At 43.7% G+C, this 576,716-nt stretch overlaps 1 protein-coding gene across 1 annotated transcript; it reads left to right on the forward strand.

Annotated features, from left to right (window-relative positions):
* The first annotated feature begins 132,407 nt into the window (after nucleotides 1-132,407).
* On the forward strand, nucleotides 132,408-467,895 carry ZMAT4 (zinc finger matrin-type 4). The gene is made up of 7 exons (XM_065899963.1): nucleotides 132,408-132,527; nucleotides 210,602-210,707; nucleotides 258,067-258,156; nucleotides 328,048-328,204; nucleotides 354,728-354,955; nucleotides 426,331-426,427; nucleotides 466,332-467,895. Exons 2-7 carry the CDS (start codon nucleotides 210,606-210,608, stop codon nucleotides 466,348-466,350), a joined length of 693 nt encoding a protein of 230 aa, XP_065756035.1. The 5' UTR covers nucleotides 132,408-132,527; nucleotides 210,602-210,605; the 3' UTR covers nucleotides 466,351-467,895.
* Nucleotides 467,896-576,716: the final 108,821 nt, after the last annotated feature.

A 576,716-nucleotide genomic window follows, 5' to 3' on the forward strand; every position in this document is an offset into this window, starting at 1 on the left:
GTCCAAAGACCAACTTCACAGATGCGGTGGCATGTGATGATGTGGATGAACAGGTTTCCTGTGGGGAACAGGAGAATAACCCCTCTGCTTCAAACCCCTTGATGGCTTCCCATGACCCCAGGGGTCAAGTCCATGGCCTTAACATGTGTTGGAAGACTCTGCAGCATCAGGCACTGTCTGCCTCTCTGTAGCCTCACCTGCATCGCTCTCCCCTTCATCCTCTGTGGTCCAGACATAATGGGCTTCACTCGGTTTTAAATACAGATGACGTCGCTCTTCTCGGGGATTTGCTTAAACTGTTTCCCCTGCCTGGAATACTCTTTGCCCCACACAGGTCTCCATTTAAGCATCTCTTCATTGTTCTCGCACGATGTACTGAGCTTTTCTTACATGCCAGACACTGTGCTAGATGCTTGAGTCACCAGGGTAAACAAGCAAACAAACAAAAAGGCCCCCTGCCTGCCTTTGCTGTGTGAGAGCCAGGCAATCAGACGTGAATCGTGTGCTAAATGATGCGAGGGAGAAGCATACGGCACTAAAAGAATGTGCACCGTGAGCAGAGATCTGGAGAAAGAGTAAGCGATACCCTTATGGGGGAGCAGTGTGTGCAAAGGCCCTGTGGTATGGGGAACACGGCATATTTCAGGAACTCAAGAAGGGCCAGTGTGGCTGGAGTGCAAACAGTATGCGATAGAATGGAGGTGGCGTGGGATGTCCATGCTCTCTGGTGATGGTGCCGTGCTTGCAGAGCTCTTCTAGAGGTAATTCGCATATGAGCTAGAAAGTTGAGTCAACACTTACTCAGAAAGCATTAATCACGCAGCTCTACTGTGTTGAGCAGTGTTCTGGGTGCTGGAGATACACAAGGCAGACGTGGTCCTTGACCTCGTGGGTCTTACAAACAAATAAACAAGCAGCACCACCCAGGGGAGCACCCTCATTGGTGTTGCAATACATATATTGCAACACCTCTATATATGCAGGCCTCTCACTGTTGTGGCCTCTCCCGTTGCGGAGCACAGGCCCCGGACGCGCAGGTTCAGCAGCCATAGCTCACGGGCGGAGCCGCTCCGCGGCATGTGGGATCTTCCCAGACCGGGGCACGAACCCGTGTCCCCTGCATCGGCAGGCGGACTCTCAACCACTGCGCCACCAGGGAAGCCCTGGTGTTGCAATACTGAAGCACGTGGGAGGGCAACTGAGCCAGCCCGGGACTCGGCTTCCTGGAGGACATGATGACCAGCTGATTTGGAAGCATGTCAGGGAGTTTGCCCAGTAAACATTCAGGAAGAATGTTCCATTCAGACTGAACACCACGGGCTGTGTCTACTGAGCCCAGAGCACCCGGGAATGTACATGAAGGCATCTTTCTTTCTTTTTTTTTTTTTGCCCTCGCTGCTAGGCATGTGGGATCTTAGTTCCCGGACCAGGGATTGAACCCGCACCCCCTGTGCTGGGAGCACAGAATCTTAACCACTGGACCGCCAGGGAAGTCCTGAACGCGTCTTTCTTGCTAGGGATATTTCAGTCCTGAGAAAGTTTAAGAAGCTCTGGGGACAATCTAAGCTTTGACAAACTGGCTGGCCTCCTGACCCCACCACTTCCGAGCTGCATGACCGGTACCTGCCCTGAGCCTCATCTATGAAATGGTGATATAACAATGCTAGGAGCGTTGAGCTGTGATGATCCAGTGAAACAGCAGACTGGGTGCCCTACAAAGGTTGGTTGCTACCTCTTTTCCCTGAAATATCTGCCTTTACTTTTAAGTCCCCAAAGTCCATCCTGTAGTGGGTAGAGGGAATCAAGGGAAGAAGCAGAGATGAGTCGTCTGAGATAAACTGTTTTGCAGAGGATCTGAATTTCAAGATGTAACATGAGAAAACACTGATCTCTTGTGCTAGAGGAACGAAGTCAAAACATGGGGCTGGGATCCCCCAGGAGCTGTTGCTTGGGGAAATGCAGTAAGTGGTGTTTCTTCTTTCTGCCGTCCTCAGACACCCTCCAAACCCAGGTTGCTTATTTTAATCCTAAACTTGCTCTGGCTTCTTTGGAGGAACTGCAGCTGCGGGGGGGAAAAGGAAAAGTTGAAACACTCTCCATCCAGCAGACAGTGGTGCCACTAATCCCCCTGGTCCTGACATTTATGCTCATTTAGGAAACTAGGGATATTGTTTCCTTTGGCAAGGAAATCAGATCACTTGATTTTCTTACTGAGTTGCCTGCAGACTTGCTGTCCCGTAAGAATAATAAGGACAGCTTTGCCCAAATTGCTGGGGAATGCGTTCTCTCTCTGGGGAAGATTAACATTGGCAGGTGTAGAGTTGCCCTGGGGGGGTGTCGACATCCTGAATTTCCTTTGTTGGCTATCTTTGCAAATCACTTCCCCCTGCTCAGTCTTGGAGTCCTCCTCTAGAAAATGAGAGGTTGGATCAGAAGATGACAAGGATGATGATAAGCCCATAACGGATCTCACATGGCCTTCATAATCACCCTCTGAAGCTGGGGGTCTGGTATCTGTCCCATTGTTCAGATGAAGCAACTGAATTAGAGAACTGAAGAATCACAGGACTCGGATATGGTGTAAACAGGCCTGTTGACTCCAAGTGCAAATTCTATTCCAACAGGACCTTTTTAAGGGTTTTCATTTCCAACAGGACCTTATCAAGGCTTTCATTTCCTCCTTGCCAGAACAAAGCAAGAGTAATATATGGGTAGATAAAAAGAATGAAATAAGGCCATTTCCAGCAACATGGATGGACCTAGAGATTACCATACTAAGTGAAGTAAGTCAGAAAGAGGAAGACAAATACCATATGATATCACTTATATGTGGAATCTAAAATATGACACAAATGAACCTATCTGTGAAACAGAAACAGATTCACAGACATAGAGAACAGACTTGTGGTTGCCAAGGGGGAGGGGGGTGGGGGGATGGATTGGGAGTTTGGGATTAGCAGATGAAAACTATTATATATAGGATGGATAAACAACAAAGTCCTACTGTATAGCATAGGGAAATATACTCAATACCCTGTGATAAACCATAGTGGAAAAAGAATGTATATGTGTGTGTGTGTGTGTGTGTGTGTGTGTGTGTATAACTGAATCACTTTGCTGTACAGCAGAAATGAACACAACATTGTAAATACTACAATAAAATACTTTTTTTTTTTTTCGGTACGTGGGCCTCTCACTGTTGTGGCCTCTCCCGTTGCGGAGCACAGGCTCCGGATGCGCAGGCTCAGCGGCCATGGCTCACGGGCCCAGCCGCTCCGCGGCACGTGGGATCCTCCCGGACCGGGGCACGAACCCGCGTCCCCTGCGTCGGCAGGCGGACTCTCAACCACTGCGCCACCAGGGAAGCCCAATAAAATACATTTTTAAAAAAGAATAATATATGGGTAGATAAAGCCTGACTAATTTCCATAATCAAATTTTAGAAATCTACTCTACATTCTTGAGGGGAAAAATATGAATTCTTTAATGTTGGGTACAGGACTGTATGTCTATTAGGCCCAGCTCGTTAACTGAGTTTTACAGATCTTCTATGTCCCTGATGATATTCTTTCTGTCTTCTGGATCATTCAAAGACAAAAAGGTGTTCCTTTTATCCAGAAAGATATTCCACTATGATGGTGGACTTCCTATTTCTCCCTGAAGACTGATCTTTTTAATCGCTTTGTGTATTTTGAGACTAATTTTTTAGGTACATATATTTTAAAAATAATACCTGTCTTAGTCTTCTTGGGCTGGTATAAAAAAATACCATAGACTGGGTGACTTATAAATAACACAAATCTATTTCTCACCGTTCTGGAGGCTGGAAGTCCAAGATCAAGGTGCCAGCAGATTTGATGTCTGGTGAGGGCCTGTTTCCTGGTTGACAGGTGTCTGTCTTCTTGCAGTGTCCTCACATAGTAGAAGAGGTGAGGGAGGAGCTCTCTGGGGTCTCTTTTATAATCGCATTCATGAGGGCTCCATCCTCATGACCTAATCACCTCCCAAAGGCCCCACCTCCAAATACCATCACACTGGAAATTAGGTTTCAACATAGGAATTTTGGGGGTGGGGGGGAATTCAAGCCTTCACTCTATAGCAACATCTTAGCAAAGGGAACCTTCTACCATTACGTGGTGGTCCTCTCCCTCACCAACAATGTTAGCTATATTTCCATAGATAATATTGATTATATAGATATACAAATGAATGAATATATATATGGATGAATATAGATGAATCAATCAATATATATATCTACACAATCAGTAGACATAACCAGCTTTCTGGTCTGACAGCAGTGGGTTCTCAAGTTCACCAGACGAAGGACAGCCTCTGATTGTATGTCCCAGCGTGTCATCAGAGATGGCTGGATGTCCTACAGGCTCGGGCTGTCCTACTGCATGGTCAGGCCACTCAAGACGGCTGCTCTCTTGCTCTCTGTACATCCTCTGCTCTACCAGGGCCTGCTTCACTTACACCCCACTCACCTGACTGCCCTTCCTACATACTTACTCCAGGTTGCAGCTAAGGATCAGTCTAGCTTTAGCTCAAAACTCTCCACTATGCTTATCAAAGGGGCGGGAGTGACCTTCTGCTAGTTTCCCTGGTAACCAACCTGACATCAATTCCTCCTTTAATGGGGTACAAAGGTAGTCACCATGTCCTGCCTGCGGTCTGCTGCTCACCGTGGGGTATGGGGTGTTGCTCCAGGACCTTGCTTCAGACTGGTAATCTGCCCCATCCATTAAACCCTTGGTGTCTCTGTGGCTGTCTCTGGGCTCTTCGGTCTTGCAACTGGGCAAGTACAGGGCTTGCAGGCCTGCAGGGTACAGCCCAACACCCTGAGAGCCGTCAGGGTCCTCTTATAAGATCTGCTGGGTGGAGTTCTGATTCTTCCCTGGAGTAGCCAGTCCAGCCGGGCTAAGGCGATTGCGTGGTTAGGTGATGAGAGGTCTAAGTACAGAAAAGATGTTCAGACCCTCAGGGTCCGGCTTCCTAGGCAAAATAATCCTGACAAATCCATCAAAAACATATAGTTAAGGCAGCTGTGGCCTTATGTATACTAAATATAACACAGGCCCCTGAATTCAAATAACCGTATTACAGTCAGGTAGCACCGGGCAGCTTTATATCCACCTGAACTATTGAGAACTCAAAGGGCTGTCTAGTGACAAAAGAAAGTTTCATTTCACACTGAGATCTAAGCCTCAGGATGGGAACCCTTTTGACAAATGATTAAGCACATACTTAAGTACATTTGTTATACATATTACACATGTACTTTTCTTTTATATCATGTATTACAATTTATAATTATATTTTTATTTTGTATCTATTCACTATCTGTTTCATTTTAACTGTAAGCTCCACCATGTAGGGGCCATGTCTGCGTGCTCACAAATACATTCCCAGTAGCGAACAGAATGCCTGGGATGTAATAGGTGCTCAATGAACGTATATAGAATTGAATGGGCTGGAATTGAACAGCAGTTCAATAATCTGCTAACCTGTCTTCTGAACCTAATCTTTTAATCTCAGGCCCAATGTACACCCTGTGTCTTCTCTTCTACTTTATTGCAGGAGCAGAACTAATGCCAAAACATAGAGCCTTTAGGGCAGTAGATATTGGTTCACAGCAAGAAAGAACATTTTAATATAGCCCTCCAGCCATGCGTTAGACTTCCTCATAAGGAATGTTCGCTTGGGCGGGGGGTGGGGGTAAATTGGGAGATTGGGACTGACATATACACACTACAATATATGAAATAAATAGCTAATAAGGAGCTACTGTATAGCACAGGGAACTCAATACTCTGTAATGGCCTATATGGAAAAGAATCTTAAAAAGAGTGTATGTTTGTTCATATGTATGTTTGTACATACATAAAAGATTCACTTTGCTGTGCACCTAAAACACAACATTGTAAAGCAACTAGACCCCAATAAAAATTTTTTAAAAAAAGAAAAGGAAGTGCTCTCTGACAGCAGAACTAAGTCAGCTAGGAAGAGAAAATTCTATACGTAGAATTTTCTGAAGCTGCAGCTCTCTCCCCTGGGTTCAAGCAGAGGCTGAGTGTCCACTGGTCAGAGATGCTGTAGGAGAGATTCTGGCTTTGGGTGGGCAGTTGCACTGGGCTTCCTCTTGGATGGCTTCCAGTTCTAACAATCTGTGAGCTGTCCACAGTCCTGCCTCATCTGATCGTACTCCTGAAGACTCTGTAGAGTTTTAGCAGGCAAATTACAGAAAGAAAAAGAAAAGAAAGAGAAGCTAACTCTAGATTGTCTGGATCGAGATAAGATAGGTCGCCTTTGCTGTATGAGTCCTCTGTTGCCGCTACAACAAACTGTGACAAGTGTAGTGTCCTGAAACAACACAGATGTATTGTTATATGGTTCTTCAGAGCAGGGTCTCACTGGGCTCGGATCAAGGTATCCCAGGGCTGCATTCTTTTCTGAAGGTTCCAGGAAGGAATCCACTTCCCTGCCTTTCTGGCTTTTGGAGGCAACACGCAGTACTTAGCTTCTGGTCCCCTCCTCCGTCTACAAAGTTGGCAATGTCACAATTCTCTGACCTTCTGCTGTGGTCACACCTCCCTCTCTGATGATGACCAGGAAAGGTTCTCTGCATTTCAGGACTTGTGTAATTACACAGGGCCACCAGGATGATCCTGATCGCTTCCCCGATCCCCGGATCTTTGACCCTATTCACATCTGCAGAGTCCCTTTTGCCACGTAAGGTAACATAGTCACAGGTTCTGGGGATGAGGATTCGGACATTTGAGAGGTCATGATTCTACCCATCACATTGACCAAGCCCAACCTTGTGATAATTTGGAATTTCTTGGGCATCAACAAGGGGCACTAAATCTTCACTTTATAAAATGAAATGCAGTTGACCTTTTTATTATTATTAATTAATTAATTTAGTTTTGCCGTGTTGGGTCTTCGTTTCTGTGCGTGGGCTTTCTCTAGTTGTGGCAAGCGGGGGCCACTCTTCATCGCGGTGCACGGGCCTCTCACTATCGCGGCCTGTCTTGTTGCGGAGCACAGGCTCCAGACGCGCAGGCTCAGTAGTTGTGGCTCACGGGCCCAGTTGCTCCGCGGCATGTGGGATCTTCCCGCACTGGGGCTCGAACCCGTGTCCCCTGCATCAGCAGGCAGACTCTCAACCACTGCGCCACCAGGGAAGCCCAACGCATTTGACTTTTACAGAAAGATCTAATTTTTAAATCCTTGTGTATCTTTCAAAATCCAGTTCTCCATTCATCAGAACGGCAAAGGGTTTTTAAAAATATTATTACCTGTAGAGATGATTTGCATTCATGGTGTACAATGACATCATCCAAGGCAGGCCTTGGTTGAAACCAGCCCCTGCCTGGAAGGTTCAGACTTACCTTCTGTCAGTGCCAAGGGATGAGCTGGCCCGGAGTGGCTGCTGAGTCAAGGTAATTAATTAATTAGGTAATTAATGAAATTGGGCTTCAGATGGAGAGCATCCAGTTAATTAAACTCCACAGCGTGTGGCATGCTACCATAACTTGTCTTGTAGGGCTCCCCTCTTTGTTTCATTAATTTTGTGTCCTCATCCCTATTCCCATCCCCTCTCCCCATACGCACCTGGTCTGCTGTGTTTGATACACATGCTTGGATGTGGATGTGTGTTTTCTCAGCAGCACACCCCCAAGAGAGGGCTTTCCTACTTGCCGCCATATGCGTTTCTGGTGTCCTGAGAGACTGACTGCCAGGTGGTGTCTCAGGATGGTTGTCCCAGTTCCGCTCCTACTCTGAGGAGTGTAAGCTGGTGTTTTCCTTTCATTTGCATTTCTTTGCTTACCAGGGAAATTGAACAGCTCATGTACTTGTTAGTCAACAGAATTGAATTTTCAGGAGAAAATTCAATACTCAGGTCTGTTATCTGCCTCTTCTTGTACCTGAAGGAAATGCAGCTTCCAGGGACCTTGCTTTAAAATCTTTTGGCTCATGTGGGAGTATCTTCTGAATCACAGTCCGGGTAAGTGTCTCTTCTCCCTTCACACTCCTCAAGTTCAGGGTTAGTTTTCTTCTTTCGCAAATTATCCCCTATTTTGAATTTCTCGGGACAGTGTGGCCCACGGTAGAGTTTTGAATGGACACATTCCATTTGTTAGATTTTGTGATGCTGCCTTTTTTTTTTTTCTCACCAAGGAACACCTCCAATGCACCCAGGCACATATAACAGCATATGCTGCATGGACAGCAGGGCTGGTGTGTCCTTCCTGCCCACCCGCTCTAGCCTTAACCACAAGGTGTTCCCTCTACCTGCTTCCCTTTTTGCCTCTCCCACCGGGTTAATGGATCACAGCCCTGGAAGCATTCTAAAGGCAACTGGAGAGGGCTTTCAAGCTTCAGTTACTCAGTCCTCACCACCAAAGACAAGGTCTCAATCGTCTGCAGTGGGGTCGGGCACGGGTACTACTTAAATGGGTTGACTACCAAGGGGAGGGGAAGATGAACACACAGGCACTCGCACATCCCCACATCTCACTGCGGACCATTGGATCAGCCTCCAGCGAAGGGAGTCAGCAGAAATCTGCATATCTGTGATTCTGATGCAATCCATTTGGAGGTCTTGGGGTGGGATGATCTTTAAGCCGCCTTTTCTCTGATAGCGCTTTTGTTCTCAAGCAGCTGATGGATTTGCAGCAGTGATCATATCCCACAAACAGCACATCAGTGTACAAGGCTGGAAAAGCTTTTTTTTTCTGATTTATTAAATAATTTACATGAGAAGTCTTACCAAGACATTTAATGAAAAGACAGCTATAATATGTCTTCTTGAAAACAAATTTAAAACATAAATTAAGGGCTTCCCTGGTGGCGCAGTGGTTGAGAGTCTGCCTGCCGATGCAGGGGACACGGGTTCGTGCCCCGGTCCGGGAGGATCCCACATGCCGCGGAGCGGCTGGGCCCGTGAGCCATGGCCTCTGAGCCTGCGCGTCCGGAGCCTGTGCTCTGCAGCGGGAGAGGCCACGACAGTGAGAGGCCCACGTACTGCAAAAAAATAAACAAAAACAAAAACAAAACCCATAAATTAAAGCTAGTTCTTAATTTAGTATTTTTTTAATTGAAGTATAGTTGATTTACAATATTGTGTTAGTTTCATGTGTACAGCAAAGAGATTCAGTTATACATTTACATGTATATATTTTTCCAATTTTTTTCCATCACAGGTTATTACAAGATATTGAATATAGTTCTTTGTGCTTAATTTATATTTGAATATTTAAAATCAGAACTGACCCGTAGAGGAGAATGGATACATGTACACGTGTGGCTGAGTCCCTTTGCTAGGCACCTGATACTATCACGACATTGTTAATCGACTATCCTCCAACATAAAATAAAAAGTTAAAAAATAATGAATAAAATTATTAGCTTTATATGTTTTTTAAAAAAAGAACTGACCCATCGATTCATTACAGGTAGAAGAGAACTATATAGATAGTTAAATACACGTGGAACTAATAGAGTTTCTTCTAAGAGCCAAGCGAGAATCTCTTGATGCCAGTAAAGCACCCCTCTCCCACCCCTACAAGGAGCCCAGGCCATCCTGGAGGGGGTCGCACTGACCCATGTCCCGTTGCCTCCAGTCTCCATTTCCCAGAGCTACTGATGGTCAGACTGAGGCTGGGATGTTTCTCACTGGACCTGAACCCTGATAGAGTGGTACATTTTTCTTTATGTTCCGGGAGAGTGTGCAGTGTATCAAGGTTGCTTTCAGGCTTATATCGGTGAAACTCCAACATGGAAGAATGTCTCAATCTCTTTACCTCTTGCTCTTTCTTCTTTCAAGAGCATCCAAGTTGGAAGACGTTTTTGGGGAGAATAGATAGGGGCCCACCCCTACCCCTCCATCTACCTCCCCCACGTGTGGGTGCCGGCAGTGCTTCACTGGACTGCATTGGAAGGTTGGAGAGTCTTGTCTGGCTGAGATGCCCTCAACACATCTGGCCACAAAATCAGAAACTCGGGGGGCCCAAGGGAATCGTTGTAGAAATGAGAGTTTACAAAGTACAGGGATTTAAATCTGAAATTGTTATGTTTGTCTGAATTGTTATGTTTGCGAGTATCTACATTGGATGGTAACTCCTCGAACCGGACCTTGTTGGTCTTTTTGTCACTGTATCTCCAGGGTCTGATCTAGGGCCAGGCTCATGGTAACCATGGTGACCAATGTGTGTTCAGCGCTTCACCAGGTGCCGGGCACTGTGGTAAGCGCTTTATGTGTAGTCCTCCCGCCAACTCAGGGAAGGGGGTGTTGTTATTCTTCCTCTTTTACAGCTGGCACAGAAAGGTTTAGTAACTTGCCCAAAGTCACACAGCCCATAAGTATAGCCAGGATTCAAATCAGGCATGGCTGGAAATACTACACAACAGGACCCCTCAGTGGTGGACACTGAATCCTTACTTGTTGAATGAATGAATGAGTGACTGAATGAATGAACAATGACCATTTTGTGGGATAGCAGAGGTAGAGAAGGGAGGGAAGAAATAAGGAGGTTGAAAAGATATTCTGCACATCTGAATGTTGGGACTGAGCTCTAATTCTGTGTGACCAGGGACCTCTCGTATCTGTGCACTCAAGAGTCCTCCCGCTGGGCTTCCCTGGCGGCGCAGTGGTTGAGAGTCCGCCTGCCGATGCAGGGGACACGGGTTCGTGCCCCGGTCCGGGAAGATCCCACATGCCGCGGAGCGGCTGGGCCCGTGAGCCATGGCCGCTGAGCCTGCGCGTCCGGAGCCCGTGCTCCGCAACGGGAGAGGCCGCAACAGTGAGAGGCCCGCGTAACAAAAACAAAAAAAAAGGAGTCCTTCTGCTGAGAACAGACCTGCCAACTACGTTTTGCCAGATTCAGTCTGTCTGATGGACCTAGAGAAGAGGCCCAGGTTCTCCAATGCTGTCAACAGAGTTTGACAATATATTAGTTTAATTTATAAATACACAAAATGCTTTTCTACTTGTTGAGGAAAGGAAGCTAGACGGCTGAGAATACCCTCTAGGGATTTGATGCTATCGTGTCCAGATCTTACAAAGGAACTGTTATGGGTTGAATTGTGTCCTCCTAAAGACATGCTGAAAAAAAAACGGGTGCTTATGAATATGACCATATTTGGAAGTAGAGTATTTGCAGATGCAGTCAACTTAAGATGAGGGGGCCCTACTCTAATGGGATGGTGTCCTTGTAAGATGAAGATGGGAGAGACACACAGAGAGCGAAGATGCCATGGCACACGGAAGCAGAGGGTGGAATTTTGCTGCCACAGACAAGGCATGCCTGGGGTCCCTTGGGAAGCTGGGAGAGGCAAGGAAGTAGCCACCCCCCAGAGACTTTAGAGAGAATGAGTCCCTGCTGGCACCTTGGTTTCTGACTTCCAGGCTCTAGAACTAAGAGAATAAATTCTGTTGCTGTAAACCACCCAGTTTGTGATACCTCCTTACAGCAGTCCCAGGAAACAAAGAACAAGACTTAATATTATTTTTCATTTCTGTGTGACTAGGATGCAAATGTCAATTTCACCTCTCACTCCCTGTGTTACTCCCCCCACCCACCAATTTGCTCCAAGGGATGTACACAAGGTCAGAAGTGCCATACCTGTCTACACCATCCTGAACTAGACAGTATTGGCCATTTAGTTTGAAATCCTTGGAGGGACTGCCCTGTGTCCAAATCTGACTCTATCCTGGCTCTCTGCGTGAGTTTACTTGTCAAAAACTCAAAATGGGAAGATAGGAATAGTGGAATTTGTGGCGTACTTCCTACGTGCAGGCTTTACAAGAATTTTCTCTAATCCTCACCACTGTCCAGGAAGTTACTTACGTGAACCCAAATATCAAAGAAACCAATTGGGGGAAAGAGTCTGACCCGGGAGACCAGCCATGTTCTGACTGGCTCTGAGGCTGGCATGCATACCATGCTGTTGCTTTGGGGACATGGAGAAGGGGGAGAGTGGGCAGGGCTCAGACAGGGAAGTGTTTTGTTTCCACCACCGTGGTATGCTGGATCCAGCTCATTACTGGGTCGCCAGATCTGACTGTTAAATTTTCAGTAATACTCCATTGTATATATGTACCACATCTTCTTTATCCATTCATTCGTTGATGGACACTTAGATGGTTTCCATGTCTTGGCTATTGTAAATAGTGCTGCTATGAACCTTGGGGTGCGTGTATCTTTTTGAAATAGAGTTTCTGTCTTTTCCAGATATGTGCTCAAGAGTGGGTTTGCTGGATCATATGGTAGTTCTATTTTTAATTTTTTAAGGAACTTTCATAATGCTCTCCATAGTGGCTGCACAAATTTACATTCCCACGAACAGTGCAGGAGGTTCCCTTTTCTCCACACGCTCTGCAGCATTTGTTATTTGTAGGCTTTTTAATGACGGCCATTCTGAGCAGTGTGAGGTGATACCTCATTATAGTTTTGATTTGCATTTCTGTAATAATTAGCGATGTTGAGCATCTTTTCATGTGCCTGTTGGCCACCTGGATGTCTTTATTATGTTGTCTCTTATATGCGGAATCTAAAACAATGATACAAATGAACTTATTTATAAAACAGAAACAGACTTGCAGACATAGAAAACAAACTTACGGTTACCAAAGTGGAAAGGGAAAGGTAAATTAGGAGTTTGAGATTAACAGATACACACTACTATATATAAAAGAGATAAACAGGGCTTCCCTGGTGGCGCAGTGGTTGAGAGTCCGCCTGCCGATGCAAAGGACGCAGGTTCGTGCCCCGGTCCAGGAGGATCCCACATGCCACGGAGCGGCTGGGCTCATGAGCCATGGCCGCTGAGCCTGCGCATCCGGAGCCTGTGCTCCACAGTGGGAGAGGCCACAGCAGTGAGAGGCCCGCATACCGCAAAAAAAAAAAAAAAAATTAGATAAACAACAAGAATTTACTGTATAGCACAGGGAACTATATTCAATATCTTGTAATAACCTATAATGGAAAAGAATTTGAAAAGAAAAAGATATATATACTGAATCGTTATGTTGCACACCTGAAATTAATACAATATTGTAAATCAACTATACTTCAATAAAGAAAAATGGAAAAAAACATAAAAATTTTTAGGACTTTTGCAGGGAGATTGACGTCATGCTGGTAGTTTGAAATTGGTCACGATAGGAGCATTTACACACACAGAAACTGGCAAGTGCTACAAATCAGAAAGAGAGAGAGAGAGAGAGAGAGGGACAGGGAGAGAGAGAGAGAAAGAAATCTAAGAGAAGGCACCCCTAAGGCCTTTAGACCCATGCTGGCTGAAAAGGGCTGATGTGGTCTAGGCAGTGTCTTGAAGTATTGGGGTCATAACAAAAACTGCCCACTTTCTATGGGTTTAGGGAGGGCCAGTCCCTCTCCCGGAGGTTGAAAGCATTCACAGAGGACCTTCTCAGTGAGTGGAGACACAACATCGTCAGAGCTGCCCGTCTCTCACCCTGAGACCACAGCTACATGACAGGGAAAGAAGCTGATATCTGAACTAGTTCCATGGATGCTCTGGGCTCAGTTGTTATCTGTAAAAAACGGGATAACAGCCAGTGATTCCCGTCTCCCCCATTGTAAGTTTCCCATGGGACTTTGGAAACTCCCCACGTCCACCCCAAATCTACTCTGGCTGCCCCTTCCCGAGGCACCCTGCTCATGACTCCCCCTTCTCCGCGTCTGGACCCTCAGCCGCCATGTCTGTGCTCGGTGGTCCTGCCCTGACATGGCTAACTGATCCAGCTGCGGCCAAGAGGCTAGCTGCCCGGTTTCATCTCTGTCTCCCGGAGATTTGGAATTTTGAGCTTAGATACCCTGATATCAGGAGTTGATGGTAATAATTTGGACCGATGGCAGCATCCAGAGCTGTGTTGCCCAATTCAGTAGCCCTACGAGGCTACGGAGCATGTGTGCAAATTGAGATGGGCCGTGAGTGTAAAGCACACACTGGATTTCAAAGACTTGATATGAAAAAAAAAGGATTTAAAATATCTCATTTAAGCGAGGGTGCGAGGGAGACGCAAGAGGGAGGAGATATGGGGATATATATACACACATCGCTGATGCACTTTGTTATACAGAAGAAACTAACACATCATTGTAAAGCAATTACACTCCAATAAAGATGTTTAAAAAATTAAGCAAATAAAAGATCTCATTCATAATTCTTTGAATTATATGTTGAAATGATCATATTTTGGGTCTATTAAGTTAAATAAAATATATTATTGAAATGAATTTCTTCTGTCTGCTATTATTTTTTGTAATGTGGCTACTAGAAAATTTGAAGTGACATATGTGGTTGGAATTTTATTTCCTTTGGACAAAACTGCTCTAGAGAAATGTTTCTTGAAGGCCCTGGGGCTGAGTGGCTCCTAGCTTCCACAGGCCTGGGCTATACATTATTCAGCTGTCTTTTCTTCTCGAGCCAGCCCAGGTCTCTTCCATCCTGTTCTCTTTCTGATTTACCCGAGCCAGAGTAGTTTGAATTATTTGCAACCCAAGGGACGTTCACTGATAAACCGATGGAACCAAAACTTCCTTAGGGTGTGTACAGATGATTCTGCAGCTCTGCCAGAGAACACTCTCAATGCTCCCAATGGGTCACGTTCATGGTCTGAAATGATGAAATCACCTGGACCACATTATTCCTGTCCCCAGACCCTGACTCTGCCTCTGTCTTGTGGGACCTTCAGCTCTGGCCACGGGAACCAGATTTGGATTATGAGATTCTGCTGGTCAAGAAGGACACCTGGGGTCCCAAGGTGTCTGGGTCAAGCTGAGGCTGTGCTCAGGAGCTGGATTCTGTCAGTAGAGCCTGGAGTTTGGAATAATAACAGTTTTGTTGCTCTCTCCCCGAATCTATTGGGAATCAAGTTTTGAAACGATCCATTTCACGAAGCCCACACGATGGTTTCTCCCTTCCCTACTCCCCCTTTCTCATCTGGCGAGTCAGCCCACCCTGGTGCATGGTGATTTGGGGCGTTTTGTGACTCCCACCCAGCCGGGGAACTCTTGCTTTGGAATTGTGGCTTTCCTAAGACATTTCAGTTGTTCCAAGGTGTGAGGTGAAACTCCCACAAAAACCTGTCAAGAGCTGGCTTTGGGCTGGAATGCGCAACGTTAACTCACGGGGAGAGCTCGCATCATGTGCCAGATTCCAAGTAATTATTCCTTTAGGAACTGCCTGCTCCAAGCACTTTAATGAAAAATGATAGAAAGAGCTGTTGACCTTTGAGACATTCAACTCCACCGGGCAGCTGGGCATCGGCAGTGGATCCGGCCAGGGAAGATTACGTCTGCCCCACCATGGAGACACTGCAACAGTTTATCTTCCAAATAAGCAAAGAAAATGTGTTTAATGAATCCCCAAAGCATGGTACGTGCAGATGGGGTTGAAAACTGCCTTGGGCAATTTTTCATCCTCATCGTAACGGGAATCCCTTGGAAACAAGTTTGAGAGAGTGTGTAAATTTAACTTGTTCCATTTAAAACATTCTTGGGAAGACTAGGCATGAGATGATGAATGAAGACATTGCAAAGGTAATCATTTGAGAGAGAAACCCTTATTAAAATAAAACAGATGAGCTGCATATGCCATATTCATAGGAGATATACGTTTTAATAAAATGAAATAAGCTTCCAATGTGTTCCATATGGCTCTGTGTTGAGTGGAAGACAAATGTGGGTAAGACGTGGCCCCTACCCTCCAGGAGCTTGGAATCGAGTTGGTTTATTGAGACAACACTTAGACAGAGAAGCTGTATCATAGTGAGAGAGTCTCAGTTGGGGAAGAAGAAGCGCCTGACTGTTGAAGGGGGATGGAGTGAAAAAGAAACATCAGAGGGGGGTGGAGTGTGCAGGAGGAGAGAAATCAGGTTCCAGTACGTTTGGGCTGTTGTCATCAATGTTTCAGAGGCAGTTAATAGCTAAATTCCCAACTTCTGTCTCTCGTCCCATTGCTTCTCCACCTCCTCTGTTCTCAGAGGTAAGGACCACGTGGGGATTGGAGTCTATGTTCCCAAGTGAATCGTTATAAGTTTAAATGAAGAGCTAAAGCAAATGTGGCAAAATGTGAACTTTTAATAAATCTGGACAGTGGGTATTCGGTTCTATCACTTTTCTGTACTTTACTGTGTCCTCGAAATGTTTCATAATTTAAGAGATTGTAAATGAATTGTATGTACAATGTGTAACTAATAAAATGGAGACCCAAGAAAGAAAAGAAGAAGGAAAGAAAAAAAGAAGGAAGGGAAGGAAGAAAGAAGAAAGGAACAAATTTACAAAAGAGAGAAAGAAAGAAAAGAAGAAAGGAAAGAAAGAAAGAAAAGAAAAGAAACTAAGATTTATGAGAAGCCGTAGAGCTGTAAGGTCACTGTGCGTGGAGAGAGTCAGGAAAGAGTCAGAAAGGTATCTTCTTGCCAAGAAGATGAAGTACAACTGGGGTCCTGAAAAAATGGAGAAGAGGGAGGATAAACAGAGCGGGAGGAACCCTGCTAAAGAACAGTCTTATCTGTAAAATGAGGAGTTAGACTTCATAAACTCTGAGCTCTCATTCAAATCCGACCGCTGATGTTATGTTCGTTGACTCGGTCCACAAGCAGTGTTTGGACACCTGCCATAATGCTAGACACTGCGGGGACTCCTGGATGGGACATGGCAGGGTGGCTGTCCTCCCCAAATCCCCATCTCCATTTTCCTCATTCATCATCTTTATCTAACAGTCTGTATCAAGTCTTATTTATCCTCCTTTTAGATGGAAACTCCTTCTCATATTTCTCAGTATCCCCCTTAGGGTCAAGATAGGACTATATATAATAGATAAGTGGATACTCGTTAACTACTCACTGAATGTTTAACTTATTCATTTAAATAGTAACGGAGAGGCTATTATGTCCTAAAGCACAACTGGGAATACTCTGGAGATGCAAAGTTAAAATAATCTCCACTTCTAAGGAGCTTTCAGTCTGGTAGGGGAGATAAATTGGTAGAACTCGATTTCTGCAAAGGAGGAAGCACTAGGAACCAGAAGAATCGTGGAGAAAGGGTTACATGGGTCAATTATTACATAGAGTGACATATACACATCCAAACTTCCGGTTTCTGTCAGAAGTATATTCAGTATTCTGATTTATATAACAGACATGCTACTTTTGGTGGACGGAAGGCTTAAAAATACCAGGTACCCTTCTTGTTAAATGGTGACATGTTTCTCACCTCCCCCTTCTTCCTATGCCTCCATCACATATTATTTAAACTTACTTTTTAACCCCAGAAGAAACAGAAATAAAAACGGACATCACCGAGTTAATCCTTTTTAGGTTACTCTATGTGGTACATTTGTTGAAATTTCAGATTAGGACAGAACTAAACGTTTTTCAAGTTCAACATGGTAGTAACTTACTCCCAGCAAGCCAAACACTGAATTCAGATCCAATCCTCAGGCACTTAAGAATGTGTCTTCTAACAGTGACAACAGCATTCTAAAAACTGAACACAGGTCTGCTCTAAGAGGTGTCCCTGCCCGGACAGGCTCCCTTGGTCAGAGTGACGGGCAAAGCAATGCTGAGCTAAGCTCATGTCCCGTGACGTTTCTGTCATGGCAACCTCCGGCTTTGGAGCCTTACACAGGATGCCAATGTAGGTCAATTGGTGTCAGAATGATAATAATGATAGTAGCAATAATAGGCAACATTAATTTGGAGTGCTTATGTTATCAAATGCAAGTTCATGTGCCTGACGCGCAGTGAGGCCAAACATTACCGAAACGTTGGAGTTCGGAGCAGAGAAACGTTTATTGCACGGCCACGTGAGGAGAAAGAGCGGCTCGTGACCCCCAAATCCTGAACTCCCTGAAGAATTTCAGCAAAGCATTTTTAAAGGCCAGGTGAGGGAGGAGCGTGGCTGGTTGTTGCAAACTTCTTGGTGCTGGAATCCTTTGTTCTTGCAGGCTGTCCACGTAGGTCAGGTCAGGGTGTTCCTGCAAACTTCCAACAAGACAAATGTTGTTCTCTGTTCTGCAACGTTTTATCTCCATATGAATGGAAAAGTGTTATACCCTTAAAGGTCAGTGCCTTGAGAATGGGCTTCCTGTATATTTCAGGCTATAGGCAACCTTCTTAACTTGAAGCAAAAGCAACAGGACACACAGGTTAAAGTAAAAGAAAGAGATTCAATATGGAGTCAGATTTGTTCTTCCCTATTACACTTATTATGTGCTTACACTGTTCTTAGCACTTGACACAAATTAACTCACTCATCCTCACAACAGTCATATGAAGTGGATACTAATTTGAAAAACAGAAAAAAAACCCAAGTAAAAACACTGTTTCCTTTTTTTGCTGTTGTTAAGCTCAAAGGTCACTTCATGTTTCTCTTCTGTAGGTCCTGAGTCAGTCCACGTAAGTGAAGACTTGCGTGTTCTTCCTGTGTGTTCTTCCTGTGTGTGTCTGGTGGTATCTGAGTTAAATTTATCTGAATACACACGTCAACTTCCATCGGAGGGAAAAAACAAAGGTAATAGGCCGTACAGGTAAATGCCAAGAACAGCACTACATATGCCTTTGACAAGTTGTAGGAATGTAATCTGTCTTTTTCCTTTCTTTCTTTTTTTGAAGGGGGTAATACTCTTCTAGAACTTACCCTTTTACAAAGCAATGGTTTGTAATCATTCTTTGCAAGTATTTTAAACCCTCTGTTTAAACCTAGATGTCCATGTTATTAAATTCTATTAAGAGTGGTGTTTTGTTTTTGTCTTTTAATCTAAGCACTGTATTTGGGAATCATTCATGGACAATTAAAAAAAAAAAAGCCTCATTTTGCTTTTCTGAGGAAGGTGATATAAAAAACAAAGTATTGGCTTCTTGGGAGATGCAAGGATCACAGCCCTCGCTGACCTAGTGGGGTAGCCTCTCGATATCCTGGGTGGGTCGTTTGCCTCTTTTTCGTGGTGAAATGAGATCTTTAAATTAATTGTTATTAATCCTTTACTTATTATTTAGAAATTGTTACAGGATATTATTCTTTGCTGATTTGTACTTTTGCACAAATAATCACTTTCCAACGTTCGCGTTGTAAGTTTCCTTGGTCTGGAAGTTTGTCAGATGAAAGAGCTCAGGTTTGGGAGTTCAAGTCCCACCCCCAACCCATGTCACTGTGAGTGGGTTACTAGTTCTTAACCAGCAGCCTCAGTTTCCTCACTATTAAACCAGTAAAATGCTCATCTGGTTAGGGGATTTGAGGAGGAAACAGGGTCAGGCTTGTGGTATACCATAGGGGTTTAACCACTATTCATTTCCTTTGTTTTCCTAAGCCGCTCTCTCTGTAATTCTAGTTTTTAATCTCCTTAAATTCCACTGCTCTACTTACACAAGAAGCCAAATTAAATAAAAACCCTGGCTCTTGACTTCTCCATGTTATCACTCCTGTTGTTTCCACCAATTTCTGAAAACAGAAAATAGTGATTACAAAGTCACACTTGTATTTTGTAGCAAGTAAGATAAGATTTTTTTCCCCAGAAAACAGGATTGCCAGGGAACACTCTCTTTAGTTCCTGGAACTGAAGCCTATTATTTTCACCAAATCAGGTTTTGTCAAACCTGCACAATGGTTAAGCATATGTTAGCTTTTAGAGCCATCTCTAAAAACTAGAGTCAACTCTAGAAACCGCTAAGGACCGTGGCTCAGCAGGACCTCTGAGCCTCAGCTTCCTCATCTGTGAAATGGGGGCAGCATCTACCTTGTAAGGTGGTGGAGAAGACTTAGTGAGGTACAGGGCTTGGCTCAATGCTTGGCACGTGGTGCAGTGATTTGAAGCTGTTATTATTTTATCTGAAGATTAATGAACAGTAATAGTCTTTTAATTTTCCACCAAGATGTAACTTGTATTATCTTGGAAAATTTATGAGAAAAAAGAAAATCACTGAACTGTGATTTCACCAGAAAGCCAGGCTTGCCCCATATAATCACTCACTAGCAACTTGACCTTGGCCTGGATCCCGCTCGGTCTCAGTTTCCCCACTAGGAATTTGGGTACAACATTTGTCCCACCCACCTTGCAGTTTTATCACTCTTGGTGGAGACAATTGATTTGAAAGCACATTGTAAACCGTCAAGTACTGAACCAAATCTAGTGAAGAATCTTCTTCACGTCTCTTTTCCACGTGAGGAAGAACTTGGACTTTGGGGCCAGGAGGTTCTGGAGTCTGATGCCACTTTCTCCCCATGCTGGGCACATTTCTGGACCTCGTCTGCCTCAGTTTACTTGTCTGTAAAATGAGGATAATAATAGTAACTCATGGGATTGTGGTACGGATACATGTGCTAATGAAGTAAAGCACTTTGAATAGTGACTGATGTGTGTAAGAGCTCAATAATGTTAGTTTTTAAAGTCTCTACTTTACAATGGAGGGGTTGAGCTGCCTTATCTCCGTCATGCCTCCTAGTTTAAACAGTCTTTGAGGTTTACATGTCTTACTTTGTAGAACAAGAAGTATTCTGAATGTTCCAGCACTTTTTTGCAGTAATAGTCTTCTGCTGATAGCATTAAAGTTCAAATGTATAGATTTTTGGAGATTACTTGGTATTCAGGCGAGGCCCCCAATTTCCCCATCGGCTGCCACTTAATACCATCTCCCTAAATTTTCAGAAACCTATGTGTGGCCTCAAATTTGTCTGGGATGGGTCTGTGATTCACACACCGTATGCCAAGGCACCCAGCATCACAGTGAATTCATAAGAGACTGTGGGATACTGTGAAATCTGGGGGGAACTTGACATCTGTCAGACACCTCATGATTTACTCCCCTTGTGAATTCCTAGCTAGAGACAGTCCACAGTTTCAACACAATTGCACTAATTCCTTTTGATGATACCATATCTTTTTGAACTGTGTTTTCTGAGGCAGCTGAATGGTAACAGTGTATCACCCCAAAATAGGGCTATAGGGAGTTCAGGTCAAAATAGGCCACTTTAGCATATTGGTTATCGAGCTGCCGGAGCTTGAAAAACTGCAAATGCAGGGGAAAGGCTTTCCTTGGACCCTCCTTATCTGCCTAAAAGTAGATCCTCCAAAAGGAGCTCAGTTATCCTAAGTCACCTCGCTGGGTGTTTCATCCATCAGGGAAGATGGACTCTTGTCACTGGAGAATAGACTAGAAATCAACACCGTACCCAAACTTTGTCACAAACTATTATATCTCCCCTCTGTTCTTCGAAGGGCCCATTCATCTTTCCTAAAAATCACTTAGTCTCCCTGAAGAGGTCTACATCCTGCCTTTCTCTTCCCTATGAAGATGGCATTTAAGCCTGAATTTTATACCACCTCAGAGACTTACTCATTTTCTCTGGGTATCTCCCATATATACATGGGGTATACATGTTAATGAACTTCTGTTTGTTTTTCTCTTGTTAATCTGTCTTTTATTACAGGGGTCTCAGCTAAGAATTCAGAAGGGTAGAGGCAAAATTATTTTCCCCACTCTCCACTGTGATAAAAATAAAGTATCATGTGAAAAAAATCAGTGGCGAACAGGAAATGAGGGTGGTGGTACCCCGAAGCAGGTGCACCCAGGGCACACATCCCAGTAGTAAGTAGTTGTGGTTAAGAATAATTTTTTTTTCAATTTATGTGTATATTTTTTTCAACTGGTTATTGAGTTAGTAAGAATATAAATATGTATTAAGCTATTTGGGACCCAACTACTTTTGGCCTGGAATGCTAAAACAAATTACTGAGACACTGAAAACACCAGGAACCCAGAAAATTTGGGAACGTCTTGGGTATATCCCTCAGTTTCAGGGTTTTCTTTGAAAAACAGCACATGTGCATGAAATAGGGCAGGGCCTCCAGTTCAACAAGCCTCTGGAGGCTGATGAAAGCCTGTGAAAATTGCGTGTGGAGGTGAAGCTTTGCAAACTTAGATTTATCTGGTGTACACATCCTTTGATAGTCCAAAGAAAGGCAACACAGTTGATAGAGGTGGGGAAGTCCGATTTTGCATAATAAACCAGATGCGGTCCCTTTGAAGTCTGTTCCCTTTTGGCTTCTGGAAAGTTTCTCCACACTAACAATTTGTACTGATTTTAGCTGCTGATGGATAACATTGTTTTGTGAATTCTGATTAGCACATGAATACCTCCGACTGTGGGCCTGGCGGAGTGCACAGCAAAAACATTTGCAGTTGAATGTGTAATTCACCAGGGTCTGGAGTTTGAAGTCTCAGACAGTTTCCACATCCCCTTTAGGTTCTACTGGGACTCTTGCCCAGGTATGAGTCCCCTGGGCTGTATACGTTTCAGGCTCACGGTTTTGTGCTACATCCGTGGAAGGCCTGGGGGATGGTGAGGAGAGAAGCTTGACTCCGTGGAGTGTGTGAAAGTGTTCACACCTGTCCTCAGGCATTACTTTCTTCTGCTTTCACTACTTTCATTTTCTTTTTTTATTCTTTTCTTTTCTTTTTTTTTTTTTTCGCGGTACGCGGGCCTCTCACTGTTGCGGCCTCTCCCGTTGCGGACGGAGCACAGGCTCCGGACGCGCAGGCTCAGCGGCCATGGCTCACTGGCACAGCGGCTCCGCGGCATGTGGGATCTTCCCGGACCGGGGCACGAACCCACGTCCCCTGCATCGGCAGGCGGACTCTCAACCACTGGGCCACCAGGGAAGCCCTCATTTTCTTTTTATCAAAGTATTATTATGTGCACACCAAGAAATCAGATATCAATGGAAAAGTTCATAACGAAAAACAAATGACTTGCTCGTCTTCTCCCTTCCAAACCCCATTTCCAGTTCCCCCAAGACAATCCCTTGCACCTAATTTCTGAGGTCTTCTATTGGTTACCTTTGTAACTACAGACAGTACACTTATAATGCACTTCCCTGTTTCTTTGACTTGTCAATTTTAGACACTAATTTTTGACATCTTTGGTAGGAGGAGAACTTTCTCTACCCCAGCAGTCCTCAAACTTTTTGGCACCAGGGACTGGTTTCGTGGAAGACCATTTTTCCACAGACGGGAGGTTGGGGGGGGGATGGTTGGGCAGTAGGTAATGTGAGCGATGGGGAAGGCAGATGAAGCTTCACTTGCTCACCAGCTGCTCACCTCCGCTGTGCGGCCTGGTTCCCAACAGGCTGCGGACCGCTACCAGTCTGCAGCCTGGGGGGTTGGAGGCCCCTGCCCTACCCACCTCATGTCTGTATAATTGGTGCCTGTGAATTAACTGGCAATGGACAGATTCACAGGAGAAAAGCTTATTCTGCCATGGGAATATTTAGTAGCAGGTGACCTGCCGAGTAGCCAGAGGTAAAGGTTTATATACCACCTTAACAAAAAAGGGGGAGGTTAGGACTCTAATGGGAAAGTACAAAAGGGTCTGTTGGTTGTTTTCATGCTACAGGGTCACTGAATTCTCACTTCCCAAAGCTAGGGGCCAGTCTGCTCCCAAACAGGGATCAGGGGAGGAAGGGGTCAATGGCAGCTGTATTTTGGGGGAGGCTCAGCTTCCCCAAAGGGAAGATGTTGTTTCTTTCTGTGGGGGCTGATCACCCCCAGTTTAAAGTAACTGAAAAGAGTTTTCATGCCGCTTTGGTAAGCTGTTAACTCCTTCGTTTCCCCCTTTTGAAATTTCTCAAGAAATTTCACAGACAAAAAGCTGTGTCGATTGCTATGAAGAGAAGACAGTTTAGAAATTGGGACGTGAGCCATCTTCAAAGGGAAAGAAGAACAGATTAGAATGAAGAAAAGCAAAGATGAATGGTTGGAGCAGACTATAAGCCCAGTTTCTGAATCTAGAGGGTTAAACATTGGGTTCAAAGCATGTTCAGATGGTGGGGGGAGGATGCCAGTGGCAATCCAATGGATTTTCTGGTTTTCAGTTTGAATGTCTTTGTTCATGGCCTCCCACACATGACCTGATGGGTTGATCAGTCCTTGGAAGTTTTTTTCAAGTCAACCAGCTTCAGCTTGCAGGAATTTTTCAGATCCTTGGAGAAAAGGGCAGTTTACAAGACAATCTAGAGACTTCCAGGGAGGATCTGGGCAGTCAGGTCTGATTTCAGTGACACCAAGTCAGTAGAGTGGGAGAGAAATTGAAAATGTTCATTTTGAGGGCCATAACTCGATATCAAAGTAAGCTAGAAGAATAGAGAATTTGGGAAAAACCAACAAAATGTGTAAGATGGCACGATCCAGTCCAGTTTACAGGTAGATAATAAAACCTCAAAGAAAACCAACAGGACTAGAATCTGATAACCCACAAGGGTGTGTTATAGTTTTCTATTGAAACATCTCTCTATATTTACCTCCTTCTTTAGTCATAGGTAAACAAAGTAAGATCATTCTTGCTTACAAAAATAAGTCTTATCTCATTAAATGTGGCCTGATTATTCATAAGGGCAGCATGAAGAGTAATTGACCACACAGGCCTTTTAAAGTTTGCTTTGCTGGAAGCTGAGGAGTCTCAGATTGCACTTCTAAAGCCTCTTGAGACCAGGAAGCCAAACCAAGAACTTGTCATTAGACTTCACATGCAGAGCCTATAGATTTCTGTGAATCCTCTTCTTGCCGTCCCCTGAATATCTTATAGTTCCTGGGCTTGCCAGGGAGTTACCTTCCTTAATGACCTGTAAGGTTGGGAACCCTGAAAGTCAGGTACCAGGCTGGTATTTCCAAGAGGACTTTGTAAGCACTGGCTCCGTAAACTCAAGCTTACTTCCATAGAACTGAGCGCTCATGCCTAATTCTACGCACATCATTCTCAAATATGACTTTCCAGTCAAAGCCTCAATTACGTAACTAATGTTTCTAGTCATGTCTTAATACCAGGAGGAGAGATTCTTACTGAAACTGTAAATAATGATATTGACATGAAAATAAGAATACTCAGTAAGAGTTTCTGAATTCTGGAGGAATCAGGCAGAAGAAAAAATCATGTTTTATTTCTGTTTACAAAAGTGTAATCTACTAAAGTGTTATGACTTATGGATAGCTTAAGAGAAAGGAGTTCCTTACATCTAGAAAATAGAACATTGAAGAACATGCAATGTTCCAAACGAAATCCATAAAAAATCATAATTATTCTCCATCACTTCATTCACTCCCATGTAATTAGTTCTTGTTCTGCTTGTACTTGGGTTAGCAATTTCATGAACTCATTGGCTTTTCCACTAGAGTTCTTGTAAAACTTGACTTGGTCCAGTGGTATGATCTCAAAGTGAATTAAACAATGCTATCAAAAACCTGTACCCCAGACCCGGCATCGTCTTTTTCCTGGGTTTCTGAGACAGTTCATTTCTGCTGAAGTTTCACTTTGTTCTGTAGCTGATTGCAAGTGCTCTCAGAGAAGAACAAGGGTAAACCCATAACTATCTGTGAATGACGCAAAAGCTTAGAAAGGGCATGGTTTATGATCTAATGAGAGTTCATTATAAACATAATGCAACTGACTAAGAAATTTGGTTGTTTCTGTGACATACAAAATTTTCAATAGTTTCTGGAATTATGACCGATAGCATGATACCATTGTTTTCTACTGTCACGCAAAGCAGCATAAAGACCTGTCATGAACAGCAAGGTCACTGAAAAATTTCTAGGAACTGGATATAATCCCTGAAATATTTACATTAACGACATTTACCCATATAAAAATAACCTAGGGAAGGTTCAGTATCTCTTCTTATTTGACAATGCTTTTTATACAATTAAATTTATCAAGTAAACCTAAGTATGTTCTAACATTTCTTTTTGTAGAAAGTGAAACAAATCCCTTGAGATTTTCCAGATTCCCTCTGGGAAACCTCTAAGTCATCTTGAGATAAAGATTTCATTTAGAAGTTGATTTGGGGGAAGGCAAAGTATCAAAAGTTGTCCAAAATGTCAAAAAGTTTGAACACGTGATTAAATAAGATCATAGGTCACTGTGAAAAAAATACTTCGTTATTTATTTAACCAAAGTGATGATGAAAGATTTTAAAGGCAGATACAGGAGGTAACAGTTTTGATCAAGACAAAACCTTAGCTCTTTAACTAATAAGAAAATTTGTTTCTCTTAAATTATTGAGAACATGATAAGGACAACATAGGAGATTATTCTGATTAGTCACAGAATCTGTTTCCTAGATGGATTATTTTAAGAGCTAAAGAAAAACCTTTTACAATCTTTCATGAAGAGCAGATTAGTAACCCAAGAATTTCAGTCATTTTACGAGACAGAAAAGTCTAGCTTGACATCAGTAACCTACTGATATTATTTTTTCATAAATTTTATTTATTCATTTTTGGCTGTGTTGGGTCTTCGTTGCTGCACGTGGGCTCTCTCTAGTGTGGCAAGCAGGGGCTACTCTTCGTTGTGGTGCACGGGTTTCTCACTGCGGTGGCTTCTCTTGTTGCGGAGCACGAGCTCTAGGTGCACGGGCTTCAGTAGTTGTGGTACGTGGGCTCAGTAGTTGTGGCACGTGGGCTCAGTAGTTGTGGCACTCAGGCTTAGTTGCTCCGCGGCATGTGAGATCTTCCCGGACCAGGGCTCAAACCCGTGTCCCCTGCACTGGCAGGTGGATTCTTTACCACTGCACCGCTAGGGAAGTCTCTAACCTACTAATATTAAAGCTCATTTTAAACCCTCACAGATAAATCTATTTGATCTAAGCCAGCTTGAGAACTTTTTTTCCCTGCATACTTTTTAGAGCTTTCTAAGTCCATTCAGATTTTTGTCCTATTCTTTTGTCTTTCTCATTGTGAAACAACCTTTAAACAACCTCTAAACAATTACTTTAGGACAAAATTACTTTCTTTTTCCTTTAACAAAGATACATCTTACGTTCCTTGCATACAAAATTGTTTCCCTCCCCTTTCATTATTTCTAGTAGTTTCATTTACATATATTAATTATAAGTTTTAACTATGAGTAACCTTTATTATGCAGAGAAAACTAGGAAGTAGACCATTGTGAATTGTCTGTCATGTACCAGCATTTTATAGCGATTAGCAAATTTATGAATATATATACCATTTCACAATTTCTACAGATATATGCTTCTTTAAAGTAAAAAAATAACAATTTCAGTGTGGGAAAAGAACACGTTTATTAACAAATCCAAATATCTCTAGTTTCTTTTAAAAAATAACTAATCCAAATATCTCTAATTTCTTTTAAAAGTGTAGAAACTTATACTCAGGATAAATGTTTTAGTAGTTTCTTATTTAGAAATGATTTATATCTTTAATGAATATCTGTTACTTCATGAAATATAACTCTAAGTTTGCAAGTCACCAAAAGGGTTTTGGAATCTATTTTTAGGCAGATATGAAAAAACATAATTATTTTTCAAATAAAGTGTGTTGGAACAATGACTCAATTTGATTAAATTCAAATGTATAAATTTTATAATCTTAAACATACAGTAGATATACTATAAGCCTATTTGACTAATTAACCCAGGTAGAATAAAAATGTATGCTTGGACTGTATTTAATGCTGACAACTCTGAAGAAATACCTGTTTTTATTAAATCAATTATATCGAACTAGCCTTATTTGCCCAAATCATGTGAACTTGAAAAGCATTTGGACTAATTTCTATATTTCTGAGAACTTTAGGAATATTTTAGTTATATAAGTGCTTATTTTTCTCTAAGCCAATTAGAATACAGCTCCTTTAAAAGATTTTATAAATTAATTTGGCATAGCATCAGGAGGCAGGAAAATACCACGTATACCTAATTACATAAACATACAGACAGATGCAAGCAGAGACCTTCAGCTTTCATTCTAAAAGTTTAGCGGAGTTAGGCATAAACAGGAACACAAAACTCACGGGTTTATATTAGAATTCATTCTCATCTTTGCATCTCTTTATATTTTTATCCAAGTTGTGCTTCTGGCAAATGGAAGAAGTTAAGGTTATCTGCTCAATATGAGGGCTAAAGCTTTTTAATGAATATTTGTAGCGGAGATTTTTAAGATTTTCATTTGCCCTGATACGTAATCTTAAGGAGGCTGTGGACTAAATTTTGGAGAAGGGGCTGAGGAGGTGTCACACAGCTGTCTAGGCGTCTCCCAAGCTCATCTGAGTGGATGAAATATTCCGTCTATTCGCGATTAGCCTCTTTAGTTTGAGGTGGCTGCTTCTGGGGGGTCCCTGAGTCCCTTGAGCACCCTTGATGGAGCAGGGAGCCTAAAGCTTAAGTGACTATACGGATTTTAAGGGCAGAATGAGAAGAGAAAGGTGTTAGAGGATCCAGTTTGAGAGATATTAAGTTTTCTCAAAGAAGCCATTGAAATTCTAAATTATCCTCAGTAAGTCACGTCCATAAGAAAGGAAACAGCTGGTGCTGGAGTGGCTGAGCATATGGTCAGCAGGAGTTCAAGAAGCGGCGAGGGCCGCTTACTCAGAGGAGACCCTGAGAAGATAGTTCCGGGTGGTAGGAGATTACATCTCACAGGCAAAGAGGAAGGGATTGTGATTGCAAGCTTTTTTTGAGCAGATGATCAAGAAAGTTGCCCCAGTATCAACTGAAAAAAATCCAGCTCCTGACCCTCTATTTTAATTTCCATGGTAGGTTCTGGGGGTGTAACTGACAATTGCTGACCCCATCAATTGCCTTCAGTCATGGACCCACCAATCCATGACACCAGATGGGTGATACTGAGATGGCAATTCTCAGCACCACAAAGGCAATTTGATAGAAAGGAAGTTGAATTTAGCCAATCACAGGGGAACTGGACATTCAGTAAGAAAGCTCGGGCCCTCAAACTGGCAATTGGCTGCCTCTAGAGAGAGACCCAACAGTTTGTGCCCCTTAGCCGGGAAAAGCCAGAAAGAACACTCCGGCTTCCAAAGCCAAGCTTGCAGGACACAAAACACTTTTAGTCGGGACAATACAAAGTGGTAACACGCAAGGCAGAGAGAATTGCTATATGTGGGAGGGGCTGGTCCAACTCTAAGAATCAAATATCCAAAGAACTAGTTTTAAGCAAAAATTTTATCCTGTAAATCTAAATTTTAGAAAATCCCCCTTTAAAAATAGAGAGGGAGACAGAGGCTCTTCTTGCCCTCCCTTGAGCAGACCTTGAGCAGGGACCTGGGAGTCTGATTGGTAAGAAAGCTTACTCTTACCTGTGCTGGCTTGTCAGAACCCCTAATAGCTGAGCTGTAGGCTGCGGGAGTCCCAACCATCCCCATCCTTGTTACCAAAACTATTGGGAGGAAAACTTTTCCTCTATCCATTTAGGTCTTGTGCATGAGGGCCTGCAAATTAACTGGCAATAGACAGATCAACAGGAGAAAAGTTTACTATGCATGTGGGAGTACTCAGTATTGAGTAACTCACTGAGTAGACAGAGGTAAACCTTTATAACCAACTTAACAAAAGAGGGGTGTGGTTTAGAGCTTCAGTGTCAAAGTATAGAAGATTTAATTGATCTTTTTGGTGCTGTTGGGAAGCTGAGATTTCACTTCCCAGTGCTAAGGGTCAGTCCTCTCCCAGACAGGAGACTCTTGGAGGGGAGTCAACAGCACCTGTATTTTTTGTGTGGCTCTGCTGAAGTTCAGATAATGTTTCTTTCTGTGGCTGCTGATGGCTGAGATGTTTTCAGTTGAAAGTAATTTTCATACCACTTTGGTGGACTGTTAATGCTGTCACCCAATGCACACTAGGAGGTTTTAGCTAATGAATTCTCCACCTTCTCTCTCCTGACATCTTCTATTGTTTAATATTTGGTTCTTTTACTGGTTAGCCTTACAACTTTGAATAATGTATTTAATCATTAATTAATTCTTGTTTCAGCAACTTTCAACTCCATTTTTATGATTAAGATATCAGGATTCCTACCCCCATCCCTTCCCCATTTCCACTCCCCACCTTCTGTCACTTACACTGAAGTTTACCATCTTCAGGTTGATCACATTTCTTTCTTTCCTGTAGCCACAATAAAAGTTGATTCTAAAAGTTCAAAACCAGCAAACAGTTCTGAGTAAATTCTGGCTAAGTGATGTGAGTCTCTTTGGAATGGTGACGGGATCTCTAGGGAGAAAACACATCCCTACCCGCAGATCCCTTTGTCACTCAAAGGAGAATGTTGTTAAAGCAAGATCCAGTTTTCTTTTTGATCCTTGCTTCAAATTATGCCATAATTCATCTCGCCTCTTATTTGGACCATGTTTGCGTTTAGATTATTTCCCTAAAGTTTCTAACTATTTTTCTTTCTCTTTTTCTTTCCCCTTTCCTCCCACCCTCCTTTCCTCCCTCCCTCCCTCCCTTCCTTCCTTCCTTCCACTGTTATCTCCTAACCTTTTTCTAAGTTCTCCATAATATTTTTTATTTTATTGAATCTCCATCTTCTCCCTTTCCCTTTATTTCCTGGAGAACTCCCAGAACTTCCAAAGAAACAATGCATGGGATGTAAACCTTCTGAGTCCTTGGACATCTCAAATTACTTTTATTCTCTCTTCACAGTTGGTCACTTATTTCCTGGTAGATATATTTTAGAATTAAAGTTATTTCCATTAGAAATTGAAAGGCATTGCTCTGTTATCTTCTAGTCACCAGTGATGCTGAAGAGTATCTGATTTTTGTTTCTTCGCAGGTAATTTATTTTCCTTCAGTGGAAGTTCTCAGGGTGTTCTCTTTATCTTTCATGCTCTATAATTTCACAAGAATAGGTCTAGGTCTTTTTCATTTGTTGAGCTGTACCCTCAGTAGGCCCCTGTAACCTTCATCTGGAGAAAATTTTATTTTTTATTACTGCTTTGACTGTTTCTTAAACTCTTGCTCTCTTTCTGGGACATTTATTAGATGAACTTCCTGAATTAGTCCCCATGTCTCTTTATTCGTATTTCTATTTTTTTCCTCTACGTTTTGAGAGATTTCTTCTATTCTGTTCTCTGGTACTTTTATTGAACTTTCTCAGCCCTCATCAGCCATACTTAAGATCTCTGACTTTCTGATTGTGTATTTTTTAATGGCATGTTTTCATTGTTTGGGGATGGAAAATATCTTTCTGAATAGGATGCTTTAAAAGTGCTTCCTTGCTCCCTGAGTTTTTTTCTGTTTCTTCTGGTTCTTGTTCTTTTTAAAAAATCTCTTTTAAAATCTTGTTCAGAATGAAGATACTTGATTCTCTTTGTATACCTGACGATCTCTGGTTTCATGTTCACATTTAATGTAAAAGGACGGTGCAGCCTGGGAGGCTTCCTCTGGTGCTGTGTAAGCAGCCTGGCTCCCGGAGAGGCCTCTCTCTCTCCCCGCAAGGAGGGATTCTTACCAGGCCTGTTGCATAAGGCAAAGCAGGGCTTGTGAACTGGCAGGTTTTACATCACCTGAGAGAGGAGTCAGCTGGGAGATTGGGGGGCCTCCTCCATCTCTATCCCTAAAAAAAGGCCTTATTCTGGGTCATCACTATTCCCACTGGAAACCTAACTTCCCCCCAGATTTCTCTGATTTATATAGAGAAGGTTTGCATAGTGCTGTATTGGTGATAATGGTAGGGTAATCAATTTTTTTTAGAGCCTCAATTTGGGACACAGTTGCATCAGACTAAAAACAAAACAAAACCAAAAAACAGACTCCCCAAACCCATAATAGTATAATATAAAATAAGTATACCTAAGTATGCTATAATGTAACACAAAAATACGAAAAACAGGTGTTTATTTGCAACTCTAGGTCATTCCGTAATATTTACTTTTCTGCTACATACATGCTATTACTTAAAATAACAGGAGGACTAGAGAAGAGTGGCAATTAGTAGTATTTAATAGTAAAAGAATTAATAATAAATAAATAATGAAAATTAATTGATAGTAATTAAACAAATACTGTGTCAGAAAATGTAATTATATTTTTATAATGTTCCTCTCTTTTGATACAACAATTTATCTTACCCCTTTTTGGAAACCATTTATTGTATATTTTCGTTTTTTAGGCTATATTATTGGGTATTCCTAAGATGCATAAATGTGACGGTTTTTTTTAACAAGGGAAACACAGTAGGAATAATTAAATAATTATTACCTATATCTAATAAAACTGACAATGACATATGTTTTCTGTCCCTTGATACAGTTGGATATTTTTACTTTCTGTTTCCTTTTCCAATAATGCTTCTTTGAATTGCTAACAGCTTTTTCTTTTTCTTTTTTTTTTTTTTGGCCATGCCACGTGGTTTGTGGAATCTTAGTTCCCCAACCAGGGATTGAACCTGGGCTCTCGGTAGTGAGAGTGCAGAGTCCTAACCACTGGACCACCTGGGAATTCCTTGAATTGCTTACAGCTTTAAGTAAAAAGCCTTCTTTTCTTTTATGTAGTAGTAAAACTGAACACTGTCAAAATTCACTGCCTCCCAGTGCTCTTATTAAGCCCACATTATACTGATTTCTGGAGTCAGGCCAATGTGATGGCCTCAAGCTAAATAACCCCTCAACAAAGGCATTTGGCCACGGGATAGTTAGGATTTTTACTTACCAGCGCTAGCAGGTTTGTAGACTTGTAGGAATTTGTTTGCAGCTCTCCCAAAATGTTCATTCACTTTGTATCTATGGGCTTTTCCTGTTGGACCAGCTCTCTGCTAATCAGGTCCTTTTGCATTTATAATTTCATCATATAGGCCGGCCATCTCCAAAATGTCCATCATTTTAAAACACTCTGAAGCACGTCAGGTGTCATCATAAATTAAATCTCTCTTTGTGGGGGAAAAATACTTTAAAAAACACAGAAGTAATTTGAACTTGCGAAATCAAAGCTGGATTTCAAATAAGTCATGGTTTTAGTAAACAAACTAAGAAACTCCTATTTAAGTTGACTGCTCCTTTCCAGTAACAGTTTTTTGAGTCTGGAAGTAGTCTTATTTCCAAAAAATGAGTCATTTCTTTTCTTCTGTGTGACTTTTTACTGCAACCTACATTTCACATCAAACAACTCAGACGCGGTGAGTCTCACCTTTTCTAGGATGCTTACGGGCTCTTCACAGATCATCAAACTATTTTGCAGAAACAGCACATCAGTTTCCGTTTTACTGTAATCCTTTTCTCCATCCTCATCCCCAATGTGTTTCCAAGCACTCTCGTGTTTTCCACGTTCTTCTCGTCCCACATTTAGAAAACATGATTATACGGGAGGACAATCTTTTAACTTAATTTCTGTGGCTGGCAGCAAAAACAGCCGTCTTGTAGGCAAGAAGAGACCTCCTTACAAAATATCGGAAATCTAAGTGCTTCCGCATGTTTTGAAACACCTGGGAAGTGATCAAAAACTTTTCATTACGAAAGCCTCAGTAGCACACAGGTAAGCAAATCACATCTTTTTCTTTTCAGCAGTGTTCTGTACAAGGTGTGAAGGACATTTGACAGCTGAGAGCTTTCATTTTCTTCGGTAAGAACTTTACACAGGAAATGGAATTTGCCAAAATTTACATTCCTGTCCTCTGCCAAATATGCAGCTAGAGGAGGGAAGCTGAGGTTATTTTTGGACAGGATTGTTGATTAAGATGATTTGAAATTCCATTTTTGAAATCAAAGTGCGTAAGAACTAGGGGGAGAATTTTTTAGTTGCTACAATTTGATGCTTCTTTTGATACATACACAGTAAAAAGCATAATCCCTGGTAAGATTTTACAGAATGAGTGGAGTGCTACAGCGTTAGGGGCCAGCACAAAATTTATCAAAATGTTCCCTTTCGTTTGCCCACAGGTCATTTCACTTGCGTCTTCTTAATCAGAAAATGTTTACTCAATTTCATAGAGCAATCAAAAGAAGAATACAATACTATGAGCTTTTTTGGCATGGTGTACTCAAGATAACTCAACAGTCACTAATTTTGACTGAGCATTGGTGTCTTTGGGGAAACAAAAAACTGGATGGATTTAGAAGTACTTGCCTGTCTCATCCCAGACGTTTGAGGTCCAGTCTCTAGGAGTACTTTTATGCCCTCTTCTCCACAATGACCAAACTCTTTCTGGCATGTCATGCAGTGTGCCCTGCTTTGGTTATTTATTTCCCTGATCCAGTTGTATGCGTCTTTCTGTCTGTCATTAAAATAACACAGCTGTTTAGTCTCGTTCAGTGATGTCTGGGTCATGCGGGTGTGAGTTCACGTGAACTCTTAGAAAACACGATCACAGTATTCACAGTGTGAAAAGTTAAACAAGCACTATCCCACAGCCATCACTTCACGGGCAAAGTCAAAGTTCCAGTGCATTTGAATCGCACACTGGAATCTCATGGCTGGGGGCTGAAACCACAGAGGATCTAATGAATGAACCACAGATGGTTGTCACCAACGTCAGCAGTCAGGAGAGGTGAATGACAATGACAACATCTCTGCCACGTCCACCTGACATTAACGATGGTGCTGCTTCAGTCCCTATTTTGGGGGTCACTGTATGGGTTTTATACTCTCCCCGCAATCTCCTGCACTCACAATGGAAAACCAGGACTTTCCACATCTGGGAGGGATTTCCCAGGTGGTGGGACTTTCAGTAAAAATCCAGGATAGTCCTGGGCAGCGTGAGGCAGTGGGTTTAGAAAGACCTGTCTGTGCTCCACGGGGAAGGAGTGGGTGGGAAACAACCTTCCCCCATATAGACCTGTCTTTAATCCTCAGCTTTCAGCTTCATTTCTCAGTCTTACCCCTCGAGGTGACTCAGCCCTCAAGATCTCCAGGTGGACTGACAGACAGACAGAAGCATGATCTAGGCTAGACGTTCTCAAACATGTTGGTCTCTGGACTCTACATTCTTAAATATTATTGAGGATGCCAACGAGCTTTTACTTATCTGGATTGTATCTGTCAATGTTTACTGAATCAGAAGTTAAAACAGAGGAATTTAAAAAATAATTATGTATTCATTGATTTAAAAATAGCAATAATAAAAGCATTGCATGTTAATAGAAAAAAGCATTTTTTTTTTTTTTTTTTTTTTTTTGCTGTACCCGGGCCTCTCACCGTTGTGGCGCCTCCCGTTGCGGAGCACAGGCTCTGGACGCGCAGGCTCAGCGGCCATGGCTCACGGGCCCAGCCGCTCCGCGGCATGTGGGATCCTCCCAGACCGGCGCACGAGCCCGCGTCCCCTGCATCGGCAGGCGGACTCTCAACCACTGCGTCACCAGGGAAGCCCAAAAGCATATATATTTTTAAAATTCTTTTTATGAACCATAGCTACAGTTTCCGAATCAAAACAGTTTTGTGAGAAGGGTGGCTTTGTTTCATTTTTCTGCAACTCTCTTTAATATCTGGGTTAATAAAAGGCCCCTGGGTTTTCACTTCTACTTCTGCATTCAATCTTGGTTGAAGTATTAGAGAAAATGTGACTTCACACAGATATGTAGCTGGAAAAGGGAGGAGTATTTTAGTAGCCTTTCTAGATAATTCTGTATACATATTCTATTCTACACCAGAACTTAAAGGTCAAAATTAATACAATTAGTAATTTTACTGTTTCAGCTTGTAACAACTGTTGTAACATCCTTAGGTGAAATTGACTTTTTCCCTGCAGGTGCCTGGGAATGAATAATACAATGACTTCCTGGACAGTGTGGTACCTCTGCCCGGATTCATAATGAGACCTCTGCAGTTTTACCCACCATTGCTTTTGGACCAACAATGCAACTGTCAACAAATGAAAATGGCCAATAGGATCTTAGTATTATCATGAAAATATAATAATGACATTACCCACATTTTGAGAACTGCTCATCCAGGCCATCTCTTTCTTGGCTTACTTTATCCATCAGCTAACTCCCATTCACTTTCTTTCAGAGGTATTTTGAGTTCTCTTTTTGATCTAGGTTATTCCATTTTATATTTTCAATCCTTATTACAGTGGAATCCCACTGCATTTAGAGAAAGCAAGTATGTCTGGCGTATTGAAACATAGGCCTCACATAAGTCCTTTTTACCGTTTGCCCAAGAATCATAAAATTTATAGGTAAAAATTTCAACAAAGGTGAGAGATGATGTTTTGCAAACATGCTCATTTCTTAAACGGAATCTTTTAAAAAGTTCAACATGAGGAAGCTCTCTGTTCTCATTTAGGTAGACTTCATTCTCAGCCAGAATTGGTTCTCATTTGTAAGCCTAGGTGGGCCTGCTTAGAAACCCCTGTGACTGGTCGGAACATGAACCTGTGGTGAAGAGTTTATCTTCCTTAGATCCTGTACAATAAAAGTTTGACTCAGCAGGTCCAGATTGTCCAAACCCTACACATTACAGAGAAGTTCTGCCCCTTGACAGCTGCTGGGAGATATACTCTAAACCCTTGAAATATCCTGCCTGATCTCAGGTATCTCTGTTTACCTGGGGCCCTGATCCATGGCCAGATTCTTTAGGCTAACAATGTGACTTATGGTGGGGACCTTATCAGTCTGACCTCTGGAGTGACCAGAGACTAACAAACCGAATTCAACTATGTGGACGCTCCATGCCTACATGACTGACCCCCAATAAAAATGCTGGACACCAAGGCTCAGGTGAGCTTCCCAGATGGCAATGCTCCATGGTATTGTCACACATTGTTTGCTGGGAGAATTCCACACTGTGTAAATGCATGGGGAGAGGACAACTACAAGGTCACGTGTGGTCTCTTTTCTGGGCTCTGCCTTATGTGTCTTTTACCTGTCTGAGTGTAACCTGTATTCTTTTGCTATCATAAACCACAACTGTGAGTATCATCGCTTCTCTGAGTTCTGTGAGTCCTTCTAGAGAATCACGGAACCTGAGAGTGGTCCTGGTGATCCCTGAGAACGGATCCCTCCTGCCCACTCTGCTGTACCCCCAATTATCTAAAAGACAGAGCTAGGCACAGATGCTGCCTGCCTGCAAGGAGTTCACGGTTTAGTAAGAGAGGAGGTTAATACGCCCCAAGTACAGTACAAGGTACACAGCAAGGAACACTGTCAGATAGATCCACAGGGTCTCATGGCTTAGAAAGGAAGAGGAATCCATCAGGCTGGGGGTATTTTGACACAAAGGTGGTGAGGCTAGAAATACATGAAAACTCACAGCACAAAAACATTCAACTTGCCTTTGGAAACAGAATCAATTGTCAGCCAAATGCTGAATCAGAAGATCCAATGTCTGTAGTTCTTCCTCCCTGACCTTTTCTTCCTCTTTGTTTTGTTCTTGCTTCAATTCTTTGCCATCTGGCTGGCTCTATCCAAACAGAAAGATATCTAATCTTTTTTGAACTTTGACAGAAACTCATTCACATCAGGAAATTCTGCCTCCCAGGTATTTGTTCATAAGAGCCTTTTTTCTGTAACTGGGGTCTGGGACTGCTCTGTCTCTGGTTAGAGTAACATCTGGCAACAGCAAGATAATATTTTCAGGCAGGTGGAGAGAGGATTCCCCTGGCCACTGAGCTAACTGTTGCCAAGGCTGCCTGGGAATGTATATCTGCTTTAGTTTGTTTGGGGCCAGAGATGGGTTAGAAGGAAGAGTAGGGTATCAAGACATCTCTTTTCTTCTTCCTCTCCCCCGCCCCCAGTTCTAAACATCTCATCTTATTTCTCAAATCCAAGACTCTCCCCCAAAGATTTCTCCCTGTAACATTTCCCCTCCCCTTCACTTCCTCTCCCTGTAGGTGAGCATGACCTTGGGAGCAGGTACCCATAGCCAGAGACCTAGAGTTTCCGACATCTGGGCTCTCTCCTAGGGCATCTAACCTGCGGGAAGTGAGCTGGTGGCAGCTGCTTGATGACAGTGTGTGTGTGTCTGTGTGTGTGTATTGTGGGGTTTAATTTTCTGTGTTAAGTAGAGACTCAAATAGAACACTTCTAATTTTCCAGTTCTACTTCAAGATGCTACGGATATTTGATTAAATGAGAGCTGGGAAATCCAGAGAAACGAGTCATCATGGATGTCAATTTTAAGTAATGCAGAACAGCGAGCAAACAAAACTCTGAAACTTGGTGTTCTGGGTAAGAACATTACCAATAGAAGTCATCTATGAGCGTGACTGACCACTGCAGCTCACTCACCCTGCAACATAATAACACGTATATAGAGGCGTCAACAGGCCATTTTCTCGGTTATGTTTTACCTGATCAGTAAATTCTACGTGACGCTCACTTTTCATTCATTTTCCCTTTCGATACCGTGGTTGTCTGCTCACAACTTCAAGTGAAAAGGAACATAGCCTGGGAAGACTCCGTTGACGGATGTGCCGTTTTGGTGATTTTGTGGTTTTCGCGTTCTAGATGGTTTGCAGATTGCACACCATCATGCATTCAGGGAATGCCTGCTATGGGCCTGCCTGCTCAGTGCTGTTGCCCTCTGCAGGGAAGTCAGGGCAAGTGAGGACAGATGGGGAGGAGGTGTTTACAGCTCTTGCTGGAGGGAAGTTCTCTTGGATGGTGAGGAAGTGGCCGCCTGGATTGTCCCCCAGGGCAGCCACCCAGCATGGGCATGGCTGTTAAAGCCAGCGCAGACTCCCACCAGCTGGGAGGAACGGCTGAGGACCCTCCTGCCCTTGCCTTTGTGGGGTCCCAGTCCAATCCCCACTCCACCTGACTCTATCCTCATTCCACCCCACTCTTGGTTTCTGTATTTGGAAAAAAAAAAAACGCTTTTCCATGAGCTCACACTTTAGACATGCCCTTTCCTCAACACTTCAGGGGAGCTCCTGTACACAGCCCTACTTCTTTTTTTTAAAGAGTATTTTATCATTTATTTATTTTTAAAATTTTTATTGGAGTATAGTTGAGTTACAATGTTGTGTTACTTTCTGCTGTACAGCAAAGTGAATCAGTTGTACATATACAAATATCCACATTTTTAAGGTTCTTTCCCCATATGGGTCATTACAGAGTATTGAGTAGAGTTCCCTGTGCTATACAGTAGGTCCTTATTAGTTATCTATTTTACATATAGTAGTGTGTATTTGTCAATCCCTTCTTTAGGACTAAATTCCATGCTGGTCCCCCCCTAGGGGTGGCCCTGGAGGCTAGTGATTTGCAGGGAACATTGTTGACTTGGTTTTTAAGTTCTGAGTTTAACCCCATTTTGACCTTGTCTTTAAGAGAATATTCCCTTGGAATGACTGTCACAGTAAATGTCCTGATTCTGTACCTCATTCCCAAATGAAATTGGGTCAAGTGTCGTACTGAAGATCTCCTTTTATATGAACAGGAAGGAGTGGCTCATCAGACGGGAATAAGCTCTATGGAGGCACTGACCTCTGAGAAGGGTCTCTTTATGCTAGGCTGCAGAATCATGATGGAAATGATGAACTGGGTCTACACAGGCCTGGTTAAACATGGCTGGGAAACATCTTTTTCTTGAGATCCACAACACACTTTCATAGTAGAGTGGAAGAAAGATTTGGAGAAATAAGACTGTATTTCAAATAGCAATAGTGGGCCTTCCTGTCTGGGTGAACCTGGACGATTTACAGAATATCACTCCGCCTCAATTGTTTTCACCTTAACATGGTGTATTAGTTTCTGCAGGCTGCTGTAACAAAGTACCCAAAAGTAGGTGGTTGAAGACAACAGAATTTATTGTCACACAGTTTTGGAGGCCGGAAGTCTGAAATCAAGGTGTGTCAAGGCGATGCTCCCTCCGAAGGCTCTAGGGAAAATCCTTCCTCGCCTCTCCCAGCTTCTGGAGGTTGCTAGCTGCCCTTGGGGTTCCTCGTCTTGTAGCTGCTTCACTCCAGTCACATGGCCTGTGTGTCTTCACATCATCTTCCCTCTGTGTGTATCAGTTTCTGTGACCAAACTTCTTTTTACAAGGACAGTAATCGTATTGGATTAAGGCCCATCTTAATGACCTCATTTTAACTTGATGACCTCTGTAAAGACCCTGTTTCCAAATCAGGTCACATTCTGAGGTCCTGGGGGTTAGAACATCAGCATCTCTTTTTGAGGGGACATGATTCAGCCCATAATGTATGGGAATAATATTTACCCTATAGGCAACCATCTAGCATGGATGTGAACTCCATAAAGGATATTATATGATGATGATCACAGGAAGGGTGATTTAAAGTGATTAAATCTTCAAAGTCATTCATTTATTCACTCATTATTTCCACAGACACTTACTGAAAGCTGTGTACCAGGTGCCAGGGACCAACCTGGTTTTTTTTGGTTCCCACCTGGCTCCTGCCTTGGTCACAGTTTCCCCCAGTTCCTGGCAGTGGCACCCTCTCGGCTGTGTAATGTCCTTCCTGTCTGGGTGGTCCAAGGGCTGGACCAGGCCTCCGGCTACAGACCCTCGGCTCTGCCACCAGCACCAAGGCTGCTTTGCTTCCCCAGCCCTGTTCTTCCTGCTCTGTCTTCCTAACCCCCCAGGATCGAAGCCCTGACTTCATTCTCCCCACCAGGGCCTTGCTCTTGCATGTTATCCCTGCCAAGGGGGTGATTTGACAGGAACTGATGAAGCCCTTAGCTGGAAACAGCCCTGGGGACCTTCTCTCGTCCAGGAGAGGTTGCATCCTCTCCCTTCTCCATCCTCGTCTTGTCCTCCTCTCCTGCCTCTTCTGGCTCCCAGCCTAAGCTTTCCACATGCCCTGCAGAGCACCTGGCCATACTCAACCCCTGTGCAGATCTCAGGTGTTTAAGGATTGCAAGGAGGAGGCTGCAGACACACACACACACACACACACACACACTATACGTTCCCAACCTATTTAATTAAGCATCTTCCTCTTAAAGCAAGTAAGGCAGTTCATGTAGGAGCAGAGGCAACACACCTCGAGGTGGCTTTTCCTTGGAGCTGGGGTTTTAACAGGACGTGCAGCGGCTGGTGACACTTTCCCCTCCAGAATTAAGAAAGCAGGTGGATTTTTCTTAAGCCGCTGCCCTTTTATATCCAGGGTTTACATTACCTTCCCAGAGGAACTTATATTAACAATGCACACACTGGCTACATATTAGAATCACCTGGGGGTGGGAGGTAAATACCCCCAAATACCCAGGTTTCTGGGTATGTAGAGTCAACAGGTCTTTGACAAAGGAGCAAATGTAATTCAGCTGAGGAAGGATAGTCTTTTCAATAAATGGTGTTGGGACACCTGGATATACACATGCAAAAAAAAAAAGTTAGAAAAAAGAATCTAGACACATACCTTGTACCCTTCACAAAAATTAACTGAAAATGGATCATCGTCCCAAATGTAAAATGCAACACTGTAAAAGTCCTAGAAGGCAACACAGGAGAAAAATCTAGGTGATCTTAGGTTCAGTGATGACTTTTAGATACAATACCAAAAGCACAATCCATAAAAGGAAAAAATGAGAAGTAGGACTTCATTAAAATGAAAAACTTCTGTTCTGCAAAAGGTACTGTTCAGAGAATGAAACAACAAGCCACAGACTGGGAGAAAATACTTGCAAAACACGTATCTGATAATGGGCTAGTATCCAAAATGCACAAAGAAAATTCAAAACTCAACAATAAGAAACAAGCAACCCAATTTAAAAATGGGCAAATGATCTGAACACACACATCACCAAAGAAGACTTATGTACTTATGGGAAATAAGAACATGAAAAGATGCTCAATGTCCTATATCACGAGGAAGCTGCAAATTAAAACAACAATGAGATGCATTATATACCTACTGGAACGGCCAAAATCCTAAACCCTGACAACACCAAATGCTGGCAAGGATGCGGAGCAACAGGAACTCTCATTCGCTGCTGGTGGGAACGCAGATGGTGCAGCCACTTTGGAAAACAGTTTGGCAGTTTCGTACAAAATGAGACGTACTCTTAGCACACAATCCAGCACTCATACTCCTTGCAATTCACCCAAAGGCGTTCAAAACTTATGTCCACACAAAAACCTGTACACGGATGTCTATAACAGCTTTCTTCCTAGTTGCCAAAACTTGGAGGCAACCAAGATGTCCTTCAATAGGTGAATGGATAAACAAATTGCTATACATCCATACAACAGGATATTATTCAACTACACAAAGAAATGGGCTATCACGCCATGAAAAGGTGTGGAAGAATCTTACATGTATATTGCTAAGTGTAAGAAGACAATCTGAAAAGGTTACAGACTGTATGATTCCAAGTATATGACTTTCTGGAAAAGACAAAATTATGAAGACCTATGGTTGCCAGGGGTGAGGGGGCAGGGAATGATGAATAGGCGAAGCACAGGGGAGGTTTAGAGCAGTGGAACTATTCTGTGTGACACTGGAATGGTGGAGACATGTCATGAATACACTTGTTAAAATCTATGAAATGTACAACACCAGGAGTGAACCCTAATGTAAACTATGGACTTTAGCTAATAGTAACATGTCAATATTGGCACGTCAATTGTAACACATGTACCACACTAGTGCAAGATGTTACCAATAGGGGAAACTTTTTCAAAAGCAAGGAGGGTCAAGCCATATAGATAACACAGCAAAAGCAAAGTGGGGAAGAGTACACGCTACACTTTCATTTTATGTATAGATATATATGATTTCTTGTCGGTTTTAAAATGATCTCTGGAAGTTGCCTCTGGGAGAAGTGAGTGGCTGAGGACAGGGCTTGGATGGAGACTTACTGTACTGTCCTTGTGTACATTTTAAAATCTATGCCTTACACATGTGATCTCTCTTCAAAAATAAATAAGATTTTTAAAAAAATGAACACAAAAGAAAACAACACAGATACCCAGACTGTATCCCAGATTAGTGTAGTCGGTGTCTCTGGGAGTACAGTCAAGGCATGAATAGTTCCTAAAGCCCCTCCAGGTATTCAGGAGAGAACCACGGCTTTAGAGGGCCGTTTGCAAACATGGGGCTCCCCTGGTTCTTGCACCAAACTCATCAGCAGGGCCAAACTCTCATGGGTGGGGACAGATAAAGCAGGGTCAGTGCCCAGGTGTCTCTGAATCTTAGCTCACCCCCAGTGTCTAGTAGTCTGGAAACCCATTTCCCCAGGGATACCAGCCAGCGCCCTCTCCATGGTTTAATTCAAGTTTACCAGATGAGTTTCAAAAGCCACACACATCCCTTTCCTTGCAGCTAGCTATGTTAATTACAGAGAATTCTGAGTCTCTGGGGAGGCAATTGCAGAGTTCAGCTCTTGAATCTGTCAATTTCATCTTTCATTTCCTTTGCTCTCTCCCAAGTGCCTGGGAGCCATGATCTCCAGGCACTGGCAATGGAAGCAGCACAGCATGGCTGGTAAGAGCATCACTCAGACTGCCTCAGATTTGCATCCCAGCTGCTGCCCGCCAGCTTGTCTTTAAGGAGCCCAGCTTTCTTACTGGGGTTAAGCTGGCAGCACCACCACACTAGATTCAGCAAGAGTTCTAGGGCAGTATGGGCAATAACTGCATTTCCCATAATCTGAGATATTGTATGTGAAAGCTCACTGACAATTGTGCTTTTTAATTAAAAAATAAAAGTAAACTCTAGCCCCGCAGACCAGGCTCCAGGCCAGGTACTGAGGGTACAAAGAGAAGAAAAACTCCACCCCTCCCCTTCCCTCCCTCTACCTCCTTTCGGTCTATTCCCACGTGAAAAGCCAACAGTTAAGGAAGAGCTGAAGAACTAATTAGGCAGGTTTCAAAGAAAAATTTGGGGAATTATGAAAATATCTGTTTGCTTCTTTTCTATTCCCACCCTCAGCTTGTTTACCTTCCGCCCACTCTTCCCTTTCTTCCTCCCCCTGTTTATACAAGTGCTTCCTTATCAGTCTGCCATTCCCCATCTCAAAGATGATGAGAGGAATTGATTGGGAAATCTGTTCTGCATTTTGTGTGCATCCTGTCCAAACTATTGTGTTTGAAAACGGTTGTGCTGTTTAATCTAATTTGCCATCCTTAGGGCGGGGAGATTTACTAAAGTCAGGAGGCAAAAATCACATGCAAATGTATTCAGACTGTGCACAGTCATTGCTGTGACACCGGCCCTTTGGAAAGCGGCTGTGAACACAATTGAAGACATGCTTACTGGGTCTCCAGAGTGTGCCAGGCTCTAATCATGCTGGACGATGTGGTGAACACGAGGATGAGGCCATTGGCCACCGCGCCCACCATCTGGCAGAGGTCGCTGGTTGCAGTAACCCTAATATTGTCTTAGCAGCATCCTTACCTCTACCTGCAGGAAATCTCAGCCTCTCCAAGCCAGTAACCGTTGTCTTCTGCTTGCAGGAAACATAGGCTCGGAGAGACACCTCTGCTGTCCACGGTCACTCAGCACATCGGTGGACCACTGATAGTAGATTCCAGAGCTGAGAGTATTGTTCCTGTTGGGTAAGGAAAGATCAGTTGAGAAACTCTTCACACTCTACAAGCCATCCTCACTCAAGGGCTAGAGGGGCTAGATTGGTCCGTATTGACTGAGTATCTGTAGTAGGAAACTACTGAGGTCAAATCCCCTGTTTTGATTTTCAGATACACTTGTGTTGAACACAGTTGTCAGAGAAGAGGGTGGAAATGAGGAGGCTGCCCTGCCTCGGGGAACCTGAAAAAAGACTTCAATGACCAGAAAACAGTCACACCCATCGTTCAGCACCTCAGCATTCTTTCCCCTTTGTTCCCTGTTTAGTAACAACAGCCAAAGTTCACGTTGTGCAGGATGAAAGACCTATTGTGGGTTTGGGATCAACCAAGTTTGCACTGATGACTTTTGACTCTAGTTAGTTTGAAACCCGGGTTTGTCCTGCTAACAGCATCCAGTTCTTGACTTGAACTGAAGCATCTCCCTTTGAGCTGCAGAGACAGCTGGCTAACCTTGAGGATGCTCTGGGCGCTGTGAGTGGATTACAAGACTCATGTTATTTTTGTGTTAAGACTCTACTAAAGCGTGGTTTCAGGGGAAATGCAAGGGGGAAGAAGATGTTTCTGCAGGTGTGGGGACAGTGATTTTTTTCTAAAATTTCCGCTGCCCGAAATCACTTTGGATCACACCCAAGGCCAGGGTTATTCCTCACCCTCTCTTCTTGCCCCTCAAACCAGCTGTAAACCTCCAGTCTTCCCGTGGGAAGCTTGAAAGTTGGAGCAAAGCCTTCTGGGATCCTAGTCTCTGTTCTGCAGCTTGCTGAGCTGCAAGCATCAATCTAATGGATAGTTTAACATTTGGAAAGAAGATTTTTTTTTTTTTAATTTTGTGTTTTATGGTGGACTGGAAAACATCAATTCTTTTGAAGGAACATCATAGCTTTGGGGGAATAATACTTAGGGGATGACAAATTCCTCTCTTAACACTACTTTCTCCTGCCCCAAAGCACACACTCTCATGCTTTCTCCTGTCTCACTGATGTCCATTAGTCAGATGGGAAAGACAGACCCCCCCACACCAAAATTTTTCAACAGTGCCTGGGAGATTGGCTTCTTTTCACTTTTGTTCTTGTTCTAAAGGCCCACAGAGTAATGAAAAATTTTTTAAATGTTTCCACTGTTTGGATGTTGATGGCCTCTCTATTTCCTGGCTTTCATTCACCATCTCCTTTTCTTACACCAAAATTAAGTCTCCGAAATGGAAAATATTCGAGCTGTTGATGGAGAATAAATACTGACTGTTGCAGACACCTTCCAAATTTTTTGCACATTTGACTCATATACAACAAGAGAAAATGAATAAAAGTCTGGTGCCAGGGAAGAATAAAGAGGCACACATGTCTTAGTCTGCCCAGGGCTGAGGTAGTTTGTGCCTGTTGGCTCAGCACCCAGTTTGTTTTAGTGTTTGCGGGATTCTTCATTTTTAAATGAAATATTATTATCAATAGTACTGTTGAAATAAGCCTGGGTGGCTTTGGTAGACCTCCCTTTGGTGGTTCCCACTTTGCCATGACCTTATTGGTTAGCGTATGAGATGCATGGGCAGTGGTTTTATCTGGAAGATGACCAGCAACCACTCAGCTCTCTTTTCCCAGCTCTCCCAGTTGAAAGACACCAACACCTTTTTTTGAGGGACTGGTAGATGAAGTCCTCTCGGACAGGAGCTGCTAAGAACAGTAAATCCTCTAATCACAGGTGGTGCCGGGAGGGGTATTTGTCACTCCTGTACCTATGGGACCACTTGGTGCATCGGCCACTTTCACTCACACCTGTGCTGTGGCCCAGATGCAGGAAGCCTCTAGGCCACCATTGGCTTGTGGGAAAACACCAGAAATTATGGGCTGGGTGTAGGTGAAATATATGTGGGAAATAGAGGCTGAAGCATAGACAGCGAGTCATCTATACTCCAGCTACACTGATTTTGTCATTAATCTTATGGAGTCATGTAACTATTTATTTAGTTTATTTTGGAGTGATTTTATTTTGCAATTGCGTTTACCATTTGCAAAAATGAGCTGAAAAATTAAGTATAGTTCACCAACACCAATTCTGTTCAACACTGTACTGGAGCTACTAACCAGTACAATAAGGCAAGAAAACAAAATAAAATGTATAAGGACTGGAAATAAGGAAGAAGAAATTATTCCTAGATGATATGTTTATGTAATAGAAAATTCAGAATAATAATCTCCACAGAAAGTTAAGATAAATACGTTTACCAAGGTTAACAGATGCAAAGTCAATGTAGGAAAATTAATTTCACTTCTATATCCCAGTAACAAACAGGTGGAAAATGAAATCTGAAAAAAAGATACCATTTAAAATAGCATGAAACAAATCAAGTACTTAGGAATACATCTCACAAAAATGTGTCAAATTTCTATACATCACACTCTACAGTAATAGTGAGGTAAATTAAAGGCAATCTAAAGAGATGAAGGAATATTAATTCCTATATTAGAAAACTTAAGTTTTATCAAGATATAAGTTCTTTCCCAATTAATGCAATCCTTATAAAGATCACAATGGTTGTTAAAAAATTGTGTATTTAATAGAAAATGAAGTATGTACTAAATTTCTGTTTCTTAAGAAAGCTGATCATCATCAACGTCAACAACATGTAATGTGCACAAAATATTTGCAGGCCTTTGCTGTCCACCCTGGGAGGCTCGGCAGTGTCAGTGACCAGGCCCCCCCGGCCCCCCAAACCCAGAGAACTCAAATATGGTAAAGAAAGGTCAACATCTACCTGAGAAGTTACTCCAGGAGTTATTCTAAGAAGGCTATATGCAGCTTTAGAAAGCATGTTTTAAACTTACTCTGAAGAGTATTACTTTTTATTTATAACAATGAATTTATTTACATCATTTATAGCTTCTAAGTTAATTCCACTCATTAAAATAAAAAAAATTTAAACAGCTTTAGTGAGGTATAATTGATATACAATACACTGCACATATTTAATGTATACGACTTGATGAGCTTGGACTCATGCATACACCCATGAAACCGTCACCACAACCAAGATAAAAGCCGTATATCATTACTTCCAAAAGTTTCCTTGTGTTTTGTGTGTGTGTGTGTGTGTGTGTGTGTGTGTGCGGTAAGAACACTTAACCTGAGATCTGCCCTCTTAACAAATGTTGGAGTGTGTGATGCAGTATTGCTGACTCTAGGTCTCTAGAATCACTCATCCTGAATCCCAAGTTCTCCTGGTGCGTACAAAAAATGAAGCCATAGCTGTTGACGTGTGGGTTCCATTAAGAGAACTCCTCCCGCAGCTAAGTGATGCCAGTTTTATAAAATGTCATCAGATACTCCAAGTAGGAAAATCAATTAATCCCCATAATAGCTTGATTCTTTGTCCAATTCATGACAACGGAGCAAAGCTTTTAGAGGTTCGTTTTCTTAAAGGCAAAATCTAGCCATTGTTGTGAACGCTATTATAAATGTCGTTATAAAGTTCAATATTGAAGACAAAATTATTGTTTTTACAGAGATAATGTAAACAAGGTCTGCGATAACACAGTTTTGTGGTAAAACCAGTGTTTTTAATTAAGAAAATTATGGAGCAGAAATATACTTGGAATTGGTTGCGGTGCACTAAAAATTCATAATTGTGTCCAGAAAGCTCTTGATAATCTACCAATCACAGTAGAGGCCGGAGGTGTTGCTATTTATGACTATTTTCAGATATACACAGAATAACTGAAATACAAAATTGTTTTGATGAAGTTAATGTTGAATTCCTTCCAAAATAGTTTGACATTGGTAGTATGTGCTTTCTGTTTTTCATTATTTGCCACCAATTGGACTTTAGAAATATCTGAACCTTTGTGAATTAAGCTATATGACGATTTGGACATTTTTGGAAATAAGTCCTCTAAACTGTAGCTGCATTTTGTTCAAAAGGTGTTGAAAATTTTTAATGAAAATATGCAATAAACAGAACACCGATAAACTTTAGTTAAGCTTTGAAACTTTTAGCAAATTGCAATGTTGCGATTTTGAAGACAAAGTTTGCAAACTGGAAACCATTAAAGTTTATCTCCATAAAGCAAGGAGAAATGAATAAATCAAACAATGCGACTGCAAATGGTGAATAAGATTGAACGCTGGTATTCTATGATTTCACTGTGAAATAGCTCAATTTGTTGAGCTCCTATTTTTAATGGAAAGGTACGTATTCGGTACCAGAATAGAATAAAATTGACGAGACCTACAACTTGGCAGCACTTAAATATAGTCAAAAGTTCAAAAAGATGGGGCAATTTATTTGCTGTTTTGTCTTACTGGAGTATGTGTCAAAGAAAGCTGCTCTGAATGGGAGCCAAAAAAGTGTGAAAGTATTTGGGTTGAAATATGTATACATTTCAATGTGAGAAAAATTAGAATCAAGACTACCCTTCATTTAGTAGAATTTGTTGTTGGAGATCGTTTTTCTTAAATAAAAATATTGTCGTTTACAGAGAAGAGGCAATTGAATGTTATCAACATTTTCACATCATTAACCATAAACTGCAACTTTGAGGTGATAGCAGACAATTTTATGGAAGAATTAAAAAGAAGATCATTTTGAAAAAACAAGGTCAGAAATATATAGTGATGTGCAATTTGATACAAATGCATTTTACCAACTAATAAGTGTGTGTCAGGGGCTCTGGGATGAACTATCTCGTGAGAGGGGGTGAGGGCTTCGCACGGGGGTGTCTTGTGCAAAGGGTTCTCTTGGTGCAACAAAGCTGAACGTCCTGGCAGGGGAGAAGCAAAGGTGTCCCACCCCACCCCCTGGGATGTCAACAAATCCCCGTGTCGCCAAGACACCTGTAAAATGATCCTCCTGTGCCCTAAGCTACAGCATTTCCCCAAAATGAGTTTGGAAACGCTCTCATGACTCATTCAAGACTTTTAAGAATATTCTAAACTGACCTTCAGAGCCCAAGAGGAGAGTTCCTCTATTAATCAGGAAGAAGAGAGTACTTTCCCTGTAACACTGGGAACCAGGCATGACGCGGGGCGTGTACGTTAAGGCAGCTTGACGGTGGAAAAGGAAATGCTCCATTTTTGAAATAGCTGGGCCCCTTCATTCAATTTTTTTAAAATAAATTTATTTATTTTATTTATTTGGCTACGTTGGGTCTTCGTTTCTGCGCGCAGGCTTTCTCTAGTTGCGGCGAGCAGGGGCTACTCTTCGTTGCGGGGTGCGGGCTTCTCATTGCGGTGGCTTCTCTTGTTGCAGAGCACGGGCTCTAGGCGCATGGGCTTCAGTAGTGGTAGCACACGGGCTTCAGTAGTTATGGCATGCGGGCTCAGTAGTTGTGGTGCACGGGCTTAGTTGGTCCACGGTATGTGGGGTCTTCCCGGACCAGGGCTCAAACCCATGTCCCCTGCATTGGCAGGCGGATTCCTAACCACTGTGCCCCCTTCATTCAATTTTGATATTTCTGGCAACTGGGGAGGATGATGATGATTGGTCCAGCTGGGCTGGGGAGATGACTGACAACTTCATCTCCTTATAGAAATGGAGCTTGTTTGAGTTGACAGCAGAAAGCAGAGCAGTCGAGCCCCTGAATTTCCAGTTGAGACAATGGAGCCCAGGAGGAGAAAAGTGACCTTCTGAAAGTCCCACGGTCAGGGGCAGGTCAGGCTCAACATTCCTGCCCCTAGACCAGGGCCACGTCCTCTTGACAATCCAAGTCTCTACGTCATTGCTTTCCTCTTTAGTACCAAGAATGCACTTGATCTCCGAGGAGTGGCTACCGTCAATTCCGTTTTGCTGGATCCCTGCACCCTCTCACTCTTGTCCCCAAAGAGGAAGTAGTGGTGCTTGGATGGGAGGAAGGTGGCACTCTGTGGTGCTTGGATGGTATCTGTCTTGGCTCCTGAGTCCCTCTGCTCTCCTGAACTCCCTGGTTACTCTTGTGCCATTTGGTTGTTGTTGCTTTCTTATCTCATTCATAGGTTCCACGTGTTGTCCATACCTCTTACATATTCTGTTCCTTTGGGTGATCTCATACCTCCCATGTCCTTATCAATCACTTATACCCTGATGATACCCACATTAGTATCTCCAGTCAAAGCTTCTTCCCTTGGCTTTTGAAGCCTGTGGGGCATCCAAGTGCATTCCCCCGGGTGGTGATTGACAGATCTACATCCCCATCACTCCCCTTCTCAGAACCCTTATTGGCTCTGTAACTGCAGGAGCATCTCACCTGGCACACAAGTCCCTCCACGACCAGGCATCCATCAGCCTCATTTTCTAACATTATCTCTTTACAGTCCCTGCCTTTCATTGTCTATCACAATATTACCAAATATCCATCAGACCCTCCCATCCCCGGGCACACACACCTGTCTGGCTTGTCGTTCTCCACTCTTTCTGCACCAAAGTGTCAGGATCTAGAGGGTGGTGCTGCCCATGGCATTGTTGCACAAAAAGAGTCTCATGGGAAAAGTCTTCCTACAGAGTGGGACATGCTAGAATCTTGGTGTGGAAGGACGTGGAGGTTGAGATAGCCCCCGGGGTCCCTTGTTTGTCACCCCCTCCTTTATAGGGGGATTTTCTCCCTCACTGAAAATAGCTGTTGAAGGCAGATAAGAGACTCCCACCCTTTCCCCATGTGAAACAGAGCTTCCATTGTCCGCAGTGGATTTCTGCTGTCTTAGACAAAACGATCTCTCTCTGTTGCCCCCCGAGACAGAGTTCATTTTGGAGCCTGAAGGTTTTCCTTGTTTAATTGATGAGGAACTAATAAAGCCTGCCCTGTTCCTTGGACTACAGCCGTCTTGATGGTCAGGATCCTCATATCACTTTTACACACATATTAAATTGCAGCCCAGAAGCCAAATCTTCTACTCTTTACGAACTTAATGGAAAGTTGGGGGCAGGGGGCGGGCAGGCAGAAGGAACAGCTAAGTGATGAACAAGAGCCACTGTGTGCCTGGAGTTGTTACATTTTCTTTGGGATCGTCTCAGAAAAATGCTCCAGGGTCTTATCTTAGAATAATAGACTTTGAATCAGAATGGTCCTCTGAGGTTATCAGCATCTCCCGCCCAAGGTAGAAATCCCATCCGCGGCGACCCTCGTGAATGGTTGCATCCAGCTTTTTCATACACTCGTGGTGACACAGCACTCACTGTGGCTTGAGGCAGCTACTCATTTTAGAAAACAGAGCTGATGTTAGCCAGTGCCCACTTTATAGTTGGCTAAAAATATAACCTGTTTCTGGAAAAACCTTCTGGATGGGACTCAAGATAAATTTTGTCCATATTCATTTCCCATGGATATACACAGAGCTGGGTAATTCGATTTGAAAGACTCATGGAAGTGGAAGGACTCTGAATCCGGTGCTCGTATACCCGAGTCTGCTTGGCAAGAATCAACTGTAAACGTTTTGTTCTATTGTCAGGTTAAATTTGCAGTCAAGGTCCCCAGTCACTTTTCAATGTCAGGATATCGGGGACGGCAGTTATTCCAATCTAGTAACTATTGGCGGGAAAAGGAAGCCTCATGACAAAAAGATAATATAAATTCAATAATCCGTTTAAATGAATTTCTTTTCTAAACCACAATAGCATTTAATTAGCTTTAAACTTCACTGATAAGTATAGAACACTATTCATTTATCTAAAGTTAAGCCCTGATGCATAGATGGATTCTTCGATCTCTCGTGAAGATTTCTGAGATCTGCCCAGGCATCTGAGTTCAACAGGTGGGGAATTTATTACTGTGTTTGATTTTGGGTTTGGAAATTGGATCACTCTGGGAATATACTTTGTGAATGACTGATACTTTCTGTGGCTTTTTCTTTTTCTTAACTTTAATAATGTTTCTGAGAATCACCTTTTTCAGCTGTAGACCTGCCCGGGTGTCAGTAAACTGTTGGGTAAAACGAAATCAATCGTGACGGCAACAAAGAACCTTAAGGCTTCCTGGGACTCTGAAGGTGCTGCAGGCAGCCATCTGACAGAGAGGCACGATCCAGGTTCAGGAGGTGGAACGCTGACTGATGACTGAGCCACCATCCCCTGTGTGGCCATTTGCAATTTACTACACTGCACCGCTCCAGGCTTGGTTTTTCTCATCTGTGAAATGGGACCAATAATAGTCTCTCTCTCATAGGGATGGGATGGGATGGACTATGTGGATTACTAGACCAAGCACAACATCCACAAACCCTATGTGCCATCTTGTCATTTTCTTTTCCATTTCCTTCTTCTTCCCCTGCATCATCACCACCATCACCAACATCATCATTATCCATACTCAAGGGGTGACACGTGGGCCATATTCAGGGCTATCTCCTGGCACGGGATAAATTGGGCCACCCGGAGCCTGAATGTTCTAGATGAGGGGTCCCCTGAAGGGACAGTGAGTGGTTTGGATAACAGCTAATAAAAGAGCCCTGAAGCTCAAAAGACAAAAGACCGGACTCCCTTGTAAAGCACTGTCCTCCACCACCAGGGCCAGAGGTCAGCAAACTTCCTACAAAAGGGCAGATGGTAAATACTTTCTGTTTTGCAGGTTGGACGGTCTCTGTGTGGCAGTTATATAATTCTGCAGCAGAGTGAAAGCAGCCGTGGATGGTGTGTAAATAGATGGGCATGGCTATGTCCTTTATTTGTGGACACGGACATGTGGATTTCATTTCATTTTCACATGTTATAAAACACTCTTCTTTTTTGGAACCATTTTACAGTTTTTTAATCATGAAGACTGTAAAACTCACTCTTAGCTCATGGGATATATGAAAACAGGCAGCTGACAGTAGCTGGTCCACAGGTCAATCTACAATGGAGTCAGTTTCCCACGACTGGTCTCTTCCATCCAAACCCGTGCTGATGCCCTTTCCTTATTCAGGTACTTGTGATGTTCTCCTGGAGACACGTGGGGAGGAGGGAGGGACACTCATTTTCATTATTTTTATCTTTAGAGTTATCTTCTATTTTGATCATTGATCCATAAATGGTTTTACGATGTCTCTTAAATAGAACGTCTTTGCATATATTAAACATAAACACAATTGAATACATAAATATAGAATGTATATAAGTTTAAAAAGAGATCCACATGAAGAAAGATATCCAGTAAGTGATAGCACACATGTACACGTATATGGTGAGACCAAGGAAGTGGTGCTCAAATCACTCAAGTTTGAGATATAAGGCGTGGGAGAAAGTACTTTGGGAATGATGTGAATCATTGTCTCTTGGCTCTGTGCTTTATTAACTGTGTGATCTTAGGCAGGTTACTCCGTGGCCTCTTGCAGTGAGGCTAATAATATTTATCCTCCCAAGTTACTCTGAAGTGTAAACGGAAGATTCTAGGGACAGCACTCAGCATCCTCCAAGTCTACCATGTCCTACTTTCTTCTCTACCAACGGGGAGCTCTACTCTCTGCTACCTCCACCCCATGAGAATTATCTGGAAAAGGCTGATCTCTAGTCACCTTTGAATTAGCAGATGTCTCTACGAAGTTTAATGAAAAGGCATTTGTACTGAACTGCGTAAGAGGCTAAGAGTTGGACCATCACATCTGGTGGGTCTGGGTTTGCATCTTCCTATGCCATTTCAGGCCTCTTACCTCCGGTCCAGTTTATAACTACGAGGGAGGTCAGCAATGCCTGTTTCTCCTGGAGTCTTAGACTGACGTGGGTGCCACGCTGGCCAAAACGTCAGAGTGGCCCTGATGGAGCTGCAGTTTGGGGCATCGTATCACTCAGACCCAGGTCCCGTAGGAGTGATCCTGAGCTGGAGCCCAGACTCACAACAGTTTAGGGAGTTTTATTTTATTTTACTTTTTAATTGAAGTACAGTTGATTTACAATATTGTGTTAGTTTCAAGTGTACACAGCAAAGTGATTCAGTTATACGCACACATAAATGTATATACTCTTTTTCAGATTATTTTCCATTATAGATTATTACAAGATATTGAATATAGTTCCCTGTGCTATACAGTAGGTCCTTGCTGGTTATCTATTTTATAGACAGTAGTGTGTATATGTCAATCCCAACCTCCTAATTTATCCCTCCCTCGCTTTCCCCTTTGGTAACGATAAGTTTGTTTTCTATGTCTGTGAGTCTATTTCTGTTTGTAAATAAGTTCATTCATATTTTTTTTTTACATTCCACATATAAGTATATAAGTGATATCATATGGTATTTGTCTTTCTCTATCTGACTGACTTCACTTAGTATGATAATCTCTAGGTCCATCCATGTTGCTGCAAATTTCATTCTTTTTTATGGCTGAGTAATATTCCATTATATATATATATATGCCACATCTTTATCCATTCATCTGTTGATAACCACTTAGGTTGTTTCCATGTCTTGGCTATTATAAATAATGCTGCTATGAACATTGGGGTGCACATATCTTTTTGAATTAGAGTTTTCATCTAGGGAGATTTGTAAGGAGGTGTCCTTACAGTCAAAGAAAGATAAAGGGAAAGTGGAGCCACTATGTCTCCTGGGCATAGAGAGCAAATGGCCTCTTTGCTTCCTGCTGTAGGTATAACAAACTGGGTCCTCAAGTGGGGGATGGACCTTTTGGGAAGAGAAAGGTCTGAAGCTGGAAACCTTTGGCCTCTGGGTCTCAGCTCCCCTCTCTCTGTCTCCCTCCTTTAGCCGAGGGATACCTACTGCCTGAGAGCAGCTTTGGCTCTGGGGAATTAGAGGAGCCAGGTTAGGAGACAGAATGGGGGGACTGGCTGTCAAGTACTTTCTCAGGGTTCAATGACTTCAAAAGGAAGAGTCAAAGGGCATCTCCATGAGTCCTTGTTTATGTGACGTAGTCCTTCCAGCAGAGAGGGCAGGCAGTGATGGCTCAGGATAGAGCTTATGTTGAGGGTTAAAGAGTAGGCATCTTACTTTCTCATCCCTCCAGTTACAGCTGAATTACCTACAGTGTATCAGGGTGCGATCAGGTGTGGAGGTCTGGGCTACGTGAACTCCTGTAGGGGAAGTAGAGTATCCCACAACCATACACAGGTAGTACTTGCAACTCTGGAGTCTTGGGACTGAAGCAAATGCTCTCTTGGACTCTTCCCGAGAAGAATACCAAGAAGCCTCAAGCTTGCCTCCCCGTGGACCCCATCCTGACACCCCACACCCACACACCCCAGCCTCCAAAGCTTGTTGTCTCTAGCACTTACTTGACCCACTTGGCATTTGTTGTCTCGTGCAGTCTCAAACTTTGCTATTAACCTGTCAACTATGTTATTCTTGCCCCTCCAAAAGTTTTGTAAGTTCTTTGAAGAAAGAGAAAGGAAATCAATATACATATTGAGCAATTCCAGGTACCATGCTAAGTTCGTTTTGCATGCGTCAGGTGGTTTAATCCACATACCAACTCTGGAATGTATTATTTATTTTTTCTAGTTGTGGAAATGAAGGCTCAGAGAATTTGCGACTTGCCTAAGGTCACATAGGCATGGCCATGATTTGGTACAGAACACCTGGCATGAACTCATGCGTATTTTTAGAGCTCATTAAGAAGTCACTGTCCTTAAAAACCAAACCAAACAAGGCCACTTTTTGGACAGGATGTAGCGGGGAATATTGGGCAACATAACAGGAGACGTGCAGTTTCTCCCTTTGCCTCTGAATTCAAACCTTTCTCTCTTGCTCCCTGAGATATATGATCTTTTGTGACAACACTGAGACCAGCTGTGTCAACATGACCAAGTTGTTTGCGACAGGGAAACTTTGCTGGGAAATATAATACTACAAACCTGTAAACAACTTCACTATTCTCTTTTATTGGAGACAACTGTCTGTTCACCTGGCCAAGCTCTCACTCTCAGGTAAGAGTTTACGTATTAAGACTTGTTTCAGGAGTCTTGCTTTGCTGTGCCCATCACTCCTAAACTATTTTATCACAAAATCTCCCCCATCAGTTCCCTGCCTTGAAAGACTCAACCCAAGTGGTGTCTCGCAAGCCGAGATACCAAAGCCCTAGAAATAGCCCACTTCTAACTCTCCCCTTCCAAGACACGGCTAAGACGCAGCCACGGTGATGTTCTCATGGCAGAGACTTAAAGTAGTTTTACTTTGTTTTAAAATCAGGATTTCTAGTGATATTTGGGGGCACTAAACCCTCAAGTTTTACGTTCTTTTCATCGTCAATGAGATGACAGCCTTGGGTTGGCTGGTTAGAATAACAGACTCTGGGGGCTCCGGAAGTAACTATCTGAGAGGCACACAAGATGGGCGGTGATGGGGACCCCATTCGACTTCCTCTTCGTAAGTAGGCAAGGGCTGGGCGTTCCTGTGAGTGACCAGCCTTTGTTAAGAAGCCGGTCTTCTTTGTTAAGAAGTCAAAGGCATAGCTTCTACTTTCTCGGAGGTGAAATATTATCCACCTGAAGTACACCCTTTCAAAACAAGCCTTCTCTTGAAAAGTTCCTAGGTGTATAACTCAGGTATCTTTGTATAAAATTTGCGCACTTTGTGGTTTAAATCTTCGTACATCCAAGTCACTCAGTTCTGCCACATAAACATGTTCACCGTCAAGGATTTATAATGAGGTGGAAGTATGCTTCTTGCGAATGGATGATTCTGGATGGAAAGTTTTGAACAGAAGCTCTTTATGTTACTCTCATTATATTAGATGGTTTTAGTTGCTGGAACAAAAAAAACCTGACATAAGTAGTTTAAACAAAAGACAATGCATTATTCCACGTAACCAGAGGTCTGGCTTCATTCTAAGGCTAGAGCATGGTACCTGGGGCTGCTCCAGGCTTTGTGTCCAGACGTGACAAAGGGGAGGTGTCCTCCTTCATCTCATTCTTGGGAGTGACAAATTCCTTCTCAAAAGCGCCTTGGTATATGTCATGTATCACTGGCCAGAATTGTGTCTGTTATTAAGCCAATCATTGGCAGGGGGATGGAATTACCAGAATTGGCTCAGATGAAGTGGGATCTACCCCCGGGAATGGGATCTCCTTCCCCTGAATGACACAGGATAGAGACTTATACAAAATAGGATCTATTAGCAAGGAAGGAGAAACAGACACAGCTTGGGTAACGAACGGAGTGTACTAAATATACGTATTATAGATGCTGTAACTTCCCATTTCTTGTTAGCTTTCTAAGATGATGGCAGAGAAGAGGATTAGTTAAAAGTAGGAGACATAAATTAGGTGCTGAGATATTTTCCAGAGGAAAGGTATCAAAGACACTAAATAATAACTATCTACCAAATCAGGGAGTTCTAGAGTACAGAGAAGATGGTGTCTTCCCTGGTGGCCCCCAAAGACCTATAGGAAGGGCAGGGCTAGAGATAAATCAGATTATAACCAACTAAGTGGATATAATCCTCATGCAGCTGCCCTGAGACTGAGCCACTTCCAGTGTGCTGCTTCTTTCTCAAAATTCTGTAAAAAGCTACTCTCACTCTTCACTTGTTTAAGACCCCAGAAAAGGGTTAGCAAGCCTAGAACCAGAGAAGACGCTGTAGGCTTCTCCAATTCCTGTTTTCTGCTCTTAGAATAAAGAAAGAGGGGAAGAAGAAGAAACAGTAAAAAATATTTCTCAAGATGCCAGGGGCTGCCGCCTTTGTTCTTAGTTTGATTCCCAAATGGCTTGGTACAAAACTGCCCATTGCCCAAGGAAACTATTATGGACCTAATTAAGGGTTTTACAATTCACACCATGTACCTCCATCCCTATGGTACCTAGAGAGTATTCCCAGCAGATGTTCAAGTCCATGGCGAAAGTGTTTATTCCTTTGACCCTTGTGTTCTGTCGCCAGTGCCTAGAATGACTCTACATTCAGGTTGGTCACTAATCTTACTGAAATGTGTGATGTGACATCTATATGTCTGTCTCTGGCTTGTATCAACGTTATTCACATTTTTGTGGCATTTTCTGCTTTTTAAAGCATCTTCATGTTTCATAAGAGAGTCACAATATCTCCTGAGGTGAGAGAGCTATCTAGCTTTATATCCACAGATACTGAGTTCAGAGAGGTACATGACTGCCCCCAGGACTTGGAACTGGGCGGCAAGAAGTGAACCTGAGTCTAATCTTCTGACCCCAGTCTTGGCGCCCTAGACTGTATATGGGTCGTTTGCTTATTTAACTTCCACTGTGAGTAGAAGCTGTGCTCCTACTTACAAGATGAGGTAAAGGTAGGTAGGCTGGGAGGACCAGGTGGTAGGAGGAGGCAGAAGAGAAAGAGGATTTGAGGATATAGGATTCCTTTGGGGTCTTTGAACCTTCCAAACATTCCGGACACAGAAAATGTCTCTTACCAATGCCCCAGGTTAGGGTATCGCTTATGTAGCTTCCTCGTTTACCATTCAACACTTTTTAAATAAGTGAAGCCAAGTTAGGAAATTTCAGAAGAAGTTTTGAAGGAAAAAGCAGTCTTCAAAAGTCAGTCAAGGAACTACCAAGAGCCCTTAGGATGGTGGTAATCGCCAAACTTGGAATCTCTCCACAGGTTCTGCAAAAACCACACAGAGAAAGAAGGAGGGCACATGACAGGACCTGTAACCCATGTCTACAACACACCTGAAAGACAGGGAACACGGCACCCCTCAGTAAGTAAGGAACAGACATCTGAAGCCCAGGGGGGCGGTAGCCCAGGGGGGCGGTGCTGGAGCCCTCACCACCGCGGGGAAGTGCCTCTGGGTCCCAGCGGTGGAAGGACTGAGATAAAATCGCGCTTAGAAAGTGAGAAACACACCTGGGTAGGGAAATATTAGACTGCGGCGCCACCTCTCCACTCATGGCTAGGTCTTTCTGACAAGCTGCCCCCATCCGCAGGCTGTCCAGGGCCTCTCCAGCCGCCAGCCATCTCATTAGCTTGCAGACTTCTCTCCTATCACTCAGGAGATTCCCAGTGTCTTAGAAGCTCTTGTATCAGGAACTGGAGACTAAGAGGAAATATTATAACAAAAGATGCTCCTATCACCCCTGTCAATCAGGAAATTGAAAGGGTTTTGGCAGCTCTGTGCCAGAAGAGGCCACCGCAAAATGCGCCCCTTTGGTGTGATGGCTGAAGGTGATCCAGACCCAGTAGACTCAGGAAGAACTTTGACCTCTCCCTTAACTGATTAAAATATTTTAGATAGAGGACTTGGCCCAGAATAAGAACTATTATCAGAGACGATTTTTTTAATCTGGAGAACTTTCCTGCATGGCAGGGTAAACATCTAATTACCAAACATCTGCTCTTAGCTTCCTGTGAATTGGCCTGAATTGCCCTGAATGATCCCTTTGATCTTAGCCCCCATCTCATTCCTTTTTGACATGTAAACCTCAATTGCCTGACTGCCTTTGGGTCTCGTATTTTTATGAGACTCCTGTATGTACAAAATTAAATTTGTTTTTCTCCTGTTAATCTGTCTTGGGTCAATTTGACTATTATATCAGCAAAAAAGCCTAGAAAAGAAGGAAAACATTTTCTACCCCTACAAAGACCAAATGTATATTTCTTATTCTATCATAGTATGACAAAGGCACTATGCAAATAAATTTTAAAACCTAGATGAAATGGAGAATTCCCTGGGAAAATGCAATTTACCAAAACTGATTTGAATACAGAAACTCTTAAACAGACTAATTTCCATCAAAGAAATATAGAAGGTCATCCAAGAACCACACCATTAAAAAGAACTCACCAATCCCAGATGATTTCAAAGGTGATTTCTATCAAAACTTGAAAGACCAATATTATACCAATTTTTTCAGAGCTTAAAAAGAATGACTTTCAAATTATTTTTATGAAACAATACAATATCGCTATACAGTAAATGTGCTAAAAGAGATCATAAAAAGAGGGAACTGCGGACTATTCTCGCTTATGAATATCTAGGCAAAATCCCAAATAGTAGCAGAAAGAATTTAATATCATGATAAGAAAATAACACATCTCACCAAGTGAGATTTATTTTAAGAATGCAAAAATGGTTTAATATTAGAAAATTGATTAATTCACCATATTAAATAATATAGGAAAATCTTGTATGTCTACGGATGGATATAGGCCTTCAACACAAACCCAGAACTATTCCTTATAATAAAATAGTTCACTGGTGGGAAGCAGCCGCATAGCACAGGGAGATCAGCTCGGTGCTTTGCGATGACCTAGAGGGGTGGGATAGGGAGGGTGGGAGGGAGGCTCAAGAGGGAGGGGATGTGGGGACATGTGCATGCATATGGCCGATGTGCTTTGTTGTACGGCAGAAACTAACACAGTATTGGGAAGCAATTATACTCCAGTAAAGATCTATTAAAATAAATAAATAAATAAAATAAAACGTAAAAAAAAAAAGACCACACAGTAAAATAGTAATGGATGGACACTTCTTTAACATGATGTGTGTGTGTGTGTGTGTGTGTGTGTGTGTGTGTACCATTACATTACCAGGTGTATCATTACACCTTGGGCCTAAAGCCACATCACTGGTAGAACAATAGAGGCTTTTCCATCACGTCAGGAACAAGGCAAGATGTCCTACATGTCCATTGCCATGCGATGCTGTATTGAAAGGATTAGCCTGACAAGCTGGACAACACAAAATTAAAAAAAAATTTTTTTAATGTAGAAAAATGCCATAACACGTGACAAATTGGGAGAATATATTTACAATATATTTCCTAGATGCTGGAGTAATCACTCTAGAACACTTAGAAATTGAGAGGGATACAAGATCTGAAACCTGATAGAAAAAAATGAGCAGGTAATGGACAGGCAGTTCATAGAAAAATAGATGTAAATGAATCTTATAAAGATGTTCAACTTTGGACTTCCCTGGTGGCGCAGTGGTTAAGAATCTGCCTGCCAATGCAGGGGACATGGGTTTGAGCCCTGGTCCGGGAAGATCCCACATGCCTTGGAGCAACTAAGCCCGTGCGCCACAGCTACTGAGCCCGCCAGCCACAGCTACTGAAGCCCACGCTCCTAGAGCCCGTGCTCCACAACAAGAGAAGCCACCGCAATGAGAAGCCTGCTCACCGCAACGAAGAGTAGCTCCCGCTCGCCACAACTAGAGAAAGCCCGCGCGCAGCAACGAACACCCAACACAGCCAAAAATAAATAAACAAATTTATTTAAAAAAAAAAGATGTTCAACTTTACTGTAAAAAGAAGAATGCAAATTAAAGCCACATTGAGATATCTTTTCTCACCTATGAATCTGGCAAGAGTTCAAAGGCTTAACAGCACACTGCTGGCCCCGGTGTGGGGAATGGGCACTCCCATCCGGTGATGGCAGGTGTGCAAAATGGGGCGGCCCCTGTGGTGGGAAATAGCAAACCAAGCATCATATGCATTTAACCTTTGACCAGCAATCCCATTTCTAGAAATTTCCCCTGAAAACATATCCTCACAAATTTAAAACACTATATGCAGAAAGTTATTTATTACAGGTGCTTGTCACAGCAAAATACTGGAAACAAGCTAAAAGTCTATCCCTAGCCGACTGGTTGCATAAACTGTGGTATGTTCACATAACAGAGCCCGGTTAGCAGCAGAGGCAACCAAGGAAGATTTCTAGGATGACTGACATTGAGTCATTTTCGGAATATACGAACAGGGAGGGGGAAAGCAAAATGCAAAACGGTTGCCTTTATTCTGTTAACTTCCGGGTGAGAAGCGTGGGGAGATGAAAATATGGATGTGTGTATGGATTTGTTTATTTTTGCAAAGAAGAAATACGGGAAGGATAAACTTGATCCTAAGAAAGAGTAAACTTAAGTGAAAGACATGCTGCTTTCATTGTCCTATCCTTTAAATTTTTTTGGTAGATTTGCGATGAAAAATTAAAAGAACGAAACAACCACCTCCCGTCCCGACATATAGGAGTATATGTCGGGGATTAGAAGTGTCCGAGGTTTTGTATTGCTGGTTAGTGAGGAAGCAGGGCTGGGTGGGTTATTTGCCTCATAATAAATCACCTGACCGCATCACTCTGGTCGCATCCACTTGGGACACGTCTCCGTGTCACATCACTCTGTTTCTGGCCCCCCTTTTCTCCTCCCATCAGACATTATTGAGCACCCACCCCTTGTCCGGTTGTGCGCCAGGGCCTGTGCTTCTCGTGGATGAAAGAGACACAGTGCCTGCCTTCCGTGGGCCGAGTCCAGGAGGGACCCGGACAAGCAGCTGGACAAGTGCGACACTTCTGGACCTGCTGTGGCAGGTGCTCGGAGAGCAGAGCAGGCCCGGGGCTCCCTTCACCACCACCCCAACCCCGTATGGTCTCCGGACGCCCCCTTCCCCCCATTCGTGTTGTACTCTCGCAAGTGTTGTCTACCCCAGACGTGGGCCCCCCAGCCGGGTGGGAGGGGAGGGATGTGCAGAGGGTCTGGCGCTGACCTCGCGGGGGCCTTCATTCCCCCTGGAGGTCGCGGGTTTAGACTAGCTCTCCCCTGGACTCGGGGGGCCCTGTCCTGCGAGCCACCGCACTGATCCCTCAGCTCGGACGGGCTAGGAACCAAGGTGCCCCGCCCCCCGCCCACCGCCCCGCCCGCGGCTGATGCGAGAGGGGTTCCCTCCGAGGGGCTGGCGGCGGCAGAGGGAGGGGCGCCTCCCTCCACTCTACACGGACCCACGTGCCCCCGACAGGGGTATCTCTGGGGATGTCCTTTGTCTATCAGCCACCAAGACAAAGGACACGGCACCAGAGTGAGAAATCTCAGCCATCCTGCCGCCTCCCCTTTAAAAAAAGAGAGAAGGAACTAGGTGAGCCGCAGCTTCCCTCCTCTGTTTGACGGTCTGTGGCTCTTTCCTCGGGGGATGGAGCGGAGGGTGGGGTGATCCTGTCTAGCACAGAAGGAATCGGGGCCGGGGGCCTGATTTCTAAGCCTAAACCACTTGTTATCCTCATGTCCCCTTGGTGGCCTAAGCTGATTGAAAGTGGCGCGGCACTTAGCGACATTTTGACCTTTGGGCTTTGCGGCGACAGTGAAGTGGACCCGGGCTTCTTCGGAGCGGCGACTGCAGTTCCAGCCTATGCCACACAGTGGCAGGTTTCGCCTAGAAAAAGCGCTCTTCACTCGCCATCGCACACACCCCCCCCTTGCCCCGCCTAGCCGCTCAGAGGCGTGGCTTCACCGAGTTCTGTTCCGGGACAAAAGTGATTTATACTGATTGCTTCTGCTAATGCATCAGAGAGAACGAATGCTCGGGGTACATTCTTGGTGACGTTTGTTGCCTTTTATACTTAAAAACATAAACTAAAGCAAATAAGTCTTTAACTCTTTCAATGGATCCTTGTTATAATGGATGAGGCAAAATCGTTAGCGTTCTGGGGAGGAGGGGGAAGACATGAAGGAAACTGGATAGAGGGACTTGTCCGGTTGTGCGCAGGCCCTGTGCTTTTCGTGGATGAAAGAGACACGGTGCCTGCCTTCCGTGGGCCCAGAGTCCAGGAGGGACCCGACAAGCAACAGGACTAGTGCGACTCTTCTGAACCTGCTGTAGCAGGTGCTCGGAGAGAGCAGAGCCTTCTTTTCTAACTGCTGGTAAATGTTCTTAGAAATGACTTCCCAACAAAAATACAGAGGTTTCATATTTGGGAAGAAATAAAGAACTGAAGAGATGCTGGAATCCTTCCTTGTGATCCTTTACTTTCAGCCTAAAAGATAATAGAAAATGCAGGGAAGCAGGAAGCAAATCAGGAAACTCTCAATATGGTTAAAACGATGGCTTGGTGGGCACGCGCTCTATGCCAGACACTTTTCTTAAACTACGTTTTCCTTTTTGAGGTCTAAGTTGATGTGTTTTGTTTTTCATGGCACTGGCTTGAAATTTCATGCAAAGGTGATGAGTGTTCAGGTAACAAGCTGCCTGTTCCCTCGCCCCCTCCCATCTTCTTGGTCCCCAGCACCTGATCACCTGACCACAGCTCTGTTTGCTGGCCTGGCAGGAGTGGCTGTGCTCCTGGGGTTCTGAGCTACGTGACTCGGAAACTACAGAGACCTTCTCAGACCAGAGTCACATATGCCCTAAATGATTCACAGTCAATTATCCCAATAGGGGAGGGGGCAGCTGGGAGGGGAACCTTGCCTGGAAGCCCATGTCGGGAGCAGGTACATCAGAGGCTCTGCATAGACAGGCGTGGCAGCAGCGCTGGGCACTGGACGCCTGGCTGGACAGGGGCCGGACAGCCGACTCACAGATCCTGAGTCTGGGCGAATATTGCTTCTCATAGACTTGCTCTAGCAGCGATTTCTATGGAGTAATACTAGCAGGACGCCTCCTTTTCAAGATATTCTGCCTGAGGATTCAAAAGTACTTCCTTGGATTCCAGATCTGTTACTTTTAAAGGCTCAACCTAGGAGAAGGAGTGAGCGGGATTTCAGGGGAGAGGCAGGGCTGAGGTTTCAGCCTCCGTCTTGTCTGGCCCCTGAAACTCCTGGCAGTAGGGACTGAAATCTGTCCTCTGCAGGTCCAGTGGGTCCAGGGGCCTCCGCAGTCTCCTTTGCTAGTTCTTGCCTGGGGTGTAGTTTGCAGACCCCTTTTCTTCTGCAGTACACTCACTCCCCTATCAATCTTAGGAGTATGGTGGCTTTAATCCCCATCTATACGTGATGACTCCCAGCTTCCATCTCCAGGCTCCACGCCCCTGCACAAACTCCACGCTCACGCGTCCGACTCCCTTTCTGACACTTCCATTCGGGAGCCAACAGACACCACAAACCCCACATGTAAAAGCTGAACTCCTGGCTTCCTGCTTCAGACTTGTTTCACTGGCGGCCTTTCCCATCTCTTTACAGCAACTCAGTCCTTACAGTTGCTCAGGCCAAAAATCTTGCTGTTATCTTTGATTCCCCAATTTCTTTAATCTATCCAATCTATGAGGGGCCCTTACTGGCTCTACCTTCAGAATATATCCAGAATCTAACCAATTTCTCAGCATCATTACTGACACCAGTCTGGCCCAGGCCACATCATTATCCATCTTTGCCCCTTCACGTTTTTCTTTAATAAATTTATTTTTAATTTATTTTTATTTTTGTCTGCGTTGGGTCTTCATTGCTGCGCACAGGCTTTCTCTAATTGCGACGAGTGGGGACTACTCTTGTGGTGCGCGGGCTTCTCATTGCAGTGGCTTCTCTTGTTGCGGAGCACGGGCTCCGTAGTTGTGGCTCGCGAGCTCTAGAGCGCAGGCTCAGTAGTTGTGGCGCACGGGCTTAGTTGCTCCGCGGCATGTGGGATCTTCCCCAGCCAGGGCTCGAACCCGTGTCCCCTGCATCGGCAGGCAGATTCTTAACCACTGTGCCACCAGGGAAGCCTACAGGTTTTTTATGTTGTGTCACTTCATGGATCAAAACCTTCCGAGGGCTCCCCCTTGCCCTAGGGTAAAGTCCAAACCATAGCTTCCAGGCCCAAGCCGGGGCCGCTCACCAGCTCTTTTCAAGAAGGGGCCAGTGTCCATGAAGTGGGGCAGAGTGAGCTCCCGGTGGGTCTAAACATGCAAGGGATACAAAAGAGGGGGAGAGGAAGGTCACAACAACCAAAACTGAGGTACAGTCTGAAACCTGGAATCAAGTGAGCACCTACGGTATCACGATTTCACAGAAATGTACTTAGAGGATGCAGGGCCCAGCCACTGACTATTAACACAGTGAGCAGTTCCAGACCCCCATCCGGGAATGCTAAACACTGTGAGTGCATGAACCAGGCCTGACAGCATCATGGTGTGGGAAGCATTACTACCCCATTTTATGGATGAAGAGACGCGGCCCTAGAGATAGATGAAGCAGAGTTGTGTAGAGCCACACAGATGGGTTCAAGCCCAGGTGAGGTGCCTCTGGAGCCCACAGAACAGACAACAGAGCGGCTGCAGGGTAAGCATCCATTGCACAAAGGAATCTTTCTGATCACAGGTGTGGGAGGAGGGTGTCAGGCTACTAGGTAAGAGTTCAGATCTGGGGACCTGTAAGAGCTACCAGACTGAGGACTGTCTCATCCTACTGTAGAACCCCTTTCTACAGACATCCATTCATCCCATAAATGATTATTCATCCGCCCTCTAGTGCCAGGCACTGTTCTAGAAACTGGCCGTCCGGCGGTGAGCACGTCTGCCAGGGTCTGTGCGTTCGTGGAGAAAAGTCTGAAAGCCTGTCCTGTGCTGATGCCAGCAACCCCCTCACAGAACAGACCCCAGCAGTGACCCATGTCATCACAGACTCAGTCCCTAATGACACAGCGTGACCTCATTTTGCTCCCTACATGCACGTGTCCTTGAATCTTCCTGCGCTCTGGATCACCCTCCGGACTCCGTTTCCTGTTTACAGGCTCCTGTCACCCACCAGACCGGAGGCTCTGCACCAACTCCCTATATCCGGATCAACTGCTGAGGGCAGACATGCAGGCTGGACCACCCAGCCTGGACTTTCACCCAGTGAGGGGTGGGTGCCACCTGTAGGACAGCGTCACAAACCAGGGAGACTAAGGAAGATAGAGGCTGTGGGCTCCCCAGTAGCCAAGAGATGTCATGTGGCCACTCACCTCCTGGTAGGGACTGAGTATTAATATGCAGACCAGCTTGTGTCCATCCATCCATCCATCCATCCACCCACCCATTATTCATTCAACAACAAGTATTTGTGGGTGGCTACTATGAGCCAGGCACTGTTTGAGGCACTTGAAATACATCATTGAATAAAATAGATGTATAACTGAATCACTGTGCTGTACAGCAGAAATTGACACAAAATTGTAAAGCAACTAGACTTCAACAAAAAATAAATAAATTAAAAAAAAAAGGATGTGGGGCTTCCCTGGTGGTGCAGTGGTTGAGAGTCCACCTGCCGATGCAGGGGACGTGGGCTCGTGCCCCGGTCTGGGAAGATCACACATGCCGCGGAGCGTCTGGGCCCGTGAGCCATGGCCGCTGAGCCTGTGCGTCCGGAGCCTGTGCTCCGCGACGGGAGAGGCCACAACAGTGAGAGGCCCGTGTACCGCTAAACAAACAAACAACAAAAAAAACGAATATGCTTAGGCCAGAGCCCTGAAGTGCCCATGGGTTTGGCACTGGCTTATTGCTGCCACCAGAGGCTGGTGATGGAGGGAGGAAGAGGGGCAGGGAATGGAAAAGCCCAGTTTTGGACCATGATCTGTCATTTCCTGATCTTGTGACCTTGGACACCTGACCTTCCGTTTTCAGTCTTCAAGGTTTTCCATCTTGTTTTACCGGCAGAGTCATTATTTTAAAAACACACTTCTTTCTCTAATGATTAGTGATGTTGAGCATCCTTTCATGTGTTTGTTGGCAATCTGTGTATCTTCTTTGGAGAAATGTCTGTTTAGGTCTTCTGCCCATTTTTGGATTGGGTTGTTTGTTTTTTTGATATTGAGCTGCTTGTACATTTTGGAGATTAATCTTTTGTCAGTTGCTTCATTTGCAAATATTTTCTCCCATTCTGAGGGTTGTCTTTTCGGCTTGATTATGTTTTCCATTGCTGTGCAAAAGCCTTTAAGTTTCATTAGGTCCCATTTGTTTATTTTTGTTTTTATTTCCATTTCTCTAGGAGGTGGGTCAAAAAGGAGAACAGTATGGAGGTTCCTTTAAAAACTAAAAATAGAACTACCATACGACCTAGCAATCCCACTACTGGGCATATACCCTGAGAAAACCATAATTCAAAAAGAGTCATGTACCACAATGTTCACTGCAGCTCTATCTACAATAGCAAGGACGTGGAACCAACCTAAGTGCTCATCGACAGACGAATGGATAAAGAAGATGTGGCACATATATACAATGGAATATTACTCAGCCATAAAAAGAAATGAAACTGAGTTATTTGTAGTGAGGTGGATGGACCCAGAGTCTGTCATACAGAGTCAAGTAAGTCAGAAGGAGAAAAACAAATACTGTATGCTAACACATATATATGGAATCTAAAAAAAAAAATGGTTCTGAAGAACCTAGGGGCAGGACAGGAATAAAGACTCAGACGTAGAGAATGGACTTGAGGACATGGGGAGGGGGAAGGGTAAGCTGTGACAAAGTGAGAGAGTGGCGTGGACATATATACACTACCAAGTGTAAAATAGATAGCTAGTGGGAAGCAGCCGCATAGCACAGGGAGATCAGCTTGGTGCTTTGTGACCACCTAGAGGGGTGGGATAGGGAGGGTGGGAGGGAGATGCAAGAGGGAGGGAATATGGGGATATATGTATGCATATAGCTGATTTACTTTGTTATACAGCAGAAACTAACACACCACTGTAAAGCAATTATACTCCAATAAAGATGTTTAAAAAAAAAGACATTTCTTGTGGAAGCCAAACTTATGATTATTACAGGTCAACTCAAAAGGAGGTCTGATCTGATTGAGAAGGGGAGGGTTCGGGGGGCCCAGAGCCCTGCCAAGCAGAATGTCCCCCCAGACTGTGTGTGTGTAGGTGGCTCCTGGGGTGTCTCCATCCCACCGCGCGGCTCTGCGGGATACCCGTGAAGCCCCAGCCTGGGATCCTGAAGGCCCTCAGCCTCTGACAGGGGGTGATTTTGTGACTTAGAACCGCTGCTGGGATTCTTGGTGTAGCAGCTGGGGATGAGTGAGCTGGCAGTGGGTGTGGAGGGGGCTAAGGGGGCAGAGGTCTGGAGCAGTAGAAGAGAACCGGGGGACGGACCACGGATTCTCAGGGAACAGCAATTCCCTTGATGGCAGCCTGCCTGCTTGGGACGGGGCAGCCTCCTGGGACTTCCTTCTCTGGGGGTCTCTCAGTCCTGCTGTTCTTCAGGAGACGTCCCCCGTCAGGGCCCCCGCCCTCTTACAGCAGATGCACCAGGCATTTGCCTGCTGGTTTCTAAACCTTTTACTTCTTATTGTGTAATATCCCAGTTGGAGATGGGAAGATGGATAGAACACAGCCCTGCCCTGGAGGCACTAAGGGTCTGGGGGGAGGATGCTGGATGGGAGGGGGTTATTTGCATGTGGGATGGAGACCTGCACAGAGGCAGCTCTAGGGCAGAGGGGGGCGCCACTGCTACGATCTGGGGGAGGCCGGGAAGTGAAGCTGGAGCTGCTCAAGGAGTGATGGGGGACCCGGGAGCGACCCTGGACCGAAGTAGCAGTGTGTGTTCTTTCTTCACAGCCGTACTCTTTCTCCACTTTTCCATCTTTTGCTAATTGGCTAGCTGCCATTTATGAGTCATAAGTAATTGCCTGACCTGGGAGCAGGGATTTCTGCAGGCCCACTGCTGAGGGCTGCAGACAGCGGGCTGTGGGCAGCAGGCTCCCTCCAGCAGCTGAGGGCTGCACCGGCCCAGAGTGGGTGCTCAGTAGCAGCTCAGCTAGTGGGTGGATCAGAGTGACCTCCTGGACAATTAGGTTCCTGTGTCGATCAAAAAAGATGAGGGGCTGACACGCCCTGTCTGGGGTGTGGGAGTACTCAGGAGCGTGGCCGAGTATGTGGGTGAAGCTGGGAGAGAGCAGGGCCGTCCTCTCCCTTCCCAAGGGTGGAGGAGATGGACCCGGGGCTGCTGCTTCCGTGGGACTTGCCCCGAGCAGCCTGGCTCCCGAAAGAAGCTCTGCTTGGAGGTCAAGTGGGAGGCTTGGAGTGTCAACTCTTCGGGCAGAAATAGGGGAACAACCTGAGCCCACACTCACAGCCGGCAATGTCAAGCCTTTTCTGTAAAGTCCCACATAGTGAGCAGTCCTGACTTTGTGGGCAACAGTTCCTGTTGCAACCACTCAGCTCTGCTGTTTTAATGCAAAAGCAGCCCTAGACCACGTGTAAGTGCTTGGGTGTTGTGCTCCGGTGAAACACACAGCAGGCAATAGACTGGATTTGGCCCGCGGGCTGTAGTTTGCGGTCCCTTCTCTAAGCTTATGACTCTGACTTGATGCCTTGATTTTGGTCTCTTGTGTCCTTGACCTTCTTTTCTTTGTGCTGCATCTCTTTGCTGATCGTGACATCTGCATTTCTGACATGAGCTTGGTCACCCAGCCCCACCCACTGGCTGTGTCTCCTAGTCGGGCTGGACTCCAGCTCCAACTGCCCCACCGAAACTACACACATGGAGACAGTGATGCCAGAGGACGGAGCGGAATTGCTCAAGAGGGAAAAATGCGAGTGCCCGTCTCCACTACGGATGGTGAGGAAAATAATTCAGCCAGGCTGGTTCTCCAAGCTCAGCTGAGCCTCCAATTCAGAGTCTCTCTGGCACAAAACCAACCTCAGAGAGTTGGGGGTTGAGGGAGACATTTGGGGACTCTGGTCCAGGCTGGCTTATATGGCTTTGAGAGTCTGGGGTGAAATATCTTTTGGCTTTTTTGGGGTGTCACCTGAAACCAGTGGAGGCCCTCAGAGGACATTCATGTCCTTCTGTCATCCTGGGGTCACCCTGTCTCCCCACCTCCAGCTCGACCTCTGGGGTGTCACCCTTTCTTCACGGGCATGAAGCCTATAGGAATTGGATGGTGCCCTGGAGGTCACTGGATCTAATTTCACTATGTTTTACTGACGAAAATTCAGAGAGGTGAATAACTCGCCCAGCGTCACACAGCCGTGAGCCCGAGTCTCCTGGCTCTGGCACCTGTCTTTGCCTCGCACCTACTCCCCGCTTGTGCTCCCTTCTCGGTGCCTTTCTGCTGAATTTCCTGAGTCACTCACATTTTCTTTTCTTTTTTTTCTAATTTGGTAACATTTTATTTTATTGGAGTAGAGTTGCTTTACCATGTTGTGTTAGTTTCTGCTGTACAGCAAAGTGAATCAGCTATATGTATCCATATATTCTCCTCTTATTTGGATTTCCCTCTCGTTTAGGTCACCACAGAGCACTGAGTCCAGTTCCCTGTGCTGTGCAGTAGGTTCTCATTAGTTATCTATTTTATACATGGTATCAGTAGTGTGTATATGTCAATCCCAATCTCCCCATTCCTTCCATGCCCCCTTCCCCCCTTGGTATCCATATGTTTTTTTCTCTACGTCTGTGTCTCTATTTCCGCTTTGCAAATAAGTTCATTGGTACCATTTTTCTAGATTCCACATATAGGCATTAATATATGATATTTGTTTTTCTTTCTGACTTACTTCACTCTGTATGACAGTCTCTAGGTCCATCCATGTCTACAAATGACCCAATTTCATTCCTTTTTATGGCTGAGTAACATCTTCTTTATCCATTCGTCTGTCGATGGGCATTTAGGTTGCTTCCGTGACCTGGCTATTGTAAATACTGCTGCAGTGAACATTGGGGTGCATGTGTCTTTTTGAATTACGGTTTTCTCTGGGTGTATGCCCAGGAGTGGGATTGCTGGGTCGTATGGTAGTTCAGAAAATGCCAACACCATGAAAAAGACACACAGGAAGCCTCTTCACCGCAACCGCTGACTGTGGTTCCAACTTCCTCCGGCTCTAACCCATCCCCCATCCCAGTCAGGAAGCCACCTTGGGCGGCAGGTAAAGCATCCTCCGCAGGTAGCTGGTGGTGCTTCTTGAGTGAGGAATAGTATTTATTATTAGGTATTAATAGTATTTATTATTAGGAATAGGAATTATTCACCTGCCTCATGCAGAACAAACCGCCGTCCTCTCACCCCTCGACCCGCTGTGAGTCGTTAGAAAGCAGAACCTCTTCGTCTGTATTCTCTCCATAAAATGTGCACTCCGGTGGTGTGAGGTGATGGGTATTCTTCCTTTGCTTTTAAAAAGGCAAACACGAAGCAAAAACAAGGGGGCCGAGGAGATCTAATCAAGCCTCCATAAAGCGGGGGCTGGAATCTCTGAGATCGGCTGGAGTGAGATCGCTGTTCCCCTTCCACCCCGTCACTGACACAAATGAGTTCCTAATTCCTCCTTTTGTGCAGAACAGGTTATCGTGCTCCTATTCATTACGTGACCTCGGGGCCCTGCAGCAGAGCATAATGGGAGTTGAAATGAGCAGCCTCGGGCTTTGGTACTGGGGCCAGAATAGGGAGTCCTGGGAAAAGGAATCAGTTTCCCTAGATTTCGAGGCTGAGGGACTCAGACGCCTCTGAGTGACCTTGGAGGTACTTGAAGGGCAGTCCCATCAACTGCCGCTCACTGCCCACGGGATGAAGTTCAAGCCCCTTTTTGTGGGCTGAAGGTGCTTTGGGCTGGTTCCTCTGTAGCTTCCCTCTCCCAGCTACCTGGTCTCTTCTCTTGCCCCATCTCCCCGACCACACACACTGTGGCCACAGGACGTCACTCTCTGGGCAGCCCTGGTGTTTCGTGCTTCTGGAATGCCCGTCTCGTTCCTCCTGCTGCCATTGTTCAAGGCTCACCTCCAGGTCCTGCTCTCCAGGAGGACATTTCTAACCCCTAGACACGCCCATAAGACTCCTCCCTCCTGACTCTTGAAAACACCCCTGACCACGCCCACTGCACCTCTTCTGGTCCTGCCTGGACCACAGACACCGTGATGGGATGGGTTCTTCTTCAGATGCACAGGACTTCACTGGGTGTGGGACACATGGGCATTCCATGCTCGTCGGGGCGGGAAGGAAGGACTTAGGATGAGGGGAAGGTGGAGAAGGGCAAGGTGGCCGTAGAGGAGGGAAGGGCCATTCAACACTCCTCTGGATCTGGGAGTTTGGGGGAGAAGTGGGATGACACTCTGCTCCCTGGCTCCATCCTTGGTTCACTCAACTGCACTGAACGTAGGCTCTTAGCAAGTTTCTTCAGCGTTTCTGTCCTCCCTCTACCTCTAAGCTTCTTCACCGCTTCTCACCATCACCCCCATTTGTCAGACTCACAAATTCAGGGTGCACAGGTGCTTCTTCAGGACCACTTGGAGGCAGAAGAGTTTTAAAACGGATGTGATCCCTCATAAGAACATCCCCTCAGCCTCCAGTCCTGGAGACTCAGGGTATGCACTGCAGTTCTAGGTGCCTATTTATTTCAGGTGCAAACCTCTCTAATTATCAGTAAGGTCTCACCTCAGATGCAGACGGCTCTTTTATGATTACTATTAATTTTGCTGTGCCTATTAGATGTGCATCAGGTTCTGCAGAAGCAGACCAAGGAAATCTTCTAGGAGAAAGTGGGAAGGGTGTGGGAGAGCAGACAGGGGAGGGAACAGGCCAAGGGAGGGGGCCGCCCTGGAGCGGCAGTCGCTCCTCTGTTTATCCGCTCAGCCCAGTTGCTGGGATTTCACACCCAAAGCCGCTATTGCCTAGGGGGGAGGGGAGTGTAAACTCCCCGTCGCCTCAGTTCTCTGGGCCCATCTGACTCTGGGAGCCCAGGGAAGCAGTCCAGGTGCAGGCCTTAGACACGAAGCCTGCAGAGGTGGGGAGGTGTGTACACACACAGAAGGGGGTTCAGTGGGTCCCGGCTGGACTACAAGCCCCGTCTCCTGCGGCATGTGCCCCGAACCTAACATCACTAAAAGCCCCAGACCTTGCACACCACAGCCTTGCCTGGCTATCTTCTGCAGGGAAAACGAGGCCAAGGGATTCCTTCAAGATCCCATAGATCATGAGGGGCAGAGCGGGGACTTGAATGCAGACCTTCTGACCTTAGCCCAGCCCCCTTGCCTGGTGTCCAGGTGTCCTCATCAGTATGGTACAAGCAAAAGATGTCCAGCGGTAACCCACCTGGATAAAGCTCAGTACTTTGGTTCGTAATTATTTTCAAAGTAATTAATAATAATGCAAAGAGATTCCTTCTCTTTAAAAAACATTTACAGATTTCCATTAAACTGCAAGGTCCCCTAGTGTCTGTGAGGCCAGCTATTTTACAAGAAACTGAATACACGCTGTATTTCCAGTTTCTTGCCCCTCTGCCCTGCCGTCCTCCTCTGCGTCCTGTCCCACTGTTCCCTGAAACGTGGACAAGCAACTTGCCTGCTTTCCCGCAGGTGACAAGTGGATGAAATGGGAAGAAAACCCAGACCCCGTATTAAATCAAGTTGACGGTCAGTCCTGTCCGTAAGACCAAAGCTTTTATTTTTCCGTTTGCCGTTTGCAGATTGTAAGGGAAACAATGAAACTGCTACATGGGGCCCATGTGTTTGTTATCATCAAAAGCAGATTGCTCAGCTGATTGTCAAGAAATGGGGATCATCTCTGCAAGTTTATCTTACGTGACCTCTGCATAAACGCTAAGGTCCAGCCTGTGAGGACTGCCGTGCCTTGAACCCTGGCAAACCTGAGACACACCTCTCCATTATACTAAACTCTTCAGCAATGTTTCTCAAGCAAATTACCCAGCTGCTGCTGTCTTCCCTACAGGACACGTTAGCCATCCTCACCATGGCCATTCAGGGGACAGAGAATGCGTGAGTTTCACACAACCTGCTGTCCTGGGCTCTCCACCCAAACTGCATCTTTTCTATGTTGGTCAAACACCCAAACTGAACAGGCAGAAGGTGGCTGGAGCATCATTACCAGCAAATGTTGACAGAGTCACATCCCTGCTAATAGCATTTTATTTTATTTTATTTATTTATTTTTTGCGGTACACGGGCCCTTCACTGTTGTGGCCTCTCCCATTGCAGAATACAGGCTCCGGATGCGCAGGCTCAGCGGCCATGGCTCATGAGCCCAGCCGCTCCGTGGCATGTGGGATCTTCCCAGACCAGGGCACAAACCCGTGTCCCCTGCATCGGCAGGCAGACTCTCAACCACTGCGCCACCAGGGAAGCCCCCTAATAGCATTTTAAAAATGAGGGGTTTTGCCACTCAAATTCTCTGAACACTATTAACAAGTCACATGGAAAAGCAATACAGACGTTTGACAAAGAGCAATTAGAGTTTACCGTGCGTTTGAGTGAGGATTCCAGCAGGCTGGCAGAGGTGAGAAAGTGCAGGTCCAATCCGGGATCCTTGTCATCCATGCAAAACAAACCCAAGTTGTCTGGGGTGGGGACAGAGTCTAATTGGAAACTAACAAATGAAACTAACAACTGTCAGGACTAAGTGAGCACACAGCTTCCTAGGCAGATCTGACCATCCTTGGGAGATTTCTTATTCCCTGTCCAAGACAGAAAGGGTAACTGAGCAGGACCCTATGGGAGTTTGCCTGCTTCTTGTTTGCAGAAAAACTTTAGCCTCCTTGGCCTTCCCCTAGTTCCTAAGAACAAATTTAATCAGAGAAATGAGAAAATGCGGAAACAAAGGAAAACAGTCAAGCAAGACAAAAGAATAATAATTTCGTCATTAAACACAGTCAAAGACCTTTTGTTCCTCCTCAAGGGCTGTAGATAATATTCTGAGCCACGTCCTTTGAGCTGTTTTGCAGATACTGAAACTCCCACCAGGTGGGAGAAGTTGGCCGCATGCTGCCCACCAGCACGTAGACGGCTGACTGGTTGGACCCAGAAGGTTGAAGATGTTGACTCCTGATTAGCTCACCACCAACCTATCAGAAGAATGCCCACAATCTGATCACGCACTCCGCTACCCTCTCCATAGCCCTATCTTTAGAAACCTTCCCCTGAAAGCCATCAGGGAGTTGGAGCCTTTTAAGCACTAGCTGCCTGGACTCCTTGCTTGGTGCCTGCAATAAACACTGCACTTTCCTTCATCACGACCCAATGTCAGTAGGTTGGTTTTACTGCATGCACGTGAGCAGACCCAAGTTTGGTTTGCTAAGAGAAGTGCTTTCCTGGTTTGGGTGCTTGACAATGACCTCACCTGGGCTAATGTCCATTGAGACTGTGGATTTCTTTGAAAGAGGTGCTCCTAAGGGATTGCCTGCTTTTGAGACTTGGATTCCTTTTAAGTGAAAGTGAATATGTGTTACAGTGATGCTTGCTTTAATTCACCCACAGCTTTTAGAGTCCTGGACATGCGGCCTGAAACCCAGGAAATCCATCTGGAATTGGGCAACCACACCACTGCTGAGGCACAGGCGGGGCCTCGTGAGATCGCTTATAGCCAGGAGAGAGCCTCCCAGGAGGAAAGTTATTACTCCAAGCTTCTTCTTACTTTGAGTTACTTTAGAGCTGCAGAATTCTTAGCAATGTAAAACGTGCACGGTGCCTCTCAGTTGCAGAGTATGAAGTGGGGAGAAGGTGGTTCAGGGCCGATCAGGAGTCTCTTGTTATAGCTTAATTTGGGGGGGATTTTCCGTGCTTTAATATAGCTGTGTCTGCTGTTGGTGGGAAAGTAAATTGGTGCAGCCACTATGGAGAACAGTATGGAAGTTCCTTAAAAAACAAAAAATAGAGCTACCACATGACCCAGCAATCCCACTACTGGGCATACACCCAGAGAAAAACCATTCTTCAAAAAAATACATGCACCCCAGTGTTTATTGCAGCACTATTCACAATAGCCAAGACATGGAAGCAACCCAAATGTCCACTGACAGAGGAATGGCTAAAGAAGATATGGTAGATATGTGTAATGGAATATTACTCAGCCATAAAAAAGAATGAAATAATGCCATTTGCAGCAACATGGATGCAGCTAGAGATTATCATACAAAGTGAAGTAAGTCAGACAAAGACAACTATCATATGATATCACTTATATGTGGAATCTAAAAATAAATGATACAAATGAACTTATTTACAGAAACAGAAACAGGCTCACAGACATAGAAAACAAACTTATGGTTACCAAAGGCGAAAGGTGGGGAGAGAGAAATTAGTGACTTGGGGTTAACATATACACACTACTATATACAAAATAAATGATCAACGAGGACCTGCTGTAGAGCACAGGGAACTCTACTCAGTACTCTGTAATGACCTATATGGGAAAAGAGTCTGAAAAAGAATAGATATATGTATATGTGTAACTAACTCACCTTGCTGTACACCTGAAACTAACACAACATTTTAAATCAAATATACTCCAATATAAAAAATTTTAAAATAGTTGTGTCTGCGTCAAAAAGAAAGGTTCCTGTAATTAACATTTAGAGCCTTGTGCGAGTAGCCAGAGGAGGTGGTGAAATTATCTCCTTGAATCTCTGCAACTGTTTAGTTTCCGGAGGGAGGAAGATGAAAGAATTAGGTCAGCTCTAGAACCCACCCAGCCTTAAAATATTGTGATGCTGTGAAGTTCAGATTTTATATCACAAGTTCTGAGCCTGCTTTCTCATACGTCAAATGAGAATAATACAAGTGCCTCTGTCATCGTGTAGTTTATGTGCTCTGGGACTTACATAAGATAGTATACATGACGGTAGAATGCCTGGTATGTACTAAGTGCTCACAGATGTTAATCGTTATTATTCTTATTTCTGAAGCTAAGGTCACCAGACTTAGAAGTAAGAAACCAACATAAGAAATAAAAAAAATATATATAAGAAGTCCTTGGTTTTCTTATTCGGACAATGGGTTGCTTTGAGACTCCAATGAGATCATGTATGTAAAATCACAGATAAATGAGTAAGTGAAATGCACACCTGTAAGAGTCCTATAAAACAGCTTGCAGTGTCCTTTCACCTATGCACAGGGTCACCCCCTTTAGCTATGTGGACCTTTTCCTTCTCATTTTCTTGTGTGTGACTTAAGGAAACGCCCCTGCTGGTAACATGTGAGGGATGAGTATCTCCCTTGGTTACAGACAGGAGCCAACAGGTGCTTCCCCCAAGAGGGGGATGGTGAGGGGCAGGGGGAGGCTCCCGAGGGACACAGTGGCCGCAGCCCTCCTGGGTGTGTGACTTTGTCCCTGAACCCGATCCAGTCAGTTCTGGGTCCTTCTGGACCTGGGAGGGCTCAGTTGTATTTGGGCAGCCTAATAGCTCATCCAATGATCATGAAGGCCTCTACTTTGAAAGCCTTTGAGGGACCTCTGTTCCTGTAGGATGTTGGGCTGGCCAGGGGGCGGGGCCATGTTCACAGATGCTTGGGCCCTGGGCCACCCTCTCAACCCCTTCTGGACTCTTCTGAGGCGATGGCCGGGAAACCAAGACCTTAGCTACTTCTGGTCACTCCTGTGGGGTTTCTGTGTAAGCAGTGGGCCCTCAGCACGTGCTTCTGGGCCCTCACTCTGCCCGCTTTATACACAGGACTGGGCTGGTTTGATAAGGCCCCGTCCTTATCAAAGGCACTGCGTCCCCTTCTGGGCCTGGGTCCCCAAGAGCAGCCCCTCCTTGTAGTTCAGACTCTCCCCAAGCCCCGAGGCCCAGGCTTTGATTGCATGAGACCTCTGACCTCTGTCCTCTGACCCTAGATGCATTAGGTGTAGTGTGTGCTCATCTCCCCCAGGACCCCACTCCCAGGGGATAGTCTAAAGGACCCACCAATGAACCCTTCTCTCGCCTAGGGCACCTACTGGCTCCACTCAGTTTCCTTTGATTGTAAGCAAAAGAAAGAGACTCTGACTTCTCTGGGGGCAGGGAGGGAAGAGTCAACAGAAGCTATCAGCCGGGGATGGCCGGTGTCCAGCAAGGCTGTTCTTTCCTCCTCCATAGTAATAGTGTTGAAGCGGGAGCGGGCCCTCCAGCGGGGCCAACATTCGCAGCCCCACCCTTACGGCTGGTGCAACCAGAGTGTGAGTGGGAGATTCAGGTGCCGCCGCTAGTCTGCGCCCCAAGACCTCGCAGGCACATCCTTCATATCTCTCCCTCCTTCTCTGGCTGGAGGAGCTTTACTGCAGTGACTTTGGGACACTCGTGGAGCTGAGGGTGACAGGGCGGCTGGCGGTGAGCTGGACTGTCCCTTTACAAGGAATGAGCTTATGCTTGGCCGGAGCCCTTGTGTTTGGGGCCCTGCGTTTTAGCTGTTTCACCTTGACCCTCACGAATTCAGGATTGTGAATCGAGAGAGATGTGGAACAACTAAGGCTGGAGGAGGTGGGGGCAGCTTTGGATGTCCCAGCAGCAAGATCTTACTAGGATCCTGCCAGTACTAGGACCCTCTTCATGGTCACTACCGGGCCTTCTATTGGTTTGGGTTTCAGATGTCCGTGAGATGAGGTAACTGTCCCAGCTTCGGTCTGGGGTACACCCTGCCAGAGAGGCAGGGCCGTCACAGAAGTGTGAACACTGAGGTCTCCCACCTCTTTGTATCTCAGTCTTTTCTGGAAAAGATGACCACTGGGCACTCTTTTTTCTTATACCATGTATGTGCCAGAATCAGATGAGGCCAGGAACACAGGGAGAGCCAGGAATCTGGAGTTTGGTGGGGAAGACAGGTGACTGAATAGACACAATTTGGAGAGGCAAGAGCTATACCTGAGGTTCTTATGGGCTATTCTGAGAGCTCAAGGGAGAGACTGCTAACAGGACCAGAGGAAGAAGCTTAGGACGCTGTGCTATGTTGAAGGCAGGGTTACTGTTGTGGAGGGACTCAGCCTGCTTGAGATGACACAGCAGCTCTAGCAAGTGGCCTAGAGCAAGTTACGTCAATTACCACCCTGAGCACACTTCCTCATTTGTGAAATGAAGATGATACTACAACCTGCTTGCTAGGGCAGAGCTCTAGCCGTGCTGGGAGTGAGGAGGGGAGATGCAGAAAGGAAGGGAGAGGAGATGCCATCCTTGTTCTGCCTGGATTGTAAGCCCCTCTTTTGCCCCTTTCCTGTTTGTCTATTTCTGTTCCCCTTAAACCTTAATCCTAAAAATAAGATCACTAGGTAACGTTTCACCTCACTCTTGATCTTTGCTTTACAGAATGTACACGATGCCTCACTTAACCAGTGGACTCCTTCCCTGGATTAAAAGGAGTAAGAATGAAGAATTAAGCGGTTAAAGAATGACTGACTCTCTACCCCGAGTTTCCCCCTTAGCAAATTTGCAGGTGGACCACACAGGCAAGACAGCGTCCAAAGGGAGATCAAGAGAAGCCAGCAGTCTGCACACAATGGAAAAATGGTGCAGAATCTGACCTCCTACCTTAATGATCAACTGAGATCACTTCCCCTTTTGCCCTTTAAAAAGTGTCATGGCTGAGAAGAATCTTTGAAGTTGGTCTCTGGACGTGAGTCCACCTTCTCCCCAGAGTGCTGGTTTTTCTGAATAAAGCATCCTTCCTTTCTACTGACACTTTCTCTTTGATTATTGGCTTTTGAGCAGTAAACAGTCGAATCTGAGTTTAGTAACAGGATGGTATTTGTGAGTAGATATCCCTGGATGCCCAATTGTATGTAATGAACCTGTTGCCAAAGGCTATTCTCATGTGATCTGGTTACCATCTGTGATGATTCGTTTTATGTGTTAAATTGGCTGGTCTATGGTGTCTGGTTATTCAATCCAACACGAGCTTAGGAGTTGTTGTAAAGGGATTTTGTAGATGTCGTTGATATCTACAATCAGCTGACTTTAAGTAAAGGAGATTATTCTTGATAATGTAAGTAGGCCTCATGCAATCAGTTGGAAGGTCTTAAAGGTAAAACCAAGGCTTACCTGAGAAAGACGTAACAGCAGCCTCAACTCCTGCCTGAGAGTTTGCAGCCTGCTGGCCTGCCCTACGGATTTCAAACTTGCCAGCCCCAATGAGAGTATAAGCCAATTCCTGGAATGCATCTCTTGTCTCTCCACATACAGATGAAATACCTCTCTACCCTGCCCCATTCTATCTTCTATCTATCTATATCTATCTATCTATCTAATAGCCCATCTCTTGTTGGTATGATCTATTATTTATTCCTTTTTATTCTCATTCCCTTTTCCTTCCCTCTCTTAAGAAATCTTTCTAATGTACTTGTTACATATTCTTTCATTTTGATCTGTGATATAGCAGATTATGTACATATAGTGTGCAAGTATTTTAATGTATATAAATAGAATTGTGTTGTTTCCTTCTTTTTTTTTATTTTAAACGCAGCAATGTGTTTGTATCTTCCTGTTGGTCTGAGTACTTCTGGTCTGTTGCTTCTAACTTCTGCAGAGTGTCCCATCATGTGTGTCCGCCATATTTATTCTATCCTTTCCCCATAAATGGACACTCTCCACACAATCAGCGCTCAATAACTGGCCTCACATGGGCACCTTCGAGAGTTTCTCTGTGATCCACACCCAGGAGCAGACTTGCTGGGCCATGGAGTATTTAAGTGCTTAATCTAGCACTTCGAGAACGGCCCCCAGAATGGCTGCACCCTCTACACTGCTCACCAACACTGTCCAGGGTCTCCCACATGTCCACACCCTCAAAACCCACTGGCTTTATCCAGTTTTCTAATTTTTGCTAAGTTGGTAAGTGATGGAGGCTTATTGCTTAATTTGCATTTCTCTAATTACTAATCAATGTGAGCATCTCTCCGTGTGCTTGTGCCTCCAGGATTTCCCTTTTGGGAGCTGACTGTTCATGTTTATCGAGCATTTTCTTTGGGGGCTTCTCACTTTATCTTGTTGATTTTTTGATTTGTGGGGGTTCCTTGAAGACTTTTCGATATTAGCCTCTTGTCAATTTTAAACGCTGTAAATACCCCTTTCCATTTTGCTATTTAACTTTCATCGTAGAAAAATCCTTAATTTTGATGTTTTCAAATCCATTAATTGTTGTTACCCTATGCTTTTTAGATTTTGTTTACGAAGTTCCTTTCTAGCCCTGGATCATACACCTATTGGCTTCTGTCATTATCGATTTACATCATAGTTTTATCTTTCGATTGTAGATATTTAGTCCTTCTGGAGTCTATCTTGAAATGTTGGGTTAGATAAAGATCCAGTTCTATTTTTCTTAATCTAGTGAGCCAACTTTCCCAACTCCTTATGCTAATAGTCTGTTCCAGTTTAATTTGTGGGGCTGTACCATTCCCGAATATCCACAGGGCTCTGTGTTCGCTGTTTTTTTCCTTTCCATGGACTGTGTTTGTTCTCACATGTGCCGCCCTGTTTCTATTACTGTGGATTGAGAGTGTATCTAGCGGGCAGGTCTTTCCACTTTATTCTTCATTTTCAAAGTTGACTTAACTTTTCATGAGGTTTTTTTTTTTTGTCTATATAATTTTTATTGTTTTGGTTTTGATAAAACTGGATAGATACAAAATCTTTATAAAGTGTGTGTACTGTATGAAGAATAAAAATACAACAAACAGCAGTGTACTTACTCCAAGTTGATAAAAGGAAACATTATCCGTGAAGCTTCCAACGCGCCGTTCCACAATCCATTCCTGTGGACCTACCTTCCGAGGGAAGCTTTCTCTGGAATTCTGTGTCTATCATTCCATTGCTCGTCCTGGTAGTGTGCATAATGAAATATGGATTGTTTTGATTTCAATCCTTTGTTTTTAGCTTGGATTAGTCTTTAATTGTACGTCAATGGAATTATACTGACTGTATTCTCCTTTCACTTACTTTTTTCTCCTTAACGTTACATTAGTGAAATTAATCTCTGTTGCTCTAGACCATTTTTCACCAGTGTGAAACTGTCTGTAACATTCACTCCTGTTGCATTTTATGAACATACTCTGTTTTCCTCATCATTCATTCGAATGTTGAGTGCGTTGTCTCCAGTGTTTAGGTAGCTCTGCCAGTGATGCTATAAACACCCTTGTATGTTTCTCCTCTGTTCATGAGTGAGTATTTCTCTGCAATAGAACTTCTTAAACTGCTTGTCTTCAGGCCCGTTTTCACTTCTAAAAATTTTTGAGGACTTTAAAGAGCTATTGATTATATAGGTTGTATCTATTTATATTTATTGTATTAGGAATTAAAATCTAGACCGTTTAAAGATATTTAATAATTCATTTAAAATAACAGTAATATTAGGGCAGTGAAAATGCTCTGTGTGATACCACAATGATAGATGCATACCATTATACATTTGTCCAAACCCACAGAATGGACCCCAAGAGTGAGCTGTAGTGCAGACTATGGGATTTGGGCGTTTATGATGTGTCACTGTAGGTTCACTAATTGTAACAGGTGCATGTACCATCTGGTGGGGATGTTGATAATGCAGGAGGCTGTGCATGTCTGGGGTCAGGGGCTATCTGGGAAAATCTCCGTACCTTTCTCCCAATTTTGCTGTGAACTAAAAACTGCTCTACAAGTGAAGTCTTACCAAAAAACATTGTATATTGATAAAAACAACATATCTTTATGAAAAATGACTATTTTCTTTAAAAAATTAATGAAGAAAGGCATTTTTCTACATTAAAAAACTCTTTAAATGGCTGGATATTCATGTCTGTTTCTACAACCTATTAGTAGTTGTTGTTTTGGTTGAAGTATGTGGAGAAAACCTGGCCTCGCTCAGATATGGACTTGAAAAAGATGGTAATATTTTAATAGCCTTTTCACGTAATTATGAGTATTCTTCCCTGATTTTATACCAAAACTTGCCAAGTGACTATTTCTTAAGTATTAGTTGCGATATGGAATCTGAAAGGTGGAATTTTACCACTGACAACAAATAATATTAGTTTTTCTGAGCGTGAAAGGGTCACTTCATTCATTTTTGCAAAAATATCCTTCAAATATTCAAGTCTGAGCGGCTAGGTTTGTCTGTTACTATTTGTTTCAAATAAAAACATTGTTTCACGGAAAACATGGTCAGTTCAGCTCAGAGTTCTAACAATCAAATCAGGGCTTTTCCTCAAGACAAATTTCACTCTTCAATATGCAGCTGAAGTGTTTCAGGTGTATTTCTCACTTAAAATATTAAAAAGATATTTGTCAAAAGTTGAGATTTAATAAAATTAATGCCTTTCACTGTGTTAAGGACATTCTTACGTAATAAAGGCAAAGTTTTTTTTTTTTAACTGTTAGTACGTGATACTAAAGCATACACAGTGAAAAAAGCAAATCACTTCTAAGTATTAGAATGATATTTTCTTTTTTTGACCTTGCAGGACCCCTGTAAGAGTCTCGGGGACCCTTGGGAGTTTGGGGACTATATGTTCCGTGCCAGTGCTCTACAGTATGTACTTGGTAATGAAGTGGCTGCATTAAACGCGTATTCACAGCTTCACATTTCCTAGACAATGGCAAGTTGTTTTCCAAAGTGATTGTAATAGTTTCACTCCTAGCAAGGATTCTCGTTTCTCTGTGTTCTCACTATACTTGTTATGACCACATTTTAATAGGGTGGCTATGCAACAAACCTCACTGTGGTTTTTTTTAATTTTTATTTTTTAACATCTTTATTGGGGTATAATTGCTTTACAACGGTGTGCTAGTTTCTGCTCTATAACAAAGTGAATCAGTTATACACGTACATATGTTCCCATATCTCTTCCCTCTTGCGTCTCCCTCCCTCCCACCCTCCCTATCCCACCCCTCCAGGTGGTCACAAAGCACCGAGCTGATCTCCCTGTGCTATGCGGCTGCTTCCCACTAGCTATCTACATTACGTTTGTTAGTATATATATGTCCATGCCTCTCTTCGCAATGCCCTGTCCAGCATCTTTCCTTATCTTTATTGGCTATTTGTGTTTCTTCTTCCATCAAGTATTTGTGTTTTGTCCAGTTTTTTCTTGATTGTCTCCCCCCACCGACCCCGCTCTCTTTTTGGTCTGTAGGCATTCTTTGTATAATATGGGTTCCTCCATGTTTCTCTTTCTCGAACCATTTTTCTTTCATTTTCTCCCCCTCTTCTTTTATCCTGGGATCTGTCACACTTCACGATAGAAACTATACATTTTCAGGAGGTTATTTTTTTTCAGTCCCTTCTTATGTCTGCTGGTATTGTAGGCAGTCCACATTTTCCCTGTACCTATCAGCTGCTGCGCTACAGTGGCCTCTGGTCTCAGGGACCGGCAGGTCTCCAGCGGGGGAGGGGAGGGTGAACTCTACACCTGGCGTGCTGCATATATGACTTTCGTTCCAGGCTTTTGTTTTCTCCAAGGCTTGAGATCGCAGCACAGATTTATTCGTTGTCATGAGTTAGAGGCATGGAGAGAGACAGGAGAGCTTTTGATGGAGGGGAGAGAGAAGGAAGAAATTTGGGGAAGGGCAGATGGTCTCGGGACTCGGCAAGCAGTGGGAAGCAGGCACCCCCATCTGCGGCAGCTTGTAGGAGAGGGGCTGTCATCTCAGAGGACCGGGGGCTTCTCGACCTCAGCAAAGATTCCCATGCCCCAAAGACAGCATGCAAGAGGCAAACCTCTGATCTCCAAGAGTCCACTGCAGCTGTGGACGCTGTGAGTGCCAGCACTGACCATGGCTGAGTCGGAGCTGGTGGCCTTGCACAGTTTCTGGGCATCCCGTGAAGCTGGGCTCTTGGAAGTGACGCTGGATGGCGTAGTGAGGCACTTTCGTGCCATCTCTTTGAAATCAGATCTCAAGAGAATGAAGAAATGGGTGTTTCTTACACACAAGTTTGGGGATTGATACTTACGATTGCTAAAATCATATCTCTGATTTTATTTCTTATGAACAGATAATACTGGCTTTATAATGCTGAGATCACTCACTTGTCTTCTGGTCCTGAGTTAAATTTCCTAACCTCCTGCATTGACAAATAATAGCGGCCCCATGCCCAGATTAATCAGTGAATTCGTCGATATGTGTGGGGTCCAAGAATCTATATTTTAATAAGTCCTCAAGTGATGTGTTTTATTTGCTGGATTTTTTCCTGAGTGGTTGACAAGGGATAAAACTTCATTGGGCCCTGCCTCAGTATCTGTCTTGCAAGGTCATTGTCCGTATTAAAGAGAATGCCTGCAGGATATCCAACATGGGGTGCAGTCAGTGATGGGTGCTAGGGGAGGTGATGTTTGGGTTTAGTTGAAAGGTGGAGTAGAAGCTGGCCAAAGAACAGTGAGAAAGAAAGATCGGCACACTGGCGAGGCAGCATGGCGCGCGGAGGGCAGTGCATTCCGTGTGGCTGAATCAGAGGGTCAGAGGGTGTCCATGGGGAAGGCTGCTACAGGTAGGTAAGGCTCAGGTCTTCGGACGCCAAGGGTTGTAAGTGGGAAACGGCATATTTGGCAACTGGATTGGAAGGGAGAGGGGATGGGACCGTGGAGACAGTGAGGGGCTGTCCTACCAATCCAGCCTCACCCTCTGGGCAGCACAGCGCTGCCTGAGAAGGTCTCACGCCCTCCCAGCTCTGGATCCGTGCTTTAAGCTTTAGTTGCTGCTGCCTTTAAGATGGGTCTGGCGCCTTCTTTGTAATCACAGTAACACGTTATGATCGCAGTGACAATATCCAGGGAGAAACAGCACTGCCGGGCATCTAAGGTCAAAAGAATGGTCAGAGCTATCCCCGTGGGCTATGCAGCGCAAGGTCGTATCAAGGAGATTTGGGGCAAGTTACTCTCTATGCCTCTCTTTCTAAGACAGGGGACCCCAGGGTGAACTGAACATCCTTACTTGGGGCGCAGCCATCAGTCACGAGGTAGGGGTGGTCTCCCTACGTCCCTCAGATGATAACCTGCCAATGACTTCAGGGGAAAATAGAGCCGGAGTCAGCTTTCTAAACCCGCTGCCCCCTTCTCCCAGAGACCTGGGAAGCTTTTGCTTTTAGACTACGCACTCTGAGCCCCTTTTAGCCACCTGCTTCCAGCCTCTGATTTTTATCTCTTTTATTTCCTGCCAGCCCCAGCATCTAGAACAGTGCCTGTCCCACCTTGGACACTGAAGCCTTTGCTGGTAGACGCATGGCCTCAGAGAAAGCGATGCAGTGGCTGCTGTGGGCTCGTCTCCCAGCTCACCTCGCTCTTTTCCTTCTCTCCCTGCTTCCCCTCTGTTGGCACCTTCCCAGGGCTTCTAAAGGAGCTCAAGTCTGCCTCAGGTAAAAATAGAAATGCTCTCCTCTGGCCCTCTAGCTAATATCCCGTCTGCCTTGTCTCATCTTCCATCAGCTCCCCAAGCTTCGCCACTGCCCTCTGTGCGCCCCACTCGCTCCACTGGAGGGACCCTCCGCAAGGTCATGAGTGGCTGCTCCCAAGGCCACCATTTGCTTTTGCCACCGTCTTAGGTAGTGTATGAGGGCCACTTCCCTCCCAGAACCTTCCTCTCTTGGGAGGACAACATTGCCCTTTCCCAATTTTTCTCCTAATTTTCAGATCACTGTGTCTAACTCTGCCTCTACCCCAGTGCTGCTTCTTCTGCTTTTTAAACTTTGGGGCTCCTCGGGGTTCTGTCCTCAGCGCTTTCTCTTCTCTGCTCCCCAAAGGATGAATCGCAACACTGAGGACGCACAAAGGTGCCCTTCTTGACTCCAGGCTAATCACCGCTTCCCAGTGGCTCCACCTGGTGCATCTCAGGAGAACCAGGGAAGCCAACCCAAACAAGCCGAGTCTTGTCTTTGGGGGTCTATTCCCCGAGGCCACCCTGGGTACCAATAGCTGTATCAGTCAGGAAGCAGTATTTATTAGAGTGAGTTTAATATAGGAAATTGGTTAAGAAACATTAGAGGACAAGACGCAGAGAGGGTGCAAGGTAACTGTAAGAAGCAGCTCCCACCGCTAAAGGCGAGAAGAGGTCGGGGTAACAGGTCCCAGAGGCTCTGAGGAGATGAGACTCGGGCCACACAGAGACAGCTCAGCCCATCTGGGCTGAAACCTCAGGAGTTCGGAGCAGAAACCACAGCACCAGGACCCCGGGCTCTGAGGAGGGATGCTGATCGGCTGGTTCTGGGATTTCCGAAGGGACACGTCAGACTGGTTCTGGAGGGTGGAAAAGCATCCTTGGTGCGCAGCCGGGTGGGAAGCCAGCCAGACACGAGGGGAGCCTCTTCCCTCCTCCTGTGGCTGGAAAACAGGGAATCCTCTGGAAATGGAGCAATGGGGTCTCCAGAATTCAGAAGGATGATCGGAGCTGAACAGATCATTAATATTCCATCATTCACCTCCACACCTGCCCCTCCCCCTGAGCTCCTGGTCTCAGGTAAGGCTCACCTGTTCATGTTCCAAACCGGCCAAGCGGGGTCCTCTCATGTCCCACAGCCAATCACTTCAGCCTCTTAAATTGTATTTTGAAGCTGTCCCTTCCTTTTTGTCCCCAATGTCTCTTCACTCATGTTGACGCTGTCACCATGAACCTCAGGAGCCCCTGTGAGAACCTTCAACCAGGTCTCTCTGATTCCTCCCTTGTTCCCTCCAAGCCACCCACACCTTAGCCGAGTGGTCTTTCTACCATGTTAATCTGATAATACTGCTCCACTGTTACACCTTCGTGGATGGCACTTCTTCGTGACAAGCACCAAGAATGGCTTTCTAAGGGTTTCGTCACCTTGCCTCTATGCCCCCTCCAGTCTCGTCCCTGTCTGCCTTGTCCACTGCTTCCCCCGTGCAGAACTACAGGTGCATCCAAGGAACTGTTCTTTCACTCCACCATGGATGTCCCTCTGAAACGCCCACCTGCCACCTCACATCCTGGCTGCCCGGCAAACTCCTTTGTGTGTTCTTGAATCCAGCTGCCGTTACTTTTTGTGAGATGCCTTCCCTGATCTCTCCAGTGTGGTTAATCACTCATTCCTTGGTGCCCCTCCCATGGCTTGTCTCTGAGATATTTATTTACCCCGCTGAATTGTACCTTTTCATTTGCAAATCTGTCTCCCAGGATGAATTAGAGTTAGGTTGAGCAAGAAGAGATAGGAACCCCCAAATGACAGTGGCATAAACAATGTAGGTGTTCATTTCCAAGTCACTCAGCAGTCCCGGGCCGGTGTGGCTGCCAGGGGCTTCTACCTGGATGACTCATCTCCCTTCACATATTCAGCTTCCTTTCACGGTCCCAGAAGGACACACCTCCTTAGGCTAAGGTCATCTCCCCAGACCACAGACTTCTGGGAACAGGGGTGTATTAACTCCCCAGGGCTGCTGTAACAAACGGCCACAAACTTAAAGCAGAAATTTATCCTCTCACAGTTCTGGAAGCTGGAAGTCTGAAATCAAGGTGTGGACAGGTCCACGCTCCCTCTGAAGGTTCTAGGGAAGGACCCGATCCATGGCCCTCTCCTGGCCTCTGGTGGCTGCCAGCTTTCCTTGGTGACCTTGGCTTGTAGACGCATCCCACCCCTCTCCGTCTCCATCTTCACAAGGTTGTCTCCTCTCTATGTCTGTGTCTTTTTTTAAAGATTTTTTTGATGTGGACCATTTTTAAAGTCTTCATTGAATTTGTTACAATATTGCTTGTTTTATGTTTTGTTTTTTTTGGCTACAAGGCATGTGGGGTTTTAGCTCCCCAACCAGGGATTTAACCCGCACCCCCTGCATTGGAAGGTGAAGTCTTAACCACAGGACCACCAGGGAAGTCCCCGTGTCTCTGTCTTGACATGCCTTCTTATAAACACACCAGTCATTGGATTTAGGGCATACCCTGATCTGGTATGACCTCCTCTCAACTAATTATATCTGCAAAGAACTTACAGCCAAATAAGAACACGTTTGAAGTTCTGGGTGGACACGAATTTTTCAGGGAGACCTTTTACCCCAGGATCAGGGTCTCACCTCTTCATCTTGCTAACATGAGGCATGGATTCTGGCACCTAGTAGGAGCTTAACAAAAAGTGTTCGGAATTGCCTACAACTCATTACCGGTTTCTAGTGTGTTCAGCTACAGTTCTCTTCAATTAACATTCACTGAGTTCCTTTTCCACTGGGCTGGTTAATCATTTTGTGACATTTTCTCATGAAAAATTAGAACCAAATCAGTGTGGGATGACTTCCCGGTGATATTCATACTCATTTAAAATTCGTCTTCTTTTTTTCCTTTTCAAAATAATACATGGACATAGTTTAAAGGTGAAATAATACTTTTAAAAATCAGAATTGATGACAAAGAGAGCAATCTCCTTCCCATTTCTCAGTCCTGCTCCCCAGATGCAGCCCCTCTTAACTCTTCTGGCTGTGGCTTGAGGTGTTTAACTCCATGATTCTAAGTACCCGCGTGTAGTATCAATTTTAGGCATTGTCCCAGACCTGTCAGTGCCTCAGCCATGCCCCTTGGGCCTTCGTCCTTCAGGGCAGCTGGTCTGCTTCTAGCTGCTGATATGCCATCTCTTTGCCTGGGGACTTGTTTCAAAGACTACCCTGCCTGTGCCCAGGGCAGGCCAGAAGTGCTGAGGAATCCCCCAGAAGTAGCCCCCAACCTGATGGGACTTGGTGTATAAACGCCCTCACTCCCTCGCTGCTGGTGGACCTGACTGTGGGGCATGCACTAGCCACCCCCAGAGCTTCTCTGTGGGATCAAGATCTAGTTGCTCTGGGACTTCCCTGATGGCGCAGTGGTTAAGAATCTGCCTGCCAATGCAGGGGACATGGGTTCAATCCCTGGTCCGGGAAGATCCCACATGCTGCGGAGCAATGAAGCCCGGGCGCCACAACTACTGAGCCTGCGCTCTAGAGCCCGCAAGCCACAACTCCTGAAACCTGTGCACCTAGACCCTGTGCTCCGCAACAAGAGAAGCCACCGCAATGAGAAGCCGGCACACCGCAACGAAGAGTGGCCCCCGCTCGCCGCAACTAGAGAAAGCCCGTGCACAGCAGCGAAGACCCAACGCAGCCAAAAATAAATTAATTAATAAATTAATTAATTTTTAAAAATTAAATAAAAAGATCTAGTTGCTCTGGTGCACTCTGGTTGATCACACACCGTTGTTTTTTTTTTCTTTTTCTTTTTTTTCTGGCCACACCCCAACCAGGGATGGAACCTGTGCCCCCTGCAGTGGAAGCATGGAGTGTTAACCACTGGACCACCAGGGAAGCCCTGATCATACACTTTTATCAGTAGTCTCATTGTTCTACTTATTTCTCTATGGTGTTTTCTGTTTCTCCCAAGTAAGGTTTTTTTTTTTTCTTAAAAAAAAAAGAAAAACACATATATACCATTTTTATTGTGGTAAAATATACATAACGTAAAACTTATCACTTTAACCAGTTTTAAGTGTACAAGTCAGCAACATTCAGTACGTTCATGTTGCTGTGTAATCCTCACCACTATCCATCTCCAGAATTTTTCATCATCCCAAACTGAAAGTCTGTGCCCATTAAACACTAACTCCTTATTACCCCCTGCCCCCCTAAACCCCAGGTAACCACTTCAAGTAAGCTTTTGGATTAACTCTTATCTGAGGGTCTGCTTCTGGAGAAACTCAAGCTGAGCCAGATATGGACTATGGATTTCACATCATGGTAGTTCATTCACTGTTTTATGAATAAAATTGTGTATCTACTGTGTGGCATGCACTATTCTGTAAGGTTTATATTATACGTGATTAAGAAATGTTATAAAGACAAATAAAGCAGAGTAAGTTGCTAAACAGGCTGTAGGTTGGGGGAGCATTATTTTAGACATCCTGGGCAAAAGAAGTGACATTTAAGCAGAGACTTGAGTAAAATAAGGGAGTGGGCTGCCATGCCTTGTTTGGGGAACAGTGTTCTAGGCAGAGGGAACTGCCAGTGCAAGAGCCCAGAGGCGGGAATAAACTTGGATGAGGATTTAGCTCTCCTACCCCTCCCACCTGCACATGTACACGCCCCCTTCAATCTTCTCAATATTAAATTATCTAGAATGTGTTACGTCACGCATTCTAGATAAGCTAGTAGTCGGTCATTACCTTATTAAGTTCATGCAAATATTGTTTACTGCTAAGCCACATGCTGTACTCTGGTTATATTTTTGCTCTTATACATCCTTTTGTTTTGTTTTTCCTAGAGTCGGAAATTCTTTTCATTTACTTTACTTAGTATTGATCAGGATTTGCTCAGTAAAGCAAACCAATGGTTTTGTTTTTTGGTTTTTTTTTGGCTACGGCAGTGAAGGCTCAGAATACTTACCGCTAGGCCACCAGGGAACTCCCTGAACTGTAACGGTTTTTTTGTTGTTGTTCTACTATTTTACCCCTGGATCTCTTTCTCCAGAAGCTTTCTGTTTTTCTGCTCCCTTCTTTACGCATGGCACTTGACTGTTGTCTTGGGGCTTTTTTTCAGTTTCTCTGATGTCTCACTGGTTTCCTGGATCTGGTCTTCTTTCTTGGTTTACTTCTGCCTCCCTCTTCCCCTGAGTTTGTTTTATGTATATGTGTGTGTGTGTGTGTGTGTGTGTGTGTGTACGTGTATGTATTTGCATGCGTGTATGCACGTGTTTATATGTGTGTATGTGTGCACATATGCTTTATTCCTGAAACTCCTCTTCTGGTACCTCCTAGGAAATAGTGCATGGGAGATAGAACACTTACTCTCATGTCTGAAAATGTCTCAAACTTAGTTGATGGTTAAGCGTTTAATTTTTTTTATTTTTTATTTTTGTGGTATGTGGGCCTCTCACCGTTGTGGCCTCTCCCGTTGCGGAGCACAGGCTCCGGACGCGCAGGCTCAGCGGCCATGGCTCATGGGCCCAGCCGCTCCGCAGCATATGGGATCTTCCCAGACCGGGGCACGAACCCGTGTCCCCTGCATCGGCAGGCGGACTCTCAACCACTGCGCCACCAGGGAAGCCCCCAAGCGTTTAATTTTGATTGACAACTGAAAATCATATTTCCCCCCAGAACTTCCAAGGCCTTCAAACATCTGGTATTGTTCTTGAGAAATCCAATGACATTCGGATCCTCATTTCATCATATATAACCTTCCTTTCTCCCTCCCTCTCCCTCCTCCTCTGCTTGCTCCTCATCTTTTCCTCTCCCTCTCTCTCTCCCTTTCTTTCAACTATCATTTCTATCTTGACTGTGAAATTTCATAATTAGGGTTGCCTGTTCTCGGCCTTTTTTTTATACATTGCATTGGTTATTAAAAGGGCCCTGTTAATCTGTCCAGATCGAAATTTTCCTATACTGTTTCCTTTATGTCTTTGTTATTATCTTCCCATCCATTTTTTCCCTGTCTTCTTTTTATGGAACCTCTTCTACTAGTTAAGCATTGGACCCCCTGAACTGCTCATTGAATTCTCCTATCAGCTTATCTATAGCTCATTTGTTTGTTTCTTCTCTTCCTCTTGCTTCTTAAAAGTACTTTCTGGGATATTTACTTGATTTAATTGAATCTTCCACTAAGTTTTTAACATTCATTACTTTAATTTTGTTTCTTAAAGAGTTTTCTTATTCTCTAATTGCCCCATCTTGGTATTAGAGCATTCCGTTCTTGTTTCATGAGAATAGTACCTGTGAAATGGGGATTGTAACAACACTTACCTGAAAGGTCAGCTAGATAGTGCCTGTAAAACGCTTTGCTGCTTCCAGCACAGAGTAAGGGCTCAATAAATTGGAGCAATCGTTAGTATTATTAATATAATTAACATACTATCGTATTTCTCAGAGATAAGAACATCTCTGTATTATCATCATTACATCTGAGATTAGACCAGATAAGAACAAGACCCAATTATTATAGAGAAAAGTCCAAATGATTTCCACCATGTTACGTGTTAAATCGTTTATTTATAATTATTTTATTATTTATCATTTTATTATGTTATTTTATTCTCTGCTATTTATTTATGTATCTAGTTATTTATGAAGCACCTACTACGTAGCTGGTGCTATATACTGTAAGCCCCGTGGGAACCAGGCCACAGAAAAGTGAAAGTGCAGACTCTATCTTTAGGGAGCTTACACTTCAGCCAGAGAGAATAGTTAAAGAACAGCTAAATACTGAGTCATTAATTACTGGATGAAGTGAAACAGAGATGAGCAAGGAGACGGTATGGGGGTTAGATGAAGGGAAACGTGTCTTGGGGGAAGATGTGGAATTGGTCTGGGCTTGGAGGATGAGACAGGGCCAGATGTACCAAAGGAAGGGCAGGGTCAGAAGCAATGGGAACCCCCTTTTCCCACCCAGTGAGGGAGGGGAAGCTTTGTGTTTGCAGATCACAGTGAGAAGGCGGGGGGGCAGGGGCAGCAGAGGTGGGGTGTAAGGTTGGATGCTGAGGCGTAATCAGATCGTGACCGGTTTAGAAAGAGGGGCAGAGGGGCTGACAGTTAACGTTGCAGACACTGGCTCTCCAGGCAGGAGGATGGCGGGGCGGATGTTGCAGCAGGTCCCTGGGGCTTTACTCTGGTCCCCATCTCACCCTCAGCAGAAGGAGAACTCAGAGGGAAAGTTTCCAAACTCGCCTGAGAAGCTGAGTGATGGGATGAATGAAACATTGATGTGGGTCATAAATATTGTAGGAGAGAATGCACCAGATTCACTTAAGGATAAAGTTCAGGGAGAAGCCTACCGCTGCAGAGGGAAAGGGTTCCTTGGGGGAGAGAGGGGGAGAGAGGGGGAGGGAGTGGGATGCCCATCGGGGGTTCCGCGGTGCCACTCCCAGTATTTGGGTCTCCCGGGTCCTTGGAGAAGCAGCTGCCGCTCAGTGATGCTCTTGATGGAACAGAACTGCCAGTGTCCATTTGGTGAAGGTCATGGGGGAAGAGATGCTCCATCTCCCTCAGCCTCAAGGCAGCTGCTCTGCATTCCTTTCAGCTTCCTCCAGGGGAGATGCAGATGTGACCCCAGAGAAGATGAGGTCGCTGCGGAGCTCGCTGATCCTGGCTGACACTGGATAGCCCTCCTTTTCCACCAGCCCCAAAAGCTCTTCCTCATTAGGCCTCTCCACGGGGACTGGGTGGAGTCTACAAGTCTCTGTGACCCTAGGTGGTCCGCTAGAGGTCAGAGTTCCGGGGCTCTGAGTCATTTTTCTGATTTCCTCTTTGGTCCACATGCACCTCGGAGCACTGGTGCAAAGATCTTGGTGATGAGTCTTTGTATCCAAATACCTGCTGGTGAACTTTCTTCCGAGGAGCACAGACAGTAAAGGGTGGGAGGTGGAGCCTTACTGCTAGCTCAGGGGATCAGCCACCCTGTCACATCCCAAGTGACTCCTCATCACCTGTCTCTGGTAGTTTATTTCAGGAACACTTGAGATGGGTGTGTAGTGTGAGGGGAATAGTTAAAAGCAACCAAGGCAGGGGTGGGGAGTGAGAACAGTCTTGCTGGGTGGTGTGCTGATAAAGGTTTATCAGCTCTTGGGGGTAGGGGTAGGGGAGGCACCTTCACTGGCAACGTCTGCTGATTTCTGTGTGTTAACACTCTCACTGTGACCCAGGTCATGTCACCAACAGGATGCCAGGCGGCTAACACAGTTCCCCAAGATGTAGCAATAGATTCACCCAAGCTGGTAGGCACACGCCTGGTCCCACCGTCTCTGGAAGCTTAGAAACCTGAGTTGCCAGCGAGCTTTCTACCGTCAGCCACAGCGAGACTGGGTATCTTGCCTTCCTGTCCCTCAGGTGGCCAAGAGTTTGCCTTTCTCTGGACCCACGGTAGGTCGTCATGATAGAAATTAGAAACTGGAAACGCAGGGGAGCTTTGCAGAGTCCCTCTGGGCTCACTGACTGCTGATGGCATAAGAGTCAGATGCAGGAAGGAGGGAGGGGCTGGTAGGAACCCCTGCAGTTGCCTCAGAGACTGAGGGATGCACTGGCTGGCAACTGGTCCAGCTCTCCCTGCCTACCAGGGGTGTAGATGGCAGTGCCTCCCACTGGCTGAAAGGTTTCGGATACCCCTGCCAGCCCTCTGAGTCCGTGTTGATGACAGCTACCACCTACCCAGCTGCATTACGGGTCAAGCACGGTGCTGGCTGCAGTGTAGACCTCATCTCGGCCAGTCTCACAGCCACCCTAGGGGGTAAGTGTGATCTCGACCCCCCCTTTATACACAGAAACCGAGGCTTGGATTAAATAACATGCCCAAGGTGATACAGTTGGTAAGTAGCAGAGCTGGTTCTGTTTGACAAGAACTTGCCTTCCCAGCCAGAATACATCTCACCAAATGCAAGGTCCAGGCCTTTTTTGGAGCTCTGGACAGTCAGGTAACCTGGACATATCCCCCACCAATTCTTATGTCTGGTTCTCTGCAGCAGAAACTCACAAGACCTCGTCGAACTGCCACCCTGGGGCCAGATTGCCATGTTCAACCCACCCAAGGTCATTTCCATCTCCAGTCCTGTGGCATTCAGGGAGGCTTGTGGACCCTGAAGACGGAGACAAAGTCAGGCAATGTCTCCCTCTGTCACGGGAGCAAATTAAGTTCTGCCAAAGGTGGAGAAAGGACGCGCCCTCAGGAGCAGTGGGTCTCCGCGTGGCTGGTGAGAGCAGAGGCTCGTAGCTCTCACCACAGAGCACAGGCGCGTTCTAGAAGGCTGGCAGGAAGACACCAGCGCACAGAGTAACTAATGCGCGATAAGCTACAGTCTTGTGAGCTGTGAGATGCCGTCGGGAGTCATGTCACGATGGCAGAAGACCTTAACGACTGAGGAAGAATTAGGGGCCTAAGCAGAGCCAACTGAAGCATGTCAGGGGGTCTCCCCCAATTGGGGGAAGAGGCAGTTTCAAGCAGCCGATACTGACTATGTAAACAGAAGGCTCCCTACCCCGGACAAGGTGATTTCATCAAGCTTTCCTTGCTTGCTAGACACATCCCATGAATTCTGAGACTACGAGGCATAATCTGGTACCTCCTTGTCTTTTTAGCATCCTCCCCTCTACCACATCAGACACATTACTCATTTCCCATCCTCTGTGTCTTTGCTCACCGACTGTTCTCCCTGGAATAACCATCCCCAACCCCTTGGGTACAAACCTTCACACTTCCTTCAAGATGCAGCCCGAACGCTGACTCTCTTGTTTCTGATTTCCTCCCCACTCCCTCCATCCCCTGCTGGAAGGAGTTCTCCCCCACCCGCATTCCCCTAGCAGATTTTCTTTTTTAAAAAAATAGTATCACCTTCTCATCAGTATCACATTTATGTGTAAGGAAGCTTCTTGAGGGCACGACCGAAGTACAGTTTATTGCTACACCCACCATGTGTCTGGCTTGGTGCCTGGCGCGTAAGAAGGACTCAGAAGGTATTTGTTGAGTAAGATTTTAAATTTTATTTTGGGGTGATCCTACCCTCCAAAGCTTAAACCCGGGCCATGACCTGAACGGGTGATTCTACGGGACTTGCTGCTCCCATTACGAGGATTACCCATGCATTCATTCCCAAATACGTGCTCATCCTTAGATGAACCAATAAAATCTAATTTATTAATCTGTAAAATTGAGACCCAGACAGACCATGACCCTTGGTAATCCTACCACAAAAAAACACACAGAAAGCACAGCCTAATACAGAATCGTGTTCCCAGTTAACCTTCTGAGTGTCGATCTTTCATAAAACTTTTGCATTAGATGCAAGAGCCTCAATTAGAGAAGGAGATTCTGCGGTAATACGTTCAGTGCCACACTTCAAAATGACTAAGCGCAGCGTCTAGCCATGGAGGGGATCCCAGACTTTTCAATGTGGAGTTGTGTGTAACTTCAAGTACCTTTTCTTGGTCTGCCGTGTAAAAATTGCCTCTGTCGGCTTTAATTTCCACTCAGCTGAGTAGCAGGGAAGGAGAGGGATGAGTATCCAAAGTTACAAAGAGAGCATCTGACATCCAACAGAGGGAAACGCAGCGCCTCCAGGGCAAAGAGGAAGAGGAACCCGGGGCTTCGTATCACGGTGCCCAAGGCCCAAAGAGCGATGGGAAAACTCAAGGAAAGAGAGAGAAGCAAAACACCTGCCTGTGCCTGGCAACCACGGCAGCCCCAGAACACCTCCTTCAACAAGCCTGGTGGGGCTACCAGCTCTGAGTCTGTGCCTGCTCCAGCCTCCAGACCACACAGCCCAGGAGCCCGGCACCCCGTGTTAGTATTTGCAAGCAGATCAGCTGATCCTTGCAGTGCCTGGAGGAGAGAGACTCCCCCCACCTCTTCCTGGGCTTGACATTGGATTTGAGTCTCAGGATGAGGGAGGGGGTTGAAGATGCTTGGTCCGTCTCCCCTCATCCCACCCTGAAGGTCACCTGCAGCTTGGTAGACACGGCCTGCACGCGCTGATGGCTTCTGCATCAGTCTCCCATTGTTGCACAGAGAACCATCACAGATGTAGCAGCTTGAGACGACACACATCTCTTCTCTCACGGTCCCCGTGGGTCAGGAGTTGGCTCAGCTCAGCTGGGTCCTCTGTTCGGCGTCTTGCAGGCTGCTATCCTGGTGTCAGCTGGGATCGTGATCTCATCTGAAGATGGGGTCCTCTTCTAAACTTACCGGTTGTTGGCAATATCCAGTTCCTCGTGGTTGTGGTTATAGGGCTGAGGTCCCCATTTTTTTTGCTGGTTGTTGGCTGGGGTCACTCTTGGCTCCTGGAGACTACCCTCCGGACCTCAAAATGGTAGTTTGCTTTTTCAAGCCAATGGGAGGGGAGCGCATGCACTACTGCTGCTTGTCTTTTTCAACAGCTCACCTGATTAGTTCAGGATCACTTAATGATGGAGCTTCGAGTCAAAGGATCGGGGACCTTAAATACATATGCAGCATCTCTTTTGCCACATAATGTAACATAAATCACAGGAGTGATATCCCATCATATTCGCAGCCCAGACCACGTGCAAGGAGATGAGATTAGACAGGATGTGTCTCCAGGAAGAGGGATTCTTAGGGGCCACCTTAGAATTCTGACTACCACCATTTCTCACCTCAAGCTCTGGGTCTCTCTGCTTGAGGGATTTCTCTGGCCACAGGAACATTGGGGATACACTAAGTGCGAGGGATAACCTCAACCAGTGAGGGAAAGCTTGGTGGATAAATACCCTGGCTTCCAGGTCCCTTGGTGAGACGATTCTGAGGTGTGTGTTCCCCAGTCTCAAAAGGCAACCCTGAGAGATTGCAGCCCGTGTTCCTAGAGCAGCTACTCACCCACGAATGTGCCTTCTATTGTCTCAATTCTCAACTCCCCGCCACACTTCCTGGGGTCATCTCCTAAATCCAAGACTAACCCCCAAATCAGTATCCCGGGATCTGCCGTTGGGGAAACCTGATTAAGTCAGACTTGACCTTCATTCCTCATATCCACTTTGCCTTTCCTGTAGCAGCCCTGTCAACCTTTCTCCTTCTCCTCAGGTATCAGCCACCTGCCCTCACCCCAGCCCTCCTGAGGCAATGACCAGCCTGTCTGATGGAAGCTGAGAGATGGAGGCTGCTTCTGTTTCCTTCCTTCTCCCTCAGGTTTCCTTCCTTGCCCACCGCTCTCAACCCCTTTCCCCATGTGCAGAGACAGAAGGGCTCCCCCCCAGGTGGTCTTAGATTCCATGCCTCCCTTTCTCCCTGGGGACCCTGCCTGCCTTCTACCTTGCTTCTCTTCCTCACGAGGTCTTCTCCCTTCCACCAGCATAAATAAAATCTCAAGTCTCCCCTGAAGTAACTCCTTCTTTGGTTCGGCTGCCCCCAAATGCTTCCAGCCTGACACACCTTCCCTCAAATTGTGGTCTGTGCCCCTAGCCTCCACTTTTCCAACGCCAGGGGCTGCCCAAGCCCGTGAGGCTGCTTCTTCTCTCCCAACCCCACAGAAACCGCATCCTCAGGCACCGAGGGGCTCCCCTTGCAGCATCCTTAGCTTTTCTTGGTTTGCTTCTCCATCACTTTGTTGTTCCTGGAGGATTTGAAGATCCTATTCCTTACTGAAACTGTCTCCTCTCTGTTTCCATGAAAGTGCGTTTTTCAGTTTCCCTCCTTTCCGGACAACTCCTTGGACAGCCTCATCTTCTCCTTTCTTCCCCACGCCCGAGGGTTGTGCTCCCCAAGCCTCCACCCCTTCTCTACGCATGCCCTCGGCAGCCTGCCGTCCTATTGCCTACCTGGCTCCCCACACTGCTGCGCGCTCTCCTCCGGCTTCAGAACCAGTTTCATCCTGAGTCAGGGACGAATGGGTCAGCGCAAATCCACAGTTGCAGAAATGTGGCACCAAGGCAGACGGGCTGCTGACGGGCTTTGGTGGCTTTCCTTGTTTTGCTGAGACTCCGCTTTGTGTGACCAGCTCCCCACCCTGTCCCTCCAGGACCAAAGACAGCAGCAAGGGCCCACATCGCTGAGTGTACCTGCCAGGCCATGCTGAGAGTTTCTACGTTATTTTATTCAGTTTATTTCATCCTTATGAGGTCATGTGGGGTGAGAACTCTTTTCTCCACATTTTACAGATGAGTAAACTGAGGCCAGAAGGGTTAAATGTTTAGCCCAGGTGGGTTCCCAGCCCCCACTGCCTCCTCATTTTGCCGTCCACACCACCTTCCCACCTCCTCCACTGCATCTCCAATCCCTCTCCTAAGCTTTACACCCATGTGGTCACTGCCTGGCAGATGCATGAGCCACAAGCTCCCAAACGGTCCAGAAGCAGACTTCTAATCTACTCACTCTACCAGGCTCTGTCCACACTGCACTGGAGCCCTTCTTAGCACCCTCCACGGCTCTTCACTATTTGGCGACAAAGGCCAGCTTCCTTCCCAGAGGCCCTTGGACTACAACCCCCATCAGACTTCCCAGCCCCTTCTCACCCCTTCCCACGTGGTCCATGCAGACACCCCAACTACTCACTGTTCTATGAACGCATCACGCACTCTGCCTCTGGATTTTGCACATGTTCCTTTTTCTATTGAGAATACTCTGCCCTCTTTCCCAGATAGACTCCTATTCATCCCTCAAAGCCCAGCTCAAATGCCCCCTCTCTGGACAATCTTCCTTTGTGCTTCGCTGGTTCCACTGTGTTACCACCTGTTAAGAACTCCAGCCACTCATGTGTGTGACTGCCATCCACATGCCATTGGGAGCTCCTGGAAAGTGGGGTCATTGCATTGCCCATTCTTGAATCTCCACTGCCCAGCCTGGTGCCAGATGTTTATAGAAAGTTCATTCCAAGTTTCTTCCCATACAGTATTATGGTATTTGATCTTGACAATGAAAGTGTGGAGAAAAGGGAAGCCTAAGTGATGGAGGAAATAGGAAGACAGGCTCTGCTCCATCCGGGAATGCTGGGAAGATGGCATTAGTCCCTGTATGAGTTTGCTGGGGCTGCCATAAAGAGTATCATAGACTGAGTGGCTTAACAGAGATATATTTTCTCCCAGTACTGGAGGCTGAAGGTCCTAGGTCAAAGCGTTGACAGGGCTGATTTCTTCTGAGGCCTCTCTCCTTGGCTTAGAGAGGGCTGTCCTCTCCCTGTGTCTTCACGGAGGTCTTCCCTCCGTGCCTGTCTGTGTCCAAACTTCCTCTTCTTATAAGGACACCAGTCAGATTGGATTAGGGCCCCTCATTACCATATTTTAACTTAATTACCTCTTTATAAGACCTCTCTCCAAAAATAGTTACATTCTGAGGTTCTGGGGGTTAGATCTTCAACATATGAATTTTTGCAGGAAGGACACAATTCAGCTCATAACATCCCCACTTGGCAGTTGGGAAAGTGATGAAGATCACATGGTGACCTTCTAACCATCCCTATACGCCCCCAGTAGCCCTCACTATCCCTACCCCACTGCCCTTCTACAAGGCCTAAAGGTACCCAACAGGGGATGTGGCCTTAGCCATCAGCATCCCTCCAGCCTTTTCATGTCCATGGGCGTCTCAAGCTCCCGGCCATCTAGATCGGGATGGAGGGGTTTGCTGAGGGTGCCTCCCTGAGTGTCCTCATGCAGGAGTGCCCCACCGTCCACATGTCTTTGTAGATGGAAACCCTCCCAGGCTCCCTGCCATCTGCCTCCCTGTGCGCAGCCCTACCCTCCTGGCCATGCTGGCACTTCTCCCTTTGCTCTTCATTGTCTCCTTTTGTTCCCTGATCGTTCGCTGCTGTGGTCTTGTCGCTCCAGTAATGCTACCAACTCTTTGAAAGTGGCAACTGGGTTTCACACTGTCATTCCTCACGGCCCCTGACTTAGCCAGCCCCATCCTAGGCATTCAATAAATACTGGTTCAAATAAACCGAAATGCATGGAAATGCTTGAGTTCCATTGACTCACTTTACAGAATTAAAAACAAAACCTAAACTTTGGGAGCAAAGCCTCAGCCAGCCTCGGATTTCCTCCCTCCTCTCTCCTTGACAGGCTGAGGCTTGAAGGGAGAGCACGGGGGTCTCAGGCACATCTCAGGAGGCAGCTGACCGTCTCCACCAGGGCTCCAGCCCCCGCTTCTCTCGTCTCCCTGCCCCGTCCTCTCTGGGTGCCCACCTCATACAGACCCTCCTGTCTTTCCTTTCCAAGCACGTGGCAAGGCCTCCCAGGGCTGAGAGGTGCTGACAGGGGCGTCTTGCTTCTCTGAAAGGGGGACTCTCTGTCCCACCTCAGCGTCTGCTCTTTCCAGTTGCCCCCAAGCCTCAGGCCAAGTTTCATGCCAACAGTGATGTTTCACAAAATAGGTCTCTGAAGCCCTTGTCTGAAGCTGAGTGCCTTGAAAATTGCATTCTCTTAAAAAATAAGTTAGAGAATACTGTTACTTCATTTTCCTCCTGGGCATCCCCAATCTAAACACATAAATTAAAGGCTCTGAGAAGTCCCGCAGTAAAGAAATCTGTTTATCTTCCCTGAACTCGGCTTCGCCTACTTTGCGATTGCACTCCCCATGGCCCCTTCATTGCTCCTCTCCACACACGTGATGACTTCTGGTATCCCAGGAACTCATGTGGAACTCATGGGCTCACGAGTAGGGCAACAAGTAGAAAGTGGCTGATTGAGGAAAGGGGAGGTACCAGAAGAGACGCTGTAGCAGCACCATCGTCATCAGCAGTGGCACCACTGTCACCATCACCACCATCAGCAGAGGCGGCAGCGAGGCGGCAGAACCCAGCCTGTCAGCCTGTCTTCGGGCTCCCAGATCAATCTGTGAAATGGACAGAAGCAAGGCTCCCAGGCCACATGTCCTTGGGACATGTCCTTGGGATGTGGAAGGGTCACAGGCGGGAGAAGTGGAGTTTCTGAAGTAGCCACAGCAGCAGGGCTGCTGGCTCCGTCCCCACATGGCTCCAGTTCTCTGTCTTTATTTCTGCCTGTCTCCCACCCTCCCCACTGCCCACCACCCTCGGCACCTCTCAGCTCAGGCTGAGGAAAGACCCTGAAGCCTCAGAGCCCAGGCCAGGGCCCACGGAACCGGGAAGAGAGCCCGAGGTTGCAGTTAGGGTGTGAGGTGGCGAGAGACAGAGAGCAGGCTTGAGGCGCTGGTGTTCTGTTCACAAAGGCTGTCGGGACCCATATCAATAGACTGATGTTCTTCTGATGACGTTTCTTCCCTTGGCCTGAGGGAAGAGCCTGGGAGGCGGAGTACAAGGGGAACAGCTTGAGATTCAGGAGCTGAGAGACCTGCTCCTGAGCCTGCAGAGCATGTGGGCTGTGGCTCCCGGGCAGGGTTGGGTGGGGGAGAGCTGTGGGGAGTCAGCGCTGGGCGGGCGGGGTGGGGGGGGTGGTGAAGTTGGACTGGGCCCAGCTGCCCTGCCCCTCCCGGCCCCATCCTGTGGCAGCCAGGTGGGCAGTGGCCTCTGTTGGCAGCTCTGGGTCAGGGGCGTCCACTGGCTCCCCTGGCAGGTCTTGGTTGGAGGGCGAGTCAGGCACGCTGTTCCCAGGAGGGGATGGCAAATGTTGGGCTTAATGATGGGCCTACAGTACTGGCAAAGCGGGGATCACTCTGCCTGCTGGGAAATGTCCTAAGGAACCCAGCTGAGCTGCAGTTATGGAGGTAGATTTCCTGCTCTTTTCCACATCTCATGATTAATCCAGAAGCCCGAGCAGTGCGTGTGATGAGTCCCGGCAAAGTGACCGTGGGCACCTCCAGCCTCCTTTGGAAGCCCTGCTTTTCCTCTGGGGTAGGTGCCCTGACATCTTGGCCAGCCGTACACATTTCAGCAACTCAATTACAAGAGACAGAAGAGGCCGGGTGTGTGGCACCAGTAAAACCGCACACACCCTGTATTTCTCTCTGCCTGTTGCTGGTTTGTGCATTTCCCCACCACACCTCCCGAGAGCAGTTTGTTTCCCGGAAGCAGGAGAAGAGAGGTCGGAGAAGGAGATGCCTTGTTGTCGTGAATGTGATGGACGTGCTGGCACCACAGGGGACTGGACACCAAGGCAAAGACTCTAGTGTCTGACGAACTTACTGGCTGAACTTCCCGCTTACTGGTCTTTGGCAGGTTATCAGCTTCTAAGAGTCTCTGTTTCTTCATCTGTAAAATTGGATCACGGTACCTGCACTCATTGATTTAACAAATAATATAAACATATAAATACATACTATGGCGTATTCTAGGTGCTGGAAATCAAGCAGTAAACAGAACAGTCTCTCCTCTTCGGATGTTAATAGTCTAACACGGGAAGATGAAAAACTCGGCAATGACATCTGTGTCAGGTGGTTATGATACTTAGAAGAAAAATAAAGCCGGGGTGAGGGGTAGGGGAGACAGTATATGCATGTGGGGATGACTTTTCTTAAAGGACAGTCAAGGAAGGCATCTTTGATAAGATGATACTTAAACAGAACCTAGAAGAAAATGAGGTGTCATACAGACATCCAGGTACGGCAAAGAGCAAGTTCAAAGATGCTGGAGTGGGAGAGTGCTTGGCAAGTTCAGGGAACATGAAGAAGCTCTGTGTGGCTGGAGGGGTGGGAAAGTGGGGGTCAAGGAGAAGAGGGCAGAGAGGGCGTGTGTGTGTGTGTGTGTGTGTGTGTGTGTGTGTGTGTGTGCTCACGCGTGCGCAGGGGCTGGTTGGATCATGTAGCCTTGCAGTGTTGCTCTAAGTGAGATGGGAAACAACTGGTGGCCTTGAGCAGAGAAATGACCTGATGTACATTTTAGAAGGGCCACTCTGGTTGTTCAGTGGAAAGTAGATTTTAAGACTGTAAGCTTGGTGCTCTGTGATGACCTGGATGGGTGGGATGGGGGGTGGGAAGGAGGTCCAAGAGGGAGGGGGTATATGTATACACAGAGCTGATTCACTTGACTGTACAGCAGAAGCTAACACAACATCGTAAAGCAATTATACTCCAATAAAAACAAAACACAACACTGTAAGTGGAGAAGCCAAAAGACGAGGTCGGAGGTGACTGCATCTCCAGGTGAGAGAGGAAGAGAGCTTGGATTTCAGCCGTGGTCGTTGTGATAAATGACCCTCAGAATCTGGAAATATTCTGTAGGTAGAACCTGTATGAGTTAGTATGCGGGGTGGGTTGGGTGAATAGTGAGACACAGAGAGAGACCTCGAGGTTTTGTCCTGAGATTGGGATTGACACATACACACTACTGTATATAAAATAGGTAACTAATCAGGACCTGCTGTGTCGCACAGGGAACTCTACTCCGTACTCTGTAATGGCCTACATGGGAAAAGAATCTAAAAAAGAGTGGATATATGGATATGTATAACTGATTCACTTTACTGTACGCCTGAAACTAACACAACATTGTAAATCAACTCTACTCCAATAACAATTTTTTAAAAAAGAAACAACACTTTTGCAATAAAAAAAAAAAGATTTTGTCCCGAGTGATGGATAAACTGGAGTTGTCACATATTGAAACGGAGAACTGGGTGAAAGGAGAGCCCTTTGGTTGTGGGGTGCAGGAATCAAGAACTTGGCGTCAGGCACATTAAGTCGTCTGTTGGATACCCAAGTGGAGGTGATGGGTAGACAGAGGTGTGTGAGCAGCTGGGGCCCCGGGAGAGGCCGGGGCTGGGATACGATCATCAGTGTGTAGCTTGTTAAAAATCTTGGGGCTGCGTTGGATCATCAAGGGCGCGTGTGAGGACAGAGAAGAGGAGTGGGTGGGACATTCCACGGTTTAAAAGTCAGAAAAATGAGACAGAGCCAGCATGAGGATCAAGAGAGCCTGCTTAAGACGGGACATAGTACAGCGTGGGTGCCCAGTAAATCACAGCCACTGCCATCACCATGACCGTCGGTATTTTCGTGGTCAGAGTACGGAGAAGTGAAGTTTGAAAACAAAATAGCAGGAGTTCAGGAGGACGCACTTCATCTACTTTTTCCTCTTTTCCTTCCCTTTCCTCTGGTTCTGCATCAACCATGGTCTCAGACTTCCAGCTACTTAATAAAAATAAAACAAGACCATAAATGACTTCTGGGTACCTTACAAGCCCACAACTCAGTTCAAAATATTCAAGAAGAGCTGAGGTCTTTGGCTTGTTGGTAGGGTGAGTAGTCACTGAACAGTCAGGGAACTGGATAAGTCTGACTTTCTCCTCTTACCACCTTACTATATGACCTCAGGCAAGTCTGTCCCTGCCTCAGTCCTAGAGGAGGATAGAGACTTCCATTCAGGTGAGAATACTGATTAGCTCATCAATTTTCCTACTTGGATGGCATCTCTGCCATTTGCTTTTCTCGTCTCCAAAGCATGTAGCTCCTATCCTCAATTATTAAAGCAAGGTAACAGTGCTTTTGATTTCCCTCTGAGAGTCTAACCTCGAATTGTTGGCTGTTTAGTGCTTACAAAGTCCGGGAGAGGGGTGCCATTTAGAAGTGACCACCCAAGGTCCCCCGCCCCATCCACCCCTGTAGGCACTATGAGAGAGATGCCTCTCACCGGACTCCCAGAAGGCCGATTACTTGAACCATATTAGTTTATTTCCTTGTATAATTATCTTCACTGAACCGTATTTTAGGAATCACGCCCTCGGCTTTAATTAAACATCCTTGAAACAGTCACGCAAAGTTCACTGCTGCATTTACACAAGAACTACTGTTGCAGACACGATCTATACGCTTCTGGAAAAGACTCCCTGAGTGTTTTTGTGAAGCACGAGTCTGCAGGATATTAATAAAAATTTCTTTACGGGAAAAGTTTACTGAGTCCGGAAAGAAAACCAGGTGTCTTTCTGAAAGGTTATCTATGAGGCTTTACTAACAAAAAGTACGGTGGATCCTTAGAAAGAGGATGCAAGATTTCCCATTTTGTCGACCCTAGAATCCTATTTTGGTGGTGCAGCTCTTGGGATCAGTGCTCTGTGCACCCAGCTGAAGAGGCTCTGAATGCTTCGGGCTCAGTTAGTCAAGCACCACGAGCTGCAACAGGGAACAAACAGACGGGAGGCAACGGACAGGGGAGCCTGCAGGTGGATGAGCAGCGAATGGGCAGCTGGATCTTCCGTGCACAGTGATCTTGGGTACCTGGGGTCCCAAGAGGCTTTGCAACTTCCTGGCTGCATCGGATATTAACTTTGCTATTCATGGAGTTAGGGGTCCTAGTCTCAAATATATCACTCAGTGACCCTCCTGTTTAACAACACACAAAGTTAAAATATTTTAAAAACTAACCCATTGTTAGGAAAAGGACACAGAGACGTGTGCCGTGTTACTGTTTCATGGGCGAGATGGGGAGGAATGCCACTCGCTCCGACAGCTCACCACCTAGGAGGAGCACCGAGAGTCTCTCCCCTCCCCTCCTGCCGCTGGAGTCTCTCTCTTTCACTTCCTAACGTGTACACCCCGTCAATCCTCAAAATTCAGCCTCAGAAGCTCCGAGAAAGCCCCTTGGGGAACACTGCTTCTCCCTTTCACTGAACAGATCGACCAGCACAGGTGTGTGTGCAGACTGCCTGCCCTCCTACCCATGCAAGGTTAATTATTTAGAGGCTAATGATTTCATTTTAAAGTGGGAATTGAAACATGTTTCGCTAAAGCTTCCAAAGTGAGGGAGGAAGAGGGTAGGTCAATGGGGAAATATGATTGCCTGATGGTCTGGGCGCAGCCGTCTTCCTAAGGCTGTCTTTAACTGCAAGATGAACACTATCACAAGTAACCTTAGGAGAACCACACCGGCTAGCCTGCATCAGCAGAGTCTGTGTGGTGAGATTTAGGGGGGGTGCCTAGTTGGCCCTCCAGCTGTAATTGTTTGCCGGATGACTTGTAACTTCACCACTGGAGCTAAATTCCTTTGACTCTTAGGGCTCTTTCTGCATCCAAGAGCCCTTGGAAATGAGAGATCCCTGAAATGGGTCGTCCCCTGTTGTCAGCTAACCCTGAAGCTCAGGAGTAGAGTTGGGAGTAACGGGATGCCCGTGTACCTGGGGTCCTTCCTGGGCGTGTGTAACTCTGAGGCTAAGACACTGAGACTGGGAGTTTAAGAAGGACCTCCAGGACCATGTCACCTGCTGGCAGGCAGAGTAAGGACCCTGCAAGGTGGACAGACATACCTCTTCTCTTATGATTTGAGGGTTTGAGAGAGGAGGCACCGGGAGTTTAGCCTGAGCCCTTCCCACAGGTCTAGAGGTGGGCAGAGAGAGGGATGGGCTTTGACCCTGGGCGGCCCCTCCCTCCCGGCCAAGCCCCGGGAGGAGGTTTAGTTTGTATCTTCAGAGGGGATGGGGTGCCCAGGCAGGTGACTGAAGACTTTATCTCCGAAGGACCCAGCATTAGACAGCTTAACAGCCCCAGACCCCGCAGGCTGGGAGAGCTTCTGGGCATCCTTCCGTGGGGTCCCATCACCTCCCTGATGGAGGCAGACTGGGTACCAGGACTCTGTGGTGAAGCCGACTGGGGAGCAGCTTCCTCCAGCCTCTCCGAGCACAGAAGTCAGCGGCGAGGCTCAGACTTGGTGGCTGTGCTGTGTCTCTGTACAGGCTTATGTACACGCAGCGGGGGACCCACGCAGGGGACCAGGGTGGGGAAGCACACAGGATGAAAATGCAGGGCGGATGCAAGTGGCGGTGGTGATGCTGGGGCAGCGCGAGCGGACAGTGGTTCTCCTGGAGGCTCCACCCCTCGGCGGGCTGGCGTGGGCCCCGGGAACGGACAGTCCACGTGGAGGGGCAGCTACTCAGGGCTGCCCTGCCGGGGGCGGGCGGTGCCGTCAGGCGGGGGCTGCCTTCAGGGTGGAGTTATAGCAGAGAAGTGGGGTCACCCCCCTTGGAAGCTTTGAGAACGCGTACGAGGTGGGGTATGCGAACGGAATCAGGAAAAGGTAAGGAGTGTCAGCTTGGTGCAGTTGGGTGTTGGCAGGGCTCGCCTTGGAGTCGTGGGAGCGTTCCCAGGGGTCCCACAGGCCTCCGGAGGCTGCCTGTGCTGTGCTGAAGCCCGTATCAAGGGCCCTGGGGATGGCCGCAGAGGCCAGCATGGTTGAGGGCCCCCCGCACCCACCTCGTCTTTGCAGGGACCACAGAACTGCACGCACAGCAGGTGCTTTTCACCTGCTCACAAAACAGCCGGGTCACCGCACGCAGCAGCAAAGGCTTGACTGGGGGTGACGGGAGGAAGGAGCAGAGATTTTCCATCTTGATGGTTTTGTTCAAGGCCGTCCCAGAAGCAGCTGACGTTGGCTTCATTTATCCAAAGGGCGCGGCGAGTGACCCTCTACAACCCAGGGATCCTGAAATATTTAGAAGCTCTAATGTTTGGGTGGGAAGAGAACCTCTTTTGGATGAGAAGCTCAATTATTCAGGAAGGGAGAGCTCTGGGCGTAGGCGGGTGCACCTTCCTGCTGGGTTGATGGGGTGCCGGGCACGGGGCACCCTGCCTGGGACACTTGCCCTGCTCTGTGAGTGAGGCCTCTCCTGCAGTGCTGGGCTCTGGGGGACTTTTCTCATGGCCAAACTCTTCGTTAAAGGACACAACGGCCTATTTCTTCTGACAGCATCTCTGATTCAGCCTAGGGTATGGTTCGAGGTTGCATCTCTTGTAAACGCTTCTTCAGCTGCTGTCAAGGGCTGGCACCCGAGTTCTTGAATTTAGGCTGATGTGGGTCCTGCTAGAGCCTGCCGTCATCTGCACATGTCAACAAATGTGTATGCAGGTGTGGACCAGCTGGATCTCTCTCCTTCTCTGGGAAGCGTGGTTTTGAGCAGCGTCAGGCTGGGAAGACAGACATTTCAGTATCTCCGAAGTCCTGTGCAGGCAGCTGTCACACAGTGTCCCACTGGCAGCCCACGGCCGGCACAGAGCACTGCAAAGCTCCATCTAGCGCAAGTGACCACGGGGAACAGGTGGAGAATCCCGCTGCATTTTACACGTCTCCTAAGGGAAGAACTTCAAGAAAGATGAGCTCAAGTAGGCGTTATGGTGGTCCAGATAAGGTTTGGTTCATTCATTCCCTTGATTAGCACTTATCCCCCTTTGTGCCAGGCATATGGGGAGAGAGAGAAATGTCTTCAAAGACTCTGTGGTTGTATGGTGGGGGGTGGGCGGAGGTGTGGAAACCTGTCATTTGGAAACAGCATGGAAGTGCTGGGGGACTGTTCTGTTCAGTTATCACTCACTCACCCGCTCACCCATAGCAACTACAAAGGGTTTCACTCGGAGGAACTAGATGCCCTGAACTTGACATTCTAGTGGGGGAAACAGCAATGTAAACCACCAGCAGTGGTAAATCACCAGTAGTGATTTCAAGCCAGAAGGAACCACTCACCAATGGAGAGAGGCACAGGGTGACCAGTGACTTGCAGAAAGGAGGGGTTATTCATTCCAACTGCTGAGGTCAAGTTCACCTGGGCTGTCGCGTGGTGGTTCGTGCTTACTGCATCTATTTTTGGAACGTGGCTCCACCCTCCAGGAAGGGTGAGGACGATCACCCTCCTGCTGTGCCCCAGGGTCACCCAGCGGGTGTCTGCAGGGATGATCTGCTCTGTACTGGCTTTTCAGTCCCACTCCCGGGAGAAGAGAGACGAAGCTGTGTCTCCACCGCAGCTTGGCCTGATTCAGTCACTGCGTGAAAAGGTGGGAAGAAGGTCAAGCTCGTGAGAACTGATACACTGCAGAGTCATTTAGCCCTCAAGTACCAGTTCTGGTTGCTGGCGAGTTGCTAAATCCAGGGACCTGAATTTAATTCCTCCAGAGCCACCGAGACATCACTTCGAGGCCCATGGCAGGCTGTAGGGGTGCTGACATTACTCAGGACTAAGGAGCAACCATCTTCCACTGAGAGAGGACTCTGTGTCAGCAGGAGTAGAACCACACCAGGCACCGAAGAAGGTTCTGCCTCCCAGCATCTTCCAACACAGTGAGAGGTAAACGGGTGGAAGATGTGACAGGGCATTCACAATAGAACAGAAGCTTATCCCCAATAAATACGGAACGATGTTCAACTTCACTACCTAACAAAGAAATGCAAGTTATAAATCTCTTTTTTTTTTTTTTTTGCTCATCTAATTGGTAGCAAGTTTTAAAAACGCACAAACTTGGCTGCTAAGGATGTAAGGAAAAGGCCGTTTTCATCTGCTGCTGCTCATGGGGATGGAAATTGGTGCGAACCTTCTGGAGGGTAATTGGGCAATTTGTGTATCAACAGCCTTAACATGTTCATACACTTTGAGCCAGTAATTTTGCTTTTAGGATCTTATCCTAAGGTGAAAGTCAAATTTATGTACAAGATTTATGGTCAAGAATATTCATCTCAGCCAGTAGTGTAATAGAAAAAATATTAGAAGCTAACTAAAAATCCCACAATAGGGGGTTGGTTAAATAACTGATGGGCCAACTTAAGAATGGAAAATAAAGATGCAGACGTAGAAAATGGACGCGAGGACACGGGGAAGGGGAAGGGGAAGCTGAGACGAAGTGAGAGAGTGGCATGGACTTATATACACTACCAAGTGTAAAATAGATAGCTAGTGGGAAGCAGCCGCATAGCACAGGGAGATCAGCTCGGTGCTCTGTGACCACCTGGAGGGGTGGGATAGGGAGCGTGGGAGGGAGACGCAAGAGGGAGGAGATATGGTGATATATGTATACGTATAGCTGATGCACTTTGTTACACAGCAGAAACTAACACACCATTGTAAAGCGATTATACTCCGATAAAGATGTTTAAAAAAGAAAAAAAAGAAAACAGTTCATTCATTAAAAATGATTTTCTCCAAGAATATTTAATGGCGGGAAGATGTAGTGTAAAAGCAGGGCACAAAATGCTAGATGGAGTATTTCATTGTGTTAAAATTTTAATAATACAAGTGCAGAAAAAGTGATTAAAATGACAGTACTGATTTGACTACGGGACATTTTTTTCTTTAAATTTTTCTGTATTTGGTGTTATAAAGCATCATATATCCTCTCTGAGTCTCAGTTTATGTTCTGTGAAGTGGGACTCATCACGTCTACACTGCAGTGCGCTTGGGCAGAGCAGAACAACATTTGAAAGTGCCCTTGACAGCGAGCAGCCCATTGTAATACTCCATGAACGGTTATAATATCATTGCCAGTGACACACCCATAATCCAGATATATTCACGATTACTAAGGTTGTTTATCTCCCTCCACTTTTACTAAGACAACAAAAGGATTAATTGAAGACTCTAAGTCATTTTTACTGAGGTTCTTAATACTCACCTTCCTCACAAGGGTGGACAAAACTCTCAGCTTTTTGTATTGAGTGCAGATGTCTCTATTCTCGCCCATTTCAGAGGCCTCCTCACTCAAAATCTAGGTTTTGTCGATCTCTAGTACCCTGTCTCTCATCTTATCTCAGATTATTCTGTGGTAAGATGGTGCAAACTATGTATTTACTAACTGGAGAGAATTCAAGTCCCTGGAGCTGTTGTAGCTCAAACTTCTGTTTCAAGTGGAGTCATTTTCTGTGCTTTCCTTTCCTGCTGTCTGCAGAATGGCTGCTTCTGTCCTCCTTGAGATCCAGGTTTACAGCGCTCTCCTTTTTCTCATTCTGGGGTCTCTCTGATTGTGGCATCTCTGAGGCCCATGTTCTGTTGAGGCTAAATTTGATACCTGGGGGGAAAAGCAACTTCCAGATGGGTCAGCCTAGAAAAGGATCCCCCATTGTGTAGAAATTTAAAAACAGGCAAAATACCTGTCCTATCAGACACTGTGATTTGCCCCCTTGTCTGACGCAGCCCAGAGCTTTGTCATTTAATTCACACCTATCTACTGTGAAGGCCCAGCCAACAAGATCATTCTGGAGCCCTGAGTGGGTGCCCAGAATGGATAGGAGGGCTGAGGTAACCAGAACTCTGCCTTTTTTATGGACAGGTGTTAGGGCATCTTCTTTTCAAAATGACACATTCCCAACCCACCCAACTCACGTAGAGGAAAAAAACCACTGTCACCAGCCAAAGTGATTAGAAAAACGTGGGGCTGCAGAGGAAGAGCGATCTCGTGGGGACTCTCGTATTATACATCCACGTGCAAGTATGAGCTCCAGATTTGATAAGACATGCGGTCTGAGCAAAAGTCATGCAATTAATGATTTCTTTCAAAAATCAAAGAACTCTTTGATTCTTCATTTTAATGTAACTTTGACCTCTTTTCACGAAAGAGGCCTTGACTAAGATAAACACGCTTTCTCCCTGCCTGCAATGTATCAGAAAGCATCCTCAGTTACTTTCACAGGCAGTGGAGGACTCCTTAATTCTTCTCTGATGACAAGAGCTCCCTTTGAACCTGGGCCAGAGGTGAGCACGATTCTGACTCTGGAAAGATGTAGAAAAATGAAGTTCCTTTTGCCGGAGGTTATGGGTGAGCATTGCTGATGTATGACTGTTAGCGGTCTTGCCCTCCTCCCACCTACTCCTCCTTTTCTGCATGGTGGACTCTCCTTTAGTTTTGGGGCACAGTATTGGCGAAAAAAGGAAGGAGAGGCCAGAGGTAAGTAAGCTAGTGGCGGGGATTTTGTGCAAGAATATTTGAAGAAGGAAGTGTGGGAGCAAGTGCTGTGGTAAGAAGGGGAAGGGAGAATTAAAAACAAAATCTGTGATCCATAAATCCCCTTCAAAGACTCTAAGCAAAGTACTTAAATTATTTTACAATTACTTTTTAGTTACTACTCTGCAGTATATTAAAAAATAAGTTCACTTTCTGTCATATCCCCTTGTCATTAGCATCATTTTAAAGACGTGTCTTAATGGCTGTATCGTGTACCATCCTTTATCTAACCAGCTCCCTTTTTTGGACAGTTAATTCAGTTATTTATAAATTTATATATATATTTATATGATGGATATTTTTGTTTGTAATTCTGATTATGTCATTTTGTCAGTCAGGGTAATTGATGGTAGCTGTACTAACACACAACCTAAAATCTCAGTGGCTTAGCAGGTGTTGACTGAAAAAAATGCACAACTAAAAGTTGAGAATCTTTTTTTTTTTTTTTGGCGGACTTGCTGAGGACTTAAGCCCAGGAGGCAGTGTCAGATCACTCTGAGAGACTGCACTGCAGAGGGAAGGGAGGAACCAGGACATATAGGAGTTTTGCAAAAACAAAACAACAAAACAAAACAAAAAACCCCAAAACAACCAGGTACTCGGAACATCAAAAGATTACTGTTAATGAAAGGGAAACGAAACATCTCAAGTTAATGAATTTAACATATGCGAAGAGGCAGGAGTCTGGGCTCATTGGAATCATTCCTCTGATGTGCCTTTTAACTATCTACAGCCAGCATCCTGCTTTTCTCCAGCCTGGATCCCCGCCGGGTGCACCATCGGGGATGGCTGCCAGGGCTGATGATGGCTTGATGGCTGCAACACTCTTTGTTGACTGATAGGGCAGGCGACATTCTTCATCCATACAGGTTAAAGTTTTATTTTTTGCTCGATTTACTGGCTAGGGTTGGAGTGGGGGACTCTGTTCTTTGCAGATGTGAGGGACTCAGGGTCCTTCCATATTGTGGTGTCACCTTCCTCAGGTGCTCAGAGCCCCACGCTGGAAGAAGGGAGCTTGGAGAAGGCACGCACGCTCTTCGCCTCTTCTGCCCAGAGAGGAGAGAGCCACTTCTGCGCATGGTGCACTGGTCGGGGCTCGTCACAGGGCCCCACCCAGAGACAAGGGGGCTGTAGAAGGGAACCTGGATGCAGCAAAGAGAAAGGGCCAATGGGTATTGATTAACAACTAGCCAAGGTCCTACCTACCTACCTACCAATTCACTCTCAGATCTTTAGAATACAAAGGGTTACATTCCTGCAATCCTCCTCTAATTCTAGACAATTCTCCATTCATATTCACTTTTGCTTATAGCAACCTTGAGCTGGGTCTTCCCAGGCTCTTTCTTCTAACCCTACAGGCTGTGGTCTCCTCGGATGCAGGCACCATCTGGGAGAAGTAGTCTTGGAACTCACTTGCCCGCGTTGCCCAGGACCCCAATTCCTTCCACCTCTAGGTTGCTGCTTTATTTTCCCAGGGACAGAGCCAAGCTGTAATTGACTCCCTGGGTATTTCAAAGTCCCTGATCCCAAGACTGAAGGATGACTCCCTGCTGTTGTGAAACGTTACCAGATTATCAGGACCTCTGATTGGGAGGGACAGCGGGAAGGGGGTTGGTGTCAGGGGAAAGGCACTGACATTTCAAACTCAACTGGCGACTCCAGCCCTTGTAATGGCTTTAGTAACTTCACAGTTGATCCCTGTGATTGAGCATCAGGACCATTAAATGCTAATTGAGTTGAAAAGCTTCTCCCTCATAAGCTAAAACTCTCAGGCAGTAAAAGGCTTCTGGCCATGTCTGGAGTTGCTGCTGCAGACAATGAGGTGGGCTGCCTCTGTCTACACTTACTGCTATTCCTCTTCCCGGCTTGACGGGGTAGGGTTGCTGTACATACACAGACTTTAAAATTATTTTTAAATTATTATTATTTTTTTTAATTGAAGAATGGTTGATTTACATTGTTGGTGGTTTCAGGTGTACAGCAAAGTGATTCAGTTATGCGTACACACATACATACGTATACATGCATACATATATATATTCTTTTCCAGATTCTTTTTCTTTATAGTTTATTACAAGATATTGAATATAGTTCCCTGTGCTGTACAGTAGGACCCTGTTGTTCATCTATTTCACATATATCATAATCTGTGTGTCTCTGTTAATCCCTAACTCCTAATTTATCCCTCCCCTCACCCTTTCCCCTTCGGTAACCATAATTTTGTTTTCTGTGTCTGTGGGTCTATTTCTCAAACAGACTTTTTTTTTTTTTTTTTTTTTTTTAAAGCAGATTGCACATTGCTGTGGCTGGATCAATACTCTGGAGTGAGCTGTTTGCCCTCAAAACTGCTGGGGCCGCAGCCATGGAGCTGCAGGATCCCAACGGGGGATCCTGGCGTCCATCTGCTCTGTTTTTTTCAGATACGCTGAATCGACAGCCCTGAGTTTTGAAGTTTTCCTGGAGGGGACTTGAGGGGATTTCTCCAGGATCGATGGAACTTCTTTTGTGGTGCTTCAGTGCTTCCACCATGAAGCGCTCATTTCCCAATGCCCCCCCCACCCCCTGTTTCCTTTACTCTCTCTCCTCCCACCCCCAGTTCCCAGAAGAAGATCTAGGAATCAGGTCCAAACATAAGATCTTTGGAGAATCCTTGTGTGTGTTTTTTTAAATTTTTACTGGAGTAGAGTTGATTTACAGTGTTGTGTTAGTTCCAGGTGTACAGCAAAGTGAATCAGTTATACAAATACATATAATCCACTCTTTTTTAGATTCTTTTCCCATACAGGTCATTACAGAGTACTGAGTAGAGTTCCCTGTGCTATACAGGAGGTCCTGATTAGCTCTCTATTTTATAGGTTGTGTTGTGTATATGTCAATCCCAATCTCCCAATTTATCCCTCTCCCCTCCCCACTCTCCCCCCCCTGGTAACTATAAGTTTGTTTTCTACATCTGTGACTCTATTTCGAATCGTTGTGTTTTACTTTAGTCCTGAAACTAGATAAAGCCTAGTCATCAATAAACAGGTGAGAAAGTAGAGCCAGGCATTGGTTGAGTATCGATGTTTCTGGTACCAGCTGTCTCTCCGCTCATCATCCCACACCTTTATCAGCCATCGTCATGCTGTCCATCACCTCCTCCTCTCTGAAGAAGGCCTGGGCCATCTTTTGAAAATACAAAGCCCAGCATTGAGACCCTCCCAACTGAGAGAGCAGGAAGTTCCAGGACTGCTGAGGTGCTCCCTGAACCCCACTCAGGGGACCTGTGTCTTTCCCTCCTGGGTGTATTGCGTGGACCCCTAAAATTCCTTCAAACCTCTGCCTCTGGGCTTCCAGATTGCCCCTGAAAGAAATGAACAATAATCATAGTACCCACCACGTACTGACTGCTGGTATCTCAAGGGCTGCCTTGCCATTGGACAACATTTGTTGAGCTCCTAACTCTTTGCCAGACAGTGGGTACGTGCTTTTTGTGTGTTTAGCCCTTCTGACAACACTGTGATTTAGGACCTGTTAATATGTCTATTTTGCTGAAATGGAAACAGGTTCAGAGTGGTTAAATAACAAGGAAAAGTCCATGTTTTTACCCCCTACACTAATGTGTATGTATATTTGTGTATATATATAATACATATGTATATTTAACATATATATTATGTTGACTGAAAAAAATGCATAACCTCATAGCCGAGAAATATGTTTTATTTGGTGGGCAAAACTGAGGGCTTAAGCCTGGGACACAGACTGATCCAAAAAGGAGAGGGAGAAGCCATCAACTTTAGGAGTTTTTGCAACAAAGACCAGGTAGTCGGAACATCGAGAGATTACTGTTAATTAAAGAAAACCAGACATCTCGAGTTAAGAATTTTTAGTGTTTTTCTATGTATGGGAAGATGCAGAAGTCTGGGCTCACAAAAATCATTCCTTTGATGTGTACCTCAGCTATGTGGGCCAGTATCCTGTGTTCTCATCCTGAGTTCCCCCGGGGTTCACCATCAGGGAGGCTGTAGCAGTTGACTGCTAGATGGAGGGCATCCTGTTTCCATCCTGAGTCTCCTCAGGGTGCACCATCTGGGTGGCTGTAATGTGATGGCTTGATGGCTGCAACATCCTTTGTTTACTGATACGGCAGGCAACATTTTTTTCATTGACATCTATATATATACAATATACACTCTTCATGTTACATATATTATCTATTTTATGTACTACGTATTTTTTATAATCTTTGCAAAAAACCTCGCAAGGTAGATGTTATTCTTTACATTTTGTGAAAAAGAAATTAAAGCCTCTAACAGGCTGAGAAATTTGTCATGTCACTACATCACAACTAACAAGTCAGTGAACAAGATTTTGAATCCTTTTACGAAAAAAAAAACCAAACTATGTTCTTTCCATGCTCCGAAATATATTTTGGTCAAGTGACTTAAGAAACTCTCCCTCAAACTTGTCACTAAAGCAGAGAATAAGACAACAGTGGAAATTGATAACTGGAAATTATCAAAAGGCAGGATCAAGCAGGAATAATGAAAAGGAACCTGAGGTTTCGGATGATGAACCCACTGGCTAAATAGGCCCCTGGAAACAGACCCACTTTTTAGAAACCCCTCTGGTCCAGTGGAGAAGCATATCCTAGGCCCCCGGTGCCTTTCAGAAAAGAGAACAGAGGACGATTTTGCAAACGGATTGTTGACTGGAAGTGAAAAATTCTTTCCTGAGCATGGTCTTGCCTTAAAAAGAAAACCTATGAAGTGAAACTACTTCATTACTCCCCTTTGGATGTAAAGTTTGCCATGTTTTAAATTTCGGTTAGGCATCCTTTGAACCAGAAAGAAGGCTGGCTTTTAGAAAACAGATAATGGTATAAATTGGGTTGTATACGAAAACAGGCTTTGTTAGTAAAAAAAGATACACCGATAGAGTCTGTTACTGTAAGCTTGGCTTTAAGAGAAAGGTTGGTAAGGGAACCATTTTATTTAAATGAAGAGGAAGTTTCAAGCAGTAGTCAGCAGCTGGTAATCCCTAATTTGTGGGCTAATGTTGAAGCAAGTTAATAAAGTGACCTCAGGGAAAGACCAGGGTAGTGTTTTATAGAATTCTGGAGCTGGAGGGAACTTGCAGAGCAACCAGTCCAATGATCTCATTATAAAAATGCAGGAACTGAGGCCAGCAGAGGAGGGGCAATCTCCCTACGGTCACAGGGATATAGTTGTTATGCAGAAAACTCATTTAAATATTATTTTTTGAATATGTAGTTGTGTGGATGAGAAGCAGAATAGGTAACATTTACTTTTCTGGTCTCTGGCCATATCTCCCTAATACTATTTGCCTTTTAAATGTTCTTTTCTCCCTTCAAGATTGCATTAAAGAAAAGAACAAAGTCAAGAGCTTTAAACATTATTTATTTTTTAAAACAATAGTGTATATTATAGATTCAGAAAGTGGTCTCCCTCTCACTCCTGGCTCAAGCCAAGCAGGTCCCCTCCCTCGGGCTCACTGCCAACAGGTCTCCATGTGCCCCCCAGAGCATCCCATATGTGGACAGGACCATACATAACTACACACTTCTCTGCTATTTGTAGCGTCCTTCATCCTACTTTTATTATTTTGCAACATCCCTTGGGGGCTGCTAACACATCAGGTCCCATCCAGTCGCCTCTTTCTCTTTAAATGGCTGCATCGTCTTTCATTGTCTGGAGGTACGAGAATTTATTTAGCACATTTGGGTCACGTCCTCTCTTTTGCTATTTCAAATAATACTGTGATAAATATCTTTGTACATACATCATTTCACACATAAGGGGATCTATCTGGGGTATAAATCCTTAGAAATGAAATTGTGAGGACAAAGAGGATGTGTCTTACATTTTGTTACATTTCTAGAGCATTACAAAGACTGGGGTACCTGTTTCTCGCCACCGTGGCCCACACCCTATCAAACGTTTTTCACTTTTAGGCTAGGTGCGATTATGGTAGATGAAAAATATCTGGTTGTATTTTTCATTTCTATTCAGACTCAGTTGTATTGAACATCCTTATGTTTAAGAGGCTTTGCAGAAATATTCTGTTTTTCTCTTTTGCTCATTTTCCTACCAGTTACTGGTCTTTTCTCTTATTGATTTACAAGAGATCTCTCTATATTAAGGCAATTCATTGTTTCTCTGTACCACTATTCACAAATTTTACTTCCATTTTGTTACTTGCCTTCTGATCTTGTTTACTGGGTGCCTCTCACCTCCCCTGTTCCCCTCTCCCTCCACCCCCGTTGGCAGTTCAGAAGCTTTTTTATTGTTGTGAACAAATGTGTGGATCTTTCTCTTTGTGTTTGGATTTTGTTATCATACTTAATAAGGCTCTCCCCATTAAAATCTGTCATACAAAATCTCCTCACAGTATACTTCGACTACTTTTAGTATTCCCATTATTACATTAAAATTTTTGATTCATCTGAAGTTTCTTTCATGTAAAATATGCACTAAAGATTATACTTTATTTTTTTCAGATAGTAGCCGAGATATCCTAGTACCATTTATAAAATAAGCCACGTTTACTACATTGATTTGAAATGCTACCTTTATAACATAAATTCGAATCTACTTTGGGACTTCTATTTAGAGCCATTAATTATTCTGTATAGTCAAGAAACAGTACAACATTCTCTTAATTCTTATAGCTTACAATATATTTTAATAGTAGTTTTTCTTGTGTCCTGAGGTAAGATTGTATTTCTATAAACTTCCCTCTTAGAACTGCTTTTGCTGTGTCCCGCAGATTTTGGGATCGTCGTGTTTTTGTTTTCATTTGTCTCTAGGTATTTTTTGATTTCCTCTTTGATTTCTTCAATGATCCATTGGTGGGGCTCAACTTTTATTTTTCTTTTTCTTTCTTTCTTTATTGGCAGCACCATGCAGCACATGGGATCTTAGTTCCCCAACCAGGGATCGAACCCGAACCCGTGCGCTTTGCAATGGAAGCTGGAGTCTTAACCACTGGACCTCCAGGGAAGTCTGGAATCTGGGGGAGAGAATGGATACATGTATCTGTATGGCTGAGTCACTTTGCTGTGCACCTGAAAGTATCACAACATTGTTAATTGGCTATCCTCCAGCATGAAATAAAAAGTTAAAAATAAAAAAAAATTAAACAAAATGTTTTAAAGCAGATAAGTCCTCAAAAGAAAAAAAACACACAACAACAAACAAAATAAAAACCACTCCTACTCTCACTCTTCCTTCTTGTTGATTTTTTTATTGTACAGAATGGAACCTGTTTGTTTATTTGCCTCTCTCCTTCCAAAAGTCCTGTAGGTTTTATGCACATTATTTTACAGATTAACTTAGGGAGAATTGATATCTTTGTGATACTACATATTTCTGCTCAAGAACATGGCATGCCTTTTGTTCATTAAACGGTTCATTTGTGTCCCTTAATGCATTTAAAATTTTTAATCACATACAGGTTACACATTTTTTTTGTGTGATATGTGGGCCTCTCACTGTTGTGGCCTCTCCCGTTGCGGAGCACAGGCTCCGGACGCGCAGGCTCAGTGGCCACGGCTCACGGGCCCAGCCGCTCCGTGGCATGTGAGATCTTCCCGGACCGGGGCACAAACCCGTGTCCCCTGCATCGACAGGCGGACTCTCAACCACTGTGCCACCAGGGAAGCCCCAGGTTACACATTTTTAATGTAAATTCCCAAGTATTTTAACTTTACTCTTACTATATTTTCATTATATCTTCCAACTAATTTTTAATTATACAAAAATTATTTAGCTTGGTATATTAATTATATACCAGACATCTTTATGCATTTAAAATTTTGTAGTACTTGTAACTTTATTTTCTAAGCATACGATTATATATCACACACACATAATAATAGTTGTACTTCCTTTCCCTCAAAATTCATACTTGTTTCTTTCATATAGTTGTATAAGCTAGTGTCTCCAGAACAATATTAAATAAAAATGGTTACCATAGATATACTTATTTTGTTTTTTACTTTAATGGAAATGCTTGTTGTACATTAAGCCTCACACTAGCCTTTGTGCCAATATCTATATATGGATACACACAAGTATGTACATCAAGTTTCATATTTGGGAGAATAAAATCAGGTCAGATTAAAATAACTTTGATAATTGTTTAAAGTGCCAAACTGTATTTATCATTTTATTTCTTTAATACGTTGTTCCTGAACGCTGTCTTTTGAATTGTTTTAAAAGATTAACATATTTTTTTTACTGCTATTCTTTAAAAAAAGGGAAATCACTATCATCTTTGGCCTGCAAAATTCCTTTCAAGCAGTCATTTTAAGAGGAGCTATTTTATAATTCATAAGGAAGGAACCATAATTTACTTTGTTGCCGTGTACTTCAATCAAGGAGAAGTTACCTAAAGTGTAGTAAACAGTCCAGCAAACTTCTATAAATACATGATCAGGGAGTCATGCATTGTTCTCCTGCGACAGGCTGAGATTACATGTACTGAGAACTGCTTTGTATCCAGCACTTTGCTGACGAATTCAGATACACTAGCTCATGTAATAATCCTCCTAACATTGTTTTAAGATAGGAATTGATACACCTTTTAAAGTTATGGGAACTAAACCTCAGGCAAGGTTGCTTGCTCTGATAGAAAAGGGCATAGCTGAGAATCGACACCAGATCCTCTGATTCCTAATTCAGCTCTTGCCAGGTTAAAAACAACATGCCAAATACCGGTCAACTAGTTACATCTTTTTTTTCAACCTGCTCTGAGAGTGGCCATTATGTCAGACCAACAGGCGTGTCATTCCTTCTATAAGCATCTATTGAGCACCTACTTTCTTGCACAGAGCTCTCCTGGTGGATGAGGTGCTCTGTCATCCTGCACGTCTGCTCACGTGGAAAAGGGGAAGGTTGTAGGGCTTGGGAGGGCCAGTCACACCAGGGTTCAGAGCAGGAGGTCACTCAAGGGGAAGTATGCAGACCTGGGATTCTGGAGGGTGCTTCAATGGTGGAAGATGCAGTTGGAGGCCATGAAAGGGAGGGATACAGCAGACTGCAAAAAATGGTGCAGGCATCACGTATCATAATGTACAAATAGTAGGGGTTTTGTCCTATTATATTTAAAAAAATGTTCTAATATTAAAAATTAGTGAATTTAATGGTGATGACAGCAAGAAGAAAAAGAAGAGGCTGAAGAAAAAGCATCTGTTAGAAGCTAGAGATTGGCTTAGAGTCATAACTGATAGCTAAACTAAAATATGAGGAAAGGAAATGAAGATAATTTCCAGAAGCCACACACAAATACAACTTGGAAAGTATAAGATATTGGGATGCCATACATTCCATTTCTCCACCTTCAGGAAGAATTACACTCACGCTATTCCAATAAGATAAAAGATCATGACTATAGACTGAATTGTGTCTCCCTAAAATTTATATGTTGAAGTCCCAATTTCCAATGTGACTGTAGGTGATAGGGCCTTTTTGGAAGTAATGAAGGCAAAATGAGGTCATGGGGTGGGGCCCTGATCTGTTAGGATTCGTGCCCTTATAAAAGAGACAGCAGACAGCTCTGTCTCTTTGCCACAGGAGGACACAGTGAGTAGATGGCCATCTGCAAATGAGGAAGAGAACCTCTCCAGAACTCGATCCTGCCAGAACTTGATCTGGGACTTCTAGCCTCCAGAATTGTGACATAATGAATGACTGTTTTTAAGCCACCCAGTCTATGGTATTTTCTTTCAGCAGCCCAAGCTGACTAATACAAACACATTCTATTTTAGGATAGTTCCCTAAAACTCCAACTCCTCACTAACCCTTCTTAGCATCAATGGCCTTGACACCGATCAGATGAAAATAAAGTAAAAGGTTAGCAATGACGTGAAGGGGTCCTTCCAGGATGACCTGAGAAAGTCTTTTACCCAGAGGTGATTTTAGGCAGCGTTAGGAGCTCCTCCAAACCTGGTGAAGAGATCTGAGGAAATAAATTGGAAAAGTTGGAAGTAGCTTTGTGTGTGTTGTCGTCTGTGTGCACAGGAACTTACAAAGATGTGATGTTAGGAGGCGTTCCTAACCTTTAAACATAAAGTTAAGAAAGGAAATCATTTCCCCCTATTAACATACAATGCGTTACTCCAGGAAATGAAAGTTCATGTTAAATGAGCCAAAGGTTTAAGCCAGTGATACAATTCACTCACCCCCTCATTCATTCTTCAACCCATATTCATGGAGCCCTGGTGGGTACCAGGTGCTGTGCTCTTAGAGTCCCCATCTCCCATCATTGGTACGTATTGAACAGTAAACACTCTCTTTGTTGATCTTGGTTTTTAAAATGTCCTATTGGTCAGGGCTCTTTGATACACTTCTCTTGATGACTACCTCCCGCCCCCCACCTCTCAAGACCTTTAGTATCAGGGTGAAGAGTCCAGTAGAATTTTCCCAGTTTTGGAGAAGCTCTGCATGTACTTCATAACCTCAGGAAATATTTCCTTAATCAGTCAAGATGGAGAATCCCAGCTGGGCCTTTCTGTGAAGCTGATTATTAGCTTTATTAATACATCCACTTACAAATCTGCCACATTTGTGCTCTTATTCTCACAGACCAGGTCATTGCACTGCGACCGACACAAGGGCAGAAGGACCATATTCCCTTAGCCAAATGCTGCTCCCAATGGAGTCAAGAGGGAAGGACCAAGAAAAGAACACCAGTTCATAGAAGCTGTGGATCTCAGAAGCCCAGCAGTGCCTTGAAAGTTGGCAAAAAAAGATTAAAGGCCACTCCTAGTCACAGCAGTGATATTGCTGTAGATACATTGGCACATTTATCCTCTTCCAGCCCTTCAATATCCTGGGCTATGGAGATTGTCTTAAGGAGCTTGTGTCGATTTCCAAGCTTTCCTCTGGAAGCTTAGCCCTTCTTAAGTGTTCTTTAATAGCTAAAAAGCAGAGCTGGATTCTGAAACTCCATCACTCAGACATTTTGTATCAATAAAACTGATGTTAAGAAGATTTAAGCTGAAATGTTGGCTCCATCATTCTTTTCTTCCTCTCTGTCACCCAGCCCCCTCAGACATTCATGGTACAGGCTTCAGAATGGGACTGATGTTAATGAATTTCAGCACCAAGGAGTCATTTGCTGAGGTTACCTGAGAATAACCCCCCAAACCAACTCCTGAGGAAAATCAAGACAATGTTCCATAGACCCACCTACTATTCCTTTATGTCACTCTGCACTCACAAACAACTTGTAGCCTAAAATCCTTTAAAACTGAACATCTGCTCTTCTTTTCTTCTCTAGACAATCTAGGCAAAGGGGTGGGATTTTATTTATTCCATTTGGTTAGACTTTCATGTCTCCTTTTCTTGAAATGGCTCAATGGTCAGTATAGTTTAACTTACAAGAGGAAAATGACAGTTTTATGAATATTTATCAAGAGGGTCTAATATTGAAAATTGAAAAAGAAAACAGGAGTCATAAGCAAAGGAAAGAGAGAGAGAGAAAGAGGAAGAGGAAAATGACAGTTTTATGAATATTTATCAAGAGGGTCTAATATTGAAAATTGAAAAAGAAAACAGGAGTCATAAGCAAAGGAAAGAGAGAGAGAGAAAGAGGAAGGAGGGGAAAGGAGGAGGGGATCAGAAGAGATAAATCACTGGGATTTAGAAATCAGAAAAAGGTCTGAGGGAACATGGCAGCCGCTCCTTCAGGGAGACGTTCATTTAAACCATTTCAACAAGAGGAGAGGGTCTTCCTGTTTCTTAAGATCCCTGGAAGAGCTGCACCGTCTCCAGTCCATATGCCAAGACTGTCGCTTCATCTGTCCCATGCCTTCTGCCCTGGTCTCTGCGGGAATCGACAATGACTGGTCATGCCAGTCATTGCACATGGGTCATACTCTTCCCATGTGCAAAGGGATTTTGTTTAAAATAGACCTGATTGTCATATAATCATGAAATGAAGTTTAAAAAAAAGTATCTGCTTCCATTAATAAGCCAGTGGTAAATAGAACCATATCTCATGGAGGAGAAAGGAGACAATTTTGGTGGGGGCTGGTGGCTAGCAGGACCCTGAGGGTATCTTATTGGCTCCCCTTTGAAAAGAGCTGTCCAGAGCATTTGTCAAGACAGAGGATAAAAGGCTCAGAGCTCTACCAGCAGACCAATGGGGGTCCTGGTGTGGAGAAACCAAGGGAAGTTGGTATTTTGGGAGTTGTTACAAAGGAAATGAACACCTATCTTCTGGAGAGTAGCTCAGAATAGATGTCCAGGTGATGTCAGAATAGATGTCCAGGTGATGGGGAGAAACCCTCCAGCAGTCTGAGCATGAGGGGATTCAAGAGTCTTTATTTAAGTCTAAAGAACACTGGACACTTAGTTAACCAAAGCCCACAATTGTTACGTGTAATTAATTTCTACTTGCATTTTTCATCTCAGACTTTTACATACACAGCTTATTAAGGTGACTTCTAAGACAGAAGGGGAAGATGACTAGTGTACAGTAACCCTTGGAGAATAAGTTTCCCTTGGGAGCTGCCTTTTCTAGGCATGTGATCCTCTCCTAAGACAGTGTTCTGATGAATGTAATTCCTTAGCAATTTGGGGGGATTGCTACACCAGCTCTTTACTTCTGTTGCCTTGCAAAGGAAACTGCTGGTTATGTCGCAGCAATTGGAAAGGTGTGCAATCCAAGTCAGCCTGAAGGCATTCTTAGTACCAGCCAATCCCAAACATGGAATGCCGAGGACGGCGCAAAAACACTCATTTGCTTTTTCCATCAGACACCTTTCAGTGCTAGCAGTGACCATGCTGGGGGAGAGTCCCTTCTCTTCATTTCAAAGGAGGCAAATATGCTTGATAGAAAGTCCTCCCTTCGAATATGTCTTCATGACAGACCAGTGTTTCCTTGCTAATGTTTATCACTTTTCCTTCGTAACTTAAATGCATTCTTATGCTAAAAGAAACCTCTCTGGCCTTAGCCAGGCTCCCTTCTTGCTGCAGGAAGAACAAGGGCGTAGAAGGAGGGAAAATCCGGTCCTGATGTCAGTGTGATGCTTTCAGCTCTTTGCTTTCCACGGATGCTAAGTGTGATACGCATCTGGACGGCCAAGGAGGCCGAGATGGGATGCTACACTCTCCCCTGAACATTTTGAACAGGTCGGGATGACCCTTGCGCTAGACGTTACCAGATGTCCATTTCTTCCAGCCGTGGAAGAAGTTGATCTGTCCATGTTGTCATCAGCTGTTCATTGTTGGGATTTCTAAGTGTTTGGGCTGTGCCGTCCTAACTGCTGTGGGTATCACTGTGGATTTGGGGGTGACATGGGGGTGGTGTTAAGGCTACCAAATAAACGTAACATGGAGTAGCAGATATGAAAATGGCCATATGGAAACAATAATGAAAATACAAACAAGAATGTAACTAATTTTAACTTGTGTGGTGCAAGGTAAAATTGAAGCATCCTGGCGGACAGGAGAAGTGACGGAAGGAGAGATGCGTCTGGACCTTGGAGGACGGCTGAGATCTCACAGGAGAAGGCAGGTGCGAGGGAGACACTGGGGCAGCCACCGGGAGGCCAGGAGGCTGGAGTGAGCATGCAGAGAGAGGCCGTGATGGGATCGTGGTCCATGAGGATGAGGGTGCAGGAAGTTACCCAGGTGGGATGGGGCCAGGTTTCACCTGACTCTGAAAGCCAGGCAGAAGGCGGACTAGAAACTTGAGGCTTGTGTTTCTCAAACCCCACGCTACTCATAAATATGCAGCATCTTCCTGGAAACTCAGTGTTATACAAATATTTGGGGCAACTCATTCTTTAACTCATGTACTAAAACAAACGTTTTGGAGTAGAATACAAAATTGGCGTGACTTTCGTAATAAAATATGCATTTTTGAAGACATTTTGGTTTATGGCAGGTCCCTTGCCTGACACTGTCATACTCCCAGGGACTCTTCTCCATATGGAATGTATCACGGGACAGTTTGAGAATTTCCTTAAGCAATAGGAAATGAAACCTCACTGCCCAAGGCTTTGCTCTGTGCCTGGAGCATCTTTTCTGCCCCTGTGAGGTCCCACTTCTGGTCCCACTCCAAGAGCTGATCTGACATCTGGGCTAATAGAGCAGAGTGACTGCATGTCCCACGAATATTCGCCAATTCCAAGACGTGGTCCCTTAATATCAAGTGCTAGGACATCTGTACGGTCCTTTGTAGGTTGATTTGCCATCATACTCTCCACAGCCCTAGAAATAGTAATACCCTGATTTACAAATGAGGGAATGATGTGCGGCAGGTTTACAAATGAGGGAATGATGTGCGGCAGGTTTTGTAAACAAGTTGGGTGGGTACTTTCGAGAAGACTGTATGTCAGGACATGGGTCCTGGCAGGCAGGGGGCCCCATAGCCATATTCACTTGTGCAGCCCTTTGATCTGGAAGGTGTCTTCTGTCACGGTCATCAGCCAGCTTTGTGGAAGGCAGCCGCCCTTCCTCATTCAGTTCTCCAGCGTCTGTCAACTTGTGCATTTCTGGACAAGAATTAATGACAGCTTTCAGCCCCATGTTTCTTATGAAGAATGTAACTGAAGCCAACAGAATTTAGGTGGGCAATTTAGTCTTGCAGATTGCTGTCTGTCCATCTGTCTGTTTCTGTCTTTTTCTCTCTCTCTTTCAGGTTATTGACAATATCATCATGATTTGAAACCCCCAGAATCACCTGCTTTTATTTAGCAGCGTATTTTAAATAGTAAAATACTGTCTTCAAAGCTCAGGAAGCCCTGTCTATTTTAATACCAACTTTCTGAAGGCTCACTGGTAATTAATGAAATCATTAAGAATGGTTCACAGTGACTGACACCTTCCTGGCAACCACAATCTCCTCTTATACTTAGAGGAAATGTCACTGGCTCCACAGGTTTGATTTGGGGAATGGAGTGGGTGGGTGTTGGGGGCAGGGATCAGATTACAGCAAGTTTCACAACAGCCATCAGCCAGAACCGGAAAGCTGTGAGTAGGTTCTTCCAAGTTTCTCTACTTTGGAAGCTGTACCTTCATCCGTCCAATGCTGGTTTTCAGAAATATTGCTAATATCATGTTTTCCAAGACAGTATCGTGTGTGGCTCAACTCGATCAGCAAAGATGTAAGGTTGAAAGTCACCCTCTCTTTTTCCTGTTGTTGTTTCTTCTCCCATTTTCACACATTTCCTTTTTTCTTGGCATTGCCTAGATTTAGTCTCCTCTTCTCCCTTTTAGGAACAGAATTTGGCATAAATAAATGATAACTGACAAAATGGTATAAGCAGGAGGGCAAACACAGGGTTTCTCCAGCCTCTGCTGCGGGTCAGGGTAATTTGTTGTAGCAGGTGGTTACCCACAAGAAGGACAGGGAGCTCCAACGGCTGCTGTTTAATTTGTATTTTAATAAAGCAACCCACAGCCTTCCATTAATTGCTGAAAATGGAACGTGAACCCCCTCCAAAGCCTTTCAGGTCACTAATGCACTGAAATTGTTAAATCGAAATGGACTACTTTAGCCAGGGCACTGCCCACAAGATGGAATTCGGTACATTTCATACCTCAATGCACTTAAATGGTATGGAGCTGATACTTAATACAAATGCAAGCACCAGGGGAATCCGCATACTTAATCTGCGTTCTCCAACTCTCAGAATTAAGCAGTTGATCTATGGGAGACAAAGGGATCATCCTTCTCTCAAAGAGAATATTTTATGACCAGGCAGTTTATTTATTTGAATTTTATTTATTTATTTTTTATACATCTGCTTCTTATTAGTTATCTATTTTATACATACTAGTGTATATATGCCAATCCCAATCTCCCAATTCATCCCACCACGACCAGGCAGTTTTAAAGGCACTGACATAAACAACTGTTTACAGCTCTCTCTCTCTCTCTCTCTCTCTCTCTCTCTCTCTATCTTCAAAAGGCAAAAAGTACACGTAAGGACTTGCTGTTTGGCAGACAAAGCATTTTAGAAAATCACTTGAAATTCTTTCCTTTTCCTTTGAGGATGGCTGAGCCTTTGATAGGTGCTCAAGAGCGTTCTTATAATTTAGTTATTTCTCTCTTTTTTTTTTTTTTTTAAGGGGGAGAAGTGGGACAGTGTGAAGGCACAGAGCTGAAGCCTGCATTTTTTTTTTTCATTTTACCTTCATTTATTTCTTCCTTTATACAGCTCTGTGTTTCTGATTTATATCCTTTTTTTTCTTGCTAAATAACTTCTTTTAATATTTCTTGCAAGGCAGGTCTACTGGCAACAAATTTCCTTAGTTTTTGTTTGTCTCAGAAAGTTTTTATTTCTCCTTCATGTTTAACAGATAATTGCACTGAATACAGAATTCTAGTTTGCTGGGGTTATTTCTTTCAACACTTGAAACACTTCATCTCTTCTTGTTTGCATGGTTTCTGACAAGAGATTTGCTCAGTTCATAGCATTGTTACTCTAAAGGCAAGCTGCTTCCTAATATCTTCCGGTTTCTTTTAAGATATTCTTTGTCTTCGGTTTTCTGCTGTTGGAGTATGATGTGCCCAGGTGTCTAATTTTTGGTGTTTATCCTGCTTCATGTTCCCTGAGATTCCTGTATCTGTGGATTCCACCCATTATTCAAATAGACTTCTGCTTCTTTCTTTCTTGTTATTTTGGGTTTCCCATTACTCAAGTGTTAACATCTTTTGTAATTGTCCCAGATTGGGGGGCATTTTGTTCTTTTTTTCATTCTTTGCCCTTCAGCTTCAGGAGTTTCTGTTGACAGGTTTGCAAGGTCACTGGTTCTTTCCTCAGTCTTGTCCAGTCTATTATTGAGCCCATCAAAGGCATTTTTTTTCTTTTTTTAACATCTTTATTGGAGTATAATTGCTTTACAATGGTGTGTTAGTTTCTGCTGTATAACAAACTGGATCAGCTGTACATATACATATATCCCCATATCCCCTCCCTCTTGCTCTCTGCTTTCTTGTGGAAGTGGAAATCTTATGGCTTAAAGCATAAAAGTATTGTTTATGGCTTTTACTACATGACTGAACATGGCAGGTTTTCTGGGACAGGGTTAATTTCAAATGAACAGCTAAGTTTAATTTCATCCTTGTGGCTTTGGAAGAATTTCACCTAGACAAAGGAAGGAAATAGAAAAACAAATACTTTGCTACATCTCTTGTCCTAGTTTTTGACTCCTAATAAGGGTCACTCTCCTTTTAGCCATGCTGATGTTTGGAAAGCCACTATGGAAATGACTTAATATTTTGAGATATATGTCTCATAAATAAAATGTGTGTCCCTCATCTTCTCATTTCCTTCCAGCGCTCGAGGGAGTAAGAAGACATGGAGTGAAGAGCTGCCTCATTTTCCAGAGAGAATAGGGGCACTGAGAGCTTGGAGGGATGGTGGTAGCTGTCACAGTGTTTTGTCCCGAATTTTTACCTCCTGGAATCCAGGATGGGCCCCTTCCCCACCCCGCCAGTTGGATGAGTGATCACAGTGGAGTAATGATGCCAAGAGGCTCAGAGGTACACTCTACATTTTGAATTGGGTTTTATTAGTCAGCCCACTTATTGAGTGCTATGTGCTCTCACTGGAGTTATAAAGATATACACGATACCGGCTCTGCCCCTACAGAGCTTGCAATGTGTTTAGGGAAGCCAGGCATATCCCCATGAAGGAGAAGCTCACTGAACAAGGCAGGAGGAACTTTTGCCTCCAAGGATGCAGATGGTGATAAAGATTGCAATTGTCTGAGGCTATGGGGGACGAACTGGAACCATAGCCTGGACTCAGAGACATGTGGACCCCAGAAGGAAAAGGGTGAAAGGCTAGTTCTAACTAATCTGAAATTTGATATTCCAAGAGCTTCCTTTAAAAGGCCCTTTTAAAATTCTTTTTCTTCCTCTTAAAAAATGCAGCTATCAAATGATGTCCGCTGTCAAATGAGGTCCTTTCCATACAGTGAAAAATATACACTAAGGAAAGAAAAAGGGCAAGACTCATGCTCTATGATTCCTTGTTGAACAAGGAAAAGCGTTTGGATTGTTCTCGCCCCTTGATGAGTTCCTTTTCCTTCCTGATGAGTTCCTTCCTTGCTTTGGTTGATGATATGAGTCTAAGCAAATCACTGAAGCCACGTGAGAACAAGCAGGAGTCAGGGTCCAAGCAGGATTACTAGCTTGGGGAATGCCTATCTCTCTGGACCTCCCTGTGAGGCAAGTGAGGATTCCCAGACTTTCGCAGACTTTAAAATCAGCTCTCCTGAGACTGAATGAGGTGCAAAAGGAAACTGTCTTCTCCGACTGGGGGCTGAGGTGGACCATGTGGGAAAGAACGGATGGATAAATCCAGTGAAGGTGCATAATCTGTCCTCCTAAATAATCTAAAATGACCTTCACATGCCCTCCCGGGTGGCCCCGGGAAATACATCACTAGATTCCTCCAGCCCTTACCTTGCTCTGCTTCCCAGAGCCCCTGTTACACAGGCAGAAACACCACCGTCATATCTCTCCCTGCCCTCAGGAACATTCACCAGTTGGGGGAAAAAATAAGGCCAGAAAATTGTTGCTATGGGCTCTGTTTTGTGGAAGTTAAAATGCTGGTGCAGGAATCTGATTGCTTGATAGCTCCCTCTCTCTCTCCATCTCTGTCTGTCTCTCTCTCCCTCCCTCCCTCTCTCCCTCCCTCCCTCTCTCCCTCCCTCTCTCTCTCTCACCCTCCACCCTTTCTCGGCTCTCCCTCTCTGCCACCCCCACTTTTTCTACTCTGCCCCTCTTCCCTCCACTGGACTCCCAGGGCTGCTCCCACACCGGGCCGGAGAAGAGCCTTACAGGTTGTCAATGAAACCTGGAATTATTTCCTTTGATGGCTCAGATAATAGTAGGAGCCAAGGCAATGAGTGAGGTCGTCTGAAACCAATGCAGTCCTGCCCGGGATCCGGGAGCCAATCGCAGGAGCAGAAGGCGGGGCGTCAGCGCCAGCAGATAATTGCTAAGTGCATCGCTAGCACAGTTGGTCCGAGCCGCCGAAAGGTCTGGTCGCAGAGACGGGGACGGGCAATCCTCAGCGTGCTCCATCCCGACAGCAGCCCTCCACGGCTCGGCAGGGCAGCGAGCCTCTGGGCACCGGCCCCTCTGCTCCACGGAAAAGGTACTCCTGCTGCATCCCGGCGGGGCTGCTCTTGGTTTCTGTCCTCAGGGGCTTGCAGTTTAGCCTCTGTAGAGGGGTTGCAGAAAGAAAAGTTTAGGGGAGGAAATGTGACAGCGGAGGGAAATCACCGTCTTTTGTTGGGAGGAAAACAAGCTGACGGTTTGGGAAACTTCTGTGCTGTCTAGAACTGGATTTGTTTTACTACTCTCTCAGTTAGCCGCGCTCAGGTCTGTGGAAATAGGTCTAGTCTTGGGCTAGTGTGCCTGCCGGTTGGGGTGTAGATTTGGGTTTGTTGGGTGAAGGGGGTTGAACCCTGGATGTACTGCTTCCTGGCAGACCCATTGCTGCGTGGCTGATTCTGGGAAGCGTGATGGGTTGGTTGGGTTTTCCACCATAGGGTCTGCCCCCCTTGACTTTACCTTATTCTGCTGTCCCCCAACTCTTGTGACCTTCAGCTTGAGTCCTTCCTCAAACTTCTGTCTCCTTCCTCGCCCCTCCCCCTTGCCGACTCTGTCTCTGCTCACTTAATGTGGTGGAAGGAGACGTTTCCTGGGGTGTGGGCGACTGTCCTGTTTGACCTGATGGGCGTCTGCCTGTCACATAACTTGGTGAGAAACCAACAAAAGGGTTCCCAGAGGAAAAACCATCACTCCACTGATTAGCTCCCCCAAACTCTGGAAGACTCTCTGGGCTTGGTGCGTACTGAAATAAAGGGGATGGAATGAAATTGCATCCCGTGTGAAGGTTACACCCTCACCAGGGACAGGCTGTAGGGTGCTAAGGAAGCCCGGGGCTCTGGGTGCATGGGGGGCTGAGGGGCTGCTGGCACCACCATCCCTACTGCCTGTGATGACTACTCTTCAAGTAAAGGGCTGGCCACGGCAGGAGGCTGGTCCAGGCATGTAGCATCCTTGCTCATTTATGAACAGTTAGGACGACAAGGGCCCTGCTGGCTCTTAGTCCCACTTGTGGTCCTGAGGAGAAGTCCTTCTCCCCACATTCTGCCACCCGGGAGGTATTAGGTCAGTGGGCCTCCTAGGAAGCAGGGTCCCCATGGGAGAAGGTGAAGTTCTTGGTCTTAAACTTCCTTCCTGCTTTGGTGCAGGCAGCTCCTATTTGAACGTTCCACGGCACACCGCCAGGTGTGTCCTCCCACCTGCCGGGTCCTCAGAAGCTGCTGGTCCAGGACTGATCTTCCAAATCCCTGAGCCCCTCTGACTTCTAGCCTAGACCCAAAGCTGGGAAGTTCGGTTCCCAGTCCTGGCAGGATGGGGATGTGCTGGGAGGACTCCTCCAGGACACCTGGTCCGCAGGACACCCTTCCCGCCGAGGTGTAGATGCCTCCATTCTCTGGCTCCACAAATCACATTCACTCTTTAATTCTTGTTTTCTTTAACCTCCACAAGGGCTTCTCCTCTGCCTCCTTTACATAGCCGTTTCGGGTGGGAGATGTTATTGCTGAAGCTCTATTCACAATGCTTAAAAAAAAAACCCAGCTGCCCGACTTTTGTTTTTCTTGGTCAGGATACAGTCAGCTTTCTCCTCTGTACATGTTGCCTGGCAGTAAACAAAACAAGCTTGCAGCCCCGCAAAGGAGAATGCCTTTGTGTTTGGGAGGCTGGAGCAGAGGCTGAACTTTTATTGCCTGTTGGGGCATCTTTGGCCCAGGACCTTCTCCTCTGTGGTCTGTCTGGGGCAGGTGACCCCCAGAGAGCCCATGAGAGAAGACATCCAGCAGGTGGGAGATTTTGAAAAGGGGCACCTTGGTTTTCAGGAAGGCAGTGGTAACACGAGAACATGCTTTGCAGTTGGAGGGGTATCTAGAACCGGGGACAGGTAGCAAAATTGTGGATCCCTCCCACCGATGCCGATCTGCTAGATGTCTATCATGACAGAGGACATTCAAAGTAAGGCTTTGAAACCGGCTCCGGAGTGGTGACTCATGCGGAGCTAGAAGGCTGGGTGGGGGAGGGGGCAGAGGGAGCTGCAAAGTACAAGTGGGACACACTGGAAACACTTGCTTTCCTCCTTCCCTCTCCTCCTCTGCAGTCTTCCTTGTAGCTCCCTATTTGGAACAAAGATCATTAAAATAACAACTTTAGGCTAAAAAAAGCATAATGGGAGCTGAAGAATAATTGAAGAGTCTCAAAACCCCGTCACTGCAACTTCACCTCGGATGGGGCGTGAAACCCAGGGTCCAACCGCTGCGCGATCCAGTTCGGAGGGTTTCCTTGCTGGCTGGTGTTGGGCTGGTTGGCTCCTTGTGAAGCCAGGCACCTGCTTGCGTCTGAAGGGACCGATTGGTGTTCAGGAAGTTAGGTTTGTCACCCGTCATTCCATCAAACGTGGTGGCTTGAGTCTGGACCCCGGATAAGCACCATTCATAGGTCTCTCCCCAGCTGGCCCGACAGGATTTCTCCTTTAACCACTGTGCCGTGAAGGGGTTTCCTCTTTCTGCTTTCACAAGCCCTGGGTCATCTACCTGGCCAAAGTCCCTTCCTTACTTTTCTGCTGCTCTTTCCCATTCTTCCTTTCATCATCAACACGTCAGTAAATAGTCTGTTTGCCAGTCTGCTTTGATCTTGTCATCTTGTGCCAGTCACGCTACTTCCCCTGAAGTAGGGTAGAAAACATATTAAGATTTTGATCAGAGACAAGCCTTTGAGTCTTCTATCTTAAGATTTAGTGTTGCGATTTTGAGGAAATCAAATCAGCACGTTTATTGTGTTAAGTGTTGAAACGTCTTTTTGTCTGGTGGATGTGTGAACTCCCAGTTATCCTGGGGGCTGGGGTGTGTCTGGGGGTCGGAAATAAGTCTGGAGTGGCCTCTGAAAGGTGGCGAGGTTGGAGTGTGAAGCTTCTGTTTATTCAAGATGCGGTGAAGGCTGTTTTGAAATGCGTTCGCTCTACTCTTATTTTTCCTCTTCGTTCTTCACTTAGGACCATTTCGTAGCCCAAATTATCAGTGACTAATTCGCCCGTCTCCCTTTTCCGTACACTCATGAGGTCCCTTCCTCCCTCCTCACTTGGGAGCAGTTTCACACTGAAGCTGGGACCTGAACCGTCTTACTTCATCCCAGTAGATGTCTGTCTTTTCTTCCTTCCCTTCTGGTTCTTCCTTGCCATCACTTAAGGGCACCCTAGAGGTTGAGATTTAATATTAGACACCACGCTTACCTTACTTCCGAAACAGTGAACCGGGGGTGTCAGGAATTCTGGAATGCACCTGGCGTTGGCCCTGGGGGAGCGCTGTGTTCAGTTCTAGACCTCACCGGGCACCTGGGGTGGTGCAGCCGCCCCGTGTGAGGCCGGTGGGCACAGACCCACCGGCTGTGCTGAGCTCCGCCCTCGCATAGCCTCCATGCGCAGGACCGACCTTGGAAACCAGCACACGGTGGTTGTTTGGTCAGTCTCCCATTCTTTGTTTTTTGTTCTCTCCTCACCCCTAAATCTCTCTATCAAGAGTTAGGATCAGTTGACTTATTCGTACTAAAGAGTGAGTAGTTAACAGTGTTGTCACTTTCGAGGTGTTTGAGCTCTGAATGGTATTCAGAGTGGAGTTTCATTTGTCTGCTAATGGGATGGGGGGCATGAGTTTGGACCAGGAGCGTCCGTGCGATTGTGGCTCTTTGCTTTTCCGTTAAGGCTCATTTGCTCATACCCATGGATGCGCTGCAGTTACTCGGGGCGCAGTGCTGGCAGGATTTGGGGTCTAGCAGCTGAAGCTTGATTCCTCAGATTTGACCTTGGGCACTGCATCTATTTTCCTTTTCTGACCTTCCTGTAAAGCCCGGGGCTTGGACTGTGTTCTCATCCCTCCTTTTCTGCTCTGACCTTCTCTCTGCGTTTTGCCACCCGGGTCCTAAATCCAGCTGGGGATGTAACAGCTTCAGAAGGACTCGGGTTTACGGAGCTGCTCTGGCGCAGGCCACGGCATTCAGCGATGCTCCCAGAGCCGGAATTCCTTGCAGGCAGGTCGGAAGGAATGGTGGATGCTGTACCAGAAGGAAAACAGGCTGAGGGGTGATGTAATAACTGGTTTTGGTTTAGGAGGGGATGTTATATGGAGGATGGCGACCAGCTGTTCTCCATCTCCAGTAAGGACTGAACGAGAGAAAATAGATAGAAATTGCAGCAGATGGACTTAGATTAGGTATGAGGAAGAATTTTCCATCAGCCAGAGCTGTTAAAAAGGGAAGGTTCGGAGCCTCCATGATGATCTTTAGGAAACGGATGAGCAGGAGATTCAGCTGGAGGATGAGGCAGGGGACTGTGGCGAGGCGACAGGCAGGGGCCGTCTAGTGCAGGGATCCTGGCCCATTCCTGATGAGGGTCCTTGTTTATTTCTCTGAGACCTCGCCTGTGCTCTGGGGCATCAAAGAGACCGAGAATCAGTCCGAGGGACGGAGCCGACCAATCCGAGCTGCCCTCCTGCCGCTGCCTGAGGGCCAGACCCTGTCTGTGGCTTGAGGACCTCTCCTCAGGTCTAACCTTTCATTTCCAGATGTGGCGAACGTGGCCCAGAGAGGTGAGAGGCCTGGCGTTGTCACACGGTGACCCGATGGCAGAGCCGGGATCAGAATCAAGGTCCTCCATCCCAAGTCAGTGTTACCTGCTTTGTAGCTCATTTATTTCCTTGTTTCGAAATTGAAGGGCCATTTCCTTTTTCTGGGCTGCTGTCTCTATCCATCCAAATGGCAGAGACAGGGAGCCCTGCAGTCTGCAGTGGTCATTGAGTGCCCGTTACTGATACCGTGTAACCAACTCCGGCTTCCCTGGTTTACATGGCAGACACTTTGGTCCCTGTCGTTGGATGGGAAGGGGCTTCTGCAAGGCCAGGGTTGGCAGGATGCACGCCAGACACTGCGGAGGAAAGGAGGGGATGGGGTAGAACTGTGGGGACCAGGAAGAGAGAGAGGCAAAAAATAAAGCATGACTTAATCTGCAGCCTATGAAGACAAGAGCCTTTAGATGTCTAGTTCCAACTCCTCATAGGATAAAAGTGGTCCACAGCATGCGTGGGCTCTGGACAAGACACTTCACCAGTCACCTTTACCCAACGAAACAGAATTTTGAATTTCTCTTGGATTCTCATTTCTAAGAGAAGCTTCTACAACGTGGGGCTGAAATTCTACCTTCCTTCTGGCCAGACTTGATTCACTTTTGGGCAGACGCACCTCCTGGATGCTCGGAGGCTCAGGGCAGGGTGCACACTTCCGCAGAGGGGGACTGTCTCAGGGCCCAGAGGCTGGCTCCCTGGGGGCCCAGGGATGGGAGTGGAGGGATGCTGTCTTGCCAGCAGCCTGGGGATGAACACAGAGGCTGGCCCTCTGGAGAGCCAGGCAGAGGCTGGAGACCGCTTTGCCCTGTGGTGCTTTGAGCCATGTAGGCAGCAAGATGAATTGGTGAAATGAGCATCACCAAATGAATACATATTTTATTTGAAAAAAAAAAAGGGATAAAGCACTGAGGTTTGTGCTGGGCTAGCTAGGGGTGAGTGCTCGGTGGGGAGAGCACGTCCCTTGCACACCCACAGCCCGCAGGCGTGTCTTTGTGCTGATGAAGGCTTCCTGAGCACTGAGGCAGGTACCGGGGGTCAGGATGGGGTTCTTCCAGGAACAAGGTAGGTGTGATTCTTCCGAGGGAACCTCTGTGGAAGGACCGTCAGCCCCAGAGGCAGCCAAGTGGGATGTCTGTCCAAGGAACGGCCAGGAGAGAAGATGCAGAGAAGCCAAAGTGCGAGAGGACACCGTGAGCCACCAGGGGCTGGGCTACCCTGGATGTGAGACAGGATTGAGGGATGGAGAGAGCTTGCGAAGATGACAGAGAGAGAGGAGGGGTGGGTAGCCGGGGGAAGACAGGAAACCCAGGGGCTGCAGACCTCATCCACAGAAGGAGAGGGAGCCTCTGGGCCCTGAGACAGTCCCCCTCTGCAGAAGTGTGCACCCTGCCCTGGGCCTCTGAGCATCCAGGAGGTGCGTCTGGCCAGAAGGAAGGTAGAATTTCAGCCCCACGTCGTAGAAGCTTCTCTTAGAAATGAGAATCCAAGTGAAATTCAAAATTCTGTTTCGTTGGGTAAAGGTGACTGGTGAAGTGTCTTGTCCAGAGCCCACGCATGCTGTGGACCACTGCATGGAACCTGGGTCACCAGTCCCAGCCCAGGGTGCTCTCATCCCAGCCCTGCTTCCCCCATGTCCTTTTTATTCAGAAGGACGTTCAGCTGACTCGTCACTTCTGCCCTCAGTGTGGCTGCTGTGCGCTACAGATACAAGGCGGTGTCGTAAGCGTGACAGTGGGGGGCCCGGATGCAGGCTGCACTGGGTGCCATTACTTCGTGTGGTCAGAGGAGGCCTCCTGCAGAGAGGAACACAGTGGGGGGCGGGGGGACCTGACAGATAAACCGGATCCCCCCAGGTGGCTGGGGGAGACAGGGCAGCCACAGGTCAAGACCCAGAAGCATGAAGCAGCGGGGGCCAGCGCCCCGTGGGTAACACTTGGCATGGCTCCATCTGAGTACACGAGGGATGTTTGGGGGGTGTGGGAGGAGGAGATACCGGTGCCCCAGGTAGGGAGGGACCAGCTGGCCAAACTCAGGGGCGGAAGGGTTTTAGGCAGGAAAAGACAGTCACGTTTGCATTTAGGGAAAATGAGATGGGAATGGAGAGCGGGGGTGAGGTTGGGGAGGGGCAAGCCTGGGATGCAGAGGCCGGGTCCGAACTCATTTGCTGCTGTTCAGGAGAGAAAGCATGAGGGCCTGGAGGAAGAAGTCTAAGACGGTGAGGGACGGTCAGAGGGTGATTCTCTGGCTTCATGAGTTACACTAGATCAGGCAAAAATGGAGAGGAATTATTCATCCCTGGAGAAGGGGCTGACAGGTGAGAGGGAAGGTCCCACTATTAGATGAAAGAGAGGCATGCCCCTCCCCCCCCCCCCCCCCCACTGAAGACAGGATGAGAGCAAATGGGTTTAAACAACAGGAAAAGGGTATAAGGTAGCATTAGCATTAATGCCTTAATGGAGGGGACTTTTAAACACAGGGGCAGAATCATCAAAGGTGGCGGTGGACTAATTCTCTTCTCCACAGAGTATTAACCAATCAGCCTGTCCCCTGATAGAGAAGTGGGCAGAGGATGTAAAGAGATCATTCACAAGCAAAGAAGGAGAAACGTCCAGAAAACTATGCCAAAGTGTCCGACCTCACTAATCACTAAAATACAGAATTAAAAACAAGATATTATTGCCCAGCTAGCAGATGAGCAAAAAGGAAAATGGGTATCAGTGCTGTTAAGAGTACCGGCAAATGGATGTTTTCAGACTTAGCTTGTGGGAAGATAATTTGCAAACGTAAGCGACATGTCTTAAAAACGTACCCATTGAACCAGTTAGTAATTCCGCTTCTAGGAATTCATCCTAAGGAAATCATCAGAGCTGTGCAAAATAGTTCTAACCAAGGATATTCCTTTCAGCATTACTCATTATAACAAAACATTGTATCGGGGGGATTAGTTAAATCTAGTATGGTGCATACATAAAAGGGAAATTAAGGAAGCTATTAACATGACACTCAGTAATAGATAAGGATATGGGAAAATGCTAACCATATATATTAAGTAAAGAAAGGTTTAAAAACGTATAGGGTATAAAAGCAATTTTGTAAAAACAAAAAGATGTGTACAGTCAAGAAAGAATAGAACGGATTACAAATATATTGAAGTGATAACAGTGGTTCTCTTCGGGTTTTAGGAGGCACCGTTTTTTATTTTGTTCAACTTTTCTTTATTTCCCAAATTTCCCACAGTAAATGTGCTATTTTACAGATGAGAAAAACACGGTAAGTCACTTCCTCAAACCATGAATGTTCAAGCCGAGACTCCACATGTAGCAATGGATCCGGTCCTCTGTTCTCACTAAAAAGCATCCCACGGGGCGGGGTGGACCCGCGGACCTGACCCCCAGGTCAGACCAATGTGCACAGGCCACTCAGCATGTGCTTCCCCGCATCAGTCAGGGCCGAGTGTCGAGGGCGCGGCATCTCTGGGCAGGACATGGGGACCCTGGGCGGTAGCACCCTGCTCTTTTCTCCCCACCTCAACCCCAGGCCGCGTCTATAGGGGTCAGACCCACCCCAGCATTTCAGGTGGTGTGTTGACAGGCATCATGGATACCTGCTGATTTCCCCAGTCGAGACGTTGAGGCTCTGACAGGCTGAGGCTCGTCCAGGATCACAGAGCCAGCGAGTGGCAGAGCCGGGTCACGGGGAACGGGGATGTCAGAGCCTGTGCAGGTGGGCAGTGGTGTAGGGCTGCGGGTGCTGTGGAGTCGGGGCAGATTTCCACCAGGAAGGTGTGGCGCTGTCCTCCCCCGCTTCCCAGAAGCCACGCCTTGTGCGTGTCTCCCTTATTAATTAAGACCGAGCGCGTGCACCGGCAGCTGTTACGCGTAGAGAAGGGCCATCAGGTGCTGCACCTCCTGCTTCTGTCTCCCGGGGTCGCATTTTTGTTGCAGCTTTTCTGGCATGCCTCCGCTTCCCGCTGTGGTTTCCTTTGTTGCATCCACTCCGGGCCGCCTGAGCGTCCGCTCCCAGTGGAAGTCGCAGCTGGGCAGCTCCGTGATGTGTGCCCGGCCACGTGGAGGCACGGGGGTGTCTTCCCTCGGTGGGGCAGGTGGCAGCTCCGATAGGCACATCCTTGGGGCTTCCTTGGGCTTAATTGGAAAAGCGGCCGGGCTGCCAGAAGGTCGGGCGGGCTGAGGAGGGGTGTGGGCCGCGTGGCCGATTTGCCGCCCTATTTAGTTTAATAGTAACGCGCGTGTGTATGGTGTTCCGTGTTCACAAGCCTCGCAGGTGGGTGGGGAAGAAGTTGATACCCGGAAAGGCAAAGCCACTCTCCCCAGGTTGTACGGGCAGCAGGCAGAAGCGTCAGCATGGAAAGAGCCAGAAATTCGTCCTGCAAATAAATACCGCCTGGCCTCGTAACCAGCAGGGCGCCTTCTGGCCTGTGTGTCCTGGGCCACAGAGGGGTGGGCAGGGGTCCTGTGTCCCTGGTGGACACTGGAGGGGTCAGCGGCAGCACAGGTGAGATGACTTCCGGTCCCAGGTGTACTCACCCGAGACCGAGCTCATGGCCGGGTGGAGGTGCTGAGAAAGTGGGTGTCCGTGGGCGTGTGGGTGGTCACAGAAGGCTGGGGACGTCCTGAACACCGAGCACTGAAGTGTGAGGATGGTTTGGATAGAAGGAGGGACATCCTTGGTGTGAGTGGTGGTCTCGAGCCCAGAGCCAGCGTGGGTGTCAGGACTGCTGAGAAGCCGCGGGGTTCCAGGCTTTGCTCAGTTCTCAGAAAGCCCTTCTGTTTAATCAGCTGTGGACAGTGCGCTCTGTGAGGAGGGGGCGAGGGGTGGGGGAGGGGGAGGGGGATGGGTTGGAGGTTCTCATATTGATTTGCTCCCTTGCACCACCTCTCTCCCTCCTTCTCTCTGTCTCCCTCTCTCCCTCTCTCTCTGTCTCTCTGTCTCTCTCTCTCTGTCTCCCTCTCTCTGTCTCGCTCTGTCTGTCTCTCTCTCTCTCCCTCTCTCTCTCTGTCTCTCTGTCTCTCTCTCTGTCTCTCTCTCTCTCTCCCTCTCCCTCTCTCTCTCTCTCCGTCTCCCTCTCTCTGTCTCCCTCTCTCCGTCTCTCTCTCTCTGTCTCCCTCTCTGTCTCCCTCTCCCTCTCTCTCTCCGTCTCCCTCTCTCTGTCTCTCTCTCTCTGTCTCTCTCTCTCCCTCTCTGTCTCCTTCTCTGTCTTCCTATCTCTCTCTCTCTCCCTCTCTCTCCATCTCTCTCTCCCTCTCTCTCTCTCTCCCTCTCCCTCTCTCTGTCTCCCTCTCTGTCTCCTTCTCTGTCTCCCTCTCTCTCTGTCTCCCTCTGTCTCTCTCCCTCTCTCCCCCCCTTCCCTCTCTCTCTCCCCCCCCTCTCTCTCCGTCTCCCTCTCTCTCTCCCCCACCTCCGTCTCCCTCTCTCTGTCTCCCTCTGTCTCTCTCTCTCTGTCCATCTCTCTCTCTCCCTCTCTCTCTCTCTCCCTTCCCCCCTCCTTCTCTCTCTGTCTCCCTCTCCCTCTCTCTCTCCGTCTCCCTCTCTCTGTCTCTCTCTCTCTGTCTCTCTCTCTCCCTCTCTGTCTCCTTCTCTGTCTTCCTCTCTCTCTCTCTCTCTCCCTCTCTCTCCGTCTCTCTCTCTCTCTCCCCCACCTCCGTCTCCCTCTCTCTGTCTCCCTCTGTCTCTCTCTCTCTGTCCATCTCTCTCTCTCCCTCTCTCTCTCTCTCCCTTCCCCCCTCCTTCTCTCTCTGTCTCCCTCTCCCTCTCTCTCTCCGTCTCCCTCTCTCTGTCTCTCTCTCTCTGTCTCTCTCTCTCCCTCTCTGTCTCCTTCTCTGTCTTCCTCTCTCTCTCTCTCTCCCTCTCTCTCCGTCTCTCTCTCTCTCTCTCTCTCTCTCTCTCTCCGTCTCCCTCTCTGTCTCCCTCTTTCTGTCTCCCTCTCTCTCTCCATCTCTCTCTCCCTCTCTCTCTCTCTCCCTCTCCCTCTCTCTGTCTCCCTCTCTCTGTCTCCCTCTCTGTCTCCTTCTCTGTCTCCCTCTCTCTCTGTCTCCCTCTGTCTCTCTCCCTCTCTCCCCCCCTTCCCTCTCTCTCTCCCCCTCTCTCTCCCCCTCTCTCTCTCTCCGTCTCCCTCTCTCTCCCCCCCCCTCCGTCTCCCTCTCTCTGTCTCCCTCTCTGTCTCCTTCTCTGTCTCCCTCTCTCTCTGTCTCCCTCTGTCTCTCTCCCTCTCTCCCCCCCTTCCCTCTCTCTCTCCCCCTCTCTCTCTCTCCGTCTCCCTCTCTCTCTCCCCCCCCTCCGTCTCCCTCTCTCTGTCTCCCTCTCTCTGTCTCTCTCTCTCTGTCCATCTCTCTCTCTCCCTCTCTCTCTCTCTCCCTTCCCCCCTCCTTCCCTCTCTCTCTCTCTCTCTCTCTCTCTCTCTCTCTCTCTCTCTCTCTCGGTTTTCTTCCTGCTGATGTGAAATTGCTGTGTGGGTTTCCAGGAGGAGAGGGAGGAGGATTAGGTTGGGTCCGATTCTGCCCGGCCTCCCCGCCTGCCTGGACCTCAGGGCTTTCAGAATGTGGGAAGAGGAAGGAAAAGTTGTGAGACAAAAAGACAAAGAAGAAGAAATGGGAGCGGATGGGCAATAGGTGGGAACGCAAGAGGGATGTTTGGAAATGAGCGAGCAGCTTACAACACATAGAAAGCCCTAAGCACAACCTCTTTTTACACAGTAGACCTTTAAGTGTGATAAACACACAAATAAGAAGTAAAAAGAGTCTGAGACCACCCTTTACAGTCATCCCTTGGTATCCACAGGGGATGGGTTCCAGGACCCTCGTGGACCCCAAACTTCACAGATGCTCAAGTCCCTGTGGTCTCCCCCCACCACCCCCATATCCAGGGGTGAGGAACCTGTGGACGCGAAGGACTGACTGTATTGTCAAACTTAGAAGCGTTTGCTCATCACCTTCCTTGTACAGAGAGGAAAGTGAGACTTGGACATATTAAGACTCACAAGGTAATACAGCTGGTGAGTGGTGGATTCCAAGCCTGGTGCATCCTCTGCCGTGACTCATGGCTCACCCTTGTGGGTCAGGGTAGCCTGGGGGCCTACCAGGTAGCAGGGGGGACGGAGGAGGTGCTGCTGCGCCGTGGGTCCCCAGAGCAGCCTGCTGGCTTCTGGGAGGCTTGCGGAGAGGGATTTGGAAAGCAGCTGGTGGGCAGTCCCCTGGTCTGTGGGGACGGGCTTGTCTCAGTCCGGTCCCTGGGGCAGGTCAGTGCGGGGTGCTGCCGGCTCAGGGCTGGGAGAGCTCTGCGCTGTGGTCCTGTCTGATTTCTCCACGACGGAAGCCACGTGCTTCTTTCCCCCATCCTTTTGCTCCCTCAGGAGGGGAGAGGGCTTCTGAAATGCATGTGTCCACTTGTCCGTTGCTCAGAATGCTGAGGGTTGACAAGCACAGTTCTCAGCGCTGAGGATACAGATGGGACAAAACCGACGCAGTGCCTGTCCTCTCAGAGCTCCTGCTCTAGTGGAGGGACAGATGCAAACAAGTGAGAAAGCATGTAGGAAGGTCAGGCAGTGCAGTGGGAAAAAGGAAGCAGAGCAAGGGGATGGGGGGTGTGGAGAGGGTGTGCCCCGGGGGCCCTCGGTAGTAAAGTGACCCTGGAGTGGAGACCCAGTGCGGCCGAGGAGGCTCCATGTGGCTGTCTGGGGGGAAGCCGTCCACCCAGGAGGGGCCCTGAAGCTGGAGACAGTTTGAGGTGTCAGGGGGTAGCCCTGAGGCCAGGCTGCCCTTCTTCAAACCACTGCAAAGTTTTGAGCAGAGGACTGACATAGTTTCAATGGAAACGGATCACTCTGGCCGCTGTGTGTGAGAGAGCGTTGAGAACACCTCCAGGAGGGCTGCCTGGAGGCAGTGACCCTGGCGAGAGAGGGGGCGCCTTGGATTAGGGCGGGAGCAATGGAGGGGTTAGTGGGCAAATTCTGCATATATTTTGAAGGTGGAAGCAGCAGGATTTGCTGATGGGTTGAATGTGGGGTTTGAGAGAAAAAGAGGTTCTAGAATGACTTCCAAGGTTTTTAGCATGAGATGGGAAGGCTTGTGGGGGGAGCAAACTGGGGGAAAACAGGAAGGGAGGCGTTTGTCTGGGGAGATGCCAAGCATGTAAATGCAATCCACCAGTCAGCAGGATGATGGGTCTGGGGTTGAGTGAGTTTTCTACGCTGGAGAAAAATCTTGGGAGTTGTCAGTGTCCTGATAATACTGCAAGTGTGGGACCAGATGGGATCACCTGGAGAGTGAGTGTGGATAGAGAAGCTCTAAAACACTGGGTTCTGGAACCACCGCATTTAGGGGTCTGGGATAGGAATCGGCCAGATTTCTTAAAGGGCCAGATCGTAAATATTTCAGACTTTGCTGCAGTGACTCAATTCTGCCCTTGTAGCACAAAAGCAGCCACAGATGACACATGAACGTGTGTGTCTGTGTTCAATAAAACTTTATTTATAACAGCAGGCAGCTGCCCGAGGGCCATGTTTGCTGACCCTGGATCTAGGCCATGAAGATGAACGAGCAGGGAGCAGCGCAGGAGAGAAGAGGGGACCCCGGAGGGCATGTTTCCCAAGGGGAGCAATTTTCAGGGAGGGAGTGATCAGCACGGTCAGATGCTTCTGCTGGCGTAAGAGGAGGATGGAGAGTTGACGCTGGCCACGTGGAGGCCATGGGGGAGCTGATGGGAGCACGCTGGGTGGAGCATGTTGGAGGGGAGGCATGGTGGAGGATGGGGGGAGTGCGGCTTGCTGGTCTGGTAGACGACTTTGTGGAGGAGTGTGCTTGTAAAGGGTGCAAAGAAGTGAATGCTTAAGTGTAGGGCTGTTTGGTCAAAGTCAGTATTTCCCCCTTAAAATGGGAAAAATATCAGGGTGTCTGTGTGCAGATGGAGATGGTCCAGTGGAGAGAACACAGAGGTGATGCAGGGAAGGAGGCGAGCCCTGCTGGCTGTGGGGGAGGGGACGGGATGCAGGGATGCAGTGCGCAGGGCCAGGCGTGGCCTTCACTGGCGGCTGAGGGAGGATGGACAGCCATGGTCAGAGGCACTGGCGGGGTGGGGTGGGGGGAATCGTCGAGGGCACTCTCTCCTGTAGCTTCATTTTCTCTGTGACTAGGATCAAGAGCTGTGACAGAGGCAGGGATTGACCTCAGCCCGTGGTCCATGGAGAGAGATGCCCCCAGAGCCCCGAGGGAGGGGACGGGAGACAGTGACAGAGAGAGTTTGAGTCTCTAAATCAAAATTAAAAGGTTTCTGCCCAGGCTCTCACTGTAAAAGGGGCCTTGTAAATTCTCTAGAGTTATGACTGAATTAATAAGGCCAAGGGGAGGGTGTGGATTGAGAGTCCTCAAAACTTAGTCTCAGATTCCAGCAGGCCTGGAGCTGTCTGCCCAGGTGACTCTTGTAGGACTGTATTCTTCAAAAATCGAGATGTAATTGACATATAAAATTGTATGTTTCAGGAATACAACATAATAATTCAGTATTTCTATATATTGTGAAATGACCACCACAGTAAGTCTAGATAACATCCATCACCACTCATAGTTACCTTTTTTTTTTTTTTTTTTTTTTTGGCTACAATTGCATTTTGAAGAAATGGAATGGCTTGCCCGGAATTATGACAATCCTCAGAAATCAGATAGTTGGGTGAGGTCCCGAGAGCCCCTTGGCCAGGGATGGAGGAGAGCTGGGGGATGCTTACTGCACTTCCTGCTCTCTCCTCCTAAAGCTTTTTTTTGTTTTTTGAGACTTACTGTTTTTTTTTTTTTACATCTTCCTATAAGGCAGGAGGGAGGCAGGAATGAGAGGAAGATTCCTCTCTCTAGTTTTTTAAGATGTTCTAGGGAAAGAATGGGGCACCCAGGTCCCATGATCTGGACATGGCGTGGGGCTCAGGGTTAGGATAGGAGGCCTTGGGAAGTGTGAAATGCAAATATAAACCGTGAAGACATAGAATATCTTCTTCGTTCTCCTTAAATGTCCGTCGGGAAAGAGTCAATAAACCAGCCCAGGCAAGGCGTGGGATTATAGGGTGACCTGGGGCTTAGGCAAAGAGAACAGTCCAAGGTCACAAATCACCAGAAAAGCTGGGCGGATGAACTTGACCCAGGCTGTGCTGAGGGGGCTGAGGATGCTCACAGCAGTGGGGGTGGCAGTGTTTGCTCAGGGAGCTTCCGAAGAGGTGCCTTGTGCACTGGCAGTGCAGCCAGGAAGGGGGGTGGCCTCGGACGGGACACGTGACTGGCCCTGGGTCTGCCGGTTTTTCTGAGGGGCCACTCTTCTTGGATGCAAAGGGTCCAAACCGTCGTGCTCACCTAGGGGACAAAGTCCTTTGTGGGAGCGATAGAGGCAGTGAGGAATTTGTGGTTCAGGGCTGGTCCAGGAAGAGGGATCGCCCATCTTTTCTCCAAATCTCGTTCCTGGAGGTTCTGTTTGAGATAAAATAGAGGATCTGGAAGCACAGAGGTGTAGGGACCCCAAGTTTATCTAACCCAAGGCATCTCCGCATACACAGCTCACGTCGCCCCTGTGGCTCTGCTCCAAACCTCAGTTTCCCCAGCTCTGCATGACCTCCTGGTACCCACCTCGGAGCTGCGTTGCAGGGATGAAATGAGTATTAGCTGTAGAGTTACAGCACAACACTGTAATGCAGCGAGGGCTCAGTGATGCCTGGGAAGTTATACAAGGTGATGATGGTAGTAGGGGTAGTTGCTCTCTAAGGCTGGCTCAGGGAGGGCCAGGGCAGTGGGCTGGGGTCAGGAGGAGCCAGGCGATAGATTCCGTGTGGTTCCGCTACCGAGATCCCAGAGTGCTTAATGAAAAGTTTGGAATACCTGTTTTGGGGTTTCAGAGCTCAAGCCCTTTCTCCCAAATATTGCTGGTCAAGGTACCAGAGAACAACGTAGCATTGCCAAAGAGTGCAGTGCCTTCAAAAAATAATCCTGGGCAGGAAACTCTGAAAAGCTGCAAGAACCATAATATTGAGAGAGATTCAGCGGAACCAAAAATCCCTGCAATGCTTAGAACAGCAGGAGCACAGATTTCTCATACAAATCAGGTGATTTGTGTGAAAATCCTATCCATCTCCCTAACCTGAGCTGAATCAAGCCAATGGTCGCTGTGAACTGCAGAGTGAGCTCTGAGGCAGGCGCAAGGCTGGTTTATGACCCTGCAGAACTTTTCTGCAGCATGAATTCCTGGGTGAGCAGGTGACATCGAAGGAAGGAAGCTCCCCCATGGCCTCCCTTCCAGCTGCTTGGTGCAGGGCTCTTTTTTGGGGTGGAGGAATGTCCTCTGATTGCTTAGGGCAGCGCTTCCTGGCTTCCATCCTTTGAAAAGATTCAGCCCGTGGAGGGGGACTGGCACACATTTCCCTGGGCCTCTGAGGAGTGGCCTTGGTGGGCAGGTGCTGGCCTGGCTGTGAACTTGAGCATCACGGGAGCTGTCTGGCCAGGAGATACTCCTACCTCCGTGTGGAGAGACACATCGACATCTCGCCTTGCCTCCACAAGGAAAGCAATGGATGGTCCGGTAGAATGGGCCCTTGTGAGTGCTGTGCTTTCAAGCTGGTCTATGTTACGGGTCCTGTAGAGTTGATCCTTCTTTGACTGTGAAAGGATGTCTCCCGCTCGAGGTTAAGTTCAATTCCAGGGCATTCTGACTAACCTCACTAGGGCTCAGGTGAAGCCAGTTTAAACTATTCTTTCTTTCTTTTTTTTTTTTAACATCTTTACTGGAGTATAATTGCTTTGCAATGGTGTGTTAGTTTCTGCTGTATAACAAAGTGAATCAGCTATACATATACATATATCTCCATATCCCCTCCCTCTTGCGTCTCCCTCCCACCCTCCCTATCCCACCCGTCTAGGTGGTCACAAAGCACCCAGCTGATCTCCCTGTGCTATGCAGCTGCTTCCCACTAGCTATCTATTTTGCATCTGGTAGTGTATATATGTCCATGCCACTCTCTCACTTTGTCCCAGCTTACCCTTCCCCCTCCCCGTATAAACTCTTTTCAATGCAGAGGGGAGACCCTGTGTCATCCTTGACTTGTGGGGAGATGGGTGGCAGTTTGGGTCGGGCTGAGGAAGCGGGAGGTGTGGGTGATGTGTGAATCTTGGTACAAGCGTGGAGTGTCGAAACACCCGAGATGCTGAGGGCTATTTTTCTATACAAATAAATTGACTCCAGTTCTGAGAAGAAGAGATACAGTGGCTAAAAACACATGGGAATATGTTTGACTCCAAGAATAACCAGCATGGTAGAATCATTAGATGGATGGGCTTTGGGTTTTGATCCTGGCTCTGAGAGATGGTTGTTTGACCTTGTGAAAGTCACTTAATTTGGCCTCAGTTTCTCCCTCTGTAGAGTGAGGATAAGGGGGCCTACCTTCCCGGGATGCCATGTGCGGCTAAGGTGAGGCATTCAGGTCAAGTCCCGACCACTGATAACAATCCCAATAATAATAATAATAGTAAAAATGCTAATTAAAATGTAAATGAGATGCCCTTTTTCTAGCTCTAAAATGACTGAAGGTTAAAAATGGCATTGCTCGGTGTCAACAGAGATATGGTAGATTGCTATACTGTCCTGTTACTAGAACTACTATTGGTGTAATCTTTCTGGAAAGCATGATTTGGGGGGATTTTCATACTTTTGATTTACTTCTGGGATTCTATCTAAAGGAAATAATCAGAAACGTGGGGAGATAGGTGTGCACAAAATTGTTCAATGTGGTGCTATTTATCCTTCTGAAAAACTGGACTCAACTTTTCCCAGTGGCAGGGAGCTAGTTAAGTAAATTACGGTACATCCATACAATGCAGTAGTAGGCAGCCATATAAAACTATTTGAAGAATGTTAATGATATGAGACAATGCTCATGAAATTGTATGTTATTTGTTTATTTTTAAAAATAAATTTATTGTTTTTATTTTTGGCTGTGTTGGGTCTTTGTTGCTGTGCGTGGGCTTTCTCTAGTTGCGGCGAGTGTGGGCTACTCTTCGTTGTGGTGCGCGGGCTTCTCATTGCGGTGACTTCTCTTGTTGTGGAGCACGGGCTTAGTTGGGTGCATGGGCTCAGTAGTTGTGGCTCACGGGCTCTAGAGTGCAGGCTCAGTAGTTGTGGTGCACGGGCTTAGTTGCTCCACAGCATGTGGGATCTTCCTGGGCCAGGGATCGAACCCGTGACCTCTGCGTCGGCAGGCAGATTCTCAACCACTGAGCCACCAGGGAAGCCCATGAAGCTGTATGTTAAATACTTCTAAACTGGCTAATGAAGTGTGTGTGTGTATGTATTAACATAAATAAAATATACTAAAGCGGTAATAGAGATTCTTTGTGGATGATGAGGTTATGGAGATTTTTGTTTTCCTTTTTGTACTTTTTTCTAGTTTCCAAATATCTTACAATGAGCCTTTATTAATTTTTATAATATAAAAAAATAATAAAATTTACAGAAATAACATGAGATCCAGTAACCTGAGCGGACCAGGTTCTTGCCCTGATTTGGAAGTTTTTCTCTGTGATCAGGGCGGCGTGGGTTCCCTGGAAGCTTGTCGGAAGGCTTTATGTGGATCAGCCTCTTACCCTTCCTCGACCAACAGGGAAGAAACAAGTGTTTTGGGGATTGAAAGAAACATTTTGGAACAAAGAGGCAGAAGTGGGTTTGTGATGAAGACAGCGCCAAGCACAGTGGGTAGCCTGCCCGGGTTTGCTCTCTGCCCTGAAATCCATTAGCTTCTCGGAAGCCACAGACACGGTAACAACCTGTGTGTTTAGTCACTGCCAAAGGCACAGCCAGACTGGAACAGGCTGCCCTCTCGCCTGGCCGTTGTCACCAGGAAGCCAGGAAGAGGTGTCTTCAAACAAAGAAGCAGCCCTGCCTCCACGCTGCTGCCAGGATGCGGGGCTGGACGCGCCAGGGGTGATGCAGCAAACATTTGGCAGAGATAGTGGGACCCGGGCCGGGGGCGACTCCCAGGACATAGCAGTTCCCAGCCCGGGCCACCTTACAGGTGTCTCACCCATCCCACCGTGCATGTTGGGGAATGGGACACACGAATGGAATATTTGCAACTTCTGTAACTCATGAAGTATGCCGATGGAGCTGACTGTTTAACAGAAATAATGCTTTTATTCAACAAATGCCTTTTGATCGTAACGTGCCTGGTCTTGACCTAGGTGCTGGGCGTTCCCTGGTGAATAAAGCTTTTGAAGAACTTGCTCTTTTTTTTTGTATGTTGGATAACTTAGTTCTGATATATATGTTTTTAAAATCTGGATTTGTGTGTGTGTGTGTGTGTGTGTGTGTGTGTATTGGTTTTGCTTAAAGTAGGACACTTGCTTTAGGTCTGTGAAATATTGTAGAAATAGTGATTTTTTTCCTTTTAGTGTAGATGTCCCAAGTGTTATATAAGTTTAAGTATTTTTCTTTAATTCATCCTTAAGACAGCTCTGTGAGATGGGGGCAGGGAGAGGATGCCGTTTGCCTTCAAGTGAAGAGCAGAGGATGGTTTGGGCTTGAACTGTGGCCCCTCTGAGAACCTTCCAGGGCAGCCGCTGACTTCAGTTCAAGGGGGCTGCCTCCCGTGATTGACGGTCAATGGCCACTGGCCACTTGGAGGCCCTTTGCTGAGGAGGTACTGGGTTTTCTGCTCTCCGGAAACCATTCATTCATTCCCTGCAGAACGTTTTGAATTGTGACACATATGATGGCTATTGTGTTTTTCTTTCATTCCACTCGGTGCCAGAATCTGGTTCCCTAAGAACCTCGGAGGCACAAGATTATGTTTAGCAAATGTAAATTATAACTTTTGTAAAGATGCAGCCTTCCGCTGTGTGATATGTTGTGACTTGGGTTCTTCCTCTCTGCTTTGGAATGTGCCCAGATGTTTTGCTTCTTTTAAAGATCTGACATGGCCATGGCCGGCTCTATAAATAGTACCAAACATTAGCTATAATGCTGGTATGAGGCTGATTTTTTTTCCCTGCCACCCTGAAAGTCTTGGGAGAAACTTCTCTCTCTTTCTTGCTCTCTCCACGCGCACACACACACACACACACACACACACACACACACACAGTGTCTACAGTTATATTTAGACATAAGTAGAAATCTTGAATGAGTTCAAACACGTATGTGTTTTCGCTTCTTTTCTTTTTTAGGAATTAGGTTAAAAAGGAGTTAAAGAGCTTTCAACAGTAACGGGAAGCAAAATGACTTTCCAAGTACCTACTCTGTACAAGCACAGTGGTAAATTAAATCAGTCTCTGGCATCAGAATGCATGGTCCTGCAAGACGGCAGCTTTATGAGTAGCTAATTGTACCGGGCTTCCTGGGCATAAAATGTGAATGGATACCTCTTATAAACTCCTGGGGACTTTTCCCAGCTGCAGAGTGACTTTCTCACAGTTGCATTAGTTTGCTAGCGCTGTGGTAACAAAGCATCACAGACTGAGTGGCTTAAACCACGGACGTTCCCTGTCTCAGGGTTCTGGAGTCTGGAAGTCCAAGATCAAGATGGTGGCAGGGTTGCTTCCTCCTGAGGCTGTGAAGGAAGATGTGTTCTGGGCCTCTCTCCTTGGCTTGTAGATGACCATCATTCTCCCTGTGCCTCTTCATATGGTCTGTGTGTCTGTCACTGTGTCCAAATGTCCCTTTTCATAAGGACACCAGTCTTATTAGATTGGAAACCACCTTAATGACCTCAGTTTAACTTGATTACCTCTGTTAAGACCCTCTTCCCATGTTCTGAAGGGCTGGGGGTTAGGACCTCATATGAATTTGTTAGGGGGCTGGGGGTGGCACCATTCAACCCTAACACAAGTCTTTCAGGTAGGAGTTCTACCTTGGGCAATAACTTGCCTTAAGCCATCCCAGACTGCCAGATTGAGAATATTTCTCTCCCTATCCCCTCACTAGGCAGCGAGTTTCCTCAATTCACGTTACTTTCAAATTTGATTCCGTGAACCCCATACCCCTTCCCGGAGCCAAACCCAGTTCCTCTTCTGTGAAGCCAGCGGAGAACGGCCAGGGACCACCCTTGATCTAGGGCAGAGGTTGAAAAGAAACAGCAGAGGAGCCTGTGTCTGAAAAGTATTCAGCAGAACCCAACATGTTAGTGTGCTCGCAGCCCATTGGCTAAAAAGAAATGAATGGGCGTGTGTCTGAAAAGAATTGGATGTCAGCTTATTGGCGCTTGCAGCCTCCCAGGGGCAATGAAACTACCCGTTATCGCCTACAGGATTTCCAAGTTCAGAAGCACTAAGGGGCAAGAGGGTAATGTGTGTGGTGCGTGGTGTCTTCCCGGTCGTGGAGGAGAGGATGTGAGAAGTGGCAGAGTCAGGGCTTCAGCCACGGAACACAGTCAGGCTGTGACAAGTTCAAGTGCTCCTTGGTCCCGCCCCTCCGTGCATCCCACTCTTACACCCACGGCCAGAGCCATCACACTGGAGGGGATGGTGCTGAGCAGAGGCGAGACATTCTTTTTTTTTTGCCACACAGCATGCGGGATCTTAGTTCCCGGACCAGGGATCGAACCTGTGCTCCCTGCAGTGGAAGCGTGGAGTCTTAACCACTGGACCGCCAGGGAAGTCCTCTAGAGGTAAGACAGATGCAGGGAGAGTATACATGTCTGGATGAGCCCTTTCACGTGGACTCTGGGCAGGGAGCCAGGGGTCAACCGGGCGGCGGCACATTTGGTGCGTACAGGATGAACGGGTCCAAGGTCTTTATTGTGGTGCTTCTGTCTGCCCTGCTCTTGACATTCTGAGCAGCAGAGATGGAAAATCCGGGAGGAAAATGGCAAGAGGGGAGGCGGTTTTCTCCTACCGAGTTATGAATACAGATACCACCACCCTCTCTGCCCATGGTGCCTGACATAAGCCGGGTCTGAAGCCACAGGTGCTGCAGCCCAGTTCGCTCAGGCTGCGAGTTAAAATTAGGAAAGGCCTTGGGCCACTGATCAGACAAAATCGCACTACAGAAAGTTTCCAGAGGCGAGAACCATTCATGTGCAAAAGTGGAACCCTTAATAAATTGTGTTTAAATTAGGTATGCTTAGCTGCCTTGGGAAGAGCACAGGGGAACAATGCCAAATGTTAAAGCCGACTTTTACAATTTTCACCTCGGGGCAAGGGTGAGGGGAAAGCATAGGAAAGATACACCTCGTTAGCTTGCGGGGGTGGGGGGGGTGTTCTTCTCTGTGGGGGTCAGCCAGGGCTGCATTCCCTCAACTGTAAGATTTGAGTGGCTGGATCCTTCCAGCCACAAAGTAAGAAATTGTTAAGGAGGATGCTGAGGTTCACTCTGCCTGGGGTCTTCTCTGTATACATTGTACCCATTCCTTCAAAAACAAACCAACAAACAAACCTGTACCTTCCACTCCCCTCATATCCAGGGGAGCCCAGAATGTAGCTCTCAGTCTCTCAGAGGTTTTTTCTTCCAGAGAGTGCCTAGGGGCGATGACCTTAGCAGTGGATGTGACGGGCACACTCACTACAGATTCTGCACTGGGTCAGACCGGTTCTGCGTCTGGAAGGGCACCTGAACACAAACACGTCATGCCACACCTCCTACGTGCTCAGAACTGTGCCGAGGAGTTGCCTGTGATGTAGACTTGGAGACAGAACACACGTCAAATGACCAGAGAACAGGGAAGGTGCAGTGGGGTACAGGAGGATGCGGTGAACATCCAGAGAAGGGGTGACTGCTGTGGGGATCAGAGCAGAGGCAAGTGCAAGGGCGAGGAAGGTTGAACCAGGGCCAGTTAGTCTAGGGGGTAAAAGAGGGGGAAGGATGAGGCTCCTGGCCACTGGTCTGTAAAGGTGGGTTATGCTTTGCCAACAGTCCCAGTTGGTGTTTCCATAAAGCAGAAGTGGCTGAAGGGAAATCATCCCTCCAGCTCATCACAGAATCCTTAGCAACTCCATCATCAGAGTCCTTTCCCTGGACCTCAAAGCCGTGGCTCCAGTGGACCCAACTCGGTTCTCAGCACCTCCTCGCCCCCTGCTTGCTCTGGGCCTGATGGAACCGCCTCTCGTCTCAACAGGCCCTCTGCTGGCCTAGGACACACTGTTCTCCTCCACCTAATGCCTTTCCCGCAGCCCTGCAGGTTCAAATTCTCCCCATCCTTCAGGGTTCAGTTCAAGTGTCATGTGCTCTGTGGAACTTTCCCTGATTCTCTCCTGTTCCTGGCTCTAAGGGATGGTCTGAGTCACGAATATATACTTCTCTTTAATGGTTTTTACTACTTAGTAGTAAAATATTGATTGAGTAGTGTACCAGGCACTATTCTCTGTACCTTGGATAAATCAATGAATCAATCAAAGACTTCTGTTGTCATTGAGTTTATGTTCTAGCTAGGGAAAACAGATAATGAAGAATAGAAGGAAGGTGTAAGTAAATCATATGAAGTATCAGGCGATAACTGTTATGGAGAAAAAGAAAAAGAAGAGTGGGAGAAGGGCGTTGGGAAAGCTGATATGGGAGGAGTGCGTTAGGTTGCGATTTTCAAGAGGGTGGTCTTTTGATAAGACCTCCTGTGGAGGCTTACATACGTGTGAAGGCTTGTGCAAAGGCCCTGAGGTGGAAGTGTGCTCCAGGAACAAGGAGGCCGGAGTGGTTGTAATAGAGAGAGAAGTGGAGAGAGCAGGCAATAAAGTCAGAGAAGTAATGGGGGGACATCACATGGGATCTTGTTGTCTTAAGGGCTGAGGGAGACAAGGAGGATTTTGAGCCAAAGAGTGTTGTGATAAGATTTATTTTCCGTAGGAATTGATCTGGATTCTATATTTAGAACAGAGGGAAGGTGAAGCAGGTGGAAAGCGGAGACAAACCTAGAGGCTACAGCAGTGGTCCAGGTGGCTTGGGCCAGGGTGGAGGCGATGAGAAAGTGGTCAGACTCTGTATGTATTTTGGATTTTATCATTAGTGAAAAGATTGTGATATATCGGAAAGGGCAAGGAATCGATAATGGCTGTGAGGATTTGGGCCTGAGCGATTGGAAGGCTGCAGGGTCTAACACCAGCGATGGGAAAGGCTGTGAGAGGGGCCTCGGGCAAGTGAGGGGCTTTGAGTTGGTCCTCTTTGGACCGGAAACTACTTAGGAGTAGGAGGCCATAGCATCATTCATCTTGGCTGTCTCCTTTGGGACTCAGGAATTATCTGTCACTGATGGATGTATCCTGTTTCAAGAGCTGTTCTGGTTGCAAAGAATTCTTGCATTGGGAGGACATCGGTGATTGTTCAGGTCAAACGTCTCCATCGGCTGTCTCTCCAGCTGGGCATTTTGCTTCTTTGACACCATCCAGGGGTTCAGTGACAGGTCTTCAGTGGATCGGGGTTGTTTGATGAGGGTCTGATTTAGGGTGGGTTAATCTCATGAGCTTCCAGGACATTTGATAGAAGTACAGAATGTTTTCCTGTAAAGAATCTTTTCTCTCCCAGTCATCATCACACCTAATGAAGATGGTTAATTGGTGTTAATTGGTATGCTATCGGAGTGTGAGTACTACTAAAAATTAAATGTTCCTTTGGATTCTGGAAACTAGAGTGTGGATGGGGATGCAGGGAGGGCTTTCTGTATGACCCCGGGCTTCGGAGTTTCTGATCAGGGTCCTGCTTTGTTGGTAGAAAGATCTGGTTGAAAGAGTACCCAGGCTGACACAGAGGCTGCTTAGTTAAAATATTCCCAGCGGGGTTGTCCTGGTGTTGGGAATGGGTTGGCATGGAAGCTGCTTATGTCTGTGTCATCGCAAGAGGGAACTCTTTACTCCACAGGTGCGTAAAGGACATCTGCTCAGTGCCAGCCACCAGGCCAGGCAAAAAGATACCTGACACACAGCGCCTGCCTTTAATACCCGGTCAACTAGAAGAGGCAGACGTGAACGCAGCCAGAGGTTGAGATGGGGCTTGGAAGAGATAGAGGTCCGTTGCCCAGCTGGGCCTGGAGGAGTTTTCTAGAGATGAGAGTGTTGAGTTGTGTGGGTAAGGATGTGCAGTGGTTATATCCCCGGATTGGAATAAGTTGCCCAGCATCTCACACGGCCAGGGATCCGACCATCCGGCCCTTGATCATGGCATGGTGACTGCCTGCAGGGTAGCAAAGATCATCCCATTCCATGGACTGAGAGACTGAAGGAGAGAGAGGGGTCTCGGGGGGCTGAGGGGAGGGAAGAAGCTTCTAGTTTTGAGGACCCTCAGTTCTAGCGAACTTTGGAAAACTGCCAGTGGGTCCGAGTGTTCCCTCTGGAGTGGTGTCTGAGGTGGAACTTAGAAGAGGCACGTTAACGTCTGTGTCTGTGGCAAAGAAGCTTCCATGTGAGAAAATGCAGTTCAGTTCCTAGCCGTCTCACCTTTTCCCAGTGGTTCGTGGTGAGTGTACAACACCCCGCTTCATGTGTCTGGCTTACCCGATTCATACTGACTACCGTGACCCTCCTTGGGCCCCAGGGGTGAAACCTCAGGCCGTCACGTGGAATTGACATAGTCAAAAACAGCAAAAGTAGAAAAGAGTGAGGAAGACGCACGGTCTCCGAAAGGTCCTATTTCCTGACACCCAGTGAAGGGGAACTTTTTTCAGGCTTTCTGGGACTCCTTTGCAGGGGTGCCTGTATTTGACCAGATTCTGGGTGTCTGCATCTTCCAAAGGCAGAGGGCTCTCCGTGGGGGTCTCGCTGTGTCACCGGACGGCCTGGCTTTCTCATCAGAGGTCAGGCGGCTGAGGACACAACCTCTCGAGGAGAAAGCATTCTGTCTAGGGTGGCCACTGGGACTTCTCTGTTGAAATGAAGGACTCGACTCTTCAAGGCTGTGTGGACGTTTAGGGGTCTTTGCCCCCGACAGCAAAGGCCCACGTTCCTCTGTTCCATCGGGGACCCCGCCCTGAGCCAGGCCGTCGGGAAGCCGCTGTGGATTTGGAAAGATTCACCCAGTGATACGGAAAGGTCATAGCAACAGCTTTCAGTGACTCATTTGCATCTTGGACCATGTTCTAAAATTGCTTTATTTCTGAGAGCCATTAAATACTGATAAGTGGGCATTTTGGTTGACGGGAAAACAAATAAGGAGCGACATTAACATTATCTTTTCTGCGCACATGTGTGGGTGCATCCGGGCAGGGCTGGCTGGAGCCTGGCTCGCTGGGCAGGTGATGCCAGGGAGGTTTCTCTGACGGGCCAAAGGCAGTGCATCCCTGCAAGCCGCAGATGCCCGCTTTGCTATCCCGAAGGAGTCTTCATCTAAATCTCTTTGTCACCTTGCATGGAGGATTTTTTTTTACCTCTCAGGGCTTCAGAGACTGAGGCTTATTGGTACTGACAGCTCCTGATTATTTAAAATCCTGGAGGTCGTGGTTTCTGCTGTGCTGGTCCATGGAGAGTTCAGCTGGCCGGGCCCTGCTGATAGCTCTGGCGGCCTGGGCTCTGAGGGCCGCATGGAACAGCAAATGCCCCCTTAAATTCTAAAACAGTCCACAAAAACTCAAAACAAACAAAATCCCCTTTTTTCCTCCCCCCAGGTCCCCAACCAGCAGTGCCCCTCTCCTCAAATTCAAGTCTAGTTCTCTGGCCACAGTCTTCTCTTTTTATTTTTTTGTGGTACGCGGGCCTCTCACTGTTGTGGCCTCTCGCGCTGTGGAGCACAGGCTCCGGACGCGCAGGATCAGCGGCCATGGCTCACGGGCCCAGCCGCTCTGCGGCATGTGGGATCTTCCTGGACCAGGGCACGAACCTGTGTCCCCTGCACCGGCAGGCGGACTCTCAACCACTGCGCCACCAGGGAAGCCCCTCAGTCTTCTCATTTTAAGCACAGAAATCTTGCATTCTAAGAGTGGGCCAGAGTCTGCCTTCCCAGGAGGGGGCTTTGAGGACACCCTGGGAACACTTACCAGGTTGTACATGGGCTTCCTTGTCTGGAGAGGGAGGGCCTGGGGGGGAAGAGAGGAGGGGATCACTGTTACCTAGCAACAGCCACATCCTACAACACATCTGCCGCTGAAGGAAAGATGTTTCCACAGGCACCTGGAGGGAACTCCCTGCGCCCCTCTGCGAACTGGGTAGCTCTCGGAGTGCTCTGGGGGGCCCACCTGCGGAGTTCCTCACTGTGGGGTGCCTTTCTTGCCCCTGCAGACTCTGTGTGCACGTGTGTGTATTCACGTGTAAGCACGTCCATAGTCCATGTGTGAGCACAGTGGCGGTGGTGGGAGCGCAGAGGCTGAAGAAGCATCAGCTCGGGTACAGGGGGTTCCAGAGGATTCCAGATGCCTTGGAAGTTGCCCTCCACTTTCGAGTAGAAATCCCCCCCACCCTTGGGCTGACTACTGCAGCGATCAGATTTGCCCAAATTGGCCCAAGTTGGCCCTGATTTCAAAATCCCATTTTGCTTGGAAACCATGCCACATTTTTTTTCTTTTTCCCTGAAAGCCCAACATTGAGATGAATGTCTTTCCCGTTAGGTTTTAATCCGAGCTGAAAACACATACATTTAGGAGTGTAATTTGTGAGACCTTATATCAGTGTAGACTCATCAAGGGGGCAGTTTATCACATCCTTTCCTGAGAGCACCTCCTGGATAGAGGAGGAAAGAGCACGAGGGAACTGGACCCCCAGTGGAAGGGCAGGCTTCCGTGGCCAAGGAAGAGAAGGGCTGTGGGGGATGGGTCAGTCCACACTCAGCCGTGTACTGGGCTGGCTGGAGGGCCCCATTCATCCTGGGAGACCGAGCTCACAGTTAGTGATGTTCATTTATTTGTTGAGGTATAGTTGATGTACAGTATTATATAAGTTACAGGTGTCCACTGTAGAGATTCACAATTTTAAAGGTCATATTCCATTTATAGTTATTATATAATATTGGTTATATTCCCCACGTTGTACAGTATATCCTTGTAGCTTATTTTAAACTTTTTTGAACTATAGTTGATTTACAATGTTGTGTTAATTTCTCTGTACAGCAAAGTGACTCAGTTATACACATATACATATATATATTCTTTTTCATATTCTTTCTATTATGGTTTGTCACAGAATACTGAATAGTTCACTATACTATACAGCATGATCTCTGTTGTTCCTTGTAACTTATTTATTTATTTATTTATTTTGCGGTACGCGGGCCTCTCACTGTTGTGGCCCCTCCCGTTGCGGAGCACGGGCTCTGGACGCGCAGGCTCAGCGGCCACGGTTCACGGGCGCAGCCGCTCCGCGGCATGTGGGATCTTCTCAGACCGGGGCACGAACCCGCGTCCCCTGCATCGGCAGACGGACTCTCAACCACTGCACCGCCAGGGAAGCCCTCTTGTAACTTATTTTATACATAGTAGTTTGTACCTGTTAATCCCTTACCTTACCCCCTTCCCTCTGTCTCCCCACTGGTTACCACTACTCTGTTCTCTAGATCTGTGAGTCTGCTTCTTTTTTGTTGAGGAACCTCTTTTTCATGTCGTTTGTCTACCACGCTTTACTTTCACCCCTCCGTGACCTCTGCAGCCCCGTGCAGGTTCTGGGAATTCCCTGTCCCTTGCAGCATAATGCTTTTGCTATTTCTGGATACAAAGGTGGAGAAATATGGTGATTTTCTCCAGTGTTCCCAGTTACCTCTAATTGTGTTTGTACTCTCGTAGAAGAGGGCAGAGCAGGTGCTTCAAGACATCCCTTCTCCTCGTCATCCTGCTTACCTGCCCTGTAACGTCCTTCAGCAGATGGCGCAGCAACTTTTGTAAAGTAGAAATTCTCGCCACGTGTTTCTGTGGGGCAGTAAGACGTGAGCTCTGTCTTCACCCGACAGTGGAGTAATAATGCGCTTCCTTGGAAGTGTTCACATTCCCTGGGGGTATAGAAGCTTTCAAGATGAGCTGTCTTATGCTTCCACCAACCTCCTTGGAAGGTCATGGGCTTGCTTTACAAATAGGGGAGCTGGCGAAGGGAGCTAAGAGTGTCAAATGTGTCCGATAACTGTAAAAAGGTCAGATGGCCCAGCGGACAGGAGCCCCCTTTTCGGAAAGAGCGTGTCTTAAGCCTGGTTTGTTCCAGAATCCTCTTCCTTAGCCTGGAAAGAAGTCTCCACTCGATTTGCAAGACCACAATCTAGACCCATTTCTGCCGTTACTTTTCAAGGTCTGCAGTAATAAAATCGGCTTTAGTCAACCAGTGCATTCATTCAGATACTCAACAATTATTGTTTTCAGCATCTATTATGTGCATGGTGTTGGAGGGACAAACGTGTCAGAAACATCCTGTAGGTCTAAGAGTCCATCCTCAATCTTGGAAGGGGACGTCTGACATATACAGATGAATACAGAGACCTTTAGCAGCAAAAGAAAGACATGGATGAAATAAGTAATTAACTTCTAGGGAAGGATAATCTTCCCTTCCAGGATTAACTAGACTTCTTCATTTTTATCTTGTGGGAAAGTTGGAAAGATCTTCAAAGGTGATGGAAAGATTAGGGAAGGAGATTAGTGAGAAAGAACTGAGGGGCTGGGCTGCCTCCCCCAGGAGAGAAGGTGGGGAGAGGTCATGCTGGTGGCCGTCGGTGTGTGGACTTCTTTAGTGAGTTGTCCTGCGTTGCTCTTCAGTTTGCTTAAGAATAAGACTGTTGGGCTTCCCTGGAGGCGCAGTGGTTGAGAGTCCGCCTGCCGATGCAGGGGACGCGGGTTCGTGCCCCGGTCCGGGAAGATCCCACCTGCCGCGGAGCGGCTGGGCCCGTGAGCCATGGCCGCTGAGCCTGCGTGTCCGGAGCCTGTGCTCCGCAACGGGAGAGGACACAGCAGTGACAGGCCCGTGTACCAGAAAAAAAAAAAAAAAAAAGAATAAGACTGTTGACAATACTTTTTTTTTTTTTTTTTTTTGCGGTACGTGGGCCTCTCACTGTTGTGGCCTCTCCTGTTGCGGAGCACAGGCTCCGGACGCGCAGGCTCAGCGGCCATGGCTCACGGGCCCAGCCGCTCCGCGGCAGGTGGGATCTTCCCAGACCGGGGCACGAACCCGCGTCCCCTGCATCGGCAGGCGGACTCTCAACCACTGCGCCACCAGGGAAGCCCCCCTTTTCTAATCATCTACCACACACCAGATTATATGAGGAATTGTATGTACATTGTTCACTCACATTTTGCATTACTGAGAACAGTGTAGCAGTTACCATCCTGGGCACTGAGGTGAGTAAAGCCAAGTTCCTGCTCTAATAGAATTTGGGGATCATCTCATTTTGTCCTTCTGTTATCTCTGGGAGGAAGAGGTTTCTGGTCTTTTGTAGAGAATGAAGTCAAGACTAAAGGAAGTTAAGTAGTTTAGCCAAAGTCAGGCTGGAGGTTTTAGATCAGGTCCCATAGTACGCTCCTTCCCCACGGGCAAAAAGTAACCCCCTCAATACCAGTACCAAGGCAGTAGACACTGGCTAACTGGTCAGTATGTGTTGGGAGGCTTGTCTGTGTTCAATAACATATAAGAGATTGCATTATGCAGACTGACGGTGTTTAAAGTTTCATAAGAGAAGTTGACTTTCTTGGTGAAAGTGAAGGTTGAGCCGGACCTTCTAGAAGCTTCAGTGATATTTGTGGGGCTAAAGGGAGGGCCTTCCAGTGCAAAGGAATAGCACGAACATAAGTGAACAGAGGTGGGACGTGTATGAGATGTGTCAGAATGAAGAATGGCGTTCCATCCAGACGGTTTGGCTGGGGGTCGAGGGGAGCATTGGCAAATGGGCTGGACGGGTAGGGCAAAGCCCATCTCGTAGGATTGTGAGGGCAGGAGGGGGAGCTTCAGTTTGGGGTAATGGCTAAAACTGCGGACTTTTTAATTGGGCAGCTGCATGTGAGTGATGGCGTTTGGTCGTGAATCTGGGGTGGAGAGCAGAATAGATCAGGTAGCAGAGCCTGGGGCCAGGAAGGCTGACTCATGTGACTGCTTTCGGTGGCCGTGGAGAGGGATGGACAGACCTTCCATCTGTTCCCCTTCTCAAGGTCAGCGTGAAGCCTTAGAGCTCACCTGTCTGCTTTAGGGGCAGGAGGGGTTAGTGGTGATCCTTGCTTGAAGCTGGGAGGAGGGGCAGGTCCAATCAGATGCCCTTGGATTGGGCTCTGTTCTGCCTTGATGATCTAACCCAAACACTTCCTCTCCTTCTGCTTCTTGTCTTGATCCACACTGAGCCCTCACGGTGCCCGCGTACAGGTGTGGTGTCCTGAGAAAACTGGGGTGTAAGCCTTAGGCAGTGCGGGCAGAAGGGGAACTGGTTTCATTCTCTCGCCATGGTTCTGTAGCAGAGCTGAGCTGCTCCTTCAGGCAGAGTCCTGGAGCTGCTAGAAGCTACAGGCAGAAGGGCCAGGAGGGCGACCTGTTCTCCTCATAGATATTGCCAAGCTGCTGTGGCCCCTGGTCTTTTGGCCCCTCGTCTCCTGATAGCCCATGGCCCTCTGGACGTTGTCTAATTTTATTATTTTGAATACAGGAGATTTATAAATGCCAACTTAATGGGATTATAGTTTTGTATATGAATATACCTGCAAATCAGAGCAAGTCATTTGTTCAGTCTTCATTCAACAACGATATTAAAATGATTGTTATATACATCATGCAAATATATTAATAACTTATTTGTGCCAGACATGGTGATAGCCTCTGGGGTACAGCTGAGGGCAGTAATCCCTTTTCTCATTGCACTGACAGTCTGCTAGGTGGAGACAAACAAGACAAGTAAGTAGGCAGATTCCACAGTATTTTTTAAGATGGTAAGTGTGGGGTGGAAAAATAAAAACCAGGTAAGATGGATTGGGGAGGCTGGGAGACAGGGAAGGTTGGAATCCTACATCTGAGGGTTAGGCGACATTTGGACAGAGACTCGAAGGAAGTGAAGAGGGAGCTACGGGGGTGTCTGAGGAAGAGCCTTGCAGGTAGAGGAAACAGCAAGTGCAAAGGCCCTGGGGCGCAGTGTGCCCAGTGGGTTTGAGAAGCAGTAAAGAGGCCATGTGACTGGAACTGTGGAGCAAGGGCAGAGCAACTGGGGATTCGGACAGAGGCACAGAGCGAGGAGACTGGGATCTGGCAGATCACGCAGGGCTCTATAGCCACTGTAGGGACTTTGGCTTTTACTCTGAGAGAACTGAGAAGCCGTTGGGGAGGCCTGAGCCACAGAATCATAAGATCTGACTTCTTTTTATCAGGTTCGCTCTGGTTGCTCCTTTGAGAACAGAACAGGGCGCAGGAGAAGGCATAGAGGGACCAGCGAGGAGACCAGGTAATAATGTAGATGAGAGGCGAGGGTGCCTTCTGACAGCAGAGTGTGGAGATGGTGGAGGACTGGATACATTTTGCAGTTAGAGCCAGAGAAAGAGAAGCAAGTGTTCAGGACGACTTTGCCAGAACATCTCGTCTAACCTCGTGCCTGCAAACCAGAGTCACTCTGTGGGTAGCCTTTGGGTTGACTGTGCCCTGAGGGCACCGCCTAAATGCAGACGGGGGGATATACTGCTTCTTCATCAGCACGCTCAATGTATGTGTGTAAATGTGTACGTGCGGACGCGTGCACATGAGAGTATGTGCGCGTGCGTGTGGTGCCCTTCCTGTTGGACGCCTACAGCCCCAGCAGTGAATCCCTCTGCAGAGACCAGTATCTCTGGCTCCTTGGGCTCTCGCCAGCTACTTACATACCAGGCAGAGCCAGCCCTCCCGCCACGGTGTTTTGCTTGTACATTTTGCAGGTGCTGCCCTCCTTTTAATTATCCACCCACTTCCCTTCCCAGCCCCCTTCTTTTTGGAAGTTGTAAAAAAAAAAAAAAAAAAGAAAAATGAAACCGCCAGATGTGAGCTGCGTCTCATCAGTAATCCATAAAAAAAACAAGCATCCCCCGCTCATCTCTCATGCTTTATGAAAAGCTAAAATTAAATCAGGGCAGCATTATTAAGCTAAGTGATTTTTGCTGGATTCGGACGAATTCCTGTGTGTGCCACATCGTTTGTTGGAAGTGTGCCTGCGGTGCCGTAGGCTGTGAATGCACATCCACCAGCTATTAGTGGAAATGGATCTGCTTACAATGGGGCGCTTGAGGTTTTCCAGACCCAGGACATGAGCACTGTAGGCAGAACCCTCACTGCGCACAGCTCTGGGTCCTCCGGTCCCCACCGACCCTTAGCAGCAGACAGCGAAGACAAGAAAAAAGAAAAGAAGTGAAGTGGTAGATGGCATGGCCCCTGCGGTGATGGATTCGGATTCCAGAGGCAGAACCGTGGGGGATCCCCTTCTTTCTGGGAACTCGGGAAGGTCAGGGATGCAGGCGCTATATTCTGAGAATGCAGAGTTCTGGGGATGCTGTGAACTAGAATTGTTGATCTCTGCTTTCACCCGCGAGACAGACGTTCGGAAACACTGAGCCGTCTGTGAGCGTGGCTGTCTGAGGTGGCCCCTGAGTCTGAGGCTTTTTTATACCCATTCACCTGCTTCCTGGCTTTCTTTCCTTTTGAGAAACTCATGAGTTAGTTGGTTTGGCATTCTAAAATACAAAAATTTTGTTGGGAAAGTCAGATTGCTGTTCAGCCAACGGGTTGGAAAAGGGAGAGCCTCTTTTCGGGCTCAGACTTTATCACGTTCTGCCGGGTGCAGTGAAACAGGGTAAGATGGAGTCACAGAGTCTGGGATTGAGCCTCCACTTCATAAACTGAGGCTGGGAGGCTGTGTGGCTTTAGGTGACTAACTTTCTAAGTTGCAGTTTCCTTCTGAGTCCCAGTACAATAAGAATGATGTCATCTCTTCTAGGACTGTTGCTGGGGAGAGATGAGCCCTGTATTTAAATCACCCAGCTGGGGTTCAGCCTGGAAAAGATGCTGGGTCAGTGTCAGTGGTCACTGCGCATCCTTTGTGGACCCGGAAGGAGAGAGGCCTGGGGTCCCTGGCAGGGTTGCGCTGGGGGCCAAGTTCATGCCCTGCCTGGACGGCCCCTCTGCACTAGGTCCCCATCCTCTCTGCTCCAGACGTGCCCAGCTCCCCTCACACCCCGGACAGCAGTGCGGGTGGAATCGTATGGAAGATTTTATTTGAAGGAGACATTTTCTGAGGGATGTCGGTCTTGGAGTGTATCGGCATGTTTGATTCTGCATTCACGACTTCCTTTTTGTTTTGGACGTTGTCATACAAAACATTGTGTGAAGCTCAGAACGTGGCATTTGTTGCTCTTTCTACGAGGTGTGGAGACCTTGTGAATTCAGCAAAAGGTTGATTATTTCCGCCCTTTCCTTTGCCGAGAGATATCCACACACAAAACCGACATTTTTAGGGGAATCTTGCATCAGAATTCGCCCATAAGATTTAATTTCACATTTTTGCCTGACACTGTTCCGAATTCATTCAGTAAATTTCTGTGCTGTGTGAATGTCACTCTTTTATTTAAAGAACCGACTTACTAAATAGAGGAAGAATTTCAATACGTGTTTCAGTGAAAGAGCTCAGGATTTTATATTTTTAGGAAGTCAGCTCTTCATAAATATTGGAATTTCAGATGACCCAAATCAGCTTCAGTGCATTTTCAATTTTTGATATGTTGTGACATATATTTCAGTTCTTGAGAAATATAATTTGGTAGACTTTTTACAGTCATCTCCTAACACGTTGGGGGCTGTCTCTATATTTGCTCAAATCCGACTTATACCATCACGGTGCATAAGAATACCAGCCACTTGGGCAAGTCACAACCCACTGTAGTCAGAGAGATGAAAAATTTAGAATTGAGACGCTGCACCACTTGTGTCACCTGTGTGACCTAGCGTCATGACGTCATCACCAGTTCATGGCTGCCAGGAACTGTGACAAGTACCCAGGCCACACAGGGTAAGTGTGACACTTGTTCTCTTTTGCCCTTCCTGTTAAGATGCCTCAACCACCGTCTTGGTCGTTAGAATTGTCCTTTCCCACTTAGATGGCATATCCAAGGGCCACCTCACCGCTACCCCACCATTAGAGATTTACTTCTCTCGGTTTTTCTCCAACTTCTTTTGAAATGCAGACGCTTTCAGGTCTGTACGATTTTAGCGCTGTGTTTGATCTGTGGGCATAGATCCAGTGTAGTAAAGGGAGAAGGAGAAATTCCCAAAAGGAAAATGAATCTCAGCAGAGGCCATATGCTTCAGATTTTCCAGACACTGGCAGATAGACAAGCGCCTTTCCATTCAGGGTGAAGCAGGCTGGACTTCCTCAGCCTGGGACAACATAACTCTGGTTTATTCCATCCAAGCAAAAGTCAGATGCATCCATTTCCTGGCAGAGGAATTCAGAAGGTCATCACCCAGGCACGCAGCCCCATGCCATGCACAAACCTTCTGTGTGTTGGAATTGTGCCAGGCACGAGAGATACAAATAAAATATGGATAAAAATATAGTCCCGGGGTGGGGGGGCAGAGTCAAGATGGCGTACTAGGAGGATGCGGAATTCGCGTCTCCTCACAACTAGGGCACCTACCAGGCACTGGTGGGGGACCAGGGACACCTAAGGGGATGGGAGGAACCCCCAGCAACCGGCTTGCAAGATCTTGCTTCCCAGGCCGGAGGTCAGGCCTGAGCTCCAAGTCCAAACCTCTGGACTAACAGAGAATCTCAGACCCCAAGGAATGTTAATCAGAATGAGGCCTCCCAGAGGTCCTCATCTCAGCACCAGACCTGGCTCTATCCAACTGCCTGCAAACTCCAGTTCTGAACATCTCAGGCCAAACAACCAGTAAGGCAGGAATACAGCAACATGCATCAAAAATAAAAGAAATGACCAAAAAATATGTTACAGACGAAAGAGCAAGGTAAAAACCTATAAGACCAAATAAATGAAGATGAAATAGGCAACCTACCTGAAAAAGGATTCAGAGTAATGATAGTAAAGGTGATGCAAAATCTCAGAAACAGAATGGTAAAAATACAGGGAGCATTTAACAAGGATCTAGAAGAACTAAACAGCAAACAAACGGTGATGAACAACACAATTACTGAAATTAAAAATACTCCAGAAGGAATCAATAGCAGAATAACTGAGGCAGAAGAATGGATAAGTGAGCCAGAAGATAAAATGGTGGAAATAAATGCCAGGGAGCGGAACAAAGAAAAAACAATGAAAAGAATTGAGGAGAGTCTCAGAGACCTCTGGGACAACATTAAACCCACCAACATTCAAATTATAGGGGCCCCAGAAGAAGAAGAGAAAAAGAAAGGGTCTAAGAAAATATTTGAAGAGATTATAGTCAAAAACTTCCCTAACATGGGAAAGGAAATAGTCAATCAAGTCCAGGAAGCACAGAGAGTACCAGGCAGGGTAAACCCAAAGAGAAACATGCCAAGACACATATTAATCAAACTATCAAAAATTAAATACAAAGAAAAAATATTAAAAGCAGCAAGGGAAAAACAACAAATAACATACAAGGGAATCTCCCCATGAGGTAAACAGCTGATTTTTCAGCAGAAACTCTGCAAGCCAGAAGGGACTGGCAGGACATATTTAAAGTGATGAAAGGGAAAAACCTGCAATCAAGATTACTCTACCCAGCAAGGTTCTCGTTCAGATTCGATGGAGAAATTAAAACCTTTACAGATAAGCAAAAGTTAAGAGAGTTCAGCACCACCAAACCAACTTTACAACAAAAGCTAAAGGAACTTCTCTAGGCAGGAAACACAAGAGAAGGAAAAGACCTACAAAAAACAAACTCAAAACAATTAAGAAAATGGTAATAGGAACATACATATTGATAATTACCTTACATGTAAATGGAATAAATGCTCCAACCAAAAGACATAGACTGGCTGAATGGATACAAAAACAAGACCCATACATATGCTGTCTACAAGGGACACACTTCAGACCTAGGGACACATACAGACAGAAAGTGAGGGGATGGATAAAGATGTTCCATGCAAATGGAAATCAAAAGAAAGCTGGAGTAGCAATTCTCATATCAGATAAAATAGACTTTACAATAAAGACTATTACAAGACACAAAGAAGGACACTACGTAATGATCAAGGGATCAATCAAAGAAGAAGAGAAAACAATTGTAAATACTTATGCACCCAACATAGGAGCACCTCAATACATAAGGCAAATGCTAACAGCCATAAAAGGGGAAATTGACAGTAACACAATCATAGTGGGGGACTTTAATGCCCCACTTTCACCAATAGACAGATGATCCAAAATGAAAATAAATAAGGAAACACAAGCTTTAAATGACACATTAAACAGGTTGGACTTAATTGATATTTATAGGACATTCCACCCCAAAACAACATAATAACACTTTCTTCTCAAGTGCTTATGGAACATTCTCCAGGATAGACCATATCTTGGGTCACAAATCAAACCTTGGTAATTTAAGAAAATTGAAATCATATCAGGTATCTTTTTGGACCATAACACTATGAGACTAGATATCAATTATTGGAAAAATACTGTAAAAAATACAAACACATGGAGGCTAAACAATACACTACTAAATAACCAAGAGATCACTGAAGAAATCAAAGAGGAAATAAAAAAATACCTAGAAACAAATGACAATGAAAACATGACCACTCAAAACCTATGGGATGCAGCAAAAGCAGTTCTAAGAGGGAAGTTTATAGCAATACAGTCCTATTCAAGAAACAAGAAAAATCTCAAGCAAACAACCTAACCTTACACCTAAAGCAGTTAGAGAAAGAAGAACAAAAAACCCCCCAAAGTTAGCAGAAGGAAAGAAATCATAAAGATCAGAAATAAATGAAAAAGAAATGAAGGAAGCAATAACAAAGATCAGTAAAACTAAAAGCTGGTTCTTTGAGAAGATAAACAAAATTGATAAACCATTAGCCAGACTCATCAAGAAAAAAAGGGAGAAGACTCAAACCAACAGAATTAGAAATGAAAAAGGAGAAGTAATAACTGACACTGCAGAAATACAAAGGATCATGAGAGATTACTACAAGCAACTATATGCCAATAAAATGGAAACCTGGAGAAAGGGACAAATTCTTAGAAAAGCACAACCTTCCAAGACTGAACCAGGAAGAAATAGAAAATATGAACAGACCAATCACAAGTAATGAAGTTGAAACTGTGATTAAAAATCTTCCAACAAACAAAAGCCCAGGAACAGATGGCTTCACAGGTGAATTCTATCAAACATTTAGAGAAGAGCTAACATCCATCCTTCTCAAACTCTTCCAAAATATAGCAGAGGAAGGAGCACTCCCAAACTCATTTTACGAGGCCACCATCACCCTGATACCAAAACTACACAAAGATTCACAAAAAAAGAAAACAACAGGCCAATATCTCTGATGAACATAGACGCAAAAATCCTCAACAAAATATTAGCAAACAGAATCCAACAGCACATTAAAAGCACCATACACCATGATCAAGTGGGATTTATCCCAAGAATGCAAGGATTCTTCAATATATGCAAATCAGTCAATGAGATACACCATATTAAAAAAACTGAAGAATAAAATCCATATGATAATCTCAATAGATGCAGAAAAATCTTTTGACAAAATTCAACACTGATCATGAGAAAAACTCTCTAGAAGGTGGGCATAGAGGGAAACTACCTCAACATAATAAAGGCCATATATGACAAACCCACAGCCAACATCATTCTCAATGGTGAAAAACTGAAACCATTTCTTCTAAGATCAGGAACAAAGCAAGGGTGCCCACTCTCACCACTATTATTCAAACTAGTTTTGGAAGTTGTAGCCATGGTAATCAGAGAAGAAAAAAGAAATAAAAGGAATGCAAATTGGAAAAGAAGTAGTAAAACTGTCACTGTTTGCAGATGACATGATACTATACATAGAGAAGCCTAAAGATGCTACCAGAAAACCACTAGAGCTAATCAATGAATTTGGTAAGGTAGCAGGATACAAAATTAAAGCACAGAAATCTCTTGTATTCCTCTACACTAACGATGAAAAATCTGAAAAAGAAATTAACGAAATACTCCCATTTACCGTTGCAACAAAAAGCATAAAATACCTAGGAATAATCCTACCTAAGGAGACAAAAGACCTGTGTGCAGAAAACTATAAGACACTGATGAAAGAAATTAAAGATGATACAAAGAGATGGAGACATAGACCATGTTCTTGGATTGGAAAAATCAACATTGTGAAAATGACTCTACTACCCATAGCAATCAACAGATTCAATGCAATCCCTGTCCAACTACCAATGGCATTCTTCACAGAACTAGAACAAAAAATTTCACAATTTGTATGGAAACACAAAAGACCCCGAATAGCCAAAGCAATCTTGAGAAAGAAAAACGGAGCCAGAGGAATCAGGCTCCCAGACGTCAGACTATACTACAAAGCTACAGTAATCAAGACAGCATGGTACTGGCACAAACACAGAAATATAGATCAATGGAACAGGATAGAAAGCCCAGACATAAACCCACACACATACGGTCACCTTATCTTTGATAAAGGAGGCAAGAGTATACAATGGAGAAAAGACAGCCTCTTCAATAAGTGGTGCTGTGAAAACTCGACAGCTACATTTAAAAGAATGAAATTAGAACACTCCCTAACACCATACACAAAAATCAACTCAAAATGCATGAAAGACCTAAATATAAGGCCAGACACTATAAAACTCTTAGAGGAAAACAGAGGCAGAACACACTATGACATATATCACAACAAGATCCTTTTTGCCCCACCTCCTAGAGAAATGGAAATAAAAAGAAAAATAAAGAAATGGGACCTAATGAAACTTCAAAGCTTTTGCACAGCAAAGAAAACCATCAACAAGACAAAAAGACAACCCTCAGAATGGGGGAAAATATTTGCAAATGAAGCAACTGACAAAGGATTGATCTCTAGAATATACGAGCAGCTAATGTAGCTCAATATCAAAAAAACAAACAACCCAATCCAAAAATGGGCAGAAGACCTAAACAGACATTTCTCCAAAGAAGATACACAGATTGACAACAAACGCATGAATGGAGGCTCAACATCACTAATCATTAGAGAAATGCAAATCAAAACTACAATGAGGTATCACCTCACACCAGTCAGAATGGCCATCATCAAAAAATCTACAAACAATAAATGCTGGAGAGGGTGTGGAGAAAAGGGAACCCTCTTGCACTGTTGGTGGGAATGTAAATTGATACAGCCACTATGGAGAACAGTATGGAGGTACCCTAAAAAACTAAAAATAGAACTACCATACCACCCATCAATCCCACTCCTGGGCATGTACCCTGAGAAAACCATAATTCAAAAAGAGTCATGAACCGCAATGTTCATTGCAACTATATTTACAATAGCCGGGACATGGAAGCAACCTAAGTGTCCATGAACAGATGAATGGATAAAGAAGATGTGGCACAGATATACAATGGAATATTACTCAGCCATAAAAAGAAACGAAATTGAGTTATTTGTAGTGAGGTGGATGGACCTAGAGTCTGTCATACAGAGTGAAGTAAGTCAGAAAGAGAAAACCAAATACCGTATGGTAACACATACCTATGGAATCTAAAAAAAAAAAAAAAAAGGTTCTGAAGAACCTAAGGGCAGGACGGGAATAAAGACGCAGATGTAGAGAATGGACTTGTTGACACAAGGAGGGGGAAGGGTAAGCTGGGACAAAGTGTGAGGGTGGCATTGACGTATATACACTACCAAATGTAAAATAGATAGCTAGTGGGAAGCAGCTGCATAGCACAGGGAGATCAGCACTTTGCTTTGCCAGCACCTAGAGGGATGGGATAAGGAGGCTGGGAGTGAGACAGAAGAGGGAGAGAATATAGGGATATACGTATGCATATAGTTGATTCACTTTGTTATACAGCAGAAACTAACACAACATTGTAAAGCAATTATACTCCAGTAAAGATGTTAAAATATATATATATTCCCATTTTCTGGACTTTTTGATCTAATTGTTGAGCCAGTAATAATGTGTGACAATTACTTTGTATAGGTAAATGCTGTAATAAAAGTGCAGGTGTGTGTGTGTGTAACCTTAAATGAATACCAGATTGTGAGTATTGGTGATAGAAAGGTTTACTTTGGTTTCTTACATAAATTAATGATTTTCACAGTGTCTTCCATCATCGGTATCTCGTAAAAATATACTATTCTGATGAATTTGGCGGGGGGGCAATTTCATCTAGTCTGCTGCTTCAGTGACTGTCACTAGATGGATTTGTCTTGGATCTGTATCTCCAGTCTAGTTCTTGGTCTGGGGCGCTTTACTCCGATGTATCCAGTTACCTCCTAGGTATTTCCTCTTGGAAGCTCAATAAGAATTTAAACTCACCTGGTTGTAATTGAATCCATCACCTCCGTCGCCATCACAGCCTCACCTCCCACCTCCCTCCAGGGTTGTTCTGGCCACAGTAAGTGGCACCCCATTCGAGCCAATGCCAGGGATAGTTCTGTTTTTTCTTAAATTAATTAATTAATTTATTTGTTTGCACCAGGTCTCAGTTGTGGCTGGCGGGCTCCTTAGTTGCAGCTCCGGGGCTCCTTAGTTGCGGCATGCATGTGAGATCTAGTTCCCTGACCAGGGATCGAACCCAGGCCCCCTGCATGGGGAGTGCAGAGTCTTATCCACTGAGCTGCCAGGGAAGCCCCAGGGCTAGTTTTTGACTCTTCCTTTCCCTCAACCACTTCTTTCAAAGACCCTCCACGTACGCAGATTCTGCTTCCTGCTGACTTCTTTTGTCCCTTCATCTCCTCCAAGCTCTCCTCCAATGCTAGAGCAGCCCACCATGGCCTTTCACAGAGTTTTATACACAGACTCCTAACCCATTTCCCACTTCCAGGCTTCGTCCTTCCCAAGCATTCCCGACACCATAGCGAGAGTAATACGGATCTGATAACCGCACTTCTCTACTTACGTTCTTCTGAAGTCCACATTGTCCTTGTGATAGAGTCCAGAGTCTTTCATAACCGTCTGGTTTTTTCACTGCTTCCTTTTCCAGACTCATCTCTTGCTCGTGTCCTGGCCCACAGATGATCTCTGGGTCACCTGAATGGCTTCCTATTCCTCAAATGCATCATCTGTTTCCAACCCTCAGTCCTTCGCATGGCCTAGTCTTCCTGTCCAGAACGGTCATCTCTGCCCCGATTCACCCACACATATGTACAGAGCACGTAGACTTGTGCCAGGTCCTGGACTGAGGGCTGGGACACAAGAAAGACTTGGTTTCTCCCCTTGGAGGGTTTGAAACTACAGTAAGTCCCCTACATACAAACAAGTTCTGTTCCGAGGGTGCATTCATAAGTCCAATTTGTAAGTCCAACAAAGTTAGCTTAGGTACCCAACTAACACAATCGGCTATATAGTGCTGCGCTGTAATTGGTTTATAATACTTTTCACACAGATGATACATAAAAACACAAACACAGAAAATAAAACATTTTTAAACTCACAGTACAGTACCTTGAAAAGCCAGTAGTCCAGTACAACAGCTGGCATACAGGGGCTGGCATCGAGTGAACAGGCAAGGAGAGTTACTGACTGGAGGAGGGAGAGCAGGTGGGAGATGGCAGAGCTGAAGGATTGTCAGCAATAGGAGATGGAGGGCAAGCTGCCGTTTCACTCACGCCTGACGTTGATGGACTGGAACGCACGATCACATCTTTGAAAGCTCGCAACTTGAAGGTTTGTATGTAGGGGACTTCCTGTACTTGAGGAGGCCAATTATGATGTGAATATGTAAATGTCAACCGTGACAAGTAAGGGAAGGAAGAGGGACGACAAGAGTGTGAGAAGGGCCTGATTTAGATTAGGGGGGTGGTCAGGGAGGGCTTCCTGGTGGGGAGACCTTTTCCTCTTGGGGAGTTTCTCCAGCCATTTCCTCCAGGAAGCTTCTCCTGTTTCCCAGCTGTGGGTTTCTCGGCCGCCTTAGGGCTCACGTAGCACTGCCCACTTCCCTGTTAGATTGTTCTGTTATTTTGCTGCCATCGCCCTTCCATCTCTAGACTGTCAGCTCCACGAGGGCAGGGTCAGAGCCTGGCTTCTGCATCTCTGATTTCAGGCACACAAGTAGTTCATGAATATCTCTTGATGGTTTGGGGTAAAGTTGGAAGCTCTTTCCAGTCACATGAGAGACGCTGTAGTATGTGGCCCGTGTTCTCTGCCAAAATTCTCCATGGGCTGAAAACTCTGGTGAGTCCCGGCTGCCCCTCCCTTGACGGACCTCCTGCCTCACCTCAGGGTGGTACTAAAATCACACCAAGAAGCCGTTTCTTTTGGATTGGAAGATCTCTAGGTGAAAGGCCTCTGTGTCAGGGGTCATTACCAAACAGTGCCTGTGCAAATATTATTATCCGTATTTTCAGATGTGGACACTGACGCTGAAACAATCTGTGACTTGCCCCAGGCCCGTATCCCAGGATTAGCCTTGGTCCATCTTTCCTTATGTTCAAGGCCCACTGAAGATGATAAAGTCTTTATTTTTTTGCTTTACTGCATACAAATTGTGTTGCTTCTCAGTAAAGAGAGTTAACCTCTTCCTTCAGACTAACCTCCACATCTTTTTCTGTATTTTCAAGTCATCTGAGGAGTGAGGCTGTAAAGTAGATCTGGGAGGTATTGAAGGAAGATCTCGTGTGACGTCACTCCACTGGAATGTGAGATGCTGGGTCCTTGCTACCCTCTTACTCTGCTTAACTCTTGTGACTTAACGTGACTTAACTCGCTGTTCACGGGTATGTACAGAAGCTTGGTTACACTGCAAGCTAACTTATATTCCCTACCGCCAAGATTGTAATTGGAGCATCTTGTGTGAACACACAGTATCTGCTTTTTTTTAAACATCTTTATTAGAGTATAATTGCTTTACAATGGTGTGTCAGTTTCTGCTTTATAACAAAGTGCATCAGCTATACATATACATATATCCCCATATCTCCTCCCTCTTGCGTCTCCCTCCCACCCTCCCTATCCCACCCCTCTAGGTGGTCACAAAGCACCGAGCTGATCTCCCTGTGCTATGCGGCTGCTTCCCACTAGCTATCTGTTTTACATTTGGTAGTGTATATATGTCCATGCCTCTCTCTCACTTCGTCCCAGCTTACCCTTCCCCTCCCCATGTCCTCAAGTCCATTCTCTATGTTTGCGTCTTTATTCCTGTCCTGCCCCTAGGTTCTTCAGAACCTTTTTTTTTTAGACTCCATATATATGTGTTAGCATACAGTATTTGTTTTTTGCTTTCTGACTTACTTCACTCTGTATGACAGACTCTAGGTCCATCTACCTCACTACGAATAACTGAATTTCGTTTATTTTTATGGCTGAGTAATATTCCATTGTATATCTGTGCCACATCTTCTTTATCCATTCATCTGTTGATGGACACTTAGGTTGCTTCCATGTCCTGCCTATTGTAAATAGTGCTGCAATGAACATTGTGGTACATGACTCTTTTTGAATTATGGTTTTCTCAGGATATATGCCCAGGAGTGGGATTGATGGGTGGTATGGTAGTTCTATTTTTAGTTTTTTAGGGTACCTCCATACTGTTCTCCATAGTGGCTGTATCAATTTACATTCCCACCAACAGTGCAAGAGGGTTCCCTTTTCTCCACACCCTCTCCAGCATTTATTGTTTGTAGATTTTTTGATGATGGCCATTCTGACTGGTGTGAGGTGATACCTCATCATAGTTTTGATTTGCATTTCTCTAATGATTAGTGATGTTGAGCATCCATTCATGTGTTTGTTGACAATCTGCATATCTTCTTTGGAGAAATGTCTGTTTAGGTCTTCTGCCCATTTTTGGATTGGGTTGTTTGTTTTTTTGATATTGAGCTGCATGAGCTGCTTGTATATTTTGGAGATTAATCCTTTGTCAGTTGCTTCGTTGGCAAATATTTTCTCCCATTCTGAAGGTTGTCTTTTCTTCTTGTTTATGGTTTCCTTTGCTGTGCAAAAGCTTTGAAGTTTCATTAGGTCCCATTTGTTTATTTTTGTTTTTATTTCCATTTCTCTAGGAGGTGGGTCAAAAAGGATCTTGCTGTGATTTATGTCGTAGAGTGTTCTGCCTCTGTTTTCCTCTAAGAGTTTTATAGTGTCTGGCCCTACATTTAGGTCATTAATCCATTTTGAGTTTATTTATGTGTATGGTGTTAGGAAGTGTTCTAATATCATTTTTTTACATGTAACCGTCCAGTTTTCCCAGCACCTCTTATTGATGAGGCTGTCTTTTCTCCACTGTATACTCTTGCCTCCTTTATCAAAGATAAGGTGACCATATATGCATGGGTTTATGTCTGGGCTTTCTATCCTGTTCCATTGATCTATATTTCTGTTTTTGTGCCAGTACCATACTGTCTTGATTACAGTATTTGCTTTGATACCTGATAGGACACAGGTAGTAGAGTCACTGCCTCTTACCTTGAGCTCTGCTATTTTTTTAAACTATTTTTTCTTTTATTAAAGATATTTTCGTTAATTAATTAATTTATTTTTAAATTTATTATTATTTTTTTTGGCTGCGATGGGTCTTTGTTGCCGCGTGCGGGCTTTCTCTAGGTGCGGCAAGTGGGGGCTTGAGGTGCATGGCTTCTCATTGAGGTGGCTTCTCTCTTTTGTGGAGCACGGGCTCCAGGCATGTGGGCTTCAGTAGTTGTGGCATGCGGGCTCAGTAGTTGTGGCTCATGGGCTCTAGAGCACAGGCACATGGGCTTAGTTGTTCCGCAGCACGTGGGATCCTCCCGGACCAGGGCTCGAACCTGTGTTCCCTGTACTGGCAGGTGGATTCCCAACCACTGAGCCACCAGGGAAGTCCCTTGAGCTCTGCTCTTAATCAGAGGTTTTACTTGCTTATGTTCAAGGCCCTCTGAAGATGGTAACTGGTCCTATAATCTGCCTTGTCTGACGATTAACTCAGAATCCTGCAGATGTATGTGTGTGTTGCTAGATCCACCTGCCACTGTCAGGGATTTTAGGATGCTGACGATGTGCGTTTCCACGCAAGTGCTGCTTGTGGGGAGAGGAGGGAAAGGCAATTCACTTTTCTTTCTGCGGGTTTGTGCCCCTGGTTAAGCCTCTTCATCCCCTGATGAGGGTAGGGCGACCACCCCTGGTTCCATCCTCCCTGTAGCTTCTGAGGCAGGAGGGAACCAGGGAGGCCTTGAAGGTAGGCATGTGGCTTTACTGGGCATTTTGCATAAATCTAATTTCCTGGGAAAACAAAACCGTTCTGAAGTCTCTGAGGTCAAGAGTGGCCAGGCAGGAAGCAACATGTACGTAGTGTTGATTCTCTGGTCAAGGGCAATTACGGAGGCTTTCTTTGGACCCCAGGAGTCATCCTCTCTGCCTCCCAATTTAATTAATTGCAAGTAAAATGCATCTAAATGATGGGAAGATGCCAGGACATGACACGCCCATTGATCATAAACACAGCTGTCCTGTCCTGCAGGGTCACCTTTAGCCCCACGGGACGGGTGACTGGCAAGGACCGTGCACAGTGAGTGTGGGCTGATTTCACGTGTGTCACGATGTTGACAAGGAGGACAGGGGCAAGCAGATGGACATGATGGAGGAGAACAGAAGAGGAGCTGCGAGGAGAAGGGATTTCTGATGAGAGAGTTTGCTGGTACCTTGAGAACTGACCTGAACTCTTCATTGGGGGACAGATCATGTGAGCTGAGGCTATGGGAAACCTCACATGATCTCTGCAGCTGGTCGTTCATGGAGCCTACATCTTCTAATTAACCTTTCCTCTGGGTGAAGGGATTGAACTTCCTTGAGACCCATAGAAATGAAGCCATCTTCTCTGGCAGAGGTAACACTTTGACCTGTCATCGTTCAGCAGGGCTTCCCTATACTTGCTTATTACGCCTGCCCATCTTGGGATCCAGAGAAAAGAGCAAAAACATCATCACCTGATCTCAAGGCCAAGACAGCACCCAGTGACAGAGGGTCTGTTCTGCCCAAGATCTTGCATTAAGGAGACTTCAGGGAGCTTATGATCTAACAGGAGGCAGAAGACAAAAAACAAATATTTCCAGGTATAAAGAGGAAGCTTCAAAGGAGGGGAAATGAGCACCGTCTCACTGTCCACTGATTCCCTGTTTCATTCATGCAAAACTTCTTCCTGTCTGTCCAGGTGAATTCAAGCCACCTTTGACTTTCCCTTTCTCCCGGTTCCTCGCGTGAAAAAAAAAATCATTGAAGTATATTTCAAAGCATACAGTGACATGCTAGATATGAAGTGTAGAGTTCAGTGAGTTTTGATAAATATTTACATTGTGTAACTCTCACCCAAATAAAAATATACAACCGATCTCCCCTGAGTGTTCCCTCCCTTTTCTAGGCAATAACTCCCATTGCCTGTTCTTGAACTTCATATAAGTGGAACCATACATTGTGTCCTTTTATGGGTAACTTCTTTTGCTTCACAAACTATTGTTCCTTACATGGGTAGTACATTCCTTTTTATTGTTGAGTTGTGTTTCATGGTGTGGAGATATCAAAACTGGGTTGTCCATTTTCCTGTTGATGGGCATATGGAAAAGTTCCAGTTTTTTTCTTTTGTGAGCAAAGTTATGTATATTCTTATATGGGTCTTTCTGGGGATATATGTTTTCATTTCTCTTGGGTAAATATCTAGGAGTGAAATCTTTTTCACATTAGCAAATATTTCTACACAGTTTTCCAAAGTGGACGCACCATTTTCCCTTCCACCATCAATGCATGAGAATTCGAAAGACTCTGTCACCTCCCAGCATTTGGTATTGTCAGCCTCTTATTTGGAATTATTTCAGTGATGTGTAGTGAAGTCTTATGTGGTTCCTCATGTAAAATTAACCATCAAGTCCCAGTGAATCCTTTCTTGACATTGCTCTGAGATGCATCTTTTTATTTAATTTTTTAATTTTTTTAATAGTCATAGCCCAGTCTTGATCAGCTGTCATCTGAACTAAACAGTGATCTCTTCACTTGCCTCCCTCACTTCCTGGACCAGGCTGCCAGCGTTGCTCTGGTGGCTTCCTGATCGCTTCGGTCCTTTACTCCCAAAGACCTTGAATGACTAACACCAATATCAGAAGTTTTTGAACTTTTAATTGCAGCAGAAAACTCTTTCTTTAGGGCAGAGCTAGTCTTTTGAAGGGAGATGGGAACCTGTTTACGCATCCTTCCCATCTATCCCTCCCTGTACCATTGCAGCACCTGAGGTTCCTTTGTGACTTGTGCTCTTTGGAGTGTTCGTTGGAAATCGCCGACTGCCCCTCCCTGACCTGGTGCCTGTCCACACCTAGAGCCCCAGTCCCCACAGCTCCCTTAGGTCCCCTTCCAGCTATATCTTAGTGCCTGTAGCCTTCTGGATGCCAAAATACTGTTCCAAGCCTTAACACCTCTGCCTCTGCTGTTTCCTGTCCTTGGAAAGTGCTTCTTGCCCATTCCCCAGTGTCTGCCTGGGGAATATGACATCCTTTGAGCCAGGATGCTCCAGTATCTGTCCTTTATGATGTCTTCAGGGTTGATGTCTCCTGCTCTGTGTACCACCTTCCCTTTCTACACACCCTGCTGGGCTGCGGTCCTCTTAATCACCCTCAGTTCCCCAGTTCCCCGCAGTCTGGTGTTCAATGTCCCTTACATTATGGGCTCGACCTACTTTTCTTACATGGTCTTCATTGATTTCCATGCTTTAACCTTGCACTCCTGCCAGAGTGGTACACATTCCGTATGGTACAAGCATCTCTCTCCATGCCTTTGCCCATAATGCCCTCCCTTACCTGGAATGCCCTCTTCCCTTTGCCTCCTTTTTCCAGTCCTTCCTGCCTTGTGCTGGCTCCTGAATTCTGCTTCCTCCATACAGCATGCCAGGACACCTAGAGGAAAGGTGTCCAGAAAGACCTCTTTCTCCTCCAAATTATCCTTAGTATTTCTGAATTCCTTTGTCACTTATTTTATACTTCCTAAAGGCTCACTGTCTATTTAGAGAGTAGAGAAAAATGCAGAGGAAGAGATAGTAGCAGCACGATGTAGAATTCATTATATCCCCTCCCTGGACCACATAGTCCATGTGGGCTATGACTTATTAGGGCTCATTCCCTATTCAGAGCCTGGGGGTCTTGTGCACGGGATAAGTAGGTGGAACCTCTCCTTAAAAAGTAATGCTCAGGGGCTTCCCTGGTGGCGCAGTGGTTGAGAGTCCGCCTGCTGATGCAGGCTACACGGATTCGTGCCCCGGTCCGGGAAGATCCCACATGCCGCGGAGCGGCTGGGCCCGTGAGCCGTGGCCGCTGAGCCTGCGCGTCCGGAGCCTGTGCTCCGCAGTGGGAGAGGCCGCAACAGTGAGAGGCCCGCGTACCGCAAAAGAAACCCCAAAAAAACTAATGCTCAGAATCATAATAGCACCAAATGATGGAAGGATAGAACTCTCCATGTAAGTGGTGGGTGGACCTGAAAGACACGGGTAAATTCTGTTTGGAAAAATGCTCCAGCCTCCATGAGAATTGGTTCTGATTGCATCAGTGCTTTTGGCTGTGTGGTGGAGAGCTGTGGTACCCCACGCCTGCGGATTTGCTGGGACAGACAGTTTTCATCTCTGCTGAAGATGTCTCTGGCCCTCTGCTTCACATCATCCGAGCCTAGCAACTGACAGCCTGAGGGGTTTTGAGTCATTTGGCACTGGGGCCATCAAAGCAGCCAGCAGAGAAGCCTCTGATGGGCTCTAGTGGGGCCCACTGGGATTCAGAACATCCTGGCTCTGCTGGGTGAAACCGCAGCTTGTTAGAAGACTAGTGCAGGCGTGAACGGCTTTGGTCTGGGCCAACCATTGTTTACAAAGAGCCTAAGTTACGTGGGCAGCTGGCCAGTTTTTGAAGTCTAGTGTCATTTGAAATGAACACAGACAGCGGGGGACGGAGGAGAAGCGTGAATGCCACTGTGTTCAAATTAGCTGTGGGAGTTTTGGGTGATGTTGGTGTACAGTATTCATCTCGTATAAACTTCATCTCAAAAATGTCCTACCTGTCCTTGGATTGTGATCTTCCATTAAACCGACTTTATGTTTTCTTCCCCCAACAATCAGCCCCTTTGGAGCATCCCACAGTCTTCCCTTCCTTCTTTCCCTCGCCCACATGTAGACATTGGCCACCACTGGTATCCGGCCAGGGTCTGTTGTCTTTCTCCTCTGCACTAACTTGCAGAAGCCATTTTCACACATCCTGCTGCCATCTTTCCTCCCTGCCTGGGATGGTTCCAACACCACCGGCAGTCTTCGGGCCACGCCGTGATCTTCAGAATCCACATTAGCTGGATTGCTGGGCGTGAGGTTGGGGAGAAATCCAGAATCTGAAGCAACTCTGCCAAAGGCCTGACCTTCTGGAATTCCTTCCTACCCAATCCTCCTGACTCCAGCGGGTCCACAGTCAGCATCGCCTTAGCACTTTGAATTCTCATTTGAAAATGAAACCGCTTTGAAATCTCTGTTTTGTTATCACTGTTATCACTGTCATTCCTTTATGTTGTTTGGGGTTCTTTTATTGATGCATTGTTTATATAACCATATTTTGAACTCCTAGGGAAGGGACTTTGCCTTACTGCTTTTGTGCTGTCCTAGCCTCAGTCTCGACACGAATTTAGAGCTGGGTCCACACGCGGTAGGTGCTTTTTATTTTATTTTATTTAGCTCTGCTGGGTCTTCGTTGCCACGCGCGGGCTTTCTCTAGTTGCAGCGAGAGGGGCCTACTCTTCGTTGCAGTGCGTGGGCTTCTCATCACGGTGGCTTCTCTTGTTGCGGGAGCTCGGGCTCCAGGCGTGCGGGCAGTAGTTGTGGCACGCAGGCTCAGTAGTTGTGGCTCGCGAGCTCTAGAGCACAGGCTCAGTAGTTGTGGTGCACGGGCTTAGTTGCTTTGCAGCATGTGGGATCTTACCGGACCAGGACTCGAACCCGCGTCCCCTGCATTGGCAGGCGAATTCTTAAGCACTGCAACACCAGGGAAGCCCCGTGGGTGCTTTTTAAATGTTTGCATTTTGGGGGATCTTACTGGTAGATCGTTTAGAACGGTGGTTCACAAAATGTGGTCCGAAGACCGCTGGGGTTTCCTGAGACCCTTTGCAGGATGTCTGTGAGGTTGACATTATTTTCAGCCTCCTATTGAGGAGTTCTTTGCATTTTCCACTTGTTGAAATTTGTGGAAACACTTGTGGAAACGCATGTGGAAAGTGTTGGACCAATGAGGCAAAAGCAAAGTGGCAAAACTGTAGGCACCTTAGTCCAAGTCAAGGCGATGGCACTGCACTGTGCTAGAAGTCAGTGCAGCAGCCGCACACTTGTGGCAGTAAAACAAAACCCCAGACGGTCAGTCGTACTTAAGAATGTCCTAACTGAAGTTTTAGAAATTAATAATTGTATTAATTATCCACCTTTGAGTACATATCTTTTTAATATCCTGTGTGATGAAGTGGGAATGATACACAAAGAACTTCTGTTCTATACCATGGTACAAAGCTTGTCTTGAGGAAAAGTACTTGTGCAGTGGTTTGAGTTGTGCACTGACCTAGTGCTTTTTTCGTGGAATACTATTTTTACTCGAAAAAAGGGCTGGTAGATAAACTACTCTTTGAAAATATGGTTATTAGATTTAAAGATCTGGGGGGACATTTTCTTAAAAAGAGTGAAATAAGCCTGCCATTTCAAGGAAACTATTTTTTGCCAGTGATAAATTATAAGCGCTCAAGTGAAAATTAGAATTTTGGAAAATTTGTATCTGTCATGATGAACTTGACAGCTTCCCAAACCTTAAAGACTTTCTGATGAGATGGTTGATTTTAATGAATGTTCTTTTTTTTTTTTTGATATTGTACAATGAAATTTGTCAAAATTTGAAAGATCCGCATAACTCAGTGAACTGTTTTCCACATGATCAATGCATGTTATGAAATCACTGATGGGCGGAAGATCCATCCAAAATGTAAGATAGACCGACAGTTTATTATAACAAAGTACAAAAAGTTCACTGATAGCAGTTTCATATTTCACATTGCAATTAACCTTTAAGAAGTTATCCCTCATCAAATATTGATGTAGCATCACGGAAAAAAATATCCATAATTATGTGATAAGGCTATTAAATCCTCCCTTTTCCAATGACATATCTGTGTGAACTGGATTTTCTTCGTGTATTTTAACTAAAACAGCATATCACAACAGATTGAATGCAGACACAGACACAAGAATCCAGCTCTCTTCTACTGAGCCCGACATAAAAGAGACTTACAGAAATGCAAAACAATGCCCCTCTTCACACTAGTTTATTTTAAATCCAGTTTTTAGAAACAAATCTTGTATTTTAAATTAATTTTACATCTATAGAGAAATTCCAAACAGTACAGTTTCTGCATTCCCTTCATTCAATTTTCCCTTACATCTTGCATTACCGTAGTGTATTTGTCAAAACGAAATATTTAACATTTAGAAATTATTATTAGCATTAACACAATTATTAGTGTTAGTACACAATTACTTTTTTTTTGGCTGTGCCACGGGGCATGCAGGATCTTAGTTCCCTGACCAGGGATCGAACCTATGTCCCCTGCAGTGGAAGCTCAGACCCCTAACCACTGGACCACCAGGGAAGTCCCAGGCCACAGCTCTTAACTAACCTACAGACTTTATTTGGATTTCACCAGGTTTTCCATGAATGTTCTTTTTCTGTTCCAGGAGCCAATCTAGGATACCACGTGACATTTAGAATACAGTTAATTTTATATAAATACGGAATGTATGTGAAAATGTAATGGTTTATGATTGTTATTTTTAAATGAGCTAATAAGTATTTTTTAAAACGTCTCACTTTAAATTTCTATCATATTCAATACTGATGGATTTGACCCACGTCATGCCTCGGGCTTTCCTGGTGGCATAGTGGTTGAGAGTCCGCCTGCCGATGCAGGGGATGCGGGTTCGTGCCCCGGTACGGGAAGATCCCACATGTCGCGGAGCGGTTGGGCCCGTGAGCCATGGCCGCTGAGCCTGCGCGTCCGGAGCCTGTGCTCCGCAAAAGAAAAAAAAAAAAAGAAAGCTTCTGTTTGCAAACTGCTCACTGGGAGGGTAGTTCCCACCATGAGATCTATAAATATACATACGTGTGCAAAACTAAATTCAGTGAGAAAGAAGCTGGATACTAGAGGCAGCACTAGATCAAGCCACTTAACTTAGCCCGCAAATGTTTGCTGAGGACCACCTATGCACCTCGCGACATTGCAGACCCTGGGGATCTAGCTATCCATAAGGCAGAGGAAGTCTGTCTGAAGAGCTTAAATTCTTCTGGGGGAAGTTAGACAATAAACACGCAAGCAGATTGCATCACTTTATGTGCTGGTTCCAGCACAGACAACAGGGTGATCGGGTAGAGAGCCATGTCAGCAGGAGAGGGGTGGGTGCCTGCACACGTGGGGGCTTGGTCATATTTGGAAGAAAGCAGCCAGGCAGAGATCTGGTGGATGAAGCTTCCAAGTATGAACTTGGTGCTTTCAAGAGGGTGGAGGGAAGGCAGCGAGGCTGGGGGCTGTGAGGAAGGCGGAGAGTAGAGGGAGATGTGGCTAGAGAGGCAGGCGGGGTCAGGTTGGGTAGGGCTCCTGGGCTGGCTAGAGGGTTTGGATTTCATTCTCAATGCCTGGGAAGCTTTGCTAGGCTTTAAGCAAGAAAGCGGCAGTGTCTGATTGACGGGTGAGATCATCCAGGCGCCTCGAAGGATGGACCGTCAGATAGCAAGATGGAGCCGGGAGAGCAGGGAGGGCATTTGCGGGAGCCCAGGTGAGAGATGATGCAAGCTTAGGCTCCAGGTGTCCTGTCCGAGACGGTGAGACATGGTCTGATCTAGGATCTGTTTTTGAGTTAGAAGCAGCATGTCTTGCTAATAGATTAGATGTGAGTGGGAAGGAAAGAGCAGTCACGGAGGGATCTTTGGCTTCTGTCCTGAGCAGCTGGGTGAGGGTTTGTACCATTTACTGAGCTGGGGAAGCCTTGAGGGCAGTGAACTCACAGATGGTGTTCAGTAGTTCTCTTTGGATTCGAGTTCGATTTGAGCCCTGTTGGATAGATAGCCAAGCATATAAACTACAGTGTAATTGAACAGATACTGATCAGGAACCTACTCTGTGCAAGACACTGATCTGAGTATTCAAGGATTTCCTCATGAACGAACACACACACACACACACAATCATGTGTGACCGTCTCTCTCATCACAGTGCTTTGGAAGCAGAAAAGATGGAGTGAGTAATGCCATCTGGGTGAGTTATCCTCTTGCGACCCCATTCTTGGGAATATATTGAGAATGGCTTAGGTACAGGAAAATCCAGTCAGAGTAGATGTGTGTTCTTTGGGGACAGGTGGCATGATTGGGGAAGCTTTTTGCAATGTGGGGGGACCCCAAGAGATACATGGTCTTTTATCTCTTTCTCCTGGGAAGCTTGGAGTGTTTCATCTTATTCCTCCTTCCCGTAACTGTGGGAGAGAGGTGGGCGGAGGAATGTCATTACGTGTAAATATATTACAAGTCAGTAATGGAAATACTCAGTAAAGTAGAAGAGAAGATGGCTCCTGCGACATGTCTGACCACTGCTGCTTGGGTTAAAGAGGAAGAAGACAGGGCAGTTGTGGGTTGAGAGTGGCCTGCGGTCAGCCGTGGCCGGCGCAGCTTTGGGGAGGAGGCTGACGGGCTTAGCATATTCCTCCTCACCTTGTTTCTAGGTCCGCAGGCTGGGTTCTCTGGCTCTCTGTAGGCAGCTGTGCCACCTGACCTGGTGACTGGTGATGCCGGCATTGGGTGGTACCCACCGGCCTGCTAGCAGCTGGTCCTCTTGCCGGACTCGCCGTCTGCCAGGGGCAGAGAGCAGTGACCTGCAGGGGACCTCTGCACTTGGTGCCGAGTCTGAAGTCCTCTAAACCTCTGAACAGGTTCTTTGGGGCTGGCTGGAATGATGCAGGTGCTGACTTGGTTTTTATGATCAGGAATCACAGTGAAGGGACTTTTGAACTGAGGAAGGGAATGGATGAAGAATTATACAATCCTCCCCAAAGATGTAACCTTTAAAAAACTTATTTTTTATTTATTTTCAAAAGAAACAACTTTTTATTGAAGTGTAGTTGGTTTACAATGTTGTGTGCATTTCAGATGTACAGCAAGGCAATTCAGTTATACATATATATATATATATTCTTTTTCAGATTATTTTCCATTATAGGTTATTACAAGGTATTGAATATAGTTCCCTGTGTTATACAGTAGGTCCTTGCTGTTTATGTATTTTATATATAGTAGTGTGTATCTGTTAATCCCAAACTCCTAATTTATCCCCCCCTTCCCTCCGACTCAAAGCTGTAATCTCCTCGGTAGTAATAAAGGTAAGAGTCCGCTACCATTTATTTAATCCCTTCTATGCACCAAGCTTTTAGGTACTGTATATTCTTTGCTCTCCATACAACCCTGATATGATGTGGTTATTATTATTCCTATTTATTGATGAGTAAACTGAGGCTCAGTGTTTAAGTAATTCCCCGAAGTTCTGTAACTTTACAAATGGCAAAGTCAGCCATTGCACCTTTTGAAAACATTTACAGTCTTTATATTCTTTGAAATTATTAAAAATTCTTTTTTATTGAAATATAGTTGATTTACAATATCATATAAATTTTAGGTGTACTACCTAGTGATTCACAATTTTTAAAGATTATACTCCATTTATATTTATTATAAAATACTGACTATATTCCCTGTGCTGTACAATATATCCTTGTAACTTACTTATTTTATACATAGTAGTTTGTATCTGTTAATCCACTGCCCTTACTTTGCCCCCCCTTCCTTCTCCCCACTGGTAACCACGAGTTTTTTTCTATATCTGTGAGTCTGTTTCTGTTTTATTATATTCACTAGTTTGTTTTACTTTTTAGATTCCACATATAAGTGATATCATACAGTATTTGTCTTTCTCTGACTTATTTCACTAAGCATAATACCCTCCAAATCCATCCATATTGCTGCAAATGGCATTATTTCATTCTTTTTTATGGCTGAGTAATATTCCATTGTATATGTGTACCACATCTTTTTTATCCATTCCTCTGTTGATGGACACTTAGCTTATGTCCATGTCTTGGCTATTGTAAACTCTGTTGCTATGAACATTGGGGTTCGTGTATCTTTTCAAATTAGCGTTTTTGTTTTCTTGGGATAGATACCCAGGAGTGGCATTTTGGGATCACCTTGATGTCCCCAAAGCCTGTGCTTTCCCTACTATAGAATACATGCTGCTGTCTGACTCATGTCTAACTCACCTCCCACTTTTCTCCAGAAAGTTCAGTGGCCTTAGATTCCTCCAAAGAACTGAAAATAATCACTGTCTTTTTGGGTGGTGGTGTTGGTGGTGGTTTTAGTGCAAACACTTTGTTGCGTTTCTGGGGATACTCAGGTGTAATGCTCGGGTGACAGGATGGACACTGGCCCTGAGCGCAGTCTGGGGTCACAGAACGTAAAGTGTGACGTCCACATAGAGGAGACACATTTCCCCTTCAGTGCATCCTTCTTCCTCATGGCCAGGTGTTACTTTGGGCCAAGTCATTTCCCTCAGAGTCACACCATGTGAAGCTCTTTCCCTTGTTTCTATAGGCTGTCGGATTTCATTTCCCTCTGCTTGGGTTGACGTCTTTTCCCCAGGATGGCTGGTGGCACTAGGAGGTAGGCAGAGGGGCACCTACAACCAGAGTCCAGCAGAAAACCCTCTCCTCGTTTTCAAAATTACCCACTGCCAGGGACTTCCCTGGTGGTGCAGTGGTTAAGAATCCACCTGCCAATGTAGGGGACACGGGCTCGATCGATCCCAGGTCCGGGATGATCCCACATGCAGCGGATCAACTAAGCCTGTGCACCACAACTACTGAGCCTACGCTCTAGAGCCCGCGAGCCACAACTACTGAAACACGCGTGCCACAACTACTAAAGCCCGCGTGTTTAGAGCCCGTGCTCTGCAACAAGAGAAGCCACTGCGATGAGAAGCCCGCACACCACAACAAAGAGTAGCCCCAGCTTGCCGCAACTAGAGAAAAGCCCACGTGCAGCAAGGAAGACCCAACGCAGCCAAAACAAAACAAAACAAAACAAGGAAAATTACCCACTGCCAGAAGGTTGCCTGGTCCCTGCGGTTCTGAGGGAAAGTCTGGGGCTTACATTAGAGGCCGTATCACGTGTGCCTTTGAACTACATTTCCCATCATCCCTGGCGGGTTAGCGCTCTCTGGAGGCCAGGATGGGCTGACATTGGGTTTTCTCCAAAGAGACACGCAGGCACCGGGCTTGACTTCAGCCGATACAGCCTGCACTTGGCGGATGGACTTAGGCTGTCCCATGAGAGGTGACTCGAGGAGAAACTCCCAGGACAGAAGTCACCTCTGCAGGGGCCTTCATTCGCCTCACAACCCAGTTGCATAGACGTGTACATTATTAGGGGAAAAGGTCCTTTTTCTTGCAGTTGCCACAGCTGTGGAGCAACTTGGGAAAACAAGTGGTGACAGGGGAGGCCAGCTGGCTGCCTGGGGCCTCCAGCACCTTCTAGAGCCTTGTGAGAGGGACGGGCAAGCTCCTCTCACAGAGAGGATGGTGCGGAAATTTCCCTGGAACACCTTTGCCCTCCCACCCCCTCCCCTTCCCTGTCCTTCCTCAGTTCCCCCTACTTTAACTAGAAACACTAAATTGCTTCCGGAACGAGCCAAGCTCTCCCTTTCTGCCCTCAGGGAGGCAGAGATAATGCCAGAAACTTGCTGACATCAATTAGATCCTGGGCCTGTGCAGTGTCCTCTTGTGTAACCTGCTGTTAATTGTCATGGCATCTTTGTGTGATAAGCAGGGCAAATACGACTGTACCCATTTCCTGGATGGAGAGGCTGAAACTTAGACAGGTGTTTTCTAAAGTGTTTTCTCCCAGGTCAAAAGAAATGGGATGAAATCACCCCATTTCTTTTTCATAAGGGCCTGGGGAAGGGAGATGCCTTTACAAGCCAAACAGAATAGCCTGAACTCACACTTTTCGTTTTCCCTTTAAAACAAAGACCTACCTGGACGCTTTTCCCCAAGGTTGAAAAGACAGGGTCAGTCCTTCCTGAGAGGTCATCCTCAAACCCCTTCCCCTCAGCCCTGAGGATCCATCCTGCCCGGGCTGTTGGATTGTACCCAGGCCCGCTCCTGCAGCTTCTGACGCAGTCCCCACCCAGAGGGATGCAGGACGCTCGTGAAAACCGGGGAGCCGAGGGTGAATGACGGGGAACATTGCTGCCTTTGTTCGTTAACAGTTTTCACCATTTATCAAAGGACATGAAAAAGAAACAGCGCAGGGTTTTAATTACTCTGCATCGAGGAGGTGATCAAACACCCAGTGACTTTAATTATGGAATCCAGAGGTAGGCAGCTCCGAGGCGGCTGCTACAGCCCTGCCCTGGGCCCCCTTTCCCTCCATGGAACCTGCCTCCACGGCCCCCAGACCTGAGCTCCAGGACGCTGGCTCTCCCTCTGTGTCCCGAAGCACATCTAGAAGGAGGGAGATTTGGTCTTCTTGTTGGGAAGATTGGAGATCGGGATGAGTGGGAGGGTTGGGGCAGCGGTGGGCTGGGTTGAGGAGAGGGAAACAAGTAAAAGGCTGTAAGAAAAAACAAGTGTGAGTGGGGAGCCCTTTTGGAAGAAGATCACAGAGCGGCAGCATCCCGGGGCTCAGCCGGAGCCAGCTGGCGGGCAGACTATTCCGTGCACCTTTGGCAGATGGACCGCTTTCTCTGATGCCTCAGGAAGGCTATTGCTGAGCTGATCTCCCTGCGCGTTGAAAGAGGCTGAAGTCTAAATGTTGGAATTCCAGGACCCACAGACAAGGAGAGGCCCGCATCCTCCCTGCGTGGAGCCCATATGCCAGTTGGCTGCTCCCTCCTTCTGACACCTTGCCTCCTTGGGGGCTGGTCCTAATTGATGCTCAGCTCTTTGTTCAACACATCTTCACCCTCAGTGGACCCCTCCAACCTTTTTTTTTTTTTTTTAAACTAGCGAGTGCATTTAGCCTGGGATGTTGAATCATTTCCTAACAGTTTTTTCTGAGATTCCCTGGACAGTGAACACGGCTTTTCACCATGTTCTCCCGGCGGCCTCTTGGGGTTCTCACCGTGTCAGGACTGTCTTGCCTGAACACGACCAACTGTCTTGCCCGCAGTCAAATTACAGGAGGCGGCTATGTTTGCAGAAGTTGTCACAACCCGCAGGTCTGATCGAACATCTCACCAACTTTAGCAGAGGCTGTGTTATCTTCTAGAAGCAGCAGAGTCGCCAACTGGCACGCGGGAGACACCAGAAACCCGAGGGCAGGGTGTCTGTAATTGCCTGGAGATACCCATTAATAACTTTCAACTTTCTGTCCTCTTCCGAGGACAGTCTGCAGAGTGGTGGATCTCGGAACGAGACTGTTCTGTCTGGAGAAGCCAAGCTTTTGAAATTAATTATAAAGATGCTGCAGATGTTCTCTTTGATGCTGTTTGGCTGTATTGATCTGGGCACAGGTCCAGGGCGTCCGCACACTTCTTTCCTGAGATGATCCAAGTCCCAGGGAGATGGGGGAACATTGAAAGGTGAAGGGCCGAGGATGCAGTATTTATTGGTGAATGATATTCAGCTCAGAGCCTCGCTCGGCACCTGCAGTCATGTTACCTGGGACTGAATCTAAGGCAGCCTCTCTCCCACTGCGTGAGCATTCAGTGTCTTTGCTTTTGTCTCATTGATGCACTGAGGTCACCTCTTGGACCTTCCCCTGGGAGAAGCGTTATTTCTGCTCACAGCAATGCCACAGGTGCCTGAGTCCCGACCCTGACCCTGACCCTGCCACGGACAATGTGACTCAAGGCAAGTCCCTTTATTTCTCAGGTGCTCAGTTTCTGCTCTGTCAGATGTGAGATAAAGACACTCTTACTACCCCAAGAATGTTTAAAATGTGATGTTGCTCTGTGGGGTCACTTCCAAAAGTTAGAAAGTTTAGTTGTTAATGCAAGGTCAGCCATTATTTCATTTAGCTGTGATGTTTTCCTTCTCAGTTTCCCCTTCTTCATCACTTTGCCTTGTCACTTCTGCTGGTTGTATCCTTGGGCATTTTTCAGAGGCCCCTGGGCTGGGCTGGAGATGTTCACTGTCACTGGTTGGGCTTTTGCTAAATTGTATCAGTGCCAGTTGTGTGAGTCCTGGTTTTCCGGATGCCGTGTCTACACAGCCCGTAAACTCTGGGGGAGGAAAGAAGGGACAGGTCCTGAAAGTTAGTGCAAGGTCCTGCTGGGCTTGTTTTCCAGTCATGCCCCCAATTGCCCCACCAACCGGAAATCGTAATCGGCAGCAAATCCATTCAGCCGACTTTTTACTTCACTGGTAGACCAAGAGCCTCTTGTGTCACCAGGAAGTGGTGGTGACTTGCCTGCAGGCACAGATTCCACAGAAGGAAGACAAAGAACAGGCTCAGGGGTGACCCTTGAGTCTGTGGAGCTGCATCTGGTGAATAAATGATGCGCTTCCGTGGACTAATTACTGTCGGAGCTGCAGGCTTGTGAAGTATCGGTGTTGAAGGCTGGAGACTTGCTGCTTGCTGCTGCTGCTTTGGAAAGATCAGAGGAGAGGTTTTAGCCCAGCGGGTGGAGGGGATGTCTGGGCCACGGGCAAGCCTTCTGTCCCTGGGAAAATGGGGATCACGTTGGCCTGTCCCTCAGCTCTGCCCCAGTTCTACTCTCCTTTCCCGCTCGCAGATGCAGCCTAGCTGGACACGGCGGTCCGTGACATCGAGCTGGGTCTCAGATCCCGCAGCACCTGGTAAATTATACTTTCGGGGCCTTTGTCAGGGAGCTGTGGAGTTCAGCGGTGACTGGAGAGGTGGCCCATGTGGATGTAATGGAATGAAGGGTATAGATCTAATTTACAAGCCCGATCCCAGCAGTGGATCTGAGACAATTTGGCTCCCAGTTTGGGAAGGATCAGAGGGAAACCCGGAGTGTTTCCTGACTTTGCCTTTCTGTACAAAGCTCCCACTTCAGGGCTGCAGCTGTTTTGGAGGAGTCTTTAAAAATGTGTAATTTATAATATTCCGTTGGACTCTAGGTACCTGAAGACCAGCCAAGCACTAGCCAGATTGGAGCTCCATAATGATTCCCTTCCGCTTGCAGAGATTTTAAGGTGGATTAAGTGATTACAAGTGCCTAATTACTATGGACTCCCTTTATGACAATGACACTGGCAGGTGAAGGCAGCTTGTAAATTACTGCTTTCTCCTGACCCCCCAAATCAAGTGCAGCAACCCAGGCAGGTCTGTGACAAAACCAGGCAGATGGCAGCTGCGGCTGTCTGGGCCTTTCCTGACCATGGAATCTGGAATTCCATCAGAGCCTCAAACTCTCTCTCCTTTTGGCAAGTGCAAAGAAAGGAAGGTTTTAACAAGGATCAGGAGACCCCTAGAGCAAAAGCTGAAACAACAATTGATTTCAAAGCTCTGGAAAGCTCTGGAAAGATGGCTGGACTTGCAGGCAGGAGACACGGATTCGAGTCCCTGGGACATGAATTTGAGTTCCTGCTCTGTCTGTGTTAGTTATGCTGACCTTCCCTTGGGGCGGTCACGTGGGCTTTCTGGGCCTCAGTAAGCACCTCCCAGGGCTGTTGTCATTACGCGCGTGGCATGACATTCCTGCTCAGCGTGTTAGATTCCCAGAAATCAAGGTGTGAGCAGTATTGTGCTGTCTCTGAAGGCTCTAGGGCAGGATGCTTCCTTGTTTCTTCCAGCTCTGGTGGTTTCTGGCATCCTTGGTTTGTTGACGCTTTGCTCCCATCTCTGCTTCTGGTTTCACGTGGTCGTCACCCCATTTGTCCAAGTTCCTTCTTAAAAGGACACTGGTTATTGGATTAGGACCCACCCTGATTCTTTTTTTTTTTTTTTAACATCTTTATTGGAGTATAATTGCTTTACAATGTTGCGTTACTTTCTTCTGTACAGCAGAGTGAATCAGCTGTATGCATACGTATATCCCCATATCCCCTCCCTCTTGCATCTCCCTCCTACCCATCCAGGGGGTCACAAAGCACCGAGCTGATCTCCCTGTGCTATGCGGCTGCTTCCCACTAGCTATCTATTTTACGTTTGGTAGTGTATATATGTCCATGCCACTCTCTCACTTCGTCCCAGCTTACCCTTCCCCTCCCCATGTCCTCAAGTCCATTCTCTACGTCTGCACCTTTATTCCTGTCCTGCCCCTAGGTTCTTCAGAACCTTTTTTTTTTTAAAGATACCGTATGTATGTGTTAGCCTACGGTATTTGTTTTTCTCTTTCTGACTTCACTCTGTATGACAGACTCTAGGTCCATCCACCTCACTACAAATAACTCAATTTCGTTTCTTTTTATGGCTGAGTACTATTCCATTGTATATATGTGCCACATCTTCTTTATCCATTCATCTGTTGATGGACACTTAGGTTGCTTCCATGTCCTGGCTATTGTAAATATAGCTGCAATGAACATTGCGGTTCATGACTCTTTTTGAATTATGGTTTTCTCAGGGTATATGCCCAGGGGTGGGATTGCTGGGTGGTATGGTAGTTCTATTTTTAGTTTTTTATGGAACCTCCATACTGTTCTCCATAGTGGCTATATCAATTTACATTCCCACCAACAGTGCAAGAGGATTCCCTTTTCTCCACACCCTCTCCAGCATTTACTGCTTGTAAATTTTTTTTTTTTTTTTTTGCGGCACACGGGCCTCTCACTGCTGTGGCCTCTCCCGCTGTGGAGCACAGGCTCTGGACGCACAGGCTCAGCAGCTATGGCTCATGGGCCCAGCCGCTCCACGACATGTGGGATCCTCTGGGACCGGGGCACGAACCCGTGTCCCCTGCATCGGCAGGCATACTCTCAACCACTGCGCCACCAGGGAAGACGCCTGTTTGTAGATTTTTTGATGATGACCATTCTGACCCGTGTGAGGTGATACCTCATTGTAGATTTGATTTGCATTTCTCTAATGATTAGTGATGTTGAGCATCCTTTCATGTGTTTGGTGGCTGTCTGTATAACTTCATTGGAGAAATGTCTGTTTAGGTCTTCTACCCATTTTTGGATAGGGTTGTTTGTTTTTTTGATATTGAGCTGCATGAGCTGCTTGTATATTTTGGAGATTAATCCTTAGTCAGTTGCTTCGTTTGCAAATATTTTCTCCCATTCTGAGGGTTGTCTTTTAGTCTTATTTATGGTTTCCTTTGCTGTGCAAAAGCTTTTAAGTTTCATTAGGTCCCATTTGTTTATTTTTGTTTTTATTTCCATTTCTCTTAGAGGTGGGTCAAAAAGGATCTTGCCGTGATTTATGCTATAGAGTGTTCTGCTATGTTTTCCTCTAAGAGTTTTATAGTGTCTGGCCTTACATTTATGTCTTTAATCCATTTTGAGTTTATATTTGTGTATGGTGTTAGGAAGTGTTCAAATTTCATTCTTTTACGTGTACCTGTCCAGTTTTCCCAGCACCACTTATTGAAGAGACTTTCTTTTCTCCATTGCATATTCTTGCCCCCTTTATCAAAGATAAGGTGACCATATGTGTGTGGGTTTATGTCTGGGCTTTCTATCCTGTTCCATTGATCTATATTTCTGTTTTTGTGCCAGTACCATGCTGTCTTGATTCCTGTAGCTTTGTAGTATAGTCTGAAGTCCGGGACCCTGATTTCTCCAGCTTCGTTTTTCTTTCTCAAGATTGCTTTGGCTCTTCGGGGCCCACCCTGATTCTATATGACCTCATCTTAACTTCATTACATCTGCAAAGACCTTATTTCCAATTAAGGTCACATTCCCAAGTCCTGGGAGTTAGGAATTCAACATACCTTCTTTAGAGACATGATTCAACCCATAACAGTCAGTTAGCATTGACTATGATGGTGAGTATCTAGTAGCATTTTCCCAGATGTCCCACAGATGTGGTCTGAACAGTGGATGAGGCTAAATCCAGGCCATGGGAGGGTGTGGCTCAGAACAGAGTTGCCCTGCCTGGGCAGAGGCACGGTTGGTGAACTCACTTGGTCGTCCTGGGATGTTGCAGTGCATGAAGGGACGTTTATTCCTCTTTAGTGTTATCTCTTGTTCCAGCAGAGACCCAGTGTACAGCTGGGAGGTGAGGGAGGGGGAGGGGAGCTTACTGTTGGGGAGGGGAGGCTATACTCACCACTCCTCCCAGACCAGATCACACAGGCCTTGTTTTCTAGTTAGAGGGTGGAGCCCCTTTGTGGGCTCTGAGAAACTGACACTTCTGCACTGGTAGGTGGGTTGCCTGGGTCTCCCTGGAGAAGACCTGCCCAGGGCATCCCAGGGATGTCCCAGGGATGCTCTTGGAGTTGTTTTCTTTGGGACCGTCCTCTGGGCTCTGCTTAGTAATTTTCAGGATAACACTCAAAGAATAGAAACAACAAGTTCTCTTTAGACACAGATGGCCACACCAGTGCATTTTAGTTTTGCTGTTGCAACCCTAGCTGACGTGCTTAGAACGGCTTCCAGTCTGTGGGGGAGCACAGCACACCAGGGATGCAGCATATATTATGTCTGTTATGTATATGTGTACACCGGGAGCTGGGAGGACCTAGAAAAGGGTCCCTAACCCAGCTTGGGTGAGAAGAAGAGGAACCACGTCCCAGGGAGGTGACACCTGAACACCTGGATCAGTGGGGTGATGGAAAGGTGAGAACACAGGCTTGCAAAATGGGGGGACGAGCGTGCAGGGCACATTGTTTGTGATGCATGGCAAGCCTTTGGGATGGCTGGGATTTGTTGGCTACTGCAGCAGTTAGGAGCCTCGTCTGCTCCCTGAATGCATTTACATTTCAGTGGGAGTTAACACTTGTTCAGGTTTCAAACTGGGTCTCATCAGAGACTGTAAGAGCAGCTAAGGTCCTGGAGGAAAACCAATCAGTAACAGGGGCCGGCACCTCTTCTTGTGTGTTGTACTACGTTTTACCCGAGGGTCACACTAACTGTGGGTCTAATGACATCTCCAAGGCACATCTCTTACTGTAGGACAAAAGAACCCATGCAGTCTCTTCCTGCCCCATGACACCAGCATCCAATGGGTTCTATTGTATACAGTTCCCATTTCATAGGGCGCCATTGAAGATGAGCCAGGGATCTCCCCCGGGTGCCAGGTGGCTTGAAATATCTCATTAAGAATAGCTGTGTGGGAAGAAACAATATATTTAGCCGTGGGTAGGCAGTGTTACTGAAATATGAGTTATTTGACATTATGGAACTTAGAAGCATCAGTTCATGTCAGATGGTGCGATACTAACTGTAACCACAATGGAGACCATAGACCAAAGGGCTGGGGAATGGGATTCAGCTCTGGCATATTTCTCTGTTTTTCATATTATTAAGTAGTACTGAGCCAATCTCAGGATACAGTGTTACCAGAGACAATTCTTGCCTCGGGTTGCCTGAAGTTTGCTCTGAGGATGACTTGCTGGGCTCCCAGAGGAGTTCTAGGGCTTCGGGAACTGATCAGGTCTCTGAATTTCTGATGAGGTGGGGTCCACAGTGGGGCTACGGTGTGAGGTTTGCCTCCCGGGGAGAGAAGCAAGGTCAATGTATGGGTTTGCCAGGAGGTAGACCCTGCAGGGTTTAGTGCTTGGGATGTTTACCAGAAGTGGCACCTGGGATGGACATCGTGGAAGGGAGGGGCAGAGGCAGGGTCGGGAAGCGGATGCCACAGCCTCTCCACCTGCGAAAGAGGGTCCAGGTTGAGACTGTGTGTGCGACTTGTCCCATCCTAAGCCTCAGTGGCTGGTCTTTTCACCCTGCGTCCATCAGCGGCTGGGTGTGGGCCACCCTGGCTGGGAGTGTGACATTGGACGGGGTGACTGCAGCAGAAGCCATTCCCAAAGGGCAGACAGCTGAGCCCCAAAGCCAACCCCACTCCCAGCAGGTGGGGCAAGGTCTTCCCTGAAAGGGCATCTGGACCTCTCATCTCCCTGTCCACCCCAGGAAGCTCCAAGTACTTATTTCAGTGTGGGTCCAGATCACCCAGTCAGTAAGCACGTCATGGCCCATCGACTTGGGAGGATGGCCTCTTATTCTGGGTGGTGAGAAATCAGAATTGCTGCTCGCGATGTGAATGCGCGGCTAGCGTAGGTGAAATCGGTACTTACATCTACTTCCCTCTCTGACCTGACATCTGCACGACTCACAGGTCCCTGGGCAGGGCGTTCTCATTCCTGACCAAAGGGTCAGTCGCCACAATCTGAGAGCCTGGCGGGGGAGGCGAGGCCCCCAACCCAATGCCCCTCCCCTCCTTGCAACTCCTCTCACCTACCTCCCAGAGGCCGACCCAGAAGGTGGTCTTCGTTGGGCATCCCTGATTCGCCAGGTCCCGCAAGTGTCTGGTTCTCCCTCCTAATTTAAAAGGGTGGCTTTGGTTCCTCTTTGCCCAGAATGCTTCCTAAAAGGAAAGCAGTGAACATTCTGGATGGGCGGGGAGATGTAGGAAAAGGATGCTGTCGTATGAGGGTAGGGATCCCCAGTTTGTGTTTGCTCCCAGGCGTCACCTGGGGGTAAGTCACATCATCTTCCTGCGTGTCTTCTGTGTTCTGAGTGTGGAGAAGAGGGCAAGTGGTCCCCAAGGTCCTTTCTAGGGCTGTGATTTCCTTATTCCTGTCTCCACCGTGGGGTGTGGTCTTATCCCGTCTCCAGTCCCCTCAGTTCCGGGCGGCGAGGCCCATGTCCCTTGACTTCGGCAGCCCAGTGTTCACACTGCCCTGTTTCCTTGCAGCCCATCCGGACGCTGATGTGCTCTGCCACTGGGCAGCCCTACCTTCCTCCCAGGAGATGGGGAAGGTGGGTAGGAGGGAGGCTGGGTAGGGGCACTGATTTAAGGTCAATCCGGTCTGGGTAGGTGAGCAGGAGAGGTGGAGGGGCTGACAGTTCACTGCCAGGCTTGGGGCAGGGGTACGACTACAGTGATGGATGGGGGAGGGGACATGGCCTTAGAAGGGCATCCCTCCGCCCATAGTTGATACGCCCCTCTTTTCCCCAAAGCCACAAACTGCTCAGCCAGGTGATGAATCTATATTTAATATAGTTTCATTTTCTGGAAACTGCCCAACGCCAGCTCAACTCAGCTGAAAAGGCAAGAAGCACTGATTCAGGGCAAGAATTTGAAAGTGCAACTACATTAGAACCTGGAGTGATGAGATGGGACCTGCTTCCCAACATCAGGGCTGATGCCAGACGGCCAAGCTGTCGTTTCTGGCCAGGTGACAAGGCCCCGACACTCTCACGTGAGGTACTTGCTCATTACCTGGCATCCCTGTGGCCGTGGCCATCTGCTCGGTTCTCCCCCCTCACAAGACAGCAAAGCAGATCGCACAAGACACCAGCGCCAGCATGCCGGGCACGAGGAGGGTGAATGCGCTCAAAGCGGACAGAAACAGAGTGGCCTTCCTAGAAGGTGCCACTGGTATTTGAAAAGGGCTCCTAGTTAAAATTCATGGAAAGGCCGTTCTAGTCAATGTACCAGTTACATAGGCTTTGTCCTCAAATGGTGTGATACTTTTCCATAAATTGCTTGATTTTTAGATGCCATAAAAGCGCCACATCTCTTCAAATGAGGAAGTGATTGGTACCGGCCCAAATAAGCATTCTCGGGGACACCTGGGCTGCTTAATGCCATCACACCCAGACCGCACAAGGGGCAACATAGAGTCGAATCTCTCAAGTTTAAGACCCTTGAAAGCCTGGCTTTTTCCAGCTCCCACAAAAGCACGTAAGAGGTTGAACCGGTAAAAAGTATGCTTCTGGGTAACTGTTTTCCAGCCATGTCATGGTGCTTGTGTTTGAGTTGAGTTCGCTAGGGTCGTGCTAGGTAAACCCTGGGGTTGTAGTGACAGCGCATCAGAAGTGTATTTGTCAATCACGTAATGTCCAGTGGGCACCAGGGGTTAGGGCCGTGAGGCTGCACTCCATGTGGTCACTCAGGATCCCAGGCTTTCAGAAGTTTCACTTCAGTAACACGTGGCTTCCAGTGGACGAACGCACGAGCATCCAGCCCTCAGGAGGGAGAGCAGATAGAAGAGCATGCAGCCGGCTTGCCAGGCCCGCCTACAGGAGTGCACTTCGTTTTTGCCCAGATTGCATTGGCCACCACGCGTACAAGGCAGACTCACTGCGAGACAGGATGAGCAATTCAGATTATCTTTTGTGGCTGGGGAGAAGGAAAAAAAATATGACGGTATCTCTGTTATAGAGAGTGTGGAGGACTTGTTTCCAGAAAATTCTCTCTCATCGTTGGTGCATAGATGGTATCTATCTATTTATCATCAATCAATCTATCTATCTATCTGGCATCTATCTAACCTCTATCTCTCTATCATCTATCATCATTATCACTATCATTTACCATCTTTAATAACAATGAGCCCCTATATAACACCTTTCAAAACAAAGGTAAGATCTGGCAACAGCTTGCATGCAGTCATGTGTCTCCCTCATCCTGCCTGTCTGCACTAATCACCATCCTGAATCCGGTCCTCATTATTTTGCTAAACATTTTCAGAGTTGTACCTTCTCTACATGTATCCTAAAGATGTATGTATTTTTATTTCCGTGTTTTACTCGTAGAAAGGATCTCGTGTACACGCTCTTTGACTTACTTTTTCCATGTAAACATTTGACTGCCACGGTTCATCCATATTCTGGTGTGTTGCGGGGCATCACTCATGTTGTGATTCTCCCTCAATTTGTTCATCCCGCCTCCGGCACACGCGCATTGAGCCCATGGCAGGTTTTGCTATTTGAACGATGCTACCGTCCTCATCCTTTACACGCCTCGTGTCGCGCGTGGAGCGAGAATATTTCTTGCCTGTCTGGAGTGCTTAGCTTGATGAGATAACGCTTAACTTTCAAACCGCTCTTCCTATCAGAAGTGCGTGAAAGGCCCTGTGTGTCCATAGCTTCACCAACACTTGATACAGTCAGATATTTTCATTTCTACTAATCCCTTCATTGTTTATTAATGTGCGCAACTCACACACCTTTTTATGCTTAGCTTCCCCTCGTAGCCGGATTCCCTAAGCTGTCATTATTTTTCCCACTTCTTCCCGCATCCCAAAGCGAGAGGTAGTACACGATCTCAAACCAGCTCTCAGATGGGAAAGAAGCTCTGATTGCGGGTGGGCGGCCCCTACCTTGGCAACATTTAATTCCTGCGTCTTTTCGTCTTGGCCACTCCAGATGCTATTACACAGCTCAACAATTTGGCTGACTTTATGAAAAGCAGCACGGAAATCGAGACCAAAGAGGAGCCTTCTGAGGAGCTGCGGCAAGTTAGCAGGCTGGAGTAGGGACCAGGGCTGAGAATGTCTGCTGGCTGAAGGACAGCCACACAGCATCCTCGGAGTATGGATGAGAGTAAAAGTGATCGTTTCCCCCGCAGCGGCTCGGTCTGGCTCCTCTGCACTTGGTTACAGGTGCAGAACTATGCCTCCAAGCCCGGGATGTGATAGCCGCCTTCACATCTGCCCTCAATCTGTCTGGTTCGGTAGGGGCAGTCTTGTGAAGATAAATCATGCAAACAGGTTGCAGTAATGGAATACTTACTTATAAACTGTATTTGCAAAGGCTTGTGTGCACTGTTCAGAAGAAAGATTGTGTTGTCTTGCAGCTTGTTAAGAAAATCCACCTGTTTTAAGGGTGCACCTGCTCTACCCAGGCAGCTGGCACCCTGGGAAGTGAGGAACCCACATCGGCTTTCTTCCTTCAAGTCGGGGTGGGGAGGTGGCGGGGGTGGGGGGGAGGGTGGGAACCTAGTGTCTAAGATGCGAGTGGCTTTTCCATCTGGGCGCACAGCCCTTCAGTTTGGAGCAACAGAAAACATAAGGGGCGTGTTCTCCTCGCCCATATTTTCTCCTTCCCTCTCCTCCTCTTTGTGGCTTAGTAATTTATGTTTTTCTACCTGCCTCTGGCTTTCCTCCTGAGATGGGGGCTCTGTGTTGGCGCCGACGGAAGGGATAAACAAAGGGAAGATCTGAGTTCTCCATCCACCACCCATGTCTCCCCTCTGATGTGGCAGAAAGACAAAGAAAATGCCTCTGGCCCGCTGTGATTGGCAGAGGTGCTGGAGTGTGCCCATTCATATCCTGCGGAAGGAAATGGTGCTTCTTCTGACAAAAGTGCTCCGTCAGGCCTCTCAGACCCATTAGCTGGGGGCAGTTGGGCTCATTGCCTGTTACTGCCGGCCACCTTGGGCCCTCCCCACAGCTGTCTCCCCTAGGGCCTTTGGGAAACCCAGACAGAAGGGCTCTCACCTTTGGGAAACCTGTTCGCCCCCCTGCCTCTGCCCACATCCCCCATCTCTACTGTTCGCTGGAGACAAAGGTCCGACCCTGAAATCTTAGCAGGGACTGTTAAGTCACAGAACACGTAGAGATTCTAGAATGACATGAGAGAGAGATAGAGCCACTGCCTACTAGCTGGTATGAATATTTTATTAATGTGTGGAAGGAGATAGGGATTCTGTGTGTGTTTCTGCAGAATGGTGTGTACCGAGTCCAGTGTGTGAACCTTCTCGTGAGATCAGAACCTTGGAGGAGTTGTTCACTGCGGCAAACCTAGTGCCTAGAGGGGCACCAGCACAGAGTAAATGCTCAATAAACCCCGGGTGATGAGTAAAAGGGGGATGCAGGCGAGGCTGCAGGATATGCTGGACTTGGGCAGAGGCCGTTTTGTAAAGGCCATAGAAAATCTGAGGCGCTGGGGTTCCTGGCAGCCTTGGGCTCCATTCAGTCCCCTGGCATCTACGATCCAGACTCACACATCCTGACAAGGCACAGGGGGCCGGAGAGGGAGAAGTGGCCAGGGACCAGGTGCACACGTGTGTGCCCTCAGAGGCTGGCCCAGGCTGGGGGCACGTTTGCTTCTCTCCGCCCCGGATGTCATCGGCCAGCCTGAGCCGTATGTGGGCAAGAGTGACAGATATGCTTCCACAGCCCAGGGCCTGGGATGAGGCGTGAGTGCCCAGCAGAGACAGATGCCTCTGAGTCAGGGTCACAGTGCCCGGTTTTACAAGTGAGGAAAATTGCGCCATTAAAAGACAATTATTCAAGTGGTGTAAGTCAGCTTTGCAGCTCCTGGCGATGCCAAGCAGAAGAGAGAGAAGATAGTGGTGTGCGGAATTCTCTCTCTCTCTCTCTCTCAAGCTCGGGCTGGGAAGCAGAGCTTGCACCTGCATGTGGATAATCTATGGTGAGGGGCCTGGTCCGCCAGGTTCCTTGACCTGAGCGTCATCAGGAAGGGGGAGGCGGCATCCTATCAGCAGAAAGGGCTTCATCCCAAGAAACAGGGAACCCAAAGGTGCTTCAAGCTGGTTGTGTATCTGACATTCGTCCGGATCTCAGCCACTTCACAGAGGTTCCAGGTCCCCTGTCTGGCCACCTGGGGGTGTGCGGTGAATTAAAGGAGAACACGTTGGGTCTGTGGCCCCAAGAGCTGGGTTCGGGCATCACTTCATTTGTGCGCTCTAGACCCCCTTTCTCTCTCGGGTGCGATTTCGTGGAAGTCCAGCATGCTTCCATTTCTGGAGCACTTTCCGTGGTGGTTTTTGCCCAGGCTGCTTGGTCTGCTGCCATGGCAACCAGCCCTGGGTCCCCCACCTTCACATGGAGGGAGATGTGAAGGGACAAGACAGACCCAGCTCATCTGTGGGACTGTTGGTCCCTAGAGGCAGGGGTGGGGGTGAGGGGTCGCTGTGGAGATGTTTCCAAAGTCACGTGTTTGTCTCCAAATCTTTGTCTGCTGATGCCAGGAAGGCTCGCGGGGAAGGCGGTTTATGTGCCCCAGAAGGACAGTGGCAGGGCCTGAAAGGGGAAGGGAGCACAGATCAGGCCACAGACACAAGAACACCAAAAGCGGGCTCCAGTTCGGGGCCCTTTCGCACGTAGAATAAGAACTCAAAGGATCACAGAGAAGCAGACCAAGGCTTATTTGTTTTGCGCTGAAAATGGACCAGCCCCGATTCTCATAGCGTTCCTCCTTCTGAGTAGAACTTGATCCCCTCCAGTATTGGTAAGAACAAAATAGGAACCATTTCAGTAGTCTTTTTGATGTTAATAATTTTAATTTTAGAATGTGGCTGAATGTAAACGGCAGCAGGCTTCCTCCTGTCTGTTTCGAGGTCATAAACCAGGGGAAAGTTCGTTTTAATTGGTGGCATTTTCAGTCAACCATTCAGCTTGTCAAAATTGAAAGAGACAGAAGTCTAGCCTCTCCGCACGGGGCACTGTGGCCGTGGGAGTCCAGCCCTTTGCTGGGGTGGGCATGGGGCATAGAGTGGAGGGTCCCAGCCGGATGAAGAGGAGCCAGCCAGGCTAGGCAGAAGGGTGGACTGGTTTTGCAGGGTGTCAGGCCAAATGGGAGGGAAGTAGGTGCTGAATCTGAGGGTGAGTCAGGCTACCGATGTGCAGGCAGAACAGAGGTAAAAGGTGCGGGAAGACTGTAGCACATCCCAGTTTGATTAGATAAACGCAGGTAAAAGCGTCTGGACCTTGAGGTCAGTTCCAGCTTCCAAGATTCCACCTGGACAGTTGGGGCTCTCCAGGCCACAACATATGAGTTCTGGGCAGGATGTCTGCCCGACACTTTCATTTTCATATTTTTAATGCTGCTCCCTAGACGGGCGATAGGAGGACAGACTGAAAGGCTCACCGCGCTGAATTCCACCACAGGGAGGGAGCCAGGGTGAGGGCTGAGTGGATGGACACAGTCAGCCCCAGTTTGGTACCCGACCGCCACTTACAAACTTGTTACTCAATCCAAAGCCTTAGTTACTCATCCGGAAAATGAGGCTGATGACGCTACCTGCCTCTTGGAGGAACTGAATCAGGTGGTAAGGCCCTTAGCCCTAAGCCCGACTCAGGAGCGCCACTCAGTATGTTTATAGTAGTAAAATAAAATCTTCATTCCTTCTGGGTCTAGAGTTTTCACAAGAGTCAAACACTGTTGAGAGTACTTTTAAAAAAAATTTTGGCCACGCTGTGCAGCATGTGGGATCTTAGTTCCCCGACCAGGGATCGAGCCCATGCCCCATGCAGTGGAAGCGCGGAGTCCTAACCACCGGACTCCATGTTGGGAGTATTTGTAGATGCAGTCCCTGATACTGATGAGTTCACAAAGTCAGACAGAGTGGCAGTTTGGAAATGCAGAAATATGCCCCTAAGGGTAAGAGTAACTAACACTTTGGTTGAAATTGCCATGAGTCTTAAATCCTATTTTTAAAGGGCTAGTGAGGAGAGAGAGTGACTGAAGAGTAGGTTAGGTTATTAGACCTTATAGATGAACTTCGGAGGGAAAATGCCAAAATCTGTGACAGGATACCCAGCGGTGGGGATCACCAAGCCGAGGGCTTCTCTCTCCAAGGGATGGGAGCAGAGATGCCACCCTGGGGAGTGTGACAGCTGTGGCCACCGCAGGGCCACCACAGTGAGTGGCTATGGGTGCAGAGAACTGGTCTACACGCAGACTTTGGGTGGAGTGTGCTTTTCCTTTGCGTCCCCCCGGGGAGCAGTTCGCAGCGAGAAGAGCACACGTGGGCAAGAGAGAGGGTAGGGCGCAGTTCTCATCAAACTGCTCCATCTGCCAGTATTAGCACCTACCAACAACAAAAATAGAGTTTAAACATTCATGAAGTATGGGGTCTTCGCAAGCATAAGGCCTGATTATCAGCTGGCAGTGGAATCAGTAGATATAAGACCTTTTTTTTTTTTTTTTTTTTTTGCGGTAAACATTTTTGGGAATGTTTACCCCATTTCACAAATGAGGAAAGCAGGGCTCAAGGAGGATATATAACTTGCTCAAAAACCTAGCTGACAAGTGACCAAACCTGGATTTGAACTAATGTCTTGTTTTTCTCTGAAGAGTCCCGCATGGGTTTTGGGATCTTTAAGTCAGAAGCTATTTTAGTATTATTAGAAGTGGAATGAATGAAGAATATTAATCTCAGCTCTGAAGCCTCAGGTTTCTTTGAATTTTCAGCCAGTGTTCCTGAAATCTGCTCTTGAGGAGCAGAAAGAAGCAGAAAGGAAGGCTTCACATCTGCATTTGAAGATCCTGAAAAACGCCATTCCTTTCATCTTGAGAAATGTGTTGGGACCTGGCTCTCCTGCTTCCATCTGGACCTTGAAGTGTGTGTACCCCTCCCTTTCTTGCATTTTGCTGGCTTTTCCCCTCATGTTGCATAATCCCAAATAAGCCCACCAGTGCCCTTCATATATATCTTCTTTTTTTTTTTTTTTTTGCGGTACGCAGGCCTCTCACTGCTGTGGCCTCTCCCGTTGCGGAGCACAGGCTCCGGACGCGCAGGCTCGGCGGCCATGGCTCAAGGGCCCACCCGCTCCGCGGCATGTGGGATCTTCCCGGACCGGGGCACGAACCCGTGTCCCCTGCATCGGCAGGCGGACTCTCAACCACTGTGCCACCAGCGAAGCCCCATACATATCTTCTTATACCTACTGATAGTAGGATTTTCTCCTGTGCCAGGGAAAAGAATTAGCTCCTGAGTTGGAACCCATTACTCTCCACTCCAATCTTGTCCATCCTTAAATTTCAACTCTTATAGAACCTCCTTGAAGAGTTCCCTATAATACCTCTTGTCTCTTCAAATCCTGTAGCACTTTTTACCAGCCAATTACACTTGCTGCCTGTATTTGGTGGGTATCTCTCTTCTCACTCAGTAGCTTATAAAGATTTGGAAGACAGGATCTGTGCCTTCCGTTATCCCGATGCCTCACACGTAATAGATGCTCAGTAACCATTATTGAATGAACACAATCGCTCCCCTCCAGATTTTCTTTATTTATTATACTGAACTACACCTCTGAGTCTTACACTGTCACCTGTACACATTTAAATAGGTCTGTTGCTGTTTAGAGACCTAGGACAGCCAATGAGCATCTGATCATGTTCCCGTTCTAATACCGCCTCCAATTCTACTCTGGGCCTTTACTTTCCTACAATACAGGCAGCCCTTTCCTCTGTGAACACTGAAGAGTGATAGAGAGGTTATTCAAGTCTTCAGTGTTTGCTTTGGTTTGTGCCAGGGTGGGGAACAGTGAGAAAGCTTTCCTTCAGATCAGTTTCAAATTCAGGACATCAAACTGCTTCCCTTACTCTTGTCTCCCTCCTCACAATGCCCCAGTGCCTGGTCAGAGTTCAGTACAATCAGCATGTTCTTAGCGTTTGGGGGTGGGGGGGGCGTGTCACCACACATTGGCCCTGATGGACAGTGTGACTGACCAGTAAGGATCAGTGGCCCAGCCCCGTCTCAGCTCTAGCCGGTGATTCAGCACCATGGACAAGGTTAAGGAGAGACAGTCCAGTTTTCCTTTTTCTTCCCAGCTCTCCTGTACTTCTGAAGTCCAGTGAAGCTGGGAATCCTATTCTAAACAAGCTGGAGGACAGAAGCAAGTGGCAGTCTCCCCTCCTGGGAAGTCCGCTCTTTGAATCATAAATCAGACCCTCTGCTTGTCTAAAGTGACCTACACAGAAAGAGTTCTCTTTTCTTGGAGTAAAGGTCTCATGCACAGACCAGGCTGACACTTGTCCACTGATAGCCTCCCACTGGAATTTCACTTATTCAGGTATTCTACTCGGGCCGTGTCGATTTCAGAGGGGTCTTTATTACCATTGTGCTGTATGTGGGCTTGTTCAAGTCAATATTCTTATATAAAACAGTGGAAAAAGCCAGGATATTCTCTTCTTCCTTTGAATTTTTTTTTTTTTTTAGTATACACATTTTATATTCTGCCTTTAAAGCTATTTCTGCTGTACAGCTGCTTTACCGAGACTCAGACTCCTACGGCCCTGCTTGGTCCGACATGTACCTTGAATATCCTTTCACATTGTTTGATTTCTGCAGTCAGTTGTATAATGAGGAGGGAGTGTGCATTGAGTTTGGAGATTCCTATTAACCAGGTCACCCGTGAATCTATTTTCGTGCGTTTCTTTATTAGAAATAGCAGGGAACACGATAATATTTAAACACAACTACTTATAGGAGCTTGGCTTCAAAAATACACCTTACCAAGTTTTCTTTTCCCATTTGACATTTCAAAATGTTGTACTACATTTTCACATCATCAAAGCACCTCTTCTCCATTTGCACTCTAGGCTGTGAATACAGACCATTGCAAATGACAGTGGATGTTTTGGAGGGTCATTTGGATTTGTGACCCTCTGCTGACATATTTGGAGTGTTTCATTCTGCTTTCATTGCCTTTGAAGATGGTCCATAAAAAGACAGGCACAGACCAAGATGATAAGGCAGGACAGGTGTTGGGAATAGATAGAAGAGAGCCATCTTCAATACTTGAGGGAGGGGATCTCATGAGAAAGGGGAGTAGAATTATTCTGTGTCGTTCCCAAAGAGAATCAATGAGTGAAATCTATAGGGGGACAGATTTTGAATCAACCTAAAAAGTACCTAAATACTAGAGCTGCCAGGCTCTCTGGAACAGGCTGCCGTGTGAGGTCGTGAGCCTCCAGGCACTGCAGGTGCTGTACTCCAAGTTGACCGGGCTGTCTGCCCGGAACGATCCTTCCAGAAATAACAGGTCCATTTCAGCTGTGAGAATCACTGCTCCTTACTCTCTGGCATTACTGTTGGGACTCAGGGCATTGGAAGCCATAGGTACTCTTGTCTCCTGGGAGCAGAAACTGTGAATCCTTTTGACTGCTTAATACAAATGCCCTAACAGGCCAAGATAGCCAAAGATAAGGTAGAAAGTGAGTTTGGAGTTGTTGAGTCAGGCAGCCTTTTATTTCAGGCGGATAGTTTACTCTCATGACCCAGCTATTTAGATGATTTTTTTTTTACATGCCTTAAAATGGACCACAATCCTTCATCTTGTTGCATTGATCAAGACTTGCCCAATATCTTACCACCATCGGGATGTCAGTAAAAGTGGGATAGTGATTCCCATTCAAATAAAAGGATCTTTACAGTTTATACAGTACCTTCTTCTAGATTTCTCCTTTTGATATGCCCCACAGTTCTCTAAGGAGGCCTGCAAAATGTTGTTTTCTCAACTTCTGTAGGGAGAGAACTGAGACCTAGAGGGTTTAGTGACTTACCATATCATGCAGCTTGCAGGTAGCGCTCGACCTGGGCTAGAGAGTGGGAATTGGGATCCGGGAAGCTGGACGGTATCTGTGGCCAGGCCAGACATCAGCAGTGTGACTCTGGACAGTTTCATGTGTACGGTGAGGGTTTTGGAGTAGGATGAACTCCAGGGTGCCCGCCCTACCCTGCTGTCTTGGCTTCTCAGGCCTCTTCGTACGCATGGCCTCTGGCACAGTCCTTACTCTTTGCTTGGCAGGTAGGAGGTAAGATGAAACAAATTTTTGGGTTAGAGAAAAGCATGCTGATGTGCTGGTGTGTGTTTCCAGGGTGGTGACATTACATTTCAGCTGCTGTAAGACACCTCTGTGTCAGCTCACTTTCACAAGCTTGAGAACTTTGGCTGTATTTTGGTTTGGGGTTTGGAATTTGAGGATATGTTTGTTTACCTTTGTGGGCTCACTTGCGGTGTGGAGCGGTGGAAGTGGCCTTTGTGAATTTCCTCTACCCTACATGTAGAAGAGTCAGCAGGAATCACGAGGGCTCCTCCCTTTACGAGGCGTAGACTTGCAAAGAAAGTGATACTTTAGTCTGATTTTACTTTTTAACTAAGTAAAGCTATTGAATTCAAAAGTCAATTTGATATTGCTTATAAGTCTTTTTACAAAACTAACCTGTTTCCATGTACTGCAAAAGCAATCCATGTTCACTGTAGAAAATGTAAAAATAAGGAAAATTACGTGATTACCTATAATCTCCCAAAGATAACTGCTATTAACATTTTGTTAAAATTTCCTGGAATGGTTTTCTGCACACCTATACATGTTTTAAAAGAAATTAGTATAATATTGTACGTACTGATTTGTAAACCTTTGTTGTTAATGGTCAACTTTTTCCTATTTTACTAAATATTTTCTTAAAGGATTTGATCGGAGTTTGGATTTGAGGGCCATGTAGTATTCTAGTGTATGGCTGTATCAAAATTTCATGTAACCTATTTCCTACTGTTGGCTATATTGGGTGCTTACAATATTTTGCTAATATGAATTTTTGAAGATGTCTTTTCACATAAATCCATGACAATACAGTAGATGTAGGTCTGATTTGTCAAACAAAGAAAACTAAAGCTGGATTTCAGTTTTTCGGGGTGTCAGCCATGCTGTTGAGCATTTATGAGGAAATGGTCACCTATACGCTTACTAAGGTCGATTGACATGGTCACCCCAAAGGTTTGGGGAGATCTCCCCCCCGTCACCATTACTGGATCTGGTACCGGGCTCCTGGCTTCTTCACACACTTAGTGTCCTGCTTAAAAACCAAAGCAGTGGATTCATCTTGTCTTCTTCTTCTTTTGATTCTCTTTTAGCCTGATGAAGTCCTCCGATATCGATCAGGATTTATTTACAGATAGTTACTGCAAGGTGTGCAGTGCACAGCTGATATCGGAATCTCAGCGCGTGGCCCACTACGAGGTAAGAACAGCTTCTCCCACTTCGTGTGTTCAAATGGAAGCAAGAGTAGCCTGGGTCAAGGCTGTGGGACTTGCGGGTGCTGCTTTCTGGACCTGGGGCAGAACTTGAGAAGCACAGGGCTTGAGCCAGAGAGTCTGAGATCAGGCCAGGACAAATGTGCATGCATGGGGTTGGAGAGAGCGCTGGGGATGTCACTCTCAGTCCCCTGGCTGTTCCCCAAATTCTGCTTTTTTCTTTGTCTCTCAGCCCCTGGGGACCCAGTGGGCTTTCTCTACTTGTTAAATCTGTCATTGCTCATCCCCGAAGTTCCTTTCAGGGACACAGCCCAGGTTTCATTAGTGCCAGCTTCTCTTTCCTTCTCTGACCCTGAAGAAAAGCTCAGAGGCCCTTTCTTCATCACTGGAGGGAAACACAGCAGCATCAGTGGTTCAGCACCAAATTCCTCCCACCTTCTGGCTGCTTCCCCCAAAAGTGTTTATTAGCAAGAGGACATCCGCCCGCAGGGTGATGCCCAAGTTTTAAGGCCCAGATACTCTTGAAGGACATAATTCATTGGCTTTGGCTTTTTAGGATGGAAGTTCAAATGGCTGCTTTTTGATCTTTTATTGGGAAGAGAGGATGAGAGGAGAGAGGTCGACCAGTCTCTGAGGAGGGAATGGCGGGGGGGCACGCGTGGAGAAAAGGGGAGCCTGGGCCCCCAGATGCTTCTCAGGGCCGTTAGCTTTGTAAGAGAACATATACCAGCGAGAACATGAGCTTTCAAGGGCAGTAATTTGTAAGTAATTTTAGCTTAGAGGGCTTAGCCAGCAATTTTCTTTTTGTCTGACAAATGCCAGTTGTCACTGTCACTCACCAAACTCCTTGAGCCTCAGACTCCTCCGCGCACGAGGAAAATAATAATAATCACATGCACGCACACACCGAGCGACGCGTTCGTCGGACCATGTGTTGTCCTCGGGGTTTTGTGGTGACCAGAGAGACCCCTCGACATAGCATTTGTGAAAACACTTCGGAAGCTGTACAGTGCGGCAAACGTGCAAAATTACGTCACTGCTCATTATTAACTCCGTGGCGTCAATATTTGGATGAAGGCAAAGCAAATTTGCTCTTCAGAGAAAACTTTTAAACATCAGCCTCTGTGAAAAAAGTCAGCATGTTCTTTTGTCAGTAGGCAACTGAGTGGAAGAGGAAGGGAGTGTGGATGCAGAAGAGTGATCAAAACGGAAGATAGCCATCTTTTGAAATTAAGAATTTCTAAATTCTGTACATGTTGCTTTGTAAACACATATGGTTTTTATTAATTCCATTTCCCCAGTGAAGGAAAATCAGGCAATTTGTCCCTGCTCTGAAATTCCACAGCCTCCTATTATGTTCTCCCTCTATTAGACTTTTGGGGTTCCATTTTTAGTCACCTTACTAGATTCTTGAGGCCAGAAAGAGAGTTTTATTCATTTGATCTTCCATAATTTCTGGGACAGCATGTGCACATCAGAGCCGTTCAGTGAGGTTTTGTTTACAAAAATAGCCTGGTGACACTGTCCAAACACTGCTTTGTCGTTACCTGAGCTAGAAAAGTAATGTCAGAAAATCGAAAACAACAAAAAATATTTTTTAAAGGAAAAACATCTTAGCTGCTCAGGTACGGGTTCAGTTATTTGAACTCAAGTCTTCCTGTTACCACACTGTACCAGCTGTGGCATAACTTACTTGTTTAGAGGATGTGTTAAGATTTGTTGCGTGTAGCATAGATGAGAGGGAGAAGAGAACGCGATCACAACAGATCTGCAGTTAACCCAGTTACATAGCATCAGAACAACATGAAATGTGTTCCTGTTAACCAGGGATGGGAACTCTGGGCGAGGGTTCATCCCCTGCTTCCAGGTAGAGGTGGGTACTTGCTTCCGGGGAAATACACATGCAGAGCTGCTGCGGGTGCGGAAAGGGTATAGCTGGGACTGAGCGCACTTTGTGAGGTCTCTGGTCTTCTAGCTTCGGTGGGAAACGTTCTTCATCTCTAGGAGGATGGATCCTGTCAGATGATCTCAAAGGCCATCTGAGAACAGATATTTTCATGCCATTCATCCCTCCCACCCCCCCCCCCGCACCCCTTCTGCTGAAATTGCATGTAGAATGGGTCTCTGTGAGTCCTGTTGCCAAAATTTGACCACTGTACACCGGGGCCGGATTAAATCTTGGAGACAGAGTTTTGGGGGAAGTAGAAAGAAATAGTTTTATTGCTTTGCCCGGCAAAGGGGGCCTAATGCCCTCAAGACTGTGTGTCCCACCCTGGTGCGGGTAGTGAGGGGTCTTACAGCGTTCAAGGAGCAGGGCGCGGTGAGCACATGGACATTCTTCTGATTGGTCGGTGGTGAGGTAACGGGTAGTCGGCATCATCAGCCTTCTGGTTCCAGCCCGTCTGGGGTCTGTGTATTTGTGGGCAGGACACAGTTAACTTCTCCCACCTGCTGAGGTTTCAGTATCTGCAAAACAGCTCGAAGGACATGGTTCAGAATATTATTTATAGTCCTGGAGGAAGAACTAAAGGTCCTTGACTTTGTTTAATGGTTAAAGCATTATTATTTGTCTTGCTTGACTATTTTCCTTTCTTTCTGCATTTTCTCACTCCTCTGACTAAATTTATTCTTTGACTAACATTCTCCTACAGACAAAGAGGCAGGCGGAGGACATGGGTGGGGGTCCATTCTGGGAAAGTCTCAGAGGGTCCAGCTCTGTTACGGTCCCAAATCCCAGTCAGTTCATTGAACATGTGGCTACAGTTATTCTCAGTGCTCTTTGCTTGAGTATGATTTTACTCTCAGTTTGACCAGATCATATTCCCAGCCTCCCTACAGGGCAAATCAGTGGGAATCTTCGGTGTATCTCCTGCATGCCCAGCGCCCAACACTATCAGTGTTTGATATTGCAGGCGGTTCTGGGTTATGTGAGCCTCTAAGAGGCTCATAAACTTCCTTGGAAAGGAAAAGCCATGGATAGTTCAGTGTGGTATCTACGTGTGTGTTCCCGAGAACAGGCTCTGTAGATTCTGCTCCTAAAAAGAGGCCGATCTAACTTGATATAAACAGAGTGTGCATCCTTCTGCCCATTTGACTGTTTGATGTATATGCTATGTTGTGCTGTTAATTTTTTAGATCTTTGCATATTCCAAATTCAAAAGAGTGAGTCATCACCGAGAGCTATTATGGTCCAGAGAGATTTGTGGGGATGACGTGAATTTTCGAGGTTTCAGTGGATGGGTTAAATTTAGAGGTTACTAGAATAAGAAGCCTTGGAATCTCCAAGGAGGCTGGCCTGGCTGGACTGGAAGATTTGTGTTGGAGAAGAGAGGCTGGCAGCACCTACAGGTAGGGTGGGATCAAGGGGTAAGGAAAGGGGAGTCTGGACTCCTGTGAGGCTCTTAAGTGTTTGAGAGTGTAAAAAATAATTGTGCATTTCTGAGTGACAGCCCATCGATGGTGGTCAAGATGTATTGTTGGGAAAAGAACAGCTCTTGATATGACTTTTGCCAAGAGACTAACATGCCAGTCTGCTGAAGTAGGAGGAAAAGAAACAAAGCAGACGTGTAATGGCTAATAGCTTCATGTCCCATTTAAAAGCCTGAGCCTTTGTACAGGAGGATACAACCTAATATATGTCTAATGGACCAAACCCTTCCATGCTATACTTTTAAGATCTCTTTTTACATATGAAGTCCTGGGCTGAAAAACAGGGGAAACATAAAGACATTATTGTTTTTCTTACTTGCTAAGCATTAATAACATGTAATGTTTCAGTGGAAAATATAATTCGATGTCTCTGCTCACTGGTTGAATTGTCTGAATCAATACAACAAGTAGACACAGACACAGAGGGGAAGAGAAAGCTTTCCAATGAACATGCCTGAATGTTACAGAGGTTAGAACCTGTTTCCCATTGAGGCCATGAGGGAAGGGCTGCTTTTCTAAATGTAGGAAGAAGAAGATTGCAAGACTATGAGAACTGAAACCAAAAGGACAGAAAGATTATTTTCTGGAGTAAAACTAAAGGAAGAAGATGAATGATCATATCTAGCAGGAGAGGAAAAACCTCTTGTTAGGCAAACCCAAGGGAGCCAGCCATCAACGTGCCAGCCCCGATGCCTTGCCCGTTTTGTGAACCCTAATACCCTTGTGTTACTTTGCCGTCCGTGTAATTAATCACTGCTTGTGAAATCCATGTCTCAGAGGCACCTCCGAACAAGATTGCAAGCTTCATGAGGGCAGGCCAGAGCCATGCACTGTATTTCTCATTTATTTCCACAGCTTGGCCCCTGGTTGTTGCTCATGGGCACTTCGAGGGTGATGAAGAGGTTGCGGTGGGGATTGGCAGAGGGAAGCAGTGGGGCAGGTGTAATGGAAGCGTTCATGGGTGCACCAGAATACGCGATGGTGTACGTTCGGAGTCGCTCTATACTCTCGGAGCAGCCTTCAGTGTAGAGGCGACAGTTCTGCAGTTATAGGAAAGGCGGTTCTCTAAACTGATGGGGAACTCTTCAGACATCTCTGAATCTTGTAGTAATGTCAGTCCTGGCAAGTGAACCCTATCAGTCCCCCCGGGAATGTCAGAATCTAGTGGCAGGTGCATTGGGTCTGCAGGGGCATGCTGAAACGGATTTTTCAGTTTCACCTGTTTTGATGTCATTCCAACAGAACTCTGCCTTCCTTAGCTTCTGGTTAAAGTGGGCAATAGCTGAAGGGCACTCTCTTAGTCTCTATAGGTCCAATAGTGAATGGGGCATAAGTGTTTCCTGGGTAGAGACAACAAGGTAAACATGAGCTCTCCAGTATATGCTGATTCGTGTCTTGACTTTTTGGTGTTACCAATGCCTTTATCGCCTTCTCCCCCTTAGTCCCTCACACCTTCTTCTCCACTTTGCTTCTTCCTTTTGCTAATTGCCTGAGTAAGCATGCAAGCTGGACAACTCCTGGCATATGTGTGAGAGTTGGGGGTCAATGTTGTGCTGTGTTTCTGCACAGGTACCACGCTAACTGGACTTGAATATCGTCTGGGCTCACTATCCTCACACCATTCGCATCTCTCCTGGGTACCACTGGTGATGTGCTCCTGGAGATGCAAGTACTAACTGTGTGAGGACAACAAAGGATCTTTATCGCAGGGTCCTGTGGGGATGCCTCCTTTGCATTGTACACTGAGATTTGCTGTTTTAGTCTCTTCAGATCTCTTATAGTCATGACATGCTTAATTTCTCCCAGATGCTCTTACTGCAATTATTGGTGCGTCTGCCCAGGCTAAAGCAACTCTTACTACCTTTCCTCGTGTCCCTGATTGCCTGATACTCTCAATGTCTGTTTCTTGACCTATTCATGAAGACTCTTGAGCTTCTGTGAAATTTGTTCCTATTCTTATGTTTTTCTATTGTTTATTCCAGCAGGTCTGGCCAGTTTACCTTTTATCACTTATTATTAGTTAATACAGTTTACCTTGGGGACCACCAACACTCACAGCCCACTTTCCGCCTGAGATTGATTTAAGGTTTGGAGACTATTCAAGGCTTTTCTAATTCCAGATCATAACAGCTTTAGTAATACAATTCTCTCAGTAATATAGAAGGCTTCTGATTTGTTTCCTTTCAGAAAGCTCCTCATGTCATAACCATACAATGTTTCCCAGACATAATTTCAAGGCTGTTTATTATATTGCTTCCTCACTTCTGTGCCTCTATCTTTTAGTTTCATCGTGGCTACCTTGAGGTTATCTAAAAGCGGGTGGAAAGACCCATCCTTAACCTGATTTTTGCCAAAGGCCTGAGTCGCAACGTGCGACTGAGAAATCTCACGGGGTCTCCAATACACAATGTCTTTTAAAATGCCAGAGAGCCAACGAGAGAAGGGGCAAGATGGGGTAGGGAATCAAGAGGTACAAACTACGATGTATAAAATAAATAAGCTACAAGGATATATTGTACAGCACAGGGAATAGAGCCAATATTTTATAAAAGCTATAAATGGAGTATGATCTATAAAAATTTGGGATCGCTATGTTGTACACCTGAAACTAATATAATATTTTAAATCAACTGTACTTCAATTAAAAAAAAAGTTTAAAAATGACATCTCTTTGAGGTGACCAGAAGCAATTAGCAAATGACTTTTCCAACTCTCTGAGTCTCAAATTTCCGAAATAGCTTTTTATTTTGCTTATGTCTATTTGCTAGTGTGTCAGCTACACATCATAGTTCCTGTAGTTCTTTGATACTTTTATAAAAAACCTAGCTGAACGTCAGCAACAGGCAACTAGGTAACATCTATCCAAGCAATCTGTTTTCCATCCTCTTCTAGTTTTCTTAGAATTTTAACCACTTCCTCGTGCAGAACCATCCATTTCTAGCACCATAAGCTCTGGAGGCAGGTCTGCCCTCCGGGGTATTATAGGCAGTAGCTTTGCCAATATTTTGTCAGTGTATATATCCCGGATCTGCTGTATCTGTACTCTCCCCACCTAACTCTCCACCTGCTAAGCCAATGCCAAGTATTTGGTGTCTTGTTATGGGAGAACCCCCATTTCTATCTTAGACAAGGTAGGCTAACTGCAGTCGCAAAAATCTCAGCTTCTTAGAAATAAACATTTCTTTACTGCCTGCGTTATAGCCCATTGTGGGTTAGCGGAGGGGGTTTTGTACCATGTAATTATTTAGGACAAAAGTTGACAGAGGCTCCACTGTCTTTGCTCCTGACAAAGATGACAGAGCCATCAGCTGCTCTGAGTATCAAAGTCCAGCTGACATTTGAGGGACCGATGGGCGACGTGGGTGACTATGCAGGACATTTTAGGGGCCAGGTCTGCAAGTGACAGCACCGTATTCACCCACATTCTGCTGACCAGACCTCAGGCCTGTGTTTTCTTCTGACTGCATGAGAAGCTGGGCAACCAATGTGGCTTAGCTGGGTTCCCTGGAAGAAAATGGAGCCGGTTTGGTGAACATACAACACTGCCTCTGTGCACTGCATGTGTGTGACACCAGAGGGACATCGTGGGTGCTGTGGGTTCGCTGGGGATGGAGGGGGGGCACGTGGAGAAGAAAGAGGAAGAGAGGAAAGACTGTACATCCCCAAGGGCGTGCTCTTGACAAACAAACATGTAAAAAACAACTCTGGGGAACTTCCCTGGTGGCGCAGTGGTGAAGAATCCGCCTGCCAATTCAGGGGACACGGGTTCGAGCCCTGGTCCGGGAAGATCCCACGTGCCATGGAGCAACTAAGCCCGTGCGCCACAACTACTGAGCCTGCGCTCTAGAGTCCGTGTGCCACAACTACTGAGCCTACGCACTAGAGCCCGTGAGCCACAACTACTGAAGCCCGCGCGCCTAGAGCCCGTGCTCCGCAGCAAGAGAAACCACTGCGATGAGAAGCCCGCGCACCGCAATGAAGAGTAGCCCCCGCTCGGCGCAATTAGAGAAAAGCCCACGTGCAGCAACAAAGGCCCAACGCAGCCAAAAATAAATAAATAAATGTATTAAAAACAAACAGACAACTCTGGCAGTCACGTGTCTGGGGGTCCCTGTGAAGTGGATGCCTATTTCATTTCCATGATGTGTGGAAAACTGAATCCAACACGTGTTGTTTGTCTGATACAAAGAAATACAATGCTATCAAATGAGGATTTTCTTTCCACCTCCTCTGACTTAATTGGTCAAGCCCAGAGATTTTCCATTTGGAATTTAGAGACTGTGTTCTGAGCGGCATGTCTAATTGGGAGGATCCCCCTCTACTCTGCCTTTTTGGGCCCCGCCATCCGGTCTCCCAGGCTCTGAGCTCTGGGGGGCCCAGGTGATGAGCAGCTTGCCTACCCCACCCTCAGGGGCTCTCCATCTGTGGGCAGAAGCTGGGGATCTGTCCTTGGTATCTCAGCATCTTCTAAAGATGGATGTTTGCGAGAAATTTCTCTTTGCTCTCCCTTATAAGAAAAGGTGTTCTTCTGCTTGAGAGGCTGCTTTATCACAGCCCTTTGACTCTGATCTACTTTCCTGCTTTGCTTTATCCACCAGATTTATGGCCACATCCAGCAACAGGGTTTTGTGTGCACATTTATTGTGCTTACTTTACCTCTAGATGTTATTATTTTCTTTCCCCTGTTTTAATTTAAATCTGTACCTCTCAATTATTTATTTCATCCTTTTGCGTTAGAGGTGGATGGATTTTGATATGTCTTCTTAAAGCCTTTGAAGAAAAGAGCGGGGGATAAACATATCAATATTTAATCTTTTTAACATTTTATTCGTTTTTTTTTGACGAGGGGGTAAATTTATATGACTCAAAATTCAAAAAGGGTGGAAGAGTGTATAATGTGAAAATTCTTCCACTTATTCCTGTTTCTCAGCTACCCAGTTCTTCTCAGAAGAATCCTGGGTGACCGATTTTCTTTGAAATGATCTATGCATATCAATGCAGCTTAATTTAAAAAAAAAATTCTATTAGAGTAGTGTTGATTTACAACGTTGTGTTACTTTCTGCTGAACAGCAAAGTGTAACAGTTATACATATATCCACTCTTATTTAGTTTCTTTTCCCATATAGCTCATTACAAAGTATGGAGTAGAGTTCCCTGTGCTGTACGGTAGGTCCTGATTAGTTACCTATTTTATATATAGTAGTGTGAATGTCAGTCGCAATCTCCCAGTTTATCCCTCCCCACCACCACTTTCCCCCCGGTAACCATAAGTTTGTTTTCTACATCTATGACTCTATTTCTGTTTTGTAAATAAGTCCATTTGTACCATTTTTTTTAGAGTCCATATATAAGCGATATCATATGATTTTTGTCTTTCTCTGTCTGACTTACTTCACCCAGCGTGACAATCTCTAGGTCCACCCATGTTGCTACAACTTAATTTTTCCTTTTCTCTACTTTTCACAAACGGCAGCAAGCTAGACCCTCCACTTGTTGTTTGTTTTCATTGTGGCTTAGATTCTCATGATATGAATGTGTCACAGCTTGTAAAGAAAAATTTACTGAACTGACTGATGATTCCTTGGCAGGTTTGATAAAACTCGGGTAGCAGGAAGATTCTCCCTGTGAACCCGTTTCGTGACGCACAGGTCAGTTACTTTTCAGATCCTGGCTCCTACCGAATGGTTACTGACAGTGACAATTTTTCTTCCAGTTTTCCGTTCCCGGCATTGCCTTGAAAGCATCCGCGTTTCCGACTTCTGAGTCATTGAGCCATGTGGGCTTGTTGATTTTTTTTAAGAAGATGCTAGCAGACGGGAATATTGAAGGCTAACGACCTAAGGAAGTGGGTTGGAGTGTTGCTGTGAGCTGTGGTGTCTTGCCCACGTTTCTTCGGATGCTTGGAGAAGATGTGAGGGCATCATATTTCCCTCCCTCTCTGTGATTTGAGCATTTAATTCGTTTCTTTAGGCTTTTACTAAGATGCTTTAATTTTGAGTGGAATGTTTCTAGCTTTGAATTCCATCCCTTTCCCTGAGGGTCATACATAAGGCATAACTGTACCTACTCAGGCAGGATCCCTACCACCTTCAATTGCCCCCTCCTGCCTGCATCCCCCTTCTCCCTGACCCATCCTTCAGGTTTCCTGGCCTCTGGGCACATCTGTGCCACCACGATGCCAGCTGCTGGGAAGGCTCTCCTGTCCACACACTCTACTGACTCAACTATAGAAACTATCCCGCCCTCACCTTGAAAAACCTACAGACAGTTGGAAAGTTTTAGATTTTACTGAGAAAATAGGAAAAATAGAGCAAAACTCTCTTTTTTCTGTCCCCAGTATTCCTCCTTCTGCTCCGGCCTTGCAGTCCCAGATGTTGCCTTTGACTTGGGGTGTTTCTCCACCTTCCGGTTCCAGAAATCCAACCCATCCCTGTTTTCATTAATTCCATGCAGCTCTTGACTTACTGGAAGCTAAACCTCTCCAGATTTGGCCCCAAATGATACCTCTCATCTTACTCCCCAGTTTTCTGTGGCCCTAAAGCAGCCCCTGTGTTTAACCTGGGGAATTCTATGGGATTCCGTCACTTACTTTAAAGCAGCATCTTCTTTTTCCACCTCATGGAAACATTCATACTCCTTCTCAGCCCACCTGCTAAATTCCCCAGTTTGTATCTGTGGAGTGAGTTCACTCGGTTTATTCTCAGAGCAGGCAGAGTTTGCTTGAGGTAGGGAAAGAGCTTCCAGTGTTCTCAAGGTCAAAGGCCTGGGTTATAAGTATAATCCTAGCGGCATCACTTCACCCGTCCAGAATTTAGTTTCCCCCTTCGGTACTCTGAGAAGGTTAGGGGTCTTCTTTCTTTTACCCCCATTCCTTACACCCATCTCCCCTGCATCTGCACAGGTAACCATTTTATTAGGGTCGACATATTTTTTATTTGTATATGGTCTTTGAAATGTATGTTGCTTTGTGGGCATGTATATTTTATTTATTTATTTTTAAAACTATTTTTTATTGGAGTATAGTTGCTTTACACTGTTGTGTTAGTTTCTGCTGTACAGTGAAGTGAATCAATTATACGTATACACATATCGTCACATTTTACATTTCCTTCCCATTTATGTCACCACAGAGCACTGAGTAGAGTTCCCTGTGCTCTACAGTTGGTCCTTATTAGTTATCTATTTTATACATAATAGTGTGTATGTCAATCCCAATCTCCCAGTTCATCCCACTCCCCCTTCCCTCTTTTGTATCCATACATTTGCTGTCTACATCTGTGTCTCTATTTCTGCTTTGTGAATAAATTCATCTGCACCATTTTTATAGATTCCACGTATAAGTGACATTATACTGTATTTGTTTTTCTCTTTCTGACTTACTCTGTATGACAGTCTCTAGGTCCACCCACACCTCTGAAAATGGCCCTATTTCATTCCTTTTTTATGGCTGAGTACTATTCCATTGTATGTATGTACCATGTCTTCTTTATCCATTCTTCTGTCGATGAGCATTTAGGTTGCTTCCATGTCCTGGCTATTGTGAATAGTGCTGCAGTGAACATTGGAGTGCATGTGTCTTTTTGAATTACAGTTTTCTCCAGGTATATACATGTATATTTTAAAATAATTTTTATTCTAGTATAGTTTTAGATTTACAGAAAAAGTTGCAAATGTAATATGGAATGTTTTGGTGTACCCTGACCCCATCTCCCCTACTGTTAACATCTTGAATTACTGTGGTACATTTGTCACAGCTAAGGATCCCGGATTGCTGCATTATTATGATCATTATATAATGTACAAAGCCCGCTCTTTATTCCTTTTTCTGTTCCAGGATCCTGTCCAGGATTCCACGTTACATTTAGTCATCCAGTGTCCTTAGGCTCCTCTAGACTGTGCCCGTTTCTCTGGCTTTCTTTGTTTTTGATGACCTTGATAATTTTAAGGATTATTGGTCAGGTGCTTAGTAGAATGACAGTCGGTGGAGATTTGTTTGCTGATTTTCTCATGATTAGACTGGGTTTATGGGTTTCTGGTGGGGAAGATCCCAGAGGTGAAGTGTTTTCTCATCACATCCTATCAAGGGTCCTGTCATCAACCGGTTGGGTCGCTGGTGATGGTGACCTTGATCTCCTGGATCTAGGTAGTGTTCTCAGGTTTCTCCACTGCAGATTTATTCTCCTCCTTCTCTGTATTGCAGTCTTTGGAAGGAATTCATTAGACACGTCTTTTTTTTTTTTTTTTAGCCATGTCTTTTTAATGGCGTTGTGATGTGAGTTTCATTCTTGCTATTTCATTCAGCAGGATGTTTCTGAGAATCATCCACGTTCCTATGTGTACGTCTAATCTCTTTCTTCTACCTCCTGCTCAACATTCCACAGTGAGCAGCTATCATATTTTGACTGTCTCATTCCTTCAGGGATGGATACTTAGGTTTCTTCTGGTCCCCCATGAACACAAACAATGCTGGACAAACAACCTGAACCATGTTTCCTAAAGGACCTGTGTGGGCATTTTTCTGAGATGGACATACAGGCAAGAGGGGACCTTGTGCCTCATAAGCCCTGTTATCACTTACTTTGACTGAGCCTTGATCAGAAGGGCGTGATGGTTCCCATAGCCACATCTCTGCCAATAACTGGCTTTATCCAGCTTCTCATTTTTTCCTAATCTAGTTGCTATGTGATAGCTTTGTCCTTTGAAATTGCATTTCTCAAATTATTATAAAGTTTGAACAACTTTTTCGTATACTTACTAACCCTTTTGCTGATTTCTGTTCATATTCTCTGACAATTTTTCTGTCAGTATTCTTGTATTTTTCTTTTTGATTTCCTCGTATATTCCTTCTTGAGTTTAGACACTGGAAATACCTTCTCCCATTCAGTCATCATCTTATTAGGTCTGCTCGTGATGTCCTTTGTTTATTTTATTTATTAAGCTTGTTAATTTTTAAAAAATTAATTAATTTATTTTTGGCTGTGTTGGGTCTTCCTTGCTGCACACGGCTTTCTCTAGTTGTGGCGAGCGGGGGCTACTCTTTGTTGTGTTGCGTGGGCTTCTCATTACAGTGGCTTTTCTTATTGCGGAGCACGAGCTCTAGGCATGTGGGCTTCCGTAGTTGTGGCATGCGGGCTCAGTAGTTGTGGCTTGTGGGCTCTAGAGAGCAGGCTCAGTAGTTGTGGTGCACAGGCTTAGTTGCCTGGGATCTTCCCAGACCAGGGCTCAAACCCGTGTCCCCTGCATTGGCAGGCGGATTCTTAACCACTGTGCCACCAGGGAATTCCCAAGCTAGTTAACTTTTATGTGATACATTTAATAAACTTTCTGCCTTACGGTTTCTTTAAGAAGTTCTTCCCATTGATTGATCACAAAGGCATTGAGTATCCCAGCTCCTATTAATATGACATTTCTATTTTTGACATTCATGTCTTTAACTCTGTTTGGAGTCTACCTTTGTATATTGTATAAGGTAGGAGTCCATATGGTGAACCACTTGTCCTACCACCATGTACAGTCCTTTTTTTCTCCATAATTTGTGGTGCCACCTTTACTATATGTTCATTTTCCACATGTACTTGCCTCCAAATCAGACCTTTCTATTCTGCTCTGTGATTCTGTCTATCCGGGCCAGTCCGTACTGTATTTAGTTACTATCCCTTGGTGTCATGTCTTAATAGCTGAGAGTGACAAGTCACATCTCTTTCCTCTGCCACTGCAGAGCTGTCTTGGTTAGTTATGCAGTGTCCAATTGTGTTGTTCATATACATGCTTGAATAACCGCACGAACTCAGTTGAAATTTTGATTGGAATTCCACCAGATTTCAGAATGAATTTAAACAGTGTTGATATCTTTACAGTATCAAGTCATTTTACCTTAAAGCAAGGATATCTATCCATTTATTCAATTTTAAACCCATTTTTACATTAAAATTTCAGAGAAATATAACTTAATAAACATATAACCTATGAGCACATATAAACTGTATAATTTAGTTCTTGACGTTATTTATTGTTTTCTATTCATTGGCTAAGGTTTAGTCGTTCCTCTTCAACTAAATTGGAATTGTGTTGAGGACCAAGGGTCATGCTTTTAATTTCTTTTTTCCCTCGTCACTGTCCTGCAACCTAGAGGGTCTTAATGAATACCACTCTGGGGAGTGTTTTTCTTTTTGTTAATTGATATCCAGGATAAACACCCTATGCAAGGTTATTTTTTCTGGCTTCTTCCTTTACAATTTTGGTCTTTTATTCTCCCTCTTTACTGATTTGCTTGCCTTTTCCCTCTGGTTCCCTTGTTTCCTCCCCTGGGTGAAAATGCCTAATGTGGCCCTTGTCACAGTAGGGTTTATCGAGTGAGGCTGGGCACTTTTTTTGCAGTGTGGTGCATTTCCCCTGGGGACGAACAGTGTCACTTAAAACTCATCTGTGTCCTTGGTGCTGTGTGACCACCTAGAGGGGTGGGATAGGGAGGGTGGGAGGGAGACGCAAGAGGGAGGAGATATGGGGACATATGTATATGTATAGCTGATTCACTTTTTTATACAGCAGAAACTAACACCCCATTATGAAGCAATTATACTCCAGTAAAGATGTTTTAAAAAATAATACATTCAAAAAAAAAACACCTCGGCTCTGTCAATAAGTCGAGGTGAGTTTTCGGCTTTACACAGCTGCATTGCCAACCATTAGAAAGATGTTAACATTTATTGCCAAGCTTAAATACCCTTACAAGCCAAAATATGCAATCCTTTCCCCCCCCAATCCTTAAGCTGCATTTTCATTACCACATCTTCTTTACAAAGTGCTCTAACATTCTTTATGGAAACTTTTATTGTTTTAGGTGCTCCCATGGTAGTCTTCTTTGATCTAAAGAAAAAACCATTTTATTTGTGTAAAAGAAAGTCATAGTAGATCCTCCTTATTTTGTTAGTGACACGTCTAACCCCTGCCCAGTTGGCCGTTTTGCTTCGTGTCTCCTTTTCAATCTATATGATGACCCAGAAATGTGATTTGACTTGCACCCTATCCAAATCCATATAATACATTTATATGATAATGAAGTTCTCCATGTTGAAAAGCGGCTTTAATCTGTGTCAGTGTGCAAAGAATTCGTCAAGTTATTTGGTTTAGGAACTGCGTGTAGTGAGAAATAATTCAAAGCTGGATAAAAACGCATGGTGTCCCTTGGCTCTGGTACTTTAAAAACCCAGATGCCTTTGGAATGGCTTGGCATGCCTCAGATGAGACATGGGTGTGTGGTGTTTATGTGCTGATTTTGTTGAGGCAGAAACAAAGTTTGGAAGTTAATCTGATGTCACTGGGCTTGTACGACATTTAGAAATTTTCTTGAAATGTTTTCTGGGTGAAGGAATAAGAAGTGATGTTTACTACATTAGCATCTTAGAGACCAAAATGTGTTTGCCCAGGAAAGCAGTCTTGTAGCTAAAATATTAATGTGACAGAGTTACACGTTCTCTGTTTAATAAAAATGAAGGGCCACTCCGGGTGGTAAGGACCAGGGCTGTCCTTTCAGTCTCTGGAAGACGTGAAACACCGAGTGCATAACTGGTTTCACCCCCGCTTAGCCCGCCCAACGTTGTAGGGTTGACTCCAGAATTCAAGAGGGTCTTGTCCTCTGGAAACATTCATCTGGGAAACTGCAAGTCTCTTAGGCTTGTTTTTGTGACAACGGTGGACAGAAGGCACACTGGTTTGTGTTCTGATATTTAGGTCAGACAAGTAGTGTGGGATTTAAGAGGTGGCTGACTCACTGCAATTTCTGAACATTTTCTTCTAAGTCTGGAGCCTGGTGATGAACCCCCTGATGTTTGCCTGCATTTATGCTCCCAACATAGTTTTTGAATATCTACACTGTGTAAATGCACCATAATCAATTCCATTTTCCTCCTCTTCGGGGATCCCTAGATGAAAAAGACAAAGCTCTTGCCCTCACTTGGATAGAGCGGAAATGACGCCCGTACAAATGAGAAGGTGTAAGGAGCACTAGGGAGTCGCAGGTGTGTGTTATGCATCTCAGAGATTTAGGGTGACTTGGTTAGAAAGAAGATTCAGTTGGGCTTCTTCTTCTCTATTTAATGAAGTGTGAAAATTAAAAAACTTCCTGTGTCTTTTCTGTGGACTAGATTTGTACATATAATATATTTAATAATTAAAAGGGGGAAATATGGTTGCTTAATAGAAGAACAAAGCCCTGACTATGGCAGCACATCTCTGAAAATTAAGGTCACTCAAAGTCACATTCAGGGAACCTTGCTTTTCTGTCCTTGGATACTTGTCATGTGTGTGATCATGAGGAAGTACATATCCATGTCTTTAGGAAATAAAGTCAATTCAAATGCCCTGAATTAAAAAAAAAAAAAAAAAAAAAAAGAAAGAAAGAAACAAAGCAAAACCCTGACAGTGATGCTCTGTGTCTGCTTCCCTGGAGGTTGAGGTTTGTAGCTCTGAGATTCCAGGGAGTGTTGACACACTGTTGACTGAACTGTCCGGAGGCAAGACGTTTAGTGTTCCTCACATTTGGTACATGGATGTAATCTTGAGACTCTACAAATTCTTTTACTTTTCAAAAATTTTTTAATAATCATTTTTAGTGCATCTATTTCGGTGGGTATAAAGATGAACCTTTTCTGTGTTAATAAAAGATATTTTTATGGAATAAGAGTTTAGATCATTAAATTACTGTTTCTCAGACAGGAGTCATCAGATCCTGAAGAATTTTGTTCTTGTGGACACTTGAGAATTTCTTCTTTTACTTGTGTTTGAGACACATTGCATCTTAGAGCCCACTCTTCAATTACTCTTTTGGGGGCTTAATAATTTTAAATTGCCTTTGTGTCAATGATCTCCAGAATTGGTGAGCCAGTGATTTAGATTATTAAGATGATCACTAGATTGATGGATTTAACAATTGATTTTGCCTATTTTCCAAGTATGTTGTTGGTGTTTTTAAATTTTTCTTTTATACTTTAACATTTTGATTAGCTGACTTTCTTTTGTGTATTCAAATTGAAAATCACTTAGGGACTTCCCTGGTGGCGCAGTGGTTAAGAATCTGCCTGCCAATTCAGGGGACGCAGGTTCGATCCCTGGGCCGGGAAGATCCCACCTGCCGTGGAGCAACTAAGTCCATGCGCCACAGCTACTGAGCCCACGCGCCTAGAGCTTGTGCTGCGCAACAAGCCACCGCAATGAGAAGCCCGTGCACTGCAATGAAGAGTAGCCCCAGCTCGCGGCAACTAGAGAAAGGCCGTGAGCAGCAGCGAAGACCCAACGCAGCCAAAAATAAATAAATAAGTTTATTTTTTAAAAAAAACCAAACTGCTTAGGAGAGCCTTCAGAGACCTCGGGAGGAAGCTCCAGTAGTGAAGGGAACAGATCTGTGAATTTGGAATAAAGAAAAAAACACTTTGTTTCCATTCTTTTCTGACTCTGTTTCTCTCTTTCCCCTAGATACGTCTCTGCCCATATATAAGAGAGAGAGAGAAACAGAAACAGTGTTTGATGATCTGTTTTCTCTCATCTATCTATCTATCATCTATCTATCTATCTATCTATCTATCTATCTATCTATCATCATCTATCATCTATCGAGGGACAGAAACAGACAGACACAGAAAGGGAGAAGCTAGACTAGATGGTAACAAAGGTAATTGAGCCAACTGAAGAGAGTTTGGTTTGAGAAAAATCCTTCGAAATGGTAGAAACAGTTTAGAAACACGGAGTGGGGAAGGAGGTATGGGGTAGAGGTGGTCTGTGCACTAAGGTGCCTCTAATTTTAGCCGCTATTTTATTCACTGATAAAACACTGTGTTGGCCCAGGATGGAGCCCTAGGAAGTAAAGTTGCGGAATAGCAGCAAGGCGGTAAAGATAAGGGAAAATTAACCTCGGCAGAGGGCTGCCTTGGTAGCGCAAGTACGAATTACCTTCTTTGTCAATGAAGGTTTCCTGTCAGAGCCAAGAGAAGCTGGGAGGGATTGGGGCTACGAGGAACATCCACAGGCGCCTCTGTGGCTCTAAAACAGCCTAGATTTATGCCGCGTGTGGAAACTCAAGGCGGCTCTTCCAGGTAGAATCAGTCAGGGTATAGAGTTGTCGATTGGTTTCTAAGTGTTCTCTTCTGCTTTTCAGCAACGTCTTTTTTCAGATAGTTGCAACAGGGCTTGAGAAATAAGATGTCCTGCCCTCTGTGGGTTCTCATGCATGAACAGCTGGGGACCAGGACCTCGGAACCGAGCCCTACAGGTTGGCAAGACCACACCCACTGTGGGGCTGGATGAATATTTGCCAGGGGAGAAGAAGGAGCAGAACAGCGGAAAGTTCTTTCTGAGATGTGTGTGGGGCATTAATTGCAGATCAGGTCTCTGAGCGGAGCTGCCCCAGTCAGAGGCGGCAGGGGAACGAGCCACGGGCAGCTCCCTCAACCTGTTGTAGAACCCCCTTCCCAGGTGGTAGCTGAGCCCTCCTGTCTCCCTGCTCTGAAACTGAGGGGGGCATTCGGGACTGGGGAGGGGGAGAAAGGCTTGGACCACTGACACTTTCCCTTAGGAGCTCACCCAAGGGACCTGACAGTCTTCCTCACATCCTTGCCTGTTTCCCACCTGGCTCACCCCTTGGAGGGCTTTGGCGTGGACTTCGGGGTCTTAGCCTGTGTCCCAAGGCTGCCTGTTCTCGTGTAGTTGCCACAGACCCGTCTCACCATGGAGGATGCTGCAGGTGAAAAGTGTGGGCTGGCCGACCACTCCCTGCCTGATATGCTTCCCTACCCAAGCTCTTCTTGATGGCAACACTTCCATTCACCGAGGGCCAGGCATTGTGCCAATCTTCGTATGCATCATCTCATATCGTTGTTTTCTTTTTTAAACACTAAGGCTGGTTTTTTGGTTGTTTTTGTCGTCGTTGTTTATTTATTTATTTATTTGGCTGTGCCGGGTCTTAGTTGCAGCATGTGGGACCTAGTTTCCCGACCAGGGATCGAACCCCGGGCCCCCTGCATTGGGAGCCTGGAGTCTTAACCACTGGACCACCAGGGAAGTCCCTCGTATTGTTCTTTTAAGGACTATCAAGTGGCAGGCATGGCGATTTTTCCCTAGTCCTTTGAGGAAATTGCAGTTCAGAGAGGTTAGGTAATTTGCACAGGTGCAGCACCTGGACTCTGTCATGTAGGAAATTCCCCAAATACCACCTTCTTTGGTCCTGTCACGCTCTCCTTTCTCTGTCTGAGAAAAGTCAGGTGACAATTCAGTTGAGTCCAACTGTGTTTTCTTCAATTCAACAAGCATGTACTATGCTCTTAGAAAGTGCTGGGCACTGAGCCTGGGGCCCAAGAATGCAAGGATGAATGGTGGTGTCTCTGTGATTGCCTGGGGGCTCCCGGAGAGCAGGGACGTGTCAGGTTGCCCCAAGGGTTAGGTCAGACCCACCCTGACACCTGGACAGGTGCTGGGCTGTGTTTTGGTGGGTGGGATGTGATGGATCATTGGGTGGGATTCGCAGAGGAGAGGTGAGGCTCTGAAGCTTCAGCAGTTATAGACATGGGGAACAAAGGAGGCTCCAGGCTGTTGGCACAAAGCTCCAAAGTCAGAGTGAATACGAAAGGCGTGCAGCCTGGCTTTGCTGGAGACAGGAGCAAGCACAGTGAGCCTGGAGGTAGAGGGGAGGGGACCCCGCGTGGGACTGGAAGGCTTGGTGCTGCTGTGAATCCTGCCTGGGGCCAGTCAGCTCTCCAAGCACAGCGGGTGGCTATTTGGCCTAGAACTGTCATGCAGCTTCCCAGACACCCAAAAGGAAGAGAAAAAACCGAGATGGCCTTTGACTGAAATGGGCAAGAATTCCAGACTGGATTCGATGAAGAAGCAAAGGCGATACTGTGAGAACTGCGTCAGGCGTGCAAATCTAGGCACCTTCTTCCGTCTGGGCGGCAGCTGTGTGGGGCGGCCCGGGAGTGAAGGAGACACCGTTCTCATTAGTGCTTTGGAGGCAGAACTGCAGCCCTGAAAGTTTTCTTTCTGTCTTTTTCTAAATACCACGGAGACAGTGATAAAGAGCCAGGTGAAATTCAAGGGGGGTGGTTAGCAGACAGCATTGTGAATTGCTCTGTGAATTGCTGATTTAAGCACTTGCTCTTTACCTTCTCCTGAGCTAAACGGCACACAAAGAAACATCCTGAGATGGAATAGCAATGTTCTCATTTTCATTTCAGCGCTGATCTGAGTAAATCATGCAGGACCATACCTCTAAAGGGAAAAGGTGGGGGAGGGTGGAGGCTGATGTAGAGTTTGGGCAGGACGGGCAGCTGTGCTGACATCCCCTCTCACTGTGCGCATCTTGGAGCCTCCCAGGTGCATGCACCACGGCAGGGGCGCGCTCCACGGCCAGTGCACGCTGCCTGCCTTGACCCCGCTTCCAAGGCAGGATTACGTATGGCGTGAAAACTTCCCCCTTTCTTTATAGCCTCGCCCGCCTCCGCCAGTCAGAGAGAGTGAGGTCATTCTGAGGAGAGGGGTCACAGCATAAACCTCTCCATCCCCTCACGCATGCTATTTGAGACTCAGAGTGAAAAGAAAGGGGAGAAAAACAAAGAAAAAGAAAATGTGGAAAACTCAAAAGTCATAGCCCTATTTTTCAGTACCTCTTTTGCTTCTCAGGTCCATTTTGTAATAGGAAGGGATGAGATCCTGTGTAAGCGGTGTCTTGTAAGGTACTTGTCGTGATGGTGATCGGAATATAAAGCATCACTCTGGTTGCTCAGGAACGCCATTGGCTTGCGATTTGCAGAATGGAGAATGTGCATTATAAAGTATGGGGAGATTTTTATATGCAACATTAATGCCATGGATTGTATCCGGTAAATCTGGGGAGAAAGTCTGAGCCCCAGAGCCTCAGCCCTTTAAATCAGTACCGTACTCCACTGCTGAGAACAGTTTCCCAATTGATGTATCAGCGCAGCCAGTGAAAGCAAAAAGGAAGCCCCTAAGGAGGAAGCAGGTGTGACACTAAATTCTCCCCTCAGCTTCGGGACAGCCGAGGCTCTGAATGGCATCTCTGTAAGTTCTAGAGTTAACTAAGTTGGCTAGAAATTGCACTAAAGAGCAGTCTCTTGGTCTAGTGACCATGGTGTGTCATAAGGGTAGCTTGTACCTTTCAAATGTCTGATGGGTTGATGCAGCGGGCTTTCTATTTGTGTCTTTAGGATTCAGGTGCAGAAGTGCCTCTTCACAGGAGGGCAGTGCAGGGACATTCACACCATTGGCCACAGCTGCCCAAGAAGTCTGCCCCCAGGTCAGGTGCTGTGATGGGGTGCACAGCCATAAATATGGCCCAAGGTTAGGGCTTGCAAGGCAAGGGCCGGGTCCAGAGTAGATTTTTTTTTTTTTTTTTTTTCTGTACGCAGGCCTCTCACGCCCAACAGGTCTGTGATGACAGCTGTCCATCTGGGAAACCAGCTGAGACAGACCCAAGGAGAGAGAACAGAGGCTGCAGGGAAGGGAGGTCCCTGGGACCGGGGACACCCATGTCCATAGGAAAGGGAGGGTCAGAAGGCCCCAGGGGCAGTGCATATCTGTTTTGTGCCACTGGGTGGTGTCCTGATGCAAACAGCGTACACCCCTTAACGAGGCAATAAAAGCCCAAGCAAAGTCCTTAAGAAGAAGCCTCATGTAGAAGCCTGGCTGTTGCCTCCCAGCAGATACTGCCTGGGTCACTGAGCTGGTGAAACACTTTGTGAACTGCAACACGGTATGTGTATATTTCCTTTCTAGGTGCCCCAGGTTTGAATTAATATCCGCAGTGGAGACAGGTCCTGCTCTATAGCGTGTTGAGTAAACACAGCCCTACATTCTCAGGGCAGATCCCAATGCCTCTCTTCAGATGTTGGTGCAGACAAGCTATTTCCCATCCAGGCTCTTGAGGGCAGTTTCTTCCTTAGTGTATCCTGACCTCCTGATCGAGCTGCCGAGTTTGGTTAGCCCAGGACTGTCATGTTACGGACCCACATGAACAGATCAATGGATTTTCTTTAATGATATTTATGTTTCAGTTCAAAAAAATTCTGTTAAAGGTAAAAATAAAAATGGCCTTTTGACTTCTCCTGAATCAGCCTACAGATAACTAATTCCAGGGAACTTCTCTTCGGTGAAATTGGCCATTCTGTTCAACCAAATGAGAATACAGGAGAATGGGGAGAAATAAGCATGTTTTGTTTTCCGTGGATGGAAGACCTTGAGGAATGTACAGATGTGGGGCAGAAAATACACAAATATGTGCTTCTATTATGATCGCAAAAAGAGGGGCAGGGGCTTCCCTGGTGGCGCAGTGGTTGAGAGTCTGCCTGACGATGCAGGGGACACGGGTTCGTGCCCCGGTCCAGGAGGATCCCACATGCCGCGGAGCGGCTGGCCCCGTGAGCCATGGCCGCTGAGCCTGCGCATCCGGAGCCTGTGCTCCGCAACGGGAGAGGCCGCAACAGTGAGAGGCCCGCGTACTGCAAAAAAAAAAAAAAAAAAAAAAAAAAAGAGTGGCAAGTCTGTCACACTTTTCCTAAAGGAGGTGACAAGAGGAATCCAGATGGATTGTAATGACAGATGTCACATCTCAGGGGACCCCCTCAACCTTGGGAAACCTCAGGGCAAGAAAAATGACCCAGATAAAATGGGGTGGTCCCTGTCTTCCCTGACGTGCAGGTTTGAAAACACTGGGGACACTGCTTGTCACAAGCTATTCATTTTACTTGGAAATGTTTGCAAGTGTTGGACTTTTTAGCATGACTTGGAGATGAGATTAAACTCCACCAGAGCTTTAGAAACACCCCCCCAATGGAAAATCTGTGATGCTTGAAAGGAAGCAGCAAATTCGCGAAAGGATTTCCAGGCTGCTGTGAAGTCATGCTGTTAGGAAAGGAAGGCCAGCCTTAGGCAGATTGGAAAGTCGTTGGAGTGTGTCTTTGGGACTGGTCTGAACTCCTTTAGGGCCCCTTCTGCAGACATGAGGGCTGCCTTCCTGCCAGGTGCACACAGCCTGTCCCAGGATTTTTCTCCCTGAGCTCACCTGTCCTTAATGTCTGTACTTGGCCATGAAAGGCAAGGTGGTTTTATTCTTTTTAAATTAATTGACTTAATTTTTTAGAGCAGTTTTAGATTTACCCAAAGAATTGAACAGAAAGTGCAGAGAGATCCTGTATATTCCCTAACTTCTATGTTTCTCCTACAGTTCACATCCTGAATTGGTATGGTCATTTGTTACAATCCATGAACCTATGATGACACATTATCACCCCAAGTTCATAATTTACTTTGGGTTTCACTGTTTGTGTTATTCATTCTATGGGTTTTATGTCTCCCATTACAGTACCACACAGAATAGTTTCACTGCCCTAGATACCTCTTGGGCTCCAATGGTTCATCCCTCCCTCCATGTAAGCCCTGGGCATCTACTGAGCTTTTTAACCATCACCATAGTTTTGCCTCTTCCAGAATGTCATATAGTTGGAATCACACAGTATGTAGACTTTTCATGTTGGCTTCTTTCACTTACTAATATGAGTTTCAGTTTCCTTCATCTCTTTTCATGGGTGTATAATATTCCATTTCCTAGATGTACCACCATTTATTTATCCATTCACCCACTTGGCAAATTTTGTCGACATCTTGGTTGCTTCCGAATGTTGACAATTATGAATAAATCTGGTGTAAACATCTATGTGCAGGTTTTTGTGTGGACATAGTTTTCAATTTTTAAAAAAAACAAGATGTATTTTTTTCTGATTATCAAAGAAATATAAGGTTGAAATTGCCAATATATGATCTTTTTCACTTACAAATAAAGAAGTTACATACGGTTCAACATAATATATGCTCCTAGTATATAACTCAAATACCAAACTGTAGAAAATTGAAACAGCATTTTTATTATAGGTAAAATTAACATAAGACTATGTTATGTCTCAAGGTCCATCCAGACTTGTTTTGCCCCCATACCTAGTCGTAGCTGGAACTTTGTCCACAGTCCCAGAGAAGGTGAGCTCTCACTGCTTGTCTTGCTTGGGCAGCAAAACAGCCCTCCTCACCCTGGAGACATCACTGCCCAGCTGTGCAGTGACACTCTTAGCTAGGCCAGTAATGCTTACAGACTTCTAGTTTCCAGAACTGTGAGAAAATAAATTTATGTTGTTTAAGCCCACCAGTCTGTGGTTATGGCATCCCTAACAAACTGATACAGTAAGTGGATGTTTGACTTTTAAGGAAATTCCCAAACTGTTTTCCAAATTCATTGTATGACTTGACATTCCCCCAGCAGTGTATGAAAGTTCCAGTTGCTCCAAATCCTTGTCAACACTTGGTATGGTCAGACATCATTTTAATATTCCAATAGGTATGTAGTGGTGTCTCATCGTGGTTTTAATTGGAATTTTCCTAATAGCAAATGATATGGAGGCATCTTTTCATGTACTTTTTTGAGATTTGGAGAAATGTCTGTTAAAATCCTTTGATTATTTCTAAAAATCTTATTGTGCGTTTTCTTATAATTGAGTTTTGAAAATTCTTTATATATTTGCATACAAGTCCTTTATCAAATATGCTATTTGCAAATATATATTTTTTCAGGTGGTGGCTTATCTTTTAATTCTCTTAACTATACATTTTGCAAAGCAGTACTTCTTGATTTTAATTAAGTCCAAATGGTCCATTTTTTCACACTCTGTGGATTGTACTTTTCATGTGATATCTATAAAATCTTTGCCTGATCCATGATTTCAAAAATTTTCTATTTTTTCCCAGAAGTTTTATTGTTTTAGGTTTCACAGCTGACCATTGGACCATTTTGAGTTAATTTTTTAAATTAAGTTATTTTTTAAATTGAACTGTAGTTGACTTACAATGTTGTGTTAGTTTCTGGTGTACAGCAAAGTGATTCAGTTTTTTATACATATATGTGTGTTTGTATGTATATATATGTACATATACATATATATATATACACATACACACACATATATATATATATCTGAAAAAGTATATACTTTTCAGATTCTTTTCCATTATTGCAATATATTGAATATAGTTCCCTGTGCCATACACTAGGAACTTGTTTTTTATTTATTTTATATATAGTAGTTTGTATCTGCTAACCCAACCTCCTAATTTGTCCCTCCCCCATTTCCCATTTGGTAACCATATGTTTGTTTTCTATGTCTGTTGAGTCTGTTTCTGTTTCTTAAATAAGTTTATTTGTATCAATTTTTAGATTCTGTGTATAAGTGATATATGATATTTGTCTTTCTCTATCTGACTTACTTCACTTAGTGTGATAATGTCTATGTCCATCCATGTTGCTGCAAATGGCATTATTTCATTCTTTTCTTATGGCTAAGTAATATTCCATTTTGTGTGTGTGTATGTATGTATATACATATATATATATATATATATATCTTACATACTCTTTATCCATTCATCTGTTGATTAGACATTTAGGTTGCTCCATGTCTTGGCTATTGTAAATAGTGCTGCTATGAACATTGCATGTATCTTTTTGAATTAGAGTTTTCTCTGGATATATGCCCAGGAGTGAGATTGCTGAATCATATGGTAGCTATATTTTTAGTTTTTTAAAGGAACCTCCATACTGTTCTCCGTAGTGGCTGCACCAATTTACATTCTCACCAACAGTGTGGGAGGGTTCCCTTTTCTCCATACCCTCTGCAGCATTTATTATTTGTAGACTTTTTGATGATGGCCATTTTACCTGGTATGAGGTGATTGAATTAATTTTTATATGGTGTTAGGTATGGATCAAAGTTCATGTTTTTGTATGGATATCCGATTTTTCCAGCACTTCTTGTTGAAAAGACTGTTCTTTTTCCACTGAATTGCTTTTGCATATTTGTTAAAAGTCCATTTGACCATGTATGTGTGAGTCTATTTCTGCCCACTCTATTCTGTCCTGTATTTTTCTATATTAATGCCAAATTCACGCTGTCTTGATTACTGTAGCTTTATAGTCTCAATCAGGTAGTGTAAGTCTAAATCTGTTCTTTGTTTTCAAAGTTGTTTTGATATTCTAAGTACATTGCATATTCATATGCATTTTATAATCAGTTCATCGATTCATACAAATAAAAAGGCTACACAGATTTTTTATTGGAAGTTTATAAATAACTTACAGGAGGAATAGACATCTTAACAATGTTGAGTCTTATAAGTCCTGAATGCAGTACCTCTTTTCATTTACTTACTTTTTCTTTGATTTCTCTCAGCAATCTATTATAGTTTTTAGTGCATAGGTCTCGCACATAATTTGTCAGATTTACCTCTAAGTATTTCAATTTTGACCTATTATAAATAGTGAATTAAAAAATCAATTTCTGATTGTCACTAGTACATATGCAATTGATTTTTGAATATCAGTGTTGTATCCTGAAACATTACTAACATAGTACCCAGTTCTAAGAGATTTTAAGAAAGATTCTGTAGTCTTTTCTACACATAACTCTTGTTGTTTGTAAATAAAAACAGGTTTATTTCTTTCTTTTGTAGAAATAAATGAAGACCAATCAAAAGAGAAAAAGCAAACACTGTTTATTCAGAGATTGCTATAGCAAGGGAGTCAGTCACCATCACTTGTGTTTGGCAGAAACTTAAAGACAGGCAGAGGGGTGATAAAACTTTATAACTGCAAAAAAGAGACTCAGACATATCCTGATTAGAGGCTTTTAGCAATGGGGAAGCTATAGGTGGGTTAACTGTGTGATTGATTTGGGACATATATTTGTCTTTCTTCAGTTGGTCCTAAATTGGAAGCAGGGGAAAAATTTGGGAGACTTCAGTTATTAATTATGTTCTTGCAGTTTTGGGCTATTGCTACAGGCATTACTATTTGGCTTCTCGGACTGGTTGCCATGAAGACTAGTTTGATTTTCTGGACTGGTTACTGCAGATAGTAGGTTGACTTCTAGGACTGGTTGCTATAGCTATGGGTCAGAGTTCTATAGTTATACATGGTTTGGCCATTGTCCATTTGTATATTTAATCTTTCACTTTATAATTTGGATACATTTTCTTTTTCATGCTATATTGCACTGGCTAGAATCTCTAGTACAATATTACATAGCAGCAGTGAGAGTGGACACCATTGCCTAATTCATCTTGGGGAAAACATTCAGTCTTCTACCATTAAGTATCGTGGTAGCTTTTGGTTTCTTATAGATGTCTTTGATCAGTTTGAGCGCGTTCCCTTCTATTCCTAATTTGCTTTCAGTTTTTATCAGGAATTGATGTCAGATTTTCTCAAATGCATTTTTTCATCTATTGTGATGTTCACATAAGTTTTCTTCTTTTCTTTTATTCCCCCTCCTTTTATTTATTATTATTGTTTTATTATTATTATTATAAATTTATTTTTTTGCTGGTAGGTATAGTGAATTCTATTGACTGGTTTTCAAATATTAAACCTACCTTACATTACTAGGGTAAATCCCACTTGGTCATGATGCATTATCTTTTTTATACATTGTAGGATTTCACTTGCTGAAAATTTGTTAAAAATTCTTACATCTGTGTTATGAGGAATACTAATCTGTAGTTTTCTTTCCTTGTAATATCTTTATTTTTGGTGTCAGAATAATGCTGGTCTCATAGAATGAGCTGGGAAATATTCTTTCCTCTTCAACTTCTGGAAACGTTTGTGTATGGCTGATGTTATTTCTTCCTTAAATGTTTGGTAGAATTTCCCAGTGAAACTGTCTGAGTGTGGTGTTTCCTTTGTGGAAGGTTTTAAACTACAAGTTCAATTGCTTTAATAGATATGCTATTTGGGTTATATTTTCTTGAGTGAGCTTCAGTAGTTTGTATTTTTCAAGGAATCTTTCCTTTCATCTAAGTTGTAGAATTAATTGGCCTAAAGTTGTTCATAATATTCTCATTAATATTTTAATATCTGTAGTACCTGTACTGATGTTAGCTCCCTCATCTTTGATATTGGTGATTTGTGTCTTTTATGGGTTTTTTTTTTTTTTTTTGGCTGATCAGTCTGACTAGAGGCTTATCAATTTTACTGATCTCAAAGAAGCAGCTTCTGCTTTCATTGATTTTTCTCTATTTTTTTGTTTTCTTTCTTGATTTCCACTTTGATATTTATTTTTTCTCATTTTTACTTTCATTAGGATCAATTTACTTTTTTTCTGATTTTTTTTAAGGTAGAAACTGAAGTCATTGATTTGAGACCTTCCTCCTGTTCTAACATAAGCATTTACTGCTCTAAATTTGCAATGGCATTTTCAATGTGTGTATATCATGAATCACAGAGTGTTACCATTGATTGGGACATTAAAAATTGTCATGTTCTACCTTTGCATTTTATAGTTAAGAGACCATAAATTAGTCAGCATCTTAAAGTTAATGTATGTTCCTTCACTGGCCTTTAAACAACTTCTCTCATGAACCCAATTTTGGAAGGTTAATCTATCTTTATAATCACAGTCTAGCTTTCTGTTCTGTTTTAATCTTTGTAACAGATTTCAAAATTACATTCTACCTATTCATCCTCTTTGAACCAAGAATAGCCTTTGGCAAAATGCAACTCCAGTTTTCTTCTGTTAGCACAACCTGTGTTTGTATACATCTATTCCAGGACCCAGACTCTTGAGGAAGGGGAGTGCTATTAGACATACCAAGTCAAAAGAAGATCAAGAAGTGTAAGGCTGCCGAAGGATAGCTGAGTGAATTCCAGCCAGTAAGTTGGGAGGCACAAGGACTGAGTAGATGTTCGTGGAAGGTGATGCTGAGATTTCACAAGAGAATAACTAGATAGCGTATGCTGGATCATCTTCCTTTCGGTAGCATCTCTTTTTATAGCAATAACTCAACTCAGAGTAATCCACATGCCACATGACTTGTGGAGGTGGTTTTTGACCCTTGTCTGTACATGTTACACGTCAGGAGTTTGGAGAATAAATGAGTGAATGAATAATTGTTGTGTAATTGTTTGTACTGTTTACCTGCCACAGTCCATATAACTCTTCTCATAGCTGAAATATCGTGGAAATTTTTTGTACAGTTGGTTTAATCCAGTAAAAGGAAACTAGAAAATTAATGGGGCATGAACGTTAGTTAATTTCCTCCCTCATCTTGGCCCAATTTCTTAACTTCACTCTCAGCTGAGATGAGTAAGATTTGAAACACCAGGAACTGGACTTAAATGTGTCTTAGCATCAACATATCACCCCTTGTTGAAGTCCAGAAGAAAAGAGTGCACGGAGAACAGATGGTTGTGTTGAAGGCACTAATTGCTGCTCTATTCCTAATTCAGCAAAGAAGAGAGGAACCCGCAGCCACAGCACCCCGTCCCCCTGCCTTGGCTGCTGTGTTTTGTCATGTAAGCCAGACACCACTGCGGTGGGCTGTGGGGGAGCTGAAGACAGCTATCTTTTTAAAAAAATAATAGTCATAATTTTTCCACCCTTATCCATCAGTTTTCAAAATTTCAGTCCATTTATATGAAACAGCCAATCACTCAGCAGGTGAAAAGAAGTGGGGCAGGCTTACTTGAAATTTAGTTAAGAGCAGGTGGCAGAGGGAAAGGGCTACGCGTGATGCTGCATAATCATGGGATGCCCGATAATGTTAGGATGAAGATGTTATTATTTTCATTGGATGAGAAAGTGTCCAGCCTGAATGCGCGATTACACTGGTTAAATACTTCTCAGTAGTCCTGCGCTATCTTTATATGTGCATATTTATCTGTGGGCTGAGAGATTCTGAATCAAAATTAGATTGTCAAGAATGTTGAGGGTAAGGAAGAAATTATAGAATACTGACCATGTGTTTGAGAAAGACAAGCAGAACCGAATTTGACAGTCAGTTCTGTTTCCTTTGCTTTAACTTGTCTCGAGACAGAGAGACTAATACGCTATCTGTAATCTATTCAAATCGAGGGGTGCTTTTTTGACGCTGACTGTACACCCTGCCTTGTGGTAATATAGAAGATTCATACATTGCCCTTTGCCAGAGTAGCTGTGGTTCGGGGCTACGTGAGTTATGCTGGGGGGATAACTGCATATGCATTTGATATTGCTGGGGAGTATTTTATGAATTGCTTAACTGAAAATAATAAAGAGGCTAAAATATACGGTAAAGACGATGATTGCTGTGAGAGTTTCGAGTAGGATGAAATTAGTTTCTGGGGCAACTGGGGAAGAGTCCTTAGAGGGGTCAGTCTTGGAATAGACATAGAAGGGTTATTATATTCAGTTATGTGATGAGAGGCATACGTGTATATCGAGAATTGGGAAGAGAATCCACAAATACACAGAGACAGGAATTTGCGTTTTGTGATCTTAGGATGGTAAGGGGAAAGTATCCTGTGATACAGCATTGTAGTGAAGACTTTATTTAACCCCTGGAATGAGAAAGCCTGGGTTCAAATACTGGCCCTATACAACCTGCTAGTCGTGTAACCTTGTACACAACCTACTAAGTGTGTAACCTGGATTAGTTAATCGCATTCAGAATTCATAAAGCCTTCTCGAAGCTGGGCTATGCAAGGTCCCTCTCCTGGTATTTATTTATGTTCTTTTCTCCACGCACCCTGGGAAGGACCTGGCCTTGGGGAATCCCTGAAAGAGTTGGCAGCTGAGGACTGGCTGCTGACAATACTCCCAGAGCAGGGGCCACACGTTCTCCATGGAAGGGGATCTGGGCAGTGCTTCTCCACATCCATCAAACCGACTAAACGCTCCTACGAGTTCTAATGGTCTGTCTGTTGACTCAGTCAATTTTTTTCTACATACATTTTTTATCATTTGCAAACAGTGAGTTTCAGCTCTCCCCTTCCTTTCCCCAGATCTCTTTTTCTTTCACTTTGTTTATGGAGTTGATGAGGCACTCCAGTGCTGTGTGCAACGGCAAGAGTGATAGCGGTCATAGTCTTTAAAGAAATACAATAAAAATTTCTCCAGTAAGCCTACCAGTCGCTATAGATTTTTCATACAACCAGTGTGGAGGCAAGAATGCTCCTGTCTTTCCCTAGTTTACTAAGTTTTTAAAAGAATATAAATAGGTGCTGGATTTTATCATATGATTTTTTGGTATTGGTTGAGAGAATGATTTTTCTCTTCCTTTAGTCTATTGATGTGGTAAATAACATTGAGCTTTTTGATGCTGTGCCATGCTTGCACTTCTTAGATAATCCAGTATCGATCATGATACATTACTTTTAAGAAATACCCACAATGTTGTATTTAGTTTGTTCATTTTACTTAAGGGTTTTGGCATCTACATTAATTTTTTAAATTTAATAGACTTAATTTTTTAGAGCAGTTTTCAGGGTCACAGCAAACTGAGAGGGAGGTACAGAGAGTTCCTATAGACTCTACCCCCCAACAGGCACAGCCTCTGCCATTTCAACATCCCCCAACAGTTGGTACTTTTGTTACAACTGATAAACCTACACTGACATCATCATCATCTAAAGTCCATAGCTTACCTTAGGGTTCATTCACTCTTGCTGTTGTACCTTCGGTGAGTTTGGACAAATGCATAATGACAACCATCCACCCATCTTTATAATACCATATTTAGTAGTGTCCCTGTCCTAAAAATCCTCCGTGCTCTGCCTGTTTATCATTCCCCCTCTGTAACCCCTGGCAACCGCTGATCTTTTTACGGTCTCCATGGTTTTACCTTTTCCAGAATGTCATATGGTTGGAATCATATGGTGTGTAGCCTTTTCACATTGACTGCTTTCACTTAGCAATATGCACTGAAGTTTCCTCTAAATTTGTCACGGCTGGACAGCTCATTTATTTTTAGTGCTGAATAATATTCCATTGTCTGTATGCACCACAGTTTATTTTATCCATTCACCTAACTAAATGACTTCTTGGTTGCTTCCAAGTTTTGAAAATTATGGGTAAGCCTTCTATCAACATCCGAGTGCAGGTTTTGTGTGAACGTACATTTCCATTTTGTAAAAACGATGTATTTTTTGTCTGATTATCAAAGAAAACTGAAGTTGAACCGTATGAAATTTCCAATATTTGATTGTTTTTCACTTAGAGAAATAACAGATTCAACAGTTCAACAGTCATGGTTGCGGTGTGTTACACTGATGGATTTTCATCTGTTAAAGCAATAAACCGCATACAGTCACGCTGTGTAATCCTATTACCTAGTGTTTCTGCTTTTTTATGATTTCATGTTTTTGTTTCATATTGGTAATATATTCTTAACTCCTTAAATATATTTAGCATCCTTATTTAACAATTTTGGTTGGTATTTTCCAATATTTTTGCTTTGCTTGGTTTTGTGCCTGGTTGCCTGCAAGAACGCTGGTATTCCAGACAAAGACAGAGACATTGAAAAGGGGACTAGACAAGGAAGAAAGATAATGACTTCTCTTTGGAAGTACTGGGTTTGAGCAAGAGAGTGGCAGGACCTACAGGGGATGCTCTGAAGGCCCTTAGGAAGAGGCAAATGGAGGCCGGGAGGAGATGGTGAGAAGTGGAGTCTCAGAGTTTGAGAGCTGAGAGATGCCAGAGCAGCATCTCTGTGCCACGCAGCCTCTTTCGAGCTCTGCGCTTCTCAGCCTGCTCTTTGCAGGTCCCTGGGAGGTTGGCTGAGACCGGCTCTTCCAGATTTTGCTTCATACTAGCTGAAGCTGGAGATAGCTCTCCCAGTCTGTTTTCTTTCTCTTTCAATCTGGGCTTGGCAGCCACAGAAGGGAAGGGGAGAGGAGCTGATTAGAAAGGAGGGAAAATAGAACCGGGTTTTCAAAAATCCACTTGCCTTCTAAGCACTTTGGGAGCTGCAAAAAACCTAATTCCCGGTCCCTTGGCCCCTAGCAATTCTTGTGATGAGGTCTGAAACCTTCCTTTAAAAAAAAAATCCCCCTATGATTCTGAAACAGGTGGTCCAGGGACCAAACTTTGGGAAAGATTGGAAGAAAAAGAACTACTCCAGGTCTGGTCTGTATGCAGAGGGGCGGGCGGTTGGGTGGAAACTAGGGATTCCTGCGCCCCTCCCTGCTGTCCCCGAGAGGCGGCACGCTGCACTCTGGCAGATGGATGTGCAAACCTCTGCTTGCTTTAGGTTGTGTCTCCCTCTGGTCCCTCCAGCTGAGGGAAAGGAGTGACATAGGGACTCTGGAGCATCTGGGGAGTATTTATTGAATACAACCATCTTCCACTGAACAAGTCTATCTCTCTGAACCACCTGGCTAGAGAGAATGGATTATTTCAGAATTCCCTATTTTTCTTTAATCATGCTATCAGTTCAAAGCAACCTGCAAGCAGATTAAAATCTGGGACTTTGAATAGGCAAATAGATAAGCTGAAATGCAGGTGGTGGTGAGCTGGCAGCCATGTGCATGTGTGCCCCGAAGGTCTGGAGAGCAGTATTAAGCAAAACAGCTATTTCTGGAAAAATAAAATATGCTTCCAGATTCTTGACTCTAGGGATTCAAGAGAAAAAAATTTCTGTCTCCCTGTCATTAAGTGAAACAAAGTTATTAGCCTATTTTTTGACTAGTGGCACGGCTGGACCCTCAGGATTTCAGCAGTGCTGAGGCTTCCCAGCCCTGCCCCACTTCAGCCCGCTAAGTTGGTGTGCAAAAATCTAGCTAAGCATGGAGTGGGGGGGACACTAGGATGGGAAGAAATAGACAGTCCATTCTTTGCACATTACTTTACAGTGAAAAATGTTCCTAATAAATTTGTTGATTACTTTTCTCAGATTATAAAAGTTATATGTACCTACAGGTATTCTTGAAAATAGGATGAATGCACAATCTGTGAAAATAAAATCACATTTCAAGTGTGCCAGAGGAAACTGGCTTTAAAAATTAAAATTTTCTTGTACGTGGAAGAACTCTTTGTTAGGCAGATATTCCGTTTTGTTTGTTAGTCCAATTAAAAATTATTATTATTTACTCTCGCTGCATTCAAAGTGAGGTCTATTGGAGTTACGTTCTATAGTAAAATCATCTGGCCATTTATTTATTTATCTCAGCTTTATTAAGGTATAACCCACAAATACATTTGTAATATATTTAAAGTGTACATTGTGGTGATTTGACATATGTACACATTTATGTACACCTTGTGAAAGGAGTCTCTCCATGGAGTTAATTAACACATCGATCATGTCCCATATTTATCATATTTATCTATTGTTTATGAGATCGATTAAGTTCTACTCTCCTAGCAATTTTTAATTATACAGTACAGTGTTATCAACTATAGTCACCATGTTTTACATTAGATCCTCAGACCTTATTCATCTAACAGTTGAAAGGTTGTACCCTTTTACCAACCTCTCCTTACTTCCTTCACCCTGCAGCCCCTGGCAACTACTTCTCTACTGGTTCTGTGAGTTCAGCTTTTTACTGATTGATTGATTCCACATACAAGTGATTTCACGCGGTATTTCTCTTTCTGCGTCTGGTTCATCTCACTTAGTGTGATGTCCTCAAGGGCCATGATTGCGTCTCAAATTGTAGGATTTCCTTCATTCTCATGACTGAATAATATTCCTTTATATGTAAATACCACGTCTTCTTTAGCCGTTCATTCACTGATGGGCATTTAGGTTGTTCCGTATCTTATGATTTATGAATATTGTGAATAATGTTACAATGAACACGAAGCTGCAGATACCTTTTTGATATCCTGTTTTCATTTCCGTGGGATATACGCCCAGAAGTGGAATTGCTGGATCGTATAGTAGATCTATCTTTAATTTTTTTGAGGAACCTCCATTCTGTTTTCCAAAGGGCTATGCCAGTTTACCTTCCCACCAACAGTGCACAAGGGTTCCCTTTTTCCAAATCTTTGCCAACACTTGTTATTTCTTGTCTTTTTGATGATGGCCATTCCAAATGGTGTGAAGTGGTACGTCAGTGTGGTTTTCATTTGCATTTCCCTGATGGTTAGTGATGTTGAGCACCTTTTCACATGCCCACTGGCCACTTGTATATCTTCCCTGGAAAAATGTCTATGTAGCTCCTCTTCCCATTTTTAATCAAATTGTTCTTTTTTTTGTTATTGAGTTACATGAGTTCTTTTTACATATCGTGGCTGTTAAGCTTTATCAGCAATATGATTTGCAAATATTTTCTCCCGTTCCATAGGTTACCTTTTCATTTTGTTGATGGTTTTGTTTTGTTTTTGCTGTGCAGAAGCTTTTAGTAGAAGGAAAGAAATATCAAAGATCAGAGTGGAAATACATGAAATAGAGACTTAAACAGACAACGAAAAAAGATTGATGAAACTCAAAGCTGGTATTTTGAAAGAGTAAACAAAATAGACAGATTTTTAGCCAGACTTACCAAGAAAAAAAGAGAGAGCACTCAAAACCAAAATTATAAATGAAAGAGGAGACATTACAACTGATACCACAGAAATATAAAGGATCATAGAGACTACTATAAACAAACAATGCCAGAAAACTGGCCAGTCTAGAAGAAATGGATGAATTTCTAGAAGAGTACAACCTACAAAGGCTGAACCATGAAGAAATAGAAAATCTGAGCAGACTACAGAAATTGAGTCAGTAATCGAAAACCTCCCAGCATAGAAAAGTTCAGGACTAGATGGCTTCGCTGGTGAATTCCACCAAATATTTAAAGAAGAATTAATACTAATCCTTTGGAAACTCTTTCAAGGAGGGAACACTTCCAAACTTACTTTACGAGGCCAGCATTACCCTAATACCAAAAACCAGACAAGGACACTACAAGAAAAGAAAATTCACAGCCTAATATTCCTCATGAAATAGACGCAAAAATCCTCAACAAATATTAGCAAACCAAATTCAATAATACATTAAAGGGATGATATACCATGATCAAGTGGGATTTATTCCGGGGATGTAAGGAAGGTTGAAAATCGGCAAATCAATCAGTGTGATACACCACGTGAACAAGATGAATGTTAAAAGTCATTTGATCATCTCAGTAGATGCAGAAAAAGCATTTGACGAAATTAAACATCTATTCATAATAAAACTTTCAACAAACTGGTTGTAGAGGGAATGTACCTCAACATGAGAAAGACCATATATGCTAAGCCCACATCTTAACATTATACTCAATGGTGAAACACTGAAAGCTTTTTCTATAAGATCAGGAATATGATAAAGATGCCCACTCTCACCACTTTTATTCAACATAGTATTGGAAGTCCTAGCCAGAGCAATTAGGCAAAACAAAGAAATAAAATGTATCAGATCACAGAGGAAGAAGTAACACTGTCTCTATTTGCAGATGGTCTGATATTATATGTAGAGAACCCTAAAGACTCCGTCAAAAATACTGTTAGAACTGATATACAAATTCATTAAAGTTGCAGCATACAGATCAATGTACAAAATCCAGTTGGTTTCTATACACTAACAATGAACTATCAGAAAGAGAAATTAAGAAGGTAATCCCAGTTACAATTGCATCAAAGAGAGTAAAATACTTAGGAATAAATTTAAACAAGGAGGTAAAAGATCTGGACACTGAAAGTGACAAAACATTGATGAAAAAAATTGAAGAAAACACACAAAAATGGAAAGATATTCCATGTTTATGGATTGGGAGCATTAATATTGTTAAAATGTCCATTTTACCCAAAGCAATCTACAGGTTCAGTTCAATCCCTATCAAAATTCCTATGCATATTTCACTGAAATAGAACAATTTCAAAATTTGTATGGAAGCACAAAAGGCCCCAGGTAACTGAAGTGATCTTGTGAAAGAAGAATAAAGCTAGAGGCATCACACTTCCTGATTTCAAAGTATATTTCAAATCTTTGGTAATATGTTTACATGTAGCTGATTCACTTTGTTATAAAGCAGAAACTAACACACCATTGTAAAGCAATAATACTCCAATAAAGATGTTAAACCCCCCCCCAAAAAAACCAGTATGATATAGGCATAAAAACAAACATATAGATCAATGGAATACATAGATCATAAATAAACCTTTACATGCGTATGTGATCAAGTAATTTACGACAAAAGAACCAAGAATAAAGGAAAGGATAGCCTCTTCAATTAATGGTGTTCAGAAAACTGGACAGTCACATGCAAAAGAATGCAACTGGACCACTATCTTATTCCCCACCCAAAAATTAACTCAAAATGGGTTAAAGACTTAAACATAAAATCTGAAACCGTAAAATTCCCAGAAGAAAGTATAGGGAGTAAACTCTTTGAGACTGGTTTTGGCAATGATTTTTGGGGGTTTGACACCAAAAGCAAAGCCAACCTAAGCAAAAATAATCAAGTGGGACTATAAAAACAAAAGCAGACTACAGAACAAAAAAGCTTCTGCTCACCTGACTATTGAAGTGATTAACATGCTTCTATAGAGGAACCGCTCTGTGCAGAACTTTTTGTTTTTTTTAAACAAGTTTTTTTTAATGCAAATAAAGTTTCTTTCTTTTTTTTTTTGCGGTGTGCGGGCCTCTCACTGCTGTGGCCTCTCCCGTTGCGGAGCACAGGCTCCGGATGCGCAGGCCCAGCGGCCATGGCTCACGGGCCCAGTCACTCCGCGGCATGTGGGATCCTCCTGGACCGGGGCACGAACCTGCGTCCCCTGTATCGGCAGGCGGACTCTCAACCACTGCGCCACCAGGGAAGCCCTGTGCAGAACTTTTAAAGGTACATAGTGGGAATGGATCAGGACTATAAAAATAACGAAAATTGAGGATTCAGTCATAACAACAGAGTTCAGTTTGAGAATAATTGTATGGTACATGCCAAGGAGTATAAAATAATAGGGTAAAAAGAAAATCAAATGTAAAAATTTTAGACGGAGTAATGAGGCCGCATTAAACCTGCTCCTGCTGCCCTGCCTGTTGGGTTTTCTGGGTGACTGTCATCTATTTCAGAAGACCAGGGACTCAGTTTTGTCTTGGTTTCTCCACCACCTAAACCTCACTCCAAACAAAGAGATGGAGACAAGAGTTTGCCCTTGGCAGTGGTTGGGTTAATTTTGGAAGACCTCATAAAGCCACGTTTTTATAAAGTGCTAACCTTTTTCTTATTCCAGGCATGAATTTTATAAGAGAAACCAAGAGACCTTGGGAAATGACCATGCAGGATTGGCTTGTGTTTAAGCTTTCACACTGCAGAAGGCTTTGGTAGCTTTGTTGCTTCAAATCACCCATTCTTCTCTGACTTTAATCACTTATCTCACTGGCTTTATTTTTTCTCTCATCTCTAACTTTAACTTCTTTACAGGAGCTTCTGGAGGAAAAAAAAATCATTTTTGTTTTATTTGCCCAAACAGCAAAAGTGAGGCCTAGGTGAGGTATACTGCATTATGTATCCTCCAGTGTTCTCTTATTTCTCCTGTGATTCTGCTTAAAATGTGCAGACGTCTTAGAGAAATATTTAGCTCTGCCCTCACACAACAGAAAAATTGTTCCTCTGTACTTTGGTGGTAATGTAATTTTTTGAGTTGCAAGACTTTGATTTAAAATTGTAATGCACCGATGTAGGCACTTGTGTAGGCAGACGGAAGTAACGGATTTAGTACGAACATGTTTACACAATCATGAATGCTGCCCAGCCGACCCTATATGGTTTTCTCCACCAAAAATTCATTTTTCTCAAAACTTGTTTAAGATAAGCATTTCTCATTTCAAATGCTCTTTTAAAAATATTTCAGAAAAATAATAAAATGACCTAATTCTAGAAACTTTAAGGCTATCCTGTTTGCTTTTGGGAAAGGGACTGATTCCTGTATACAAGAAGAAAGACCCCCAAAGAGCACCTGGTGTGGATAGATGGCACATGTCTTAGTCAGCTCGGGCTGTGAGACAAAATAGCATCGCGTGGGGGCTTACACAATAGACATTTACTTTCTCACGGTTCTGGAGCTGGAAGGCTAAGATCAAGGTGCTGGCGTGGTTTCTGGTGAAGTTTCTCTTCCTGGCTTGCAGAACTGCCAGCTCCTTGCTGTGTCCTCACGTGGCCTTTCCTCTGTGCACATGTCCTCATCTTAGAAGGACGCCAGTTCTCCTGGATTAGGGCCCCACCCTTATGACCCCTTTCAACGTTAATTACCTATCTCAAAATACAATAATGCTGGGGCGTGGGAGAGGGTGGTTGGTGAGGGCTTCCACATATGAATTTGGGGGGTGGGTAATACAATTCAGTCCATAGCAGCACAAATGCCCGGGATCCTATGATTAAAAACTAAGTGACATATCGCCCTAGGCCACAGCCTGTGTCTGACCACAGGTTAAATGAGATTTACTAAACCAGTGTCTGGTGGATTGGGATTCTTGGAAACAGTGGAGGAGTTGGCTCTGCCAGTCCCAAACCTCCTCTTGCTCAACCACCTGGATCTGCATGTGTCATGATGGCTGCAGCAAGAGGGCTTGCTCTGGATCTGGATTTCTGTACCAGCTGCAGCAATTCCTCGGTTTCCTGGGAGTTTTTCTTCAAGCTCAGCTGTCCTCAGGTCCCCTTGAGAGTTTTCCTCTAATGTGTACAGTCTGCAAAATGCCTGCAGGAGCTGTTGCCAGAACTCTCTCCAGTCTTCACGCTCCCTCCACCGCTTGGACCTGCCCTGCCCGTGGGGTTCAGGGATGGTAAAAACTGGGAGGTGGGTTTGATTTCATTTTCAGAGTGGAAGGGAATCTATAGCCATGATGTACACACACTTCCACACAATCAGGAGTCTTGGGCTCTGATTCTGGATCACTTCTTTCTTTCATGCATGCATGCGATCAGTCCCTCAATCCACAAACCTTTCTTGAACACCGATTGTGTGTCAGGCATGATGCTAAATGATGGGGATGCAAGTGAACAAAATAGGTGTAAAATCCGTGTTCTCTGAGGAGTTAGAAGTTGTGATGTCGCTGTCCTCATCTTAAGGTAAAACAGAATATGGTAAATCATCAAAACTGGAATGAACCTTTAAAATTGTGATTTTTTTTAACATCTTTATTGGGGTATAATTGCTTTAAAAATTGTGATTTTTTTTTCCCCACTAATTACTGGAATGACTAGGTCCTTAAGGAATTTGGAAAATTCAAAAATAAGCATACATTGAAGTCACCTGTGATCCATGGTAAAGAATATTAATCTTTTGGTGTGTTTCTTCCTAGACTTTGGCCATGTCTATGCACACAAACGTGTATAGTACACATAGATATTTCTGTTTAAAAAATTTGGCATCTTGTATTTTCTGGTTTGAAACAGACTTTTTTTCTTAGTGTTATTGCATAGATACTTTTCATGTCATTAAATATTATTAATATACTTGTTAGTGGCAGTTTTGGTGATCTGTCATATATATGTCATAACATTTATCCCTCTCATTCAGGACATTTAAATTATTTTCTCATTTTCACTGTTATAAATAAATGACAGTACATGTCTCCGATTGCTTCCTTAAAATGAACTTGTAGGAGTAGCATTTAGGATCAAACAAGTTTTTGCCTTTTGAATATATATTGCAAAATTTCCATCCAGGAAGATTGTATCAATTCACATGCCTATTAGCTTTGTACAGGAGTCTTAGTTTTCCTGTATCTTCACTGATATGGCTATGTATATTTTATAAACCTTTGCCAATTTAATGGGTGAAAATACATATGTATTTTAAAGTAAGAAAAATGAGGTAGAATTTGGATGAACTTCTATGTATCTTTTAGCTATTTTCATTGCTACAATTCTTATTTATATCGTTTGCTTATTTTAATATTATTGTTTCTCATAAATCTGTTAGAACACTCTTTCTCTTAAAGGTATTAGACCACTTTCTTTTACATATTGCAGGTATTTTCCTACTGTGTGGTTTGCCTCTTACATTTATGTATTTCAGATTACAAACATATATATATATATATATATATATATATATATATGTTTGTATATGTATATATTTAGCTATATCTATCAGTACTGCTTCTTTTGCTTTGTTGTTTACAAAACTTTCCAATCACAAAGTTAGATATATTTTCCTAGTTTTCTTTTTGGTCCCCAACTATTGGGTCTATTTTGGGAGTCTTTTCCTATTCCAATTTTTTTGTCTATTTTTTCTACGGCTAAAGCTGCACTATACTTGTCCTGGTCTTTCGTATGTCAGATCTCCAATATCATTTTTTTCCTACTTCTTTATCCTAATTCTTCTGCAGTCTAGGAAGTGACTCTATCTGGACTTCACACTGACCTGCAGTATTGATTCTGCTCTTGCCCTGCTGTGAAAGGTCTTCCACATTAAGCTGTGATATTTTTAATAGCTTTATTAACTCAGATCTTAATCAGTTGTCTTATCTCATCTTTGAGCTTTAATCCTCAGTCCATATTTTCTGAAATTAAATGGCCCAGTACAACATGCCACTTAAAACTTACTTCTAGTTATTGTGGTAAATATTTTGCAAAGATAAAATTCCTTGATGTCTCTTCCTTGAGAGTTTTTTCAATGTCTTCTTTTGTGTCATGTAATTTCTTTCTGTGCGCCACTCATCAGTTTAAGGCCTGCCGCATGTCCCCAGTGTGTGTGGACCAGCCTTGGATCCTTTCAGAGTCTACCCCAAACTTCTTAGGATCTTCTGATCCAATTTCAGCTGTAGGACTGAATGACAGACCATTTCAGTAGCCCAGCAGCCTGGGTAGGACATCTTGCCTTGGGGCCTGGGGCAGAGGAGTTTTATTTCTTCCTTCTCTGTGTTGGTAAAGCCTTTCTCTAGGGGGTCAGTCTTCTCTTCCTAGATTTCCAGTTGGTCCATCTTCCACTATAGGTTTCTGTATCCAACCAATCTGGGTGCAACCAATCTGGGAAAGAGCCCTACTCATCAGAGGGAATCTCCGAGACTCATGGTTTCTCTTGGTTTATCTGCATTTAACCTTGACTTCCTAGTGAAGTTGCCCCCCCAGTTTTTCTGGGGCTCAGCCCTGGGACCTCAACTTCAGAATGTTAAGTGGGGATCTGCCAGGGCAACCTCTCCTCCTTCCTGAGAGATGGAACCCCCATCTCACATCGGGCAGACATTCTTGGGCAGCTGGGGAGTTAAACCTTTGGTATGTTTTGTCTCTGCTCTAATCAGCTGCTCTTTACCCTAGAACGAGTGTAAATACCTCAAAAATTGGTGGCTTGTGAGAATCACTCTTCTGTAATGATCAGTCTGTTCCAGGTTTTCTTTTTTTCTTGTAGTTCTTGGCTTATGTTAGCTGGTTTCTGGAAGAGGTATAATTAGATACCTATGATGAAATAAGATGGTGAAGATTTAACTAGGAAATCAGCAATGGATCTTAAAGCTTATTTGAAATAACACATCTCCTGCCAGCCTCACAGCTGTGATTGGAGGATAAAATGAGAGGATAAATGTGAAAGGACTTTGAAGGCTGCTACGAACGTTATGCAAATACAAAGTTGCTTTGTTACCGCCACATTTTATGAGACCAGAAATCAGTAGCCTTGTTGGAAGCAAATGTGAGTTGCGAGTTTTTTTAAGGAATATGTGATAATGGAAGATGGTTATTTAGGTGAAGCAGAGAGCCGTTCTATTTCTATGTGTTTCGCCTTCTCCTTTCACAGCAATAGATCAGAAATAGAGGTTGGTCTCGTTCTTTATCCCTGCAAAGAGAAGGCTGGCCTGAATTTCCACTTTAGACTGTTTCTTATAGCGCCAAGAGGTTGTTTCAGCCAAGGGAACTAATCTGCAGATAGGTCTGCCCACGCACAATGCCCAGCGATGGGGGCAAAGGCTTTAATTAAAACGGAAGAGTTGGTCATTTCTGGCCTATCTGGGAAGCTTAAAGTTGATGTGGTTTGAATGAAAGTAATGACTTTTGCTTAAAATGCAAATATTCATGCAAGAAAGAACCTGGGTTTGACGCTGAGTGCAATTGAAAGAGATTGTAATTCCTTTTTCATGTTTTCTTCCCCTGAAAGGAATGGTCCTTTTCCCTCTTGGAACTCCGTGAGGTATACATTTAACATATAAGGTAGATATTTTTTTCTTTTAAGCTCCTTTCAGTTGGCTTTTTAAGCTCTTAAAAAGTGTAAATTTTAGATATTAATGCATCTTTGAAAAAGTCCTAGGGACTTGCTATTATTCGTGTTTATTTGGATGTCAGTTTCAGAAGTAGCTTTCTCCCAGGGCTTCTCAGTTTGGTTGTCTGGACAGCACTTACCATCCCATAATCCAGCGGTCCACAGCCCGCTAGGGACAGGGCCGCACAGCAGGAGGTGAGCGGTGGGCAAGCCAGCGAAGCTGCATCTGCCGCTCCCCATGGCTTGCATTACCGCGGGAACCGTCCCATTTTTCCCACCCCCACCCCGACCCCAGTCCGTGGAAAAATTGTCTTCCACAAAACCGGTCACTGGTGCCAAAAAGGCTGGGGACTGCTGCCGTCATCTCCATTCACACACACAGAAAGCTAAAGTGACCACACTGTGAAAAGTACACATATTTACCATTGAATTTTTCAGTACGTACCAAAATCAAGTTTTCAGTTTTGAAGTAGCACGTGCTACCCTTGGGTTAAGTAGGCTCCCCTAAATAACAATTATTGCAATGAAAAAAATACGCATTTTGAATGTTGATAAGGGTAGACGGAAATGTGGTCAGTTATATCAGTATATGTTAAACGCATTCCAGATCAGTGATGCTTTTTACTAATTACAATTATTTTGCATATAAAGTAGACTTAGTGAGGAATTACAAAGGCTTGCGCACTGTGAAGTTATTATTATTTTTATGTTAAAGATGAATGTGTTATAAAAAGTAAGAAGGAAAACCATCCAGCCTCCTTCTACCCTAATAAATCATGCTTTTTTTCCTTTTCCCTTGCCACTTCTTCTTGGTATACTTATGAATTTTTATTCAATTGTCATCGGGGGAAGGGTAAGCTGTGACAAAGCGAGAGAGAGGCATGGACATATATACAAGCCATTCTGAGTTTAGCATTTTCCATCCGACATTCATTACGTAGAAAGCATTTTTTCCATTTCCAATTGAACATAAGGGCATTGACGGCGGCTTGAACCCATCCCTGTTGTCAAAAATGTAGCTGTCTCCCAATTTATTTATTTATTTTTTGTTCCTATTTCGATAATGCCGCAATGAACATTTTCGCTCAAATTTAATTGTAACTTTTTATGGGGAAGGTTTTGTTTTTAGAATAAATGGAATGGAATTTCGGTGCCAAATTCCAAGCAATTTCAGATGGTTAAGGGAAGCTGAGAGGAGGGTAGTTAAGAGAAGTCATTTGGAGGAAGATGCAGTAGGTGACTCAGTGTCCTGTCAGGACAAAGGGGTGAGTGTACCAGGAAGAAAGGGGAGGACTGCTGGAGAGCTCCAGGGCTGAGGCAGGGCGAGCTGAGAGCACCTGGAACATTCTGCTGGGAACCTCTTTCCCTTTGTCAACCAACATGATTTGTGGCTTTGGGTTTGAATCAGACTCACTGGGACTCCGTGCTCCTCTCACTGGGGCGTGGACTGTCATTGGGGTTGTTACTTCCTGCCTGAAGTCAGGGTGGGGAGGCCTTGTCTCCAGCCTGGAAAAAGCAGCAGGGGGAAAAGAGAACCAGGCAGAACGGATGCGGCTAAATGGTGAGCCAGCACACCTCCCCCATCAATCTACAATCAGGTGGTGTTCGCCAAGACTCTGTTTCTTTTCACCCAGACACTGGGGCAAGGCAGTCCTTCCATCAAACCTGGAGGCTGGGAAGCTGAAAGAGAAGAACTAGCCTTCAATGAACAAAATCATGAAGAAGGCTCGTCGAACCCAGCATCGCTCATCGCTAATGGCTTCATACCCGAGCTGCCCTTTTACTCCCTTTTTCTTTTTTTTCTTCCAGCTAATGGGTTTTTACTAGTTTTGTCAAACTGCAAGTAAATAGCCTAGTGAACTCTGTCTTTGCTGGAAATAGTCTTTTTGAAAGAAATGGTTTATTTTAGGAAAGAGGAAAAAAAAGCCCAACCACAAAACAGGCTGCATTATGAGATTTCCAATTTTGCCATGATTTTGTTCCCTGGGTAGATTGACGCTGCAAGGACTGTGATAAGAAGTTCTTCTATGGTAACAAATGCAAAATTGAAAACCTACTTCAGCCCCATTTGAGCTCACGCTGTTATCACTTTGTCTTCTGACCAACTACCTGTCTGTGTGTGCTCTTCACCAGCCCAGGCTCTGTGGCCACGTTCACTGTCCTGGAGATTTTGACATCTTCTTTTAATTTTATTAATTTTTTGACTATAGCAGAATTCCTAATATTCCCACTACCCCTTACCTCCAAAAACCCCACAATCCTGTAGGAAAGGTGTACACATTTTAGAAATCAACATATTTATCTGCAAAAGGAGAAGTGCTAGTTTGCATGGCATCATTCTCAAAAATATGCAGAAGCTAAGCAATGATGTTGAAATCGTCTGACACGGGTTCATATAGGGTTCCACTTCTCTGTCCTACCAATCTTCCAGGCAAACAAGACTCCAGATAACCTTGATTAAAACTTAAGGTAGTGCTTCCCTGGTGGCGCAGTGGTTGAGAGTCCACCTGCGGATGCAGGGGACACGGGTTCGTGCCCCGGTCCGGGAGGATCCCCCATGCCGCGGAGCGACTGGGCCCGTGAGCCATGGCCGCTGAGCCTGCACGTCCGGAGCCTGTGCTCCGCAACGGGAGAGGCCGCAACAGTGAGAGGCCTGCGTACAGCAAAACAAACAAAACTTAAGATACAACCTAGAAAGGACTATAAATATATTTTAAAATCACACTTCAGTACTTTTTTATGTCTCTAGTATTTTTCATGTTCCGATAGCACTTTTAAACCCATTTAAAGACCATAGAAGGGTCCAGGGACTGTTTGGAAGCACAGTCTTCGGGCTCCAGGAAAAATGAAGGAATCAAAAAAGTGATAAATGAGGAAACCCAGACAGAAAGGATTTACACTACGTCCTGTAAACAAGATGCAATTTGCTGTGTATTCTCTGAAAATCACTTTGCCTTTGTGGCTAATCCATGAAGGCAAACCATTATTCAGGAGATTGGCTAGAACCCAATTGTAGAGAATGACAAGTGGAACCAAGGACTGGAGAAGAAGGAAAAAATCTCTGAGTAAAGGAAGGGGATGGGGGACTTGGACTCAGGTAGCAAAGGATTCAAGGAGAATTCATGCTATGGAGATCACCTAGAACTCGCAGTTAGGACTGATGCAGTCTGCAGTGAGCAATGTTTAGCATTATGTGGATTACAGTGTTACCTATACAACGTCACGTTTGATTCTCATGGAGACCCTAACAAATACCATTGTGTTCATTTTGTACCTGGAGAAAGTGACACTCGTTTGGCTACAAATTGGAGTAAGTGACTTGTTCGATATCACGACTTGTTCGATATCACGACTTGTTCAATATCATGCAGCTAGAAAGTGGTAGGGCTGGAACTGGGGTTCTGAACTTCTGACTCTTTTATTGGTGTTTTCAGCCCACCATCCTGCCTCAGGTAGCAACTTAGAAGTTAGAACTGCAGTGTTGTTTAGAGGTGAGGGGAGTTTGGATGGGCTCTCACTTCAGCAAAGGAGGAAAGATAGAAATAAGAAGGGCAGGAATAGAGACGCAGACGTACAGAACTGACGTGTGGACATGGGGGTGATGTGGACATGGGGGTGGGATGAACTGGGAGATTGGGATTGACATATATATACTACCGTGTGTAAAACAGCTAGTAGGAACCTGCTGTATAGCAGAGGGAGCTCAGCTCGGTGCTCTGTGCTGACCTAGATGTGTGGGATGGGGGGGTGGGAAGGAGGTCCAAGAGGGAGGGGATATAGGGATACATATAGCTGATTCACTTCGTTGTACAACAGAAACTAACACAACATTGTAAAGCAACTATACCCCGATAAAAATAAGTAAGAAAAAAAAATAACCCAGAAAAGGCAAAAAATAAATAAGTAAATAAAGAAGGGGTCAGCTTCTCCACACTGGACACAGAGCAGTCAGGACAGATGGAATTCATAGTCCTGCTAGCCTGCAGGAGGTGGGGCTCGATTTGCTCAGTTGCATCTGCCTGCTTGCGGGTAGCTTGGCTCTGATCAGGTTTTGGTTGGAGGTGCCGTGTGCGTGTCGCCATCCCAGGGCGGCGTTGTCCCTGGCTCCTTAGGGCAGGGCAGCTGCAGTGAGAGAGGGGCTGGGGACCTAGCTCTTCATCACAGTTGATCCTTGTATTATTCCCTCTGCTGACCTGGTCTTACCTTTGAAGACAATTAAACATTCACTCCAGGCTAAAAGATCCCAACGGCGGGCTTCCCTGGTGGCGCAGTGGTTGAGAGTCCGCCTGCCGATGCAGGGCACGCGGGTTCGTGCCCTGGTCCGGGAGGATCCCACGTGCCGCGGAGCGGCTGGGCCCGTGAGCCATGGCCGCTGAGCCTGCGCGTCTAGAGCCTGTGCTCCGCAACGGGAGAGGCCGCAACAGTGAGAGGCCCGCGTACCGCAAAAAAGGAAAAAAAAAAGATCCCAATGGTTTTACCTTTCTTCATTAGCTCTGTTTTCTAATCCTGAAATTATATTGGCTTGATGACCTTGGGCAAGTCACGTAACCTATCTGAAACTTCACCCCATGGGACCCATAGGAACCTGCTCAAGTGTTTTCTTTTTTTTCAGTTTTAATATTTTTTAATTGAAGTGTAGTTGATTTATAAAGTGTTAATTTCTGCTGTGTAGAAAAGTGATTCAGTTACACATATATATACCTTCTTTTTAAAATATTATTTCCCATTATGGTTTACCATAGGATATTGAATGTAGTTCTCTGTGCTCTGCAGTGAGAACCTTGTTGTTTCAAGTGTTTTCTAAGCAAAGTCCTTTTGGGCATTTGCAGTCACTGGCTATGTGTCCAAGGATTCAGAATGCCTTCTCTTTCACAGTATCTGCTTCTGCTTTTTCTTCCCAGAGTCGAAAACATGCCAGTAAAGTCCGACTATATTACATGCTTCACCCCAGGGACGGTGGGTGCCCCGCAAAGAGGCTCCGATCAGAGAATGTGAGTATCTGATGCCACATGTTATCCTTGTATAATTTGTTCTGTTTGCTAAAAACTTTGCAGGTCTGGGAATCGCAGTTATGTCCAGCTTAGTGGGAAAGCTAAGTGAGTTGAAATCGTTCACATTAAATATTACAGAAAATATGACATGTAAGCAAGTCTTTTCCTTTTTTCCTGCCAGGACTTGCCAGTATGGGGTTGGGAGACTTTTTGATGGTACTGTGCTGGGACCTCACATAGAAAAGAACAGACAGAGGGGCTGAGACAGACAGAGGCTGGCTGAGGGGAGGCGGGCACCTTCAGAAGACATGAGCTAAGGGCAAACCTGTCAGAAAGATCAGATGCTTTGCTTTCTACATAATGTATGTTTCCTTTGGTGTGTAAAACAGAATGCCATTTGTTCATTTATAATGAAAGCTGTGCACATCTTGCAAACAAAAATATTCAGGGCTTTGATCAGCATCACTTTTCCCTGAGGGAATGTTTACTTAGGGAAACAAATGACAATTAGAAAGTTGCTTTGAGGGTTTAATGTCAGAGCAAAGGGGTTCCCTTAGCCAGGCCAAGGCCAAGACTGATGAGAGAAATATTGCTTCCTCCCACCAGGGGACCCTTTTCCTAATGAGTGGAATATTCTTATCCACCCATGGCAGAGACCCTCCGTGATAAAAACTGCCGATGAAACACAGAAACTCCTCACCCTTTGAGGGCTGAGAGGCTGAGGATGTAGAATTCACACCCCACACTCTCACTGTGCTTGTGAATCTGTTTTCCTTCTGCTGCCATATCGATGCCAGTCTTATTAAAAATTAATACATGATCATCAAAGAGACTGGACAAAAACTGTACTTGTTTGTTGTCACAGAAGAAACAGAGAGAGAAAGGTAACTGCATGTGACCAAAGGCAGCAAGCAGCAGAGCTGGCAGGGTCACAGATTCTAAGCCTGTGTGTGTCAGCATCGCAGAATGAGGTGCTCACGTACAGACTCATCTGGGTGCTGTGGACTTTTCTTTACTGCCCACTGAGGAAACAGAGACACATAAGCCACAGACCTGTGGCTTTAAAGAGACTTAAATATAATGAGAGAGGTTAACATTGTATAAAAAATAGCTCTGATGCCACAGTGTAGGTGTTTGTTAACATTTGTACAAAGCCCCATGGAGACAAATGGCGGGTGAGTCATGCCAGGACCATCCGACCAGGGAAGGTGTTACTGCAGGTTTGGCATGTGAGCTGGGGTCTTTGGGCTTGGATGGGTGGTACCAGATGGAGACATGAGAGTGAGGGGAGGACAGGTGTTTTCTTGGGTGCATCCCTAGCCAAAGAACCTATTAAGACACAGGAAAGTTGGCCTAAGTCAGCTTTTGTGTGATCTCAGAATCCTGTAACCACGTTGGAGACCCGCCCTCCATCAGCTAGCTGTCTATTAACAGAGAGAACAGAATTAGGTTTTTTATTTCCTCTTGAAATTATTCAGTGATGTATCCCTTTATTCAATAGCCATTTAGCGTCTAATCCTGAGAGTCAGAAACAATAGAATTCACGGACATTTGACAGTTAGCTCTTTGAACACAGATTATTTTCTATCCACTCAAACTCTAATCATGAATGTTGCACTTATATCTGAGCTCCTAGCGAGTAATCCGTCAGGTGTAGGGGAGGAAAACCTTTCCTTTCTAGGTTCCTTGGCTGGTCTAATAATTAAAATGACATAAAACACATGAACAGAAGAACAAATTTCCTTTCATACATGGGGGAGCCCCAAAGATAGGAGACTCAAGGAGGTGACCAAAACAGGCAACTTTTATGCTTTTTAGACAAAGAAGCAAAGCAATACATTTGTGAGTAATTGACACGACAAAGGCTTTTGGGCTTGGGGTAGCAAATTAGTGAAGGAATAACAAGGTTGGTTTATACAGGCTTCTCCTCCCCTGAATTCTGTATCTTTGGTGATACGGATGTCTGTCTCCTCCTGTCTTTTACATGGGAGATTTATTTCCTGCTTTCAGGGGTACAAAGGATGGTCAGAGTATCCTTCTTGGACCTTGCTGTTTCTTAAGTAGCTTCATTAAAAAAATCAATATGCCAAAGTGGCTTATTTTGGGGAGGGGTTATTTCTGCTCCCCTTCACAAGCAAACAGAAAGGGGCACTGTGACTCCAGCTGTGACCTTGAGGACACGATCTTTGCTGCTCTGGTCAGATCCATGTTTCACCCCACTCAGGCTCCGGTTCTGCCAGACTCCTTGGGGTCAGTTGATAGAGGGGAAGAGGTTCAGATTTTACAGAAAGAAGTGTTTGCAAGGGTATTTTACCAAAGGCCCCTTTGAGAACTTTTTCCTGGATTTTGAAAACTTAGCTCTACCAGTGATTTGTTGACTGAATCATTTTCTATGACGTGTTAATCATTGTCTGGAAGCAAATTAGTAAGTAGGAAAAGCAACATAATGATCTTTCTTTTTAAAAGAGATGGTTGACGCCTTAATAGGCTGTATGGACATTTCACAGGAGGCATAGATCATTTCCATTAGGCGTCTTGATGCATTGGATGCTGTGTGGAAGGTAACCCCAGCCCCTCTCCAGGACCCTGAGAGTTGATGTTGGTAACTATTTGGGCCGATTTTCTCTGGTACAGACTCACACCTAAGGGTTGAAAGACTAAATACACAAATCGACAATGGCCAGAACATATCTAAAAGTAGAACTTTGACCCACAACCTGCAGCAACCAGTCCAGAAAACCAACCCATTGATATCCAGTAACTGGCCCAGAAGCCTGCCTGCTGTGAGTCAGACTTGTAGGAAGTCAGACCACCTCTCTAGTGACAATCCAGGAAATCAAAAAATAGCCCTGTAACAATAGGCCTCGAATGGCCAGGCCTGATGAATAGCTGACAGCTTCCCTACTTTCTGTCCCTGTTTCCAACTTAGGACCAACCAGAAAATATGTACCCCTAACCAATCGCATAGGCTGTCCCATTCTAGGTGGCCCACCTGCAGTTTCCCCAGGCCAACAGCCTCCAATCAGGGCACGGGTGAAACCCACCCCTTTTCCATTATGAAGCTCCTCTCCACTTCTCTGCTTGCCTTTGAGTCTCCTCCAAATGCAGGTGATGTTGGCTGGCTGTCTTGCTACGGCAAGCTCTACATAAATAGCCTTTCTTGTCCCCGTTTGGTGGTTGTTTATTTCCACAGGGTGGTAAAATGGGGATGAGGGTAAGAATCTCTAAAGTACAGATTCATCCTAAGACTCAACTGAACTAACCCGTTTATATAGCGCTTCGTTTTCAAAGTGCTTTCTGCAGGCATTATTATTATTTTTTATTTATTTATTTGGCTGCGTCGGGTCTTAGTTGTGCTTGCGGTGCACGGGCTTCTCTCTAGTTGTGGCACGTGAGCTCTCTAGTTGCAGCGCGTGGGCTTAGTTGCCCCGCGGCATGAGGGATCCTAGTTACCCGACCAGGGGTCGAAACCCACGTCCCCTGCATTGGAAGGCGGACTCTTAACCACTGGACCACCAGGGAAGTCCCTCTGCAGGCACTGTTATTACTGATCCTCTCTCTACCAGCACCTGTGATCTTGGGAGAATGTAATACTTTGGTCCACTTGCCTCTCCAGTCTTGCCCATTCTCCCACCTACCCTGCTCCCAGGGTCTGTGGTTTGCATCCTAGTGTTACTTGATAGAGAACACTTTTATGCCTGCCCTGAATATCCAACAAAAGGAGTGTTTCTGAAAATAGAAAACTTGTTGTTGATTTTCCAAACCCTGACCACACATGAATCTTGGGCCTACAGTGATCCCTAAAATTGATGGGTAATGGCAGCCTGGGAATACACAGTAACTCGGAATTTTCCTACAGATGAACAGAAGTGCCTGTTGTTTTTCCCAGGGCCATTGCCATTTCTATTCCAGGTCATTTGACCTTTTGTTGTCGTTGCTTTTTAAAAACTTAAATTCATTTCTGTCTTCTGGCCTTTCCAGCATTTTAAATTCCCTGCTTTACTCTTTAGAATCCTCATTTGGGTATTCTGTGTTTTTTCCCTGAAATTTTAGAGCAGGACATTTTCCCCTTGAGGCCACGGAGTAAAATTAAATGCGAAATAAATTGTTAGAGTTGATTGTCTTAGAGAAATGTTCAGGAATCCCACGGGCATTAGAGCCAAAAAGGACTTTAAAGATTATCTAGTCCACCGAGAGCCTCGGTTTTCTACCAATGGCCCTTTTTATTATCTTCTCACTCATGGGTCACATGCTTTGAAAAAAAAAATTGTCTGCTTGGGAAATAGCACTTTTTTTTTTCCTTCGGTACGCGGGCCTCTCACTGTTGTGGCCTGTCCCATTGCGGAGCACAGGCTTCGGACGCGCAGGCTCAACGGCCATGGCTCACGGGCCCAGCCGCTCCGCGGCATGTGGGATCTTCCCGGACCGGGGCACGAACCGGTGTCCCCTGCATCGGCAGGAGGACTCTCAACCACTGCGCCACCAGGGAAGCCCTCAGCACAGTTTTATGTCATGTCAGAACTAAGATCATCAAACAGATCAGGATACCTTCCGTCAAGGTTTCAGAAAAAAAAAAAAAACACAGAAGAAGAAAACCCACCACCACATAACACAGTGAGTCAGTATGGCCTTGGCGCCTGGGAAGGGGGTCTTATCATTGAAGGAGCACAAGCACTGGTGTCCCAGGAAGGGAGACATTTCATCTTTATTTTTAACATGGACATTCTTTACTTTTGGTCGCTGTGCCCTTTTCTTTAATAATTAAAGCAGATGAGGCTTCCCTGGTGGCGCAGTGGTTGAGAATCTGCCTGCTAATGCAGGGGACACGAGTTCGAGCCCTGGTCTGGGAGTATCCACATGCCGCGGAGTAATTCGGCCCGTGAGCCACAACTACTGAGCCTGCGCGTCTGGAGCCTGTGCTCCACAACAAGAGAGGCTGCGACAGTGAGAGGCCCGTGCACCGCGATGAAGAGTGGCCCCCGCTTGCCACAACTAGAGAAAGCCCTCGCACAGAAACGAAGACCCAACACAGCAAAAATAAATAAATTAATTAATAAACTCCTACGCCCAACATCTTAAAAAAAAAAAAAAAAGCAGATGTACGGTGTAGGTTTGATAGGCCACAAACAGGCTGTTTTATTTAGCATAAAATTCACGTTAACTGCTGTATAAGCCAGAATGACTTTCCCATACCTCAATATGTGAAAATTTCTTTTCTCACTACCATCTGGGCACAGGGGAGGGGTCCCTGATCTCTCCTGGCAGGACGGGGCAGGACAGTGTTTCCTGGAGAAAGTGACCCTGAGCTGATTCTTGAAGGGTGGGATGTGGATGATACTAATGAAGAAGGTGGAGAAAGGCCTCTTCTGAGTGTGGCCTCGACATGAGTGATGTCTTCAGGGAAACAATAGTCAAAGGTATTTCTAGATACAAAGTGCTAGTGGGTGGCTGTGTTCATCTCCTCGGACTGCTGTAACAAATGGCCACAAACTGCTTGTCTCACAACAGTAGAAATTGATTCTCTCACAGTTCTGGAGGCTACAAATCTGAAGTCAAGGTGTAGGCAGGACCTCCCTCTGGAGGCTCTGATTGAAAGTCAGGTCCACGCTTCTCTCCTAGCTGCTGGTGGATGCTGAGAGCGCTTGGTGTTCCCTGACTTGTAGCCGAGTCACACCAGTCTGCTTTCTTCCCTGTGTGTATCTCTGGGTGTCCTCTCCTCTTCGAAAAAAGACCCCAGTCATTAGCTTTAGCACTCATTATAATCCAGTGTGACATCATCGTAATTACATCTGAAAAGACCCTATTTCCAAATAAGGCCACATGTCTGAGGTGGACCTGAATTTGGGGGGACAGTATCCTCCCAGCACAGCAGTAGAGACAAAAGTGGAGATTGGATGGTAGACAAAGGTACAGACCCACACTGTGCATAATATTGACATTTACTTTGTCAACGTTTTCCATTTTCTCGACTGGTCTGCTGCTGAATTCGTGGGGAATTCTCAAAGAGGGGTGCATATACTTGAGGGTGCTGTGTCTTGGCTTCCAGTTGCACATTTAGAGCTAGAAGTGGGGATTCTTTCCCTGGCTCAGCAACCTATTAGTTTTACAGCATTGCTTTGAGCTTTCTAAACCTTCACTGCCATGGTTTTATAATCAGGGATTACAAGCACTGCCCTGCTTGTTTAGAAGCTTCCCGTTTGCGAAGCTGTGTAATAAACCGTAAAGTGTGTGTAAAATGTTCCTTCATGGGATTTAAAAAACGTATTTGTCTATTAGTTCCATTCTTTCATCTCTGCAGTACAATATACGACCTTCTATCTTCCAGTTAGGGGCAGGCCTGCTGTTCACATCTGGAAGACTCGATGAGCAATTAGGAAATCCATAGGTGTGACTTAATATTTATTTATGTGTCTTAAGCCAGGGGTCAGAACATAGCCACCGGCCAAATGCAGCCACTACTTATTTTGTAAGGTCTGCAAGTGAAGAATGGTTTTTACGTTTTTAAATGTTTGGAAAAAATCAGAAGAAGAATAATACATCGTGACATGAAAATTACATGGAGTTCAAAAATGAATGCTCATAAATAAAGCCTTATTGGAACACAGCCATACTCAATCCTCTCCATACTGGCTAGAGCTCTCTTCACATCACACAGCGGAATTGAATAGTTGCAGTGGAGGACTCTCTGTCCCACAAAGCCTGCAATATTTACTCTCTGGCCGCCACACAGGAAATGTTTGCCCACCCCTGTGTGAAGTGGATGATTCTGGTGAAGGAGGAGGTGAGTTGTCATCCCTCTCCCTACTCATAGGAATGATCCCTTTGGAACATCCCAGACTCTAAAGCTGTCTTGTCTTCTGTTCATTTCCAGAGTTTCATTTTGTTTAGGGCCCAGCAGGTTGAAGGTTGTAGGGTACCGTTCCCAACCCCTGAACCGGGAACTTTGTTGCTATTTTGTTTTGTTTCTTTCAATAGGATAGATTGAAATTTATGAACAGGTTATGTTGTAAGAATCAGTTTGAAGTCTGCCACACTGTGGAAACAATGAGGATGGTTTGTTTCTTCTGCCATCTTCCCACCAAACTGAATTTATGGTAACCAGGACTCCTGAGTTTTCTGAGACAGCCCTGATGTAGAATATTTTTTCTTGTCACTACAGATCAATGATATGTCCTGAAAAACCTAGTAGTTCCTCTCCAAACTGTACCCAACAGGGGAATAACACTTTTGTTAAACAAACACACAGATGATAATTTAAATGAAAAAACAGATGTGAATGTCTAGTATGGCACTTAAGCTGCATATAACTTCCTAGGCCAGCGACAAGATCTGTAGCTTGGGACTCTGGTACTGAAGCTCATTTATACTAAAAATATATATATCATAGTTATTACTTCCATCTAGAATCTGATTCAGAGGAGAGGAAAGAATTCCCCAAAATGACAGCTATGAAAGTAATTTTTTTAAGGTGGAGATAGTGTCATGTGTGTTTGATTACTGTGAGCCTTGTGGCCTCCTCCTGTACTCTGTGATCCCATTATTATATTGTTATCCTTGGATATATCCTCTCCTTAGCAGATGACTTATTAAGCCCTTTTTATGTGTCAGGCCCTTTACTAAATACTTGGTATTTATTTCATTTGAACCTTACAAGTGCAAGTAGGACTCTTCATTGCCTCCATCTTAAAAAGATGTGAAAGCTGAAGCTTTGGTCAAGTATCTCATCCAAAATCGTACACCTTGTAAGTGATACAGCCAAGGTTCAAACACAGTACAGTTTAGCTCTCGCATCTGAGCTCCGAATTACTATATATTCTTCATTTACTTAATATTTCATATTCATTGGCTGCCTACCAAGAGTCAGGTGCTGTGTTAATTACGGAGAATTTAATAGCAAATGAAACAGATACAGTTTCTGTTTACAGTGTTTACAGGATAGTGTGGGAAATGGACGCTAATGTAAAAAGTCATACAGATATCTAAATGAAGGAACGTAGTGGAAAAGTAGAGAATGGGAAAATCACAAGGTCTTTGGCATCAGAGAGGTCTTCTCTGAGTAAGGATTAGTCAGAGCAGTGAAGGGAGACAGGAGAATTCCAGGCACATGGAACAGCATATGCAAAGCTTCTGCAGTCAGAGACATCACAGCGTTTAAGGAATAATAAGAAAGCCAGCATGGCTGGAAGCCGTGCGGTGAGGTGCAGAGAATGGATTGATGGAAAGAAGAGTCTCGTCTACTTTGAACTGTCAAGTATCAGACTTTCAATTGTTTCCTGTGTCCATGTAAATCATCCATAAACAGTCTATCATAGGAGTAGAGAAGAGTTTTATTTGAGCCAAACTGAGGGCTATAGCCCAGAAGACAGCTTCTTAGATTACTCTGAGAAACTGCTCTGGAGAAGCATGGTTTTCAGCACAGTTTTATGTCTTGTCAGAACAAAGAACATCAAACAAGTCAGGGATACATTCCTTTAGGTTTTCAAAACACCAGATTAGCACGCACACAGCGAGTCAGTATGGCCTTGGCGCCTGGGAAGGGGGTCTTATCATGGAAGGAGCGTGGGCATTGGTGTCCCAGGAAGGGGGGCCTTTCATCTTTATTTTTAACATGGACATTCTTTACTTCTGGTCAGTTCACGCTTTAATAACTAAAGCAGATGTATAAAGTAGGTGTGATAGCCACAAACGGGCCATCAAATTAAGCCGGAAGCCAGAATGACTGCCCCATACCTCAGTATGTGAACATTGCTTTTATCAACTGAAAGAGTATGGCCTTGGATGAGGGTGACGGCAGTGGAGAAAAATGAGCAATAAATAGATCTGAGGGACAATGAAGTAGGTAAAAATGGATGAAGTGGATAATGGATATGAAAGAGAAGGTGGTCTCTGAATGACTTCCAAGTTTAGAACTTACCCCACTGGATGGTTGCCGCTCCCACCGTACCCCCACCCCCACCCCGCCACAATAACCTTGAGGTTGTGACCCAGAGAGCAGAAAGGTCTGAGAAGCAGGGAAGAACCTGACGAAACCCTTTGTCCATGTTGCTCCAGGCAGAGCAGGGCTCAAGTGGCGTAGAGGTGAATTTGCCCCCAGCCAAGGGGTATGGCGCAACAAAGGAGAGGGACGGGGTGGGGGTGGGGCTTTGTCCTCAGAGCTTCTTCCTAATCAAGTCTTTCTACCTCTCTGATGGAGGGTGAGGACCCCCAGGGGCCAGCCCAGGGGGTGGAGCCCAGAGAGGCGTGGGCTAGAGGTGCCCTGCTGGTGTGCTGATATCCAAAGGCAGGACAGTGCGTTGAGTGAGTTCAAGACAGTCACCAAGGGAGAGGCTGGGGAGAGGACAGTTACCAGAACCCCGGTACCCTGAATGAAGGAGACCAGCAGGAAGTTATTGCAGGCGTCCAGAGGGGACACGGAAATTGGCAGTAGTTAGATAATACGCCTCTAGCAGGAGGACGGGATTATTTAAAAGGTGGGAACAGTTTAGGTGTGGTCGCGGGACCTGGGTCCAGTGATTCCCAGGGCGTCCATCCCATTCTTCCTTTGTTTAAAAGGCAGAGACGGTAGGACCCAGAGAGCACGATTTTAGACTTCTTGAGTGCGTGGGTTTTGCGTACTCACCTTTGTACCTTAGCACCTCACACAGAGGGGTTCCATAAATGATTGTTCGTATCTTCATAATAAGCTATTGCCCCATTGTTTTTTCTTGAAAACAATTAAGACTTTAAACAATAGTCTTAATAAAAAAATGATCAATTGTAGAGAAAGTCTTCTAGAACATTTCCATGAAATCATAGTTTAGTTATATACCTATCAAAGTGGCCTTGTTAAAAGAATATTTTGTGAAATTGGCTTTGTTCAAGAAAACCTGAGGGTTATGGACAGTTCCCACAAGAATCTTGACCAGGTTCTTGGTCCCATGGGGGTCAAATTCAAATAGGAAAAAATAAAGAAAGGGAGAGGCAGGTCCTTGGAGGGCGTGCTCTCATAGCACAAGCTGGTCCCGACATAAGTTGCTTCTGATAACCATCTACACGTCCTGACTCCATCCTTCCCCTTGGCAAACCCTACTGCCCTCTCAGTGGACACCTCTGCTGCTAGGCATTGCCTGCCTTCCCCTGTCTGCTTTTGGAGGCTAGATCCTGTTTTATCAGAAATCAAGGCTGTGTGAGCAGGAGTTGGTGTGCGGCTCACAGAGGTAGATGTCCTTCCCAGATCCCAACCCCCTTCAGCCACAAGACAAACGGGACCTGATAGTCAGGAAGTCCTTCTCTGGAGGACAATCTGGTGCTGCCTCAGGGGTGAAGAGATCGATAATGCCTCCTGGGTGACCTTAAGGAATTTAAGGGGAAAAAAATGTCATGAAGAACCTAGGGGTAAGACGGGAATAAAGACACAGACCTACTAGAGAATGGACTTGAGGATATGGGGAGGGGGAAGGGTGAGCTGTGACAAAGCGATAGAGTGGCATGGCCATATATACACTACCAAACGTAAAACCGATAGCTAGTGAGAAGCAGCCGCATAGCACAGGGAGATCAGCTCCGTGCTTTGTGACCACCTAGAGGGGTGGGATAGGGAGGGTGGGAGGGAGGGAGACACAAGAGGGAAGAGATATGGGAACATATGTATATGTTTAACTGATTCACTTTGTTATAAAGCAGAAACTAACACACCATTGTAAAGCAATTATACTGCAATAAAGATGTAAAAAAAAAAAAAAAAAGACTTGGAAGGGTATGGATCAAATTCCCTAGTGTGTGTCTTCTCACTTTGCACACCACTTGGGCCCTTGAAAATGAATCAAGATATTTTTGTTTAGGGTAGTTTGAATACAAGAATTCTGGTGACCACAGATTGCCAAGGAGCTGTTTGACCTGTGATAGTCTCTCTCCAGCTGATTTCAGCTCTGAAATGTTAGTTTCTATGTTGGCTTTTTTCGGGGTAGGTAGCATGGGTACACAGGAGCCTCCAGGCACCTCCAGGCACAGGTGACTCGCTGGTGCGTGACAGCTGGGATCTGCAGCTCTCTCCTCCCTTTCTGCTGTTTCCTCTTTTTAGGTGTCTGTATCGCAAACATATCTTCCCTGTCTCAATTATTTTTTCCCCTGATAGGTAGATTTCCTTGGTTAACATTCTGGAATCTCACAAAACAGCAGTTTGTTTTTCTCTGAAATCCCAACTCTATCCTGAAAATTTTATCACTCATGTTTAATCAGATTTCTTTCCTTCTGTGTCTGGGTCCATTCATCTTCATCTCTTCCCTGGCTGCAGGGAGGGGTGTAAGGGCATCTTGCCTCCCTTCCCTGCTTTGTCCTACAAAGCCCCGTAAGTCTGTACCCTCGTGCAGCCGTGTCATAAATCACGCCTGCTGTCACCCTGTTACATGACCCCCAGTGCCCGTTCTGTTTCTCCTTTGTCACCTCTGGGCATTCCTCATGCCCAGAATATTATTCTTGCAGAACAAAGAAGTCTGTTTCCTTCACTACGTTCTGTCGTGCAACCGTTTGGCTCTGTTTAGGTTGATGTGTTCATTTAGGAATATATGTATATTTTTCTTCTTGCCTTAGAACCGGACAAGGGGTTGTGACATTGGAATACAAGATACATTTTAACTTCATGTGACCTAGATTTGCTGCAGGTCATGCTGAGACAATGATGAATGTCTCCTGATAAATACCAGAAAGCCTTGCAAAATACATTTTGAAAATAGGGATGATGTGCTGAGTTCTACTAATTTGCAGTAAATGGCTTTTTGGACTTGGATCCAGCAAACCTCACTCATGCACGTGCCCCATATCACAGACTGAGCTGGGAGCTCTGCACATGTGAGCTTATGTCAGTCTCAGAACATTTTCTCAACGTGAGCATTTACTATGCCTGTTTTACAAATGAGATAAAGAAGGTTTGGGGCAGGTCATCTAATTCTTTCTCATTCTCCCACTTCCCGGTGGCAGGCTTTGATGCATTGACTTTCTTTATTTTTAAGAACACGCTTTCACTCCTGGCTCAACCATTTCATATATCGTTGACATCGTTAGTGCTAGGTTCCCGTAGAACGTTCTTTATGGGAGTGACTCAAGGAAATCTTCCACTCAGAGCCTGCCGTGGGCTGGAGCAGTGTTTGGTGGGGCATCCCAGTCACGTTCTTTTCTCCGCCAGGTCCCTACTAAGGGTTGATGGCCTTACAGACCTACAGAAAATCTGAGGTTTTAGATGCTGGAGTGCCACCTGATTCAGTGTAATATAAAGGAAAAGTCACAGGCTTTGGGAACTTCCCTGGCATTGAACCCGGCCTTCTGCTAGCTGGGTGACCATGGTCAAGTTTTTTAATTTTTCTAAGACTTGGCTTCCTCATCTGAGAAATGCTGCCAACAACCCATATGTTCCAGGACTACTGAGAAGAATGCATGTGATAATGTAAACGTGAAGTAGGGAGCCCCCCAGAGCCTGGTGGGGGAGAGATGCTCTACGCCTGTTACCTTCTTCTCCTTTCTAATAGCCCAGATGATGCTGAGTGTCTTTCTGCTGCTACATTTGGTAGGGGGAGAAACACATACAGACTGGTTAGAATGACTTAGTGGTCTGTATCCAGAACTAAACGCTGCTGAGAGGTACATTTTCTGTAGAAGCCCTAAGTGATGGCCAAGGAACTAGACAAACTGAGAGGAAATATTGCAGTGTCCAGTAGCATTCTTGTTCGAAGGAACCTAAACTAATTCAAAGAGTGAAAAATATGGTGTTGGTATTTGCACATCAGATCTTTGCTTGGAGGAACACTTTAATCTTGTCCTGACTTGGCTGCTATCCAATCCCCATCGTTGAGTCTAAGCAGGAGAGAGCTGAGATGTTTGGAACAGCCGCAGTGACAGCAAGCACACCCCTCGGTCACATGCGTGGTGTGGTTGGTTGTACCGTATTCCCTTTCCTCCTGTTCATGGGTGGCATTATTCAGTCATGGCACAGCGACTTTAATATTAAAAATGCAGCCGTTTAAGCACGTCATTCTTGAAACTCCATCGAAACTCTGTCTGGAAGCACATGTGAGCGAATGGTGTAGGACTATTTCCTACTTGCAAAAGGGATTGTTCCTCTTGATCTGTGACATTGTATAGCCAAATAGCCCTGTAGTTATTTATAATTCCTCTATTAGCTTTGTCTTTTTGCCAAGTATAGTTAAAAGAAAAATTGTGTAGAAAAGGAGATGATTTTTATTGTAAATTCCTGATGGAAAAGGCCATTTTTTTCTTCTAAGTTATTAACTGGGTTTTACAGCTGACCTTTCAAGGAATGTCTATGGCTTCAGATACTCAAGAACTCAGCAAATATTGTCCTCTGTATAATTTAAATAGTCATTATAGTTTGGGCTATAAGCACTGAATATGTATTGTAAGACACAATGTTGGTTTTTAAAAATTTTTGATATTTTATTGTAAAAGAAAAAAGTCTGTTTCCTTTCTACACTGAGTGTTGGTTGACCTTTTCTTATTAAATTTCCTCATCACAGCTGTACATAATCCTAGAAGGTCACTGGTTGGCATTAGCAATCCCAGAAATGAATGGTCATGATGTCACATCTGAGAATTGACAAATTAGTTTGTTTGATCTCTCATTACCCTTCTATCCATTGCTGTAAGGGAGAATGGAAAAATTCAAGATGGGATTAAGGCCTGAAATTTCCTCATCACCAAGAAATAAAGAGTTGTGAGTGTGTCTCTCCTGTCCTTCCCTCACTCCATACAGACTTGGCTTTTTTTTTTTTTTTTTTTTTTTTTTTTTGAGAATTGTGACATTACTGTCCTGGGCAGTAGTTATTTGCTTTCATGGCTAATGATGCAAAAAGGAGAAGGAAAGGGGAGAGAAAGAGAAAAAAACAGAACGCTATCAGGGCAAAAGTAAAGTTAAATCATAACCAAAGAATATCTGAGTTTGGAAGGGATTTCAAGGCTTCTCCGTGGAAGCCTTGTCACTTAGAAATAAAAGAGAAAACCTATAGTCCTTTCTGCATTTCACTTGGACTTCAAGAAAGGCTGAGAGATCTTGGACAAGTCACTAAACGTTGAAATAAAAGAGAAAACCTATAGTCCTTTCTGCATTTCACTTGGACTTCAAGAAAGGCTGAGAGATCTTGGACAAGTCACTAAACGTTCCTGGACTAAATGATCACTTGTTGCTTTCCGATCTTCATCAAATGTGATTTAAATATTCTCTGGAAACCAATATTATGATTCATAAATAAACTGGATCAGTTTATTTATTCATAAATAAACTGATTCATAAATAAATTGTTTACCATTAGAAATATTTCTTTCATTTTCTAATGCAATAATTATTCATCTGTATAATCCAGTAATAAATGCCAATTCCAGATAGTCAGTGGTGAGCAAAGCCAGACCCAGACAAGATCCCCCTGCCCTTGGCTGAAAATGGCAACCCTGATGAATGCGTGGTGAGTGGGCCTGGTGCCAGGGGAGCTCATGAGGGGAGATGGCCTGTCTGGGAGCTGGCAGAAGGTCTCTCTGAGCAGTGATTCCTAAGTGACATCTGAAGCGTGCATAGGTATTCACAGGTAAGGAGGTAAGGGAAAGATCATTCCAGGGAGCAGGAATCACATTTATGAACATCTGGGGAGGGATGGAGAGAAGGTGAGCCTGGCAAGGGCAGAACAACGCAAGGTGTGGTGGTAAAAGAGGCTAGGACAGGCACTAAGTAGGAGCCAGACCGCTGATGCTTTTAGGGGAAGGCTGACGATGTAATGGACCATCCCAGCCCATCCCAACTGCGATACGTGTGCAAGTGAAAGGGCACGAGTAATAATGAAACCGGAAAAATAGGTGTAACCTACTACGTATGATCAAGGGCTCTATTTAAAATCTATCGAAAGTTTTCTTTTTACTTTACGTGGAATGAGAATCATCAATGGATTTTAAGCCATAAGGCGGAAATGATCAGATGTGGCTTTTGAAAATCAGTCTGTTGCAAAGTGGAAGAAAGGTTGAAGAGGGCCTCACAGGGGAGCAAGGGGCCCTGGCAGGAGTCTGTTGTAGAGGTTTAGGGGAGTTTGGACTGGGACAGAGCAGGTGGAGATCAGAAGTGAATAATACAAGAGAATTTAAAGTTAACGTCTTCAGTGATGGGAGGGTTGATTGCAGTTAGGGTTCTAATTTGTTTCCACCTCCTTGTATACACGCCCTTTGGCATCATTCTCCCAACCGGAACCGGGGCTAAAATAGGCAATTTGCTTTGGTAGTGGAGTAGTAGCAAAAGCATCGCAAGTAGAGACATGGAACACACGTGTCCACTGCCCCGAGACTTGTGACGCACTTGGATTCTGGCAACCCATCTAGGCCAGCTGACTGGAGGATGGGAGGGCACGGAGAAGGAGGTGTGGGCATCCCAGTGCAGGCTGCCAGAAACCTGAGACCCAGCCTAACAGCCAACTGCCAACGTGGACAGCAGGCAAGCCTGGCTCAGACAAGGAGAACCGCTCGGCTGAGCCCTGCCCGAATTGCCCACCTGTGGAATCTCTGACTAGGGCAATAGTTGTTGTTTCAAGCCATTATGTTTTGGTTTGGTTTGTTACATAGCAGTAGATGCAGAAGTTGTTACTGAGAGAAAACTCTGGAGGAAGACCAGATTTGCATAAACCCATTTGTTTAGACATGTTGATTTTGAGGAGCTATTGAGATATTTTGGAGGTAATGCCAACCAGGAGTGGGGAGAGGGGAGGAGAGGAGGGGACGGCAGGGGAGGGCTGGGGCAGGAGCCTGGAGACCTACTGCTGGAAAGACAGTGAGGCCTCAGAGGACATGCGGAGGAAGATGGGAGTGTGTTGTGTATGGGAGGCTTAGCTGGTTACTGTCAAAGTCATGGTAGAGGATAAAATCAGCTATAGAACAATATCTTTTTGCATTTTACTATTTCAATATTCCATAAGACAATACCAAATTGTCCATTTTCTGTTTCCTTAAAGAGGGCAAGTTGAATGATAGCCACTAAAAAATATGAAATATCCCCTTGCTTTCTTCCCCTCTGGCACATGAGGTGGAGGAGCAGAGGTTGTGATGACCTACAGGTGTAGGGTAAACATTCTCTGGCTGGAAATGGAGGAGCGTTGCCTGGCAGCTCTGGCTCTGGGCACCGTGTGTAGCAAGGGATAGGCTGCCTGTAATTCTTCTTCTGCACCTTTGTTCCCTCCCAGGGCCACTGTGCTTGACTCTCAGATACTCTCCTCCAAGCCTGGGCTCGGGAAAAGCTCTTATACGCTCATTTATACTAAGGTGCAAATGACTGATATGCCTGAGTCATTTGTTTTGCTCAGAAAACTAAATTTTAAACACGAAGAAACCTCTCTCTATTCTGGGAAATGCAGTTATGTGAATGTGGGGAAAATGTTTTCATATACCACTTCCTTGCATTACTGCCCTACGGTTTGCTTTTATATGTTGAAAATAGAGCCCCATGTTCTCAGATTGTGGACTTTTGGGTGTTTTCAGTCTAGAGCAAGCATGCCTCATGGACTTATCTTTTCTCCTCACAGAAACCTGCTTCCCCTCCTATATGTCCTTTTACGATTTAATGATACCAAACGTCTTCCATTTTCTCAGGCTGCAAACTATTGAAATACATTTAGCCGTACTCACCTGCACATTCCGATCCTGTGATTCTGCGCTGTCTGACCCTGCTCACCCCATCTCGGTCCCTTCCTGCTGTTTCAGAATGAGATCAAGCCGTCATCAACTCCCACTCGGCCTAATGCCTCTGCCTCCTTACCCTTGTTCTATGTCTGTCTTTGCTTCTATCCAGCCTAGAAATTTTGTTACAAGAATTGCCTTTCTTGTGTCTTGGTCTGATCTTGTCCCATCTTCTTTATCTACCTTTGATGCATTTTCTTGTAGGATAAAACCTAAACTTCTCAACAGGGCACCCGTAGCCCCTCCTAATTTAGCTGCCTAACTAGGGCTTGCCTCCATCATTATTTTAGTTCGAAGTTAGGTAGGAATTGTAAGATACCAAGGGCAAGTCCGTCCAAAGGATTTCACTCTCCCTTCATTCCCCATTCCGTTTACCTTTGTGGAGATGCAATTCTTTTTTTTTTTTTTTTTTTTTTTGCGGTACGCTGGCCTCTCACTGTTGTGGCCTCTCCCGTTGCGGAGCACAGGCTTCGGACGCGCAGGCTCAGTAGTTGTGGCTCACGGGCCCAGCCTCTGCGTGGCATGTGGGATCTTCCTGGACCAGGGCACGAACCCGTGTCCCCTGCATCGGCAGGCGGACTCTCAACCAGTGAGCCACCAGGGAAGCCTGAAGATGCAATTCTTGAACTGTGCCAGGGGTACTATATCCAAGGTGGGTTTGCTCAGTCACTCACATGGAGGGACACTGGTGAGTTACAGCTGGGTGGAGCCCGGTGACTACATTCAGTAGAGGTGCTCCAGGTGACCAGGTCTGACTGCATGTGTTTTTTCACTTAGAACAGAAATGAGGGACCACTGGATACATTTTTTTTTTTTCACATTTCTTTCACCTCATTTGGTACACTGATGAGCAGGGCCTCCCTGATATTTCATGGAAACATACAAGGAATGAAACATCATTTAGCCTGATGACTAAACCAGCTGGGGGTCTGCAGCGGGGTCATGCCCCTTGGCCTCTCCTCACCGTCATACCACTTCCCAGCTCCCAGTCTCCAGTAGGCTTGCCTTCTATCTCTACCCGCCACGGACCCAGAGTCCTTGGTGTGTTTCGATATAGAAATGGAGCTGGCAGACGCAATCTGTGCACCAACCCCTCCTGCTTCCTGTGAAAAAGAGACATCCAATCATGCAGTGCCAGGGAGCCTGGGCCCAGGTAGGAGATTGTCTCCAAGGGGTCCCTTAACAAGACCGTATTATCCCACCCCGTCACCCTTGTGGACTCAGCTCCTGGCGTTGACCCAAGGGAACTCTAAGATAGTGTCAGGTCAGATTCTCCTTGTTCCTGGAAGTGGTTACCATGCATCTTCTTTCTTTTTTTAAAGCTGGTCACCCTCCTAGAAATGAGTGCCCGTTCCCCCCCTTCTTTGCCTGAAGAACCCCATTTCTCACTCATGGTCCAGCTCAGAAAGTACCTGCACCTGGAAGACCACCATCACCTGGGGCCCCTCTGCATTCCGTTTGGTTTCTTTCTGTGTGTGTTTCTTTTTTTTTTTTACTAAGGACTTCCCTCTCTATGGTAAGGTCCAGAAGGGCAGGGAGTATGTTATTTCCTTTTATTATTTAAAATTTTTTTTTGGCGGTACGCGGGCCTCTCACTGTTGTGGCCTCTCCCGTTGCGGAGCACAGGCTCCGGATGCGCAGGCTCAGCAGCCATGGCTCACGGGCCCAGGAGCTCCGCGGCATGTGGGATCCTCCCGGACCGGGGCACGAGCCCGTGTCCCCTGCATCGGCAGGTGGACTCTCAACCACTGCGCCACCAGGGAAGCCCTTATATCCAAGATACTTAGCACATGGGTGGTGAGTGAATAAATGAACAAGAAAGTAACACTTGGGTTTGAACCAGACCTCTGTCAGTGCAAAACATCATTTCTTTGCAAGTGGATTACTTGACCCTTAGGAAATGCTTAGTGGGACCCTCAGCCAGGGCAACCTTGGATCAGCTGTCTGGGGCGTCTGCCTGACATCTTGGGGCCATTAGGAAATACTCAGGAAGGAAGCTCCCTGTTCAGATGTCATCACAAATTACTGCTTTCAGGTGTTAACTGAAACGACCCAATTAAGCAAATGTTTTAAAGCCTTGAATTCTTGTTGAGTAGAGAAAAAGATCAATTATTCAAAGGCTGCTTTTAAAGAAGTAGGCCTTTGGAGGACACAGGAACCACTGTTACATTTTGCCAAATGGGAATAGCTGTGTTATTTCCCTTTCTGATTATAAAATGAGATACAGTGATTCTTGTTTTCTACATGGTTTTATTTATTTACTTAGTTTAGTTGCAAACTAAAGTCCCATCCTGAGAGATGTCATCCTTAACTGTATGATAGAAATCCTTTCTGGTTTCTTTACTTTGATACACCTAGAAATATATGTATATATAGAAAATATTTTGATAGTTGCATTTCTGTATACATATATACATCCGTATATATGCATACATAATATTCATATATAAGCTATATATAATATTTACATATGAATTGTATGTTAACTATGTTATATATGTATTTGGGGGGCAAAAATGGGATAATGTCTGTGTCCTGCTTTTTTATGTAATAAAATAGTTTAGTCAAATTCCTATGGCGGCAACACAACACATATATCTTATTTTTAATGCTTTCTTTTAAATGTTATATTGAATGAATATTCTGAAATTTAATCAATTTCTTATGAATGGATATTTATGCTATATCAAAATTTTAACTATATTTTGGTCCACTTGTACAAGTGTTTACTTAATATCCTCCTAGCAGCATTTCTGTGTTACAGCCTTTTGATATGTAGTCTAAGGCCAAGGCTGTCGCCTGCCGGGAAGATTGTACTGACGCGTATTCCCACTCTCAGTGCACGAAAGTGTCCATTTTAGTTCATCCTCACAAATACTAGATGTCAGTAACCCTTTCAATCTTTGCTAATTTGTTAGATAAAAATGAGATTTCACCATTTGGTTGATACAGCTTTAGTTACTGTGAGGTTTGATGATCATGTCCGTCTTTTCTAAACATTCATAACTCTTTCGGAATTTCATAGTGTGTCATTTAGCCTTCACTCACTTTTACTTTTTGTTCTATATTATCCCCCTACCCATTTGTGAAATTGTTTTCTAGCCTTGAGTCCTGTACTGTTCAAATGAGGTTTTGCTAAAGGAGATGACACGCCAAACCAACAGAAGTAGATTCTGCCAGAATGTATGAAGTAGTTTAGAAAGAGGAACTGAAAATATGGGGGAGCACCTTTGAATGTGATGTCCCTGTAAGTCAGCTAGAAATTTCTGCCCCTGCTTCTCATTCCTTTAACTTTCCCCCCAGTCAGTTCATTTTATCTGCACAGAAGCTACAGCATGATTTATTTTATTTTAATTAATTAATTTTTTTTGTGGTACGCCGGCCTCTCACTGTTGTGGCCTCTCCCGTTGCGGAGCACAGGCTCCGGACGCGCAGGCTCAGTGGCCATGGCTCACGGGCCCAGCCGCTCCGCGGCACGTGGGATCTTCCGGGACCGGGGCACGAACCCATGTCCCCTGCATCGGCAGGCGGACTCTCAACCACTGCACCACCAGGGAAGCGCTACAGCATGATTTTTTAACCATGGAGTCATGAACTTTCAAGGGAATCTGTGGATAGAATTCTAGAGATTTGTGAAATTTGATGAGAAAAAAATTACATTTTTATGTGCACTGACATCTTGAGATTTAGTATTTCTTTCAAGTATACATGTGAGCAACAAACCATAGTAATAGTAGCGATTCCTGACACCAATAAAAAACCATCAATATTTTGAAATCACATCACTGATGTTGAAAGCATCCTCTCTTTATTACAAAAACGTGAAATATTTTGTTGGTTGTATTTCACTACAGTTGGGTTATTCTGTAATCTTGTGCATTTTGTTTTATGCACTTAAAAAGATTATTTTGAGAAGGGGTCTGTAGGTGTCAAGGCACACATAGGTTAAGAATCCCTGAGCTGGAGAAAGTGTCAAGATTACTGGAAGATTCTTACTTGTTCCTGGTTAAGGTTCCTCCTTTGCCCTGACCTCTCCTTTCCCTATATCATTCCTCACTCTCCTGGATCCCTGTCCTAGGACCCTGGAAACTTTTCAAGTGTTATATCAAATATATTAACATCTACCCTTGTTCCCCATTAAATACATTTTTATTATAAAAATTTGAAAGAATTATACTAATCGTATTTTTTAAATCACTTGGTTATGAGAAAGTTATTTCATTTACAACTGACTGCACTTTCTTGACAACTGTTGTACTTACTCAGGGGTTCTTGCAAAGCAGGCAAATCTAACATACAAATTGTTTTCTAAATTTAGTGAAATTTTTATGAGCGCTAAATTTAACAATTAATGAAGTTGACATAATGATACATTTTTGTACATTTAATTAAACATTTAACAATAGCAATTGTGCAGTTTGCTTTCCATATTTTGGAGCCAATTTTTTTAAAGTATGTTTTGTAGGTTCTGGGAAGCCCCTGGGCCCTGAGGCTGGTGCCTGTAGTGCCTAAAGGGATATGGTACCACCTGTGGGTGTAAATCAACAGCCTTTGTACCCAGACTTTTCTCAGACCATGTCCCTTCACCTCCTGCCCTTAACTGAAAATTCCCCACCTGGTGGGCACTTTCCTGCCACCATCTAATTCCAGCCTCATTCTGTCCACACACGTCACCCTACAGCTCTCCTTTAGCTGATGCCCATGGTCTGACGCTGTGAGGTCTTGGATCACTGAGTCTACCGTCCAGACACTGCCAAGAACAACTTTCACATCCTTGGAAACAAGCCATCCTGCATCCTGACCTCCTCTAGGCTCCTTTGCAGCCAGGTTTCGACTTTGTTTCAAGGTGTGGCCCCAGCTACCCAAACAACATCGTCATTTATCAGGAAGCTTTTACTTCTTGGGAACGAATGAAAGATCTTTGTCTTCTCATTGCCTTAGTCATATTCCTTCATTATTACATGGCACTTAACCTTTTCTGAAGTATTAAAATGCAACATAGAAACTTCTAATCACATAGGGGAACTTCATATTCCCCCAGTTCTCCAAGTCCTAACTCCTATAGGATACCTTGTCTTTACTGCATCCGTATCTCCAACACCTTAACCCTTTCCTTTTCAACCCCAGTGGGCACCTCTTCGCTTTACTTTTTTCAGTGCTCTTTTGCCAGAACCTTCATTGCCCCAGCTAGAGCAGCAACCGTGGTACTTATATTAATGACTAGCGCCACCCAGGGCATCCCATGAGCCAGACTCTAAGCTGAATGTTTCACGTGCCTTGTTTCATGTAACTCTTTTGTGGGTACTATTACTCTTTTCATTAAAAACAAGCAGCTGAGGATAAGATAGATTAAATAGCTTGTTTAATAGCGTATAGTTTGAAAGTTACAGAGCAGAGACTTTATGTCATTTTCCATAATCTATATTTATATACAGAGATATACCTGGATAAATCTGTATCTCTATGTTTATACATAGAGATGGATAATCAGACCTCCCTCAAATTCACTTACTTTCCTTGAGCACGTTTATGACGATTCCTCATCTTATTTACTTCCCACCCACCTGGCCAATGGCCCTGATGAAATATTGGTCAAGGTTACTAATGACCGACCTGCTAGTGACCAGTGTCAGTGAGATTTTTAGTCCTTTCTCATCTGATCTGAGCATATGACACCAATGATATTATTTTAAGAACTTTAGTTTCCTTGGATTCTATGACGTTGCTTCCTTCTCCTGTATCTCTGGCTTCTTTTCATTCTCCTTTGATGGCTTGCTTCCATTAAATCCTTAACTTCTCACACGCTTAGCAGTCCCATCCTTGGCCCCCATCACTTCTTTTTCTAAACGTTCTCTCTGTATCTTCCATTCGCTGCCATGGCTCCATCACCACCCCATCTCCCCACATTCCTTCCACTTCTAGACCTGTATCTGAATGCTTTACCGATCTCTCCCTCTGGAAGTCCCATGGGTGCTATGTCCTGTTGGAACTAAACCCATTCCCTGTCTCTCCAGTCTTGGCAAATAAGACCCCAAGCCAGACACCCTGGAGTCATTGGTGTTTTCAGCCCCCGCTTTCCATCCCTAAGGAAGTCCCACCTGTTGTATCGCGGGGCCCTCTCTGACCTCCGTTTTCTCCCATCGCTCCCTCTCTGGTTTCCATGTCCCGTTTGCTTCACTCTCCCTGTCTCTCACTCAGCTGGAGAGGGTCCCTCTAGAATGCAAAACCCACCCCTTCGTGATCTTTCCCTTGTACATGCTGTGATCTCCAGTCTCTCTGTCCTTCTTGTGAGCTGCATCTTTTTACTTCTTACTTTTAAACTTGCTGTGAACTTGTAAAATACTCCCAGCAATTTTGGACACTTTTGGTGTTTACTGTTTTCCTCAACCTTGACTGTGCGTTCCTCTAAAGCAAGCATCAGGCCTCTTTTTTGTATGTGTCCCCAGAGCTTGTGCTGTACTTTCCTCACAGTTGGTGCTCAGTGAGTATTTACTGAATGAATGAGAATCATGGGATGCTACTCTGAGGCTGTCAGGTAAAACTTACCGCTGAAAGACATAAACATAGCAAAGCCAGGAAAGCAAATGTTTCTGGGTAATATCCAAAGTTGAGGGGAAATACCCACCATTTCCTGGCTGCAGTTTGCTCCTTGATATGGGTATAGATGATCAACAGGGTCCTTCCCTCTATGTCCTGTGTGTTTTCAGGCATGTTTTTTGTTTTTTTTTTTTTTGCAGTACGCAGGCCTCTCGCTGTTGTGGCCTCTCCCGTCGCGGAGCACAGGCTCCGGACGCGCAGGCTCAGCGGCCATGGCTCACGGGCCCAGCCGCTCCGCGGCATGTGGGATCTTCCCGGACCGGGGCACGAACCCGTGTCCCCTGCATCGGCAGGCGGACTCTCAACCACTGCGCCACCAGGGAAGCCCCTGTTTTGTGCGTTTTCACGGTGGGTTCTCTGCAGAGGCCAGCAAAGGTTGGGGAGCCATCCTCATTTTTACCAGCAGGCCTTACATGTTTTCTTGGACTCAGGCCCTCAGCCAGCAATGTCCCCTGGTGCTGGCTTTCCTTTTTCCTTCCCCGTGTTCCCGAGGCTGTTGTGGTTGGAGTATTCTAGAAGCTCAAGCCAGGTGAGTCCAACTCTCCCCCATCCCACCTGATGTCTGGACCGTCAGAAGGTGGATGTTTTATTGTGTTTCTGCTGCTTCACGCTGCAGCGTCTCCCTATACACGGATGTGTTTCTTATCTTTTCTATTTGTTCTCCTGCATAATTCACCCGGGTTCTTAGCTTTTAAGCCCTGATTTCCAGTATCATCACAGCTACCGATGTACTGTGTGACCTAGGAAAAGTCGCTCAGACTCTCTGTGCCTGTTTCTCTTTCTGTGAAAGGAAGACGCTTTCCCAGTTCCCTTCCAGACATGCTGTTTTGGGCCTCTGAGTATTGCGGTGGCACCTGTCCATATGCCTCTGTCTACAGAGAGAGTTGCTAAACTCTGTGCTTTAGGGGGACGATTGCATACACTGGGCACGAAGTTTTGCACATTCTGACGGGCGGCTACATGGAGGCCCCTTCTCTGTGAGGAGAGTTGGAAAAGTGACTGCAACACAACATGTATATTTTCGGGCTTCACAGTGGGTTACATTCTTGAAAACAGCTCTCAAATACTTTTTAACAAATTTCTAACTCATATCCTGTATTTTAGTAATGCTTTTTAAAAATATCTGACACTGTCTGATAATGGACTGTTCTCAGTGAGTATCTTTTTCAGAGAATTGGCTGTTACTCTTGTGAGCACCCAAAACGAATATTTAACTATTTTGATGAAAAGCCTCATAAAATGTATGAACCATTATCTTGTCCTCTATAAACAGAAGATATTGAATATAATTTAAATTTCCTGGGTGGCCAAGGTCATCTCTTTTATTCCTTTATTCAACCAATGTTTATTAAACTCCAAATATGCATTAAGCATTGTGCTAAACGTTGGGTGTTTAGCATCTTCATTGGCAGATTTATCATCACCAAGGACTCCTTACAACGGCTCCACCTATGCAACTTGACTGTTGTGCTGTTACAGATTAAACCAGGAGTTTTAACGTTAATAAGGGAGGATTTCTGCCTAGAACATCAGATTTGGTGAGCAGTTCAGATGGTCACACGTGGCAGTCAGTCCTGCCTCAAACGGGCCTTTTTGTCATCTAGTTATGGGCATCCTCGCAAGAAGGAGTTGAAAATAGTCTGTGTTCTTCAAAAAATCAAACTCAACACGCTCTGTAATTTTTAGGTCACCAGAGATACTGATGTTACTGTATGATTGGCAATAAAACTTGGCTCAAAGCCCATATGAAATGTTTAGGGTATTTTTAAAAATCCTTGCACATTCCTCTAATTACAAAGCATTAAATGTTTGTTGCACCATTCGAACAAGAGAGCATTATTTCAAAAAATGTAATTTCTATTGTATTTCTAATGTCTTTAAAGGTATGTTAAGTTTTGGACAATTCAGATATCTTTTGGGGATTTCCATTATTGGCCTGGCCTCTGGAAGAGCTATCTGTAAATTATCTATTTATCAATTATCTCTAGCTACAATTATCCCATAAGGCTATTATTATTATAGCCTTGTGGGATAATTGTATTCTGGAAAGATTGACCCATAATGGAAAGTGGATATTACCTCCCCTTTGACTTTCTTTATAAACTTGGACATGTTTCTCTATAGAGGGTGGGGAGAATTGACTGATGAGATTTTCTCAAGAGAGAGGGCTGATTCTTTCTAACTCAGCACCTTTCCCCCGGGGAACTTTCTCAGTAGTGGCATTTTTTTTTTTTTCTTCGTGTGGAAATCATCAAGTTTGCGCTCAAATATTCTAGATATTGTTTTATTTTGCAGAGTTTCATGAAGTTGGCTGGGGTTGTCAGGCAGATGCCTATAATGAATTCCACATTTCCCACACTGGGTCTTCAACCTGCGGCCAGTACCTCCTCTTAGGGGCCATTGGAAAATGGGTGAGGGTGTTTGGGGTTGTTACAATGGGGTCTCCTGGCATCGAGCAGGGGAGGGTAGGCGGTCCTAACCATCTTGCAGTGTGCAGGGCAATATTTCACAGGTAAGGACAGTCCTATCTAAAATGCTAAAAGTGTGTCTGTTGAGAAAGAAAAATTTTACTTTGGTGTTTATTGATTGATTGATTCAGCAAATGTTTACTGAACACCTACTGTGTGACACACACTGCTGTAGGCATTGAGGAGACAGTGAACAAACAGACCAAAGTCTGTTCTTGTGCAGTGGAATGTTCTAGTGATATAATGCACTGTTCTTTGTTTTGTTTTTTTGGTTTCAGGAATTTGTTGTTCAGGTGTGTTTTGTCTTGAGTGTAGAGATGGAAAACAATTGCACGGATGGCCTTACGTACAGAGGAGTTGGGTGGATGCCTTTCAGTGTGAACCCGGCTTATAAATTCTGTTTCTGGGGTGCCTTAAAATGATTAATTCCGATAGTCAGCACGTCTGAGGGACAGTAGGGGGAAAAAATCCATAAGACAGAAACACACAACATGTATTAATGCTTCAGATTAGCATTTAGTTCTGTGTTCTTAAAAAATGATAAACACCAGTGGTGTATTGCAAATTTTGACTCTTTATTTATGACCAGAAGCACACCTGAAGCTCAGAATGTCTTAAAACCTCCAGTACTTCTATTAAAGATTAAACTATTAGCAACTTACATCCCCAAATTTTTATTACAATGATATTAGTATCTCAATAAGTGTATTGACTAATTCAAGAATGAGGGATACACTAGAACTTTGCAGTTCCTCAAAACGAGTTTTGTTTTTTACTTATTTCTCTAAAAATGTGTAAAATGATTGTCTATTTAATGTCAAATATACTACTAATGTAATTAAAGGTGTACCTCATTCTAAGCTTTCGAGATAGTTCTAGAAAGCTGTGCGTAAACAGATAACGCATTTTACGAGTCCCTTTTTATTGGTTTACATTTTATTTTGAGAAACGTTTGGTTTCGTGCCCTGACCTTTCTGCTGATCTCTCATCCTGCCTTTTCAGTGCCTGCATTTTTCTCTGGATTTCCCATCCCAGGTCAACACACTCTCAACTGAAATCATCACCTTAAGCAAATAATTTCCCCTTCCCACCTACTGTTACTTGACAGGAAGCATCACTGTTCTTCCAGGCTCCCAAACGCATTCATTCAGTCCCACTCAGCTCCTCTCCTTCATGCATGCAAACCTAAAGCCGTGCTAGTGTCCTTGAAGATACTGCAAAGTTTAGCTGCTCCAGGCACGTACAACAAGCCTTGGCAACATGGGACTCAAAGACAATCTGCCATCTTACTTGCCCTACTTCCAAACACACGCTGTGGACACAGGGATCCTGATGTTACATTTCAGAAGAGTTCTCTCAATCCGGGTAATGAATAGACACCAATACCTAGACAGGTTGTTCCCCTTGCTTCTTTATAGTGCTGATGAGAGGGTACACCACGATCAATCACGCCTGTACTCCAGTAGGAGCAGTATTTCGTTTCCTGTACAGCCTTTTATGCAGCTAAACATAAGAAGAAGTAGTGGGTTTTCAGAGCAGCCTCCAGGTCCTCGGTGCTAAAGAACTGTCGAGTAACCTTTACCCGGAATGCCAAGAGGACGTTTCTGAACTGATCATGTCTATAGCTTCTGCTCTGAAGCCCCCACTACTCTTGCCCCCAAGAGTCTGGTCTGTAACTGGAACGTCCAGTACTTGTTCCTCATCAATAACCTGGTCTTCGTTTGGTCCTGAGCAAAATGTGTCTCTGATGACTGTGTTTTTCTTAGTCATGGCAGTGGTACCACAGGGCTACAGTTCCATCCTTCTAACAGGTGTGTGTGTCTGCATCTACCCCAAAGCCAGTGCTGATGGGGCCACTGAAAGACTCTTGGGAGGAAGAGCCTCCTCCCGTTTGAAACCCCAACTGAAAACGTGTGCCCAATTTGGGCAGCGCTGTGACATGTCCTAGTGAGCACAACTGAGCCTCCTTCAGACAGCAGCACGTGGGGCATTACCCAGCGGCACACGGGTATCACCCTGCAGCACATGGGGTCAGTCCCCCCTCACATCTCTGCCAAACTATGGTGATGTATTGGTATCTGACATCACTGCTTTCAGTCTTCTTTCCCCATAGAAGATGCACCGCATTTCAGAAGCATATGTTGCTCTCCTTAAATAAGCATTCATCTTGTCCTTCCTCTTTACAGAACAGCTTAGTGGCTCTTGATTGCATGACAAATCCATCACACACTCCCTACCCTGGAATATACGCCTCTTCATGATTTGGCTCCAAATTACCTTTATTTTATTTTTTAATTAATTAATATTTTTGTTTGGGGAAATGGTTTTCTTTTTAAATTCTTTTTTAACATTTTTATTGGAGTATAATTGCTTTACAATGGTGTGTTAGTTGCTGCTTTATAACAAAGTGAATCAGCTATACATATACTTATATCCCCATATCTCCTCCCTCTTGCGTCTCCCTCCCACCCTCCCTATCCCACCCCTCTAGGTGGTCACAAAGCACCAAGCTGATCTCCCTGTGCTATGCGGCTGCTTCCCACTAGCTATCTGTTTTACGTTTGGTAGTGTATATATGTCCATGCCTCTCTCTCACTTTGTCCCAGCTTACCCTTCCCCCGCCCCATGTCCTCAAGTGCATTCTCTACGTCTACGTCTTTATTCCTGTTCTGCCCTGAGGTTCTTCAGAACCATTTTTTTGTTTTTTTAGATTCCATATATATGTGTTTGCATATGGTATTTGTTTTTCTCCTTCTGACTTACTTCACTCTGTATGACAGACTCTAGGTCCATCTACCTCACTACAAATAACTCAATTTCATTTCTTTTTATGGCTGTGTAATATTCCATTGTATATATGTGCCACATCTTCTTTATCCATTCATCTGTCGATGGACACTTAGGTTGCTTCCATGTCCTGGCTATTGTAAAGAGTGCTGCAATGAACATTGTGGTACATGACTCTTTTTGAATTATGGTTTTCTCAGGGTATATGCCCAGGAGTGGGATTGCTGGGTCATATGGTAGTTCTATTTTTAGTTTTTTAGGGTACCTCCATACTGTTCTCCATAGTGGCTGTATCAATTTACATTCCCACCAACAGAGCAAGAGGGTTCCCTTTTCTCCACACCCTCTCCAGCATTTATTGTTTGTAGATTTTTTGATGATGGCCATTCTGACTGGTGTGAGGTGATACCACATTGTGGTTTTGATTTGCATTTTTCTAATGATTAGTGATGTTGAGCATCCCTTCATGTGTTTGTTGGCAATCTGTATATCTTCTTTGGAGAAATGTCTGTTTAGGTCTTCTGCCCATTTTTGGATTGGGTTGTTTTTAGTTTTTTTTTTTTTGATATTGAGCTGCATGAGCTGTTTGTATATTTTGGAGATTTATCCATTGTCAGTTGCTTCATTTGCAAATGTTTTCTCCCATTCTGAGGGCTGTGTTTTCGTCTTGTTTATGGTTTCCTTTGCTGTGCAAAAGCTTTTAAGTTTCCTTAGGTCCTATTTGTTTATTTTTGTTTTTATTTCCATTTCTCTTAGAGGTGGGTCAAAAAGGATTTTGCTGTGATTTATGTCATAGAGTGTTCTGCCTATGTTTTCCTCTAAGAGTTTTATAGTGTCTGGCCTTATATTTAGGTCTTTAATCCATTTTGAGTTTATTTTTTGTGTATGGTGTTAGGAAGTGTTCTAATTTCATTCTTTTACATGTAGCTGTTCAGTCTTCCCAGCACCACTTATTGAAGAGGCTGTCTTTCCTCCACTGTATAGTCTTGCCTCCTTTATCAAAGAGAAGTTGACCATATGTGCTTGGGTTTATCTCTGGGCTTTCTATCCTGTTCCATTGATCTGTATTTCTTTTTTTGTGCCAGTCCCATACTGTCCTGATTACTGTAGCTTTGTGGTATAGTCAGAAGTCAGGGAGCCTGATTCCTCCAGCTCTGTTTTTCTTTCTCACGATTGCTTTGGCTATTTGGGGTCTTTCGTGTTTCCATACAAATTGTGAAAATTTTTGTTCTAGTTCTGTGAAAAATGCCATTGGTAGTTTGATAGGGATTGCATTGCATCTGTAGATTGCTTTGGGTAGTACAGTCATTTTCACAATGTTGATTCTTCCAATCCAAGAAAATGGTGTAGCTCTCAGTCTGTTTGTATCATCTTTAATTTCTTTCATCAGTGTCTTACATTTTTCTGCATACAGGTCTTTTGTCTCCTTAGGTAGGTTTATTCCTAGGTATTTTATTCTTTTTGTTGCAGTGGTAAATGGGAGTGTTTCCTTAATTTCTCTTTCAGATTTTTCACCATTAATGTCTAGGAATGCAAGAGATTTCTATGAATTAATTTTGTATCCTGCAACTTTACCAAATTCATTGACTAGCTCTAGTAGTTTTCTGGTAGCATCTTTAGGATTACGTATAGTATAATGTCATCTGCAAACAGTGACAGTTTTACTTCTTTTTTTACAGTTGGGATTCCTTTTACTTCTTTTCCTTCTCTGATTGCTGTCACTAAAACTTCCAAAACTGTAGTGGTGAGAGTGGGCAACCTTGTCTTGTTCCTGATCTTAGTGGAAATGCTTTTAGTTTTTCACCATTGAGAACGATGTTCGCATATGGGTTTGTCATATATGGCCTTTATTATGGTGAGGTATGGTCCCTCTATGCCTACTTTCTGGAGGATTTTATCATAAATGGGTGTTGAATTTTATCGAAAGCTTTTTCTGCATCTACTGAGATTATCATATGGTTTTTATCCTTCAATTTGTTAATATGGTGTATCACATTGATTGATTTGCGTATATTCCTTTATGCCAGGGTAGATGGTTCCTGTTTTCTACTTACAATCACTAACTGCTAAAACCCTGCTAGCTCTGAGTCTCAGCTAGGCTACCATCTTCTTTGAGAAGCTTTCCTTAAATTCCCTGCTGGAAATGGCATCTCCATCATTTTAATGTTCATAGCATCTTGTTTTCACCTGTCACCTCCTAGAACTAGCTAATTATTAATATGTGTCTTCAGGGGTGTCAGCTCCTCCAGGGCAAGGATCACGAGTTACTGATAGTCCAGAGTTCCCCACTCATGGGGAGGCTTGGGAAACGTTTTCTGAATGAGTGAATGAATGAATGAATGAATAGTAGCTGATGAGTAAATAGAAAATTCTTTATCAAAATGAATAACTTCCTCCTCATGTAGACATGCTCTCAGATTGCTTTTCACAACTAATAGTTCTTCAAATGGGGCGCACCTGTAATAGTTATCTGCAATCCATGTATATGTCATTGTTAATGAAATCTGAAAATTGTGCCTAAGTTTCCCCAGAAAGTAACAATCCTTTTTTGCCTGCCCCTGAAATTGCCCTAACACGGTTTGTAATAAGCTTTGACTGCCCAACAAACCCCAAAGCTTCTGCATTTCAGCAGTTTGTTAACAGGCTCCTGAATAATTCTAGTTAATTCTGTAGAATACACAGGATTCACTTTGAAGTGTATCTTATTAACACAAGTCCTGTGAATTAACATGGTGCCTAGGCATGCATTGCAAATTAGATGCAGTTACCCTCTTTCCTGGCAACAAGTTTAAAATGTGGAACATAGTAGCGTTTCAAGGCATTTTTAAGTTGGAAGTGAAATACACCAGAGTTTTGATTTTTTCAAAGACAGTAGTGAACCTACTGAAGGTCCAAAAATGGGGTCTATTTTGCCCACTGACCCCCTTGTAATAATTTTCCCCCAAAGGTGCGTTGGGGACTCTTCTAAAAGAATGTCAATGTACTTCAACTCTGGGAAGAATTTTCTTTTAAGTTAAGAGCATGAATGTCACGCTCAGCCTCTGCCTGCCAGCTGTCCCTGGTCCCCAAATTCTGCATCCCTCTTCTTCCCACAACCAAGGCAACTGGAGCCCATTTTGGGAAGAGATGGTGAAGATCCATCCCACAACTCTTTTTTTTTTTTTTCAAGTTAATATTTTATTTTATTTTTTTATATAGCAGCATCTTATTAGTTATCTATTTTATGCATATTAGTGTATATATGTCAATCCCAATCTCCCAGTTCATCCTACCACCCCCTCCCCGCCCCACCTCAATACTTTTGAAACCAGCCTCAGTCATGCTTGCTTCAAGACTTATCCTGGCATCATGGACCACTGGATACTTTGGCTAGGTGTTAAACCCTCCTAAACTCTCCTCTTGTCCTGTGCCTGAGTCCCATCGTGGTGACTTAGTTGCCATCTAGGGCACTCTTGGCATCAGTCCTAGACATGAATCCAGCTCAGTGGCTTGGGCCCTGCTCCCTGCTGGCCAACTGTCCTAATGCCCAGTGCCTCCTTTCTGCTTGGGCTTCTGAGGGCCGCAGCCCCAGGACCCTCACTCTGTGTTCCTGGCTCTATTTGATGCCAACTGTATGTCTCTTGCTGTATGTCACCTGCCCCAGTACCTCCTACTGGCTTTGACCTTCCTGTTTCAGGTCCTCTTATCGCGACCCTTTGTATATAAGCTAGATCTGTTTGCCCTTCCTTCGAGGGGAGCTCTTTCCCTGGTGTTTCCCTAGATGCTTATGATGAGACCCCTGCCAGAGCTACACCAATCAGACCCTCCAGGTACACACTTGGGTCTGAACCCTTTCAGGGAGAGCAGGTTGGAAACCCATATAAACAGAAATATACAACGTGTACAAATCAAGTATTGTAAGATTATTTTATTTATTTATTTATTTTGCGGTACGCGGGCGTCTCACTATTGTGGCCTCTCCCGTTGCGGAGCACAGGCTCCGGACGCGCAGGCTCAGTGGCCATGGCTCATGGGCCCAGCCGCTCCGCGGCATGTGGGATCCTCCCGGACCGGGGCACGAACCCATGTTCTCTGCATCGGCAGGCGGACTCTCAACCACTGCTCCACCAGGGAAGCCCCATTTTCTTTTTTTAATTAATTAATTTATTTTTGGCTGCGTTGGGTGTTTGTTGCTGTGCGCGGGCTTTCTCTAGTTGCCATGAGTGGGGACTATTCATTGCGGTGGCTTCTCTTGTTGCGGAGCACAGGCTGTAGGCGCGTGGGCTTCAGTAGTTGTGGCACGCGAGCTCAGTAGTTGTGGCTCACGGGCTCTAGAGCACAGGCTCAGTAGTTGTGGCGCAGGGGCTTAGTTGCTCTGCAGCATGTGGGATCTTCCCAGACAAAGGCTCGAACCCGTGTGCCCTGCGTTGGCAGGTGGATTCTTAACCACTGCGCCACCAGGAAAGCCCAAGTATTGTAAGACTATAAAGAATTGTTGTGAATGTATTAGGTTAGGGAAGTCAAACAGGATCACCATACGATGGCATATTCATGCACATCTATATAAAAGTTTCTATTTTTATATGATGCCATTTTAATAGATGTGCCCACCTTTTCAAATGAGACATGCATATATATACATACATACATCTCAATTCATCCTTAATCACGGTTTTATTTCTATATATTTTAATCGAGTGTTTGTATGTATTAAATCATTCGTGGAAATAAAGCAGAGAATCCTAGGCTGTTTTACCTTTCAGCATTGGGTTATTTAGTATTAGAGAGACCATGTGGATGATTAACTGCAACATGAGGTTATTTTGTTATTTAACGTGACTGACTAGAACACGTTTGTATAGCCAATAGTTTCTTAGACTTTATTTCAGAACTTACTATACATGTACTATAGGTACTTCCAGCAGCTTTTGCCTCTTCTAGCCTCAAGGTGAGAAGCAATGCGTACTTCTCCCATTTGGATGCGAGATTTGAAAGAGATAATTAACTATCCTGCGAAAGATTTATGCTCCACCTTCTGGAGTACAGAATCATCACTGACAAGTGACTGCCCAGCTGGAGACATCACTGTTCAGCCCTTCCTACGTTTAGATGGGTCACGATCATCTCTCTCAGTGATGGGACATGAACAGAAGTGATGCACAACACCTTCGGGAAAAACTTTGAAAAGGAAATAGTGTAAAAGTTAATAGTGTAAAAGCTAATGGTGTAAAAGGAAATAGTGTAAAAGTTAATAGTGTAAAAGCTAATAGTGTAAAAGGAACTAGTGTAAAAGTTAATAGTGTAGAAGGAAATAGTGTAAAAGCTAATAGTGTAAAAGGAAATAGTGTAAAAGTTAATAGTGTAAAAGCTAATAGTGTAAAAGTTAATAGTGTAGAAGGAAATAGTGTAAAAGCTAATAGTGTAAAAGGAAATAGTGTAAAAGCTAATAGTGTAAAAGGAAATAGTGTAAAAGTTAATAGTGTAGAAGGAAATAGTGTAAAAGCTAATAGTGTAAAAGGAAATAGTGTAAAAGTTAGTAGTGTAAAAGGAAATAGTGTAAAAGCTAATGGTGTAAAAGGAAATAGTGTAAAAATTAGTAGTGTAAAAGGAAATAGTGTAAAAGTTAATAGTGTAAAAGCTAATAGTGTAAAAGGAAATAGTGTAAAAGTTAATAGTGTAGAAGGAAATAGTGTAAAAGCTAATAGTGTAAAAGGAAATAGTGTAAAAGTTAATAGTGTAAAAGCTAATAGTGTAAAAGGAAATAGTGTAAAAGTTAGTAGTGTAAAAGGAAATAGTGTAAAAGCTAATGGTGTAAAAGGAAATAGTGTAAAAGTTAGTAGTGTAAAAGTTAATAGTGTAAAAGCTAATAGTGTAAAAGCTAATAGTGTAAAAGGAAATAGTGTAAAAGTTAATAGTGTAAAAGCTAATAGTGTAAAAGGAAATAGTGTAAAAGTTAATAGTGTAAAAGCTAATAGTGTAAAAGGAAATAGTGTAAAAGTTAATAGTGTAGAAGGAAATAGTGTAAAAGCTAATAGTGTAAAAGGAAATAGTGTAAAAGTTAATAGTGTAAAAGCTAATAGTGTAAAAGGAAATAGTGTAAAAGTTAATAGTGTAGAAGGAAATAGTGTAAAAGCTAATAGTGTAAAAGGAAATAGTGTAAAAGTTAATAGTGTAAAAGCTAATAGTGTAAAAGGAAATAGTGTAAAAGTTAATAGTGTAGAAGGAAATAGTGTAAAAGCTAATAGTGTAAAAGGAAATAGTGTAAAAGTTAGTAGTGTAAAAGGAAATAGTGTAAAAGCTAATGGTGTAAAAGGAAATAGTGTAAAAATTAGTAGTGTAGAAGGAAATAGTGTAAAAGCTAATAGTGTAAAAGGAAATAGTGTAAAAGTTAATAGTGTAAAAGCTAATAGTGTAAAGGGAAATAGTGTAAAAGTTAGTAGTGTAAAAGGAAATAGTGTAAAAGCTAATGGTGTAAAAGGAAATAGTGTAAAAGTTAGTAGTGTAAAAGGAAATAGTGTAAAAGTTAATAGTGTAAAAGCTAATAGTGTAAAAGGAAATAGTGTAAAAGGAAATAGTGTAAAAGTTAATAGTGTAAAAGCTAATAGTGTAAAAGGATATAGTGTAAAAGTTAGTAGTGTAAAAGGAAATAGTGTAAAAGTTAATAGTGTAAAAGCTAATAATAGTGTAAAAGTTAGTTAATAGGCGAAGACGTCTGCGGTCTGTTCAGACCATGGAACATGAAGGAAACGTGAAGGAAAGAGCTACTGATTCATGCAGCACATGGGTGAGTTTCAAAACATTGTGCAAAGGAGCCAAACGCAGAAGGATGTATACGGCGTGATTCCATGAATACGAAGTCCAAGACTGGACAAAACTAATCGCTGGTGACAGAAATCAGAAATGCCTGATAGACTGACCGGGTGAGAGGTCTAGGAAGTTTTCTGGGCGAGGGGAATGGTTGGCCTCGGTCTTGGTTGGTGATTATCACACGGGTGTAGCAGTTGTCAAAACTCACTGATCTGAACATTTAAAATCTGACCATTTGTGTGTGTAAATTATACATCAATAAAAAGACATGCTCTCCCTACTCTTTCTTTCCCCATCCTCCACCAGAAGCAGTTTCATCCCCCAGGGGACATTTGGCAGTATTTGGAGACATTTTTTATTGCCCTCCTTCTGGCATCTGGTGTATAGTGTCCTATGATGCTTCTCAACATCCTACGATGACAGGGCAGCCGTCAACAACAGAACATCGGCTGTTCTAAAATGTCAGTAGTGCCAAGGTTGAGAAACCCTGCGTTAGCTGATTGCAGAGGGCTCCGAGTCCCCAGAGAAGGCTGAACCCGCGATATGGAAAATCATGGCCACCCACTGGCCAGAAACCGTAGAAACATTGGATGTCATGTCAGCAGGAAACGCATTTTCACTGTGTTAAGGCATTGAAATATTAGGGTTTGTTTGTTTTAGCGGCTAGCGTTACTTTAATAGATCAAACTTTAAAATGTTGATACCAAGAAAAATGCTTATTGTCTTCCTTATTAGGACACCTGAGTGAAATTTATCTTAAGTCTTATTATCAAGCAAAGCTATGCTTCCTTTAAATAATTGTTGTGATTTTATCTCAAGGGCATTGTCTGTTTTGTAACTTACCGTGTTTCCTTTCTTGTTTCCTATTGTAGAGAACTTAGAACAATTTTTAGGTGGTTCTTAGAAGCAACTCTCTGGGAACATATGGTTTGCTTTTCTACATGCTCCCCTAGCTTCTATCTTTAATGTTTTCCTTCCCTTATTTTCCAGTAGCACCGATTCCGATGGCTACTTATTTTCCCTTTTGGTATTTAGATTTGTTTTAAGGCTAGCTCATATTCTTTGTGTAAAAATGCAGCTTATAAATATAAAAACATATGAATAAAATATTTATCCAAATACCAACGTTCCTTTACTTAAGGTTTTGAATTAATAATGATTTTTGTATCCCAGACCTTGAAGGGAGTTTCATTTTGTCTTAACCTCTTAAGGTCCAGAGAGAGAAAATGATGTGTCCAGGTTCTAAGTTCATAGTGATAGTTCATGGAAGTATTTTTTTTTTTTTTTTGCGGTACGCGGGCCTCTCACCGCTGCGGCCTCTCCCGCCGCGGAACACGGGCTCCGGACGTGCAGGCTCAGCGGCCATGGCTCACGGGCCCTGCCGCCCTGCGGAATGTGGGATCCTCCCGGACCAGGGCACGAACCCTCGTCCCCTGCATCGGCAGGCGGACCCTCAACCACTGTGCCACCAGGGAAGCCCCATGGAAGTATTTTAATCTTTAAAATAGAAAGTATTCTCTACTGTATAAAGTTCTGTGTGTGTGCATGTATACATATATATGTATATATAATATATATAACTTGCTCTTCACTAATTGGACACGGCTTGTGAAATGTTTTAGTGGTGAAATGGGATCTGTGTTAATCAACAACAGACATTGTTGTCTACTTAGCATACCTCTTCACTCTTTTTCCTTTTGATAGAGCCCCAATTTTTTTTACAGACCCACCCTTCTCAGCTAAAGCATAAGCTCAGGGGAGAGAGGCGTCCGTCCAGGACCGTTGAGCTGCATGAGCTGTTTGTATATTTTGGAGATTTATTCGAATTTATTTATTTATTAATTTATTTATTCCATCATGACTAGAGGAAGCTGGTCCTGTGACTTGTCAGTCATTGGTTTAACACAGGAGCGTGTACAATTGTTCTGGCTACTGAGATACAGGGTAAGACAGCTGAGGGTGGGTGTGGCAGTTATGGGAACAATTTGACGCAATCTTAAAAACAGACATAAGGAAAGATTGTTCTGTTGCTGGACACTGTTGTGTCAGTGTGAGATGACTGGAATTCTGCAGCCACCTTAGTGCCACGAGGAGAGTTCGCCTGAAGCACACATCAGGCTAAGTAAGCATGGCCGGCCAGAAAGAGCAAAAGAACCTTGAGCTGCCAGGCCACTGACAAAACTAACCCTGGGGCTAAATTATCTCTCAACTTACCAAGTGAGAAAATAAGTTCCTCAGGCCAGTTTGATTCGGTGTTTTCTTTTACTTGCAGTTAAAAGCAAGCTTTCAAATTATCTTTTTCTGCATTGGGTGACCTAGGGTGTCCTTAATATTTATACGATTCTTACAGGTGGCATCTGGGCTCATGAGCTAGAGAATGTGAGTCCTTCAGCTCAATCAGAGCTTGCCCTAAGAAGCTGATCTCACTAGCCCATGCACCTAACATAGGGGTCAGCAAGCTTCCTCTGTGAAGGGCCAGAGGTAGGTGCTTGAGGCTTTAGAGCCATGTGGTTTCTGTTGCAACTACTCAGCTCTGCTGCTGAGTGCAAGACATAAGCAAATGGTAGTGGCTGTGTTCCAATAACGCTTTGTCTTCAGAAAGCAGGCAGTGAGCCAGACTTGGGTAGTGGGCCATAGTTTGACTTCTGACCTAAAATACATGCTCAGCCAAGTGTGGGTGATCAAGGTTCATGGGGACAGAGCGGCCACTTGCCTGACTCCCATTTTCTCCCCTTTCACTGGCACTGTCTGTCCTCTGGGGAAAGAGCTATCTGCAGTGAGATGGTGGGAAGAGCAAAAGTCAAGGGAGAGAAAATTGAGAAACAGCAGATTTATATAATTGAGAGTCGACTTAATCAATTACTGAATAATTGATGGTTGGCTGCATTTTTTGGAAACCGTTGGTCTAGAAAAGCCCGTGAACTTGATGCTGCTCGATGAAAGAGAAAATCACATCTGGAGAAGGTTTCCTCCCGTCCATCTGCTTTAACTCAAAGCATCTTTGACCAAAGAAAGGCAATGCGATCCGCCTTCAGAGTTTGCGCCAAGGCAGGTGCATCTGGGTAGTCTGTGCAGGAATGTTGTTCTAATTAGGGAAACAGGAAAGACTTTAATTCTGAAAGTGCTTGTCTGTCACATTTAGCGAGTGTGCTGTTTGAGATAATCGTGAACTCTGTCAAAAACAACATGGGGTAATGGAAATCAGGTAAAAGATTGATCTAGGAAAGTACCAATGATGAGTATCTGTTGGGAAAAAAGAGAGGAAAGGCAGAGTGGAAATTGGAGGATCCTGGTTACATGATCTAATGAGTAACATTGCAAAAATTATATGGTTGTGTACAGCACGTATTCAGAAGAATGTTCATTCATTTTACAAGTCCTTCTCTTATCTCTCATTCTCCCTGTTTCTTCAAATGCAACGCTGTCTCTGACAGTAGGTGGAAATGAAATGATGATTTTGAGGGAGTTCCTCAGTGCACGTAGCCATGGAGCAAGAGCTTCCTGGTGGCTCTTTGATGGGTCCTGCTCTGTGACCACCAGGCAGGGTCAGAAAAGCTGCTGCATCCCTGAAAGCATGATGCTTTCAAGCAGCTGCCCCTTGCACCCTGTGTAGGAGAGTATACGTCGTATCACCCTCATATATGCACATATCCAGTGCCTTGGTGGAGTCTGATTAATACAGACACACACAAAAAGAAATCAGAACAAAAGAACCTCCCCTTAAGAGGCACCCCAGGAAAAACGTTACATTAGCTTAGTTTCTAATGAGGTTCTCTGTCTCTTTAGGGAAAGAGTAACCACAGCCCTGCGAGACATGAATTCCTCTACCTCTTCGCTATCGCTCTCCCCTCAGCCTGACTGCCACTTGACAATTAATTGAAAAGCCTATGCTTTTGAGTTGCTGCCAGGTGACCGAGCAGGAATTAACACACTTACAGGTGTCTCGGGAAGCGCAGCTCTGCTGCCTGGGACTCCTGAGACGACTCCCCGCTGTGGGCCCTCTCACAGCGAGGCCCCTGGGAGGCAGCCGATGATCACAAAATGTCCACTTGCAAGTCATGCAGTGATGGAAAGGAGTCGTCGTTTCAGCTTCATTGGTGGAAGTGCAGACAGATTCAACAAGACTTCTGATGCTTCGTTAGTAAAACTGTTTTGTAGATGAACACGGGGAGCTAGGAGTATCCTGTCACCTCTTCCTCCTGGGACCTGAGCCTCTTTTTGTCCTGGGTCCTGCCTACCTGTCCACTTCATCTTCTCGCTCAAGTGCCTTACTCTGCATGTCTTCCCATTTCCAGATTGCACCATCTCCTTTCTCATCTCTACATTCATATATGCTTGGCAAAGTCGTACTCAGCCTTCAAAACCCAGTTTAAATATTTCTTCCTGTAGGAAGGTCCCAGCTCTCTCCAGAAGACTTATTCTCTCTGCTGTGCCTCTCCTTGTCTGTGATAGAACATATCAGAGTGTAGTGAAATCAACTGACCTGATTATATGTCATTCTCTCTCCTTCCACTGGAAGTTCTTGAAGGTCAGAGTCTGTATCTTATTCTCTCTGATGCCTGGCATATAGTAGATGACTAATAAGTATCTGTGCACATGAGTCAGCCCATGAAAGGCTAGATACCATCTTAAGACATCGTCCAATGATTTACTGAGCCACAAAACCGGTTAGAACAAAATCAAACACTGACAGACCGCGTCACCTCTGTGCAAGCTAAAAGCCAAGAAAGTAATTTTACATGCTGACTTCCCTTGAGACTTGGGACCACCACAGATACCACATCCAGCTCCTTGAATGGTTTTGTCACTCCTTCCCTTCCCTATCCTATTTGGATCATATTATCGAGGGTCAGCCTACCTGGATTCACCTGTGCTTCCCGAGACACCTATAAGTGTGTTAATTCCTGCTCAGTCACCTGGCAGCAACTCAAAAGCATAGGTCTTTCAGGTAATTGTCAAGTGGCAATCAGGCTGTGGGGAGAGCGACAGGGAAGCCTTAGGGGGATTCGTGTTTATCCCAGGGCGACTTGCTGGGCAGAGAGTCGAAGGAGAGCATGGGAAGTGGCTTTCACGTCGAGACAGCAAAGGCACAGGAAACATCAACCCACAGGACGGGAAAAAGCTGAAATGTAGACTAGTCAGGGCAGCTACCTGGCTCTCAGGGGCGCACAGCCAGGTTCAAGGGCAAGGGCGCTTAGCACAGGACTTCAGGAGGCAGCTTTGCACATGGGATGGCAGTAGCAGTCATTGTCAAGAGTGCATTTTCAGATGTGACACTTCCAGGACAATCTGCTACCCCCGTGGAGCACAGCCCCCATCCACCGGCTGTGTCCTTCTTCAAGATGAGACGAAAGGCAAAAAGCTAGTCCCTGCCCCTCCCCAGAAGGCACCAAAGCACAAATGTATGGGGTTCTAACAATTCACTTGTGAATCTCTGCCTGGAGTGTGGAACCCTTCTTCCGTAGAAATAATACTGTAGAGGCTGGTTTGATTTCCACCTGGTCCACTAATTCTCATCAGCCCGTGAAGTAGCTGACGTGGAGCATGGATAGAACCTTCCAGCTGCACCTAACCAATCTTAACGATACGCCTTCCAGAAGGTGACTGTGGCCTCAGATACAGATGCACATGCTCCCCGGCTCTCTGTCCTGACTCAGGGGCTTCTGGGCCCTTGGTACCCACAGGCTCCAGTCTGGAGCATCGGTTAGTACTTCTGTGACCGCCTTGTCGCCTCCATCTCCAGCTTCTTCCTGAGGGAAGGTGTGCTTGCAGGTTCAGTCAGGTGGGGAAGAAATGGCGTCGTCCTGGCCGTGTGGTGGGGTCTCGGACTCCTTGGGAAACCGTTTCTTGGATGCGGTTATTGTGTTGAGAGTGTGAACGTCGCGCACTGGGAGTGAGTGTGCGTGCGTGTACGTGTGCATGGGCCTGCGTGCGCGCGCGCACCTGCATTGCGTGCGTGTGTGCGCATGCGCCTGCTGTCTGTGCTGTGAGTGCGCATGCGCTCGTAGGTCGCGATGGACGAAAACCATGCGCTTCCGTGCACCGGGTCCCTTCTGCGTGTGGATCCCCGTCACTTCCCTGGTGCTTTGTGCAGCCTGTACATCTCCTTCGTTTACTCCTGCTCACGGACAGGAGGGTCGTGTGTTGGTTCCAAGTCTGGCTTTTCCCCTTGGGGTTTCATCACAGTTTTATTTTTGTGGCTCACAGGAAAAAAGGGAATCGTTATTCACTTTTTGGAGAATAATTTGAATATGACTTTGTTATATTTGATGCCATTTTACTTGTGGCCACGTTTAGGGCTGTTTGTAAAGAAAAGCCGAGAGTGCTACCAAAAAAACCATTCCAGGCATAGAAAGAGAGGCGGCTGTACGTTGTTTATGATCAGACTATGTACTTATCTGGTTATGAATACAAATTCCCTACCCACTAAGATGCTTCTAGCTGATAGTTCTAAAATGCAGACACATGGTTGGCTTTAGGATGCAGCTCTATGGTTCAAGAAACCTCTACCCTCAGTGTCACCTGAAGGCTTAAAAATAGCTTTCTCATGGTATTTGCTATTTTGCCTCTGATCCTATCTCCCTCTCCCCTCATCCCCTCATTCAGATCGTGCTATCAGGAGACAGGGGCTTCTGAAAGAGTCTACCTGATGATTCTGAAATTGTACCTGGCCTTTGATGTCCCACTCCCTGTCATCCTTTTCCTGTAACTTGGATGAGGGCAGCAGGGAGAAGGGATGCCGCAAATGCTTCTGACCTCAGACCAAGACTTGTATTTATCCAAAGCAATCATAAGACTTCTTAGAAAATTAGAAACTCGATTAAGAAAAGTTTGGGGATTCTTGCCGTGAATGGCAGGCTAATCTTAGGACCTTTCGTACTCAACAGTGCTGATTGTCACAGTCAATAGTGACAACAGTCACCTGAATGAGATTGATTTCCTCTGGATCATTTAGGATGCTGGTGTTTTCCAGACAAATCTCTGAGGCTTGAATAACATGGTCAAGAAGTTGATAAGAATCTTCGGATGCAGAGATTCATTATGAATTTGGAATTAGGGAAAGGTGAGTCCACTGTGGACCAATGATGGTGTAGATGGTGGCTTGGTCCTCTGTGGAGGACACGCCGAAACTGTCTCCAGGTCTCAGTTCCAGTCCAGAATCAGCCTTGAGGAAGGATGGGCTGCTGGGGGGCCAGGGCTTGTGCCCTCTGGCTCATGGAGAACAGTACATGGGGTGGGGGGGCCCTCGCCCTGGGCCTCACTGTCTGTCCAGGTCCACATTCCCACTGCTTTCTCTACTGTGTTCCTCAAAGCCGTAACAACTCTCGTGCCAACTTCTTCATTGAAAAAAGAAAAAGAAAAAATATCCCCGTGGTATAACGCATTTAGGGAGAGAGCCCTCAGGCTTATTTCTGGGCCTGACCCATTTCCTATCTGGGAGGTGCCTCAAGAATCAGACATGATTATTTGTTTCTTCCTCATCTGAGCTTTCGGGTCGGTGCCACAGTTGAACCTTAGGAACGTTTGTGTGTCAGAGATTTAGAGGAAGAATATCGTGAGAAATTGGAACTTGAATTCACAGGGATATGAGAGACGATTGCTTCCACTCAGGAAACCATTTTCCTGCCCCGGCAGAAACCTTATTACAGAGCAGGGCTGAGAACCATGATATAGATGGGCAGTTTGCAAACTTCGCTTTTGGCTAAAGGGTTTTGTTTGTTTTGCTCTGTGTGTCTCTCTCTTTCTCTCACTGTTGTGGAGGTGAGTTGGGTGGGGAGAGAGTGTGGGAGACCGGTGAGCTGATAAAGACACAGTAACTGTTGTCAGAAGGATGGTCTCCAAGGCATCACGGGGGATTTCTGTTTTTTCTGCTGCCCAGATCTTCTTCATACTGTAGCCTTTGAATGAACTGGTAATTAAAAAAAGTAAATAACTACAGTTTCCTAAACCATTTGTCATCCCAGCCATCCTGAAGATATCGTTACAAAGAGCTGCCCTCGTGACACACTGGCTTACGTTTATCTTCAGAAATAGGAACCAGCAGGGCTTGGTTAGCTTGTCCAGTCCAAATAGATATCTTGTTCTGACCCCAGGCCTGCCTAAGCGGGTGCCCACGTTTGAGTCAGGCCAGTCTAACCCTTGAGGCAGGCTGGTGACAGGGCATGATGGGTTGCTTGATGTTTAGAGTAGAATTGCTACCAGTTTTGAAACACAGGATGCTGTGTTAGTTAATTAATAGTTATTTATAAGCGGATCTTCTATGCGAAGTTCTAATCCAGAAGCTGGCAGGAAGGAGTAAAAGAGAACTGAAAAACAGAATGCCAAATGCAATGTGGTGTCCTGGATTGGATCCTGGAACAGAAAAAGAATCTGAGTGGAAAAACTGGTGAAATCCGAATAAAGTCTATGGTTTAGGTAATAGTAAGGGACAGATATTAATTTCGTAGCATTGAAGAATATATCATGGTTATGTACGATGTTATCATTAGGGAAAGCTGAGTGAGCAGTGTATGGGTACATTCTGTACTATCCTTGTAACCTTTCTATATATTTAAAATTATTCCAGAATAAAGTTTATTTAAACAGAAAATAAAAAGGAACATACCACCGAAACTTCCAGTAACCTTACTTTACTAAATTCAGTCCCTGCTTGAGGCTGAAAGATTCTCTGAAGTTATAACTCTCTGAAGTTTTTTCAAGAAATACACATTTTTAATTGAATGTTTTAGTTTGCATATTTCCTATTAGAAAGTGTTCCTTTGGTCTGGCTTGCTTAGTTGAACTGACACAGAAAGGCTAGTGAATATGTGATTTGTTCTGACCTTTCTGTACAGCCTGCATCAGAGACAAGCACATAGTAAATGGTAAATGAGATTCTCAGAATACCTTCCATCTGGCCCCATCAGACAGGGACTTAAGGGCCTTCAGTGTGTTCGAGGTTTAGTAGCAAAAGGATGATTCCAACCTACTGGGAAAAGACGGTATTACTGAACAATCGAAGATAAACTTACAGGATTGTAAAAGAGAAACAGAATGTTTCAGCTAGTCTCGCTGTTAAAAGTTCTCAGAACTTTTCATAGGAGGACAGTATTTTATATCCAGAGAGGTTAACTCACCAGTGAAACAATTTCACAATGATAGGACTGCTGGCAGTTGAGGAAATAAGAGGGGAAAGCAGATGGGCGTGTGGTCTCCAAACCAGTCTAGAGAAAGTGTTCATGTCCCAACTCCTACCCAGTCTAACCAGCTGGAAACTGGGTAGGTGTTGACATCTTGAGGAGACCTTGCTTTTAAAAACCTCCACAGAGCACAAAGCATGAATGAAGAGCTCCTTTAAAGGGTAGACGTTTGACCCCCTATCCAACCGACACTCCCTTAAGTAAAGGGATGCAGAGTCTGAGGAACGACTCCTGCAGTAGATTTAGGACATTCTTTTTTTCTTAAAAATTTAATTTTTATTTTATATTGGAGTCTAGTTGATTTACTATGTTGTGTTAGTTTCAGGTGTACAGCAAAGTGATTCAGTTATACATATACATATATCCATTCTTTTTCAGATTCTTTCCCCATATAGGTTATTACAGAATATTGAGTAGAGTTCCTTGTGCTATACAGTAGGTCCTTGTTGGTTATCTATTTAATATGTAGTAATGTGTATATGTTAATCCCAAACCTCTAATTTATCCCTCTCCCCCCCAACCTTTCCCCTTTGGTAACCATAAATTTGTGTTTGAAGTCTGTGAGTTTGTTTCTGTTTCATATACAAGTTCATTTGTATCATTTTTTTAGATACCACATATAAGTGATATCATACGATATTTGTCTTTCTCTGTCTGACTTCATTGAGTATGACAATTTCTAGGTCCATCCATCTTGCTGCAAATGGCATTATTTTGTTCTTTTTTATGGCTGAGTAATATTCCCTTGAGTATATGTACTGCATCTTCTTTATCCATTCCTCTGTCGATGGACATTTAGGTTGATTCCATGTCTTGGTTATTGTAAATAGTGCTGCAGTGAACATTGGGGTGCATGTATCTTTTTGAATTATGATTTTCTTTGGATATATGCCCAAGAGTGGGATTGCTGGATCATATGGTAGTTCTATTTTTAGTTTTTTAAGGAACCTCCATACTGTTCTCCACAGTGGTTGAACAATAAATGCTGGAGAGGATGTGGAGAAAAGATAACTGTTGGTGGGAATGTAAATTGGTAGGGCATTCTTTCAATGGAACAGAATCACCTGGAGCTTGGTCCCGTGGACAGCATCACCGATGCTGCAGGTCTGGGATGGGCTCCCGGGAATTCACATTTCCAGCAAGTTCTCAGGTGATACTGATGCTGCAGAGCTGGGTGCCACAATTTGAAGATCTAGACTTTCTTTTCTGAGTATTCATGGTGAATCCAGTGGAGATATTTATTTATTTTTCCTTTAAAACTGTCCATAAATTTTTTTCTTTAGGTCTGATCCTTTGATTTCATTTCCCCAAGGCTGTGGTGATACCGGTGGGAACTGGGGTATAATGTCTGCTTCCGACTGTCTTCTCTGTAGACAGTTGAGACCAGGAAGTGGCATTTGGGGGGGGTGCCAAAGACATAAAATCACAGGTGTTTGTAGATTTGCATCCCACATCTTGCCTCCTTGACAGTTTTCCTTCATGACTTGTAGGGTCAGGGAGTTCCTGGACCTTAAGCTTATTCAGAAGTCTGCAGAGGTAAGAGACTTGACCCCCATGGGAACATGTGGAAATAGAGGTCATGGACAGGGGACCCGGATATTGAGGTGGGTCATGCTAGTTAGAGATATTCATGTAGATCTGCCCCATCTATTGCTGAAAGAGTATCTCATCTATAGATGCGTGATCTCTCCCCTTTTAACTGAAAATTTCCAAGATAGTGGAAATCATGATTTGCTCACATTTTATTTTAAAAAATATTTTTTTAAAATTTTACTTCTTTTCCTACTGTATAGCACAGATAACTGCATTCAATATCTTTTAATAAGCTATAATGGAAAAGAATATGAAAGAGAATATATAGATATGCATAACTTAATCACTTCGCTGTACACCAAAAACTAACACAACAGTGAAAATCAACTACAATTTAAAAATTTAAAAGCGATTTCACTTCTTTCTTAAAACAAGAAAGGAACATATCAATGTGGAATGTTTAGACAATTTACAAAGGACAAAGAAAGAAATTTTATGAAACCGTATATACAGAAAATCTTTCTAACATTCAGAGACATGTCTTTCTAGTTCTTGTTTTCACTTATCTCTTTTCTCCCTTGTGTTATGTCTATATGAATAAATAAAATGTATGCATACGTATGCAAATATTGCTTTTTGTATGTGGTAGCACGTGGACCATGCTAGTTGTTGCCTGTAGATGACTTTCCATTGCATACAGCGTAAAAGCCAATGTCTTTATTATAACCTACCGTTTGCACCATGTCCCCTTCCTGGTCATCTCCCCGACCTCATTACCACTCCTTTCACTCTGCTCCAGCTATGCCAGTCTCCTTGCTAACCTGTGAGCACCGTGGTCACCTCATGCTCAGGACCTTATTACTTGCTGTTCCCTCCACTTAGAACACTTTTCCTCCTTGTATCTATCTGCACGACCAGTCGTCACTTCTTTCAGGCCTTTATTCCACAGTGAATAAGTCCCTTCCACAGTGAAGTCTCTTCCACAGTGAAGTCTTCTAGGACCACTTTATTATTTTGTTTGTTTGTTTTTAATTTTATTGAAGTATAGTTGATTAACAATGTTGTGTTAATTTCTGCTGTACAGCAAAGTGATTCAGTTATATTGATGCATATATATATTCTTTTTCACATTCGTTTCCATTATGGTTTATCACAGGATATGGAATATAATTCCCTGTACTTTACATAGGACCTTGTTGTTTATCCTTCTCATATATAATAATTTGAAACTCCCACTCCTTCCCTTCCCCACCCCTAGGACCACTTTAAAATTTCACATCTCCTCTCATTATTTTCTCTGCCTTAGGAATCATAACTAACATATGATGTATTTTACTTATTTATCTTAATTATTATCAGCTTCCCCAGCTAGGATATAAACTCCATGACAGGGCTTGTCACCTGGGTTGTTTCCCGCACTGTCCGCAGTGCAGAGATGACACTCCATAAATACTTGTTTAAAAATCTCTAATGAATGAGCTTAGTAATGCATCAGGAATCATATTCCATGTCTGTAAATATCTTCTATCATGACGTTAATAGCTTTGCTTTCACTTAATAACTTTGTATTCCATCATGCCCTTATATAAACATGCCACAGTTTATTAAACATTAGTTCAATAACCAATATACCACCATTTGTTCAAAAATTGTCCTCTTAATTTCAGTATATACATTTTTGCATTTAGCTGTTATAATCAGTGCTTCAGCAAATAACCTTGTATGTATTCACTCAGACTCTCATGATTTCCTTAGGATAAATTTCCAGAAAAGAAATTTCTGGTCAAGAAGAATATGTCATTAAGATTTTTAATGTTGAACTGTTTTTTATTTTATCCTTAAAAAGTTTAATCCATCCTACGATTATATGAATATTTCTGTATATTTCTTCTCATTATTATATGGCTTTATTATTTTTCCCAAATTATTATTCAATCTTCCAATTCCATTTATTTAATAATGTCACTTTTCTCACTGACTTGAAATTTCCCCTTATTTTATCCTAATTTGAATTTATTCTTTAGTTGTTCCTGCATTTATTTTGTTTCATTAGCCTTTCTGTAACAGAAACCTACCCTAAAAACTCTTAGAGTTTATGTTTTTCATATTTGAAGCTAAATCACTCCTAATTTTTAATGTTCAAAATTGTCTAAGCTTTCTTCTGGTTTTTTCTTGCAGTAGAAATTCAGATTTCTTTTTCCCCAATGTCCAGTGGTTAAACTTGTGTTGAATTTGTAAATTAATCTGAGAAGAAATAACTTCTCTTGGTGTCCAATTGGCTAAGTGTCTAATTCCTTTCTTAGAGCCATGATGAAACGTGGCTTGATGGGCACAGCTCCTGGCCCATCCCCAGTTTCTGCAAGATCTTCAACTACAGTTAAGCCTTGCTTTCTGAGTAGCATCTTTTCTTATCCTTGCTGCCTGGTTTTCTAACACTAGGAGTGGCTGCCTCAGTTTAAAGCTATGAGTCCCAAGATGCTGAGCCCCTGCAGCTGTCCCTGCCTCTGTCCCTATAGCCCATCTTTGTGGCTGCTGGGATGGGAAGCTACACCCACCAATGTATAATGGATTAGTCGCGTTTCCTTACCCAGCTGATAATTATGAATAAGTGTCACAGAATGGATGCAGATAAATGACAACTAGTAAATGATTTGTCAGTTCAAGAAGCCATATGATAAAGTATAGCGGTTCAGTTTTTGTTGTGGTTGGTACAAGTCTGAATTTTGGGGAAGGACAGTGAGATGTAGACAGTATATTTTTATCTTTTGTTTTATGGGTCTCGTGAGATGTGACCGTGGGTAGGTGTATAATAAAAACAGTAGCTTATTCTTAAATATAGCCTTGTTCTGGGTCAGGCCCCATTTTAAGTACTTTGCACCTACAAATTCATTTAATCCTCACTACTACCCTATGAGGGAAATTCTATTATTATTCCAGTTTTACAGCTTATCTCAGTTGAACTCCTTCTGCCTTATGGCAAGTGGAAATTCAGTTTAAGTCCTGGTATCAGGTGGTCTGTCAAATTAATTTTTAGTGTGCATTTCATCTCTTTCACTCTTCATTAGTATTTTAGAGTTATATTCAGGGAGACACTTAGGGCTGCTAGCCAGGTGCATTTTAAACTGGAATCCATCTTTTCAAACCATTCATTAGAAAATAAAACACAGATACAAAATTCTACCAAAAAAAGATGTTTCGGGGCTTCCCCGGTGGCGCAGTGGTTGAGAGAGAGCCCGCCTGCCGATGCAGGGAACACGGGTTCGTGCCCCGGTCTGGGAAGATCCCACATGCCGCGGAGCGGCTAGGCCCGTGAGCCATGGCCGCTGAGCCTGCGCGTCCGGAGCCTGTGCTCCGCAACGGGAGGGGCCACAGCAGTGAGAGGCCCGCGTACCGCAAAAAAAAAAAAAAAAAAAAAAAAAAAAAAAAAATTTAAAAAAAAAAAAAAAAAAAAAAAAGATGTTTCACTTAATGAATTTTCAGGCAGACACCCTACAACCACGACCCAGGTCACTCATCCCAGGAGCACCTCCATTTGCTCCTTCCTTATCTTGACCCTCTTTCTGCCATCAAAATAAACTGCTACCCTGACTTTCCCAGAACCATTTCTCAGGTTTTTGTATAGTTTTATGACAATGTGTGCATCCCTAATTACCAAAGTTTAGTCTTGCCTAATTTTTAAAAACTTGATGAATTTGTTCTTATTTCACGGTTTTCTTATTTAATGTTTATCTTCTTCTTATTATTATTAGTTCCCTGACCGGGGATCGAACCCGTGCCCCCGGCAGTGGAAGCGTGGAGCCCTAACCATTGGACTGCTGGGGAATTCCCTGTATTTGTTTTTATTGATTTGAGTCTTCAGTTTCCTTCTCCGTTTTCTTTTCATTATAATTTACCCATAGAAAAAACTTGGGGACACTTGACCTACAGAATTTTCTAGAGTGTAGGTTTTGCTGCAAGTGTATTTGTGGTTCCATTCAATACTTTTCTTTTATCTTGTCTATTCCTTGCAAACTGGCAGATGCATCCAGAGACTTGATAAGCTTTGGGATTGATGCCTTTGGCAAGACTGTAAATGGTGTTGGGTTCTTTCATCCAAAGACATGATATGTGATTGTCTCTCTTTTTGTGATGTTAGCAGCTGTTGGTGCTATTAATTCACTGAAGCTTGCAAAAATATTTTCTTCTATCATTTTTTCATTGATTAGTTGGAATTGTTTTGAACAAGCACTTTTCCTCATTTACTGTTTGGTACTCTGTGTTACAGGTCTTTTAGAAAAGGCAGAAATATTGCTTTATTCTGTCCTTTTAATTAGCAGTTTTCCAGTTAAGGAATTGGGTTCCCTGCAGAGGTGACCTAATAGACTTTTAAGACATACTGTTATGAGTGCGTGGATTAAACGTATTTCGGTGTGTTTCGATCAATTGCAGTTGAAGTTCATCTTTTGCCAGTGGGAGCCTCTTCAAGTTTGCCTCTGAGCCATTGTGTCATGACCGTGGTCATCTTTGATAGCTTTCTTGTTATCTAGTATGGCAAGATAGTCCAAGCTCATCTTGTCCACTTCCTGGAATCATCTTCTTTTCTCCCAAAAGACTGTGTTTCTTTTAGTGGGAATGCTAGGATTCCCACTAAAATTCAAGATTACTAGGATTCTGAGTGCTAGGGATATTGTACTGGGTTTGTGATTGTTTTTAGGTCTCTTCAGTGGATAGAACTAAGAAAGATGTGTGTTTCCACAAGACCTCACCAGTAAAGACTGATTTTTCCAATTCAGTCATGATTTCAGGGTTTGTACTCACCCTCCTCTATTCTTCTGTTTACGTTTTCTTCTGTTTACCTTTCTTCTTGATTCCCAAAGACACAGGAAATGACAAAATTTGAATGTCCCACGATTATTCATTTACTCTCTCCAATATCATAGACATAGCATGCTGCAAAAAACCATACTATTACTACGTCACTAATATATTAACTGATAGATATTTTCTGCAGCACATATTCTCCCCAGTTTGAATAGTTATATACTATATCCACAGTATCTGAGCATATAGACCCTGCATACTATACTTTCTCCCTATTAACCCCCTTTATCTTAATTTCATAAGTAACCATATACACTACACAACCACTAGTCTTCTATTGATGTCTCTCTAGTCATTTCAGCAGATACAGTAGGAAAGGCTCATGAGAACAAAGAACAAAGAACAAAGAACAAAGGCTCATGAACATGGGTTCATCCCTGTTATCACTTTGGACCGTTTCTATTGAAATGTCAGGTTTGCTGGACATAAAAAAAAACTGGGCTCACCTTTTTTTCTTGAGAATGTAAAATATGTTAGTCCATTTATTTTTGGAATAAAACACTGCAGTTGAAAAGTCTGATCATGATCTAATATTGTTTTCCTTATAAATAAGTCATTTCCTTAGAGGCTCAAATACTTTTTTTTTTTTTTTTCCGGTACGCGGGCCTCACACTGTTGTGGCCTCTCCCGTTGCGGAGCACAGGCTCCGGATGCGCAGGCTCAGCGGCCATGGCTCACGTGCCCAGCCGCTCTGCGGCATGTGGGATCTTCCCGGACCAGGGCACGAACCCGTGTCCCCTGCATCGGCAGGCGGACTCTCAACCACTGCGCCACCAGGGAAGCCCTCAAATACTATTTTAAAATGTTACTTTCAAGTTCAGTAATTTTCCTGGAATATATTTTAGTATTGGCTGCTCTGAATTGACATTCAGAGTATGCTCTTTTAATATATATTCTTCAATTTTAATTTTAGAAAATACCAACATTTGCTTTCTTTTATTTCACTTTCTTTTCCAAGGTCTCTTATTCATATATTGGCTCATCCTTGTGTTTCTTCAATTTGTCACTTACTATTGAATCTCTTTATATCTCTACTTCCTTAGGATTTTAAGTGTTTTCCTTAATTTTACCTTCTGTTTCTCTTAGAGAATTATTCATTGTGTTTATTCATCTTGTTTCTTCTAGTTTAATCTTCATTTTTGAAGTGATTTATTCTTTTATTTCCACTGATTTTTGTAGTTCTTATAGCTAATTTGTGAATTTTCTCATTTTTATGTTGTCCTTTCATGCCTTGTATCATTTTCTTAAAGTGTCTTAGTTTGCTTTAAAATAGAAGATTACCATTTTGATTTGTTTTGAAAGCATTTGTTTCTGATATGTTTTCATTTTCTGTAAGCTTGCTGTTTTGCTCCTTTTGAAAATAACTCTTATGGAATGTGATTTTCATAGTTTTCTCTTGCTCATTATCATGTATTTGTCTCTTGAACTTTTACAAGGAGGTGTGATTCAAGGTTGCTTTTCTAACTTAACAGAGCTCCTTTCTTTTTACATTTTTGGCATGAGTATGTTTGTTCTTAGTGTTTAAAAATACAATAGCTTGTTTACTGAATATTACTGTCTCTTTTTCACTCCTCCATGTCTGTCTGAACCTCTCTTTTCTTTGTCTCCATTGTCCTTGTTCTGATCGATTTTTAAAAATTTTTTATTTTATATTGGACTATAGTTAATTTACAGTGTTGTGTACAGCAAAGTGATTCAGTTATACATATAAATACATCTGTTCTTTTTCAATTTTGCTTCCCATTTAGGTTATTACAGAATGTTGAGCAGAGTTCCTTGTGCTGTACAGTAGGTCCTTGTTGGTCATCTATTTTCAATATAGTAGTGTGGGGCTTCCCTGGTGGCGCAGTGGTTGAGAGTCCGCCTGCTGATGCAGGGGACACGGGTTCGTGCCCCGGTCTGGGAAGATCCCACATGCCGTGGAGCGGCTGGGCCCGTGAGCCATGGCCGCTGAGCCTGCGTGTCCGGAGCCTGTGCTCCACAGTGGGAGAGACCACAGCAGTGAGAGGCCCGCGTACCGCAAAAAAAAAAAAAAAAAAAATATATATATATATATATATATCTCAAAGATTTTGATAAACCCCAAGATTTTGATTCTATCTTCAGCAGTGTCTTTTCAGTATACACTTCTGTCCTGGTAAGAAGTCTGATGCATTGCCTTGAAAGTTCCAAGGGGCAAGACTGTGCTTGCCTCTCCCACCTTACATAGACCCTTGTACCTACCTGCTGTTGGGATGGAGCAGGTCCTCCTAATTTCAGCTGCTGTTCTCACATGCATCTGCCATGCTGTCTCATGAGGACTTACTGGCCGCTGAGGGCCCTCCTGCTCTGAGGTCCTACAGGTGCCCCATGCCTTCACTCTGTTTTCCTGCACAGAGGCTTACACCTACAGGCCTTCTAGATCTTGTTGTTTATTTTTATTCACTTGTATTTTGAAGTTCCTGGGACTACCTTGTCATTTAGTTTTGTTAGAAGTGCTGTCTTTGGTTTTTCCTTGTTAGGCTTTTGAGTTCTGTGTCTATTTGGGGATTTAGAGAAAATTTAAAACTGTACCACTGTCGCCAACATCTTCTCAGAATCCTCATTTTATTTTGCGTGCATGTATTTTTTCATTCATCAGCAGATGTTTATTGAATGAACTATAGCAGGCCCTCTTATAGACACTGAGGGTAGAGCTGTGAATAAAACAGAGTTCCTGGCCTCAAGAAGCATACATTACAACAATAGAAGGCAGGGATTAAACATGAACCCCCGTAAATAAGTGAGAAAAAGTCAGGTATAAATAAATGCCATGAAAAAGATAAAATAAGATAATATGCATCCATCCCCCAGTCTATCTGAATATGTATGTATATATGAATAATATAATTACAATATTATAATTATATGTTATATTATATATGTATATACATAAATATGTGTATATACATGTGTGTATGTATATATATATATATAAACATTAACTTTGAAAAGTACTTTCCAAACAAAGCATGTTTCCATATATTGTGTTCTTTTATCCTGACTTTTACCTCATGAATAGACAGACAGGGCAGATTTTATTTCATACATAACAGGGGAGAAATTTCAGACTCAATAATTATGTGACATCTCGAACATTTAAAGCCAGGACTTAAACCAGCAGATGCAGATCTGCTCCTCTTTAATTCAGTATTCTGCGTTTTTTTTAGGACGTCACACAAAAGCACCATGCTGGGTGCTGGGGATGATACCTCTTTAGACCAAAGAATGAACGATCCAGTAGAGACAGTGAGATATTTGCTTTGTGGTGTCAGGTGTGTGGGGAGAGACCTAAACGAAGTTGTGCAGCAGTGAGGGAAGAATGAGATCTCTTGGTGGTGGGCTGTCTTGGGGAAGCCTTGATGAGGGACATGGTATCTGAGTGACCCTTGCATGTAGAGAGACTGGGGAAATTCTAGGTGGAAGGAGCCATATGAACAAGGACATGCAGGGATGTACTCAGGGTGGTTGTAGGATGGGGGGTTTATTCCTCCATTCAGGCTGCCATGTTCCGGGCACTCTGCTGGGGCAGAGACAGAAAGATGGACAAGATAGGGGCTTCCTCTTCTGGGGAGTCTGCTGCTGTCCAACCTGATACAGAAATGGGACCAAAAGCACTGGATCCTCACTCACCTGCAGCATCCGACAAGGGCAGGCGACCAGGCTATGAAGAGCAGAGACATGGAGAACAGGGACCTCAGGCCATCTCCTGGCAGGTTCCTTTGTGTTCCTGACCTTGAAAAAATCAGTTTGCCTGGGGCACATTATGTGTGAAAGGCAGTGGAAAAGTGTGTTGAGAGTTACGTGGTAGCAGGCTTTAAATGTTATGATAAGGAATTTGTTTTTAGGTAGTAAAGGGCCCTTGAAAGCTTTTGATGAGACAACTGACCTAAGATGCCAGTGCCATATCATGGAGATAGCACTGCCTTGAATTCAGTGAGTCAAGGATTCAAAAATCAGTTCCCCCACGTTCTAAACATATGACACATTGGAGAATTTATGTAAACACTCTGGTTTCACTTTCCTGATCTGCGAAAATGGGAATTCACTTATTTATTTATTCACTGAGCCCTTCATTCATTTATTCATTCATTTTTTAGTTCAACTAGTATTTAACAATTACTCATTATGATCTAGAACTATGCCATCCAACCCAGTAGCCACTGGCCCATGGAGCCACTGGACACCTGAAATACGGGTAACCTGAACTGACTTGTGCTGCAAATGTAAACACCAGATTTCAAAGTCCTGGTAGGAGAATAAGAATATAAAATGGCTCCTTAATAATCTTTATGTTGAATACGTGTGGAAAGGAAACTAGTTTGAATATATTGGGCTCAATAAAGTACGTATTTAAAAATTCATTTCACAGGTTCTTTTAATATGACTATTAAAAGTTTAAATGTGGCCATATTTGTGGCTTGTCTTACAGACTCTAGGCCAGTGCTGTTTGCTCTGGGTACTGGGCACACAGGATTGAATACTTTAGTGGTAGGGGACAGGTAAGAAATAAGTTATTTAAATAGCTAAACCGTGTAATTTTAGAATGTGAAGTAAGTGCTATGAAGGGTATAAAAGAGAGGCATGCCGTGGAGAAGGACTCAGGCTTGAATGGTGGAAGTGATCAGAGAAAAGACTATACAAGTGGACTGAGAGACAGAGAGAAACTGTTTGGGGGTGTAATTGGAGGACAAGTTGACAGGATGTGCTGATGGGTTGTATTTGGGGAATGAGGGAAAAGGGAAGACAGAGATAAATCCTAAGCCTGTTTTAGAGTTACTATGAAAACTAAGTGTGGGAAAATACATAAAGGCCTCATATGGCTCAGAAAAGGCAGCCGTGTGGGTACGTGGGGTCTGAGAGTTTGGATGGTGAAGGTGAATAGGGCTCTCTGAAGGAGGGCCTCTCTGGCATGAGTGGCATTCAAATTTTAAGGCCACCTCAGCTCTGTCCAATCTTCAAGTGGTGTCTCAGATGGGACATACAGCTTTTCCTTTGGAAGGTTCTAGATTTTCAGAGCTTTTAGCCCTTGGTCTCCCCCTCTTCCCTCCTGCCTCTCCCACTGCCTTTGTTCTCTGTGGCACATCTATTCAATGGTGACAGTTATGTTTGCCCCTTCTCTTTGTTAGTGGGGCTTATCTGACTTATGTGCTTGTCCTGTCTCAGGGGCTCTGGCTAATTTCTCCGTTTGGGGGTCTCGTAAGTACTGTGACCATCTGTTTAAATATTTCTTCAGTGACTGCAGAAACAAACCAGTGCCTTCCAAACACCAAAAGCACACAGACAATTCTGCATCTCTCCCGGGGAGACATCTTCTTCCTCTCTTTCCTTTAGTGTCAAAAGGACCACTTTCCCCAATCCTATGGAAATGGAGGGATGGTTTCCATCCAAAGGATGGGTTGTGTATCTCTCTAGTCAACACTGGGACACGAGGCTCATGCCAACTTTCTTGCAGACACTGTAGCTTCCTCTTGGGATATCTGGTCACCATCCACTTTCCTGGCCAGCAGGACACATCCTTGTTGTGTGGGCAAAGTCCCATGATAACATACCATTACCACTATGTCCATTTCAGTATTGAGTATGAACTCCATGCCCATTGACCTTTTCCTGAGACACAGCAATAATGCTGGGAAGAGAGCAGGGGAGAGGTGATTTTATGCGGAAAACAGATGTACATGACCAAGTTAGAACTGGTTCATGGATGGCCACTTCACATCATTCATTCAGCAACTATTTATTCCGTGTTTATTGAGTCTCTTCTATGTAATTAGACCCACAGCAGGCTCTGGAGATGGGGGTTGGGGAGAGAGAATCACTCCTATAGTTCTTGCCTTCAAGATGGTTTTGGAGAGATGATCCTAATAAAAAAAATGCAGATGACACAATTAAAGAAATATACCTAATCAAAACTTAAGGCACAGATATTCAGGACGGGGAGAGGTCAGCCACGAAGACGTAGTTGAAAGTTCACAGGAGTCCTGGAGAAAATGGACCGGCATCTGGGTGTGATTTGAATAGCTTGGGAGGAGAGAGGACAGCGTGACCTAAATGGAGGGGGACAGGATGCATGAGAGAGAACAGTGGGAGAAAGATTGCTCAGGGCCCTGCTGTCAGTCAGGACGCATCTTCTAGGTCTTTCGGTCCCAATAAAGTAGGAGAGAAGGAGAAGGAACAGTCTTTCCTGCTTACTGCCTCTTTTCAAAGTTAAATACCAGATGATAAGCAACGACATGCATAACTCTGGAAACAGTTGCATTTATTGGACATTTCATCTTACTGCACGGTATGTGCTGGGAGATACAGTTATTTCTGGCTCTAGCAGGGGGTGTCAGGTTGCTCTTGCCTTTAGGTGTAGGTTAATAGCAGCTGCAGTTAGAGTTCCATGGTAGCCACGAAATGTCTTTAGCTAAAATGGACACCAGTGATCAGAATTACAAGGACTTCCAGCTAGTTCTGAGACATATACTACAAGGCAGTCCACACGAACAAAATATTTTTTATTTTTCCCTTTCTCAGCGGATTTGCCTCCAAGCAGAAGATGCCCAGAAAAGAAAAGTTATGCTTCAAATGTAGTATTCCTTTGGGCTTTTGGAATACTTAAATGCATCTCTTAGGCTTTTTTTTTTCCTTTAACAGTTTTATTGAGATATAATTCAGATATCTTACAATTCACCGATTTAAAGTGTACAAATTCAAGGGTTTTTAGTGCATTCGCAGACTTGTGGAACTATTACCATAGTAAACCATAGAATATTATCCTCACCAGAAAGAAACCTTGTACCCATTAGGAGTTGCTCCCATTTTCCCTCACTGTCTCTCCCCTTTTCCTACTGTGTGGCAATCACTAGGCTACTTTCTGTTTTTATAGATTTTCCTATTCTGAAAATTTCCTACAAATGGAATCATACAATATACGGTCTTTTGTGACTGCCTCCTTTGACTTAGCACAGTTTTCAAGGTTCATCTGGGCCGTAGCGTGTATCAGTGCGTTATTCTTTTTATTGCTGATAATGGGCCATTGTATGGATTATGGCACATTGTGTTTACCAGTTCTTCAGGTGATGGGCCTGTGGGTTATTTCCACTTCTGGGCTATTATGAAGTATACTGTTATGAATATTTATGTACATGTTTTTATGTGGACATATATTTTTATTTCTCTTGAATGAAATATACATTCAATTCTCATTTTTCATGTAGTTATGTGCTGTAAAGTCACCAGCTCTGAGTTAGCAAATGCTGACCCACTGCTTCTAGGGGAAATACAGGGTTACGTTCCTGCAAGCCGCTGGTCCCAAGACTTTTGTCAGTCTATCAATACATAACCTCATTTTATGTGTTTCTCTTTAAAGATGCCTTATTTAATATACATTTCTTACAAATAATTGATTATACATAGTTCTTTTTTATGATAAAATTAGCTGAGGAATGTTTAATAGTTTCCTGACTCTGGGTAACGTGGTACATTTCATTGACTTTTAGCCTCGCAACAAAGCTGTCCATTATGCTTTTTTATCGGCTGTTATCTTGTGAATCCACACATTTAGCCACTTTTCCAGATTTTCCACACCTATCATCATGCAGATATGACTTTAGCACTTTCTGGATAACATAAGGATCAGCGAATTTTCTCGTCCTTATTCCAGATGTAAAGTATTGTTTATAGATTAACACCAAACTCAAACAGCCAACATCACTATGAGTCACTCCTGAATGAAGCTGATCTAACACGTGTATTTCCTCTGTAAGGTGCATCGCAACCTTCTTGTGGTTGAGAACGCTGTCCAGCCCTTCAACATTACTCTTGGGGGTCATTTGAAGTGGTGAAATCACCAGGAAAAAGCACAAAAATGCAAAAAATAATGTGGAACTGAATGGGCCATAAAAAGAACACTTGTTTACAGCATGAGAGGTGAAACAAGAAGGCAGCGTTGCCTTGTTCAAGCTCAGCTGGGAACGTGTGTGTCAGGTGACTCAGATTTTTTGCCACTGCATGAGTCTGCGAATTACCACAATAGCACCACAAGTGTGGATTTGGGGGTTACAGATAAATATTTGCAAGTAGGTAAATTTGCAAATGCAGGTTCCCCCCACTATCTGAAGGTAGAGCGTTCCTGTGAAACCTTTCGTAAGCTGAAATGGCGTAAAGCGAAGAAGCGATTAACTTAGGACACACCTTGCTAACGGAGGAACAGATGCTCACAGGGTGTGCAAAGCTATGGCAGCTTGATGCTGAGATGCTGTGTAGTTCCCGGGGAGGGAGCCTGTGGTGCTCCTCCGGCTGCTGCGGCTGTGTGCTGCCCCTGTAACAGCTCAGTGCAAAACAAAAGCTCAGTGCTGTTTTCACTTTTCTCCCCAAAAGTCAAAATCCTCTTGGGATTGCTTTCAGTTAGTGGAACAGGTACTAATTGGAGATCTTCTGTGAAAGCGAACTTCCGAAAAGCGGGGGAGACCTGTACGTGCCTGTAAATGAGGAGGACTGATCGTATCTAGAACCGGAATTGCTGGGTGGTATGGCAGCTCCACGTTTCAACTTTTGAAGAACTGCCAGATGGCTTTCCAATGTGGGGCGGTGACATTTTACACTCTCACCAGCAGTATATGAGGGTTCCTAATTCTCCACATCCTTGCTAATGCCTTTTATTACCCATCTTTTAAACTCTAGCCAGCCTAGTGGTTATTAAGTGGTATCCCACGGTGGTTTATTTGCATTTTCCAGATAGTTAGTGATTCAAGCATCTTTTCATGTTCTTATTGGCCATTTGTATACCTTCTTTGTAAAAATGTCTATTCAGATCCTTTGTCCAATTTTTCCCTTTCAGTTTTATTATGAGATAATTGACATGCAGAACCGTTATAAGGTTAAGGCGTACAACATAATGATTTGACTTACGTACTTCCATGCATCATGCAATGATGACCACAGTAAGTTTAGTGAACATCATTCATTTCATATAGATACAAAATCAGAGAAATGGAACATATTTCTTGTGAGGAGAACTCAGGATTTGCTCTTCTAATCACTTTCATTTTACCATGCACCGGTGTTAACTATATTAATCATGTACCTGACACCCATGGTACTTATTTAGCTTATCACTGGAAGTTTGTACCTTTGACCTCCTTTGTCACCATACAAAGATATCACATTATTATTAATTTTCCCCCACTACACATTTTATCCCCTGACCCATTTATTTTGTAACTGGACATTTGTACCCCTTGATTTCTTTCATCTATTTCACTCATCCCCCTACCTCCCTCCCCTCTGGCAACCACCTGTTTGTTCTCTGTATTCATGACTCTGTTTCTATTTTGTTATATTTGTTCACTTGTTTAGTTTTTGTTCATTTGTCTTATTTCTTCGATTCAGCATATAAGTAAAATCATACAGTATGTGTCTTCGTCTGACTTATTTCATATAGCATACCTTCTAAGTCTATCCATGTTGTCACAAATGGCAAAATTTCATTCTTTTTATGACCAACATTCCATTGTGTGTGTGTGTGTGTGTGTGTGTGTATGTATTATGTCTTCTTTATCCATCCATTCATCTGTTGCTGGGTACTTAGGTTCCTTCCATATCTTGGCTATTGTAAATAATGCTGCAGTGAACATAGGGGTGCATGTATCTTTTCAAATTAGTGCTTTGGTTTTCTTTGGAAACCCAGAAATGGAATTGCTGGATCATATGGTAGTTGTATTTTTAATTTTTTGAGGAACCTCAGTACTGTTTTTCATAGTGGCTGCACCAATTTACATTCCCAACAACAGTGCACAAGGTTCCCTTTTCTTGTGAACACTTGTTATTTATTTTCTTTTTGAAAGTAGCCATTCTGACAGGTGTGAGGTGATATCTCCCTGTGGTTTTGATTTGTATTTCTCTGATGATTAGTGATGCTGAGCAACTTTTCATGTGTTTGTTGGCCATCTATATGTCTTCTTTGGGAAAAAAAAATGTCTCTTCAACTCCTGTGCTCATTTTTTAATCAGTTTTATTTTTCACTTGTGAGTTGTATGAATTCTTTATATATTTTGGATATTAACCTCTTATCAGATATATGATTTGCAAACATCTTCTCCCACTTGGTAGGTTGTCTTTTTGTTTTGTTGACAGTTTTCTCTGCTGTGCAGAAGTATTTTGCTTGATATAGTCCCATTTGTTTATTTTTGTTTTTTGTTTCCCTTGCCTGAGAATACATATCTAAAAAGAGATTGCTCAAACTGATGTTAAAAAGTGTACTGCCTAGTCTTTTCCTAGGAGTCACTACAGATTCGTTATGTATGCTGTTTGCCTGATATATCTTTTAATTTTTTTATTTTATTTTTTAAAACTATGCTCATTTTATTTTATTTTTTGGCCATGCCCTGTGGCATGCGGGATCTTAGTTCCCTGACCAGGGATTGAACCCACGCCCCCCTGCAGTGGAATCATGGTGTCTTAACCACTGGACCACCAGGGAAGTCCCGTCTTTTCATTCTTGTCGTTTCACCCATTTGTATCACTATATCCAAAGTGTGTGTCCTCCAGACAGCATGTAGATTGGTCATGTTTTCTGTTTATCCAGTCTTAGCATCTCTCCTTTGATTAGACTATAATACTGCCACAGTTTAGTGTTATTGTTGCTATAGTTGGATTTATGTTTACCATTTTAGTTTTTATTTTATGTATGAATTATGTCTTTTTTATTCCCTTATTTCTCCTTATACCACTTTCTTTTGCATTAAGAGAACATTTTGTACTATGCCACTTTAATTCCTTTAGAGATTTTTCACTGTATTATTTGAAATTATTTATTTAGTGGTTGCTCTAGTGCTTACACATACATCCCAACTTATCAGAATCTACTTAAGATTTATACTGACTTAATTTTAGCCTAATATAGAAATATGACTCGTATAGCAGTCTTCTCTCTTTCCATTTTTTGTGCTATTATATATATATATATATAATATCTATGCATGTCACAAACCCAATGATATATTGCTATAATTACTACTTTATGTAATTTTATATCCTTAAGGAAGCTGAGAAATTAGACAACAGTGTATATTTTAGTGTTTGTTGTATTAACCTTCTTAGTTACTCTTTATGGTTCTTAACATTAGTTCCTGTGGATTTGAGTTACAACCTGGTGTCACTTCCTCACTGTATTACAGGTTTGCTCCCACCTACCTCCTTTGTGCTATTATTGTGAAGCACATTATATTTCTATATATTATTGGCCCAACTATACAAGTATATACATGTGACTCTATATACTTTTTAAATTAGTTAAGAGAAGAAAGAAGACATATGCGTTTATGTTGTCTTTTATAATTACATAGCTACCTTTAATGGTGCTCTTTGTTTATTGTTTCTTTTTATGAGATTCAACTTATCGTCTGATGTCATTTGCTTTCAGCCTCAAGAACTTCCTTTAGTATTTCTTATAGTGTGGATCTGCTAGGAACAAATTCTCTCAGGTTTAAAAAATCTACGAATGCCTTTATTTAACCTTAAATTTTGAAATAAAAGTTTTGCAGGATGTAAGATTCTTGGTTGATAGATTTTTTTCCTTTCAGCCTTTTGAGTGTGTCATCCCACTGTCTTCTGAACTTCATTGCTTCTGATGAGAAGTCAACTGTTTATCTTATTTTGGTTCCCTTGTCTGTGATGAGCTGTGTTTCTTTGCTGCTTCAAAAATTTCCCCTTGTCTTTGGCTTTCAGTGTTTTTACTATGAAGTATTTGGATGTAGATCATTTTGCGCTTATTCTACTTGAGTTTTGTTGAATGTCTTGGATGTGTAGATGAATGTTTTTCTTCAGATTTGGGAAGTTTTCAGTCATTATTTTTTGGAATATGTTTTCCTGCTCCTTTCTCTTTCTTTTCTTCTGGTATTACAATTTTATACATATGTTGGTGTGCTTAAGGGTGTTCCACATTTCTCTGAGTCTCTGTTCAATTCTCTTCATTCTTTTTTTTCTCTCTTTTCTGAGTTGCACAATCTCTATCTTGATCTGTCTTCAAGTTCACCGGTTCTTTCTTCTGCAACCTCAAAACTACTGATGAGCCCCTCCAGTCAATTTTTAATTTCAATTACTGCGCTTTTTAACTCCAGAATATCCATTTTATTCTTTTTCATTATTTCTATTTCTTTATTGATACTCTCTACTTTATAGCATATTGGCATCATACATTCCATTATTTAAGCATGATTTCCTTTAATTCTTTGAACACATTTTTAATCATTTTAAGTCTTTGATGTTGCTTTGAAGTCTTTGCCAGATAAACCTAACATCTGGGCCCTCTTTTTTTTTTTTTTTTCTCTGTATGGGGTACACTTTTCTGGGTTTTTAAAAAATTTTTTAAAAATTTTGTTGTTGAAAACTTGATATTTTAGGTAATATATTGTAGCAATTCTGGAAACTTATTCCCCCACCCTCTTGGGTTTGTTTTTGTTCTTGATTGCTTATTTATTTGTCCAGTGTCTTTGCTAGATTATTTTAATTATATCTCTCCCCCCCACCATGATATGCAGCCACAAATGTCATTGCTCAGAGGAACAGCCTTAGGAAAGAGCACAGTCATTGTGGGGTGACAGTGTTTTTGCAGGACTCTATTTGACTGTCGCTTTCCCTGATCTTCTCTGTTAAGCTGTCTGCCTCTGCTAGAATCATACCTAGCTCTTAGGCTCTGCTAATTGCTGGATGATTGCTCTTCTGTTTCTGCCAGTGCACGGTATAAATTCTGATCAGATTAAATTCAGTCCTTTTTGTAGCATTAGTTTTTGAGGCAAGTCTTTGAAGTTTGCTCTCACTCCAGGAAGGCTCGCCTTAGCTGTCTCTTTCCCTGGTTCTTTCTGATAAACTAGCTGGGCTATGGTTTAGCTTATTGCTGTGATGGAGCTATCAGCTTTCTCTTAATCGCTTACCACCAAAACCTCCACTGTTTTTGAGAGCATCCTCTAGCATAAACCTTCCCACACTCTATTTCAAACACAGTCAGTTCCTCTGGGGAGAGTTTAAGAGCTCTCTGTTCTTACAGCCCCCCTCTTACCACTCTGTTCTTATGGAAAAATCTCTGAGCCACTGCTTTTCTCAGAGTGACATCTCTGCTTTATTATCTGGGCAGAGGTGGCAGCCTCTGGTCTTCTTAGCTTGTTTCCCCTGGCACAGAACCTCTTTCCTCCAAGCAAACTGGGGCATGGCCAATCATGGTTCCAATATTCTTGGCCTGCTATGCCAGGGAAAGAGCTCCTGTCCTATGAGTAAGAGTGAGGAAGAGAGTACCTGATCTCTGTCTGGGCTACATTGCCAAGAATTTAGTTTCTACAGCTTGGAGCTAAAGGGGATGTGTTGGTGATCTGTTCTTCCTGATATCTCTTAATGGGGAGCTGATGGGAGAGGGAACACTAATTTCTTGACCACACACAGCAGAGTTGACCTTTTTTTATGTTGAACTGGGGGGTCAGTAGGGAGGGAGAGGTTGTCTCTGAAGTGCCGTAGACTCTCACTCTTCTTACTGAGAGTTAGTATATTTTCTTAAATAGATATATATTTTTTAAGTTGGTGTTTGCTCTTAGGATAATTTTCAGAGACTTTAAAGTTTTTTATTTTTTAAAAAAAAGAATTTTCACTGATTATGTTTATTTTTCCAGGGAACAATTTCACAGGATTCCTCACTCTGATACTCTGAAATAAAAGTCTCTCTCTCAAGCTTTTTACACTCACTTAAAGTAAAGGAGAATGAAGACAGTTATTTGAATTAAGTAAAAAAAGTACAAAAAAAGAAAACAGAATTTTGAGACTAGATTTCTGGCCTAGTCAGCAGCGTTTTTTCACCTAGATGGAATTCTTCTGAAAAGTTCTTAACTTTGCAGAATGCTTTGACTAGGCAGCCTTAGGACCCTCCACAAACTTCTTTTTCTTTCAGCCATGTGGACACTGCATTGAAAAAGTCCCACTGAATGTTTACCTCAAGTTTGAAACCCATATTTTAAGACAATCTTGGATTCCCCTTAATTTACTTGGTAGTTTGGGGCCATTCTCACCTCTTTAAGCCAGAAACCTTAAATGTGTTCACTGAGGTCAGTTTATCAACTTTTATGGAATTTCTCCCCTGAGCCATAGAAGAACAAGGCTCTGGGGGGCAGTAGGAGACTCCAGGAACAATGCTATGATCTGTAGTTGCAAGGAGCTATGAATTTAGGATGTAGATAGCCAGGAACACACAATTAAATTCCGGCAGTTTCCAGGCCCTTGGTTAATATTGAGATTCTTTCTGGGTAGTTGCATCTCCACCAGGGTCATTAGAGGAACCAGAGATGGTGGCATCGTGTGAGTTACACTGACCTCTTTAGTAACATATCCTATTAAAGATGTCCTATGGGCCTCAAAATCTGCCTAACTTCTCAGGGCATCCCAGCCCCTCTCTTGTCAGACAACAGCTAAACTTTCTTTGACCCTCTTCCGCAATGATGGCATAATTACATCCCATGATATATTTTTGCATAACAATTGGTTCTCTGCTTCTATTATTCTTTGATTCTTCTATATCAGGGGTCCACGGTACCAGTCCATGGCCTGTTAGAAATGGTGCCGCACAGCAGGAGGTGAGCGGCAGGTGAGCCAGCGAAGCTCCATCTGTATTTACAGCCGCTCCCCATCGCTCGCGTTACCGCCTGAGCTCCGCCTCCTGTCAGATCAGCGGCGGCATTAGATTCTCATAGGAGCACGAACCGTACCGTGAACCGTGCACGCGAAGGATCTAGGCTGCGTGCTCCTTATGAGAATCTAACGCCTGATGATCTGAGGTGGAGCTGAGGCAGTGATGCTAGCGCTGGGGAGCGGCTCTAAGTACAGATCATCATCAGCAGAGAGGTTTGACTGTACAGAGACCATAATAAATCAATTGCTTGCAGACTCCTATCAAAACCCTATCAGTGAGTGGCAAGTGAAAACAAGCTCAGGGCTCCCACTGATTCTGCATTCTGGGGAGTTGTATGATTATTTCATTATATGCTACAATGTAATAATAATAGAAATAAAGTGCACAATAAATGCAATGTCCTTGAATCATCCCACAACCATCACCCCCCAACCCCGGTCCATGGAAAAATTGTCTTCCACGAAACCGGTCCCTGGTGCCAAAAAGGTTGGGGACTCCTGTTCTATATTGTGATGTGAATGAGATTGCCCAGCAGAGCAGAAATCTAAGAATATATATTAAAACCATGATGAAACAAACATAAATTTTTGGAAAATGTTGCCCTAGTTGAACCCTCAAGTTAGTTTATAAATTGTTGAAAATTCTGGTTCTTTTTCTGGCCAACTTCCTGTCAGTCTGAAAGATTTGGGCTGACCATAGACCTCCTTGCATTACCTGTCTCCTCTTTTGACTTTTTATGGCATGCAATTTACTAACCTCACAAACCAACCCTCAACTCCTCCATTCATCCAGTAAATAACTGTAGGACCAACTGTGTGGCAAGCATTGTGCTAAAAGCTGGGGCCTCAGTATCAATTTCCTTGACCTTAGCAATGTCCTTCTTCCTCACAAGGGGAACAAATATGAAAACAAATAAACATCATGACTCAGTGCTCTATTATAAGAGAAGTACGTACAGGACACACAGAGGATCCTAAGATCAGTGCCCACTTCTGCAGGGCAGTAGAGGGAGACAGAATAAGCTTCATCTCAAGAAGTGGTGGTTAACCTGGGCCATGAGAACAGGTTCTGGAAAGAGGAGATTAGACGAGAAATAATGAGGAAGGACATTCCAGGCACAAGAAAGGCTTGAAGATGAAAATCCACAGAAATAGGCTCATTTATATTACTAGTCTTTTTACCTTACAATTGGGAGAACGTGGGTCCAATAGGAGACTATATGTCTTTGATTACAATATTTCTCTTTCATTTTATACCTGCCTTTTCCAGTTCTCCTGGTCCCACCCTCCTTAATAACAAGGAGTAGGGTTATATTCCTCTAACACAGCATCTCACACATTTAGGAGGTCCTTAAAAATGTGTTGGGTGAATGAATACCGTAAGCCCACTGGTCATTATCCAGTTTAAGGGCTGTCCTTTGCCCCGGAAACGAGTTCTGAATACACTTCATATAATGACAGCAGCCACTTTGCGTAGAAATGTCTCCACCTTAGAACTCCAGGCAGAGAGGGGCAGGCTGGGCCGGCAATTTTGCTAAAAGAGGCAGGAGGGATGCACATGGTCTGAACAGCTGTAGGTTGTGAGTTAAGCTTTGGCTAATAATCTTCTGCCTAATTTTAAGAAAAAAATTAGGTGCTTTGACCCATATTATGCGTAAGTAGGTGAAAACGGGTAATTCAAGCAACCACTTTCACCTTGACAACCTTCCTTCCCCCCCCCCGCCACCCCCGCCAGATGTAGGACAAACATCCTGTCACACAGAGTGGAAAGTGCCGGTTCGTGTCTCTCAGTCCTCCCCTGTCCACTCCTCATTTATTGGGCTCAAAGCCTTCAGTAACCCCCTGGTTTGTATTTCCCGGTATTCCTAGCTCTACCCCATACATAGATCTGGGGCATCTCCTGGGCTTGGCTGGTGAGGTCGATGCGGGGAAGCCAACTCTTCTCCTATTTCCTGCCTAGTCCAGTCAGCTCCACCGTAGACCAGACAAAGGGGTACAAGTATTTATGACTTCATTTTAGTTTTTTATTTTTATTATTTTTTTAAATTAAAAAAAATGTTTTTGGCTGTGCCACAAGGCATACAGAATCTTAGCTCCCCGACCAGGGATTGAACCTGCACCCCCTGCAGTAGAATCGCAGAGCCTTAACCAGGGAATTCACTTTTTAGTTTTTTATTGAGGAGAAAACCTCGGCTTGAAACCCTCAGCAAGGGTACACTCGGTGAGTCCAGCCTCGATGTCTACCCAGACGTCCCGCCCTGAGGTTTGTGCCTCCCTAGGAGACCCCTTTCGGGAAGACCCTCCCCTCTCCATAGAATCCATCTCCTTTCACCGACCCCCACTCCAGCCCCTAGCAGTACATTTCTTTCAATCTCACTCATTAGCTGTGGTAAGGGGGCTGGGGAGATGCTAAGATTTAAATGCTAAGGTCAAGAGAATAAATAGCTGTAGGTGGGACTGCAAATCTCAGAGACTCTTATGGCGTCTCTCCCTTTCCCCGATCCCCGAACTGCAGCCCAGCCTCCTGGTACATTCACACACACAACCACACACTCACACACACACACACACACACACACACACACACACATTCTCTCTCTCTCACACACACACATACACACACACACACACATACTCTCTCTCTCTCTCTCACACACACACACACACACACACACACCCCGCTCCTCCCAAGACTGACTGACAATTGTCAGCCATATTACCAACGAATGCCTTAAGAAGGAAGGAGTTCGTTTTCTAACTGCCCCATAATTTGCAAGGCAACACTCTCCAGCAGTCTGGACATCTTATCATTATGCAGAAAAATACAGAATTCCCTTTCTCAGTCCCATCCCCACCCTCATCCTCGTCCCCAGCCTATTTTATTTAAAAAAATTTTTTATTGGAGTATAGTTGCTTTACAATGTTGTGTTAGTTTCTACTGTACAGCAAGGTGAATCAGCTATATGTATACATATATGCCCTCTCTTTTGGATTTCCTTCCCATTTAGGTCACCACAGAGCATTGGGTAGAGTTCCCTGTGCTATACAGTACGTTCTTGTTAGTTACCTATTTTATACATAGTATCAATAGTGTATATATGTCAATCCCCATCTCCCAATTCATCCCACCCCACCTTCCCCCCTTGGTATCCATATGTTTGTTCTCTACGTCTGTGTCTCAGAATATTTCTGCTTTGCAAATAAGATCGTCTATACCATTTTTCTAAATTCCACACGTATGCGTTATTATACAATATATGTTTTCCTCTTTCTGACTTACTTCACTCTGTGTGCCAGTCTGTAGGTCCAACCATGTCTCTACAAATTACCCAATTTCATTCCTTTTTATTTTAAATTGCACTCTTTGGGCCTGCCGGGGATAGGAGAAGGGACTATTGTGGGGCAAGATACTCACCCAAGGCTGCTGCTTTAATAAAGAGATGCTCTGCTACTGCTGTTCCATTAAGGAATAGATTAACTTCTTATCTGAGAGCCTCCTTTACCCTCAATTTCTAACTAGGCAGGAGGGGAGCCCATGGATTAATCTTCCCCTCACAGAATATAGGTAATTGATGATCTGTGAGCACAGTAGCCAGGTCACATGGTCTGACAAAGGATTTATTTTCTGCAAATCATTATTCATTTTCGTGAAGTCTTACAAAGGAGTAAAAATCAAGCTGGATTTAAGTATTTTGTGCAGCAGTTAACGAATCACGTCCTGAAGAAAAGGAAAATGACACAAACTCTCTTGGAAAATTCAGCCAGCATGGTCACCGTAGCTTTATGATATGGACTCAAATTAATTATGCAAAACAGTCAATCCCTTAAAGAAATCTTTAAAAAAATCTTGAACAGGGGACCACGTATCCTGGTGAGGCTAAAGTGGGTCAAAGGCAGAGCTGAATGCCAAATGATAATTTTTGCTAAATAATTCAGGCCATGTGAACTCCGATATTTTACTTACTTTGATGCATATAATGGAGGAAGTGAGAGACCCCGTTCCTCCCGGTGCCAGGTCCCATGCGTTTACACCTGTTGTGGGCCTTGGTTTTCTGCGGGTGGTTCGTATCCGCCCATTTGTCCTGTGTTCCCAGTGCTGGCAGTAGTGGTCCCTATTAAATATAGGTTGAAGTTAGCAACTGAGAAAGTTTTGATGATTATCATGGAGAAGAAAAAAAGAGATTGCAGAGCAAAGACAATACAGACATTTCAAGAAGAAAGTCTATGGTAAGTTTCACGTGGAACAGAACGGAATGCGACAAAAACATCAGAGGCCTTGGGGCTCTCGCTAATGTTCTTTTCATCTCTCTCCCTCACAGGGAAGCGATGCCGACATGGTGGATAAAAACAAGTGTTGCACCCTCTGTAACATGTCCTTCACCTCCGCGGTGGTGGCTGACTCACATTATCAAGGCAAAATCCATGCCAAAAGGTTAAAACTGTTGCTAGGAGAGAAAACCCCATTAACGACCACAGGTAGGTGTCTGAACAGTGATGGCGGGGAGACACTGAAATCCAGTGCCCGTCCCGTTCATCAGGCTCCCTCTTCACGGGTGGCTGCCAGGATGAGAGTGGATGAGAGGAAAACCTAAAGGGATGAGCAGGTAGCCCAGCGGAACTTGTGCTGTCATAAGACTGTTAGATCCAAGTTCTGGTTCTCTCAACCTGGCCCCTTCAGATGCGTAATTCAGCAGTTTGCATCTTCGGAATGGCTGTTTCCACCCTGCGTGATGTTGTCTGTCATATTTATCGTGTATTATGTAAGATAATCGATTTATTATGTAAGGAACACTGTCCTTTCTAGTTTGGGTCTGTAATAAGTAGGGGTGATGGATAGTGTATTGTATACATATTGCTTCCCTACTCAATCCTGGAGAATGTTCTCGTCTTCATGGGGATACGGAGGAGGAAAATGGGAGTCTTTAAAAACACTTTCATGTGCTGACACCGAGATGCACCCACCCCCTCCCCCCAGATGACATTTCAGTCATCTTTGTAGGGAATCTTGTGATTCAAGCCTATTAACTTTCACAATAAAAAGCTTAAACATTGGGCTTCCCTGGTGGCGCAGTGGTTGAGAGTCCGCCTGCCGATGCAGGGGACACGGGTTCGTGCCCCGGTCCGGGAAGATCCCACATGCCGCAGAGCGGCTGGGCCCGTGAGCCATGGCCGCTGAGCCTGCGCGTCCGGAGCCTGTGCTGCATGATGGGAGAGGCCACGACAGTGAGAGGCCCGTGTAGCGCAAAAAAAAAAAAAAAAAAAAAAAGCTTAAACATTGATAACAGATCATTTGACCCTCTAGTTTTTCAGAAGTAACAAAAAAAAGTTCTTCAGAAGTCTGTTAAGTCATTGAACTAAATTACTACTGTTATCATTTAATCAAGATAGATTATTTGGACAAGATTTACATTGTGGCAAAGATGTTACCAGACTAGGTGATATTCCCAAGAAGTTGAGGGTATATTTCATGATGTTGACATTTTCAGTGCAATTACAAGGTAGCAGTGCATTGTACCTGGCTGCCTAATGCATCGTGCATAAATCGTGGGTGTAATTATTTTTTCAGTGGTATTTTTGAAATTGAAGAGAGTCTAAAACAATACTTGGCTTTTATCCTCACTGGGGTTTTTCTTAAGAAAAATATCTGCTTTTACCTGGAGACGAGCAAGGGATCTTTTCACTGCCTTTTCCTACTTAGTTGAACTAAAGACTGTTGTTTTTGTAAAGGTGGCTATGACATTCAGACAGAGGATGGCGTTGCAAAACACACTGAATTTGGAGACAAGCTCAGCTTGGTTTAGGCACGTTGTGTGTGTTGACATTTGATAAGCAGGCACTTGGTCGGAACTCTTGATTTTTGCTCTCTAAAAGGTTGGATACTCACCTTGTAACCTACTCCCCCCCAAATCTCTTAAAATAGACACCTCAAAGAAACAACCACTGGAAAGTTTTTACCTGTTCTCCATGAATGTGTAACTAGCCCATTTGTTCTCTCTGCCTAAGCTTACTATTGCTGTTAAAATTAATTTTGGAGGTGGTGATGGGAGAGAAGAGGCTATATCTTTGTTATCACATTAATTAGCAAATGGGAGTTATTATTTCTGTAAAAAAAATCACCACCAGGCAAAAAAAATAGTTCTTTGTGAATTTCAATACATCCTTAAGATAACCGAGCATCAGTTTGTTTTTCTGAGTTATCCTGAGTTGTTAGTTGCCATCAATATATTCCAAAGGAAAAGAATCTAAAATACTTGAAATGCAGCGTTTCCTTAATGACTTAGTCTTGGTGTCCAGGGGGCTGGCCCGGTCTTCACTGTGACAGTCATCAAGCTGCTGGGTGGGTGAGGAGGGAATGGGGGTGGGTGGGGGGAAGGTAGCACGAGCTGTTAGCTCGTGGCTTGGGCTATGGAAACAGATGCTGGTTGTCTTTTCCCAGCATCTCCCTTTCTTCAGCTTAACCTCTCATCCATTCTCCTCCAAAGCTGCTTTGAGCAGAAAGGATCTTGGAACATTGATAACTTCAGACAGAACTGGAGAGCCTGGGAAGCTACATTGGTCCCTGGGCTGGCGTTGTTGTCAAGCCAGCTGCTGGCAGGGAGCAAAGGAAGCAATGTGTCCTCCTACAGGGAGGTGAGTCATTAGGTACAAGTGTAAGTAGAGGGTAGGCATTACGTCCTGAGGCACAGGACAGGGGTGGAGGGCCCGATAGGAGGGTGGAATCCAGCAGTGGAGAGTCTGGGTACCGAGATCCTGCTGAGACTCAAGCAGGGTACCAGCATCAAGAAAGTCGGGCAGGTGGTAGCAGGGTGCTGGCTGCAGTCCTGGGGCTCTAGGGAAAGAAAAGGCTGTTCAGAGCATGGCAGGGCACCGTCATTTTAGACCAGAGTGCTGGGCTGGAAACCAAGTATAAGGACACATCAGGAACCCGGTTTGCCAGACCTAGGATAGAGGTTGAAGCTTGGTCTCCAGCAAAATGCAGTTACTGCAAATGCAGGATAAGGACCAAGAGGCAGCAGGAAAGAATACCCAGGCCACGGGCTTCCTGAGCCCCCAGGTGCAGCCCCTTCTGCTCCTTCGTGGAGTCGGGATTGCCTGCCATCCGCCCTTGCCGCCCGCAGCCGAACCCAGCAGTGGTGCCGAAGGTTCACTGTCTGCTCATCTCGGAACTGCTCTGCCTACTCAACCAGATGGGCTTGACATTACTTCTATCGTGAAAACAAACGGGAAAAGCAGAACATATAACTCATAAACAACTGCATTCAGAAGCAACCTCCCCGCTCAGCTGTGCTGCTGAAGCCTCCCCTCCATGAATGCCAGGCTCTTGAGTGGTGGCGATCTCTGGGTACGAATAATTGAAGCACAACTCATTGCTTCTCCGAGCTACTCCATCTGATGAGGGTGAGCCGTTGGTATCTGGGAATCATTACCTTTCCTCCTACTCAAGAGGCATCAGCTGGGGATCCTGCCGAATTACACAGTTTAGGTTTGGCTTGCCTTTCCAGATGGACGTGTATTTACTAGAATTTCTGAGATGCTTGGCAGGGTCACTAGAACAAAACCCAGTTCCGGATCTTGTTTGCTAGCGTGTTGTGGAATCTCTGCTCCAGTTCACGCTTTTCTAGATCCTTCTGTAAGATGAGAGCGTGATGAGGACTCAGGACCCACCACATTCTCTAAGCCTTGGCAGACTTCAGCGTGGAGGTCTTGTCCAGATTGGAGGCTAGATTAGGCTGCCGTGGTCGTGTCACTGCCACACTGTGGGAAGTGTTTCGAGGTGACTCAGGGGACAGAGGCCAGAATGGTGAAGGGCATGGAAATCCTCTCACTGGAGGGAGAGGAAAGGGAGCGGGGTTGTTTAGCACGGAAAAGAGATTACTCAGAAGGCTGTCATGGGAAAGAGTCACGCTGCGTGTGTGTTACCGAGTCCAAGTTCGCTCTGCTCGCCGCGCGACAGGCCGATAAATCGGAAACAAGGCGTTGAGGCAGGGAATACGACTTTATTCGGAAAGCCGCCAGACCGAGATTGTGGCAGACTAAAGTCTCAAAATAACCATCTTATCGGGGTTTGGATGCCAGTTTATTTTATAGCACAGAGAAAGGGAGGAGATGAGGAAGTAAAGTAAAAAGGCCGTAAGTTACGCAACTATCCCCTGGAATGGCCAGCCTCCGGGAGGGGATGTGTTAATTTCTTCTTTCTTGCAGCCATCTACAGGTGGAACAGGGTCCAGAGTTTCCCTGAACGAAGCCACTTCGGTTTAACATTCAGGCAGAAGGGCAGGTTCCCCAAGGCAGGCCATTATGTATAGACAGTACCCGTTTAATGAACAAAAGCAGCGGAAGGCAAAGGTTAAGGCAAAAGAAACAGATCCAACACGGAGTCCAGTTTGGCTCTCCTCTGTTGTGTGTGTGTGTGTATGCATATGTGTGTGTGCACACATGCGTGTGCCTGGATGCAACAGATTCAACCAATGAGTAGGTGGACATTAGGGGGTCAGATCTGAGCTCTAGATAAGGAAGGCTTTATTAATGTTCAGAGACACTTAAAGGTGAGCTGTGTGTCGGGGGGCTGCTTTTGAAGCAGAGGCTGGCTGACCACTTGGCAGGGCATTTCCTGAGGGGCTGCCACCATCATGACATTAGCCCAGAGGACATTTAATGTCCCTAGTTTACATGGTTAGCCTAGATGACATTTAAAGACCTTCCGACCCTGAGATTCTCAGCGGATGCTACCTACAGGCTTGACCCACTGACATAATATGGCGGAAAAAATCCTAACCTGGGAGTCAGGAGACAGAAGTGAGGCCCTGGCTCGGTCTTGTCGCATCTCCTTTAGTAGCTCCACGTACTTTTCAACCTTAGTTTTCCCATCAGTCGTCTATTTCTTGTACTGGATGCATTTACCTCACTGGCCCTTTTACAGAGCAAATGATAGATTGAAAAGTGCTTTGAAAAGTAGAAGGTCTTGTGTTCTTCCCAGGTGAGCCTTTGGTGAGTTGATGGGGGATAGTAGGCAGCCTGACCCCTTTCCTCTACCAGAGCCTCTGACGTCCGGATTATGATTAACATGGGGTTATTCAAACTCTGCCTTGGGAGGAGTACAGGGGTGCCCGGGATTGGGTCTCCTTGGAGATGGACCTTTCTGGGGTGAGTTCTGTGAACCAAGGCGGGGCCTGGCCCAGGAGAGGGGAGCGGTGCTGGTGCTGGTGGGCCGGGGGAGCAGGGACTGTGAACTCATGGGCAGGGGGTGGCCACAGAGCCAAGGACACAAACAGGCTCTGGCGTTTAGGAAACCTGTCAGGAGGAGAGAGACGCAGCCACCAAGCCGAGGGCAGGACTCTGCATCTGGGACTGAGGACTGGCAAGCAAATAGAGGTGACAGTAAACGTTTTTCAAGACAAGAACTCGGGCTTCCCTGGTGGCGCAGTGGTTAAGAATCTGCCTGCCAATGCAGGGGACACGGGTTCGAGCCCTGGTCCGGGAACATCCCACATGCTGCGGAGCAGCTAAGCCCGTGCGCCACAACTACTGAGCCTGCGCTCTAGAGCCCACGAGCCACAACTCCTGAAGCCTGTGCGCCTAGAGCCCATGCTCTGCAACAGGAGAAGCCACCGCAGTGAGAAGCCCACACACCGCAACGAAGAGTAGCCCCCGCTCACTGCAACTAGAGAAAGCCCGTGCACAGCAACAAAGACCCAATGCAGCCAAAAATAAATAAATAAAATAAATAAATTTATTTAAAAAAAAATGAAAAGACAAGAACTCAATGTCTCTGAAGGATCAGATAAGGAACCAGACACCAGAATGAAGGCCCAGAAGAGAGTGCCAATCTTAAATCTTAGGTATATGGAAGAAGCTGTGTGATCAGAGTGGAAACACAAAGGGCTAGAAGATTGATCTAAACCTGCTCACAGAAGGCGGGGATTGGCCCTGGAGGCCCCTCACAGGAGCCGGGTCTGTAGGTGAAGGGGAGAGCAGGGGAAGATGAGGAGCCAGGTGGATGGCTCCACTCGGGGCTCCTGTACCGTAAGCTGTGCTGGACTTTCCCCGTGGCTGCCTGGGTGCCCTGTAGGGGTATATGTTCACTGGCTGCAGGTCTGCCATTGGTGGTGCCCCAAGGGCACTGTTACTGCCTGGAGGAGACCAAATAGTGTATCCAAATGTGCCCACTTCCTAATCCCCAGAACCTGTGAATATGTGTTACATGGCAAGGGGCAACTGAGGTTGCCTATGGAATTAAGTTTTCTGACCTCCAGAATGGTGATATAGTAAAACTGTGCTGCTTTAAACCATTAATTTTGTGGGACTTTGTGACAGCAGCCAGAGGAAACTAACACACCTGGGCTAAGTAAATACTTAGCCAAACAGGGCACTCCTTTATGTATACTTTACTTATTTCACCTTGGGGAGCCTCAAATTCAACATAGGGAACACTGACGTGAGTTTTCAGAGACTTGCCTGAGGGAAGGAGGTATATCTTTGTATCAGGGCCTTACCCCCAAGTATAACTTATTACTTCGCTGTGCAAAAGCCACTGCTGACTTCGTCCTGTGTCAGTCAGACCCTACCCTTTACTGGCTGAGGACTTCACCTGCCTGGACTGCCCTTTCCCAATCTGTACAATGGGTCTAACGCTGTTACTTATATCAAAGGCGTTCCACAATGATTATAGGTTCTGATTAATAAATGCAAAGTGCTAATTACAGGGCCACGTAGAGCTCAGGAAATGTTTTGCTCTGTTTGCTTAGGAAATGAAGCTGTTTTTATTTACCCTGCTCTGAACTCCGGGCCATATAATTTTGCTCTTGAAATACTTTATTGTCTTGTCATCCATGGCTGCTTCCGTTGGGTGAAACTGCTTTACCAAGAGCACCTCCTGGAGGGGACAGGGCTCCACACTCTTGTTCTCCCGCATCCTCCCCGGACGCAAGCTTGCCTGTCTTCCGTGTGCTTGAAACAGAGAGTGACAGCCAGTGTCACCTGGTGTTCTGTCCCTGCCTGAGGACAAGTACGAGTGCAGATGTAGGGGTCAGGGTACAGGTCACAGGAATCTGGGGAGAAGATGAATCAAAACAGCCAGGGAAATCTGCCAAAGGAGACATAATCCAGCGTGACTGGGTAGAGAGGGAGGGTGGACAGGGGCTAATAGGACCGAGCAGGAGACCAGATTTTAGCAGAGGGCAAGTCGGAGGATGGGAGAAGTGGGGCTCTGTGCTGTGTGCAGGGAGGGAGCCATTGGTGGTGTTGGCCTGGGATGTCCAGAGTGTGGACTAGCTGAGTCCAAAAATCAGAGGAGGAAGAAGCATAGTCAGTGCAGAAGCTTGGGGTGGGGCAGAGGTGGGCTGTGAGGTGGGGAGAGCAAAGCAGGGTCAGGGTGAGAGAAACTCAGAGGTTAGGAGGAGAGGCTGAGTCAGGGCTCCAAGGACCGTCGGGTGCATGGGATGGAAGCAGGGCAGGGCAAACACAGAGCTGCGGGATTCTGCAAATCAATTTCTGGCTCTGTGGTCCCACCTGCTCCAACCTCATGTGACGCCACAGGACACCAAGCTCAACGGGTAATTGAAGATTCCACTGATGCCATAAGAGGGGCTGTAGGAAGTCCTACTGGCTCTTCTCAACCAGCTCCAGTCCCACTGACTTTCTGGCCAAAGGTAGTTCCTGCTGCATCAAGCATGGGACATTGTTGGCCGTCGATTCACCCAGCAACTCTGGCATTCTGGGACAGAAAATTCTACTCTAAGGGCTCATAGAAGTAGCTTCTCTACAGAAGCTGGAATTCCCTCACCTGGTACCTGCCTCAAGTGAGTTCATAACTTGGAGGTTTTAGTTCATTGTTTTCCTCGCTCAGTTCCTGTCACCCTTGGTCCTGGGAATGTAAAGGTGGATAAGACACCACACGCCCTTCTGAGGCTCGCCGTGGAGGAAACGTGGGCCCTTGGCTACAATGAACAACACACCGTGAAGATCTATGGATACACAGGATCTATTGAAGAACAATTAGAATCATTGCAGTTGGAGAGATCTGAGAAGAATTTAGGATGAGAGTCGTCCAACTAGGGCCTTAATAACTATATAACCTATGGTGTGGGGTGTTAGGAAGGGCTCTCAGTTTCTCACAGGAACCCTTTATCTAGCTCAGAGTTTCTAATCTCGGTGGCGCTGACATCTTTAACTGGCTAATTCTTGGTTAGGGGAGGGGTGCCGTCCTGTGCGTTGTACGATGTTTAGCAGCATCCCTGGTCTCCACCCACTAGATGACAAAAGAGCCCCACTAGACATGTGACGATAGGAAACGTCTCTAGACATTGCCGGATGTTTCCTGGGGGGCAAAGTTGACCCCAGTTGAGAACCGCTGAGCTAGATCAGGTTTAGCAAACTTTGGCCCGAGAACCACATCTGACCTCTTACTGCCCGTTCTGTGTGGTCTGCAAGCTCCAAATGGTGTTTATGTTTTTAAGTGGTTTAAAAAAGATCAAAAGAAGTATATTTTGTGACACATAGAAAATTCATATTTCAGTGTTCCATAAATAAAGTTTCATTGGAACACGACCGTGAATACCTGTGCTCTGTCTAGGCCGCTTTTGTGCCACGATGGCAGAGTTGAATCCACAGAATCCACAAAGCCTAAAATATTTGCTCCGAGGTCCTTTATGTGGAAGGTTTGCCCACCTCTGATCTAGACAATGAATGATCTCGGGGAGAGAGGCGGCGAGGAGAGAGAGTGGTGGTATTATAGGTGTGTGTGTATAAAATGAAACATTCCCCAGGACCACACACCTTTGAGAAGCTGGGGAGACACCGGATGGGAGTTAGCGGAGAGATCAGGACAGATGGGGGGAAGTTAGAGAGACGAGCCTTGGGGAGGTACCTTGAGAATAAAGAAAGAGAGGAGGCCAGTGGCTCCCTCTTGTTGAGATCAAGGAATTCTCCAGAGAAGCTGCAAGATGTGAGTGATAGCAAATATCTCCACTAGGCCTGAAATTCAAAGACATTTAGAGAACGAAAGAGATGAAATTATAACCAGATTTTATCAAAACCTTCATATACTTATACCTCCTGATTTTGAATTCTTATTTGAAATCTGAGGTCTGATCTGTATAGTTTCCCAGGGGTGCTATAACAACGTCTCATAAACTGGGAGGCTTAAAACGATAGAAATTTATGCTCAGAGCTCTGGAGGCTAGAAGTCTGAGATCAAGGTGTGCGCAGGGCCTCGCTCACACTGAGGCTCTGGGGAAAAATCCTTGCCTACCTTCTGGAGGCTCCTGGCAGTCCTTGGCTTTCTGGATCCTTCATCCCAATCTCTGCTTCCATTGTCACATGACCTTCCTCCCTGTGCATGTGTGTGTCCTTTCCTCTTCTCATAAAGATACCAATTATTGGATCTATGGCTCACCCTAATCCAGTCTGGTCCATCTTAGTCTAAATAATTATACCTGCAAAAAACCCTATTTCCAAATGAGTTCCCATTCTGAAATTCTGAGCCGACATGAATTTGAGGGGAGACACCATTCAACACAGGATACAACCACCTTCATTTAACTGAAGCCACTGGCCCGGAGATTATGATTGCTAGCTAGTGATTTTTCCCCTTTCTTTTTATGACCAACCCATACAAACAAGATAATGGAAATAAGAATGAGACTGAGTTCTGACTCAAAACCTTAAAGAAAATCCTAAAAGGAAACATCCTTTAACTGTCCTTTAAAAAGTTTTCTTGAGGAAAATGTGAACGATTTAGAAGAAATTTGAAGCTTAGAATAAAAACTTTAAACTACAGGTATTTCCCATTGTCTACCATTAATCAAAGTGAGATTTAAGATTACCCATAGTGTATATGGTTAGGTATTATATTTAGGATCAACGGGAACATTTATTTGTGTTTGTGGCAGAGACATTGCTCATCCAAATACCCTTTGCTTCCTACCTTCCCCAGACTTTCAGTTGGTTGGGAGTAGATGTCTTAAGACTGGCCTACAGGGTGGAGGAGGGCCATTCAACCTACAGTAGACTTTGCAAGAGCAAAAAAGAGGCCTTTATTGTGATACTTGGGGGCTATTTGTTACTGCAGGAGAGCCTAATCCATCCTGCTTGATACATTGTCCCTAAAAGTTACTGTTTCACATGTAAGCTTTGATGAATACATCCATCATTCTTAGCCAGAATGCATACTGAGCACTTTCTTTTATATAGTTCTCAGACATCACTGGCTTGACAGGTAACGGCATCACATTTAGCAATAAGCTTTCTTTCATTTTTTGGCCCGTAAGAGTTTGAAGTTGCTGTAGTGTGTGTATATCTTAACCCTAGAAGATGGATGGAGAACAGTTCTGACGTGCCCCAGAGGCATCCTGGCATTACCTCTGTGTTGATGACTGCACATACAACACTTACTGGCACATAGTAGGCATTTAATAACTGAAAATAGATGACTGAAAATTGGAAGCATGGATTAGAATAAGGATAGGCATTTAAATATCTATAGCTTGGTTTTCAAATTGTTACCTTGGCCATTTAAATTTGAGTTCAGTATGATGTTCAAAGGCAGTGGTTTGCCAATTTGACAAGTGGCATGCCTGGCCACTTGCTTGATTTAAAAAAAAACAAAATTGGTGAAACACAGAATAAAGCAGAGGGCAAACATAGGCTTGGAAATCAGACTCAGCTTTAAATTCTGGTTCTATCTGTGTGAATTTTACAAGTGATTTTAAGTTCTCAGCCCTCAATTTCATACTGGTAAGATTATGGTGATACTGAGATTATATAATTATTATAATAAAGGAGGAAGAAGATATATCTAAAATACTTACTATAGTGCCTGCCACATGCTTAAGTATTGAATGAATATATGATTGTGTATAAATACTTACATAAGTATACACAAACACACAATCCTCATTATTTGTGGGACTTTGTATCTGTGAACTCACCTACCCACTAAAATTTATTTTTAACCACAAAATCAGCACTCATGGCATTTCATGGGCACTCACAGATGTGTGCAAAGTGGTGAAAATTTGAGTTGCCCCATGTGTATGTTCTCAGCTGAAGGGAACACTCTACCTTCGAAATTTCAACCCTCATACCGCAAACAAGTGCCTTTTTTGCAATCTATTTCCTGCCAGGTGTTTTGCACTTTTGTGCCTTTTCTTGGAAATTTTGCCATTTAAAATGGCTCCCCCGGGGCTTCCCTGGTGGCGCAGTGGTTGAGAGTCCGCCTGCCGATGCAGGGGACGCGGGTTCGTGCCCCGGTCCGGGAAGATCCCACAGGCCGCGGAGCGGCTGGGCCCGTGAGCCATGGGCGCTGGGCCTGCGCATCCGGAGCCTGTGCTCCACAACGAGAGAGGCCACAGCAGTGAGAGGCCCGCGTACCGCAAAAAATAAATAAAATAAAATAAAATAAAATAAAATGGCTCCCCGGGACGGCCCTGGAGTGCTGTCTAGTTTTCCTAAGTGCAAGAAGGCTGTGATGTGCCTTACGGGGAAACTGTGTGTGTTTAGATAAGCTTTATTCAGGCATGAGTTGTAATGTGTTGGCTTTGAGTTAAATGTTAGTGAATCAAAAATATATATTAAAGAAGGTGTCTTTAAACAGAAGCGCACGTAAAACAAGATTCTATATTGACCAGTTGATCAGAATGTGACCAGAAGCTCGCAGGAACCTGACTCTATTTCCCCAAGGAATACTCGGTCGGTATTTACTAATTCAGTATTCTTGGAGAGTTTATAGGATATAACTACCACGGATAACAGGAATCAACTGTCTACATGACAAAAGTTACTTTATATTCATTACATTTATAAACTGTAGCTTTCAAAAAGTCTTTCCATCTCTCAACAATGAAGCAAAAATAGATCGTATTTTAAAAGATCCTGCCCTGTGTATATGTATATATATATATATATATATATTTTTTTTAACCTAATGATAAAATCAATGGTCGTAACTGACAATTGTTAAGATATTATCTCACCCTGGATTTCCCACCCCCGGAAAAAAAAAGATACTATCTCAGAAATATCACCTTCATTGTTTCATTTAATCTTCGTAATAAATACAAAATATTATTAGCTCCATTTTGTTGATGAAGAAACTGAGGCTCTATAGGGTAAGGTGACTTGCCTGGTGTCACATAGTGAAATATACAATCAGAACTTGAACCCAGGATTTCTGATTGCATTTTCTAAGGCTTTTTTCCCTTGATCTCTAGGTGAGGATAAATAATTCTTCGTAAAATGATCTACAGACATTTGCACCCCCAAGACTCTCACTAAGATGACTGGAAGCAATAAAGCCGCAAAGACAGTTATTTCTACACCTTCAATCAAGAATGTCTCTCAGTTTAAAAAAGTAAAGCTCAAAAAGAAAAAGAAAAGAATTTCTCATTTGTGGGAACAGTGAACCACTGTGTGGGGAAAAAAATAGACAAGCAATGATCTTGTCCACTCTGCTTGTCCCATGTGTGGGTGTATTTATCGTATATTCCTCTTCTGAAGTCTTGTTGCTTGTCTCCTTTTTTCCCCTTATTTCCTATTGGAAACGAGACAGAGATTTAGAACTTTTCCATAAATTTCTATGGCTGATACCCAATTGCTTATTTGAGTTCTCTGTTGAATGAATAAAGAAAAGGGTATTCTGGATCTGTTTGAAACTTAAACAAATTCACGTTTTGAACAATATATGCATTTCAGATCCAATCAGTGCCTCGTATTTGCATTGACGATTTTCTCCACCACGGCAGTTCTATCATCCGAATCAGGTTATTTGGTGTGCCTGGCATAGCCTGTCTAGATTTTAATAGATGCAAACAATAGTTTGTCAAACAGGCAGATCTTCGTAGTGGTGTGTTTTCTTTTAAATTAGGAAAGCTGGCTTGTTCTAAGGCATTGTCCTCACATCAGTGCACCTGTTCCGATGATGACCTTGGCATTTCTGATGCTTATAAATGCAACAAATAATAGATTCATAGAGTTGCAGAACTGGAAGGCTCTTAGCAATTATTATATCAACCACCTCATTTTCCCGATGAGGACACTGTAGTCTAGAGAGATGACATTATTTGCCCAAAGTGATGAAACTGGTTGATGGCAAAGAGGCTTCTCTTCTTTTGCAGTGATCTTTCCCTGGTGTCACACTGTCAGGAGAAAACACACAAGTCAGGCCGCTGACTACCCTATAAGAATCAGGTTTTAAATGAATTAGCATGAGAGGTAAGCCAGATTCTTTTGGTCATGCTTTTGTACAGTGGATCATAAGAGGCTTGGAACAATGATTAGATCAAGGCTATTGTCTTTTTATTTTATATTTGATGACCAGTAAAACAATGCATTGGTGATTGGGTAGAATTAAAGATTTCAACAATGAGGCTACCTCCCAGCTGATTTTCACAAATCTTTTAAAATACCACAAGCTCACTTTTCTCCTCTGGGTGATCCAACAGCAGTATAAGACAGTTGATGGTTTCGGCAGCTTTTATGATGCGGTTATACTTTATTCCAGAAAGTGTTCTTTGACACATTTTTAGGAAGGAAAATAGTAGACCAATAAAACAATCAATTTTCTGTGCTTATTCTGAAACTGTCAATAAGAGGCATGGTCAGGACTTGGGATCCACACAGGATGGGTTATGATTCAGAAACCTGTGAGTGAGAGATTTTCTGGCAACAATTCTTAAATTATTGACTAAAGACAAGAACCCTAAAACTGTCTAGTTTATGAAATCGAGAAGGCACTTGTAAAGTAAGCATTCCACCTAAAATAATTGGTAGTAAATGTCCCAGACTGCCTTCTCATCCTCTGAAACATCTATATATTTTAAACATCGGGCTTAAAAGTCTTGCTCAACACTCAGTTTGGTTTTTTCCATCATCAGATGCAGTAAGTGTGAATTACTGGATAATACTTGAGTGCCACAAATATTAAATGTCTTTATATTTAAAAAATCAATTTACAAGACTTCTGTCCTCTAGCCTTGAAGCTTGGTGAGAAAGCCAGTCTTGGTCATTCTTTGGGGTACCCTCTCCGTCTTCAGGGCCACACAGGGGCCTAGAAGCATGTGGGTACCCCCAAAGTGGTCCCTCAGCCTGTGGGCTCTGCCTACTTTCTGATCACCCAGGAGGCTGCTGGGTGCTGGGCTTCCACAGGTTCAAGGTGAAGACCCAGGACTTCCTCAGAAGTGAGTCTCACTTTCCTCTCTGCCTGTGCAGACTGGCATATTCCTCCAGGTCAGTGACTTTCCTCGGTGATTTCAACCCCTCCGTGCCAAGCTAGGCTTTCAAAGAGAAGGCCGTGGTCCCATTGTAGACATTCCCGGGACGTCCTGCCACCTTGGACACACAGGTCTCTATCCATACGTACAATCCTCTTTTTTCCTAGTCCCAAGCAATCCCCTTCCTGACATCAGTCACACGCCTCTGACACTTAGATCCCTTTGCCTCTCAGCCAGCCCGGAACAAATGCATGGGTTCCTTCTCTCGTGGAGGTGAGGAAAACCGCAACTTCAAGGCTCTCATGTTGGAATGTGAAAGAAAAGCACCTTCCCTCTTCATGAAGTGAGTCTACAGGAAAATAGACAGTTTCTCCAGGGGTTATCCTGCATTATAAATTGTCATGTGATCCAGACACCAAGCAAGTTTCCCTGTCCGAAAACAGGTGGATGACCTTTCATGCTTTCTTACTGTATGATCAGCCTTCAGAGAAGCTGCTTCTCCTGTGTAGGATTTCCTGCTAAGTGACTCTCTTCACTTGTCTCATGGGCACACGCTAGTTTATGGCTTTAATGGAAAATCCATCTAGGTTTTCCAGAGGATGTTGTCGACTGTGAGAGGGCAGGAGTTGCAGCCACTCTTATAATTAGCGAAACTGGCTAAAGACGCCACCTGGGACCTCCAAGTGCAGCCCTCAAAACCGAAAGACACAAAGGTCTTTGGAAGCCAGGAGCCCTTGGTCACTGGAAGGCATGATGGCCACTCTGTCCCACCTGCTGGAATCAGTTACCCGGGCAGCGGGAGTCTGGGGTTAAAGGCCTCCTCACGAATTCTCACTGTAATTACATCTCGATTAGTGCAAAGTGCTAATCATGGCATCTTCATCTTGCTTTTCAGTCAATAGAGCGGATGAAATATTAATACTTGAATTTTCATTTTCAGATAGTGGAACTAATAGATCAAGAATGCTGGTGGGCAAGGGAGGCGAAAACTAACTCTGGCAATGGTGTCCTTGATCTTTCTTAATACCGAGGGGAGGGGAGTTTTAATCAAAATAATTCAGAAAGAAAGATGTCCGTATATCTGTTTAACCCTGATGATTTAATATTCAAGAGTTTTGTTTTTTGGAAAAAAATGTTATGTTTCATCCAGAGACTAGTCATACCTAGAAATTCACAGAATCTGGACTTAGCATCTTATCTATCTGTTTCCAGTAAGGTTCCGTTTCATTCTAAGTCCCAGTATCTGGTGTGATTTAAACACTCTTCCCCTCCACCACTGGGTATTAATAATGCTCACATTCTGTAAACCTCACTCAGGTCCCCATCCCAGGGCCAGGAAGCCTGATTCACGTCAGGCATGAAGTCCCTTAAGCTACCTGTCTTCCAAAGGCCTACTGCTCCAGATTCAATCTTTTTCCCTCTTTGAGCAGCTTTGGAAAACAGCTGGCCGTTGGTCCAAATGCCATAGTCATGAGTCTCAAGATTTATAAGTCTGCAGCCTCCTTTCTTCTGGTTCAGCCATTCCAAATCCTTTAACCATTACTGATGCACCGTTCTTCCACGAGCCATCTCTCTGGCTCTTGTGTATCATTCTACAACGTGTGCCGTTTACTTTGATAACCAGACACTTAAAACAAGCTACCTGAACATTAGGAGGGAAAAAGGAAGTGTTTATTTAAAAACGAACATCTGCAGGAAAACAGCCAGAAAGGTGTCTAGAGCCTGTTACACCTTCCTTCTGACAGGAGGGGGTTGGAAACGTGCTCTGGGAGACCTCGTGCTAACCCGGCAAGACTCTGCCTAGGCTCCAAGTTCTAAATTCTACACGTCATTGTACAAGATCCCACTTGAAATTAAAGATGTTTCCATTCCAGGAGGGTCGGAGTGGTGCTGTATGTCTCATGGGGAAGACGGTGCCAGTTATAGTGGAATGGATGAGATAAGGAATCACAGATGCTTGGTAAGGTCAAGGTGAATGTGGGGTCCAAGCCAGATGGTGCTCCTTCAGTCCCACGGTTCCCAGCCCCGGCCGCACGCTACAAGCACCTTGCAAAAGTGCTACTGATGACGCGGATGCTGAGCCCTGAGCCAGGGGATCCTGATTTAATTGGTCTGGGTTATGGCCTAGAGTCCATAAGTATTCAACTCCTCCCAGGTGATTCTAACCCCTAGCCAGGGATGGGAACCACTGAATCCTAATTCAGTGCTTTCCAAATTTAATTTGCCTGTGAGTCATCTGAAGCTCTCATAAATGTAGGTTCTCATCCAGTGGTCCAGGACTGGACCTGAGATTTGCATCTCCAGCAAACTGCCAGGCGATGTTGATGTCCTTGGTCCTTGGAGCACACTCAGAGTAACACGTTTTAAGAGGCTTCACACTCCTTGGCTGTCAATGGCACGCTTGTCCTAAAAGTTCTTCCGCTGAGAGCTCTTCTGTTCTCTCTTACGCACTCCCTTTTGGCTGTGTCTGCCTGGCAATTTATGGTCAAAACCATAGTTAAAGGAATGATTATGGATGCTACATCTAAACGATTCGGGCTCTGAGTAGCCTTCTGTTTCCGCAGGAACTGGATTGCCTGATGATTTTCTAGCATTTATCTTCAAAGTCTTATCTAGCCTAAAACCTCTTCCTTATGTACGATCGTCCTCTACCCAGCAACCTCACTGCTCAAGATCAGAAGCAGTGGTGTAAGGCCGTGGTCCTTAAACTCTTTGGGGCTGGAGAACCTTCTTGCTTTAGCTTTTAATATTCTGGATTCTCTTGATCCAGGTATTAGGGGGCAGCTCGCATGATGGGGCCGGGTAACCGCATCTGTTTCAGAGTCTGACCTCTGGAAGTTCTTGGGTTGCTTTGAGGTTTATAGAGCTGACTACCAAGAGTGCCAAATCTTAAGACTTAGCAGTTTCTAAGTGGGAGTTAATACAAAGTACTTTATTTCTAGATTATTTGGATTAACCAAATAGATACATGCAAGATATATGCAGAGCTAATATTCATAGTTTTAAATACAAAGTAGAGGCAATTTTCATAACTTGCAAACTCTGGGTTATCGAGGTCAATGTTACCTTTAGGGATGTGGGCTTAAGGTAACTCAAAGCTGAGGCTGGATGGAGAAGCCAGGAGATGGCTTTGGGGCCGCGAGGGATGCTGCCTAAGGGTAAAGAAGAAAAGGTAGATGCATGTGTTCTACTCAGGGGACGGTATCAGTGCTAACTTCCCTAAAATTACTTCTAAAGTTTCAGCTTCCCTCCAGCCCAGGCCAAAAGGCCACCCTCTTTCTCTGTCTTCCTCCAGACTTAGCTTGTACTTTATCTCCGCTGTGTTTCTGGCACTGATCACTTTTCTCATCTTTGAATCCTCTGTAAATATTCATAGGCTATAAGAAACGATCCAGGAAGCTGGATCCCTGGTTGAATAGCTGATGCCACTGGATAAGTAAATCATTCCCATCCCTGAGCATGGCGTATGGATCAGGTGACGCCGGAGAACGATGGCAGAATGAAAAGAGCAGGAGTTAGTATCCGTTCCCAGGGGTCAGCTCATCGGCCCTCCCTCGCCCTCTAACAGTACTGGCTGTGGTCTGCGTGATGCTCTCCTGCTCGCCACTCTAAGGATGGCACCTGCTGGGGGCAGGCATGGGGGTGGCAGTGAGTCGAGTCTCTCCCCCAGAAGCTGACTTTCTGCCTCTCAGCTGAGATTTGTGAGGAGAGGCACTTCGAGCAGTGCCCAGTTAGCAGGTCATTAATACTTGCTCAAGCAATGAGCAAAGTATACAGTAGGATGTCATAACTCTTTGTGTCCAAACAACTCAATGAGTATTTATGTCCTAATGACTTAGCAGCCGTGTGCAAAAATAATGCACGTGCATTGAAAGAAGTCTTAATTGTGTACTTTATCCTTAAATAACCACACTGACTAATGGATGCGTTTGCCTGTTGGGCACTGGGTAACTTCTCAAATCTTTGAGTTAGACTGGACTTTGTCAACCTCATTTCCTGTTCCCCGTTGATTGGTTGGATGGATTGGAGGTGCACAGCAGTCTCTGGAAGTCCAGCTTCAAGGGAATATGAGCTCACTGAAAGGACTGTAGCATCTCGTGCTGAAACTGAATTACCTGGAGGTAGTGGTTCCCACGGGGTCTGATGGATTCACGATGCTTTCTCAGGATTTTAAAAGATCGTATCGGCTCTCCTGTGTGTTCACTGCACCATCCAGGGAACCTCTGCACAGAGTTTGAGAACAGAGGCGATAACCGTAGATTTTGAGACTGAACTCAGAGGGAATAAAACACCTTAACTGAATAGTGTTTGAAAACCAAATGCCACGAGTGTATTGTACCCACAAGGCAACAGGGCTTTTTAAGATCAGTCTGGACAGAGAGGATGCTATCACATCATCTTAGCAGAATGTCCTAAGGTAAAACCATGATTCCTTCTCTTACACAGATAGCTTGATGGGGGAAAAAACTAGTCCCCTTATTCCACAAGCCTTGATTTAACACGCACTGGTTCTGGGCACCTGGGATACCTCAGCGGACAAAATTGATAAAGATTCTGTCCTCCTGAAACTTACATTCTGTCCTCCTGTTTCCAATGCGTAAAAGGATGTGGAGTACCACAGCCTTAGGGTTCCTTTGTCAAACAACATGAGAAAGTTATAAAAGGGCTTTTATTTCCTCTGAAGTTCTATTTAATGGCTTATTCTCAAAGATTAAGATTCTGCAGAAAACAGGCATCCTTAAGATATTTAGAACCTAATCAGTGACTGAACCAGAGGGAATTATTCTACATTAATGAAAATCAATAACCTATGAATAGGATATTAATGAAGACTGATGGTCTATGAATGCAGTGTGGGTGAGGAAGCAATTCTCACTAATAGGCTGTTTATACTTAGACTGTTGATACAAAATTGAATTGGAACGATGGTTCTGGTAAGTCACCCTCATCTTTGTTTATTCTCAGGAAGTGTTTAATGGTACATACTTTGGAACTTGGGGTATTTGATAGTGTTCTTTAATTTCCTTCCTGGCATCGAAGAAATAGCACCTGGATTTTTCTATCTTGCAGCTTCAGGTAGCAGTATTCACTTCCAAACATACCAGATGAGAAGGAAGAGAGATACTTCCTTTTATCTAAATCATTAGAGCCACTTCAGGGTTGGCTGTGGTGGGAAAGGAGTTGCCCCATATCTTTTGGAGAAATAGGAGAAGCTGGAGCTTTTATGTGATATTCTGACTGAGTTAGCTTTCTCACAACCTATCCCACCCCCATCAAAAATAAATTAATAAATAAATCAGTGCAAAGAAAATCTTGTGAGATTTAATCTGAGACCTTGTTGTGGCACCAAAAGTCCCTTAAGCAGTGTTTTCTAGACTTTGCACTAAAAGAAGTTCGCATGAAATGTGACCTGTATGTAAGATGAAAAATAGAAATGTTTTTCCCCTGCATCGAGGGTTGTATGAGTATAAACCACACCACTCATCATCCACAACTTAAAAATAACCAGTGCTAAGATTTTTATTTATAGCCTTCTAGCCTTTATGTATAGTTTTATATGTCTATGTGTATAATTTAATAAGTAATTTGGTTTACATCCCACATGTAACCTCCATCTTTTAATTTATATTATATCCTGAATGTTTCTCCAGGTCACTAAATCTAAGACTATAGCGATCCACAGTTTATTTAATTCATCCCCACTTATGGACATCTAACTTGTTTTTAATCCTATCAAGTAAGTTTAATGAAACCATCAAAGATTTTAAATTTAGCTATCACAAGCCATTTATTAAAACATGAAAATCTCCTGAGTTGATATTAACTGAAATTTACTAGTTCTTTTCTTCATTTATTCATCACATGTTCATTGAGCGTTTATCATCTACACAAGAGGCACTCTCCTCTGTGAGAAGTACAGAGGAAGTCTACGTTTTGAGCTCTAACTTTGCACAGTTTGCGTGGAGTTGAGGCATCTACCTGCAGAAGAGGCTGGACTGTTTGGAGGCTGAGCTGTCAGTGTGTAGTGACAGCCACTCCTCAGCCGGGCACTAAATGGTCCAGTCACATTGAAGTGTCAACTGCATTTGCAAAAAAACAGTGATACTTGCCGAAAAATTCCTCCTGTCTTTCTTTCTTTCTTTCTTTATGTTGCGGTACACGGGCCTCTCACCATTGTGTCCTCTCCCGTTGCGGAGCACAGGCTCCGGACGCACAGGCTCCGCGGCCATGGCTCACGGGCCCAGCCGCTCCGCGGCATGTGGGATCTTCCCGGACCAGGGCACGAACCCGTGTCCCCTGCATCGGCAGGCGGGCTCTCAACCACTGCACCACCAGGGAAGCCCCCTCCTGTCTTTAATTTGATTTAGGATAGGAAGAAAAAAAAGAAAGGCAGTTGATCAAAGGGACTGGAAATCAGAAAAATGATTTTAGAGAACATGCATATTTCCAAAGAATCCCTACTGAGAACAGATGCTGAAACCTAGGAAGTGTGTCCTGACTCTGTGGTTAATTTGCTTGTTTATTTGGCCTGTTGCTCCCTTGGCATCACTGGGAACTGGCTGACATTGAAATATGGTGCTGGGCCTCAAGTCAGAAGGTCTGGTCTTCGCTATTTCCTTTGTTGTCTATTAATTAGGGGCCCTACGCTGGTTGATTTATCTCCCTGAGCTTCAAGCTGCCCCATTGGTCAAACTGAATTTGAGGGCAACTCAAATTTTAAAAAATACATGGAACAGATGAAATAGAATAAACTGCATGATATCACAAAACTTGGAAGAATTAGTAATGTAGATAAGAACCCTTAGGTGAGAAAAACACATGCTTTTTGTTTTTTAATGTATTATGGACTTTTATTATTTTTAGAGGTTAGTTTCCATTTAGTTATTATAAAATATTGGCTATTTTCCCCGTGTTGTATAATACATGCTTGAGCCTTTCTTACATCCAATAGTTTGTAACTCCCACACCCTCCCCCCCATATTGCACCTCCCCCCTCCCCGCTGGGAACCACTAGTTTGCTCTCTATATCTGTGAGTCTGCTTCTTTTTTGTTATATTCACTAGTTTGTTTTATTTTTTAGATTCCACATATAAGTGATATCATACGGTATTTGTCTTTCTCTGTCTGACTTATTTCACTTAGTATAATGCCCTCCAAGTCTATCCATGTTGCTGCAAATGACAAAATTCTGTTCTTTTTTGATGGCTGAATAGTATTCCACTGTGTGTGTGTGCATATATATATATATATATGCACACACACATATATACATGTATATATGTATGTATACCACATCTTCTTTATCTGTTCATCTGTTGATGGACACTTAAGTTGCTTCCATATCTTGCCAACTGTAAATAATGCTGCTATGAACATTGGGATACATGTATCTTTTTGAATTAGTAGAAAACCACTCATTTTAAACTGAGTCCATTTTCGGGATTATTTTGAAAGCCCCCAGATCCTTTGTAAGAATGTATGAAAGAGGGGGAGAGAAAAGGAGGAACAAAGAAGAAAGGAGAGAGAGAGAGAGAGAGAGAGAGAGAGAGAGAGAGAGAGAGAGAGAGAGAAAGTGTAGGAGATAGAAGGTGTTATTGAAAGTCTCACTTGTGGAAGTATGAGAGTTGAAGGGCGCCCTGTGACTGTTGACTGGAAGGCAGACAGGCAAGTGAGAACACCATTTCCTGGAGGTTGTGGTACCCCCTTCTCTGGCAAAGGACACCCACTTAGTGACCTAACAAGTAAACCTTTGAGATCTATCAGTGGATCCTGTCTGCTTCGTTGAAAGAGAACCTGCTCTGGTCTCCTGAACAGTTATTTCCAAACTCTTTCCTAATTCTTTTCTCCAGTGGGATGTTAAATCAGGTCTGATCCCAGAGGTTAGGGTGACCAACTCATCCCAGTTTGCCCACAACTTTCCCTGTTTTAACACTGAAAATCTCATGTCCTGGGAACCCTCTTGGTCCCAGGCACACTGGGATCGTTTGTACCCTGTCAAAAGCTGAAGTGAGGATTTGGATGCTATATTCAGTGAATCAGAGTAATGGTTTCCTGTTTGAAAGTAAAGTTTCCAGAATGAGATGCATAATTTGTACTCTCTGAAATGTATAAAGATAACCTTGTGGAAACCAGCGGCATCAGAGATTTGCCGAAAGTCACACAGTTCAGGGGTGGTAGAGTCTAACCCAACCTTGATTTTCAATTTTGATTCAAAGCTATTTCCATTCCCTTTATACTACTACCTTTGTTTGCCTTTACAGGAAATAGAAACTGGGTTTTAGTTGGTGAAGACAGTTGGAAACAGAAAAATTAAACTTTGGTGCTGCACCAGGAGAGTAGGATTAGTAAAGAGGAAAAGCTACCATGCAAACGCAGCATCAAACTACTTTCTTATGTGCAAGATAAGATTCTTATCCGATGAATATTCTATAGTGTATTGCTCCTGCCAGACTATGATGTATAAGGTATCAATTGATGAAATCAACTCTGAAATGTTTTTTAGGGCCCAGTTTAGAGAAAAGTGAATTATGCTTCAAGAGTCAACATTTATTCAGACTGCAAATGTTTGACATGTTTTCCATTTCTATCAAAAACAATAGATGGCTATAAATCCTCAGAAATTGGTAAGGGTGCAGGAAACTTTGGAAGAAAGATTCAATTTCCTTCAGAAAAGTAAATAGAAGTCCTTTCACGTTACAGGTCAAGTGCATATTTGTAGCTTTTATTAGCATTTCTAAGTCATAGCAGAATGATTCTTGGTGGCTGCCAGGATGGTACAGCCCCAGTTTGAGTTTTACCATCACATGGCGATGTATTATTGAATTTGGCAATGAGGTTTTTAAGAGACTTCTTGTTTCTCTAAGTCCCTATAGAAATAATACCATTTGGTTTCATCCATAGTAGCTAAAAACTTCCCTATCTGATGAAATCTCTGGGTAGGTAGGAAAAGGCTTTCTAGATATTGTGACAATTCATTTCCTGAATTAAAATGTCATTTAGCAAGTATTTATTTGTATATCGGTTATTTATTTTTTATTGAGGTACGGTTGATTTACAATATTGTGTCAGTTTTGGCTGTACAGCATAATGATTCAATATTTTTGAAGATTATATTCCATTTTAGGTTATTACAACATATTCGGTATAATTCCCTGTGCTGTACAGTAACTTATGTATTACTGTTGCTTATCTATTTTATGTGTAGTGATTTGTATCTGTTGATCCCATACACTTAATTTGTCCTTCCACCCCTTTTTGGTAATGACAGATTTGTTTTCTATGTCTGTGAGTCAGTTTCTGTTTTGTATAAACGTTCATCTGTATTATTTTTAGATTCCACATATAAGTGATATATAGTATTTGTCGTTCTCTGTCTGACTTACTTCACTAAGTATAATATACTCTTCACTAAGTATGATAGGTGTCTCCATGTTGCTGCCAATGACAATATTTCATTCTTTCTGTGGCTGAGTAATATTCCATTTTATATATATATATATATATAATATACACGGGTGTGTATTTATGTGTGTGTGTGTGTGTGTGTGTATATATATATTGAGTTGTGTTCATGTCTTGACTATTGTAAATAATGCTGCTGTGAACAATGCAGGGGTGCGTGTATCTATTTGATGTAGTGGTTTTTGTTTTTTCTGGATATACACCAGACTGGAACTGCTGGATATATAGTAGCTCTATTTTTAGTTTTTTAAGGAACTCCATATGTTTTCCATAGTGGCTACACAAATTTACATTCCACCAACAGTGTACGAGCTTCCCTTTTCTCCAACATTTGTTGATGATGGCCATTCTGACAGGTGTGAGGTGATACCTCATTCTGGTTTTGATTTGCATTTCTCTGATAATCAGTGACGTTGAGCATCTTTCCATGTGCCTGTTGGCCATCTGTATGTCTTCTCTGGAAAAATATCTATTTAAGTCTTCTCCCCTTTTTTTGATTGGGCTTTTTTTTTTTTTGATATTGAGTTGTATCAGCTGTTTGTATATTTCAGATAATCACTCCTTATTGGTTGCATCATTTGCAAATATTTTCTCCCATCCCATAGGTTGTCTTTTCATCTTGTTGATGGTTTCCTTTGCAGTGCAAAACTTTTAATTAGGTACCCTTTGTTTATTTTTGCTTTTATTTCTTCTGCTTTGGGAGACTGATCCAAGAAAATATTGCTACAACTTATGTCAAAGAGTGTTTCACCTGTGTTCTCTTCTAGGAGTTGTTCGGTTTCATGTCTTACATTTAGGTTTTTAAACCATTTTGAGTGCATTTTTACATATGGTGTGAGTGAATATTCTAATTTTCATTGTTTTACATGTAGCTGTTCAGCTTTCCCAACACTACGTGCTGAAGAGACTGTTTTCTCCATTGTATATTCTTGCCTTCTCCGTCATAGATTACTTGACCGTATAAATGTGTGGGTTTACTTCTGGTCTCTCTGTTCTGTTCCACTGATCTTCTTGTCTGTTTTTGTGCTAATACCATGCAGTTTTGATTACTGTAGCTTTGTAGTGTAGTCTGAAGTCTGGGAGGGTTATACCTCCAGCTTTGTTCTTTTTTCTCAGAATTGCTTTGGCAAATTGGGGTCTTTTGTGCTTCCATATAAATTTTACGATTATTTGCTCAAGTTCAGTGAAAAATGTCCTGGGTATTTTGATAGAGATTGCATTAAATATGTAGATTGTTTTCAACAATATGGCCATTTTAATAATATTGATTCTTCTAAGCCAAAAGCATGGGATATCTTTCCATTTCTTTAAATCATCTTCGACTTCCTTCATTAATGTCTTATAGTTTTCAGCATATTGGTCTTTCACTTCCTTGGTTAAGTTTATTCCCAAGTATATTTTTGATGTGATGTGATTTTATTTTTTTTTTTACTTTTCTTTTTGATATTTCATTGTTGGTGTACAGAAATGCAACAGATTTCTGTATATTAATTTTGTATCTTGCAACCTTGCTGAATTCATTTATTAGTTCTAATAGTTTTGGGGTGGAAACTTTAGGGTTCTCTATATAGAGTATCATGTCATCTGCAAATAGTGACAGTTTTACCTCTTCCCTTACAATTTGGATACCTTCTATTTCTTTTTCTTGTCTAATTGCTGTGTCTAGGACTTCCAATACCATGTTAAATAGAAGCAGTGAGAGTGGGCATCCTTGTCTTGCTCCAGATTTTAGTGGGAAGGCTTTCAGCTTTTCACCATGGAGTATTGTGTTGGCTGTGGGTGTATCAGTTATTCAATCTAAAAATAAAATCCACATAAAAGTGATTTGAAAGCTTAGTGAGTTGATCAGATGGTTCATTAATTTGTTATTGAGGTTCCAGATCTCAGCTTTTCCTTGGAATAACCCTAATTTTCATAGTCTTGCCAGCTGCACTCCACATCACAGGGGCAAAGAAAAAACAGAAGGCATTGCTATATTGCATGATGACTAATGGGCCATATGAGAGTTTAAATTTGTTTTCTTCTCCAAAAGATTTGGAGCAGAATTTTTTCTAAAATTAAATTATGTCCCATATAAAATACAAAGATAACTGAGGTCTAGAAAAAAATTCCTTGGCTTATTAAGAAGTATGAAAAGAGTTCTTAGGGGTATTGAAAGGAATATTGGTTTTGGAAATTAAGGATTTGCTTGGAGTCCTGCCTTTACCATAACTAGTTACCTTACCTTCAGCAAAACTTTGGCGTCTCTGAAGTCCATCATCTGAGAAACAGGATAATAATCCAACTCATAGTTATTGAAAAGATGAAAGCAACTTGTATGTTGTAATGCATAAAAGTTATTTTTGTCTTCTGTTAGTAAACTCTTCCAAGTTAGATTCTCTTTTTTTTCCTGGACCCAAAAAAACTGTAAGCTCACAATGAAATATGTTAATAGCTGAGGCTGTGCAATCTCAAAATAGTGATAGTACGTCTTTGTCATTTAGATAGCAACACCTGCTCTATAGTGTTTGTCTTTTGGTCTTTTAAAAAAATATTGTATTTTCAGTGTCAATTTTAGCAGGTATGGATTGAAAATAACCTCTCACAATAAACAGAAATAACTGACAATAAAATTAGCATGATTTCATCAGTTGGTACAATCCATGCAACTGACAGATCAGCTTCTATCACTTTGACAAATCCTTTACTTACTAGTTATTTCCATCTATAGCACACAAATGTTTAATTCATTCATTCAGAATCTTTCAAGTCGTGATTGTACAATGTTTACTTCAAGTTTGGGCTTTGATTAATAAATCACTCCCTTACCTCTGAGATCTTTTTTTTTTTTTTTTTTTTTTTTTTTTGCGGTATGCGGGCCTCTCACTGTTGTGGCCTCTCCCCTTGCGGAGCACAGGCTCCGGACACGCAGGCTCAGCGGCCATGGCTCACGGGCCCAGCCGCTCCGTGGCATGTGGGATCTTCCCGGACCGGGGCACGAACACGTGTCCCCTGCATCGGCAGGTGGACTCTCAACCACTGCGCCACCAGGGAAGCCCCGAGATTTTATTTTTAAAAACCTTTCTTTCCTCCTAAAGGATGGTTTCCTGAACTATCAGATGGAACCATAACAAATTGCAAACTTTGACGCAATAAGTTAGGAATTTTTAATTGTAGCCCAACTTCAAAAATAAAGGCTGGCAAAGATCATTTTTCCTGATCTCAGTAAATTCTTGGATTTTTGAGCTCTAGAATGAACGGGAGAACCTTTCATCTTCAGCTGTTGAGGACACGTGCACTCAGGAAGGGACTAATGTGGCTTGTGGTTCTCTCTGGTTGTTTTTCTCCCCAGCAGCGCCTCTGAGCTCACTTAAACCTCCGAGAGTGGACACTGCTCCAGTGGTCTCATCTCCCTATCAAAGAAGAGATTCAGACAGATACTGTGGGCTCTGTGCAGCCTGGTTTAACAACCCTCTGATGGCCCAGCAGCATTATGATGGCAAGAAACACAAGAAGAATGCAGCAAGAGTTGCTTTGTTAGAACAGCTTGGGACAACTCTGGATACGGGGGAATTAAGAGGTAAGAGAAACTCTTCTGATTTCTGCCACGGAACTGGGCTTTCAGAGAAAGTGTTTTCGTAAACTGGGATGATTCTTCCTATTGCTTTGCTTACTAAGGACAATTCTAGGATCCTCCAAAAGGAATAGAAGAAAAAGGAAATGAACAGAAAACTAATTTTTTCCATCTCCTTTCTTTCAAAGTATTTGTGATTGCCATATTTTTATTGACTATGTTTCAGATCAAAACCACCCGCTCATGAGCCAGAGTTTTTCCTTCTGCTTTATCTTTAAACACCTCCTGGAATGAATGCTTTTGTACACGAGCAGTACAAGAGCAGATGCAAAAAAGGCCAAATGGTGTTATCTTAAAAACTTTTGTGCTTTTATGAATTCAGCCCAAACAAAGCAACACATTGGCTCCATTTCATGGATTAAATTAAGCCCAAGGCCTTTTCATGGGCATATCTAGGAAGCTGAGGTAAGACAGTGCTGTGGACCACTATAGAATCAATACCTGGCTCCCCCCATCCCCCATCTGATGCGTATTTTCTCGGTTGATGGAAACCATGGAGCATTTGAAGTTCGTGTGAGGTTTCACAGAAGTTGCTGAGTGGAGACTTGGAAGTCAGGGTGAGGATCAATCCTATGGATTCCTGAGGAAGCCACATACCATTCTGTGGAACCTAATAGAATATTTCATCATCAACAGCCATTTAAACATTTTTTGATCACCTAAACTGTTTTGATCAATTGATGTTGGCAGTGTAGAAGTAGAAATGCATTTTCTCAGAAAAATAATTCTGCAAAGGGTGCTCTACTATACCTCAGATATTTTATGGTTTAGCTATACTTTTAGGAGTTGACCAGGCAATCATCCATCATAATAGCTGTAATAGCAAAATTTACAAGTCAGTTCTGAGAATGCAACCTGGGTTCTGTATGTAGAGCCTGCAATTCTTATTACCCTTACCAGGCTATGAGCCTCCAAGGGAAAATAACCTGGTATAATTCTAGACCAAATAAATGGGACAGAAGATCTTGCTGTGTGACCTGACAGGAGGGACAGGTCACTTCTGATCATGTTGGTTGGGGAAGACTTCACCAAAGAAAAGGACTGGAGTTGGAACTAGAAAGGTGGGTGGTCTTTTAGCAGGTGAGAAGTTATCCCATGTGAGCAGAATCATATGTGTTTAGGCAAAAGAGAGGAAAAGATAAGCTGTAGCTGGTGAATAAACAGATTATCATGGAAGAAGCCTATCATACAGCATAGATTTAAGACTGCAGGTCCATTAGGAGATCTATGGAGCTTGATGAGAGACTGATTTATCCAAGATAATGATTAAAAACAGCAAATGAGAGCAAAGAGGAAAAACACTATTTTTGTGGAGGTTTTCTAGCTCTAGAGAAACAACATGGAGCTTAATATTTCAGTATGTTGGATCACGTTGCAAATGCTTTTGAATTGTTGGTACTATTGCTGTCTGCTGGGGAATTTCTTGTGTTCACAGTCTCTGTCTTGTTAAAAATACAGGAGGAGTATTTTTTAGCTGAAGGCCTCCCATGTCTCGCTGTTCCTGGCAGATAACAAGTCTGCTCAGCGACTCCTTCATGGCAGGAGGCACTGAAGGAGAAAAATAGGGCTTTATTTATGTTTTGTGCCAGATATTATGACTTGTAGAAGAATTATTCCTAGAGCACATTCTTCTTGTCTATTTTGAATTATCGGTGCTGCATCTTTTAGGTACAGCCATGTCTTAATGACTTGGGAGTCTGAATTCTGTAACATCTGAGTGGTTTGTCTTTTATCCCAAAGACAAAAAAGGCTGCTCTTGGACTTGATAACTCAATGTGATTCTGACTCAGTAGCACATGAAACGCGATTAGCATCGAACACAGCGTCCTTGAAACCAACCTTTTCACCCACCCCAGGTGACATCTTGATGTATATGTATTCAGGCATTACATATTGCAAAAGTTTAGGGAATAAAGCAATGATGATAACCTAGCATGTTTTAAAACACACGCGCGCGCGCGCGCACACACAGTCTCCTATTTCTGGAACGCTTCTAGTGCATGGTCGATCAATTAATAAAGGCAAAAATGCTAACCAGTAAATACAGGCATATCAATAACTTTTAAAAAACTGGTATCAAGCAGCTGGAGGATGGCAGTGTCACAGGCTTCCTCTCCTTCTTAGCACTTCTCAGTTTTTAATTTATTTTATTTTATTTTATTTTTTTGGCCGTGCGGCACGTGGGATCTTAGTTCCCCGACCGGGGATCGAACTTGTGCCCCCTGCAGTGGAGGCATGGAGTCTTAACCACTGGACCGCCAGGGAAGTCCCAGCACTTCTCAGTAAAACACGACATCATTTACCGGTTTATTATGGTTTTCCTGATTTCTCCCTACTCACCCTATAAACTGTTAGCAACTTGAAAGCAGGAATCTATGTCTGCTTTGCCCACTGATGTGTTCAAAAACACCTAGAATAGTGACAGACACAGAGTAGGTACTCAATAAAATTGCTGAATGAATGAATTAACAGAGAAAGCAGAATTTAAAAGTCACCTAAAATTCTGCATTTTTTAACATGGCAATACTTTTCATTTCCAAAAGGATCCTGATTGAATAATTTTTACAAGACATTATTTATGATTTTTTCTTCTAATTTAAAAAGACGATGTATATTTTATATATTGTGAAAAGCAGAGATATTAAGTGTTATATAGTTCACTGAGTGTAACCCACGCTCCTACCAAGATCCATAACTTTTCCATCATGACGTCATTCTCACGGGCCCCATCCCAGTCAATCCTAACTTCCCATTCCAGGGAACCAATTTTCTTATTTCTTTCACCAAAATTTAGTTTTGCCTGCTCTAAAATTTCATATAATTGTCACAGAAAGTATGTATTTTTCTGTGTCTAGCTTCTCATATTTTTTTTTTTTTTTCTGGCGGTACGCGGGCATCTCACTGTTGTGGCCTCTCCCGTTGCGGAGCACAGGCTCCGGACGTACAGGCCCAGCGGCCACGGCTCACGGGCCCAGCCGCTCCGCGGCATGTGGGATCTTCCCGGACCGGGGCACAAACCCGCGTCCCCTGCATCAGCAGGCGGACTCTCAACCACTGCGCCACCAGGGACGCCCTCATATTGTTCTTGAAACGTATCCATTTTGTTGCGTAAAAAGCAGAGTAGCCCCTTGCTCTTTATCACGGAGTGGTTTTCTCCTAGACAGAAATCCCACAATATGTCTAGCCATTCTCCTCTTGACATTTTTGGGGCTATTTTGAATAAGGCTTTCATGAACATTCTTTTTGTTGTTGCTGTTGACAGATGTTTTTACTTCTCTTGTTAAATACCTCAGAGTAGAATTGCTGGGTCATAGTCATAAGTTGGGTGTATTTTTAACTGAACAAGAAACTACCAAAATGTTTTCCTAAGTAGCTGCATTATTTTGCACACCCTAAAGCAACATATATGAATTCCATATCCTCACCAGCATTTGTTTTTATCAGTCTTTCAAGTATTAGTCATTCTAGTGGGTGTAGGAGAGTATTTCATTATGGCTTTAATTTGTGTTTCCATGTTGACTAATTATGTCAAACACTTTAAAATGTTGGTCATTTGTATATCTTCCTTTGTGAAATGTCTGTTCATGTCTTTTGCCTATTTAAAAAAACTGGCTGTCTGCCTCTTTATTTAATTTTTTTAACATCTTTATTGGAGTATAATTGCTTTACAATGGTGTGTTAGTTTCTGCTGTATAACAAAGTGAATCAGCTATATGTATATATATGTCCCCATATCTTCTCCCTCTTGCATCTCCCTCCCACCCTCCCTATCCCACCCCTCTAGGTGGTCACAAAGCACCAAGCTGATCTCCCTGTGCTATGTGGCTGCTTCCCACTAGCAATCTATTTTACATTAGGGAGTGTATATATGTCCATGCCACTCTCTCACTTTGTCCCAGCTTCCCCTTCCCCTTCCTGGTATCCTCAAGTCCATTCTCTACATCTGCATCTTTATCCCTGTCCTGCCCCTAGGTTTTTCAGAACCGTTTCTTTCTTTTTTTTTTTTTTAGATTCCATATATATGTGTTAGCATACGGTATTTGTTCTTCTCTTTCTGACTTACTTCACTCTGTATGACAGACTCTAGGTCCATCCACCTCACTACAAATAACTCAATTTCATTTCTTTTTATGGCTGAGTAATATTCCATTGTATATACGTGCCACATCTTCTTTATCCATTCATATGTTGATGGACACTTAACATTGTTTCCATATCCTGGCTATTGTAAATAGAGCTGCAGTGGACATTGTGGTACATGACTCTTTTTGAATTATGGTTTTCTCAGGGTATATGCCCAGTAGTAGGATTGCTGGGTTATATGGTAGTTCTAATTTTGGTTTTTTAAGGAACCTCTATATTGTTCTCCACAGTGGCTGTATCAGTTTACATTCCCACCAATAGTGCAAGAGGGTTCCCTTTTCTCCACACCCTCCCCAGCATTTATTGTTTGTAGACTTTTTGATGATGGCCATTCTGACCTGTGTGAGGTGATACCTCATTGTAGCTTTGATTTGTGTTTGTCTAATGATTAGTGATGTTGAGCATCTTTTCATGTGTTCGTTGGCAGTCTGTATATCTTGTTTGGAGAAATGTCTTTACATCTTCTGCCCATTTTTGGATTGGTTTGTTTGTTTTTTTGATATTGAGCTGCATGAGGTGCTTGTAAATTTTGGAGATTTATCCTTTGTCAGTTGCTTCATTTGCAAATATTTTCTCCCATTCTGAGGGCTGTCTTTTCGTCTTGTTGATGGTTTCCTTTGCTGTGCAAAAGCTTTTAAGTTTCATTAGGTCCCATTTGTTTATTTTTATGTCTATTTCTCTTGGAGGTGGGTCAAAAAGGATCTTGCTGTGATTTATGTCATAGAGTGTTCTGCCTACCTTTTTCTCTAAGAGTTTTATAGTGTCTGGCCTTACATTTAGGCCTCTAATCCATTTTGAGTTTATTTTTGTGTATGGTGTTAAGGAGTGTTCTAATTTCATTCTTTTACATGTAGCTGTTCAGTTTTCCCAGCACCTCTTACTGAAGAGGCTGTCTTTTCTCCATTGTATACTCTTGCCTCCTTTATCAAAGATAAGGTGACCATATGTGCTTGGGTTTATCTCTGGGCTTTCTATCCTGTTCCATTGATCTATATTTCTGTTTTTGTGTCAGTACCATACTTTATTGTTGAGTAGTAGGTAGAAGGTTTTCATATATTATAAATACAAATCCTTTGTCAGGTATACCCATTGTGAATATTTTCTCCTAGACTATGACTTGGCTCTTCATTTTCTTAAATAATGTCTGGCAAGCAGACACTATTGAATTATCAAAGTATAATTTCTCTTTATTTTCTTTCATAATCATTGCTTTTTGTGTCCCATCTAAAAAATCTTTGCCTACACTCATGATCAAAGGTAATCTTGTATATTTTCATCTACAAGTTTCATAATTTTAGCTTTCACATCTAGAATTATGATGTATCTCCAATTAATTTTTGTGTATGGTGTGAGGAAGGGGTTGAAATTCATTTTGTTTTTAGATATTTACCCAGTTGTTGCAGCAAATTTGTAGAAATTATTATTTTTTTCCTCATTGGATTTTCTTGGCACCTCTTTTGAAAATCTATTAATTGTGTGTGAGTCTATTTCTATACAATCTATTGTGTTCCATTGATTTATTTGTCTATCTTTATGCCAGCACCACACCGTATTTATTTATAGCATTAGAGAACTTTTGATAATAGGTAGTGCAAGTTCTCCAGCGTTATTTTTTTTCTCAAGATTTTTTGGCTGTTCTAAATCCTTCACATTTCTTTATAAATGTTAGAATCAGTTTTTCAGTCTCTACATAGAAAGTTTGGTGGAATACTGAATGGGACTTCATTTAATCTATAGATCAATTTGGGGAGATTTATTTAAATGACTCACAATATTGAATCTTACAATCCATGAACATCATATATCTCCCTATTTACTTCTTTCTTTAAGTTCTATCAGCACTATCACGTAGTTTTCCATGTAAAGATTTTACACATTATTAGTTGAATGTGTCCTTGAGTACTTTGTGCTCTTTAACACTATTATAAATTATATATATATATATATATTTTTTTTTTTTGCCGTACGCGGGCTTCTCACTGTTGTGGCCTCTCCCATTGCGGAGCACAGGCTCCGGACACACAGGCTCAGCGGCCATGGCTTACAGGCCCAGCCGCTCCGCGGCATGTGGGATCTTCCCGGACCGGGGCACGAACCCGTGTCCCCTGCATCGGCAGGCAGACTCTCAACCACTGTGCCACCAGGGAAGCCCTAAATTACATTTTTTGAAATTTCATTTTTATGTGTTTCTTACTGACATATAGAAAATACAATTAATTTTTATACATTGACCTTGATTCCTGTGACCTACACATAACTTTCTACCTATTATTTGTATATAATTTAATAGCACAAAAAAACCTCGTACCTTTTGTATTTTTTTGGTATCCACACTATTTAGTCATTGGAAACTCTACAGAACCGTATTAGCTTTCTGGCCTTCCTTTGCTTCAAGTGGCAAATCAAATTTTTAAAAAGGAAATTATTCTTGTAGATTAACAAGGGATTTTAAATGGGATTGGCCTAAATAGTTATTAATATGAATAACCTGGTTACTGACTCAAGTTTAGTGATATTTGTTCCAGAAAGTAGATGACATCTGTCTCTACTTCCAACTTTTAGCTTAATAAGAAAAACGGCCACCTCTTTCTGAACATGGAGTCCAATCTAGAAAGCAAAGGAAGTTATTGAATTATAGAATTATAAACTCCAATGGACAGAAAGTGCTTTAGAGGTTTTCTTTGTAGTTCAATTTCTTCTTGCTAGCATAAAACACAGATATAAGGCAATTTCTTATGTAGAAACAGGGAGAGTATAAATTATGAATTTAGACTCAGTGGAAATAGAATATTCATTTTGCAGACATTTATTATTTATTCTTCTAAAAGTGTTAGGATGAGAAGATACACAGTTATTTCATTGTTTCGGAGGAAACGAAAACAGAGCAAAAGAATTCATCTGAAAATTTCATAATGTTTCTGAGCATCAGACGCAGACAGTGCTGGAAAGGACATCAAACATCATGAATTTTGCCCCTTGTTTTAACAGAGCAGGGTTCTGGGGCCCAGAGAAGTGGGGTAACTGTCCCCTTCTAAGTTATGGCTCCTGATTGGAGGTGCATCCATTTCCAATGACTCCTCATTGACTAGCTAGAACTCTGATGATTAACTCTTTTGTTTCAGAACAGTTAAGTTTGGGAACTTATGTATATTTTAGTATTAAACTCTCTTTGAATTCAAGTATAGAATGGGCACAGTTCAACTCTCAGCTTTCTGGGAATGAATGATTTACAGGGTACATCCTATACTTTAATAAAAGAGTTTTCTCCACCTTCATGACTCCATCTCAGTTAGAGAGAATCTAGAAAAGGCAAAGAAATCATATTCAATTTTTCCAGGGGCCTGGGATTGAGAAGCAAAATTCTGTGAAGAGAAAGCTATTTCTAGAGAGGCTGCTAGAATTGATGACTCCCTCTGTAATGCAGCTTCTGCCTTTATTGGAGGGAATGGGGAATCATTTCCAGGGGTTACAGAAAGCTTACCCAGGACTTCAAATCATAAAAGTGGTATGTGAGTGAAAATGAGAACACTTTCCTCAAAACAGAACACGGGAGTGAGAGAGATTTACTTTTTGAATTATTTCTGCTGTGGACTTTCAGATGATTGTGGGTTCCTCTAAATATTAGTTTGGCCTTTGCCCACGTGGCAGGCGGTAGACAGCTTGGCCGTATCATTCAGTGGCCCTCCTCCACCTTCAGGTCACCTAAGGTACCTGTGCAGGGGACTTGGGCACTGGGGCTTCTCCAAGACCAGGAAAGGAAAGGCAGTCTAAGTCAAAAAATGAACAGTTTCCAAAGGCAACAGGTGCAACTATTGCTGTGCGACAATCACCCCAAAACTTAGTGGCTTAAAACATGGTAAACATTTATTATCTCTCAAAGTTTCCAGGGAGGAATTTGGGAGTGGCTTGGCTAGGTGATTCTGGCTTGAGGTTTCTTATCACTTTGCACCTGAGATGTCAGCCTGGGCTGCAGTTCTACTTCTAAAGGTGGCTCATTCCATTCTGGAAAACAGAGTCGTGGTTGCCAGTCATTGGTGGTGAGGGGAAGAGGTTGGCTACAGTGGGGCCGTAAGAGGGCATTTGGGGGTTGTGGAACTTGTCTGGAGCCTGATATGGCTTCCTGGCTGTATGTGTTTGTTTGTCAAAACTCACATAACTTTATCCAAGGAGAGAGTGGGGAGAGTGGCATGTCAATTGCAAAAGCCAAATAAAAGAAGAAAGAAAATGTGAGTCACTCATATGTTGGTAGGAGGCCTCTGTTTTTGTCCTTGTGGGCCTCTCTCAGGAGTTTTGAAGGTGCTCGTGCTGTGGCCCTGGCTTCCTACAGAGCCTCAGGTGAAAGCCATCTTTCTAGGATGCTCCAAGGTCACAGGGCCTCGCTTCCATCACCTTCTGTTGGTTAGAAGTCAATGCCAGTCCCTATTCGAGGGGTGGCTGGGAATTCAACTCCACCTTTGAAGAGGGGACTACCAGAGAACACGTGGACATTTTTAAACCACCACAATCAGAATGCAGGTGGACACCCGACCCATGTGACAAATACTGTGCTGTCATACCCTTTGTAGACTTTGGAGTGGAAAACATCTCATCCACAGGAGGCATTAATATACGCAATAAACACAAGTCAAGGATTTCATTAAAAAAATCTGATCGAGATTTCTGCCTATTCTCATGAGGACCAGGTCAACAGAAAATAGTTTTTCTGAGGTCCTCTGCCCAAGACTTGATGGATGTGACAGCGGGAATCGGCAAAGACAGGGCACACTTTCCCAGCTGAAGGTTGCTTGAGAACCTCCATTTGAGTTTTCAACAATCCTTCCTTCATCTGACAACCATTTTCCCTTAGGACATGGCCACTCCAATACGCTTGGGGATTCCAGAGTTTTGGGGAGCAAATTAATTGGAGTTAACAGTTTGCTCGTGGGCTCCTAATCTCCCTGTGAGATGATAGAAGCAGAAATTCTGATCAGGTGACTCGAAGTCAAGACTTGAGAAACAGAAAGCTTGTTATGTGTTGATTTATTTCCTCTTTGATGCCTTCTATGATTTTTTTCATTTATTCTCCACTAACATTGAGCTCCTATCTGGTACCAAGCACAAAGTGCTGGAAATTCTACGGTGAATGAGAAGAGAAGGTTCCTATTGAGAAGAAGCAGGAAATAAACAAGCAAAATACATTTAGCCTGTGACAAGTGCTAATGGGAGGTGTGTTCCTTTAAATGGGAAAGTTAGTGACAACCACTCAGAGAAGCTGACATTTTGAACTGTGACCTGAAGGCTCCTGACATGAAGCACCTGCCCCTTCAAGCAGAGGTACTGGCAGGTGCAGAGGGCCTGAAGCTAATGAGAGGAGAGGGGTAAAAAGTGAGATTGTGACCTAGATGAGGTCACACTGCATAGGTCAAATAGGTCATGGGAAGAAGTTGTGATTTATTCTTGGGAAGAAGTTGTGATTTATTCTAAGTGCACCCAGGTGTTTGCATCTCATTTTATTTGTGAATCCAAATGTTCCACCTTTTCTCTACTTTAGGGCTTAGTTCATTTCCATTCCGGGTCACCAGCTCTTCCCTCTGTCCAAGAGCAGGTCCTGCTTCTGTCATTCCTGGGGACGCACCCTTTACCTGCTTCCTTTGTTCGGGGCTACATTTCTCAGATCACAAGCAGGTTTTTCGGGTAGCAGCCCATTCTGGCCGGAGGTCCATCATTCATTCATGGTTTTCAGGACAAAGAAAAAGCTCTGGAGTTCCTTTAGTATGAAAGTCCTACTGACCAAGGCCTCTTTAATAGTTTTGGGGGAGGGGGGGCATGGGGGGAGAACCGAAATTTCTTGACGGTCTTGGGGAGGAAACCAAGCTCGGGAGGAGCATGTTGGTTCCTGAAAAAGAGCAGGGGAGTTAGAAAGAGATGCATTAGGTGCATCCAGGCATGTTTGGGCAGCTTCTTCACAGGAAAATGGACCTAACAAATCCCCGTTCAAGTCTTCATTTCAGAACAGAGGATTCTGGCCACTGATTGAGCCTTGTTTAAGTGGGCAAGTAAGAGAGCCCTGTGAAGGTGACAGTGGGCGTGGGAATGGAGGTGGAACTCCCAGGTGGTGCGATCAGAGGCGTCAGGTGAACCTTGAAGGATACTGGAAGACGTGCAGGTCAGGCAGCTGAGTGGGACCGCACTGCCGGCTGAGGACGGACCCCACGCAAAGGCCTGCGAGCTGGAGGGACAGCAGCGCCCCCTGGGGGAACTGTGTGGGATGGCTGGAGCTTAAGGCCACTTTTGGGGTAAATGGGAGAAACACCTGGAGAAACAGTCAGATCATGGCGCCGGTTGAATGCTTCCAACTGAGCCCTGAAGGTTATGGGGAGTAACTTAAAGATTTTTGGCAGGAAAGTTACGTGTTGATATTTGTATTTTTGAAAGAGATGTCTACAGACAGCAGTGTGGAGCCTGGATTAGAAGGGAACTGGATGGGAGGCAGGGAGTTTTATTGGGAGGCTACTAATTTAATCCAGTGAGAAATTATGCCAACTTGAGCTAAAGAAAGTAGTAGCAGCAGGAATATCAGTAAAGGGAGAAAATGAGGAACAAATTGGATGTGAATTCAACAGAATTTGGTGGACAGTTGGTCCTCCAGAGCCCTTGACAGCTGTGCCTTCCATGTACAGGCAGGGCCTGCCCATGATTGACTCGCAACTGCATACCCAGATCCCATCAGAACCTTCTGCTGAAGCGTAAATCCCAGGGCTGGGCATTTGGTGTTATCTGTCCTGATACTTTTAACCCAGTCGTGGTCTTGTCAAAGTTTCTGGAGGGCAGGGTCCATACCTTCTTATTCTTTGTATCCCCTACGGTATGCAGAACAACGTATCGTTGATGGAAGGTCCTGAATGGATGCCCAGGATCTGAGTGGTCTCACTCCTGTTAACCAACTCCAGTTTTTCTGGTACACTCAGAATTATGGGTCTCAAACAGATGATTGAACATTTCCCAGTGCTGAATACTTGATAATAAATTACTATATCAAGTAAGGTGTATTTTTATTCCATTTAATAAATTAAAACAAAAGCCTTAGTTCATTCCTTATAGGAATATTTTCAATCTCTGAAAGCTGTATGTATTTTATCTAGTTGAGAATCAGCAGAAAATAGGGCCTTTAGCAGGTATGATAATTATAGAACGATTGAATGGTAGGGGAAGAGGTGCCAGAAGAAACTGCTCAGCTTAGCTTATACCTGGTCCTTTTTGCATTATTATTTTTAACGTGTTTTGACACCCCAGCTGTTGCATCTAGACTCGCTCTGATGTTCAGAGCCCATGTTTTGGGTTAGATAATTAAACTGCTTAAATGGCTCATGTTCCTGTCATATTATTGGAATGGGAAAGTAGGGTGATATGGAAGAGATCATTTCCATTCATTCATTCATTCATTCACTCACTCACAGTTACTAAGTATCTATTATGTACCGGGCTCTGTGTCTGAAGATTTACGGAATATTGAAATGTGTGCGACTCCTCATCCAATCGCAAAGCTTTCAAAGTCTTGAGAAGAGCAGGGAGAGCAAAATAATACATTTATTGAAATAAATATAACAACAAATATGAAAAAATAAAATCAGAGCTTAAAAGCAACTCCAGCATGATGCTTTGGGAATTGAAAGTAGGGAAACAATGACTTCCAACCTGGAGTTAGCGTCAGGACACATGGAAACTGATGACCGGTTTCTTTAGAGCGGACGAGTCAGCATGACTAAAAGTGTAGAGAGATGGCAGACGTATGAGCACGACTAACAATCCAGTTCACTGGAGTCAGTGAGATAAAACTGAGCAAACGGATCGGAACCAAATTGTAAATAGCCTTACGTGTCAGGCAAAGCTGAACTTTATTTGATAGCCACTGACATTTTTTGGTTTTTGGGTTTTTTTTCGAGTAGGATGATGACCGGTCTTATCTGTGCTTTAGGGGGCTAACTCTGTGATGGATTGTAATGGGGGGATTCAGGAGGCCAGGAGACTGGATAGAATTTATGCGGAGGCCTGTGTGAAGGCCTGGAGGGGCCCAAGGTCCAGCAGGGGGAGGGAAGAAACGGGACCAGTGAAAGATACACGTATTTCTCTTTGCTCTGTTCAGCAGACTTCCCCACATCAGCCAAATGAAAATCAGTCAGAGCATCAGAATTCTCAAAGACACCTTGGCGAGGCCTTGGGAACGCTCAGAGGAAGAATAGAAATTTACTGAGTAATACGGGTAATGACAAATTTCTGTTCACTCTCAGATCCAACAAGAAATGAGTTGATGAACATTCATGGCAGTCTGTTTACATCCCGTAGGGCCATTCTTTCTTCAGCCGAGACAGATTTTGGTCCATTATTGCTTTTCATGAAGCTAATGAATGGAACACTGTCTGAAGAAGCTGGGTTAACTCTTCATCATCACTGACTGGGTTCCAGAATGGATGAGCTTGGCTCTTCAAACGGAATCATTCTGTCTCCACATATGCGTTGTGGGCAAACTCATCAAACAGAGAACTACAAAGCCACTTGGATTTCTAATTTCAGAGTGGGCTGATACCTTGGAAACAGCCTTAAATTTGACACATGGAGACAGTGTCCTTGGTTTTGAGATGCTGACCAAGAAAAGGGCAAAAGCAACGTCAAAACACACCCACCAAAATTCCAGGTTACTTAAGTGTTCTTTAGTTGCCAATTTTGGCTACATTGAGGAAGCTGACAGTATCATGTGAAGATGCTTTCCTTCCTCAGTGCTCTAAGGCTTCTCCTCAGTATTGATCGAAGGTCTCTATTGTTTAGTTTAAGCTTCAAAAACAGAGATCAGAGATCGTATTTTACAAGAGCTCAGCATGGTGTTTTCCTAAGGTTCTGGGAACACATATCTGCCGTGCTGGCTCTTAAAGAGCTGTGGGCTTTGGTAGTGGCTCTGTTAGTTGGGCTTTGTATTCAACAAAATAAGGGATGCTTTGGGAAAAGATGCAAAATCAGGAGAAACCTGTCTTTTAACAAGTGGGAAACTTTTCTTTGTTTCTAAAATTATAGCTTTAACTGCACACAAAAGAGTAATCACAAGTCAATTTTTTTCAAAGCTGCTACCGATAGACCTTATTTTCTGCAATAGATGGGATTCTATAAAGTGGACTGTGAACTGAGATTCAGGTATACAAATGTCAGGTTTACTCAAAGGAGAGCCTACTGACTGATGTTTTTGTTCACTATCTTATTTTGACTAATATTTAATGGGCACTTAGCGTATAACAAGCATTGTGATAAACCCTGGGGTATAAAGATGGCATTGCCCTGAAATATAAAAGACATTCTTCCATCCTCAAGAAGTCCACAGCAATATTTTGAAAAGCGGTTTACCTGAAAATCTCTGGTGTATCCTGCGTACATAAACGTATAGAGATACAGGAAGGAAAACACACCCACAAAAGCGTAGTGCGTTCTACACGTTCGATCTATTTTTCAAACAGCTTCTGCTACCGGCAATTATCATCTCATGTGAACAGTTCCCTGAGAAACTGGGGATTTTATAGTTGACGTTGATGTAAGGGAAGAAGCACTAGGCATCCTGGTAAATTGTGTCTGGAACCTTTGTATGGCTATATGCCCAGGGTGGAAACTGCTACATGCAAATGGAGACAGTCAATCCTATAGATGCTTTGCTCTAATGGAATCACTTGAAAGAAAGATCTCTTCATTTATTCACCCACTGGTTGGTCAACGAATCCTCATTAGGTGATTATTAGGTTTGTGTTATATGTTATCATGCTGGATATTGGGATGCAGTAATGCACAAGACACAGTCATTGACTTCCGGAAATTTCCACGCTTAATAGGAAAAGCAAGCATTTTAACATTATTTTTAAAATGTATTTAAAATTCCCAAACAATTTACATGTCCTTACTGTATGAAATGGGAAAATTTTCCTTAAAATCTTGGAGAAAACATTTTCATTTAAACATATACAATAATAAAACTAAAGATTTCCTCAGAAATATGGAGGCTGGTGGTGTGCTGCCAGTAGAAACATTATTTACCAAAACAGATCTTTTATTTGAAAGGTATGTACGATGCCTCCGTTAGCTAAGTGGGTTCTTAGACCTGGGTAATGAACAAAAATACGCCATAACTTGAGTTTGGAGTCTATTTTTGCAAAGTATGCCAATGTTACATTTATTAAAATAGCTACTGGACCAGGGGAGCGGCAGCATTGCTTTTCACTGATACCAGCTGGCTAACTGTTAACAGATTCGAAATGGGTTATCAAGCACTGCTGTTTTGTAAATAAGAGTCTTGAGTTTTTATGCTGTTACGTGTGAAAGAGGGGCATCTATCGCTCACTACGAACCCTTTTTTTTGGTGGGAGCTGTGGTTTCACAAAGTCCTGGTTACTCATTAAGGTTTGGTGTAATGGACTCAGAGACAGAAACCCTGGAGTTGAGTCCTGTCTCTGTTAAGTAGCTGGGAGATGTTGATGGGTCACTTCATCTCTCTGGGCCTCAGTTTCCTCTCTTATATAATGAAGGTGTTGGGCTGGTCATCCACAATGTCTCTTTAGCATCACCTTCCATCTAGTTTCCATCCCAACCGTCTGAACCACAGAGGAACACTTTATTGTAAGTCCATGTGCTTGGGGTGTGGACAGCTGAACCTCTGGAATAGGATCTGTTAACAGATTGTCTAAGACTGGTTTTTGTGATGAAAATAAATGTTCTGTTTTGTTTTGTTTGCGGTACACGGGCCTCTCACTGTTGTGGCCTCTCCCGTTGCGGAGCACAGGCTCCGGACGCGCAGGCTCAGCGGCCATGACTCATGGGCCTGGCCGCTCCGCGGCATGTGGGATCTTCCCGGACCGGGGCACGAACCCGCGTCCCCTGCATCGGCAGGCGGACTCTCAAACACTGCGCCACCAGGGGAAGCCCTTCCTGGCTTTTTTGACCTTCGGACGCTTTCTTTGGGCTGGTAAGAGCTCTCATTTGTCCTGGGGTAGTTCCAGGTTTATCAGCTATGCTGGTCTTCAGATACGCGAGGCCTTTTTTGCCCTTACGATCCCATAGTCCCATCTGTGTAAACCAGAATCACCAGGAGGTTCTGCGTCTGGTCAGGAATGTTGGGAATGGCTCAGAACAGGCGTTTGGCACACAGGGAGTCCAAGTATCTCTCGTGACCGAATTCTGGAACAGCCGGCTGGGTTGTGGGTTTGTAGACCCTGTCTTCACCCCCCAGTGACCCTGACCAGCCACTGGCTGTGAGGTCTCATGGGGCCATTCCTGGATTGGGGCCTGTGGCTTGATCCATGGACTTCCTTGTCCCCAAGCAAATCTCTAGGAGGTTAGAACCCAGAGTTGTCTAAGTCTCTGCTCGAAATCGCATCAGAACCAGAGTTCTCCCGGGTCAGGGGGAGACAGAGTGAATAATAAAGCAGGCAGGTAGTGAGGGCCACCGTAAACTTCTCAGGAGTTCCTTCAGAGGCATTTCTGTCAACCGTACCCTTCTGAGATCTACATTTCCTTCATGTCCCTTCGAGGCTGTGTTTGTCTGTTTTGTGGCCGTTTCCCCCTTCATTGTTATTTAAAAAATAGAACAGTTTGTATACACGTCAGCAAGAAGAAGAGTGTTTAGAATTTTTTTTCTTTTTGGCAGATGAAGTGTGGGAAGCAAACGCCTTCCGAGGTTCTAGTCTAGATATGTTATCAAGTTGAGAGCGGCCCTGCGTGCCGGAACTCTTAAACGGGTCAGCTGCTGTCACCCCATTTTTCACACAGTGCCCAGGAGACAGGTTTCCAACAGGCCACTGTGCGGCCAACCTTATTTCGCAGAGAGGGAATCACTGAAGTCCCCGGAATTTAGGGCTGCGTGGGTGGGACCTGGGACAAGGTGGTGGTAAGGGGGGTGGACAAGAGGACGAGGCTAAGGGTCCAGCCCGCCCACCCGCAACTTTAATCAGAGCAGTCCAGTATTTATGTGTTTCTAGGTAGTAGCTGTGCGGCCTGGGGCCACAGCAGGTTCCTGTGTGCCAGAAACCATTCTAAGTTCTTGAGGTTGTATTAGGCATTGAACCCTCACACAGTCTAGGAGGTAGACAGATAACTATCCCTGTTTTAGAGATGAGCTCAGGTAATTTGCTCAAGATCATAGAGAGACAAAGCCAGGACACAAACTGGGCAGCTTGACTCCGAGCCCATGTCCTTACTCTCTACCAGTTTGCCTCCCAACTGACGTGGGGTTGCTCACACCCTCTCATTATCTACCTCCCATGTTGGCCTCTGCACTTCCCCTCTGGCCCTCTCCAGTTCATCCTCCACAGAGCGGCTGAGTGATCACGAAGTGCACATCTTATCAGGTCAGTCCCCTGCTTAAAAACCTCAGTGGGGACTTCCCTGGTGGCGCAGTGGTTGAGAGTCCGCCTGCCGATGCAGGGGACGCGGGTTCGTGCCCCGGTCCGGGAAGATCCTACATGCCGCGGAGTGGCTGGGCCCGTGAGCCATGGCCGCTGAGCCTGCGCGTCCGGAGCCTGTGCTCCGCAACGGGAGGGGCCACAACAGTGAGAGGCCCGCGTACCGCAGAAACAACAAAAACAAAAACAAAAAAAACCCACCTCAATGGCCCCCATTTCTCTTGGGATAAAGCCCCCCTTAATTTTTAAAAATTACATATGATTTTTTTTAATTCCTCTTTTTAAAAAATTGAGACATAATTTACACGTCACGAGAGTCACCATTTTAAAGTATACAATTCCGTGACTTTTCGTGTGTTCGTGAAGTTGTGCTGCCGTGAACGCAATTTTAGAACGTTTCTTCACCCACAAAGCCCCATAGCATCAGCGCTTATTCCCCGCTCTCTCCTTGCCCCAGTGCTGGCAACCACTAGTGTACTTTCTGTCTCTGTGAACTTGCCTATTCTGAATATTTTGTATAAAAAGAATCATGCAGTGTGTGTCTTTTGTGTCTGGCTTTTTTACTTAGCGCACTGTTTTTAAGGTCCATCTATACTGCAGCATGTATCAGGACATCATTCTTTTTACTGCTGAATCATCTTCCATTGTATAGGTCACCTCTGTGTATCCAGTCAGCAGCTGATGGATATTGGGGCTGTTTGCACATTTTGACTGTTATGAATAATACCACTTTGAACATTCACATAAAAGTTTCTGTGTAAACATATGTTTCCAGGTCCCTTGGGTAGATAACTAGGAGTGGTATTGCTGGGGTATACGGTAACTCTACATTTAACTTAAGAAACTAAAGACCTGTTTTCAAAATTGGCTGTGCCATTTTCCATTCCTACCAACAGTGAATGAGGGTTCCAGTTTCTCCGCATCCTGGTCAGTACTTATTACTATCTATCTGCTTGATTTTAACTATTCCAGTGGCTGTGAAGTGGTATTCCACTGTGGTTTTGATTTACGTTTTCCTAATGGCTAATGACATTGAGCAACTTTTCATGTGTTTATTGGACATTTGTATATATTCCTGGGGAAATACCTGTGTATATCTTTTACCAAGTTTTTAATTGAGTTGTCCTTTTAGTTTGGGATTGTAAGAGTTCTTTATTTAGTCTGGATACTAGACTCTTATCAGATATACGATTTGCAGTTTTTTTCTCCCACCTGTCAGTTATCTTTTTAGTTTCTTAATAGTATCCTTTGAAGCACAAATGTTTTTAATTTTGATTGTTTAATTTATATGTGTATGTACATCTATGTGTGTGCATATATATATATATATATATATATATATAATATATGTATATATTTCTTTTTCGGGAAGTATCTTATGTAAAGAATCATTGCCTAATCCAATTGTCACAAATTTACCCCAATTTTTTCTTCTAAGAGTTTTATAGTTTTAGCTCTTCCATTTAGGTCTTTTATCCCTTAGGGGTTAATTTTTTTATAGGTTTGAGGTAGGGTTTTAGCTTCATTCTGTTACACATGCATATCCAGGTGTCCCAGTGACATTTGTTGAAAAGACTATTCCCTTATTGAGTTGTCTTGGCATCCTTTCTGAAAATCAATTGACTACAAATGTATGGGTTAATTTCTGGACTACAAATCCCATTCCATTGATCTGTATGTCTATCTGTATTCCAATATTCCAGTACCAAACAATCTTGATTACTGTAGCATTTTGAAATCAAGAAGTGTCATTGCTCCAACTTTATTCTTTTTCAAGACTATCTTGTCTATTTTGGGTCCCTTCCATTTCCGTATGAAATTCAGAGTCACATTGTCAATTTCTCTAAAAAAGAGAGCTAAGATATGATAGGGCTTGTATTGAATCTGTTGCTCAATTTGGGGAATATTGCCATTTTAACAATATTAAGTCTTCCAATCTATGGTTACAAGATCTGTTGTATTAAGCTAGGTCTTTAAAAAATTTCCTTCAATAATATTTTGTAGTATTCAGTGTACAAGTCTTGCACCCATTTTGTTAAGCTTATTCCTAACATTCTTTTTCATGCAATTCTTTAAAAATTTTTTGAATTTTATTTTATTTATTTTTTTATACAGCAGGTCCTTATTAGGCATCAGTTTTATACATATCAGTGTATACATGTCAATCCCAATCTCCCAATTCATCACACCACCACCCACCCCCTCCGCTTTCCCCCCTTGGTGTCCATACATTTGTTCTCTACATCTGTGTCTCAATTTCTGCCCTGCAAACCAGTTCATCTGTACCATTTTTCTAGGTTCCATATATATGCGTTAATATACGATATTTGTTTTTCTCTTTCTGACTTACTTCACTCTGTATGACAGTCTCTAGATCCATCCACGTCTCTACAAATGATCCAATTTCATTCCTTTTTATGGCTGAGTAATATTCCATTGTATATATGTACCACATCTTCTTTATCCATTTGTCTGTTGATGGGCATTTAGGTTGCTTCTGTGACCTGACTATTGTAAATAGTGCTGCAATGAACATTGGGGTGCATGTGTCTTTTTGAATTATGGTTTTCTCTGGATATATGCCCAGTAGTGGGATTGCTGGATCATATGGTAATTCTAGTTTTAGTTTTTTAAGGAACCTCCATACTGTTTTCCATAGTGGCTGTATCCATTTACATTCCCACCAACAGTGCAGGAGGGTTCCCTTCTCTCCACGCCCTCCACCCTCTGCAGCATTTGTTGTTTGTAGATTTTCTGATGATGCCCATTCTAACTGGTGTGAGGTGATACCTCATTGTAGTTTTGATTTGCATTTCTCTAATAATTAGTGATGTTGAGCAGCTTTTCATGTGCTTCTTGGACATCTCTATGTCTTCTTTGGTGGAATGTCTATTTAGGTCTTCTGGCCATTTTTGGATTCGGTTGTTTGTTTTTTGTTTGTTTGTTTGTTTGCGGTACGCGGGCCTCTCACTGTTGTGGCCTCTCCCGTTGCGGAGCACAGGCTCCGGTTGCGCAGGCTCAGCGGCCATAGGTCATGGGCCCAGCCGCTCTGCGGCATGTGGGATCTTCCCGGACTGGGGCACGAACCCATGTCCCCTGCATCGGCAGGCGGACTCTCAACCACTGCGCCACCAGGGAAGCCCCTTACTGCTATCTTTTTGCCAACACACGCACACACACACACGCACACACACTTCACTGGGTAGATACCTACTGAATTTTCAGATCTCGCCTTAGATGAGCATCTTCTAGGAAGCTGTCACAAGAATGCTTCCAGGCTGGGCGTCCTTCCTCAGCTCCCCATAGGACCCTGCACTATGGTTTCACTTCACAACACTCCTCACAATGGTTGGCAATTACCTTTGCACTTGTCTCTTTCCTCTAGGCTGAGAGCTATGTGATGGCAGAGACTTTGTACATAGTTTTATCACTGCAGTGTTAACACGTAACCAGTGTTAACTGGCACTTGACATGCACTAAAGAAGTATTTGTTTAGTGAGTCGGTAAGGGCCCCCTGGGGTATTCCTCATTATGCTTGTCTCATGGATATAAAGGGCCCTGACATACTTCCAAAAGAATATGGTTTTCCAAGTGTAATTATAAATTGATTTTTACAGGCAGAGACTCCTTTGGTATGTGAACAGGTAATGTCACCCATCTATCATCACTCATAATAAGGCAGCATCACTGGCCTCTTTTTTTTTTTTTTTTTTTCCATTTCTAAATGAACACAGAAGGCAGAGTGCAGCTTCTGAACTCCTTGAGCCTAGTCCTAATGTAGCGTGTGGCAAGTGCTTGGTTAAACAGACTGGGAAACCAGCCACAGAGAAATGGACAGGGATTCTAAAGCTGCCAGGAAATGTATACCTGTGCCTCGCAGCTCAGAATAGAGTGTAATCTCAAAGGCATATCCAGACAAGTTCCAAAACTTTCCCCCAGACAGTGACACACTCACCAAGACTCTAACAGGAGAACAAGTAGATAAGTTTTGACATTGCTCATCCACACCTTTATTTTATCCAGAGAAAACTGTGGTGTCTTTCAAATATCTTTCCTTGGGAAACTAAGTCAGTCATCTTACTTTCGTGAACTGCAGCCCAGATGTGAGGTTTCAGACCCACCAGAATGGGAATGGATCTTTCCATTCTGGAAACATCAATGCTCTTCCTCTAAACCTGATAGTGTAGAGACGTCGCCTCCAATCCTCCTTCCTTAGATAAGGAAATGGAGACAATATTAATAGCCCTCCTCTCACAGATAGCTTTTACAGGAGAGAGGCTAAAACTGCCACAGCATTGCCAGATTTTTCTCCTGAAGGAAGGACATGCTCGTGTATCAGGTTTAGAAGGAAAGTCTTTTATTTTCGTACTGAATGGGGTGAACTGGAAATATTTGTCCTAAAAAGATGACCCTTTTTGGCCAAGTGAGGGAAGTAGGAAAGCTGAATACACTGAAGTATTGATACGTGTTTTCTCTAGTCTTCTGGAAGCCACACTGATTGCGTATATGTACTACCTCTCAGCCATACTAAGGAGGATGACTAAATGTTTAATATTTTTCCTACTCTGATATCCCAGGATAATTATTTTTGCATACCCTATGTTATTTAATGCTTACCTACCGTAACAGTAGGCTACATGGTGGAGGTATGATTTTTTTAATGGCCCCTTGTTTTGCCAGATAAAATATAAGATGATCAGATAAATCTGAATTCCAGATAAACAACGAACAATTTTTAGTATAAGTATGCAATGAGTATGCAGTATTTGGGACACACTGATCCTAAAAAAGTATTTGTTTATCCAAAATTCAAATTTAACCAGGCATCCTATACTTTCATTTGCTAAATTTGGTAAACTTAATGTCATGCCTAATTCTTCAGGCCAAAATATCTTTAAAAGTTTGAATTTCAATGACATAAAGAGAAAAAGACATCTTAGAAGAAGAAAATGGTTTCGCTGCCGTTTGGCAACATCAGCTTTGGTTGTCAGGGATCCTCAAATTTGCAAAGTCGTTAGAAATAAATGACTAAAAGTCACCGATGCTTCTTTGTAAATAATTCATTTCTGTGCGCATTATTGAGACATTTAAAGTATGTAAACATTTCTGAGCTTTTACTTTTCCTGTTCCTCTAACAAGATTTGAAAGTCACCTGAGCAAAATAAATGTAAATGTAAATGGGTATAAGGGAAAGACAGAGGACAGGAGAGGGGAGTGACTTGTGTTAGCTTGAAATTTTTTCTTTTTTTTTTTAGAACTCCTTTCTCACTTGAGTCCTTCCCTGCATCTTTCTCTTGTATAATAATGTATATATATATGTATATATATATATATATGCACACAAACATATATATAATATTACATATAGATTTATATAGTATATACACTACATGTATTTAAAAATATATGCAAAAATAAACAATACATTTATGTATATTTGTACATTGTTACGTATGTATTATTACATATATATTTATTTATATAAAGATCTTTTGCTTGTTTGAGAAAAGCACCTGCCCTCAAAACTATAGGATCAGACCCAGGCAAGCAGGAACTCAGATACTATTTTTCCATGATTTCATCTGTGTGTGTGTGTTCTTGCCTTGTCTCACTCTTCCCCTCCCTCTTTTTATTTTCCATATAAATGTTATTTAGGAAAATCCAGCCTTATCTTGGCTGAACCTCAGAGAAACAGCGTTTTGTCTTTCCACTCCACCTCTTTGGAGGATTTTTAGAAAAATCCTACGACTGAGAATGGTGGAAGCTCTGAAGCTTAAGAGTTGCTCCCCGACCTTGATCCCTGTGTGAGTGTGGGAATTCCCTTGTGGGCATGGGGACCCCGTGTAGGCGTGGGAATCCCAGTGTGGACCTGGGGGCCTTATGGAGGGCTGGGGATTCAGAGCCTGCCTGGGTATATTAGCCCCAGCTGGACCTTCCCAGCTCCCAGACTATCTCCACGCTCATTCAAAACCCTGTAGAAAACTTTACCAGAATAGAATTTTCATATCCCCAATTTTCACATCTATATCTGAGCAGTCACGGATGAGAAATAGAGTTAAAGAGAAGAGTCAGGCTGAAGGCATGGATCCTTTTAAAGAGGGGCCAGCCAGGATTTCTCCATGACCCTGTCTGTGGCTTGTGACCTTACTGTCTCTGGGCTTTGCTCAGCTAAGAAGCAGCAGTCATAGGCCTGGAGGTTTGGGTGCAGGAGGGGGTACCCTGCCATCACCAGCATAAAGTCACTGCAGGCATAGACTGAGCTTCCCGTGACGGAGGGTAATTATTCATTTCTATGTAATGACTTCATGCTTCCATGTCAGACTGATGACAACCACGTAATAGACTGAACTCAAAAGCTTTTCTGTTGCACTTCGTATTTATAATGTGCTTTCTATTCGTGAGCATCTTTTTATTCTTCCAGATACAACCTTGTATACTGACTCAGAGTTCCCGCGTTTAATAGAAATCCGAACGGCATGTATGTTCGTTGCTGACCTTGTTTATGTTCCATTTTCCCCAAAGCACCAGAAGCTTTTCCTGGGGCCTTTCACACCCGGGCACAGCCTGAAAACTGCAAAATTGAGAAGTGGGTGAAGTTTGACCCAAACACTCGCCCTTGTTTCTTGGGATGCCTTTCCTGCCCTCTCAGGGACTCTCCCGCAGCGCCCCTCTTGCTGGTCCTAGGCCTCTACCTCTCCATCCTTAATTGTTCCTCATAACACAAACATTCTCCTGTCTGATAAGCACCTGTTTACACTGGAGAGGGGACTTCAGTGGAGCTCCTCCTAAGCAGAGGAGCCTTTTAACCCTCACATCAGCTGTGCAACGGAAGACTCCATCCCTCATTAAATGACTGTGAAGTAAAGACAGATTGAAAATTTGGTGGTGGCGGCCTGAGTGTCTTCCCAACATCCCCAAATTCCAGCATCCTGGCACACCCTGCTCCATTCCTTGACCTGGTACCTCGTGTCCTGGTGAGTCTGGAAAGCAAGGACCTTTCCATCCAACAGTCACATGAGTGGTTCAGGGGTTCTTTTTTTTTTAATAAAGTACCTGTTCAAGTCTTTTTTTTTTTTTTTTGAAAGGAAGTTCTGTTTTTAAATTTAATTTTATTTATTTATTTTTGGCTGCATTGGGTCATCATTGCTGTGCGCAGGCCTTCTCTAGTTGCAGCGAGCGGGGGCTACTCTTCGTTGCGGTGCATGGGCTTCTCATTGCAGTGGCTTCTCTTGTTGCAGAGCATGGGCTCTAGGCACGCGGGCTCCGTAGTTGTGGCTCGCGGGCTCAGTAGTTGTGGTGCACAGGCTTAGTTGCTCTGCGGCATGTGGGATCTTCCCAGACCAGGGCTCGAACCCGTGTCCCCTGCTTTGGCAGGCAGATTCTTAATCACTGTGCCACCAGAGAAGTCCCTCAGGGGTTCTTAAAAGCAGACATTTGTCCAGGACTTCATCACGATAGGAATTGTCTCGTGGCTATTTCTGCATACAGCTTCTATTACTGCAGAGGACCCACCTAATAACTATTTTGATATGGCATTGGAGGGATTTCTCTTTCTAAAGTTTAATTTTAATAATCCTCTGAGTCCCATTAATCTCTCTTTTAGGAGAGACAGGGAGTGGCGGGTGCCAAACCATAAGGAACTGCATGTTGACCTCTTGTTTTAAGTCACTTTATCCAGATCTTGGTGGATTCAGACTTGAAGGGAGGAATCACACAGTTACTGGGGTGTCAGCCTCTTCAAGTCTGAGTCAGCCTCCTTGCCATTAATTCTGATTTGGCACTAAGCAATTCCCACGATAGCTTCTGCCTTTTCTCTCTGAAAGGGCTTCCATTCTGAGAATAATCTGAAAATAATTTCATGTTATTTTATTTTGGTCATATGACTGTAGTGTTCCTTCTGACCCCGTCTCCAACACCTGCAGTTTGTCTGAGAAATGTCACTTTGAGACAGAGGAGACATGTCAAGAGTTCTGTGTACCCTCCTAGGAATCGCAGAATTGTGTCTTATTTTTATCAGTTTTATATTATATTTATATTTGAGATTCAGACTTCCTTCCTCTCTCTGGAACTTTTGAAGGTGGTTATTTTTCAAGAACTACACACTTGAGCCTCAGCTAAAGAAGCAATTACTTTTTCAGGATACCTAACTCTGCATTTGGCCGCTCTCACATCAGAAAAAGGCATGGGGACTCCCTCTGGAGGGAGGTGTTTTTTAAAAAAAATGAAAGGTTTTCATTAAAAAAAAAACTTGGCAATTGTGTCTTAGGAACTCAGTGAAATTAAAATTGATCCTAGGGCCCCAATCCCTCATAAAACATTCCTCAATGCCCCCAAATATACGTGTTAGACTGAGACTTGATTGTGACAAAAACTCTCCCCAAGCCATTGATCCATCATCAGTGCTTTCGGGTAGGTACTCAAAGTGCCACTACTTAATTACAAACTCCCCTAGACTATGCCACTGGTGACTGCCACCTGTTTATAACTTATAGCTCCAGAAGCTTTGGCAGGCATAGCAAATTATCTTTCTCTTCTAAGTTGTTGTTTGCTTTCCTGAAAGAAGAATAGAAGGCAGCCGAAGAAATGTGAAGGCATTTAAAGCCGACCTTCGAAACACCAAAGAAAGCAAAAAACAAAAAAACATTGTGAGGCCTTTTTGATTGTGTTTGTCAGAGTAAATTGAGCACTGGCTTAAAAAAAAAAAAAAAGGATATGGACGTGCAGAACTTGAAGCCACTGTTTGGCTTTATGTCAGAGATCCTGGTTTTTCCCAGAGTGAAAGCTTTCGTGTACCATACTTCAACCCCGGCTGCTTGGCCAAGTCTGTTTTTCAACTGCAATCAGTTCTGTGAGTGCAAGCCTGTTTCTCAAGAAGAAAAGGCGTACAAAATGTGTATGTGTGTGCGTTTACACCCTCAGATGTCTACTAAGAAATGTTCTCATGTCCATTAAATGAAAAGGCGATGACATATTGAAAAGTGTCAGGGACTAGTCACAGGTCCTTTTGGAAGTGTCCTTAATTTTGACTGCTGGACTTCCTTGCAGTTCTGCGCGGCATCTCTTATAACATTGGCTAAGAAGCTTACTCAGATATCTGGAACCTTCAGAAAAGGGCCCGGGTCGCTGACACTTATTCTGGCAGGTGGTGATGGAGGTCCCCAGAAGATGTCAGAACTCAGCCATTCCTGCTCTCAAACTTTACTAATTAGATTACAGTTTCTTTGACTTAGTAAGCTCCTCTTTTAATTTTATTTTATTTTTAACTTAACTTTTTTAAAAAATTGAAATATAGTTGATTTATAATCTTGTGTTAGTTTCAGGTGTACAGCGAAGTGATTCGGTTATCCATATACATATGTGTATCTATCTGTACTCTTTAAACATTGCTTTTCAGAACACATGCACAAAGGCCATGTCTGTTAGCCACTTATCCACAATAGTGAATATTTTCACGGCCGTGACACCAAAGTTAATGAGGGGAATCACTGAAGAGGCAGAGGAATTTTTCGAACAGTAAGTGATAGAACAAGGGGGCAAACCCAAGACGTCCAAATTAAAGTCTGGGGGCTCCTTCTGCAATGGTGTAGCCACTCTTTCAGTGGGAATCACTTTATTTTTTTTTTACTTATTTTTTATATCGTTGTATATTTTTATTTATTTATTATTTTTTAAATTTTGGGGGGCTGTGCCGTGCGTGCAGCATGCGGGATCCTAGTTCCCTAGCCAGGCTTCGAACCTGCGCCCCTGCAGTGGAAGCTCAGAATCCTAACCACTGGAACTCCAGGGAAGTCCGGGGAATCACTTTAAATGAATATTTTGTGTACGACTACCTAGTCTACTAACAGGGAATGGAGCTTTGATTGCTTGGCCAGGGGATGGGATGTCTTAGAACACATGTACGCCCGGGCGCTGGGCTGCAGTGTGTGTGAGTGTGTGTGCATGTGGTGGGCTGGGGTGTCCTTTAGAGAGAAGGAAGTCACAGAGAGATGAGGACGCAGCAGGGCACTGTCTGGGGAAGCAAACGGAGGCAGAAGTAAGACAGAAGGAAGCAGTGACCAAACTTTCCCGAGTCCTTCTCACCACTGTGTTTAGGTCTCTGGAGAAAGTAATGATCAAGATTTACTGAACAACATTTCCAAGCCACCTTTTATTTGTCGGTGCCTCGGCTAAGTGGACCTCTCGGAAATCATACGAATGGAAATGCTTTGTACAGGTTTGGGAGAGAAAACCTAGGAACACTATCCGTTCATCAGATTTGGGGGAATTTCGTTCTCTGTACTAGTAGCCGAGCAGTTTACACAAGGGCCGCTGAGAAATTGCTGCTCTTCCCTTTGAAAAGATCATCCACCATCTAAAAGGGCAGACAGAATACAGCCATATGACTAGCCTCTAGGTATATCTCCATGAAACTCCTACAAATGTGTACAAATTAATATACTGCAAATGATCACAGGGTCATCTGTATCTTTTCTCTGTGTGGATGGCTTCCATCCTTAGATGCTTTTACACACAAGTGGATTGTGGGAGATTATTGATGTTTGAATAGTTTCTTGTAAAGTGATCAGAGGTATTATGAATGCAAAGAAGGTAACCGAGCTTAAGAAAACCATATTGAATGATGCCCCCAGAAAGGAAACTTTTACCTGCAAACAGTTCACATTTCCTGCCCAACTCCCCGTGTATAGAACCAGAGCTTCTGGAACCTCTTCATTACGTGTAGAATAACTGCTTGATGCGTGACATTACTGCCTTACTTTTACATTTCTGGCTGAAATTAAGGATGTGGAAATAATCTTTCTCTAGAACTGGTGGTGTAAGGAGTGTTTCTGAGCTGTGAAAGGTAATTTCTTAGAGGTGACAGCAAAGAGAAAATATTTTTCCCCAGCTGTTTAAGGGAACAAACCTGGGATAAACACGAATTCATTTGCACTGTACTTAGATGCTTTCTTGTTTGTCTAAACAAATAGGGTCTTTTTCATGCACCTCTAGCTGCTGGGCCAAAGAGAAAGAAACTTTATTGAGTCCAATGATGTTTAAGGCTTAGTTGTATCTGATATTTAAACAAACCTTTCAGGTAATGTCCATCTGTGGGGTACTTGCTCATCCCTCTTCTTTCGCCCCTGCCCACAGCAAGAAATCATCCCAGTCCAAGAGTTTTATAGATTTTTTTGGCAAGCCATGCTATTTTCTGTCCTGCTTATTACCAACTGATAACGTAAAAACAATGCTATCGCAGAAATAAGAAAATAATAAAAGAGAACATTTTTTTAACTTTACTTATTTTTTGGAAAAAATATATATGCCATTGACACGTTGTGCATCAGTAAGGTATTAAGGAGTGAAATAAGAAAAAAAAAGTAAAATTTTTAAAAAGAACAATCAAACTCTTAAAGGTAAGAAAATGACTTCGTGGACATATGCACAGGTACATGGACACAACATGTGTGTGTTAACAGTGACTGGGGTTGGTGGGGCTACTGTAGCTCTGGCATGGCTCAGGTCCTGATAGATTTCTCACTGTAGCCCCATTTTCCCTCTACACTGCCAACTATTCCTCACTTTTTTTTTTTTTCGGCACGCGGGCCTCTCACTGCTGTGGCCTCTCCCGTTGCGGAGCACAGGCTCCGGACGCGCAGGCTCAGCGGCCATGGCTCACGGGCCCAGCCGCTCCGCAGCATGTGGGATCTTCCCGGACCGGGGCACGAACCCGCGTCCCCTGCATCGGCAGGCGGACTCTCAACCACTGCGCCACCAGGGAAGCCCTATTCCTCACTTTTTAAGCCCTTTTCTTCTGATAATTTACCCTCTCCCACAATTACTTAAATGCTCAGAAACAAAGTTTCCCCTTATTATCACTAGCCCGATTCATTTATCTCCTCACTCAGTATCTTTGCACGGCCTGTTATGGGCAAAGCGCTGTCATGGCACTCCAGGAAGTACAAAGATCACTTATACTCAGATCTTAAGCTGTACCTACTCTTCAGGATTTATAGAATGTGAATCTGTACGTGTAGAATACTACAGGGGTTGGGTCCGAGACTAATAATAGACATCACTGTGTCTGAATATTGGTCCCTTCCTAGTGGGTGGTGTGAGCTTGGACAAGTAACTTAGCCTCTCTGAACCTCAGTTTCTTCATCTATAAAATGGAACTGATATCGATTATACTCTACATAAGAGGTGTGTGAGGTTTAGAGAAAATCTATTTCAAGGGACCCATGTTAGGCCTGACAGGGAATATGATGGTCTCAATGAACGTGAGCTGTTGTTTTACTGATGACAGATGTAACTATGGAAGGCAGCATAGGCATTTGAAGTATAAACAAATGTGCTGGGGATTTTGGAGCACAAGTAGCATATACAATTGTCCTTAGGAATCTGGGGAAGATTGGTTCCAGAACCCCTCCCCATACCAAAATCCACAGATGCTCAAGTCCCTTATATTGTATAAAGTAGCATAGTATAGTCAGCCCTGTGCGTTCTTGGGCTCTGTCTGTGAATTCAGCCACTCTCAGATACGGTGGACCGACTATACTTCTGTCTGGAGAAGGAAGAAAAACGCTGTGTAGAATGTGGAATTTAGTCCAGACAAGAGAGAGTTTGCATGAATGCCACTGACGGATGGACGTCCCAGATGGAGGAAGCCACGCGAGTGATGTGAAACTTTTCACATGGAGCAGCAAATCATTAAGTAGGAATTGAAAATAAGTTTTTTGGGGTTATTTTTGTTTGTTTGTTCGTTATTTGTTTTGCCAGGAAGTAGAATTTGAATAGAAAAGGAAGACTGAAAGTAAGGCTTTCTCAAGTAGACATTATCGTATGCTTCCACGTGATCTGTCATAGAAATACAATCTTCTTTCCATTGTGCGATGGATCTTTATCACTATGTATTTAGATTCGAAGTAGTAGTGATTCTGTATTGCATAGATTTGTGTTGGCATTTTCCCTCGTGGTTGCTCCTTGTTTTCATTCTAAGTTACAAATAACCCAGAAGCAATGTTGACATCCTTGTAGTTTATTAGCGACATTTTCAAATTTCCATCTCTCTGCTCCAGATTAGTGACCATGTTCTTCTGAGGCTCATGCCACCCGGCTACCAACTTCTAGACCTTCAGCTCTCCAGTAATTCCTCCTTTCCACCCAAAATTTCATGCCCAGACCACAGCTTTCTAAGCTCAAAACAGTTTCTTAATTTCACTATAACTATTCACCATGTGGTCTCATAATATAACAGAGGAGAGGGCTGAGTCCTCTTAGTTCTATCATTTATTAGCAGTATGACCTTGGATAACTTACCTAGCCTCTTTGATAGTCATAGTGAAGACTTCATAGTTATTATGAAATGAAATAATGTATGTGAAATGCTTCACGCAATAGTCGGCGCATAATAAACCTTCCAAGATCTTACTGTTCAGTGTTACGACCTTCAGTCCCTTGATCCATATATACCATATTATCAACTTTTTTCTGACTTCATTTCTTTGATAACCTAGACTTCAGCCTGCCTCCCCCTTATCAGTACCCTCAGGTCCCTTGCCCTCTTGTGTTTACCCCCCCTCAGACAGGCTGTAACTTGGAATCATCCACACATCTTCACATCCTTTCCTGTGATCAGGATGTGAAGACACCAATGGGAAAAATCACCTAAACCTTGGGGCGTGATAAATTGACACACTCCTTCCTCAGCTCTTGACTCCGAGCTCAGTCCTCCTGTGTATCTCTGTGTAACGTTCTTTCCCGTTCCCTGTGGACGGTTCAAAGCTGACAACTTATTTCAAGCCTCTTCCTAACGTCCATCACCTTCAGTCTCAGTGGTGGCTTCCGCTCCCACCGCAGAGACAGTAGTGAGACCTTCCAGCATTCAGTCCCTTGGCCTCCTGCCGCTGCATCTGTAGACTAACCCTCACTTCCTTCCCTGTCCTCTCCGAGGACTCCCTAAGAAACAGGGCTGTATCAATTACAAAGCCTTATTAACACACCTACTTGTGAACACAGAGAGTGCTTAGTACCGTATAAGAAAAGAGATGATGCTCTCATTAGATTTAAAGTTGAAGAAGCAAGTTGAAATAATTTGAATATGAAAATCAGCCTAGAAAATATTGAAATCTCACAGGTATAAGATGTTTTAATTCTATTCCGGGCTTATACATAGCAGAAAAAATTGTAATGGCAGAAATATTCTAATTCAAATGATAAGTTGAATTACAGTAGTGTTAATAGATGTTAATGAATGTTCATTTTAGGAGTGTGTATGTCTTCCTGGTCCATAAAGTCAGTAAAACAATGAATATTTTCTCTCTCTTTCTCTGTGTGTGTATATATACTTACATATAAAGACACACATATATGTATGTATATATAGACTTTTGAGTATATATGTGTGTATGGGTTTGTATTTGTGTATATATTCTTATATTCTTTTGTTTATCTATGCATTAGACTCTAATGCCTAACTCTACTGCAGGTGTATCTGAAATGTTCTAGTTACATAATGAGGTGATACATTCTCAGTGTGCTTAATGCCCTTGAAAATCTCAGCCTTTCTGGTAGACTATTCCACAGCAATATTCTTGAGGGAAATACATGTCTCAGATTTTCAAGGACAAACCAAATGTCAAATCTCCTGATCCATTCGTTGTTTGATTATTGATTGGTTCAATAATCACTTACTGAGAGTCTGCCAGGCCAGGCACGGTTCAGTGGGGGAGATAGGTACAAAGGTAGAGAAGAGCAATGCGATTTTATACACAAAATCATTTGGGAAAACTGCAGAGGGAACACAGAATTCAGAGTGGGGTGATCAGGAAGAGCTTCACAGGGTCAGCTGTGCTGAACTTTGTTTTGGCTCCACCTCCTCAGGCTCCCTACTGGCTTCTTCTTGCATATCTGATTCCAGCAATTGAAGCGCCCCAGGGTCTATTCTTATCATCTATTTTTTTCCACCTATGTCTTCTCCCCCGATGCATTTACCCAGTCCCTTGGCTTCAAATACTCTCTTTATGCTGATGACGGACAAATTTCTTTATCTAGCTCTGACCTCTTCTCTAAGTTCTAGACTGATGTATCCGGCTGCCTGTTCTACATGTGCACTCGGGGTCTAATAAGTATTTCAGCCTTAACAGGTCTCAAGTGAGCCAATATTCCCTCCCGCCACCACTGCCAGCCCTGCTTCCTACCTTGTCGCCAGAAATGGTACCACATCCTTGCACTTACTCATGCTAAAACCCTGATAAGGGTCATTATTGATTCCTTTCTTTCCCTCCAGTCTCACATTTGATCCATCCATAAATCCAGTTTTCTCTACTCCAAAACAAATACCCACAGTCTAGCCGTTTTTTTTTTTTTTAACTTTTTGGCCACGCCCCACAGCATGTAGGATCTTAGTTTCCCGACCAGGGATCGAACCAGCGCCGCCTGCATTGGAAGTGCGGCGTCTTAACCACTGGACCACCAGGGAAGTCCCCGAGTCTGGCCATTTTTAATCACCTCTACTGGGACCACCCTAGTCAAAGCCACTTCAACTCTCCCAGACCAATGTTCTTCCTCTTCCCATAACAGTCAGAGTCACACTTCTAAGGCATAATTTAGAATTTCATGTCCCTGAGAAAACACCTCCAGTGGTTCCCCATTGTAACCAAATGAAATCCAAACTTGTAGTCAGAGCCAGTAAGGCCCACTCTGTCTGGCTTCCGCCTCCCCTCCCTCTGTCCCGCCACTCTTCCTCTTCCTCACTATGTTCCGAATCTGATCTTTGCACCAGACATGCCAAGCCTGGTCCATTCGCAGAGCCTTTGGAGTTGTTGTTCCTACTGCTTGGAATTTTGCTCTCCAGATCTTCACCTTCTCATTATTCAGGTTGCAGCTCCAATGGGACCTTGTCAGAGGGATGCTTCTCAACACTGTAGGAAAGGCACCCCTGCTCCATCACTCTCCACCCCGTTACCTTGTTTCGGCTTCTTCATGGCACTTGGAAGTATCTGCAATTACCTGATTTTTCCCCACATGCTTAATATCTGTTTCAATTCATCAGAGTATAAGCTCCCTGGGGCAGGCACTCAGTGCACTGTCTTCACAGCCACATCTTCAGTGGTTGGGTCAGTGCCTGGCGCGTGGGAGGTGCACAGTTGATGTGTGTTGATTTACTGACTGACCGCTAGATTCAACCAGCTCTTGCTACTTTGCTTCTTCTGCAACTAGGTGAAAAATGGAAGATTCCCTCATAGGAGAGAATCCCTTTATGTGGTTCAGTGCCTTTCTCTGGAAGCATGCAGGAAGAGGATGTGTACTGAGATCTGAGAAGAATCTATGAGCACTTTGAGGTATATTCACAGCTAATCATTCAATCAGGTATTCCCTTATTCCACAAACATTTCTGAAGAATTAAATGTGTGCTGGGCACTTGAGGCTCAGGCAACAAAGGCAAAAAAATCGAGGTTTCTACCCTTAAGGTGCTCATAATTTGGTAATGAAGGTAGACACTGTCTTAGTGAGCTCGGGCTGCCATTACAAAATACCAGAGACTGGGAGCCTTAAACAACAGAAATCCATCTCATACTTCTGGAGGCTGGAAGTCAAAGACCAGGGTGCCAGCATCTTCACCTTATGGTGGCGGCTCTTTTGCTGGTCTGCGGATGGTCACTTTCTTGCTGTTCCTTACCTGCTTGTGGACAAAGAATGTCACCTGCCATATCAAAGGCTGTTGCTGCCATCAAGCTGTCACCGCAGCCTCGAACTTTCCCTTACCCCGCCAGTGTGCACCCTGAGGGGATTCAGGATGGAGAGAAACAGGATACTGGCCCTTGCATCTTCTCATGCATAGAAAAGCACTAAATTCATTAACTTGAATTTAATGAATCTGGTTTTCTTTAATTAACAGTGATCTTCTGATGTTCCAACTACCTGGTTTTTGTTGCAAAAACACCTATAGATCCTGGCTTCTCCCTTACCTCTTCAGAGCAGTCTCTCCCTGAGAGGCTGCCTCCCAGGCTTAAGTCCTCAGAAACTCTACCACATACAACAAAATTCTCAACTTTTAGGTTGTGCTTTTTTTTCAGTCGATGTGCCTTTCCTCAGTGCGTGCATATGGAGAGAAAGAGATTTCTTTCTCTCCTCTTATGACCACTGGTTCTATCAGATTAGGACCCCACTTTTATGAACTCATTTCACCCTAATTACCTCCTAAAGGCCCCATCTCCAGATACAGTCGCACTGGAGTTAAGGCTTCTACATATGGATTTGGGGGGGACACAACTCAGTCTGTATCAGATCCATACCCAGGTCCTTGCAATACACCAGCAGAGGAAAACGCAGGATTCTGAAGGCGCCCACAGGTAAAGGCAGTGTGAGTGCGGTGAGCAGACCCACGCACTTCCCCAAGGGTATTGATATTGGGCCGATGATGAGAGTCTGGCAAACTGGTGTTTCTCCTAAGCCTTGAGTGTTTGTAGGGGACAAGGGGCCACCAATCACAGAAGCCTCTCCCATTGGAGTCAAACACGTTAGCACTGTAGCTGCTTGGATGGGGCAGGCTGAGGCTCTGTTAGTTCTGGGGTTTGTTATGGCAGGGTGAAACTTGGAGGAAGAAGAATTGTTTATTTCATCTTAGAATTGATGTGACCTGTCCGGGATCCCTCTGGTTTTAGAACTCAACATGTCTCATGCCCCTGTGAGATGGATTTCCCACAACCAAGAGCACTGTTGTTTTCTGGTTGTTGCTGGAATGCTAGATGCCATCTCTTGTCCCCTTGTGCCGTGCTATACCCTGGCGGTCTTGGAAAAGAGAGATCTGGGGTCTGCAGGCTAGTGATGACCACTTCCTCCAGCCAGGCTAAGCAAGGCCAAGCTGAGGCAAAACTGCCACATCTGTCTTCTTGGCCTCTTGGTTCCTCTTCTGAGTAACTTGCATATTAGTAAAAATGAAAATCACCGAAATAATTAAGTTACCAAGTCCAAACTCATCCTGCCCACCACGTGACAGGCCAATAAATCAGGAGACGAATTGTTGGGACAAGGAATAATGACTTTATTTGGAAAGCCAGCAGACTGAGAAGGTGGCGGACTAATGTCCCAAAGAACCATCTTGCCTGAGTTAGAACTCAGGCTTCTTTTATACTAGAAGGGGAGGGGGTGTGGTTGGTTACTGCAGACTTCTTGCTGTCAGGATCCTTTGTTCTTGCATCTGCCCACATTGGTCAGGCCATGATGTTCCTGTAAAACCTCCAACAAGACAAATGTTACTCTCTGTCCTGCAACTTTTTATCTCTATATGAATGGAGGACTGTTATACCTTTAAAGGTCAGAGCCTTGAGAATGGGCTACCCTGGTATTTCACGCTATAGGCAACATTCTTTTACAAAAGGTGCAGAGCCAGTGTGACTGAGCATAGGCAACAGAGCACAAAAGTTCAAGTAAAAGGAGCAGATCTGATATGGAGTCAGATTTGTTCTTCCCTAGTACAATTATCCTAGGCATTTACTAGTATTTTCTTATGCGTTATCTCACTTTTATCCTCATACCCACCCTGCAAGGGAAATAGTGTTAGTCTTGCTTTTCAGATTCACAGAGGAGCACTTAGAGTTACAGTATTTGCCTTGAGAGGCCTCCAAGTCTGCCATCTTGTCACCATGTCACATTGTCCTAGTGCTACGTGCTACCCCACTGTGCCACCATGAGGCCAGGCACTCAAGTGACAGCTGCTAATCTCCAGCTAGCTTCTTCTGTTATGTCAGGGCACCCTCCCTCTGTCTGTGTAGCATCCCATGGTTATGAAACCGAGCAGGACCCTATGGACCCTTCCCAGAAGAGACCCCACTATCCCCGCCCCCCACCGAGTCCTCAGCCTACTTTTTGTCTGTAGGCAAACTTTAATAAAAGAATAAATTTAATCAGAGACATGAGAAAAGACAGAAACAAAGGAAAATCAGTCAAATAAGACCCAATAACAATAGCTTAGTTATTAAATAAAGTCAAGGACCTTTAGTTCCTCCTCAAGGACTATAGATAATATTCTGGGCCATGTCCTGTGAGCTGTCTTGTAGGTACTGAAACCCCCGCCAGGTGGAAGAAGTTAACTACATGATGAACAGACTGTAGCCATGACATAAGCTGCCACAATTCCAAGAACTGGCCTCAGAGAAATGGGAGCAAACCAACTCTGGAACTGAAGTTTAACTGGACTTAAAACAATCAAGATGATGCGGATCAGACCACGGCATGACCAATTTCAAGATGACTGTCAGAGCTGCCTGTGCTGTTTCTACACGTAATCCCCTCCCTCCACCTATACACCCCTGAAGCTCCCCTTTAAAAGCTCTTGCCCACTGATTGGCAGTGGGGAGTTGGCCTTTGGACAACAGTCCACCTTCTCCCTGGTTGCCAGCCTCTAGAATAAAGCAAACTTTCCTTTCCACCAATCTTGCCTCTCGAATATTGGCTTTTGAGCAGCTAGACCCGACTTCAGTAACAGTTAGAGTGTCCTTGGTGGTCCCCCAGTCAGACGGACGGCTCCCTGAAGCCACACGTGCTGTTTTATTTCTCTTGCTTCCCAGCCCTTAACACAAGAGTCCAACACATTGGTGAGGGAAGCCGTAAATGTTTGTCAAATGAAGTGTTAATGCTAAGTGTCCCCTTAGAATCATAACATTTGAGCTGGCCTTAAATACCCTCTTTAGCAAATGAGACAGAAAACTCGGAGAAGTGAAGGATTTATGCAAAGCCGCCCAGTTAGTGCCACTATTTAGAATAGAACTGATGCTTGGCCCAGTGTGCTTTCATCTTTGTAAGCATGTATCAGCCATGCCAGGTTCCTGGAAGTCTACAGCCTCAGCCTCGGAGGGGCCTCCTCGTAAGTGGTTGAGAAGACAGGTATTTGGGTCCATGGTCCTTCCCAGGTCCTTCCCCTTCCTTCAATGGTGTACCTTACACACATATTCACTCTCTTCACCGTTTTCTTTGGGCAGATACAAGTGTAAACTCTGGACGTCTGAAAAAAACTATTTTGTTTCTTCTGCATTTCATATGCTTAAATTATAAGCCATAGTGATTGGTTAGTGAAAAGAATTAGCAGCTCGTTTATCAATTGAACTTTCTTTTGTGTTTTCATGTATTGGTTGGTGATGGGCAGTTTAAACATGTTAAATACTTTGAAGTGACTCTTACTACTAAGCTTCTGATAACTGTTATTTTCATAAATGGGAGTAGAGTTTCTATTTTTACTAAAACTATACAAAATATTCAATATTTATAGTGCCTTTAAAATAAATTCCCTGACCTTGTAACTGGTGTGTTGCCTCCCACACAACTGAAATTGAAAAGCTTTGGGTAAGCTTTTACCAAACACGATTTGACCTGCTTTGAACAATTCAGAGATGGCACAAAGAATCATTAGAATAATTAAACTTAGATGCAGAGTGACACTTAGAGATGTGGTCTAAGTTGTCCACTTTACAGAGGGGAAAATCCAAAGAGACACATGCCATGTTTTCCTGATTACACACCCCCACCATCACCACCATTTCCCATTGACCTTGAAAGCAGAGGCCTCTGGACCACTTACGGATGTGGTACAAAACATGCCCAAGGGCAGGGCCGGAGGAGTCGATGCCATTAGCTCAGGGATGTCACATCATGTCACTATTGTTACTTATTCCTTCAGCTCTAACCTTGTGACTTGAAATTCCCAGTCCTGCCTGGTGCCACCGGGGTGACTCTCTCTTCTTTCCTCTGTCCTTATTATCTGCTCCAAATTCTGAATCCCTGAGTCTTTGCAGATTACCAGCTGCTCAGACCTGGACCCACTTCAAAGCACCAGCTAGTGGAATTACAGCCTCTTCCAGCCATTTTCCTCCAGATTAGAGAAGGGGTTTAGGGCTATCTTTAGGCTCTTGTATCTGCATTCATCCTTTAATGCAGCGAGTTCTGGCCTTTCCTGCACCTTCCAACATCTTCCCATCTTTCCACCTGCTGCCTTTCCACAGGTGGTCCTGGTGTGTGCAGGCCTGTCTCATGGGCACAAGCCCTGTGTCTGACACTGAGTCATTTTCCCAAGCACCCCACCCCCAAGTCTCTTTCCAGTAGGGCTGAGACTAGAATCACAGTGTCTCCCAGCCAGCCCACTCTCCTTGCAGGGCATCACCCACTCTTATTAGGTTATAAAGATGGAGCTCAGTAACGGTGGATGTCATTTCTCTAATAAAATGACTCAGGCCTCAATGTTGTGAAATATAGCATTGCTAATATTAGAATATATATATTATATATATATATATATATATATATTATATATATATATATATATAATTCCGTCAAGAATTTACTAGAATTCCAAATGGTCTAGGAGGCGTTAGAAATGAATAAACAGCATATAATCAAATGCTTTTGCTGGAAAATAAATGTACGGCACAGACTTGAAAGAAGCTTGAGCGGCAAAAAGGCTTGCCTGAGAAAACCACTAAGAGAGAAACCCGTTTTTGCACATTCACATACAGATTGTGTTAGGCACCGTAATTGCACAGTTATGACCTATCAGGGCCTTTTGTTGTGCGATGACTCAAACAGAAGCAACAGCAAACCCCAGTGGCTGGACCAAGAAAATAAAATGTGTGAACAAGTGATGGGAGCGAGGAATCGTCGGTTGGATAGTTTGTGTTATAATAACCTATGGTCGACTTTACATTGGGAGCATCTCAAAATCTGAAACAAACATGTCTTCCTTTGACCTAAGTCCTTGCTTGGCTATTAAACAGGAGTCCTAGATCTTGTAGGAAGGATCCTACAAAAATGGTCTCTAACAGTGGAATAAACTACAAAACAGAAACAGTCTCAGAGACACAGAGAACAGACTTGTGGTTGCCAAGCGGGGAGGAGGGAGGGAGAGGAAGGGAGTGGGAGTTCGGGCTTGGTAGATGCAAACTCTTACATTTAGAATGGATAAACACAGGGTCCTACCGTATAGCACAGGGAACTAGATTCAGTATCCTGTGATAACCCATAATGGATAAGAATGCATAAAAAGAATGTCTATATGTGTATAACTGAGTCACTTTGCTGTACAGCAGAAATTAACACAACACTGTAAATCAACTATACTTCAATAAAAAAAAAAAAAATCCAAAAAAAAGTAATGTTAGTCAGGTGGTAGATCCCCTATCCCCGGGCAGGAAAGGCCTCGCTTTGTCCTGGTACTGTGCCCTGTGGCCATCAGCCCTGCCGTGCTCTGGGGAAGGACAGAGTAGGAGGGGTGCTTCTGACAGTTCCCACATCAACCTTAGCTCCAGCTTCGACTCTCTTGTTGCTCTAAACACCCAGACTTTTGTCACTTTAAAGTGTGCCTCTGCCATGACCCTCTGCCATGACCCTTCAGCATAGAGAGTGACAGGACGGGTCGGGGCTCCTGCCCTATAGCAGTTCTCAGCCTGCCACCTTCCTGAACAGGCCACGAGCCCAGACACTTCCATATCTTGGGATTTCTCGGAACACACTAAGTCCCCTACATACGAACAAGTTCTGTTCCGAGGGTGCATTCGTAAGTCCAATTTGTTCGTAAGTCCAACAAAGTTAGCCTAGGTACCCAACTAATGCAATCGGCTATAGTACTGTACCGTAATAGGTTTATAATACTTTTCACACAAATAATACATAAAAAAAACACCACAAATAAAGAAAACATTTTTAATCTCACAGTACAGTACCTTGAAAATTACAGTAGTCCAGTACAACAGCCGGCACACAGGGGCTGGCATCGAGTGAACAGGCAAAAAGAGTTACTGACTGGAGGAGGGAGAGCAGGTGGGAGATGGTAGAGCTGAAGGGTCGTCAGCAATAGGAGATGGAGGGCAAGCTGCCATTTCACTCATGCTTGACGATGATGGAACGGAACGCACGATCGCATCTTTGAAAGCTCGCAACTTGAAGGTTCATGTGTAGGGGACAATGTATTCAGCTAGTGAGAAAACTCTAGATTTCTATGTTATGACAAATAGCCTCCAAACGCTGGGATTTTATTTGGCTGATGGCCTATTGTGTTTCTGCTGTGCGTTTTCCTTGTAAGTGATTTCACTCTGAGAAACTAGATTGACGTGTCTTGGGCTGTTGGTAATGGGCTGGGCTTCAAGTCTGAAAAAGACTCATAATTACAGGGCATGCACTTGGGATGTTTGTGGTGGACGTGGTCTCCCTTGATCCCTCTACTCTCTGCCAGGGCATGTTTCTTCCTTCCTGGGGTGGAGAGGTGCCCAATTCACCCTCTATGCTCTGCTTTACCTGTCAGCAGTGCGGAGCTGATGCTAAGAGATGAGTGAGATAGAATCGTTGCCCGGCTAGGGCTCTGCACTAGATGTTGCTGGTGTCTCCCCGGCCCTCCATCTCTCTGACACCTGCTTCCTTGGACCTTGCCACCGCCAGCTGCCCTGTCTCCCCCTCCGTTACCCCAGGGACTGAGCAAAAGCTTCTGTCTCTGCTTCTCTCCCCTCTTGCCTCTCCTGTGGTCCCCACCTGGGCTCACGGCCACCCCCCATCAGTGTCTACCTTACGGCACCTGTGTGTGAGCTCTGCCTGCTTCCAGCCTGCATCCCGCCCAACATGGCATAAACACTGCGGGTGCCGAGTGTGCCCCATCCAAGTAGAGAAGACCAAATTGTCTGCTTTTATTATTTTATGACCTTTTCTCTTCTACCCGCCCCCCTGCCCCCACCATCTTCCTGACTACAGAGAGTTTGAATGGGCACATGAGGTCAAGTCCACTTGGGGCCAACCCTGTTGACGCTCTTCCCACATCACCCCCCACCTACGGCACCTCAGTGCATGTCACCTTGACTTCAGGCCGTCGCCACCAGCATCTCTTTGTCTAAGGGCTTTCTCTGGTCACCAGAGTCCACTTCACTGTCCCTGTGGCAGGCTGAGATCATCAGAGGATTAATACTTCTGCCCCTTCCCCCAGGAGCCTGTCCTCAATGACTGACTAGGAGTTGGTGTATCCTCACCCCTCAGATGGGATTACTCTCTGACAGAGACTTTGAACACTCACTCCTAGAGGCCCCCGTGGGGTTCAGCCTTCTTCTCAGACCTCACTTACTGGGGAACAAATCCTTCATTAACCGGTTTCCTTACCCCTTTCCCTACTGCCTCATTAGTGTTTCCTGGAATTGTCTCCAGAATAAAATTCTTGCACTTGATTCCTTGAATCAGCCAGAGAAACCCAAGCTCAGATGCCACTTAATAGCACGTCGGGGCATGAGGCAGGAAGCTGTGTCTTTCAGGCTAATGCATGGTCAGCCTGAGTGAGCTAGATCCTCACTTCTCCTTTCCATCTTTAGTGTGGCTCTGACCATTAAAACTTGTAATTATTTTTTTTCTAGTTACAGGAAAAATGGGATGTCCTCAATCAAAATGACCACACAATTTCAGTTTTTACATTAAACAAATAAGTTAGGAGCTTGGATTTAAAAGTCTCAAGAGACAATTAAAACCCTCGTACTCAAGTGTGTCTGATTTTCTGTCCACACGAACTGCATCCCCTTAAAAGATATTTAAGCCATGGTTTCCTTTTTAAAATCTGGAGCATCTGTTAGACACTATGAAATATATTTGGTGTCAGGAAGTATTATTTATAGGTGCGTTTTATCCTCAGACCCTCTGATAGAATTGTTTGTGAGTGTTTAGCCTCTCAGAGCAGTGATGTAGAAGATAAATACCAATAGGTCCCACAGGACTCTGTTATAAATGAAAACACTGCCGCACATTGCCCTTGTCCTGGATACCCCAGGACAAAGAATTTTTTTTTCTTTGTTGGAATTGGACTGATGTTTAAAAATACCTCTAAGTATTGAATCTGAAGTCATATTAAAATGGTACTGTTCCTCATGGTGTGTCGGCTCATTGCCACACACCCAGATCATGGAAACCTAGTGCCTGGAGGTTACTGTGTAGAAAACAATGGCGATTCTTTGGAGAAATGTCTATTTGGGCCTTACGCCCATTTTTTGATTGGGTTGTTTGTTTTTTTGATGTTGAGCTGCATGAGCTGTTTGTATATTCTGGAGTTTAATTCTTTGTCAGTTGCTTTGTTTGCAAATATTTTCCCCCATTCTGAGGGTTGTCTTTTCATCTTGTTTTTGGTTTCCTTGGCTGTGCAAAAACTTTTAAGTTTAATTAGGTCACATTTGTTTACTTTTGTTTTTATTCTCATTACTCTAGAAGACATACAGATGGCCAAAAAACACATGAAAAAATGCTCAACATCACTAAGTATTAGAGAAATGCAAATTGAAACTACAATGAGGTATCACCTCACACTGGTCAGAATGGCCATCATCACAAAATCTACAAACAACAAATGCTGGAGAGGGTGTGGAGAAAAGGGGACCCTCTTGCACTGTTGGTGGGAATGTAAATTGATATAGCCACTATGGAGAGCAGTATGGAGGTTCCTTAAAAAAAAAATAAACATAGGACTACCAGATGACCCAGCAATCCCACTACTGGGCATATATCCTGAGAAAACCATAATTCAAAGAGACACATGCACCCCACTGTTCATTGCAGCTCTATTTACAATAGTCAGGACATGGAAGCAACCTAAATGCCCATCGACAGATGAATGGATAAAGATGTGGTACGTACATACAATGGAATATTACTCAGCCATAAAAAGGAACAAAATAGGGTCATTTGTAGAGACATGGATGGACCTAGAGACTGTCATACAGAGTGAAGTAAGTCAGAAAGAGAACAACAAATATGGTATATTAACGCACATATGTGGAATCTGAAAAAAATTGGTATAGACGATCTTATTTACAAAGCAGAAATAGAGACACAGACATAGAGATCAAATGTATGGATACCAAGGGGGAAGCAGGGTGTGGGATGAATTGGGAGATTGGGATTGACATATATACACTATTGATACTATGTATATAATAGATAACTAATGAGAACCTACTGTATGGCACAGGGAACTCTATTCAATGCTCTGTGGTGACCTAAATGGGAAGGAAATCCAAAAAAGAGGGAATCTATGTTTACATATAGCTGATTCACTTTGCTGTACAGCAGAAACTAACACAACATTGTAAAGCAACTATACTCCAATAAAATTAAAAAAAAAAAAAAAGAAAAAAGAAAGAAAACAATGGTGATTCAACTCTGACCAGCCAGGCTGTCTCAGTCATGCTTTCTAAAAGTGGAGATTGGGGTAGAATTTCTGAGAACATTCTAGTGCTCTGATCTGTGCCATGTGCCTTATTTGTTGTATTTTTAATCTCACATCAGTTGTCAGCAGCAAAGCTAGCTATGGGACGAAAGCTTCCTTTTGGAAAAGACAAGACATTTGTCTGGTCTTGGGTTTCCTCAGTGGCTGGCATATTTAGGAGACAGTTTGCCTCTGTGGACATAATTCATGGTACATCATCTCGCCCTGAGTGATATAACCTTTTGTTGTGTGGCACTTCTTCTGAATCATCCTGTAAGCTTATGGATGGTTGGGACCCTGCCTCTGCTTTTAAGGATCCCACATTGCATGTCCCATGCCATTTACTTAGCTAAGGCATTATAACCACAGAGGGTGTGTCACAGATATTTGTTCAAAGAGCACTCATCATATTCTTGGTCCATAATTTGCCATTTCATTTTAACTTTATACACATTTCATAATTCCTCAAATCCAAACGATGGTGTCTTTTTGTGTAGTGATCCCCCGTTCTAGGATAACATTTAGACTGTATTCTTAGAAGCTGTGTCTGCTACCAAAGTTGTACCATTTTTCTAGATAACATTTAGATTGAACCATTGGAAATTGCCAGTATTCAGCCTTTCATGTGCATTGGTTTCATCCTGTCCAAAATACATATCTCTAGTCCTGGGAATTCTGATTCATGAGTCTGGAATGAGGCCCTGAAATGTGTATTTTAAAGAAACTTCTTGTGTAGATCAGTGTTTTACAACTACTGTCCTAAAATCTTACATTGCCTTTCCCTGAATTCTAGTATAAGAAAAATTCACATGGGGAACATTCTGTGTATTTTTTTAAATTTTGTAAAAAATATATAATATAAAGGATATGATTCATTGCATTACTTTATGACTCTTATGTAAATATCGTCATGACATCATGACAAATTCCTTCCAAAGCTCAGGGTCTAGTCAGAGTTGAGATACTTTTTCTTGATAAATGTACTTCCAATTGTTATTAACTTATGAAACCTATTATGTTTCTTTCTTCATTCTGGCTGCTAGAAAACCTAAGGCAGAATTTTGTAAAATGAACGTAGCATTCCCCCAACAGACTCTTAAACTACTTTTTCTTTTAATACTTGCTGCAGAAAAAGGAAAGTAAGCCAAGCCTTCTTATCTTATTGAACATGGCCTTTTATTTAAAGTTGTGCAAAATCTTTTTTAGAAGTTTTCTTAGTCCTGGGTTCCCTAGAAAACAGAGCTCAAGGCAAGGATTGAATGTCAATGCTTTGTTTGTCGGGTGCAAGCCCAGGGTAGCAGAAGTGAGGAACCATGGAGGGGATGCAGAGAAGGATATGATGTAATGAAACGTGATGCATTTCTGTGTGAGCTGCTGCTTCATGATGGGCTGTGAGAAGATACAGAGATGACCCAGCAGGGCTGTCAGTCAGTATGTGGAATGCCACTGGACTGTCTATCAAGGAAGCTTACCTCAAAAGAGCCCAGGAGCAAGGGGGAATTCCTTTGTCCAGATCTATCCCATCTCTGATTTTCTTTGGGGGAAATTGGCCGTAGAGAAAGCTGCCTCGCTCATGCTATCAGGTTGCGTCACCCAAGCTTTCAGAGGCTCCTCTGGGATACCAGACTCCATGCCCTGCAGCGTGACGTTTCTTTCAAGTCCAGAAGTGGCCGAAGAAACCAGTCACCCAGTGCACATGCCTGGCCTGGTGCTCTCAGTAAGACCAAGTGACTTCCTGGCCCGCAGTGGTGGCATCAAGTCCAGAAAACTGGCCAGTTGAGGAAATCCAAGGTTGCAGATAAGATTTGCCTTTGCTACATGAGTAGATAAGGAAGTCAGGAGCAGGTTACAGGTGTGGGGTGGGAAGAGGCAAGAGGGAATGAACATCCATAGCTGGATAGGATGGTGAATGTAGGAATCTTGGGAAGAGGGTAAAGCTTATTTAACCAATTTAAATGGGCAGGTGAAGAATTTCTAGTTTAGAGAATGATTGGGTCGGAATACAGTAAACCAGAATATAGGGGATGAGAGAAACAGGTTTATTGGGAGGTAAGAGGATTGAGTGGGTTGAGGGAGTGAAGACTGTTTGTGACGTGAGACTGAGGTGCCTGGGGGTCACTCAGGTGAAGATGCCAATCAGCCATGAGATACGTGGGTCCGGAGCTAAGGCGTGAAGCCAGGACTGACCGTATGGACTTCAGCTCACCAGCACAGAGGTAGAAGCTGGAGTCCTTGAGTGGGTAATATCAGTGATAAGTGAAGATCAAGGAGAAAAGCCAAGCACAGAAGCTTGAGGAATATCAGCGTATAAGGAACAGCTATTGTGTGTACATGGGAAGGGGTAGCAATAAAGGAAACTGAGAAAGAGTTGCCAGGAATATGGAATTCGAAATTTTCTATGTGTGTCACAAGTGGCTTCTTTGACGTAGAACCTGCATTTCCTACCCACTAGTTGCGTTGACACACAAATGAACCTTTGGGCTGCAATATTGCCCCAGAGCGCTAGTGCCTATTGTTTAGCATAATAGACTCATGGGAGAGAGAAAAGGAGAGATTAGGAATGAGCGCTGATTGAGTATCTGATACCATGAGCTGTGCTGGGTCCTTATATATGTTGCCAATTCATTGCTTCACAATAACCCTCCAGAGTGAATGAAATGATCTTTATCCTTGCAAAGCAGGAAACTGAGCCTCAGTGCGTCATGACAGTAAGTCACGGGACTGGGAGTGAAACCTCAGGTTTGTTTGAACCCAAAGCCCATGAACTTGCCCTCCTCTGGACTACCTCTGCCTTTCAACCGTGACAATGCAGGTCTGACCATTAAAAACGCTTGCTGAAAAATCAGCTCTCTAGGCTATAGGGAGAGTTCCAGACCTTACTTCCCCAGTTTACTGTGGCACTTAAGCTGCTTGTCTGTAAAGCTAAAATAGATGATAGTAAAATTTTATTTTTAACCTCTCTTGAGAAACCATTTGAACATTCGAGACTTTTACTTTTCATCTTTACTGGTCTCCCTTACTAGTGCTCAGAATAATGAACATCCTACGTTTTTGTTTTTTGTTTTTTTTTTCCAGAAGGAAATCCTACATTGATTTGGCATAGAAAGGAATAATTGTTTTCTAAATGTGATTACATGCACCAGACAATAAGTTGAAGTGTGAATTTCAGAGATCAGATACATCCCACAGATAATACGCACAAATTCTAGGCAGACACCGTGAATGATGACACATTGTTTTCCTTTAAATGGACCACAACCCAAAGAGTGTTGTAGCTGATGCACTAGGCTGGTGGTTTTGCCTTGAATAGATTTTCTGCATTTGAATGGAATATTTATGCTTTTATGCTAAAATAAAAGGGCACAGTCGAGTAAGCTATTACATGGTCCATTAAAACTACTTTTACGTGACCCTCTATAGCAAAAGATTCCACAACTGGTGCATTTGCCAAAGGAACTTTTCAATTAAGCACAGACCACTTGTTCTTGGAACTCAAAGGAAAGTGCAGATACCACCTTGGTTCTTTTTGAAAATGCTAATTGTCTATTTATGTGGTGATGAAGAGAAATTTCCATAACAGCCGTCACACACATAAGCTGAGACCAGCCAAGTAATGCAAAGGGTAAATCTGGTAACTCAGTTTGAAAATAGGAGAAAGCCTAGTCTAGGACCAACCTGGGTTTCGCACACAACCTCCTTTTCTTACTGCCCTGTCTCTATCTTTCCTTTCTGCTGTTTACAGAGCCTGCACATTTGAATCCAAGACATACCAACGATTCAGAAATGCACAAGGCACCACCTCTTTCTTATTTACAGTCTCAAGAAAACATGGCAAATGTGCCAATATCAAATTCTTATTTCTGTGTAAAATCCAGGCACTTTTCCCAAGCAGAAAAGATAACAGAATTAAATTGTATTCATGTCATTTATGAAAGAAATGCTTCCTGCTTTCATCCACATGAAGCAGACGACTCGTCTTCCCTTAAGTGGTTCAACTGGCAATCGAGCTTTCCAGACAGACGCAAAGAAAAAAAATGTATATGATTTGGTGGACCATACACTTGATTAGGATATTTTTTGTGTGATTTTCTTTGGATATCTCCACATGGGATGAATTCCAACCCTGCATCACTGCTTCACCCAACCCATTTTTGCTTTGCAGTGTTGTGTCTACCTAAGGCATGATGTGCTTACAAAGGTTTGCCTGTTTGATCCAAGATAAAAGTAAGCAGACACCCAGGTGGTCTTTGTACATGTGAACGGTATTTTGGGTATTCTTTCAATTTAGTCGAGTGTGCTTCTGTGAATAATCTCTCAGTTTCCTGGATTTATTGTATACCACGCATGCTCTCCACGCTCTGGATTCAATAATGAGTGGGGATTTATTTGTGGATTCTTTGTAGTTTTGTTTGTTTTCAAGGATTGACATTATTGGAAGATACTTTTACTTCTTAAAAAAAATCTTTAAACAGACTATGTCGAGTTCACCAATTGGAATCTGTTCAAATTGCTGTGCATTAATTAATCTTCTAATAACGATAAAGGTTGGAGATGCTGCCTTACCTTGGGACTGGTTGACTATGTTGGGACAGAGTAAAGGGACTAGGGCTTGGAGCTGGCCATTAACACAGCAGATTCTGTGACCTGACTTCTCTGAATCAGGTCTTGGGGCTCTGCTGGCTCAGCTAGAACCTGGGACATCTCAAAGGGAGCTGAGGGAACGGAAAGGACATGAAACTTGGGGTTTCATGGTCCAAAGCTACAAGAAAAGTTTGAAGCGGTGGCACACCAAAGTGTGTTGAATCAGTTATCCATCAAGGAATCGAGAAAGTGAGGGGAGGTAAGAAGAAAATTGAGAAGAACTCAGAATAAAAGGTCTGGCTTTGCTATTTTGTCACAGCGAGGTGTCTCTGGGGTTTGGCCACATTCCAAGTGCTGGTAGGTGGTCAGACTGGCCAATGTTAGTGCCTAACTGTGGGTTTGGGGTGTAAATTCTCACTGAAAGCACGAGTGGCGGTCAGCAGGTTGCTGTCAGGAAAGTACTAGCCAGCCACAGGGATGCCCGCTGTGAAGCGAGGGATGCTCCCGTGGGCAGGTGAGGCTTTGAGATCTAGAGGCAATGAAGAAACTCCACTTAATTAAAGCAATTCTGCTCAAAAAGTACTTCATGGCCGGTGATGCTCTAAGAACCAGTTTTTACTGGTCTGCAATGAGATAAGCATAGACATTGAGAGTACATGTTTAGAAACTTTTCCCCATAACTTTATAGAGTCATTTTAAATATGTTGAAGCTGATAATAAAACTCTGAGCTGGTGTTTTACGTGCCTTTGCTTTCATTTTATTTTCCTACTAATTTAATTTTTATTGGATTTCACAAAAGTGCGGTCTGCAACATATTGAAATTTAAAAGTCAATAAAAACAAAAAATTCTGGTTCTTTATCACAGATATTTTTAGAAGCACTGAGCACGTAAGGGGAATAAAACAGACCTCAGAGGCCCCAGTTTTCCCCTTGCCTTTCACCTTTGCCCCCTTCCTTGCTTCTCTGCTATTTACCTGCCCCCTTCCTGGGAACTTTGGAGACCTGCTAAATTACAAGGCTTACTAAACCTGTCTCGGAAAACGCTATGCTGCTGGTTTTTGGTACCCAGACTGCAAGTTTTGGTTCAAGTGGAAAAGGGCTGCCTCGGTCCAAACCACTAGGAACCATCCTCAGCTTTCCCTTGCCCTATAATCCTGACCCTGTTTCAACCGGGTATCACCTGATATTCGGTCCTCCCTGATGGCACATCAGATGAATAAAACCTTTCCTTCAACAACTGAAAATATTCAAGCAATAAAAGTTGCCGGGAGTGAGAGGCATTTTCAAGTTGAGGGATGGAGGACAGTCTTATCCTGCTGCCTGTCTATGTTACGAGCTTGACATTTAAGTGCTCAGCTATAGATTAAATAGATTTTTTTCCAAACCCACCTGGTCAGAGGGACAAAAGTTTTACTTAGCTTCCACCCTGCTGGAGTTCTGGAACTGGCGGGAAGGATCGAATGGCTTGCTGGTCTTTTTTGTGGGCAGTTGGAAGGGGACTGGGACAGCAGGGGGACCGACACGAGGAAATAGCGCTTCTCCAGTGTGCTCAGGCCTCACGAGGACTCAGGCATCACGACCAAGCCGGGAATCTAGTCTCCACACTTGGGGTGAGGTGGAGTTACACAACCTAGATGTTGGGAACCCTTCAGAAGCACAATTACCGGGATCAGAACTTCCTTGTTTCCTCCTGCCTAAGGTTGGCTGGCAGGGGCTCTTGGGACTGCCAAAGGTGCGGTTAGGTGTTAGGTGTATGTGTGTGTATTTGTCCGTTGTTAAGGGCAGCTGGGTCCACCGTGATGGAAAAGGAAGGATCTGCGGGCTGGTACCCAGGCAGGACCCTCTGGCGTCCTGTACTGAGCTGTGTAGGAATGTTTTAACTGGCTCATTTTTATCTTGGGAGAAGTTAGAGATAAGGGTTAGCACAGCTTAGGCCAGAAAGGAGGTCGGAATAACAGAATATCTGAATGTGATGGAAACTTTACTTTCCTTATTGTTGACTTTTGTCCTAGCAGGAATGACAGATGTCCAATTTATGGAAAGAAGTCAAAAAAGAGCTTTATCCATCACCTTCATTCTCCCTCCCAACATCCCCCCCACACACACATACACACCTGTTGGATTGCACAGCTATTTTGTGAGCAGCCCTGTGAGCAGAGCTCTTTGCAGGTGCAGATGTAGGTAAAAGGATGACCATCCTGAGATGCCATCGTTGCTTCAAAGCAGTTTTTAGTTTAACTGGGGAGATGAAAACATCGAAAAAAATAGTGTGCTAGTTTGAATAGTTCAAGACCAAGAACATTTGCAAACTCTGCGTGACCAGGAGAGACCATCACGGTCCAAGGAATCCCGAGGGTGACTCGGGCACTGAGCGTAGTGAGGGAGGGCAGGCAGAAGAATTGTGCTGGGAACTGAGGGCTCAGCTGGACTGAGTCATGCTTCCCCATGCTCCTCCGTAGACAGCGCATGCTCAAGCAATCTCCATCCTCCTGCATCCTCCTTCCAGATGTCTTCACCCCACCCTCCCATCTGCCTCGAGGCACAGCCCTGGGAGAGGAAGCCATGCCCCGGCACACACAACTGCATGCTAACGCAGGTGCCAACTCTTAGGTTCAAAGCAAGCTGATGGGGCTTCCCTGGTGGCGCAGTGGTTGAGAGTCCGCCTGCCGATGGAGGGGACACGGGTTCGTGCCCCAGTCCGGGAAGATCCCACATGCCGCGGAGCGGCAGGGCCCGTGAGCCATGGCCACTGAGCCTGCGCGTCCGGAGCCTGTGCTCCGCAAAGGGAGAGGCCACAACAGTGAGAGGCCCGCGTACCGCAAAAAAAAAAAAAAGCAAACTGATGATTCCCTAAAATGGTATGTTGTCAGACGAGGTGTGCCCCTATTTTTACCGAAGGGAAGAGAATCTTAGCTCTTTTAACGGTGAAGACCTGCTATATTAGGAAAGCCCTTCTTTGGCAAAGTTCTTCCCAATTTTACCTTGGAAATCGAATTCTTCAACTTCTTGAAAGTCAGCGTAGAAACATTTGTCTATATGTGTATGTGTGTATGTATATGTATGTATACGTGTTTATGTGTATGCGTTTATGTGTGTGTGCATTTGTGTATGTATGCGTGTAAATTTGACCGAGTCCTACTGATTAACTGTAATTATAGACCTCAATTGAATACCTACTATGTGCTAGACCCTATGTTGGAAACACATAAATGAATCAGACATTTCCCGTTCTCCATGGCTATAACCAAGTAATAGAGGAAGCCGGAGTGTTATAAAATTAAAGTGCAATGGGGTAAAAAGAGGAGAAACGATAAAATATATTGCAATGAGTGAATCTGGGGCCCTAAGAATTCGTTTTAGAAATACTTTGGAGTAGAAGGTCAGTGTCAGACATTTGTAAGATTTCAGAAAATCTCAAATTTACAACTTTTCATTGATTTGCCTATGTCTACTGACCTTATTGAATTAACTCTTTTCCAGTCAAAATTTCCCACCAGATTGTAACTATCGACTAAAGAATAGTCATTTGTATTGGCTGGTCAGGAAAAATCCTGTAACAATTCACATACCTGGTGATAGTTAATCCTGGAAACTGTCAGCTGGAGTATCTAGGCCTAATGTTTTATTTCTTTTCCTATACACATTCACATAGAATTCCAAAATCAATTCACTAATATACATGGTACCTTACTTTCATGTTCAAATTATGCATATAACATACTGGCATGTAAAAACGTGAATTGCATGTGTTCTTTTTTGTTTAATCTGTGGTATAATCTTATATCATAAAACTCAGGGAATTTTAAAAATATACTCTCTGCATCTTCAAATACTTCCTTTTGGAGAGGCACATTAGAATCTTGATGGGAGGAAGAGAGCGTCATAGTTACTGTTGAAACTCTCTCCCTTCCACAAACATTGGTTTTAAATAGCCGTGAAACTCAAATAATAGGTCAGTGAATTTTCCCATCCAGGTAACCAAAAGAGAGGACTGTTTTGGATATTTCTCTAAAGATTAAACATATCTTCATGTTCAGTTTCTCTGATTTACCTTTGAATGATTGTACATTTCCTTCGTTCATCCATTTATCTATTCCAATATTTACTGAGTGCTTCTATGTCAGGCACTTCTCTGTGCTTGGAACAGAAAGACAAAGATATGTGCCTTTTTGAATGTTAGATTTTAAAGCAGCATTACAGAAAATTGTTTTAAAAAGTAAAATCAATAATCTGATAGATGGTGTAAGTGCTATGGAGAAAGATGAGAGGAAAACAGACAGGAGTAGGGCAGGAGGTTTGCAGTTTCATTAGGGCAGTCAGGGAGGGCCTCATGAAGGAGGTGATCTTTGAATGAAGCTCTGAAGAAGCTGAGGGCGAGCCACACACAGCCCTGGGGATGATCAGACAGAAGGGGTAGCAAGGGGGGGCCCCCGAGACAGGAGTGTGCAAGGCAGAGAGCCGTGGGAGGCGAGGCAGAGGCAGTGGGGGAGGTCCAGCCAGAGTGACAGTGTGATGCCACTGTGATGGGAGCCATTGGACTGAAACATTAACAGGATCCTTCTGACTGCTGTGCTGAGAATGGTCTAAAGTTGGGGACGAGGAGAGAAGCAGGGAGACAGGTGTGGGGACCATTAGGAATCATTCAGATGGGAGATTATGGGGGCTTAGACTAGGGTGGTATCAGCAGAGGTGTCAGGGATGGATTCTGGATCTATTTTATCCAGAAATTCCACCTCAGGCTAGGGACACAAAAGAACTGAAAGCCAGGACTCAAACAGATAAGTATGTGTACAGCAGGCTCATAGCAGCAATATTCACAATAGGCAAAATGTAGAATCAAAGTGTCCAAGGACAGATGGATAAACAAAGTTTAGTATGTCCGTACACATGGAATATTGTGCAGCCTTCAAAAGGATGTTCTGACACATGCTACAACTTGGATGAACCTTGAAGACACGATGCTAAAGCCAGACACAAAAGGACAAAATCCTGTATGATGCCACCCATGTGAGGTACCTAGAATAGTCATATTCATAGAGACAAAGTAGATGGTGGTTGCCAGGTGGGGAGAGAGGAAAAAAGTTGTTGTTTCACGGGTACAGAGTTTCAGGTTTGCGAAATGAAACGAGTTCTGAGGATGGAGGGTGGTGATGGCAGCTCAGTGATATGAACGTACTGAATGCCACTGAAGTGTACACCTAAAAATGGTTAAGATGGCCAATTTTATGTTACGTGTAAATAAATTTTACCACAATCGAAACAATTTCTTAAATGTCAGAGTACGCTCTGGATCTGTTTTGAAGACAGAGCCAACCCAGTGTACCAGGGAGCTGGATGGGGTTGGAAGGGGCTTGGAGGACGACTCTGAAGGCTTAGCCAGTGCTTACTGGACCTGATGCAAAGCATTGTGGGAGGAGCAGTTGGAATAGGAGACAAAGAGCTTGGTGTTAGACGTGGAGACATTGCATAGTTAAAGGTCTCTTGCTTTTCCTCTTTTGGGGGGAGAAATGCATATTCTGTGCTCGTCTTTGGCATTTTATGAAATCAGGGCTACTACTCTGGTCCAGGACACTACCTTTTCCCATCTGAATGGTTGTAATTGGTCTCTACACCGTCTCCCCGCTTCTGCTCTTGTTCTGCATTTAGACAACTCTCAACATAGCAGTCAGAGTGATCCTGTTGACTTTCGGTCCAGTGGCTGCCATGACACTCTGAGTAACAGCCTAAGTCACCACAGTGGCCACAGACCCTCGCATGGTCTTGACCTCCCCCATCGTGTGTATGTACCATTAATCTTCTTTATCCAGGGTAGTTATTCTGTAAATCCCCCCACCCCAAAACTGAATTACAAATACTGAACCATCACTACTAGGGGAAATATGTATACCTACATAGGTTCTGGTATCAATTCCAATGCTGGCAAGGAGTTCCCCACACCAACAAGCAATTCTTGAGACACCAGCTGGGTGTGCTACTATTCAACTAAACTTTGACGCCATTTCAGAGACAGCACCAAATCCCATGGGTTAAAGGTACAGTCCATCCATACTGCCCTCCCAGCCCCACTTAAGATGCCGGTCACAAGGCCAGGTTGTTACCTATACTTGTGCCTCTGACCCACTGACTATCGATTGGAGGTTCCGATGACCCCTTCCTTGGGTTTGATTAATTGTCTAGAGCAGCTCACAGAACTCAGAGAAACCTTTTACTTACTAGATTACCAGGTTATTATAAACAGATATAATTCAGGAACAGCCAGATGGAAGAGATGTACGCGGGAAGGAGCTAGGATCTTCCATGCCATCTCCAGGGAAGCCAATGTCCTCACATCTCCACATGTGCACCAACCCAGAAGTTCTTCTAACCCAATCCTTTGGATTTTTCTGGATGCTTTATCATACATAGGCATGATTGATTAAATCATTGGCCATTGGTGACTGATTCAACCTCCAGCCAGAAATCAGAAGGGTGGGTCTGAAAGTCCTAAGCCTCTAAACACAAGGTTGGTTCTCCTGGCAACCAGCCCCATTCTCATTAACATAACAAAAGAAAACTTTCTGCCCTCACTTTGGAAATTCCAAGGGTTTTAGGAGCTCTGTGCCAGAAACAGGGGTGAAGGCCAAATATATGTTTCTTATTATAAATCACAATATAACAACGCCTATCATTTTACCTGTATACATATCTCACATAGATTAGAATCTTAACAAACAACTCAGACCGGTAAAGCCTATTTTCCTTTTATTCAAAAAGGGAAAATGAGCTTTAGAAGTGGTAAGCAACGTGCCTGAAGCTGCCCCATGAATAGGGGCTAGAGTTGAGTTTCGAATTCCATCAACCGGCCCTGAAGCTGGAACTTGTTGCCTGACACTGGTTGTTCCCCACCACCTCCATCCTCTGTTCGTCTCTGCGTGAGAGCTGAAACTAGGAAATGGAGTATCACCTGTTCAGCCTCGTCAGGGAATGTGCATGTGGGCTGTTCTGTACGTGTCTGAGAATGACCACAGAGCATCACCAATATTGATTTGGGGGATTACAGGTAAATTTTAGTAGGTAAGTGAATTCACAAATTCAGATCCACGCATTATAATATAATATAATGATGAGGAGATATATCTTTAGATCTATTTATCTGTACATATATTCTATTCAGGTACATCAAAGTCTCCTGGGAAGTCAGTTTGAGCATTTGGAAAGGAATTGCGGCTCTCACCAGAGCTGCTGCCCGCTCAGCGTTTGTAAGGGCCCAAGAGAGCAAATAGTATTGTTAACAAAGGCTGCTAAATGGAAGAATAAGAACAGGTCTTCAGATGGATCCTTGAGTGCACGCCTTCAGAATAAAAAAGATGCAATTACACAACTTCCAATATACCCTTCCACGTTTTCCTTTTTATCTAACTTATGAACTTGGCCAATTACCTATTCAGTAGCCTCAATCGCTCAATTTGAGAACAAGGCAGGCAAAATATATTGAGATCCACTGTCAACAGCTTCCTAAGAAGTAGTTCATCTAATGTCATATCTTCCATGTTTTCAAAAAAATTTTTAAAAAGAAGAGAGATAATTTTTCATTCAACTCTGTGCCAAGCAAATATATAGGATGATCAGTATATAAGGAAACATTTGACCTGTCAAAAAAGATGTGTATAAATAGCATCTGTAGAGAAGGCAGCTTGCCAGAATAATTTGAATGTTCCTCAGGATGCTAAGAAAGAGAACTCTTTCTAGAATATTAAATTACTCTGAAATCTCGCACTCATGAGTTAGGTCTTTATTTTTGTTCAAAGCAAAGGCTCATTGTGGTTAAAAATAGCAATTGTAGCTTACAATTATTGAGCTGTTTGGTTCTTTTCTAAGTTGTTCACCTACATCAAAAGCTTTAATTTTCATATAGGCTTTCTGAGGTAGGTACAATTATTATCTCCCTTTTATTGTTTATGAAATAGAGATTCCTAAGGGTTAAATAACAAGCTTAGATTGAAAGAGGGAAAAATATGTAATTCCTCCTCCCGAAAATGATTGGTGCTTTATTCTCATGCCCTCTGTTTCCCACATCCGCAGGCCCCGATATATTTGAGAATTATTGAGTCGCAGGCATTTTCTAGATTTTTTTTACAACGTTTTCTTTTTCTAAAATCAACATTTATCTATAAATCGTAAATTTTGCTATTCTCTATTACCTTGTAAATCAAACAAGATTGGGTGTGCTTCTGTAATTGGGTGAGGCTACTGTGATAATGGTATTGAATGGGGATGTCTCTTGCCATGTGTCCTAGAGAAAAGTCACTTATTCAAGGCACAGTGGGGCCATGTGTGTCACGGCGTTGGTGTCAGGCTGGCCCAGGGGAAGGCAGGGCACACACTCAGGTGGCTGCAGAGATTTGAAGGCTACTATCTTCATAAAGGTCTCTCCTACCCATCTGGTGAGGCCTGAAATTCTACCTTTCATATTATTTTCTTCAAGTGTTGAAGGCTTTTTAATTTCAAACATCCCTATTAAAAGGCCAATACTGCAGGAAGCAGCAGACAGCCGTGACTTAACACAGGGTCTGGCAGGCTGTCTGCTGAAAGCAAGATAAAGACCCAGCCATGTGAGATAGATGTTTACGAGCAGGCAAGAGAGATTAACAAAGAATCAGAGGACACCAAAGGTAATATTCATGTACCAGACGGCCAACTTGTGTGTGAACGATAATGAAAGAAAGAGGGAGAGAGAACAATTTCATTTATAATGTGATTCAAAGGAGATACTGACAATTAGGACTTCTTTTTCATTCATATTTCACCTTTGAATCCTTCTTGGACTAGTTCTCTTGAAAATGACCACAAGTGCTCCTACTGCTTCCTGGGGCCTTTTGGTTGACCAGGTTAGTCGGGACAGCTCCAAAGCAAAGGTCGCTTAGGATGCATTCAGACCTCTAGCCGATAACAAAAGAGTTGACGATCACTGTGTCCTCAGCTGATGCAGCTAAAAAGCCAATGCCATGATCCTTTGACAGCTGTGGACCTATCAGGACTACTGACAGTTCTTCAGGGAAATCACAGGGCCTGTGATTCCCTAGCCCTCAGGAAGAAATGAGAGATGGCCTGGAAGACACATCTCCACAGGGCAGAGAGAGAAGGGAAGAGACACGTGTTTCCTTTCCTGTGCACCCTTTCCACCAGCCCTCATGAGTTTAATTTAACCCATTCGAGTTTAATGTAACGCATTGTTGATGCCATAATTCACAACTTCACCTTAGGAGTTCAGTTTACTTTATGCATGAAACAATATGTAATCAAAAATCATATTGTAGAAAAAAACACATTTATGACAACACTTTACATGAAAAACATATAGCCCTGCTAAGTTGTTAGTTGCCTGTATAAGTTGAGATCTATGGCAATGTCGTGGGACCAAAAGGAAAAACACATTTCATGTTCCATAAATTTCCATTTGTATCACATCAACATCCAGACCAGGAAAAAGCTGTTTCACCCGTATGTTGTTATTTAATATATGGTTACAGATCCCTTGAGTACCTTTCAAATAACAGATGACTTCAGAGTAGGTTTACTTACTTCTGTTTCCTTTGCATTTAATTCAAATCACAAAAACAAAAATGAGTTCAATTCTTTGGGTTGCTTGCAGTTTGCTAATAGCCATCATAATACGAGTGGTCCCCTCCAAAGCTAAAAACAAGGTTGTCTGGGGGCTGCTCAAAGTATGAAAATATATAGGGACTTCCCTGGTGGTCCAGTGGTTAAGACTCCACACTCCCGGTGCAGGGGGCATGGGTCCAATCCCTGGTCGGGCAACTGAGATCTCACATGCCTCACAGTGCGGCCTAAAAAAAAAACAAAATTATCATCTATCCTTTGCCACATAGAATACATGTGAATCTTTTTCTGATCGAGCAGCTCTTTAAATACTTAGAATGAACTACTCTGTCAATTCTGACTCTTCACAGTAGGGTGACAATTTTCTAGTCCTTTCTTGGGTCAGGCATCCAACATGGCTAAAATTGTCTTTTAATTATGGGGAATACATTTAGCCCATAGCTTTAGGTTTTGTTTGTTTGGAAAGAGCTTATGAAGATGTAAAGCCATTTGCTTCCTGATTCCATTTTCAAGGCTTCACATAAATACTATTTAAACAGAGAAAGAATTGTTTTAGGAAATGTGTGTTCTTTGTTTAATTGACTGTCAGATATCTTGCAGTCTGTGCCAGCAAGCCGTGGGATGAATTCAAAAGATGAAGCATTTAAATGTTCTGAGGGTCATAATGATTCTTGTGTGGAGTAATACGGCTCTTCTTTATCTGGTACTGCAGCCAGCCCTGATCCTAGGAGGTTTCCTTAGTTGACACTCACAGGGAAGAGATGCTCCACAGCGCAAGTCTAAGATCGGACATGGCAACACTCCTCGTGTTATCCTATGATGGGTGGCATGATAGAATGCAGTGGTTTTCAAATCTTCTCCACAAAGCCCAAGGTCCCTTACTTGGGGTACCCTAAGTGCTATGCTTGGAGTTTGATGGCCTCACTGCTGTTTGAAAACCCTAACCCCCCTTTCAACTAGAGCAACTGTGCTTTATCTATTTTATGCATTACTGTCAAATTAAGTTGTTGGTTTTTTTAAACAGGATTCTTCTGCTTTTCTTCCTTCACTCCTATGTTTCGTTTAAAAGCCCTAGTGTCATTATTAAGGTCACTAGCGTTGAATTCAGAAATAAGTAGATTTAGGTCTCCTTGTCCACTTGCTAGCTGTACGGCTTTGATGTCTTTGAACCATGGTTTTCTTATCTAGAAAATGGGCTAGTAATGTTCATAAAGTGGTTTTGAGGATGAAATATGATAATAATGTCTCCTTGGGCTTCCCTGGTGGTGCAGTGGCTGAGAGTCCGCCTGCCGATGCAGGGGACGCGGGTTCGTGCCCCGGTCCGGGAGGATCCCACGTGCCGCGGAGCGGCTGGGCCCATGAGCCATGGCCGCTGGGCCTGCGCGTCCGGAGCCTGTGCTCCGCAACAGGAGAGGCCACAACAGTGAGAGGCCCGCATACCGCAAAAAAAAAGTCTCCCTCATCCTTCTAGCAAAGCTTTCTTCTCTCTGGTTCCTTGATAACCCCTCTATCAGTCGGGGTTTGATCAGAGGAGTACAACCACCAAGACTGATACAGAATGAGGAACTTATTGTAAGGATTATGGGAACTGGTAAGACAGTCTTTTCTTCTGCTGGTTCTTCTGCATCTAGTCTTGGGCCTGAAGTCCGTAGGGCCGGCAGTCAGGAAGGAAAGGTGGCCGTGAAGTAGGGAAGAGCAAAGACAAACTGGAACCACGAGTGCAAACTGGAGGCTGTGTCTGATGTGGGTGACCTGCAGGATAGGCTGGGGCTTTGTACCATGTTCCCACATCCACATCCTGCCTAGGATTCAGCAACCTGGAAGGTGGAGGTCTGATGGGAGCCAGAGACGCCCGTGGGTCTGGCTCCACCCCATGCATCGTGGTGAGCATCTCTGATATCAAGGGGTACTAACTGCTTCTCCACCCTCCTCCACTCTCTTCTCTTTACCTACATTGTCTCCATAGATGATCTCACCAGCCCTACAGCTTTAACTACCACCTATATGTCAATGACTCCCTGGTTTACCAGAACATTGCTTGTCCTGACTTTTCTATGATTGATGTTGATATGCTAGAGCTGGAATCTCACAGACAGGCCAAGTACACCACTGGCCAATGACAGACTGGCTAATAGATGGTGGCCGTCTTTCACTATCATCTGGAATGAGGGCTCATAATCTCATAGCACTCTGGCTGCCTCTCCTTCCTAACTAATCAAAATGGATACATGGGGCTTCGCTGGTGGCGCAGTGGTTGAGAGTCCGCCTGCTAATGCAGGGGACACGGGTTCGTGCCCCGGTCCGGGAAGATCCCACATGCCGCGGAGCAGCTGGGCTTGTGAGCCATGGCCGCTGAGCCTGTGCATCCGGAGCCTGTGCTCCGCAACAGGAGAGGCCACAACAGTGAGAGGCCCACGTACCGCAAAAAAAAAAAAAGGATACGTGAGCTGCCTTGTATTTGCAGCTATATTCCCTAAAGGAATAGGTGGAATTCATTAAGTTAGAACTTAATGAGGATAAACAGTATAAAAAGTAGAGGAAATGAAGATTTGGCTTAGCAGAAATCTGGGTACAAAAGCCTTAGAATTGATCGCTAGCAGGTTCATTATGAGTATAGATTACAGTGTGTCAGGGTTGCCAGACACACATACATAAAGCTTTAAAGGTACTGATAGAATTAATGGTGCACGAGAGCTGTGGAAGTCTTGCTTTGTACCGATGAAACCACACCAGGGGCTTGGCCTTCGGTTCGAGGGTCATAGTTTAACAATGTCATCAACAAAGAGGAAATGCCATCCGTAAGGTAATAAGAGATGATATGGGGAACTTGAACCTATATTTAGGTGAAGAACACTGTCAAAGTGCCAGTGGACTTTCAGCCTGGTAAGCAGAGCCTCAGGGGATGTGATAACTTTCCTCAAGTATTTGATGTATTTGAAGAGATGGGAATAAAGTGCACAAAGCAGAATTCAGGACAGTGGGTGTTTGAAAAAGGACAGCCTCCAAATGCAAGCAGACACAAACCATTCTGCTTGTAAACCTTCATGCGACCCCCATGGGGTTTTGGACTAGACCGATGGTTTCTCTAAAACTTGCCCCCTGGGGAGCTTTCCAAAACATAGATTTCCAGGTCCCACTCTAGATGTACTGAATCACAGTCATCTGGGGTAAGGCCTGGGATTTGTGTTGTTAATAACTCCCACCTGATTCTCTAGTCACCAGTGTGGACCAGATGAGTTCTAAAGAGCCTTACATATTTCTGTGACTCTATTGAGGAGGGCCACATGCATGGTGTCAGGAGCAGCTTGAGCAGAAGGGATGGGTTCAAACCCAGCTGTGTCTCCACCTAGCCCTGTGATTTTGACTAAGTCTCTGTACCTCAATTTCTTCATCTGCTAAAGAAGGATAACTGTCGTGTCTGCTCCTAGAATGTTGCCAAGAGTAAATGAGTAGATGGGTAAAGTAAGCACACCAGTGCTTCTGTACGGCATATATAAGATAAGGATTAGCTATGATTTTTTTTAATAAATGTATTTATTTTATTTATTTTTGGCTGCGTTGGGTCTTCATTGCTGCACGCAGGCTTTCTCTAGTTGTGGCGAGTGTGGCCTACTCTTCGTTGCGGTGCGCGGGCTTGTCATTGTGGTGGCTTCTCTTGTTGCGGAGCACGGGCTCTAGGCACGTGGGCTTCAGTACTTGTGGCGCACGGGCTCAGTAGTTGTGGCTTGCGGGCTCTAGAACGCAGGCTCAGGAGTTGTGGCACCCGGGTTTAGTTGCTCTGCGGCGTGTGGGATCTTCCCGGACCAGGGCTCGAACCCGTGTCCCCTGCATTGGCAGGCGGATTCTTAACCACCACTGTGCCACCAGGGAAGCCCTAGATATGATTTTTTATACTGGAAGATGACACATCCATTTACTAGACAGTCTGATTCATGAATGTTTAGGAAGTAGAGGAGAAAGAAATAACTCAAAACCAAAGACTTTATTTTTTTAACTTTCATATCATTAATCATCTTTCAAAATGTTTCCAGCTTTAGCAAGCATTATAATACAGAACATGTGCAAACATTTCTTGGAGAGTTGCAAGGTTATCAAAGCATAAATAGGAATATAAAGTTTACTTTCTAGGAATGTAAAACAATAGAAGTTGTAGGGAGGAAATGAGGATAAACTGAAGTCTCAGGTTTGCTGAGATTTCTGTCTAGAACCACATCCTTCTGGCTTTTTTTCCTAATAAAACGAAATATGCAGATCTTGGGTATATAATCTGATGACTTTTGGTAAATGAATATACCCTGTAAATACCATCCCAAGATACAAAACAGTTACATTACTCTGGAAAATTCTCTTGTGTCTCCTGCCAGACCCTCCCCATCCCAGAAGGCAACATTGCTCTGAATTCTATCATTACAGCATAGCTGTGCTGTTGTGCTCTTTTCTGTCCGACTTCTTTACCTACACATTATGTTTTTGATGCTAATTTATGTTGTCGCATAAATCAGTAGGTTTTGTTTTGGTTTGGTTTGGTTTTTAGTTTCCACGTATTATTCCATTATATAAATACATCATAATTTGCTTATCGGTTCTTGCATTGATGAACATTTAGATTATTTTGAGTTTTTGGCTATTATGAATAAAGCTGCTATAAGCATTTTTGCAGAAGCCTTTTTTTTTTTTTTTTTTTTTTTTTGCGGTATGCGGGGCCTCTCACTGTTGTGGCCTCTCCCGTTGCGGAACACAGGCTCCAGACGCGCAGGCTCAGCGGCGATGGCTCACGGGCCCAGCCGCTCCGCGGCATGTGGGATCTTCCCGGACCGGGGCACGAACCCGTGTACCCTGCATCGGCAGGCGGACTCTCAGCCACTGCGCCACCAGGGAAGCCCAGAAGCCTTTTTTTAATCCTAAGTTTTTGTTCCTTTGGGGTAAATGCCTAGGAGTAGAATTTGTGAGCTATAGTCTATCTTTATAAGAAACTAACAGTTTTCCCATTTTACATTCTTCTGTATGTGAATTCCAGCTGTTCTATGTGGTTATTTACATTTGGTAAATAACCAAATGTTATTTATGTTGCTGTTATTTATGGGGTTTTTTTTGTTTGTTTGCGGTACGCGGGCCTCTCACTGCTGTGGCCTCTGCCATTGCGGAGCACAGGCTCCAGACGCGCAGGCTCAGCAGCCATGGCTCACGGGCCCAGCCGCTCCGCGGCACGTGGGATCCTCCCGGACCGGGGCACAAACCCGTGTCCCCTGCATCGGCAGGCGGACTCAACCACTGCGCCACCAGGGAAGCCCCTATGTTGTTTTATTTGATGTTAGCACTTGTAGTGGGTATGAGATGGTGTTTAACTGTTCTTTTAATTTACATTTCTTGGTGACAAACGATGTTGAGCATCTTTTCATGTGTTTATTAATCATTTTTATGTCTTCTTTCATAACATATCTGATCAAATATTTTGTCCTTTGAAAAACTTGGATTGTTTGTCTTTTATTTATTGATCTGTAGGAGTAAATTATATATTCTGGACAGAAGTCCTGAACAAGATATATGAATTACAATTATATTTTCCCTGGATGTGGCTTACTTTTTGGTTTTCTTGATGGGTCTGTTTATAAGCAGGAGCTTTTGATTTTTGTAAAATCCAATTTATCTGTTTTTCTTTTTTATGTTCACCGTGTTTTAATTCCTAAGAAATCTATGCCTATACCAAGTTCATAGATGTATTCCTCCATATTTTTCTAGAAGCTTTATAGTTTTAGCTTTTTATTTATTTATTTATTTTTGGTTGTGTTGGGTCTTCGTTTCTGTGCGAGGGCTTTTCTCTAGTTGCAGCAAGTGGGGGCCACTCTTCATCGCAGTGTACGGGCTTCTCACTATCGCAGCCTCTCTTGTTGCGGAGCACAGGCTCCAGACGCGCAGGCTCAGTAGTTGTGGGGCCCGTGTCCCCTGCATTGGCAGGCGGATTCTCAACCACTGCACCACCAGGGAAGCCCCTAGTTTTAGCTTTTACATTTAAGTCTGTAATCAATCTTACTTTTAATGTATGTTGTGAGGTAGAGGTTGATGTTCATTTTTTTATTTCATGCATTTATTCAGTTATTCCAGCACCATTTGCTGAAAAAACTTTCTTTCCCCCATTGAATTGCTCTGACACCTTTGTTGAAAATCAATGAAAGTGGTCAAAAGGTACAAAATTCCAGTTATTAGATAAATAAGTACTGGGGATGTAATGTACAGCACACTGGCCATAGTTAACATGACTGTATGATATATTTGAAAGTTGCTAAGAGTAGATCTTAAAATTTTTCATAGCAAAGATGATTATTTTTCTTTTTTTTAATCTATGTGAGATGATGGATATTAACTAAACTTATCGTGATAATCAGGTAGCAGTATACGTATGTCAAGTCATTACAGGGTATACCTTAAACTTAAACTTACACAGAGCCGTATGTCAGTTGTATCTCAATGAAAGTGAAAAACAAAAATTGATTCTTTGGGTGTGGTCTAGTTCTGGGCTCTCTGTTCTGTTCCTTTGATGCATTTTGTCCATTCTTATGCTTATGTAACACTATTGTGATTGACGGACTTTTATAAGCAAATCTTGAAATCCTCAAGTGTGAGTCCTCAAACTTTTTTCTTTTTCAAAATTATTTTAGATACTTTGATTTCCACATAAATTTTAGAATCCACTTATCTCTGTAATCCTTTAGCGTTTGATAGAATTCTCCAGTGAAACCCTCTGGAAGAGACTGTTGGAATTTTGATTGAGTTTTCATTGAATCTATAGGAGAACTGATATCTTAAATGTATTGATTCTTTTAGTTGATGAGTATGGTGTATATATCTCTGTATCTATTTAGGTTCCTCTTAATTTCTTTCAGCAATGTTTTGTAGTTTTCAGTCTTGTACATCTTTTATTAAATTCATCCCTAAGTGTTTTAAAATATTTCTGATACTGTTACAATGGTATTTTTACAAATGTATTTATCAGTGGTTTGCAGCTCTTTTAAGCATGCAATTTTTTCTGTTGGCCTTGTGTATTGTGACCTTATTAAATTCACTTATTCTAGTAGTTATTTTGTAGATCCTTTAGGATCTTCTATATAAACAATCATATCTTCTACAAATAAAGACAGTTTTACTTCTTCATTTCCAATCTGCAAGCCTTTCATTTCTTTTACTTTTCCTATTGCACTGCCTAGAATCTACAGTGCAATGCTGAATATAAATAAGAAAGACATCCTTGGCTTTTTCCTGGTCTTAGGAAACTTCAGTATTTCACCGCTTAATATAATATTAGCTATAGGTTTTGATAGGTGCTCTTTATTATTAATTATTAATTAAGGATGTTCTTTTCCAGTAGGCTGAGAGTTTTGAACATGAATGGATGTTGAAATTTGTCAAATGCTCTTTTCTGCATCTATTAAGCTTATGCTATTTTGTCATTTTGTCTTAACAAAGTGAATTATATGATTTGATTTTTAAATGTTAAACCAGTCTTACTTCCTGTAACAAACAAACTTGTTTATGATGGAACTGTTATATGTCTGTATGTATACATACAGACAGAAATATTTTATCTATAATGTGATTCTTACTAGTTTTTAAAGGATTTTTCTGTCAAGTTCATGACAGATATTGGCTTTGAAATTTTATATTCTTTTATATTCTATCGATTTTTTTTAAAAAATTAGTGTTACGTTACCTCAAAAACAAGTGTGGAAGTGTTTCTTTCTCATCTATTTGCTAAAAGAGTTTGTAAAGTTGATACTATGCAACTCTTTAATGTTTGTTCGAACAAACATAGTGAAATCCTCTGGGTCTTTCTTTGTGTGAAAACTTCGGACAATAAATTCAGTTTCATTAATAGATAATAGCTACCCTAATTTTCTATTTCATCTTGTGTTAGTTTTGATAAGTTGGATACTTAAAGACATTTGCCCATCTCATATACTTTGTCAAATTTATTGGCATAAACTTATTCATAATGTTCTCTTATTCTCCATTTAAAACTGTCTGTAGTATCTGCATTAGAAACAATTCTTTTATTTTAGTAATTTGTTGCTTTTTTTTAAACCTCCATGAAACTTTTTAATGGTTAATACTTGCATTAATCCTTTCTAAGAGTGGATTTTGGTTTTGTTATTTTTTCTGTACTCTGTTTTTTATTTCATTGACTTCTCTTTATTATTTCTTTCCTTCTACCTGATTTTGTTTTAGTTTTCTTGTCTTTTTCTACTTTCATAGCATTTAAACTTTGACCATTGATTTTAAACCTTTCATCCTTTTGAATATAAAGCTATATATTTTCCTTTAAAAACTGATTAATATAAACTTGTTGATATGTAGTATTTTCATTATCATTCAGTTCAAAATACTTTCTAATTTCCCTTTGGACTTTTCCCTTTGATAATAGGTCACTTGGAAGTATTTAGGTATTTTCATAAATGCTATTAATATTTATTTCTTATTAATTTCAGTGATAGTCAAAGAAACCACTGTACGAAATGTAAATATTTGAAATTTAGTAAGAATTTTCAATGGCTTAGCGTATTCCCTAGCTTAGTTTACTTGCTATATACATGTGAAAAGATTGTGTATTCGCCACTTGTTGAGGGTACTGTTCTATAAATATCAGTTTGTACAATATGGTTGATAGTTTCATTTAGATACTATTTGTTTTGTCGTACTGTTCTGTCCTTACTGAGAGAGGAGTGTTAAATCTCTTATAATTATGGTGTCTGTTTCTGCCTGTAGTTCAATCAGTTTTGCTTCATGTTCTTTATGCTTTACTGGCTAAATTGCATTTACAATGGCTAGGTTCTCCTAATCAGTTTCTCCCTGTATTATTACAAGACATCCTCTTTGTCTCTGGAAATATTTCTTGTCTTGAAGTCTATTTTGTCTGATATTCATATAGGAACTTCCACTTCTGGGTTATCAAATACTTTTTATTATCCTATTTAATTTTCTCTATAGTCTCCTTAGGTTTATATCTTCGTATTTGTTTCTAGGGGATTAGGACGCATCCTTAAATGACCACTGTCATTTAGAGTTAATATTGGTAAATTTATTATTTATTAATTAGACTTTATACACAATGTCATGAGCTCTCAAACTCCTACCCATTCTTGGGCTATTGTTGTCACATATTTTACATTGATATACAGTATAAACACCACAATACACAGCACAGTGTTATAGTTTTGCTTTAAATTGCTCTCTATCTTCAAATAAATTTAGAGCAGTAAAAAGGACACCAACATATTAATCATTTAAGGTGTTCTTTATGTTTTCCTGTAGATCTGAGTTTACACCTGGCATCATTTGCCTTCCACCTGAAGAACTTTATAAGCATTTTTCTAACGCGGGTCTGTTGGCAGACTGTTCTTTTTAGTTTTTGTTTATTGAAAATGTCCTTATTCTACTTAAAAGTTTGAAGGATATTTTTGCTGGATATAGAATTCTGATTGTTTTGTTTTGTTCGTTTGCTTGTTTCACCACTTTTTCTTCCTTAAACGATCCAACTCCACTTCACCCTCGTCTCTCTGTTTGCTCTTTTCTCTCCCTGGACAACTCTTTAACCAGTTCCTCATATCACAGGCTAATTCTCATCTCTCTGGTTTCATTTCACGCTTCTCAGAGACCTCTGTTGACCATGCTATCCAAAACCAGCCTTCTTCTCTGTGACTGTCTCATTTTCCTCTTTACACCTTGTGCAATACTTCCACAATGTTTTTATTTGTTTCCTTGCTTCTTGTCTTTCTACCTGAGTAGCTCCATATGAAAATTTATTTTATATTCTCCTACATTCTTGGTATTTGGCAAAATACCTGGCATCATGATAGAGGCACAGTGATGTTTCCCTAATGTAGAATGGATGCAACTGAAGTTACAGGGGCATCTGAAGTCTAGCTTTGCTAGAATTGAAAAGACACATTGAGTAGTCACACTGCTAAACTCTCCAGGACCATCTGTTTTACACACTGTGCTAGGGAATATAAATGCAAAAGTGAAGCATCTTCAAGAAACTTTTCCAGATTCTCTGAGTTGGAAACAATCTCCTACACTCACTCCCCTAGCATTCCACTTCATCCCGACTGTGGTACTTTTTGTGACTGACCTTGCACCATTGCTGTTTCTATACATATCTTCCCTCTCCAACTGGGTTGTCAGGTCCTTGCAGGCAGGGGCGATATTTCTGAACACACATCGGCAGTCCTGCAGAAATAACCTTTACGTCTGCAGACGTTTCGGGATACTCATAAAATGGTATTGCATTGAAAATGAATTGAATGAGAAACAGCGTTTTTGTTTAATAGGATCCTCTATTTCTCTGTGGGAAAAGGAGCTGTATAATTCCAAAGTCATTAGAATTTCAACTCAGCATTAATAAAGCCCTAAGCTCCCACCAAGGACACTGTGTCACGTGTCTTGTTTATATGCGCTGCCTTCATCCTTTGTTCTTGCTTATATGCACTGCCTTCACAGTTTATGCTTCCTGCAGTTTGCATCACAGTAACGTGCCAAATACTTCCTGCCCGCGCTTCTGTTTGGCTGCAGAGCAGGAGAACTGGAATGGAAAAGCAACAGATCAGAACAGTTTTTAGATTTGTTGGTGCTCTTAAAAAGGCCCACTTTTAAACATAAATATTTATGCCTGTTGCCATGCTCAACCTCCATTCGTTATGAGGAGACCTTTGATGAGTCTGTAGTGTGAAGAGGACCCATATAAATACTGGCTACCATTTATTATGACAAGACTGATGGAGAACTCTGGAGGTAGGAAGGCTGAAGCTAGCTTTCATATTCTGTGCATAACAGAGGAGAATGGCTCAGCCCCAGATAAGCATTCAAACAACTCACATGTAGGCTGTGATAACTTATTGACTCTGGGTTTGGGGACTCTGGTAATCTTCCTGAGTCACACACACCTGCGAGTGAAATGGAAGAGCCTTGGAAGCACAGCTCTTCTTTGTAACTTTTTTCTTTAAGACCCAGTATTGTTCTGACAAGTTCAAGTTAACGAAAGGACCATGGCATTAGAGGGCGGTACTCTGTAAGGTAGGTGTGTATGTGTGTTGGAGGTGAGGGTTACAAGTCTGAAACTCCTTGTAGGTTCCCAGGCCCCATCCAAGGCTTATAGAATCAGAACCGGCAGAGCCTGTGCCTGGGAATCTGCATTTGAGCACCGCCCCCAGAGGATGCACTGGGACGTTTGGGAGCCACTGCTTGAGGGAATAGAGAGACAAGAGTTGTCTCTTTTGTCTCTGAACTGTCGATCTGTGCCTGGAAATTTTTGAGTCCCTTAGATTGCTCACCAAGAAGACCCTGTGGTCTCATTGTGATTTTCCCATAACTGAATTGACTCTTAATTGAGGAATTAGGTCAGTCACTGTCTGATTATCATGTACTTGAAACTAAAACAAAATAAGTTCGTCCTTACACTGGCCAGACCAGCTTATCCTGTCATGTCTAACAGGTTTCTCAGAAACATGCATGGGGCTATAGGAATTTGAAAGTCCGCAGGAAGTTCTGCCCTTTGTCACGTTATCTACATAAGAGCAATTCTGATGACACTGCAATATTCAGTAAGCAGGACTCATTGGATGTAATCAGAAGTAACTTTATTCTTGCCATCCACTGCCCTTTCATGCCATCTCTGTGGGGTTAATTTTTTCCTACCCTTGGTAAAAACTAGGGTAAGCGTCATGAATTTTTGCTCACTTTTAAGTAGTAAAGAGTTCTTTACTTTCATTCTTAGATACACAAAATTCTATGGCATTAACTGATATATCCAAGTCTTTTTCAGTAGTTTTTATCTACTGAAAGAAACTGCACAGGTTCAAGGTCGAGAATTATGCTTTATTCAGTGAACTCACTGAGGACTTTAGCCTGGGATACAGCCTTTCAGATAGCTCTAAGGGAGTGTTCCAAAAAGGTAAGGGAGAAGCCAGGATATATAGGAGTTTTTGCTGAGGAAAAAAAAAAAAAAAAAAAAAACGTGTTCAAACATCACAAGATTACTGCTAATCATAAGAACAAAACATTTCAAGTTAATGATTTTAGTGCTTTTCTATATATGGCCAGAGTCTTGGGTTCACTGAAGTGATCCTTTGATATGCGTCTTAACTATCTCGGTCCAATATCTTGATTTTCTCCATCCTGAATCCCCTCAGGGAGCCCCATTGTCAGGAGGCCTGCAGTGGCTGATGACTCCTTTGTCTACTGAAATGGCAGGTGACATTCTTAGTTCCCACAGGGTAGAAAAATAATTTTTAAACAGCTCCAAACTTTATTGGAAGTGAGTTTTCCCCCTCCCTTAGCTCAGTTCTGCTTGGGCAGCCTATTTGCCATGGGAAAAGGGTGCATAGGCTCCTCCCTTCCTCTCTGCCTGTGGCTTTTGCTTTCCTTCCTTTATCTCTCCCTCGGGTTCCTCCAGGGCTGAGGGATGCGGGGTATCAGGTTAGAAAGGCGAGGGACATAAAGGTTTATTTGATAGATACCTATACAAAACTCGCATAGACACTGCCTGACTCTTTCTCATGGGGTGATTTCATGGCTTTTTCAAGAACTCAGCATTACTTGATACTTAGCCCATAGGCTATGTACCTCCTCTGGGGTCACTTTAAGGCCCTAGATATCCAGTTGAACCCTGCTAGCATCCTTCCGCTGATGCTAAGTAGACACAGGCTCCAGACTTTGGAGCTTGTCAGCGTTGTCGAGTCCAGGACACTGGGCTCCAAGCACAATAAGGCATTCCTCAAGCTCTCTGAGTATTCCACTGAATCCTTTTCCCATGGGTTCCAGGTGAGAGAGAAGGAATCCCCCATCTCACATGGAAGAGGGTTAAGTCAAACTCATAGTACGATAGAGCTCCCTTTAAGAAATTCTCTATTTCTGTCTTTCTTCTCCAATCTCTTTTTCAGACTGGTGGTGAGGGATCAGCTTTAGGTGGAAAATGGCTCTTGACCACTTCTGTTGGATGCCCTGAACTGGGGCTCTCATACTCCACTTTAGTCATGGGGATGTAGCTAGCATCTGTGTCTTAGAGCTTCAACCGGGGGCTTCATCCAAGATATTGGGAAATCAAGATTCCCTTGTAATATCTCTTTGCAATCATAATACCAGCTAGTTTATGTTTATCACTTGTTGTATACCAGACGCTCCTTCATACATGCCTTATCTTACTCAGTCCTTCCCACAATCCTATGAGGAAACAGAAGTTCAGAGAAGTCAAATAATTTGTGTCAAGTCACCCAGATAGCAGGTTGCAAAATTCTTTCCAACACTGTGCATTATTTTCTTTTTAGGAAAATAAGAATGATTTTTGTGTCTTAGAAAGAAAATACTATGCATTCATCAGGGGGGGAAAAAATGCTACAGCTGTTTACTCTCCTGGCTTTGACAATGGGAAGATATGGAATTTTGGAGCAAAATTAAGAACAACAAGTCTTAGTTGCTAAGCATTTGAATAGACTTATTCACTTAATTCTTATAAAACCTTGTGTTGTGGACGGACTCGTCTTCATGTTGTAGATGAAGACACTGAGGCCAGGGGGATGTTATGTGGCTTCCCCTACATTATGCAACGAGGAATATTTGGAGCCAGGATTTAAAATCCAAAGTCTTAGACCATGACCCTGAATCTACTTTTCCTCTCCACTCTGATGGGACATAGCAGGAATATGAGCAGCTTCTTTCAAACACATCCGACTCTAGATGAGGAGTGACAGAGGAGTCAAGGTTTTCACTAAACTCCTTGGAAACAAAGAGCATCTTATTCATCTTGGAGTCCCTAGTACCTGGTCCAAAGTTGATACTCTGTTAATGAGTGAATGAAATGGATAAAGAGTCAATAACTTACTTTTCAACTCTCTGATGGAAAGTATGTTTACATGTGGGTTAAATTAAGACAGCATCCTACATTTTATAAGATGGTCTTGGGAGAAGAGCTCAGATGAATGATATCTAAACTTGAATTTCTGATTTGGTCCTTGGAATAGAGGTGGAAGAGGAATTGAGACCGAGTTTTTCTCTGGAGTCTCAAGTTTCACTGCAGAAATGACAGCTTACATGTCTCTCTGCCTTAAGGAAAAAATAGATTGCTTCTTTGTTTGGGTTATGAAGTATATGGAAACATTTTACCCCAAAGAAGTATGTTCTAATAATTTCAGTCATCCAACAATGGGGCAGGTGGCTTCCAAAGTATTCACAGTCATACTTCTGCTGAGGAACCTGTCGCCTGGGCTCTTGGAAGGAAGGATTGAAATGTTATTGGTGGGGTAGACCAGACGGCTTCTAAGAGACTCTGTCCCTGACCTTTTGGAGATCTAGGATTCGTTCAGGTGGTTGATGACAAGGATGTAGCTAACCAGGTCTGTGTGTCTGTCGTCCACAGGTCTGAGGCGCAATTACAGATGTACCATCTGCAGTGTCTCTCTAAACTCAATAGAACAGTATCATGCCCATCTGAAAGGATCTAAACATCAGACCAAGTAGGTACTTTCATGCTTTCACTCTTCAGTCCTTTTGTATGTAACTTTTAGCATGATGAATAAAGGCTAACCACTTTCCTTATTTCAGAATAAGTAGATGAAAACTGTATCTCTTATCTCCAAGGTTCCCATGATATTTATGCTGTTCAAGCCTCCAGAGTCTGCCTATCACCACTTGAAGAATGACTTCTTGCCTTTTTTGGACACAGTAATGACAATATTTTTTTCATTTTTTCCTTCTTTTCAAGGCTAGTCAGCACATTTGTATGAACTTCAGGAAACTTTTAGATCTATATTAAGTGTTTTTAAATAAGCAATGTAGTCTCTACTTGGAGGATGGGCCAGACCTCCGTGTTGTGAAGTCAAATTCTGTGAATGTCTTCGACCACTTTCTATTTCTAGAAGCATATTGTTGCTTAGTCTGGAAACCTAACAGATCCCCTGGAATTTTAAGTCATTCACATACATAGCTATTTTCAATTCAATGGAAGCTCATTCCATTCCCCCTCCCCCAAATTCTCATGATTTTAAACCAGAAAAGTCTAATCAGGCATCATTTCCCCTGCATTTATATTGCTCATCTTTTTAGAAAACCAATGACATTAGCTTTTAGGTATTTTTAAAGTAGCTGCTAGGACTGCTAAAAAGATCTAATAAAATAGGAAAAAACAAAGAATATCTCAAAAATATGTAATTTTCCTGAATATAATTGTTTTCATTTCTCTCATATTCATTAGCAGAATCATTGAACAGATTCGACTGTATCAGGGCCTCATAAGTAATGAATGATTCATTTAACAAAGGTGTATGGGGTGCCCACTGTGTGCCAGACCCCGAGTGTGCCCTGAGGAAGAAAAGATGAATGGATTTAGGCCTTCCTCTTGGGGAGCTCCCTGACAGGCTGGGGAAACAGTCATGTAAACACATAGATTGTTCTCTGTTGCCATAATGTGGGCACCCCGAGCTTTGAGGACCAGGACAGGGACATAAGTGCAGAGGCCGAGCTCATAAGGATGAAGTCGTCAGGGTCTGATTTTGTTTCCCATTATCACCCAGCCCCCAGCGCAACACTTGATACGTATTAAGGGCTTCGTAAACATTCCTGATGGAGTGAATGTGTGATTTTTAAAAGATGAGTAACGACAGCAGAAACTAACACAACACAGTAAAGCAATTATACTCCAATAAAGATGTCCAAAAAAAAAAAAAAAAGAAGAAAAGATGAGTAACGATTTTCCAAGCACGGATAGGAAGGTACGTTCCAGGCAGGGAAATTTCTTGGCAAAGATACTGTAAAGACATAGATTCACAGGGGTTTCTGGCTTCAGGGGAGAAGTTTAAACCCAGAGTTCCTACTGACTCAGTTTTTCCACAATATTGTGCGGTTCGGTGAGTCAAAGCTGCTTTCATCACTTGCTTTACTCTGATCCACCCCCAAAGGGCTTTTATCAAGGAAGTTCTTCAGAAACAAGACTGTCTCTGATTCTCAGCGCCTAGAGCACTTGTATTGATTATTGGGAGCTGCTGCCCCAACCCCATCCCCAACCCCCAAAACGGTCCCTTCAGCATCTCTCTGACCCTTCCGTTGTGAGCCATACTGTATGCATTCTAACGAGCATGCATCTGACGTACGCACAGACACCTTACAAGGAGCTGCAACGGTAAATGATCATCTTTTAGGGGCATGTATTTATTGCTCTTCATAAATAGAAAAAGGTAGACAGCAGTGACTTTAGGTGGCAAGAATCATGTCAATAACTGATGCAGATAGATATCATCTCCAGCTTCAGGAACATACCTACATCTCTATGTTTACCTATAAAACTTCACGTGACAGAATTTGTGCTAGGCATAGTCACACCTAATACCTTGTTTATTCCCCTTAACTACCTTGAGATACATATTACTGACCCATTATTTGATCTGAGAAACTAAGGCTCAGAGAGGCAAAGTAACTTTCGCAGCACCACCTTGCCAAAAAAATGGCAGAAACAGGACTGGACCCAGCAGCGTGTGACTCTCACTTTTAATTAATTCGTGTCACTCAGCCACCACAGACAGGCTTTGGACACAGGACTGCAGGGACTGCCAGTAGAGAGTCCTATGATGAATTTTGAAAAAGGACATTGCTTCCCTGGTGTAATTTAATAAGTATACGTGACTTCAGAAGGGTACGTCTCCTGCTGTGCTGCCTTCTTTCCAATAAACAAGACAGTTTGCTTTTTTTTTTAACCACAAAAGCACAAGGTTGAAGAAACCTTGAAGAAGATAATTGTCATAGCTCTGTCCCACAGGCCATTTCATCTGTCCTTATACCAGATTTGAGTATCCTGGGTGTGTATATGAGCCTGTCTTTGTTTACGAGACAGACGGTTCCATAATTTTCTTATAATATCCTTGTTAGGTTTGGTTTCAAGTGTGTGAGGGCCTCGATAAACAGATTCTACTTCTAATCCCTGAATGAGTTTGTGGTAGACTGCTGCTATTTCTTGCCTTAAATACGAGGAAGAATTCATTAGTGAAGCCATCTAGGCCTAAAAATGTATGCTATGGGAGTATTTTTCTTAGAAATTTAGTTTCTTTAATACAGCATTATTCATATCTTCTATTCTTATATCAGCTTAAATAACCTGTCTTGCAACTAATTTGTCCATTTCATTTACATTTTAAAATATATTGGTATAAAATTGTTCATTTCATCCCCTAATTTTATTTTTAATGCTTGTGGAATATTTTTCTTTCCGGACACTGTTTATTTGTGTCTCTTCCTTTTTGTTTTGTTTTGTTTTTTTGGATCACTTTTCTTGTTAGAAGTTTATCAATCTTTACTAGTATTTTTTCTTTTTTTTTTTGATGAACAAATGTTGGGGATTTGTTGATTTTCTTTATGTACAGTTATTTCATGACAATTAAAATATTATTTCCTTCTTTCTACTTCCTTTGGATTTAATTTGCATTTTCCCCTAGCTTCTTAATATAAAAGTATAGGTTCTATAATGAAAAAGAATCTGAAAAAGAATATATATGAATATAAATATAAATAAATGGTCCTATCTATCAATTAGGCCAAGTTTCTTAATCTTGTTCAAATCAGTATATTCTTACTGATTTTCTTGTCTGCTTTTTATATCCATGAGAAGCAGACATAATTAAAAACCTCCAGCTGTACATATGATTTGCCTATGTGTCTTCTTAATTCTATCTTTTCTTTTTTGTTTTATATATTTAAAGGTATATTGTTAGATGCTTACAAATTTAGGATTTTTTAATGTATTCTTATTGTATGGGCCCTTTTTTAAATCACTATTTGCCATCATGAAATATCCTTCTTTGTTACTAGTAGTATTTTCCTTGAAGTATACCAACATCAACTACAGCAACTCTTCAAGGCTTTCAAAACTTTTTCCTTTAAGTTGTATCCAGCTTTTATTTTGTTCTCAGGTGGAAGTTTAGTGTGATGGAAGTCAGCCAAATGGTTCTTAACTGTTTTAATCTGACTAAGTCAACATAAGTATTAAAGTGTCTGTAATTTTCAAGGTCTTATATTTATATTTTTGCAGTCATTTCTAGAGGAGCGTTGAGATGAGCAGAGATGATTCAGTTGTGTAGTGGAAAGGACACTGAATTTTATTTCTAGTGCAGTTTTGCCACTGAGTGACCCTGGGCACTGACAAACCTTCTTTAAGTTTCACTTCCCTCAAAGATGAGTGTTTAATGATGACAAGAACACAACAAATATGCTTCCACTTCCCATGCTTTACTCATGATCCTGGTATTCTTTTCTACGAATCCTGAATTCAGACCTAAAATTTTTCCTAAAACATGTCCCGGTCAGCCTTGAGCATTTATTGAAGTTAGCAATGACCCTCTCTGCCCCAATCATGTCCACCCAGAACCTCAGAATATGACCTTATTTGTAAATAGGGTCTTTGCGATGTAAAAGTTAAGAATCTCAAGATGAAATCTTTCTGGATTTTTGAGAATGATTTATGGTGTCTTTATGAGAGAAAGGAAAGGGAGATTTGAACACATGGAGAAGGTGGCCCCGTGAAGACAGATGCAGAGATTGGGGTTCTGTTTCCTCAAGCCAAGGAACACCAGGAGCCAGCAGCATCTGGAGGAGGCAAGAAGGAATCTCCTCCAGAGCTTTTGGAGGGAGTGTGCCCTGCTGACTCCTTGATTCCACACTTTCATCTTCTAGAACCTTGAGAGAATAAATTTCTGTTGTTTGAAGACATACAGTTTTGGGTACTTTTTTTAAGGGCAGCCCTAGGAAATTAATACAGTGTGAAACCTACATGCCTTGTTCCATAAGTAATCCTTCAGTCATATTTTCTGGGCAACTGCTTACAATGCCAATCCCGATAACGACAGCGATGATGGTCATAGCGATGCGGGTGGAGAAGATGGTGATGATGACAATGCCACCACTGATAACCAAAGTGGGACTTGTCTGAGACTGGGACACAGCCACAGACTAAAATGCTTTGGAAGTGTTACATCTAATACACACAGCAGTCCTGTAATTGACCAGAGGCTACACTTTATAGGTTAGAAAATTGAGTCTCAGGGAAGTTCAGTGACTTGCCCAAGGTCCCCCCAAAAGTTGGTCAGCAGAGTCAAGAACAGAAGTCAGGTTATTGGCCACCTTTGCTCTAACTGTTATAACAGTACTTAAGTAATACTATTATTATTATATTGCTCTTTACTAGTAGTAAAAAGACTTTTTCTCTTTTTTTTGGCAAATGTCATAAACAGCAAAATGACTGTCGAATTTTGCTCCATGGTTAAATTGCAAGAGAAATATTCAATAGCTAATGAGAGTAAAGGTTTCAAAATGCAAATGATCACACTGGCATATAAAGCAATTGCCTATTGGTAGATTTTTCAGCATTTCTGGGGGATCTAGTCTGTCAATTAGAACAAATGTTTAAAATGAAAGTTAAAGGCAGATGAGGACATACCATAGACTAATGAACAATTCCCCCATAATGTACTTAAGTTTGAGTTTAGGGAATACTTCAAGCCTCAGGACATTGTATTACCTAGAATTAAAGGTTATAAAATTTGTCATTACTTACTTTGATATTTCATTTGGTTGAAAATGAGGTACAAGTGTTTAAGAGAATAAATCAGACTGACCAAAAGTTAGTAGTAATTTCTATATGTGCTGCTTCCTTTGAGAAGAAGCCTGAAGTGGTGATATCAATTGCTTTTTCTGCAATTTTTCTCAATTAGTATGAATCCTCCAGACAAAGCCTTCATATTATTCGTTTCCCCATTATATTCATTTATTTGTGAAGTGATTGAGTGGATGTTCAGTCTAATTTTCAGAGCTAGAATATATTTGCTTTAAATACCTTGGAATTCAGTTCCTGCATTCAGGATAATAGTTAGTTGTGTGTGTGTGGGAGGAGGGTGGAATAATAAATAATAAAAATAAATATTTTTGCAAGAGATGCTCAGCGTGAAGAAGCTTCTGTACTTACAACAAATAAAAATAGCTCAATATACCAAGAAGATGTTCTCTTTGGAAACAAGCAAACAAAAACCAAATCAAGGCATGGACTTCTTCGAAGTCTAAAAGTATAGAACTTTTTTTTGTAGAATTTTCAATGTGATTTACTGGCATTAACCAAGAATTTCAATAACCTAAGGGACTGGGACTTTGGTTCTAAGTTCTGAGATGGGCAGGGCATAAGACAGTGTTGAAAACAGAGCTGTCCCTTTCCCAAAGAGGGTCAAGTTATTTCTCTTCAGCTGATAATTATTCCAAGCCTTGAAAAGGCTTGGAATAAAGGGCAAAATCTAGAATCCAAGGCAAAAGAGCTCCTGCAGGAAGTGGAGCTTGTGGAATATCACCACGTCTTTCCAGCCAAAGGGCTAGATTTACATCCTAGGCACTGTAAGTAGGGTGCCTCATGCAGCACAAGGATGGGGATGAGACAGGGCCTGGGGGTCAAAGGGCATTCTCTATTTAGCCCTGTTTTTTTAAAATTTATTTATTAAACTATAGTTGATATACAATATGGAGTTAGCTTTAGGAGTACAGCTTCAGATTCTATTCCATTATAGGTCATTACAAGATATTGAATACAGTTCCCTGTGGTACACAGTAAATACTTGTTGTTTATCTATTTTATATATAGTAGTGTGTCTCTATTAATCCCATAATCCTAATTTATCCCTCACCCTCCCCTTTCCCCTTTGGTAAGCATAAATTTATTTTCTATGTCTGTGAATCTGTTTCTGTTTTGTAAATAAAGTTCATTTGTATCATTTTTTTAGATTCCACATATAAGTGGTATCATATGATATTTGTCTTTCTTGGGCTAACTTACTTCACTTAGTATGATAATCTCTGAGTCCATCCATGTTGCTGCAAATGGCACAATTTCATTCTTTTTTATGGCTGAGTAGTATTCCATTTTATATATATATATATATATATATATATATATATATATATATATACACCACATCTTTTTTATCCATTCCTCTGTTGATGGACACTTAGGTTGCTTCCATGTCTTGCTTATGTAAATAGTGCTACTGTCAACACTGGGGAGCATGTCTCTTTTTGAATTAGAGTTTTCATCTTTTCTGGACATATGCCCAGTAGTGGGATTGCTGGATCAGATGGTAACTCTATTTTTAGTTTTTTTAAGGAAACTCCAGATTGTTTTTCACAGTTAGCCCTGTTTTGTACAGAACACTCGAGTTCACTACTGTCACGAGCCCTCCCTTCTCTGAGGAAGCCCTCAGAGCCCAACTTCTCAAATGGAAGAGACAATAGTTTATAGATAGAGGGATTCCAGAGAAGCCAGAAAAAACTAGATCTGTCTCTCTCTACGGCACTAATGCACAGGCAATTCTAACAGCTGTACTTTTTCCTAAGTCCCACTTGCATGCTTTTGCTCTACATGCCATATCTAGGGATACATTACAATTACAGTCTGTGAATAGATTAGGCCTTTTGTGGGCTTGAAAAGTACTAAATGGGGAGCATTTTCACGCTTCCATATTATTTATAGAATGACTGATGACCCCTAGTGCTCTTCAGCTCACTCGTTTCCCCCCCCCCCGCCCCCCGCTTCTGGACAGACTTGTAATCATTATTTTGTCTTGCTTGAAATTTGCGTGAGTCATGGCTGTCTCCAGAGTGGTTCTGAGCCGATGCTTTCAAGTCTCAGCTTTAATTGTGGGTCCCATTGCCCACCTCTCATGTTCTTTGTCAGGCTGCTTTAGAGAGCCACCTAGTACCAGTCTCCAAGGGTGCAAGGCCGTTACCTGATTTGGTTCTGAAAAGTGCATCTGTGTCAAGAGAGAAAAGAACCACCAGAAGGAGCTGATGGAGCCCAACAGGCCTGGCCTGGGAGGTGGACAGCAAGTCCCAGGGTCACTGCTTCTCAAATCATGTCCCCTCACTGAGTTTCAAAGCCCTCACTGAATATAAGGTAGTCAAGGTCTCTATCAACCCAACATTCTCTAATTTTATGCTTCAAGACTGAGCTTTTTAAACTTTTTAGTATTTTCCAGAGGCAGAAGAGTGGCTGTAAAGTCATCCTTCTTTCTTGTTTACCTCTCTCCTGCTGGGTGGCCCAGAAACTGACCAGCCCCCTTAACACGCAGGTCCTGCTAGAGGAAAAGTGTCCTTCGGGCCTGTTTATCCTGTTCTTGAACAAAAGGCACAGGGGCTTTTCCAAGGCTATGACTTGGGGCAAAAGAAGTGAAGTTGGTCATATCAGGAGGAAGTAGAGAAAGAAGCTTATTTTCACTTCATTCCACGCTATGAATACCAAGCACACATTCTGGTGGTTTCTCAGGCAAACGGGATGAGTGGGAGGGGGTGAGGAAGGCTCGAAAGGGAACCTGGACCCACCACCTGAGCAGTCCAGGCTTCTGTCCTTACACTCATTCTGGGTCTTTTATAAGTTACTGTAACCCCTTCTCACACATCTCCCCAGAGTTCATTAGACACTAGAGTACGTCCAGCTGTAAGCGATCTTTAGCTGCTCTTGACTTTTACTCCAACTGGACTTTGGTAAAATGTTGAATTTGGCCAGCGTTTGTCTAATCTCTTAAAAGTTGTCATGGAACATGGAATGCCAGGGAATTGAATTAAAATAAATGAAGACCTTGCTTCATTTAGGTCAATGTTGACAGGGGAGTAGGCGGGGGAGATAAGATGGGGATGGACACGTGCCTTGGTTATGTTCCTGAGTCCAGCTCTCCATCTCTGCCCTTTGGCTGGAGAAGAGGATTAAGTCCATTCTGGCTTGGATTTTCATAGTGTAAATGGGGTAGTGGTTTGAGTGATTGGACAAATCAGCCCCTCACCCCATTTAATTCACTCCCATGACCAAAATCTGTTGAGTGCCTGCTATGTTTGAGGCATTGAAACAGGCCTTGGGGACAACAGAAGGAGCTCCCTTTACCTCTCAGCAAGTACATAATCTAGTTGAGAGGAAGCAACATGTAGTCAAGTAAATACAGTTAAAATCAACATAGGATATATTGGCACAAAATGCTGCTGGAATTCAGAAGTAGTTGCATCTGGTTGGGGGCCAGCAGTAAAGGTGGTCATGGGGTGAGTACAGGAAAGTGGCTTGGGAAGGAGACCATCTGGGTTCAATCTTGGCTCTACATCTACTGATTGGGTGGCCTCGAGCTTGTTACTTAAAGCCCTGTCTGGAGCTTAGTTTCCACACCTGTAAAATATGACAGATTTTTAAAAGTTTTAGCAGAACTGACTGTGGTGAGGATTGAGGGTTTTTTTTTTAAGTCGTTATTGAATTTGTTACAATATTGCTCCTGCTTTCTTATGTTTTGGTTTTTTGGCCTGGAGGCATGTGGGATCTTAGCTCTCTGACCAGGAAGGCATTGGAAGGCCAAGTCTTAACCACTGGACTGCCAGGGAAGTTCCTAGGATTGAGTTTTAAGAACAACAAGAAACAACAATAACAAAAATTACAAAACTTCTTAGACAGTACTGGGCATGAATGGCACGAACTTTTTTCTCATGTGTTAATTATCATTCTGTAATAATGAAATTACATTTGAAATGGACTTTGGGGAACAGGCAGGTGAATACTGAGGCATCCGTCAGTACTTCTTTATCCCAAGTACTTCTTCTGTAAAATTGGTCCAGAATTCTTCATAGCAAACTCTAGTTGCTTTTGCCCAAAGTTGGGGTTTTGGACTCACAAAAAGTTCAGACCTCTTCAGGGTTTAGAACCCAAACTGACCTAAACCAGACAGTGGGATATAAAGAATTATCTGGGACAGTCCTCCGAAGACTGTTCTCACTCTGAGTTTCTTGTGGTCTAATGCTTTCCACCTACTCCAAGTCTTCATTTTATACAACAGTTTCAACCTTGGTGTTCAATCTTGCAACATCAGAAAGAGCATTTTCTTTTTAGAATTTATTTTATTGGAGTATAGTTTGTTCACGATGTTGTGTTAATTTCTGCTGTACAGCAAAGTGATTCAGTTATACATATATGTATACTTTCTTCTTCATATCTTTTCCGTGATGGTTTATTATAGGATATTGAATATAGTTCTGTGTGCTACACAGTAGGACCTTGTTGTTTATCCATTCTATATATAATAGTTTGTTACCAGTTACATTTTGTCAGCCGTCTATAATTAGCACATTATTCTCCAAAGACCATGGATAATAATACTTGAAAGTAAACAAAATAAATTGAACTATGCTCCTGGCTAAAATCATTTTCCCAATATTCTTTGAGACTCCCTGGAGAGATTTTCTTTACCATTGTGATAACATGGAGCTCATTTTTCTTCTCCATTTGCATTTTTATTTCACCATTAAAAAATAATATGTATCCTTTTTACGCAGGCATCTGTCTGCTACAGCACATACTAGATCCTTAGCTAATCTCAACATTAACTTATTAAATCCGATTTTGATTCACAGCATTTGATAAATCCCCTATGTTTCAGAATTGGAAGGGTTTTCTCAAAAACAAATGATCTCCATGTATGAGGGAGACACATCTTTAAGTGTTAACCACTGTTATTTAAGTTATAACTTAATGATAAATATTTTGAAGACTTTTTTCTTCTTTGAGTTAATATTATCTAGACCATTCAATATTGTGTTAGGTATAGCTAGATGTAACCAAAATCTGGACCTCAGTCCGAATATGCATTTTTGAGCATCATTATAGTATATACTTGTCACTTTGAATAGTCCCTAACAGAAAATAGGAAATGTGTATATTTTTCTGTAGCTCTTAGAGTCACAAAGAAATCTCAGTCCATTTCATGCTGAATAGTCAAATATAAGTCAAAATCTATATAGCCAGCTTTCAGAAATGTTGGTGATATTTCAAGCTCAGGACACAATTACTTCAAAGTTCTACCCACAGCTTCTGGTCCTGTCATACTTTCCAGAGATATATCTGTCTTTTCTCTTCCTTATTTAAGTGCTCTTTCTTCTAAAGACACCCAACAGGCTAACATGTGCTCTTTACTCTTTTTGATTTCCAAAACCATCACCGCTGAATTTATTCCTGTTGTAACAAAAAAGATTTTGTAATAGCCTCAAATAGAGGAGTTTCAGACCTCTGATTTTCTTTCCTTGATAATAGATAAAGTTCAAACAATAGATTCTGTTTTCTAACATCTTTCCATTGCTAAAGATAAACTTACTAATAGCTAAGATTTTCACGGTCAGGCATCTTACCTAAATGAGAACCTAGTTGCCCTGGAGTATCTATATTGGAAAGGACCCTTTTAGACCAACTACACAGGTTTCTATCTCTTCCTCTTAGAACCAGATGTTATGATTGTGTTATTCCGTATTTTATCAGAGTCCTGCAGGTAAAAAGCGTGCTTTCTGTGGAAAAGAGAGACCTGATCAGAATGTATTCTGAGAGATTCATTACTGCCAGGAAATTAAGTGGATTAGAAGGAGGCTATTTAAAAGTGACAGGAAGGGGGTCAGGCTCCCTCACACCAGTATTTTAGGAAAACAAGTACCAGTAAAAGATCTACCAGCACATTTCATGGTGTATGTACATTGGAGTGGCATCTTTCATTTCAAATTTAACTCTCAAGAAACCCAGTAACAAGCCACTAATTAGTCTTCTAGAACATGCAAATGATAGTTCTACAGTGAAGCTAGAGAGTTCATTCTGCGGATGGAATTTAGTCCACTGATGATCTGTTTTCGGTGACACAACGTGTCATGATGAAGGAATTCCAGGCTATCCATTGATTGGGTCAGTAGTTGAGTCAGTTGTTACAGAGCAATCCACTGTGTGCTAGGGTCCAAGGGAGAACGACAAATTAACAAGTTGCCTTCCCTATCCTTAAACCACTGGTGTAATTTTTAAAGTGCCGCAGCAATAAAGCTTTGTGATCCCAGAGAGTAACCCCTCATTCTGGGGTCTCTCTGGAGGGAGAGAGGGCTGGTGGCCCATCTCAGCGATGGAGGCTGGTGAGCTCTCTGAGCAGCTGTCAGCGCAGTGGAGCCGGGTGACCAGACGTAGCATCCCCAGCTGTGCCTCCAAGCAGCTGCCACCAGGAATGTAGGTACAGCTTTCAGGATCCAGAGCAGCCTGGAACCCGAGTTGGGAAGGGAGGAGAGAAGATGATCTGAGGATGCAGGAAGGATGTCAAGTATGAACAAGATGAAGCATCGAGAAAGCACTTGCCGTTTTGTCGTCTTGGCCGTCCCAGAAGCTCTGCCTTCTAAGGCTTTCCCAAAAAAGCCTTTGCTTTCTTCACTCAAAACTTCCTATTTTCTGGGTTTTCTTTGAAGAGCCCTCATGACTTATATAGGATGATTTAAATCTTGTAACACCTGATTGGATATTTCATTTCTGTTCCTGGGAAGAAACCGGGAATGAAAATTACATTAAGAAAAAGTGACATTCGTGATCAAAGAAGGATGATGAGACGCATTCATCTGTCCAACTTGGGTTGGAAATCAATTCTAATTGTTTGTTTTCTCTTCATGCTTATAACACGTTCTCTAGTGTGTGGTTCTAGGAACTGGTAGCAAATGATTAGCCTCTATAAGATAGCACGCAGATAAAAGCGTCACCCTGAGCCAGATATTCATAACAAGAACTGCTTTATGTGCCAAAGCAGATTTTTTTACTATCCAAGCAGCTAATTTTTCTTTTAACCTTGAAGGAGAATTGTTCTTGGATCTTTTGATTAAAATATCTCATCTTGTGCTCACAGTGGACGCGCAGCAGTTAATAGTCTTTCTTTTCTCAACCGTCTAATTAGGGTTGAGGCCAACAGAGCATACAATGACTAAAGCCAAGGAATATGGTGAATATCATTCCAAGATGTTCTCTGCTAATTGTCAGTCATTTCTTCATTCCCCTGAGAGGATGTGACAGCCTGGACCACTGGACCTGCCTTCGGATGTGATATCAGGGAATGGCTTTCTTCTCTCAAAGTGATACCTTTCCCTCCATACACACCTGCTAGCTAACTGGGGAAGAAGAAAAAAAAAAATTGCTTCTGTCTACTTTCTCATAGAAGTCCCAGGGTTAGTTGTACGATGGGGCGTGTAAATGACAAATCTGAGAATCTTATCCATGAGAAATTTAGACGGGAGGGCCTGAGGTAGACCTTTAAAGGGTGTCGTTGAGTGGGGCAGAGAGGGCAGAAGGGGTGCTGGGACAGGCAAGGTCAAGCTTGGCCTCTTTGGGCCCAGGGCCAGGCAAGCATGAAGAAATAACATCTGCTTCCATGTACTCTGGACAATCCAAAGGCAAGTGAGAAATGTATAACTCAAGGAGATGATAACTATTTCTTCTACATGCTATTTCCAGACCTCCTCCCCGTCATGGCTGTGTCCATGGTTATTTGTTCGGCCCCTCTAGCTTACTGCCCATAAAGCAGAGATTTCAAATATTCTGGAACAGCTGTAGATGTACTGAGCTCATGACTCACCCACCCATTTTTATCCTTTCGGAGGACAGGCGGGGAATGAGTAGCTTCATTACCATTTTCAGTCAGAGAAGTGTCGGTGGACAGCAGATGTGTGGCCTCCGAGAGTCTGGGGAGCCTGGCATGAGAAAATGGGGAAGGCCTCTCCTCCTGCCACCGTGGGGCGAAAGGTCAGAGGCTGTCCCTGCAGGGGACTGACCATGGGAAGCAAAGGTAGGGGCTGGAGGGGCCTGAGATGCCCCACTTCTGTTTCCCAGCCTCCCCCCAACTCCTACAGTTTCTGATTGGTTTTCAGAGCTAAGGGTTGGCCATCTTGAGGGACAGAGCCCCTGTAGCCTAATAAACCATGTGCTTCTCATCTGTCTTCATCTATACTGGTCCAATCTTAAGGTCGGAGGTGGGGAGATGGATTATCAAGTCATGGGAGATCATGCAGGTGGAAACGTTTAAGACATAGTTCTAGGTCAGATTTCAAAATCTAGTTTCGAGCATTTCTTTTTCTTACATACTTTTCACTTTAAAATTCTTTCTCCTACTAATAGTACTCAAAGAAGATGAATTGCATCTGTTACTTTTGGATTTAGAGAGCGGATGTAGTTATGATTTCTTGGCCTGTTCCTCCATTGGTAGAGCCAAAGACTTGAGAATAATTCCATTTGATTCCATGTATTTATGTGTAGCTAAATGTCACATATTGTAAGTCTAGAAGACCAGCCAACAGTGCGATCCCTGCCTTCAAGAATCCTAAAGTTTACATGAGGAGACTAAATTAACAGGTGAACATAATAAAAGAACATTTAGATGCTAGTATCTGAGAGTGATCTTACATAACATCATGCAAGGAATCAAGAGAAGGGAGAATAAATGAATAAATGAGAGAAATATGCTTGGGTGAGATGAACCTGGGCTGGGGAACAAGGATAGATTCAGTCTGGGGTGGGATGAGTTTAAGGGTCTAGGAGCATTCAGGTGGAGATTCCAGTGGACATTTAGGTTTATGAGACTGGAATGCAGATCACAGATGACAGTTGAGATACAGATTCGGGGGTCATCAGCTCGTAGGAGATTGTTGAAGTGGATGAGTTGGAAAAATATGAGATTATTCAAAGAGAGTGTATGGAGAACAGGGACACACACATTTGTGCACACACAGACACAGGGTGACAAAGGAAGTGACGTCATCACTTTTTCCCATAATAATGCATTTTATATTTCTTTTCAAGTAGGAGGAGAACAGGACAGATTAATGCTTCAGAAGCCAAGGAAGAAAAGCATTTCGAGAAGGAGGGTGCAAAACAGAGTCATCTCATACCAGAAAGAGTCAAGTAGGAAGGAGACGAAAAATCCAGAGGGTTTGTCAATTAGGCAGCGGTGGTTGATCTTTGCCAGGGACATCTTGCTGAAATTTGGAGACCGTGTTGCCCACATTGTCTGGGGTGAGGACGAAGTGAGGGCATTCCTCATCAGTGTTCTCACTGGATGAGCAATACTGACCTGCAACCCCACAGATCATAAGCAGTGAGGAGAGCAGAGGGTGATGTGCAGAGGAAAGGGCCTTGAGTGAGGACGCCACAATAAATAGAGCCCTCATTTAAAACAATTGTGTGTGGAATTTCATGAAAACAGAACTCTGTTTATTGGAACTGAGCAGGTAGGGTCAAAAGTGCCACCCACTGGTCTTCTTCCCTGGCCCCTGCTGTCCACTAGAACTCCGAGGGAGCATTCAGTAATCATCGCCGAATGGACCACAAGACGAAAGAGTCAAAGGTGCCTGCCTTTCTCCAGCCTGGAAGATGGAAGGGATGCTGATGGAGGCTGGCAGTGACTTCAGTCAGCTAAGCTTTAGACACATTGCTTTTGAAGTGATGGTACCTTATCAGAGTGGGGATGTCCTGTAGGTAGCTGGAAACAGGCAAGGTGTGCAGATACAAGCCAGGGCTTAAAACGGAGATGATGGAGTCAGCTAGATAGGATTCAGTTAAAGTCTGGAGAGTAGAGGTGTTATTTGGCATACGGACAGGGGTAGAGAGAAAACACATCACCTTGGACAGTTCCCCCCTCCTAGCGCCTGACCTCTTACACAGGGATTTGCAACAGAGATTTGACTTTAGGCAGCGTGGCCGCTGGTTAGACACTGTCTAAGGTTGTCGCCTTTGCATCTGATGCTGGAGCTTGGAGGATGCAGCACAGGCTGTTGGAAAGAGAAATGGATTGAAAGTGGGGAAGAGCCAGGACTAGCTCCAATTCGTGAGCACCAGCTGGAACCTGTGAGGATGGACAGAACCCCTTGTTACTGCTCACTGGTTATCACCACCCACCTCAGTGAAGGGTGCATTCTGCGGGAGAATCAGGTGTGGACCTGTGTGAACCACAAAAGCGCTGACCTTCAAGTGTAAAAAGGCAAAACTGGAACGAGACAGGGAAGGGCATTCTAGAAAACGTTCAGCCTAGCCATGTTAGCACGCTACAAAATGACCACAGCACACTAATAGAGCAGCTGGATAACGATAGAAGGAAAAAGAGTTAAATGCCAGATGAAAGTCCAAGGCATTAAGTGCTGAGTCATTTGGTCCTTCTTTGAAAAAAATTAAATCAAAGAGGAACTTTAGAGGGCTCCAATTTTCTCAGGAAGATGAACTTGTTTTATTAATGAATGTCATTCTGAATCTCTTTGCTTTAGGTACATATAAAAAGTATAAATGAAAGACCATCTTTTTAAATTTTTTTAACATCTTCATTGGAGTATAATTGCTTTACAATGGTGTGTTAGTTTCTGCTTTATAACAAAGTGAATCAGCTATACATATACATATATCCCCATATCTCTTCCCTCTTGCGTCTCCCTCCCTCCCACCCTCCCTATCCCACCCCTCTAGGTAGCTGGAGAAGACCATCTTTTTTTAAAGTAACCATATGGCTTTAATGAAAATATTCTAGAATCACATGTGTAAGATAATTAATATCCACCTAGAAGTGAACTGAACCCAGAATACTAAAGAACTGAAATACTACCTGGAGAATACATGGTTTCCTCTGAAATTAATTTAAATTACTGAAATTTATTTGAGGGGAAAGATACAATGATTTGTTTTCTCACTGGTGAGTAGAAAAAGAGAAAAAAACATTTTATGCTGGCACTATAGCTTGGGGATTTATTACAGAGCTTTCCTGGAAAATAGAACATCTATGGTTGCAAGTATTATTATTTATATAATTTGTTCAGGACAACGAGTTATGATAGAAGGTCCAATTTCCCTCAGTGAAATTGTCTATTTTACTTTCAATGTGTATATTTAAAGCTTGACAGGGTTATGGAAGATTATTCCAAAGAAAATAGGTTAGCCACGTTGTGAATGGGTGGAGTTGGAAACTTGCTAGGTGGCAGGAATGATGGCAATGGCAGGGTCATCTCCTGAAGCTGACGTGAGGACAAGAGTTAGGGGACATACCTCAGGGGACAAAAAGGTGAAAAACTTACAACAGACAACACCTGCTCTGTAATTCCTGCCAAGGAGATTATCAAAACAGTTTGGTCACAAAGGGGCTTATAGGGACCATTCCTGGGTGCTCTATTCTTTTCTATCAGCACACTTTCCAGAAGAGATCTAATCCAACTACACACACACATTATTTATTTATCTATATGAGTATTTATATATAAATAAACACACATATATATCTATGGAGATATGGATTTGATTATATGTATATACACACACATACTATCATATATACATTTGATGGTGTATGTATGTATATACATATATGTGTGTATATATGTATATAAACACTTTCCCCTGGAACTCCAGACTCTATTCATATCTCAAACATAACATGGTTAAAAAGAGAAATCTTGATAATGTACAATATTTGTCTTTCTCTGTCTGACTTGTTTCACTAAGCATAATACCCTCCAGCTCCATCCATGTCGCTGCCAATGGCATTACTTCATTCTTTTTTATGGCTGAGTAATATTCCATTATATATATGTGCCACGTCTGTTTTATCCACTCATCTGTTGACATTTAGGTTGCTTCCATATTGTGGCTATTGTAAATAGTGCTGCTATGAACACTGAGGTGAATATATCTTTTTGAATTTGTGTTTTTGTTCTCTTTGGATATATATCCAGAAATGGAATTGCTGGATCATATGGTAGCTCTGTTTTTGGTTTTTTGAGGAACCTCTGTGGTGTTTTCCATAATGGCAGCACCAGTTTACATTCCCACCAACAGTGCACTGGGGTTCCTTGATCCCCACATTCTTGCCAACACTTGTTATTTGCTGTCTTTTTGTTGACAGCCATTCTGACAGGTATGAGGTGACATCTCATTTGTGGTTTTGATTTACATTTCCCTGTGGTTGAGCATTTTTTTCACGTGTCTATCGGCCATCTGTATGTCATCTTTGGAAAAAAAATATATGTTATCTCATATATGTTGAAGCTAAGAAATAAAACAAATGAATATAACAAAACAGAAATAGAGCACAGGTAATAGAGTACAAACTAGTGGTTGCCAGTGGGGCAGGATGAGGGTAGGGGAATAAGAGGTACAAATTATTATGTATAAAGTAGATAAGCTGCAAGGACATATTGCACAGCACAGGGAATATAGCCAATATTATATAATAACTTTAAATGGATTATAATCCATAAAATTATTGAATCACTATGTTGTATACCTGAAACTAATATAATATTGTAAATCAACTATACTTCAATTAAAAATAAAAATAAATAAATAAATAAAAATTAGAGAACATCCTTTGGAAACACCAAAAAATATAGAATAAAATAAGAAAGGGAAACAAAAAGAAGGAACCGTTGACTTCCCTCTATAACCTCCTACCTCCTTCTCCCCTGATCTCCAAATATCTCTAAACATCACTACCATTTATCCAGTTTCTCAAGGCAAAAGTCTAGAAATTAACCTTGATCCTTTTCTTTCCCTCCAGTTCCACATTAATCTATCAGCAAGTCCTGGGACTCTGCCTCTCCACATCTCAAATCAGTCTGCATCTCTCCAGATCTTATTCTCTTTTACTAAAAATCCACTGAAGGCTACGCATTGTACCCAGAGGAGAATCCAAGCTCTTCATCCTGGTTCATGGAGCCCCATGTGATCTGACCTCCAGCTACCTCTCTGTGTCAGCTCAGACCTATCTCCCCCTGCCCACTTGGATCCAGGCATACTGGCTGGCCTTCATTCTGATTTTGAAACAGCCAAACCTTTTTTCTGCCTGAACTGGTATCCCCTACACAGCCTGGATTTCTCCTTGATGTGCTTTTCCACCACTCATCACATGACTAGCTCTTCTTGTCAACCAGCTCTCAGCTTAAATGACTCTAAAATATTCTCTGTCACTTCAACCTATTTTGATTCTCTACCTAGCACTTATTCCTCTCTGATATTTCTATCTATCCATAGATCCATCCCTCCATCTATACTTTCACAAATAAAAATTCCAGAGGAACAGGGATTTTCTCGGTCATGTTCATTGCTATATCCCCGGTACCTGGAAGGGACCAGCCCACAGAAAGCATGCATTGCATTCTTGTTTCAAAGACAGAGAGAGAAAATTTTAAGATGATATGGAAAATGCCATGTCAAAGGAAAGCAGAGGGTACCATGGGAGCACAAAAGAGGGGCAGCCAACCCAGCCTGGGAGAAGACTTCCTGGAAGAGGTGCTACTTGCGTTGTTGATGAGTAGGTGTGCAGGAAATAAGCAGGTTGGTCTTACAGGTAGCAGAATCACATCGAAGTGATTTCTAGAACATCACTCCAACGTTGGATTGAAAAAGCTGCATATTGGAAAATTCGAGAAACAGAGACAACAGTTAAGTGATTATTAAGGTAGTCCAGGCCAGAACTAGGACCATGATTGCAGGACTGCATGGAGTAAGAGAGAGGGACACTGTCTTAGACAATAATAGTATTAGGAGCTGAAGAAAAGGATGAGTGAAAGTGAGCTTTATGAGATAACTCCAGACTTCAGAGTCAAGAACTAGAAGGATGGGGGTGGCATCACTTGAAGAAAGGAGGAGGAGCCGACTTGAGACAAAGAGGAAGATGATGAGCTCAGCTTTAGTCATGTTAAGTCTGAGATGTGTGTGTGGAGCATTCAGAAAGATTCTCCACTAAAACATTGGATTTAAGAGTTGGCAGTGAGGGTTGGTGGTACAAAATCAGTTAGGAGTGTTTCCACACCTGTGGACTTGGGAACCTTCATATAGGTGGTTGTTAAAATGAAGAACATGGGCTTCCCTGGTGGCGCAGTGGTTGAGAGTCCGCCTGCCGATGCAGGGGACACGGGTTCATGCCCCGGTCTGGGAAGATCCCACATGCAGCAGAGCAGCTGGGCGCGTAAGCCATGGCCGCTGAGCCTGCGCGTCCGGAGCCTGTGCTCCGCAACGGGAGAGGCCACGACAGTGAGAGGCCCTCATACCGCAAAAACAAAAAACAAAAAACAAAAAAGTGAAGAACATGAGTGCTGCTGGATAAAAAGGATACAGGGTGAAAAGAGAGGCCAGCAAGCGCGAAACCCTGGAGATGGCAAAATTTAAGTGTGGGTAAAATATATTATATGAAGGACAGACGAAAGGAATCGTTATAGAGGTGGGAGGATCGCATGGCTGGTATCTGGGAACACTGGATGGATTTTTAAGAAGGAGGGAGTCATGGGCAGAGTCAAATGCAGGAGAGAAGTCTGGTAAAGTCAAGTCTGAATGCAATCTGGATAGGTTAGAAGTGGGCTGTTTCGATGACCTCAGTAAAAGCAGTTTGTGGAGCGGTCGGGAGAGAAGATGGATTGCGGGGTGTTGAAGGAAGAAGAGAGTGGAGGAAGGGACGATGATGGTGTGGACTGTTCCTTGAATAAACTCACCTTGCATAGAAAAGGGAGAGATCCGCGAGGAACTGAGCCTCTGCTGAGAATGACGGGGTGTGGACTGGAGGAGAGGCCGTGCCCCTTTGCAGTGAAGAGCATGGGCTCTGACATTAGTTAGTGGGCACACAACTCAGTAGTTGTTTGACATTGAGAAAGTAACTTAACCTTTCTGGGTTTTGGTTTCTTCATCTGTAACATGGGGATACCAGGACCTATCTCACGAGGTTATGAGAATCAAGTAAGATCATTACCATAAAGCTAAGCAGTGAGCTTAGCTTGGGCAGGCACTCCAGTGTGTTAGCTGCTACTTCTGTTGTTGTTGCTTTTAATCCTGAAGACTGTGATACCTGAAGATTGTGACGAACAAGTATTGATAACTTGCGAGGTGGTTGATGAAGAACAAATGAAGAGACTGGCGAATGCTATTGGTGATCCAGCTGGGATGGATGAGGAAGTGTCATGGGGAAGAATGACATTGCCCACAAAGATGTTTACTTGACTTCCGTGTTGTGTAGGACTGTTTGACGCTTTCCAGGGAGCTCTGTGAGGGGAGAAGCTTATACCTAGTTTTTTCATTGATGTATTTCCAGAACGTAGATTACTTCGTTTTGTTAATTTTTTGTTTTTGCTTGTTTTAAAGATGGTGATAGGTTTGTACTTCATCAAAAACAGAAGCAGAAATTTGTGGTAATCTTGACATTGGTGGTAATCTTGACATCGGTGGTTGTAGTTGAAGCCTGCTCTAGTCTTGCCTTTTACCCAAATACGAAAGCCTTTAAGTGCCAAAAATTACACAGGGTTGACCAACCTTGACCTTATATCATGTCAGGTTATAGCTACAAGGAATTTTAGGGACAGAAATACTAAGATAATAAGAGCTATGCCAATGGATGTGATGACTAATTGAAATCATGTGTGTAAAATAGCCGTTGTACTTCTTGACACAGAATGAATAATCAGAAAGTGTTTATTTCTTTCCTCTCCCCTAATAACTAACACAGTCACTGGCTTGGGAGTAGATTCTTGCAGAGAATGTAATATGGAAGAAATTATGCTGGATTTGAAATTCAGGGGTTCTGAATTCTCATACCACCCGTATCACTCATTATCTGTGAAACTTAGGCATTCACTTTACGTCGTCTACAAAATACATAATAATAATTTCCCTACATTCCCAATGGGATTATTGTGAGCATCAAATGACCTCAGGCGTGAAATGTTATGTGAATGTGAGGGTGCCATTATTTTGGTCCTCAAAGCCACCTGTGACCCAGACAGACATTTCTATCTTGGGAAGAGGGTCAACCATGCCTTTGGAGTTTTTTTTTAGCATTTTTAGGCCCCGTGTTCTTGTGTTGGCACAAGAAACCCAGCTGCTACCTTGAAACACAGTATACCACCTGTTACTTCTAACTAACTCTAAAACATTAGAACGTCTAAGTTCCCTCTGTATTAACTCTCTATTGCTGCGTAACAAAGTATCCCCAAACTGAGTAGCTTCAAACAACGCATATTTGCTGTCTCACAGTTTCTGGGAACCAGGAATGATGCCTGACATAGACATCTGAAGGCTTGACTGGGACTGAGGGATGCGCTTTCAAGATGGCGCATGGACCTGGCTATTGGCAGGAGGCTTCTGATCTCACCACACGGCTCTCTCTCCATGAGATGGCAGCTAAGTTCTTCCAGTGTGAGAAATCCAGGAGGAAGAGCAAGGAGGAAGATATGGTGCCTTGCGTAACCAAGCATCTAAGGTCACACACCATTTATTCTACTCTTTTTTCTATTTGTTAGGAATGACTCTGGCCCCACTGAAGGGGAACTGGGATGGAGACCAGGCTCCTCCTCTTAAAGGGAGGTGTGTGGACGAATCTGGGGACATATTTTAAAGCCACCACAATTCCCTAGAGTCAAAGTCAATTCGCAATCCCTTTGGACACCACCTGCCACCGATGGTGATCCACTTAGCATGGGGACCTCATCTTCCTTCTCACTTCTCAGTTAACTTCACCTGCTTGCTCAAGTTCTCCCAGTAGAGTTTGATTTATGTTTACCCGTATGTGCTAATACACCATCTCCTTTAAAACCGAACATCTCTGGAAAGATGGAGCACAGTGCCTGGTACAGAAAAGAGTTCAATGAACATTAGTTCAATGTATTGAAAGATTCCCTAATGGAAGTAGTTTATCTGACCCTTTCCAGGACACAAGTCTTAGTAAGTGGACGTGAGGATTTGGAGAGTAGGAACAGGGATCGGGGAAAGGGGTCCAGTGGAAAAAGGAAGAGAATCAGGCACTCGGATCCCAGCTTTACAACTGCACGTGTTTATGGAAGGCAAGGCTGGGAGGTCTGGAGGCGGCCTGCGGTCTCTGGCAATGCGAGCGGCAGCAGCAGCTTGATGGGTGGGAAGATGACCTTGAGAGTGGGAACCACCCTGGGGAAATCTCCCAGAGACAGCAAAAGAAGAGATCTCTTCAGAACTGGAGAGCCCGGAGGAGTGAGTGAGTCCGGCGAGTTTCAGAGAGGGTTATTATGTGAAACCTTTCCAAGCAGATTTGAATTTTGGAGAAACACCAAGCTGTAAATTCACCTCAGACCTTTTCAAAGGCATTCGATGCCACGACAGCCCTGGCTGTCGACTCAGCCAGTGTTTATTGAGCCGCAGTTGTGTGTCTAAGCGCTGTTCCTTTGGCGTTCGCATTTATTATCTCACTCGATCCTCACAAACACTGTATGGGAAGTTTTATTATTATTCGCCTTTTATAGGACATTAGTGCTCAGAGAGGTTATGTTCTTTGTTCAAAGTCACCAAGTTAGCAAGGGGGAAAGACGGGGCTTTGAATCCAAGTTTTTACATTTGATTATATCACAACCTTCCTCTCTTAAAATGGGACATTGCAAATGCAGATACATCCTGGATTCACGAACATTTCTTAAAACATAGCGTCTCTCCCTGAATAAAAGACTGGTGTAGGGTAAGGTCTAGGCTTATCTCATTCCGTGAAAAGCACCTTGCTCTTGATGACATGGTTTTACTGCAGTGACGTTTAAAATGGGGGTGATGATTTTCGTTCGAGATCTCTTCTGCAAATCCATGTCTTTCCCCACAACAAATTGCCCATCTTTCGCAAACATCCAGGCTATACCTAAGCTGTCCTCTACTACATGACAACTAATAACAACCTAACTACCAAAATAGTCCAACAAAACAACATTACAAAATGTCAAATACTTGACTTTCAGTTATACTTTAAATTGAAAGGTCATTAGGACAATTTGATATCTTTCTTACTGTCCTTACCTGTTAGAATTTGCTCATCCTCCATTACTCCTTCAAGGAAGCGAAACATTTTCTCTCTGTCCCTTGAGCTTCTCTAGGATCTCTGGTTTCCACCCCTGCCCTCCGGGCTTGTGTGCCATCCATTCACAGGTTCGTTCACGTAGGCAGTAAGCGTCACTCATTCACTCTTTCACCATGTATTTACTGAGCATCTAGTCTGTCCTGAGCACTTTTCTAGTCACTGATGAACCATTTCTGGTTGTGGGCCAGTCCCTGTGCTCAGCTCTCTGGACACAAGACGCCACGACTGTGATGAGGCCCTGTAATACAGTATGAGGCATGATGGCATTTCAGCGGGGATGCCATGGAGACGTGTGAATATTTACTTCTCTAACAGGAGCAGTGCTATGATTAGTTATAATATATAATATGCTGTTATTATATATGATGCGTTGTTTTACCCAGGGGTCATAAGACACCTTGGAGAGGACGTGTCGGATAAAAAGCAGGCTTTCCCGACATGGCCATTGTGTTAGTCTGGGACCAGCTCCTCTGGGAAGCAGATGCTAAGAGGATTAAATGTGCACGAATGTTACTGGGGGAACAACGGTGAGAGAAGATGCGGGGTGATCCAGGAGAAACTGGGAAAGCTGTCAGACCGCACGGCTGACCCGGGGTGAAGGAGAGAGGGAGGAAAGATGGGTGGAAGTGTCCCAGATTCCTGTCATCCAAGGAAATCAGGGCCTTTGGAAGACAGAGAGGAAGGCTGTCTCAGGGGATCTCCTGCCTTCAGGGAAAGGATCCTCCTTGCCCTCTCGGCTGCCCTCTGTCTTGGTCTGGTAGAAGCAGTCAGAGGACTCTGCACTTGGGTCCCTTGGTCTGAAACCACCCTCCCTGTGGAAGCAGGTCCCTGAGGCATGTTCTCGGGGACCCATAGTGGCTGTGAGGCCAGCTCTCCAGGCTGAGAGGGCGGATTAAGCAAAGCATTTGCTTAAAGTGTTTTGATAAATTTTAGGAGAACTCCAACCTCAATCTGGCTAAGTTGCATTTTGGTGGAAATGAGGATGGATGAGGGCAAGTTTTGAGAAATAATAAGCAGAGATGTTCCGTAGCTAAATCACAGAGTCTGATATGTACATCTCAGGGGTTTAAGCAGTGAGGAGACACTGGAGAGTTTTAAGTAGGGAAGGGACCTAATAAGGTTTTTTTTTTTTTTTTTTCCTCCAAATAAATCAGTGGATGGATTAGAAGTTGTGATAAGAAACAGAGAGAGCAGGTAAAACAGGTTATGTTCTGACTATTGCAGTAATACCGGAAATGCGGAAGCTCGGAAAGGTGTTTGGAAACTAGAATTAGCGACACTCGGTCACCAGTTGTGTGTGAGGCGTCTTTGATTTCCAGGTTCCTGGCTCGGGCACTAGACAGTGGGGTCATTTCCTCAGCTAGGGAGAGACTGCATGTAGAGACACTGGTCTGGGGAAAAAAAGAATGCTTTTTGGACAGTGTGGCATTTTAGATCCCTCAGCACTGATTTACCCAGAGTTCAAACGATGACTCAAGGCTTCAGATGCAGACTGGGAGTTGTGAATCTTTCCTTCCTGGGAGGCATTTTAACAACCCCGGCATGGTCAGCAGCCGCCTTGAATCTTGTAAAGTGAGGGGTTTAGCGAGCGTGCTTCCCTTGCGTCTGGGTATCGATTTTGACCTTTGTCTACTCAGCAGAAGTCAGTAAAGAGAACAACAGCCATGAATTTCTCATCACATGGACAAGGTACTCTGTCAGCCCGTCCCTGTCTCTGTCTTTCTCTGTCCCTTTGGGAGGATGCGTCCTTGCTTTCTCCAGACAGGTGTGTGGGGTGAACCTGCAGACACGAGCACCCTCATCTCTGACAGCTGATGATGGATGGATGGAGGGGAAAACATTACCTGGCTTCCTTGACCCAGCAAGGCAGCAATCACCAGAATCTCTAGTAAAACAGTGTGCTTTGGTTCCAAACTTCACTTCCATTCTTTAAGTTTCATGACATTCATTCAGGCAACATAAAAATTTCCAAGCAAAATTGTATGCGTAAATCACACCATCTTGGGGCAAAGGAGAAAAGAAAGAAAGATTGCTGTGATTCTCTGGGGAATGTGAAGAGGGTTTGAAAACAGCATTTTTAAAGCACTTACCTGTCCCAGGAGGCATCTAAGTGCTTTCGTTATGAGGTGCAAGCTCCTTCTGCTTTACCGCACGGTGGGCCAATAAATCAGGACACAAAGTGTAGGGACAAGGAATAAAGACGTTATTTGGAAAGCCAGCAGACCAAGAAGAGGACGGACTGCTGTCCTAGAGAACCTTCTGGCTGGGGTCTGGATGCTAGTTTCTTTTATGGAGCAAAGAAAGGGGGAGGTGAGGAGGTAAAGTAAAAAGGCCAAAAGTTGTTGCAGTATCTCCTGGTTTGGGCCAGACTCTGGGAGGGTGTGTGTTAATTTCTTCTTTCCTGCAGCCATTCACAGGTGGACCTGGTCAGAATGTTCCCTGTGAGCTAAACAAAGGTATTTTAGCTTAAGGCTTAGCACGGGAAGCGGGGTTCCCAGAGACGGACCATTATGTACAATTTTAGCTATAGGCACCATCCCTTTAGTGATTAACTTGTAGCAAAAGCAATAGAACACAAGGTTAAAGTGAAATAAACAGATCCAATATGGAGTCAGATTTGTTCTTCCTTAAATGCACTTTGTATCATTTTCCCTTCACCTTCCCTGTCTTCCTCCTCCTCTCTCTCCTCCTCTTGTCTTTGTCTTATTTTAATTCACTAAATCCTAAAGGATGAGGTCACTCCTAGGTCCAGAACACACTGATGGTTTTCCAGCTGGCTCACCATAAAAGCCTCAGCCCGTACCAGCCTACAAGGCCTGCACTCACCTCACCGTCGTGCCTACAGCTTTCTTGTCCTCCTGCAGACACACTCCCTGCTTTGTTACTCCTTGGACACCTCAAGAGAGCTCTGTCTCAGAGCTTATGCCCTTGCTGATCCCCTGCCTGCTCTTCCTGACAACCACTGGTAATTTCCCAGCACATGCAAGTGGCAAGTCTCCCGACCACTCTTAAAAATTCCAATGCTAATTCCTGCCTCGCTTTATTTTTCTTCAGAGTCCCTACTGCCTTCCGTTATACTGTATAATTAACTTATTCTCATCCAACACCAGCCTCTCCCTACCAAAATATAAGGCACGGATTTTTGCCACTTTGATTTCCTGTTGTGTCCTCAAGCACATTACAACAGTGTCTGGCTCTAAAAGGGCAACTATTAAAATTCCCATTCATTTTCATTAATAAATATTAATAATTAATAGTAATTAATGCGTATTAATAGGACTGGGCTGAAAAGCTGGAATGGTTTCCCCAAGTCGCTTATTTAGTAAATGGCAAGGCTTTAATTCAAACCCAGATCTGTGTCTGGCCCACGATCCACGTCCTTTTCACTACACAGTGGTTTCCTTCCTCTCCGAATAGCCAGCTAAATACCTTCCTATATTCAGGGAGTGGCTTCTGCACAGGGGTTCCCGCTTTCTAGACTGAAATGTGGTCAGGGATCCGATTGTGCGAAGGCAGGAAGGGAGAGAAAGGTGCTCGGCCACGAGCCTGCTGGGGGGTTTTCTGCTTACAGGAGTTCAACGCAGGTGCCTGGGGAGATCACCGGAAATCTTCCTGAAGCCCAGGCTGCATCGCCTGCACACAGACTCTGGGAAAACTAGTGGCACACGCGAGCCAGCCAAAGGCTCCGCTCTGACTGCGGGCACAGCTGTCTAACTGGAGCTTGCTGTTTATCAACATAAGTTGCTTTGCCGTTCGGAAATGGGAGTTAATCAGAATATGGCAAATGCTGCACCTTGAGAAATGTCACCGCTGGTCATGTTTGCATTTCCATATTTGTTCCTTGTTAGTTTAATGTGTGTGTGTGTGTGTGAAATGCTTTTAAAACAAATTACGCTCTACTCAGACCCGCCCCGGTAGCAGGCTGTGTCGGAGTCTGTTCAGAGGGTGTGGAAGAAGCATCACTGAGCCCTATTTTGGTGCAGCTGGATGCACTGCACATAACCTACATTTCTGTAGCAATCGGTTAGAGCAGAGTGCTTCCTGACCCTGGCAGCTCACAGGGAGCCTTGGAGAGCCGGGCTCCCCTCCCCCTTCCCTACCTGCCAGTCATCAAGGAGCAAAGGTCATGGGCTGGAAGGGATAATTATGCTGCCTCAGGACCCGGTGCTCCCCCATGAGGACCACTGCAATGTAATTCATTCCTTCACTCTTGCTTCTCAAGTATTAACAAAAAGTCAACAAAAAAGGCTTTTCTTCTCCACCAGGACTTGCCAGCCCTGGATGAGAGCAGTCAGCATGAATTTTAATCAGAGAGTCTGTTTTTCAGCCCTGAATTTTCCATAATCCATTTTTTTTTTTTTTTTTTGTCTATTAATTGAAAGCGAATATGTGTAGAGTTTGAGAACTGATGGATTTGGACGCCTGGGAGCCCAGTGGCTCACATGCCGAGCTGGGCTGGCGTGCGCCTGTCGGCAGAGCCCACGCTTATATAAGAGGTCCGTTAGAAGATGATGTCTTTCTTGTTGAAGTGATTCACACTGTGGTTCTTTAAGTGGGTCAGCCAGTGCTGTAAATTAATTTACACAAAAGGAAATCACAGTTTCTCTTAATTTATTTTTATTCTTTTAGTAATGAATCTGTAGAGGGGGTGAGATGCACGCCCTGGGTAAGGGGGGGTTCTCCTTACTCAGATCTTCTTTTTTACTGTATCTGGGCTTTTGCTCTGCTTGCTTCCAGCTACTCTACCCTGCTTACCTTTTCCAGGTGTGTGGCTGTCATGATGCAAGGGCCATGCCCACCTCCCTCAGAATGGCCCGAGGCAGGACCATTCTTCCTTGGTCCTCTAACTTCTCCTGTGATCAAAAGGGCCCTGGAGTGATGGTGTTTGAACAGGGACACATAGATCTTTTTTTGTTTTCTGGCCAAGATTTAGTGAGGGGGTGTCAGTGTTTCAGAGGATTACTGGAACCAGAGCAAATCATGCCTTGGTTGTGCTTTTCCCACTTGATATTCTATAAGATTTTTCTTCTACTTACTGACTGTATTAGTTTCCTAGGGCTGCTGTAACAAAGTACCACAAACTGAGTGGCTCGACAACAGAAATTGATTGTCTCCAAGTTCTGGAGGCCAGAAGTCTGAGGTCAGGGTGTTGGCAGGACCCTCTGAAGGCTCTAGGGAAGAATCTGTTCCAAACCTCTCTCCTGGGGCCTGGTAGCTCCTTGGCTTATGGTAGCATAATTCCAGTTTCCACATGGCATTCTCCCTATATCTGTGTCCAACTTTCCCCTTTCCCAGCATCTAAGGATGCTGGTCATATTGGAACTGAGGCCCATCCTACTGCAGGATTACCTCGTCTTAACTAATTACATCTGCTGTGACTATTTCCAAATAAGGTCACATCCTGAGGTTTTGGAGGTTAGAACCTCAGCATATGAATTGTGAGGGGAGAGGGTGGGGGACAGAATTCAGTCCATAACACTGGTCATTAGTTATCTGTTGTTGCCTGACAAACTACCCCTAAACTTGGTGCCTTATAAGAATCCAGGCCTGACTTACCTGGGTTCTCTGGCTCTGGGTTTCTCCTAAGGCTTCCATCAAGTCTGCACTAGGGGTGCATCTACTTCTAATCTCCCTCAGGTGGTCGTGGGCAGGATCTAATTGCTTGTGAATTGTTGAGATGAGGGTCTCTATTCCTCACTAAATACTGACCAGAGGCATTTCTGGGCATGGGCAGCTCACAACCATCTGAACAAGAAAGCAGGAGGGCAAGAGAGAGTGTGAGATGAGATGGAAATCACGGTCATTTATAACCTAATCTTGCAAAAATACTGTCCATATCCTATTTGCTAGAAACAAGTCATGAGATTCAGCCCACACTCGAGGCGAGGGCATCACACCAGGACATTGGTACCAGAATCCAGGGACCGTTGGAAGCTCTATTAGAAGCCACTTACCACAGTCTGTCCTCTGAGTCATCCTCCTTTTTCATGAAAGCTAATACATGCTTGCTCCCAAGTAGTTTGCTTGGCCTGCTGCTTGCCAGTAGAAAGTCTGGGGTCTACTGGCCTCTTTTCATTTTGTACTGTGTCTACTCCTTTTGGTCCAAAATGACAGTGTTTCTGCTGATATCATTTTCTCGAAAACTCTGTGGGATTTCTGTGAATCCAGTAGGGGTTCACTGTACTAGAACAAGGTCACATCCACAAATGTCTTTGAGAAAAGCCTTCCTCTAGCTTTGCATCCTGTTGAGAAGGCCAAGAGTCAATGCCCAATTGTCCCATTGAGACAACCCGTAAGGCACACCTTCGGTCTCTTTACAGGCTGCTGTGCAGGACCCAGTAACAGCCCATGCTTTGATCTTTTTAGAGTCTTAACCCAGGGTTCTGCAGTCTCATTCAGCTCTGTCTCTAGACCACATTTTTCTGACAGTGCTTGGAAGCCATTTCTTAATTTTAGCATCTTTTTCTGTCCGGGGAGGCTGAGAATTTTCAAAATCATCAAGTCTTTCTTCCTTTTCTTTTAACAGTTCTTCCTTCAGTTTCTTACTCTTGCAGTTTACTATAAGCAGCAAGCTGAGGCCAGATGGCACCTTCAACCCAGCTTAAAAATCTCCTCTGCTGGATCACCAAGTTCATTAGTGCTGGTCAAGACCGCTCTGTGAGGGGGAAACTATATTTAACAGCCCCTCCCATGCATAATTGCAACCCACCCCCCATGCCAACTCCCTGCTCTTCCATTCTTACTCCACCATTGGCTTCATTGCCCTTTGCAGTCCCTGACCACTTAGGCCAAGGTTTTCAGGATCCCCAGGCTGACAAACATCTTGTTTCCAATAGCTCAAGTCTCTTAGTTTCAAGTCCTTGGACACCTGGAAGTCCAAAGTGATAGAGATTCATCATGTAAGCGAAACACTGATGATGCTGTAGTTGGCTAATATGTTACTCCCACAACCCTATCTCAATTAAAATGTATAAAATAGTCTTTAAGGAGCAGTAGAAACACATCATTGCATAAAGTTATAATTCTAATGATTTACATTTGAATAGCTTTTCCCACCCATTTTACCATTTACAAAGGGTTTTCATTAACCTACTTATTCCTCACAGACATCCTTTGCGGAAGATATCTTTTCCCCAGTTTCGAGCTTTGGGAACTGGGGCTCAGAAAGGTCAAGTCATTTTCTATCAGTTACATGATTTAGAGGATGTCACGTGACATTGGAATTTCAGACTCCACACCTGCGTGCCCTACTCTGCATCGTAGATGTCCTGTGGGGACATAGATGTCCTGTGGGGACATAGAGACTCTACCCTGTGGGGGTAGAGTCGTTTGGAGTCGGGGATCAGGGTGGGTATTTTTATTAGGATGATTTCTAGATGTGGCCGAATTGTCTCCGCATCTTTGAGTTTCCCTACCACAGACACTGCAGACACCACTGCCCTCTCTTTGTAGTGTGTGTTTTGTTTTGTTTTGGTCCAGACCCGGGTGCCCTGGAGGATGCTGTACCAGACCACGGTCCTCCAGAGGCTCTCTGTGAGCACATGCTGGCCTTCTTGGTCCTATTCCTCGGCCTTTTGGCAAATTTATAAGATAGAGTTTGGCTCTATTGGCAAAATGTCCTGACATCTTTCCGTAGTGAATTTGGACATCTGCTGAAAGATTTGGCTGTGTTTATAGCTGGTGCTGATTAGCAAATAGACTGAGTCTGAAGGGAAAATAAATTAAAAAGGAAAGGAAAAAGTTGGTATAGAATCTTCTCTATCTGTGGATTTGTCGTTTTGGAGTTTGTGATCATTTAGATGGGGCTGAACTTGGAGCTGGATGACTTAAAGGGTCGAGTCAATCTGCAGTACAGTGACCTTGGCTGGGCCACAGGACTCCAGCATGATGGAGGGTAAAGCACCTAGAGAATATATCTGTCCATCTCTTGATTGAATAGTTGAGAAAATTGAGGCTTGGGGAGATGAAGCTATACTTGCAGTGTAGCCATTAAGTGGTAAATCCAGGCCTCGATCTTAATTTAATGCTCTTTCTGAGGTCACTTGTTCCATCACACAATGTTCTGGTGTTTTGATAAGAATGTAAGAATTGTCAAATAACTTGTTATAAATATTGCATTGTTATGTTCGTCCAGCAGGCTGGCTCAGGGTACCAGGGTCCTCCGTGACCCCTCCGTGGCCCATGTGTTGGTACAGAACCCCGTGTTGCCTCCAGCAGCTTCCTGCCGTCTTACTCTCTATCTTGGCATCTTCCCCCTTGCAAGCTGGCTCTATCCCATCCCACCAGATTTCCCAGTTGCCATCGTAGCAATCAGTGTTGCTTTACAGCTTTTATCACTTCTGTTGCTGTTCCTTCCCTTCCCTCTGACCTCACCACGAACTCCATCAACACATGCTTCTGCCAATGTGTTCCTTTGCTTCCACTACTCCATTTCATCGGCCTTCGACCCATCTCTGCCCAAGGGCCAGCTTTGGAGAGTGGTTTTCCCCTTCTAAAATTGCTGGCCTGAGCATACCAGGAATTAGCGGGAATTGCTAGCCTCCAGGTTGTCAAAAGACAGGTGCCCCAGGATGTTTGCATGAGAGCTGAAGGAGAGGAAGACAGTAGATCAGGAGTTCGGACATTTCCCCTTTCCTGATCCCAAACTTAGAGCCACCGAAGTGTTTGAGAGAAGAGTACAGATTATTTGAACATAGTGATGGTCAGTCTGTCCGTGAAATGCATCCATTGTTTTTCTTCCTTTTTTTTTCCATTTCAGGGTAAATTGATGGATTTTAAATGGTTACAGAACTTTTTAAAAAAGAACTCTGATCTATGTTTCAAAACATCTCTGATTGCAGACACTTTGATGGTTCTAGACCATCACTGTCCAATAGAAGATCCTGTGGTGATAGAACTGTTCTGTATCTGCTCTACACAATGCAGTAGCCACCAGGTACAGTGGCTTTGGAGAGCTTGAAATGTGGCCCGTGGGACTGAGGAAATATATTTTACTTAATTTTAATTATTTTACATTTAAATACCACATATAGATACTGGGTACCACAGTGTAGTCTAGACCACTTTAGACCTTTTTTTTTTCTTTTCCTGCCGGAGGGGACATTGTAAACCCATCAAATATTAGCACTCCTCCTACCCCCAGTATCTTTATGTTATACTCTGTGGTTTCCCATGACCTTTCGCGACTCTGGAAACACATAGAAGCAGAGATGCCCTTGGGTTCTAGAAGGCATGTCTCTCGTCCACACCCTATCTCTGTTCCTGCCAGTTACATCAGCCACAGTAATCGACTTCGCCTAAAGCAAGGGCCCGTACAGCAGAGTAAATAATACCAGTACTAATAATGATAATGAGAGACCACATGTATTCCTTGTTCCATGTGCACAAGATACATAATACTTACAGGTGTTAACTCATTTAGTCTTTTAATTTATTTATTTATTTTTGGCTGTGTTGGGTCTTCGTTACTGCGCACAGGCTTCCTCTAGTTGTGGCGAGCGGGGGCTACTCTTCGTTGCCGTGCGCGGGCTTCACATTGCAGTGGCTTCTCTTGTTGCGGAGCACGGGCTCTAGGCATGCAGGCTTCAGTAGTTGTGGCTCGTGGGTTCTAGAGCTCAGGCTCAGTAGTTGTGGCGCACAGGCTTAGTCACTCTGCAGCATGTGGGATCTTCCCGGACCAGAGATCGAACCCGTGTCCCCTGCATTGGCAGGCGGATACTTAACCACCGCACCACCAGGGAAGCCCAACTCATTTAATCTGGAAACAGTCCTGTGAGCTGTTAGGCTATTATTATATCATCCCCATCTTATGGATCAGGAAACAGAGGTAAAGGCCACAGAGCCCATGAGTGCCAGCTCTGGGATTTGAAGTCCAGCATTCGATGGTGGAGCTCACTCTCTGACAACTGCAGAGCTGCCTCTGCCTTATGCACCACTGCAGAGAAGCTCCCGGCCTGCCCCCTGCACCTGCTCGGTGCCTGTCCCACACTGAGGTGGGCTTGGGTGCTGTCCGCTAAACCAGAAGCAGAGCCAGAGAGGTTTGCTACCGCGGTACTGCAGTGAAGTTGTGGCACTAGTTACCTAGGATCAGCAAAGCCTTCACGAGGCGAGGGCATAATCCTCCATCGGGCCACCTTCACTTCCGACACCAGCCGCAAGTGCGGGGGATCCCCAGACTATCTGTGCTTCTGACCAAGGGCTTATAGATTCCAGGGTCCCTCCCCTACCTCAGGTTCGACAGTTCACCAGAAGGAACTGCAGAACTCAGGACAGCACTAGACTTATGATTAGTTTTATTATAAAGGATAGAAACCAGGAGCAGACAAGATGCACAGGGTGAGTTCTGGGAGGGTCCCAAATGCAGAGCTCCTATGCCCTCTCCTTGTGGAATTGGGGGAACCCCCCACCCTCCCAGCACATTGATGTGCTCACCAACAAGGAAGCTTAACTGAGCTTCAGTGTCCAGAGTTGTTATTGGGGTTTTGTTTCTTTCAGTATGATGGATTGAATCATTGGCCGCATGACTGACCTCTCGGGGTTTTGTTTTTTTCAGGATGATGGATTGAATCACTGGCCACATGACTGACCTCTGTCTCCCGCCTCCCTCCCCTCCCCTGCGGTTGGTGTAGCATCATTTGGCTGAGAGCCTCAACCCTCTAATCACATGGCTGGTGTTTCTGGCATGACCAGCACCCATCCTGAAATCATCCTGGGACTCACCATGAGTCACCGTATTAGGATAAACTATCAGGGCCCACCATGAATACCAAAGACACTCCCATCACTTAAGGAATTCTAAGGGTTTAGGACCTCCACCCAAACCTGGGATGAAACCCAGCTAAATTCCTTATTGTATAGCACCTGCACCAGAAATGTTTCTTTCAAGTGGCTAAGATCAAGGATAAGGACCTTCGAATTTCTAAATTTTAGTGGTTACTAGACATATTCATACATGCTATCTCGTTTAATCCTCCTGAAACCCCCAGGTGGAAGATATTCTTGGCGTCTTTGTATTCCAGATGGATAAACTGAGACTAAATAAAGTTGAAAATGCGGTACACGAATATTCAGGTAGTAGAAATTGGTGTTGGAATTTAAAACCAATTTCCTAACTTTAGATCAGAAGTCCCTTGAACCTATAAGAAGAGGGGTAGAAGAAGATAAGAATAGAGATAGAGATGCTTTGAATTCTTTTTTTTTTTCGGCACACAGGCCTCTCACTGCTGTGGCCTCTCCCGTTGTGGAGCACAGGCTCCGGACGCGCAGGCTCAGCGGCCATGGCTCACGGGCCCAGCCGCTCCGCGGCATGTGGGATCTTCCCGGACCGGGGCACGAACCCGCGTCCCCTGCATCGGCAGGCGGACTCTCAACCACTGCGCCACCAGGGAAACCCAGCTTTGAATTCTTAATTGTGTTTCTTGTCTGAAAATGCAGGATGGAAGTGGACTTGGCCAGGATAGGACAGGAAATGAGGATTGTGTGAATCTGAGTTAGGTTCCTTCCCAAGGAGATGATGATTCCCTCTCTGGTTTTTCTTCATGGGTTACTTGGAGAAGCTCATGCATCAATAAGTCCTATGTCAGGCCTTATCCCAAGCATTGAAAATACAGAAATGGACAGAGTCCCAGGCTTTTTTGCAGGGAGTCAGAAAGTAAATGCGAGATGGCCATAGGATGTGGTGAGAAAAACAATAGAGGAAAGCACTTAGGGTGGGCACCTAATCAGGATGGGGTAGGGGGAAGAGAGAGTCAGGAAAGATTTCCTGCGGGAGATAAAGTAGGAGCTGGGGCTTAGAAACAAACAGAGATTAAGAAGGCCTAGAGTTCTATAAGGAAATGGTACTGGAATCTCTTGTCTCAGTCCAGGAGGCTGATGGGTCCTGGTGATGCCCCCAGAGCTAGTGCTTTGCCGGTTTCTTGCTCTGTTTGCATCTGCCTCAGCTGTGGCTAGAGCCCCAGCATTGGGGGAATGGGGGCTCGGGGTGTGGGGTGCGGGGTGCAGACCTCGGGAATGCTGAGGGTATATGGGTGTGCCCGGGAAACTCCATGGAGTTTCTCTTCTGTACAGCGAGGACTTTGGACTTTCCGACGTGTTTCCTGAGAAATGTTAGATGCCTCTAACATTTCATCATTTTGTATTTTTATGAAAAATGTTTTGCAAAGCAAAGGAATAGAGTAAACAGGATTATAAAGAGAATATTTGCCTTCTTAAGGGAATAAATTGTTCTCAAACACATCAGGAACGTTCATTTGCATAGAAACAATGCAAAGTCTACAGAACGGAGGCTTGTTTTCTTAGGTGTTTTGGTAAGTTAATTGCAGGTCGTTCTTGTCAATTGTGCCGCACTAGGTATATTCGGCAGTGGTAGAGCTGCATCCATTTAAATCTTGTATACTTCTGAATATTTGCAATTCCTTGAATGTTCAGAATATTTGAGTTTTCTCTGATCCAGCCTGAATTTTCTTAAATTAGTTCTGTATTTAATGGATTATACATATACTGGATTTGCATTTCCAAGAGGGTTTGGAGAAGTCCATCTTGTGTAGCCCAGCTGAACCCCATCCACTTTTAGTTATCTGGGGTTGGCTCAGGACCACCCAACAAAGTTCATACAATCTGTCAGGATGCAAAGCCCTATCTGTACTTCTAACTTCCGATGTCTTGTGGTCTTTCTGCATCTTTCTCCCCCTATAACTATGGAGTGCCCCCCATATCAATCTGACTACATAGACTTCCACTAATAATTAACACTTTGCAAGTATTTTATTTGTTTAGACAGCTCTTGAAGATTTGGGCATCATGGAGTTAGTGCCGTGCACAGAACAAAGCTGTCTTCTTGGTTCTACTCTCTCTGCTCTTCATCCTCTTCCCCCTTGCCCCTCATTCTCTTTCTCTTCTCCCCTTTTCTCCCCACCCCACTCATTCCCTGCCATTCACCCCTCTCAGAAGCAAAACACACTGCATCCCTTGTCTTAAGCGTAGCAGTTTCCCAGTCACTTGGGCATTTTCTTGGGGTTTTGTTCTCTACTCCTAAGTGGTTGCTCAGAAGATTCCAGATACATTTCTTATTGTGTTACATCTTGCCAGGGTTATTTCGTGAAAGGGTATCTTGAGGAAATATGCTTCCACTAAGTGGAATGAGAGCAGCTGCCGGGGATGAGTTCCTGGGCAAGAAGAAGAGCCTATGCAGACTGTAGAAGCACGTGGGAGTCTGGCCGGTTCAGAAACCTCAGGTAGTTCTCTGTGATCAGAGTTTAGGGTGATTATGAAGGTGACCGACAAAAAGATGGAGCTGGAGAAGCAGGCAGCAGTCACATCGCAGAGGAGCCTTGTGATTGTATTCTTCTCCAGTGGGTGATGGAAACTTAGTGAGTCAGTACCCCAGCGCGAGGAAGCAGCACAGCTGGTTGCAAAGCTGCCAGATAGAAGACCGTGCAATGTCAAAGTCCTGGAATAGGGCATGGATGGGTAGGGGATGCCGAGGAAATACATGTTCATGAGCAAACCAGGAAGCCAATGAGATTTGTGGTTGATTGGTTATGGGGTGAGGGAGAGAAAGAAACAAGTCAGGGAAAACCCCGAATTTCTGCCCTTGTTTCTTATTTGCCAAGTTAGGGAATGCAGGAAAAGAAAGAATAGAGATTGGGAGATGTTTAATTATAGAAACATAATTTAATCTGGAAACATAATTTTAATAACATTATAACTATCTTAATAAATTGGGCAAAGATGACAAGCCCTTGGACATCCTTCAAGACACAGACAGCAGGCTGAATAAGTTCAAAGTCACAACTGTCCAGCAACATGTTTGTGGGAGACTCTGGAACATAACTCCTATCTGATGAATCCTGGCCATATGATTTCGTATAAGCCACGGCTCACGACTTTGTGGTTCATGTCACTGTAAACTTGCTGCCTGACTGTCAGAAACTGGGCTTGACAGGGCTGAGGATCTTCACTTTGCTTTTTAATTGGTTTATCAAACAGCGTAAATTCAGCCTGGGATTGATGATTCGTTACATTTTTCTCTAGTCACCACCTTAAACACACTTGGTCTGAGCCCTTTCTTTCCTCCTATCTCTCTCCTTGATAATATCTAAAAAGACTGTGTACATTTCTGGTATTTTCAAAGGTGAGAACAGTTTAATTTCAGTATTTAAGACTCCTTTTCAGGTATTAAGTCCTTATCAGATGACGTAAGACTTCTATCTCGCAGCCCATTCCAGCATCCTTGCTCTCTGGACCTTCCTGGTCAGATCTGTGAAAGGCGTGATTAGTGGAAAGAAAAGCTTTTTTCACTAACTGGTCCTGCACGTGTGATTTTCATCTGGTTGGGACCCTGGAATCCAAGACCTGCCTGCAAGGTCATCACATCCCTCCTAAGGCAGGAACTCCAACAGGGAAGAAGGTAGATGCAACCCCAAACCCCCTGACATGGAAACTTCTCTTCCTGAAGATCAGAGATATCCAGCCCGAATTGTTCTAAGCTTTTCTCACTGCATTCTAAGACCCTGAGATAAGTCCCAGTAATCTTTAGTTACAGGGTTTTGGGTTTTTGTTTTTAGATAATGACACAAAGCCCACATTGTCGTCATTTTTACCGTAATACAAGTTGAAACTAAAGTGAGCTCTGTGAGTATGATTGCTATGAATACCATGCAATGGAAATTGTCTCTTCAAATCGAATCACACTGAAGACTCAGAAAACAAAGACTGTCCCTCGCCACAAATGGAAGCTATGTAATGAATTCTTTTTTCCCTATGCCTTTCTTCAATTTTCTATTTAAAGAAATTTCTGAAAATACATGAATTATGCAGCTTATCTCTCGGATGGAAAAGAATTTTCTCCTTGGATTGGATGACTGCATATTTATTAATAGCAGTAAAAATTTCCATGTTCTTTTGTATCAAATGGGATGCTGACTAAAATATGAAAGAGCCTTTCCAGCAATAATAACAGTAACCCGTAATGGCTGAATAATTATAAAAGCTGTATGGAACTGAAAGACATTTTAATTTGTCATTACTTCTGTGTGTTTAGGAAGGATCTGAATAGTTATTCTGACGATAAAAAAGTAGAGTGTACTCTTTTTCCTCATTATGGGATTATGTTCTTAATGTACCACTTTTACTGTAAGTTAAAAAAAAAAAAAAACCTCTCTTGTGGTTTCTTCTAACAATGTAATCATGATTGAAGTCTGCTCAGCTGGGAATGTATTTGGCTTTCTTACTATTATGTAGAGATTCTGCACTTCAAACTCATTTTCATTTGAAAAGTGTTCATCTTTGCAGATTTTAAAAATGAGATTACGCTTGTTTGCTTAGTGAGAACTTCCAACCATTATGTCACATTAATTCATGAAGATGACAGGGACTATAGAATTTCCTTAGGTCATGACCGGATGGTAGCAGGAACTGAATATGAGATTCTTAAACAGGTTTTTTCTTTTTATAACAACTATTAAAAAGCATCAGTGTTTACCAGGGTCATTCCAAGGTAAAATTTCAAAGCTATTTTTACCCCCAGAATGCAGGTCGTCTCCATTTTCTTTTGGTCTGCATTATCCCAACAGCATTCAGTTCTTACTCAGGTCCTAAGAATATTTTATGACAGCGCTGTTTTTTTGGAAAATAAAATGTCATGATATGCTGTGTGCTTCTAGGTGAGTGATAGAGTATTCCTTTGTGGCATGTGAATTTTCACTTACCAGATTTCCACTAAGATATTTAGATCTTAGTGTTGAGGAATAGGAAAATCTATGCAAGGATTTTGACATGCTCCAGCACTTTGCCGCCCTCCCCACTAAAATATAGCTTTAGGGTCAAAGGCAATTGTTAGAAGATACTCTTTTGGCAGCCTGGTTGCAGCCAGAGGATACCTTCAATACTGTGAGAAAAATGCCCTTCACATCATGTCAACAAGCTCTTTTGCCTTTGATTCTGACCTTTCCCAGGGTTCAGCTCCCACCCTTGACAGCTGATGACCTTGTGCCATTAACTTAGCCGATTTCGGCCTCAGTGCTCTCACCTTTAAAATGGGGAGAAATGACATACATATTAAAGGTGGACGAGGGGATCCAATTATCACGTAAAATAAATGTGAAAGTTTTGACACATGGTAGGCATGTAATACATGGAGGTATCTTCTTACCGTAAAGGAAAACACAACTAAAAACCCGTTAAAAATTAGTTATCTATTTGATTTAAATCTATACTTTTGAGAGTAAAACCAGAAACAATTTCTTCCTATTTATCCAACTGAAAATTTGAATGAATTGAAGAGGGCTTATACTTCTTTGAAATCTAAATGCTATAATGTTGTCCTTCCCTCCCCAAAAGAGGGTTTGGCAAAGAGTGACACCTGAAACTTAAAGATGTGTGTTTGCAATATGCCATATATAAAATTCAATTTATTATTTTAATTTTAAAGAACTTTCAGAGTGAATTTAGTGTCTGGATTGCCAGTATAGAGATATCTGTTTTCTTCTACATACACTGAAGTGCATTGGTAATTGAATTATTATATATACATGCTATTTAGAACTTAAAAGGTTCATCGTTATCAATTCACCTTTATTTTAATTTGATGGCTAAAGTGGTATGGGGGATGGGAAGAGCTTAAGAGAGAGAGAGAGAGAAAGGGGGGTGGGGGCATAGATGGGACTATGTAATTATGAAAGAAGGTAAGACTGTATTTCCTTCTGTTTTATAGCCTGAAGAATAAGCAGTGAAAACATCAATCAAGAGATGAGAAAAAATAAGTTAGGATTTCTGTGCCGTGGAGAATCGCTTACCAACCACCAGAAGAAGATTCTTTCTGGAACAATGAACATTTCTTATGAGGATTCACAGATTAACATATGACTAATTTAAGTTTTGGAGAGTGAATGAGCTTTCTTTCTTTTTTTTTTTTAATTTTGTGGTAAGTTATGATATTTGGATGGTTTTTAAAAACTCTTTCCTGATAATATATTTAGCACATGTTCTCAATTATAATCCTATAGCAAACAGCATCGTTCAAACTTGAAGGCAGTGGAAAATCTCAATTTCCAATTTATTCTCAGATTTCTTCAACATATAATTATTCTGTTAAATCCTTGCTGATCGAGATGTAAACCACTTCAATCATGAAATAAACTATTTTTTCATCTTGTTGACGTGACTGGTGGCAACGTGCACAGAACCAGACAAATCACTATTAGTAGAAAATATGTAATGGACACAAATTCTCACTTCACCTTCAAAAATGTGAGCCATCTTTGCCATCTGAACCAGGATGAAGAGGGTAATCAAGGAGGAATCCTCGTCTTTTTTTCCTGATCATTCAAATAACAGTTTCTCAAGGTTAAGCCAAGTCCTCTTTTGCAAGCTGCCAAAATAATAACTTAGGAAAAGGATTCGTTTTCCTGCATGAAGATCCTCTTAGGCAAAAATGTCTTAATAGCAGTTGACCTTGATGAAACGTTTTTCCAAAGGCATTCAAAAGAAGAATGATCAACCCCATACGAGAGGGAAATAAATGAGGGCTTCTTATGAAGTTGGCCTGAATTGTGGGCTTTCGTGTAGGGCACTGGTGATTTGGAAAGAAGTGAGTGAATTCTGAACAAATGACCGCCTTGGGTATTGAGGTCACCTGTTCCTCTGTTTCTCACTGAAGTCCTTTTTGCTGAACTGAGATTCAACCACTTCTTTAGGGAGAACGCCACTGACAGACTGGAAAACCATTACTCTCTGATGGGGACTATCTCGGAGGTTTAAATTTCTAGGTTGAAATCTTCTCCATGGCGAGTGGATTTGGAGTCCTACAGGCTGGCTGCAGAGCTGGGCATTTAAATGCTTCTTAGGGCCTGGCTGGGGTTGCCCTTTGTGCATTGTGACTGATCTCCTGGTGTCAGGATTTTCTGTATGTCTGTGACTTTTCCACAGAGAGCTGAGGTGGTTAAAGCTCAGTGAGCAATAAATGAAATGACTTAGACATCACAGTGTTGTTACGGAGGTGTTTGCAATTTGGCACCGTTCTCTTGAGAAAGGTCCACTCAGGAGAGACCAGGCTTGTCAGTTTCCATGTCTGCAGAGAGGAGAGGCCACGCCAGCCACGCCAGTCATGGGCCATCCCTTGGGAAGGAAGGAGGCTTTGAAAGGAAGCAGTCTATTTTTCTGTTTTGGAAAGCACACAAAAGAGGTACAAACCTCCAATGATGACTTTTCTTCAAGTGTGTAAAATAAGGCTTTCTTTGTCAATTCTGCTGTAAAATAAGCATTGTCCAAGTAAAAAAAAAAAAAAGGAAGAAAAAGTCTGTTTCTGTTTGTGAGTGAGCTCACATCCTTCAGTGTTTTTTGTTGTTATTGTTGTTAATAACAGTACGGACTCGCCTATGAACACAGATCTCTTTCGCTTTTCAGAAAGGCTGTGCCACACCCTTTATAGATAAGCTCCCAGATATAATAATCAGATTATTTCAGAATTCCTCATCTAAATACCATTGCTCTTTGGCAACCTGTCCAGTGCAAGTGAATACCCCGCCAGAGGTCTGTGGTTTGTTTTCAGATTTCTTTTTTTTTCTGCCCCTGCAGATAAAGGGAATTGTCATTCCAGTGTACCATGGAGGTGATGATGAATGTTATTTATATTTGGGGAAGTCTTAAATGGAAGCATCTCTGCTGGGGAAGCTAGCTACTTGTTGTTTCTGTTCCTTTTTTGGGGGTATGGTTATATTTGCTTAATTAGGTTGTGTCTTCCCTTCCAATGTCATTAGCAACAACGGGACTGAGACGTAAGGGAACTATTTTCAAATAGCCAAGTTAATTCTGGTGGAGAGGAAGAGCCCCCTGCAGACCTGCTGCTCTGGAAGGACCTGATTACAGCAGAGATTCGGGGAAAGAGAAGAGTCCAGGAGTTCCTGTAAAATCTCAATTCAAGGGCACTGGGGGAGAACGCTATCTATTTGAAAGAGTGAGAATATCCAAATTATCAATATTTAAAGTATTTGCACTGTTCCAGAGTATTTGTAGCCATGTCAGCTAGACTAACCAACGAACGCCCATTTGAAGTTTGACTCCCACGAGAGAAAAATGGTTCGCAGTTAACCCACAAGCCTAATGGTGTTCTTACGTTAATGTGAAATGTTTGTATTTAAAAGGATCCTTGCTAAGTGGTTGAAATAGTGTATGTTTTCTCACAGAGATAGAATCTCCTACAGTTCTGGGCATGTAGTGCACTTGCTTTGCAGAGTTCTTCTTTAACTAAGGAGGAAACCTTCAGGCTGGCTCCTGGGCCATTGGCCACAAACGCCACAGGAATGAGACCCAAGCTAATGAGCTTTCTTTGCACATAGTCTCCGCAGCCCAACACACTCATAAATATGATCATAAAGCAATCTGCTAAGTAGAGAGGACTCCAGTGATCCCTTGGGCTGATAAAAGTAGTAACAAAACTCCTCAGCAGTTGCTTGACTACAAAGACCAATAGAATTTTTGTTTCCTTTACCTTTTAGATGACATATAAACATACATGGGAACTGCAGGAGTCTTTATACCTTTACATTGACCTGAGTTTATTAGACCAATCAGACCAAGAGAAGAAAAACATGAGATAGATGAAAAAATGCTAATACTCCCACCGGGAAATTTGAGCCCTGGGGTCATTGGGGTGGGCAGGTCTCACACCTCTTCTGAAGCTGATCTTTGAGTGAGGAGTTTCTGACAGGTCACACGAGCACAGCCGGTTGGAACTCCAATAAGAAAATAACCTTTCTTAACTGTCAGGTAATCAAATAACTACCCTTTCTATGTTCCATCCAAGCTAAATATTCATCGTTCACTTGACCAGATCGTACAAAGAATTGATGGTTGTTTTTTTGTCACCAGAATGAGAATGGTCTGATTAACATACTATCGTGGGGATGGATTTTTTTCTTTTCATGCTTCTTACCTAGTTTATTCATCCCAAAGTCATGCTAAACTACCTCATAGGTTTGTGGTGTGGATTAGCTAATTAATACATGTCAAGTGCTTAAAAATATAAATCTCTGGATAAATGTTGTCTTAGTTCTCTAGTTTAAGGTATGCATGTCAGATGAACTATCTGGTTATTTCATTGTTATCTTCATGTTGATAAATTTGACTTGAAATTTCATATCCAAATATTTTGATGTGAAATGAAATTTTGAGAGTCCCAGCGTGGACTGAGGCATCTAACTCAAGTCTGGCAAACGCAGCCCCCAGGGAAGAAAAAGTACCTAGAAGCAAAACCAAAGTGTTTTCTTAAGCAGATTCTAAAGCAGGTGTTCTCCAAGGTGGGGTGGAGAGGAGATCAACACTTAGTTTAAAGAGCGTATTAAGTCATTTGCACTATAATAGTTTAAATGCCAAAAATGGTCAGTGATTTATGTTTAAAAATTAATTAGAATGGGGTGAAGGTTATGCCTATATAATGTAACCCTTAATTCCTTCACATGTTGAGTTAAAGAGGGAGGAGTCATTATTAGTCCATATATTTTGGAACACCTCCCTGCAAGAGAGACTGGGCAGAAGAATGTCTACCTTGGTTTGTTTCTTCCTAGAAAAATGGTGAACGCTGGTTGTTTTTTCTAAAAAAGGATATAGCCTAAGAGAAAGGAAAGGAATTAAAATCTGACAGCTTCTTCGTAATGTCATTTGAAGGCTCAATGGCAATGAGTTAATAAGAAATTTTCCTGCCGGCTCTACTTGGTTACCATTTTCCCCTGTATGATTAATTACTCCTTAGTCACCATTCTGAAGAGCAGGGTTTTTTTGCTAATTTTAAATGTCTCAACTTCATTAGCAATTCATTCTGACCTTTAAAAACCACCTTCTATAATCTTCAAATTATATGAGTGAAGGGAAAAAAAAAACCTAATTTTCCCTGTCCCCCGACCTCCAGCTATCATGCACAGGCTACCACTGTGAAGAACGGTCGAACTGTTTGTCGTGTGCTAAACTGTCACATCAACGGTGGCTCTTTGTAGTCCAAGCTCAAGTCCTCTCATCCCACAGGTGGCCACGAGGACCAGCAAGGGCTGATTCAACTTCAGAAAGCTGAAGTAATGTACAATGTAGTGCATTTGGCCGCTAAATTTATTCATGTCTTAATTAAAGGGAAAAAAGTGAAATTGCTGTGCACAATCATGGACTCCTCTCTTGCATCCTTGCTATTTTGAGAACTCTCAGTGCATTTTCTACTTGAAATGATTAGAAGTCTGACTGTAAGACCACCAGTGATGGGCAAGATAAGGTTTCCCTGTGGCGGCCAACTCAGTGACCAAATGCCCTACTTTAAAATTAGTTTCTTATTGTATATTCTCGTATTTCTTGATATTGGCTTCATAGCTGGACGGAGTGTTAATCAGTACTCATAACAGCATCCGTACTAATGCTTCTATCACTCAGACTCAAAGAGTTGCCATGCTGGGCCTACCCCATGTCCCATCAGTTTACTACTCTGGCCGTAAATGGTCCGAAGAAGCTCAGAATAGAAGGATGTGATTGGCCTCCCTAATACTAGTTCCAAGAAAATTATGAATGCTGCATAGGTACAAGCAATGTAGTAGGGATGCTTTTCTCTTTTGTCAAAAAGGTCGTCTCTTTGGTGGCGCTTGAGAGTAATGGAAAGAAGGGCAGTCATCTTGCAAGGAAGGCTACCTGCAGAAACTCTGAGAACTGTCAAAGCAGAAGAAAGATCACACCCAGTAGAGAAAAGACATCCTCTGGCCTCCAGGGGTCCACAGTCAGCTGGAGGAGCATTAATGAATGGTTTGAGTTTTCCTTCCTTTTTTCTTCCACATTCATTCTTCTTTTATCTTTCATGTTGATTGGCAACAAGGACCACACCTTCAGGACTCCTCAGTGGTGTGTACATTTCTCCACCCCTCTTGCTTAAGTAGATCATATTGCTGTTAAAAAAAGTGATTAGTAAAAGGAAATACAGTCAGTATATGGAGAATACTTGGCATTTTGGAGACATAGTTTTTAAAAGCCAACAAGTTTCTGCTTTTGACTAGGCATCTTTTTTAAAGCCTCTGTCTTCGTTATCTTGTTCTTTGCCACTTAATTTAAGGCCAGTTACAAGCTCATCTCCTACCTCTTTATATAAGCTACCATCTCTCAGTGTCCTTTAGGTATAGAGAGTTTAATTGTGATGAAAGCTAACCGGGTACCCTTTGCGAGCCACCCATGGGGGTTTATAATAAACTGAGTGTTCCACCCAGGGATTCCATCAGCCATTTACTCCTTTGATGGTACTGAGATGCAAATGAACTAAATACTTGAGTTATTTTCCAGTGACCCCCCGGTTCAGAAATTGCCTATCTTCCCAGATGAATGGTGAGCTCTCTCTGGGTGGATTTGGACTCAATCCTTACCCATTTTTGTACAGTGACACATGTCTTGGTTACTATAGGGCCTCATCTCTGCAGATGTTGAATGCAAGACAGAGTACCGTTCCTACTTTTAGGAAATATATGATATTATCTGACATTGATGGGATTTGAAGAGAACAAACCAGTTTTCCTTTGCAATCATTCTTCTTTAGCCAAAGCTCTATTTTTTGAGAATAGAGGCGGGTACCCGAGGAGGGCAAATGCAAAACCAAAATCTATTTATCTTTTTTGCAAACTCTAGTAATTCAGTTTATAACAAGGACTAAAGGGGTTGTATGGGTTGTGTTTATCATATGTGCATATATTGATTTAGTAATTACTTATTGAATAAAAAATTCCAGACAAAGGGGACACTATAAAAGAAATGATACAGGAGTTAAAAATAACTTGAATTTAGAATCAGTTCTGCCATTTATTTGCTCTATGACCTTGGGCAAGTTATGTAAGTTTTCTGAGCTTCAGTTTCTCAATGTTTAAGGTGGAGCTAATGATACTTTTATTATAGGGTTGTAAAAATTGAACAAATTAACTATACGCATTTCTTCTCCCCTCCTTCTACCATCCAACTAGCTAATAATTGTTTAATGTAAAACAGAGCCATTCAGTGTGAGTTGGAAAAGGCCTTTAAGACTATCCTGCCCATCTCTCTCATTTTGACCATTCTCGTTTTTAAAAACACACGATGAGATAGAACCTTGTATAGAAGAAGGTTGCAGCTAGTATAACTCCAGTAGGAAAGAGCTTCCCAGAAGAGCAGAGCCCAAAGCTTTCCAGAAACTGTAAAAGTGAATTCCGCAGAGGCACCTTCATCTGTCTCACTCCCGCTGCACCCCTCCCCCATCCCCAGGTTCAAGCATCTCTGCCGGCCACCCCTCCCCCCAAGCATCTCTTCCAGTAGCTCCGTCTGCCTGCTGGGCTTTTACCTTGAACCAGGACCCACACTTGCAGCTACCAAGGACTGCTCGTGATCAGTTTGGCTCTAAACACAGAGAGAGAAGACACGCATCTCCTCAACATATCTCCATAGGCGGAGCAGAGGTTAGCATATGTTTTTATACAGTATTTGTAATATAGTGTACATGCGTGTATGTACATAAATATGAATCTGTTACAACATGACCAATTCATTTCTATACTTTGTTCTATTTTTGATAAGATGCAGAGCTGTGGATTATTCCCCTTTGTTCCTTTGTCTCATGAGAGGAGCTATTTAACTGGAAAAATGAAGCTGGATTTATGACTGCCAGTCTGAGTGGTAATAAATGTCAGGCAGACATTGCTGAGTCCTAAACTTCGTGAGCTTGAGCCCAACCCACTGCATCAATCAGCTCATTTACACATGAGCCCGCAACTCCGGAAAGTCAGCTGACTACGCGTGGACATAAGATCAAAGGACCCAGCTCTGTAAATATGTCTGCCCCTTGGCACCCTACATTTTTAATTGTTAGCTGACTAGAATTCCTTATGTGTTTGCTCAGAAATCTGCCCTCTGGTTCAAGTTCACAGCACAGATGCTAGAGAAGCATGGCCAGAATCCCCATCACTGTGGGAGGATGAGTGCTTTCTTGCGGGGTTGGAGCTGGCTTAGTTCTGCCCAGTCCCGTTAGGGACACAGTGAGTTTAGCAGTCCCACCCACCCCAGTCCCCAAGCCAACAATGAGAGCCCTACCCGGCAATCAGTGCGGTTTGGACATGTACTACATAGCCTTCTGCCTGGAGCCTGCTGGACTTGAACTTTTCAGACTAAATATTCCAACCATATCAGGCTGCAGTGTCTCTGGACAGCCCTCGATTTGTGTCTAGCTGCTGACTGCTCTGCGCAGAACCCGGCTCCTTGGTCCCCATTCCTGGAGCCTGATCACAACAAAGAAGGTGTGTTCATTTCACCAGCTCCCTCGATCTTGATGACGTGTCGTACTGACTCCTTCCTTGAAGACAGGGGTCCTGCTCTCCTGTTGGTTCTCTGCACCAGCCATCCTTAGCTTACAACCCTTTTCCTGATATTCTTCTCATCATCAGTGGAGGGGGCCTTGATGGTCCTGACAGGTGGGGGGGGGGGGAACAGCCATGCCTTTGTAAGATCCACACACATTTTAAATATAGATACATCTTCACTGCTTCAATGATGTGAAGTTAAATACTTAACAGAAATGATCGTGAATTTAATTTGAAACTCTATGAATTAGGCGGCATTAAGGTGCAAGAAGGGAGTTGAGATGTAGGAAATTTAGGAGTTTTAGCCAGGCTCTGCCAGGAGAGAAATTGGGGCTGTTATAAAGCAAGCCCCTTTGCTCTCTCTAAGCCCAGATTTCTTGGGTAAAACAGTAAGGGAGTTATGGACAGGATGGTCTCAATTTCCGTGTAAAATAGGAAGTCGATGGAACAGTAAAGAAAGTGATAATGCCTTTTACTGTGGTACGGTGTGCTGAAGTCATACCTCCTCCGTTAGGGTTACTTCAGTTTTCAGGAATGTGAATTAAAGCAACTCAGAAAAATTAATATGACTAGATCACAGGAGGGCAAAACCGATGCCACCTGCATCTTCAATGAAGTTTGCAATTACTTTGCCCACAATATTACTCTATTAAAAACTCCCAAAGATGTCCAGAGGGTTTCTGGCATTTTACTCCGTGCACTTGGCGGTGACAGGAGGATGCCTTGGTGCTGTCACCATTCACCTCTCCTACGACAAGGCTCTGACTCATGGCTTCTTCATTTTCGTGACCCCGCAATTGTCCGGTGCATCCCAGGTCTCAACTGACAGTGAGAAAGCACTTTAATTTTATAATCAAGTATGTCAAACAATTTAGCGATAACTAAAGAAAGAGCATGGACTCCAGGATCAAATCAACGTGGAGCTCAAGGGCAGCAGGAGGAAAAGTGGCATCCCAGCCACAGTGACAGTCTGTAGACTGTTCTGCAGCCTCGGTGACATCAAAAACTCAGATGTGTGGCCACCATCGATCATCTTCAAGCGTCACCCCATGACCACCTGCCGCAGCCCGAGCCGCATGTCCTGTTGCTGCTCCCAGGCTTGAGCCAGAGGAAAACAGCACGCACCAGAGAGCCCTTTGAGCAGCAAGGAGGCAGCATCCTCCAGCCTGGCTTTAGGCGTGTTAGGAAACGTCTGTATGAGGAACAGAAGAGGCGGGGTGTTCATTCCTCAGATCAGAAGCAGCAGGGAGAGCAGGGCAGGGGAGTCGAGCTTTCCCACCCTGGAGCCCGATGCCCAGCAGCTTTCAAGCTCTGGCTTCCCCCAATCCACCCCCTTGGAATCAGGCTGATTATTGAGAGATGGAAATCACTGTCTGCTGCTGTGGAGAACACCCACTTGGCGCCGGATGGGACAAAGGGAACAATAGAGATAAGGCTTTGGAACACAGCCTACAGGAGACAAGAATCGCTCAGGTAATAACACCAGCCCCACGTGGCCTGAATGCTCTCCACAGGGGCAAAATTTTCTGGGGTAATCATGGTTGTTAGGATGGAGGATGTAAATAACGGGGAGAGTTTAAATTGAATGTTTGACAACACTGAAATCCTCTGAGCGTGCATTGAATTTTTACTCAAAAAAAAAAAAAAAAGCTTTATTTACATGGAAGGTCTGCAAAGGCTTCAAACAAATCCCTTGTATCATTTAGGGGGAGAAATATTTTCTCTGACCCTCACACTTGGAAATGACAGGTGCTGTTTCCTATGTAGGGGGGAAAAAGTCCCTTGGAAGAGGCTGTTTTAGGTGATTACTTAGGCCAATTTGCTTCTAAAATGACAAGATTGGCAAACTGCCCATTAGCACGTTGGCATATCAAAAGATAATGACGTTCCCCAGGAAGATTAAAGCACTATATCGGTTTCCACTTCCTGGGCAGAGGGAGCAGGTCGGGGACGGAGGAAGCGGAGGCCTGGCTTCTGAGAAACGGCTGTAGCTACTCGAAGGTTCTAGATTGTTGGACAGGGGAGGAAAAGCAGGGGGATGGGAAAGTAGAACTCAGGCAAAATCAGGGCTTAAGAAGGAAAGGAGAAAAGTATGAGTTTTCAGAAATTTCTTTAGCCATTTGATACAGGCTAAAGAGGAAAAGTTGAAACTGAGCTTTCTCCGTATCACCTACACTGGGACAGGCGCACGGTTTGCAGGGTGCCTGTGGATCATTCTCTGAGGTACTCCGACTGCAAGGTCTATAAAAGGCTCAGGTGTCAGTGTGCTAATTGCAGGTCTCTCACCACCTCTGAGAATCTGGGAAAGGCCTCCTCTGTTCTTGCCCATCCAATGCAGAATGTGTAGGAGAGGACCCAGAAGTTCACCCCAGCCCACGCTGCATCCTGTTCTCTGGTTGCGTCCAAAAAAAAAAAAAAAAAAAAATCAAATGGAGGCCCCCCCCCCCTCCACCTTCTGCAAAACAAACTGAGAGGGATAGCTCGCTCTGCTTGAGGCTTTCTGTCCCTTGTATGCACATTTTTTGACACAAGCCCTTTTAGAGAAGGAGATGCGGAGGGAACTTTCTGACTGCCTGTCATTGCTGGCCTGCGGTGGAAATGTACCGCAGTGCATCCCTGCCTTGTTACATCTCAGGTACCCTCTCGTGTGAGGCACCCGGGGACCCCAGCATCCTGTGTCAGCAGGGCTAAGGAAGCAGCTGATTCCGGGCAGAGACCCAGGGGACTGAGCAGACAGCCAGGGCTCGCACGGAAAGAACTGCTCAGATGGACGTCACACGATTTTCAGACAACCTTGCAAAGCCAGGTGTCATTCGGAAAAGTGTTCCTATCCAGCGACAGGGCATGGTCTGAACACGGATTTGTGGAAGAGACTGAGCGGCAGGTCAGAAGTTGCCAGGGAAGAGACTGGAAAGAGAGGGGCTGGGTCCCAGCCATCCGGGTGAAAAGCACATCAAGAGCTGGTCCGGGTAACACTGGTGTGCTGTCTGTGGTTGGCTGGGGCTCCTCAGCTGGCAGGGCAGGCGGCTACACCCTGCTGGCCCCAGACTGAGCAGGGACCCCAAGCAGGGGGTGAGAGCCAAGAGAGAACACAGAACTGAAGACGATGCAAAGTCAAAGGCAGAACAGAGGATGGAGCGCAGAACCTCATGGGAGGCTCCCGGAAGCAGCACCACTGAGACCAAGCCTGCCACCCCTAGGGCAGGGCTTCCCAGAGGGGACACAGCTTCCCCCGACATCCACAAAATTCTACCAGATAACTGGATGCTGCTTCAACATTATTTCAGGTTTCTCTACGTGTTCCTGAGCAGTTCTGCCCCTGGGATGTTGAGGGGCTCTGCCCCCCACTGCTGGGGACTGAGTAAATGGGAGATTTCTGCACCAGCCCATTACTGGTGGGTGGTCAGCTTAGCCGAGATATTCAGAAGCCAAGACACATGGATGATGCAGGTCCTTCAGGGTCTGCCTCAGTGGGCACGAGGCTGCTGGTAAACATCTCTCTAGTAAGAGACAATCTTGGGGAATTAGGGCAACCGAGAGGGGCAGATGGGTTAACATCTGCCTGTAAGTGGTAACTTAGGGTCCTTTGTCAACTCTCAAATCAGCATTGAAAAACAGGCCTATTTTGTGCATGACATTCTGTGCTATTGTAGGTCTTATTTCAATGCATTTCAGATGCCAAAAATACAGTACAGACATTCTCACAGGTTAAGGAGAAAGCTGTGTTTAACTGTCACAAACTTAAAGCTCTAATTAGAACTGCATTTGCTAATTACATAATTCGTATTTAAATTGATAAACCTAGAAAAATGTAACTGCTTATTGTATTGAGGGAAAAACAGAACTGTGTAAGAGTAATGAGAAGCTCTCAAACGCATAAACAGAATGCTTTCCATTTGATTAAAGACCAAGGTGTTCCTCTATTCACAAAAACGTAACTTGTCATGTCACTTTCCTATGATAGTTTGTGAAGTATTCCAGGCCAGTTCAAGCCATCAATAGAGTCAGTATCTTATGGCTTTAACTATGTTTTGGGAACATCTATGCTTTGTCCTTTTGAAAATCTCCCCCCTCCCCAAATCTGGGGAAATAGATGAGGTCAAATCACTCTATCGGGGGCGGGGGGCAACAAGCTGGTTCTTTACACATTTGCAGAAAGCTATAGATCATCCTTGGGCTCTTTCAATGAGGAAAGTTTGTTAAATATCATAACTTTGGCAAAAGAAGATTAGATAGACCTCCTTAATCCTCCTCTACAAGTGAGCGAAAATGACTTCTGTGAGAGGCTGCAGGCAGAAAACTGTTTATTTCCATCCGTGCGCCGTTGGAGCGATTGTTGTCTTGGAAACGTGAAGGCCATCACACGTGGGAACAGATGATAGATGGTGAGAAGTAACTGGCAAAACCATAGCTAACACGTGCCTGTTGAACTTGGGCAGAGTCTCTTAAAATGAATCAGAGGGAAGGCGAGGCTTGCTGACAGACATGTCATCACGTAGGGCCTAAGCATCTTTCTCTAAGACAAGGTCCTTGTGACATCCCTACTCCCTTATGGCTGTACAGTTCTTGGAGTGTGTACCAACCTCCAGCTGAGTGAAATGAGGCAAAGAATCATAGAGGATTCACCCCAAATCCTGGCTGACTAGTGGCAGAATTAGCGCCAGAACCCGCGTGGTGTGATCATTCCCTAAACTATGGTACTTGGTGTTTCCTGAACCAGAGCTTGGGCAGGGGCTTGCCCAGATAACAGCCTTGGTCTCTTTGCCAAATCAGGCCCCCAGAATGCCTCATGCACCCCTGAGGTTTGAGAACTCAGGAAAAGAGCCCCAGAGAGAAACCCAGACTCTACGAGTCTCCGAAATATTTGTGATCCCTACCTGATAATGAGAGGACTTAACCTACAACCCCAGGTATATTCCCACAGGAAGCGGAGACCACCCTTCACAGCTGGACACAAAGACACTTCTTCCCTGATGAAGTTCCCAGGAGAACTAGTCAGTTTCCATTGGCCTTAAACCAATGGGCTACCAGGGCGGGGCTCCCACACGAGTTTTGTTTCTGTGGCCCCTCCCACATTTGCCCGGCTTCTCCGTGACCCTGCCCCTCTCCTGAGCCGACTACACAGAGGCCAATGCTGCTTTTGGTCAATCACTTCTTCCCTACGTTTCTGGGTTATCGCTGATACACAGTTTGCTCTTTCAGAATCCTTGTAACAGTCCAATGGCTCATTTCCACAAGCACGCGCGGTATTTGTCATTAAAAAAAAAATCCACTTTTAATTTATTTATGCATCATCTTTACTTTTCTCCCCATTCCTAACCAAATGTCTCTTCTTTTTTTTTTTTTTAAACAACTTTATTGGGGTATAATTGCTTTACAATGGTGTGTTAGTTTCTGCTTTATAACAAAGTGATTCAGTAATACATATGTTCCCATATCTCTTCCCTAAATGTCTCTTCTTAGTGGTGTTTTCAACACCTTCTCCTCTGAGTAGTCACTGGACATGTTAAGCTTAATCATGTTCGCAAGACCCTTCGATACAAAGTCCAAACATAACCAAACCAATCAACCGACCAAAGACAATGGCTTGGGCTACCGTGTAAGAACATAAGGGGCTTCTTTTGAAGGCAACCTAAATGGATGCTCTTTTGCTCTGGAATGTTATTATTTGACATCAATAATAATGTTATTATTAATGCTTATCCTGAATGTTATTATTTGACATTACAGAATGTTATTATTCTGTAAGCAGAAAAGCATCCATAGCTGAGTAGTAACAAGAAATAAACAGGCCCTGAACTGTTTCCTAGATGTTGAGAGTGAGCAAAGCTATTCCAGTCTGGGGCCAGGGTCCCTCCAATGTGCATAGGATGTGTCCTGAACGCTTTCAGTTTTCCATCTGCCTGAGCACCAGGTTTTCTCATGAGCAAAGCCCAACTCTGCCCTGCAACAAACAAGATGATAGGAGGTCAGAACAACAATGCCCTTCCATTCATCCCCAGCTAAGTCTTCCTCCTGTGGGCCTCTCCGGCAGCCTGGGAGTCTCCGTCGCCCTCCCCAGCATGGGATCTGAGGATGGGAGGGAACACTCCCTACCAGCCTTCTGAAAGGAAGGCCAGCTCTGGCCTTTATTCCTGCCGATTCCTCTCTTTGGAGCAGAATTCAAACACGACCCCAGCTCTGCCCATCTTTTTTTCCATCTGTCATTTGTGCTTTCAAAGCTTCACCCCCATACTCTTATCTAAGACTGGATCCTTGATCTCCACATCTGTCATTTAGGTATAATAATACCTACTATAAAGTACAGTGGTGAGGATTTAATAAGACAGTATTTGTCAATGTGATTAGCGCTAATTCTTACCCAAAGTATTTCAGAATGGTTTCGGGCATAAGTGTCACAGCTATTATATATTTATTATAGATTATGTACCTAACATTGTGAACTAACCTTCCTTATCTGGGTTAATACTTTGTATTTTATTTTCTATCGTTAAGATTGTCCCACTCTTCTTACTTTAAATTTTAGTTTTTTCTGCTTTGTTTTTGCTCACTCTACCCCACCCCACTACCCCTGTCTTTTAGCTTCTTACGTCATTTTATTTTAGATGTGGGTTTGGTTTCTTTCTTTCTTTTTTTTTTTCGTCACTACTGGGAGTCTTTGTCTTTTACCAGGAGAACTAAACCATTACCTATTTTGGCATTTCAGAAAATTTAGTCTGAGGTCATTTTGCTGTACATTTTGTATGTTTCCTTTGTGTTCTCTAAGTTACAAGCACTGTTTCCTTTCTTTTCCTCTAGTCATTTGTAATTTAAATAAAATTTAAATTTTGTAATGGTCACCTTTAAGCTTCTCTAAGCATATACTCAAATACTTAATTCTTGATGCAAAAGTCAATTTCCCCTAACTTGACTTTAAAGGAATCAGCATGAGTTAAGTCAAAATTGTCCCATCCTCTTGCCCCACTCCAAGGAAACCCCACTGTGAATGTTGTTCAGTTGTGTTCTGAGACCTCATGCAGAAGAGGAAGATTCGTCTAGTCTGATTTTCTATTAGCAAGAGTTTAAACACATAGCTTTTGTTTGTTTGTGTTTTCATGTATCAAGAAGTTGAGATGTGGGCCATCCAGGGCTAGTACAGCTACTCGAGGATGTGTTCAAGATTCCAGATTCTGATTGTGCTTCTCTAGCTTTTGTCCTTGTGTTTATGGCCTGATTTTTGATCTAGGGATGCAAAGATCAATAAGGCACACTTCTTGCTCTCAACGTGCTCACAGAGTAGTAGGTACAGTGGATAAAATAAGCCGTAGGTTCTTTGACACTGTCCTCCTTTTGGAATCCAGACTGGCTTTGACCATGAGAATATGGCAGACGCGATGTAGTGCCAAGTTTGGGTCGAGGCCTTGCAGATCGGTGGTTTCCAGTTCCTTTCTCTCACAGAGCCCTGAGCCACCGGGTAGGAAGTCTGACCACTCTGCTGAGTGGGCCACGTGGAGACCGGGAAGACGAATGGGGTGGATGAGGCACCTGGCGGAGCCCAGCCTTCCAGTCATCCCCACCAAGTGCAGACACGTGACTGAAGCCGTCTGGACTTTCCAGAGGAGACCAGCTGCCGACTGCCTGCTGCCACGTGACCCTTGGGCACCATGTGGAGTTAACAATTCATGCAGCAAGGCCTGTCTGAATTCTTGACCCATCACATCGTGAGATAAGACAAAATGATCATTTGAAGCAAAGTAGTATTGGAATAATTTGCTACACAGAAATAGATTATGAACAGGGACGTGTAAGTAAACAGACAAGTATAAGACAGTATGAAAGGTCAGGGGTAGCTGCTCAGGAGAACAGAGTTCAGTGGTGAATTAAACAAATTTATAGTTTTAGGCTTTTTGTTTTAGAAAGAAGTAATAATAGGCACCTCTTTCTAACTGACAGATAGCCTAAAACTATATGCATGCAGTTGAACGACATGGGTTTGAACTGCCAGGTCCACTTACGGGCAGGTTTTGTTCAATGGACACCTACTGCAGTACCTGTGGTAGATTGAATTCCCAGATGCAGAGGAACTCTGGATATGTATGTAAGTCGGTGGACGTAAGTCACACGCGGATTCTCAACGGCAGCCCAACCCCCATGTTGTTCAGAGTCAACTGGTTTTTTTTCAATTTCATTTATTTCTGTAATTATTAGTCAGGTCTCTTTTCTGTGGCAGGTGGTAGAAATCTATTTCAAATCAGCAGGAGCAAAAGGACTGAGAAAAAGAAATTCCAGGGTAGCATCCAGAGGCCCAGGGAAGCCCCAGGGTCCAGGCTGCAGGAACCACTCTCCATAACCTTCCCAGCTGTTTCATCTGGATTCCTTCCTGCTTGCTTCCTACTCACACTGGTTCTCTGCACAGGAACGAGAAGGGAAGGTGGCCGATGACAGCCCAGCAGAAGGAAAACTCCTTTCCCCTGTGTATTTTTTTTTTTTTTTTGGCTGCACTGGGACTTCGTTGTTGCACGCGGGCTTTCTTTAGTCGCGGTGCATGGGCTTCTCACTGCGTTGGCCTCTCTTGTTGCGGAGCACGGGCTCCAGGTGCACGGGCTTCAGTAGTTGTGGCACACAGGCTTAGTTGCTCCATGGCGTGTGGGATCTTCCCGGACCAGGGCTCGAACCCGTGTCTCCTGCATTGGCAGGTGGATTCTTAACCACTGCGCCACCAGGGAAGTACCCCCGGTGTATTTTTATAAACATTCTTGGGGAGGACTGGCCAGGCTTGGCTCACGCACTCCTGTGCTCTGAGGGTAAGGAATGGAGTCAATGGGAAGAAGGTCCACGGGCACATCACAGACACAGCTGGAAACAGCACTGAGACATCATCACTACTGTCAGAAGATGCTGTACCAGAACTTACAAACTCAGAAGAATTTCCAGAAAGGAGATTTTTGAAAATAAACAAAATTCAGTATATTGCAGTGCAACATTACTTCAAAAATACAGGTTATTAGGGTATATTAAAATGATTATTAAGTTCCTACTACGTTCAAAGCACACTACAGACGCTAAACAAGATTAAAATTTAGAGTTTGACCTTAAGAATATTTGGATCCAGTTTTATCACGATCCATTAAACTGTAACAGTTTTAACAGTCGTAAAAGATATAACTGTGAAAAATTATAGCCTACTTTGGACCAATTTCTGAATATTGTTAAAAATGTAGTTTTATGAAGGGTTCAAAATGTAATTACCTTGAGTAAATCTGTGAAAGAAATGCTGGAGAGGCCATACCGTCCATACTATATTTTATTTGATTTTAATTTTTTGGCTGCATGGCATGTGGGATCTTGGTTACCTGGGCCCCAGGCATTGGAAGCTCGGAGTCCTAATCACTGGACCTGGGAATTCCCAATAGCATCCTTTTTTTTTTTTTTTTTTTTGAGTGAGGCTTGGCCCCATAACTTACACAAAGTTTCTAAAAATTTATTTAATTTATTTATTTTTGGCTGCATTGGGTCCTCATTGCTGCGCGTGGGCTTTCTCTAGTTGCGGCGAGCAGGGGCTACCCTTCATTGCGGTGCGCGGGCTTCTCATTGCGGTGGCTTCTCTTGTTGTGGAGCACAGGCTCTAGGGCGCACGGGCTTCAGTAGTTGTGGCACGAGGGCTCAGTAGTTGTGGCTCACAGGCTTAGCTGCTCCACAGCATGTGGGATCTTCCCGGACCAGGGCTTGAACCAGTGTTCAAATGGATTTTATTGATGGAACATTGAATATTGAGGAAAAAATAGACATCCTTTCAAACATATGTTATTTTTTTTACTTTATTAAATTATTAGTTTAAAACATTTTTATTATTTTAAGATTGATTCTGTTGTATAAAAATCCAGTAAAAGGCTGCAGATGAGTGAAAGCTCTGTGGCTATAGTGTGTGTACACGGTTGACTGTCAAGAGTGATATTAAGGTAGTTTATAGAAATATTAAATCTGTTGTTCTTCATATATCATCCACTTTTGAGGGCAGCTAGGTGAAGAGAGATAGGTTTGGCTGAAAACTCTTAGAACTTTTGACTAACTCTTTAAAAGCAAACCTCTCGTGAAAGACATATCTGCCTCTTGGCTTCTTTTCACTTATTTTACCAGCTTTTAATGACCTCTTTCAATCTGTGCCTTGCGTCTGTCTTTATATTTATGAATGTTTTTCTCTGATTGTGTGTTTGCTTATTGCTTCTGTCCCATTCGTTCCTCTTAACTTTAGTTGTTTGCATCTCTTTGCATCTTGAAAATCTACAGTCAAGTGGAGCTTGGGAAGTGCATCTTCCAGATTGCTCTTTTGATCTTTACAGTTTTGATTCTGTCTTTTGGGACTTCTGAGACTTCTGATGCAGATGGCAATTCTATGATTACATTTCAATGGTCTATAATCTTTCCTTCTTTCATCTAACAAATTTTTAACCTCTTCCTGATTTTCAGCCCCCTATTTTTCCATCTCAATTTGTTGTCTCAACAGCTAATCTTTCAATTTTCCTTTTACAAACTGTTCCTATTCTTGGGTATTATTGAGAATTTAAGCAATAGATTTCAAAAGATATTTTTGTTTCCTACACTAGATGATGAAAAATATGTGTTTGCTCTTTTATGTCTCAAAATGTATTCTTGGGTCCAATGTTTATTTTCTTTTTCTTGGTACTCATCCTTACATGAGGCAAGGGCTAGTAGGGTCTGTCGTTTGCCCTCAAAAAGAATGGAATTTCCTAGCTGCCCTGTTTTTACCTGTTTGAATTTACATGCAGAAGGATATATTGAAGTTTAGAAGCCTTAGCCAAATTTCTGGTGCCTGGTATTTATTTGTCTAATGGGTACCTCTTAGGCCTGCACTGTTCAGTACAGTAGCCACTAGCCACATGCAGCTATGAATTAATTTAAATTAAATAAACTTAAAATGTGGTTCCTCATTTGCACTAGCCACATTCCAAGTGTTCAACAGCCTCTGAGTGCAGACATGGGATGTTTCCATCTTTGCAGAAAGTTCTGTCCAACAGTGTGCTTGACTGTGAGATTCGTCTGCTTATACGTTACAGTCGTCTGACTGTGGGAAGGAAGTTAAATTTCTTTCTGTAAAATTAAAACATTCTAGTTCTTTTCTCTGGCAAGATACAGAAAATGTAAAACTACAATCCCTGATGGGTATCACTGTCATTCTTCCCGTTTCTGTCCATGTTTTTACAGTCTTATTCTTCCAAGGTGTAAGACTTTCCCATTTATTTACTTCTGTTGGCCGCTGCTGGGGGTTTGATTCTCAGAGAGGATGTGCTCAGAAAGAGACTAATTTCCAGAAACAGAGCCTGGCCAAGGGATGCAGGTGTGGGTGGGAGCGCATGAAGAGTGAAGGGCGGGGCCACCGCAGAACCAGCAACTTCACTTTAGAGGTGTGGTCTTTGGCTCCTGGTTGCCAAAGACCCGTCTCTCTTAAGAGGAGACACAGCAGGAGTGATGAAAGTCTCTTCGGAGTCTCCACGGCCAAGTTGTTGTACCTTAAATCTTCTGTGTCTTGCTCAGAGCAAAGACCATCCACCAACTTCCGTATCTCCAGAGAGATTGTGACTTCACTTGGCTTTTGTATTTCAAAGGTTGTTCCAGTGGAAAGGCTGGGAAGGGCAAAACAAGTGTTGGAATCCAGAGATCGTCTCTTCGGATTCAGAGCTGACAGTTCATTAAGCACAGCAATAGTTCAACAAATATGTGTTGGAAGTTAAAGTAAACACACAACCCCCTCTCTCCAATAAAATGTAATAATGCCTGAAGCACGCTTTTTAGAACAGAATCCAGTTCCTAGGCACGTATCTGACATTAAGAAGATGCTTAATGAATGTTTATGGAATGGATAAATAAGTGAATAACACATCTTAAGAAAAACACACAGGGCTTCCCTGGTGGCTCAGTGGTTAAGAATCCACCTGCCAATGCAAGGGACACGGGTTCAAGCCCTGGTCCGGGAAGATCCCACATGCCATAGAGCAGCTAAGCCCATGTGCCACAATTACTGAGACTGCGCTCTAGAGCCCTGAGTTTCCAGCTGGGTGTCATGCCTATGGGTCTCAGATCTGCTGGGAGCATCGAGAATTGGAGACCAGGAAGGCAAGGGCCAAAGAGGACAGGGAAAGAGAAACACAGCTCCCAGAGAGAGAGCTGGCCACGTTCAGGTGATGACAATTACTTGTGTGGTTTTTGTTTGTTTGTTTTTAATTATTTTTGGCTGTGCTGGGTCTTTGTTGCTGCGCCCGGGCTTTGTCTAGTTGCGGTGAGCGGGGGCTACTCTTCGTTTTGGCGCGCTGTCTTCTCATTGCGGTGGCTTCTCTTGTTGTGGAGCACGAGCTCTAGGTGCACATGGGCTCAGTAGTTGTGGTGCACGGGCTTAGACGCTCTGCAGCATATGGGATCTTCCCAGACCAGGGATCGAACCCATGTCCCCTGCATTGGCAGGCGGATTCTTCACCACTGCACCATCAGGGAAGTCCCACTGATGGAGTCTTGAAATGAATTCAATATAATCTTATTTTATAGGTAAGGAAACTGAGGAGCAGAGAGGAAACAAGTTTTTAATCATAATAAGAGCATAGTATTTGGAGCTGAATAAATCTGTATTCCATCATTTGTTAGAAAAGTGACCTTCCGCAGTGGGTTAAATGACTCAGCCTCAATTTTCTTCCTTGTAAAATGAGATTAATCATTCTTGCCTTTTCAGATTCTTATGAGATAATGAGCCTGGGGGCCATTCAACAAAGAATAACAATTATAATTGCAGTTATTGTTTTCAAGGACACATAGCAAGTTAGTATCAAAGTGGATCTTCTTGGGCTTCCCTGGTGGCGCAGTGGTTGAGAGTCCCCCTGCTGTTGCAGGGGACAAGGGTTCGTGCCCCGGTCCGGGAGGATCCCACATGCCGCAGAGCGGCTGGGCCCGTGAGCCATGGCCACTGAGCCTGCGCGTCCGGAGCCTGTGCTCCGCAACGGGAGAGGCCACAACAGTGAGAGGCCCGCGTACCGCAAGAAAAAAAAGTGGATCTTCTTTTCCCAGCCCTGTGCTCACTCTGTTTTACTTGGTGATGTCGGAATCACATCACGTGTGATGGGAGTTCTGACCCAGAGGTTTGTTGTTGGCTTGGGGATGGGTAGAGAGGGCAGAGCTGGAGACAGGGTGGATTTAATTAGCCCACTGGCCTTCCTCCAGCTCATCCCCACCTTTTGTATAGACCACTGGAACATATTCAAAATATCCCAATTCATTGGCCTGCTACGACCTTCACTTGTGAAGGTTGGGCTGTTTCCTGACATTGAGACCGAGTACCTAGTCTTCCTGTAGTTAAGAAAAACCTTCCTTTCCCCTTTGTTTCAGCAGTAAAGACTGGTGTCATGGCCTGTGTCAGGTGGAAGGAACATGCAGAACAGAGGCCGACATTGGTGACATGTAAGAATACACGCAGACTTGGATGGGAAGGTTCTACCAGGGAGACAGATGCCCTCCTCCAACGCAACCCAGAGGAATGGAGACAAATCCTCCTCCATGACAGCTACTCTCTTTATTTCAGCCCCTCTGTCAGAGGCCAGAAAACTTTCTTTCTGTAAAGGGCCAGGTAGTAAGTATCCTGGGCTTTGTGGATCAGATGGTCCTGCCACTGTAGCATGGAAAGGGCTGTATTCAATACAGAAATTAATGAGTGCACTTGTACTCAATAGGCCTTTTTATAATGAGGAACTGAGATTCGGATTCCATGTAACTTTCACATATCGCAAAGCATTATTCTTCTACAGGTATTTTTCAACCCTTTAAAAATATAGAAACTTTTCCTAGCTTGTGGACTGTGCAAAAAATTGGAGGGCCCCATGTGGGCTGTGGGCCATTGTTTGCTGACTTGTCCCATTAAATCACAGACCAGAGGATTTTGAGACAATTCAGGGACTGTAGGAGCCGTAGGCAAAGGATGCAAAGTATACAAGCATGAGTTTCCAGCCCTGCTGTCTCCCACCCTGTGCCATTTGTGTAAATATCTCCTCCTTTAAAATGCAAATCGTTTTTGGATTAGCATACTGAGATGAAAATCATTAGAGCAGGACCAAATTCCCCTTTGGGAATGCCTGGCCCTCTGCGGTCTCAGACATTTCCCCATGAAGCAGGTTTAAAGGAAAAAAGGTCAAAAATACTGACACCTCATTTCAGAAAAGTTACCACCTCGTTTGGGGCATCTCGAGTTCCTGCTCCCACGCCCTTTCTTTCTTTTTTTAAAAAATAAATTTATTTATTTAATTTATTTATTATTTTTGGCTGTGTTGGGTCTTCGTTGCTGCACGTGGGCTTTCTCTAGTTGTGGCGAGCGCGGGCTACTCTTCGTTGCGGTGCACGGGCTTCTCATTGCAGTGGCTTCTCTTGTTGTGGAGCACGGGCTCTAGGGCACACGGGCTTCAGTAGTTGTGGCACACGGGCTCAGTAGTTGTAGCTCGCGGTCTCTAGAGTGCAGGACTCGGTAGTTGTGGCGCACGGGCTTAGTTGCTCCATGGCATGTGGGATCTTCCCAGACCAGGGCTCGAACCCGTGTCCCCTGCATCGGCAGGCGGACGCTCAACCACTGCACCACCAGGGAAGCCCGGCAGGCGGGTTCTTAACCACTGCGCCACCAGGGAAGTCCCCACACCCTTTCTGAAAGGCTTAGAGATCTGTCTTTCTGCCTTGTTCACCAGCCAGACTGGCAGGACTCGAGGCCCAAGGTTTCCAGCACTGAGGGTCTCCTAAGACAGAAGAGGGGGCTACTCTTCCATTCCAGCTGCAAACACCCCTGTTTCCTTGACACAAAGGCAGCCCAGATTTGAGGGGCATTTCCTTGCTGTCCCCGGGGCCAGGTGGCTCCAGAGAACTGAAACACACCCGTGTAGGCTGCTGTCCCTAGAAGCACCTGCTAGCAGTTAAGCCTGACAGGGGCCAGCGGTGGCAGCCTGCAGAGCCAGTCCTGCCTTGAGAGCCCAAAGCACAGAAAAACAGCAAAATATGGTGAGCCGGTGTTCTAGTTCCAGCCTGATTACTAAATAAAAAGCAACACAGTCCTTTAACCTCTCTGATCCTAGACCGTCTATAAAATGAGAACCTGGATTAAATCAGCCTTCTATGTGGGGGGCAAAGGATTAGGGGTGGAGGGAACAGTCAGAAATGTGCTAGAAGATCATGTTCTAAATCAAATGCCAGCCTCCTTCCCCCCAAGCAACCCGAACAGATAGGAATTGGGGTGGGGCACAGGCAGGGTGCGACATTTGACAAAGCTTTGCCAAGTATTCAAATAAGAAGACCCTGCCCCAGGCGAGAACCACTGGGCTAAATCCTCCCTAAAGACCCTTTGGACTCTGACTTTCAATGATTCTTTGAAAGGGCTAGAGTCAAGAGTACTTTCCTTCTGTCCTTCCTTAGTAATCTGCTGTGGGTTGATGGAACACTTAGTTTGAAACAATGGAATACTGCAATTGTGCCATATTGATTTTTTTTATTTTAATTTGTTTAGAGGCAATTTGTTCCCTGCAGCGCTACCCTTGAGATGATATTGTGAGAGTTGGCACTGCTCTGGGTTGAGTAGATGCAGGTGCCTCTTGTAAATGGGAAGATGTTGGTGTCAGGCAGAAGCATCCCAGGTAGAAGTTACACATCATGGAAGAAGCACCTTGAACCTGGACAAGGCCAGTCTGGATGGGACCAGCTGATGGTCAGCGAGAACCTGGCTTTACATCCTTTTGTTACTCTAAGCCATGCTTCCACTTGAGGGACGTTCTTGGGTTTTTTTCCTGGTTTTCTAAGAAGGTCAAGATGTTCTTCCAAACTTATATGCTCCAACAGACTACTGTACCTTCTGTTTTGTAATACACATCACACTTGTAGTTAGTGGCTTGTTGAGTTGTCCATCTTCTGCACCAGCGTGTAAGCTCCATGCAAGAAGGGACCTTGTCCACCCTGTGTGACACTCTGCCCAGCATGGTGCCTGGCATATCATGGGAACTGATTAGAAACTTGTTGAATATGAATTATACCTCATTGAAAGATTCTTTGCCTGTAAAGACTTCCCCCCAAAGAACTGTTTGTTCTCTAAACCACAGCAGCCGGGAGAGCTTAATAATTCCCTTGCTCCATAATTCCTTGCTCAGCCTAGGTCCACAGAAATTCCTGGTACTTCAAGCCCCCATTCTAGGTCAGACTAGAATAAGAGGAAAGGCTACCCATGAGTTTTTCCTTCATCTTCCTGCCCCTCATCCCGCACTCCATCCTTCATCCTCCAGGTCCCCTGTGAGATTGCAGCCTCAGCAATGAAGTCTAACTTCTCCAAATATACAGGTATCTGCTCTGAACTCTGAGGTCCCTGCCAAAGGCGTCTCAGGGATTCGAGAACCTGATGTAATTTTGATGCAGTGCATGATTGAAGGAATGGTACCTTCAGGGCGGAGCCAAAAGTGTACCAGGAAGAAATAGAAAATATGAACAGACCAATCACAAGCACTGAAATTGAAACTGTGATTACAAATCTTACAAAGAACAAAAGCCCAGAAAAACAGAGCTGGAGGAATCAGGCTCCCTGACTTCAGACTATACTACAAAGCTACAGTAATCAAGACAGTATGGTACTGGCACAAAAACAGAAATACAGATCAATGGAACAGGATAGAAAGCCCAGAGGTAAACGCAGATTTGGTCACCTTATCTTTGATAAAGGAGGCAAGAATATACAATGGAGAAAAGACAGCCTCTTCAATAAGTGAGGCTGGGAAAACTGGACAGCTACATGTAAAAGAATGAAGTTAGAACACTCCCTAACACCATACACAAAAATAATCTCAAAATGGTGAATTCTATCAAAAATTTACAGAAGAGCTAACACCTATCCTTCTCAAACTCTTCCAAAATATAGAAGACGGAGGAATACTCCCAAACTCATTCTGAGGCCACCATCACCCTGATACCAAAACCAGACAAAGATGTCACAAAAAAAGAAAACTATAGGCCAATATCACTGATGAACATAGATGCAAAAATCCTCAACGAAATACTAGCAAACAGAATCCTACAACACATTAAAAGCATCATACGCCATGATCAAGTGGGGTTTATCCCAGGAATGCAAGGATTCTTCAATATATGCAAATCAATCAATGTGATACAGCATATTAAAAAATTGAAGGATAAAAAACATATGATAATCTCAATAGATGCAGAAAAAGCTTTTGACAAAATTCAACACCCACTTATGATAAAAACATTCCAGAAAGTAGGAATAGAGGGAACCTACCTCAACATAATAAAGGCCATATATGACAAACCCACAGCCAACATCATTTTCAATGGTGAAAAACTGAAACCATTTCCTCTAAGATCAGGAAGAAGACAAGGTTGCCCAGTCTCACCACTATTATTCAACATAGTTTTGGAAGTCCTAGTGATGGCAATCAGAGAAGAAAAAGAAATAATCCAAATTGGAAAAGAAGAAGTAAAACTGTCACTCTTTGTAGATGACATGATACTATATATAGAGAGTCCTAAAGATACTACCAGAAAACCACTAGAGCTAATCAATGAATTTGGTAAGGTAGCAGAATACAAAATTAATGCACAGAAATCTCTTGTATTCCTATACACTAAAGACAAAAAATCTGAAAAGAAAATTAAGGAAACACTCCCATTTACCATGGTAACAAAAAGAATAAAATACCTAGGAATAAACCTACCTAAGGAGACAAAAGACCTGTGTGCAGAAAACTATAAGACACTGATGAAAGAAATTAAAGATGATACAAACAGATGGAGAGAAAAACCATGTTCTTGGATTGGAAGAATCAACATTGTGAAAATGACTATACTACCCAAAGCTATCTACAGATTCAATGCAATCCCTATCAAACTACCAATGGCATTTTTCACAGAACTAGAACAAAAAGTTTCACAATTTGTATGGAAACATAAAAGACCCCGAATAGCCAAAGCAATCTTGAGAAAGGAAAACGGAGCTGGAGGGATCAGGCTCCCTGACTTTGGACTATACTACAAAGCTACAGTAATCAAGACTGTATGGTACTGGCACAAAAACAGAAATACAGATCAATGGAACAGGATAGAAAGCCCAGAGATAAACCCACGCACATATGGTCACCATATCTTTGATAAAGGAGGCAAGAGTATACAATGGAGAAAAGACAGCCTCTTCAATAAGTGGTGCTGGGAAAACTGGACAGCTACATGTAAAAGAATGAAATTAGAATACTCCCTAACAGCATACACATAAATAAACTCAAAATGGATTAAAGACCTCAATGTAAGGCTAGACACTATAAAACTCTTAGAGGAAAACAGAGGCAGAACACTCTATGACATAAATCACAGCAAAATCCTTTTTGAGCTGCCTCCTAGAAAAATGGAAATAAAAACCAAAGTAAACAAATGAGACCTAATGAAACTTAAAAGCTTTTGCACAGCAGAGGAAACCATAAACAAGACAAAAAGACAACCCTCAGAATGGGAGAAAATATTTACCACTGAACCAACTGACAAAGGATTAATCTCCAAAATATATAAGCAGCTCAATATCAAAAAAAAAACCAAATAAGCCAATCCAAAAATGGGCAGAAGACCTAAATAGACATTTCTCCAAAGAAGACATACAGATTGCCAACAAACACATGGAAGGATGCTCAACATCCCTAATCATTAGAGAAACGCAAATCAAAACCACAATGAGGTATCACCCCACACCAGTCAGAATGGCCATCATAAAAAATCTACAAACAATAAATGCTGGAGAGGGTGTGGAGAAAAGGTGACCCTCTTGCTCTGTTGGTGGGAATGTAAATTGATACAGCCACTATGGAGAAGAGTATGGAGTTTCCTTAAAAAACTAAAAATAGAACTACCATACAACCCAGCAATCCCACTACTGGGCATATACCCTGAGAAAACCATAACTCAAAAAGAGACATGTACCACAATGTTCATTGCAGCACTCTTTACAATAGCCAGGACATGAAGGCAACCTAAGTGTCCATCGACAGATGAATGGATAAAGAAGATGTGGCACATATACACAATGGAATATTACTCAGCCATAAAAAGAAACGAAATTGAGTTATTTGTAGTGAGGTGGATGGACCTATAGTCTGTCATACAGACTGAAGTAAGTCAGAAAGAGTAAAACAAATACTGTATGCTAACACATATATACGGAATCTAAAAAAAAATGGCTCTGATGAATCTAGGGGCAGGACAGGAATAAAGACGCAGATGTAGAGAATGGACTTGAGGACACGGGGAGGGGGAAGGGTTAAGCTGGGACGAAGTGAGAAAATGGCATGGACATATATACACTACCAAATGTAAAACAGATAGCTAGTGGAAGCAGCCGCATAGTCCAGGGAGATCAACTCGGTGCTTTGTGACCACCTAGAGGGGTGGGATAGGGAGGGTGGGAGGCAGATGCAAGAGAGATATGGGGAGATATGTGTATGTACAGCTGATCACTTTGTTATACAGCAGAAACTAACACAACATTGTAAAGCAATTCTACTCCAATAAAGATGTTTAAAAAAAAAAGTGTAAGGACTCTGAAATAGACAAAGGATAGATGAATTATGACTCACCTGGGAGGCAAATGAAATGCCCAAAAATGAAAAGGGAAGGAGAAAAGAAGAGCTAGGATGGAGATTAGTTTTTATTTTTCCTACTCATTCTTCTTTCTTCCTTTTCCCTCTGTAAATCATGAACCTTTTGCAAATCATTTCCAAAGTTAGCCAGAGAAAAAGAGGAGGGGGTCATAACTGGCATGAGATGCTCGCTTCTGAGGTTTTCTGTTCTTGAACAATTTCCCTCCTCATTCTCTGTAGTCCCAGCATGTACAGCTCAAGTGTAGCTGCCCGCAAGCACTCAGGGGTTTTCTTGGCCGGCAGGGCTAGTAAAAGTCCTGCAAATGGAACGGAAGAAGCAGCTTCAGAGCTCTTTGGAAATATTACACGCACTGGGGGGAAATCAACAAAACAAGGAAAAGAGCATTTTAAAATGAGTTGTCTTGTGTTTATCCAAGTTCACGGTGCTCTTAGCAGGTTGCAGATTAATACTTCTGGCCAGATTCTGGATAAGCCACAGGGGACCAACAAGAAACTTCCTGCCTGGAAACTAAGAAGGCCTAATGGATCAGCTGTCACTGCCTCTGTTTGGGAGGCAGGTAGAGTTTGTGTCGAGCCATTTCTCCACGTTATGAAAGTCACAGAGTATTTTACATCTTTCAATAACACTCACCATTTGGCAGGTTAATGCATGCCTTTTCCCCTGTCTTTTTGCTAGCTCCTGTCTTTGCTGGTAACCCAACACAGTCTGGATTTGTTCTCTCTCCCAGTCCAGCAGGAAAATAATGGGAAGAAACAGAAGATCCATTTACATGTTGATGAGGAAAAGAAAAATCTTAGATTTCAGGAACTGAAAAAGATTTCCAAGCAGGGGGTACCTAGAGGGAACAGAGGTAGTGGTCTGAGCCTCCCACTGATGGGGGAGACCAGTAAGGGAAGGCATTATTTGGAAAGAACTTCCTCAAAAAAAAAAAAAAGATGGAATAACCGTCAGTTTGCTTTTCATTATCCAGACACCGATAATTCTAAACAATGCCAGTGAAGAAGTATTCCTCCAGCCAGATGGTTGCTCCCCTGGCCCCCATGAGATGCAGTTGCTTCAAAGTAACTTCACCCAATTCTTTTTTTTTTTTTGTGGTACTCGAGCCTGTCACTGTCGTGACTTCTCCACCTGAGGAGCACAGGCTCCGGACGCGCAGCTGCCATGGTTCACGGGGCCAGCTGCTCCGCGGCATGTGGGATTTTCGCGGACCGGGACACGAACTCGTGTCTCCTGTATCGGCAGGTAGACGCTCAACCACTGCGCCACCAAGGAAGCCCTGACCCACATCTTTTATTTACTGAGGAGGAAAGTGAGGGTCCGGAGAGCCGATGGCCGCTGAGCTGGAGCATTTCATAAAACCCTGGTCTCTTTGCTGCCCCCTGGAGGCCTTCCCTCTCCATTACGCCGCCAGACCCCACGTGAAAAAACACTGGATGAACCCAGTAACTGGGCAAAATTGGATCATACTAACCAAAGGGACATATCTGAGAAACTGGGAAAAAAGCCCAGAGCAACTGCCCTCTGTCCTTGCCTTGTTTATGAGCCATATTTGAGAATTTTCAATCTTAAGGCTCTCTTTTTCTATCCTATCCTTCATTTATATAAAAACATTTCTTTTCATATTGGAAAATACGGCTATGCTCATATAGGCTCATTTCCATTTTAAAATCATGGTAAGACCCTTCTGATTTTCTGTGTGACTGTGTAGCGGGTAGGAATCGCCGTTCTCAAAGACAGGTGTGCAAAGAATATTGTGTTTTTTTAATTAAAAAATCAGTTTAATTTAGACTCACAGTTTTCATCCCACTAAGCAAGCAGGAGGCTCAAGCTCAGGTATTTAGGGGCTGTCCTATCTCAGGGTTGTGGACCCATAGTGCTTTCTTTGCCATCGGGCTGTCCTGCTGGGCCGTTCTACGGCCATCCGCCTGACAGCCCCACTGGCTTATGTTCATTCTTTGGCCTCCTCTCGAGGGCGTTTCCAGTTTCCCTGGATAACGTTTCTGCCGTGGTGCTGTTCAGTAGGCATTTCGTTGTTGAATTTCCTGGCATTTTAGTATTTATTATCACATGTGATTTTTTTTTTTTTTTCCTTTTGAAGTGAACTATTTCTCTCCTGGGCTTTGGGGATCAGAGACATGTTATTTCAGGCCCAACTTGAAAAGGAATTAATCCAAGGAAATGCATCCAGAAATCAAGAGCGGCCATGTAGGAGGAATCTGACCGACACCCACATCAGGAGCGATTTTGCATTTGATTTACCCACACGAGGTAGATGAATTCACCACCCAGGGAGTTGTATCTCCCCAAGTTATTTCCCCGTCTGACGTCTCTCTGCCCACAACATCAGCTTTCCACTAAAAAGGGGAAATCATTGCTTTATACCCAACTTTTGTCTTCACTCACTAACTCCACCTGTCAAGTATTTGTCAAATGCCAAGCCTTCCCCCACCCCTGCTTTGCCAACCAGAGAGAAGGAATCGGAAAAAAAGAAGAAGAGCCCGGCCCCGGAAGCTGGAAGACATTGGGATAAACAGGAGTAAGTGATGGGGTCAAAGGGAACAAAGTCTAGGACTGGATGAGTTTGCCAACCAGACCCACTTCCCTGACGTTAGAATCAGTGAAAAAATACCTAGAATCCTTTCTACTCCTGTGCTTTTTTACAACTGACATAACACCTTCCAGTAAATGACCTCCTTTATTCCTCCCAATAGCCCAGGGAGGCAGGCACTTTGCAGATAAACAAATAGAATTTTAGCAGGAAGTCCCCGGCTCTGGGTCATTCGTTAGGTTAATAGCACGGTGGGACTGAGTGACCAGCCCCTTCCTCCTATGATCTAAGGTTTGGAACCAGCAAGACCTTGACTCAAATCCTAGTTTCAGCCCATATTAGCTCTGTGACTATGAGGAAATTCTTTTGTGATGCTCTGTTGGGAATGGCCCCTGTTTTTCACGAGTTTTCTTGTGAAGATTAGATGAGTTAACATAGTATTAATGAATCCCGAGCACAACAGCTGGTACTTAAGAGGGGCTTAATCTCTAAGAAAAGGAAGGACCACATTCATTCCAGGATCTGTAGACAGCCAGACAATTAAAAACAAACAAGCAGAGATTTGATAAGAAATGAATGAAAGCCTCGTCATCCGTGCTGGGATTTCCTAGTTCTTCAAATGAATGTAGGAAGCTTTAGCCTTTAGATAAACTTAGAATCCTTGCCTGGCACCAAGTCACAGCCTGGAGCTGACACAGCGAGCTGCCACAGCTCCAGTCCTGCAAAAAACGAGTGTTCCGTCAAACCTCTTCTGCTTTGCATATGTGTGTGCAGTTCTGCTGTAGGGTTCAAGTCCCAGGTGGTCGTACTGAGCTATTTCCACATGTTTGCATAAGCTGCTCTCCGGAATTTGGAATGGAGCTGTTGGACCATTCATGCTTTTGTCTCGTCCCCATTTTGGAATCTAGCATCTCTTTTTCTCTCGAAACCTCTAGTCCTAGATTGATTATTGCTTTGACCTTGATTAGGTGAGTAACAAATTCGAGACATGAGGAAGTAGTAACTTAGAAGTGTTCTGAACCTCGCTGGAGACCAGCTGGATGGAAGCTTTTAGTCCGGGTCTGGCGTAGGGATATCCTCGGAATGCGGTGCTTCATTTCCCCACCTGATGTTTCCTTCCACGAGGGAAAGCTTAGGGAGTATAACGTTCCTGCCTCCGTGCCCTTTGTCTAACTGCTTGCTTTGTTCAAAATCAAGATGGAGAGAAAAAGTGTTATTTATTGTCTTCCTTCAAATACTTTATCACTCTTGGCTGTGCACGTCTAGCCTTCGCCCTGTACTCTGAAACAATCCACCTCGGGGTCTACAGAAGAGGTGGGGCCCTTTATATAGTGGAATATAATAACATAAGGATGGGGTAGAAGGAGAAACGGGGCGTCTGCCTATATTGAGTGTATCTGTGGGCGTGATTTCCCAAGATCATGGACCCACTTATATAAACTGGACTCATTTATATCGAAAATAACTGCACCAAACCAAAGTAGATCAGAACCCATATGCTGATGGTTAATATATTCTGTTAAAGTGGGCTCAAAATCCACTATGCGTAGTTAGCTCCATAGAAGCGAAAACCTCTTCTGAGAAGTTGTAGACTTCGGAGGCTGTCTCACAAATCCATTTCACTGGTCACAGGGGAAACCTCATGAAATTGTGTAAATGGATCCATACAAATCCATTCCCACCAGAAGGAATGCAGTTCAAAGTGATGTCCTGTGTATAATAAAAATAGAACCGATCACGCTATTGCCTGTATCCAATGTAACAGCCATAACAGTTTGCAGCCATCAGTATTATGAAAGAGAAGATTTATTTATTTATTAAGAAAATATTTATTGCTTATTTTCTGCGGAGGTAGGTGCTCTGGTAGAAATGGATGAACACAAGGTGGGATCCCCAGTGATGCTTAGCTACCAGGATGTAGTATGCGTAACATGGGAAATTAACTAGACAAGTAGATACAAAAAGTACCAAAATGGAGGAATAGATGGTAAATGCTAGGAAAGTTCTTTGAGGGCGGGGATGGTTAATGGGAGTTCAGAGAAGAGGTGAGTAGGGTCTTAGTAGTGAGGTGGGAGCAGTGATGAGGGAAACTGAAGGTGGGAAACAGTGCCTCAGCCACAGGTACAGCATGGGCAGAAGTTGTAGGATGAAAATTACCTGGAGTTCTTACTGTGGGCGGACTACCCTCGACGGCGATGGCTTTGTTAAGACTGAGTGAGAGATCAGGTGAGAACAATGCCTGGTGACCAAATGGTGGAATGCTGCATCTTGAAAGCTGCATTGAAAGGATTCAGACTTTACCCTATAGACAATGTGGACTCCTTGAGGATTGTTAAAAGGAGGAGAGGTATGATTAAAATATAAAGATTTTTAGATGAAAAAAAAAATCTATACCATAGAGCATAGGCTGATGAGAGAGAACCTGGAGAGAGAGAAACTGTTAAGTGGATAATGGATTTGTTGAAACAACGGGATATTAACTAGAATGGTTGTAGAGGCTTGGGGAAGGTAGCAAGGGTACTAGCAATAGAATGGAAGCATAGTTGTTAGGATTTAATGATGGCTTAGACATGAGGAAATAAAGGGTGGAAAGTTAGATCTGACAGAGCTTTCAGATGAAATGTCTGAGAAAGTGGCAGTAGAGACTTACCACCATGGGAAGCTCGACTGGGAACATTTCAGTTCAAGTCGATGGTGCATCCATTGGCCACTGCTCGCCTGTCATAGCCCTGCTTGGCCAAAGGCACAAAGGCCTTTCTCTTGCAGACTCAGCCCTGCTTGGCCAAAGGCACAAAGGCCTTTCTCTTGCAGACTCAGCCCTGCTTGGCCAAAGGCACAAAGGCCTTTCTCTTGCAGACTCAGCCCTGCTTGGCCAAAGGCACAAAGGCCTTTCTCTTGCAGACTCAGCCCTGCTTGGCCAAAGGCACAAAGGCCTTTCTCTTGCAGACTCAGCCCTGCTTGGCCAAAGGCACAAAGGCCTTTCTCTTGCAGACTCAGCCCTGCTTGGCCAAAGGCACAAAGGCCTTTCTCTTGCAGACTCAGCCCTGCCTAGGTGCTGCACCACTGAGAACCCAGACTCAAGCTCCACTCAAGCCCCTCCTCTCCAGCAGGCAGGCATTGCCATTGTCTGCTAGTCTCACGGTCACTCCCAGTGGCCAGGTCACCTAGACTCAGAATTTGATGTTTCTATTCCAGGTCTGCGTTGGGTCTAGGACACATTCCTGAGACCATTCACTTCAATGACCTTTTGTCACATTCCTGCTACCTTTTATCCCAGGGCTACATATTGCTTCTGGCTTACTCTGCCTCACTTGGATTTACCACCTTGGTTTATCATCCTGTTTTCTTCCTGATACTAAGAACTGCTGCCACTCAACCCTCTGTTCCCAACTGAATCAGACCCCGTAACGATGGATGCCAGTCTGGGATGGATTTGAGTTTGCAATCGTGGTCCTTCTCCATCTCCAGAGATGATGAGCTCATCTTTCTTGACTGGCCCAGTCTTTGGTATCAGAACAAACCCACTGCTTGGTGCCTTGGAACTCTCGTGAGATGAGTGACTATGGCTATTCCCTTAGTGATGGCTAATGATGAAAGTGTGACACACAATTAAAAATGTCAAGGAGGTAGTTCAGCCTAAAATACTGAAGCTGACGCAGGAGGTCAGGATTAGACGTCCAGATTTTGGATTTATCTCCATGGATAAACACATCATTACAGTTACTACTAAAGTCAACGTCAGATACACACGGACAAATGAGTCAGCAGGAAGCAGTAACAGCAAAGCTTTGCATCACAAAACATTCCATTCTTATTATCTTTTTAGAAATAAGACACTGGTGAAAAGTTGCTATATTTGCGCAAGGACAGAGCACTATTTCCACCTCAATAATTTTTTGAGAAAAAGAGAGTTAAAAATGAACAGAGATTAAAAGTCTGAACATTGGCAGAGTCTAACATTAGGGACATGGGAGGGAGAAGAAGAGAATTAGCCGTGGAAGGAGGATGAAGGGAGGTGACGGGGGTGCAGCTGTGTGGGGTAAGAGGTGACAATCCTACAGAGGTGTTGGGGAGACAGACAAACCTGCTTCCCTGCCCAGGAGGGACTGCCCTTTCCCATTCTTGTGGTCCTTTTTCAGGAAAAGAGTTTGCAATAACAAAACAACATAGGAAAACAGCCTTTGGTCTGTGTGTTTCTCTTTGGACAGAGGATTCTGAGCAGGAGTTCTCCTGCCTCCTGGCAGTCGTAAAGAGAGGATGGAAGCTTGGTGGGGTCTCTACGCAGGGCACCTCGGCCACGGAGGCACCTAGGCCTGTGTCTGTGTCCACAGCACCTGTGGACACAAGACCGAATCTCATGGGGTTGAAATGCAGAACACGTGAAAAGTTTCCCATTCGATATCAAACAAAAATATATCATGGCCTCGAGCCAGCAGATATTCTGGGACCGGCCTTTTTCTTCCAGCCCCTTACATGTAACCAGCTGGAAGTCTTTTAGAAGAGCTGGGCTATTCAACCTCTGAGATGAAGGATTTGCCATTTAATGGGGAGGCCATTTTTCAATGCAGAGGTGGAACGCTAAGTCCTTGGCTTATTCTCCAGGAATTCTCATTCCTTCTCGATAGAAAAGGCTTCGTAGAGAAAGACGTGTCAAGGAGCAAATACGTTTTAAGTGTAAAAATAAGCAGGTATATAGATAGGCAGATTTGAGGGGTATGAGACAGTATTCTGTATCCCCAGGGTACCAGACACCTTCTGATGAAAAGTCAAAAGGAAACACTTGAATTCCTATTTCACAGCCAGTATGAGTTTCTGTTGAAAAATTATGGAAAATAGGATCAGATAGTTTTAGAGTTATTGAATTTGGCTCCGAGTAAAGGAAGGCTCAGTTATGGTGAGGGAAGGACTAGATTGCAGGGTCTGGCACTGAACTTGGCACCATCACGTGTGTGCCCCTCCTCGTGTCTCCTTGAAAAGCATGTCTATTGTACTCCACGGTGCACCGCGCCTGAATTCCAATATCTCCAGAGTATTTGGGGGCCCAAGGCATTGGATGGGTAAATACAGGGACGAGGACCACAGCAAAGGTCAAAAGACATGAATTCAAGTTCTGTCTCTGCTCTTTACTATTTGTGCGATTCTGCAGATTACTAAAACTCTCTGAATCTCAGTGAACAAATCCGAAAAATGAAAAGATTCCTATGTGCCTTAGGGTTGTCATAAAGATTGAATGGGTTAATACTTGGTAAACTCTACAAGCATCAGGAGAAGGGCATTTTTAAAGCACCAGTCGCTATTTGGAAACACTCCAACTTGACAAAAATCAAATCACTAAAATTATCACCCAAATCACTGGGAAATATTATTTTCTCATGCAGACAAATAGTTTATGAGACAAATGTTTGAGAATAAGATTGATTTTAACTTTCAATTACTCAATACATTATTGATATTATTTATTAAAAAAAAAAATAGTAAAGCACAGTTGGCTGGAAGGAGGGCTCAGAGCTCAGAATCCAACCTCCAGGAATGCAAGTGGTCAACATGTCTTGGAGGAAGACGTCTCCCATTGGCTTCATGTCTAAAACAACAGAGATCTCCAGTATTGAGTTTACTGACAGGTTGTGAAGAACTCTGCTAGGAATGGTGTTAAGATTAATAACACAGAAGAATTTCAGCATCAGTTTCCTGCCCTTCATCCCTGCACCCCCTGCTCAGAGGGTAAATGCTATCAAGTTAAAAAATTTAGAGCAATTTGATTGTATGCACTCTTCTAAAAGTTGCAGATGACTTGCAATCCATCTTTCCTTTCTAATCTTCCCTTCTGAATGCATTTTCTCCTCTAGATTGGCCAACAAAATTGGGCCATCAACTTCACAATGATTGATTGGGCCACGACATGTATCTCCTATCTTGTGGACTGTGAAAGGCAGGATTGTCTCTTCTAAATAGAGTATTTAGGATTTCTTGTGGAATGTCCAAAAAAATCTACTTAAATAGGATGTTTCCATTTTAGTATCAAATTTTTAATTGACCCAGAACGATAGCCACCACAGAATGGTAGATCGACTCTGAGTATCTCAAGCTATTTGGTTATTTTTTTCCTTCTTATTTAAAACTAAGGTCTTGAATAGGCTTGAGGGAATAGGTTGGAGAGAAAAACACCCCACAACTTTTCTACCATCTTTCCTGGAGAGTCGTTACATTCAAATTAGCACAAAGTAAAGGGCTCTGTAAAAGTAGGGTGAAATCCCCAGTTCCTCTAGGGAGTGTCCAGCCTGCAGAATCACTGGGGTGAAGCGTCACTGCTTCCCTCCACTGGCAGGGTTGTCCTGCTGCCACACCTGATGCTCTTTGGCCTCCCATTTACCATCCTGACATCGCCAGCATCACCTCTGAAACATGTACGATGGTTTTGTCACTCTCTGACCTGCCACATTTGAGCAGCTGGCATGGAGCTGGTACCCAGGCTACTGCTGCTGCTGCCTTTGTAAGGGGATGGAAAACGCCTCCCTCTGGTACTACAGTGTTGGCTGGGTTCTCTTAGACAGTGACTTTGTCTCCACTTCCTAAAAGGAAGCTAGATGGAAAATACTTCCGTGGTTGGGATGGAGGACGTTGGCGGAACATACAGGGCATGACACCTCAGAGGGTTTCTTGAGCTGTGTTTAGTTTTCTCCAGTTGCCATAACAACTTCCTACAGATTTGGCAGCTTAAAAAGAACAGAAAAGTATTCTCTCCCAGTTCTTGTGGTCAGAAGTCTGAAATCAAGGTGTCTGCTGGGCTGCATTTCCTCTGAAGACTGTAGGGGCATTCCTTCATCTCCTCTTCTGGATTCGGGTGGCCGTTGACATTCCTTGTGGCTGTGTCATTCCGATCTCTGCCCTAGCCTCCACGTGGCCGTCTCTTCTCCCTAAGTCTCTCCTCCAGGTATCTCTTACAAAAACACTTCTCATTGGGTTTAGGGCCCTCCTGATAACCCAGGATGATCTCATCTGTAGATTCTTAGCTTAATTATATCTGCAAAGACTGTTTCTCCAAATAAGATTACATTCACAAGTTATGGAGATTAAGACCTGGACATATCTTTCTGAGGGCCCCCATTCAACCCCCTACAGCCTGCTGCATGGATTATAGACCTCAGAGGGCAAGGAAACAAGGGTCCTTCTTAAAATAATCCAGGCAAAAGCTGGAGGTGGCTTGGACCAAGTAGTGGTGGTAGAGGCCATGGGAAATGGCCAGATTCTGTCTGTATTTTAAATGCAGGGCTGATGGGAAGTGCTGTTGAACTGGACATGGGTTATGAAGAAAACAACAGTAGTCAGGGGTGACTCCAGAGTCTTTGGCCTGAACAGCTGGAGAGGAGGGTTTTCACTTACCGAGGTGAGCAACATTTGGGCAGAATAGGTCTGAGGTGAAAACTGGGAGTCCAGTTTTGCACATGTAACATTTCAGAGGTCTATTTGCGATCCCAAATGAAATGTGATGTAGTCTATTGGATACCTAAATCTGTACACAAGAATCATCAAGACTCAGTTTTCTAAAGTTCACGGTCATAGTTGGAGGACACCCATGTGTAGACAGACAATAATAATCCACCTTGATAAGAGCTATTGAAGAGAGGAAAGCAAGTCCCGTGGGGTCTAAGGAAAGGAGTTGGGGGCTGGTCTTAACGGGTTTTGGTGGCCACCCAGGCAGAACTCCTCAGCCATCACCGAGAAGCTCCAGAGCAAGGAAGTCACCAAGAGGGAGAGGAGGAAGGAGAGCAGAGAGGGGGACCGTGACAGCACAGGTGGCACCGCAAAAATCTGTTTTATGGGCAGAGAGCCCAAGGTGGTTCCGCTCTGTGGACCTGTCAGTGCCCAGGGGACCTGCTGGCCAGCACCTAGGGAGGAATATTGCCCATAAGGAGTGGAGGAGAATGATACACAGAGACTGGGGATTCAGCCAGGCCCCCCCATGGAGCAACAGAGGATGTGGGGGGAGCCATAGCCCATAGGGCAGGAAGGTTGCACACACCTGGGAGAAACCCCTTGACTCTGAAAGAACCAGAGGAAGATGTTTGGAACTAACCTTTATGCAAATTTGCTCCTGGTCAGATGTGGCCTCCTGCCCACTTATTAGTGTGTGTCCTGCTTCGTGCCCTCAGCCTCTGGGGCCCAAGAGATGAGCTGTAGATGATTATCCTTCTGCTGGGAGAGTACTGCAGACAGCACAGCACGAGCCAACACCCAGAAGCGTAAACTACTGGCACGTACGAGGGCACTGCGGGGTGCCAGAGCAGCCCAGTTCAAGCTCATATTCTTTTACTTTAGAAAAGGAATTTAGCTGTGAATTGACTCCTCTTAATTTTAATGAGTGGGTGTTCAAGTGGGTACACATATACTATATTCACCCAGTTTGGTGGTAGCTTTCCGTCTCTGTATTTGTGTGCACGTGTGCTTGTGTGTGTGAATCTCAATGTACATGCCTGGGAGGTGAAATGAATTAAGAAGAAGAGAGGAAAAGGGGGTATTTGTGTCTGTTACATACTTATCACCTTTCTTTGTGAAGTCTAAGTTTCCTTCCAGTGAGAGAGGGCAGAGCTGGGAGCTCTGCTTCTATGACAACCTGTGAGGCAGCGTCACTGCTTGCCTCCCACGTCAGAATGACTATCTGTCCAGCATGACACCCTGTCAGGATGCAAACTGGACAAGCTGCCTAGATTCAGTAGAATCTGAAGGTCAGAGGTTGGTGTAATATTTTTTGGAGCCTTAAGGAGAAAGATGGGCAGAGAAGGAGAGAGACCCTCCCTAGATGCTCCTGGAGCCTTACCTTGGGCTGCCTCGCCCCCAGGCCACCCCTTGTCTGGGATCCTGTCTCACCTTCAGCACTTCCCGTCAGGTGTGCCTGGAGTGCAGTGCTCAGCCCTAAAACAATGGAAAGCACAGGTTTCAGGGACAAAGATTGAGGGCATCACTGTTGGCTGAGTTTTCATCACGAAGCCAGAGCTGAAAGCTACAAAACGAAGTCCACTTGATAAGGTGGTTATTTTGATTTTGATTCAAAGGTTTAAGAAAAAATTTAGAGAAATGAGCAGGAGAGGTAAGTCTCAGCCAAAACCAGATCTTAAAGTGGAGAGGAACCTCTCAGGACCTCTCACTGGGGACACTTGCCTTGTTTGTTAAGATGTGAGATTGGAAAGGCGATCTTTTTTGTTAAACGCCTTTAGTAGCCCTCCACCTTTTCAGATTCTTTTAGCCTTCTCTGCTTTACTGCCATCACGCGAGTAAATTACACTGAATCCAAATTATTGGATAATTCTACTTTTAAAAATGGGGAGAGAGGAAATATAAGTCCATGCAGGTCATCTTTTCTGATCGGCAGATGAGCACAGAGATGCTTGCATGTTTCTGTGGAACAGACAAGCCTGCACACAGCTCTGCTGGTCCCGTCCAGACACTGCTAAACTGAAACACTAATTCCCGAGTCATGAAGCGGCAACGTCCCTCGGAAAAAAAATTCAGGTAGATCTGGTGGTTCATAGGAATTTATGGACAAGAAAATATTCTTTGCCCCTTATAATCAGGAAGAAAAGCACATAAGCACTGCTGTCTTTTTAAAAAAATAATTGTAGCTTGTCAGAGTCTTAAGCATAGTCCGGCAAAATTCTAATTCCGAAAGATACATGCACCCCAACATTCACAGCAGCACTATTCACGATAGCTAAGACACGGAAGCAACCTAAGCGTCCATTCACAGATAAATGGATAAAGAAGATGTGGCACGTGGAATATTACTCAGCCATTAAAAAAGAATGAAATCATGCCATTTTCAGCAACATGCATGGACCTAGAGATGATCATACTAAGCGAAGTAAGTCAGAAAGAGAAAGACAAATACCATACGGTATCACTTATATGTCGAATCTAAAATATGACACAAATGAACTTATCTGTGAAACAGAAGCAGACTCACAGACATAGAGAATAGACTTGCGGTTGCCAAGAGGGATGGGGGGAAGGGGGGGATAGATTGGGAGTTTGGGACTAGTAGATGCAAACTACTGCGTATAGAGTGGATAAACAACAAGGTCCTACTGTATGGCACGGGGAATTATATTCAACATCCTGTAATAAACCATAATAGAAAAGAATATGAAAAAGAATATATATGTATAATCGAAGCACTTTGCTGTATAGCAGAAACTAACACAACATTGTAAATCAACTATACTTCAATAAAATAAGTTTAAAAAAAAGAATGGTCTGGGTGTAGTAAAATGTCCCGGCAGGCACCCACTGGAAGGGTGTTGGTGGGCTGAGTGTGAAGAGCAGTGTTAGGCCTTCACTAAATCACAGTATTTTGAAATTCTTAGATTCAAGCATGTGGGCACAGGCCAAGAAATGGAGGCTTAGCGACCAGCATGGGCTCAGGAATGAGGTCCCAGCACCCACTCTGGGCCCTACCTTGGTGAGTGTAGGTAATACATGAATATTTTTAAGGCAGAGTCAGCAGCTTCCTGACAAGGGAGCATGGGGCCTGGGGCTGAGATTTCCTCTTCACAGGCTCTGCTCCCTTCTCTAATTAAGTCTTTTAGAGTCTTATAATATTTGGGGGACAACAAAATTAACACACAAGAAACCTTTCATGAGCGTTTGACCACAATATAGGAATGTGATGACTAAGATCACTAAATTATACAATTAAGCAAAATAGTAAAGAATTCTGTTAAGAGGGTTGATACCATAAAATTGGAAAATTATGAATCAGATTACGTATCCTTCATATTGATACTGACCAGGGCTCTTGGCCTTCCCACAGCGATAGAAATTGACTAGAGGCCAGACAGGCCTCTGCAGCAGCAGGGGGACCGGGTAGGAAAAAACAAGTAACAGGTTCCCGTGCTCGCTCTCTGAGCCGGGACCAAGCTGGCTCCTCATATGGGGTGAGGGTAGAGGTGTGTCCAGGGCTCAGGCTGGAATGGTGGCTTGGCCACCTCTTCGGTGGTGTGTGCGGGGGTCATGCGCAGTACCCTGCTTTTGCTCCCGACACCCTGTTTTTGCTCCCAGCTCTTCAGAAGTGGCAGTTGGGTTTTTTTTTTTTGTCTTTCTTTAATCTTTTTTTCATAATTTGCCCCAGCTGTGCGTGCACGCAATTATATTTAGTCCCATGTAGTTTCTTTGTATTTTGTTGCTGGAGGAGACATTTGTCCAGGTGCAAGCCCTGCAGAAAGGGTCCCAGGTCCCAGGCCTGTCTCGGTATTTGTTGAATGAGACATTAAGTGAACCTTCTTTGACCATTTCCCTGCATCTACCACCACCCTCCCGGTCTTGGTAATCCCCCAAGTCCCAGGGAGGCAGGGATCCATTGCTTTCAGACCCTGTTCTATTTTGCTTCCTCCAAGGCTGGGATCAAACAAAGGGCAGCCTTAGTGATGATGGTGAATATTGAACTGAACTTTGCTGGGTGGGGGGATGGGGAATGACCACATAGTCATTTTCATCACTCTGGTTGTCCAGAGGAAGGAAGCGAGACTCAAACATTTCGAGGTAGAAGGAAGAATACTGCCATCCATGAAGCAAGGTCCTCCAACGTCTTTTTGTAGCTCATTACAACCGTTGCTTAGATAGATAAACATGGGGGGATAAATTGGGAGATTGGGATTGAGTTATACACACTACTATATATAAAATAGATAACTAATAAGGACCTACTGTATAGCACGGGGAACTGTACCCAATACTCTGTAATGACCTACATGAGAAAAGAATCTAAAAAAGAGTGGATACACGTATAACTGATTCACTCTGCTGTACACCCGAAAGTAACACAACATTGTAAATCAACTATACTTCAATATAAAATTTTTAAAAAGAAAAAAAATATAAACACTGTTACACAAGGACTTAATTTTCCCCATTTTGCTTTCCAAATCAGTGGTAACATTCCAGTCCCCAGTGCTCAATTTGGAGAGATTCAATGAACCTGTACACAGAAAATGAATCACATCACAGTCAGAGCCTGAGCCCTCCTGAAGCCATTAAGCCTTAATATATATGTTTTTAATATTAGTTGATGTGGAGTTAATAGAAACCAAGTATCCTGGTTAATTAAACGTGTTGCTAGGAATATCTTCAAAGCTTAATTCAAGGTCATATTCTATGGCTGCAGGCACCATTTTCATATCACTGGAGTATTATCAGTTCATCTGGGATGAGAAATAAACACTAGGAAATAGACAGTGAAGAGTGTGTGTTTTCCTCATTTTCCTAATACTAGCTATTTGCAAAACAAAACAAAAATACTGAATCTTTAGGAATTGTCTTCCTGGCAATCCATATGAGTTTCCTCTCTCTCTCTTAAAGATTCCTAACAAAAACATAACAAGGCTCCAACAAAGCAAGTCTGGAAAACACGTTTGCTGTGGCTGGACCCTTAGAGACTGTATCCCCCCCACCCCCCGAGTATAACTGGCAATGTTTGGAGACACTTTTGACTGTTATGATGGCGAAAGGGGTAGGTTGCTGTGACTTTGAGAGATATGCTAAACATTCTAAATGCACAGGACTGTCTCCCCGACAAAGAATTATCCTGTCCAAAAATATTAGTGGTGCTGAGGTTGAGAAACCCTGCTGTAGGGAATCCATTCGCTGAGGATAAGATGTCCCAGATGTGCTAAAGGCAGCATCTCCTATAGCAGGGGTCCCCAACCCCCAGGCCGTGGTACCGGTCCACAGCCTGTTAGGAGCCAGGCCGCCCAGCAGGAGGTGAGCGGCCGGCAGGCGAGCCAGTGAAGGTGCATCTGCCGCTGACCAGGGAGCCGTAGGTCCCATGCCCTCATGGGGTAAACAAGCCACAGCTTTGTAACCGTTCTGTACCGGGACAGCCATGCTGTTTTTCACTTAAAACAGTATTTCAATAAATTACGTGAGAGATGCAACACTTTATTATAAAATAAGTTTTGTGTTAGATGATTTTGCCCAACTGTAGGCTAGTGTAATTATTCTGAGCACTTTTAAAACAGACCAAGCTAGGCTAGGATGTTTAGTAGGTTAGAGGTTTTAAATCCATTTCTTAAATTAATTTTTATTGGAGTATGGCTGCTTTACAGTGTTGTGTTAGCCTCCACTGCACAAAAAAATGAATCAGCCATACACATACAGATATCCCCTCCCTTTTGGACTTCCCTCCCCTTTAGATTTAAATCCATTTTAAAACATTTAAAATTTTCAACTTACAGTATTTTCAAGGTACAATGAGTTTATTGGGATGTAACCCCATTGTAAGCCGAGGAAGATCTGTAATGTAATGTAAATCAGACCCACATATTACTCTTAATTAATGAAAATAGGTATATGTCTAAGTCTTCTCAGCTTTATCTCTCCACTTAGACCATATGCTCCTTCTCTGTCTTATCTAACAAGACAGTGTCTCCCTAACACCCAATACAGAGCTAGCCTCAAAGACGATTTCAGTGCATACTTGTTTGTTGATGGAATGGCATATACTTACCTGCATATATTAATTCACTTAAATTTACAATTATCTGCTCTATTAAATAAAGCACAAAACCAAAATAATCAAGTCACAATGGAAGACATTTAAACAAAACGAACCGCCCCCCCCAAACAACTCCACTCATGACTAGATTTGGAGGCATAACCTCACAGCATTTAAAACCTGGCAGAAGAAATCACTTATTCATTCACCAAACATTGAAAGAACAGCTACTATGTGGTTGCCTATTGGGAACACAGGAGAGTGAATAGTTTTCTTCTGTGAATCACAAAGTCTAAACATATAAGAGGGCAAATGAGTCACCAGTTGGATGGAAGTGTGATAATCCATATACAGGTCCAAGGGCTGTGAGAGCCTAAGGGGGAGGGATTTGCTCTTTGGATCTGGGAGACATCCGAGAATATTAGGCTTAGAAAATGGGTAGAAATTTTCTAAGTGAATAACCACACAAAGGGATTATTTCTTGACAGAGAAAAAACAAGCAAACAAACAAAGATGAAGGAATACAAACTCTTGGTGAGATCAGAGACTAATCTATTATTAGTCTGGTAAAATTGAACTCTCACATGAGTGGCGTGAAATTTCATGAAATTTATGAAATCATAAATTAAGGATGGAGAGTGAAGAGTCATATAAAGCATGCCGAGGGCTTTGGCTTTTTGTCTATAGTCAGTGTTTAAGAAGGGGAGCTCTCTTTCCTCAGGTCCAAGGTCTTATGGGCGATGATGGGTCGGTTTGCATCTGGAGAAAGCTTTGGAGGCTGCAGAGGCGTTGGATGGGTGAGGGAGTTAAATTCAACCACGAAACGTCAGCTTGTTTAAGTAGACACTGAATGTGCAGGTCCAGATAATATTGTTCTCTGTGTAACTGGGAGACAGTCAAAGAGGGAGAATGAAGACTTTTAGAGCAGGGTCACTGGCAGAGCTTTCTTTCTGGAGCTGGCACACCCTTCGTGAGCACCTGTGCTTTCCCGTGGCAGGAATCTGTGTGGATGCCTGTCTGCTGTGAAGTGGGCTCACAGGGATGAACGGAAGCTGCAGAATCCACTCTCTGTTTGCTGCCAATCCCTTCCTGCTTTCTGTCTCCCCTTGATAAAACGAATAAAGCAAACCAGAGCTATCGGGCTTCAAAGAGCTGCACGAAAATGTAGGAATGAATAACAAGATCATAGATGTGTGTGAGCACCCAGATTAAACCTGCTCTGTCACTTGTAGGTGGTGGGGCCTTCTGCCAGCAACTGTGATGATGTCTTATTAGCTTTCCCCATTGCGAAGAAATTCCTCATTTCTTCTTTTACCTCCCCACCCTTCTTTTGAAAATACGCAGTTTTAAAAAATGATAAAAATACTATACACTTATTAGTGGGAAACTTGAGACCTGCAGAAAAAGATAAAGAAATAATACAGATCACCCACATTCCTAACTTCCAGAGACAATCATCGTTCATATTTGAGGGGCATGGGGTAATCGGATGAAGGCTTCATACTCTATTGCAAATAATGAACAAAGCTAATTTGATAATTTTCTATTTTGCTGGAAACCCTATCACCATACAGGGTCTGTGAATTGGATGGAAAGGAGAAGATATCACCACTATCAGAAATCTCTACCTACCTTCCTTCAGGTCACCCAACACCAGGCAGTGATGAGTTAGACCCAACAACACATGCACCGACTCTCAGCATGGGGCATTTAGCGTATCTTCAGATGTGGTACTAGGGACGTGGATTGGCCGTGAATGGACCCTACGTGAAAGAGTATATGAGTTGTTGCCTTTGGATTTAAGGCTCTTGGGTGGAACACAGTAGCTGTTGAGGCCGATGACTGCCTGGTCACCATTCCACATGGTCATTGGCCAATCATGTCAACTGACATAAGCCCATTTTATATTGACAGCTCTTTTTTCTTCCTTTTTACTGCAGCCTGAAGAGCAGGCACAGGAAGAATAAATCTTAGATTGTCAAATGGGATTCCTTTCATTCAGTAACTGCTAGATCTGGAAGACCATGTTGCCACCACAGCGCCTGATGACATCTGGAGCCTGCTCTTTATTAATTCAGGTCAACTTATTTCCCTGTTAGACACAAAATCACTGAGTGAGATCCACCGGAATCAAGATGAATGTTTGCTCTCTTGGTTTACCTGATGGGGAGTCCTGTGGTTCAGTCAATTACCAGGGCCTCCGAGGAACTGTGAACCACTGCTGGGTGTGGCCAGCTCCTGGCATCATACCTTCACAGTATGACTCAGAGAGCTTTCTGCTCCCATATAGCTTCTTAACTTGATTTACTTAAAATTCTTTGCTTTGGTGACACTGGAGGTCCCACCTTCAATGCCAAGAGGAATAAAAAAAAAATAAAAAGAAGAGATGTGTGGAGAAGGCAGGAGGGGGCACTTTTGTGCCCATATTGTGTGTCAGGGGTCTCACTTCACCCAGATCTTTAAAAATCGGTGGACTGAGCTACAAATAATGCCCGGACATGGTCAACAATGACATACAATTCAGGTCATTATCCTAGACCCCTTATTTGCCCATGATTTTCTTATGCTTTCGCTCCTGGCATGCGGCCCTTAGTCACACCCCCCGGCTTTGCTCTCCGACTCTGGCAACTCCATTGATGAACTATTGGAATCCTCCTTTGATGAACTGAATTTTGGAATCTCACTCTTTTCCAGTCTCTCCATTGGTTCTGCTTTGCTTAGTGGTATGAGATGGAGAACTATTCGCTCCAGCCCTAAAATCCTACAAGCTGGGTCCTGGGGATATTTCACCTCAAGCTCAAGGTTACCACACCCCATCTCATAAAGCATCACTGGGGGAAATGGCACAGGCAGGGTTTTCACCACTCTATTGCCGGGTGTTTTCTCACCTTTCACTTAACCAGTGAAATTACTGACCCTGACTTCAGCCCAACGATTGCTCCCTGTCTCCCTTAAAATCTTTGGGGGACATCTAATGTTGCCCCACCATCAGTTTTTTCCTTATCAGGGGGATCGGGAAAGTGGGGAAGAGTCCGAACTCTATGACCACTGCTTCTACCTTACCAGACCCTGGCATGGCCAGTACTGTATGTAGGAATCAAGGTTGTGCTTCTTAATTAGCAAAGAAAATGGCCACCAGCTTCTTAGAGCAGGTTCTACCTTTTCAAGTCTGCAACAGCACCTTTCTTGGAGTCCAAATGCCCAGGCTTCAAAGTACTACACTCATTTATCACTAAGGAGGGAGTGTACCGCCAGGAAGGCAGGATGGTGGTGCCCTCCAGCAAGTGGCCTGGACGTAGTCTCAGTACAGCCCAGGCAGTTAACTTCCTTTGACCCCTGCCACTCCCTCAACCCCATCCCTGACTCCTAGCCTCTACCCATGAGGCCGGCAATTCCATCAGGTTGAAGTAAGACAGGAATAATAAGGATGGGTGGGAGGTATGTATTCCAATCATATTTAAGAGGTAGAATTGATCAGGTCTTGATGACTGCCTGGGTGCTTTGGGTAAGGAACCTGGATTTCTAGGATGACCAGGAGCTTAGCCTAGACTACAGAAGAAGGAGCATTTGGGGAAGAAGAGAATTAGTTTGTTTTGTCATCCATTTATTCCTCTAACAAATATCGTGTAGTTTGGTGTTATTATTTTAATGTATTAAATAATGTTAATTTACTGTTTAACTTGTTCATGCTTTTGAAGTTATTATTAACATTTATTAATTGTCCACCATATGCCAGGCATTAATTGAGATGTTGAGTATCGAGCAGGAAACAAACCAGACTAAACCCCTGCCATCATGTAGTTTATATCCCAGTGGAGGGGGGAAGAGGATAAAAGGGAAAAATAAGTAAAACGTAGATTGTGTGTTATGGCGAGAGCTAGGAAGAAAAAGAAATCAGGGGAGGGAAGAAAATGAAATACTGGGTGGGGTGGAGGGGAGGCCTCTTGGAGAAGTAACACGTGGACTCACACCTGTAGAAGATGCAGGTAGAGAGGATGCTCTGGGCAGGAAGGGGTTCTAGGAGGAGGAAGAGGCAAATGCAATGGCCTTCACGTGTAGGTGAGCTTGGCCTGTAGAGGAAGATGAAGGCAGACAGAGTAGCTGGTGGGAAACGAGCAGGAGAGCAGTAGGAAGTGAGGCCGGGGCAGTGGTGGGCAAGCCTGACAGGAGCTTGTGCGCTTCTGCAAGAATTTTGGTTTGATCCGTGAGGGGCTGGCAGACCTTTGGAGGGTTTTGTGCAAAGTACTAGAATCTACTTGATAAAGATTGTAAGACGATAATGATGATAAGACTCACACTGCTTTCAGAGATGTTAAACTGTGAAGAAAAAATAAACACGTACCTTAGAATTGATGAAATGGTTATATTTTAGAAGGATCACACTAGATATTCTGGTGGTGACAGATCTAGGGGGGCAGGGGTAGAAGCAAGAGACCCTTTTGGAGGCTATGCAAATATCTAGGGGACAAAAGACGGTGGCTTGGATGGTGGGGTTGCAAAGGAGCAGTTAAGAAGGTAACAAGTGGTCAGGTTTTGAAATACTTTCCAAGTCAAGCAGGCATCGTTAGCTGATGGAATGGTTATAGGATACGAGAGAAAAAAAAGAGTAGACAGTGACTCCAAGGTTTTTGGTCTAAGTGCCCCAAAACATGGAGTTACCATTTACTGAGGTCAGGAGTTGGAGGGATCTTAAGAGGGTATTTTGGTTTTGGACAGGTTGAGATGCCTTTCAGATGTTCAAGAAGAGATGCGTAGTAAACAGTAGGATATTCATTGTTGTTTTCGGGGGAAAGTCCTGGATTAGAGACGAAAGTCTGGAGTCCTCACCGATGAAAAACATTTAAAGCCAGAAGAGCGAATGGCATTACTAAAGAAGTGAGAAGGGATATAGAAAGAGAAGCCCTTTAAAATCTGATCCTGGAGCCCTCCAACATGAAGAGGGAGGAAGAACCAGGAAGGGATGTGAGAAGGAGTAGCCTGTGAGGTAAGAGGAAGACTAGAAGAATTCGGCATCTCGGAAGCTGAGGGAAGAAAGTGTAGCAAGGGTAAAAAGGTTAAAAAATTGTGCCAAAGGAGGCTGCTGGGTCAAGTAAGATGGATGGACGTTTATGATTAGATTTAGTGTCTAAGTTGGTCATTGGTGATCTTGATGAAAACAGTTCCCTTTTAGAAGGGTAAGATCCTAAGATCAAAAGATAAGGGGAGGAGATGACTGAGCGATGGTGAAGTCTACATAACTCTTGGGGCATTTTCTCAAAGAGAATCAGAGACATGGGGGCAGTAACTGGAGGGAGAAGTGAAATAAAAAGGTTTTTTTTGTTTTCTTTCTTAAGATGGAGAAAGAATACTATGTTTATAAGAAAATGAGAATGACCCCAGAAGAGACGGAACATTGGATGATGCAGTAGAGAGGGGGTTATTTCCGGTCATGCTTCTTTGCGTGGATGAGAAGGGGTGAGATCAGGCCCACTCGTGGGAGGTCAGGCTTAGTAAGGAACAGGCACAGTTCACCCTCGTTAATAGGAAAGAGGGCTCGGTACAGAGGCACAGACAGAGGTAGTAAGTAGCAGCATGGTGGGAGATGAGGGAAATTCTCTCTGATTGCTTCTATGCCTTCAGTGAAATGGGAAGCAGTCATCAGTTGGGCAGGAGGACGGTGGAGGAGGTTTGGAGGCTTGAGGAAAGAGAAGGAATGAAATAGTCATCTTGGAGAGCTGGAGAATAAAAAGTAGTATGACTCTAGCAAGAAGGGTCGCATTGAGATCTGTGCACATAAATTTAAAGTGAGATCTGTCAACATGATCCAGGGTTTTTTTTCTAGCCAGGTTCATCTGCTTGGTGCAGGTGCTGAATAAAGGAGAGTCCAGGTGAACAAAAGATGGGGCTTGATGCCAAGTGATGATGATGACGCGACGAAGGAAAGGGTCAAGGCAGGGTTAATGAAAGGAGTGATTGTTCTAAGCTGGGTTAGGAGAGATGTGGCGGTAGGTATGTAAAGAGAGACTACAGATGTGCTAAGACCAACGGCTTGCAGGGAGTAAGCACATAGGAGGCTGTGAACTGACATCGTGCTGCTCGGCACTGAAATGATGGAGGGGAAGGTACTGAGAATGCTGAAGTCTAAGATGTATTGAATTTGAGTTGCTTACAGGATACACTGGTTCCTGAACTGGTTAGCAAAATGGATCAGGAAGGTCAGGGCTGAAGAAATGGGGCTGGTGTTCGGTACAGGTGGAGGCTGAAATCATGGAGGTGAGCGGTCAGAATTGTCCAGGAGACCAGAGAGGGAGAAGGTACTGACTTCTCCTGCTTGTTGGTCTGGAAAAGAGATCAGGCTTTTCTATCATCAGCAAGAAGCAGAAGCAAGACTGTCAAACTCCTTTGGAGATGCAGCCATTTGTCGATGTGCGTTTATTTATCCATGAAGTCACGTCTGTGGAGACAAGGTCCCCTCGGGCAGGGGTCCTGCGTACCTTAAGGGAATTATGGGTTTAGGGAGTGGGGGGAATTTGTAGTCTTGAGACCCTAAGCTTTTATTTTCAAACTTCACTCTTTGCAGAGTTTTGCCAGAAACACTCAGCGGCTTTTCACCTTTCCAGGAATTACACATTTTATCAGCAAAATCACTTGTTAAAGTGGCCCATCCAGAAAGAGGAAAACCCCTGAGAAGCCTCAGACATGACTTTGTGTTCCCTGGCAATAGAAAGCAAAACTCTCTTTGGGCAAAGGGGCCCAGCGAGAGTCCTGCAGTGAGACAAGGCTTGAAGCACTAGAGATTTTTAGAATATTCTGTTGCAAGATAACTCAATTTTTTATTGAGCTCCTTTAGGAAAAAGCTAATTATTTTTGATTGTCTTGACAGAATTGCCAACAGTAAGGTTTCTCAGGCCTACTGCTTCCATGTATATATAAAAGCATTGAACTTTCAGGTGAGTTCATTCTCTGCCTCAACACCAGACAGCCTTGCGTTTCTTAATTTTAAGTGAGGTCGCCAATAACGACACTTTTCTCACTGTTTTACTCTTGCAATGCTTGAAGGGAAATGTGGCAACATCAGTGGGAATGGCTGAGTCCAGTTATGGAGACGAAACCCACACCCTACAGCTTTGTCCCCAGTGACCCCCCCCAAATGTCCACGTGCCTGAGATTCACGGGGGCTCTCTTTAAAATTTCCTGGGCTCCATTCCTAGAGAATATGGTTTAGCAAATCTGGAGTAGGTCCTGTGAATTTCTTGCAAGCACACAGTTGGTGCCAAGTGTGCTGCTCTGAGGGCCACATTTGAGAGCCACTAGCTATACCATACTAAGGAAGAACAGAACTTTCATCTTCTTGTCTGCAGGGCTCAACTCTCAACAGAACCCTGAAGCTAGACCCTAAATTCTGGTATACATGTGTGTTCGTTCACTCAGGCCACCATAACAAAGTAGGCCAGATTGGGTGGCTTTAACAACAGAAATTTATCATCTCACAGTTCTGGAGACGGGAACTCTGAGATCAGGGTGTGGGCAGGATTGGTTTCTTCTGAGGCCTCTTGCCTTGCCTTGTAGATGAACGTCTTCTCCCTGTGTCTTCACATAGTCTTTCCTCTGTGTCTCTTCTTCTAAAGACACCACTCATATTGGATTAGAGCCCACGCTAATGACCTCATTTAAACTTAACTACTTCTTTAAAAACCTGTCTCCAAATACAGTCACATTCTGGGGTACTCGGAGTTAAGGCTTCAACATATGAATCTGGTGGGACAAAATTCAGCCCATAACACCACCCTTCTGTGGTCTTAGCTCCGTGAAAACAGAGCCTCTCTCACAAATGCTGCTGGGAAAGGGCAGACCCCCTGGTGACCTCTGCAGATTCTGGGGGTCCACATGGAAAGCTAAGAAGGGCGAAGGCAGCAGCAGATGGGACCCAGGGCTGTCTGGACAGTGAGATTGACAGGCTCAGCTTCATGCCAAAAATCCCAGTGGTCGCATTCAGTTCTGGGGCTCCCAGCCCAGGTTTCCTTCCTCTCAGCCTACACGTTGCCAGCTTCCTTCACTCAATTCATGTTTCCCAAGGGCCTATCACACGCCAGGCAATATTCCAGGAGCTGAGGATGCAGAGGTGAACAAAGACACCCCTGCCCCGCTGGAGCTTACAGTCTAGTGGGGAGACAGACCATTAACAAGTCCATCAGTAGATATGAGGTCAGGCAGTGGTACATACAGGATAAAGCAAGAGGATAGGGAGTGATGGAGGCTGTGAAATGACCCTCTTATGCCACCCCTTCAGTTTCACGAATCCGATGCCCTCTCTCACTTCTTCAAGCAAAACATGTTCTAAGGGGGAAAAAAAAAATCTATATATGGAAAAAACTTGAGCAGCCCAGCTCTCCGAAAAAAACATACAATAAAAATACAAAAGGTACTTTCGAACTAAGCCCCTCATTCTCTACCTCAGAATCTTCAAAGCCTTTATTTTAGACCAGGAGTTAAAATCATCTGGGAGAGGTCCTCTTTGAGAATCCAGTGCAATATATGAATGTGTTAGATTCCAGAAAAATGTACATGAGCTTATGTGGCAATTTTATGGATAGTTTTATGGGTTTTACGGATTTTCTGAAATCTTCCATGGACTCAGATTAGGAACCTCTCTTTACGGTAATACAAAGGATAGTTAGAGCTGCAATTTTTGAACATTTGCTTGATAAGCTGTACGCTAAAACCATTCAATGCATTGTTTCATTTAACCCTCCCGAGAGAACCGTATATAACGATCGTTATCCTGCAAGCTTATTAAGGATGAAGAAGCTAAGGCTCTAATAGAAAAAGCAAGGCAGTAGAGTAACCAGTGACGGAGCAAAGGTGTGATTCAAGAAGCCAAGAATCACAGTCACAGTCACACCTGGCCTCTGCCTTTCCTTGTTTAACTTTTTATTTTGAAATACTTATAGATTTACAAAAGAGTAATGAAGATAGTACAGAGACGTCTCATAAAATCTGCACCCAGCTTCCCCTAATGTTAACATGTCATATAACCATGCTAGATTCATCAAAACAACAAAAAATGACTCCGGTCAGCTTAATCAAGAAGACAAGGAGGAAATTCTCTGGTGGTCCAGTGGTTAGGACTGCGCGCTTCCACTGCAGGGGGGCACAGGTTCAATCCCTGGGTGGGGAAATAAGATCCCGCGTGCCGTGCATCACGGCCAAAAATAAATAAATAAATAAAATATAAAATAAAAATAAAGTGTACAGTTGGCTTAAGAACAAAGAAGACAAGGAAAACTGCCACATAAACAGACACAGAATGACAGGCAAAATAAATTGAATCGTCAATTGAATTGTCTGTGAAGTTTCACTGAATCACATCAGGGTATTTGGGATTCACCATGATGATTATATAATATCGAGAAAAGTTTAATGAGATTCAGTATTCTCTTTCAGAATTAGTAAAAGTTCCTGGAACTCTCCTCTTGACAGTACTATTTGGGAGCCCAGGATACAGGAGACTTAGGAGTATCTGAGGGAGAGAAACAGAACGTTAGAGAAATTGTAAAGTGGTCGAGTATGGGGGCTCTGGAACGAGGCTGTCCGGATTTGAGTTTATTAATTCTGTAAACTTTGGCACGTTATTTATCATCTCAGTGACTCCATTTTCTCATCTATAAAATAAGAAGTACAGTGGTTCTACTTCAAAGTCTTATTGAAATTAACTTAGTTAATATATATTGAGGGCACTTAAAACAGTGCCCAGAATGTAATGGAGCCTCAATAAATTTTAGTTATGATAATAATAATAATATAATAGATGTACATAATATATATTACATGGAAAAATTAATATAGTAGCTTATCATGAGCACTCTCAAAGTCCAGCATAAGTTTCTTTACCATTTCTTTATATCTCTCATTGGATTTCTGGTAAGTCCATTGGGATAAAACTTGGATGGGTGCCCAAGGTGTCCATTGATCTACCCCCTCCCTTTCTTTTCCTTCATACCCCTCTTCCATCATCTCAGCTTTATTCTGCCACAACCCCCAACTCTAGGGCCCTCGAATTAGCATACATTTTCCACCATGGAGCATCTACAAGATAAACAGAAGTTTCTTTTATTGATTTTCTCTTGGAATAACTTTAAAATGTTATTAAACTAAAAGAAACTGTTTGCCCCCAATAAGGATGTAACACACTGAAGGGCATGAAGGGTGACCTTTATGCTCTATCCCCTACTATAACTTTTTGGGCTTTACAGCCCCGGAGACGCACTCTGTCCCCGCACAGTTATTACATAGAGGCGAGTGGAAGGAGTTATTACATCAGAGCACCTTAAACGTCAGGCAGGACCTAGCCACGTGGGAAGTGCAACAAAGACAACACTCCATCATCTTCACCATGTTCTCCTTCTGAACTCAGAATCTGGGGTTTGCAAGCTTGGATTCTAAGACTCCAAGGCTCAGGTGGGTGGGAAAGACTCTCTCCTCTGTGCTGTAGGAGGAGGAGAACCCATCTCCCTCAAAGAAGGAGCGCCATTTTCTCCCCAATCCTGGGAGTTATCAGCTCTATCCATCTACTTGCCCAATTTATTGCTTCCTCACTGAGAAAAGAATGTAATTCCTCCCTGGTTCTGCTTCTGGTAAGGACCATGAAGGCTCTGAGATTTCACCCTACTTGCCAGCAAACAAGTTAACCTGCTACTTTTTCAAAGATGTTGGAAGGAGACACAAGATTCCTGGGTCAGAGGCAAAGGACGTTATTACTCAGGGCACAGCAGACAGCATGAGCTTCAAGTTCACACTGGTTCCTCTTATCCCCAAGCCCCATGGGGGTGATGTAGTGACGGGTCCGGGTGGATGCTGCCCATGTAATGGGCTTAGCTCAGCTGGGGAATCCCAAGCTTAGTAAACCCCCAATCTTTTAAGGAGGCTTCTAGCAAACATGCCTCACGTTTGCCTAGAAGAGACATTATCTTCATTATCCTGATCGGGAAACAAATACCCCCTCTTACTTGGAAGGAGACGCTTTTTATCTTCAAAGGCTGTTTGCTATGCCACCATCCTTTTAAGATAGTCTGGAAATAAGCTGTTGAAGCCTTATCGCAAGATGTGCTGACATGTAAGACACCCAGAGAGAATTGTCATCCAACATTTTTTCAAGGTACTCCTGGACAACCAGATGAGGATTGCCGACTTGGGGATGTGCTAGTCTCCTCCATCAAAGACAAGCTCTCCAGAAGGTTGTAGCTGGATGTGTCTGAGCATAATGACAGAAATACATGTGTTAGGAAGTTCTTACTTCTTAGGTCTAACGTTGAGAACCATTGGCTTCTTACTGAGTATCTAAAACCTCCTGAACTTGGGGAAGTGTATATGACAGTCTGAGTTCATCTGTTCCATATCCGTTAATTCACACATCAAAATCAAAGAGGCATACTGACTCTAAGGCTCGGCTATAATGCAATCCAGAGAGGTCCTTGACATGAGCTCTGAAATCTTTGCTTTCTGGCAGAATGACTCATCTAGAACAATTACTCAATCTTTTTAAAATTATTGCCCTCACAAGGAGTTTTTTGAGATTCTTTTTTCCTAATTGCCTCTCCTCTATGAAATGTTGATACCACAGATACGGTCTATCTCTTTATTTGTGCCCCACAAACAATTGTAAAATCAAAGTTTTCTTGTGTACCCAAGAACCAATTTTCACCTCCTTTGGGATGATATCACCCACATTGAGAATGCATGGTCTAGAAGATTCTTGTACTAATTAGGAAAGATATTAGTCTGGATCCTCTGAGAAGCAGATGTCAAGACAGGTTAAACACACAAGGATTTTAGTAGGAGAAGTAGTTGTACGAAAGTGTCTGGAGGGAGGGAAACAGATAAGGTAGTTTGCTAAGCTCAAGCCACAGAGGCCCCATTGGATGTGGTAGCTGAATGTGAACCAAAGGTTATTCACAGACAATTGGTGTTTGTAAATAACTGATACTTGCTGTCCAGCACTGCTGATTACCCCTCTCCCTCTGTTCACATGTGGCACCACCAACCTTATAGAGAGGGGACTGAAATCCCTTCTGATGCAATGGGCTTGAGGCAGACACAGGGAATAGAAGCCAGAGCTTCTAGAGGCTGGCTGCTTCTTACACGTGCTCCCAGGACCTTTGTTAGACGGCACTTGAACTTCTGAATTTTTCCACAGTGCCATCTGCTAGAAGTGTTTTGTTAACGCACTAGAAGTAGAAGATGGGGTCTCCCCTGACAGAGGAGATTCCATGAATATGTCTAGAAGTTCACTCTTATCGTGAAAGGAGAAACTTGTAAATTTGCTCTTGTATAATTTCTTCTGCTTTTCCCCTCAATCCAGGAACCCTATGTTGTTTGTTTCCTTTACTGTGGGATGAACTTCTCCTCCACCTGAGTCAGTTGAACTAACAGGGTGAATCCTTTTACACCTCTCAAAATGCATATGGCTATTAGGAGAGCTGGGGCTTATGGAATTTCCACCAGCACTTGCTTAATTCGCTTGGAATTTATCTCACCTCATGCATCTTTCCTCTTTTCAATGTCATATGTAAAAATATTTCTAACCTCATCAAAAACTTGGAGTCCTTTTTCTGCCAGGTGGTCAATAATTTAGTACCTGCTTCCTCAGCAGTTTCTAATCTGCCAAAAAAAAAAAAAAAAAGTTCTAGAGCAAGCAGCCACTTAAGTTTCATGACTTTTATACCATGGGCCACCTCTAAACTCTCCCTAATCCCCTGAATTTCCTAACCTTGGAGACATTTTATTCCTTTAACAGTTTCTTGTTATGTTTATTTTTTTTCTTGTTATGTTTAAACCCTAGTTCCAATTACTTATCCCCTGGGACCTACTGTTTCTCCCCCTGCCCTACCCCTCTTACCCACTCCAAAGTCATCAGCTTCATGTTTCCAGTAATTCAAGCACACGTTGCATGGGTTATCCTATTTCTGTCAACCGAACATCCTGAAGAAGATGAGTCCGGATCCGATGTGGGTTGGGGTCCTTCCCCCAGACTTATATCACTTATGGATCGTCTCTGAAGGAGTACAAACTTAAAAAAAATTCTTTGTGGGATATTTACCATCTCTCAGCTTAACTTTAAAAATGCTACTCATCTCTTCTCCACCAGTTCAGAATAGGAAAGAAATGTACAGGATGAAAGGGACAAAGAACTGTGTCCTGCTAGACCACCTCTGTCCCCGGCTGAGCCTAGAAATTCCACCTGTAAACAAAGACAGAGATGCTTTGACATTGCATTTTCAGAGGACATAAAGGAACCGGGCCTCCAGAGCAGTCCTGGGTTGGAAGATGGAGCAGCGTGACCTGCTTCCTGGGAGGGGAAAGGGGGGTTATTTGTATTAATTTATTTGAAGAAGCTAAAACTTCTAAGTATTCCAGCCCAGGGGATCCTCTGAGTTGAAAGGTGAAGTTACAACCTTCACTTGGTATAAGGTTCTCTTGCACATAAATAGGAAGTTCAACAGCAGAAAATGTTATGTCGTCATATGAAGAAGGAATGAAGCAAAAATAGAACGTTGAGTAAAAGTAGCTCAAACTGTATGACATGCCTATTTTGCACTTAATAAATCTGTAGACACCTGATTTCTAGAGTGACACAGCGGCTCCACCCTAGAGCCCGTGGAGATGTGTGAGATTCTCTTAGTGTTCCCATAATGGTGCCAAATGGCCGGTTCAGCCTCAGTTATTAGCCCTTTGTATGACTGTGCCTCGAGGTAGGAATTAGGAGAGAGACCAGTGCAGTGAGAGAGAGTAAAGAGCATGTGAGACAGAGTTCTCCTTGTGACCCTCTCTTACATCAGAGATGAGAATCTTTTCCAGAAACTCCTCAACAGACGTCACCTTACAGCTCACTGGTCCGAACTGAGCTAATACTGCCCTAGATCAATCACTGACAGAGGGGATGGGATTTGATGCTTGATGAGGAACAACCACAGTTTACCTCCCGAGACCTGGCGCGTGGCCTCCTGAACAAAACCGGGCACGGTTGTCAAGGAGGAAATAGAGACAAGTAACAGCACTGCTATGATCGTAAAGGCAGACCTGTGACAGTCAGCTGGCGTATCTTTTTGGCAGTGAGCTCTCTTACCCTTTGTGAAATCTTTTGGAAATGACACCTAAATAAAAGGACTTTGGGGATTATCAATTTCAAATTCTCGCATGTGCCCTTCCAAAAGAAAAATCATTGCGCTGATCTCAGTTATAACAGATGCCATTTTATAGAAAAACAAACACGCCATGAGCTGCGCGGAGATCAGGACCCAATCTTCCTTCATTTCCCCAGGTGCACACAAGACACCTGGAAGATGTTTTCTGCTTGACTTAACGGAATGAAACTCCATTGAATAGATGAGCAAACTTAGATCCACAGAAGAGAAATGACAAGTCCGAGGTCACTCAGCCAGGTTTCTTGGAGGGAGAGCAAGAACAACCTGGCTCTTCCGACATATGGTTTGACTCTAATATTCCCATTTTTACACGCTACTTGTCCAAAGGAGGCATGTGAGGATTTGGGGTGGACCCCAAAAATCAGTCGCTCATGAAAAACTCTGAAGGATGCAGGAGGGTAGTTCTCTCACTACGATCACATATGGAGCTCAAGGGAGAATCAAACCCTCTTGTTTGATAATTTTTAATGACTTTTCCAGAATGTGTGAACCTTCTGTGGGTTCTCCTAAGCCAGAGGGTGGTAGATGAGGGGTGAGAAAAACCCGTCACAGACACAGTCCTGCGTCTCTCCCAAACTGTCCCCTGCTGAATGACATTTATTTTTGAGACCACTGACGATTAGCATTTTTAAGATGCCATTGTCAGTCACAGCCTGTAACAGGAGAAAGCTTATAGGTGATGATTTCCTTTCCTTATTACAAAGAGAGAGTGGAAAACAACTCCCTTTGGCTACCTTGTGGAGACACTAATAACCCTTTGTCTCTGAGTAGAAACCTTCATGAAGAAACCCTTTCCCTGTCCCTGTCCATGTTCGACCCTGTCAACTGAAGAAAAAAAACCGCACAACCTAAAAGTTGAGAATTATGCTTTATTTGGTGGACATTCTGAGGACTTCAGGCCTGGGACACAGCATCTCAGATAATGCTGAGAGACTGCTCTGAAAAGGCAGGGGGGAGGGGCGGCAGAGGGGGAGAGCCAGGATATGTAGGAATTTTTGCAACAAAAGACCAGGTAGTGGGAACATCAAAAGATTGCTGTTAATTAAAGAAAACCGGACCTCTCAAGTTAACAAATTTAGCCGCTTTTCTATGTATGGGAAGATGCAAAAGCCTGGGCTCCCTGAAATCATTCCTTTGCTATGCACCTCAGCTCTCTGAGGCCAGCATCCTGTGTTTTCTCACCCCGAGTCTCCTTAGGGCTCACAGTTGGGGTGGCTGCAGCAGCTGACTGCTAGATGGCAGGCATTCTTTGTCTCCACCCTGAGTTCCCTCAGGGCTCACCATCAGGCGGCTGTAATGTGATGGCTTGATGGCTGTAGCATCCTTTGTTTACTGATACGGCAGGCAATATTTCTGATTCACAGCCACACTCCTTGGAACGGATTGTCTTCTGTGTGGACCGGAGCGGTGGCCTTGCCAGACTCATAGCTTCCCGACTGTTTTTACTCAGTCCCTCACCAAAGGGTTTTGGAAATTCATGGTGACTGGGGCATGTGATGATGCCCTGGGGGTCCAGGTGTGGAATAGAATCTGGGCTCCCGTGGGGTAGGGGGGGTGTCAACTTATAAAGAAGATTGAGGACCCAAGCCTTAGGTCTACCTTTGCATCTGAATAATGATCTGTAAGATACATTCCACCCTCCTTTCAAATAATGGCTTGGCTAATTAAAATCAAATTGCAAGTGAGTGGGAGCCCATTAGCTGTATTTTGCTCAGAGCTGTTTTTGTGCACTGGGAGGACCAGCGTTCACTACCTTTCCCAAAGCCTGTGATGTGCGTTATGCCTCTTCTGTGCGTCTCCCCTGTGCCATCTTTCTTCTCCTGCTATTGGTGCAGCCAAGCTCCTGCCTTTGCTGGAGACACCAAGCACCCAGGGTTCCCTTGCTATGCTCACTGCACTGAGCATTCCTGAGTGACTGCATCCAGGATCTCTGCCCTCCAGGGTTTTCCTTCTGCAGGTGTAGCAATACAACTGTAGACACAGGCCCTTGGACTCTAGGAAGGGTATTAGCTCACTTCAGAAAGCTTCTTTGCCCTGCCTGTGGCTCTGAGCTCTGAGTTCTGTCAGAGGAAATACTGCTCTGGCTTCACCAGCATAGGCTCAGGAAAAATAGAAAAATATTCCATTTGGTTTCCAGGTGAGTGCTAGCAAACTCTCAATGAACAGATACTCCCGATGCTTTTGAGCCCATCAGAGTGTTGATTCAGCATCGCAACAAGCTTTGGCTGGGTCAGTGTGGACCCCTCAGTCCAGGAAAGGCCTCCTGGCGGTGGGCAGCTTGGGGCTGGCAGGGAGCCCTGGACGGGAGCTGGGGAAGAGCCTGTTACCTGGGATCCGAGGGCTTTGACCTCCGTATGCCCACTTTGCGCTTGTCAGAAATGAGAAAAACAAAAATGTATCCCGGAAAATGTAGAGACTCTACACAGAACAATTACTGTAGAAGAAAAATAGCTTCCAGATCTACACAATCCCTCCTCCCCCAGCCCCTCTCAGGCTCAGACTGTCTCACCGGCCAACTCTTTCACACGTTTAAGGATGAGAAATGGAATATTTCCTGCTATATCGGTAAACAAAGGATGTGACAGTCTTCAGCAAGTGCAGCCACCATGAATGTGAGCTGGTGAGTCCTGAGGGAACTCAGGAAGAAAAGAACACCTGCCACCTAGCAGCCATCAGACTGCGGCCACTCCCACAGTGAGCCCTGAGGAAACTCAGGATGTGAAAATACAGGATACAGGCCTCAGATAGCTGAGGTGCATAGCTAAGGAATGATTTCCGTGAGCCCAGACTCTTGCATTTTCCCATACATAGAAAAGCACTAAACTCCTTAACTTGGGATATCTGGTTTTCTTCCATTAACAATAACCTTTTGATGTTCCCGGCTATCTGCCCTTTGTCGCAAAACATCTATATAACCTGGCCCCTCCCTTGCTTCCTTGGAGCAGTTCTCTCAGGGTTAATTGAGGTGCTGCCTCCCGGGCTTAAGTCCTAAAAATTTCCACCAAATAAAACATAACTCTCAACTTTTAGGCTGCGTGTATTTTTTCAGTCGGCAAGGAGCAGGGAATTCCTAGACTGTATAAAGTGTTCCAGGATGTGGGAAAAAGGAAAATATTCCAAACTGATTTCATAAAACCAAGATAGTATTGATAACAAAACCTGACAAAGCGTGGTTAAAACGCACACACGCACGCGCACATCCATCTAACTTATGACTATGCATTTATTATAAAAATCCAAAGTTCCAAAGTAAAACACTGGCGCATAGAGCCAAGCAGCGTATTAGACGATTCACATATTTCATCAGGAACGTTAAAAAATTATCAATATCATTCACCATGTCAACACGTTATTTTTACCGCGTTACCTTCGGTGAGGTGTGCTGTGGCCAGATGAGGGTCAAGAGAGAGAGAAACCATAAAGGGTTTTAGTTTTGTTCCTCGCAGGTCCCTGGGGAGAGCTCTGCAGGCTCACGGGCCACTCAGGGGCAGCAGGGGTTGGGGGCAAGGCCCGGGGGAGGGGACTTCGGACAAGGGTCTTTCTTGTGGTGCCTGCAGGAAGGAACAGGTCAGGCAAGGCAAACAGGCTTAGAATTGGCTACTTTGAATGATCTCAGCTGGCTCTGGGCGTAGGGACAGTGCCTGGGTGTCTGGAACCTGGCCCTGGGGCCATCAGAGCTGGAATATGATGGCCCACAATGTAGAAGCCTCCAGAAGAGAGGTGGTGAGGTGCAGACTTAGCCGTTCAAGAAGGAGAACGGACCAGCCTTAGCCAGGTCCTTATAACTGGGTCAAGACAGCGTTTAGCCATTTGCAGCAACATGGATGGACCTAGGGATTATCATACTAATTGAAGTAAGTCAGATAGAGAAAGACAAATACAGTATGGCGTCACTTATATGTGAAATCTAAAAAATGATACAAATGAATTTACTTACAAAACAGAAATAGACTCACAGACACAGAAAACAAACTTATGGCTACCAAAGGGGAAGGGGGGGAGGGATGAATTGGGAGTTGGGGATTAAAATATACACACTACTGTATAGAAAATAGATAACCAACAAGGACCTACTGTATAGCACAGGGAACTCTACTCAGTATCTTGTAATACCCTATAATGGAAGAGAATCTGAAAAAGAATATATATATATATATATTATATATATATATACATATACATATGTATATACATACATATATAACTGAATCACTTTGCTGTATACCTGAAACTAATACAACATTGAAATCAACTATATTTCAGTAAATTTTTTAAAAAAAGACAGCATTTAAATAACTACGTTATGTAAGTAAAAGGAAATAATAACATATCATTTCAGCAGATCTTTAAAAAATATTTAATAAAATATAACTTTACTGATTAAAAATAAACTTAATAGAAAAAAAATTAATAAAATTTAAACATTTCCTTGACAGACTTGGTGAAAAGACTAATAGAGTTCTCATTAAAGTTAGAAACAAGATAAAGATGTCTATTATCAATACATATTTAATAATATTCTGAAGAATTATCCAATGTATGGAGAAAAGAGAAAAAAATAAGTGCAAATGTTAGAAATGAAGTTACTTGCTGCAGTTACTTGTTGAACACCTGGAAAATGCAGGATGATTACTGAAATATTAGAAGGCATAACAAAGTTTAATAAGGAGGCTGGTTTTAAAATTAATATACAAAAACACATATCCATCACCAATCAGCTATAAGTTATAATTGACAAACAAGCTGTCATCTGAAGTGCAAAATCAAATATAGGAGAAATATCTAGGAAGTAAATTAATGAGGAATATATAGAACTGATAAACAGGAAACTTTAAATTCTACTAAAGATCCTAAAATAATGTTGAATAAATACACATATATTTCAAAATAAGAAAATTCACTAATATAAAAATTCTTTATACGTGTTCATACATGTTCTCTAAATTAATCTATACATTTGATATTTCAGTCAAAAAACAAGATAGGTTTTGGAGGGATTTGATAAAATGATATTTTAAAAGTAACATGCAAGAATAGCTGTATCTACTTTTAAAGGATGAATAACATGGTAAAATAACCATTATCAGACATTTAAGTGTACTGAAATTTTAAAATGTTTATATTGGCACATTAATAGATGGGTAAGGAGGCCAGCTGATGTAGTACAATAGTAAGGAATAGACCCTAATATAAATGAGGATTTTGTGGATGGTAAAGACAGCGGTTGGGGAAAGACATATCGTTAAAACTATGTTAAGGCAACCTGCTATCTTTTAGAAAAAAAATAGTGGCAGATTCATTATAAGATTTGAATGTGAAAAGATGGAGGCAAACATAGCTGGATTTCTTTATATAATTGCAGTATGGAGAGGCCTTTCTGAACATGGCAAACCATAACAAAAATAATACCTTTGATTCCTCGAGGCCAAAATTTTAAGAAAACATAATATAAACAAAATTATAAAACAAGTGACAACCTGGAAAAATATTTACAATACATTAATAAAGGATTAATTTTCTTTATATATATATGATTATTTTAAGTTGATAAGACAAAGAACAAACAACCTATTACAAAATGAGGGTCCAATAATTATATTTCTAATACTTTATTCTGGAGGCATACTCACGCAGGAATGCAAAGTTGCGTTTAACAGTAAAATAGTTGTAGTGTTATTTTTAACAGAAGGAAGAGAAAAAAAAACAGAAAGAGGGAAGGAGGGAATGGTGAGAAGAAGGGGGATGGGAAGAGAGGGAGAGAAGAAATCTTTACGAGGAAATCTGTCAGTCAGAAGTTGGCTCTAGATAATTAAATTTTTTTCTAGAAAAATATAATATTGCTTTCCCTTTAAATCCAAATTTGCTACCTGAAAGGCACTGATTTTTTCCATTCTATTTTAAGAAAATGTTTCTATTTTTATACTACTCCATATCACCTTGTATTAAAAGGATTCAAAGCATAAAATGATATGAAAAATTGGGTGAAATAGACAAGATAAAAATTCACATCACTGAAAATACAGAAAAAATTAGAAAGCAAGTCCAATAAGCCAAAGCTATGGAAAAATGCCCATGTTTTTAAGATGCTGCTTTGCACATTCAGCTCCTGAGCTCCCTGATGGCCCAAGCAAAAAGATAAAAGTATAGAAAAACTCATAAGATACAAGTTTTTTAAATGTTGAACAAAGATTTTCCTTACTTTTGAGTTTTAACAGTTTTTTTAATTGAAGTATAGTTTCTGTACAATATTATATAAGTTACAGGTGTACAATAGAGTGATTCACGGTTTTTAAAGGTTATACTCCATTTATAGTTATTATAAAATATTGGCTATATTCTCCATGTTGTACAATACATCATTGTAGCTTATTTTATACTTAATAGTTTGTACCTCTTAGCCCCCTACTCCTATATTATCCCTTACCCCTCCCCACTGATAACCACTAGTTTGTTCTCTACATCAGTGAGTCTGCTTCTTTTTTTGTTACATTCACTAGTTTGTTTTATTTTTTAGATTTCACATATAAGTGATATCATACAGTGTTTGTCTTTCTCTGTCTGACTTATCTCACTTAGCAAAATGCTCTCTGAGTCCATCCATGTTGTTGCAAAGGGCAAAATTTTGTTCTTTTTTATGGCTGAGTGATATTCCATTGAATATATACACACCACATCTTCTTTATCCATTCACCTGTTGATGGACACTTAGGTGGCTTCCACGTCTTGGCAATTCTTAAATTTTGAAGAACTGTCTTATGTGGGTTTTTAGATTCCTTATATTTGAATGTAGGTGACACTGGACAACGTAGAAAAATGCATTTTCCACAATATTATCCCTATATCATAAGCTGCAGCAACACCGCATGTGCAATTCCAGATATTTCCAAGACCTTTTCCAAATGCCAGTCTATGGCACACGTGTTCCTGGAGGAATGGCAGATGGAGAAGCAGTGTGTTATGCCACAAGAGTCAGAAAAGCACAGTGATTAAGACATGGATCACTCATTGTCTCTGGAGGCAGACTGCTGGGCTTGAATCTCACTCCCCCAACTAATAACCGTGTGACCTTTGGAAAGTTTCTTTACCTCCTCATGCCTCAGTTTCCTTTTTTGTAACATAAGGATAAAAATAATAACTCATAGAATTATGATGATTAAACTACTTAATATATGTGAAGAGTTAGAACAATACACGGTATATAGGAAGAATCCAAGTAGTGTTAGCTAAGGAATGATACAGTCAGTCCATCGTATTTACCTCAGAATCATATTCAGAATGCAAAACACTGAAAAAAGCTTTTTGAAAAACTAATATCTTACTTGCCAAGATGAATAGTATTTCCCTTTAATCTTTGCACATTAAAAAAGAAAAACAGTTAAACTCTAGAGAGCAAATATGGAGATGGTTATTGTACATTATTTCACATTTGTTCTTTCTGTTTTCCTCCTGGGAATCCATCAGTTCTGGGTATTTGTCTGGTTCATTTTGCTGACTGAAAGGAGTTGGATGTTTAACAGTGTGGAAAGGCATTTCTACTAGGACAGCAGCAGCTTGGCAGGCACACTGAGAAGCCTGACCATTCTGTTCCTTGCCTCAGAATTCAGAAGGCAGAAAGTTCCAGAGTGAAATACCAAGAAGCACTTATAGAGACAGGACAACTTTGGTACTTAGGAAATAGCCTCTGGTGTATCCTGGAAGAGTTTTTTCTCTGCCCAGTGGATTTCTGTGTCAAAGATTAGTTTTTGATTAGAGAGTGACCGAGACTGTGTGACCAGATGATTCAGGCCAGCCCACCACTGAGACCTGTGGTTCCACTGGGGTCAGGAATCTGCAGGGTTAAAATGGTCAGTCACATCTGGATCAAAAGGTGAACCAGTCGTTCTCTGTGGCCCAGAGACTAGTGCAGATTTCCTTAGAGCAATTTGAAAGCTGCACATGCCCAGGCAATACCCTAGAGATAATGACTTGGTTGACCTGGGTTATAATTTTAATGAGATGCTGATGTGTCCCCCGATTGAAGATTACTTACTACCTTAAATTATAGAGGTTCCACATTCAGGTCCATAGAAGCAGGTGGCCAGAGGGAAAGTGTAGCATTCAGAGCATTTATAGATATCACCCAGATTATTAGCCAGGTATATGCTGTCGTTGAAGAGCTGGATACACTTGTCTCAAATCCCAGTCTAAACCCCACAGAAAGGCCACAGCCTCACTGTGACTTCTTCCAATCTGGGGAATATTTGGCTGTTGACCTTTGGCCCTAAGCTCCAGTTTCTGCTGCAGTCACTCAGTTTATGGTGTGTTTGTAAGGTCTCCTTGTTCCACCCGACATCAAGCCATAGGTACAGCTGAATTCCTGTCCTTAATTTTCATGGAAAACCACTCATAGATTGTTGTGCGTTTCTAGAATTACAGAAGTTTTGTAGAAGGTGGAATGGGGTTAGGATGGAGTAAGCCAGATGGGTTCTGACCGAATATTAAATATCCTTGATCTTAAGTAGTGATAGCCTTCAAGGCCTTCCCGGATTCAATTTAAGCTCCATGTTACTTGACCTTCCCCGTTCTCTGCCTTGTTCTAACTGATTCCTGATTGACCATCCATTTTAAAATTAACTTTATTAGTTTATTTCACAGAAACCAAACTGTAAGCATTTAGAATATACAATCTGATGAATTTTGACAATCGTATGCACAGTAAAACCAGTGCCACCATCAAGATGAAGAAGGTTTCATCACTCACAAGTTTCTTCATGCTTTTTTTTTTTTTTAATTTATTTATTTTCGCTGCATTGGGTCTTCGTTGCTGCGCGCGGGCTTTCTCTAGTTGTGGCGAGCGGGGGCTACTCTTCGTTGCGGTGCGCGGGCTTCTCATTGCGGTGCCTTCTCTTGTTGCAGAGCACGGGCTCTAGGCATGCGGGCTTCAGTAGTTGTGGCTCACGGGCTCTAGAGTGCAGTCTGATACATGTGTTACAGTGGTTTAAAAAATCTTTATCTGCTGATTCTAATATGTGGGACCTCTCAGGATTGGCCTCTATTCATGTCTTTTCCCTTGAGAGTGGGTCCCATTTTCTTGGCTCTTTTTAGTTTGAGGGTACTGGTTACTGGACATTATGCATCCAATTTCAGAGGATACTGGACATTATGAGTGTTGTTTTATGGTAACTCTGGATTCTGTTATTTTTCCTCAAAGATTTTTGATATTTGGTCTTAGCAAACAACTCATTTGATTAGATTCAGACTTAACCCCGTTCTCACCTATAGTGGGCACTGCTCAAAACTCAGATCACATCTTTTAGCCTTAGCTGAAAGCTACTTTGAGTCTGCTTACATTTGCCTTTGTCGGGGGCCAGCCAGAAACTTGGGCAACGTTTATATATGGAATTCGGGGCCCTCATTTGTGCTTTTACGTTTCTAGGATCCCCTTTCACTTCTGTTGGCCGGGGTTGCCTCATGTTCTTCCCTTTGGTTCCCTAGTATAGAAAGATAGCTGCCTTTTGGTCTCCCTTTCAGAATCTCTCTGCTTTTGTTCATTTTCCAGTGCCTTCGGCTCTTTTTGTTTATTTGTTTTTTGAATTTTGTGCAATGTTCATAGCTGCTCTCTGTGGTTGGGTCAGTCTGTGAGGAGCTTATTCCTTTATATCACCAGCACCAACCTCTCATTCATTTTTTTATGCTAAATAGATAACTATCTCTTGCAGCTTTTTCATCTTATTCCAACCCATATTTCAGGGTCTTCCCTTCCACCCCCAAGTGACTGATGGTGTTTTCCAAAATAAGAATAGGGCTTCCCTGGTGGCGCAGTGGTTGAGAATCTGCCTGCTAATGCAGGGGACACGGGTTCGAGCCCTGGTCTGGGAGGATATCACACGCCGCGGAGCAACTAGGCCCGTGAGCCACAACTATTGAGCCTGCGCGTCTGGTGCCTGTGCTCCGCAACAAGAGAGGCCGCCATAGTGAGAGGCTGCCATAGTGAGAGGCCGGCGCACCGCGATGAAGAGTGGCCCCCGCTTGCCACAACTAGAGAAAGCCCTCTCACAGAAACGAAGACCCAACACAGCCAAAAATAAATAAATAAAATTAATAAACTCCTACCCCCAACACCTTCTTTAAAAAAAAAAAAAGTCCTATCTCTAAAAACAAATTTGGGGTGCCAGCTGTTAAGACAGATAATCTTCCCACCCCACCCCCTTTTTTTTTTTTTTTTTTTTTGGTAACCCAGCCACAGAGCTAATAATTGAAGGTTAGAGCCTATAGGTGAGTTTGGGGCAATAAACACAGGGAAGGAGCATGGAACACTATAAAGCATTCTATGTTTCTGCAGACTATGCACGACTGAAGAAAAAGAGCCCAAGAGAGAACAATAAGTGAGGTCGAGAGAATAAGATGAGCAGTGACCTTAGCAAAACAACAGAAGCAGCCAAAGATACAAAGTGGTTGCTCTCCAGCGGAGGCAGCGAGACCCCTGTAAAATGCTGACTGGATACCACGTAGGTGCAGTGCGGGGTCTGTCGTCTGCTACAGGAAGGGGCAGATGGCAGGTGATGACATAGAGACACAGAAACGGAAGAGAAACTCCCAGTCATTTGCAGCGAGATGACTATTCCCAGCTCCCCAGCAAGGAGAGGCTGGGAATGAAAACCACCATGCCATCGTTCCAGCATGACTGATGAGCCAATGTGGTGAGCACATTTGCACACTCTGAAACGTGGTCACCTACCAAGAGTTTGTGCTTGTTTTCTCCTGAAGTTTAGAGAGATAACCCTATTACTGTCTGGTTGGAGTAGGAAGTATCTGGTCATTCTCCTACCGTGCACTCAGGCACGTTGCGTGCTTGGGGCTCAGAAGACACTGCCACACCAATAGCTCCGGGAGAGAGGGTAGAGAGACACCAGAGGGGCCCATCCAGGAAAGAAAACTACTTAAGGACAGAGTGTTTCCTGGGCCAATCTGATTATCAGTTTATTAGTAATGTATGTGTGTGTGTGTGTGTGTGTGTGTGTGTGTGTGTGTGTGTGTGTGTATTCTACCTCTTAGACCCTCCAGGGCGGCTGAACCACACGTTCTCTGCTCTCTCCCCTCTTCGCTCAGTTCCGTAAATCTATCCAGCTGCTCACAGTGGCATCATACTAAAGGCAACCTTCTCAATCTCATACACTCCTCACACCAACCTCCATCTGCACTTGCTCTTCTCAGTCCGGCGACTTGAAAGAGTCATTTACATTTTCTATCTGACTTTGTCTCCTAGTCACTTCTGGGTTCATCAAAAACTATTATTATGAAGTATTTCAAATATTCAACAACAATGTATGTAATGCACGTACAGCTATGGATGTTAATACCCGTGAAGCCTTCACCCATCGTAAGAAGAGTGATAGTGACACCATGTGTATCTGTCCACAGTGGAGTCCCCTTCCCACCCACCTTTGGTTCCACTATACTGATGTCTCTGGTTTTCATTTTCTTCCTATTCACCACAGTATAACATATATATATATATATATCCATTAGCAATATAGTGGGAGTTCTGGTATATCTTCAACTTTGTATAATTTATATGATATATTTTCCAATACTTGCATTTCCTCTCAATTTTGTAAGAGTGTTTTGTTGCAAGTGGCTGTGGTATTCATTTTCACTGCTGTATAATACTCTGTTGTGTGATTATAGTTTAATTTATGTATCCATTCTCTTTTTGAATGACATTTGCCGTTCCTCCAGGTTTTATCTTTAAAAAATTTTTTTCTCTTCACTCTACATTTCTTTCTTGGGAGACTTACTTTTATCACTTGTAAATATGTTCCCAAATTTCAATTACCCTCGTCTTTAGATCACACATCCAAATTCTGCTGAACATTTCCACCTGTGTATTTCACAAACACCTCAAGTTCATAATTCTTGAGTTCTCCCTAATCTTCAACCTGCATCTAATTGATTACAAAATCCTGAGAATTTGACCCACGAAATATTCTGGAATCCATCTTCTCCTTGGCATCCCTGCTATGACTATCCAAGTTTAGCCTTTTACAGTTTCTCCCTTGGGCTGTTGAAACAATAACACAGCGAGTTTCTCTGCCTCCCCACTTACCCTCTGAGTGACATCATTGGTATAAACCCCAGAGTGATTTATCTAAAACTCAACGTGACTGTATCACTTCCTAATTTTAAATGTCCCCTGGTTTTGAGTCACCTACACTGTAAAATCCAAGCTCCTACCACGGTATCCAGGCACTTCACAGATTCCTTGCACTGGCCTTATCCCCTTCTCCTCCCTGTTTATATTTTAGATGCCAAAGACCTCACGGTTCTTCAGATATACTGTGTGGGTTTCTTCCTCCAGGCCTTGCATATGAAGTTCTCTCTGCATAGAATACTCATGTTTCTTTGTTCAGCTGACTACTTCCTTCTCAGTCAGCACCTTCTTATTCTACCCTGTTCCTGCTTGTCCCATAGACCTTAACCCATCGTGCTTGGAGTGTTCATTTATATGTCTATATTCTCTTCTAGAATATAAACAAGAGAAAAGAGACATTTATTTTTATATACTTAGGACGGTGCCTAGCTCCTAATATTTTCTCAAAAGATGAAAATAGGACTTTGACTTGAAATAGCTAAATTACCTCATCAGACCCTATCACAGTGGGCCGAACGAAATACATGCTGACACTACCCTTCTCTTCCTTAATTTTCAAGCAAGTTTCTGATGTCCGATTAGTTTTTCTTAGTGCATTAGAATCTACAACTTACGGTCTCTATCAAGGGGTACTTGCTGTTTGTTGTACGTTGGGTATGTTGGTGTCAGTGTGTTTACCCATTCAGCCAGTGTTCCTGGTCATTATCGCTAAGTAATAAACTACCTCAAACTTAATGATATAAAACCACCATTTTATTGTGCTTGCCAGTCCCAAGAGCCAGCTACAGGGCACAGTGGGGATGTCTTGTCTCTGTTCAATGCTGTCTTGGCCCATAGCTGGAGTGCCCAAAACAGTGGGGGGGCTGGAATCACTCCCATGCCTGGTACCTCGGCTGACATTACTTGAAGTCTAAAAATACCTACCCATGGCATCTCCAAGCTGCTCGAGCTTCTCACGTAATAGTCTTACTGGGTTCTGAGAGGGATCCTCTCCAAGAGAATCAGGTCACCTGGAATTATTTCTGCAATACATGGCTGGTTGAAGCAATCACACCTTCCTAAGCCTGAGCCTCTGAGTTCTAGCCGTCTGATGTCTAGACATGAGGGACTGATGACTGGATTCACACATGGACTGCTCTGTGGCAGCTCCAGCTCAGTGCCCAGCTGGCAATCTTAGCTGGTGTCCCTTTTAGGGTGGCCCCCAACTGGGGGGAATGATGGATTTCTCATTAACCTGGCACCCTGCCCCGGGAGAGGTGAAGTTATCACACATTAGTAAAAAGAATGCATTTCTCAATTTCAAGGATTTGGGCCTTGTTTGTTTCAGAGGCATTCCTGACCTTTAAGGCTGTTTATCTGGGAATACACTTAACCTTCTGTGATAGATCTCCAGGCTTCCCTGTGGAGAACAGACTCCTACATCCCAAACAGTAACTTTCCATGATCTCACTCTCTTTTCTCTCCCCTTTTGCTATCAGTCAAGTTTCTCTGGGTCCTGGAGAGAGAACATATTGCCCCAGGGAACAAGATATTTCCCATAAATGCAGGCTTCACCCTGGTGCTGAAACATACCATACTTGGAGTCTGTGCCCTTGGTCAGTTTACACTGGGGTTTGGCAGCTGCGGTTGCCTGGGGCGCCCGAGCCCAGCCCCCTCTTCAGTCCTCACACCCAGGCGCTGCCTTTCACTCTCCACACCCATCCCTTTCAGCATCACCTCTGCTCCTTCCTTCCACAGGTGCCTTCCTTCTGGACAGAACAATGTCCAATCAATCCAGATGCAGATGGACTACAGCTTGCCCCTTCTTTTTTTTTTTTATTTATTTTATTTATTTTTGGCTGCGTTGGGTCTGTTGCTGCGTGCGGGCTTTCTCTAGTTACGGCGAGCGGGGGCTTCTCTTCGCTGTGGTGTGTGCGTTTCTCATAGCGGTGGCTTCTCTTGATGTGAAGCATGGGCTCTAGGCGAGCGGGCTTCAGCAGTTGTGGCATGCGGGCTCAGTAGTTGTGGCTCACGGGCTCTAGAGTGCAGGCTCAGTAGTTGTGGCGTGTGGGCTTCGTTGCTCCGTGGCATGTGGGATCTTCCCGGACCAGGGCTCGAACCCGTGTCCCCTGCATTGGCAGGTGGATTCTTAACCACCGAGCCACCAGGGAAGCCTTCAGCTCGCCCTTCTTAAAAGCCAGATCATGTTGCCATTTTGGGAGAATCTCTGGGTGTGCTTCACAATCTCCCAGATTCACAGGCTTCCTTCCGAGCCACACGGAGGTCTCTGAGCTCCTCTTTCTGTGGCTCCTTTGCTATCACAGGTGCACCTGTCGCTTGCCCTCCAGTCTTTGAAAAGGCCACAGTGTCAAAGTCCACTCTCAGTTTGATTTCCTCCTTCCCAACGTTCTTCTCTCCCCAGCGATGCGCTTCATGGTTTTCCCATCTGCTTCTTTAATAGTAATTAAATCAACACAAAGGCCACGACAGTCACAGGGCCATTCCACAAGAGGGGAAGAAGAAAAGGTTCTTTTCTAAAATAGAAATTCTAGCGCACCAGGAGGACAGGCATTACAGTAGTCAGTACGCGAGCCATTTTGTTATGGGAAAATCTGGGTTTGTTTTGCTTCTGTCATATTTTTCCTGTTGCTTCTGTCTCCTAAGATATTGTCCTACTTCAGAGCAGGGGTGCTGGTGGCATTGCTTTGCTTGAGGTGGGACAGCGGGGAGGACTGCAAATCTGGTTAGCAATTCCTCTGCACCAAAGTCAGCAGATTTGCCCTGTGGCAATTGGCTCCCGGCTGCCGGGGCAAGGCTGGCCCTGCGGTGGGGTGACTGCAGGACTTCGGGCCCCCTGGTTCGGTTTCCAAATGGAACCATCCCCAGGGTGGCCAAGCTGCTGCCATTTGTCAGTTTCTACCGACACATCCTTTACAGATAAGTGGGCTGCAGCCCCGCCATATGGGCTACTAATGGCGCAGCTACCACAACAGAGCAGCACACTCAGGGCCGAGCGTAAGAGCTGCGCTGAACGGATGGGGCCTGACAAGGGAAGACTAAACACTGCCTGCCAGGCTCCCTGGGGCTTCAGTACGTACTGACGGAAGCCGAAGAGGATGTCTGAGAAATCTCACGTGCTGCGGACCCAGACCTGCTTGCTCTGAGCCTGAGGTTTGAGCCTTCCGTGCCACCCTCCTTGGGGAGCAAGTGCTTTGGCTTTTTAATTGGGGTACATAACACAGGTGGCCTCTGGACCAAGCCTGAGTTGGAATGCCCCTGTCACTTCACAACAGCATGATTTGGGGCAAGTTAATGGATTTTTCTAAGCCTCAGTTTCCTCATTTGTAAATCGAGGATGCTAATACTTATCTTGAAGGGTTGTTACTGTGATGACTTGAGAAACTATACGCAAAGCGCTTTACACAGGGCCTGGTACAAAGGGCCTGGGCTTTGCAATCAGCCAAACCTAGGCTGTAATCTTAGCTCTGCCACCTACTGGCACCTGGAGCTTGGGAGAGACCTTACATGTTAAAGCCTCAGTGTATGCATCTGTATAACGGCTCAACGCTCATTTCCTAGTCAGCTGCTATCAGAATTAAGTGACAATCAATGAACCTAGGAAAACATCTCACACACACCGGAGGCATGGGGATGCTGGTTTCCCTTCCTCTGTCGACACAGCTCGCTCTCACTCATCTGGTGCCTGTGTAGGAAGTGATCTCCCCCGTCACCATCGCCAGTTTATAGAGGCCAGCGAGCACTTGCCTGTCAGGAGCCTGCCAAGGAGTTCTTGCCTCCAGCTCACACCGAGAATGGATAAAACTCATTTCCCTTTGTTGAAAAATATGGGGTCGAAGCTATAGGATATAAAATAGCATTTAAGCTATTCCTGAAGGGAAGAGGCATTTGATGAGAGAAGAAAAAGCAACAAAAAGCAAAGAAAACAAAGGGAAACTGTTTTAGGCAGCTAAAACAGAATGCTACAGAAAGAGTTCGGGTCCATGGAGACACAGAGAAATTAGCACAGTGGCAAAGGGGGAGCGACAGGACAGGACAGGAAAAGGAGTGGGGTCATGTGACACTTCTTTGTCCTCTTCTAGCCTCTTTGGTAATGGGCTCTGAAATGGAGAGAGACCACCTGAGAAGGGGCCCGGCCATCCTGAGTCTGCTGGGTTCCCTGAGCGGATGGCACGCACCTGCGCAGAGGAAGCCTCAGGGCTCCCAGATGTCTTTGTGCCGCTGAGGTAGGAGGTTGAGTGTAAGAAACTTACAAGATAAATTCCGTGACTAAACCTCACAGCAGATGGCAGAGCTGGAACATTGCTCGTGAGGAGGGAGTCTGGTGATGATGGAAGCCAGGACAGTGAGGAATCGTCTTGGGCATCCCAGGCTTGCTGTGGTCAAGGTCAGAGCTCTGATAACAGGCACAGGGTACCTTGGAGCCTTTCTGAACTGTTATTCGCATCTGATGCTTCAGTGTACCCAAGATTCAGCACCTGAGCAAAGAGAGCTACAGGAATTATTGTTTACATTTTTCAGATGGGAAAAGCAAGTATGGACATCATTAGAATCATAGAGTCTTAGAAATGAAAGGAATCTTGGTTGTATATGTTACCAAAGGGATTTGCAATAGCTCACCATAAACAGAGACCCATATATACTGAAGCTGTTAACACAGACTGAAAAGGTGAAAGGGACAGAAGAAGAAGAAGAGAGAGAGAGAGAGAGAAAGAGAGAGAGAGAGAGAAACAAACCCAAACCCCAAACTCCTTTTTAAAACTGGCAGCAACTGGAGCTTTATGCTTCCTGGCAACAAAGACAAAGGGAAACAAGTGACCTCAAGATCACCTAATCCAACCCCGTCATTCTAGGGATTAGGAAATGAAGGTCTATGTTATTTTTAAAAGCTTTTCATCAGTGAAATGTGGTTCTGGAGTTTCTGTAGCTAAGCATGGAATTAGTTCCACTTTAACGTTGCAGATTGATGTTTTTCAAATGGGCTTTTTCGTGAGGCACCGCTGACCTCCCAGAAACCAATTACGCACCAGAGCAGTGCCGAATGCTACATGAAAAGTTAACCTTCAAGGGGTTAGAACTGCTTCCACAACAAGAAAACAGTCCCTTTACGGGAGTACCACGGTCCCGTCCATCTGCAAGCCTCGTATTCTGGATGCCCTCTCCACTCCCTTCAGTTAGATTACTCCAAATCCCTCCATCCTTTTATCATCCTCACCTTGCTGTCCTGATTTCACCCTAGTTTTCCACTTTCGTGCACGGTTGCTGGGCTTAGGGCAAAGTGAGAGGGGCCCCTCAGGAACCCTGCCTGGATAGTGATTATTTGCTGAAATTTGCCCCAGGAGTTGGGCAGTCAATTTAGCAGGTCATCAGGCAGGTAACTGATGTACTTGAGAGAGCAAACCCTCCCTGGTGCACCAGACAGGTTTCGAAAGGTAACGAGTGGAATGATGGAGGCTTGAAGCCTCTAGGGCAGGAGAGAGAAAAATGCTATCGGAAGGGGCCCTGTTACATCACTAAGTGATGGGCCTCATGACTCAGCCATGGTATCTACCCCTGTGAACCTCCCTACCCAAGGCACAGCAGCTGATCTGATCTGTCTCACCTGCTTCTTGTCCCAGCTGGTATGGCAGCAGCCAGCTCGGCCTGGATTGCCGACACCTCCACACAGGTACAACCTGGCAACCTCTCACATCACCCCTGTGCCAGTCGCCTCTTGCTTCCCATTTCAGGGCATCTCTGTTCAGCACATTGCATCTGTGACCTACAGAGTAAAACTTTGATTGGCGGGGAGAAGGGGCGATTTTTAGCACTTCTTTGTGGATAACCCTCCGGGACCAGTTACATTTAATGGTGACTGTTTCCTCAGTGTCTTTCGGGTTGTCTCTCTCCCCTGCCCCCTGCTTCATTCTCCTTACCCCTCTCTCCTGCTCCGTGAGGTTCCCTGGTGAATTGAAAGTTGAAAGGCTCTGCTTCAGTCTCAGCTTCTGGGAGAAGCTGGGCATAGACAGGTACTTACCTTCCGTACCATTTCTCCTGCTTCTAGTTAAACTGGACCAGGCTTTCTGGTCAGGCTTACTGAGAGAGCAAGTTAGATTCCATGACTGATTTGATTTTTAATTTTGATTTTGGCCACCGAGACTTGATTTGCCTCTTTTGGAGAAAGAACCTTGATTTTCCTCGGGCAGTTATCCATTTACCACCCCTGGTTATGTAGATCCAGTGAAGTTCATTCCAAGTGGAGCTCAAGGAGTGAACATGTGGTTTGCTTCCAGCCAATCAGAGCACTGTATACCTGCTGGCCAATGGCTGATCCAGGATGGTCACATGATCCAAGCTGAGCCAACGTGACACAGTAAAAACTTTTGCTATAGGACTATTGGATAAGAGGCATACAGTATTTTCCACTGTGCTTGCACGCTTGAACCTAGAAAATGTAACAGGGCTGTGGCAGTCATCTTGCTAACCCAAGGGGGAAATCATCTCATGAGGGATCCAACATAGAGCAAACAGAGCTCCGAGAAGCCGGGACCTGGTGCCATAGTTTGACCACACTCTTCCCTCCCATTAAGCTATGGCTGAGGCCCTAGACTTTTTATTTATTTGAGCCAAACAACACATCCCCTTTTGTGTAAACCATTTTGTTGTTATCGTTCATTTACAATCCAAAGAATCCTGACTGATTTAAGGGTACAGATTTGCAGCTAGTAGATAAGTCCTGGTGATCTAATGCACAGTATATTGACTACACACAATAATACTAAATAATAAACATCAAACTTCCAAGAGATTAGTCTTGATTGTTCTCACCACAAGAAAGAAATAATAATGTGACACAATAGAGGTGTTAGCTAACACTACAATGGCAACCATATTGCAATATATCAACGTATCAAGTCCACCCTTCCTACACCTTAAACTTATACAGAGTTATATGTCAAATATATTTCAATTAAAAAAAAAAGAATCTTGACTGATATATCGAGTTCCTTCTGCCTCACATTCCTTATTTCTGTAGTCCATTTTGGTTGTCACTGCTAGCCTGTTTTCTAAAATTTATGTGTATTAAATGTTGAAGATATAAAAAAGAATAATTTTAAGGTAGCTATCTATCAAGCTCCCAAATTTTGCCACCCAGTTTAAAAAAGAAAACATGACTGTTTAAAGTTCTCTGCTGCCTCATCTAGATGCTACACCTAACTCTACACCTTCAGAAGTAGCCACTACCTTTTAGATCCCCTTGCTTTTCTTGATTAATTTATCATATGTTTGTATCTCTAAATAATGAATGGTAGTTTTGCATGATTTTTAACTTTATGTGAATGCAGTCATGGTATACATCTTCTTCCTTGACTTGCTTTTTATTTTTATTTATTTATTTATTTTTTTGCAGTACGCGGGCCTCTCACCACTGTGGCTTCTCCCGTTGCGGAGCACAGGCTCCGGACGCGCAGGCTCAGCGGCCATGGCTCACGGGCCCAGCCGCTCTGCAGCATGTGGGATCTTCCCGGACTGGGGCACGAACCCGTGTCCCCTGCATCGGCAGGCGGACTCCCAACCACTGCGCCACCAGGGAAGCCCTTGGCTTGCTTTTTAAACTCAACTCTGTACCGATGATCCCCGACTTACAATGGTTTGACTTAATGGTTTTTCAACTTTAAGATGGTTCGAAAGCATTACACATTCAGTAGGAACTGTACTTCAAATTTTGAATTTTGATCTTTTCTTGGGCTGGTGATATGCAGTATGATCCTCTCTCAGGATGCTAGGCAGAGGCAAAGAGCCGTAGCTCCTGGTCAGCCATGGAATCAAGAGGGTAAACAACCGATGCACTTACGACCATTCTTCCTCACTTTCAGTGCAGTATTCAATATTAACACGTGAGATATTCAACACTTTATTATAAAATTGGCTTTGTGTCAGATGATTTTACCCAACTGTAGGCTAATGCACTTAAGTAGGCTAGATGTTCAGGAGGTTAGGTGTATTAAATTCATTTTTGACTTACATTATTTACACCTTGGGATGGGTTTATGGGGAAGTAACCACTTTGTAAATCGAGAAAGATCTGTATTCTGGGATTCTTCCGTATTGTTGCATGTAATTGTAGTGCATTCATTTTTGATGTTGTATGCATATACTATGATTTTTTTCTGCTGTTGTTAGCATTTTTATTTCTAGATTTATTTGCTCTTGTAAACTACTGTGCTATGAACATTCTTGTGCATGTCCTTGTGCACCTGTGCATAGGTCTCTTTAAGGCTTATATCTTCAAGAAGAATCTTTCTTCATCTGCAGGTTCATATTTACTAAATGACTCCAAATTGTTCTTTAGAGTGGTTTTACCAATGTACACTTCCATAAATCATGAATAAGTACAGTTTTTCCATAATTTCTCTAAAATTTGATATTATCAGACCTTATTGCTTGCCAATAATGATGCCTATGAATTTGTATCCCTTATGGTTTCAACTTACATTTTTTTCTGGTTAGTAATAATGTTGAAATCATAATGACATCAAAAGGATTTGATCAATGTTTCCTCTGAAGGTAAAACATATATTATATATTACACATCTTTTATTTTAAAGTGAGCACCTGACATATATTTTTCATCGATTAATGAGAAAACCAAACAAATCGTGACGTTGTTCAAAGAGAATTGAAGAGAGTGGAGAATCTGTAGTGGCTGATGCTTTGAATGAGGTGGCTAATTTCTACACAAAACTAGTTAAAATCCTACAGTGTAATAAAACTTCAATTTGGAGGATTATCACTTCTATATACATAAATCTTTTGCATCTGTCAAATGGAAAAAAAATCTTTGTACTCATATCAGACCAGAATCATTTACATTGCTATATATTTTTTATATCATCTATACTTACAGACTTGAAAACTATCCTAATCAACAGTGAATAATAAATCAAACTAAGGATAACATTCCAAGTGGAGAAGCTGGCACGATTTTTCTATAGAGAACCAGATAGTCAGTGCTTTAGGCTTTGTGGGTAATTTGGTCTCTGGGGCAACTACTCTTCTCTATCCATGAAAGCAGCCATAGACAGTATGTAAATAAATAAGTGTGGCTGTTTCTATTCAATTGTATTTATTTCCAAAAAGTAGGTGGCTTCGGTGTCTGACCTGTAGGTGTAGTTTGCCAACCCCTGACCTGGAGAATCAGATAATCCACAGGGGAGCCTGCCAGAAAACACTCAGAGATACTGAAAGAACATTCAGCAATCCCTCTGGTCTATTTTTTTCTCAGCAGGTATTTTTCTTAGCAGTCTTTCCTTTGAGCGTAAATAATCTCCCAAGATTATTCTTGATCACAAAAAGCTGGCCTCATTGTGTTTGACTCTAATTCCTTTACACAGTTGCCGTAAAAAGTGTTAATTTACGCATATAAGCCGCATTTTGATGCTGTCAGCAGATCTAGAGCTCTATGGTGTTGGGGATTGTAAGGCCGGAAAATTAACTTCCCTCTGGAGAAATGAAATAGTTTCTATTATTTTTCATTCCTCTCATTTTCTCTTTTAGTTTAAGGCCAGGGAATCAAATCCAATGTCTATAAATACTGGTGAAATTCTCTCTCCTCTAACTAAGGTTCATGGCCAGCCAGGAAGTGGCCTTCCATACTACCTATAAGCACTGGAAGCTTTAAGCCAGGGGTCAGCAAACTTTGTGTAATGGGCCAGACTGTAGACGCTTTAGACTTTGAGGTCATAACAACTCTTTTCCAACTACTCCCTCTGCTGTTGTAGCGCCATCAACAGTATGTAAACAAATGGGTGTGCTTGTGTTCTAATAAAACTTTATTTACAAAAACAGTTGATGGGCAGCCGTGGTTTGCCATCCTCTGCTTTCAGCCATAGAGCAGGTAATAGCTTAGTTTCTCATCAGATATCATAGAAAGTAGAGAAGAGCAGATCAATATTCGAAGACAGATTTATCATTTTAATAGAGAGTAAACCTAATTCTAGTTATGCATCAATATAATATTTGAGTCTAAAGGAATGAAAACTCTTTTAAAAGAATCTTTTGAATAAATTCATCAAAACTGAGCCACTTTTGGCAAAATGTTAACACAGTTTAATGCTTCTTTTCAGACTCATTATCTGAATGTTATCATAATCTAAGGAAAATAAAATTCCCTCTTGCAAAAGGAATTCAGGTGTTTTTCATCACAACCCTCTTTAACATTTTAGAACATCCAGTCACTTAATTTTAAACAAAACTGTCATATTTTTCACCTAAGCAAACAAAATCACATCTAATGACCTTGCATACCAAGTTGTACCTATATGCTACTATTGCTCCTAGTAGAGCATTCATGTATGGTAAATAAAAATTTTACCAAAGTATGTAACATCTATTTCACAGAAAGAATTTGGAGGTGGGTGACATGTACAAATACAAGCATTTTAACAAAATTTCAAGCTCATTTACATATACAGCATGACTCTTGTGGCCACAGATACCTTTTTTACACCTTTTTAATGTTTTTAAGCAGCAAAAGTGAAGACTTCTGTTAACATTACTTAGGGATACAGCCACTCCAAAATTCATAAAATAAGAAGTTACAAAGCAAACACTATATATACATATACTATTATATATATTTTACATAAATACATACATTTTTCTTGATAGTATTCTATCTTAGAAATTAGTCGAGTATTCAAAGATTATATATATTAAGCAACTCAATTAATACTTGTTGAAGACCTTAAAATCACCTATGAGGTTTGGTAATTATGTTTAAATTGAGACAATTACTACTAACATAAAAGCACTTGTCAGAGTTATAATTCAATTTAAACACTAATTTTATGTTTTTCATAATCTGAAACATTTGTGAGAGTAATGTAATTTTCTTTATTTAGTAAATCAGTGTAAGAAGTTTAGGAAGATTAGATTCACCAAACTTGTCATCAAGAAATTAAAAAAACAAACACACAAACAAAAAGCTACATCTTCCTTTTAAAAATGAAATGAAATGTGCAGTTGTATATACTCTACACTGGTAAAGTCAGGGAAATAAACATAGCTGTTTGAAAGCAAATTAATTGTACCAGAGACTGATCTGCTCAAGGATTCATTTTATAACATGAGCTTAGTTTCTGATTTAGCACTTTCTATGAGAAGTTTTCTTTTCTTTAAAAGTTAGCAGATTAAAAGCTTTAGAAACTCAGGGTTTTTTTATTTTCTGGGAATTGTGGGAATATGAGATTTAGATAAGTTCTTATTAATGTCCATAAATCAATGAGAACAGAGCACATTTATTTTAAGGGACTTTGTAATTTAATTTATTAAAATACCCTGTATATTAATATACCCACATACACTCGTGTGCATGCACTCTCTCTCTCTCTATGTGTGTGTGTGTGTGTGTGTGTGTGTGTATATATATATATATATATATATATATATACACACACACACCCACATACGCACATGTATACATACATGAGACAAAATGAGAAGTGAAAGCTTTTCCCAGTTACAGACACAGGGAGTTTGCAGCTTATGCTTTACAGCTACTGTCACAGGACAGAATAACATAAAAACAAAAATGCATCAATCCTGATCTCAAAGGCCTATTCTCCTTTCTCATGGAAGCAAAGCATGTTCTTGCCCAAACACACACAGAAAAAATCTAAGAAACCAAATTCTCTGTTATCTCTCCTCCAGTGAGACTAATCCCTCTCTATCTGTTAGAGATTACCTAATGGTAATACCATAAAATCAACCCACCAATCACTGTTGCCACCAGTGGGCAATAACTTATGAGACATGAAAATCAGAACTAGAGGTGAACTCAGGGAAGAAGCAGAAGAAGCAAAGACAAGTCACAACAGAGCATTAAGAAGGAAAAACAAGAAAGAGAAGAAAGAAAGAAAAAAAGAGAGAGAGAAAAAAAGAAGGAAAGAAAGAAAGAAAGAAAGAAGGAAGGAAGGAAGGAAGGAAGAAAAGAAAGAAAGAAAAAAAGAAAGAAAGAAAGAAAGAGAAAAAAGAAAAGTAGGAGGGGATGGAGGGAGGGAAGAAAGAAGGATGAAAGGAAGGGGAAAGAACTCTTAGGGTGATCCAAGATTCACCCTAGAAGTCAAGATCTAAGTCATGTTTAGACCTAAACAGCCCATAATGGCACTTCTTGGGCAACACAGTTCAAGTAGCTGTAGAAGGTAAACCAACTAGTCATCTCAGTAGGACCTCCAAAAAAGTGTCAAATATAATTTTCAAGAAGCTAAAAGCCATGTCTCTCATGCAAACATGAAGTAAGCATGTGTGAAAGATTTATACAACTCATTAATGATAGAACCAGCTAGATGAGAAGGCCTTCTCTAATCTTCATTTAAATATTTATTGGCTCATTTACAAGCTCAAAACCTTCAGTAAACCCTGATTTTCTTTGGTTTCTTGCATCTGATTGGCATAGAAAAAAAAAAAAAAGGATGAAGAAAATCTTGGATCTTATGGAAAACAACATTCACAATAAATGTTCCACATCCTTATCATGTCTTTTGACTCCAAACCCTGAGTTCTTTCTACTGCACTGTAACCACTCCTGTTTCCTAGGAGCTTATAAAAACTTCGGAAACATGAACAAACAGTGAACAAATAAGGAGCCCAAGGTAGAAACTCAGTGGTCACTGTGGGCTGATTTGCTCATAAAATCAAATTCATGGAGCAGGCAGGAACTGAATGGGTTCTGAAAGTCAAAAGTCCTTCAATAAGAGATATTCAATGGAAATAGACAGGGCAGGATTTCATCTGCAGTATATTTGGGGGGATTTAAGCCAAAGAGAAGGTGATTTCTCAACTGATGACCCAAAAGTTGTCTTCATATGTTGTTCACCGGTAGTAGGTTTTACTGTTTCAGGAGAACAATTGAATTATAAAATATTTCCTGCCAATCTGTATTATCTACTTCTCACTTTTATTGTGAAAGCTCCAGACATGAGCAAGTAGTAAATTAATCCATATGCCCTCTCTCCCATCCATGCAATAACTTTGTATATCAGCTTTTAGACAATCCAAGAAACACCTTATTTGAAACCTGGTCAACAATGAGAAGAAAAAGAAGGGAAAGAGAGAGAGATGAAACTGACTTTCCTGCAAAACTTTAGAAAACAAAGGAAGAAACCATCTTCTAAATAAAGAGCATTTAATGCTGAGCAAACTGAATCCCTAAGTCCAAGATGTGGCCAAAATGACTTTGGACTTAGACTTGCAAGAACTTGATTAATACCAGTTCTTGGATGGGGTCAGATCAAGGTAAACATGAGATGTTTACGGTGAGTAAGCGAGGAAAGGTGATGGCATAGACATAAGTTGTCGATCCGGGGGCTTTTCTTTTCTTGTTCTCATCTTTATGGGAGAAAGGAAATAAGGTCTCTGAGTAAGACCCCTGTGAAACCACCTGCTGTGAAGCTCCTCCAGAAACTAAAGAACCACTCTTTAGGTGAAAAGTTAATAGCAGCAAGTAGGATAGAAATCTTTTGTGGAACAATATTTTTCTAAGAATGTAAAACAGATATGACTTGACAGTTCTTTCCATTAAAAGATGTTAAGTTTAAGTTTAGATTTCATAGTATTCTAATTCTCCTGCCAAGTCCAAGTTTAGGCATTCTAGCTAAATTTTTTATTTCCCACTGGTTGTCATCTATAATCCTCAATGCATGTTGATTACGGCCCATGATAAAGAGATGGATTCATTAAAGAATTATGGAGAATCCTTAAGGACGGGGTCCTGTGGGCTCTGGATATCCTGATTCAGTAGGTCTAGCATAGGAAATCAACATGTATTTTTATTTAGTTATTTTTAAATTAATTAATTAATTTATTTATTTTTGGCTGTGTTGGGTCTTGTTGTTGCATGTGGGCTTTCTCTAGGTGAGCGAGCGGGGGCTACGCTTTGTTGCGGTGTGCGGGCTTCTCATTGTGGTGTCTTCTCTTGTTGTGGAGCACCAGCTCTAGGCGTACAGGTTCAGTAGTTGTGGCACTCAGACTCAGTAGTTGTGGCTCGCTGGCTCAGTAGTTATGGCTCACGGGATCTAGGGCAGTAGGTATATTGTATATATGCTCAATGCAGTGAATATTCCCTGGCCATCAGATCATGGTCACCTACCAAATGGTATCTGATAAAATATTCTTTCCTACCTGCATACGGTACCTTTCTGAAAAAAGCTCAAGTTTGGGGGAAAAAAAAACTAGGTAAGGCACTTTTTTCCCCACTTGTATCATCTTATATATAATTCAACACTTGATGTACCTTCATTGAATTTTCTTGGTAAGAGGATGTGAGAAACTGACAAGTAAGTCAAGTAAGAGTCACTAGGGTGGGCATGGAGACATTAACTGAAGACTTTTTATGCCTTGCGGTGGGTTGAATTGTGTCTCTCCCCTAAAAAGGATTTGTCCATGCCCTAATCCCTGGAACCTGTAACTGTGACCTCATTTGGAAAAGGGGTTTTTGCAGATGTATTTGAGCTAAGGATCTCGAGATGAGATCACCCTGGATGATCTGACAGCAAGCGTCTTTGTAAGAGAAACACAGAGGAGAGCCCAGAGGAGAAGGCCATGCAAAGACAAGGCAGAGATTAAAGCCAGGCAGCCCCCTGGCCAAGGAACACCTGGAGCCTCAGAAGCCGGACGAGTCAAGAAAGCCTTCTCCTCCAGAGCCTCCAGAGGGAGCACGGGCCGACCAACACCTTGACTGTGGTCTTCTCGCCTCCAAAACTGTGAGAGAATAGATTTCAGTTGCTTTAAGCCACTCAGTTTGGAGTAATTTGTTACAGCAGCCCTAGGAAACTCTGCATACCTCTCTAATAAGAGCGGGGAGACGGTCTTCTCTCACTACTGTTTTGTGCAATGTGTATGTGATGGAGAAAGAAAGAGGGATAAGGCCCATGAGGAGATAAGCAAAGGTCTCAAATTACCGGGAATGGCAGATTCCCATGAATTGGAAGGCGTGCGTTCCAAGGACCATGCTAGGAGATGGAATATTATTAGTGACATGGACACGCTAGTTGCACAGCCAAGAAAACAGAGGAAACACGGAACAAAAGCAGTGGCAGAGGAAGTAGGAACTGGCAGCTTTAGAGAATTTCAGTGGCCAGTTGAATGATTTAGTCTGTTCTGGATTGTTCCTTGGGAATGGAAGTTTCGTAGGGATATAAACCCCCCATGATTCTTCTGATGGAAACCCCATGACAGAGACGACTAGGTGCACCTTCTTCTCAAATATCGGGTGGATGGAAGGGGTACAGCACCCGCTTATGGACTCAATGCTTACTCATTAAACGTTAGGTGCCAGTTTTCCCCAAAATACCCTTGCACTACATCACTGTGTCACACGAAACCGAAATGCTCCCTGAAGGGATAATTGCTAGAAAAGGAAAAGAGGCTTGGAGAAAATCTACATTTTTGGATGTTTATTCAACCTTTCTCCTGTGTCAAATGATCAGAAGGAACATTTCTCCAAATAGTCACATCAGAAAGATTAAGGCTCAGGTCTCGTCAAAGCCAGATAAATGCAGGAGAGAATGCTAGACAGGATAATATCTTCACAGTAATATTTCTTAAATATTTTTCACTGTTTATTTAGTAGAGGAGAGAACAAAGGGATTTCTGTTAATAAATATCTTAAACAGAACTTGATACCAAATTTTTTTATTGAAGTCTAGTTGATTTACACCGTTGTGTTAATTACTGCTGTACAGTAAAGTGGTTCAGTTATACATATACATACATTCTTTTTTTAATATTCTTTTCCACTGTGGTTTATCACAGGATACTGAATACAGTTCTCTGTGCTATACAGTCGGACCTTGTTGTTTATCCATTCTCTATATAAAAGCTTACATCTGCTAACGCCAGCCTCCCACTCCCTCCCTCCCCCAACCCCTCTCCCTTGGCAACCGCCAGTCTATTCTGTATGTCTGTGATTCTATTTCTGTTTCATAGATAGGTTCGTTTGTTGTTACCAAATGTTTAAGGAAACCCTTCTGCTAAAGCAGAATAGATAAAGCAGCGTGAATATACTAAATATGCATCAACGTGCACAGAAAAACAAGGAAACTTTGTAAAGTGTTTTCTATTTTTCTGTAATTGTTCTCCACTTCACTTTCATTATTTCCAGGAGTGGACAACTTTTGGGGACACATATAATTGGTTTAAAAGGCACATAATTTAAAAACTCATTTAATTTTCGTAAGCCATATTACAGCCTGCATTATTCTGTTCAGAGCTTCAGCTAACCTCGACTGCCTACATGAGTGACACAAAAAAACTCAACAGACAAGGTCAGCACTGAAATGGAGTGTTTTAAATGTTTGCTCCAGACATGTCTGCTTCTGCTGGTTTAGAAGTCATTTGTGGTTGACCAGCTACACGAGAAGTTGTGCCTGGAAATGAGTTAAGCGATGCTACATTTTTGACCTTTTGTTCTTTATAGACAAACATCAGGGGCAACAGCCTTTCTTTCTGCCCTTTATTCTGGGTCTGGGTCTAATGTCAGTCTCTCTCAGTCTGCTTTCACCAAAGATTTGCACTTACTGACAATTGAAAGCCTGTGAAAAATGCCCTCCTGGTCCAAATCATCTCCGTTGTTTAAGGCACAGTGCCCATCCTGCAGTTTCCAATAAGCCTTCCATGATGCTGTAATTCTAAAAAAATCCTTTCCTATCAAGTCATTGCAACTCTTGCTTAGGAGTTAAGTTTGAAACCTAATGAATTAACATTTTCTATTAAAACTCTGCGTTGACAAAGAGTTTATCATCAACTACATACTTTAATAATTATCAGAAAACTTTGAGGTAGGGTTTATTATTACTATTTTCTAATTTCAAGATCATGACACTTGAAGTGATTTGCTAAAGATCACAAATGCAGTGATCAACTGCCCCAAGATTCTAACCCAAGGTACTCATGCATCTATCTGTTCACAAAGACTGTATTTCATTGATTTTAAGGTACATTTTTTGTTTAAATTTTAACATCTCCAACACTGGTATGTCGTGTTTAATTGGCACTGTTTTTGTTTCTCAAGAGTACAAAATACAATGCCATTTCTTACACTAACGCTATCCTAGATTAGATGGAGTATTTTTCTAATAAGTTGGTACCATATGCCAAGAGCTGTCCTGGGCACAGAAATAAAACTGTGAGCAACACATTCATATTTTCCACTCCTGTAGCGTTTCCCGTAGCATTTCTGCCTCATTATACCACCCGACCCTAGCCTACTGTAAATTGTTTTCTATTTTGTCCCGTGTGTTAGAAGCAATAGTCTTAGATTACAAGCCATTTGAGATGCTGTGGCTGGCCGAATTGCCTTCCTTGTATGTAACCCTTGATATCTTTCCAGTGTATCTTTTCCTGATGCTTATCTTGACTCTCCACGCCAAGTGGAAGGGGTCTCAGGTGGTAGAATCATTATACTGATCCATATTTTTACAACATTTTTTCTAGAATTTGGTAAATGACAGCTGCGCCAGTGACAGGGAGACACTCACGTCTCTGCAGTTTTGCTACACTGTCGTTTCCCGTTGTTTAGGAGCTGATGCCTTAGGAGCACAGGAGTAGTTAATAGCTAAGTCCCCGCCCCCCACACATACTGGCCCCAAATACTGCCATCCCACTTCCCCAAACAAGACAAAACTGAAACAGACTCTGTTTCTTTATAACAGTCTTACATTGGTAGCTGCCACAGGTTCAAACGCAGTGAGGTTCTGAGAAATAGTGCAACCAGGAAACCTGAGCTCCAGCCTGGCTCTCCTGCTACCCAGCTGTCAGTCTTGGAACCTCTGTTTACTTGCCTCTAAGATGAATGTATTAGACCGAATGATCTCCAAGCCCCTCCCGGCGTTCACAGTCTAAGAAGTGGAGGCCAGCTAAGGCTGGGTTTCATTTTTCTATTATGGGCCTCCAATTAGGGATTACTATTCAGCAGCTGCTGGTCCCCTAATTAAAGGGATGCAACAACAGTTGGATAAGAATGGGCTCTGGGAGGTCCCATGTCAGCAGGCCAAGTCATGGCTTTCACGATTATTTATTAACCCCTATAGTGGCACGAGGCAGAGAAGCCTGGTGACTTAACACCGCCCCCCTCCGACCCCATGTCTCCTGGTGGAGGAAAGGGAACATGGGAAAACCAAGAGGGATGTTGACGGACAGAGAGTATTCTGTTACAGAGATCCACACACAGTCTCTGTGCCTACGTAAGCCACGTCTCACGGCCAGGTAAGTGACCGATGTGAACAAGCAGCAAATCCATCACCTAAGCCAGGGCCATCCTAGGGACCTCAGGGGAAGTCACTACTGATGATTAGAACTGAAATACAGGCTTGCAATTTTACTGCTTTCTTTTTGTTTATCTTAATTCTTGGAGTGAGAATGTACTTGTGTGTATGTGCCTTTGTTTGAAACTGTACTCCCTAGGAAGTAACCAGATTCTTTCATATGTGCAAGGCTACATTCTGTTTTCCCTCTGGACATCTTAACTCTGAGAAGGGGCCAAGGTATCAGGAATCCTTGAAAAAACGTGATGCTGATCAAGTAGCTGATGACTTCCAACCCACCCTTGCTCACTGAAGGCTGCGATGTAGAGCAAGTGATACAATCAAAAGACAGACCGAAGCCAATCAAAAATTTGGGAGGTGCCTTGAAGATGCTCTGGTCCAAACATTGCATTTTAAGAATGTGGTGAACTGACTTTCCCAAAGTTGGTTAGTTCTTTCTTCTTTTTTTTTTTTTTGCGGTACTCGAGCCTCTCACTGCTGTGGCCTCTCCCGTTGCGGAGCACAGGCTCCGGACGCGCAGGCTCAGCGTCCATGGCTCACGGACCCAGCCGCTCTGCGGCATGTGGGATCCTCCCGGACCGGGGCACGAACCCGTGTCCCCTGCATCGGCAGGCAGACTCTCAACCACCAGGGAAGCCCCAGGTTGGTTAGTTCTTGAACTTACATCTCCCTGTTCTCAGTTCAGTCTCCTAATCCCACCAGTCCACCTCCCAGAGGACGTGGCCCTGTGAATCAATGAAGTACCGAATGCTCCAATCAAACAAATGCTACCCGGGATGTACACTCATCCTATCATGAAGCACTGAGCTGGGAAACAGAGTTTGCCCAAGATACTGTCTCAGGAGTAGAGATGGGGAAGGAGGTGGAAGAAATGAAACATGAAGTTGAAAACACTGTAATCAATAGAAATGCAAAATTAGAATGTCCCCTAAGACTTTTGCTTTGGTGTGTTTTTTATCTTCTCAAGTTAGAAGGAGAGGTAGCTTTGTTGTGGTGGAAAGCCTGCCAGAGACGACATCAGATACGCAGGTTCTAGTGCCAGGTCTTTAATTTGCCAGCTGAGCCATACAGCTTAGCAGAAAAAGCCTTTGGTATGGAGTTCAAACGGAGCTCAGTGAGCCATTCTGCAGTACCTGCCATAAATATAGACACAAAAATTCCTAGTGGGTCTCTCTATGTATATTTGTACATATATTCACAATGTGATATATTTATTATATTATCTCTATACATATAATATATATGTGATATGTATATACATATAATATATATTATGTGTATATAAATATATAATCAGCATATTAACTGTATTTATAGTTTATAGATAATACGTAGAGTTTTTTCTTTATTTCTCTCTAAATGTCCCTATGTCTGTATTTTTTTTTACAAAGAAAATGCATGACAGTTTTAGCTCAGTCACCTATTAGTGGCTATAAGCACTTTCAAATCCCCTTTCAATGAGGAATGACAGCATATACTTGCAGAAATAGCTGTGTCATTAAATATGATATGACGGGCTTAGCATATAGTAGTTGCTCAAGAAACATTTTTATTCCCCTGAGAGACATCGTATAATTCTTTATTTTTGCTGTCTCCATTTCTTCACCAAAGAAGCGGGGATGATGATACTAACAAGCCATAAGGTAGTAAAAGTTAAATGTGATTAAAATATGTGAAAACGCTATGGAAGTGAAAGGCAATGCTGTGGGGTATCAATTCTGAATATAATGATATAAACAGTTTTAAACTACCATTGAAATTATAAAGCAGCGCTACACAAATTGGCATAAAATGAAGCCTATTCCACAATAAACTACCACTAGACACTCATCAGAATAGCTATATTTTTTTAAGTGATAATACCAAATGCTGGCAAACTAATACCAAACTCTGGCAAACATGCAGAGAACCTGGATCACTCATACATTGCTGGCAGGAAAGTAAGATGGCACAGCCACTCTGGAAAACAGTTTGGCCATTCATTGTAAAACTAAATACGTTATTACCATGTGAACCAGTAATTACACCCTGAGGCATTTATCCCAGAGAAATTAAGACTTACATTTACACAAAAATCTGCACATGAATGTCCCCAGCAGCTTTATTCGTAATAGCCAAACACTGGAAACAACCTGCAGGTCTTCAATGGGTGAAAGGTCAAACTGGACACCTAGACCCTGAGTTACAACTCGGCAATAAAAAAGAATGAACTGTTGATACATGCAACCGCTTGGATGAATCAGTGGGGTATTATGTCGAGCAAACCCCAACCCCCAAATGCCAATCTTTAAAGCTCATATATTCTATTTATATTAAGCATTCTTGAAATGATAATGTTACAGAACTGGAGAACAGATTAGAGGCTGAAGGGGTCAGAGGTTATGGAGGGGATTGGGAGGGAGATGAAAAAACAACATGAGAATCCTTGTGGTGCTGCAACTGTTTTTTAACCTGACTGTAGTAATGGGTCCACAAACCTACACACCTACACACTATCCATAAAATTGCAAGCAAAACAGGGAACATCTGTATAAAATCAGTACATTGTAACAACGTCAGCATCCTGGTTGTGACATTGTACTATAGTTTTCCAAGATGTTAAAGGTACATGAAATCTCTCCCTGTTATCTGTTACCACTGAAGGTGATGCATGCTGAGAGCTGGAAGAATACACTGTTAGTTAGGGCCCAGCTGCACGTAGCAGAATCCACTCTAGCTGGTTTAGGTACTAAGGAATTCAACAGATGGGAATCAAGCGCTCACAAAGTATGAGGAGCTCTAGCCTGAGCTTCCAGCCATGAGTCCCCAAACAATACTGATGAACAGGCACCAAGAAAGCTGCTGTCTCCACAGCAATCAGCAGCCGCATCAGTGAAAGCCACTGTAGCCCCCGCTGGCTCAAGACCCACTACTTCAGCTGCCGTCACACCAGCAACTTCAGCTGCCGTCACACCAGCAACTCGGTGTTCTGTGCCAGACATGGACCAAACACAGCGTGGGCACTGTGCTACTGCCTTTACTGCTTTAATCACTTTTTCTGCACTTGTATTATTAAAATTTTAACACAATGAAATACTCCATCTAGTATTTTGTGCCCTGCTTTTACACTACATCTTCCCACACTAAATATTCTTGGAGAAAATCATTTTTAATGAATGAACTGTTTTCCATTCTTTTTTCTTTTAAACATCTTTATTGGAGTATAATTCCCTTACAATAGTGTGTTAGTTTCTGCTTTATAACAAAGTGAATCAGCTATACGTATACATATATCCCCATATCTCCTCCCTCTTGCGTCTCCCTCCCACCTGCCCCATCCCACCCCTCTAGGTGGTCACAAAGCTGATCAGGAGAAACTGCAAGCTGTCAGGGGAAACTGGAGACTCAGCAGAAGCACGAGCTGTATCTCATTTCCAAACCTCCCACGGTGCTTTGGCTTGGGGACAGGTGGGTCACATGGCAAACCTGAGGTTTAAGGGAGTCTGAGAATATGCAGTTTACATTTCCAGCTTCCAAGGTGAAGTAAGACTTGCTATGGGAATTTGAATGGAGCTTAGAGAGCTTTTCTGCAGTACCTGCCACGGATCTATCCCGAAATTTCCAGTGCATCTCCATATCATGAGCTGATAAGCCTTTCTTTTTATTTCTATTCCATTCTCCATGTCTGTTTTTAATTTTAAACAAAGAAAATGTATGACATTATTATTTTTTATTTTTATTTTTTTGCGGTACGCGGGCTTCTCACTGTTGTGGCCTCTCCAATTGTGGAGCACAGGCTCCGGACGCGCAGGCTCAGCGGCCATGGCTCACGGTCCCAGCCGCTCCACGGCATGTGGGATCCTCCCGGACCGGGGCACGAACCCGTGTCCCCTGCATCGGCAGGCGGACTCTTAACCACTGCGCCACCAGGAAAGCCCTGTATGACATTATTAATGAAACCAAAAAGCGATTCCATTTTTGAAAAAGCCAAACTAAACAAGTATCCAGTGAACGAGGGTGGAGGTGGGGCTACAGGGATTGGACCAGATCATCTTTAAAGTAACTTTAGAGTCCTAGGGCCTGTTTGTCCACAATAAATGACCATCTCAGTCCAAAGAGATTCAGGTCCAGAGCTGAAAACGGAAATGTCTGCAATAGAGCATAATATAAGTGAGTGAGATGGGCCAGGTGAGAGAATCCGGAGAGGAGAGGGCTAGCGTAAGCATTTTCTATCTGACCTAGAGAGTCACTATTCTGCCCCAGCTAATTATTGCCGGGTGAAAATTCAGGCTGAGGTCATGCGAGATTCTGGTTACTTTTTTTTTTTTTTTTAACATCTTTATTGGAGTATAATTGCTTTACAGTGTTCTGTTAGTTTCTGCTTTATAACAAAGTGAATCAGTTATACATATACATATGTTCCCATATCTCTTCCCTCTTGAGTCTCCCTCCCTCCTGCCCTCCCCATCCCACCCCTCTAGGTGGTCACAAAGCACTGAGCTGATCTCCCTGTGCTATGCGGCTGCTTCCCACTAGCTATCAGTTTTACATTTGGTAGTGTATATAAGTCCATGCCGCTCTCTCACTTCGTCCCAGCTTACCCTTCCCCCTCCCCGTGTCCTCAAGTCCATTCTCTACATCCGTGTCTTTATCCCTGTCCTGCCCCTAGGTTCTTCAGAACCATTTTTTTCTTTTTTTAAGATTCTATATATATGTGTTAGCATAGGGTATTTGTTTTTCTGACTTCACTCTTTATGACAGACTCTGGGTCCATCCACCTCACTACAAATAACTCAATTTCATCCTTTTCATGGCTGAGTGATATTCCATTGTGTATATGTGCCACATCTTCTTTATCCATTCGTCTGTTGATGGACTGGTTACTTTTTAAAGGGAAGTTATGAATAAGGACTTTTCTAGACGATATTATAAATTTAGATGTTGGTTTCAACACATTTACATCCTGGCTTCTACTGACTGCAACAGAGACAGCAGCTTCTGATAGCCTGTTGTCTGGGAAGTCATTATGGGAGGCTCAAATTGAAATATTTTTACTAACACCATGAAGTCCAGACAGAACACCCCGGCAAATTAGATTTATCCAGAGAGTTCCCAGGTATGGAAGCTCTGCTTTAAGTCCTTGCTGCACCCGCACTTCTTTTTTTTTTTTTTAATTGAAGTAGAGTTGATTTACAGTGTTGTGTTAATTTCTGCTCTACAGCAAAGTGATTCCGATATATATACATATGTATATTCTTTTTCATATTCTTTTCCACTATGGTTTACTACAGGATATCGACTATAGTTCCCTGTGCTCTACATTAGGACCTTGTTTATCCATTCTCTATATAATAGTTTGCATCGCTGAACCTGCACTTCTGTCTCTGAACTTCTCGTACTTTTCTGAACAACTCCATTGGAGGAAACCCAGTCAAGCCAATGGGTATCGCTAGCACGATAAGAACTTGGTAACTTTTTCCAGAGAACCCCTTGGGACTAAGGTGGTGACGAGTTTGGTGGCTATTGCTGGGATTTGTCTCGTCTCTGCCTCTTCCTTGAGCATCGTATCAACTGGTGTGGCAGGGGACAAGGCACAGGGTATGAGGGACGTTGATGCTCTGAGACACCCTTCAGTACCAAACTCAGGCCTTATAGCTCCACTTTCAAATATATCCCTCAGAGGAAAAGTAAAAAGACGAGGATAGGCTGCCAGGGAAAGGTAGAATTGTGTACACACAGGACCTAACATTTGATGTTATTCTCAGTGAGCCAGGCAATGTCCGAAGCACCTTACCTATATTAACTTGTTCAGTCGAGGTCAACAATGTACTGGATCCAGTCTACACCTCACTGGAGGTCCAGGAACTGTCTAGCCAGAGCCGATCCAGTGATGGCCAACACTGCCCTCAGCATCGAGGAACCTGGCCCCTGATGCTGCCCTGTCTGCACCTGCAGGCCGAGGGGACACCTGCATTAGCTCCTTCAGCCTTTCCTGCTGCTTCTGAGCACAACCCACAGCCTTAGACTCACACTGGGCTGTCCCTCAGCTCCTACCTGGGGTTCACCATGGCCTCTACAGGGTGAGACCTACTAGTCACCCAGACATGGGCAAACAGAAGGTCAGGGCAATTAACTCCCAGCAGTGGTGAGCTTTGATCAATGGAATTTAAGGCTCTGCAGATAAATTCTTTTTTCTAACCCTTGGGAGGTAGTTTCACACTCTTTCTTAAAAGGTATTGACAAGGCTGAAGAATCAGCTTGTCCTGAAGCCGTGATCAACCCAGTTCCACACATCCTTGTATCTGGTCTCCTTTCGCTGTCCCTCTTCCCTTTATTTTCATTCACGTATTCAGGAGGCTCACACTCCCCCCAAAAATCTGAGCATGTCATCCTGTGCCTTGTACTTGGGTGTCTAGGGAACCCAGATAACACTTGTAACTCACCCATGGCTTTAAAGCAAGTAAGTGCCACTGCCAGGGTTAGAGCCCAGGAATCTGTTCCCAGAGTTTGTGATTTTTAACCACTCAGTATACTATCCCTAAAGGAAAACCTGAAACCCAGGGTTATAAAGTTAACATCACCTTTAAAAATAACCTCTCCCTATCTGCCAAGTGAATGGCTGCTGTTTCGTTTCTTTCTCCGGGCTTAGATCTAACCTTCGCTTTGCTCCAGGCTGGGAGCTGGAAGTTTCCTATACAAACTGCTAACTTTGTTTATTCCATATCCCCCAATGAAAGGATGTCGGCTCTCAGCGGGCAAGGTCTACTTGATTGCAATGGGAGAACTTGAAATGTGGAATGTAAAAGCCATTAAATTATGGCCACACAGCTGTGTTTCAGAGTACAGCTTTGTTTAGGTTGGCAAAAAAATCCCAGCTTCTCTCCAAAAATACTTACTGTGTTCTTTTTATGAATGAGGTACAAAGGCAGATACAAAGATATACAGGGGGGTCAAACACAGTCCTTGTGCTCATAGAGACCTCCTTCTAAGGGGCAACACAGGTATGCCAAGAAACAAGTTTAGCAGAGTAGTCAAGTGCTACACTCACATCTTATTTTTAAAGAGGTCTTTGCTCTTATTTGATCAGTTGAAGAACTTTAGGTACATAGGGTTCTAACATATTTTTTTTTAAGGAGTGGCTTCCCAGATCTGTGTAGGGCAGGAAAAGCGTGGGATACTCAAGGATGATTAGCACAACCACAGTATATTGGATCTCACCCACAGATAAAGTCACATCCAACTACCAGTCCGATAACAAATGCTGGCATCTATCAAATTCTTGTTCCATATCAGGCTTTTCAAAGCATTTTACCTATTTTAACATCTTTGTGTTTTCCAAGTGAAGTATGAGGTAGGCGCTGTTAATGACATCCTCATTTTACAGTGAGAAACTGGAGCACAGAGAGGTTAAGTACTTAGCCTAAGGACACACAGGAAGCAGACTGTGGCCAGCATCTGAGCAATGTGAGCTTGTCTTCAGTCACCCTCTGCATCCACACTGCCCTTCTCCCTCTCTGAGATCTAAACATCCCACTGGGCATGACCTCTGGTGGGTGAATATCTTCTAGCTTCCCTTATGATGTCTGGCTTTCTCTTCAAAATTATGCCATTAATCTTTTAGAAATAATTCAGAGTTTCTCCATATGTGACCTCTTGAGGTGATGGAGATAATATACGTATAGTGCCAATCTGGGACACGTTTGAGAATAAAGGGTGAGCGCTGGTAATAATTAAACCAGGACAACTGGTGAAACCAGGACTATCCCAGGTAAGCCAGGGTGAACAGTTACCAGAACCACATCGTTTATTCCCAGAGAGAAACAGCAGACTACGAGTGCAAGGCAGTAGAACATTTATACATTGGTCTCTGCCGCCAGTTCCTGCCACAGATCTCCTAAAACCCTTGTCATTTCCTAAGTGATAAGAATACTAAGAGCATCTCTTGTTCCAATATTTGTCTTTGAGCCCGTCCCTGACACAGGACACCTAAAACCCTCATAAATTCCTGAGTGATACCGACACTAGGAACATCTTTTGTTCTAACGAGACAACTCTGGGTGGGCTCCTGGGCGGCGGCTGGTCACCAGAAAGAAGTCATGATCAGAAGCTTGGAATGATCAGCCCTACCCTCCCTCCCATTCTCCAGAGAGGGGAAAGTGTTGGAATTCTGTGAGCTGCTCTAGCAAATTAACCGAATCCGAGGATGAGGTTGTGAGAACTTCCAACCTATAGGTCAGAAGCACAGGTGACAACCTGGACTTGTGATTGGCATCTGAAGGGGACAAGGTGGGGAGTCTTGTGGGACTAAGCCCTTCACCCGTGGGATCAGACACCATCTCCAGGCAGCTAGTGTCATGTGGAGTTAAATCGCAGGACACCCAGCTGGCGTCCAGTCTGAGAGTTGCTCATTGTTGAGGGGGAAAAAACTCATATTTGGGGTGACCGGAAGTGCCAGGCGTGCTCCTGTAAGACTCGCAGGTGGAAGAAAGACACAGCAAGGATGAACTGGGTTTCTCCCTACACAGGAGGTGAGAACTGAGCTTTTCATTTACACCGTACCAGGTTGGAGCCAGGGTGTTTAAACAGAAAACCTCAGAGAGAATATCACGGAGCTAGTAGAGGGAAGCAAGAGCTCCTTAGAATGGGATCCTTCAAAGTCTTTCCATTTCTTTAAAGGTCCTATTTCAAACTTCTTAGAATATCATAAAAGGTCCCTCATTATCTGGGTTCCTGCCTGCTTTCCTGTCTCATCTCCAGATTCCTCCTTCCCCCCAGATCCTGTGTTCTTATCAGTGGGTTAAGTCAAGTTTTCCATTCTTCCCACATCTACGCCTTGTACATGTTGCTGCCCTTTTGTAGCCACCATCCACCCCGTCGTGCAAGGGGCAAGCTCCCATGCCCCTCTGAAGAACCAACACAGAGCTGACCCATTTTCTTGCTAGAATATGAGTCCTTTGCAGAAGAGACTGGGTCCAAGCTCCACAAATCATAATCAGGAGAGTCAGGAGGTTTACCTGGATTTAACTGACTCCAAAGTCAGGTGAGCTGACTCTCAAAGGATTAGGAGGAAGGAGTTTGTCAAGCAGGAAAGGAGGGAAGGAGGGAAGGAGGGAGCCTAATTTGGGCCAAAGGAACAGCATATGAAAAGGCAGGGAATTTGGGAACATCGTGATGGAAAAGGACAAAAAACCCAGAGAAGGAGGCTGGTAAGGAGGGGGGACCAGGCTGTGCAGAGCCTCAAGGCTGTGCTAACACACCTCACAGAGGCAGAGACTGAACCACACATTTTGCCAAAAGTGGTCCTGAGCTACCAGCGGTTTCAAAGGCTGTTCATTTCTCAGCTGAATTCCTGAGAGTACCAGGTTGTTCCTGGGATGAAGCTATCAAGCTCTCTGATACGCCAAAAAAGAAAATAGCCTGTCCATCTCCAGTGTGGCTTTGATTAGAAAGATGTTATTAACCTTTCAAACACTTACCATTTTGTTTTCCTGGAGTTTGATCAAGGCCCCCCATTTATCTTGAAAATGCTAGTTTCTGCGCTATTTTTAATTGAAGGGCTTTAGGGCAAATTCAATTAGCTTGTGGCATATGAACTGAAACTTACAATATATTCAAATAATTCCACTGCATAGTTCACCAATTAACCAATTTCTACTGTGAGTGCCATTGTCATTCCAAATCTGCACTTGAACTCCGAAGAAATGATGAAGGGCTTCAGCAGTCACAAATAAGTCCCAAATGCATTGGGGCTTATTTATGGACAACCTGGCTAAAAGGATACCCATCCTAACTGGTACTTAGAGAATCAAGGCAAGGGACCTCAGAGATATTTCAAATTCTTCCTCTTCTAAATGAGTCAACTGAGGTCCAAAGAGAGCGACCCATTCAACAAAGGTAGCAGAACTAAGGCTAAACAAGGGTCCTGCCCATTGCCTGTCTCAGTACTGTCCCAGTCTGGTTGGTTTCTACTTGTGTCCTTGGGTGACATTTACTTTCTAGTGGCCCTGTAAGGAGAGTCCTCGTGTTTTCGGTTGATGAAGCAATGAAGAAGGTACAATTAGGAATGGAGCTTTCCTGGTTTTCTCCTTACAGACCGTGTAAATTATTGGGTTTATGTTTTATCACCATGAGCCCTAACTGGATCCAGCTCCTCCCATGCAACATGCTCCCAGATCACCTTCTGGAACTATCTCTCCAGAACATCCAGCTCAGGAGGGTGGAGTCCGAGGAGAGGAAGGGGGTGAAGCAGGTATGAGGCTCTAGATCTGTATTTAGGTCCCTCTGTGTACTGGCCATTCCAAAATGCACTTCAAGGCATAATTGGGATTATCTATTAGCAATTGTTTTTCATTAACCACAGCTGTCCACCTCTTGATAGCAAAGCCAAAGCCGAGCTAGTGAACAGCTCCTTCATATCCCCACACAACTGTTAGGGCAAATGTCCATAAATCATTACGCAAATTTGCCGACTGTGACTATGTTGATAGAATGATTCACAGTTGAAGGTACTGAATTTCATGGGTCAAGAATTTTCTAGGCAGGTGTATCCATACCTTATCCAGAAGGAGGTTTTGCAGGAATTACCAGGAAGAATTCACAACATGGAGGGCAGTCCTAATCGTTCCCCTGCTTAATAAATATTGTCGCGATAACATCTTTTCAACCAAAATAAAACTTTTGTGAAGAGAATACAATACTGCTAATCCCATTGCTTGGCACAACTATTGCATTTTTGCCTATTTACTTTCCAGGCTTGATATTTAGTCTTGAAAATTTTAAAAACATCCTGAATCTGCCCTTTCACAATTTTGCTTTTTAAAAATTTAATACATAATAATTTCCCCTTATTTCTAGTTGTAACTTCTTATTTTAAATACAATGTAATGTGTTATCACCTTGAAGAGCTATAATTTCACGTAACAATTTCTCTCTCTTAATTGTGTTGCTATTATACATTGCTGCCATGAATATATTTATGCTTTCTTTTTTTTTTTTTTTTTTGCTTTTATGGAATTGTTTCCTTAGGAAAAAATGTCATGTTTGGACATAAGATGTGAACACATTTATGGTGCATGCTGTACCTTATTATATTGATTTCTAAAGGGACATACTAATTTGCAATGCCACCTACAGTTTATGTGTTTGCCAGTTTTCCAGAAGTCTCACCATCTTGTCTTTTACTTATTTATTTTGAATTTTTATTTATTTTTATTTTTTTAACATCGTTATTGGAGTATAATTGCTTTACAATGTTGTGTTAATTTCTGCTGTATAACTAAGTGAATCAGCTGTATGTATACTTATATTCCCATATCCCCTCCCTCTTGTGTCTCCCTCCCACCCTCCCTATCCCACCACTCTAGGTGGTCACAAACCACCGAGCTGATCTCCCCGTGCAAAACTAAACATAGAACTGCCATATGACCCAGCAATCCCACTACTGAGCATATATCCTGAGAAAACCATAATTCAGAAAGAGACATGTATCACAATGTTCATTGCAGCACTATTATTTATTTTTAAAAGTTTTGCTAATTTGCTAGGCTGTAAAAGGCACTCAGGTTGCTATAGAGCATGCATTTGATGAAATGATTGATTTCAATCACTTGTATAACTTCTACCCTGGTGTTTCTCTAGCTTTCTGGATGATTGGGTTTGTGTTGTCCACTCTGGCAAGCTGGTGGGGAAGAAAGAGGGAGCTAAATACTTCCTAAGTCTTTAGCATTGGCAGAGCAGCTCCTAGCTCTTCCAGGACGTTGACAAACCATCACACTGTAATTGGAACATACCTGACCTTGACCTTGACCTTAAAAAAGTCCTGTGGGGTCCACATGCCTTAGCGTCTGCCCACACAGTCAGTTGAGAGACTTACTCAAGTTGGACCAGAGTCATTCCAAGAGGCTACTTTACCTTCTGGTCTCTGGGGTTTCTGTCTAAGCCTCTGTCTTGACCTTGAAGGATGCTGGTTCCTTCTTTCTCGAATCCCACCCTTTTTTAGTGCTCTCCAAATTAGTGTAAACCATAAGGTCGTTTTGCATTAAGTGGTGGTTGAAAAAGGATAAATCTGAAGAAGTTTTTCTTAGCTGGAGTCTGAGATAAGCAGATTGTTTTTTGTTTTTTGGGGTTTTTTTTGTTAGAATGTTCACTCTGGCAGCTGCAGAGGATGGATTGCTATAGATTGAGGCAGAAACACCAGATGGGAAGATGTTCTATTAATCCAAGTGAGAAATGATGAGAGCTGGAACTAAGACAGTGGCTGTGGAGACAGTGATGGGGGGATAGATATTAGATATTGGTGAGACTTGATGGATCATTTAAGGAGCTTTTTTGCAGCAAATAATAGGAAAATAAACAGCACAAACTAGCCTCAACAGTTGTTTGCTAATGAGATATTAAGTCCAGAAAGAAGGTAGACTTCAGGAGTTGCTTACAGCGATTCTTACTCTGTGTGTCCACTTTATTTTCTATGCTCACTTCTTTTTTATTTTTTTAAACATCTTTATTGGAGTATAATTGTTTTACAATGGTGTGCTAGTTTCTGCTTTATAACAAAGTGAATCAGTTATACATATACATATGTTCCCTTATCTCTTCCCTCTCGCGTCTCGCTCCCTCCCGCCCTCCCCATCCCACCCCTCTAGGTGGTCACAAAGCACCGGGCTGATCTCCCTGTGCTACACGGCTGCTTTCCACTAGCTATCTATTTTACATTTGGTAGTGTGTATATGTCCATGCCACTCTCTCACTTCGTTCCAGCTTACCCTTCCCCCTCCCCGTATGTTCACTTCTTTGTGTTGATTTCATTCTCAAGATGAGAGCAATATGGTCACAGCAATTCTAGACCTATTATCTATCCATGTATGAAATCATCCAGAGAGAGGATCATTTCCAGCAAACAGGGACAGACTTTCCTGAAAGCTCCTAATATACTTCTCCTTGATTCTCACATGATTGGGTCACGTGCCCATCCCTGAATCAACCACTGGCAAGGGGGATAGGATTACTGTCAAACCAATTAGGACTTCCCTGAAGTTGATGGTGGGATTCACCTCCAAAGAAGCAAGTGGGCTGTGTTGAGGGGAGAAGAGGGGAGAAAGCTGAACAAAATCAGAGTTTTCTAGGAATGGGGGAGGCGAAAGTGGGTGTGTAGTAAGCAGTCAGCATTACTCAATACAGGTAGGAATTGTTCGGGTGTGGGGAAGTGGAGGGGGTGATCATTACGATTCTCAGGTTTACTGAACTGGGTGATGAGGTAGATTCACCAGGATCAGAAATGAAGCAGGATAAGTGGGTTTGGGCAGAAGATCAGTGTTGAAGGGCATGAGGGATATCTATGTAAAGATGTCAAATAGACAGTTTGAAGCTAAGGAAAGGGTCTGGAGTAAAGATATGTATTTGCAAGTTATTGGCACGTGGAAGTAACATGGCACACAAGTGTACAGTGAGGTCATTGTTGGACAAGATGACCCAAGGAAGTGAGTAAGGAGAGACAAAGAGAAGAATTTCTCCCTGGAAAGGCCAAAGTATAGGCTGGAATGAATTAAATGCATTTGCATATCAAAGAGGTCTTCTTGAATTTGGATAGCTGTGGCCATGAAAATTTCTACATAACCAAATGATTTCTAAGCTCCGTTGGACAGCTCATTAATTTTAAAACAACATTCTCCACTCAACAAAATTCATTAAATAGTATGAAAAGGGCTTTGGCGTTCTTAGCAATGGGATTGGACCTAAAGTAATACATACTTCATAGATTGTCAAAGTGTTTGGAAACCTTTTATGACACAAATAATCAGCTATGATTAATAGGCTACATGGTTTCTCTTGGAATGAAGAAATGTTTGATGATGGACTTCCCTGACCGTCCAGTGATTAGGACTCCGCACTTCCATTGCAGGGGTATGGGTTGATCCACGATTGAGGAATTGAGATTCCTGCATGCCATGCAGTGTGGTAAAGAAAGAAAGAGAGAGAGAGAGAAAGAAAGAAAGAAAGAAAGAAAGAAAGAAAGAAAGAAAGAAAGAAAGAAAGAAAGAAAGAAAGAAGGAAGGAAGGAAGGAAGGAAGGAAGGAAAGAAAGAAAGAAAGAAAGGAAAAGAAAGAAAGAGAAGGAAAGAAAGAAAGGAAAAGAAAGAAAGAGACGGAAAAGAAAGAAAGAGAAGGAAAGAAAGGTTTGGTGAGACTGTCATTGGTGACTTCCCTATTAGCTATAATAAATTAAGCTTGACAATCTTATAGGAGGACCTTAGCAAAAGCTCAAAGAATATTAAGGTCAAATCTAACTGAAAGTGTGGGGATCTCATTCTACCAAATGGAAAGTGGAAGAACAAACATGCAGGGGGAGAAAGCATCTGAGTCTGCTAGACTTCTGGGAGCTATGGGGACTGCAAGCCTGGCCCTGCTGGCTGGCAGTCCCCCACCTGGCAGCCTTGCCCCATGGTGCTGGGATGGAGAGAACCTCCCTCCCAAGTGTGCAGGAGCAGACAGGAAGCAAAGCCCTTCCCACCTGCAGGAGCTGACTAGCCTGAGAAGAGGGCAAGAAAGCTCAGCAGACCGTCCCAACTTCAGAGCTTTCTAGTCTCTTATTTAGAGGACATTTCCCATGTACATGAAAAGGACCTAATGGACAGTGTTTCTAAGTCAAAGAGAAAAAGTCGATTCAATGCTAGATAGAAGCAACCAAAGGGTCAAGTTTTGACAGATGCCTTGGGAAATTCAGGAAAAGTTTACAGGTGAGGGCTGTCTACCTCCTTGGGGTAGAGGTGAGCTCCAGGCTTTTCCTTCTGGCTCTGGAATTCTGTCTTTCTATGGTCGACTGGTACTGAGCTGTAGAGTCAGAGAAATTGACCGGGACGCCCAAGGTCAAGTGAGATCGGCTGCTCCCTGGCCATGTGACCCTGGACTCCACTGCATTTCTTGGATTCACTTTCTCTATTTGGAAAAGATGTGACTCTCTGAGGAACAGTCAGTGCAGTGGTTAAGGGAAAATTACCCCCATTTACAGCCTTGCTTAACCACCCCTGGAACTATGGGGGGAGTTAAGTTAACCTCCCCGCACTTTAGATTCCACATCTGGAGAAAGGATCCAAGGCCTCCCCAGTGCCCAGAATAGTGCCTGGTCCATACTGAGCATCGTGTAAGTATTGGCTACTTTTAGTCTAGCTTTCATTTTATGTAAATCTGTAATTCTAGGCCCAGCACTTAACATGCCTCTTTTACCCCGTATCAAGATCCCTAGGAATTAAACATGTTTCCGTAGTCTTGGATGTGTCTTGGCAAAATTCCATAGCCAGAAGTTAGTGTTACTAAGTTGCCTTTTTATTACTTTTAAACACTTCTAAACCCTTTTAGGGAAAATTGTTTTCAAAATAATGTAAAAAACTTGCAGTTAGGCTTTGCAATATCTTATAAAACCATGCCCTCAAGGGTCTCTGTCCTTTGTATTAAATGGAGCTGTAAATAGAATTAATTACCCGAAGAGATGGATGAGAGTCCATTGGCTGCTTGATGAGCGCTGTCACTGCTCCCGGCTCAGTAACCTTGGCTGCTCAAAGTGAGGTCCACTCTGAGTGCAGGGGGATGGGAGGGCGTAGGGAAAGGATGCTACTTAAATCTTTCCACTAGAAAGAAAAGTGGCATTTTAGGTTCTATCATTTGTTCATTCATTCATCCCTCTTCCCCCTCATTTAATAATCCTTCAGTTATGAATTTAATAACCCTTGAGATTAGGAGTATGCATAAGAATTACTCGTGATTACTTGTTAAAATATAGATTCCTAGTCTTTTCCTTCTGATTTAGTAGAGCTACACTGAGGCCAGCAATCTTCATTTTTAGACAGAACAGCAGAAGATCTGGGCTTCAACTTGGAAAACACTTCTTAACTATGAGGCATGGTGAAGCCAACACTGGACAGACTTACAGGCAGTGTAGATAGAAGAAAATTTCATATTTTTCCAACTTGTTTTTTTTTTTTAACATTTCAACATTTGTTCTAGGACATTTATTTGGTGATAAATTTATTTGGAAACTTATTTAATTAATATTTCTATTAATAAATATTCCAAAAAATTTACCTAATAATACACTTCTACCATCTGAAGCTAACTTCGGGCTGTGAAGAAAGCCAGCATCCTTCTGATTTGGAATTTAGATTTTGAATGCCAGTTTCAGAGGACTAGCATCTGATTTATCTTAGATTTGTACTTGCAACATGTAAGTACTTAATTTATATTTTTTAATTTTAATTTACCTTTGAGGATGCTGTGGAAGGCCGGGCCAATTAACATTTCACCAGTTATCTAATTAGTCCCCATGGAAACCTGAATTAATTGGCATTATAATTCCTATTTATTGCAGTGATATTTTAATGTCCTTTTCAGATCGGTATGATGAGTGGTTGCCCAGCTCTTCTTCCCTTAATCCAATCTGGGTGGGACTATTAGATATAAGTAGGAAACAGTGCAAAAGAGGAAAGTCTGGGGCTTGGACCAGGCACTAGATATTGGTCAGTGTCAGAAGTCATGGCCAATGACCCAGAATGGTACTGCTATCCAGGCTGTCCAAGGTGTGGATGTCAGGACACTCCACAGGGCTCTCAGGAAAAGATGGTGGCAGTGGTTCAGTGTGGACTGCTCTTTGGAAAAGTAGCCAGCAGTTAGTAATCAAAGGGGGCAGGATTCTCAGGAGAGATACTTGCAAGCCTTGCGCAGGTGTCAGGGCTCCATCACTTGGTCTGAATTCAAGGCAGAGCTCTGTCCTGGAGTGACCAGCAGCGGCTCACACATGGATGGTACGTATCCAGGGCTGTAGGACAAATGGGTATCTGGGTGTTCAGGGTTCAACCTAAAGCCATAGGCCCACATTTTGGGCAGCTGGCCAAAGTCCTCTCTCACTCCCTTTTTGGGGATAAATTGCTAACTCAAAACTCTTTTCTATCTGGTTTAGAACAGCCTCGGGACATAGAAAGGATTGTCTTAGAATTTAAACAAGTTCCTAGTTTCCATGCCTGGGAAGAGAATAAATGGGTTAATCCCCAAGAATAGGACTTTATAAAGACTCTAAACTGTTTGGAGGGTAAACGCTGATCCCAGAAATGATAACTTCCAAGAGTCAAGTGTTAAGGGAACGGTGTGATCTTCAGGTTTAAATATGGTTCTCTCCTCGTAGGAAGGCTGGAAGTAGGTACAGGACTGAATTTCAACACCCACACCGGTGACATTTCTCCCTGCCCTCTTCACAGCATTTACTCTGATCCGGGCACATTGCCAACTGCAACTTGTACACCACACATGCGTGTTTCTGACTTAGCCCTCACGATAACCCTAAGACTTAGCACTATTACTTCATTTTACAGATGAGAAAAATGAGTCTTAGAGAGGTTATGTACTGGGTGCGTCAAAAAGTGCCTTCGGTTTTTTAAATAAAAGACACGTTTTTCATTTTCAGCAAGAACTGTGTTGAACAGCGCATTCACCTTTTTGTTCCACTACCTTCTGCCATTTTTCAGGCAACTTCATAATTCCATCTTCCCAAAACTTTTCATCTTTTTGAGCAAAGAACTGTTCCAGGTGCCTTTTACAGTCTTCCAGGGAATTGAAATTTTTTCTGTTAAGAGAATTTTGTAAAGACCGAAATAAATGGAAATGTGAAGGTGCAATGTCTGGTGAATACAGGGGATGAATCAGAACTTCCCAGCCAAGCTGTAACAGTTTTTGCCTGGTCATCAAAGAAATACGCGGTCTTGCGTTATCCTGATGGAAGATTATGTGTTTTCTGTTGACTAATTCTGGACGCTTTTCGTTGAGTGATGCTTTCAGTTGGTCTAATTGGGAGCAGTACTTGTTAGAATTCATTGTTTGGTTTTCTGGAAGGAGCTCATAATAGAGGACTCCCTTCCAATCCCACAATATACACAGCATCACCTTCTTTGGATGAAGACCTGCCTTTGGTGTGGTTGGCGGTGGTTCATTTCGCTTGCCCCATGACCTCTTCTGTTCCACATTGTTGTACAGTATCCACTTTTCATCACCCGTCACAATTTGTTTTAAAAATGGAATGTTTTCATTATGTTTCAGTTGAGAATTGCATGCGGAAATATGGTCAAGAAGGTTTTTTTCATGTAACTTATGTGGAACCCAAACATCAAAGCGATTCACATACCCAAGCTGGTGTAAATGATTTTCAACTCTTGATTTGGATATTTTGAGTATGTCAGCTATCTCCCACGTGGTATAACGTTGATTGTTCTCAATTATTTTTTCGATCTGATCGCTATCAACTTCAACTGGTCTACCTGACCATGGAACATCGTCCAGCGAGAAATCTCCAGCACGAAACTTCGCAAACCACTTTTGACACGTTCAATCAGTCACAGCACCTTCTCCATACACTGCACAAATCTTTTTGTGCGTTTCAGTTGCGTTTTTACCTTTCTTGAAATAATAAAGCATAATACGCCAAAACTGTTGCTTTTTTCCTTCCGTCTTTAATATTAAAGTGGCTACACAAAAATTCACCAATTCTGATGTCTTTTTTTAAATGCACGCTAATATGACAGCTGTTACATACAATCTAACAAAATTGTTTCAAATGAAGTTAAGGGCAACGAAGTGCTACTAGAGCCATCTTACAGAAGAAAATGAACAAACCTTTTGGCCAACCCAATAACTTGCCCAATTGCAAAGCAAGCATGTGGTGAGGCTGGGCTCAGAACTCTTTCAGTCTGCCTCTAGATCCTTCTCCTTAACCATATTGCTCTGCTGTTGAAGGCTATACCCTGCATAGAGTATACAATGAAGGTTACATCGTGTGTGGTGTGTACAAGGAAGGCTATATCTTGTGTAGAGTATATAGTGCAGTTAAAGGAACACAGGGGTGGGAAGAGAAGATAGGGTTCCAAGTGACAGATCTGTCCTTAGTAAACTTAATTTACTTATCTTCCATTCATTAAAAAGTATATATATATATATATATATATATATATATATATATATATATATATATTTAAAGTGGCTTCTATGCTCCAAGCCCTGCTTTAGCGAATAAAATAGGCAATTCCTGTCCTCATAAAGCTTCAAATAGTGGCAGAGGCCACAGAAAATAAAAACATAAACCTAATAAACACATTACAAAATATAATGCAAACTGGACTTCCCTGGTGGTGCAGTGGTTAAGAAACTGCCTGCCAATGCAGGGGACACAGGTCCGAGCCCTGGTCTGGGAAGATCCCATATGCCGCGGAGCAACTAAGCCCGTACGCCACAGTTACTGAACCTGCGCTCTAGAGCCTGCGAGCCACAACTACTGAGCCCAGGTGCCACAACTACTGAAGCTCGTGTGCCTAGAGCCCGTGCTCCACAACAAGAGAAGCCCGTGCACCGCAACGAAGAGTAGCCCCTGCTCACTGCAACTAGAGAAAGTCTGCATGCAGCAACAAAGACCCAATGCAGCCCAAAATAAATAAATATATAAAAAAATAATAACTGATCAAAATATAATGCAAACTATTGTTACCCTAAAACTGGGTTTGCCTCTTGGTACGTGTCGAGCCAAAAGACACAACCAAGGCAAAGATCCGGAGAAGAAGGGATTTTTTTACTTGCAGCAAGTGAGGAGAACACTGGAGATCTTTCCGAACCCAGTGTCTCCCCAAACTGCAAAATTGGGGAAGTTCCAAGCTAAAGATACATGCATATTCATGAAGGGCTTTGGGCTGTCAGTCCTCTGAGCCCAAGCTTTAGTTGACTGAGGTCATGAGGGTCAGAAAAGGTCAACATCGTCACCCCTCAGGTTTCAGTTGGTCTGGTAGTTGAGCACTTCAGGCCAACCCTTACCATTGAAAAGAACTGGGAGTCTTTCCAAATGATATATTATCTTTGCTATTGTTACTTCTCTTGCCTGATAATAGTCATTTGTCTCTGCGTTCTTTAGTCCCCTTAAGATCATTAATTACTGAGACCTGTTCAAGGACAAGCACAGTTGACAGGCTTAGATGACAAGATGGCTCAGGCCAAAAATGGCTTCTCTTCTGTCAAGAAAGCCATGCCTGGCCCTCTTTCTCCAGGGAACCCCTGCCCTATCGGCTTACACTATTATTACAAATTACAAAATAAATACAAAAGTAAACCTAATAAAAACAAATATCATATTGTTTGTTATCAAGTGACAAGTCCTGTAAGGAACAAAACATTTCAGTGAAGGGACTTTGGGAACATAGGAGGTGGCTACATGGCAATTTTAATATCGTGATCAGGATAGCCTCAGGTTCACTGCGAAGGTGATATGTGATTAAAAAACAAACTTGAAGGAAGTGAAGGTGTTAGGCACATATGAGAGGAGAAAATTCCAGGCAGAGGGCCTGAACAGTGTGAAAGCCTTAAAACTAGAGGTTATTTGGAATATTGGAAGAATGACAGGTGGCCAGAGCGGCTGGTGTGGGGTGATGACAGAGACTAAGGGTCATGCGAGCCATGAAGGGCCTCCTAGACCATTGTAAGGGATCTGGCTCTTACTTGGGGGGAAATGGGTAACCATTGCAGGCTCTTGAGCAAAGGAGTGACACAACCTGAACTCACTTTTATTTTGGCGGGGGGGCATGCCACTTGACTTGTGGGATCACAGTTTCCCGAACGGGGATTGAGCCTGGGCCATGGCAGTGAAAGCCCGGAATCCTAAACACTAGGCCACCAGGGAACTCCTGAACTCACTTTTTTAAAAAATACTTTTTAAAATTGAAGTATAGTTATTGTACAATATTACATAAGTTACAGGTGTACAATAAAGCGATTCATGATTTTGAAAGGTTATACTCCTTTTATAGTTATTATAAAATATTGCCTATATTCTCCATTTTGTATGATATATCCTTTATAGCTTCTTTTATACCTAATAGTTTGTACCTCTTACTCCCCTACCCCTATATTGCCCCTCCCTTTTTCCCCCTCCCCACTGGTAACCACTAGTTTGTTCTCTATATCTGTGAATCTGCTTCTTTTTTGTTATATTCACTAGTTTGTTTTATTTTTTTAGATTCCATGTATAAGTGATATCATATAGTATTTGTCTTTCTCTGTCTGACTTATGTCACTTAGCATAAAGCCCTCCAAGTCCATCCATGTTGCTACAAATGGCAAAATTTCATTCTTTTTTTTTGGCTGAGTAGTATTTCTTGGAAGTGCTTGGTGCCCTTGAGAAGAGCCATTTCTGGGGTGTGCTGGAGATAAACACCCAAGGGGAATGGCCTTCAGGGAGAATGGGAAGAGAGGGATATCTGACAGCAAGGTAAACAATTCTTTCTAGGAGTTTTACTGCAAAGGGGAGCATAACAGTGGGTCAGAAAGTAGGGAAGAAAAGAGGGTCGAGAGAAAATATCAGGGGTGGATACACAGCAGCATGTTTCCAGTGATGATGGAAATGTTCCAGTGGAGAAGAAATGAATGATTCTGGAGAAAGAGGGGAGAATTCCTAGAGCTGTGTCTTAGCTCTTGTGTCTTCTGTGGAAATGGGCTCAGAATCTTCCTGTCATCTTTGAGGGGCTGTTTAGAGAGTGAATGAGATACACCTCCCCCTCCGGCTTCAGAGCATCCATGACTCCCTCCAGGGCAGGAAGAGCCAGTTTCTTGGCACCTGCCAGCCACCGGGCACTGTACTTCGTAAACATTAACTTTAAACTTCACAACAACCCAGAGCTTTATCTCTCATTTACAGAATGGAGAAGTTGCATGGCAGTGCCTCAGGGAGGTTAGGAATTTATCATCGGCCATAGCTCGCAGGACACAGAGCTAAAATGCAAATCCTTGTCTTTATTGCAAAACCAGAAGTCTAGTCTCTCTCCCTGGCCAGGCTTCTCTTCCAGTTTTCTTTCCCTGCATCACTTTTCTCTCCTCTCATTCCCTCTGGGCTCTTCACTCTCTATGCCTTGTTGTCCAGACTATCTCCTCACTCCCAGCCACTTTCCCCTCATTCAAAATCAGCTCTGATAACATTAACACCTTATGGCAATTAATACAGTACGTTGCCCCCCAAGAAGTATTATTTCTCTTCTAAAAAGACCCCCCTCCCAAGACAGATCTCCCTTTCCTTCCCACAGTGAGTCTCTAATGGTAGACTTTCACGTATGGCAAATGTTGGAGGACAGAAGAGAGACTTGTAAAAAGCTCCTGAAGCAGCACTATTTACAATAGCCAAGACATGGAGCTACCTCAATGTCCATTAACAGATGAATGGATGAAGAAGATGTGGTACATACATACAATGGAATATTACTCAGCCATAAGAAGGAATGAAATAATGTCATTTGCAGCAACATGGATGGACCTAGAGCTTATCATACTAAGTGAACCAAGTCAGAGAAAGACAAATACCATATGATATTATTTATATGTGGAATCTAAAATATGATACAAATGAACTTATTTGCAAAGGAGAAATAGACTCACAGACATAGAAGACAAACATGGTTACCAAAGGGGAAAGAAGAGGTTTATGGGTAAATTAG

This window comes from Phocoena phocoena, chromosome 21 (genome assembly GCF_963924675.1).
Source record: "Phocoena phocoena chromosome 21, mPhoPho1.1, whole genome shotgun sequence".
Taxonomy (NCBI): domain Eukaryota; kingdom Metazoa; phylum Chordata; class Mammalia; order Artiodactyla; family Phocoenidae; genus Phocoena; species Phocoena phocoena.

Excerpts from the sequence above, each read along its gene's own strand:
- ZMAT4 (XM_065899963.1), top strand. The coding sequence starts at position 210,606 with ATGAAGTCCTCCGATATCGATCAGGATTTATTTACAGATAGTTACTGC. Across the intron at positions 210,708-258,066 it reads AGCGCGTGGCCCACTACGAG|AGTCGAAAACATGCCAGTAA; the intron begins GTAAGAACAGCT and ends TTTTCTTCCCAG. Across the intron at positions 354,956-426,330 it reads GGATACGGGGGAATTAAGAG|GTCTGAGGCGCAATTACAGA; the intron begins GTAAGAGAAACT and ends TGTCGTCCACAG.